General features: G+C 45.1%; 15 protein-coding genes and 4 non-coding genes across 42 annotated transcripts; 10 read left to right on the top strand and 9 right to left on the bottom strand.

The window, feature by feature from the left end:
- The first annotated feature begins 8,908 nt into the window (after positions 1 to 8,908).
- Positions 8,909 to 10,490, top strand: SNAPIN (SNAP associated protein). Its single transcript, XM_066262069.1, has 4 exons — positions 8,909 to 9,102; positions 9,353 to 9,399; positions 9,607 to 9,725; positions 10,294 to 10,490. Exons 1-4 carry the CDS (start codon positions 8,960 to 8,962, stop codon positions 10,393 to 10,395), a joined length of 411 nt encoding a protein of 136 aa, XP_066118166.1. The 5' UTR covers positions 8,909 to 8,959; the 3' UTR covers positions 10,396 to 10,490.
- A 1,149-nt stretch (positions 10,491 to 11,639) lies between these two features.
- On the bottom strand, positions 11,640 to 24,350 carry ILF2 (interleukin enhancer binding factor 2). Its single transcript, XM_066262068.1, has 14 exons — positions 24,251 to 24,350; positions 23,541 to 23,600; positions 23,311 to 23,353; positions 21,595 to 21,699; positions 19,598 to 19,675; positions 19,158 to 19,260; positions 16,081 to 16,146; positions 15,149 to 15,265; positions 14,612 to 14,690; positions 13,975 to 14,062; positions 13,188 to 13,249; positions 12,997 to 13,111; positions 12,060 to 12,150; positions 11,640 to 11,941 (listed from the first exon to the last, which is right to left on the bottom strand). Exons 1-14 carry the CDS (start codon positions 24,253 to 24,255, stop codon positions 11,781 to 11,783), a joined length of 1,173 nt encoding a protein of 390 aa, XP_066118165.1. The 5' UTR covers positions 24,256 to 24,350; the 3' UTR covers positions 11,640 to 11,780.
- A 220-nt stretch (positions 24,351 to 24,570) lies between these two features.
- TRNAM-CAU (transfer RNA methionine (anticodon CAU)) lies at positions 24,571 to 24,642 on the top strand. Its single transcript has one exon. It is a non-coding gene; the product is annotated as a tRNA-Met (tRNA).
- Positions 24,643 to 40,659: 16,017 nt separating this feature from the next.
- Positions 40,660 to 55,017, top strand: NPR1 (natriuretic peptide receptor 1). 2 transcript variants are annotated; one of them, XM_066262066.1, is made up of 22 exons: positions 40,660 to 41,898; positions 42,638 to 42,837; positions 43,269 to 43,382; positions 43,794 to 43,929; positions 44,308 to 44,399; positions 45,149 to 45,284; positions 45,503 to 45,587; positions 46,423 to 46,543; positions 46,922 to 46,996; positions 47,140 to 47,217; positions 47,648 to 47,752; positions 47,965 to 48,039; positions 48,142 to 48,298; positions 48,579 to 48,734; positions 49,236 to 49,404; positions 50,090 to 50,236; positions 50,315 to 50,438; positions 50,591 to 50,659; positions 50,963 to 51,137; positions 51,331 to 51,429; positions 54,119 to 54,210; positions 54,363 to 55,017. In XM_066262066.1, the coding sequence occupies exons 1-22, from the start codon at positions 41,169 to 41,171 to the stop codon at positions 54,423 to 54,425; spliced, it is 3,198 nt and encodes a 1,065-aa protein (XP_066118163.1). In that variant the 5' UTR covers positions 40,660 to 41,168; the 3' UTR covers positions 54,426 to 55,017. The 2 variants fall into 2 exon arrangements, with proteins under 2 accessions (XP_066118163.1, XP_066118164.1); XM_066262067.1 differs by having other exon boundaries at positions 40,663 to 41,898; positions 47,968 to 48,039.
- Positions 55,018 to 75,217: 20,200 nt separating this feature from the next.
- On the top strand, positions 75,218 to 127,733 carry INTS3 (integrator complex subunit 3). The gene is made up of 30 exons (XM_066262065.1): positions 75,218 to 75,936; positions 90,901 to 90,984; positions 91,751 to 91,834; positions 99,078 to 99,191; positions 99,358 to 99,442; positions 100,780 to 100,846; positions 103,474 to 103,618; positions 104,958 to 105,087; positions 106,398 to 106,495; positions 107,708 to 107,899; positions 108,815 to 108,902; positions 109,392 to 109,471; positions 110,023 to 110,114; positions 111,801 to 111,907; positions 112,651 to 112,770; positions 113,127 to 113,256; positions 113,669 to 113,723; positions 113,922 to 114,025; positions 115,417 to 115,461; positions 115,662 to 115,781; positions 119,833 to 119,986; positions 121,231 to 121,299; positions 123,061 to 123,136; positions 123,475 to 123,588; positions 123,971 to 124,019; positions 125,063 to 125,230; positions 125,542 to 125,642; positions 125,816 to 125,888; positions 126,044 to 126,200; positions 126,306 to 127,733. Exons 1-30 carry the CDS (start codon positions 75,787 to 75,789, stop codon positions 126,381 to 126,383), a joined length of 3,129 nt encoding a protein of 1,042 aa, XP_066118162.1. The 5' UTR covers positions 75,218 to 75,786; the 3' UTR covers positions 126,384 to 127,733.
- Positions 109,832 to 109,934, top strand: LOC136327376 (U6 spliceosomal RNA). Its single transcript, XR_010729610.1, has one exon. It is a non-coding gene; the product is annotated as a U6 spliceosomal RNA (small nuclear RNA).
- A 272-nt stretch (positions 127,734 to 128,005) lies between the features above and the next one.
- On the top strand, positions 128,006 to 132,967 carry SLC27A3 (solute carrier family 27 member 3). 2 transcript variants are annotated; one of them, XM_066262064.1, is made up of 10 exons: positions 128,006 to 129,085; positions 129,408 to 129,620; positions 129,956 to 130,108; positions 130,621 to 130,745; positions 131,019 to 131,213; positions 131,321 to 131,411; positions 131,545 to 131,743; positions 131,963 to 132,060; positions 132,164 to 132,294; positions 132,655 to 132,967. In XM_066262064.1, the coding sequence occupies exons 1-10, from the start codon at positions 128,482 to 128,484 to the stop codon at positions 132,829 to 132,831; spliced, it is 1,986 nt and encodes a 661-aa protein (XP_066118161.1). In that variant the 5' UTR covers positions 128,006 to 128,481; the 3' UTR covers positions 132,832 to 132,967. The 2 variants fall into 2 exon arrangements, with proteins under 2 accessions (XP_066118161.1, XP_066118160.1); XM_066262063.1 differs by having other exon boundaries at positions 128,008 to 129,085; positions 129,956 to 130,114.
- Positions 132,968 to 150,777: 17,810 nt separating this feature from the next.
- Positions 150,778 to 150,905, top strand: LOC136327579 (small nucleolar RNA SNORA40). Its single transcript, XR_010729766.1, has one exon. It is a non-coding gene; the product is annotated as a small nucleolar RNA SNORA40 (small nucleolar RNA).
- Positions 150,906 to 157,415: 6,510 nt separating this feature from the next.
- Positions 157,416 to 290,503, bottom strand: GATAD2B (GATA zinc finger domain containing 2B). 2 transcript variants are annotated; one of them, XM_066262077.1, is made up of 11 exons: positions 290,383 to 290,503; positions 180,906 to 181,241; positions 170,287 to 170,416; positions 168,435 to 168,566; positions 167,057 to 167,188; positions 166,413 to 166,583; positions 165,253 to 165,568; positions 163,450 to 163,652; positions 162,426 to 162,536; positions 162,151 to 162,268; positions 157,416 to 161,073 (listed from the first exon to the last, which is right to left on the bottom strand). In XM_066262077.1, exons 2-11 carry the CDS (start codon positions 181,238 to 181,240, stop codon positions 160,940 to 160,942), a joined length of 1,782 nt encoding a protein of 593 aa, XP_066118174.1. In that variant the 5' UTR covers position 181,241; positions 290,383 to 290,503; the 3' UTR covers positions 157,416 to 160,939. The 2 variants fall into 2 exon arrangements, with proteins under 2 accessions (XP_066118174.1, XP_066118175.1); XM_066262078.1 differs by having other exon boundaries at positions 165,253 to 165,565.
- Positions 201,142 to 201,217, top strand: TRNAV-AAC (transfer RNA valine (anticodon AAC)). The gene has a single exon. It is a non-coding gene; the product is annotated as a tRNA-Val (tRNA).
- A 7,506-nt stretch (positions 290,504 to 298,009) lies between the features above and the next one.
- Positions 298,010 to 313,851, bottom strand: DENND4B (DENN domain containing 4B). Of its 4 annotated transcripts, none has more exons than XM_066262061.1 (28): positions 313,812 to 313,851; positions 311,257 to 311,596; positions 310,375 to 310,627; positions 310,054 to 310,123; positions 309,690 to 309,859; positions 309,373 to 309,617; positions 308,236 to 308,302; positions 308,083 to 308,141; positions 307,765 to 307,909; positions 307,307 to 307,482; positions 307,056 to 307,156; positions 306,474 to 306,689; positions 305,810 to 305,955; positions 305,318 to 305,457; positions 305,101 to 305,227; positions 304,490 to 304,696; positions 304,167 to 304,295; positions 303,182 to 303,386; positions 302,389 to 302,556; positions 301,750 to 302,138; positions 301,461 to 301,583; positions 301,089 to 301,258; positions 300,865 to 301,006; positions 300,426 to 300,662; positions 299,442 to 299,559; positions 299,187 to 299,352; positions 299,036 to 299,100; positions 298,010 to 298,935 (listed from the first exon to the last, which is right to left on the bottom strand). In XM_066262061.1, the coding sequence occupies exons 2-28, from the start codon at positions 311,571 to 311,573 to the stop codon at positions 298,790 to 298,792; spliced, it is 4,497 nt and encodes a 1,498-aa protein (XP_066118158.1). In that variant the 5' UTR covers positions 311,574 to 311,596; positions 313,812 to 313,851; the 3' UTR covers positions 298,010 to 298,789. The 4 variants fall into 4 exon arrangements, with proteins under 4 accessions (XP_066118158.1, XP_066118157.1, XP_066118159.1 ...); XM_066262060.1 differs by lacking the exon at positions 313,812 to 313,851 and adding an exon at positions 313,425 to 313,801; XM_066262062.1 differs by lacking the exon at positions 313,812 to 313,851 and adding an exon at positions 312,613 to 313,403.
- A 1,059-nt stretch (positions 313,852 to 314,910) lies between these two features.
- CRTC2 (CREB regulated transcription coactivator 2) lies at positions 314,911 to 329,607 on the bottom strand. Of its 4 annotated transcripts, none has more exons than XM_066262051.1 (15): positions 328,987 to 329,607; positions 324,034 to 324,135; positions 323,844 to 323,957; positions 321,889 to 321,953; positions 320,685 to 320,753; positions 320,414 to 320,517; positions 320,284 to 320,313; positions 320,048 to 320,112; positions 319,898 to 319,947; positions 319,528 to 319,772; positions 318,774 to 319,177; positions 316,333 to 316,602; positions 316,053 to 316,133; positions 315,664 to 315,850; positions 314,911 to 315,560 (listed from the first exon to the last, which is right to left on the bottom strand). In XM_066262051.1, exons 1-15 carry the CDS (start codon positions 329,137 to 329,139, stop codon positions 315,340 to 315,342), a joined length of 2,160 nt encoding a protein of 719 aa, XP_066118148.1. In that variant the 5' UTR covers positions 329,140 to 329,607; the 3' UTR covers positions 314,911 to 315,339. The 4 variants fall into 4 exon arrangements, with proteins under 4 accessions (XP_066118148.1, XP_066118150.1, XP_066118149.1 ...); XM_066262053.1 differs by lacking the exon at positions 328,987 to 329,607 and adding an exon at positions 328,801 to 328,917; XM_066262052.1 differs by lacking the exon at positions 316,053 to 316,133.
- A 909-nt stretch (positions 329,608 to 330,516) lies between these two features.
- On the bottom strand, positions 330,517 to 333,798 carry SLC39A1 (solute carrier family 39 member 1). Of its 3 annotated transcripts, none has more exons than XM_066262055.1 (4): positions 333,663 to 333,798; positions 332,756 to 332,974; positions 332,451 to 332,581; positions 330,517 to 331,344 (listed from the first exon to the last, which is right to left on the bottom strand). In XM_066262055.1, the coding sequence occupies exons 2-4, from the start codon at positions 332,940 to 332,942 to the stop codon at positions 330,688 to 330,690; spliced, it is 975 nt and encodes a 324-aa protein (XP_066118152.1). In that variant the 5' UTR covers positions 332,943 to 332,974; positions 333,663 to 333,798; the 3' UTR covers positions 330,517 to 330,687. The 3 variants fall into 3 exon arrangements, with proteins under 3 accessions (XP_066118152.1, XP_066118153.1, XP_066118154.1); XM_066262056.1 differs by lacking the exon at positions 333,663 to 333,798 and adding an exon at positions 333,350 to 333,592; XM_066262057.1 differs by lacking the exon at positions 333,663 to 333,798 and adding an exon at positions 333,353 to 333,592.
- Positions 333,799 to 340,880: 7,082 nt separating this feature from the next.
- CREB3L4 (cAMP responsive element binding protein 3 like 4) lies at positions 340,881 to 349,106 on the top strand. Its single transcript, XM_066254515.1, is given in 12 exon segments — positions 340,881 to 340,916; positions 342,400 to 342,587; positions 343,004 to 343,131; positions 343,134 to 343,174; positions 343,742 to 344,255; positions 347,354 to 347,415; positions 347,529 to 347,618; positions 347,749 to 347,854; positions 347,980 to 348,049; positions 348,155 to 348,248; positions 348,386 to 348,500; positions 348,655 to 349,106. Coding segments are annotated over 12 exon segments (1,638 nt in total). The 3' UTR covers positions 348,849 to 349,106.
- Positions 349,107 to 349,242: 136 nt separating this feature from the next.
- Positions 349,243 to 351,909, bottom strand: JTB (jumping translocation breakpoint). The gene is made up of 6 exons (XM_066262049.1): positions 351,751 to 351,909; positions 351,435 to 351,542; positions 351,238 to 351,275; positions 350,980 to 351,059; positions 349,975 to 350,054; positions 349,243 to 349,563 (listed from the first exon to the last, which is right to left on the bottom strand). The coding sequence occupies exons 2-6, from the start codon at positions 351,521 to 351,523 to the stop codon at positions 349,407 to 349,409; spliced, it is 444 nt and encodes a 147-aa protein (XP_066118146.1). The 5' UTR covers positions 351,524 to 351,542; positions 351,751 to 351,909; the 3' UTR covers positions 349,243 to 349,406.
- A 14,931-nt stretch (positions 351,910 to 366,840) lies between these two features.
- On the bottom strand, positions 366,841 to 372,015 carry RAB13 (RAB13, member RAS oncogene family). 2 transcript variants are annotated; one of them, XM_066262047.1, is made up of 9 exons: positions 371,763 to 372,015; positions 371,565 to 371,627; positions 370,408 to 370,468; positions 368,411 to 368,471; positions 368,105 to 368,182; positions 367,906 to 367,995; positions 367,718 to 367,783; positions 367,563 to 367,616; positions 366,841 to 367,398 (listed from the first exon to the last, which is right to left on the bottom strand). In XM_066262047.1, the coding sequence occupies exons 1-9, from the start codon at positions 371,884 to 371,886 to the stop codon at positions 367,321 to 367,323; spliced, it is 675 nt and encodes a 224-aa protein (XP_066118144.1). In that variant the 5' UTR covers positions 371,887 to 372,015; the 3' UTR covers positions 366,841 to 367,320. The 2 variants fall into 2 exon arrangements, with proteins under 2 accessions (XP_066118144.1, XP_066118145.1); XM_066262048.1 differs by lacking the exon at positions 371,565 to 371,627.
- Positions 372,016 to 378,535: 6,520 nt separating this feature from the next.
- RPS27 (ribosomal protein S27) lies at positions 378,536 to 380,545 on the top strand. The gene is made up of 4 exons (XM_066262046.1): positions 378,536 to 378,665; positions 378,949 to 379,057; positions 380,012 to 380,122; positions 380,457 to 380,545. The coding sequence occupies exons 1-4, from the start codon at positions 378,660 to 378,662 to the stop codon at positions 380,483 to 380,485; spliced, it is 255 nt and encodes an 84-aa protein (XP_066118143.1). The 5' UTR covers positions 378,536 to 378,659; the 3' UTR covers positions 380,486 to 380,545.
- Positions 380,546 to 380,946: 401 nt separating this feature from the next.
- Positions 380,947 to 529,784, bottom strand: NUP210L (nucleoporin 210 like). Of its 2 annotated transcripts, XM_066262044.1 has the most exons (40): positions 529,588 to 529,784; positions 527,932 to 528,068; positions 515,604 to 515,735; positions 510,805 to 510,898; positions 510,078 to 510,228; positions 507,939 to 508,071; positions 506,325 to 506,483; positions 496,639 to 496,707; positions 495,058 to 495,164; positions 493,606 to 493,746; positions 455,643 to 455,780; positions 455,030 to 455,185; positions 450,691 to 450,889; positions 445,996 to 446,141; positions 438,894 to 439,115; positions 435,450 to 435,623; positions 434,423 to 434,615; positions 428,868 to 428,956; positions 428,572 to 428,676; positions 428,180 to 428,281; positions 425,120 to 425,248; positions 424,275 to 424,402; positions 423,538 to 423,670; positions 422,208 to 422,270; positions 421,296 to 421,475; positions 419,782 to 419,862; positions 419,565 to 419,696; positions 413,556 to 413,714; positions 412,184 to 412,275; positions 410,982 to 411,156; positions 401,508 to 401,683; positions 400,828 to 401,045; positions 397,139 to 397,275; positions 391,265 to 391,391; positions 386,990 to 387,139; positions 385,880 to 386,130; positions 384,532 to 384,733; positions 381,841 to 381,945; positions 381,132 to 381,206; positions 380,947 to 381,047 (listed from the first exon to the last, which is right to left on the bottom strand). In XM_066262044.1, the coding sequence occupies exons 1-40, from the start codon at positions 529,782 to 529,784 to the stop codon at positions 380,947 to 380,949; spliced, it is 5,658 nt and encodes a 1,885-aa protein (XP_066118141.1). The 2 variants fall into 2 exon arrangements, with proteins under 2 accessions (XP_066118141.1, XP_066118142.1); XM_066262045.1 differs by lacking the exons at positions 384,532 to 384,733; positions 385,880 to 386,130.
- A 1,024-nt stretch (positions 529,785 to 530,808) lies between these two features.
- On the bottom strand, positions 530,809 to 566,096 carry TPM3 (tropomyosin 3). Of its 11 annotated transcripts, none has more exons than XM_066262035.1 (10): positions 565,882 to 566,096; positions 565,208 to 565,333; positions 548,862 to 548,995; positions 546,461 to 546,578; positions 546,274 to 546,344; positions 545,537 to 545,612; positions 543,563 to 543,625; positions 543,327 to 543,396; positions 542,212 to 542,290; positions 530,809 to 532,144 (listed from the first exon to the last, which is right to left on the bottom strand). In XM_066262035.1, exons 1-10 carry the CDS (start codon positions 565,993 to 565,995, stop codon positions 532,141 to 532,143), a joined length of 855 nt encoding a protein of 284 aa, XP_066118132.1. In that variant the 5' UTR covers positions 565,996 to 566,096; the 3' UTR covers positions 530,809 to 532,140. The 11 variants fall into 11 exon arrangements, with proteins under 11 accessions (XP_066118132.1, XP_066118134.1, XP_066118131.1 ...); XM_066262037.1 differs by lacking the exon at positions 545,537 to 545,612 and adding an exon at positions 544,912 to 544,987; XM_066262036.1 differs by lacking the exon at positions 530,809 to 532,144 and adding an exon at positions 541,238 to 541,468.
- Between the last annotated feature and the right edge of the window lie 5,312 nt (positions 566,097 to 571,408).

Raw genomic sequence — 571,408 nt, 5'->3', positions numbered from 1 at the left:
GAGAGAAGGATAGATAGGGACAGACAGACAGGAATGGAGAGAGATGAAAAGCATCAATCATTAGTGTTTTTTTGTGACACCTTAGTTGTTCATTGATTGCTTTCTCATATGTGCCTTGACCACGGGGCTACAGCAGACCGAGTAACCCCTTGCTAGAGCCAGCAACCTTGGGTCCAAGCTGGTGAGCTTTGCTCAAACCAGATGAGCTCACGCTCAAGCTGGCAACCTCGGGGTCTTGAACCTGGATCCTCTGCATCCCAGTCCGACGCTCTATCCACTGCGCCACCGCCTGGTCAGGTGGGAAAGGCTTAGTCTTTTTTATTATTATTTTCCTTTTACAGAGACAGAGAGAGAGTCAGAGACAGACGGGAAGGGAGAAAGATGAGAAGCATCAATCACCAGTCCTTTGTTGCGACACCTTAGTTGTTCATTGAGTGATCTCTCATATGTGCCTTGACCACAGGCCTTCAGCAGATCGAGCAACCCCTTGCTTAAGCCAGCAGCCCTGGGTCCAAGCTGGTGAGCTTTGCTCAAACCAGATGAGCCCGCGCTCAAGCCGGTGACCTTGGGGTCCCGAGCCTGGGTCCTCCACATCCCAACCCGACGCTCTACCCACTGCGCCACTGCCTGGTCAGGCAAAGCCTTAGTCTTAAAACTAAGCCTTAGGCTATAACGACTTTGCCAGTTTACAGCCTGTCTCCCACACCCAATGCAAACTATAAGCGAGCAAACATATATATCATATTTACAAACTTATTTGACCAACAAATTCCCTTTCAGCACTTACTTTCTCTGAGCAAGGTTATTATGTCATCTGACTGGTGTTTTAGAATACAGAATGACTAGAGTAGAAAGACTAGAGGCAAGATCAGTCAGGAGGCTGTTGGACTGCCTTCCTGAGAGATAACATACTAACTCAAGGTGATGGATAGGAGCGAAAGGAAAGCATAAAACAAAGTAATTTTCTTCAGAAAATCAGCCTTTAAAGTAAGATTACCAGATAAAACACTTATACTAAACAATTACTTGTTGTTTGTCTGAAATTCAAATTTACTTACTGTCCCAAAGGTTTTTTTGTTTGTTTGGGGTTTTTTTATTTTATTTTATTTTATTTTGTAACAGAGACAGAAAGAGGAACAGATAGGGACGGGCAGGGAGGGAGAGAGATGAGAAGCATCAATTCTTCATTGCAGCACCTTAGTCTTTTTTTTTTTCCCCTCTTTTTTACAGAGACAGAGAGTGAGTCAGAGAGAGGGATAGACAGGGACAGACAGACAGGAACGGAGAGAGATGAGAAGCATCAATCATTAGTTTTTCATTGTGCATTGCAACACCTTAGTTGTTCATTAATTGCTTTCTCATATGTGCCTTGACCGTGGGCCTTCAGCAGACCGAGTAACCCCTTGCTGGAGCCAGCGACCTTGGGTCCAAGCTGGTGAGCTTTTGCTCAAACCAGATGAGCCCACGCTCAAGCTGGTGACCTTGGGGTCTCGAACCTGGGTCCTCTGCATCCCAGTCCGACGCTCTGTCCACTGCGCCACCGCCTGGTCAGGCCCAAAGATTTTTGTTGTTGTTGTTGTTCTGTTGTCTAAATCTGGCAACCCTACTTCAAAGATGTACCTGAAAGAAAGGACCGTGGTTTAATGCAGAGACTTTGTCTAGATACTGGGCCCATCCACTTCCTTTCCCAGCCCAGGGCAGCCCTTGTTCTCTCTCAGGCCTGAAAGATTGGGTCCTTTTCCCTTTCCTCTTCAACAGTGTCACCACTCTGCCTACCTCCTGGGCTTCCTCTTCTGAAGGCCTGACTATGAAGCAGGCTGTAGTTACCCAAGATACCTGCTCCCTTACTGCTTACTCCCCAGCCTCTCATGAGAGTTTTACCTCTAACTGTTATAAAGTGCTGCAATCCGTGGGTTACATAGAGACAATAGGCAGGTTACAGAAGAAATTTGAGGAGTTTATTAATTACCTGGCCAGCTAGCTACATGGGGCACTGTCCCAAATCATGTAGGCTCTCATACAGTTCTGAGCCTTCTTTTACAAAATCAAGTACTGGTTGGGATGGGTAAGGAGGGAGCATGGTACAATAGTCAATTACTAACAAGCTTACAACATTCAGCTATAGGATCTATTAAAAGGAAAAGGCGCCTGACCAGGCGGTGGCGCAGTGGATAGAGCATTAGACTGGGATGCAGAGGACCCAGGTTTGAGACCCCGAAGTCGCCAGCTTGAGCATGAGCTCATCTGGTTTGAGCAAGGCTCACCAGCTTGAGCCCAAGGTCGCTAGCTCAAGCAAGGGGTTACTCGGTCTGCTGTAGCCCCCCAGTTAAGGTACATACGAGAAATCAATCAATGAACAACTAAGGGTCTGCAATGAAGAATCGATGTTTCTCATTTCTCTCTGTTCCTGTCTGTCTGTCCCTATCTGTCCCTCTCTCTGGCTCTGTCTCTACCACAAAAAAATAAAATAAAATAAACTCTCTTTAAAAAAAAAAAAAAGGAAAAGGGATTCTTACACATCAAAACTACAAGATAACACAGTAGTGATAAATGTTTCACATACTCGGCAAAGATATTCCCAAATCTTCTAGTGTCTACCATCACCTGTCACCACAAGGAAATGTTTAGCTTAGGATAAGGAGAGAAGCTAAGTGAAATTACCTTTGCTAAAAGTGTTGGGGCCAGCTTATTAGGAAACCTAATAAGCTAGTCCCCACTTGTTTAGTTTACAAGTTTTATATATATAAAGAATTTCAAGCCTGACCAGGCGGTGGCGCAGTGGATAGAGCATCGGACTGGGATGTCGAGGACCCAGGTTCGAGACCCCGAGGTCACCAGCTTGAGCATGGGCTCATCTGGCTTGAGCAAAAAGCTCACCAGCTTGGACCCAAGGTCGCTGGCTCGAGCAAGGAGTTATTCGGTCTGCTGAAGGCCCCTGGTCAAGGCACATATGAGAAAGCAATCAATGAACTAAGGCAGCGGTTCCAATGGCTTTAGGCGACCCCTGTGTTTTGGTCGTTTGACCTCCGCCGGGGTCGCGACCCACAGGTTGAGAACCGCTGAACTAAGGTGTTGCAACGAAAAACTGATGATTGATGCTTCTCATCTCTCTCCATTCCTGTCTGTCCCTGTCTATCCCTCTCTCTGACTCTCTCTGTCCCTGTAAAAAAAAAAAAAAAAAAAAAATTCAAAAGGAATGATTATTAGAAAGCATATAAAATGTTACAGAATGCAGGTTTTTCAAGCAAGGAGAGTGGGCTCGTGATCCCTTTGTCTAGTGACGTGTCTGTACACGTCACTCTCAGAAATCCAGAAGGGGAGGAAGAGTTAGAATCGGTGTAGGAATTTTTAATTAAGATATGTAAATATTGTCTCCTAAAGGCTCTTAAGGGAGGGGAAAAGGAAGTTTTCAGGTAAGTTTTACCTTCTTTGCTGTCTAGCAAGTGGCCTCAGTCCTTCCAGAGAACTAGAGTTTAATTATGATTAGTTACTAACTTTTGCCCCTTTAATCTCTTTCTCTAGGGTTATTTTCTTTTCTCTTCAGGAAGGAGGTGTAGCCTGACCAGGTGGTGGCATAGAGCATAGAGGGTCGGACTGGGACCTGGAGGACCCAGGTTCAAGACCCCAAGGTCACCAGTTTTGAGCGCGGGCTCATCTGGCTTGAGCAAAAAGCTCACCAGCTTGGACCCAAGATCGTTGGCTTGAGCAAGGGGTTACTCGGTCTGCTGAAAGCCCGCGGTCAAGACACATATGAGAAAGCAATCAATGAACAACTAAGGTGTCACAACGGCAATGAAAAACTGATGATTGATGCTTCCCATCTCTCTCTGTTCCTGTCTGTCCCTATCTATCCTTCTCTCTGACGCTCTCTCTGTCCCTGTTTAAAAAAAAAAAAAAGGAGGGGTAAGGGAGCCTCTTTCTTTTAAAATACTAATGTTAACAATTTTTTTAAATTTTATTTATTCATTATAGAGAGGAGAGAGAGAGAGAGAGAGAGAGAGAAGGGGGAAGGAGCAGGAAGCATCAACTCCCATATGTGCCTTGACCAGGTAAGCCCAGGGTTTTGAACTGGCAACCTCAGCGTTTCCAGGTTGACGCATTATCCACTGTGTCACCACAGGTCAGGCTAATGTTAACAATTTTTGCAATTCCTTAGCACCTTATCACATAACCACTAGAGAAAAAGCTACAGGGAAATGGGAAACAAACACAATAAACCAAAGATGTACAAAGCTTTACAAGTTATCACCGTTGGGGTCTCAGACTTAGAGCTGCTGACCAGCACTCTGCCACAGTGAATTAAACATCTTCTCTTTTATTCCTGATAACGAAGTCCAAGCTGAACGCTCTGGTGCCCGTTTATCTCTATGGACCCTCTTGCTCTCCAGGAGCATTTCCACAGGCACATCTTCCCTTACGGACCACAGAAGTGTGAATCACTGGAACATATTAGAGCTTAAGAGACAGAGGGCTGTGCCTTTTGTTCAACAATACATATAAACTTTCTAGAAAGCCATAAAAATGAAACAAAACCAAGGAAACTTTTAGAAGAAAGAAAAAATGGAAACACATGAAAGTTTAAAATATTGTTTCAATGTTTTAAAATTTAGTGATTTTTCAAAGAAAGACAAACACCAATTTGTTGTTCCGCTATTTATGCATTCACTGGTCAATTTTGTTTTTTTAGATTTTATTTATTGATTTTTAAGAAGAGGAGAGAGAGAAACAGAGAGAGGTGGGAGAAGTGGGAAACATCAACCTGTAGTAGTTGCTTCCCATCTGTGCCTTGACCAGGCAAGCCCAGGGTTTCTTTTTTTTTTTTTTTTGTATTTTTCTGAGCTGGAAACAGGGAGGCAGTCAAACTCCCACATGCGCCCGACCAGGATCCACCCGGCACGCCCACCAGGGGGCAATGCTCTGCCCGACCCCAGGGGGGGTCGCTTTGTCGCCACCAGAGCCACTCTAGCGCCTGAGGCAGAGGCCAAGGAGCCATCCCCAGCGCCCGGGCATCCTTTGCTCCAATGGAGCCTCGGCTGCAGGAGGGGAAGAGAGAGACAGAGAGGAAGGAGAGGGGGAGGGGTGGAGAAGCAGATGGGTGCCTCTCCTGTGTGCCCTGGCAGGGAATCGAACCCAGGACTTCTGCACGCCAGGCCGACACTCTACCAGTGAGCCAACCGGCCAGGCCCAAGCCCAGGGTTTCAAATGGGCAACCTCAGTGTTCCAGGTTGACACTTTATCCACTGCACCACCACAGGTTAGACACTGGTCAATTTTTGTATGTGCTTTTTTTTTTTTAATTTTTTAAATTTATTTTATTTATTTTAATTAATTAATTTTTTTACAGAGACAGAGATAGAGTCAGAGAGAAGGATAGATAGGGACAGACAGACCGGAACAGAGAGAGACAAGAAGCATCAATCATCAGTTTTTTGTTGTGGCACTTTAGTTGTTCATCGATTGCTCTCCCATACGTGCCTTGACCGTGGGGCTACAGCAGAGCGAGTGACCCCTTGCTCAAGCCAGCAACCCTGGATCCAAGCTGGTGAGCTTTGCTCAAACCAGATGAGCCTGCACTCAAGCTGGTGACCCTGGGGTCTCGAACCTGGGCCCTCCACATCCCAGTCCAACGCTCTATCCACTGCGCCACCGCCTGGTCAGGCTGTATGTGCTTTGACCTGAGATCAAACCACAACCTTGCCTGACCTGTGGTGACACAGTGGATAAAGTGTCAACCTGGAAACACTGAGGTTGCCAGTTCAAAACCCTGGGTTTGTCTGATCAAGGCACATATGGGAGTTGATGCTTCCTGCTCCTTCCCCCTTCTCTCTCTCTCTCTCTCTCTCTCTCTCTCTCTTCCATCTCTTCCCTCTCTATAGTGAATAAATAAAATCTTTGGAAAAAAAAAAAAGAAATAGTTGTTTACATTTAAAAAAAAACCAAACCCCACAACCTTGGCCATGGCCAATTGGCTCAGTGGTAGAATGTAGGCCAGCATGTGGATGTCCCACATTCGAGTACTGGTCAAGGCACACAGAAGAGGTGCCCATCTACTTCTCTACCCATCCCTCTCCCCCTCTCACTTTTCTCTCGCTCTCTCTCCCTCTCTCTCCTCCCCTCCTGCAATCATGGCTCGATTGATGCAAGTTGGCCCTAGGCACTGAGGATGGCTCCATGGCCTCCAACTCAGGCACTAAAAATATAGCTCCATTTGCAATGGAGCATGGGTCCCAGATGGGCAGAGCATCGCCCCCTCATGTGCTTGCCAGGTGGATCCCAGTCTGTGCCTGTTGGGTAAACAAATGTTTATTAAGTTTGCTCGCTTGTACTGGGGCAGCACCAACTGTGTATAGTCTATGAAAGGCTGCCATGTGTGAATAATCTATCTAAGGCTGTAGGTGATTGCCCTCAGAGCAGCAGATTGCAAATTGCGGATTGCCTTCCTGCTTTGGAGGGGTGATTATTTGCTATTGTTTGATGGAGAAGGGATTTTTTCCCCAGCCTGTTTTGCTGGGCAGAGGAATGCAGAGAGAATCCAGAGAGAGAGAGAATGCACAGAGAGAAAAAGAGGGTGCTGAGGCAGGTGGGGGCCTGTGAGTCCAGGAGAGTCTGGAGAATGAGTCTGTTCGTTGCGAGCCCTGAGAAGGAAGCGGTCTTCCCTGCCTGTTTGCTCATCTGCAGGTACTAGATAGACTTTTTTTTTCTTCTTCTTCATTTTTCTGAAGCTGGAAACAGGGAGAGACAGTCAGACAGACTCCCGCATGCGCCCGACCAGGATCCACCCGGCACACCCACCAGGGGCGACGCTCTGCCCATCCTGGGTGTCGCCATGTTGCGACCAGAGCCACTCTAGCGCCTGAGGCAGAGGCCACAGAGCCATCCCCAGCGCCCGGGCCATCTTTGCTCCAATGGAGCCTTGGCTGCGGGAGGGGAAGAGAGAGACAGAGAGGAAGGCGCGGCGGAGGGGTGGAGAAGCAAATGGGCGCTTCTCCTGTGCGCCCTGGCCGGGAATCGAACCCGGGTCCTCCGCACGCTAGGCCGACGCTCTACCGCTGAGCCAACCGGCCAGGGCACTAGATAGACTTTAATAAACAGAATAGCCCACCATCCTCTGGCTCCACAGTTCTTTTACCGTCTGCCCAAATCCAGCGGGAACCTGCATGGCCATGGCAATGACCACTGGCCTTACAGGGCGTGGGCGGGAGTCTGTTTCTGCCTCCCCTCCTCTCACTAAATAAATTAAAACAAAAAAAAATCCCTGCAACCTTGGAGTATCTGGATGCCACTCTAAGCAACTGAGCTACCTGGCCAGGCCCTCCTCCCCAACTTTTTTACTGTGACAAAATACAGTAACATAAAAGTTATCACTTTAACCATTTTTAACTGTACAGTTCAATGGCATTAAGTAAATTACATTATTGTGCAACCATCACTACTCCTCATCCCATACTGAGAATGTACCCATTAAACAGTAAGTCCCCATTTCCTCTTCTCCACAACCCCTGGAAACACTGTTCTTTTACAGAGATAAAAACCCCATTTTATCTCCATTAATTTGACTGTTCAGGGTTCACATATAAGTGGAATCATAAAATACTTGTCCCTTTGTGTCTGGCCTTTTCCACTTAGTATAATGTCTGCAAGGTTAATCCATACCATAGCATGTAGCAAAATTTCATTTCTTTTTTAAAAATGGGCTGTGGAGGCCTGACCTGTGGTGGTGCAGTGGATAAAGCGTCGACCTGGAAATGCTGAGGTCGCCGGATCGAAACCCTGGGCTTGCCTGGTCAAGGCACATATGGGAGTTGATGCTTCCAGTTCCTCCCCCCTTCTCTCTCCCTCTCTGTCTCTCTCCTCTCTAAAAATGAATAAATAAAGTAAAATAAAAAAAAAATTAAAAAAATGGGCGGGGAGTGTCGGCCCGGCATGTGGAAGTCCCGGGTTCAATTCCCAGCCGGGTTCAATTCCCAGCCAGGGCACACAGGAGAAGTGCCCATCTGCTTCTCCACCTTTCCCCCTCTCCATTCTCTCTGTCTCTCTCTTCCCCTCCTGCAGCCAAGACTCCATTGGAGCAAAGTTGGCCCAGGTGCTAAGGATGGCTCCATGGCCTCTGCCTCAGGAGCTAGAATGGCTTCGGTTGCAAAGGAGCAACACCGAGCATCGCCCCCTGGTGGGGATGCTGGGTGGATCCATGCCCGTGCATGTGGGAGTCTGTCTGTCTGCCTCCCCTCACCCCACTTCTCACTTCAAAAAAATAAAATAAAAGTGTGAATAATAGTCAATAGTCACATGCGGTTTTCTACATATTTTAGTGCCATTAAAAATATACTCTTAAATTTAATAATATAAAAGTAAACTATGAATGTAATCTGGTTTTCTCATAAAGTTAGCACAGGAAGGTTATGGACAACTAAAGATACAAGAATTTATTTTTCATCTTTGGAGAAAAAAAGTACCCACATCCCAAAATTAGTTCTTCCTTCAGCTCCCGAAGTCGGTATTTTAAAAAATCTGAGCCTGACCTGTGGTGGCGAAGTGAATATACCCTGGACCTGGAATGCTGCGGTCACTGTTGGAAACGCGGGGCTTGCCGGGTCAAGGTGCATACGAGAAGCAAGTTGATGCTTCCCGGTACCCCCCCTCCCCACACACACACACACACCCATCTTTTCTTTCTCTCCTCTCTCTAAACATCAATCAATTTTTAAAATCTTAAAAAAAAAAAAAAAAAAAAAAAATTCCGTCTCGTCAAGGCCTATAAAGAACTACAACTCCCGGGAGCATTAAGGCCGGGCCGGGCCCCTTCTCCCAAGTCTGCCGGCTCCAAAAACTCCATTTCCCAGAAGTCCCGGAGCCTGGGTGAGAACCAGTATTTCCCGGACGCCCCCTCGCGGCGCATTTCAGCGGGGCTTCAGTTCCCAGCGGCCCTCGCGGCAGGTTCTGGGCTTAAGGGCAATTCGTGATGGCCGGGGCCGGTTCCGCCGCTGTGTCTGGGGCAGGGACCCCGGTGGCTGGGCCTGCGGGCCGCGACCTCTTCGCCGAGGGGCTCCTTGAATTCCTGCGGCCAGCTGTGCAGCAGCTCGATTCTCACGTCCACGCCGTCAGGTGCCCGAGAGGGAAGGTTGGGGCGGGACCTCTCTAATTTGCTTTGTAGGGGTGGAGCCAAAAAAGGTTCCTGCCTGGGTTCTGATGGAACTAAGAATAAATTTTGGAAGCTGGATGCAGTGCAGAACGGCGTTGGCATGGGGGTTGGGGGTTGGGGCGTGAAGCTGGCTTCTCTTAGCACTTGGGAAACACCTAGGGGAACAGGTTTCTTGAGTTCCACTGATTGACCTGTAAGCCTTGTTCTTTACAGGGAGAGCCAGGTAGAGCTACGGGAACAAATTGACAACCTAGCTACTGGTAAGCACACCTGTGTATCCGGAATCCTTCAGCTCACTGGGTTTCTGTCGCTTCTTTGCAGCACAGCAACACTGCCAATAAATTTCTTTAAGTTTCTAATGACTGTAGCCCATGTGGGTGCAAGAGGGTTTTCCATCCCATTTACTAGACTACTAAGAACAAGAAATGAGCCAGTAGGTGTTAGTTGCACCTTATTTCCACCCACAGAACTGTGCCATATCAATGAGAATCAGAAAGTGGCCCTGGATCTCGATCCCTATGTGAAGAAGCTACTTAATGCCCGGCGACGCGTTGTCTTGGTCAACAACATTCTACAGAATGCTCAGGTAAGAGGATTTCCTACCAACAGTGATTCTTTGCTCTAAGTTCTCTGGGTGTATCTCCAATTTTCAAGGGATCCCTCAAAGTCTCCAACAAATGGAAGTTGTTTTTTCAGGTCTTTGGGGAAAGGGAGTTGTCAACTATACGAGTGTCTGCCATAATATAAACTTTTTTTTTTTTAGCAAGACGGACAGGAAGAGATGAGACTTAACTCATAGTTGTGACACTTAGTTGTTTATTGACCGCCTTGAGGGGGGGGCTCCAGCTGAACCAGTGACCCTTTGCACAAGCCAGCAACCTTGGACTCCAGCCAGTGACCATGGTGTCATGTCTGTTCCCACGCTTATGCTGGTGACCTCAGGATTCCAAACCTGGGTCCTCAGCATCTCAGGTTGATGCTTTAGCACCACCACTTGGTCAAACCATAATAGTAAACTGTTTATTCTCAATACCCAGTTACTGTCATTTACATTTTTATATACCAAGCCTAAGATATTTTCCAGCACCTGGGTGACAGTGAGCTCTAAAGCCTTTCACAGAGCAGTTACTAATAGTCCAAATCTTGTCTCTTAGGAACGGCTGAGGCGGCTAAACCACAGTGTTGCCAAGGAAACAGCCCGGAGGAGGGCAATGCTGGATTCAGGAGTTTACCCCTCTGGGTCCCCAAGCAAGTAACAGGCTTGATGGTCCCGTGGCCTCACAATAGCACAAGTACTGTTTCCCATCTGCTTCATTTCCTCCAGAACACCCCATAAACCTTAGAATATCAAGACAGTCCTGTTTTGTTTTCGAAGCACTTAAAAATCTTACCCATTTATGTGGGAGCCCAAAGAAACCTATGTATAGGACTCAGGATCCCAAAGGATTACATACAGTTCCTGCTTCCCTCCAAGAATGAGCAGACATCTACCTTTTTTCCCTTACATTTGTTTCTTTAAAAAAATACTTATGTATCTTTAAGTATATATGCAAGGCCCACCTCTTCCTTCCAGCCTAATTAAACAGGGAGGGACTTCCCGTTACATGGCTCATTATTGGGGCCTGGGCAGCATTTCCTCTACCTGTGACTTCTCATTTTCCTTTTTATACTGAAGATTTGGAGAGCACAAAGTACAGTAAATGTGAATGACCTATCTACCATCTTTTATGGACTTCCCTGGCTTGAATGCTGTAGCAGTCTTGCTAGGAACCATTTAATTCAATAAATGCTTAAATAGTATTCTATTTTATTCTAATAGACAAAAAGGTTCCAAGGGTCTTTATACTTTAATTCAAATACAGCTTCAAATACTGATCTAGTATTTACAATGGAAAGACTTTAATATTTTCAATGAAGAGCATAGAAAGCAAAAAAGGTGGCCAGATACCAAGTAAAAACAAGACCAAGAGCCTTACTAGGAAGTACTTTAATCATTTTTCTTAGAAAAAAAGTTTTCTCAGGCAGTTGACAACATTTCAACAACAAAGTACTGGTTGAGGGAGGTTTACAAGAGCTGGGGATTCTATAGTATTGTGAAGAAAAGTTAGTATCCTGTTTCACTATAGATGGGAGATTCTGGCTAATAAGTCAATATAAGAACTCAGTGGGACCTGACGAGGCAGTGGTGCAGTGGATAGGGCATCAAACTGGGACACAGAGGATCCAGGTTCAAAACCCGAGGTCACCAGCTTGAGCACAGGCTCATCTAGGTTGAGCAAGACTCACCAGCTTGAACCCAAGTTTGCTGGCTTGAGCAAGGGGTCACTTGGTCTGCTGTAGCCCCCCGGTCAAGGCACATATGAGAAAGCAGTCAAATGAGAAACTAAGATGCTACAACGAAGAATTAATGCTTCTCATCTCTCACCCTTCTGGTCAGTCTGTCCCTATCTGTCCCTCTCTCTGTCACAAAAAAACAAAAACAAAAAACACTCAGTGGGAAGACACTTCCTTCTAGAGTTTACTTTTTATTTTCCTTCCTGTCTCCCCTATCCCCCAGAAATGCCATCATAAAAAGCCCAGTAGCAGTCAGCTTAGGCTTCAATCTTCCCCTTGGGTAAGAAATAGTGAAGAGAAGGGGTGGTCACTCCTGAGTCTCCATGCTTTCTTCTTCCTCTCCTTGAGGTGGTTCTTCTGTATTCTCCTCCTCTTCCTCTCCTTCCTTTTTCTCTGGTGGCTTCTCATAAGCCTTTTCTGAAGGTGTCACAATCACTCCATCCCAGGTAGATATTTCGGATGCAAGATCTAGAAGAGAAAAAAGTCATGGTCTATACAGTGGAAATACTAAGACATCTGAGTAGTGTACAGCTTCTTTGTAAATCACAAAATTCCCTGAAGAACCCCTGACCCTATGGTCACTCACAGCTGGCATCACCCTCCTGGCCAAGGATCTTCCTAAAACCACCATGTGACAGGATTCGGACCAGAGTCTGAGCTGTGTAGCAGACCATGTCCTGAAGGAAAGCAGAGAGGGTAAATATGGAGAATCAAGAAGTACCTTACTTAATATTCTCATGAAAACAAAAAAAATTTTTTTAAGAGAGAGGGGAAGAGAAACATCAATTTGTTGTTCCACTTATTTATGGATTCACCGGTTGATTCTAGTATGTGCTCTGACCCAGGATGGAACCCGCACCTTGGTGTATAGGGATGATGCTCTAACCCAGTGGTCGGGAAACTGTGGCTAGCGAGCCACATGCGGCTCTTTGGCCCCTTGAGTGTGGCTCTTCCACAAAATACCTAATAATTAGCAAAGGCCAGCTTAGGAGTACCCTAATTAAGTTAATAATGTACCTACCTATATAGTTTAAGTTTTAAAAATTTGGCTCTCAAAAGAAATTTTGGCCTGACCTGCAGTGGCGCAGTGGATAAAGCGTCGACCTGGAAATGCTGAGGTTGCCGGTTCAAAACCCTGGGCGTGCCTGGTCAACGCACATATGGGAGTTGATGCTTCCAGCTCCTCCCCCCTTCTCTCTCTCTGTCTCTCTCTCTCTCTCCCTCTCTGTCTCTCTCTCCTCTCTAAAAATGAATTAAAAAAAAAAAAAGTAGGAAAAAAAAAAGAAATTTCAATCGTTGTACTGTTGATATTTGGCTCTGTTGACTAACTAATGAGTTTGCCGACCACTGCTCTAACCAACTGAGCTACCCAGCCAGGCCTGAAGACAACTTTCTATTTTCAAGACCAAAGTATGTGAGAACCCCCAAATCCTTGACCCCTGAAGATCACATTTTCTCTGCCTTCTGACCCAGAAGTATTTAAGAGTGAGCCAAAACAGATCATCTCGGAGCTGCCCCAATACCTGTTGTTCCAGAGTCATGACTGTGTGTACTCTGAAGTTGCCACTCTCACAGGGGTCTGTGATACCCATTGACCCTGGCAGGAAGAGTCCTGCAGCCAGAATCTGCAAACAACGTCTGAAACAGAGAGGTATTAAAAGAACATACAAAACAGCTTATAATCCAGCCCTAACCCCAGAGAAGCATGCTGTACCTGTATGCCACATTTAGGGCCAAAGGCTGTCTGGTGGGGTTGTTCATCACAGCATAGTGCCCCTGGAAAAGAATAAATCTGGTAGGTATGCCATAAAAACAGCAATCCATCTTCCAACAAACTGAAACCTTAAAACGGGTCCCCAAACTACGGCCCGCGGGCCACATGCGGCCCCGAGGCCGTTTATCCTGCCCCGCCACACTTCGGAAGGGGCACCTCTTTCATTGGTGGTTAGTGAGAGGAGCATAGTTCCCATTAAAATACTGGTCAGTTTGTTGATTTAAATTTACTTGTTCTTTATTTTAAATATTGTATTTGTTCCCATTTTGTTTTTTTACTTTAAAATAAGATATGTGCAGTGTGCATAGGGATTTGTTCATAGTTTTTTTTATAGTCCGGCCCTCCAACGGTCTGAGAGACAGTGAACTGGCCCCCTGTGTAAAAAGTTTGGGGACCCCTGCCTTAAAACATGAGGAAAACTGGTTATTAAAGCCTAGCCAAAACCTTCATGTTCAGAAGCAATTGTGAAGTGAATGCTCATCTATTATGTTCTCTCCATTATCACATTAATGATAGCAGTAATAAAAAGACAAAAGGGCAATAACTACTCATTTAATACTCTATAAAGACCGAATAAAGTAATATAAACACTGAATTTGTATTGGATTACTTGTCCACCAATGAGATTTCTTTTAAGCTTCAGCAAATTTCAGATTCTGGTAGATGTCAGAGTAACTACTGTTAAACAGGGATGGATCAGGAACGCCAGTTGCCCTTCTTTACTTACAAGTAGGTCAAGGATCCATGGCGTGAGGGGCTCAAAACCAGGAAAACGAATCCTCAGGTCTTTTAGAAGTCTGATGAGAACCTTAACTCTAAAGGTAAGAGGGACCCAAGTATTAAAAATAGTATGTATGATCATGTACTTCAACACCTAAGGTACATGCTGAAACTATTTCCAGAACTACGCAGCCTCCTCTGCTTATTTAAGGTAAAAGTCAAAATCCAGACAGAAGACTGGAGCCAAAAATGATCTGTCAGAGGAAGTACAGGAGTCCCCTGCTATTGTGTAGTTAGAAGGGTTAAGTTACCCGACCAGGTGGTGGTACAGTGGATAGAGCCATCGACCTGGGATGCTGAGGATCCAGGTTTGAAACCCTGAGGTCGCCAGCTTGAGTGTGGGATCATATGACCCCATGGTCACTGGCCTGAACCTAAGGTCGCTGGCTTGAGCAAGGGTTCACTGGCTGGGCTGAAGCGCCCTGGTCAAGGCACATATGAGAAAGCAACCACTGAACAACTAAGGTGCTGCAACTATATATTAGTTGATGCTTCTCATCTCTTTCCCTTTCTATCTGCTCCACTCTCTCTTGCTTAAAAAAAAGGGGGGGATAGGTTATCTTAAATACTGAAGGAGTACTCACGTGGACTGAGAAGCATTTTCCTCAAACCAGCGGGCATGCCGGATGGCTGCTAAGGCACTCTGCAGCACCTTGATATCCACTAGAGGTAGGACAGGCCAAGATGAAACATTCCTATTATTAAGCAAGCAATTCAATCCCATTGCTATAGTTCAGTAACTTGGAAAGAGGACAGAATAATGTAATTCCTTAAGCCACTCTGTTCCTCAGATCAGCAAATCACTTGTCAAAATTCACTATTCCTCCCTAAACCAAATCTAGAAGTATACAATATCTACCATTTTCTCCAAAAGCCTAACCCAACTCTGTATTTCCTTCGTTCTGAAGTGCTCAAACTGCTTTTCTATGCACCCTGTCTTTGACAATTTCACTAGCAAGCTAGTAAACCTGTCTCCAAATTATAAATGGAGGTAGAAAAGTTTGGGAGTAAACTTAGGTCCTCCATGGTTTCATGTGGAATAGCAACAAACTAAACTCAACAGCAACTTTACACCATGCTTTGAATTTCCCCAGCAATGGAAAAAAAAAAAAAAGACTAACAGTGGAGCTCTGGGTCCAGTTTTCGGAGATTGGGTGGCACTGTTGTAATGAGAATCTTAACTGTAGCATCAGAAGAACTGATTTCAAAGCCAGTTTCATTGGTCAGCATGGTCAGAACTGAAAAGAAAAATCAAAAGTTGTAACTTTCCATTAGATGACCAAAGGTAAATCCAGGGCAGATTTTCAAAAGCACCAAGAGTCTAGAGCAGTGGTAGTCAACCTGGTCCCTGCTGCCCACTAGGTGGGCTTTCCAGCTTTCATAGTGGGCAGCAGCGGAGCAACCAAAGTATAAATAAAAAGATAAATTTAACTATAGTAAGTTGTTTCATAAAGATTTATTCTGCCAGCGACGCCCAGGATGGGCAGAGCATCGCCCCCTGGTGGGCGTGCCGGGTGGATCCCGGTCGGGCGCATGCGGGAGTCTGTCTGACTGTCTCTCCCTGTTTCCAGCTTCAGAAAAAAAAAAAAATGGAAAAGAAAAAGAAAAAAAAAGATTTATTCTGCCAAACTTAGCGAAAATCCGACATAAAATACTTGGTAAGTAATTATTATTATGTGCTTTTAACTTGCTGTAACTCTGCTTTATAAATTTTGTAAAGTAAAGTTACTTCTCTACTTTATAAATCACCATTACTGTGGAATCGGTGGGCAGTTAGAAAATTTTACTACTAACAGAGATACAAAAGTGGGCGGTAGGTATAAAAAGGTTGACTACCCCTGGTCTAGAGTGAAGATTTACAGTACAGAATTTTTTTTTTTAAATAAGGGAGATCAATAGGATTTTGACACTGGAGATCTCTGCCAAAATTTCCCCAACATAAAACTGCATTCATTCTTCCTTCTACCCTCACCAGACCTTGTTAACTGTGTACTTAGAGTTACAGACCTGGCTCCTATGACCACTAAATACACATTCAGCAACAAACTCAAACCTTCAGAAGGATCCTGTGCTCTTAGGCTTTCCACAACTTTGTTCCCTAGGGCAGCAACAGCTTCCACTAGAAAGAGAGAAAAGCAGACAATGAACATTACAATTATCTCCTCTGCACTCTAATTTCTGCCCCAAGGCTGGAGCAAGGGCAAGCAATAGAAAAAACACTTTTACAAGGGGAAACTAATGCCTGCAGAGAAACTAGAAGACTAAGGGGGCAAGACACCTTCTCCTATACTCACATCCATTTTCTATCGTAGGTGGCACTTATGCTATTTTGGGCTGGATAATTCTTTGGGAGTTGAGGGGTAGTGTCCATCCTGTTCCCAATAGGATGCTTAGCAGCATCCCTGGCCTCTATCTCCTTGATGTCAGTATCCCTGAAACATCTCCAACCACTGCCAAATGTCCCCCGGGGGGTAAAATCACCCCCAGTTGAAAAACACTGCCCTATAGTGACTGACCAGATTCTTTCAGACACTTCAGAGTTTGTCTCTTATTACCCCCATACATTAAAAATAAAATTTCTGGCCCTGGCTGGTTGGCTCAGCAGTAGAGCGTCGGCCTAGCGTGCGGAGGACCTGGGTTCAATTCCCGGCCAGGGCACACAGAAGAAGCGCCCATTTGCTTCTCCACCCCTCCGCCGCGCTTTCCTCTCTGTATCTCTCATCCCCTCCCGCAGCCAAGGCTCCACTGGAGCAAAGATGGCCCGGGCGCTGGGGATGGCTCTGTGGCCTCTGCCTCAGGCGCTAGAGTGGCTCTGGTCGCAACATGGCGACGCCCAGGATGGGCAGAGCATCGCCCCCTGGTGGGCAGAGCGTAGCCCCATGGTGGGCGTGCCAGGTGGATCCTGGTCGGGCGCATGTGGGAGTCTGTCTGACTGTCTCTCCCTGTTTCCAGCTTCAGAAAAATGAAAAAAAAAAAAAAAATTTCTGCGTTTCTTTCCTATCAGACCAGGAAGTTCATGACCAACAGAATACTTCAGTGGAAACAAGTAGTCATCGACACCTTCACCCGGGGAAGGCAACAAAACTTAAGACAGAAATTTGGGGGGAAATGGCCAAAATGTAAGACCACAACAGATGTCATCTTTGTTTTTAGATTCAGAACCCATTTTGGTGGTAGCAAGACAACTGGCTTTGGCATGATTTGATTCCTTGGATTACTCAAAGCAAAATAAACCCAGGCCTGACCTGTGGTGGCACAGAGGATAAAGCGTCAACCTAGAAACCTGAGGTCGCTGGTTCAAAACCCTAGGCTTGCCTAGTCAAGACACATACAATAAGCAATCAATGAACAACTAGAGTGAAGCAACTATGAGGTGATACTTCTCGCCTCCACCCCTACACTCTCTGTAACATTAGTAAATAAAATCTTTTTTAATTTTTTTTTTTTGGACAGAGACAGACAGGAAGGGAGAAAGATGAGAAGTATCAATTCTTTGTTGCGGCACCTTAGTTGTTCATTGATTGCTTTCTCATATGTGCCTTGACCAGGGGGCAACAGCAGAGCTAGTGACCCCTTGCTCAAGCCAGCAACCTTGGGCTTCAAGCCAGCAACCATGGGGTCATGTCTATGACCCTGTGCTCAAGCCAGCAACCTTGGGGTTTCAAACCTGGGTCCTCAGCATCCCAGTCCGATGCTCTATTTACTGCGCCACCGCCTGGTCAGGCTTTTAATTTTTTATTTATGAATTTTAACGAGAGGACAGGAGAGAGAGACAGGAGTATCGCTCCACTCCAACATGTGCCCTGACCAGGGATCAAACTGGCAACCTCTGCACTTTGGGATGATGCTCCAACTGAGTTATCCAGCCAGGACAATAAATAAAAAGAGAAAGACTATAGAGACAAAGAGCAGAGAGAAAGGGGGGGAAGAAGCAGGAAGCATCAACTCATAGTAGTTGCTTCCCGTATGTGCGACCAGGCAAGCTCAGGGTTTTGAACCAGTGACCTCAGAGTTCCAGGTCGACGCTTTATCCACTGTGCCACCACAAGTCAGGCAAAAAAATCTTTTAAAAAGAAAATAGCCTGACCAGGCGGTGGCGCAGTGGATAGAGCGTCAGACTGGGATGCGGAGGACCCGGTTCAAGACCCCGAGGTCGCCAGCTTGAGTGCAGGCTCATCTGGATTGAGCAAAAAGCTCACCAGCTTGGACCCAAAGTCGCTGGCTCAAGCAAGGGGTCACTTGGTCTGCTGAGGCCCACGGTCAAGGCACATATGAGAAAGCAATCAATGAACAACTAAGGTGTCGCAACAAAAAACTGATGATTGATGCTTCTCATCTCTCTCCATTCCTGTCTGTCCCTGTCTATCCCTCTCTCTGTCTCTGAAAAAAATAAAATAAACACAAACATAGACTTGCAATACATGGCCTATATGAAAAGAAGACCTCAAAAAAAAAAAAAAAAAAACAAGAACACAAGAACAGAATGAAGAAAGGCGACTGCAAAGGCCAACACTGGTGCTGACAAAAAAATGAGCGGGAGATTGGACAGCAGAAAGAGTAAAAATTCTTCAGTGACTTTAATCTTTGGTGACTGCTGGGCAAACAGATGAGTTAGGCTTGCTCACTTGCACTTTGCCTGATTGGTGCATGAGCACAGGGCAGCACCATGTGTGTATAGTCTATGTAAGGCTGCAGGTGCATGCAACCGTACAAAACAGCAGATTGTAGACTGCGGACTGCTTGCCATCACTGGGAGGTGCCATTTTTTTGCTATTGTTTGTGGAAGAAGGGGTTCTCCCTGGCCTGTTTGCTCATCAGCCCTGAGAGAGGGAAGTGATTTTCCCTGCCGCCTTGCTCATCCGCCATTGAGACTCTAATAAACGGAATGGCCCACCATTTTCCAGCCCCACAGTTCCTTACCGTCTGCCTGAATTCAATGCAAATCTGCATGGCCATGACCACCAGCCTTAGAGTAACTGTACAGATTTTTTGAGAGGACTAATAAACTAAGAACTTTTTGATAAATAAAATTTCCCATTTGTCTTCCAAACAGCCTTTCTCACAGGAAATTTGGGCTTTAAAGAGTCCTATGCCTCAATTCCAACTGCTATGTTCTGTTCCCACGCTCACACGTTGGCAGGATCTTTAGGATTACCACCAGGTCAGCTACATTGTGTCCTGTAGTCATTGTTCCTTTTTTGTATGATCCGACCTGTCGCACTTCCTCAATTTGCTGTTAGAAAAGGGAGTAAAAAAAAAAAAAAGTGGAAAGACTGCCTATAGCGTCTCAGATAGAATTCAATTGCAACACAGCTTATTCCCCAGATTTAGGAGTTGCAGAGGTCAAATTACATCCCCAAACCACATGAAAAGCCTGATACATCATAGCTAGCTGATAACAATGATACCAGTCTTGTCCTCAAAATCGGTACCACAAAGGAATTCCACTGTACTTTCCCATTTTAGGCGTGGCTTTGGATAATAGGCAACAAAAGAATTAAGTAACAGCCAATTAAATTTCTATAATACTAGGACTGTCCTTTTCTAACACTAAATCATCAAAAACTCACCACTTCAAATGTCCCTGGAGCCACAATCAGATTATCAATCACATTGTTTATTTTGGTCACCAGAGAAAGGATAGAGGCCTGAAAAATAGCAGTAAACAAAAATAAGGTGAGAAAATTTGAAAAAAAACAAAAAAACATGAAAATTATAAGTAACTTCTCAGTTTGAATATTTTATCCTTATCCCTTCCATACAAGCTAATTCAATACCAACATACTGCATTTAAAACACTTTAACCCATCTGGCCTTAAATGTATTAGAAGAAAACAACTTCACTGCTCACAGAAATTAGGGAATAGTTTATCGCTTCCTATTCATTTTAAAGTACCCCTAATTTTTGTTAGCAGTATATTTTTTATCTCAAAGACATAACCAATAAAAATGTTAACATTTACATTACCTGGCACACTCGCGCTACCCACAATGAGAAATAAGGAGAACAATCAGAGCAGTCCCCCCATGGTGTGGTTTTGCTTTCCATGGTTTCAGTTACCCAGTCAATTGTGGTCAGAAAATATTAAATGGAAAATTCCAAAATAAACAATTCATAAGTTTTTTAAAAATTGAATTGAGAGAGAGACAGGAAGGGAAAAAGGGAGGGTAGAGAGAGATGAAAAGCATCAACTCGTAGTTCATACACCAGGGGTCCCCAAACTACGGCCCCGCGGGCCACATGCGGCCCCCTGAGGCCATTTATCCGGCCCCGCCGCACTTCCAGAAGGGCACCTCTTTCATTGGTGGTCAGTGAGAGGAGCATAGTTCCCATTGAAATATTGGTCAGTTTGTTGATTTAAATTTACTTGTTCTTTATTTTAAATATTGTATTTGTTCCCGTTTTGTTTTTTTACTTTAATTATGTGCAGTGTGCATAGGAATTTGTTCATAGTTTTTTTTATAGTCCGGCCCTCCAACGGTCTGAGGGACAGTGAACTGGCCCCCTGTGTAAAAAGTTTGGGGACCCCTGTCATACACTTTAGTTGTTCAGATTGTGTGATGCCTCAAGCCAAGCCAGCACGCCTGTGCTCAAGCCAGCAACCTTAGGGTTTCAAATAGGAGATACCTCAGCAGCCCAGGTCAATGCTATATCCACTGTGCCACCACCAGTCAGACAACAATTCCCAAGTTTTAAATTGTGGATCATCCCGCTCAAGACATATTCACACTGTATACATTACCCGCCCTTAGCCCTCTTGGTTATCAGATTACCTGACCAGCATAGCGCAGTGGACAGAGCATCAGACTGGGACGCAGAGGACCCAGGTTCGAAACCCCGAGGTTGCCAGCTTGCACACGGGCTCACCAGCTTGAGCATGGGATCATAAACATGACCCCATGGTCGCTGGTTGAGCCCAAAGGTCGCTGGCTTGAAGCCCAAGGTTGCTGGCTTAAGCAAGGGGTCACTTTCTCTGCTGTAGCCCCCCAGTCAAAGCACATGAGAGAAAGCAATAATGAACAACTAAGGAGCCGCAACGAAGAACTGATGATGCTTCTCATCTCTCTCCCTTCCTGCCTGCCTGTCCCTATCTGTCTCTATCACACACACAAAAAATAACCCTTTTAATAGGTAGTTAAAGGCTACATCACAGTGCCTACATCATTCACCTTCTTTTCATCACATAAGCATTGTATCATTTCACATTATCGCAAGAAAAAGAACAAGTACAGCAAGATATTTTGAAACCACATTCACACATTTATTACAGTGTATTGTAATTGTATTAGTTACACATTGTTGTTAAACTCTCTGTGTCTAATTTACAAATTAAACTTTATAATAGGTATATATATATAAGAAAAAAAATAGTATATACAGGGTTTAGTTCTATCTGCAGCTTCAGGCATCCATAGCAGGTCCTGGAACATAACCTCCATATTTAAGGGGGGGGGTATAAACCTGTGGAGTTTAGGCCCTGATAATAGTAACCTCACCAATAGTTACTCACTTCTTCTCAAACTTTCTTAAGAGAAATTTCAGGAAAAAAAAGCCAGAAAAATATACCTGTTCAGCAGAATTAGGAGCAAGGTCCTGATTTCTCTTCAGCAAGGCTTCACTGAAGGAAGTTTCATCAGGTGCTGGCTTGACCCGGGGGAAAGCCATTTCACACTAAACCAGAAATAAAAATTATTATTTATCAAAAATAATATACAGGAGAGATTTTTTCCTCTTGTTACAACAGAAAATAAAAAATTTTCCACTTTTTTTTTTTGAGAAAGATACGATAAGAAGCATCAACTCATAGTATTGTCACTTTTAACTATTCTTTTTTTTTTCCATTTTTCTGAAGCTGGAAATAGGGAGAGACAGTCAGACAGACTCCCGCATGCGCCCGACCGGGATCCACCTGGCACGCCCACCAGGGGCGATGCTCTGCCCACCAGGGGGCGGTGCTCTGCCCATCCTGGGCGTCGCCATGTTGCGACCAGAGCCACTCTAGCGCCTGAGGCAGAGGCCACAGAGCCATCCCCAGCGCCCGGGCCATCTTTGCTCCAATGGAGCCTTGGCTGCGGGAGGGGAAGAGAGAGACAGAGAGGAAAGCGCGGCGGAGGGGTGGAGAAGCAAATGGGCGCTTCTCCTATGTGCCCTGGCCGGGAATCGAACCCGGGTCCTCCGCACGCTAGGCCGACGTTCTACCGCTGAGCCAACCGGCCAGGGCTAACTATTCTTTAACAATTCACTGATTGCTTCTCATATGTGCCTTGACGGGGATGGGGGGTGGGGTCTAAGCCAAGCCAGTGACCCTTTGCTCAAGGCCTCAAGATGGTGACCTTGAGGTTTTGAACCTGGGTCCTCAGCATCCCAGATCAATGCTCTATCCACTGTACCCACTGGTCAGGCTACACTTATTTTTACTCTTTAAGATGTTCAAACAAGGATACAAGCTTGAAGGAATAGCCATAATTTAGCTCTTACTATTTGGGGGGGAAGGGTAGAAGGGAGAGATGAGAAGGATCAACTTGTAATTGTGTTACTTCAGTTGTTCATTGCTTGCTTCTCATACATGCCTTGACTGAGGGGTCTCAAGCCAGCAACCTCGGGGCCTCAGCATCCCAGGTCAGTGCTCTATCTACTGCGTCACCAGCAATTAGGTTAGCTCTCACCCCCCGCCCTTTCTTTAATTGAGATGAGAAAGAAAAATATCGGTTTATTGTTCCACTTATTTATGCATTCACTGGTTGATTCTTGTACATGCCCTGACTGGGGATCAACTGCAACCTTAGTGTATTGGGACTGATGCTCTAAACTAGGTGTCCCCAAACTACGGCCCGCGGGACACAATGCAGCCCACTGAGGCCATTTATCCAGCCCCCACTGCACTTCTGGAAGGGGCACCTCTTTCATTGGTGGTCAGTGAGAGGACCACTGTATTTGGCAGCCCTCCAATGGTCTGAGGGACAGTGAACTGGCCCCCTGTGTAAAAAGTTTGGAGACCCCTGAAAACCAACTGAAGCACTCACTACCTTCACATTAAACAATAAGCCAGATTACAATCATGTTACTGCCAACAGTAGCCAAGGAATTAGCTTACCACCCTGCTTACTGTTTTTGCATATAAAGCAACACACAGCTGACTCAAAACCCCAACTCTATTCACTAATCCCTTTTCCTACTGCCACCACCATTTTAACAGGGAGATGCTGGGCTCCAGTAAACTATAAGGAAAAGTGACCAGGCTCCATTCCTATGTCAGTGGTGAACAGGGCCCACGGTACTCACCAAATAGAAATCAAATGGGATATGTGGCACAAAGGGCCTGAACCTAAAACAGAGAAGCAATCCAAATTATTAACCACAGAAATCAAGTGACTTAGCATAATGAGGTCAAACTTATTTAGCAGAGCATGTGGTTTCTAAACCACAGCTGGATCTCACAAAAGCGAGTACCATTAATCTACTCCCAAGTCTATATAGATAACTGTGCAGAGATGCTAACATCTGGCACTCACCCTCCTCCTGGGCCTCCCCTGGAACCGAAGCGACCGCCACGACCTCGGCCTCTGTCACCCCTAGAAATACATAAATAAGAGTTTAACTTGTTTTGACCTCGAGAAAGAGATCTCTCCACCACACCGGCCATATCATTTCATTTGCTTGCCTCCATCGCTCTTAACTTTCCTTTCGAAGTCAAGAATCCCCATTCCGAAAGCTCAGCCTCACCCCATGACCTCCTCGCTCTAGACAATCTAGTCACAACCCACCCCAAGTAATGACGGGGCTCAAATACCGATCCCTACAAGAAATACCCCATAATCGCCGGTACACGCCAACCCGGACACTTCAGGGACTAAAGAGATTGCTCATTTGTCGGCATAACCGGTCAAGCACTTGGCAGTGGATGAATGAAGTACGTTCAAGCCTTTTCGGGCTAGTTTGGGGCATGAGGGGTGCTCCTCCCGGGACGTGAGGACGGCCCCTCACCTAAACCCCTCAGAAACCGAGTTGCCGAACCCGCCACCACACTCCTGGGCCCACCGCCATTGCAGGTCCAGGTTTCCGCACCTTCGCGGCCTCCGACCTCCCCCATTCACCGAGACTCGGAATGCTCAGGTTTTAGGACAGGCCACTAGACACGTGGTCCTCCGACTTTATCTGGCCCAGTTTCCCAAGTTATCAGCCAAAAACCCCAAGCCTTTCAAGAGCTCTCCAGTTCCCTTACCTCATGGCGCCCTAAATCCCGAACAATGGAAGCCAAACCAACCGCCCCTCTCCTCTGTGGAGCCGACAACTTGAGAGGCGGCTTGCCGTCGTATCGCAACAAACTACGGTGCGATTGGCTCCCTCCTTACTCATCCGCTTATGCCTATTGGTTTACTATAGTTTGTGAACCAATGAAAAATGCCGGGACCAGCCAATAAATACAGACTTGGCAGTGATGACATTTTTAACAAGTCACTAGGCGGCGCTGTGTAGAGAAGTCAGTATAACGATCACGTAGAAAACTCTCTATGATAATTATGAATGGTTTATCTCCCGGATAGCAGAGTGGCGCAGCGGAAGCGTGCTGGGCCCATAACCCAGAGGTCGATGGATCGAAACCATCCTCTGCTAGTAGAGGGTTCCTCTTTTTAACTTGAAGCTTAAAAAAAAATAACAGCCTTCTACTCTTTCCTCCCTTAAAAATGCAGCCGTTTAAAAGTTGTATTTGCCATCAGCAAATGAAATGGTGGAACAGGAAGGGACTTTAGCCAGAAGAAGCAGCTTTGGAAAAGGAGGCGGTGTACTGATTGAACCGGAGGAAAAAAAGATTGGATGGTGAGGGACTAAGAGGGGAACTGAGGCAGCTTCGGAAAGAGATTTCCAAAAAAGAGCAAGGGAAGTCCTTGCTCCTAACGAGGAGAGAAGGACCCTACCCATCCCTGATGCCCAGTTTTCCCCCGTTTCTCTTCTTTTCTCACGCTACAAACTGGCGGATTTTACCAGACACATATACAGGTGTACTGTATTTGCATTCAAATCAAACAGAACACTATGTGCTTTTTCCTACTGTAATACTTTTTCCCCTGCTTGTCTTCTTTTGCACTGATTAATGTTTATTATTACCTGCCCGCCTTTGGGAATTGAAAGTTATGTATTCTTTTTCTCCAGTTATAGTGGCTACCCTAAAAACTACAACCTGCATCCTTAACTTAGCAAAGTCTAATTTTATGCAATACTTTTATCCTCTTGTGAAAAATGCAGGGAAAATTTAAGTCTGTCATCAGAAAAATCCCAAGTTCAAGGGGGCTTCTCCCGCATCGTTCTTGTTATGCTCCTGAGAATGACACAGTGCAGCGTTCAAGCAAAGCAAGCAGTTAATTAAGCCAAGTTATACACTTGGCTGCTTGGCTGGCACAATGCATAAGCTGGCAACTCAGCTAGCCTGAGCGCCCTGCCTTGTTGGGGTCTTAGGAGTTATATACTCTTAGTTTCAAGGATTTGTATTCCTGTTATTGGGTCTATTTTTTATTTATTTTTATTATTTTTAAATTTTATTAATTGATTTTATTTATTTATTTATTTATTTTACAGAGACAGAGAATCAGAGTGAGGGATAGATAGGGACAGACAGACAGGAATGGAGAGAGATGAAAAGCATCAATCATCAGTTCTCCATTGCAACACCTTATTTGTTCATTGATTGCTTTCTCATATGTGCCTTGACCACGGGCCTTCAGCCCGACCGAGTAACCCCTTGCTCAAGCCAGCGACCTTAGATTCAAGCTGGTGGGATTTTGCTCAAGCTGGAGACCTCGGGGTCTCGAACCTGGGTCCTCCGCATCCCATTCCGACGCTCCATCCACTGTGCCACCGCCTGGTCAGGCCTATTGGGTCTAATGTATAGGGTTTCAAGTCTCCCCTTCCTTGATATTGGGACTAACATACAGTGTTTCAAGGCCTTCTGGACATCTGGTGATTTTGTCTTGGCAGACCTTAAGACTGCTAACTCCCTCATTTTGTGGGTGGGATAAACCCCTTTTTTTTTCTCCCCTCTCCTTTTTCTGCTCTGGTAACTACCTCTCCTACCTAACACTTCTATTTACCACCATCACTATCTGCAGAATATATACTATTGCTGTTGTGTAATTCTTTAAAATACCTTATTGAGATATGATTTATTTATATCACAGATCTGTTGGGGACCGAAAAGCCAACAGGGTTTTTGCAGTTTAGATTTTTGGCGGACAGAGGTGTGGGGAACTGGCTGTAAGCAGACAGTCTGCCCAACCCTCCACCCCACTTGCCTGATTAAGCAAAAGTCTAAGCCCTTCCCCACACCTCCATGTTAGCTGATACTCATCCTACCCCCCATGTCCCCTGGAAAGACTGGAGGCAAGTTTCTTCTATCCTGTTTTGTGTAAAGTTAAGATGTTATGTGTGGTGGGGGTTTTCTGCACTTGGTAAAATTCTTGGGTTGCCTTGGAAACATGATCAGAGATCTCAATGATTTGCAAATGGCCCACTTTGTCCTATAAATAAATGAGGAAACAGTTTTTGAGGGCGCTCTGTTTCTGCTATCAGCTTTGCAGAGTCCTTCCGAACCCATTCTTTAATTCTTTAAAAGTATTTTTTTAATTCCGCATCGTTCCCACTCAGGACCTGGAATTACTAGTTGCGCTGGTTCCAGACGCAGATCTTAAACCCACAGCTCGATTATTTTTTAGTAATATATTACATCTAGGCCCTGGCGGGTTGACTCAATGGATAGAGCATCTGCCTGGTATATGGACATGCCTGGTTCCATTTCCAGTCAGGGAACACAAGCAAAGCCATTATCCCTTATCTCCCCCACCCTCTCCTCGCTTCTCTCTCTTTTCCCCTCCCACAGCCGGTGGCTCCAGCGTTGACCAGGCACTGATGATAGCTCCATTGGTCTGAGGATGTCAGCTTCAGGAGCTAAAAATATCTTGGTTGATTCAGCATCCTTCCCAGATGGGGTTGCCGGGTGGATCCCGGTCTGGGTACATGCAGGAGTCTGTCTCACTAACTCCCCTCCTCTCACTTAAATACATTACATCTATATAACCAACACCCATATTAAGATAAACATTTAGATAACCTCAGAAAGTTCTCTCATACCCCTTTGCCCTGCCCCTAGCACAGAGGTGGATTAAGATCAGTTGAGGCCCCCCACACAGAAGAAAATATTGAGCCCCTTAAAAAAAAGAGAGACATGGAAACTAAAAATAAACCATATTAAATATGTTAACCATATTTTTTAATAAGTAAAAAATATGTAGCCTGACCAGGCGGTGGCGCAGTGGATAGAGCGTCGGACTAGGATGCAGAGGACCCAGGTTCGAGGCTCCGAGGTTGCCGGCTTGAGCGCGGGCTCAACTGGTTTGAGCAAAGCTCACCAGCTTGGACCCAAGGTCGCTGGCTTGAGCAAGGGGTTACTCAGTCTGCTGTAGCCCCACGGTCAAGGCACATATGAGAAAGCAATCAATGAACAACTAAGGTGTCGCAATAAAAAACTAATGATTGATGCTTCTCATCTCTCTCCATTCCTGTCTGCCCTATCTATCCCTCTCTCTGACTCTCTCTCTGTCTCTGTATAAAAAATAAAAATAAGGCCCTGGCCGGTTGGCTCAGCAGTAGAGCGTCGGCCTGGCATGCGGGGGACCCGGGTTCGATTCCCGGCCAGGGTACATAGGAGAAGCACCCATTTGCTTCTCCACCCCCTCCTCCTTCCTCTCTGTCTCTCTCTTCCCCTCCCGCAGCCAAGGCTCCATTGGAGCAAAGATGGCCCGGGCGCTGGGGATGGCTCCTTGGCCTCTGCCCCAGGTGCTAGAGTGGCTCTGGTCGCGGCAAAGCGACGCCCCGGAGAGGCAGAGCATCGCCCCTTGGTGAGCAGAGCTTCGCCCCTGGTGGGCATGCCGGGTGGATCCCGGTCAGGCGCATGCGGGAGTCTGTCTGACTGTCTCTCCCCGTTTCCAGCTTCAGAAAAATACAAAAAATAATAATAATAAAAAAATAAAAATAAAAAAGCTAAAAAAATATGTACTATTTTTTTATTTTTATTTTTAGAAATTAATCTGATTTCTTGTCTGTCTCTTTTTTTTTCTTTATTCATTTTTAGAGAGGAGAGAGAGAGACAGAGAGAGAGAAGGGGGTAGGAGCTGGAAGCATCAACTCCCATATGTGCCTTGACCAGGCAAGCCGAGGGTTTCGAACCAGTGACCTCAGCATTTCCAGGTCGACGCGTTACCCACTGCGCCACCACAGGTCAGGCAAAAATTATGTACTATTAATGTTAAAATTGCACATATGAAACCAAACTTGGTGTCATTAGAAAAAAATGTAAAGTTGGGATTTTGCAGGGCCCTTCAGAAGTCAGGGCACAGGGCATGTGCCCGGTGCACCCTTCATCAAATCTGCCTCTGCCCTAGCAGCAATCATTGTTCTGATTTCTATTATCATAGGTTAGTGTTTTCTGTTTTTGAACTTCTCATAGATGGACTGACACTGTATATACTTTTTTCTGCCTAGCTTCTTTTGCTTGGCATGTTTCAAGATTCTTCCACGTTTTTGCATTTACAGTATCAGCAATTTGTCCCTTTTTATTTATGAGTAGCATTCTATTGCATACTTATACCAGTTTGTCCTTTCTCTTTTTGACAAATTCAGAACCTCCAACTGGCTAAGAAGCACACAGACACATCAGGGTTGTTTTGAGTTTCGGGCCATTATGAATAAAGCTGCTATGAACATTTTCATACAAGATTCTTGTGGTCAGAAGCATTCACTTCTCTTGCGTAGGTATAGGTGTGTATGTGCACAGAATTTAATTCTCTGTATATTTTCAATCCCACAAGACATTAATGCTTATTAAATTATTAGTGGTCAGTTAGATTTACCATTTTTAACACTGTTTAGTCCTTCCTGCAACTCCAACTATTTACCTGAAATAATATTCCTTCTGTTTGAGAATTAGTGCCCTTCTGCTAATGGTTAACTTTCTTGGTTTGGGTTTGTATAAAACGTCTTTATTTCACCTGTACTTTAAAATTTTTATTTATTGATTGATTTTAATGAGAGAGGAAGAAAGCAAGAGAAAGAGACAGAAACATCACTTTGTTTCTGTGCATGCCCTGACCAGGGATCGAACTGGCAACCTCTGCACTTCAGGACGATGCTCTAACCAACTGAGCTATCCAGCCAGTGCTCACTTGTGTTTTTGAAGGACTTTTTTTTTGGGGGGGGGCTATGATTTTCTAGATTGGTAGTTATTTTCTTTCAGCACATTTACAGTATCATCTTACTGTCTATGATTTCCCTTTTTACTGTGAAAATAAGTTGTCAACCGAAATGGTTTCTCCTTTGAAGGTAATGCATACTCTTTTTCATATTTTAAATATTTTATATTTTATTTGCTTTTATACAGTTTCATTCTGATGAGTATAGATATGGGTTTTTAAAAAATCTTATTTGAGGTTTGTTGAAACTGAATCTGTGGCTTGATGTATTTCATCCACTTTTTAAAATTTATTGATTGATTTTAGAAAGAGGAAGGGGATGAGAGAGACAGAAACATTGATCTGCCTCTGTATATGCCCTGGTCAGGGAGGGAACCAATAACTGTTGTAAAGTACCCGTACCTCAATTCCACGGGTTTACGTAGAGACACCAAGTCCAGATGAATTTTGAAGGACTTTATTAAAGGAGGAGATTTATTTAATATGCCTGCCTCATATGGCTGACATGGGGCATTTGCAGACCCAAATTGTGTGCACCAAATACATCTCAGAGGCTGATTATATACCCTTGATCACATACAGGTTGGGGGGAGCATAACATCATGGCACAAGCTTATAACATTTGTTTAGAGAAGCCATAGAAACATTAAAACTTTTAAGGTAACACAATCAAAGATATTTACAAATCTTTTGGTATCTATCTCCCCTCCTCTGCCTAGAGGTATGTTACTCTCAGGATTCCAAGGATGGAGAAAGAGCCAAATCAATGTAGGGTGGTATGTAAATTCTGTCTCTTATTAAAAGAGAAAAGAAGTTCCTCAGACAATCTTTATTCTATAGGTCAGGGGTCGGGAACCTATAGCTCGCAAGCCAGATGTTGCTCTTTTGATGGCTGCATCTGGCTTGCAGATAAATCTTTAATTAAAAAAAATAACGTTAAAAATATAAAACATTCTCATGTATTACAATCCATTCATTTCCTACCGCTCATGTTCATGGTTGCAGGTGGCTGGAGCCAAGCACAGCTGTTCTTCGGGACAACACCAAATTTTTTATTGGATAATGTGTAACATACATGGGTCGTTGTGAGGTCAGGAAGTAAACTTCCCTTCTTTTAATCAAGTAGTCAGATAGCTAATTGCAGGAACCCTTTTGACGAAGAAGATGGCTAAAAGAAAAAAAGATGAGGAGTATTATACTTTTCAGCAGGAATGGACAGAGGAATTCGCCTTTATGGAGAGAGCAGGTTCTGCAGTATGTCTAATATGCAATGATAAAATTGCATCGATAAAACGGTCAAATATAAAGCAGCACTTTGACGCATACCATACTACATTTGCATCAAAATATCCAGCGGGGGACAGCAGGAAGAAAGCATGTCAAGAGCTACTGTGCAGAGTGCAAGCTAGTCAGCAGCAACTCCGTGTTTGGACCCAACAAGGTGACTGGAATTCGGCTATCTTTGCTGGTGCTTTAGCAATTGTGAGAAATGGAAAGCCATTCACAGATGGGGAGTATGCCAAAACATTCATACTTGATGTTGCCAATGAACTTTTTAATGACCTTTTGGAAAAAGACAAGATAATCAAACGAATAAAAGACATGCCTCTGTCGACAAGAACTGTTCACGATCGTACCATCATGATGGCAAATCAAATTGAGGCAGCACAAGTGAAGGACATAAATTCTTTTCTCTTGCTTTGGATGAGTCAACAGACGTAAGCCATTTATCCCAGTTCAGTGATTACAAGGTATGCTGTCGGTGACACACTACGTGAGGAAAGTCTTTCTGTTTTGCCTATTAAAGAGACAAGAGGGGAGGATTTATTTAAGTCTTTCACTGAGTTCGCTAAAGAAAAAAATCTACTGATGGATAAATTTATTTCAGTGTGTACTGATGGTGCTCCATGCATGGTGGGGAAAAACAGAGGATTCGTAGAGCTTCTTTGTGAACATGAAAAGAGACCCATCCTAAGTTTTCACTGCATCCTACATCAGGAGGCGCTTTGTGCTCAGATGTGTGGCGAGCAGCTTGGTGAGGTGATGTCACTGGTCATCCGGTTGGCCAACTTTATTGTTGCCCGAGCTTTAAATGATCGCCAGTTTAAAACACTTCTGGATGAAGTTGGGAATAATTATCCTGGTCTGCTTCTGCACAGCAATGTGTGTTGGTTGTCAAGAGGGAAGGTGCTCAGCCATTTCACGGCTTGTCTGAGCAAAATCTGGGCTTTTCTTGAAATGAAAAGTGTCGAGCATCCTGAGTTAGCTAACACTGAGTGGCTCCTGAAGTTCTACTATCTCGTGGACATGACTGAATATCTGAACCAGCTCAATGTGAAAATGCAAGGCATTGGAAATACAGTCTTATCCCTTCAACAAGCAGTGTTTGCATTTGAAAACAAGCTGGAACTCTTCATCACCGACATTGAAACAGGTCGTTTACTACACTTTGAAAAACTGGGAGAGTTTTAAGATGCATGCACAGCAAGTGATCCTGCTCAACATCTTGATCTCCAGCAGCTAGCAGGCTTCACATCTAATCTCCTGCAATCATTCAAAGCGCACTTTGGAGAATTTCGTGAGCGCACTCATCTTTTTAAGTTCATCACACATCCACACAAGTGTGCAGTGGACAGCGCCGACCTGAGTTACATCCCCAGTGTCTCCGTCAGAGATTTTGAGCTACAAGCTGCTGACCTGAAGGCCTCAGACATGTGGGTGAATAAGTTCAAGTCACTGAATGAAGATTCAGAAAGACTTGCATGACAGCAAGCAGAGTTGGTGAGCAAACACAAGTGGGGAGAAATGAAAAAATTTCAGCCTACAGACCAGCTGATTGTCAAAACTTGGAACGCGCTTCCTGTCATATACCATACAGTGCAGCGTGTGAGTATTGCTGTACTGACAATGTTTGGCTCTACATATGCATGTGAGCAGTCTTTCTCACATCTAAAGAACGTTAAGACCAACCTACGATCATGTTTAACAGGTGGAAGTCTCAATGCCTGCATGAAGCTTAACCTCACCACATATCAACCGGACTACAAAGCCATCAGCAAAACCATGCAGCACCAGAAGTAGCATTAATGGTAAGAAGTACTTTATTCATCATTGGTTAGCAACAGCATAACAACATTATTAAAAAGAATTCAGAGATTTATTGTACTTTAAAAATGTTGGGGCCCTGGCCAGTTGGCTCAGCGGTAGAGTGTCGACCTGGCGTGCAGGGGACCCCGGTTCGACTCCCGGCCAGGGCACATAGGAGAAGCGCCCATTTGCTTCTCCACCCCCCCCCCCCCCGTCCCCCTTCTTCCTCTCTGTCTCTCTCTTCCCCTCCTGCAGCCAAAGCTCCATTGGAGCAAAGATAGCCCGGGCACTGGGGATGGCTCCTTGGCCTCTGCCCCAGGCGCTAGAGTGGCTCTGGTCACGGCAGAGCAACGCCCCGCGGGGCAGAGCATCGCCCCCTGGTGGGCAGAGCGTAGCCCCTGGTGGGTGTGCCGGGTGGATCCTGGTCGGGCGCATGCGGGAGTCTGTCTGACTGTCTCTCCCCGTTTCCAGCTTCAGAAAAATACAAAAAAAAAAAAAGTGTTGGTCTTACATAAAATACACACATTTACTTGAATTTAGTGTTAAACATAATTGTATGGCTCTCATGGAATTACATTTTAAAATATGTGGCATTCATGGCTCTCTCAGCCAAAAAGGTTCCCGACCCCTGATGTAGTTAAAACTAAATGACCCATTGTCCTTGCAAGCCAGAAACTTCTACATTTTTCTCCCTCCCCTCCCCAAAGGAAGGACGGGACAGGAAAGCCTGGCCTTTTCTCCTAAAATAGCAATATTAATTTTGCAGCTTTTAGGTACCTTACTACACAGCCTCTGCATATGGAGACAATTCTCTAACCAGATATAGGACCAGGGCTCATTCACTTTTTTAGTATCTCAGCCATTATCTCTTCACATACTGCTTCTATCTTATTATTTCCCTCCTTCTCTCCTTCCTGTACTCCAAATAAAGGTACATCAGACTGTCTCACAGTATCCTCTATATCTCTACTGTCTCTAACCCTATCTTATGTTTTCATTTCTTTTTTTTTCTGAGAAAGAGAGAGACAGGAACATGGAGCTGCTCCTGTATGTCTCCTGACTGGGGAATTGAATCAGCATCCTCCAGGCTCCGGGACAATGCTCCAACCAACCAAATGAGCTATTAGAGAGAGAAAGGGGGAGAGAGGGGAGAGGGAAGGGGAGCATTCATCTGTTGTTCCACTCAGTTGTGCATTCTTTGGTTGCTTCCCTTGTGTGCCTTGACTGGGGATTGAACCGCAACTTTGTCATTAGCAGTAGACACTCTTAACCAGGGGTCCCCAAACTTTTTACACAGGGGGTCAGTTCACTGTCCCTCAGACCATTGGAGGGCCGGACTATAAAAAAAAACTATGAACAAATCCCTATGCACACTGCACATATCTTATTTTAAAGTAAAAAAACAAAACGGGAACAAGTACAATATTTAAAATAAAGAATAAGTAAATTTAAATCAACAAACTTACCGGTATTTCAGTGGGAACTATGCTCCTCTCACTGACCACCAATGAAAGAGGTGCCCCTTCTAGAAGTGCAGCGGGGGCTGGATAAATGGCCTCAGGGGGCCGCATGCAGCCTGTGGGCCTGTAGTTTGGGGACCCCTGCTCTTAACAGTCTGAGTTAACCGGCCTGGGCCTTAACTCCTTTTTATCCATGCTTCATTCTGGGTAAGTTTTTCTGTCCTTTCTTCTGAATCATTACTTGATCCCCAGTCAAGTTTAACTTGCTGTTAAACTCATCAATTGGTTCTTAATTTTGGTTTTTTAATATTTGGGGTCTGGATTTTCTACTTCTAGTTTACTTTATTCTTAGATTTTCCCTAGGAGTGCAACCTTCCAGGATCCTAACCAAAACAGGAAGGTAGTTTATAGTTTACCAGGGTTCTCTTTGGGGACATTTGGACTCCAATTTTTGTCTCAATTGGAGACAAACATTACAACATTTGTTATTTGCATGCTACTTGTTTTCGTAACTTTAGCACAAATAAAACAGTTACTTAATGGCAAGGATTTTAAAAATTGTTTGTGGTCACTTGCAGATTTTTTTTAAAAAGATTTTATTTATTGATTTTATTTATTGCCCCACCCACCCTACTTTCTTCCACTAATTCTATATCAGCAAATGGCTCCAGGGAAAGAGCAGTCCTACTGCTGGTCTCAACTCTCTGCATTCCTGATCTTTCTTGCTCTAACACCAATAATTCCTCAACATTGTACTAGTTCTTCATTTCTAAAAGTACTTCTTTTTTTTTTTTTTTTTTTTTTACAGAGACAGAGAGAAGTCAGAGAGAGGGATAGATAGGGACAGACAGACAGGAACGGAGAGAGATGAGAAGCATCAATCAATCATTGGTTTTTTGTTGCGACACCTTAGTTGTTCATTGATTGCTTTCTCATATGTGCCTTGACCGCGGGCCTTCAGCAAACTGAGTAACCCCTTGCTCGAGCCAGCGACCTTGGGTCCAAGCTGGTGAGCTTTGCTCAAACCAGATGAGCCTGCGCTCAAGCTGGCGACCTCGGGGTCTCGAACCTGGGTCCTCCGCATCCCAGTCCGATGCTCTATCCACTGTGCCACCGCCCGGTCAGGCACTTCTTTTTTTTTTATTGACTATATTGGGGTAACACTGATTAACAAAATTATAAATGTTTCAAGTTAAAAGTATTTCATACAACGTCTTTAGTTGTCTTCAGCTCAGAAATTGGAAGAATTGTTTAATCAACCATTATTGATGGAGGAGCTTATTAAATTAGATTTCTAGCCCAGCCATTTCTTCTGGACTCTACTGCCAAAAATCCAATGACCTATTGCACACCTCCATTTAGGTTTCTACAGGCATCTCAAACCCAATAAACTGAAATTGTTATCATCTCCCAGAACCTTGCTTCTTCAGCTTCTCTATGAGTGGGTCCATGTCACGTAGACTTAAGTTATTTGTATATTGTCTTCTCTTCCTGAAGTTCAATTGATTCAACTTAGTAAACATCTCCCTGCACTTAAGAGGGTAGATCTCATCATATTAAGTGTTCTTAATACACACACAAAAAAAGACACGAGGAAATTTTTGGAGGTGACAGATATGTTTATTACCTAGATATTATGCTGATGCTTTCATATGTGTATACATATGTCCAAACTCATCAAACTGTATACATTAAAACCTGACCTGTGGTGACGCAGTGGATAAAGCGATGACCTGGAATGCTGAGGTTGCTGATACGAAACCCTGGGTTAGCCTGGTCAAGGCACACACAGGAAGCAACAATTATGAACTGATGCTTCTTGCTTCTCCCTCCTCTTTCTCTCTCTCCTCTCTTTAAAAGTTAATAAAAAAAATTATAACAAGCCTGACCAGTGGTGCAGTGGAAAAAAAATTGTATACATTAAACATGTAGTTTATGTTGTATCAATTATGCCTCAATAAAACTAATTTTTTAAAAAATCTCCCTAATGAAAAGTTGAAGGAATTTTAAGATTTAATCATCTATTTCCTTAGGCCCTGGCCGGTTGGCTTAGTGGTAGAGCTTTGGACTGCCATGTGGATGTCCCTGGTTCAATTCCCCCTCAGGTCACACAGGAGAAGTGACCATCGGCTTCTCCACCCCTCCCCTTCCTCTCTCTCTCTCTCTCTCTCCTCCTACAGCCATGGGTGGATTGGTTCGAGCAAGTTGGCCTTGGGGTGGTCTGTGCCTCAAGTGCTAAAAAACTGGCTTGGTTGCTGAACAATGGAACAACAACCCTAGATGGGCAGAGCATCTCCCCCTAGAGGGTTTACCAGGTGGATCCTGGTTGGGGCACATGCTTCCCCTCCTCTCTCTCTCTCTCTCTCTCTCTCTCTCTCTCTCTCACACACACACACACACACACACACAATAATAATAATAATAAAGCTATTTCCTTCAAGCAATTTTATATTGTTTATGAACTTTTTGTTCTGTGATCTCTTTTACAGTTTGCCTGGTAGTATACTTAAAGACTAGCATTTCATCAAGGAAACGTTCTACATTCTCTAATTTGTGTATGTGTGTGTGTGTGTGTGTGAGAGAGAGAGAGAGAGAGAAAGAGGGACAGACAGACAGATGAGAAGCATCAACTTATTGTTGCAGCACCTTAATTGTTCACTGATTGCTTTCTCATACGTGCCTTGACCAAGAGGGGCTCCAGCCCAGCCTGAGAGCCTTTGCTCAAGCCAGCGACCTTTGGGCTCAAGCCAGGAACCATGGGGTCATGCCTATAATCCCATGCTCAAACTGGTGATCCCTCGCTCAAGCTGGTGAGCCTGCACTCAAGCCGGTGACCTTGGGGTTTCGAACCTGAGTCCTTAGCATCCCAGGCCCACTCTCTATCCATTGCACCATTGCCTGGTCAGGCTCTCCAAATTATTAAAAAAGATTTTATTTATTCATTTTAGAGATTGGGGGAGAGAGAGAAAAGGGGGAAAAGGGCAGGAATCATCAACACATAGTTGTTCTCATATGTGCCTTGACTGGGCAAGCCCAGAGTTTTGAACCAGTGACCTCAACATTCCAGGTTGACTCTCTATCCACTGTACCATCACAGGTCAGGCCAAAAAAAATTTTTCTTTTAACATTTTATTTATTGACTTAACAGAGAGAAGAGAGTGAGGTAGAGCGAGAAGTATCAACTCATAGCTACTTCACTTTAGTTGTTCATTGATTGTTTATTATATGTGCCTTGCCTGGGCAAGCCCAGGGTCTAGAACTAATGACCTCAGCATTCCAGGTCGATGCTTTACCCACTGTACCACCAGAGTCCAGACAAGTGAGGCCAAATTTTTTTTTTTTTAATGAGAGAGACAAACAGGAAAGGAGAGAGATGAGAAGCATTAACTCATAGTTGGAGCACTTTAGTTGTTTATTAATTGCTTCTCATACATGCCTTGACTGGAAAGCTCCAGCCAGGCCAGGGACCCCTTGCTCAAGCCAGCAACCTTGACCTCAAACCAGCAACCTTGGCCTCAAGCCAGTGACTGTGGGCTCAAACCAGTGACCTTGGGCTTCAAGCTAGTGACCCTGTGCTCAAGCTGGTGAGCCCACCCTCGAGCCAGCAACCTGAGGGTTTCCAACCTGGGTCCTCAGTATCTGATGTCAACATTTTACCCACTGCACCACCACTGGTTGGCAGGCCAAATTTTTTAAAATAAAATTTTAAGTGATTTGCTGCATATCATAAAAAACTGACACAAAAATAACACAAAAGCCTGACTAGGTGGTGGCACAGTGGATAGAGCGTCGGACTGGGATGCAGAAGACCCAGGTTCAAGACCCCAAGGTTGCCAGCTTGAGCACGAGCTCATCTGGATTGAGCAAAAAAAAAGCTCACCAGCTCGGACCTAAGGTCGCTAAGCAAGGGGTCACTTGGTCTGCTGAAGGCCTACGGTCAAGGCACATATGAGAAAGCAATCAATGAACAACTAAGGTGTTGCAATGAGGAACTGATGATTGATGCTTCTCATCTCTCTCCGTTCCTGTCTGTCTGTCCTTATCTATCCCTCTCTCTGACTCTCTCTCTGTCCCTGTAAAAAAATAATTAAAAAAATAAAATAAAATAAAATAAATTCGCCTGGCCTGTGGTGGCACAGTGGATAAAGTGTCAGCCTGGAATACTGAGGTCACTGGTTCGAAACCCTGGGCTTGCCCAGTCAAGGAACATATGGGAAGCAACTATGAGTGAATGCTTCCTGCCCCTCTCCCCCTTCTCTCTCTCTCTTCAGTCTAAAAACCAATAAATAACAAATCTTTAAAAAAAAAAATCTCCTATCCACCTGTATAGCCTATGGAGCTCCCATTACAGGACAAAGACAGGCCTGTTCCCACAAAAGTTTGAATAAGCTGCCTTCTGCTGCCCTTTCCTGCCCCTCCTCCTTAGTCATTCCTACATGTAGACACCTTATATCACACATCAGGATTGAAAACATAAACTCCTACTGCAGTCAGTAATGCCAATGAGTGAACAGGGTAGAAAAGAACCCTGATGATCTAGACATCTTAAAAAGGTAATGGGTAGTGTTTTCAGCTGATTGATCATGGAGAGAAGTAGGACTTATATTATCAAGTCTCCAATCTTTATTTCTTTTTGTTTTCTCTTTTTTTGTTGTTGAAAGAAACAGGAAGAGAGAGACATTGAGCTGCTCCTGTATGTACCCTGACTCGGATTGAACCCACTACCTTGTTGTTTCAGGACAAAGCTCTTAACCAACTGAGCTAACAGGCCAGGGCCATCCAACATATTTTTTAAAGATTTTATTTATTCATTTTTAGAGAAGAGAGTGAGAGAAGATAGAGAAAAGGAAGGAGGAGCAGGAAGCATCAACTCCCATATGTGCCTTGACTAGGCAAGCCCAGGGTTTCAAACCGGTGACCTCAGTGTTCCAGGTCAATGCTTTATCCACTGCGCCACCACAAGTCAGGCCACCCAATATTTCAAGACAACTCCAAATATTCATGTGTCATCTGCTAATTTTTTGTTTGGATTATTAAATTAAATATAGAGAGAGATAATGCAGGCCAAACAATACATAATTGCATAAAATATTCAAAGTTCTCCTCAAATACAGTGTGTCCGTAAAGTCATGGTGCACTTTTGACCGGTCACAGGAAAGCAACAAAAGACAATAGAAATGTGTAATCTGCACCAAATAAAAGGAAAACTCTCCCAGTTTCATACCTATTCAGTGCAGTTCGATGTGGGCTCACACACAGATTTTTTAGGGCTCCTTAGGTAGCTAACCCGTATAGCCTCTACAGACTTTTCACTGATTGATGGCCTACCAGAATGGGGTTTCTCCACCAAACTGCCAGTTTCCTTCAACTGCTTATCCCACTGAGTAATGTTATTCCTTATGTGGTGGTGCTTTGTTATAAACGCGCTGATATTCACGTTGCACTTTGGTCACGGATTCGAATTTAGCGAGCCACAGAATACACTGAACTTTCCTCTGTACCGTCCACATCTCGACTGGCATGGCCGTGGGCTGCTCTGCTGTATACACGGTGTTACCTCATCATCTGCGCATGCGCACATGCTGCCACATCATCCTACAGAAACTGGGAGGGTTTTCCTTTTACTTGGTGCAGATTTCACATTTCTATTGTCTTTTGTTGCTTTCCTGTGACCGGTCAAAAGTGCACCATGACATTTACTTTAGTAAATTCTCCTGAAGCATAATTCAGTATTCTGCCTTCTCTACACAGAATAGCTTTCTCATCCTTCTCTCCTTATTGAATTATTTTTCTTCGGAGTTTTTTCCTGGTTCCAAGGCAGGCAGAATAGTCTTCATCTGGGCCTCTTAGTAATTTATCCATCTCTATAATGTAGTAAGGACATTATGTTATGGCTAATTATCTCAAATAGAGCTCCTCAAAGGTACGGACTGTATATATATTTCTCTTTTTGCCCTCAGCATCTAGCCGGTGCTTAATGGATACTAGGTCCCCTGCAACTATTTGCTGAAAGGAACAAGTTTGTTGACCTTAGGTCCTGGCCTAGGCGCAAGGTTGGAGAGGTTGTTGGCACAAAACCATCAATGACTGCTGCTGACCATTAGAGGGCAGAGTGATTCCACAGCTGTCTGGACCAGCCTCATACGTCAAGTGCCCCCAAACCTCTTCTGCTGATTTCCAACATTTCTCACCACCACCGCGAACCCTATTTTAACAATCCTTGTCAACACAAAACACACAGTCACATTCCTGGAGCAGCCCTGAGGTCACCCTCTTCCTCGCCAGACAGCCGCGCGCTCTCCCTCCACAGTTCCCTTTGGGAAGTAAAAAGTTAAATCCGCCCTTCCACCTGGTCCCTTTTCTCCGCTGATTCGCTTAATGAGGGGTGGGGGTAGTTAGGGGCGTCCTAGAAAAATTGGGTCACCGGGTCCCTAGGACTCACCTACTTTAACGTCTTTTCCAGATACCCGTCACTCCAGGACACACGTCCACACGCACACATTTTCCTACCCAAGATCCTGAATCAGCAAGTCTTACCCTGCCCAGAAGGAACACGGTAAGAGGGGAGGGAAAAGGCAGGAGCCTAAGAGGCCTCCAGTTGTTCCCACACAGTTATCTGTTCAGTCCTCCTTCCCATCCCCGCGAGGGAGCCCTTTCCAGGGGAACTGCCTCTCTGAGGGGCGGACGCTGGCAACCGAGGAGAGGGAAGAGGGTCTAAGTGAGGACAGCGGTCGAGCTGTGGGCGCTGGACAGCCCGCGACTGGGGATGGGAAGGAAGGAGTTAAAAGATCCAGGATTGGCTCTGCTGTCACCGAGTCAGGGAGGGGAAGCGTCCGGGAGGGAGGGTTCTGAGCTTGGCTTGAGTCCTCCCACGTCCCCCCTTGACAGCCGAAGACTTGGGCTGGCCGGACGCCCCTTTGGCACACTCGCCGGGGCAGCGCTCCCGCACGCACACAACACTCTCTGCCCTATTTCTCTCCCTTGCGCCATCTCCGACCTTCTCTCCGGAGCCCCAGCAAGCACAGAAGCACGCTTTTTCTCAACACACACACACACACACACACACACACACACGCTAGCTCACTTAGGTCCCCGGAGCTCCGGCGCTCCTCTTCCCGCGCCCACCTGCTCTACAGCGTCCTACACTCGCCCGGCCGTCGCGCGCCCAGCCGCCGGAGGTCCGCTCGCCGTCCCGCCCACCCGGCACCTTGGCGCTCTGGACCGCGACTGTCGCAGCTGGAGGGAACCAAGTACCCTGGGGTGAGCGCCCCCGCCCCGCCCCGCCTCATTCCCACCGGGGCGCGCCCAGAGCCCGAGGAAACTGCGGAAGCCATGGTGCGAGTCCCGGCTCACCATGGTGCCCGCTAAGGCCATGTCGTGCCCCAGGTGCCCCACCGGTGCCCACTTGCGCCTACTGCTGCTCCTGTCGCCACTGCTGCTGCTCCGGGGCGGCCACGCGGGCAACCTGACGGTGGCAGTGGTGCTGCCGCTGACCAACACCTCGTACCCGTGGTCGTGGGTGCGCGTGGGCCCGGCCGTGGAACTGGCCCTGGGAAGGGTTAATGCGCAGCCCGACTTGCTGCCCGGCTGGACGCTCCGCACGGTGCTGGGCAGCAGCGAAAACGCACGGGGCGCCTGCTCCGACACCGCCGCGCCTCTAGCCGCGGTTGATCTCAAGTGGGAGCACGAGCCGGCCGTGTTCCTGGGCCCCGGCTGCGTGTATGCCGCCGCCCCGGTGGGGCGCTTCACCGCACACTGGCGGGTGCCGCTGCTGACCGCCGGCGCCCCGGCTCTGGGCTTCGGCTCCAAGGACGAGTACGCGCTGACCACACGCGCCGGGCCCAGCTATGCCAAGCTGGGCGACTTCGTGGCGGCTCTGCACCGACGGCTGGGCTGGGAGCACCGGGCGCTCGTGCTCTACGCCTACCGGCCAGGTGACGAGCGAGCCTGCTTCTTCCTCGTGGAGGGGCTGTACATACAGGTCCGCGAACGCCTCAATATCACGGTGGAGGACCTGGAGTTCGCGGAGGGTGACCTCGATCACTACGCAGAGCTGCTGCGAACCGTGCAGCACAAGGGCCGAGGTGAGAGCGTGAGGGGAGTGAGGGGCGTCCTAGCTCCCTTTGACCCGGAGCCCCTCGAACCCTTCTGAAGTGCCGGGACGTCCTCTATCCCTTTGGCCAGTCTTCTTTCTCTTCCTCTTACTCCCTGCGGTTCCTCATTCCTGTCTCAGAGTCTTTGGCCCTTTCCATCTTTGCTTTTCTATTTCCTTCTCTTTCTCCATCCCCCCTCTCTTCCCGTTCCTATGAGCCTCTCCTTTCTCACTTCCCCTGCTCCCCCACCTCCTGCTCACCAGTTTCTCTGGACTTAACAGAAGGGAAGGAATGCCTGCTGCCACCCTGACACTTAGTAGGTCCTCGGCTTAATTCCCATCCCTTTTTTCTCGCTCAGTTTCTGTCTGTTCCCAACAGCCTTGTTCCCTCCTCCGTCTTCTCCTCCCATTGCTCCCTCACACACCCGCTTCTCTCCAGTCCCTTCTCCAGTTGGCCCTCTTCCCCTCCTGCCCCCTCTCCTGACCCCACCTTTCCCACCTTAAGTTCCACTGTTCCCACTCCCCTCACCTCTGCTCCTTCTCCCCTTCCACCTCCTCAGTCCACCTTTCTCCATCTTTCTCCTGCCACAGCCTGGACTGCATGAGCCAGGAGTTCCACTTAACTACCACAGGATCTCTGAGCATCGCCCCTGGGTGCCCCAGCTTCCCTACCTGAGCTCCCCCCTATCCAAGGCCTAGGCTTTTCTATCTGACCCCCCCTTCCTCCCCAGTTATCTACATCTGCAGCTCTCCAGACGTCTTCAGAACCCTGATGCTTCTGGCCCTGGAAGCTGGCCTGAGTGGGGAGGACTACGTTTTCTTCCACCTAGATCTCTTTGGGCAAAGCCTGCAAGGTGCACATGGCCTTGCTCCCCACAGGCCCTGGGAGAGAGGGGATGGGCTGGATGTCAGAGCCCAACATGCTTTTCAGGTGAGTGCCGAGGTGGGACGCCCAGGCCATGGGACTGTGAGCCGGTAACACATAGATTCTGGGCTCCAGATCCTGCAATGTCTAAAAGGATTTTAGACAAGGAGTTCTTGATGCTCACAGGGAGTTAGGTGACAAAGGGCAGGGTTCTGGGGGAAGGGTGTACGGAGGGCCAGAGAACTCAGAGCCAAGAGGATAAAAATATTTGAGAATAGGCTTAAGGTGGAAGGATGTTCAAGTCCTGCAGACTAATTGGACTTAGAGAAGCCAAACCATTGGCTCTCCTGCTTTGGAGCAGACAGCTCCTCACCCAGGATATGGCGTCCAGTTTGACCTTGAACTAAGCAGAGATACAGTTCTGGGATGTGGGCCCCAGGGTACTGGGAGGATGGGTCAGTTCCCAGCTCACCCCTCTCCACTGACCCCTTCCTCAGGCTGCCAAAATCATTACATATAAAGAGCCAGATAATCCTGAGTACTTGGAATTCCTGCAGCAACTAAAACACTTGGCCCATGAGAAGTTCAACTTCACCATGGAGGATGGCCTGGTAGGAGTGGTCCTGGGAACCTCCAGGATGGACCCTCAGCCCCTATTCCATGGCCCTCTGCCAGTCTCCAACCTGTTACTCAGCCATCCCAGTATCCCGAGATCTCCCTCTTTCCCTTGCCACTGTTTCTGTATCCTGATGATGAGAGGACAGCATTAACAAACTGTTCAGTCTCTGAATCTCGCATCCTCATCAGTCAAATGGGGACGAAGTATCTTGCCCTATTTGCCTGGCAGGATTTGAAGTTGTGGTATGTGCAGAGGCATCTTATCAATAGCAAAATCCGTGGCATGTGGAGTGTTTTCTTCCACCCTCTTCCAAGTTCCCAGTATCTCCCATTTCCTCCCCACAACACCCCACTCTGTACCTTTCACACATCCCACCCCAGTCAGGCTCTGATGGTCCCTGCAGGTGAATATCATCCCCGCATCCTTCCACGACGGGCTCCTGCTCTTTGTCCAGGCAGTAATGGAGACTCTGGAACATGGGGGAACTGTCACCGATGGGGAAGGCATCACTCAGCGGATGTGGAACCGAAGCTTCCAAGGTCAGGGCCTGGAGGTGACAAGAGTGGGTTGCCTTGGGGTGCACTAAGCAGGAGACCATGAGAAGCCTCTAGTCCTGCAGCACAGGTAGTCATTTGCCCATGCAGTTTTTCCTCTCTTCTACAAGAAATTTCTGCAGCTTCCTTTACGCCCTCCTGCCCCATCTCCCTAGCTCCATCGAGAAGTCCTTCTAAGGGTCCAGCCCCAATCATTTCTGCTACTGAAGTATCTGTCCCTTTTATTACCATTCCATGTATGTGTACAGTATATGTGTTTGGAGGGCAAGGCAGAGATACTCAAGGGATGGAGATGAGATGGAGGGGTGGTCCCTGAACTTCCTTCCACTCCCTCAAAACAGCCATCTTCCTCCATGCCCCAAGGTGTGACAGGATACCTGAAAATGGACACCAATGGAGATCGAGAGACTGACTTCTCCCTCTGGGATATGGATCCTGAGACGAGTGCCTTTAGGGTAAGGCTGTGCCCAGAGAAGACAGTGCCCAATGAGAAAGACATTTCACCCTTCTGTCTCCCACCACAGCCCTGCCAGGGTATCTGTCTATTCTGTAGTTACCTGTCATGCTTGGTCACTTATGGAGAGCCCTGGATTAAAGAGGTTGGCTCTAGTCTGGGGGAGCAGCCAGAATGATAGACTAATGGGCATTACCTTTAGAAACCCCATGTCTGAGGAGGAAGCATGGCCCTGCCTTCAGGCAGCCCAGTGTCTCCGAGGTTGGTAGAACCCCTCCCACAAAGAGGCAGCTCAGGGACAAGATGAACACACATTAAACAACTCTAAGTGCAGTCAGGAATGGGAAGGGATTGAGCACAGGCACCAAGGAGCAGATCATCCAAAGAAAGGTTCCTGAAGGAAACGTACATGGATTAGGCCAGGAATGTCATCTGAGAACAAACACTGCTTTTTCTTGTCTTCTGTGTGCTTCAGTCTATAAACTCTCTAGGATTCTATATGGAATTTTCTTTGTATGGAGTTTTTCCTATATGGAGTTTTTTTCCTTTAAGAGTTTTCAAGTTTTTCCACTCTAATAAAATTGGACAAGGATATGGAGTCTCTCTGTATCTTCTCCCCAAAGAGGTCTGGTACATAGTTGACAGTGCAGATACAGGGTCTGGAAGCAGAGATGGGGTCAGTGGGAGACAGGACTGCTCCATGGGATAAGTGGCCTTACAAGCCCACCGTTCCTGCCCTCCCTCCCATAGGTCGTTCTGAACTACAATGGGACTTCCCAGGAACTGGAGGCTGTGTCAGGGCGCACACTGCACTGGCCCCTAGGATACCCGCCTCCTGACATCCCCAAATGCGGCTTTTACAACGAGGACCCCACCTGCAACCAAGGTGCCTGCCCCTTGCCATCTAGGCCTCCATTCTGGAGATCCTGCTTCACCCCATGGGGAGTCAAATAAGTGCTTTTCTCTCACACTGAGAGTTTTCTGGAGAAACTTCTGCCTTTTTCTTACTTTCATCATCCTAGTTCACTGGTTGACTATTAGAAAGTTCTTCCTTCTGCTGTCTAACCAAAATCTTTCTTGTACAATTTGGACCCTCTCCTACAGCCCATTTTTCCACCCTGGAGGTGCTGGCTTTGGTGGGCAGCCTCTCCCTGCTCAGCATTCTGATCGTCTCAATTTTCATATACAGGTGAGCATTAGAATGAGGATGGTGAGGCTGGGAGATCCGGAGAACCAATCTCAGGGGAGGTGGCAGGAAACCAGAGGCAAGGGGGAAAGGCTGAGGTACAGCAGGGGAAGGCTTATGAAAATGGGGGAGAAAAGAGACTAAAAAGCCTTAGGACACAAGAAAGAAAGGAGGAGGAGGAAACAGGAATAGGATTGGCCAGGGAGAGCGTGGTGATCCCAGAGGAGCAGTGCAGTTGTGGGCGTGGCATCATAAAGGCCTGGATTCTGGCCCAGGGACTGGTTTGTCCTCCGGACTCTTGCAGACCAAATGAGAAGCAATGGTTCAAACCCTTTGGGGTTGGGCCCTGTTAGTGAGCAGAGATGGTGAGCCCTGTGTGCACTGAGAGAGAGAGGAGCCCGTTCCTGCTTTCCAGTGGAGTTGAAGTGAAAGTTCAGGAAGAGTTAAGGACAGAGGGAAGCAAGGAGGGAGGGAAGAAAATCAGTGCTGTAAATCATATATTTATACTATGTGTAGATATTTTCACACAATATTTCTTTTCATTCTTATAACAATACTTTGAAATAAATATTGAGGTCCCCAGTTTCCAAATGAGGACATTTGGACATGAAGACATGAGACTCAAAGAAATGAAGTGACTACACAAGGTCCCAGTGAAGCGGAATTTCACCCAAGCCTCCTGACTTTCATCCCAGAGGACAATCCTGAAATCTGCCTCTTAGCAGAGCAGTGGGGCTATCTCTAGGCACTTACAGTAGCCCCAGGATTCTAAGAAGGAGCTGAGGACAGAGCACCCCAGTCCTGGGCCAGGGGCTCAGATGCAATTTTCATACCCCAGGAAAATGCAGCTGGAAAAGGAACTGGCCTCAGAGCTGTGGCGGGTGCGTTGGGAGGACTTGGAGCTCAGTAGCCTTGAGAGGCACCTCCGGAGCGCGGGCAGCCGGCTGACCTTGAGTGGGGTAAGAACACTAGTATGGGGGGGCTGGGTATGGGGGGGTCATGTAGTGCCTGATGGGTAGGGGAGAGAAGACAGAGCAGGGTTCTGGTCCCGGCTCTGTCTTCACTTGCTGTGTGACCTTGGCCACGTCACAGTCCCTCTCTCAGACTACTTCAGATGATTACATCTACAAAGCCTCTCTCAGAAAGCTCTTTCAAAAGTGGAAGATAGTATATATAAAAATACGTTAACAGAAAAACGTAAATGAGAGGATTTCATGATGTGGTGACACAAAGGTAAGGCAGGATAGTGAAACCAGAGCTCCAGCCACCAGCAAGGAGAGCTGGACCCATGGTGGGGCCCATGGGCTGACCATCTCTCCTGCTCTTCATCCCTTCAGAAAGGTTCCAATTATGGCTCCCTGTTCACCACGGAGGGCCAGTTCCAAGTCTTTGCCAAGACAGCATATTACAAGGTGGGTCTGGGAACGAGGGCAGGGTGTGCTCTGATAGAGGACAGGGGAGGCTCCTAGAGGCAGGGTTGGGCTGTTAGGAGCTGTTGGAGTTCCCAGGGCACTGGGCCATCTCCTCACAGTGACAGTCTCCATTCCTTGCGCAGGGCAACCTCGTGGCTGTGAAACATGTGAACCGCAAACGCATTGAGCTGACTCGAAAAGTCCTGTTTGAACTGAAGCATGTAATGTGGGAGAGTGAGGCTGTGGCCTGGGGAAGGGTCCCAGCGGGGCTCAGGGGAGGACGGCAAACAGCCCTGGTTATGAAGGACCTCAGGGTTCTCTGCAGCCCTGGGGTGGGCCTTTGCATGTTGTGCATGGGAGGAGGGGGTCATAGATGGGCAAAGGACAACTGGAGATATCCTGGAGGAAGGTCCTCAAGGGGCCATACTTGATGCCCCTGGGGCATGGAGGGTTTAGGAGGCAGAGGAAGTGGGGAGAAGATTTGGGAGAAGGTGGGCTAAAGAATAGCATGGGAATCAGAAACAAAGGTCCTAGAATGTCTGCAGAGAATGAATACGGAGTTAAGAAGAGTGAGGGGTCCTTGAGAATGGGGGACACCTTGGTGAAGAGTGAGGTCTCTGTCAGCCTCCTGATGCTGGTTCCCACTTGCAGATGCGGGATGTACAGAATGAACACTTGACCAGGTTTGTGGGTGCCTGCACCGACCCCCCCAACATCTGTATCCTCACAGAGTACTGTCCCCGTGGGAGCCTGCAGGTGAGGGGTCAAAGGGGTATCAGGAAACCCATCTGATGCCAGGCAAGCCTGTCTCTTTCTTTGCCCCATTTGTAGAATGGGGGTGGGAGAGGGCAGTGGCACTAGAGTAAATGCAAAGCTTTGTCCTGCTCTGGCACTTTACAGCAGTAGGACCCCTGCACTCCTCCTCCTGGGGGAGTCTTCAGGGCACAGGTCTGACTCTCACTGCCTAGCAGGACATTCTGGAAAATGAGAGCATCACCCTGGACTGGATGTTCCGGTACTCTCTCACCAATGACATTGTCAAGGTCGGTCTAGGAGAACGCATTGGATGTGGGGGAGGCAAGCTTCTCTGGCTGTCTTTGTAGGTCCGACTCATACTCAAGACCCCTGTCTCCCACATTCTCCAGGGAATGCTGTTCCTGCACAATGGACCATTTTGCTCCCATGGAAATCTCAAGTCATCCAACTGTGTGGTAGACAGTCGATTTGTGCTCAAGATCACTGACTATGGGCTGGAGAGCTTCAGGGACCCAGAGCCAGACCAAGGACACACCCTCTATGCCAGTGAGCTCAGACCCATTCTGTTCCTAACCCTGACCACGGCCCAGTCCAGCAGGAGACCAATACCTGGTCTGATGGATGTGAGCACATGTTTCCTGACTCTTGCTCAGTTCATTCACCAGGAGAAAGAAGAGTCAGATATAGTGGTCTTCAGATCTCTTCTCGCTCTAGCACTCAGTTTGGTGACTCCAGAGCAGTCCTGGCCAAAATCTTCTGGCTACATCCTTGTTTCCCCTTAGCTTGGGGACCCTTCACCCTGTGACTCCTGACCTCTGACCCGCAGAAAAGCTGTGGACAGCTCCTGAGCTCCTGCGAATGGCCTCGCCCCCAGCCCAGGGCTCCCAGGCTGGTGACGTGTACAGCTTTGGGATCATCCTTCAGGAGATTGCCCTGAGGAGTGGCGTATTCCACGTGGAAGGTTTGGACCTCAGCCCCAAAGGTGAGAGGACCATACTATCCCCTAACCCTGCCACAGTCTCAACTAACCTCAGTCCCAGAGAGTTGAGACCCCTGGAAATGCCATCACATCTTCCTTCTGGAAAGCTCAACTACATCCTCTTCTCCATTGCTGCCAGAGACCCTGATGCATGACTGGTTCAATTCCCTTCAGGCCTCTCCTGCTCCATGCCCTGGTCCTGGACTTCCACATCCCTCCTCTCTCTCTTTTTTTTAATTTATTTATTCATTTTTGGAGAGGAGAGAGACAGAGAGGGAGAGAGAGGAGAGAGAGGAGAGAGAGAGAGAGAAGGGGGGAGGAGTTGGAAGCATCAACTCCCACATGTGCCTTGACCAGGCAAGCCCAGGGTTTCGAACCGACAACCTCAGCATTTCCAGGTTGATGCTTTATCCACTGCGCCACCACAGGTCAGGCAGCACATCCCCTCTCTCAACAGGCCCTTGGCCGACCTTGCTGCTGAGCCCTTTTCCCCCCACCACACAGAGATCATCGAGCGCGTGACTAGGGGTGAGCAGCCCCCTTTCCGACCCTCCCTGGCCCTGCACAGTCACATGGAGGAACTCGGGCACCTAATGCAGAGGTGCTGGGCCGAGGACCCGCAGGAGCGGCCGCCCTTCCAGCAGATCCGCATGATGCTGCGGAAGTTTAACAGGTCGCTGGCCTTACCCCAACTCCCCTGCTCCCTCCACCACTTGTCTCATCCCTACAGTGACAGAAGGAACCACTCACAGCCCCCCTTACATAGCCTGCTGCAGCCACCACAGCCTTGCAACCCCCTTTGTGAATACCATATGAGCCAGCTGTCCCTAGTCCCCTTCCTCTCATACTTCTCTCCTCCAACAACACAGCTACCCCATACCCTTCCTGCCCAGCCCCCCAGGGCCTTTAGTCCTTAGCGATGTGCAAAGTAAATGGGGCCTCTCCGCCTTCCCACCCTACCCCGCCCCAGTTCCCTTTCCTCTGTGCCACCCTGAGGCCCAGTGCCTCCAGGCACACCACAGTACCTGTATGCCCTCCTGTTCTCACCCCCTCTGACTTCTAACTCACTGATCACCAAAGTTGATCAAACTGAAGAAAATAATCAGTATGCCTGAAGCTTCATACTTGCTTCATACTTGACCCTGGCATCTCTAAGATGAACTGCACTTTCCTCCTACTCTTTTACCCTGCCGTTCCCTCCTTCCATGTCCCCCAACCAGACCCTCACCAGGGCCCCCACTGCAGTTGGAAGGTGGGCTACCATTAAGCCTGAGTGGGATGAAGGCCGGTGGTGGGAACTCAGGGTAGGGCAGGGTGCTCCTCTCTCACTCCCGCCTCCTACCCCCTACCCCCCACAGAGAGAACAGCAGCAACATCCTGGACAACCTGCTTTCTCGCATGGAGCAGTATGCCAACAACCTGGAGGAGCTGGTGGAAGAGCGGACCCAGGCCTACCTGGAGGAGAAGCGGAAGGCTGAGGCTCTGCTCTACCAGATCCTGCCTCAGTGAGTCCTCGTGTCTGATGATGTGCCCTGCCACCCCTGTCCCAGCCCCACCTCACCCTCTGATCTTTGACCCCTCAGCTCAGTGGCTGAGCAGCTGAAGCGTGGGGAGACAGTCCAGGCCGAAGCCTTTGACAGCGTCACTATCTACTTCAGTGACATTGTGGGTTTCACAGCCCTGTCAGCGGAGAGCACACCCATGCAGGTGAGTCAGGGAGCAGCGACAAGTGAAGGCTAGGCAGATATGCTTAGCTCAGCATCTCCATCCCATAAGCTTGTCTTCTGGTTCCACTTTTCCCATCCAAGCCCAGGTGAGGTCTGTACTCCCTCGCCCCCTTTGGTTCTCTTCCCTTCCAGGTGGTGACCTTGCTCAACGACCTGTATACTTGCTTCGATGCTGTCATAGACAACTTCGATGTGTACAAGGTGAGAGTAGGAGTATTGATAGGAAGGACAGACTTACTCCTGAACAGGGTCAGAGAAAGGTAAAGGGCAGAATGAAACAGAATTTTTAAGAGAGGAGACCAAGGTACATGGGGAGAGACGGTGTCATAAAGAGACCCAGGAGCAGGCAGAGAAACCGCGCGCGGGATGGGGTTGGAGGATAAGGAAAGCCAGCGACTTGCAGATGGGGGTTCAGAATGACAGACAGTGCTCGAGGAGTTGGGGCAGCAAAGGGAAAAGAAAATTCCAGCCCTCATGTCTTGCACCCTCTCCTCACCCTCCCAGGTGGAGACAATTGGCGATGCCTACATGGTGGTGTCCGGGCTCCCAGTACGGAATGGGCGGCTGCACGCCCGCGAGGTGGCCCGCATGGCCCTGGCTCTGCTTGACGCTGTGCGCTCCTTCAGCATCCGCCACCGGCCGCAGGAGCAGCTGCGCTTGCGCATCGGCATCCACACAGGTGAGACCGCCAAAGCTTTGCTCACAAAGGGGGCTCCCCAAGGCTGAGCTGCGGCAGTGAAGCTTGTTTTCACCGGCCTCAGATCCCACCTCCTCCCTCTCCAGGAGCACCCTAGCCCTGCCCTGTGGCCATTCTCCATCCTCCTACCTAACACCCTCCCAGCCCCTCGCTGATGGGCTTCTGCTCCCTCCAGGACCTGTGTGTGCCGGTGTAGTCGGGTTGAAGATGCCCCGTTACTGTCTCTTTGGAGACACAGTCAACACGGCCTCAAGAATGGAGTCCAACGGGGAAGGTATGGTGGCCCTCTAGACCGGATGGGAAGGCGGAGTAGCTGGAACGAGGAAAGTCCTCTGGATCCTGTCCCAGCTCCCAGCCCTCTCTCCTCCCAGGCTTCTCCTGCTCATAAGGCCTCTCAACCTAAGCAGATCACCTCGAATCTAGTCAAAGATTCAGATCCTAGCTGCCCCGTCTTTCCAAATGCTTGGAAAATCTTTCCAGGCCAATGTTCACCAGTTCCCAGTAGGAATCTTTTTTTTTTTTTTCTTTTACAGTGACAGAGAGAGTGAGTCAGAGAGAGGGATAGACAGGCAGGAATGGAGAGATGAGAAGCATCAATCATTAGTTTTTCATTGAGCGTTACAACACCTTAGTTGTTCATTGATTGCTTTCTCATATGTGCCTTGACTGCAGGCCTTCAGCAGACTAAGTAACCCCTTGCTTGAGCCAGCAACCTTGGGCTCAAGCTGGTGAGCTTTTTGCTCAAACCAGATGAGCCCGTGCTCAAGCTGGCGACCTCGGGGTCTCGAACCTGGGTCTTCCGCATCCCAGTCCGACGCTTTACCCACTGCGCCACCGCCTGGTCAGGCCCCAGTAGGAATCTTACCTTTAGAGCCCTTCTGCCCTTTGGATATGGTAAAGAAGGCTCAGAACTGCTCACTTGGGTGTGATTCTCAGCTCTACAACTAACCCAGCTGGGTGTCAATTTGCTACAGCACCTCAAGTCTCAGTTTTCCTCATTTGTAAAAATGAGAATAAAATATCTGCCTCACTAGAATTATATAATAAACCTACATATTGTCTGACCAGTGGATAGAATGCAGTGGTGCAGTGGATAGAATGTTGGACTGGGACACTGAGGACCCAGGTTTGAAACCCCAAGGTCACCAGCTTGAGCGCAGGCTCACCAACTTACGTGCTGGTTCGCCAGCTTGAGCATGGGATCATAGACATAACCCCATGGTTGCTGGCTTGTGCCAAAAAGTCTCTGGCTTGAGCTCAAGGTTGCTGGCTTGAGCAAGGGGTCACTGGCTCTGCTGGAGCCCCCCAGTCAAGGCACATATGAGAAAGCAATCAATGAACAACTGAGGTGCCGCTTCTCATCTTTCTCCCTTCCTGTCTTTCTGTCTCTGTCTCTCGCTTAAAAAAAAAAAAGCTTGCTTCCACCTCTTCCCTTGGTCCTGTTTCCTGTTGATCTGCCCTTCTGTGTATTCAACACAATTCAATGCTGTATTCAACACAATTCAATCAAGTAAACATTTATTGTGCAACTACCGAGTACCAGGCCCTGGGATACTGAAAAGACCCAGACCCACAGTTAGCTGGGCGGCCCATGCAGACCCCAGCCAAGCCTCATGGCAGAAGGAGGGCTACTTGGAGTCGAGAGAGGCTCTGGTTCAGCAGATATTCCCTGGGCACTGTGCTTGGGGCTGTCAGAATAGAAGAGATTTTCTCACTGAGGTCCAGTCCTCAAAAAGCACATTCTCAGAAATGGTTAAATAACAGAACAAAGCTACTGTGATGTAGACTCCAGGAGTAGTGGGAGTGAGTTGAGAGAGAGGTCAGGGGTGTGGGATGTGGAGGGTACCTGGTCAGGAGTAAGGAGCCCTGGGTCTGACCTCAACAGCCTGGGAAGATCTCCTCCCCGAGGCCTCAGTTACCTCAGCTAGAAAACGAGGCTGATGAGTTAAGTAATTGACAGCAACCGCTGTTAAGTAATTGACAGTGCTTCCTGTGTGCCAGGTTCTATTCACTTTATGAATGTTAAATTTAAACCTCACAACAAGGTTCTGCAATGGGTACTGTCACTGTTAGCACTCTATAGACTAGAAAATGAAGCCCAGAGAGTTCATTACTCCCCCAAGCAAGCGTTCACAGGGAATTTTTGCTAACTAGAGCAGGATCCAATCTCTGAGCTCCTGATGACTGTGCTATATACTGTCTGTCCAGACCCTCGTGATGCTCGAGTGCTATGCAACGGAACTTGCTGCAATGATGAAAGCTTAATCTATGTTGTCCAGTATGGTAGCCTTTGTCACAGGGGTCCATTCATCCCTTGAAATGTGGTCTTGAAACTGAAGCACCAAATTTTTAACTGTATTTAGTTTTAATTCATTTAAATTTAAATAGCTACACATAACTCTTTGCTGCCAGAATGGATAACACAGCTCTGAAGTTCTAGGGGAAAGGCCAGAACAGTCAGACACCAAATGGAAAGGGTGGGACTCTGTATTAGGAAGCTTCCTGAGCCAAAAAGGAGAGAGCATCTTTCTACCCCTACAGTCCTTTTGTTGTTGTTGTTGTTGTTACAGAGAGACTAAGAGAGAGTCAGAGAGAGGGATAGACAGGGACAGACAGACAGGAACGGAGAGAGATGAGAAGCATCAATTACCAGTTTTTCGTTGCGACACCTTAGTTGTTCATTGATTGCTTTCTCATATGTGCCTTGACCGCGGGCCTTCAGCAGACCGAGTAACCCCTTGCTCGAGCCAGTGACCTTGGGTCCAAACTGATGAGCTTTGCTCAAACCACATTCTCCCGTGCTCAAGCTGGCGAGCTCGAGGACTCAAACCTGGGTCTTCTGCATCCCAGTCAGATGCTCTATCCACTGCACCACCACCTGGTCAGGCCCCCACAGCCCTTGATTTCTTCTGCTTTCTTCTCTTGCATCCCTCACCTTCCCTTCTTCTCCCTATCCTATTCAGCCCTGAAGATCCACTTGTCTTCTGAGACCAAAGCTGTCCTGGAGGAGTTTGGTGATTTTGAGCTGGAGCTTCGAGGGGATGTAGAAATGAAGGTAGAGAAAGAAGACCCTATCCTCACCACCCTTTGGGATTCCAGAAGGGGCCACCCTCCCTCAGGCCCCTATGCAAGCAGCCATTCCCATACCCATCATTTGGGAAAGTGAGCTTGACACTCTGCATCCCACTCTCTTCTTTTTCTGTTCAGGGTAAAGGCAAAGTTCGGACCTACTGGCTCCTGGGGGAGCGGGGGAATAGCACCCGAGGCTGACCTGTTTCTCCTGCTGGCCTTCCACACCTCCCTTCCCTGTGCCAGAAGTGACAAAGTGACAGAGAGGTACTGACCTCAGCTTCACCCACAGCCGCCCCACCGTTGCCAAAGGATCAGAGAGTGGTTTGAACAGCTCAAGTGTGCTGACTCCAGTGGAGACACCACGTATTACCTTTAAAAGAGGACTGGTGGGGAGAGAGAATTCGGAGCTCACGGGACCAAACCAAAGCACACAATCATGCCCAATGACACACACATAGGCACCCCCCCCCACTATCCACCTTGAATCAGGTCAGGCTGAGGTGTGGATTCCTGGATCCTCCTGCCCCTCCTTGTGCCCTCCTCTCTCAACCTTGCTACACTGTGACTTTTATGGAGAAGGGGAAGAGCCCCCTTATGGGCAACAGGAAAAGGAATTGGGGGATAGGGGAGTCCACATCTAGGCCTAGACCACATGGGCCACAAACACCCCCCTATCTCCCACCACCCAATATTGGATACAGTGTGCAGGGGAGGCAAGGGGGGGGGACAGAACGTTTGTATGCTTTGCTTCTCTAGTGAGTGGAGACCATTAAAATCTTTATTCTAGTGACAGTGTCTCTTCTTGAGGGATAGAGGGTTGCCAGAAAACACAACTGTGTTCTCCACCCTCTCTGTCAGAGAAGACGTGTTTCTCAAGCTGGGAACAGCCTAGGTATTACCCAAGCAGTGCCAACATTTTTGGTCCAAGGACCCATTTACACCCTTAAAAGTTATTGAGGGCCCCAAAGAGCTTTTGTTTAAGTGGGTTATATCTATCAATATATACTGTATTAGAAATTAATACAAGCCCTATTAACTCATTTAAAATAACTATAATAAACCCATCATATGTTAACTTTTTACTGCTTTATCAAGGACATTCTTAAGAGAAACTGGCTTTTTTTTTCTTCTTACTGCCAACATGTGGTAATGAAGACTGCACTGACTAGTTTGGTGCTACTGCCTTGATTTATAATAAGACATCAGCAGTTTCACACACACACACACAGTTGATTACAGACCCTCAGTGCAAATGACACAGTAAGGCTAATCATGTACTATTAGGAGCATGAAAATCGGTTTGGCCTTATCCACCGCCAGAAAGGGTTTAGAGGACTCCCAGGGCCTGTGGACCACACTTTGAGACCAGTTGTATTACCCAGTGTCTGGCATATAGCAAGAAAAGGAGTGTGGAATGGACAGCTCTGACATTTCTTTGCCCCAGGAGGCCTGGGAGCCAAGAAGGAGGGGTGGGGGTGAGAACATATGGATTCCCTTTTACCTCAGTTGAGATTTCGGGATTGTCCACATGTCCCTCCATTCCCATGCCAGTGTAGCCAAACAAGTGATAGTGATAGTTTGCAAAATAACTCTCAGCGGGGCTAAGGGCCCCCTGATCCCAGCTCCAGCCGCTCACCCCACCCACTTTCAGAACAGGCAGGAATGCAGATGAGGGGGAGAGGTGGCTACAGCTTCACCTCCCCCAGGGGGAAAGAAAGTGCCAGACATTTCTTCAGTACCATCCATCAAGTGCAGACAGGCCCCTCCTCCTACCTCCCCAAGCTTCTTCCTGGAGTCCACACCCAGTGGGGACTTGGAGGTCAGGGTGGGCAGCTGGGAAGTCTGCCTTCAGGGTAGTGCTCCCTGATACACAAGTGGTGGTTTAGGATGAAGGAAGGATAAATCATTTTCTCTGTTGTCCAGTGACTTTCTTAATGTTCTGTGCTCCCTACCCACCCTTTTTGGCCTCAGTCAGATTTGATTTATTGCGAGAGGGAGCTTGCATGGTCAAGTCCTCACCCTCCTCAGCTGGGAATGAATAGCACTGGGAAGGCCTAACAGGAGGATGGTTGCCCTGGTAATCACAGCGTGCTCAACTTCCTGGGGGGCCCTCAAGGCCATGGAGACTCCCATATGGGCCCCAGTTCCTCCTGTCAAGGGTAGTAGACAGCCCCCAGGAGAGAGTGGATATGTTAAAGAGAACCGAGGGGCCTGGAATTCAGGCGTGGGGGCTGTGTATATAAAGAGACTGGGCTTTGCGAAGGGGAGACTATGAGAGGAGGTGGAGAAAAGGGGCGGGGAGCCACATGACTGAGGAGCTCCTGTAAGACAATTCTAGGAAATAGCGGGTCAGATCCTTCCGGGGCAGCCTGGCTCCACTGCGGGCGCTGGGGGTGGGCGTCAGGAAAGGCCCAAGGAGTGGATGATTTCAGCAGCTCGAGAACTTTCACTGGAACTGAGAAGATTTCCTTCCGGTGGAAGGTCCTTGAAGTCAGGAAGAATTGGGAAAGCCATTACTGAGGGGAAGGGGATGGTCCAAGGGTAGCGATAGCGTCTCTCCTCCAAGACGAGGAGGCAGATTTGCGTCAGAACCTGCCCAGCCCATATGAGAGGGGCAGTCTGGCCTCGCAGTTTCCCCGGCTGTCCTGCTGAGTAGGTCTGGGAGGGGTGAGAGGGCAACGGTAATCACTGGCATTCAATTGTCCCTTTCAGTGGACAAAGGCTTTCACATACATTATCTCATCAGTCCACGTGACACTCTTGGCAGCCAGGCAGCAGGCCGCGCAGCTGTGGGTAGGGAGGAAGGCCCAGCTGCGGCCCAGCTAGGGGTAAGAGGGCCCCCTATAGACTGTGTGCAAAGGGAACCCAGCTGAAACGGCCTTACACTAGGCAGGAGCCTGGAAAAAAACAATTGACAAGATAAATGTCCTCTTCCCCAACCCCTCTTTCTCTCCATCAAAGAGCTTCAGTAATTAATTTATCATAGCAGTACAATTTAGTAATAATTTATTGACTTTAGAGAGAGGAATGGGGGAGAGAGATAAACACTGATTTGTTTTTCCACTTATTTATGCATTCATTGTTTGATTCTTTTATTTGTTTGTGTGAGGGAGGGACATACAGACAGGAGGGAGAGAGATGAGAAGCATCAACTCATAGTTGTGGCGCTTCAGTTGTTCACTGACTGCTTTCTCATGTGTGCCTTGGTGGGGGACTCTGGGGGAGCCAGTGACCCCTTGCTGAGGCCAGTGACCTTGGGCTTCAAGCCAGAGACCATGGTAACCCTGTACTCAAGCCTGTGAGCTTGGGGTTTTGAACCTGGGTCCACAGCATACCAGGCTGATGCTCTATCCACTGTGCTACCATGATAAGGTACCAAGGAACTGCAAAACTTAGCAATAGCAACGCCAATTTATGGAGGAAATGTCAGGCCTCTTACCCCCTCCTTTCTGTGGAGAAAGGAAAGAGAAGAATGCAGGAGCTTCGTGGCTTACAAGGGCAACTGGGTCATCTAGTTATAGTTAACTATTTCCTAGAATTCTCTGAAAAGGTGCCTGGGGCCACTTGCCACACAGAGCAAAGAAGATACAACTTATCTGAAAACCTTAGAAAACAATGTTTATGTGCCTTAATCAAGAATTCCTATACTTAGCCCTGACCGGGCAGTGGCGCAGTGGATAGAGCATCGGCCTGGGACACGATGGACCCAGGTTCAAGACCCTGAGGTCGTCAGCTTGAGCATGGGCTCATTGGGTTTGAGCAGGGCTCACCAGCTTGGACCCAAGGTTGCTGGCTCAAGCAAGGGGTCACTTGGTCTGCTGTAGCCCTGGTCAAGACACATATGAGAAATCAATCAATGAATAACTAGGGAACCACAGCAAAGAATTGATGTTTCTCATCTCTCTCCCTTCCTGTCTGTCTGACCCTCTCTCTAACTCTCTGTCTCTGCCACACACACACACACACACACACACACACACACAAAAGAATTCCTATACTCGCACTCACCCTAAAGTCATGAGAGTAACATATACCTCTAGACCAGGGGTAGGCAACCTTTTTATACCTACTGCCCACTTTTGTATCTCTGTTAGTAGTAAAATTTTCTAATTGCCCACTGGTTCCACAGTAATGGTGATTTATAAAGTAGGGAAGTAACTTTATTTTATAAAATTTATATAAAGCAGAGTTACAGCAAGTTAAGGCACGTAATAATAATTACTTACCAAGTACTTTATGTCAAATTTTCGCTAAGTTTGGCAGAATAAATCTTTATGAAACAACTTACTATAGTTTAATCTATCTTTTTATTTATACTTTGGTTGCTCCACTACTGCCTACCATGAAAGCTGGAACTCCCACAAGTGGGTGGTAGGGACCAGGTTGACTACCACTGCTAGACAAAGGGATCACAAGCCCCTCCTTACCCACTCCAACCAGTACTTGATTTTGTATAAAAACAGGCTCAGAACTGTATTATGCCCTACATGATTTGGGATTGTGCCCATGTAGCTAGCCGGCTAATAATAATAAAACTTCTAAAATTTCTTCTGTAATCTGCCTGGGTGTCTCTATGTAACCCACGGATTAAAGTACACTACTTTATAACACTACTGCCTAGCCAGGTGGGTCAGGCTGTTGTTTGATTCTTGTATGTGCCTTGATCCGGGATCGAACCCACGAGCTTGGTACATGAAGAAAAAGCTCTAACCAACTGAGCTATCGGCCTGGGCAGCAATAATCTTTTTTTTTTTTTTTTTTTTAATTTATTTATTTATTTATTCGTTTTTAGAGAGGAGAGAGAGGGAGAGAGAGGAGAGAGAGACAGAGAGAGAGAAGGGGGAGGAGCTGGAAGCATCAACTCCCATATGTGCCTTGACCAGGCAAGCCCAGGGTTTCGAACCAGTGACCTCAGCATTTCCAGGTCACGCTTTATCCACTGCGCCACCACAGGTCAGACAGCAATAATCTTTTTTAAAAATGATTCATACCTTTCAGGACAGATCCATGGAATCTAATTAGCAGTGGAGGCCCATTTTGTAGACTGAAAGTCATTTTTAAATTAAATCGCAGGAGCTATAAAAATATAAAAATAAATAAATTAACCATAAAAAAATGACTTAATGCTGTTCAGGGCGATTTAATCTTATTGAGTTGGAAGGCAAGCAGGGTTACAGGAGAGGAGTTTACCACCAAGAAAAAGGGTTAGAATGCTGATGAATGTGGTGGTGCACAAAGCAGAGGCAAGGATGCTGAGGAAGAGAAGACCAGCGAAGAGGGAATGTGGGGGGCAGGAAGCCACTTGACCGCAGGGCTAACCCCAGGGTTAGTGAGGGGCTTTTGATAGGAAAAACCTCACCCACTCTGTTCTCTATCACACACATTATGTCATTGAGTGAGTGGTTGGGCTGGTTGCCTTTTAAGTACCTTCCCATAGCAAAGGTTCCATAATCAAGCACATCTGTTAATTGCTGTAGCACTCCTTCTGAACTTGATGCAACTTTCCCATTATTATTCTCTACCTTTGGCTTTCAAATGTGGACTGCACGTGGCATGCATTGGCTGCTGATATGTCCCATGAACAGGTCAGCCCCCTAGTTTCCCAGTAGGCCAGAACCAGGCTAGGACATCAAATAGATCTTAGTGTTCAGATTTGGAGCAATTTCAAACCCCTATCAAGTGAGAGGCAATGTGATGTTGGCTAAGAAGAGACTAACTCTAGAGGCAGCCTCCTGGATTCAAATAATCCACTTAATCTTAGGCAAATTCCTCGACTCTTCTAAACCTCAGTTTTTCTGCTCGGTAACACGGGAATGATGAGAAGACCTATTTTATAGGGTTGCTTTGAGGATTACATGAGTTAATCCTCTCTGTTACATGCTTAGAATACTGCCTGACCAGGTGGTGGCACAGTGGATAGAGCATTGGACTGGGATGCAGAAGGACCCAGGTTGGAGACCCCGAGGTCGCCAGCTTGAGTGCAGGAGAATCTGGTTTGAGCAAAGCTCACCAGCTTGGACCCAAGGTCGTGGCTTGAGCAAGGGGTTACTCGGTCTGCTGAAGGCCCACAGTCAAGGCACATATGAGAAAGCAATCAATGAACAACTAAGGTGTCGCAATGAAAAACTGATGATTGATGCTTCTCATCTCTCTCTGTTCCTGTCTGTCTGTTCCTATCTATCCCTCTCTCTGACTCTCTCTCTGTCTCTGTAAAAGAAAATAAAAAATAAAATAGAATGCTGACTGGTAAGTAATAAGAAATAGATAAGTGTTTGCTAGTGTTATTAAAGTCCACATTTTGCAAACTACAGTGCTACATTTAAGGAGTTCCTGATGTCCAGAGAAGAGCTGAAAGTGAAATGCAGTACATGATTAGAACCCTCAGTGAGAGATACTCATAAGATCTAAAAATTTTATAAGAAAATGTATAGATTGTGCAGTCCAGCTGCCAATCCAGGTTCAACATCTTTTTTCTTTTTGTGACAAAGATAGACAGAGAGAGGGACAGACAGACAGGAAGGAGAGAGATGAGAAGCATCAATTCTTCGTTGTAGCTCCTTAGTCTTCTTAGTTGTTCATTGATTGCTTTCTCATATGTGCTTTGACCTGGGGGCTGCAGCAGAGCCAGTGACCCATCACTCAAGCCAGCGACCTTAGGGTCATGTCTATGATCCCACGTTCAAGCTGGTGACCCCACTTAAGCTGGTGAGCCTGCTCCCAAGCCAGATGAGCCTGTGCTCAAACCAGCAACCTTGGAGTTTTGAACCTGGGTCCTCCAAGTCCCAGTCCGATGCTCTATCCACTGCACCATTACCTGGTTAGGTTAAGTTCAACATCTTTTTAAAAGGTATCTCTGTGTGCTAGCCAGATGATCCATTGGTAGAGCATTGTCCAGAAGCACAGAGATTACCAGTTTGATCCCCAGTGAGGAACAAATCCATGTTCCTGTCTTTCTCTCTCCTTTTCATGATAAAATCAATAAATAATAATTATTAAAAATATATCTGTATTTTTTCATGTTTTATTAGAAAACCTTCAGGAAATTGAAACTCAGACTATTCTATTTTTGAACAGCTTTAACTAAAATATTCTTCCTTATGTAAGAAGATGGGAGCCCTGGCCAAATAGCTTGGGTGATTAGAGCGTCATACAGCTATACAAAGGTTGCGGATTCAATCCCTGGTCAGAGCAAATACAGGAACAGATTGATGTTTCTCTCTCTCTCAAATCAAGAAACGAACCTTTTCAAAGGTGGGGATAAGCCTGACCAGGCAGTGGCGCAGTGAATAGGTCCTGGGATGCTGAGGACCCAGGTTCAAAACCCCAAGGTTGCTGGCTTGAAACCCAAGGTCACTGGCTTGAGCTCAAAGTTGCTGGCTTGAGCAAGGGGTCACTCACTCTGCTGTAGCCCCCTGGTCAAGGCACATACGAGACATCAATCACACTGGGAAATAATTTTTTTAAATTTTCTGTTGCATTAGAACTGTTTCTATATATTTCTGCATCGCTGATTCCAAATCTGAACTCTGTTTTTTGGTGCCTGCTCTAGTTTTTATGCAATGTTAATTTCTTTTTGTTACAGTTAATGGCACACATTGTTTTGGGTTTTGTTTTTTTGTTTGTTTGTTTTTTTGTATTTTTCTGAAGTTGGAAATGGGGAGGCAGTCAGACAGACTCCCGCATGCGCCCCACCGGGATCCACCCAGTATGCCCACCAGGGGGTGATGCTCTGCCCATCTGGGGTGTCGCTCTGTTGCAACCAGAGCCATTCTAGCGCCTGAGGCAGAGGCCACAGAGCCATCCCCAGTGCCGAGCCAACTTTGCTCCAATGGAGCCTTGGCTGCGGGAGGAGAAGAGAGAGACAGAGAGGAAGGACAGGGGGAGGGGTGGAGAAGCAGATGGGCACTTCTCCTGTGCGCCCTGGCCAAGAATCGAACCTGGGACTCCTGCACACCAGGCCAACACTCTACCACTGAGCCAATTGGCCAGGGCCGGCATGCATTGGTTTTTAAATTGGAGTTAAAGGGCAACAGCTCTTGGATTGAAAATAACTACAAAGCAATTAATGTTTTACAAACATTACTTTTACATAATTGTAGTTGTTTTTAAATGTAAAAAAGTTATTATCTGGCCTGACCTGTGGTGGCGCGGTGGATGAGGCATTGACTTGGAATGCTGAGGTTGCTGGTTCAAAACCCTGGGCTTGCCCAGTCAAGGCACATACAACAAGCAATCGAAGAACAACTAAAGTGAAGCAACTATGACTTGATACTTCTTGTTCTCTCCCATCCTCTCTCTGTATAATCAATAAATAAAATTAAAAAAAAATTATTATCTGATAAAAATACCCTCTTATTTTAAGATTGAATCATGGCTTCTTCAAGTAGGCGTAAATGTAATAATAGTCCTGACACCTTCTGTTATATATGTAGCTGTTACACACTTCAATGTCAAAGGTGCAATATTTCATCATTTGTGACACATGCATATATTGCCTATTTTCAAGTTCCCCTTGGCAATCAAGACAAGAATTTGGCTCCTCATATTGTGTGTCATAATTGTGAGGAAATGCTTCATGACTGGACAAAAGGAAAATGCAAAGGAATGCCTTTTGGTATTCCCATGGTTTGGCATGAACCTAAGGACCACAGCAGTAACCGTTATTTCTGTCTGATCCATACAAAGGGCTTCAGCAAGAAAAAACAGCATATGATCGCATATCCTAATATTCCTTCAGCAGTACGACCTATCCCACACTCTGATGCACTCCCGGTTCCAGTTTTCAATGGTTTTATTTCTTCTAAGGACGAAGAAAGTGAACATGGTGATCAAGTATATTTTGATAAGATGCATGAGGAAATGGTTGTAGAATCTGAAGGGTCTTCTTCTGATGCCAAGCAGTCATTAACCCCTCAACAGTTTAGCCAACCCAAATTGAATGACTTAGTAAGAATGACATAAAAATTGTCCTCGACTTTCTGAAGTATGAGGAGCATAACTGGATCATTTGTGTGGATCTTAAAATGGTAAATTTCCTGCTAGGACAACAGAGAGGTTTCATGAAGTATTCTTGCTTTCTGTTTGTGGGACAGCCTAGCGCGGGAGAAACACTGGACACAGAAGGAGTGGCCAAAACGTGAAGCTCTGGAAGTAGGGATGCAAAATATTGTGAATGAACCTGTAGTTAATCAAGACAAGATCATTTTCCCCCCACTTCACATCAAACTTGGCTTAATGAAACAGTTTGTTCAGGTTTTGAATAGAGAAAGTGAATGTTTTCAACTTATTATTTCTTCTTTACCTGCCTTGTCTTTCGAGAAGATAAAAGCAGGTGTATTCATTCGATGGACCTCAAATTCGAACCCTCATACATGACAAAGAATTTGCCAGGAAGATGAATAAGTAGGAGAAAGCAGCATGGTAGTCTTTTGTGGCAGTTACAAAGAACTTCCTTGGCAACAAAAAAGCAGAAAACTATGAACTTCTGGTTCAAAGGATGCTGTTGGCTTTCCACGACATTAGATATAACATGAGTGTTAAGATTCACTTTCTGAACAGTCAGTCACCTTGATAAGTTTCCCGAAAATCTTGGAGCTGTTAGTGATGAGCAGACTACTGCTGGAGCATCAAACAAGATTGTCTTCAACAAGTACACCAATGCAAGAGCTACAAACACAAATTTTTGCCTGAATAGAATTTAAATAAGTTTTGAGCAAATTTTATGATTAAAATAAGTGTTTTAATATGTTCTATTTCAAAATTGTAAACAAATTCTGATGCAATCATATCTTTTAGTGTATTAGTGTATTTACTGCATTATATAAATTATTATATTTTCACAAAGATGATGCCCAAGAAGTTATTCTACTTCATTATGTTAAAGTAAATGTTGAAAAATTTATATAAGATGAAAACCTAAAATCTTGAATTGAAAAAAAAACTGTAGCTTCCAGAGAAAAACTAATGTCAGATTTGACACATTCAGCACACTCGAATTAGGTAAGAACAAGTGTTTTTGTGGATGCAACAAAAAGTTTGTTCCCCAGTGTCACTGAACAACTAAGGAGCCACAACAAAGATTTGATGCTTCTCATCTCTCTCCCTTCTCTTCCTTCCTGTCTGTACCTCTCTCTGTCTCTGTCAAAAAAAATGTGGAAGGCCCTGGCCAGTTGGCTCAGTGGTAGAGCGTCGGCCTGGCGTGCGGAAGTCCCAGGTTTGATTCCCGGCCAGGGCACACAGGAGAGGTGCCCATCTGCTTCTCCACCCCTCCTTCCTCTCTGTCTCTCTCTTCCCCTCCCGCAGCCGAGGCTCCATTGGAGCAAAGATGGCCCGGGCGCTGGGGATGGCTCCTTGGCCTCTGCCCCAGGCGCTAGAGTGGCTCTGGTCGCAAAGGAGCAACACCCCAGAGGGGCAGAGCATCGCCCCCTGGTGGGCAGAGCGTTGCCCCCTGGTGGGCGTGCCGGGTGGATCCCAGTCGGGCGCATGCGGGAGTCTGTCTGACTGTCTCTCCCCGTTTCTAGCTTCAGGGAAAAAAAATGTGGAAATAAAAGAAGAAAGTGCCTTGGCTGGATAGCTTGGTTGGTTAGAGCATCATCCTGAAGCATGTAGATTGCTGGTTTGATCCCTGATCAGTGCACACACAGGAACAGCTCAATATTCCTCTCTCTTTCTCTCTCTCTCTCTCTCTCTCTCCCCCTTCCTCTCTTGCTGAAATCAATAAATGAAAATTAAAAAAAAAAAGACAGGGATATTTCCATTATTAAAATTTCTTTTGAGGGAATAATTTTGTTTATGAACAAGGGGGCTTGCCCCTTTAACTACCATCTGAGGAAGGTGCATCTTTGTTTTGCTGAGCTTGTATCTAAGTTGTTTTTAAGATTCTATTTATTCATTTTAGAGAGGAAAGAGAGAGAGAGAGAGAGAGAGAGAGAGAGAAGATGAGGAGGATCAGAAAGCATCAACTTCCATATGTGCCTTGACCAAGCAAGCCCAGGGCTTTGAACTAGTGACCTCAGTGTTCCAGGTTGACACTTTATTCACTGCACTACCACAGGGCAGGTGGAACTGAGTTTTTATAGAAACTGTGAAGCTCAGAATGAACTAAATCCACTTGTGTGATAGTTGGGAGAAGAAGCAAGGGAAGAAGTATTTAAGTAACTGAATTGGGGCTTTGGAGATCAGATATATCTTAATAGAGATTTAAAAACCTATGATGCTGAGGACTCAGTTTTGAAACCACAAAGTTACTGGTTTGCGCACAGGCTCTGTGTGTCTGAGCACACAGATGGCGGGGTCGCTGGCTTGAGTGTAGGATCATAGACATGACCCCATGATCACTGGCTTGAGCCCAATGGTCCCTGGCTTGAAGTCCAAGGTCACTGGCTTGACTCCAAAGTAGCTCGTTTGAGCAAGGGGTCAAAGGCTGGGCTGGAGCCCCCGGTCAAGTTACATATGAGAAAGCAATCAATGAGCAACTAAGGTGCCACAATTATCTGTCTCTCTCCTTCTCTCTTTCACACAAAAAAAGAAAAAATGACTAATGTCTGTTGTTTTGTAGAAATGACACACACTTATATATAAGAGAAAAGAGAAGAAATTAAAATCACCTAAAATGCTACCACTGAAATAGTTACTTAATTTTTTTATTTATTAATTTTAAGAGAGAGAAAGAAAAAAAGAGGAAGGAGAATCAGAAAGCATCAACTCATAGTAGTTGCTTCCTGTATGTGCCTTGACTAGGCAAGCCCAGTTTCAAACTGACAACCTCAGCATTTCAAGTTGATACTTTATCCACAGCGCCAACACAAGTCAGGCTGAAATAGTTATTGTTAAAATTGGATGAACAGCCCTGGCCAGTTGGCTCAGTGGTAGAGCATCAGCCTGGCGTGTAGGAGTCCCGGGTTCAATTCCCAGCCAGGGCACACAGGAGAAGCACCCATCTGCACAGCCAAGGCTCCATTGGAGCAAAGTTGGCCCGGGCGCTGGGGATGGCTCTGTGGCCTCTGCCTCAGGCACTAGAATGGCTCTGGTTGCAACAGAGCAACGCCCCAGATAGGCAGAGCATCGCCCCCTGGTGGGCATGCCAGGTGGATCCCGGTCGGGCGCATGCAGGAGTCTGATTGTCTCCCCGTTTCCAACTTCAGGAAAAAAAAATTGGATGAACATCTTTCCAATGTGAATTATAAATTATTTGATGTTGGGTATTTAATATAAACTCCCTTTACATTTATTGAAAAGCCAATTGGGGCCCTGTCCAGTTGGTTCAGTGGTAGAGTGTTGGCCTGGCATGTGGATATCCCGGGTTCAATTCCCAGTCAGGGCACACAGGAGAAGCACCCATCTACTTCTTTCCACATCCCCCTCTCACTTCTCTCTCTCTCTCTCTCTCTCTCTCTTTCACTATCTCTTCTCCTTTTCTTCTTCCTCCTCCTGCAGCCATAGCTTGATTGGAGCAAGTTGGCCCCAGGTGCTGAGGATGACTCCATGGCCTCTGCTTCAGGTGCTAAGAAGAGTTTGATTGCTGAGCAACAGAGCAGCACCCCAGATGGGCAAAGCATCAACCCCTAGTGGACTTGCCCAGTGGATCCTGGTCAGGGCGCATGTGGGAGTCTGTCTCTGCCTCCCTTCCTCTCACTGAATTAAAAAAAAAAAAAGCCAATCTGCCTTCTCAGTTCTCTCACTGGTCCTAGCACTGCCCTTCCTCTCTCTTTCAACAGCAGTGCCTGCTGCCTCCCCTCACACCCCCCATATTGGAGTCACAGCTAACATAACATCAGTAGTTTCTTTAGAGATTCCTCCAAGATCTGACTCCAAACTCTTTACCATTCATTCTAGATGAGCTCCTATAGGTCCACCCTAGTGTGTCAATATCCCTTTGACAACCACCTGCTTCCCTGTCTGGAGCAGAATTTGTCCAGATGCAGTCTAATGAATGCAAAGAAAAGGTTACTGTCACCTCCCAGTGTCGGTCACACAATGGGCTATGATGGAACCCGTGGTCACACATACACAACTCCCCCTTGCACCCTCGCACTGCTTTTCTCACATTGCTGTTGTTAATTCAAGTCTTTCCACCCTGTTCTCTGTTATTTTTTTTTTTTTTTATTTTTTTACAGAGACAGAGTCAGAGAGAGGGATAGACAGGGACAGTCAGACAGGAACAGAGAGATGAGAAGCATCAATCATTAGTTTTTCGTTGCACGTTGAGACACCTTAGTTGTTCATTGATTGCTTTCTCATATGTGCCTTGACCGTGGGGCTACAGCAGACCAAGTAACCCCTTGCTCGAGCCAGCAACCATGGTTCCAAGCTTGTGAGCTTTGCTCAACCCAGATGAGCCCGTGCTCAAGCTGGCGACCTCAGAGTCTTGAACCTAGGTCCTCTGCATCCCAGTCCGATGCTCTATCCACTAGACCACCGCCTGGTCAGGCTCTGTTAAATTTTAAAATAAAAAATACCTATTTTCCTATAGATTTCATACAGAAGATGAGGAAGAGGTTATCTCACACAAAGCACACCATTTCTGTCTAAAAATTCCATGAGACACATTTACTGTCTCCTCAAAATCCGTCTCCATCTCCAGCTGGCTCACAGCCAGGGCAGACCCAGGCTTTGTGAAGCCTGACGCTAATGCAACTTGGTGGGTCTTCTTTAAGAAAAAGAATACAAAATTGGATGTAAAATAAATATTTAATTAGAATGTGAAAATAAATTACAACAAATTAAAAAAATTGTAAAACCTAACAAGTATCCAAACATATTAAAACCTAGGAAAATAATATTTTCTCACATTTTGTTGATCCAGTCAACCACCAATGAACACTTAGATCACTTGCATATCTGGCTATTGTAACTAATGCTGCAGTGAGTACGGGGATGCAGATACCTTTTTTTTAAGGAAAGTCATTTTGTTTTTTAATATTTCATGATTTTCCCTTTTTATTGATTTGAGAGAGATGGGAAGGTAGAGAGAGAGAGGAAAAAAACACATTGATTTGCTGTTCCACTTATTTATGCATTCATTGGTTGATTCTCGTATGTGACCTCCCTGACTGAGAATCAAACCTGCAACCTTGGCGCATTGGGGCAACACTAATCGACAGAGCGATGCAAACAGAGCAGATATCTTTCCTTTTTCTCTTTCTTTTATTTCTTTTATATATATATAGATATAGATATTATATGAATTTATATATTATATATTTATATATGTATAATATAAATTTATATATAAATATTTTTTTTTCTTTTAGTACATAGGTTTCAGGTGAACATCTCTATAACATTTGATCTGTTGATTGCATTCTGTGCTCATCACAGATCTTTTTGAGTTAGTGTTTTCAGAAGTGGAATTGCTGAATCATATGGTAGTCTATCACTCTTTTAAAATGAACTAATTCGGCCCTGGCCGGTTGGCTCAGTGGTAGAGCGTCGGCCTGGCGTGCGGAAGTCCCGGGTTCGATTCCCGGCCAGGGCACACAGGAGAGGCGCCCATCTGCTTCTCCACCCCTCCCCCTCTCCTTCTTCTATGTCTCTCTCTTCCCCTCCCGAAGTGGAGGCTCCATTGGAGCAAAAGATAGCCGGGGCGCTGGGGATGGCTCCTTGGCCTCTGCCCCAGGCGCTAGAGTGGCTCGGGTCGCGACAGAGTGACATCCCTGATGGGCAGAGCATTGCCCCCTGGTGGGCGTGCCGGGTGGATTCCGGTTGGGCGCATACGGGAGTCTGTCTGACTGCCTCCCCGTTTCCAGCTTCAGAAAAAAAAAATAAAAAAAAAAAATAAATAAATAGAATGAACTAATTCACCTGACCAAGCTGTGGTGCAGTGGATAGAGCATTGGACTAGGACCCAGAGGACCCAGGTTCAAAATCCCAGGGTCATCGGCTTGATCGTGGGCTCATTTGGTTTGAGCAAGGCTCACCGGCTTGAGCAAGGGGTCACTCGACCTGCTATAGCTCCCGGTTAAGACACATGAGAAAGCAATCAATGAACAACTAAGGTGCCGATGCTTCTCATCTCTCTCCTTTTCTGTCTGTCTCTCCCTCTCTCTGTCTCTGTCACACACACACACCTCAAAATAAATAAATAAATAAAACGAACTAATTCAATTATTTTTTTTTTCCAAGTGAGTGGATAGACAGACTCCCACATGTACCCAGACCTGGATCCATCCGCTACCTCCATCTGGGGCCATGCTAGCAAAAGAGTTATTTTTAGTACCTGAGGTGGAGGCTTCACAGGAGCCATCCTTAGTGCCTGGGCTGATGTGATGTGCTCGAACCAATCGAGCCATGGCTGCAGGAGGAAAAGAAAGAGAGAGAGAAGGAGAGAGATAGAGAGGAAGGGGACGGGTGGAGAAGCAGATGGTCACTTCTCCTATGTGCCCTGACTGGGAATTGAACGCGGGACATCCACATGCCAGGACGACACTCTACCACTGAGACAACCAGCCAGAGCCTAATTCAATTTAAAAATTTTAAATTACCACTTACACAGTTAAATATATATATATCTATATGATATACAATGAAAAGTTTCTCTTGCATCTGCCCCATTGTAATCTACAGCTACATATATATAAGTAAGCACTTTTTAAATCTTCTTTTTGGTTCTTCCTGGGTTTCTTTGTGTGACTATGACCCCATACAAATATATATTGTTTTCCCCTTTCTTATACAAAAGGTAGGATTTTGCTTAGCTCACTTAGTATCTTGAACACTTTCTTTTTTTTTTTTTTTTTTTTTTTTTTTTTCTGAAGCTGGAAACAGGGAGAGACAGTCAGACAGACTCCCGCATGCGCCCGACCGGGATCCACCCGGCACGCCCACCATGGGGCGACGCTCTGCCCACCAGGGGGCGATGCTCTGCCCATCCTGGGCGTCGCCATGTTGCGACCAGAGCCACTCTAGCGCCTGGGGTGGAGGCCACAGAGCCATCCCCAGCGCCCGGGCCATCTTTGCTCCAATGGAGCCTCGGCTGCGGGAGGGGAAGAGAGAGACAGAGAGGAAGGCGTGGCGGAGGGGTGGAGAAGCAAATGGGCGCTTCTCCTGTGTGCCCTGGCCGGGAATCGAACCCGGGTCCTCCGCACGCTAGGCCGACGCTCTACCGCTGAGCCAACCGGCCAGGGCACACTTTCTATATAAATTTAGAAAGAGCTTCCTTTTCCTTTTTTTTTCTTTTTTTTTCTTTTTTGACAGAGACAGAGAGAAAGAGAGAGGGACAGATAGGGACAGACAGATAGGAAGGGAAAGAGATGAGAAGCATCAATTCTTCGTTGTGGCTCCTTAGTTGTTCATTGATTGCTTTCTCTTATGTACCTTGTTGGGGGGGGGGGCTGCAGCAGAGCAAGTGACCCCTTGCTCAAGCCAGCGAACTTGGGCTCAAGCCAGCAACCTTGGGCTTCAAGCCAGCGACCATGAGGTCATGTCTATGATTCCATGCTCAAGCCAGGGACCCTGTGCTCAAGCTGGTGAGCCCACATGGAAGCCAGATGAGCCTGTGCTTAAGCTGGAGACCTCCAGGTTTCAAACGTGAGTCCTTCACATCCCAGTCCCACGCTCTATCTACTGTGCCACCGCCTAATCAGGCAGCTTCCTTATTCTTTTTTGCAGCTGCATACTATTAATTTTGTGTATATAAACCATAATCTATTAACCTAGTTGGTGGACATTTACATGTTTCAATCTTGCTATTGTGCACAGCACTGTCCTGTTTAATCTTACATCTACATACACCTAATGAGTAATCTCATGCCTATTGTGTTCCATGCAGAATACTGCAAGATAAACTCCTAGGAGTGGGATTGCCCAGTCAAGGGGTGGTATATGTATTTGCAGTTTTGTTTTTTAACATTTTATTTACTGCCTGGCCTGTGGTGGTGTAGTGCAGGCATGGCCAACAGTTTTTGCCCTGGGCCAGATTAGAAAAAAATACTTTTTTCACTGGCCAGATGAAATATTAAAATTAAAAAATGTTACATACAAAAACGATTCATTTATGTAAACAAAATTTTATTATGTAATTTGTTTATGAATAAATGTGAGTGAAAAAATTTTAATACACAATATTATTTTAGGTTTTTTTTGTTTTTATTTTATTAATTTTAGAAAGGAGAGAAAGAGAGAGAGAGGAGAGAGAGAGACAGAGAGAGAGAAGGGGGAGGAGCAGGAAGCATCAACTCTATATGTGCCTTGACCAGGCAAGCCCAGGATTTTTTTTTTTTTTTTTTTTTTTTAGAGAGGAGAGGGAGAGACAGAGAGAGAGAAAGGCGGGAGGAGCTGGAAGCATCAACTCCCATATGTGCCTTGACCAGGCAAGCCCAGGGTTTTGAACCGGCGACCTCAGCATTTCCAGGTCAACGCTTTATCCACTGCGCCACCACAGGTCAGGCTACACAATATTATTTTAATAAAAATATAATTACATACTGTATAAATATCCAAACTATCACAATCAAAACAATATTTAATTAATAGAATGAGCTTGAAGGGGTTATATCGCAGATAAAACAATTATTTTGTTTTACAAACAGCCTGGACACGTTTTCAGTTATCAACTGCAGCTATTGTCTATGCCAGTGATTTTCAACCTTTTTTGAGCCGCAGCACATTTTTTACATTTACAAAATCCTGGGGCACACCATCTACCAAAATGACACAAAATGACACTCTAACACAGTACATATTATACATATAGTTAATAATATAGTTTCTAAATGTATTTATACTCACTTAGTGTGAAACCTGGGCCTGTTTCGATGAACACAAAAGGGATATCCTGGCAGGAATGGTAGAAAGACACACACGAAACTCTTTCTCAACAGTTCTCAGTCTCTCTCTGTTTTTAGTTTTTATCGCAGTCAAGCTTGAGAAGCTCAGCTCACATAGATATGTGGTTGAAAACGGGAGCAATGTCAAAATAGCTTTGTTGGCCAGAATGGGGAACTCCTTGGCAACAGATAACCAAAAAAAGTTAGATAACATTGTGATGCATTGTATATCACCCTCTGCAGGGGTCTCTTTTAAAAAGAAAAAGGTCAAATATCTATATACACCATTAGGATAGACATAACCAGCTGAGGCTGAGGCTTCATCTAGTGGTGGCAACATTTACCTCCAGTCCTGACCAGGATTAGAAATCGGGACCATGGGAAGGAGTAGCAGCTTTAACTACTCGCAGCAGCCACACAATGACAAGTGTGCAGCAGCCCGAGCTGGGTGTGAATGAGAGGCGGCCTACTATTGGTTCATTGCTAGTGGTCTGGATGAATCCTAGAAGGTGATTGGTCAGTGAGCATCCCTGTGCCTCCACTCTTCCTGTCGCTGACAGCTGGAGGGATTGTGAGGGGAATGTTTATGTTCTGATGGAGGCGGCTGGCCGCGGGCTGGATAAATAGCCTCCGCGGGCCGTATTTGGCTCACGGGCCATAGTTTGGGGACCCATGTTTAATTTCCCCACGGCACACCTGACCATGTCTCACGGCACACTAGTGTGCCGCAGCACACTGGTTGAAAAACACTGGTCTATGCTACAATGCCACTTGATTCAGCACACTTGACCACAAAAATAATTAATTGTTTGACCTTGGGTGCACACTGGCAAACTCTGCCTAAAAGAATGTGGATTTCACATCGCCGCTAAACGTCAAACAGTTCATATCGAGCAGAGACAAGTACAAAAGTTGTAAATCTTTATAATGGAATATTTTTAAAAAATAAAGAAGTATCGCAAATCCATTTGACCAATTATTGGAAGTTAACCCTAGATTAGTCACATGCAGAATTCTTTTCTGCATATCACTATCTTCTTAAATATCTTGATTTCCAATAATCAAAGACGCTTCCTCTTCTGAGTAGCTAAGATTTTAAAGTAGTGGAGAATATTAAAAATTTAATCGTGGGCCGCATAAACTCATTATGCAGGCCGGATCTGGCCCACGGGCCGTATATTGGCCATGCCTGGTGTAGTGGATGAAGCATCAACCTGGAATACTGAGGTTGCCGGTTTGAAACCTGGGCTTGCCTGGTCAAGGCACATATGGGAGTTGATGCTTTCTGCTCCTACTCCTCCACTCTTTCTCTTTCTTTCTCTCTCTCACTCCTCTCTCTATAAAAATGAATAAATAAATAAATAAATCTAAAAAAAAGCTGGGATAAAACATACATACAGTAAAATGAACAGCTCAACAAATTTTAACACATGTATGCAGTCAGCTAAATAAATCATACAATCGTCGCCTGACCTGTGGTGGCGCAGTGGATAAAGCGTCGACCTGGAAATGCTGAGGTTGCCGGTTCGAAACTCTGGGCTTGCCTGGTCAAGGCACATATGGGAGTTGATGCTTCCAGCTCCTCCTCCCTTCTCTCTCTCTGCCTCTCCCCCCCCCCCGTCTCTCCCTCTCCTCTCTAAAATGAATAAATAAATAAAAATTAAAAAAAAATCATACAACCGTCACCCAAATAAAGCTGTGATTGTTTCCAGAATCTCACAAGTCTCTTTAATCATGTCTCTTCTCAATCAATACCAACCCTCACCCTTAACAGCTAACCATTATTCCTACTTCTATTGACATAGATAACTTTTAGTGTTCTTGAACTTCATATACATGAAACAACACAATAAACTTAGTGTGTCTGGTTTCTTTGTTTGCTTTTAAGACTATTTTTTTAAAAGACTTTATTGATTTTAAAAAGAAGAGAGAAGAAGAAAGAGGGGGAGGAACAGAAAGCATCAACTCAGTATTTGCGTTTTCGATATGCCTTGATTGGGCAAGCCCAGGATTTCAAGCCAGGGACCTCAGCATTCCAGGTTGAAGCTTTATATACTGTGCCACCACAGGTCAGGCTTTAAGACTATTTTTTTAAAGATCATCTTAAAGCTCCCAGCAAAATTGAGTGAAAGCTTCCTTGATATATGCATAGCCTCCCTCATTATCAATATCCCTCATATTTTAAGAGGGAGAAGCATCAAAGCATAGTTCCTTTCACTTTAGTTGTGCACTGAATGCTTTTTGTTGACCAGAAATCAGACATAGGGCTCAAGTAGAGCCAGTGACTCCTTGTTCAAGCCAGCCACCTTGGGCTTTTCAACCCAGCAACCTTTGGGATCCTGTTGATCTCTCACTCAAGCCAGTGATTTGGCGCTCAAGCTGGTGACCTCTGTGTTTCCAACCAGCGACTTCAGCATTCCAGGTCAACACCCTATCCATTGTGCCACCACTGGTCAGGTCAATATCTCTCACATTTGTTACAATTGATGAACCTACATTGACACATAATCTCCTAAACTTCGCATCACGGTTCATTATTGGTGGTGTACATTCTATGGGTTTATATAACGTATAGTGACATATAGTCATCATTATAAAACCATATATTTTCACTGCCTTAAAAATCCTGTGCTCCATATAGTCATCCCCTCACCCTACTCCCAACCCGTCAACCAATAACTTTTTTTAATTTTAATTTTTATTGATTTTAGAGAGAAACGAAGGGAGAGACAGCGCGCGCATTTGCTTGTGTGTTGCACTCTCAGCTAGGGGAGCTGGCTCCATACGATCTGACAGCATTTACTCCGGGACTGTTTAGAGTTAAAGTCACGCTCCCTCGCCCTATACTGCCAATTCGCAGCTAAGCCTGGGGATTCGCAAAGACAACTATGTTGTTTTTAGTTCTTGTAGCCTCCAAACTGCAGATTGAGAAAGAAGGCGAAGACTGGCGCCGCGCATGCGCGTCAGCGCAGCCTCACTCGGGACCACCTTGACTCCTACCCCACTTCCGGAAGTCGTCCCGACCCGCCCTCCAAGAGCAAAGAAGGGATGCGATTGGGTATTTTATTGTCCATCAGACCGGTAACTCTTCTCAACACCATTGGCAGCCGGGAGAAAGGCCCGCCGGCTGTCGTCAGCCCACTCCTTCGAGACTCACACGGCGCCACCACGGAAGCCGCTATTGGCGGAGGCCGTCGGCACACTTCCGGCGGGGACCTCCACGATTCCTCCCCCCTTTCCCTCCCAGGCTCTCAGCCTTCCAGTCCCCGCCTTCCACCATGGCCGACTCTGTGTGGTGAAGGGAGAAGCTGGCCCTCGGTGCCTTCCTGTAGCGCTTATTGCCTCACCCTCATCCCCGGGGGCCGGACCCAAAGGAACCTCGCTCTCCAGCCCTTGGGGCACCATCCAGGAAGGTTTCCGACCCCCTACTTCGGGGCAGGACTCCTCTTCCGCCCACCTCCTGAGGCAGAAACTTAGGGTTTCCCCTATTTCTCTTAGGGTCAGAAGCCAGAAGGGGCTCACCTTCCACTTCTTCAGGGCCGGAGGCCTCTACCCCCCTACCTATAGGGACGCAGATCCTTATCTCAGCATACTTAGGAGCTATTCCTCAGCACTACCACTCGAGGCAGGACCTAGAGCGCGGTCGGCCTTCGCGGCCTTTCGGAGAAAGGCGTGGGAGGACAAGGACCCTTTACCTCCCCAGCCCCACTAGTCCCTGGCAATCCCGAGTTCCTCATTTCTAGGATTTCCCACCCATCCACTCCCTGGCCCTTTCCCGTCTCCTGGCTGCAGCCATGGAGTTACAGAAGGGAAAGGGGGCGGCAGCAGCTGCAGCTTCGGGAGCAGCGGGAGGTGGAGGAGGAGCGGGAGCAGGAGCAGGAGCCCCAGGAGGGGGGAGGCTGCTACTCTCAACCAGTTTGGATGCCAAGGATGAGTTAGAGGAGGTAGGTGTGGGGGGTGGGGAAGGGAGTTAAGAAATTGGGTTGAGGAGGGATACAGTAGTGGATACGGGGTGGGGGTGGGGGAAGAGGCCTTCAGGTTTTTTCTAAGGCAACACAAACCGTGTTCCAGACTTCCTGCTCCTGAAGGAGGAAGTGTAGGCCAACTTCCGGAACAGGTTGTCATAGCAACAGAAGCCACGAGTATGAAAATGGGGGGGGGGGGGGTTGTTGATGAAGAAGAGATGCAGCATCCAGATCTACCGAATTTGTTTTTGGCATTTCTTTCCACATACTGGCCACAACTAGTCTTAATATTTACCGTTTCAGACTTTGGTCATATGTTGAGTCGAAACATGTTTGTGTATGTAGGTGTTTTATTTATGAATTCTATAATTTATTTAAGCCAAACTGACAACATATGCCAGGGCACAAGTTCTCAAGTGTTCCTTTAACTGGGCATTTAGAATGAGTCAAACTTAAAGAAAAGTGAGTAGTGTTTAGTTTGCCTCAACTACAACAGTGGGGTGAGGGGGTGAATGGAACTTAGGGGACTCTTTCTGAATCAGATGGCACACCTGAAGGAGAGAACACATGGATGCTGAGAAAGAGGGTGAAGTGAGACAGTGCAGTGGGCTTAGACTAGGGATAGTTGACCCTCCTCTACCTTCCCCCACTTGTTCCTCTTTCCCTGTCCCTGACAACCCAGAGTTGATCGTGTATCTCTTTCCACTGCCATACACCAGGAGACATACTTAGGAATGTGAGACCCAGAACTGGGACACAATTGTTGATTGAACTGTGTAAGACCTGATACATTCAACTTGGTGGTTGGTTATTCAGGGACAGGATGAGTAACTTAGACTTGGGCTTTTCACTGGTCATTTCCCTGCTGTCACTGTCCTTTGTCAGAGATTAGAGAGGGAAGGCAGGCAGACATGTGGAATTCATAATTTAAACTTGAAAAATGTTTGTTCAGATACAGATGGTGGAACATATATGCAAAAATGGACTTTATGAATCAAGAGATGGATAGCAACTTTGTGGATTTTCCCTCAGCAAATGTCCACTCACAGTCTGTCTTTCTGTCATGTTTCTCCCCCATAATTCTTTGCACTTTTAGATAAATCAGTTTGTTTTCTGTTGTTTTTATCAGCTAAGGTAGATACCATTAGGAACATAAGCAATGCTCTGATAATAATGTGTTCCCAAACAAACGGTAACTTTAGGGATGCCTGGCAGTTTGAATTACCCACTTTTTAAAAAATGGCCACTGTCATTGTCAAAGTATTTATTGAGCCCTTTTTTCTAGTACTGGAACTCTAGAATTATAGAAGGAAAATAGTTGACTGTCTTTGAACCCTTCACCAGTTTGAGTGGAGGGGAAAAGACCCCAAAGGTTTGATGAAAATCTATTTCCTACCCTGATACTATAGTGGTCATCCTGCCTCTTGCTCTAATTTGTGCCACAGAGCAGTACAGCATCCTGTTCTGAGCAGTGATGTGTTTGCTAGTAAACAAAGTGGTATAACAGGAGGGGACTATAAAAGAGAGGAAGCACTTATTTTCTTGCTTTTTCAGAATGTTTGAGAATGAACTTTCAACTGTTTCCAAGGAGAAGGGGAAGGGAGAGTTTCTTTTCTGAAGTCCTTCATGATGTGGCTGTTTCCCAGCATGTCTTGGGCTCCCCCCCTTTTGTTTTTTTACTCTTTGCCCTTTGTCCTTTGCATTTGAATTTTTCAGCAAGCCTTGCCACTCTGTTTTTAATCCCATTTGTGTGGTTCCCATTAGATCAGAGTATCTCTAAGGGTAAGACTTACTGGCTTCTTCCTCTGTGTCTCCCCACAGATCTGTGCACACAGAAGTTCTCTAAACCTGATGTTGACTGACTGATCTCTGCTTGTTCTGGTTTGGTTATTTTCTAATACAGGCCTACCTCTAACACAGAGTTAGCTTCCTGACTGTATATGTTTACTGTGTGCTGAGTCTTATAGGAAAGTAGGATGAGGGAGATCCAAGGTCTGCTTTCCAGAGCTTATCATTTAAAGACCATGTGAACACACCCATATGAAGGTTAACAAAATGATTAGGTAGTGAAAAGACAGGTCATTATAGCTGGCATGATGAGAAAAGACCCTTCAGGGGGCCTGAAGTAGGAAGCACTAGTGAGGGCATCCCAGGCAGGGACTGTGACTTCTACTCAAGGGATCATTTGTTGTATCCTTTCTTCTCCTTGGCTCTTTTCCTCTCTTTGAAGAGGGAATTCTTGCCCATCCATCCCCCTTCCTATTTGGGGACTAAGATAAAAATAGTGCCAGAGATTGGAGGCATTTAGAACATGTAGCTCCTGGTCTTTCCTCTGCTGAGAAAGACCTTATACACTTGGAAGTTAGGCTGAAAGCAGGAGCTGTGGCCCAAACAAGTCAAAACTTCCTCTTGCCTGATCAGGTGGTGGCGCAGTGGATAGAGCATTGGACTGGGACGCAGAGGACCCAGGTTTGAAACCCTGAGATCGCCAGCTTGCATGTGGGCTCATCGGGCTTGAGTGCGGGCTTACCAGCTTGAGCGTGGGATCATAGACATGACCCCATGGTCGCTGCCTTGAACCCAAAGGTCACTGGCTTTAAGCCCAAGGTCACTGGCTTGAGCAAGGGGTCACTCGCTCTGCTGTAGCCCACCCCCCCCTACCTCGGTCAAGGCACATATGAACAACTAAGGAGCCTTAACGAAGAATTGATGCTTCTCATCTCTCTCCCTTGCTGTCTGTCTCTCCCTATATGTCCGTCTCTCTGTCTCTCTGTCTTTCTCACACACACACACTCACACACACACACACAAAATCTTAATCTTAAACTATGAACAGATCTCAGGATTGCCTTTGGTTAGAGGTATGTTCCTTCCAGGTTTTCTCTAAGGAATAATTCATGTCTTGACTGTAAGAAATCTAGGGAATGGGTTTTGAGTCATTTCTAATTTTTTCCCCTTAAATCCTCATTTTACATACAAGTGATTCTTGGTTGTGGAATGCTTGTTCAATAACTATTAATGTGGGTCCTTGGGATTTTACAGGTTGGATGATAACTTTATTTTATTTTTTTAAGACAGTGGAATTTGTCCTTGAAGGAATTTAGTCCTTCAAGGCCGCTCACTGACTTCCACAAAGGGGTAGTGATACACTCTTTTTACCAGACTGTATATTCACCTGGCTGAGGGAGGGGAAACAGAGAGGTTATCACTCTGACTGCAGTCTCCAGCTTCAGGTATATATGTACTAGCAAACTGGAAGGCCACCTTCTGTACCCTCTGCCCCTATTACACCTATTGCTGCTGTCATGGAAACCAAGTCCAGATACTTTTAGTACTAGAAAAATTAATTCAGAAGCTCTTAGAGATGGTAAATATTTACTCAGCTCTCCAGGGTGCTGTTGTGGAGGGCTTGCTCTGAACAGAGCTGTTCTGCCAGCAGTTGTTGGCAACTGCATGTATGATTCCATCTTCACTAAGGGCCTCTGGAGACTGAGGGTACAAGGGGTACTGCTACTTGGTTATAGAGATTTGGCCTGTTGTAGCCTTCTTTGAGGCAGTGTGGTCCTTCTGTCACCCTGAATGACTTGTTAATTAGTTCTCTCATCCCTGTTGGGAAAGGTAACGTGTAGTTTGGAAAGAAGAGCATTTTTTTATACTTCTGTTGCCTGGAAGGATTTGCCCTCACATTTCTTTCCTCATTGCTGTTATCCACACATCCAAATTCTGTACTGTCCCACTTCGTACATCCTAGTTGGACCTCCCTGTTCCAAGAGGCACCTTTTCTTCTTAACTGAGCAGTGACCCATATAATTGCCTCAGGCCTCTGAGTGGAGTTTAGAATATTGAGGACAGGCCTAGAAAAACCTGATTCAGTCCAAGATCTCTGTTATATCACAGCCAAGACTCAGCCAGCCCATAGGGCTGTGTTTCTGGCTTTGTATTAGAAAAGGTCCAGTCAGACTTCTTCCCCTTTCCCCTACCCTTTTCTCTCCTAGAAGGCAAAAGTTTACAGAGGTAACTAAGAGAGGAAGCTTTTCAGCCTGGCCAGGGACTTAACCCATGTCCTGTAGCAGCAGGGTTCAGTTGTCAGGCTTCTTGAAAGATAAGCCATTAGCCGTGGTGGCAGGAGTAAAAGGCTCGTTCTGGTCCTCATAGATTTGGTTGTCCAGTTGCTGAGCTTCCTCACAAAGGAAATAGATTCTACTTCAGCTGAGGCTAGATGCTCTCACATTACGTTATCTCGTTTAATCTTTAGAGAAGCCTCATGCTATAGAGAAAAACGAGTTTAGAGAAGCTAAGTAATTCACCCCAAATTAGCCCAGGCTAGTAAGTCGTGTAGGGTTTCGCTTGTCAGTTTGCTCGAATAGCTTGCTGTTGTTTGACTCGCATCTCTCTTGCTTCAGCAGAGTTCTTCCTTTGAGGAGGAAGCACTATCTTATATTCTAGGATGTTGTGCTGCTGCTTGTTCCCGGTCTCCCTCCATTCTGATGGTGCTTGTTTACTAGGCTGCATAAGCAGGTCCCCCCAGAGCTGCCAGCAAAAATAGTGTGGTCCTAGCCACTGGAGGCACGTATGCTGCTCTGTTGTTGATAACTACCTTGGGTAGAGAGGGATAAGATTTAAGAAGAGAAAACTTAACCTGAGGTTTTCCTTCCCTCCCCTTATATAGAAGTTAGACTAGGTAATGTTGGATCTCAGAACTTGTGGGTGAGGTGGGTGTGAGTAACAGCTCACATGTGATCTCACAACTCCTTTTCACAAGTACGCAGGTGCTGCTGTTTAAGACTGACCTAATTTGAGGAATAGCCCTGATGTTTGACAGTGAAGTTGTAATATCTTCAAACCCATGTGACGTTAGGTCTGTTTTAGGTTGAAGGTTTGTGTCTATGAGAGCTCCTTGCCTTAACACTTAATTCTACCCTGTGCCTCCGTACACTTAGGGATGATGTACAAAGAGGAAACATGATTGTCTGAGCCCTCTTTCCCATTGTCCTTTATTTGTCGGTTCCTCACAATACTGCAGTGCAACCACTTCTCAACGAGATGTTTTGCAATGATCTCTAGGATCAAGGGGAGGTAAATTGCCTGCCTTTGTCCCTGTTTTCCTTGCATCATCATCACTGGGAATTGGAAAATGATTCTCCTTAAAAAGTTTTTGGGTTACCTGACCAGGCAGTGGCGCAGTAGATAGAGAGTCGGACTGGGACGCAGAGGACCCAGGTTCAAAAACCCCAAGGTCACTGGCTTGAGCAAGGGGTCACTCACTCTGCTAGAGCCTCCCCCACCCATCAAGGCACATATGAGAAAGCAATCAATGAACAACTAAGGTTTCGCTTTGAAGAATTGATGCTTCTTATCTCTCTCCCTTCCTGTCTGTCCCTATCTGTCCCTCTCTCTGTTTTTCTCACTTTCTCTTCTCACACATACACAAAAAAGTTTTTGGGTTAATCCTCAAGATAAAACACTCAGTAGTTTAGGTGGTGATAACAAAGAGGCCTACTGACCTAACAGACATATTTTGTTAATATTTTCTCAATACTTAGTATTATATGCTTCTTTGGAAAGTGACTAAGCTCTCCTTAGAATGTGGAGACAATGACTTCTGAATGATGGTGTGTTGTTTTTTTTTTAAAGATTTTATTTATTAGAGAAAGGAGAGAGAGAAGTGGGGGGAGGAGTAAGAAATATCAACTCATAGTAGTTGCTTTTTGTGTGTGATAAAGGGAGGTACAGACAGGAAGGGAGAGAGATGAGAAGCATCAATTCTTCATTGTGACACCTTAGTTGTTCATTGATTGCTTTCTCATATGTGCCTTGACCGGGGTAGGGGGGTGCTACAGCAGACCGAGTGACCCATTACTCAAGCCAGCGAGCTTGGGTTCAAGCCAGTGACCTTGGGGTTTTGAACCTGGTTCTTCTGCATCCCAGTCCAACGCTCATCTACTGCGCCACTGTCTAGTTGGCCCAGGTTTATGTTTTATCCACTGCATCACCACCACCACCACCACCACCACCACAGGTCAGGCTCCTGAATGGGCTTTAATGCTTACATCCCCACCTTTGACTAGAAACACAGGTTTTAGTTTGGCCTTTTATTCTTCATTAGTCCTTCACTTTTTTTTTTTTTTAAAGCAAGAGAGAGAGGAACAGGCAGACAGAAAGGGAGATGAAAAACATCAACTCATAGTTGCATCACTTTAGTTGTTCATTGATTGCTTTCCCATATGTACCTTGACTGGGGGGGTCCAGCTGAACCAGTGACCCCTTGCTCAAGCCAATGACCATGGGGTCATGTCTATGATCCCACACTCAAGCTGGTGAGCCCTTGCTCAAGCCAGATGAGCACGTGCTCAAGCTGGCGACCTCGGGGTTTCAAACCTGGGTCCTCAGTGTCCCAGGTCAATGCTCTATCCACTGTGCCACCACCTGGTCAGGCTTCACAACTCATTTTTTTGTTTGTTTTTAACTTTTGGTGGGGGGACATTTCAAACATAAAAAAGTAGAGAGAATAGTATAATTTCCATATAGCCATCATTTTGCCTCAGTACGTATTAGCACATGGCAGTCTTCTTTTGTCTCTCCCAGTCTGTCTGGATTATTTTGGAGCAAATCCAAGATACATCATTTGATCTGTAGGTACTTCATATATATGCTGATGAGAGAAAGACTTTTTCTTTTTGCATTATTTTTTTTTTAATTTATTGATTGATTTTACAGGGCAGGGGGAAAGAAGTATTGCTTCACTTTAGTTGTTTGCTGCTTACTTGTCGCTTGTCATATGTGCCTTGTTCCATCAAACCCAGGATTTCAAACTGACGATCTTAGGGTCCCACATTGACACTCTGTCCTCTGCACCACCACAAGCCAGGCTCAAATTCTTTTATTTTTTTAGGTTTTTAAATTTATTTAAAAAAATTTTTTTTATTTCATTAATTTTAATGGGGTGACATTGATAAATCAGGGTACATATGTTCAGAGAAAACATCTCCAGGTTATTTTGACATTTGATTATGCTGTATTCCTATCACTCAAAGTCCAATTGTCTTCCGTCACCTTCTAACTGGTTTTCTTTGTGCCCCTCCCCTCCCCCAACCACCTCCCTGTGCTCCCCCCCACCCCGTAACCCCCACACTCTTGTCCATGTCTCTGAGTCTCATTTGTATGTCCCACCTATGTATTGAATCATACAGTTCTTAGTTTTTTCTGATTTACTTATTTCATTCAGTATAATGTTATCAAGGTCCATCCATGTTGTTGTAAATGATCCGATGTCGTCATTTCTTATGGCTGAGTAGTATATTCCATAGTATATATGTACCAAAGCTTTTTTTTTTAATTTTTAAAAAAATTTTAGACCTGTGGTGGCGCAGTGGATAAAGCGTCAACCTGGAAACACTGAGGTTGCCGGTTCAAAACCCTGGCTTGCCTGGTCAAGGCACATATAGGAGTTGATGCTTTCTGCTCCTCCCCCTTCTCTCTCTCTCTCTCTCTCTCTCTCTCTCTCTCTCCTCCCCTCTAAAATGAATGGATAAATAAATTTTTTAAAAAAATTTTATTTATTAGCTTTTTTAGAGAGAGGGGAGAAGGAGAAAGGGGGTGAGGAGTGGGAAGCATCAACTTGTAGTAGTTGCTTGTCATATGTGCCTTGACTGGGCAAACCTGGGGTTTCGAACCAGCAACCTCAGCATTCCACATCAACGCTTTATCCACTGCACCACCACAGGCCAGGCTGTACCAAAGCTTTTTAATCCACTGGGCCACTGACGGACACTTGGGCTGTTTCCAGATCTTCGCTATTGTGAACAATGCTGCCATAAACATGGGGGTACATTTCTTCTTTTCAAACAGTGCTATGATGTTCTTGGGGTATATTCCTAAAAGTAGGATGGCTGGGTCAAAAGGCAGTTTAATTTTTAATTTTTTGAGGAATCTCCATACTGTTTTCCACAGTGGCTGCACCAGTCTGCATTCCCACCAGTAGGGCAGGAGGGTTCCCTTTTCTCCACACCCTCACCAGCACTTATTCTGTGTTTTGTTAATGAGCACCATTCTGACTGGTGTGGGGTGATATCTCATTGTGGTTTTAATTTGCATTTCTCTAATGATTAGTGATGTTGAGCATTTTTTCAAATGCCTATTGGTCATCTGTATGTCCTCTTTGGAGAAGTGTCTATTCATTTCTTTTGCCCATTTTTTGATTGCATTGTTTGTCTTCCTGGTATTGAGTTTTACAAGTTCTTTATAAATTTTGGTTATTAACCCCTTATCAGATGTATTGTCAGATATGTTCTCCCATTGTGTAGTTTGTCTTTTTATTCTGTTCTTATTGTCTTTAGCTGTGCAAAAGCTTTTTAGTTTGATATAGTCCCATTTGTTTATCCTGTCTTTTATTTCACTTGCCCGTGGAGATAAATTGGCAAATATGTTGCTGTGAGAGATGTTGGAGAGCTTACTGCCTATCTTTTCTTCTAAGATGCTTATGGTTTTACAGCTTACATTTAAGTCTTTTATCCATTTTGAGTTTATTTTTGTGAATGGTGTAAGTTGGTGATCTAGTTTCATTTTTTTGCAGGTAGCTGTTCAATTTTCCCAACACCATTTGTTGAAGAGGCTGTCTTTACTCCATTGTATGTTCTTACCTCCTTTGTCAAATATCAGTTGTCCATAAAGGTGTGGGTTTATTTCTGGGTTCTCTGTTCTGTACCATTGATCTATATGCCTGTTCTTATGCCAGTACCATGCTGTTTTGAGTACAATGGCCTTGTAGTATAGCTTGATATCTGGAAGTGTGATACCTCCCACTTTATTCTTCCTTTTCAAAATTGCTAAGGCTATTCGTGTTCTTTTTTGGTTCCATATAAATTTTTGGAATATGTGTTCTATCATATATCTTTGAAGTAAGTCATTGGTATTTTAATTGGTATTGCATTGAATTTATAAATTGCTTTGGGTAGTATAGACATTTTAATGACGTTTATTCTTCCTAACCATGAGCACAGTACATGCTTCCACTTTTTTGTATCTTCCCTGATTTCTTTTATCAATGTTTTATAATTTTCCAAGTACAAGTCTTTAATCTCCGTGGTTAAATTTATTCCTAGGTACTTTATTTTATTTTTTTATTTTTTGGTTGCAATGGTGAAGGGGATTGCTTCCTTAATTTCTCTTTCTGACAGTTCATTGTTAGTGTATAAAAATGCCTCCAATTTCTGAGTATTAATTTTATATCCTGCCACCTTGCTGAATTCATTTATCGAGTTCAGTAGTTTTCCCCCCCACCCCCATTTTTCTGAAGCTAGAAACAGGGAGAGACAGTCAGACAGACTCCCGCATGCGCCCGACTGGGATCCACCCGGCACGCCCAGTATAGGGCGATGCTCTGCCCATCCTGGGCGTCGCCATGTTGCGACCAGAGCCACTCTAGCGCCTGGGGCAGAGGCCAAGGAGCCAACCCCAGCGCCCAGGCCATCTTTGCTCCAATGGAGCCTCGGCAGTGGGAGGGGAAGAGAGAGACAGAGAGGAAAGCGCGGCGGAGGGGTGGAGAAGCAAATGGGCGCTTCTCCTGTGTGCCCTGGCCGGGAATCAAACCCGGGTCCTTCGCACGCTAGGCCGACGCTCTACCGCTGAGCCAACCGGCCAGGGCGGGTTCAGTAGTTTTTTGACTGAGACTTTAGGGTTTTCTATATACAATATCATATCATCTGCAAATAATGATAGTTTTACTTCTTCTTTTCCAATTTGGATGCCTTTTATTTCTTTTTCTTGTCTGATTGCTGTGGCTAGGACTTCCAGAACTATGTTGAATAAGAGTGGTGAAAGGGGGCACCCCTGCCTTGTTCCTGATCTTAAGGGGATTGCTTTTAATTTGTGCCCATTGAGTATGATGTTGGCTGTGGGTTTGTCATAGATGGCCTTTATCATGTTGACGTATGTTCCCTGTATTTCCACTTTGCTGAGAGTTTTGATCATGAACGGGTGCTGGATTTTATCAAATGCTTTTTCTGCATATATTGAAATTATCATATGGTTTTTCTCCTTCCTTTTGTTTATGTGATGAATCATATTGATTGATTTGTGAATATTGTACCAGCCTTGCCTCCCAAGAATAAATCCCACTTGATCATGGTGTATGATTTTTTTCATATACTGCTGGATCCGGTTTGCTAATATTTTGTTGAGAATTTTAGCATCTAAATTCATCAGGGATATTGGCCTATAATTTTCTTTCTTTGTGTTGTCTTGCCTGGTTTTGGAATCAGAATTATGCTCACCTCATAAAAGGAGCTTGAAAGTCTTCCTTCCTCTTGAATTTTTTGAAATAGCTTAAGAAGGATAGGAGTTCTTCTTTGAATATTTGTAGAATGCACTTGTGAAGCCATCAGGCTCAGGGCTTTTCTTTTTTGATAACTGTTTCGATCTCATTTGTTGTAATCGGTCTGTTTAGGTTTTCAGATTCTTCCAGATTAATTTTTGGAAGATTATTGTTTCAAGGAATTTTTCCATTTCATCTAGGTTGTCTAGTTTTTTGGCATACAGTTCCTCATAGTATTTTCTTACAATATTTTGTATTTCTGTTGTGTCAATTGTTATTTCTTCACTCTCATTTCTAATTTTATTTATTTGAGTCCTCTCTCTTTTTTTCTTGGTGAGTCTGGTTAAAGGTTCATCAATCCTGTTTACTTTTTCAAAGAACGAGCTCCTGGTTTCATTGATCCTCTGTAATGTTTCTTTAGCCTCTATGTCATTTATTTCCTCTCTGATCTTTATTATTTCCTTCCTTCTACTACCTCTGGGCTTTACTTGCTGATCTTTTTCTAGTTCTTTTAGATGCAGGGTCAAGTTGTTTATTTTAGCTTTTTTAGCTTCTTAAGGTATGCCTGTAATGCTATGAACTTCCCTCTCAGGACTGCTTTTTCTGTGTCTCATAAATTTTGAGTTGATGTATGCTCATTATCATTCCTTTCTAGGAATTTTTTTTTTTTTGTATTTTTCTAAAGCTGGAAACGAGGAGAGACAGTCAGACAGACTCCCGCATGCGCCCGACCGGGATCCACCCGGCACGCCCACCAGGGGCGACGCTCTGCCCACCAGGGGGCGATGCTCTGCCCCTCCGGGGCGTCGCTCTGTCGTGACCAGAGCCACTCCAGCGCCTGGGGCAGAGGCCAAGGAGCCATCCCCAGCGCCTGGGCCATCCCCGCTCCAATGGAGCCTCGCTGCAGGAGGGGAAGAGAGAGACAGAGGAAGGAGAGGGGGAGGGGTGGAGAAGCAGATGGGCGCCTCTCCCGTGTGCCCCAGCCGGGAATCGAACCCGGGACCTCTGCACGCCAGGCCGATGCTCCACCACTGAGCCAACTGGCCAAGGCCAGGAGGGTTTTCCTTTTATTTGGTGCAGATTTCACATTTCTGTCATCTTGTGTGTTGCTTTTTTGTGACTGGTCAAAAGTGCACCATGACTTTACAGACACACTGTATTTCGTGCCATTCCCTTCTGGCCTCAAGTGTTTCTGTTGAGAAGTCGGAAGTCATCCTTATGGGGGCTCCTTTGTAGGTGATAGTCTTTTTTTCTCTAGCAGCTTTTTTTTTTTTTGTATTTTTCTGAAGCTGGAAACGGAGAGACAGTCAGACAGACACCCGCATGCGCCCAACTGGGATCCCCCTGGCACGCCCACCAGGGGGTGACGCTCTGCCCACCAGGGGGCGATGCTCTGCCCCTCTGGGGCGTTGCTCTGTTGCGACCAGAGCCATTCTAGTGCCTGGGGCAGTGGCCAAGGGGCCATCCCCAGCGCCTGGGCCATCTTTGCTCCAATGGAGCCTCAGCTGCGGGAGGGGAAGAAAGAGACAGAGAGGAAGGAGAGGGGGAGGGGTGGAGAAGCAGATGGGCGCTTCTCCTGTGTGCCCTGGCAGAGAATCGAACCCGGGACTTCTGCACGCCAGGCCGACGCTCTGCCACTGAGCCAACCGGCCAGGGCCTCTCTAGCAGCTTTTAATATTTCCTCTTTATCACTTAGCTTTGGTATTTTAATTATGATATATCTTGGTGTAGATTTCTTTGGGTTTCTCTTTAATGGAGTTCTTTGTGCTTCTTGAACTTGTGAGACGTTTTCCTGCCTTAATTTAGGAAAGTTTTCAGCTATGATATGTTTGAACAAAGTCTCTATCCCTTATTCTTTCTCTTCTTCTTCAGGAACCCCTATGATGTGGATGTTATTTCTCTTCATGTTGTCAGAGAGCTCTCTTAGAGTTTCCTCAGACTTTTTGAGTCTCCTTTCTTTTTTCTGCTCTGCTTCCGTGCCTTCATTTATCTTGTCCTCTAACTCGCTGATTCAATTCTCAGCTTCATCCATCATGCTTTTAATTCCTTTCATTGTGTTCTTCATTTCTGATATTGTATTTGTCATTTCTGACTGATTCTTTTTTATTATTTCAATGTCCATTTTTATATTTGCTATCTCTTTATTTAGGTGTTTGTAATGACCATCTGTTGTTCTAAGATCTTTGAGCATCCTAACAATCGTTATTTTAAACTCTGCATCTGGTAATTTGGTTATATCTGACTCATTCAGGTCCTTTTCTGGGGATTTCTCCTGATTCATTTGTGTTGCATTTCTCTGCCTTTTCATTTTGTCTCTGTAAAAGAAGGTTTTGGCCACTGGAGTCCACTGGGTGTGGCCTCTGTGTTCCCTAGGTGTGGTCTGTCTGCAGGCCCACCACCCCCTCTGCTGCTGCTGCCTAGGGCATTTGGGTATGGGAGTTTCTGGTGCCAGCCCACTGGGGCTGTTGCTGTGGTTTCCACCTCTCCTTATGGGAGGGGCTGTAATCACAAGCTTGGGGGTACAAGCCTTGGTGGTCTTGGCCTTTGCCCCGCCCCCATGGGTGGGGTTATGGTGCCCAGGCCCCAAGCCCCAGCCCTGAGGACAGGGGTGAACACCTTTGCTCAGCTGTAGGTCTCTGCCTGATTCCAGGCTTTGGCCCCACCCCTGCGGGAGGAGCCCGCTTGCTGGACAGCTGCAAGCCTTGGCTCTCAAATTCTTTTTATAATTGGTTTGTTCATATCAGTAATAAGGCAAGGACCACACATTGCATTCTCTTGCTATGTTTTTTCAATATTTTAATAACTTTTTATTTTAAAATAATTTCAAGCTTAGAGAAAAATTATAATACATAGAACTCTCATATATTGTTCACCCAGATTCACCAATAATTACCGTTTGCCACATTTGTTTTTTCATTATCTCTCTCTCTCTATATATATATATATATATATACACACACACATATATATATGTATATATATTAACCTTTTGAGAGTAAATTGCAGCCATGATGCCACTTTAGATTTAAATGTTTTTGTGTATATTTCCTAAGAACAAGCATCTTTTGTTATATAACCACTGTTTTACCAAGATTGGAACATTTAGTATTGATAAGTTACTCTTAGCTAATTTGTATTTTATATTCAGTTTTTACCAGTTGTCCCAATAATGTCTATTATAGCAGTCCAAGATCATACATTGTATTTTGGTGTACTGTCTTTTTAATTCCTTAGTCTGAAACAGGTAAGTATGTGTGTGTGTGTGTGTGTGTGTGTGTGTGTATATATATTTTTTTTTTTGGTAAGTACCTATATTTCATGACCTTAAATGCTTTGGCCAGTTATTTTGTAGAATATCTTTCAATTTGGATTATCTAACATTTCTTCATGATTAGACAGATTATTCAGTTTTGGCAGGAAAACCATAGCAGTGATGTCATAAACTTCTTAGTTTATCACATCAGAGGCATGTAGTATCAGGTATCAGTTTGTCCTGATACCAAAGTTAATATGTCACTTGGTTAAGGTGGTACCCCTCAGGATTCCCTACAGTTACTGTTTTCCCTTTATAATTGATAAGTATTTTCAACCTATATAAATGTCCTCTTGTGAAAATTTTACCTTTGCTTTTAGCATCCATTGATAATATTTGCCTGGATTAGTTATTACTGTTGTCATTACTTCTGCATTTATGTATGCATTGGCATTCCACTCTACAGAAGAGTTTGTTGTTTTTTTGAGACTGAGAGAGGCACAGATAGGGACAAACAAGAAGGGAGAGAGATGAGAAGCATCAGTTCTTCATTGTGGCACCTTAGTTCATTGATTGCAGAATAGCTTCTTATGAGTTTATCTATCAGCATGGACTCATGGATTCTTTAATTCAATGTGTTATAATTTTAAGTCTCTTTTAATATATGTGTTTCCCTCTCCCTGCTTCCTTTTCTTGCAGTTTACATGTTAAAGAAACCAGGTCATGCCCTGGCCTGGTTGCTCAGTTGATTAGAGCATCTTCCTAACATGCCATGATTGTGGTTTGATTTGGGTCAGGGCACATACAAGAGTCAAGCATTGAATCCATAAATAAGTGGAACAACAAATTGATGTCTCTCTCCCTCTGCCTCCTACCCTCCTTCCTTCTCCCCTTCCTTCTCTTTCTCTCCCTCCCTCCCTTCATTCCCCCCCCCCAACCTTTCCTCTCTCTTCTCCCAAATCAATAAATTTAAAAAAAAAAAAAAGGAAACCGGGTCACCTGTTATACTTTTCACATTCTGGATTTTGCCGACTATATCCCCATGGTGATGTTACTTGTAAACTGGTAGTTAATTAGCTCTAGAGACATGATGAGGTTGGAATTTTCTGAAACTATTTTGGGACCAGAAGTATTTCATAGGTTGTGGTGTGAAACACTCTTTTATTTATTTATTTTTTAAGACTTTATTCATTTTAGAAAGGAGAGAGAGAGAGAGAGAAGGGATGAGCAGGAAGGATCAACTCCCATATGTGCCTTGACCAGGCAAGCCCGGGGTTTCGAACCGGCAACCTCAGCATTCTAGGTCGACACTTTATCCACTACACTACCATAGGTCAGGCGGTGTGAAACACTCTTAATTTCTTCTCTCTATTTATAGAGGTTGGAAAGATGTATGAGCATTGTGACATCGATGACTACTGGTGTCTCGGAGAGAGAGGCCAATGATGCCCTTAATGCCTATGTGAGTATAACGCTTTCCCCATATCCATTTTTGCTTCTTTGAAAGCTCTGAGACATGATCAGAAAGATGGGAAGACTTAAGTGTCTAGGAAGTAGGGAACTGAAGTCAATGCCTTGGCTCCCGGAAGCAGGCTTCTCAACACCTCTCTCTCATTGTGAGAGTTCATCTCTTAGAGCCTTAGGCATCTTTAAATACTAGCTCATAGTTCTATAGTAACTTTTTTCTTTGTAAATCGTTCTTATATATGCAGTCTTTTACATTTCCTAATCTGTGAGGTTGAAAGGTTTTTAAACAGTATGTATAAAGACTTAGAGTACTGGCACATAGTGAATGTTCCATAAGTATTACCTACTTACTATTATTTTATTGTTCTCACTACGTCTTTACCTTACAAATGTCAGAGGTTCAGTGATTTGCCCAGTGTCTTGGCTTGGTAGTTGAGCTTGTTACTCCATGACTGACTCTTTGCAACTACTGCTCTGGTGAAGGAGGTGGAGAAGGATATTTATTTTCCATTTTAAACACTTTATTTTTTGCCCCTCGTCTGCATCAAGCCTTGGAGAAAACAAATAGGGTCCATCCTTTCCCTCTATCTCTTCCCTAGAACAGATACCCCATCACTTTTAGGGAGAAGGAAATCATCAAATTTAAGGGTTGACGATTCTCATTTGCAGGTTACTTAGGAGTCCCAAGTTTTCTTGGAGAAACGGTGCTCAAGAACTTTCTTCCTGTGAATGACTAGTGTTTTTCCTTCCTCATATCCCAGGTATGCAAAGGCCCCCCACAGCATGAGGAAATCTGCCTGGGTCTCTTCACCCTTGTCCTCACTGAACCTGCTCAAGCCCAGAAGGTAAGACACCCTGCTCTGATATGACCTGGGAGTATGGTGGAATATAATTATGGCTTCATTGACATAGTACTGGGCCCTCTAACCAGAGCTAGGCCACCTTGTTATCTGAATCTAGTTTTATACTTTAAGTAAATTTGTCAACTCTGGCTAAAGTCCTTTCTCCATCTTGATTCTGAAGCTAAAAGTCAAGATAATGCAGTTGTGAGAGTGAAAAATCACTTAAAGAGTTAGAAATTTTAGGTTTACTAGTCAAGGCTAAAAGAGTTGGGATGTAATCTAGATAATAGAACAGCTGTACCCAAGAGAGTTCTTACTCTTGGTAAAAGCATGACCTGTAGTTTTCAGGTTCTGTCACTGGCAAGTGAATAGAAAGTAGGCTTAACATTGCAACAAGTAGGATTTAAATTAGCTTAATGTTAGATAATTGATGCACTAATAATGTAGTGAGTAAGAGAACACTGGAGTAACTGAAATTAGACTTCCGGAGGAATACTATACGAAAACTAATCTGGGTTCCTTTTTTTTCTTTTTAAGATTTTTTTAATTTATTGATTTTAGAGGGAGGAGAAAGAGAAGGGAGCGGGGGCAGGGGATAAGAGCAGAAAATATCAGTTCACAGTAGATGCTTCTCATATGTGCCTGACCAGGCGAGCTGGGGGTTTCGAACTGTGATCTAAGTGCTCCAGATGGAGGCTCTATCCACTGCGCCACCACAGGTCAGGCTGGGGTTCTTCACAAAGAGTTTCCTTTATGTGGAATGGGTTAGTGGGGTCCTTCATTGAGTTGAGGGACTGGGCAGGGTGATCTTTTTGGATCCTGTTCTTTCCAAAATAAAGTAGCAAAAATCTGTCTCTTGCGTCTTCACAATTCCCCTTTCCAGCAATTGTGTCCCTTGAGTCTAGACATGTTGGCTTAGAAGTGTGTGTCTGATATCTGGATTAACTGTATGTCACTAACACAGAAGGACTTGGCATGGGGGAATTGAATATTCTCACTGGCCCTTCCCTGAGCAAGGGGAGTATGGAAAGAAACGAACATGCTCTGTGCCCAGCATTTTGTTAGGCTTTATCCAGGTAGGATCTCATTTAATCCTCCCCAGAAAGCCATGTGAGGTTGGTGGCTTTGTCCCTATTCCCCCAAATACTCGCAGTTTATCTATAAGATAGCTGGAGGTCAGAGACACTGTCGTTTGTTCAAGGAGAACCAAAGAAAAATATTCCTAGGGACAGAGACAGGATGCCCAGGTACCTGCAATAGCTTGGTTGAATGAACCTCAGGGGAATGGTTTATGGGCATGGCAACAGGGTGTATTTGTCCTCTTCTGATGCAAGCTGGAGGAGGGTCTATGTGGGGCAGCAGATATTCACAAGTCCTTGGTTTCATGGACTGTTTCTGGGCTGGGACCTTGTTAGTTAATAATTGGTATTTTATTTATTTATTTATTTATTTATTTTACAGAGACAGAGAGAGAGTCAGAGAGAAGGATAGACAGGGACAGACAGACAGGAATGGAGAGATGAGAAGCATCAATCATTAGTTTTTCGTTGCGCATTACAACACCTTAATTATTCATTGATTGCTTTCTCATATGTGCTTTGACTGTGGGCCTTCAGCAGACCGAGTAACCCCTTGCTGGAGCCAGCGACCTTGGCTCAAGCTGGTGAGCTTTTGCTCAAACCAGATGAGCCCGTGCTCAAGCTGGCGACTTCAGGGTCTCAAACCTGGGTCTTCCGCATCCCAGTCCGATATTCTATCCACTGCGCCACCGCCTGGTCAGGCTGACATTTTATTTTATTTTTTTTATTATTATTATTATTATTTTGTATTTCTCTGAAGTTGGAAATGAGAAGACAGTCAGACAGACTCCCACATGCGCCCGACCGGGATCCACCTAGCACGCCCACCAGGGGATGATGCTCTGCCCATCTTGGGGCGTAGCTCTGCCGCAATCAGAGCCATTCTAGTGCCTGAGGCAGAGGCCACAGAGCCATCCTCAGCACCCGGGCAAACGCTGCTCCAATGGTTGGCTGCGGGAGGGGAAGAGAGAGACAGAGAGGAAGGAGGGGGGGAGGGGTGGAGAAGCAGATGGGCGCATTTTTTTTATTTATTTATTCATTTTAGAGAGCAGAGGGAGAGAGAGAGAGACAGAGAGAGGGAGAGAGGAGAGATAGAGAGAGAGAAGGGGGGAGGAGCTGGAAGCATCAACTCCCATATATGCCTTGACCAGGCAAGCCCAGGGTTTTGAACCGGCGACCTCAACATTTCCAGGTTGACACTTTATCCACTGCGCCACCACAGGTCAGGCTGACATTTTATTTTAATACTGAGTTTATCAAGATTTTTAAAGACAAATGAATGTCTCCAACTTGGTGATGTTAGACCAGCCCCTCTATTTTAAAGAAATTGTTGGCAAAGATGGGGGTGAAGGGGTTGGGGTTAAGGTTTAATTTTCTCTTGTGTGGGTTACATAAATACAATTAAAGTCTCATTTAGTCATCTTAATGCAAAGTCATCTTGCTTGATGGTATTGTCTTTGTTTCAGGTGGAATCTAAATCAGCGAGGGTTAATCAGTAAATCTCAGTCAAGGTGGCAGGGTGTGTGGGGTATTTTAGTTCTTTGCCTGACCTGACAGTTACTCAGGGCTCTGCATTATGAATGCTTATTATATTGTGAATTTGGCCATCCAGATGCAGCAAAGGACTCGAGTACCTTGTCTTCTTTTCGCACTATGATTTCCCTGTGAGGCTGGCTTAGGCCCTTACCTTGGATCTCATTGCTGGTTGACAGCTGCATCAGGATTATATTCACACACTAAAGGTTTCTAAGTACATCTTCTGCCTGGGAGCCTCCTAGGCAGACAGGCCCCCAGGTCAGGTCTCTTTAGACAAAGAGGTGAAGATGGGGAAATAGGACAGTTTTAGGCAAGTGAGGAATTGTCAGTGACTCACTTAGAGACCTTGAGCCGGCTTAGATAATGGTGGAAGAAGAATTAGTGACATATCTCCCATTGTGCTTTGATCCTTCTCCCTAAAAGGGTGATTATATTGTGAAATACTTCTGTCCTGGAGAAATTTTAGCTGGGAGTTACTGATGAGGACTGATCCTAATGTTTTGTTTTAGGCTTCAGCTTAAAACAAGGGGAGTGTTTTCTAAGGGTTTATTTGGGGTTAATTCTGTCTCTGGAACAGAAGCTACAGGATGGATTGGAAAATCAGTTTTCCTGCATCCTCACAGGGGATAAAGGGTAGTAGAAACTAAGTCTTGTGCCTGACTGGTGGTGTCACAGTGGAAAAGCATTGACTTGGGACATTGAGGTTTCAAGTTTGAAAGCCTGAGGTCACTGGCTTGAGTGTGGGGTCGCTGGCTTGAGCATAGAATCATCGACATGAACCCATGGTCACTGGCTTGAGTCCGAAGGTCACTGACTTGAGCCCAAGGTCGTTGGCTTGAGCAAGGGGTTACTGGCTTGGCTGGCCCCCAGTCAAGGCATGTATGAGAAGCAATCATCGAACAACTAAATTGCTTCAACTACGAGTTGATGCTTCTAATCTCTCTCCTCCTGTCTGTCTCTCTCTTGTGCATGAAAAAAAAAGAAACCAAGTCTTGAACATAGCAGAAATTTGCTCTCAGAAGGTGAGGTGTTGAGCCTCTATCAGGTGCCTAGGCTCAAAGAGTTAGGGCCAGCTCTCTCTATGACTTCTTTTTTTTTTTTTTTTTTTTCTTTTCATTTTTTCATTTTTCTGAAGCTGGAAACGGGGAGAGACAGTCAGACAGACTCCCGCATGCGCCCGACCGGGATCCACCCGGCACGCCCACCAGGGGCGACGCTCTGCCCACCAGGGGGCGATGCTCTGCCCATCCTGGGCGTCGCCATGTTGCGACCAGAGCCACTCTAGCGCCTGGGGCAGAGGCCACGGAGCCATCCCCAGCGCCCGGGCCATCTCTGCTCCAATGGAGCCCTGGCTGCGGGAGGGGAAGAGAGAGACAGAGAGGAAGGCGCGGCGGAGGGGTGGAGAAGCAAATGGGCGCTTCTCCTGTGTGCCCTGGCCGGGAATCGAACCCGGGTCCTCCGCACGCTAGGCCGACGCTCTACCGCTGAGCCAACCGGCCAGGGCTATGACCCCTCCGCCGCGCCTTCCTCTCTGTCTCTCTCTTCCCCTCCCGCAGCCAGGGCTCCATTGGAGCAGAGATGGCCCGGGCACTGGGGATGGCTCCTCGGCCTCTGCCCCAGGCGCTAGAGTGGCTCTGGTCGCAACATGGCGACGCCCAGGATGGGCAGAGCATCACCCCATGGTGGGCAGAGCTTCGCCCCATGGTGGGCGTGCCGGGTGGATCCCGGTCGGGCGCATGCGGGAGTCTGTCTGACTGTCTCTCCCTGTTTCCAGCTTCAGAAAAGAAAATGCAAAAAAAAAAAAAAAAAAAAAAAAAGGTAACTCAGTTAAGCAGAAAACAGATCAAGTATTGATCAAGTATTGGTGGAGAGTGGAATATGCATGGGGTGGGTTTTGTTCCAGTTGTACCCTCTTGACTTATATCTGCCCTCTTAGCAGCTCTTATAATGTGTGTGTGTGTGTATGTATATATATATATATTTTAGTTTAGTTATTTCTTAGTTGATGTCTGAACTGAATAGCTGGGGGAAGGCCTGGCTGAAGGACTGTGATGAGAAGAGAGGCTAAGTTGGAGGTCTTAGCTTCTGTGCAGGCTCTAGCAGTCAGCAGATAAAGGGAAGGTTCTAACCGCAATGCCAAGGTATCTTCACCAAGGGGTTAAGGACCCAGACCCTGGTAGTTCTTGGTCCAGATATAGTTCTTTAAGTAAGTGCCACCAGAACGTTGGGGGCAATGAGGGCCACGGCTCGAATACCTACTCTCAATAGAGTCAGGATGGATATGCTACCACAGTGCCATCCTGTCACCTTTCCCTTCCATTCCTCTGAGATTCTCTTTTCTGGTCCCCACTGAGGTTTTTCCCCCATGTATATATCTTCCGAGCCAGTCAGCAAACTGGCATAGAAGTTGGTGAGAAAACTGGCAGCATCAGGAATAGGGTGATCCTGGTACCCAGCTGCGATGTGTCACTAGCAGTTGCGGTTGATAAAGTCCCAGATGGAGCATGGAAGTAGGCAGACAATATCTGCTTGCTTCCTCTGACCCTTTGTCTGCTGAGAGACTTGTCATCCATCTTGGTTTTGGGTCTATTCTGCATTTCTGGGATTTCTGCTTTTGTTTGAATAGATAGGACTCGTCTCTGTTTAGTAGCATTTCTCTCTGTCTTTGGTCTGACATAGATTTTTTTCTTTTGCCTCCCTCATCCTATCTGTGCATTCTGTGGCTCACACCTCTGGGGTAGGTTCCAAGTCTAAACTGCTAACATTTACTGACTGCATGTTGGTAGTAGTTCACTGGGTCCCTTATCTCTTTCTTGTTCCTTTCTTTGCTTGTACTTTTGATCTCCCTGCCCTCCTCCCAAATGGAGTCAGAGGATAATCAAATTCTCCTTTGGTTATGAAAAGTTTGTCACACATGGTGGGATTCCTTAAGTTGGTATTTTCAGCACTTAGGATGAGAAATATAGTAGTCTCAAAGCCACCACGAACCCTTTGCCATCCCCAGCAGCCTCCTCTTTTAGGTATTTCTAACAGCAGGATAGGGGTAATTAAGAGCATGGAATCTACGGCCCTGGCAGGTTGACTCAGTGGCCTGGTGTGTGGACATCCGGGTTCGATCCCCCATCAGGGCACCCATGAGAAGTGACCATCTGCTTCTCTTCCCCTCACTCTCCCCCTTCTCTTTCTCTTCTCCTCCCGCTGCCAGAGGCTTGATTGGTTTGAGTGTCGGCTCCAGGCACTGAGGATAGCTTAGTTGATTCGAGCATAGGCCCTAGACAGAGGTTGTTGGGTGGGTCCCCATCTGGGGCGTATGCGGAAAGTCTGTCTCTCTGTCTTCCCTCCTCTCACTTAAAAACAAAACAGAATAAAGAACACAGTATGGAATCAAGAAGTAGACAGTCTGTACTTGAATCCTGGTTCTTCCTTTTATTTCTTATGTGACATAGGTCAAGTTATTTTCATCTCATTAAGCCTGTTTTCTCATCTGTAAACACAAATAATAACAAATAGTACATATTTTAAAGGGTTGTTATGTAATTAAAATGCAATAATATATATAATTCAAATGCATTATAATTGCTGTTATAATTACTATTATGGTTGATGCCACCCTTCTGCTGGCCTTCCGAGGTTGTGAAATACTTTGCTACCTACCTACTTTTACACTTGTGCTGAGACCCTGACAGCCCAGAACTCAGCAGGCTAAGGAGGTTGCTAATGAGGTCCCCTAAGGTATTCCTTAAGATCAGGTGAGAAAAGCTCTAGGGAGAAGGGAATCAGAGGAAATTGGAATGGCCTCCCTCACCTACCCCAGGGGTGAGTATGTACAAGGACCCCTCCTTTTTCAATACTTGGCAGAAGCAAAGGGCAGCCTGGAGAAAAGAAGAAAGACATTTAGTTAAGGTAGTTCAGTTTGGTTCTGCCTTTTTTTTGGGGGGGGGACCCAGGTCCCTGGATCCTCTTCCTTTCATACTTCTAGCCCTTTGCTTCATCTGGTTGGGTCAGTACAGGTTTAAAAACTGCTTTGTGATCCTTTCTGGCTTGTTCAACCAAACCCATTCTGCATTGACCTTTTACTGGCAGATGAAAAGCAGATGGCCTCCACCTGGTTTTGCTCAGCTTGTGGCATCAAACAGTGTGACATTTCCTAAGGAGGAACTTGGGACAGGGGCCTTTTCTTTTTTTAATTTATTCATTTTAGAGAGGGGGAAGAGCAGGAAGCATCAGCTCACATAAGTGCCTTGACCAGGCAAGCCCAGGGTTTTGATCTGATGACCTCAGCGTTCCAGGTTGACGCTTTATCCACTGCGCCACCACAAGTCAGGCCACAGGGGGCCTTTCTTAGCAGGCTTTTCTGCCTTATTAGAGAATAGCTCAGTCTGCCTCCCCACCACACACACACCCTATGTGATGAAGCAAGGGGATAGGTTTGGGATGGAGGAGCCCAGTGGAAGAATAGCGTCTAGAGTCGAAAGTCTTTCATTGCCATTGCATTTTCATTTCTGTTTGGCACTCCTGGTACCTTTGTCTCATCCTTAGATTTGTTAAGTTGAAGAGTCCAGGGCGCCACCCATGGGTGGGTCAGGAGCAGATCCTCAGTTTGCTGGCTGCTCACAAACCTCTCTTTTCAGTGTTACCGGGACTTGGCTCTGGTGAGTCGGGACGGCATGAATATTGTTCTGAATAAAATCAACCAGATACTTATGGAGAAATACTTGAAGTTGCAGGACACCTGTCGTACTCAGGTAAGGCCAGAAGGAAAAGAGAAATCCAGCACAAAGAAAGAACAGAGGAGGAGTCAGGGGTAACATACTCCCGCCTTTGTACATCTAAATTTGAATGTTATTGGATTAGTCCATTTCTCAAATTCCTAGGCCCTTCTCTTCATCTCTTTTTTCCTTTCTCCTTTAGTTGGTGTGGTTGGTACGGGAACTAGTGAAGAGTGGGGTTCTGGGAGCTGATGGTGTTTGCATGACATTCATGAAGCAGATTGCTGGTGAGTTTGATGGCAAGAGCATAAAGAAGAAAGGAGCGGAGCCCAAAGACTAAATCCAGGCAATGAAGAATGATTAAGTGCCTAAGGGGCTTGATTCCTAGGTCATTCAGACTGTCTTTCTGACATAAGCATCTTCTAGTCAAATATGCTGAAGAAATTGAAAAATCACAGGGGGCCTTTTGAAGCAATAAGCCTTGCCTCATTTTCCTTCCTGCCAGACTCGGAGCCTGACACAGACTAGTTGGCCTGTTTTATCTAGTCGTCTCTGGGGTTTCGTGGTGTGTTGGACCTGCAAGGATCTGGAAGGAATGGGGAGAGAAAAGAGGACAAATAATTTGTTCTCATCACATTATGCTTTCAGAAACACAGACATCTTCCTTGGCTCCACCTCCATGTTCTGAGTACTTGCTCCCTAATAATATGATATCTGATTAGGGTCAGTTTGAGGGCTGAACTATGTCACAGACCAGACCCTGACATTTAGGTTTTATTATCTTCTTGGCATCAGTGACATTTGTCTAAGCCACTGAATATCTAAGAGGCCTGCCTGTGCTAACTTCTTCTGCTCTCAAGATCACGTGTGTTTGTTTAAAAATGACCCTGCCTCCCTTCACCATTGCCCATTGGTTCTTTGCCTTTTCTTTTGGATTTTATATAACGCAGATGCTCCTGTTTTGATGTGTATAAACCTTAATCTATGTGAACATTGAATTTTTAAAATAGGACCTGGGGTAAGACATAGCATTGTGCTGGCTATTTTTATCCACTCTCCTGGCATTTTCATTTCTGTTTGGCACTCCTGGTCCCTTTGTCTCATCCTTAGATTTTAGTCTGGCATTGCTGCATGTTAATTGTGCCCCAAGAAGTTCTATAGCCAGCCCCAAAGACTGTGATGCCTGGAAACAAGAAACCCTTGACCTGTCATGAGCCTGACACAGGATTTGGGACATCCAGATACTAGACTAAAGTTGTTACTAGCCACCTGTACCTCTCAAGCCCTATTTGAGATATCATCGTTTCTTTCCAACCATGGGCTTTTCATGTCTCCTTTCCAGACATTCCCTTACAAGGGTCAAAGTATTCTCACTCTTAATTCTGAGTCTATGGAAAAATTGCAAGTCTAATTTCTAGAAGAATCCAGAACTTTCCCTTCCCTTCTCTCTGGAGACAAAGGGGGAAACTTTAAAGCCTGACAGAACAAAAGATAGTTTCCAACACTTAGAGAACATCAGTAATGGGATAACAGTTAGGGGTGCCCCAGCAGGATAGGTAAAGAAATGTGTATCTGAATAGCTAATTGGAACCATTCTGATTCTGTTTTCTCCTTTCTCAATCAGGTGGGGATGTAACTGCAAAAAATATCTGGTTGGCAGAAAGTGTTCTGGATATCCTAACAGAACAGAGGTAGAGTCTACCATGAAGGGTGTGGCGAGAGCCAGATATGGCCCTGGTTGTGAGTGTGGGAAATGGGGGTGAAAGGATTATATGAAGACTATTGGGTGGCCCCAACCACCTTAGGTTAGAGAGACTAAGGTGGGGGAGGGAGAGGCAATTGTATTGGCGCAAAGGAATTAATGCCATGATATGGCATTAGGGATGTAGGAGTGGGAGAGAAGTTTTTTAGCTGAAATAATCTCAGAGCCCAGGAAAAACTAGTTTCATCTGATAAGGGTTTATTTTTGATCCAGACCTCCTTGGAATGTTTATCTTTGTGGGGAGGGAGGGGAGAATGAGCTCAGCAGAATGGGGCCAGCCAAGGACCCAAGGCTGGCAGGTACCCCCTTTTTCCCTTCCGAGACTTTCCATCCAACCCATTCTCCTTTTGTTGAAGTGGCACAGGAGAGGTGGGGGTGAGGAGGTGCACGACCTGCTAGAGTTTACATATAGGGCTTGGAGGCTCCGGTGGGAGAGGGGGCGTAAGGGGGTATATTGGGTTTTTAACTGATTCTTTCCTTTCCCCATCAAAGTAAAGGACCAAAATTTTATGAGGGGTGTTCCATACCAGAACTTGTTTGGAGGTGAGGCCTTCCTCTTAGTCCTGTGGCCTCAGTTTTCCTATTGCTTGATTTCAGAGTCTCTTTCTGAATGAGGACACCAAAGTAGTCAAATAATTGAGAGGGCTAATAGAATCCATATTTCCTACATTTAGAATAATGGACCTCCGCCCTTATTCACACTTGAAAAAGAAGGCTGTGTTCTGTTCAGGCTTGAGAGCTATGCCAAGTCTGTTGTGCAGTGCCCCCTAGTGCCCTCGGCACACGTCCCGCTGCAGGCCTTTCCTCCGGTCTCTTTGGTACTGTGGCACAGCTCATGAGACCCTAGCCACGTTTTTTACCAGGCCTCTGCTTCTCTTAGGTCTCTCTGCAGAGGGTCTGTGTTCTGGACAGAGGGTCTCCCATTCTTCTCTCCTTCTCTTCATTACCCCATCCCAGGATTCAGATACATTCATCACTTCTGTTAGCAATCTTCCTAAAAAGTGATGTTTCTCATTTTGTTCCTGATGTCAGTTACCTCCTGTTCCCATACCTTAAAGCTAAATTTCCCTCCTTTGGGCAGTTAGAGCAGTGGTCCCTAACCTTTTTTTGGGCCACAGACCGGTTTAATGTCAGAAAATATTTTCACGGACCGGCCTTTAGGGTGGGACGGATAAATGTATCACATGACTGAGACAAGCGTCAAGAGTGAGTCTTAGACAGATGTAACAGAGGGAATCTGGTCATTTTTAAAAAATAAAACATCGTTCAGACTTAAATATAAATAAAATGGAAATAATGTAAATTATTTATTCTTTCTCTGCGGACAGGTACCAAATGGCCCCGGGGGTTGGGGACCACTGAGTTAGAGTGCAGTCTCTGTACAAGTGTCAGATAACTGTCCTACCTCTTCTCTGTCCTCCAAAATACATCCTTTGGTGCAAGTCCCTAGAAGTCTGAAAGTGTCCTCTTTCACACCCTCGTTTTCCCTCCCTCCCTCCCTCCCTCCCTCCCTCCCTCCCTTCCAGTTGTTTCTAGGGCTGTGGAATTAAAAGGTAGCAGGCAGGGAGAGGACCCTCCCCCGTGTCCTTGGCTGTTGCTTTCACTCTGTGCACGGGAAAAGGCCGGAGTCTCTTAATTAGGTAGCTTGGGAGCTTTTCCGGAATCAGGATGTTCCCTGGTTGGATAATTAAACTCCCAGTCTTCCTCTGGTTCCCTCCTTCCAGCAGAGGTGCAAGAGCTGTTACAAACTACTTGCTTGGGGAAGACAGTTCCCCAATTTTGGCACTTCGAGACAGCATTGGAGTTTTTTAAATTTCCCCACTGTGCCTTTCTACCCCTTCTAAAGCAGCAGGACACTCGATTCTTTCATTAGCCTGTTTTCCCCCGAGAAATTCTAAATTCCTGGGAAAATGGGTGTTGCCATTGAAAATCAAGTTCTTTTCAGGTTGTGATTTAGGGTAGGTGACTCATTGTTTGAGAGAGAAAAGGAGCCAGGGAGAGGTTTGTGGCATGGTGGGCCACTAATGGAGCATGATTGGAGGGCTTGAACAATGTGTTCTGAGACCTCTAAGGTCCTCCAAGTATCTCGGTAATCCCCAGAGGTCCTCCGACTGCATTTGAAGAACTGCTGACTTAGGGATGCTTACAACTGTTTTCCCCCATATCTGAGCCATGCAGAAGCTATGGCCTATCTCCGTCTGTAGTGCCTCACACATCCTTGGCACACGAGAGGCACAAGTGAATGTTTGAATGAGTGAGTCAACAAACAGAATTATTTTATTGGAAGCTGAGTAGTTAATGTGGTAAAGAGAAATTGCCTTCATCAGCCTTCATCTTTATTGGGCACTTAATAGAGTAGTAGGAATTGTCCCCACTTTTGCTAATTGATAGTCCTAGATAAAGATAGCATGAGCAAGCAATCAAGGAACCAAAGAATCTATTACCAGTGTTAATCGTCAGACATTTCTAATAAGGTCCCGGAACCAAGTATGGTGTGAATTGGGAAGGGTGGAGAGGTGTAGACAGTGCAGATGCCAGCGTCTTCCCTCCCTGCAGGGAGTGGGTGTTGAAGAGCAGCATCCTCATTGCCATGGCCGTTTATACATACCTCCGCCTCATTGTGGACCACCATGGGACTTCCCAGCTTCAGACCCTGAGGCAGAAGGAAGTGGACTTCTGCATCTCACTGCTTCGGGAACGGGTGAGGACAACACGACACGGAGGAATGAAGCCCAGGACAGGACACCTCTATGGTTTTTATACAGTGAACCTGGGCCAGAGATGTCATGTTGGAATGATGGGGGTGGTTTAAAGTCTGATATTTTTTTCATTTTTCTATGACAGATGACAGTAAAAGGGTAGGGGAATCAGTGTAGAATGACTCTAGTTCCAAGAAATGCTGCCTGTTACCCTCTGGCATCCTCAGGATTTTCCTGGTCAGTTCATGGACACTTGTACACCACCAACACAAGCTGTCCCCGTATGCTCACTTCGTCGTCCCCCATACCTACCTACCTAGGTAATTGCCTGGTCAGGTGGGATTATGAATTGTCCACTATAAGATCTCCCAACAGTGACTGATTCTAGGGCTATATTCTCTAATGTAGTAGCCTCTAGCCACATATGGCAATTTAAATTAAAATTAGACAAAAATTTTAAATTCAGTTCCTCAGTTGAATTAGCCACATCTTTTTTTTCTTTACAGAGACAGAGAGTCAGAGAGAGGGATAGACAGGGACAGACAGACAGGAATGGAGAGATGAGAAGCATCAATCATTAGTTTTTCGTTGCGCATTGCGACACCTTAGTTGCTCATTGATTGCTTTCTCATATGTGCCTTGAACGTGGGCCTTCAGCAGACCGAGTAACCCCTTGCTCGAGCCAGTGACCTTGGGCTCAAGCTGGTGAGCTTTTGCTCAAACCAGATGAGCCTGCGCTCAAGCTGGCAACCTCGGGGTGTCGAACCTGGGTCTTCCGCATCCCAGTCCAACGCTCTATCCACTGCGCCACCGCCTGGTCAGGCTGAATTAGCCACATCTTAAGTGTTCATTAGCTACATGAGGTTAATGGGTACCCTTTTGGACAGCACAGATACAGATTATTTGCATTACCACAGAATGTTCTCTTGTTTTGGGGTAAGGTATCTGGAGCTGTTTGTCAATCTTGTCCTTTTACACTTGATCCTTAGCCAAAAGGCCATGAAGCAATACCGACCCTATCCTTTTAAAATCTTAGTCTCTCTTGTCCTGGATTGAAACAATTCTGGGAGGAGAGGGTAAGACATTAATGTAAAAGCCAGCAGGGCTTCAGCAGTTTTTGGTAACCACTCATCCCTGATACCAGTTCTCAACCTCTAGCACTCTTCCCCACAATAGCTGGGAGCCAATCTCTTGGTTCCAGAAGAAATCATATAATCTCTTCGACCCTCTTTCCTTCCCTCCCTAGAACATGTTACTCCTTTGTCCTCCCTGTAGCAGGTAAACAATCCATGTTTTTATTCTCTTTCCTGTCTATACCCCCACCCCTGCCCTGCCATCAAGTTCATGGAATGTTTGATGATCGGCCGGGACCTCGTAAGACTACTTCAGAATGTTGCCAGGATACCAGAATTTGAACTGCTTTGGAAAGATATTATCCATAACCCTCAGGCCTTGAGTCCTCAGTTCACAGGTAAGGGCTGGGGTATGTTGTCCTTGTGAGGTTGGGAGGTCAGTATATATACACTGCTTGAATCAAGAGGGCAGAGTTTAGTGGGTTGGACAGGTTTTGGCAGTCAGATATAAAGCCTGGGACCAGGAAGGCTCTGCCAAGTACAACTGTATGTTGGAATGGCAGGTCTACCGAATAAGCTGTGTGGTTTCCAGACAGCCCCTATTTGGCGAGCTCCAGCTGCCATTATTCCTAAGAAAAACTGAGACAGAGAACTGGGACACTTCTCCTCCCCCTCTCCTGGCAGATGTTTGGCTCAGGAGGTGAGCTGATGACCAGTTTCCAGCTTAACTGAGTCCAGCAGGGGAGTCAGAGGTCAGCTCGTGGGACTGAGTCAGCAGAGGGACTGGAATTAGTCCTGTAAGAGAAGGCTCCTGGGAGCATTCTTGCCTCTGAATTCCAAGGGCCCAGCTTGGTCAAAATCCTCTTTGGGGGAAGGAAAGAGGCCCTGTGTGCCTCCTCTCTCAAGGTCCTCTCCACGTCCCTTTCTCCTTCTTGGGTTTCTGCTTATGGTCTGAACAATAACGATACAACTTTACTCCCCACCTCACCTCCAGTATGAACGTGTGTGTGCGCCTGTGTGTGTACACACAACCACAACATGAAAGCCATAGGCTAGCTCCTGGAAAATCAAGAAAGAAGAGGGAAAGTCCTGGTTCTATGTTATATTTTATAGCTCTTACATTGAACATGTATTGAGTCGTTTTAAATGCCACTGTGTGCCAAGCACATGTATGTTAACTCTTTTAATCCTCAGGACATCCCTGGAAGATGGATATTTACTTTCCATATTTATAGATAAGGAAAATACAGTTCTGGGAGATTAAGTAATCTTCCCAAAGGCACATAGCTGGTAAATGTCAGAGGCAGGATTTGGATCCAGGTCTGTCTGACTCCAGAGCTCATGCTTATGCTACAATATCACACTGATCATAGGACACAGTGATGGGACCGTCAGGAGCAGGAAGAGAGGCTAGGGTTTCCCGTATTTCCCCCTAACTTTCCCAAACATTGCCAACTGGAATAATTGAGTAGGAAGCTCTGGATGGCCAGTAGAAGAGAATTCATGTATCTTGGTCGTGGGGATGGTAGTTCATTGGAGTAGAACATACAGATGCTGGTTAGAACCCCCACTTGTACCTATGCTTGACCTCTCTTGGTCTTATCTTAGAATTTTTCCATGAGCAAGACCACTGGCCATCAGTACTTGGCCCCAGTTCCCCATTCCTGATCCTCAAGCTTCTCTCTTTTCCCTTTTATGCTTGACTCAGGTATCCTGCAGCTTCTTCAGTCAAGGACATCCCGAAAATTCCTAGCATGTCGTCTAACCCCAGACATGGAGACTAAGCTCCTCTTCATGACCTCCCGGGTAAGCACCCCTATTTAATCAGGAGATGTTGCAGGCACTACAGGCTTCTTCCTTCAGCCTGCTAGTCTGTCATTGATTACTCACTGGTGGTCAGGTGGGTGTCCTTGATCTACCTGGCATTGGGGGCAGGGTACTAAGAACTTAGATACAATGTTGAATAAGAGATCATTCCAGTTCTTTGAAGCTTCCAGTCTATCTAAAGCACTTATTAAACTAATAGTTGTAAACAGAGAGTATAATTGACAAGTGTGAAATATACTATAAAAGGGTAGAGTGAGGATGTTCATTCTGGAAAACCCACTGTTCCTCTGGGTGAACCATGAGCTCTCAGGGAGAGAGCTCTGGGTTTTGGTTTCCAAACATGGACTTACAGCAGAAATGCTTGAGGAACATGTTTCGTAAGCCATCCAGGAGAACTGTCTTGATCTGTGCTGTCCCATGTGGCAGACACTAGCCATGTGTTGCTATTTAAATAGTTAAAACTAAGTAACATTAAAAATTCAGTACCTCCATTGCAGTAGCTACATTTTAAGTGTTCAGTTGCAGCCAACATTGCACATAGTTCGGTTGGACAGTGTTGGTATAGATGTTTTTTGGTGTGTTTAACCCTTCTGCTCTGTGTTGGTTGAATTTTGGGGAATAGAAGAGGAAAACCAAATCCTTCTCCTTAATTAGTGTTGCTGTTTGTAACCACATAGAGTCTGTTTGGGGGAAGGACTTAACTGCCAGGAGGTCTGAGGTTCCAGGTACCTTGGAGAGTGATCCTGTTGGTCATTGTGTCAGAAAACTTTCAGTCAGTGCTAAATGGTGAGCAAGCTCAGCTCTTGTTCGCAAGGAACATTGTCTGCTGTTCATAAGTAGCTCAAACACTTAGAGGATTATGCTTCTGACTGGAGAATCCGTGACCAGCACAGGAATAAGGAGCCAAAAGTGGACTGCAGTTGCAGGTAATGTGACAGCGGGTCAGTGGTAAGAATAAATGCACCACTGGCACATGACTTTGAACATTTTTTAAATTTTAAATCAAGGAATATTTAAATTAAGTCTTCCCAAAGGAAGGGAGACTTGAGAGACAGTATTAGTTAATGAATAAATTGTAGGAAGAGATTGAGGTCTATTCTAGCTCATGCCTAGAGTTGAATAGTGTTCATTTTCCTCTGCTCAGAAACCCCACTGTCCTTTCCAAGTTTCTGCCAACATCCCCTCCCCCAGGTGCGGTTCGGTCAACAAAAGCGATACCAGGATTGGTTTCAGCGCCAGTACCTGTCAACCCCAGACAGTCAGTCTCTGCGCTGTGACCTCATTCGCTACATCTGTGGGGTTGTCCACCCTTCTAATGAAGTGCTGAGTTCAGATATCTTGCCCCGGTGGGCCATCATTGGTTGGCTGCTGACAACATGCACGGTGAGAGGCTGGACCATGGAGGCTCTGGGGTGGCGGAAGGTCCCTCTTCCCTCACGTCCACATATTCTCATGCTGCTTCTTGACTTTCTGAGCCCCCTGACCCCTAAAGGCCTTCTTTTACTCTCTGAATATTTCAGCCTTTGCTCCCCCTCCCTTCAAGTCTTTAGAAATTTATTTGCATTCGTTATTTCCCATCTGGACTTGAGGTTGAACAGGTTCATCTGTGCCTTTACTGCCAGCCCCCAAGCCTGGGTTTCCAGGCATCCCAGCTTCCAGAAACCACATATGGCTGTTTTTACTCTGATCCAGGGCTTCTGCTCCTCAGACCCTCACTTCCGTGCCTTTTGTCATCAAAAGGAGACTTCTCCAAAAGTAGTGAACGCACAGCGGAGCCATCTCCTTCTCAGGGTTTTCCTCCCGTGCTGGGGTGGGAAACTGTATGTTCCCTGGCATCTAGTTGCCCTCTGACCTCTTTTGACAAGGCTCCTGCTCCCCATCTGATAAGGTCCTTGGAATGTGCTGATTCAGATATAACAGCAGACTTATTCCTAGGGGGTCACGCCTGCAGGAATGTGCCTGGCAGGGCCAGCAAGGGTTTACATTAGTGCTGTGTCAGCTCAGGTGTGACCAGGGACTCCCAGGCCCAAGTGTCCTCCCTTATGGGATCAGGGTATATTCTACTGGAGGTGTGAACCCCCAGGTGAGCCTCAGCCCTGGGTTGGTGAGACTACAGGGGACTCACACTTGTATGTAGACTTGGGTGTCCCTCACCACTGTGAGGGCTCCACTCTGTCTCACTAGGAACTGAATTTCGTAGATGGAGCAGTAATTGTGGGCACTGGAATCTCTCTTGGGCTTCTGAAAGGAGGAGAGCTGGCTGATGAAACTAGCCCTCTTTTTTTCTCTCTCTTCTAGTCAAATGTCGCTGCCTCTAATGCCAAGCTGGCTTTGTTTTACGACTGGCTGTTCTTTAGCCCAGACAAGGATAGCATTATGAACATAGGTATGTGACCGAGACCGAGCAGCACCACTGTACCTCCCCACCCCCTGGTCTCAACAATAGCAGTCATAAATTGCAGGGCAGTGTGGAGTGGAGGCAGCTTATCTGGGAGCAGTTCCATTGTTTTTCCTCAGTGCTCCCTTGACCTAGAATGAAAGTTGTTTTGAGGAGGCCAAGCATACCCACCCTCTTTTTCCCTTAGCCTGATGCTTGGACTTCAGGGGAGTGGGGTGGGGTCTCTGCAATAAAAAGGCTACACCACATCCTGTTTCTCCTCTCCTACTGTTTCCCTCCTCCAAGATGAATACCGGAGACAGGGGAGATGAGGCCTACCAGCTGTTTTGGGGGTTGTCTGCTTTTGGATCTGGTCACGGGAACAGGGGGCAGGGATAGACACAGGTCTCTGGAACCATTCATATATACTGATCACTCGGTTTATGGAGCTGGGAACAGACTCTGATATGGGGCTCCCTTTAATCCCCCGTTCTCCAGAGCCAGCCATCCTGGTCATGCATCACTCCATGAAGCCCCACCCAGCCATCACTGCCACACTTCTGGACTTCATGTGCCGTGTAAGTGCCATTGCCCTCTTTTCTCCTCAAGCCTGGCTGAGCAGAGTGAAGTATGTGTCCCCTCTAGGTCAGTGAATAGGACTTCCCAGTGCCCCTTAACTGTGGGAACAGAAGTGGTCAGAGATCCCATTTCCCAAGTTAGTGAATGCTTCTCTCATTCCTGCCATCTCCAATTGGGTCTCCTCATGTTTCCATGAAGTTTCTCAACCTCAGGGATGATGACTTAACATCAAATCTGTTCTCCTTGAAGAGCAGCCAGATATAGTGACTTTCCCATTATAGCAGCCCGGAGCAGTTAGGAACATTTCAGTCCTTTCTGCAACAGTACTCAGTGTCCCCTGATCAAAACCAAAGCAGCTTTTGCTCTCTTCGGCAGTATGTACACTAACATTGGAACTATACAGAGGTTAGCATGGCCCTGTGCAAATATGACACGCAAATTCAGAAAGTGTTCTATATTTTAAAAAAAAAAACAGCTTTTAGATCTAGTTCAGCAGGACACTGGATGGAAAGCCCTGTGCTCATTCTTCCCTCCCCTTCTTTCCTTCCAGATCATTCCCAACTTCTATCCACCACTGGAGGGTCATGTGCGACAGGGTGTCTTTTCCTCCCTCAATCACATTGTGGAGAAACGGGTCTTGGCGTAAGGACTTTGTGTCTGTGGGGAGAAGGAAGGGTTGTTTTCCCATTTTTCACTAGGTGATGCACATCCAGATACTGTCAAATCACTGCTGACCCTTTACCTTGAGAAGTATAAAAAGTACTGTCTCACCCTGGCCTGATAGCTCAGTTGGTTAGAGTAACATCTCGATACACCAAGGGTTGTGGGCTTGTTCTCCAATCAGGGAGGGCACATACAAGAATCAACCAATGAATGCAAAGTAAGTGGGACAACAAATGATGTTTCTCTTTTTCTTTCCCTCCCTCTCTCCCTCTCACCCTATCTTCCTCTCCCTTCCTCTCTCGAAAATCACTTAAAAAAGAAAAGTACTGCTTCTACCTCAGACAGCTAGGCATACGTTCTCTTGACTCTTAGAGAAATGTCTCTCCTACCATAGTATTTCAAAGGGCTTCAGATGCTTTCTCTGTCCCCCAGTGACCATTTCTAAGAATCTGAGTGTAGCCCAGTTACACTGGTTGAGCAGAGCCCTGTCCCTTTACCTCCCCAGTTGAGTGAGAAGTGAGGAACTTTGGCCTGACCTGTGGTGGCAGAGTGGATGGAGTGTTGACCTGGAACACTGAGGTTGCCAGTTTGAAACCCTGGGCTTGCCTGGTTAAGGCACATACCACAAGCAGTCAAGCAATGAACAACTAAAATGAAGCTACTATGAGTTGACTCTTTTCGCTTCCCATCCCTTTCTCTCATCTCTTTGTAAAATCAATCAGTAAAAATCTTTAGCCTGACCAGGTGGTGGCACAGTGAATAGAGCCTCTACCTGGGATACAGGATACCCACGTTCGGAACCTCGAGGTCGCTGGCTTGAGCATGGGCTCACCAGCTTGAGTGCGGAGTCATGGGCTTGAGCGTGGGATCATAGACGTGACCCCATGGTCACTGGCTTGAGCCCAAAGATTGCTGGCTTGAAGTCCAAGGTCTCTGGCTTGAGCAAAGGGTCACTGGCTCAGCTGGAGCCCCCTGGTAAAGTCACGTATGAGAAAGCAATCAATAAAAAACAGCTTCAATGCCACTACCACGAGTTGATACTTCTCATCTCTTTCCCTGCCTGCCTGCCTGTCTGTCCCTGTTTGTCCGTCATCATCTCCCCCGCTAAAAAGTAAAAAAATTTTATTATTATTTTTAAGACTATTCATTTTAAGAGTTAAGAGAGAGAGAGAGAGAAGCAGGGGGCGGGGGGAGCAAGAAGGATCAACTACTACATGTGCCTTGACCGGGCAAGCCCAGGGTTTCAAACTGGCAACCTCAGCATTCCAGGTCAATGAAAAATCCTTTTTTTTTTTTTTTTGTGACAGAGACAGAGAGAGGGACAGATAGGGACAGACACAGGAAGAGAGAGAGATGAGAAGCATCAATTCTTCCTTGCAGCTCCTTAGTTGTTCATTGATTGATTTCTCATATGTGCTTTGACCAGGAGGCTACAGCAGACCAAGTGACCCCTTGCTCTAGCTTTGCTCAAAGTAGATGAGCCCGCGCTCAAGCTGGCGACCTCGGGGTCTCGAACCTGGGTCTTCGGCATTCCAGTCCCATACTCTATCCACTGCGCCACCACCTGGTCAGGCGAAAAATACTTTTTTAATTTAAAAAAATCTTTAAAAAAAAAGGAAGAAGTGAGGAGCTCTGATGTTGAATTTCATTCATGTTCCCCAATAGGCATTTGGCTCCCCTGTTTGACAACCCTAAATTGGATAAGGAGCTGCGGGCAATGCTGAGGGAGAAGTTCCCTGAGTTCTGCAGTTCGCCCAGCCCACCTGTGGAAGGTATGGAACCCCCCCATTCCGTCACCTGCTTCAGAAGAGAGAGGGACATTCAGGGCTCCCAGGTTAGAGCCCCTGTTTAGGTGTCATCCGTATGCAGCTCTACCTTGGACACTGTCCGTTTGTTTTCCCTTCCCCAGTTCTCATCTTACTCATTTTCATGTTGTCTTCCTAGGCTCTCCTTCTCTATCTAATCTTACCTGACTTGGCGCTAATCTAATCTCTCTTGCTCTCTTCACTCCTATTTTTTCTCTTATTAACCTGTCTTTAGTAGGTAGAGACATTCAAGGAATGTGTTTACCTTACTTGAGCCTTGTCCATGTTCTTTCTTCCTTGGCTGGGGCCCTGGCCTTAGTGAAAGGTTGTCCTGTTTGGTCTCAAGCCTTGCTCCCAATTCCACACATACACATTTTTTGTTTGGGCGGAGGGGTTAAGCCCAGCAAAACTTCTCAGTTTGGTTTTAAATTAAAGAGTACTTGGGACTGTCCTTGGTCTTATCTACTCACTGATCCTGAGCTGAGGGAGCATAGAGGAGTCATGGCCTGTGCTGGTTCATTCCTGACAGAATCCCCCTGCAGTCCTAGAGGGTTGGGAGGATGAAACCTTTATCCTTCCAGGGTCCATATTCCATTTAGGTCATGAACTCCTTATTCTTTCACTTGCCTTTCAGGCTCCTCTAAGCAGGGGGCATGTCCTCCTCTAGAGGACATGGTAGGTCATCAAATGCCTTGTCTTTCTTTCCCAAGTCAAAATTGAGGAGCCAGTTTCCATGGAGATGGACAACCATATGTCAGACAAGGATGAGAGTTGCTATGACAATGCAGAGGCAGCCTTCAGTGATGATGAGGAAGATCTCAACAGCAAAGGTAAGGCTAGAAGCAAGGGTAGCTCAGAGTGTGTCAACTCTGAGGGACCTGTTGGCAGGAGTAGCCCCTCCGTGGTTTCTCAGTCATCTCTGCCTCTGTGAGTTAGCTTTGTTAACAGGGATACTGGCTAAGGCTGCAGGCTGCAGAGCCCTGCTCTTGGCACTGAAGCAAGAGGGAAAAAGGAAGTGGTCCCTGGCCTTGTCTGCACCTCAGAGCTAGGGCATGTGCACACTCAGGGAGGTGCTCAGGTGCCCACACAGGGCCGCGCGTGTGTGTGAAGAGGGACATTGTTCAGGGGGTCTGTCTGTTGCTGGTGTCTGGGCGAAGTGACTTCTTCCCCAAATCACTCCCTTCAGGAAAGAAGAGAGAGTTTCGCTTTCACCCTATCAAGGAGACCGTTGTGGAGGAGCCAGTTGATATCACCCCTTACCTTGACCAGTTGGATGAGTCCCTAAGGGACAAAGTGCTCCAGCTGCAGAAGGGCAGGTAGGGGCTTCCCTGTTCTCAGCCCCAGGCTCTCTGCCTCATGGTTGGGCTGGCAGGCTGGAGGGGTTGGTGGGGACATGGTAGGTATATGGAGAGGTAGTTAAATCTGCATGAGATGCCTTCTACAGTTTATGTTGAGGGGTATGGCCTGGCCTTGGGGCAGCCTCACTCCCTAGCACCCCGGGTTCTCACTCCATATGTTCTGGGCCTCTGACTTTCCAAGCAGGATGGTGGGGATTTCCCTTCTGTATAGGCCTCTGCCTAGAGCAGCAGATTCTGCCCCCAGCCTCCCCACACGAGCTTGGATTCACATAGAGCTCTGTGTGTGGCGTGTGCTTGCTGCTCTGGGCATGTGTCCTGCCCTCTGCTATTATTTACATTCCTGAGACTTCCTCTCCCTTCTTCACTGCAGTGATACAGAGGCCCAGTGTGAGGTCATGCAGGAAATTGTGGACCAGGTTCTGGAGGTAAGGAGGAAATAGCACAGCCTGCCCCTTCCCCCAGTAGCTGACTTCTTCCTTCCCATCACCCAGTGTGTCCTCTCTGCTGGGGAGAGGGGCTGGTTTGTCTTGGACATGGAAGGTGATGAGTCCAGAGGTTCTGGGTAGTGGGGGCAGCAAGGATTAGGTCTGGTAGTGATACCCCTCCATTGTTTCACAACCCAGGAAGACTTTGACTCGGAGCAGCTGTCTGTCCTCGCATCCTGCCTACAGGAGCTCTTCAAAGCCCATTTCCGAGGGGAAGTGCTGCCCGAGGAGGTCACGGAGGAGTAAGGCTCATTATTCGGACCCACCCCCTAGGCCTTTGGGAGCCAGAAGTTTGCTTTTACTTTTTTGTTTTTTTATTTTTTACAGATACAGAGAGAGAATCAGAGAGAGGGATAGATAGGGACAGACAGACAGGAACAGAAAGAGATGATAAGCATCAATCATCAGTTTTTCATTGCGACACCCTAGTTGTTCATTGATTGCTTTCTCATATGTGCCTTGACCGCGGGCCTTCAGCAGACCGAGTAACCCCTTGTTCGAGCCAGCGACCTTGGGTCCAAGCTGGTGAGCTTTTTGCTCAAACCAGATGAGCCCGCGCTCAAGCTGGCAACCTCGGGGTCTCGAACCTGGGTCCTTCCGCATCCTAGTCTGACACTCTATCCACTGCGCCACCGCCTGGTCAGGCAGAAGTGTGCTTTTATTGCCTGAGTCCAAGAGGCACCTTGCTGAGGACTTGAGTAAAATAATTGTTCAACTGATTTTATTCTCACATGTACTGGCTGATTCATTTAAATAAGGATTTATTTTGGCCTTTTGAAAGTCGAGGGTACTGGGGCAGTGGACTAGTCCCTTAGCCTACGTGTCCTGCCCCTGCTGCACCCTGCAGCCCCAGCCTTTGCTGCTTCAGGTGGGACTGGAACCTTGCCTAGATTCCCTCTGAAGGGCAGAAATCTCACTTTCAATAACAATGACAACCCGCGTGTGGTTCCATTTTAGAAACCTGTTGACCTGTGGTGGCTCAGTGGAAAAGCGTTGACCTGGAACTCTGAAGTTGCTTGTTCAAAACCTTGGGCTTCCCTGGTCAAAGCACATATGGGAATTGATGCTTCCTGCTCCTCTCCCCTTCTCTCTTCTCTCTAAAATTAATAAATAAAATCCTAAAAAGATGAATAAAATAAATCTTTAAAAAAAGAAAAAGAGATTCCCGGCCAGGGCACACAGGAGAAGCGCCCATCTGCTTCTCCACCCCTCCCCCTCTCCTTCCTCTCTGTCTCTCTCTTCCCCTCCCGCAGCCAAGGCTCCATTGGAGCAAAGTTGGCCCAGGCGCTGAGGATGGCTCTATGTATGGCCTCTGCCTCAGGCGCTAGAATGGCTCTGGTTGCAACAGAGCATCTCCCCCTGGTGGGCATGCCAGGTGGATCCCGGTCGGGCACATGCGGGAGTCTGACTGCCTCCCTGTTTCCAACTTCAGAAAAATACAAAAAAAAAAAAAAAAAAAAAAAAAGAAGAAACCTGTTTTCTCTATGACCCAGCCCAGGAGCAGGAGAACATTTACATTCAGTTAGGAAAGGAGCAGGCCAGCCTCTTGCCTCAAGCTGGCCTTCCACATTATCTGCCTGCAGTCCCCCCTCTCCATTTATGTGGGCTCTTGTACATCACTTTCCTCTTACAGGTCTCTGGAGGAATCTGTGGGGAAGCCCCTGTACCTAATATTCAGGTAAGTGTCCAGTTGTAGGAGACACTGCTCTGCCATCCATCCTCCCTATAGCATACGTATGTATCTGTCCTGGGGTAGTGGGACCACCTTCCCAGGAAGGAAGGGGTATACAGTGAGCACAGAATGCCTCCCCAGAAGCTCCATAGGAGAATCTGCCCTAGGTGAAGCTCAGCCACCTTCCTCCCATCTCCTACCTCTAGGAACCTGTGCCAGATGCAGGAAGACAATAGCAGCTTCTCTCTGCTTCTGGACCTTCTCTCCGAGCTGTATCAGAAGCAGCCCAAGATTGGCTACCACCTGCTCTACTACCTGAGGGCCAGGTGGGTATGGTCCCCACATTTAAGAAGGGGTCTGAAACCCCTGACTGGTTTGCTCAGTGGTAGAGCATTGGCCTGGTATATGGATGTCCCAGGTTCGATTACCAACCAGGGCACACAGGAGAAGCACCCACCTGCTTCTCCACTCCCTCCTCCCCCCCTTCTTCTCCTCTCTCTCTCTCTTTCTCTCTCTCTTCCCCTATCCCACAGCCATGGCTTGGTAGGTTTGAGTGCATTGGCCCAGGTGCTGAGAATGGCTCTGTGGAGCTGCTGCCTCAGGTGCTAAAAATAGCTCAGTTGATAGCATGGCCCCAGATGGGCAGAGCATTGGCCCCAGAGAGGGGTCACCAGAGGGATCTTGGTCAGGGGGCATGTGGCTGTCTGTGTATCTCCCTTCCTCTTACTTGGAAAAAGAAGAAAAAAAGAAGGGGTTAAGAAGCATCCTAGAGAGCCTCTCGCCTACCATACACGGATTCCTCCATCCTTGTCTGTCATCACCAGGACCTTCTCTTCATTCTCTTTTACTTATTTCTTTATTATTTATTTTTTATTTTTTTTATTATTATTTAGTGAAAGAGGAAGAGACAGAAAGGGATAGATACACAGGAATGAAGAGGGGTGAGAAGCATCAGCTTGTTGTGGCACTTTAGTTGTACATGGATTGCTTTCTCATATGTGCCTTGACTGGGGGGCTACAGCTGAGCCAGTGACCCCTTGCTCCAGCCAGCAACCTTGGGCTCAAGCCAGTGACCTTTGGGTTCAGTGAATCCAGAGACCCCCATGCTCAAGCTGGTGAGCCTGCACTCAAGTCAAATGAGCCTGCATTTAAGCCAGCGACCTCAGGGTTCAAACCTGGGTCCTCAGTGTCCCAGGACAATGATGCCCTAGTCCAGGGGTCCCCAAACTACGGCCTGCAGGCCACATGCAGCCCCCTGAGGCCATTTATCTGGCCCCCACTGCACTTCCAGAAGGGGCACCTCTTTCATTGGTGGTCAGTGAGAGTACTGTATGTGGCTGCGCTGCAAAGCGCTGCGTCACTCACGTACAGTACTACTTCCGGTGACGCGGGATGCACGCGTCACGGCTCCAGAAGCACGTCATATCACTTGTTACGGCTAGCAGTGACAAATATGGAACCGGACATTGATCATCTCATTAGCCAAAAGCAGGCCCATAGTTCCCATTGAAATACTGGTCAGTTTGTTGATTTAAATTTACTTGTTCTTTAAATATTGTATTTGTTCCCATTTTGGGTTTTTTTTGCTTTAAAATAAGATATGTGCAGTGTGCATAGGGATTTGTTCATAGTTTTTTTTATAGTCCGGCCCTCCAACCGTCTGAGGGACAGTGAACTGGCCCGCTGTAATAAAAAGTTTGGGGACCCCTGCTCTAGTCTATACAACTGCCTTGTCAACTCTTTTTTTTTTTTTTAAATATCAGCTTTAAAGTGTATATTCACAGAGTTGAACAACTATTACTACTGTCTAACTCAGAACATTTCTATCACCCTATATAGAAACCTGTACCCTTTGGCAGTCACTTTCCCATCCTCTCTTTTGCCTAGCCCTGTCAACCACTGGTTTGCTTTCTGTCTATAGATTTACATATGCTGAATAGTTCCTGGAAATGCAATCATACATTGTGTGATTATTTTGTACCTGGATATTTTTACTTAGCATACTGTTTCTGAGGTTTATCCACATTGTAGCATGTCTTAGTATTTTGTTCCTTTTTATGGCTGAATAATACTCCACTGTGTGGATATACCATATTTTGTGTTATCCTTTCATTCATTGACGGACATTTCAGTTGTTTCTATTTCTTCATTGTGAATAGAGCTGTTGTGAACATTCATGTACAAATTTGTGGGTGGACATATGTTTTCAATATGTACCTAGGACTGGAATGGAATGGAATTGCTGAGTCAGATGGTAATTCATTTTTAAATTTGTGAGCAACTGCCAAACTATTTTCCAAAGTGACTGCAACCATTTTACATTTCCACCACCAATAAGTGAGAATTCTAGCTTCTCCACATGCTCCCCAACACTTCTTATTGTTTCACTTTTTGATTATGGCTGTCCTACCAAGTGTAAAGTGGTATCTCCTTGTGGTTTTGATTTGTATTTCCTTGATGACTAATGATGTTGAGCATCTTTTCATGTGTTTATTGAGACATTTGTGTATTTTCTTTGGAGAAATGTCCAAATTTGTTCTTCTTTTCCAGAGAGGCAGAGAAATAGATAAACTTCCACATGCCCCCTGACCAGGATCCACCTGGCAACCCCCTTCTGGGGCTGATGCTCTGCCCATCCAGGGTCGCTCACAACCGAGCTATTTTTAACGCCTGAGGCTGAGGCTCCGAGGCTCCAGGGAGCCATCCTCAGCATCCCAGGCCAATGTGCTCGCTGGAATAAGTCGAGCCATGGTTCTGGGAGGGGAAGAGACAAGGAGAAACAGGGTGGGGACGGGTGGAGAAGCAGATAGTTGCCTCTCCTGTGTGCCCTGACCAGGAATCAAATCCAGGATATCCACACACCAGGCGGATGCTCTACCACTGAGCAAACCAACCAGGGCCTGTTTCTATTTTTTAATTGGGTTTTTTGTTCTTTTTATTGTTTTAAGAATTCTTTATATATTCTGGCCTGGCTGTGGTGGCACAGCGGATAAAGCATTGACCCAGAATACTGAGGTCGCCAGTTCGAAACCCTGGGCTTGCCTGGTCAAGGCACATATGAAAAGCAGCTACTATGAGTTGATGCTTCCTGCTTCTCCTCTCTCTCCTTCTGTCTCTCCCTCTCTTTTCTCTCTCTAAAAATAAATAAATTTTTAAAAAAATAAGAAAAAAATCTTTATATATTCTGAATATAAGTTTCTTATCAGATACATGGTTTGCATATATTTTTTCTCATTCTGTAGGTTATCTTTTCACTTTCTTTATGGAATTTTTTTTAGAGAGGGACAGACAGTAAGGGAGAGAGATGAGAAACATTAACTCATAGTTGTGGCACCATAGTTCATTGATTGCTTTCTCATATGTGCCTTGACCCTGGGGCTCCAACTGAGCCAATGACTGCTTGCTCCAGCCAGGGACCATGGGGTTCTGTTTATGATCCCGCCCTCAACCTAGTGAGTCCAAACTCAAGCTGCCGATCTCAAGGTTATATTTTTTGTTTTCTTATTTTTATTTTTCCAAACTTAGAAATAGGGAGGCAGTCAGACAGACTCCCCGCATGCGCCCGACTGATATCCACCTGGCACGCCCACCAGGGAGTGATGCTCCAGAGCCATTCTAGCGCCTGAGGCAGAGGCCACAGAGCCATCCTCAGCGCCCGGACCAACTTCGCTCCACTGGAGCCTTGGCTGCGGGAGGGGAAGAGAGAGACAGAGAGGAAGGAGAGAGGAAGGGTGGAGAAGCAGATGGGTGCTTCTCCTGTGTGCTCTGACTGGGAATCGAACCTGGAACTTCCACACGCCGGGCTGATGCTCTACCACTGAGCCACCGCCTGGTCAGGCTCTTTATGGAATCTTTTGAAACTAAAACTTTAAAATGTTTATGAAATCCAGTATAGTTTTTCTTTTGTCACTTGCGCTTTTGGTTTCATGAACTTATGCTTTACTAGTCTTCTAAGTATATAATTCTAGTTTTTACAATTAGGCCTGTAGTCCATTTTGAGTTAAGTTTTGTATGTGCTGTGAGTTAGGGGTCTCCATGTATTATTGTCCTCATCAGTCAGAGCCCGGAAAGCAGGACAGAAAGCTTTCTGTAGCCTGACCCGAGCCCTCTTTCTCCTGTTCTTGATTCTCACCACTCAGTAACTTACTAATTGTAGTTAAAGCTCTGCATAGACCCCTGGAAAAGGATAGGGAGGAAGAAGAGTGTCTCCTGGTTCCCATAAGTTATCAAGCCCTTAAGGAGGCAGGGGAGAGCCATGAAACACATCAGCCACCAGCATCTGGGGAGCAGAAGGATTCTAGCAGGAACCCACTTGAGGGGTGTGTGAGGCTGGGTGCTGGGGCCAGGCTGCTGGCTTAGGTCCAACTGGTCTTGCAGCAAAGCCGCCGCAGGGAAGATGAACCTGTACGAGTCGTTTGCTCAGGCCACCCAGCTCGGTGATCTGCACACCTGCTTAATGATGGACATGAAGGCCTGCCAGGAGGACGACGTGCGGCTGCTGTGCCACCTCACACCCTCCATCTACACAGAGGTCAGTGCCTGCACCCGTCCCTGGTGGACAGGGCGCTGTGTGTGCCGTTTCCCTGCACACAACTCTGACCCTCCTCCCCCCCCGCCCGGCCTTGGTGGGCTACTCCTTCCACACCACAGCTGTCCCCTCCTTCCACCTTTCTATTAAACGATTTAAAAATTTCTAAAAGTCCTCAAGTTTCTATCCTGTGCTTTGTTGTGTAAGTCGAGCCTATATACTTATCTCCGTGGCTTTGGCCCCATTCTGGACCCAGGACGGGTCCACCAAACAGAGCCCCACTCACAGATCTCAGCCCTCTTACCAGCTGATGGCTTACCCTCAGGTTTTTTCTCCGCATCCCAGTCCAACGCTCTATCCACTGCACCACCGCCTGGTCAAGGTTTTTTCTAATAGTTCCCAAAGACCAGGGCCTCTGGTAGAGACTCAACTTTCATTTCCTCAGCTCACTCAGTCTTCTCTAGGAACTGGGACATAGGAGGGAGTTATCAGCTCTTCTTCCTCCAGTTCCTTCTCAGGAACTGGGAAATTAGGGCATGAGGTATGGGAATGACAGGAGGAACTGTGAGCCCAGCCAAAACTGGCCAGAGGAGGGTACAGGTGCCTAGCAGATGGCACTTTCCCTCCCTGCTTCCTCCCTGGTACACTGGTTTCTGTGAAGGGGTCCTGCCTACCCTCAACTCCTGAACACACACACACTCTCCACCGGTGGGTGAAATTTCTGCCAGACCACCAGAACTTTCGTGTTGGTCCATGAAAGAGTTAGTCACCCTGATGTTATGAAGATTATCAGAGAAGTAAATTCTTTTGCAGACCTGCACATAATTTCTGGCGGAGCAGTACCAGCCCGTGGACTGGACCAGTGGTTGGAAGCCACTACTCTACACTTCTCTTCTTTGGCTGGGGGTCAAAATTGATTGGATTTCTTTGCTGTCAGAGATGCAGATACGCACTCTGTCACTACAGAATGAACCAATCCCTTCAGGCTCTAGCTTTGTCTCTACACAGCTCTCATTTCTCTCCTTACACACTCACACTCTGCCGTTGTGTGCTCACACAACACAGCCCAGTTCTCAGTGGTTAGGTTCCCAGCTGGATAGCTGTTGGGTATTTGGGGATTTCTATTAGGACCCTGTGTCTGGCTCACCAGCCACCCCCGAGCACATGGTGAGGCAGGGGATGGTTATGAGGTGGAAGCCAAGGGGTCTGCCCTGGACTCCTGCCTGAGTGTCCTTCTTTCTCTCCAGTTTCCAGATGAGACCTTGCGGAGTGGAGAGCTCCTGAACATGATCGTGGCCGTTATTGACTCTGCACAGGTGAACTCCAAGTCGTCATCCTGAGAGGTGTGGGAGGCAGGGCCGGGGAAGTCGGGTTTCTGCCTCCCCCAGGCCTGTGGACAGCCCGTGCCGCCCCTGGCTGCTGCCGTGGGCAGTGTGCCGTGTGGGGCTGGGAAGGAAACAGAGCCCCAGAGAGGCAGGTTGGGCTGGCAGCCCCCCTGGGGTTCCCCTTCTCCATATTCTTTGGGTACTTCTGCTCCACAGGGAAAGCGAAGGGTTGGTTTTTGCTCTCAACTGGCTTTTGCCTTGACTCAGGATGAAAACAGACCGTTTCTGTTTGACCTTTCCACCATGCATACGTCCCCAAGAAGCTTTAGCTTTGCTTATGTCCATTCTCAGGCCTGAACTGAGGTCCTATTTCTATTCCTTTCTCCACTCAGTTGTCCCATTCATAAAAGAAGAAGCTTAATACTCAGTCCTTCCTTTACTTTGCTTTTCCCCATACCTGTGACCCAGAGCTCAGCCTCCCGTGGCGCTTCCCTCCTCAGGCACAGGCTGGGACGGCTCAGAGGCCCGACCACAGCAAGCTTGAGAAGTTGTCCGGTCTCTTGCCTAGGGGCGCGAGGGTTGGCTTTCATAACTCTTTTTGCCCCAAATAGTTCTGTGGTAACCACTCAGGCCTATTGCTCCTTCCCCAGACCCTTTATCCTTCCAGACACTAGCATCCATCATGTGCCATTTCCTCCCATCCCTTTAAACCAGGTTTTCACTTCCTCTGATTTTTCCCTGTCTGCACTGTCCTGCAGAACTTCTATACTATGTAGCTTCCCAGTCTTTCTTTTTTTTTTTTTTTTTTTGTATTTTTCTGAAGCTAGAAACGGGGAGAGACAGTCAGACAGACTCCCGCATGCGCCCCACCGGGATCCACCCGGCACGCCCACCAGGGGGCGACGCTCTGCCCACCAGGGGGCGATGCTCTGCCCCTCCGGGGGGTCGCTCTGCCATGACCAGAGCCACTCTAGTGCCTGGGGCAGAGGCCAAGGAGCCATCCCCAGCGCCTGGGCCATCTTTGCTCCAATGGAGCCTTGGCTGCGGGAGGGGAAGAGAGAGACAGAGAGGAAGGAGAGGGGGAGGGGTGGAGAAGCAGATGGGCACTTCTCCTGTGTGCCCTGGCCAGGAATCGAACCCGGGACTTCTACACGCCAGGCTGACGCTCTACCACTGAGCCAACCTGGTAGGGCCATTTTTTAAAGTTTTTTAAGAACTGATTTAGAGAGTAGAGAGAGAGAGCACATGCGAGATCAATTTGTTTCACTTATTTATGCATTCATTGATGTATTTTTTTGGTGACAGAGAGGGACAGCAGACAGGAAGGGAGAGAGATAAGCATCAAATCTTCATTGTGGCACCTTAGTTGTTCATTGATTGCTTTCTCATATATGTCTTGATGGGGGGGTGTTACAGCAGAACGAGTGACCACTTGCTCAAGCCAGTGACCTTGGGGTCATGTCTATGATCCCACACTCAAGCCAGCGACCCCATGCTCAAGCTGGATGAGCCCAGGCTCAAGTTGGCAACCTTGAGGTTTTGAATGTGGGTCTTCTGTGTCCCAGTCTGATTGATGCTCTATCCACTGCATCACTGCCTGGTCAGGCCATTGGTTGACTCTTATATGTGCCCTGACTGGGGATTGAACCTGCAGTCTTGACATATGGGGACAACACTCTAAGTGAGCTACCCAGATAGGGCCTGGCCTCTTTTAGAACCAATGGGTTATACCTTCCTCCTCCTTCTCCTCAGCTCCAGGAGCTGGTCTGCCATGTGATGATGGGGAACCTGGTCATGTTTCGAAAAGACTCAGTCCTCAACATACTCAGTAAGTGAGCAGAACCTTTAGGAGCCCCAGGAGGCCAGGGGGTGGCAGCCCTGTGTAGAATAACAGGAAAGCTGGTTCTGGGGCTGAGAATGGGATAAAGTGACACTCCACCCTGCTGTGTGATCTCTGTTGGATCTGTTTCTTGCTCTGTAAAATAGAAAGAACCCCTCTAGCCTTGGGGCTGATAGGACTATAGAGCTATCTGAAGGCTATGGAAATAAGCCTTTTTGTGGAAGGGGAGAGTATCTCTAGGTTTTGGAGTGGGCTGCTGGTTGTTTGGAGCAGAAAGGGAGGGAGAAAGGAGGGCGGGGAATAAATGTCTCTTCACTGTCTCGCAGTCCAGAGCCTAGACTGGGAAACCTTTGAGCAGTATTGTGCCTGGCAGCTCTTTCTGGCCCACAACATCCCCCTGGAGACCATCATCCCCATCCTGCAGCACCTCAAATACAAGGGTGAGGAGGGGTTCTGAGTAGGGAGCACGGTGATGCCACACTCAGTCTGGCTGGGTCAAGGCTGGGGCCTCTAGACTTCTAGGTAAGCCCAGACCCACTACTCCCCTTCCACCAAAGTGCCTTGTGGGAGGGCAGGCTCCCAGTCAGTCACCCCTGCTCAGAGCTGAGTCTTGCAGGCCCATTCTAAGCCAGGCATGGGCTGTGGACTAAAGTGGTTTGGGTTTTACAGGAATGGGGTAGGGAGATAGATGGTTCTTCCTGGTTGCTGAAGATTGTTTTTGCCCCTCCCAGTGGCTGTTGTTGGTTGGGGGGTGGGAGAGATGTCAGGATGTCTTCCTGTAATTGCACATTCTTCTGAATGACTTCTACCCATCCCCCACAGAGCACCCAGAGGCCCTGTCCTGCCTCCTCCTTCAGCTCCGGAGAGAGAAGTGAGTTCTACCCCCGGAGCTAAAGAGCCGGGTCCAACACACCAAGAAATGCTACTGAATCAAAGGCTTAGCCCTGCCTATTTGGACATGTCTTTTCCTATTGTTGACATGGGCTTATTCTGCCCTTCCCCCAAAGTGATTTACAAATAAGCAGCTCCCCTGGGATCTGGCTTCCTCTCAACTCGACCCCCTGCCCACCAGGAGCTGCCCTGGGAGGTGGGGCCGGACATCCCTGTTTCCTGCTGCCACAGCAGTTCTAACACTGATGGCTCCTGCTCCCTCCCCCAGGCCCTTGGGGCCTCCACAGGGCTAATCCAAGATGAGGAAGGGTCAGAGCAAAGGGATCGCACACCACCCCTTCCCGGGCCTGCTGTGCTCCCTGCTGGGTGGGGCTGGGCAGAGGGAGAGAAGGCAGAGGCCCTCCCTCTGTCGCGGGCACTTCTGCAACAGCCCCATGTAAGTGGGTCAGCAGTTGTGTGTCTTTTCCTTCCTGCCTTCTTTGCCTGCCTTCCACCTTTTCTCCTCTCTTGCTGAGACTAGAAATGGTACAGAGTGTCCTCAAGGAAGTGGGACGGCTGGAGGGCAGTGTGGGCCTCTGGCTCCCCAGCCCTTTTCCTGTCTCTTGGGGCTGGATGCCGTGGTGGCCACAGCTCTGGCGGCAGGGGTGGGGCAGTGTGCATACACCACGTGCTGTCCTTCTGCCTCCCTGGCCCGTTTCTTAACTGTTTTGGGCAAAGTAGGGGAGATTTGGAGGCTCCCTTCCATACACACACACACACACACACACACACGCGCGCGCGCACATGCACCATCTACTACCACAGAAACTAAAGAATCTCACTTCTTGTCTCCTGGCTTCTGCAGAGAATGAAACCAGGCATTCCTTGGCCTAAAGAGAAGAGGGAGAGGGATGTGAGAGTAGGAAGCTGCCGCAGGACTCGGGTGCGGCCAGCTGTGGTTTGGGAAATAAGTGTGTGGGAAAGACCCTGTGGTTCATGAGCAGCTGTGTGAGCAGGGCGCCTGTTGCCCCTCTCTGGCCTCAGGCCCAGTGAGGAGATGGTAAAGATGGTGCTGAGTCGGCCCTGCCACCCCGACGACCAGTTCACCACCAGCATCCTGCGACACTGGTGCATGAAGCACGACGAGCTACTGGCCGAGCACATCAAGTCCCTGCTCATCAAGAACAACAGCCTCCCACGCAAGAGGCAGAGGTGGGAGTGGGCCCTGCAGTGTCTCCAGGCCAGGCTGCCACTGTGGCTGCCTGGCCTGTGGGTGACACCTAGTGGTCTGAAGCTACACCGCATGCAGGACCCATGTGGCCCCTTCCCCTCTTTCACTAGCACCGGTGGCTACCCTGTTCTGGTTCACCTGCCCCCTGCCTGGCCCCACCCACCTCTCCTAGCCTGTCCCCTCCCTGTGTGGGTCTCCTCTGTCCTCCGGAGGGAATCTGGTCCGGGAAGAGTGCCTCGCACTCCTGGAACCCTCACTTCAGCTCAGTTTGTTTCTCGCAACTTCCCTGCAGCCTGAGGAGCTCCAGCAGCAAGCTAGCCCAGCTGACGCTGGAGCAGATCCTTGAGCACTTGGACAACCTGCGTCTCAACCTGACCAACACCAAGCAGAACTGTACGCTTTCTGGTCCTCCCTGCGTCTAGCATGCCTGGTGCTGCCCTGGCTCCGACCACCCCTGGAGCCGGTGGGGGCAGGGGCAGGAGAAAGTCACCCCTGGGTGCCACTTACTAAGCTCCTAGACTCCTGACTGTTCTTCCTTCCCTACTGTCCCTTCCTTCTCCCTCTAGTTTTCAGCCAGACCCCCATTCTCCAGGCTCTGCAGCACGTCCAGGCGAGCTGTGATGAAGCCCACAAGATGAAGTGAGCCTGCTTGGGAAGTAGTGGGAGAGGCCTAGGGGAGGGGGCCTGCTGGAGACATACAGAGACCTTGGGGTGGATGGGAAATAGAGACCCAAGCCTGGGGCAGGGAAGGCAGAGGGCCAGAGGCCTCCACTCAGTCATCCTCTTTCCCTTAGGTTCAGCGACCTCTTCTCCCTGGCTGAGGAGTACGAGGACTCTTCCACCAAGCCACCCAAGAGCCGGCGGAAAGCAGCTCTGTCCAGCCCCCGGAGTCGAAAGAATGCCACACAGCCCCCCAATGCTGAAGAAGAGTCCGGCTCCAGCAGTGCCTCGGTGGGAGCCCTCAGCCAGCCAGCGCCCAGCACAGGAGCGAGAGTGCAGCGGGGCCGGGGCACCAGTTATCAGGCTAATGATTCCCCTCCCTTCAATCTCTTCCAGGAGGAAGAAGACACGAAACCGAAGCCCACCAAGCGGAAACGGAAGGGGTCCTCTGCAGTGGGGTCTGACAGTGACTGAGGCCCATGCTCCCATCCCACTCCTAGCTGGACTGCCCTCCTGCCTTCCTTGGTGATCAAAAGTTTAATAGGAGCTGGGGAGATAGTAAGGAAAACACTTCCCCCATTCCAAACTCACCAGGTAGGAAGCCTGATGCTGCCATGCAGCCCCCAGCCCTCGCCCCTCCCCGGGGCCTCCAGTCCCATCCCACTGCTGCTTCCATCAGTATCTGGGTTCCCACTGAAGCAGAGGCTGTGCAGAACCTGGACTGTGGTGGAAGTCGTCAGGCTCTGGCCCTCTCCCCAGCCTCCCAAAGAGCTATTTAAACCAAGAGGAGAATTGGCAAGGGGGCAGCTGGCCAGAGAGACGAGGATCAGAGGAAAGACTCAAGTATGCGGGTGTCCCTTCTGACCTCCTCTTCCAGTCTTGATCCCAGAACAGGCAGGTTACAGTTGCTCTCCAAACACCAGTGTGAAATGGGCATTTAATCCGTGACAATGTCAGGCTGCCTTTTCCATGGGGCAAATGCCACAAGTGTTAAGGAAGGAACCTGAGGGGGAGGCCACAGCCCCACCTGGTGTGCCCTGGAGGCTTGTCTTGGCTTGAGGTAGGCACCTCCAGCTGGGCCAGAGCCCCAGGGAGTCTCAAGTCATGTTCCATAGAACTGTCAAATGGTCCCATTTCCTTGGTTGTCTTTTTTTTTTTTTTTGGCAAAGATAATCGTGTTTAAAAGTTGTTTTTAAATGACAATAAAAAAGCCAGAACCTCTTTTGTGCTGGAGTTGCTGTCCCCATTCACACTGTGCAGGTACTGCTAATCCCAGTTTAATGGGCACCCCTCATTGTGACTCACTTTCCCCCTTCTCCTTTCCTGCCCTCCCTTCTTGTCTGAAGCAGAGAGGCCCTGGCTCCCTGTCCCCTTTTCAGCAATCCCTCTGGCTGCCACTGAAAGGTGCTGACCCGTCCAGGCAGAAATTGATGCACCAACACCCAGTAGGTTGTCCTTAACCATCTCTCAAGAAATTAAAGACTTCACAAAGCTAGTATTTGTCGTACTCCATTTAGTAAGGCTAATGCCAACTACAAGACTGAGTGCCTGGGGCAAGGAATGCTCCCAGCTACGATCCTGAAGAACACCTGGAGAGAGTTCTGTTATCAGGGAGAAGGCTCCCTTTTTCTTTCACCGTCTGTATACCAGCAGAAAGAGCTCCTTGGCTATGCTTTTGTTCCCCTGCTCTCTGGGAGGTTGGGTGGCCAGCTGAAGAGAGAGGAGTGAAGTTGAGGCTGAGTGCAGAGAGCTCCTATTCAGCCTGCAAACTTGTTTAAGAACCCAGGTTCTCCCCTCCCTCAAAGCTGCTACTCCTTCCTTTGAAAGCTAACCGCCAGAGGCCTCGTTTCCTTCCTCTCTCCTTCCTAGTTTCCTCTGTCCCAATTAAAACCAGGATGGAAAGCATTTGCTGGCTGGCCCCAATTATTGTACCCTTGCCCAAAAGGAGGGGCCTTCGCCACGGCCTTTCCAGAAATCTGGCTGGCTGAGCCTCCACCTTTCCCCTACTTAACTCTCAGCCCCCACCCATCCCCTGGGGTTGCTGTTGCTGCTGGAGGGAGGGCATGGGTTTGGCTGCCCTGCCGGGACTTGCAGCACCAAATAGGCAAGGGACGGAGTTCTTCAGTCTCTTGGGAAAGAGCAGTGGCACCCTCCCGTCACCGGTGCAAATGAGAAGAGGGAGAGATGGACTTTGATCCAAACGCCCTGGTTCTTAGACCTGGATGTCAAAGTCCAGCCAGATGCCTAAACTGCCCTTGAGAAGGAACTTAAAGTGATATGATCCTGGGATTGAAGGAAGGCATGGGCACCGCCCAGGACCTAGAGGGGTGCGGGCGAGTAGCCGGGAGGGAGCGCGCTCTAAGTGGAGGGGGGAGGCCGGGAGTGCCGCAGCCCCCCCCCCTCCACCCCCGCTCTCCTCCTGAGGGGAAGGGGCGTGTGCCAGCGCACGCGCGCTCCCGGGAAGGAGCGGTCTCAAAGCCAGATCGAGAGGCCCCAGTTTTTCGGAAGCGAGTATCAGGGCTGGCTGCGAGCGGCTGAGGCCAGACGGCGCCGTGTCGTGGAAGAGGGCACCATGGCTGCCCTCCTGCTGCTACCCCTGCTGCTGCTGCTGCCGCCGCTGCTGCTGCACCTCTGGCCGCAGTGGCGCTGGCTGGCCGCAGACTTGGCCTTCCTGGTGCGCGCCACACGCTGCAAACGCGCGCTCCAAGCACGCGCCCTGGCCGCGGCCGCAGCCGACCCGCAGGGTCCCGACGCCGGGTGCAGCCTGGCCTGGCGCCTCGTGCAACTGGCTCGCCAGAGGCCGACGCACACCTTCCTCATCCACGGCACAAGGCGCTTCAGCTACGCTGAGGCCGAGCGCCAAAGCAACCGGGCGGCGCGCGTGTTCCTGCGCGCGCGGGGCTGGGAAGGGGGTAGCCGCGGCGGTGCAGGGAGCGCCTGGGAGGGCGAGAGGGCAGCCGGAAGCAGCGAAGCGCGGGAAGGGGATGGCGCGGCCCCTCTAGCACCCGGAGCCACCGTGGCGCTCCTCCTCCCTGCCTGCCCGGAGTTCTTGTGGCTCTGGTTCGGACTGGCCAAGGCCGGCCTGCTCACGGCCTTTGTGCCCACCGGCCTGCGTCGCGGACCCCTACTGCACTGCCTCCGCAGCTGCGGCGCGAGCGCGCTGGTGCTGGCGCCAGGTAAGCCTGGAGCGCCCGTCGGGGCGTGCAGGAAAGGGGCGTGTCGGAGGCTCAAAGGACTGAAGAACTTTCCTTGGGGTTCACAAAGGGTGGGGATATATGTCTGGATTTGCGAAGGGATGAAGCTGGGTCTTTGGTTTCCCAAGAAATTCCGAAGAGTCGGGCCCCAGGTCCCAGACCTGTGATGGGACGTTCATACTCCTCATTCTCACTCAAAAGCAGGGCGGGGTGAGAGAGGCGGTGCAAATAGATTAGGGGGTGGAGAAGGCTTCTGGGTGGCGCTAGGTAGAGCCGCGTAGCTGTGCTTTTGTACCGCATCCAGAATTCCTGGAGTCCCTGGAGCCTGACCTGCCGGCCCTGAGAGCCATGGGGCTCCATCTGTGGGCTGCAGGCCCTGTAAACCATCCTTCTGGAATCAGCGATTTGCTGGCTGAGGTCTCCTCTGCTGAAGTGGATGGGCCTGTGCCTGGGTACCTATCTGCCCCCCAGAGCATAATGGACACGTGCCTGTACATCTTCACCTCTGGCACTACTGGTGAGGGCTGGACATCACTCTTACCTCCCAGAAACTAAGGCAGAGGAAGGCAAAGGCCTGGGGACAGGAACCGGGACCTCCTCAGCTCCCAGGCCATCCCTCCAAACCCCTTCAGAGGGGATGCTGATCCCAGCGGCCATACCCTCTCTTGCCAACCCTCCCACCCCTGATCATTCCTCCACCTCCCGGAACTTCCCACATTTCCAAGACAGCTTGGCCTCGTTCTCAGCTTCAGCCTTGCCTCTGCCTCTTTCTGTGGGAAACCCAGCAGGGGCAAAGAGGGAGGCAGGACTTGGAGTTGAGCCCCTTCCCCTGGTCTCCCCCCATCCTTTCAGGCCTCCCCAAGGCTGCTCGGATCAGTCACCTGAAGGTCTTGCAGAGCCAGGGGTTCTACCAGCTGTGTGGTGCCCACCAGGAGGACGTGATCTACCTGGCCCTGCCACTCTACCACATGGCTGGCTCCCTGTTGGGCATTGTGGGCTGCTTGGGTATTGGTCAGTCTCCCCCACCCTACCCCCATTCAGTCCTCTAGCACACATTTAGTAAGCACCCCGCTGCCTGCTGTGATGATTACCTGGCCCGCCCCTGAGTTCTTCAGGTGAAGTTTCCAGAGCAAAGAGGAGGCAGGACCTGCTCTCCAGGAGCTCCTAGTACAACGGAGAAATGTCACCTACACAAACCAGCAGGCTGAGCAATTTGGGAGGCCATATGGTTCACAAAGCTGGATTCCAGGGGCAAGGGGACGGAAGGGCTGGGAGTATCAGCCCAGGAGGAGGCAAATGGAGAAGAGCTTTGGGACTTGGGGCAGAGTACAAACAGAAACGGACTGTTTGGGGATAGGGAGAGGGAAAGAGCATTAACCTCTCTGAGGCACAGGTGGAGAAGGAAGCGGGCCGACTTGGCCTGCCACAGGGAGAGTGCCCGGGAAGGGGAAGAGGGGTCAAGGCTTCCCCTACAGCCCTTAGCCTCACCTCCTTCCTTCCTCCCCCACTCCCGGCAGGGGCCACAGTGGTGCTGAAATCCAAGTTCTCGGCTGGTCAGTTCTGGGAGGACTGCCAGAAGCACGGGGTGACGGTGTTCCAGTACATCGGGGAATTATGCCGATATCTTGTCAACCAGCCCCCGGTGCGTGGGCACAGCTGCTGGGCAGAGCCGCCAAGGCAGGGAGATGGGCAGTTGGTGGGAGTCACTGAGGCAGTTGTCTGGGAGTTGGAGGGAGAAGCAACAAGGAGAAAATGGCAGGGTAGGGTAGGAAGGCTGGAATGGTGGGACATCTGATGCTTAGGGCATCTGAGCATCACAGTGGAAAGGGTTTCTGGGGAATGGAGAACAAGACTCCACTTTGGGGAGCTGGCGTCTTGCTGTTGAAGCTCCTGCTATTCTCTGCACTCCTTCTAGAACCAGGCAGAATGTGAACATAAGGTCCGCCTGGCAGTGGGCAGTGGGCTGCGCCCAGACACTTGGGAGCGTTTTGTGCGGCGCTTTGGGCCTCTGCAGGTGCTGGAGACATATGGACTCACAGAGGGCAACGTGGCCACTTTCAACTACACGGGACAGCAGGGCGCTGTGGGCCGCGCTTCCTGGCTTTACAAGGTGAGGGGTGGGAAGAAAACGGCAGATCCTATGGGCCAGCGAGGGTTGGCTAGGAAGGGAGCTCGTGCAACTGAAATGACCCAGTGCCTGGGTCTCCCTTCCTCCAGCATGTCTTCCCCTTCTCTTTGATTCGCTATGATGTCACCACAGGGGAGCCATTTCGGAACACCCAAGGGCACTGCGTGGCCACATCCCCAGGTTTGTGCTCAGCAGGGGTGAACAGGCTGTGAAGCTAGCAAGGGAGGTTTGGCATTGGAGAGGAGAGGGAAGTGGGAGGCAGGAGGCTTGGGGTGAGGTGGGCAGCCAGCCCTGACCCCACTGACTCTGCCAGGTGAGCCCGGGCTGCTGGTGGCCCCAGTGAGCCAGCAGTCCCCATTCCTGGGCTACGCCGGGGAGCCAGAGCTAGCCCAGGCAAAGCTGCTCAAGGATGTCTTCCGGCCTGGGGATGTTTTCTTCAACACTGGGGACCTTTTGGTCTGCGATAACCAAGGCTTTCTTCACTTCCATGACCGTACTGGAGACACCTTTAGGTATCTATCCAGAACTTTTCTAATTCTTTCTCTGTGACCCAAGCCCCTTAAACCTCAGCTCCTAATTGCCCACCCTAACCCAGCTCTTCATCTAACCTCTCATCTCAGACCTAAACACTGCTTCCCTGTGACCACCTGGCATCCTGACCTCCTCTCTAACTCTCTCCCCACCCAGCTCTTAAGGCCCCGACTCTGTTTTGAATCTCTGCTTTCTGGCAGGTGGAAAGGGGAGAACGTGGCCACGACTGAGGTGGCGGAGGCCTTGGAGGCCCTGGATTTTCTTCAGGAGGTGAACGTCTACGGAGTCACTGTGCCAGGTGCCCAAGCACTAGGGGGGGAGGGTAACCCCTCCCACCGTCCTGAACTGGTATGACTTGGGTGCAGGGAACATATGCTGAGCCTTCCCCCCAAACTCCGCAGGGCACGAAGGCAGGGCTGGAATGGCGGCCCTGGTTCTACGTCCCCCGCACTCGTTAGACCTTGTGCAGCTCTACGCCTACGTTTCTGAGAACTTGCCACCTTATGCCTGGCCCCGGTTCCTAAGGCTCCAGGTAACCATCGACTCCTGCTGTGACCTCTCACCCATATATGTGCAACAGTCTGTGCCTCCAAAACCCCCCAAGGGGACCCCCACATAATACACTCTGAAGAGAGGGAACGGCTGCTTCCCAGATACACTCCTCACCCTTTCATTGTCTGGGATTGTCTGGGTTTGGCTCCTTCTCCTCCTGTCACCTCCTCCCCTAAATCCTGGCCTCATGACCCCCTTTTCCCAGACCCGCGCCTTAAAATCCTGGCCTCATGACCCCCTTTTCCCAGACCCGCACCTTAATAAAATTTAGGCAGCCCACCTGAGCCACCTGGGCAGATGACCCCTTCCTTACTTAATGTCCATGACGCCCCCTCCCCAGGAGTCTTTGGCCACCACAGAGACCTTCAAGCAGCAGAAGGTTCGGATGGCAAAGGAAGGCTTTGACCCAAGTGTGCTGTCTGACCCACTCTACATTCTGGACCAAGCCAGGGGCACCTACATGCCCCTCACACCTGCCCGTTATAGAGCCCTCCTGGCTGGGGACCTTCGAATCTGAGAGCTCGCCGTGCCCAGCTGAGGGAGGGGCTTTGTGGGGTGGGAACATTGCAGTTGCACCAGGGGCTACCCGGGGTCTTTTCTATTCTAGATTTGTAATTGTTATTTTGTAATAAATGTGGCCAGAGTCAGTTTGGCTGTCGTTTTCATCTCCATCTCCAGTACGTCTTCCTTGTCTGCTATGGAACTGTTTTTTTCTCTTGGATGTTGGCTCCTGGCAGAGAGCCTGGGCCCTCCTGGCCCGACTTCACGTGGGCCTCGGTGTTTTTCCTCTCAGGTGACCCCAGGTGATCTTTGTCCTTGGAGAACCCTGGTGACTGATGTCTCTGTGTGCGTATCTGGTTCTGTTTTCACTCCCGCTGCTTTCTCGCAGGAGCTGCAGGCACCCAGGGGTTGGCTCACAAGGTGGAGTAGTCAGGAGCACTGCCCCAAACTGCAGACTTGGAGGTGGTGGGGCCCCGGGGGGGAAAAGGGTGCTTTAGGGCGGGGTGCCCCTCTCCCCTCCCAGCCATCTCTGATAAGTCAGTCAGCAAGGGGGAAGGGTGGGGCCACGCAGTGCCTCCAACTCAGATGTTCCCAGTTTCACCTAATGTTAGTCATATGTTTCAGAAGTAGCAACCTAGGTGAGGAGGCCCACAGGTTCTGGGGGACAGTTTGGCTGAGGCCCCCCTCCTTGGAGCAGGACTCAGAGTACATGTGTGCCCATGGCAGCAAGAGAGACGGAGGAATCAAAGGGGAAAAGGCCTCTCCTTGGCCCTTGAATGAAGCCTCAGAAAGTGAATCATTTAGCCCTGGCTGGATAGTTCAATTAGAGCATCATCCTGATACATCAAGGTCGCAGGTTTGATACCTGGTTAGGGCACATATAAGAAGCAGCAAATGAATGCACAACTAAGTGGAACAACAAATTGATGCTTCTCTCTCTCTCCCTCTCTCTAAAATCAATTTATAAATTTTTTTGAGAGAGAGCCTGACCTGTAGTCATGCAGTGGGTCAAGTGTCGACCTGGAATATTGAGGTTGCCAAACCCAGCATTTAAAACCCAGGTTCGAAACCCTGGGCTTGTCTGGTCAAGGTACATAAGGGAAGCAACTACTACAAGTTGATGCTTCCTGCTCCTCCCACCACCCCCCTCCTCTCACCATAAATAAATAAATTAGAGAGAGAGAGGAGAGAAGAGAGAGAGACAGGATGGGAAAGAGATGAGAAGCATCAACTTGTGGCACTTTAGTTATTCATAGATTGCTTCTCATACATGCCTTGACTGGGGGGGGGGCTCCAGCTGAGCAAGTGACCCCTTGCTCAAGCCAGAGACCATGGGGTCATGTCTATGGTCCCACGCTCAAGCCAGATGAGCCCGTGCTCAAACCAGCAACCTCAGGGTTTTGAACTGGGACCTCAGTGTTCCAGGCCAATGCTCTATCCACTGCACCACCACCGGTTAGGCTTAGTAATTTTTTTTTAAGATTTTATTTATTGATTTTAGAAGAGAGAGAGAGAGAATTGGGGACAGGCGGGAAGCGTCAACTCAGTCATTTCTCTCATGTGCCTTGACCAGGCAAGCCTCGGGTTTTGAACCAGCAACCTCAGCATTCTAGGTCAATGCTTTATCCACTGTGCCACCATAGGTCAGGCAATTTTTTTTTTTTTAATTAAAAATAAAAGCTTGAGGCCCTGGCCGGTGGCTCAGTGGTAGAGCGTTGGTCTGGCGTTCAGAAGTCCCGGGTTTGATTCCCGGCCAGGGCACACAGGAGAAGCGCCCATTTGCTTCTCCACCCCTCCCCCTCTCCTTCCTCTCTGTCTCTCTTCCCCTCCCGCAGCCGAGGCTCCATTGGAGCAAAGATGGCCCGGGCGCTGGGGATGGCTCCTTGGCCTCTGCCCCAGGCGCTGGAGTGGCTCTGGTCCGACAGAGCAACGCCCCGGAGGGGCAGAACATCGCCCCCTGGTGGGCAGAGCTTTGCCCCTGGTGGGCGTGCCAGGTGGGTCCCGGTCGGGTGCATGCGGGAGTCTGTCTGTCTCTCCCCGTTTCCAGCTTCAGAAAAATACCCCCCCAAAAAAATAAATAAATAAAATAAAAATAAAAGCTTGAAATGATGAAACTCACTTCTAGAACTAAAGTCCCCTCTGTTTTAAGTTGTGGGTCTTTGAGATTTTCTGCTAATCTCCCTTGTGTTGTCTTTCCCCTTCCACCCGCCCCCCAGCACGAGATCAGAGGAAGCACCCTGCCACCACCCTGGAGTCCCTATGGTTAACCCTCCTGTTCCAAAATGCACACCTTGCCCCCCCTCCACTAATTCACTGTCACCGACAGACTAGTTGCGCACACTGGGGTATAGGTGACATCCCCCACATTGACCAATAAATGAGGAATTTAGCTTATTCTGTTCACTTCTCTACCTGGGGTCTGCCTGGGGGTGGGGATGGATGGGGATGAGGTGGGTGGGCTTGGTCAGCTGCTTCACTTAGTTGGCCGGGGTCACCTCTTGCAACTACCCACTTATAACTTTACTCAGCTCAGAATTCCCAGGACTCAGCTGAGCAGCCATCTCCTCCCTTCCGGAACCACACCAGGCTTTCCCCACAATCCCTGTTTCAGTTGGTCTAAATCTGCACCGTAAGATGTAGCTGCTAGCCACGCACGCCTATTGAGTACTCGAAATGTGACTAGTCTGAGCAATATGTGCTCTAAGTGTAAACTACACACTGGGCCTCATTCTTAGTATCAAAAGAGAAAAGCTTGGCCCTGGCCGGTTGGCTCAGCGGTAGAGCGTCGGCCTAGCGTGCGGAGGACCCGGGTTCGATTCCCGGCCAGGGCACACAGGAGAAGCGCCCATTTGCTTCTCCACCCCTCCGCCGCGCTTTCCTCTCTGTCTCTCTCTTCCCCTCCCGCAGCCAAGGCTCCATTGGAGCAGAGATGGCCCGGGCGCTGGGGATGGCTCTGTGGCCTCTGCCTCAGGCGCTAGAGTGGCTCTGGTCGCAATATGGCGACGCCCAGGATGGGCAGAGCATCGCCCCCTGGTGGGCAGAGCATCGCCCCTGGTGGGCATGCCGGGTGGATCCCGGTCGGGCGCATGCGGGAGTCTGACTGTCTCTCCCTGTTTCCAGCTTCAGAAAAATGGAAAAAAAAAAAAAAAAAAAAAAAAAAGAAAAGATTTCTTTAATAATTCTTTTATATTGCCCTGGCTGGGTAGCTCAGTTGGTTAGAGCATCATCCCAATATGCCAACATTGAAGGTTCAATCCCTGGTCAGGACACACAACCTCTGGGTATCAGGATGATGCTCTACTATCCAACAATAATTTGTTTATTATTACTTTATAAACGTGGCTACTTAGAATAACATGAACCACATTGTATTTATACAATGCTATCCTCAATCTTGTCCCTGCACCTCACTCTGAAGACCCACAAATACCAGCTGTAATGTGCTAGTTGTACCTATATGACACCTGTTCTTGAGCATTTGCACATTAGCGAGGACAGCTGGGAGGAGGGCTTCTGCTCCAATGGGCGAAGCCAGGTGACTGAGACTGGCATTCTGTCCTCCACAGCTTCAGCTCTTTGAGCCAGCTTTGTCACAAAGGCTATATTAATGGTAGAAATTGAGAGCTGCAAAAAGGCACACTTTTTTTTTAAGTGAGAGGAGGGGAGATAGTGAGACAGACTCCCATGGGCTTCCAACTGGGATCCACTTGGCAACCCCAGAATGAGGCTGAGGTTTGAGCCAATCAAGCCACTAGCTGTGAGGGGAATAGAGACAGATGGGGGAGAGAAGCAGATGGTCTCCTCTCATGTGTGTCCTGAACAGGGATCGAACCTGTGATGTCTGCACGCGGGCCAATGCTCTATCCACAGAGCTAACCGGCCAAGGCCTAAGAAGGCACACTTTTGATCCAAAAGAATTAGATTTTCCACTTACCACAATTAAAACTAAATCAAATAATTTTTAATTGTTTTTAATTTTATTGATTTTTAGAGAAAAGGATAGAACAGGAGACAGGAACACCTGTTGCTGTACGTGCCCTGACAGGAGGTCAGGGCCAGCAACCACAGCACTTCGGGATGATGCTCTAACCAAGTGAGTTATCTGGCCAGGGTTTTGTTTTGTTTTGAATCAAATTTTAAAAGAACTAAGTTTCCTGCTTTAAAAAACTGAAGTAAAATAAAATTGAATTATGAGAGAGTTTGCAAAGATGAAATAGGTTGGTGCACAGGTGGTCAGCTCCCTTTCTCAGGAGACTGGGATGCTAGAGTGGGAAGGTGGTGGAACCAGAGAACTTGTCTCCGGTCTTCAAATCATGGCAATGTTCTCTGCTTTGCGTCTGTGGATCCCCAGGGTCCTTTGGCAGATGTTCTGGACAAATAGAGGAGCCAGAAAAAGGGGCATTGGAGTCAGAAAAACACTGCCTGCTTTTTGTTGTTTTGTTTGTTCATTTCCAGCCAGCAGGCTAAGAATGGTTTTACATTTTCACAGGGTTAAATAAATCAAAAGAAGAATATTTTATGACATAAAAATTATATGGGATTCAGATTTCAGTTTTAAGTAATTTTATTGGGATAGGCCACGTTCATTCCTTTACATATTGCCTGTGGCTGCATCTGTGTTACAAAAAGCAGAGACAAGTAGTGAGTAGTGTCAGAGACCCTACGGCCTGCAAAGCATGAAATATTTCTTCCATGGCCCTTGGCAGAAACACTGCCGACCCATCCTAGGGCGTCAGCCCACCGGGGCTGCTGGCTGCATCTTACTCCCGCGCACCGACGAGTAAGCCCGCGCTGACCCAGGCTTGGTGACCGCTCCCTGTGGGGTTTGGCAGAAAGTTCCCGGCCTCCGGCGCTCGTTGTGACCACTAGGTGGGAAACGCAAATACCCGACAGGAGCCCGGCTGGTTTCCAACCGCCCACCCCCCAGAGGCGGGCCCCGCGCCCCGCGCCCCGAGCCCCGAGTTAAGGAGGCGGGCAGACCCTGGGGAATGATGGGAGGAGCCACCGGCAAGGGCTTACTCTTTAGGCTTAACGAGTCCTCCGCGCCTTGAGATCCAGAAAGGCGCCTACGCACTTCGGAACTGCTGCCTCCACGCTCCCGCTAAAACTACAAGAAAACTGAAGGGGCGGGGTCAAAGTATCGGGAGTTCTCCTCTTTGACCTCTAGGGGGCAAATGCAGGGAGCAATTTTTTTTTTTTTTTTTTTTTGTATTTTTCTGAAGCTGGAAACGGGGAGAGACAGTCAGACTCCCGCATGCGCCCAACCGGGATCCACCCGGCACGCCCACCAGGGGCGAGGCTCTGCCCCTCCGGGGCGTCGCTCTGCCGCGACCAGAGCCACTCTAGCGCCTGGGCAGAGGCCAAGGAGCCATCCCCAGCGCCCGGGCCATCTTTGCTCCAATGGAGCCTTGGCTGCGGGAGGGGAAGAGAGAGACAGAGAGGAAGGAGGGGGTGGGGGTAGAGAAGCAAATGGGCGCTTCTCCTATGTGCCCTGGCCAGGAATTGAACCCGGGTCCCCCCGCACGCCAGGCCGACGCTCTACCGCTGAGCCAACCGGCCAGGGCCGCAATTATTATTTTTTTATTTGAAGTATAATTCACATACCATAAAATTCACTCTTTTAAAAGATAAAGTTGAGGCCTGCCAGGTAACTCAGTTGATTAAGAGCATCGTGGGATACGCCAGGGTTGCAGTTTTGAGTCCCAGTCAGGGCATATGCAAGAATCAACCAACGGATGCATAAATAAGTGTGAAAGCAAACTGATGTTCTCTCAAAAAAAAAAAAAAAAAGAAAGAAATTGATGTTCTCTCTCCCCCAAAGTCAATGAATAATAATTAAAAATTTTTCAAGTGTAAAGTTGAGTTTGAATTCATAAATTTGTGCAACACTGGCTACTACCCATTAGTGGTCACTCTCCATTTCTCCTCGCCTCACAAGCCTCTAATCATATCAATCTACATTATGTCTCTATGGATTTATCTATTCTGGATATTTCAAAAACAAAAATTTTAAGATTTTATTTATTTATTTTAGAGAGGAAGGAGAGAGAGAGAAGGAGAGAAGGGGGGAGGAGCAGGAAGCATCAACTCCCATAAGCGCCTGACAGGCAAGCTGCAGGTGTTGAACCCGAGACCTCAGTGTTCCAGGTCGAGACTTTATCCACTGCGCCACCACAGGTCATTGGATATTTCATATGAATGGAATCATACAATATGTGAACATTTGTGTTATGGTGACTCATTTATACCACAACATTTTTGAGGTTCATTCCAGTTGCGGCCAGCATCAGTACTTCATTCCTTTTTATGACCAAATAATATTCTATTGGCCCTGACCGGTTGGCTCAGCGGTAGTGCGTCGGCCTGGCGTGCGGGGGACCCGGGTTCGATTCCTGGCCAGGGCACACAGGAGAAGCGCCCATTTGCTTCTCCACCCCACCCCCTCCTTCCTCTCTGTCTCTCTCTTCCCCTCCTGCAGCCAAGGCTCCATTGGAGCAAAGATGGCCCGGGCTCTGGGGATGGCTCCTTGGCCTCTGCCCCAGGCGCTAGAGTGGCTCTGGTCGCGGCAGAGAGACGCCCGGGAGGGGCAGAGCATCGCCCCCTGGTCGGCAGAGCGTCACCCCTGGTGGTTGTGCCGGGTGGATCCCAGTCGGGTGCATGCGGGAGTCTGTCTGACTGTCTCTCCCCGTTTCCAGCTTCAGAAAAATACAAAAAAAAAAAATTCTATTTGATGTACATACCACATTTATCAGCTGATGGAATATGGGCTATTTCCCATTTTTGGCTATTTGAATAATACTGCTGTACACCTTGATGTATGAGTTGTTGAACATATATTTTCAATTCTCTTGGGAGTATAGCTAGGAATGGAATTGCTGGGTCTTATAGAAATTTATTTAACTTCATGAGAAACTGTTTTCCACAGTGGCTACACCATTTTACATTCCCACCAGCAATGTATGAGAGTTCCGATTTTTCTTCCTCCTCACTAACACTTATTATTTGTCTTTTGACTATAACAATCCTAGGGGGTGTGATGTGACATCTCATTGTGATTTTGATTTGCATTTCCCTGATGGCTAGTGATGTTGAACATCTTTTCATGTGTTTACTGGCCATTTGTATATTTTCATTGGAGAAATGTCTATTCAAATTCTTTTCTTGGTCTGACCTGTGGTGGTGCAATGGATAAAGTGTGGACCTGAAATGATGAGATTGCCAGTTCGAAACTCCGGGCTTGCCTGGTCAAGGCATATCTGGGAGTTGATGCTTCCTGCTCCTCCCCTCTTCTCTCTCACTCTCTTTCTCCCTCTCTTTCTCTCCTCTATAAAATGAATAAATAAAATGTAAAAGAAAATAAAAGAGAGAGAAAGATTAGCCCAGGCAGTGGCACAGTGGACTGGCATGTGGAGGACCCAGGTTCGGAACCCTGAGGTTACAGGCTTAAGTGCAGGTGCACCAGCTTGAGTGAGGCGTCGCTGGCTTGAGCTTGAGATCATAGACATGACCCCAATGGTTGCTGGCTTGAGCCAAAAGGTCGCTGGCTTGAAGTCCAAGGTCACTGGCTTGAACCCAAGGTCACTGGCTTGAGCAAGGTGTCACTGGCTCTGCTGTAATCCCCTGGTCCAGGTACATATGAGAAAGCAATCAATGAACAACTAAGGTGCCACAATGAAGAATTAATGCTTCTCATCTCTCTCCCTTTCTGTCTGTCCCTATTTGTTCCTTTCTCTGACTCTCCCTCTGTCTCTGTCAAAAAAACACATTCTTTTCTTGTTTTTTTTTAATTGGGTTATTTGTTTTTTTACTGTTTAGTTGTCAACTTTTTTTTTTTTAGATTTTATTTATTCATTTTAGAGAGAGGAGACAGGGAGAGACAGAGAGAGAGAAAGGGGGAGGAACAGCAGAAAGCATCAACTTCCATAAGTGCCTTGACCAAGCAAGCCCAGGGTTGTGAGCCGGTACCTCAGTGTTCCAGGTTGACGCTTTACCCATTGTGCCACCCCAGGTCAGGCTTTACTGTTTAGTTGTGAGAGTGTTGTTTTCTTTTTAATGTACTCTGGATTCAAGTTCCCTATCACATATATAGTTTGCAAACATTTTCTCTCATTCTTTGGGTTTTTTCACTTCCTTGATAGTGTTCTTTGAAAGACAAAGGTTTTAAATTTCAATGAAGTATCGTTTATCTATTTTTTTATACAGGGAGAATATTACAAGAGTTAGTTTTTCCATAGGGACAAAAAAAGATACATTACATTTCATTGGAGTGTAATTGTTAGTAGTATTGGTATTATTATTCAAAACTATTTTATGGGATATTGTATATTAACACATGTATTAGAAGTTACTGTTTCCAGAGCAAAAGAAAAAAGATAAATATAAAATAAAATTTACTAAGTAAAAATTTTCTATTTCACTGAAAAAGCATAGAGTAGTGAATAATCTGACAGCAGTGAGATCTGCGGGGCCCAGCTCCTTTGAGGAAGGGTTGACTCCAGGTCTGGGCAGGAAACACTCAGGATGAGCCTTCAGGCATCTTGGGCCAGAAAGCAAAAATATCAAAGAAGGCAGCAACAGCAAAAGGACCCAGAGTTCTCACTGCCTAAAATAGGGTAATAAGAATGTCAAAAGATTAATTAATGCACCTGAAACATTGAATATACAGCATGTAGCCATTCAGAGTGATACTAAAGGGAGTGTGAGATTAAAGGGAGAGAAACACCTTGAATAGAGCACCAATGCCTTATTCTGAAAACTAACCGTTAAAAAGGAAAGAATTAAGCATTTCACACTGTGTGGTTTGTATTTCAGGGTTACCAAACTGTCCTAGTTGATGAAGGAAGTTTTTTTTATTATTATTATTTTTCTTAAATGAGAAGATGGGAGGCAGAGAGACAGAACCCCACACATGCATGTCCTGGGATCTACCCAGCAAAGCACCCTATGGGGTGATGTTCTGCCCATCTAGGGCCTTGCTCCATTGCTTGGCAACTGAGCTATTTTAGAGCCTGAAGCAAGCCATAGAGCCATCCTCAGCACCCAGGGCCAACTTACTCCAACCAAACCATAGCTGTGGGGGGTCGGGGCGGGAAGAGAGAGATAAAGAGAAGGGAGAGGGGGAAGGGTGGAGAAGCAGATGGTCACCCCTCTTGTGTGCCCTGACTGGGAATTGAACACTGAGCAAACCTGCTAGGGCTGGAAGTTCTTTACAAAAGACTTTTAGTTAATAAATGAGAGGAAATATAGAAATGAAAAATCACCATTTTTGAGTTCGCCAGTTCAAAATCCTGGGCTTGTCTGGTCAAGGCACATATTATAGGGGCTGATGCTTCCTACTCCTCTCCCTTTTCTCTTTCTCCTCTCCCTTGCTCTCTGTATCTCCTTTCTAAAATAGAAAAGAAAAATCACCATTGTTGCAACTCATAATGAAATAATTGAGTCAGGCAATTATCATCAATGAATAAAATGATTGATGGGGAATTTTACAATGGAGAGATCAGGTTGTCACTGCCTTAAGCCCCTATTCTATCTTAAAGTCACTAATGTTAGCCCTGGCCGGTTGGCTCAGCGGTAGAGCGTTGGCCTAGCGTGCGGAGGACCCGGGTTCGATTCCCGGCCAGGGCACACAGGAGAAGCGCCCATTTGCTTCTCCACCCCTCCGCCGCGCTTTCCTCTCTGTCTCTCTCTTCCCCTCCCGCAGCCAAGGCTCCATTGGAGCAAAGATGGCCCGGGCGCTGGGGATGGCTCTGTGGCCTCTGCCTCAGGCGCTAGAGTGGCTCTGGTCGCAACATGGCGACGCCCAGGATGGGCAGAGCATCGCCCCCTGGTGGGCAGAGCGTCGCCCCTGGTGGGCGTGCCGGGTGGATCCCGGTCGGGCGCATGCGGGAGTCTGTCTGACTGTCTCTCCCTGTTTCCAGCTTCAGAAAAATGAAAAAAAAAAAAAAAAAAAAAAGTTATTGAAACTGACCAGGTGGTAGCACAATGGATAGAGCATTGGACTGGGACACGGAGGACCCAGTTCAAGACCCCAAAGTCACCAGCTTGAGCGCAGGCTCATCTGATTTGAACAAAGCTCACCAGGTTGAGCCCAGGGTTGCTGGCTCAAGCAAGGGGTCACTCAGTCTGCTGTAGCCCCCCTAGTCAAGGTACATATGAGAAAGCAATCAATGAACAACTAAGGTGCCTCAATGAAGAATTGATACTTCTCATCTCTCTCCCTTCCTGTCTCTCTGTCCCTGTCTGTCTCTGACATAATAGGAGAGGTGCCCATCTGCTTCTCCATCCTTCCCCCCTCTCCTTTCTCTCTCTCTCTTCCCTTCCTGCAGCCAAGGTTTCATTGGAGCAAAGTTGGCCTGGGTGCTAAGGAAGGCTCTGTAGACTCTGCCTCAAGCGCTAGAATGGCTCCAGGTGGGCATGCCGGGTGGATCCTGGTTGGGTGCATGTGGGAGTCTGTCTCTCTGCCTCCCTGCTTCTCACTTCAGAAAAATACAAAAAAAAAAAAAAAAGAAGAAGAAGAATAGAGTGGGCCGCATCCAGGGTAACAGAGTCAATGGATGTGGACCAGACCTGCTGTGGAAAGGAGTTGGGACTTGATCCAGAGGGCAGTGGGAACCACAATCACAGATGTGTTTAGAGTGGGAGGCTCAGAGTCAGTCTGTGTCTCGGCTGGGAGTGGATGAGTTTTGTGTGTGTGTATATACATGTAGGGGTGTACCTGTGTTTGTACCTGGGTGTGCTTGTATGTTTCCTCCTTGTCATGAGGATAAAAATAGCTTTGGACTCTTGCCAGGTAGCTTAGTTGGTTTGAGCATCGACCCCATACTCCAAGCTTGCAGGTTTGACTCCCAGTCGGGGAACATGCAAGAATCAACCAAAGAATGCAGAACCAAAGATAAGTGGAACAACAAATCAATGTCTCTCTCTCTCTCTCTCAAATCAAGTTAAAAAAAAAAGCTTTGTACCTGAGATGAAATGCCCAGGATGACCTCAAATGCAGGCCTAGTGGGGTGGGAGAGTTTCGTGCCCCAAAGGAGGGTCGCATCAGAGACTCCAAGGAGTCGGTGCTTAGCAGGAAACTGGGATGAGACGGACCCCCTCAGCCTGAAGGCAGGAAGGCTCTGAGGGGGAAGCGCACCTGAACCATCCACTAGGGGGCTTCAGAGTAGAAATAATAAGTGAACCTTAGAAAAGTGTCAAGGTGCCTAAGCATAGACTTTCAAAACATTTCTGATAAAATTTCACCAAAGAATATATATAACTTAAAATTTTTTAATTAATTAATTAAAAATTTGAGAGAAGGGGAGGCAGAGACAGATCCACATGCGCCCTGACGGGGATCCATCCGGCAAGCCTACTAGCAGGTGATGCTCTGTCCATCTGGGATGTTGCTCCCAGAGCAATTTTTTAGCACCTGAGGCGGAGGCCATGGAGCCATCCTCAGTGCCCAGAGTCAACTCGTTCCAATCGAGCCATGACTGCAGGAGGGGAGGAGAAGGAAAAAAGAGAGAGAGAAGCGAGAGGTAGAGGGGTGGAGAAGCAGATGGGTGCTTCTTCTGTGAGCCCTGAATTAACCCCAGGACATCCACATGCAAGGCCCATGCTCTACCACTGAGCCAACTGGCTAGGGCCTATTAATTGATTTGAGAGAGAGAGAGAGAGAGAGACAGGAACACTGATCTGTTCCTTTATGTGCCCTGACCAGAAATTGTAATGGCAACTTCTGCACTTTGGGACAATGCCCCAACCAGTTGAGCTATCTGGCCAGGGCAGGACATATATAACTTTTAAATTGAAGTCGGAAAGAGGAAGAAGGGAGCTTTTGTGTTTCTGATCTGGAACCAACATAAAAATGGAAAGCAGAGAGTCGGTCTCAGGAGCTCTTCCCGAAGAGCAGAGGGGAGTGTGGGTGGAGTTCCTCTGGCCTCCCCCTTCTGTTCCCATCAACCGCCTGGGGCAGAAGGGCAGAGCAGGATGCCATGCTTCCATGGTACTCGGTGCTCCTGGTCAAATGGTCCTTCACCCTGCTGCCCACGGAGGCAGGGAAATGAATGGCCAGAGTCTCAGGCAGGTCAGGAGGAGAAGCAGGCTCTGCTGGGAGCAGAGGATCAACAAGTAGCAGAGAGAGGGTTCGCAGGTTTCCTAAATGTCAAGAAAGGAGCGAGGGGTCAGTGCAGACTCTTTCCCAAGAACGAGCTGGCACCAAGGCCCTGACCATGCACTCCTGAAGCACTCCCCTGGGTGGGCCTCACTGGAGAGAGGCACCAGAGAGACAGGGTTTCCCAAACTCTTGAAGTGGTCACAGTGGCAGGAATGGTATGCTGTCAGCTGACCAGGGCTTCCGGGACCTATTTCTGCCAGTCCCATTGACACTGGACTTGTGGTTTTCTCACCTATAAACTGGAAAAATGAGCCTGACCAGGTGGTGGCGCAGTGGATGGAGCGTCGGACTGGGATGCCGAGGACCCAGGTTCGACACCCCGAGGTCACCAGCTTGTGTGCAAGCTCATCTGGTTTGAGCAAAAAGCCCACCAGCTTGAACCCAAGGTCGCTGGCTCGAGCAAGGGGTTACTCAGTCTGCTGAAGGCCCGCGGTCAAGGCACATATGAGAAAGCAATCAATGAACAACTAAGGTGTCACAATGTGCAATGAAAAACTAATGATTGATGCTTCTCATCTCTCTCCATTCCTGTCTGTTTGTCCCTGTCTATCCCTCTCTCTGTCTCTGTAAAAAAATAAACAAATAAAAAGAATTAAAAAAAAAACTGGAAAAATGAAAGCACTTGCCTCACAGGCTGTCGTGAGGATGAAGTGAGACTAGGTATGAGGGGTCATAGCACACAATCACAAGGAATGAGAAGGGGTTTAGCCAGTGGTAGACAAAGGGTCATATGACCCAGGTTTTACCCCACTGAATGGTGTAACCAGACAGAACACAGCCTCCTTGGTCAAGGCCAGACATTCAGAACAGCCCATGGCTGAACTAGAGCTTAAAAGAGGCATACTGAGAGGGCCTGTCCTCAAGTAGGCTGTTAATATTTACTAGAAGAATGAATAGATGTGTGAATGAATGAATGGACAGATGAATGAATAAAATCATATGCTAGGTCACAAGGAATATTTAAAGATTTGTAAGACTTGGCCCTGGCTGGTTGGCTCAGTGGTAGAGCATTGGCCCAGCGTGTGGGTGTCCCGGGTTCAATTTCCAGCCAGGGCACACAGGAGAAGCACCCATCTGTTTCTCCACCTTTCCCTCCTCTCGCTTCTCTCTCTCTCTCCTTCTCTCTTTCCCTCCTACATCCATGGCTTGATTGGAGCAAGTTGGCTCTGGGCACTAGGATGGCTCCATGGCCTCTGTCTTAGGCACTAAGAAGAGTTCAGTTCAGAACATTGTCCCCTAGTGGGCTTGTTGGGTGGATCCTGGTTGGGGCACATGTGGGAGTTTGTCTCTGCCTCCCCTCCTCTCACTGAAAAACAAAAAATTATAAGACTTTATACAAGTCCTTAAGAAACTTTCATTTATTTTTTATTTATTGATTTTTTAGAAAGAGAGAAAGGAGAGAGAAACATTGACTTGTTGTTCCACTTATTTATGCATTCATTGGTTGATTCTTGTATGTGTCCTGACCAGGGATTGAACCCACACCCTTGGCATATCAATATGATGCTCTAACCAACTGAGCTACCAGGACAGGGCCAGAGAAAAAACTTTCCTATTAGAGACACAAACTTTTGTACAAGGAGTTTGTGTGTGTGTGTGTGTGTGTGTGTGTGTGTGTGTGTGACAAAGACAGAGTCAGAGTCAGAGAGAGGGACAGACAGACAGGAAGGGAGAGAGATGAGAAACATCAATTCTTTGTTGGGGCACCTTAGTTGTTCATTGATTGCTTTCTCATATGTGCCTTGACCGTGGGCCTTCAGCAGACCGAGTGACCACTTGCTTAAGCCAGCGACCTTGGGTCCAAGCTGGTGAGCTTTTGCTCAAACCAGATGAGCCCACGCTCAAGCTAGTGACCTCAAGGTTTCAAACCTGGGTCCTCTACATTCCAGTCCAACGCTCTATCCACTGCGCCACCGCCTGGTCAGGTCAAGGAGTTCTTTTTTTTTTTTTTTTAAGTGCATTCTTTTATTTATTGATTTTTTAGAGATAGAGGAGTGTGAGAGAGAGAGAAGGGGGAGGAGCAGGAAGCATCAACTCCCATATGTGCCTTGACCAGGCAACCCCAAGGTTTCAAACCGGCGACCTCAGTGTTCCAGGTCGATGCTTTATCCCATTGCGCCACCACAGGTCAGGCAAGGAGTTCTTAATAAAGGACATATATGGGAGGGTTAAAGATTTGTTACAAAGTCTCGTAAAATACTAAGTGGAGCCCTGGCCGGTTGGCTCAGCGGTAGAGCGTTGGCCTAGCATGCGGAGGACCCGGGTTCGATTCCCGGCCAGGGCACACAGGAGAAGCGCCCATTTGCTTCTCCACCCCTCCGCCGCGCTTTCCTCTCTGTCTCTCTCTTCCCCTCCCGCAGCCAAGGCTCCATTGGAGCAAAGATGGCCTGGGCGCTGGGGATGGCTCTGTGGCCTCTGCCTCAGGTGCTAGAGTGGCTCTGGTCACAACATGGCGACGCCCAGGATGGGCAGAGCATCGCCCCCTGGTGGGCAGAGCATCGCCCCTGGTGGGCGTGCTGGGTGGATCCCGGTCGGGCGCATGCGGGAGTCTGTCTGACTGTCTCTCCCTGTTTCCAGCTTCAGAAAAATGAAAAAAAAATAAAAAAACTAAGTGGAAAAACAGAAATGTAGGTGACATGATAAAGGAAAACAAAGGCCTGTTTATCCCTCTGCTGTCACAGCTATACTCCCAGTGTGAGAACAGCACCTGGCCACGGTACCCCAGTGATGATTTGTTAAATAACCTAATAAAATGGGAGAGGGTGGCTTAAAACAAACATGCAATTTAGACCTAAATAATGGATTTCATAAACATCCCTTTTGAGCAGTTGAGACAAGCTGAGTTCTTGGAAGGGCTGACTTTCTGAAGGAGGGACTTCCTGCCAGCTTTGTGTGTGACTTAGGGAAGGGGACTAGGTCTGCCCCTACACCCTGCCACTGAGGCTCCTGGGAGGGGGTCGTTCATGTTCTGTCATTGCTGCAGACCATCCCAGGATACACAAGGGGGGCGAACTTCCACTCTTTCTTCTCCCTTCCCACTGGTTTAACTTGAAGCCTGCTTAGCATACCAGGGCTTCTTCCCTGCTGCCTGTGCCATGGGATCTTGGGCAAGTCATTGTCTTTATTTGTAAACTGGGAATAAAATAGCAGGTGCTCAGCTGCTCTGAGGTCTGGTGACTTGAGAACAAGAAGGTGCTCTGGGTGCAGAAGTATGAACTGGGTGTGGAGGAGGTTCTGTTTCTTGATTTCAGAACTTGTTGTTTCCACAACGGCTGCTACAGGAGCCTGATCCTGTTGGGGCCTCAGAACCTGATGCTTCCAGTGCGTCAAACAGCAGTGCTGGAGTGCATTGCCACTGGCCACCCGAGGCCACTTGTCTCCTGGGGCCACCTGGGTACACAGCTGCTCTGACCTGCTTCCCAGAGCCCCCAGTCCCTTGTCCTTTACCAGCCCTGACCCCTCACCTCCCTGCTGATGGCTGCTCCATTGGCATGGAGGGTATCCAAGTCCTGGGCACTGGGAACCTCATGATCTCTGACATGTCAGTCCAGCACTCGGGCGTCTACGTCTGCGCTGCCAACCAGCCAGGCACTTGTGTTTGGCACACAGCACAGGGCATTTTGCTTGTACAGGGTGAATGCCAAGGGTTGGGAGTGGAGGGTCCTGGGGCACCTCATAACCCCCATGGGAATCTGGATGGGGAGAGGGGTAGGGCAGGACGGAACAAGAGGCTGGGCCTCATGGGGCCTATCCTCCTCGTGTTGCCTGCCCAGCTCCCCTGGAGTTTGTCCAGTGGCCACAGCCCTTGTCGAAGCCTCCAGGCAGCAGTGCCATCTTCACTTGCGTGGCCCAGGGTGTCCCTGAGCCCTATCTGGTCTGGTTGAATGCCATGGACCAGCACGGCTATTAATTGTCCAGGTCCTGAGTGAGAATGGTGCAGAATGAAGAAATAAACTCAGAGAGAAAAAAGATGGAACCCAGAGGTCTCTGCACAGCAATAGCTTGCAAGAGCAAAGCAAAGCCCCCTGCCATCTGCTTTATTATATAGTGCAGAGCCATATGCAAATAAGAAAGTCTCGGATAGAAAGTCACACATCTGAGGCATAAATAGGAATTCTCTTAAGGCTAGGAGTCCATTTAAGGCCGTGATGGCAAACCTATGACATGCGTATCAGCACTGACACGTGTAGCCATTTTCGTTGACACGCAGCCGCATGCGGCCGCATACCAGAGAAGTATGGGGCTGCATGCTGAGAAGGACGTTTCATCCTCAGCTCCTGCACAGCCAGGTGCAGGAACCGAGGATAAAACATTTGCTATAGTGTAGACACTCTGTGCCGGAGGTCTGTAGGCCAAAACAACAGAACTCCAGCAAGAGCGTCTAGTTCTGGGACTTCAGTTTTAGGAAGTTAGGGGATATTTGACCTCACTTCCGGCTGGCGGAGCAGGGAGCAGCAGAATGCCACAGGGAACGCATCTCTGGGGGCCCTGTGATCGCCATTACCAGCAACCACATAACCACAGCAACCATCATCCAATCTACTGTTCTGGGGTGTCGTGGATTTCTAATTGACCATCATTACTGAGATAAGTGAGGGGGAAGCTGGGAGAGGCGAGGGCCTGTGCTATGGGTGCCGTTTCCTGTTATTAGAAATAGCAGCAGCCATCTTAATTTACATAAGATGCAACTTGCAGAATTTCAAGACAGCATCTGGGCTCAGGTGTTTGTCGACTTGAGGTCAAAGCTTGAGAATCTGGAAAGATGCCGCTTGGAGAATCAAGAGGAGTGCCACTACGAACAGGAAATTTGGAGTGCCTGGAACTGATTACCAGACACTTTTAGCACCCTGAAAAATATAGCAATGGCTTTACTCACAATTTTTCCCTCTACGTCAAAGGGTCGGGAACCTTTTTGGCTGAGAGAGCCATGAACGCCACATATTTTAAAATGTAATTCCGTGAGAGCCATACAACTACCCTTGTACCTTACGCATTATCCAATAAAAATTTGGTGTTGTCCCAGAGGACAGCTGTGATTGGCTCCAGCCACCCGCAACCATGAACATGAGCGGTAGGAAATGAATGGATTGTAATACATGAGAATGTTTTATATTTTTAATGTTATTATTGTTTTTATTAAAGATTTGTCTGCGAGCCAGATGCAGCCATCAAAAGAGCCACATCTGGCTCGCGAGCCATAGGTTCCCGACCCCTACTCTATGCACTTTTGTGAGACCTTATTCTCAGCGTTAAATAATATCAAAACCAACAAAAGAAACAGATTGACAGATGAAGTTAGTAGCGCTTGCTTGGGCTTGAACTGTACAAAATACCAACCTTCAATTGAAGATTTAGCCAATGAAATTCAGCAACAAAAGAGTCACTAATAGGCAGGTTAGTTAAAGAATTCCCCCTCCCCCTCACATATCTTAGTTCACGGCACCCTACACAAGTTAAATAATATCAGACCAACAAAAGAAACCGACAGATGAACAAAGAAGTCACTAAGCAGGTAAGTTAAATAATTAGTTTTTGGTTTATTAAATAGTTATATATTACAATTATACATTTTTGTTATTTAAACTATAAATATCACGAAATTATGGTTTTTTTCTCGAAGTGACACACCACCCGAGTTATGCTCGGTTTTTTGGCGAATTTCGACACACCAAGCTCAAAAGATTGCCCATCACTGATTTAAGGGATAAACAGGAATCCCCCCCCATACATAACTGAAATTAACTAACATCAGAACAAACCAAAGGTGAGAGGAAGGGCATGTAAATTATTACCTTTAGCAACTTAAGCAACTGAGGCAGGGGGATGGGACCAGTACAAATATTCAGCTTCACACACAGGTGCAAAAAATAAATCCTCTTTTGCCAGAACTCATGGTGCAGTATGAGTTTTGATAAATAAAAAAAAAGGAAAAAAATATTACTCAGCTTCATAGCCAATATGGAGTTGTGGGGGAGTTATCCTTTAGCTTAAGCCTTAAACTGCAAGGGCTTTGCCAGCTTGCAGTCTCCCAGAGTTGAAGAAGGGGAAGGTGCTGAGCCCTGGGGATAATATTCAGCTGACCCACAACAACAGGTATTGGTGTCTCCCCATTGCCCTGGCCTAACCTGACTGTCAAAGTAGGCAACCTTGCCCATTTCCTTCCACACCTATACATAACCCTATCTAAATCTACTCTAAAGTCCACATAGACCCCCAGCAAGTGCCCCACCCAATCCACTATAGGGAATGCACACACACAGGTGATGTCCTTCTGTCCTTGGGCAGGTGTGTGGGTCTCTGAAATGGCAGCCACTTCACCATGCAGAGGGGCGTGGTGGGAAGGAGCCCTCAGCAGGTGTCTTGCCTTTCCCTAGCACGTTGATGCTGGCAGGGATCTCGGCTGAGGACTAGGCTATCTACCACTGTGTGGCAGAGAACACTGTGGGCTCCAACCAGGCCAGTGCCTGCCTGGCTGTGACAGGAGACCCAGAGCCTCTTCCTGCTCCCAGGGGCCTGAGGACAATGACTCTCTCCATCTCTGCCATTTGAGTGTCCTGGGAACCACCCCCCTCTGATGGGGACATCATCAGCTATGTGCTGCACCTCCAGCCTGTGGGAGGTGGGTATGGATGGGTAACAGGAGTCCCTGGTTCTAGCCCACCTCTACCAGTGCCTGTGTGTCCCTGGGCAAGTCCTTATCACTTTTCCTGACTGGACTCTTGTCAGGCATTTTGATCTGTGGTCCCCTGGTGCTTCCTTGTGCTCCTTAGCCCTTTCTCAACCTCAGCCATTCTTATCCTAACTCCAACTTCTGCTGCCTCTTCCCTGTTCTCCAGCCAGGCACCAGAGGGGCTTCATGTCCACTGTGTGGGGTGGGGGATATCTGTAGTGAGGGAGTAGGATGTTGAGTGCCAAGCTGCCCTGCTCCTCAGAGCCAGCTGGCTCAGGGCTCCAAGAGGCTGTAGGTAAAGGCATCTTTGAGCACACCTTCTCCAACCTAGAGCCTGCCAGCCAGGACTCTGCCTCCATCCATGCCGCTACCATGGGCAGCAGTGAGTGGCAGCCCCTGCAACCCTGTACATCCCCTGGCCTCAGGCAGAAAGGGGCTGGCAAGCAGTTCGTCCTATTTCTTCTGCAGCCCTGCCACACTGGGCTTCTCCACCAAAGTGCCCGATGCTACCTCTGTGCAGGCCTCCTGGGAGATGCTACCCCAGTGGGGGCCCATCTAGGGCTTCAAACTCTTTCACCACAAGCTGCCAGCAGCCTATTTTGAGGGCCCCTTGCTCTTGGTTAGCAGTGGCAGCTCCTTCCTCTACACAGAACTGGGTGAGATCCTGAATCTTCTTGTGCCGCCACTAAACCCCTTCTCAGTGTGGTCTTTCTTGCCCCAGGCATTCAGTTTCCTGGCCTAGAAAGACCTATTCCCTTCATAACCTCCTGCTCCCCACAGAGCCAGGCACCCTCTATGACAGGGGTCGGGAACCTTTTTGGCTGAGAGAGCCATGAACGCCACATATTTTAAAATGTAATTCCATGAGAGCCATACAGTGACCTGTGTATGTTACACATTATCCAATAAAAATTTGGTGTTGTCCCAGAGGACAGCTGTGATTGGCTCCAGCCACCCGCAACCATGAACATGAGCGGTAGGAAATGAATGGATTGTAATACATGAGAATGTTTTATATTTTTAACATTTTTTTATTAAAGATTTGTCTGTGAGCCAGATGCAGCCATCAAAAGAGCCACATCTGGCTCGCGAGCCATAGGTTCCTGACCCCTGCTCTATGAGATCAAGCTCCAGGCATTCAATGGCAATGGGGACAGTGATAGCAGTGCTTGCTTTGTCTCTGCATGACATGACTCTGGCCATGACTGGTGAGTGGGATCTAGTAGGAGAGCTGTAGGCCTGGGGTCAGAGGAGGCCACTTCCATAAGACCATGGCTATCAGTCTTCAGGGAGGAGAAGGGGCTGGGCTTTCCTCTATCCAGGTCCTCTGACAGATGGCACTGTGCCCACAGAGTCCCAAGCTGGGTGCTTGTGCAGCCAGAATGAGAGCAGCTCACTGCCTGGGGCTGTGGTAGGTATCCACATGGGCCTGGCTGCCTTCATTGTTTGCCTCTTCTGCCTCCTCCTGGGTTGGAGACATAGGTAAGGCCAAGATGGCTAATTTGGAAAACTGCTAGGAAGACAGTCTGCATGACTGGCTTAGGACCAAAGAGCAGGAAAGAGCCCTTATCCATCACTATTTCACTTTATAAATAAGGAATCTGAGGCTGAGAGAGGAAAGCAATTCTCAGAGTTGTGGTATCAGGATTGGGGGGAGGCCTGGTGGGCTACATGAAGCAGGGCAGAGAGCACTGGGGCTCCCAAGGCAGAGGGCAGGCAGAAGTGGGCCAGGGCTAGATCCCTGCCATCTGTGCAGGGGCCCAGCCTCTTCATCCCCGGGGGTGTGGGGGTCGTATAGAATAGGATGAAGGACGGGGCCTGATGGATGCTAAGCCAGAGAGAAGCCCCAGACAGGTTATGGTGCTGACCCCTCCTGTCTGGGCAGCCTCTTCTGCAGACGGGGTTCCCGAGAATGCTGGGCAGTGCCTCAAATAGAGCTGGGGGCCATGGAGGCCAGGCTTCAAGTGGACAGAAGCCAGAGAAAAAGACTGAAATAATCCAGGAGGAGTAGGGGAAAGTGGTGTGCTTGAGGCCTTGGGGCCAAGACCTGACTACCTTCCTCTCTAGGTGACTGTGGATCATCCCCCTTGGCCTAGGGCCCTCCAAGTTTGCCTCCTCTCAGATATCACTAACTCGGCCCCACCAAACAATCTACCTCATCTGTTCCTGCCACCTGGGAGTCAGGAAAGAACCAAAGGTCCTTCAGCCCTTCTCTAGGGAGAGGCAAGCCTAACCACAGGGAGAGAGAAGAGGTGTGGTTTGTTTCTATCTCCTCCCTAGTACACCAAATAACCTCAAACTCAACCAACTCACTTGGAATTATCCCCAACCCCATCACTCCTGCCTCATAACCTGATCGAGTGTATCCTCTTAATCCAAATATATAAACCTACTGAAAGATACATAGTTTTAAGGGTTCCCCCCAAAGGGGGGAGGCAGGGGCTCTTTCATCACCTCCATTTCACAACTAGAATCCCGAGTCAAATGGTTTTGTCTACTCACAACCAAGCTGAGGTATGACCCAGGACAGGCAACTTGCATTCCTTGTGATTTGAATGGACAGATGGACATAGGGTGTGGAGTTCCTTACCTCTTGTCCCAACACTGTCAGAGCCCTGAACATCTGAGTTCACATAAACTGCTTCTCTGAGCAAACAAATACGCATTTCTCCCTTTCCAGATCCAAAGCATTGTCCCTTCCTCAGGGGGCATCCCACCCCACTTGATTTTTATTTTTAAAAGGAGGTATTAGTTGGAATTGGGTTTTTGGTGGTCTTAAATCCCTTCTAGAATGAGCACAGAGGCTGTGAAGGATCCCACCATTCATTCCCCTCAATTCTAGATGTCCAAAGAATGCGTCTTTCCCACTCTGCCCTCTGCAAGCCTCCTCATCCAGCTCTACCACCCCCTAAAGCCAAAGCCCCAGGCTTTACCTCAATCAGCCACTTCCTCCTGGGCTGTCCAGGATTGTGCCAAAAAGGAAGGAGGGTTTTGGAGGAATAAAAACCTAAGGCTTCGGGAACTCCAAACATTGTCTCCCCATGCTCTTAGAAAGAGATGTTAATAGTACCAATGACGAGACTCCAGCAAGGCCGGACTCTGTCCCCCACAACTGCTCCTCTGTGTGAGAAGCATGTAGCAGAGGACCAAGGGGTTAATTAAGAACAGCTTCAAACTTTAAGTCGTTGAGGAAATTATATCCCTTCCTTTATGTGGGCCTGGTCTAAGTGCTTTGTTGGAAATAAAAAAACAACAACAAAAAACCAAAAATCAAAATGGAAAGTAAGTTAGGATCTGGTTAATCTTCTGGATTGAAAGGAAAACTGGAGTGGGCTGAAGGGGTAAGACAGCATTCCAGGTCTTTCAGGGGATGGTGCATATAGATTAAGGACCTGTTCTGCAGTTTGCTAAGAGCAGTGTGAGCTGTTGTTATAAGGTCTTCACCTGGAGAAACTAGCATGTAATGAAGGATTCGGTCAATATAGACTAGAGCAGTATAATAGGAAGGGCTGAGAACGGTTAGGGAACACTTTTCCCTAGGACAGATGGAGACCCAGACTCAGGGTTAAATGCTACCTCTTTCCAGATACCTTTAGACCTTAAATCATCAGGTAACTGAAGTGGGGTCAGTGGCTTCCAGAATACTGGCTCCATATAAAGGTGCAAGGGAACGTTGAATACAGAAGTACGTAAGGGCTTTAAATAATCACAGCTCAAGGAGGAGATACAACCCAAATGTAATCTATGACTGTAGGGGGTATAACTCATAGCTCATCTCCAAATTACCCCTAAAATTCTCCCACCAAACTGCCACCTCCACCCCACCATGACTAAAGCACAAGCCACAGGAAAGTTTAGAAACCATTCCTTTCTTTATTAAACATAGCTTGCAAGTGATAAATATTACAAAGTTTTTTTCTTTTAATCCTTTCTCCAAAAATTAGCTTATTATTTGAATCTGTCACTGCTGAAATGCTCAGCAGTATCTGAAACAGATGGGAGTGTATTTGCCTTTTTGAAAACCAGTTTCTATTGGTCTTAGTTTTTTTCATTTTAATTTCCAAACACAATGCAGAAAATTAGAATGAGTTAAAAAAAAAAAAAAAGGAAACTTAAAAGAGAGTTGTGCAAAAGGGTCTTGTTCCCCTCCCACCCACCCCATTCAGAGAAGGCTGTTCCCCATCCCACCTCCCTGCTCCCCACCCCCCACCCCAGTCTATCCTTCCACCTTTACCAGGGCCTCACCATCATCCTGTATCCTCTCTACGCTTTACCAGCCAAGAACCTAAAGTGTATGGGAGTACTCAGCCCAGGCTGTGGGGAAAACGGGCCCCTGAAAGAGACAGACTATGTGTGGGACAGCTGCCTTTAGGGGGTTCAGATGGTATATGAAGGAAGGAGACAAGATGAACTCTCCTACTGTGTCACCAAGATGATAGGGGAGGTTTCGCATCCTGTAAAGGGTGTTAAGTCACTAGACCACTACATGGGCATTCACTGATCAACCACCCTTAAGGGTCCTGTGGCTGCTTGTGAGGTAGGGCTTGAGGCCTGGTCCTGCCCTCAAGTGACTAGAGGCATAAGGGCAATGATGTCACAGGTCCCATACATCACTCTGCTGCTTTTCCCAAACCAAAAGTAAGAGCAGAGGCCTCACAGCTCTCCAGGGACATTGTCACACAAACCACTTCAGCACAAGTCACTCTGGTTTCCTCCCTGGGTTTTCAGCCCAACATTTTCCTCATCTCAAGCTGTTTTGTAAGTTGGGGAAGGAAGTATAGAATTAACTTGGTGGCAGGATGATTTCCACCATCATTTCACAAATAAGGAAACTGAGATCCAAAAAATTAACTCTACCATAACAAGTTAGTAGGAAAGTTTGGGACTAGACTGGTCTCCAGACTGTGCCACCACCCCACTCCTCTGTGTTGTGTCTCTTTACTCTCAAGTCTGGACGAGGACACTTAGCTTTCAGAGTAGCCCAGCCTCACTCCAATTTACAAGGCCTAAACCTGTGTGCAGATAGATGTGGCTCTCCCCAGGTGAGACTTTCCTAGTTTGACTTGTTGGAAGTCCTTTCTTTCTACCATTCCCTGATAATCCCCCTTTAAAGGCCCATGAAACAAATTTTTTTTTGTGGGGGGGTGGGGGTGAGGAAAGGGAAATCCCTTGCATAAGAAAGCTTGACACTAAATTTTGTTATATAGGTATATTGTATATATGCTGATGCAATAAGAGGGGAAAAAAAACAGTGCAAATACAATTACAATTCATAATACTTGGTTTCAATGCCCCCGGGAACTTCCCCATTCCTCGGCTACCTCCCAACCCCCAGCACTTCCCCACAGTATCAACCTAATGCTGGGGGGTAGGGAGGGTGGGCAGGTTAGGGTAGGAAGTGGGCTCTGCCAAGGCAGTGCTGGTGACCTGGAGGAATACTCCAGGGTGGGGAGGCAAGGCACAAATGAGGGGTGGGTGGTGGGGGAGGTGGCATCTCTAAGGAGGGATGGGGTTGGAGCAGCTGCCAGTCTCAGTGTGCTGGGCCCGGCCCACTCCCCTATCCCCCCTCCACAGCCCTGCCTCCCTACCCCCTCCCCTTCCCCAGAAACCCTTTTGCACGGATCATACACAAACGGGCACATTACAAAATGACATAACACAGTTTCACAATATCCATGGCTAGGGCTTTTTTTTCTCTTTTTCAGTTTTTTTTTTTTTTCTACACAATGTACAATTCCTTTTAAATGGATCAAGAAATAGCTTATATACACGAATGAGTCCTTGTTATAACATCTCGGCAGCAAATATCATAAGCTAATGAAGGTCTTGTTGGAGGGAAAGGGAGCCTAGGACTGAGGTGAGGGTGGGGTGGAGAAGGGTTATGCCTTCTGGAGGAATGGGGAGAAAAGGGGGTGTTGGGGAAAAGGAACAAAAGTAAAATATCAAGAAGCATCTTTACAAAGCAGTTCTATAGCTAATTCTTTTTAAGGGGGAAAGGAAAGGCAACCAAAGCAGGAACACACTTATCTCTGTATCTTAAAAAAAAAATGTCTACCATACATACATCCAAAAACGCAGAAAAAAATACTTATTCCAGGGATGGAGGAAGTCCAGATGCTGTGGTCAAGTGACAAGACAAAAAAAAAAAAGAAAAGAAAAAAAAGAAAAAAAAAAAGGAAAGAAGAAAAAAAGAGACAGACAAATAAGGGCCTCTGTCCCTCAGCTTTACCCAAGCCTTAACACTCATCCACCCTTTTCAGGCTTCTAGGGAGTAAGTTACTTACTACTGTCCATAAACTTTTAGAGCCTCTGAGGATGGAGAACTAGTGGGATCCTCACTATATACTACCCTGAGCTTCAGAGCTCTAGGGGTAAAGAATAACTCTAAACGAGGGTCTTTCCTTCTATCTTTAGAGCCTGAGGTTTAGTGTCTATGGGGCCCAAGGCCTGGGGATGGACAGCAACAACAGACTTGGAGGGACACAAGGCAGTCAGTGATGAAAAAGTAGAGAAATGAGGAAGATAGGGGAGAAGTAGGGAAGGAAGGAGGTGGAAGGCTAATACTTTACCATGATTAGGGAGACCTCACCCCCATCACTAATCCCTGGGAAGGGTATAAAAATGGGAAGAGAGGGTAAGAAATCAAACTCAGTGATTGCGCAAAGGGTCATGGAGCTATAATAGTCAATATAAGCAGCCTCTATGTAACTGACCCTGAGGGGATAAAACAGGGAAGACTCTACCCTCTCCCCCATCGCCTCAGCACCTTGACAGGCACTCAACAATAGGCTTTCCTTCCCCATCATCCTCCCTTCTCTACACGTCTTACTTCCAAACCCCATTCAAAGGTGGCCTGGCTCCCAGGGAAGGGCTCAGCTCAGGGCAGGAACAGCCCCCAGCCAAACGGTATTGCACATTCTCTGTTCCTTACTTTTAATCTCAACTGACAAACTTGGGCACCTCATACCTCTGAGCACCTCTGAGCAGGGGGAGGGAAGAGATAACAGAAATGGCACTTCATCATGGGGGTGAGGGAGGAAGAGGCTAGACAGACATGTCACAAGGCAAGATGACTTGTAGGGAAAATATTTTTTTTTAAAAAAACTTCCAATTTCATGGAAGAGAAAAAAGCAAAACCAAACAATTTATCCAGTGCTTTCAAAGCACAGAGGGCAAAGAAAAGATGTAAGAATATATCTTTATATATATATATAATTTTAAAATAACCCCACACCCAGTTCCATTAATCCCCCCTCCCTCTCCCACCATTTAGTCAGGAATACCACATTCCCCAGAAAAATACTCAAAATGACCCCATCTCTACCTGTTACTAGTGTCTAGCTTCCAGATCATTATACCACTGGGAGAACCCAGACACAGGCTGTATCTCTGCTCCTTTATTAAGTGCTCAATGAATTTGGGGGAATGGAGGAAAGAAAATAGCCAGGTAGGCCTGTAGGGCCAGTATAATCACCTGCAGTGGCTCTGGGTTATGGGGGGTAGAGGTCAGAATGGAGAGAACTGAGCCTGATTCTAGCTCCTTCTCCCATCCTATCCCCAAACTTTATGGGGAAAATAAACAGTCTGTATGTGTTAATTTTAAAAGTGCCTTCTTACTTTAAAAAAATTATTTAATATTAAAAAATAAAAGTGGGTAGGGGAACTTCCCCAGGTGGCTTTCAAGGGCAAAATGTTAAAACTCCTCCTTATACCTCTCTGCTGCAAGTATCCCTTCCTCGCACTGTGGTAGCTTCTAGAGCTGGAGAGGCAGGTGGGTGTCCACTATGAAAGCAGAAAACCCACCTTTATGGGACTTCCCTTACCTCAAAAACAGCCTGGCCCCCTCCCCCCATGGTATGGGCAAATGGGGTGCTAATCTCCTCAATCCCCAGAACAGCAACATTGCACAATTCATTCTCTACATTAGTAGCGCTTAAGATAAAAAAAAAAAAAAGGCAAAATTAATAGAATTCGAGGGAGGGGAGAAGGATGGGTGGTAACAACTACTTTTCTAGTAGAGGCCCAAAGCTGGTTTGGACATGAGGGGTCTGGTTCTGAGTAGCTGGCTCTGCAGTCAGTGCAGTAGGTCAAGGCAGGACTCTAACCTGATAGGTGCCCTCACTCTCACCTCCTGGCACTGAGAGGGTGAAGACAAGAGACAAATGTGAGCCTCAACTGTTAAGAGAGAAAGCCCTTCTTTCTTCCCCTAAGTCTGTTTTCTCCCTTTGTCATTTCACTCACTCATGCCCATTCCAACTCTAGGATACCCAGCAAACCCAGGCTGGGAACAGCCAGTCCTCTAGTCCAAATGGCCTCTGTAGTACAGGGGCAGATTAGGATAAAAAAAATGGAGGTGGGGAAAATTTTTATGAAGAAAATAAAAAATAATTATTTGGGGCTAGTTGGCCTGAAATAGACTTCCATGTCTGCACTGGGGTCAGGAAACCAATCTTATTCTCCCAGTATCCAGAAGGCCAGGACCTGGTCTCAGTTCTCCTTGGCTCAACATTATGCTCATGATGTTCTTTTCTCCCCTTTTTCTATGAGTCAATTCCAGGATGGTTAAGTTTTAAAGCTTCTCCCTCCAGGCTCTTTCCCCTCATTTTTAGAGCCCAACTTCAATACTAAACACTGGCTTCTGAACTGTCTAGCCCGAGACTCCAGAGGGGTATGCTGTTCCTCCTTGTTTGATGTCACCACCTCTCCCTGACCCCTCACCCTGGTTAAGTGCATAAGAACTTCTGCTCTAACACTCCTAGCCATGTCCTACCTGGCAGCTGGGACCCTACTGCAATGCTCCTATCATTTAACTGAATATCATTTGTGTTTATTAAAAAAAAAAAAGGATAAAATTAAAAAGAAAATTATTGGAGGAAAATAAAAAGGTTTAACCATCCACTTAATAAAGGGAGGACACACAACATCATTAAAAATAATAATAATCATTATAGCATAAAAGCAAATTTTAGAAACACACGTTAGAGGGCTTAGATTTCTCCCCAGGACCTAATTCTGATCTCTATCAGAGGCGAAGATCCACCTCACTGTTAAAGAAAACTGAAGAGAGAAGACAGAGCGGCAGAAGGACAGATCGCAGCAGTGTGAAATAAAGGGGATATAGTGGGGGCAGAGCGTGTGTTTTCTTGTTGATTTCTATTTTTTGTCTTCTGTTTCTCTGTTTTGTTTTCCGTGTATGGTAGGCACCAGTACAGGCACTGCATGCGACGGAAGTTGGGGCCAACAGGAGAGGAGAGGGGTAAAAGATTCAAGGTTGGGGCAGTACAAGTGGAACAGGCGTTATTTCTGTCCACTGATGGACTGCGATATAGACCGGGGAGGAATCATGTCTAAAAGGTATTCCCGCTGTCGGTCTGCCAAACTGGGTGCTTTGTGTCCTCCGATGCCAGTGTTCAAGTATGCAATGTTGACACCTAGACCCAGGAGACAAAAGTGGAGGGCAGGTATTAAAAGAGGAATGATGCCTTCTTCTGCTACACTTGGGGCTGCAGAGTTGGAGATGGGGAGAAAACATTAAAAGTTCCCTACTTCTACTGCCCTGGCCGGTTGGCTCAGCGGTAGAGCGTCGGCCTAGCGTGCGGAGGACCTGGGTTCGATTCCCGGCCAGGGCACACAGGAGAAGCGCCCATTTGCTTCTCCACCCCTCTGCCGCGCCGTCCTCTCTGTCTCTCTCTTCCCCTCCTGCAGCCAAGGCTCCATTGGAGCAAAGATGGCCCGGGCGCTGGGGATGGCTCTGTGGCCTCCGCCCCAGGCGCTAGAGTGGCTCTGGTCGCAACATGGCGACGCCCAGGATGGGCAGAGCATCGCCCCCTGGTGGGCAGAGTGTCGCCCCCTGGTGGGTGTGCCGGGTGGATCCCGGTCGGGCGCATGCGGGAGCCTGTCTGACTGTCTCTCCCTGTTTCCAGCTTCAGAAATATATATATATAAAAAAAAAGTTCCCTACTTCTATCCAGACTCTGTTGAGCTTTATATCAATAGCAACTATCCCTATGCTCTCAAGCTTTAGGGAGAGATCTTCCTGAAACTTCAGTTCCTATCAGGAATAATAAACATGGTATCTTGATGATATAGGAGAGTTGAAGAAAACAGTGGTGAGAAGAAAGTAACAAAGACAAAGAAATCATTGAATCTGCTTTGGATTTGGGGCTGCAGACTGTGGAGAGGCAACCCTGGATCATCCAAACAGGATTAGGACAGTTGATCTTGCTGCTCTGGCCAAAAGAGGTCAATAACCACATGCCCACCAACGAGGCATATGAGACATTAAATCTCTAATGGCAGGGACTGTGTCGTTTTCACCACCAAAACCCTACTGTACTGTGCCTGGCATGTAATATGTAATATACATTAACTAACAAAAGAGTGAAGGAAGTAGGACCAAAGAAAGAACAGAGAACTAAAGGAGGAACAATTTACTTAAAGAGGCTGCTAAAGAATTGTGTATTAACTAATCAATCCCTGAGGAAATTTTGCAGAGCAACTCTTCTTACCTGGCATACCAAGGAGACCACCTGGAACAGAGAGCTGAGGTGCCTGTGCAAAGTTAGAAAGCATGGAACGGGCAGATGTGGGTATGCCACGCTGGAGGCTGCTTTGGGGCTGTGGAGCCTGCAATGATGAGGAGACAGTTCATCACAACTCTGCTTTGAGGGAAGGTTTAAGGGGGAGGTAAGGATATGGGAGTGCAGGATTGTAGTATGATTTCCCGCAGAAGGAAAAACAAGTTGGTATAAATGGCTGACAAACCCTCGAGAGAAATCCTCACCTGCCGAAGTGTATGATGTCTCATTATGGTCTCTTGTTTACTGACACTGGACACAGCTGGAGCCGTAGTGGGGGAGAGGGCTGCCTGCTGCTGTAATCGCTGTTCTATTTCCTGTTGGGAGTCATCAGGTCAAGTTGGGCAGGACAGCACCCAATTTCCTAACCAGAAAACCTAGAGGTCTTCTTATCTCTAATGTTGCCAGCTAGTTGGAGGGATATGGAAAAGGCAAAAGAGTTTGGTGGGGTAGGTGCACTAAGATCTCTGGGTACAAGTAGCCAATATGCTTCACTGATTAAGGGGACCCTCTCTCCAGGAAAGCTGATTCTCAGAAGTTTACTGGAGAGACCTGGGTAGTGGTGATGAGCTGACTAATGTAATTAAGGCTGATGAGGTACTGATATTTTATTTTTGACTCCTGTCTACCCATTTTCCAGAAGGTCCATGATGCTACCCAAAGGGGTCTGACGGGGTGGAAAATGGGACAGAGGAAAAGGACCTGGCATCCCAATACATCCTCCCTCTTCAAGACAGACTCACTGTATTAATACAGGTCTCCACATACCCTAGGGCTGCTACTCTTCACCAGGCTACTTTAAAATCCACCCTTTCCTTTGTCAAATATAGGTTGTGGATAATTCTCTCAAAGAGATTTCTAATACAAATACAAATCCTCCCATCAAAATCCATTTTCTTGAAGAAATAAAGTCGAGGATAAAGGGATTTCTTTAGTGCTCTTAGGGAAAGCCAAGAGTTTCAAGATTTCTGTTCCTCTCCCTTAACCTCAGTCATATATCAGTCACTGTGCTCTTACCCAATCAAATAATCAAATGAAAATGGGAAAGACAGAATGGTAGTAGGTAGGAAAGAAGGGAACCCAGGCCTCCAGGTTCTAGGAACCTAGATTCAGAAACCTAGATCACCAGGACTGTAGGGATCACATAGTTGGCTCTTCTAAACTAGAAGTAACTATCATTTGGGAAAACCCAACCTGGACAGGTAGTTGACAAGAAGTCAGAATTCTTACCTGTTCCTGCTGTAGGGCTTTAACAAAAGCGTTTTTCAGCCGGTTGGTGTGTTCAGCTTTTAGAGCCTTCTTCTGGTTGGAGGTCATACATTGCTCACATAGAATCTTACCATTCTTCTCTTGCTTCCAGTGAGGGGTGAAATCTGTGCGGCACTGGGCACAAACAAAGGGTTCGACCCGCAGCAGTGAGGCACAGCTTTTGCCTAGATGCCAACAAGAAGAATAATCAGTGGCTTCACATTTCCTCCCTTTCTCTTGTTTCTCTTCATCAAATGAATCTTTTTCCAGGAGTTTATTATGCTGAATTAAGAAAGAGATTCTACAAAAAGATTATAGTTTAGAAAACACTTTTATTTCCTTTGATTATAACATTATTTTAGTGAATTCAGACAGTACCATCCCTGTTTACAAAGGAGGAAATAAATCTAGGAAACACAGCTCATAAATGATAAAGCTAGCACAAGAATCTAAATCTTTTTTTTTCCTTGTGGGAGAGACAGAGAGAGTCAGAGAGAGGGACAGATAGGGACAGACAGACAGAAAGGGAGAGAGATGAGAAACATCAATTCTTTGTTGCAGTTCCTTAGTTGTTCATTGATTGATTTCTCATATGTGCCTTGACTACAGGCCTTCAGCAGACCGAGTAACCCCTTGCTCGAGCCAGTGACCTTGGGTCCAAGCTGGTGAGCCGCCCTCCCCCCCCCCACCGCTCAAGCCAGATGAGCCCGCGCTCAAGCTGGCGACCTCGGGGGTCTTGAACCTGGGTCCTCCACATCCCAGTCTGATGCTCTTTCCACTGCACCACTGCTTGGTCAGGCTTATTTTATTTTTTAAAGAAATTTTATTTATTAATTTTAGAGAGAGGAGAGAGAAGCGGGGAGAGTAGGAAGCATCGACTCATAGTATTTGTTTCTTGTATGTGCCTTGACTAGGAAGCCCTGGGTTTCAATCCAGCAACCTCAGCGTTCTAGGTCAATGCTTTATCCACTGTGCAGTTCAAGCAGGTTTACAAACTTTTATGTGATCATAGTTATCTACAGCCGTACACCTATATTCTCAATTATAAGCACTCGAATGGCAGGGTCTGAATATAATAATGTAGCACAATGCCCCATAAACAATGACATTAAAATTAAGTGTTCTAGCCCTTGCCAGGTAGCTCTGTTGGTTAGAGCATTGTCCCAATATGCCAAGGTTGTGGGTTCGATCCTTGGTCAGAGCACATACAAGAATCAACAAATAAATGCATAAATAAGTGGAACAAATCAATGTTTCTCTCTTTTTCTTTCCTTTCCTTTCCTCTCTCTCTAAAATCAATAAATAAAATGCACGTATTAAAAAAAATCCTGGCCTGTGGTGGCACAGTGGACAGAGCATTGACCTAGAATACTGAGGTTGCTAGTTTGAAACCCTGGGCTTGCCCAGTCAAAGCACCTTTAAGAAGGAATCAATGACCAACTAGGGTGAAGCAACTACGAGCTAATGCATCTATCTCCCCCCTCCCAAAATCAGTAATTAAAATCTTTTTAAAAATAAAAAAATAAGTGTTCTAGTCATCAAATTATACATGAATCATGCTAGGCACCATTTAAAAGAACTAAACTGTAAAGAATATACAGTACAAGTAACACAAAATATATAATATATAATAAAAAGTTATTATATATTAATATATTATAAAAAGGTTATAATATATAATAAAACATTACACAATTACATAAGTGATACTCTGCTTATGTCAATCAGGTTTGGCAACCTCTTGCTTAGATAAAAAGACTGACCAGAAAAAAAAAGCAATCTTACCTTGGCTGTCGATAACACTCTGTACGACTTCTTCCAAGCCTACCATGTAGATGAACTCACTATTGGCTGCACTGGGCAGAAAGTGAAGCAATGGAGCAGGAGGTTTAGGTGGTGGAATCTCCAGGAGTGTCTTTTCCAGCTGTTTGCGAAGAGCCAGTTTGGCTGCAGCCTGTGAATTGGCAGCATCAGTCATGGTGCTGGGGCTAGGAAGTGGTGAGGATACTCTGTTCACGGTCCCTGGCTGGATATGGGAGGCAAGGTTCATATAGATGGCAGAGGATGTTGTGCGCTGACAGGGAATAGAGGAACTTGACTGCTGAAATAGATTGAGTACAGGGGTCACTGGTAGTATGTGGGAGAAACGACCAATTCTCGCTTTTGTGGCAGAGAACACTATTTGATCTTAGTCTGGACCATTTAGCTTCCCCAAAATTCAGAACAAGATAGGACTTGTATAATTTCTTCACTGAAAAAGAACTATAAAACATAGGAAAGAAGAACAATAGAAGATAATGGCTTAAACTGCTAAGAGAAATATTGAAGTTGGGGATGCTTTCTATCACACATCCTATGCTTCTTAGTCCCTATATTTCCCTACGTTTCCTCTACATAAATTTTAGGTTTTTTTTGGGTTTTTTTTTTTGGTTTTTTTTTTGCAGAGACAGAGAGAGTCAAGAGAGAGGGATAGATAGGGACAAACAGGAACAAAGAGAGATAAGAAGCATCACTCATCAGTTTTTTGTTGTGACACCTTAGTTGTTCATTGATTGCTTTCTCATATGTTCCTTGACCGCGGGCCTTCAGCAGACCGAGTAACCCCTTGCTCAAGCCAGCGACCTTGGGTCCAAGCTGGTGAGCTTTTTGCTCAAGCCAGATGAGCCCGTGCTCAAGCTGGTGACCTCAGGGGTCTTGAACGTGGGTCCTCCGCATCCCAGTCCTACGCTCTATCCACTGCGCCACCGCCTGGTCAGGCAGATTTTAGCATATTGATGTTCCACTGTATAACCTTTCTTTTCTGCCTCTACTTTCATGTAATTCCTCAATGTTTCCACTTTTGACACAGCTGTCCAAATTCCACCAAAATTATCCTTGTTGTCCTAGATCTTTCAACAGGGAGAGCAAACAAAGATTTCCATGTTTCCACATTAGGGCTCTCTTACCGGTTGATAATTGATGGCAGGATTTATATTGGGTGTTGTGGTGCGTACAAGGCCAGGTTTAGGTGGGCCCCGCTGACCCTGTAGCTGGGCTGGATTTGGTGCAATAACACGCTGAGACATCAACATGTGTGGGAGGGTGGTATTGTTTGCTGAACGAATAACACTATGACCCTGAAAGAGAAGAGGAAAAGAACTAATAATAGGTGGTGAAATACTGCACAAAATGCTAAATAGGAAACACTGCCTACAATACATAGCTGAGTAGAAATATAGAAACACAGTCAACTTGGTAATATTGTCTAATAACCTATGAGATAAGTCTACCATCACTGTAAACCTTAATTAGTGGCTAGGATTTCCCAGAGGTTTTTTTTTTTATTTGGGGGGGGGGGGTATAAACTATCTAACCCTATATGGAAAAGGGCTAAAATGAAAACCTCTAGAGAAGAAAAACTACAGTGGAAAGATGAAGGTTATACATCTTTCTATTGCAGACTAAATCATGCCATAAAAGACCAATAGGACTGTCTGTAGTAATAACACCTCTGTCATGGCCAAACTCCTCTATAATCTTCACAAAAGCCCTAAAACAGAGAGAGGACAAACAGCCCTCTGACAGCAAGAGTCCACTATGGGTCACATACCTGCAATGTTCTCAAATTCTGAGGTTCAACCCCTTGGGCTCCAGACCGGGATGGAAGCTTGGACATGCCCTGCTGTCCCACATGGGCAGGGGATGGCTGAACAATAGATGCTGCATTTTGTACCACTGGAGTCTGGAAAAAAGAATGGAAATGAGACAGCTGGAAAAGGCAGGCAGAAATTTGGTATACTTCTTTTAAAATTCTTCATTGCCTGACCAGGTAGTGGCACAGGGTCCCAGGACATCGAGGACCCATATTTGAAACCCCAAGGTAGCTGGCTTGAAAGTGAGATCATAGACATGACCTTATGGTCTCTGCTGGAAGCCTGAGGCTGCTGGCTTGAGCAAGGGGTCACTGGCTAGGCTGGAGCACTGCCCACTCCTGTCAAGGTACATATGAAAAGCAATCAGTGGTAGAGCATCAGCCCTGTGTGTGGATATCGCGGGTTCAGTTCCTGGTCAGGACACACAGGACAGAAACCATCTGCTTCTCCATCTCTCCTTCACCCCTCTCTCTCTTCCTCTCCTGTAGCCATGTCTTTATTGGTTAGAGTACACTGGCCCCGGGTGCTGAGAATGGCTTCATGGAGCCTCCATTTCCACCTCAGATTCTAAAATTAGCTCAGCTGGCCCTGGCCGGTTGGCTCAGCGGTAGAGCGTCAGCCTGGCTTGCAGGGGACCCGGGTTCGATTCCCGGCCAGGGCACATAGGAGAAGCGCCCATTTGCTTCTCCACCCCTCCGCCGCGCTTTCCTCTCTGTCTCTCTCTTCCCCTCCCGCAGCCAAGGCTCCATTGGAGCAAGGATGGCCCGGGCACTGGGGATGGCTCCTTGGCCTCTGCCCCAGGCACTAGAGTGGCTCTGGTCGTGGCAGAGCGACGCCCCAGAGGGGCAGAGCATCGCCCCCTGGTGGGCAGAGCGTTGCCCCTGGTGGGCGTGCCGGGTGGATCTCGGTCGGGCGCATGAGGGAGTCTGTCTGACTGTCTCTCCCCATTTCCAGCTTCAGAAATTAAAAAAAAAATAAAAATAAAAATAAAATTAGCTCAGCTGCGAGCATAGCCCCAGATGGTCAGAGCATCGGCTCCAGATGGGGGTTGCTGAGTGGACCCTGCGGTCAGGACACATCTGTCTCTATCCCCCCTCCTCTCACTTGGAAAAGAATCGTCAGTGTGTAACTTCTATTGACCAGGAGGAAAAAAAATAGAATCAAGGTTTTCTTGATTAAGGCCTAACATGAAAAGAAGAAATTACTAGTTCTAGAGACTAAAAACCATGGAAAACAGAATAATAAGCTACTGACAGCTGAACCTACCTGGCGTAGGCCATTCTCAAACCAGTCTTTCTTTCCTTTCCCCAGTCCCTTATTTCTAGGGCACGTTACCTTCTGCACCACGTTCTCTTTCTGTAGTTGACTCTGTCTCAGTTTCTTTAACAGCACCAGTCGAGCTTCTTCCAATCGTAGCTCATCCCTCAGTTGCTTGATGAGCTGCTGCCGTTCCTCAATGCCTTTCCCCTGCAGTGGTCGGCAAACTCATTAGTCAACAGAGCCAAATATCAACAGTACAATGATTGAAATTTCTTTTGAGAGCCAGATTTTTTAAACTTAAACTATACAGGTAGGTACATTCCTTATCGAGGTAGTGCCCGCATGTGGTATTTTGTGGAAGAACCACACTCAAGGGGCCAAAGAGCCGCATGTGGCTCGCAAGCCGCGGTTTGCTGACCACTGCCCTAAGGAAACACAGAGATCATCAGCTATGAGTCTCTTCTTGCAAGATCATCTCCTTTTTTAAGTTTGTACCTTTATCTTCCACAAAAAAAACAGAAGTGGTGATGGGATTGTTATTTTTGTGTCTGTGGGGTCTGACATAGTGTCTGGTATTCAGTAGGTACAGTAAGTCCAACTTAACATTGTCAATAAGATCTTGGAAACTGACTCCCACCAAATTGATGGATGATAAAACCAATTTTGCCATAGACTAACTGATATAAACAAGAATTAAGTTCTTATGGTATATTTTTGGTCACAAAAACATCGAGCTTCTAAATAAAGACCAAAACACTTCTAACATTAAACACTAAAATAAATGTAAGTTATACATATATTTAAGAAAAATTAATAAGAACAAGTAAGGTAATTAGTTTCCAACTTGCTTATTCTAGTTCAGGGTCGTAAGTGGCCAGAGCTTATCCTGATGGCTCAGGACACAAGGAGGGAACCAACACTGCACAGGACGCCCTACCACTGGAGGGCACACTCAAACCCACACCTAAAACCCACTCAGACTGACAAATCACACCATTTAACCTAACGTGCACATCTTCAGGGTGGTGGAGGAAACCAGAGTACCCAGAGAAAACCCACACAGACATGGGGAAGAGGAGGACAAGCACACTCCACATAGACATTAGCCCAAGCTCAGAATTCATTTTTGTTTTCTCATCAACACTGTAAGAAAATGACACTGCATGAAACAGCCTTGTTCAAGGACTTGCTGTACTCAAAAAATACTTACAGAATGAAAGGAGTGACCACATATAAATGCTAATCAGCCAGATCCCTGGCAAAATATAAGAATGTCCAAAAGGAGACACTGCTTTCCTTTAAAATAATATTTCTAGATCTTTTTAAGCCATGTTTCCTCTAGATGTACCTAAAAATTTAGGAATCACTAGCCTTAGCCAGATAGCTCTGCTGGTTAAAGCATTGACCTGAAGCACAGAGGTTGCCAGTTCGATCCACAGTCAGGGCACATACAGAAACATCGATGTTCCTGTCATCTCTCATGCCCTCCCTTCCTCTCTCTCTAAAAAACTCTAAGAAAGGAAGAAAGGTAAGAAGGAAGGAAAGAAAAGAAAAAAAGAAGGCAAACTCATACAGCAAAATTAATTAATTAATTAATTAATTAATTAATTAATGTAGGGAGTAGAAAAGGTATCTTTTCAGCCAAGAGTTTACTTTATATGACTTGAATTATGAAGTTTTATTTTCATTTTCAAAACATAATTTATATTGAACATGCTTTTTCAAACTATCTTCTCCACTTGATTCTAGTAATTCCCTCTAAAAGTTCCCTTAAAGTTGAGAATCATGTATAAAGTGTCATTAATGGGCAGTTATTTAGATCTAAAAAGTAAACAAACCCCCTCACCCCAGAACTGGGACGCCTACAGAATTAAAGAGAACAGGAGAAGTAAGAAAAACATTTCTCTTTTCCTTTTTTTTTTTTTACCTTAAACATCTCCAGGTTGGCTGCCTTGAGTCTTTCTTCCATTCGGGAGCTGGAACGGGGACTGGAAGCCTCATTATCAGATAAAACAATGATGTCTGGGGAAGGCGTTAGCCTTCCTCTGTCTGGCTCACTAAACAAGAAAAGAAATTAATTAAGGTATGTCCAACACTGAAGGTTCATAGAGTTCTACACTGAACAAAAAATCCAAGAGAACTTAGGTTTGCCCTAATTCACCCAACGGAAGACATAGGAACTCAAATCCTAGGATAAAGAAGACACTAAAATGTTAAGTGATGATAAAACCTCAGCATAAGTCCTTTTCCTGCCTATATTCTTCACAGAGATGCAGAGTGTTTTTTATCATACTGATTAAATCTAAATTATAAATGTTTTTCCTATATCTCACTCTTTTTTGGGTTGTCTCAGTAGTTACATGGGGGCAAGAAGAAAATGCTAGCTTGACAGGGGAAGAAGGGCAAAGCCAGTAAAACCTAGGTACTTGCCCCACATACAGCTGATAAGCTCATTATACCAATAACAACATGGTACATGATAATCTATACATCAAGAGTTAAGGCAAAAGAAGGTACTGTTCTCATTGGCTTGAGAAAATGGACAATGCCAAGTATCAAGTCTATATCCTTTTGGAGGACTGAAACTTCAGATGTAAACATATAGGAAACTTGCATCTACTACTTGACAGAGTTCTACCTAGCATCTTTCCTCAGAGAGAAACTGTCTAGAAATTACTTTGAAATCTCAATCCTCCACATTGGTTCCTCTGGAGCCTATTTATTAAACTCTGGTTTTGGTCTTTCTGGGACTAGCCTTAAAAGAATCATACTTGTTTCTCTAAGATGATGCAAAATGGTACTCACCATTTAGACCTGGATAACAAGAATCCTGGAAATTCTAATTGACTTAAATTCCCAAAGCAATACACACCTTCTTCCTCTCCTCTACTTTAATTCAAAGATATCTTCTCAAACCCTTCTACTTTGAGTTCTCACTGTAGTTTGGAATAGGTAAGTCTAAAGCAATGTGTTCTTAGGTCTTCTTTAAACATGCAATTCAAACTCTTTAATATCCTAAGATCTTTTTTTTTTTTTTTTTTTTTTTTTTTTCCCCATTTTTCTGAAGCTGGAAACGGGGAGAGACAGTCAGACAGACTCCCGCATGGGCCCGACCGGGATCCACCCGGCACGCCCACCAGGGGCGAGGCTCTGCCCACCAGGGGGCGATGCTCTGCCCCGCGACCAGAGCCACTCTAGTGCCTGGGGCAGAGGCCAAGGAGCCATCCCCAGTGCCCAGGCCATCTTTGCTCCAATGGAGCCTCGGCTGCGGGAGGGGAAGAGAGAGACAGAGAGGGAAAGCGCGGCAGAGGAGTGGAGAAACAAATGGGCACTTCTCCTGTGTGCCCTGGCCGGGAATCGAACCCGGGTCCTCCGCACGCTAGGCCGACGCTCTACCACTGAGCCAACCGGCCAGGGCCAATATCCTAAGATCTTTAGTCCTGAGAGCCTCTCTACCAGTTCCCAGGGTTTTTTTGTCTCAGTAGCTGTTAGCACATATGCCTTTTAAACTAAACACCCTGGATGGCTGGGACAAGCATTCAATTTCTCTACAGGGTAAAACTTATGTTACAAAAATCAACCAAATTCAGCTGAGGACATAAAGTTGGCAAAGTAGTAAGAATGACTATCTTGGGAACTATTCAATTCATTTGACTGGTGGTGGCATAGAGGATTGAGCGTTGACCTGGAATGCTGAGGTTGCTGGTTCAAAACCCTGGGTTTGCCTGGTCAAGGCACATAGAAGAAGCAACTATAACGAGCTGATGTTTCCCAACTCTTTCCTTTCCCTCCCTTTCTATCTCTCCTCTCTCTAAAATCAATACCTTTTTTTTAAGGTAAGAGGAGGGGAGATAGTGAGGCAGACTGCCGCATATGCCCCAACTGGGATCCACCCAGCAAACCTGTCTGGGGCTGATGCTCAAGTATTGAGCTATTTTTAGTGCCTGAGGCTGATGCACTCCAAGGAAGCTATCCTCAGTGCGGGGGGCCATGCATGAACCGACAGAGCCACTGGCTGCAGGAGAAGGAAAGGAAGAGGGTGGGGGGGAGAAGCAGATGGTTACCTCTCCTGTATGCCCTGACCTCCTGGGACGTCCACATGTCAGGCTGACAACTCTATCGTTGAGCTACCAGCCAGGGACAATAAATAAAATCTTTTTCTTTTTCTTTTTTACAGAGACAGAGAGAGAGAGTCAGAGAGAGGGGTAGATAGGGATAGACAGCAGGAATGGAAAGAGATGAGAAGCATCAATCATTAGTTTTTCATTGTGACATCCTAGTTGTTCATTGATTGCTTTCTCATATATGCCTTGACCGTGGGGCTACAGCAGACCGAGTAACCCCTTGCTTGAGCCAGCAACCTTAGGTCCAAGCTGGTAAGCTTTGCTCAAACCAGATGAACCCAAGTTTAAGCTGGTGACCTCAGGATCTCGAACCTGGGTCCTCTGCATCCCAGTTTGACACTCTATCCACTACGCTACCACCTGGTCAGGCCAATAAATAAAATCTTAAAAAATAAATTCTCTTAAATTACTCTATAACAGGGGTCGACAACCTTTTTGGCTGAGAGAGCCATGAATGCCATGTATTTTAAAATGTAATTCCGTGAGAGCCATACAACAACCCATGTATGTTACACATTATACAATAAAAATTTAGTGTTGTCCCGGAGGATGCTGTGATTGGCTCCAGCCACCTGCAACCATGAACATGAACGGTAGAAAATGAATGGATTATAATACATGAGGTTTTTTTTTTTGTATTTTTCTGAAGCTGGAAACGGGGAGAGACAGTCAGACAGACTCCCGCATGCACCCGACCGGGATCCACCCGGCACGCCCACCAGGGGGTGACGCTCTGCCCACCAGGGGGCGATGCTCTGACCCTCCGGGGCGTCGCTCTGCGGTGACCAGAGCCACTCTAGCGCCTGGGGCAGAGGCCAAGGAGCCATCCCCAGCACCCGGGCCATCTTTGCTCCAATGGAGCCTTGGCTGCGAGAGGGGAAGAGAGAGACAGAGAGGAAAGCGCGGCGGAGGGGTGGAGAAGCAAATGGGCGCTTCTCCTATGTGCCCTGGCCGGGAATCGAACCCGGGTTCCCTGCACGCCAGGCTGACGCTCTACCGCTGAGCCAACCGGCCAGGGCAGAATGTTTTATATTTTTAACATTTTTTTTTTATTAAAGATAGTCTGCGCCTGACCAGGCGGTGGCGCAGTGGATAGAGCGTCGGACTGGGATGCGGAAGAGCCAGGTTCGAGACCCCGAGGTCGCCAGCTTGAGCACGGGTTCATCTGGCTTGAGCAAAAAGCTCACCACCTTGAGCCCAAGGTCGCTGGCTCAAGCAAGGGGTTAACCGGTCTGCTGAAGGCCCGTGGTCAAGGCACATATGAGAAAGCAATCAATGAACAACTAAGGTGTCGCAATGAAAAACTGATGATTGATGCTTCTCATCTCTCTCTCTGTTCCTGTCTGTCCCTATCTATCCCTCTCTCTGACTCTCTCTGTCTCTGTAAAAAAAAAAAAAAAAAAAGATCGTCTGCGAGCCAGATGCAGCCATCAAAAGAGCCACATCTGGTTCACGAGCCATAGGTTCCTGACCTCTGCTCTATAACCACTGGTCACAGATGCAGCAAGCTGAGAATGTGGGGTTATAGAAAAAAAAGCTACTAGAGGGAAAAAAACCTTTCATTCTCTAACCCTAAGTTTCTGGAGTAATAATGGTCAGGCCTAAATAAAATTTCAAATTAATTTTTTTGATGACTTTTTCATTTCTATATTCCTTAATCTCCCTACCATCCCTGACACAGACATGGGTAAACGATTTTCAGCTCTGGTAGATTTCTACTTCTTCTACTTCATTACCCAACATTCACATCAACAGTCAGAAGCTCTTTCCATTTTGGTCCTTGCTGGATACATAAATCACAGATTACTTTTAAATTACGGAATTCTACCTTGCTCATCATATAGTGCCTTTGGGACTGCCCTGCAACAAGACAGGAAGGGACATTCTTGGATAGAAATTTTGCAAATGAGTGGCATCTATCAGAAAGTTTTATCTGAGGACAATTCTAAATAATCTTTTATTACCAGATATAATTTGACCCACATTAGTTAAATAGCACAGGTAAGATAAAACTCAAGTTAAACTTCATTCCTCAAATTTTTAATTAACTTTTGACCTGGGATTCCAGCCTCATTTATTAAACTTTCCAGGGACAGAAATTATATTGCTACTTCACGCAACATATACATGACTTACAATATTTTGTGTACTTAAGTATGAATGCTACCTGTTAGATTTATTAATTTTTTAGAGAAAGATTATTAAAAACCAGACTTGCTGCTGACATCACCTGTGACTCAGACTGACAGATTCCCAGAACCTATAAAATGACTAATCCTTGACTCCATAGTAAAAACTACTTCCATAATATTCTGTTGACAGTACCTATCAGAAAGAAAAGTGTCATGTCTCTCTAGCATTACAAAATATAAGCAGTACTGGTTTAATATATACCTTATTTCATAATAGATATAACTTGCCAAAATGATTTTTAAAAAGTACTTAGGCAAGTATGATATGGCTATGATGCCAGGAGCACTTCCTTCTTTCTGTTTTAAAAATATTTATTTTATTGGTTTTAGAGAGAGAGGAAGGGGGGGAGAGAGAGAGAGAGAGAGAGAGACAGACAGACAAGAACATCAATCTGTTCCTGTATGTGCCCTGACCTGGGACTGAATCAGCAACCTCTGCAGTTCAGGACGATGCTCTAACCCAGTGGTCCCCAACCTTTTTTGGGCCACGGACCGGTTTAATGTTAGAAAATATTTTCACGGAATGGCCTGTAGGGTGGGACGAATAAATGTATCATGTAACTGAGACAAGCGTCAAGAGTGAGTCTTAGATGGATGTAACAGAGGGAATCTGGTCATTTTTAAAAAATAAAACATCGTTCAGACTTGAATATAAATAAAACAGAAACAATGTAAGTTATTTATTCTTTCTCTGCAGACTGGTACCAAATGGCCCACAGACCGGTACCAGTCCGCGGCTCAGGGGTTGGGGACCACTGCTCTAACCAACTGAGCCATCTGGCTAGGGCTACTTTCTTTCTTTTTTTAAAATAAGATTTTATTTACTGATTTTAGAGAGTAGAGACAGAGAGAAGTGGAGGAAGGAGCAGGAAGCATCAACTCATAGTTGCTTCTTCTATGTGTCTTGATTGGGCAAGCCTGGGATTTTTTTTTTTTTTTTTTTTGGTATTTTTCTTAAATTGGAAACGGGGAGGCAGTCAGACAGACTCCCGCACGCGCCGACCGGGATCTACCCGGCATGCCCACCAGGGGGCGATGCTCTGCAGCAATCAGAGCCATTCTAGCACCTGAGGCAGAGGCCACAGAGCCATCCCCAGTGCCCGGGCCATCTTTGCTCCAATGGAGCCCTGGCTGTGGGAGGGGAAGAGAGAGACAGAGAGGAGGGAGAGGGGGAGGGGTGGAGAAGCAGATGGGCACTTCTGTGTGCCCTGGCCGGGAATTGAACCCAGGACTCCCATATGCCAGGCTGACGCTCGAAGTATATACCTTGATGGGGTGGGGTGGGGGTAAAGCAGAGTCAGTGACCCCTTGCTCAATCCAGCAACCCTATGCTCAAGCCAGTGACCTTGGGGTTTCCAACCAGGGACCTGTGTCCCAGGTCGATGCTGTATCCACTGTGCCACCATCAGTCAGGCTTTTCAGCTTTTAAGTTCTCTCTTCCTTTTATCCCTATTAACTAAACCACTTCTTACTGAGCAATCTATTCATCTTATTCATTCTTTTAAATACGTTGGGGCTAAGTGGAAACAGCTGTCATATCTAGTAAATAGGAAGAAGAGAGACATGGACCAATAGAACCTATTTTTCTGTATAGAATGGGGATCTAGGTGGTTTACCTCAATCCTTTTTCCCTGAAGACCATTAAAAAAATTCTCAGTTTCTAGAGGATCAAGTTTCAAAAGGTCATCACTCTAAAGCAGGGGTCCCCAAACTTTTTACACAGGGGGCCAGTTCACTGTCCCTCAGACCATTGGAGGGCCAGACTATAAAAAAAAACTATGAACAAATCCCTATGCACACTGCACATATCTTATTTAAAAAAAAAAAAAAAACAGAAACAAATACAATATTTAAAATAAATAACAAGTAAATTTAAATCAACAAACTGACCAGTATTTTAATGGGAGCTATGCTCCTCTCACTGACCCACCAATGAAAGAGGTGCCCCTTCCGGAAGTGCGGTGGGGGCCAGGTAATTGGCCTCAGTGGGCCGCATGCGGCCCGCAGTTTGGGGACCCCTGCTCTAAAGCAATGGGCCCTGCCTGACCTGTGGTAGCACAGTGGATAAAACATAAACCTGGAGGCCCTGGCCGGTTGGCTCAGTGGTAGAGCGTCGGCCTGGCGTGCAGGTGTCCTAGGTTCAATTCCCGGCCAGGGCACACAGGAGAAGCGCCCATCTGCTTCTCTACCCCTCCCCTCTCCTTCCTCTCTGTCTCTCTCTTCCCCTCCCACAGCCAAGGCTCCATTGGAGCAAAGTTGGCCCGAGAGCTGAGGATGGCTCTGTGGCCTCTGCCTCAGGTACTAGAATGGCTCTGGTTGCAGCAGAACAACACCCCAGATGGGTGAAGCATCGCCCCCTGGTGGGCAAACCGGGCACATGCGGGAGTTTGACTGCCTCCCCGTTTCCAACTTCAGGAAAAAAAAAATCCCAAAAAAACACATAAACCTGGAATGTTAAGGTTGCTGGTTTGAAACCCCAAGCTTGCCTGGTCGAAGAATATATGAGAAATGACTACCATGAGTTGATGCTTTCTGCTCCATTTCTCTTCTCTCTCTCTAAACCTAAGAAATAAAATACTTAAAAATAAATAATAATAACATTAAAGCATTAGCTCAAATGGTTAGAGCATGCTCTAGATACACAAAGGTTGCCTGTTCAATCTCCAGTCAGGCATATACAGAACTGATGTTCCTATCTTTCTCTCCCTTCTTCTCTTTAAAATCAATAAATATAAGGCCCTGGATGGTTGACTCAGTGGATAGTGTCGGCCCTGCATGTGGATATCCTGGGTTTGAACCCCCAGTCAGAGCATACATGCGAAGTGACCATCTGCTTCTCTTCCCCACCCCCTCTCTCTCTCTTCCCCTCCAGCAGTCAGTGTTTCTATTGGTTTGAGCATTGGCCCTGGGCACTGAGGATAGCTTGTTTGATCTGAGCATCAGCCCCAGATGGGGTTGCCCGCATGGATCCCAGTCGAGGCACATGCAAAAGTCTTTTTCTCTATGTCCCCTCCTCACTTAAAAAATAAAAAGTAAAATAAAATAAATCAATAAATTAAAAAACAATGGCAGGGTTTTTAGGGTACTCTTGACTTTTTAACACAGAATTTACCTGTGATCCTGTATAATTCCAATAGCACTAATGAGATCTTGACAAAATGTGTAACAGCCCTGGCCAGCTGGCTCAGTGGTAGAGCATCAGCCCAGCATGAGGATGTCATGCGTTTAACTCCCGGTCAGGGCACACAGGAGAAGTGCCCATGTGCTTCTCTGCCCCACCCTCCTCTTGCTTCTCTCTCTTTCTTTCTCTCTCTCTCTCTCTCTCTCTCTCTCTTCCCCTCTTGCAGCCATTGCTTAATTGGAGCAAATTGGCCCTGGGTGCTGAGGATGGTTCCGTGGCCTCTGCCTCAGGTGCTAAGAAGAGCTTGGTTGCTGAGCAATGGAGCATCGCCCCCTAGTGGGCTTCCTGAGTGGATCCCAGTTGGAGCTCATGCAGGAGTCTGTCTCTGCCTCCCCTCCTCTCACTGAAAAAACAACACAAACCCAAAAACAAAATGTGTAACAATGTTTCTATGAAAAATACAGTTTTAGCATGATCAGGCGCTGGTGCAGTGGATGGAGCATCAGACTGGGACACGAAAGACCCAAGTTTGGAACCCCAAGGTCACCAGCTTGAGCGCAGGCTCATCTGGTTTGAGCAAGGTTCACCAGTTTGAGCCCAAGGTCGCTGGCTTGAGCAAGGGGTCACTCGGTCTGCTATAGCCCCCAGTCAGGGCACATATGAGAAAGCAATCAATGAACAACTAAGGTGCCGCAACAAAGAATTGATGCTTCTCATCTCCCTCTCTTCCTTCTGTCTGTCCCTATCTATCCCTCTGTCTCTGTCACACACACACACACACACACAAAGGGAAAAATACAGTTTTAGTTCTAATTTGGGATGTGAGAAAATATACCTAATATACCTAACATTTTTCCTCTTCTTCCTCCACAAAATATAATTAGTCACTAGCTCCAGAAGGGTAAGAGTGATTATGGTGCAAGTGGGTTACTCAGGTACATGATCTTATTCATCCACATTTCTTTTCCCAAATGATTAAGGATTAACTTATTTTCATAATAGTCTGCTCCCAAGGACATTTTTCCTCTTACAGGACCACTAGGGAATTGATCTGAAATTCCCTAGGGGTTTTTAATGCTTGCTATACCAATAATAATGTTCCATGCCTGACCAGCTGTGGCATTGTGGAGAGTGTCGACCTGGGACGCTGATGTGCCAGGTTCAAAACCCCAAGGTCGCCGGCTTGAGCGTGGGCTCATCTGGCTTGAGCTAGGTAGGGCACACCAGTTTGAGCACGGGGTCACTGGCTTGAGCATGGGATCATCAATATGATCCCATGGTTGTTGGCTTGAACCCAAAGGTCACTGGCTTGGCTGAAGACCCTGGTCACAGCTGGTATGAAGCAATCAATAAAAAACTAAAATGCCACAACTGCAAGTTGATGCTTCTCCTCTCTCTTGCTTCCTGTCTCTGTCTCTCTCTCTCTAAAAAAAGAAAAGAATAATATTCCCTCATTGAGTGTTTTTAAAAAAGATAATCCTGGAACAATACTAGTAAGAAAACATTAAAAAAAAAACAGAAAGGCCTGACCAGGTGGTGGCGCAGTGGATAGAGCATTGGACTGGGATGCGGAGGACCCAGTTTCGAGACCCCGAGGTCGCCAGCTTGAGTGCGGGAGAATCTGGTTTGAGCAAAGCTTACCAGCTTGGACCCAAGGTTGCTGGCTTGAGCAAGGGGTTACTCGGTCTGCTGTAGCCCCAAAGTCAAGGCACGTATGAGAAAGCAATCAATGAACAACTAAGGTGGCCCAACGAAAGACTGATGATTGATGCTTCTCATCTCTCTCCGTTCCTGTTTGTCCCTATCTATCCCTCTCTCTCTCTCTCTCTGTAAAAAAACAAACAAACAAACAAAAAACCCAGAAAGATCCAGGTGAAGTTATAAGCATTCCTCCTCCTTCTTTCTCCATTAGTCCAGCTGAAAGATCCTGCTTTGAATAAATTCTAGGACAACGTTAGAAGATCAGCTGGAAGGCAATTGAACACTGACAAGTAATTCTCATGCCTATCAGTTGTTTCTGAATCATAATAAACTGAATGTTCTTAAAGCTAGGGTTTGTCTATACTGTGATTCACTGTCAAAGTATACTCTACTCTCACTCAGCCCATTCCTTCCTAGTGTGTGTTCCAAAGTTTCAAGTACTCAATCTTGCCTTCGCTGGTAGCTCAGCAGATAGAGTGTCAGTCCGGTGTATGGACATCCTGGGTTCAACTCCCTGTCAGGGCACACAGAAGTGACCATCTATTTCTCCCCACCTCCCTCTCTCCCTCTTCCCCTCCTGCAGCCAGTGGCTTGATTGGTTCGAGTGTGGCCTGAGATGCTGCTAGCTCCGTTGGAGCACATCAGCCTGAGGCTCTATAAATAGCTTGGTACTTGAGCATCAGCTCCAGATGGGGTTGCTGGCTGGATCCTGGTCAGGGCACATGTGGGAGTCTGCCTTACTATCTCTCTTCCTCTCACCTAAAAAAAAAAGGCACTCAACCTTGACCTTGACAGAAACCAAAAAAAAAGAAAAAAAAAAGGGCCCGTGAAAATGTGTGTTTCTGTGTATGTAATTGAGAGAAAGAGAGCACAAGTGTGAGGGTACATGTACAAGCGAATGTGTATGTATATTCTGGGAAAAGTGACACAAATGAAGCAAGAATATAGAGAATTACCAAACGAAGATAATTTCCTTGTTGACATAGAAAAAGCTAGGCCCATGTTTTTTGACCTAGTAAAAGCTGGGACTCCGTAATAAACAGATCCTAAAACTCCTGGGATGATCTAAAGAAAAGACTTGTTTTTCCCTCTTAAAACAACCGTAAGATTAGAAAGGCATATATTAACTCACTTTTATTTGGGGTATCAGCACTATAGCGCCTCCTTTATCCACAAATGACTACTTTATCTTAAGGATAAGAACTATTATTCTCCATATGCTAAGCAAAATTTTGAGGCACCTAGTTTCATTTGAAAATGAGAAGAATTCAGGATCAAGTCATATGGCATAGATCTTTCAAGAAACTTTAGGATGAAAAAACCTTCCTCTCAATGGAGTTCATTCCATTTTCATAGGCTTAGTTTATGAGAAGATCCTATCCCCAGAGGCAGCTGAACCAAGCCATACCTCCGTCTAGCACTCATATCCACAGGTTCATCATTGATGTTTTCTTTGCCTGGCCTTCCAGAAGTCCTGTTGTCTCCATGAGGCCTGAGATTCCCATTGAGTTTCTCTTCATAGCCCTTGACACCACTGCCATCCTGTTTGGTGGGTAACTCATGTGGCACCTCAAGATTTGCTAAATCCTTCCGTTTGAGCAGTGCCAACATTTTCAGACGTTCCATGGCCTCATGCCCCTCCATTTTGAGTCGCTTGGCCAGGACATCATCTCGCTCATCTGCTGGGTCTAAGCTCCGCTTCAACAGATTCAGGCGAAGAGCATCTTCTGTCATTCTATCCATTCTATGGAAAGAAAAATACAAGTGAAATGAGAATAAAGTCCCTTAAATAGTCCATAAGGAAAGAGGGTGGGGTGGTAAAGGTATTAAGAATAATTACAGCCTGATAAGGCAGTGGTGCAATGGACAGAGTGTTGGACTGGGACATAGAGGACCCAGGTTCACAACCTCGAGGTCACCGGCTTGGGTGCAGGCTCCTCTGGCTTGAGCGTGGGATCACAGACAAGACCCCATGGTTGCTGGCTTGAAAACCAAGGTCGCTGGCATGAGCAAGGGGTCACTCACTCTGCTGTGGCCCCCAACTCAAGGCACATATGAGAAAACAATCAATGAACAACTAAGGAGCTGCAATGAAGAACTGATGCTTCTCCCTTCCTGTCTGTCTGTCCCTATCTGTCCTTCTTTCTGTTTCTGCCTCTGTCACACACACACACACACATAAAAATTTACAGCTATATATACATGGAGGCTCAAAGTTAACTAACCTACATTGCATCTTCCTAGAAACTAAAGAAACTACTAATACTTTTCCAATTAGGTCCTTACTGTATTAGATGCTGAAAACCAAATAGTAAACTCACTTGGAGGGTCCAGTAAGAGCTTACATCTATCAAAAAGAAACATTCTTTAGTGACTAGCTTTTTGCACATGATGCTGAAAACCAAACAGTAAACTCACTTGGAGGGTCCAGTAAGAGCTTACATCTATCAAAAAGAAACATTCTTTAGTGACTAGCTTTTTGCACATGTATGCTTAAAGCCAGATGGTTTTGTACCTGGCCAGGGTAGCTCAGTTGGTTAGAGCATCATCCCAATATGCCAAGGTTGCAGGTTTAATCCTCAGTCAGGGCACATACAAGAAGCAACCAATGAATGCATAAATAAGTAGAACAACAAATCGACGTTTCTCTCTTTCTCTTTTTCTCCTTCCTCTCTCCTTCTAAAATCAATAAATAAAAATTATTTTAAAAATTTCCAAAAGGAAACATCTTTTAGAGACCAGATAAAAGACCAAGAGCTCTAAATTTTTGAGTATGTTTCTTTTCTTTTTTAATTTTTATTTACTGATTTCAGCAAGAGAAAGGGGGGAGAGAAAGAGAGATACATCAAGCTGTTCCTGTATGTGCCCTTATCGGGGACAGAACTGGCAATCTCTGCTTCAGAACGATGCTCTAGCTAACCAAGCTATCTGGCCAGGGTTGAGTAATGTTTCTTAATTCTCTCTTTTAAAAAAGAACAGCTGTATTGAAATATAATTAATATACCATACAACCCATCAATTTGAAATGTATAATTCAATGGTTTTTAATAAATTACGAGTTGTGCAACCATCACCAAAATCAATATTTAGAACATTTCATCATCACTCTCCTAAATAACCCATACCATTAGCAGTCATTCTCCTTCCCCACACCCCCATCTGTTTCCCACTAATTTACTTTCTGTCTCTAAATTAGCCTATTCTGGACTTCTTATATAAATAAAATCATATGTGGTCTTTTGTGACTAGTTTTTTTCACTTAGCATTATGTTTATTTTTTAATTATTTTCTTATTTTCCATGTGAGAGAAAGGGAGATAAAGACACAAGACTCCTGCATCCGCCCTCTGCATTCACCCTGACAGGAATCTGACTGAGATCCACCAAGCATCCCCCATCTGGGGCCAATGCTCTGCCCATCTAGGGCCATGCTCCCAGCTGAGCTATTTTTAGCACCTGAGGCAGAGGCTCCATGGAGCCATCCTCAGCACCTGGGGCTGATGTGCTCAAACCAATCAAGCCATGACTGTGGGAGAGGAAGAAAGAGAAAGAAGGGGGAAGGGTGGAGAAGCAGATGGTCACTCTCCTGTGTGCCCTGACTGGGAATCAAACCAGGGACATCCACAGGCTGGGGCCAATGCTCTACCACTGAGCCAACCAGCCAGGGCCAGCATTGTTTTTTAAAAGTTTGTTCATGTTATAGCATATATCATGACTTCACATCTTTTTAAGAATAAATGATATTCCATCATATGGATATATCATATTTTGTTTATTCATTTATCAACTGATAGACATTTACTTTTCCCCCTCTTTTGCTACTATGAATAATGTTGCTATGAACTATTTGGTACAAGTTTTTGTGTGGACAAATGTTTTCAGTTTTTCTGGGTCTATACCTAGAAGGAGAACTTCAGGGCCCTATGGTAACTCTGTTTAACATTTTGAAGGACTATTTTCCAAAATAGCCACACAGCTGTACATTACCACCAGCAGTGTATGAGGGTTCCAATTTCTCCATATTCTCTTAGTCCTCTGTTAACAGTTTCAGATATGAGATATAGCATATAAAAAGATTATTTAGCTAGAGGTCCCCCAAATGTTATTTTGACATGTACTTCTGAAGTGGTTTACCTCTAAAAATAACCCCTGATGGAGTAACTGGGAAATTGAATGCTATACAGAATCCCAAAAATTAAGTCACTAAGGAAAAAAGAGAAATGAATCATATTAACAAAATCTAAAATGAAAGAGAAATTACCGCAGACATCATAAATATACAAAAAATCATATTAGAATACTATGAAAGATTATATGCCACCAAATTCAATAATCTAGAAGAAATGGACACATTCTTAAAACTATACAATCTCCCTAGATTGAGTCACAAAGAAGTAGAAAACCTAAACAGATCTATAAGCAGGGAGAAAATAGAAACAACTATCAAAAACCTCCCCCAAAATACAAGTCCAGGACCAAACAGCTACATTAGTGAATTCTACCAGACATTCAAAGAAGATTTGGAACCTATCCTTCTCAAAGTCTTCCTAAAAATAGAAGAAGAAAAAAAAAGTAGAAGAAGCAATACTCCCTAACACATTTTATGAGGCCAAAATAACCCTGATACCAAAACGTGGCAAGGACAACACAAAATAAGAAAACTACAGACCAGTATCTTTACTGAATACAGATGCAAAAATCCTAAACAAAATACTAGCAAACTGAATACAACAACACATTAAAAAACATAATACATTATGATAAAGTGGGATTCATTTCAGGAGCACAAGGATGGTTCAACATATGCAAATCGATCAATGTAACACACCTCATCAACAAAACAAAGGACAACAATCATATGATCTTATCAACAGATGCAGAAAAGGCATTCGGTAAGATACAACATCCATTTAATGTTCAAACGTTCAATAAAATGAGTATAGAGGGAAAGTACCTCAACATAATAAAGGCCATATATGACAAACCATCAGCCAATATCATACTAAATGGTGAAAAACTGAAAGCTTCTCCCCTAAAATCAGGAACAAGATAAGTAAGCTCACTCTCTCCACTGTTATTCTCTAGGCCTAGCCAGAGCAATCAGGCAAGAGAAAGAAAGAAAAGGCATCTATATTGGGAAAGAGAAAATAAAGGAATCACTTTTTGCAGATGACATAATCCTGTAATACAGAAAACCCCAAAGACTCCATCAAGAAACTTTTAGAAACAATAAACAAATACAGTAAAGTCACAGGATACAAACTCAATATAAAAATGTCTACTGCTTTTGTATATGACAACAATGAAACTTCAGAAAATGAATTGGAAAAGCAAAAACAAAAGCAAAAAACAATTCCTTTTACAACTTGAACAAAAGAAAAATAAAATACTGGCCCTGGTCAGTTGACTCAGTGCATAGAGCATCAGCCCAGAGTGCGGATGTCCCGGGTTTGATTCCCGGTCAGGGCACACATGAGAAGCGACCACCTGCTTCTCTTGGCCTCCGTTTCCCCCTTCCCTCTCTCGACCCCTCTTGCAGTCAGTGGCTCACCTGGTTCGAGCGTTGGCCCCAGGAATGAGGATAGCTCGGTAGGTCCGAGTGCCAGTTTCAGGTGCTGAGGATAGTTCAGTTGATTCAAGCATTGGCCTCATGGGGATTGCCAGGTGAAACACAGTCAAGGCGCATGCCAAGGCCTGTCTCAACTATCTCCCCTACTCTCACTTTAAAAAAATAAATGAATAAAAATAAGATACCTAGGAATAAACAAAGAATGTGAAGTATCTATATACTGAAAACTACAAAGTACTATTAAAATAAATTGAAAAAGATAAAATGAAGTGGAAAATATTCCATGTTTATGGATGGGAAGAATCAGTACAGTTAATATAGCCATATTACCCGAAAAAATATACAAATTTAATTGCAATCACCATCAAAATCCAGTCATTTTTTTAAAGAAATAGAACAAAAAAATCACCAAAGTTGTATGGAACCATAAAAGACTCCAAACAGCCCTGGCCGGTTGGCTCAGCGGTAGAGCGTCGGCCTAGCGTGCGGAGGACCCGGGTTCGATTCCCGGCCAGGGCACACAGGAGAAGCGCCCATTTGCTTCTCCACCCCTCCGCCGCGCTTTCCTCTCTGTCTCTCTCTTCCCCTCCCGCAGCCAAGGCTCCATTGGAGCAAAGATGGCCCGGGCGCTGGGCATGGCTCTGTGGCCTCTGCCTCAGGCGCTAGAGTGGCTCTGGTCGCAACATGGCGACGCCCAGGATGGGCAGAGCATCGCCCCCTGGTGGGCAGAGTGTCACCCCTGGTGGGCGTGCCGGGTGGATCCCGGTTGGGCGCATGCGGGAGTCTGTCTGACTGTCTCTCCCTGTTTCCAGCTTCAGAAAAAAAAAAATGAAAAAGAAAAAAAAAAGACTCCAAACAGTCAAAGCAATCCTGAGAAAAAAGAATAAAGTTGGACTTCAAATTATACTATAGAGCAGTGGTCCCCAACCTTTTTTGGGCCGCGGACCGGTTTAATGTCAGAAAATATTTTCACGGACCAGCCTTTAGGGTAGGACGGTTAAATGTATCATGAGACCGAGACAAGTGTCAAGAGTGAGTCTTAGATGATGTAACAGAGGGAATCTGGTCATTTTTTAAAAATAAAACATCGTTCAGACTTGAATATAAATAAAACGGAAATAATGTAAGTTATTTATTCTTTCTCTGCGGACCTGTACGAAATGGCCCACAGACTGGTACTGGTCCGCGGTCTGGGGGTTGGGGACTACTGCTATAGAGCCATGATAATCAAAACAGCATGGTATTGGCAGAAAAACAGACATACAGACCAATGGAATAGAATTGAGAACAAAAACCACATGTATAAAAAGCAAATAATCTTTGATAAAGGAGCTAAAAACACACAACGGAGGAAATAAAGCCTCTTCAATAAATGGTGCTGGGCCTGACCAGGCAGTGGCGCAGTGGATAGAGTGTCGGACTGGGATGCAGAGGACCCAAGTTCGAGACCCCGAGGTCACCAGCTTGAGCGCGGGCTCATCTGGTTTGAGCAAAAGCTCACCAGCTTGGACCCAAGGTTGCTGGCTGAGCAAGGGGTTACTTGGTCTGCTGAAGACGCGCGGTCAAGGCACATATGAGAAAGCAATCAATGAACAACTAAGGTGTCGCAATGCACAACGAAAAACTAATGATTGAGGCTTCTCATCTCTGTTCCTGTCTGTCTGTCCCTGTCTATCCCTCTCTCTGACTCTGTCTCTGTAAAAATAAAATAAAATAAAATAAATAAATGGTGCTGGGAAAACTATAAAACCACATGCAAAAGAATAAAATTTGACTGCAATTTGTCCCTATGCACAAAAATTAATTTAAAAGAGACCAAAGACCTAAATATAACATCTAAAACAATAAATTACATAGAAGAAAACATAGGTACTAAACTTATGGACCTTGGCTCTGGAAAACATTTTATGAATTTGACACCAAAGGCAAGGGAAGTAAAGGTAACAATAAATGAATATGCTTATATCAAACTAAAAAGCTTTTGCTCAGCAAAAGAAACTGATAACAAAACAAAAAGGCAGTCAACCAAATTGGATATGATATTCACAAACAACAGCTACGGTAAGAGGTTATTATCCAAAATATATAAAGAACTCACAAAGCTCAGCAACAAACAAGCAAACAATCCAGTTAAAAAATAGGGAGAAGGCCCTGGCCAGTTGGCTCAGCGGTAGAGCGTCGGCCTAGCGTGCGGAGGACCCGGGTTCGATTCCCGGCCAGGGCACACAGGAGAAGCGCCCATTTGCTTCTCCACCCCTCCGCCGCACTTTCCTCTCTGTCTTTCTCTTCCCCTCCCACAGCCGAGGCTCCATTGGAGCAAAGATGGCCCGGGCACTGGGGATGACTCTGTGGCCTCTGCCTCAGGCGCTGGAGTGGCTCTGGTCGCGACATGGCGACCCCCAGGATGGGCAGAGCACTGCCCCCTGATGGGCAGAGCGTCGCCCCATGGTGGGCGTGCCGGGTGGATCCCAGTCGGGCGCATGCGGGAGTCTGTCTGACTGTCTCTCCCTGTTTCCAGCTTCAGAAAAATGAAAAAAAAATAATAAAAAATAGGGAGAAGGCCCTGGCCAGTTGGCTCAGTGGTAGAGCGTCAGCCTGGCGTGCAGAAGTCCCGGGTTCGATTCTCGGCCAGGGCGCACAGGAGAAGCGCCCATCTGCTCCCCCTCTCCGTTCTCTCTGTCTCTCTCTTCCCCTCCCGCAGCTGAGCAAAGATGGCCCGGGCACTGGGGATGGCTCCTTGGCCTCTGCCTCAGGCGCTAAAGTGGCTCTGGTCCCGGCAGAGCGACGCCCCGGAGGGGCAGAGCATCGCCCCCTGGTGGGCGTGCCGGGTGGATCCCGGTCGGGCGCATGTGGGAGTCATCTGACTGTCTCTCCCCGTTTCTAGCTTCAGAAAAATACAAAAAAAAAAAAAAAAAAAAAAAAAAAAGGGAGAGGACCTGAACAGACACATCCCCTAAGAAGACATACAAATGACCAACAGATATATGAAAAGATGCTCATCTTTGCTAGCTGAAAGAAATGGAAATCAAAAGTGCAATGAGATACCACCTCACACCTGTTAGATTAACTGTTATCAACAAGACAGGTAATAAGTGTTGGAGAGGCTGTGGAGAGAAAGGAATCCTCACTCACTGCTGGTGGGGATATAAATTGGTACAGCCATTATGGGAGACATTATGGTGGTACCTCAAAAAATTAAGAATAGAATTACCATATGATTTAGCAATCCCTCTACTGGGTATCTACCAAAAAACTCAAAAACACTGGTACGCAAAACACATGCACCCCCATATCCATCACAGTATTGTTCATGGTGGCCAAGACATGGAAACAACCAGTGTCCCTTGATAGAGGACTGGATAAAGAAGAGTCGGTATATACAATGGAATACTACTCAGCCATAAGAAATGATGATATATTGCCATTTACGACAACATGGATGGACCCTGAGAACATTATACTAAGTGAAACAATTATCAGAAAAAGCTAAGAACTACATGATTTCACATGTAGGTGGGATATAAAACTAAGACTCATGGACAAAGATAAAAGTGAAGTAGTTACCAGAAGGAGGGAGAGAGGGGAAGGGGAGTAAGAGGTGACATATACATGGTGATGGAAAATGAGTTGACTTTGAGTGATGGGAACGCAACACAATCAACTGCTCAAATGCCAGAGATGTTCACCTGAAACCTATGTACTCTTATTGATCAATGTCACCCCATTAAATTTAATTAAGCTAAAAAGAATTAAGCCCTGACTTTGCCTGCACCCACCTGGAGCTGGTGGTTCTCCATGCACCCAGCATCTAGTGAGACACATGGTGCGGCAGTGTAGTGGACATGGGCAGAGCCATGATAGCCAGGCTTGGACTGGGGACGCAGCTTTTGGAGCTGCTCCTACCCATGCAGATTTAATCAAATCAAACAACTGCTGTTAACACCTGCACATAACCCCTCCCACAATACCTCGACAGCCCCAAGTTCAGTGAATGCTACCACTAGGTCAAGTCTTGGTTGGTGCTCTGCAGTCAACAGCTAGTCTCTTCTACATCTACTTGTTAAAAGACTTGGGCCAAGAAATGTATATACTTCATCTTCTAAGCCCAATCCAAATGGTGTCTATACATCCAGTGTGACAAGGAAAATACAAATACAGTTCATTGAATCTGCTAACTCCATATATAATTTTGTTGACAGAAAATGTTGAAGATTTCAAATTTGACTGGTTTGAAGACAATGCGCAGGGTTTGAACGGGTGATGAATGCAAATATTAAATCTGCTGGACGTTCATATACAAGATGAAGAGACATATCCAAAATTAGTTCAGAAATTATTTCCTTAAAAGTGGCTTAAAAAGCATGGATATATAAAATTCTACATTGAAAATGAATAGTTTATCTTATCTAGAGATAAAGGATGGGATTTGGAACAGACAGTTTTCATTTGGTTCATTAAAGTTCTAAGGTCATAAAACAGGTACTGCAAATAGCTCTGGTTCTACTTATACGTACATTAGAAGGAATTTCCAGGTGTTCCTGTAAATACTCAAAGTATTGTTTCACAGTACTAATTTTTTATTTTTTCGACAGAGAGTCAGAGAGAGGGATAGACAGGGACAGACAGAAAGGGAGAGAGATGAGAAGCATCAATTCTTTGTTGCGGCATCTTAGTTGTTCCTTGATTGCTTGTTCACTGATTGCTTTCTCATATGTGCCTTGACAGGGGAGGGGGTATTACAGTAGAGCGAGTTACCCCTTGCTCAAGCCAGTGACCTTGGGCTCAAGCTAGCAAACATGGGGTCATGTCTATGATCCCACACTCAAGCTGGTGACCTCAGGGTTTCAAACTTGGGTCCTCTGTGCCCCAGTTCGACGTTCTATCCACTGCACCACCGCCTAGTCAGGCTCACAGTACTAATTTAATGCTGATTTAACTCTATCTAGATAAAGTTTTACATTGTTAAGCTACCACTGCTCTCTTGAAAACTTAAAACTCTTTCCTCTGAGGCTTCTTTGCCTTTGATATAGCATTTGACTTTTTGTGTAGTAACTGATATGTGCCAGGGCAATTGAATTGGAATCTACACCAAATCCAAGCATAATGAGTAAAATTTGCTTATCCGCTTATCACCTCTATTTCTATTCAACAAGAACACCAGATTCATCTAGCTAAACTACTGTAATTCCAAAGAGTAAAAGTACACTGACCTCAACTAATTTCAAAATGCTTTTTTTTTCCCCAGTGAGAGGAGAGGAGATAGACAAAATCCCATATGCACCCTGACCAGTAAGTATCCACCTGGCTACCCTCTCTGGGGCTCGTGCTCACTTGGAGCAACTGACCTATCCTCAGTGCCCAAGCCCTACAATTGGACCAACTGAGCCACTGGCTGTGAGAAGGGAAGAGAAAGGGGAGAGAGAGGGGAAGAGAAGCAGATGCTTATTTCTCCTGTGTGCTGATTGGGAGTTGAACCTGGGACATCGGCACACCAGGCCAATCCTCTATCCACTGAGCAAACTGGCCAGGGCCCTCAAAACGCCTTTTATTTATGCATATGTTGAATACTTTATACAGTTGAAAATATTATCGGTTTTGAAGGTAAAATGGACAAATCTGAAAATTGAAAAGGCAAATATATAAAGGAGCCAAAAACTGTACATTAGGTATTTTGAAAATTGGAAGCTTACATTAAATTCAGAAAAAACTATTATACTTGTTCTATATATACATTTTTTTAAAAAACTATGACTCAGAATAGCCACATTTAGAACACTTTCTATTATTGGTCAATATTTTTAGATAGTTAGTTCCTGATCCAAAGCCTAATGTCAGCTCGATTCTGGAAAGTAAATCTTTTTACAACTGCCTTGATGCACAGAACCTTTTTAAAAAATAGACACTCACTAAAGTCTTTTGTTTGTATGGTCACACACTGATGTTTACATGTTCCAGTATCTAACATGGCCACAGTAGTCTTAATAACCAACATCATATTTCCAACTTTAGAAACCTTCCTAGCAGATCTCAAGCTACTGTGTGTGTAAATAAACATTTTCTTTTGTTTCATACCTGAATGCTGCACATCTATTTTGTACTGTATACTGTGTTTGTGTATTTATGGTTTGATTACATAGTAACTTCTCATATTATGAAACTGATTTGCATTGAATAAAAACTGTTCAAATATATGGCTGAAAGGACCATAACTCCATAGGAACAATGTCTTGGTGAACTTGATCAACACCTCGTGTTGAGAATAAAATTGAAAAATACCATGAGAAGTTGTAAAGGGTGAAAAAAGTCTGTCACTCAACTGATTACACACCTAGATGAAAAAAAAAAAACAACTTCAGAAAAGTACACAGCAAGATACACAAACATAAATTAATACAGTACAGTGTTCTAAGTTTCTATTTTTTTTTACAGGGACAGAGAGTCAGAAGGAGGGATAGACAGGGACAGACAGACAGGAACGGAGAGAGATGAGAAGCATCAATCATCAGTTTTTCGTTGTGAGACCTTAGTTGTTCACTGATTGCTTTTTATTTTTCTTTTCTTTTTTTTTTTTTACAGAGACAGAGAAAGAGTCAGAGAGAGGAATAGACAGGGACAGACAGACAGGAACAGAGAGATGAGAAGCATCAATCATTAGTTTTTCGTTGCGCATTGCGACACCTTAGTTGTTCATTGATTGCTTTCTCATATGTGCCTTGACCGCGGGCCTTCAGCAGACCAAGTAACCCCTTGCTCGAGCCAGCAACCTTGGGTCCAAGCTGGTGAGCTTTTGCTCAAACCAGATGAGCCCGCGCTCAAGCTGGCGACCTCAGGGTCTCAAACCTAGGTCCTCTGCATCCCAGTCCAACACTCTATCCACTGCGCCACCGCCTGGTCAGGCCCAGTGTTCCAAGTTTTGAGATAAATTATATTCATGAGCACTGAATACATATGACAAGACTCAGAAACCTAGAGCTGAATGGAGTTTGGGATGCCATCATTACCCTGGGCTTCTTCAACTGACTGTTGTACCAACAGGTGAAAGTAGTTCAAATAATTCCCCCTTACTACACTCAGGACAAAGACAGATATATTGAAAGTTGAGAGAAATCAGAACCATGTATTTGAACACCTAAGGTATCTAATCTTTCTCAACAGAATGACATGAGAACTCTCATCAAATTTTCCTTGCTCACTCTCCCTTTTTTAAAATGAGGTAACACTGGTTTATAACATTATATGTTTCAGGGTACAACATTATATAATAATTTGACATCTGTTATAGATTTGAGCATGCTCACCACAAAATAACCAGTTTTCACTTGTCCCCATGCAAGTGACCTCCTCGCCCCCTTAACCCTTTGACCCTCCCCTAACCCTTCCCCTCTGGTAACCACCAACTTGTCTGCATCTGAGTTTGATTTTCTAATATGTCACACAAGTGAGATTATACGGTATTTGTCTTTCTCTGTTTCACTTAGCATAATACCCTCAAGGTCCATCCATGCTGTTGCAAATTCCTTGCCCACCCTTGACTTTACTGATTTATAAGCCCGGAGTCTATGTACTAACAGCCATATCTGCCTCAAAATCCAAGGAAACATGAATCTTGAAAACATTATGCTGCCTGACCTGTGGTAGCACAGTAGACAAAACACCAACCTGGAATGTTGAGGTTGCCAGTTCGAAGCCACAGGTTTGCTCAATCAAGTCACATACAAGAAGCAACTACAAGTTGATGCTTCCTGCTCATCACCCACCCTTTCTCACTGCTCTCTCCTTTCTCTAAAAATCGATAAATAAAATCTTAAAAAGAAAACATTATGCTAAGCGACAGACACAGAAGGACATATATTTTATGATTCCACTTACATGACACCTAGAATAAGCAATTCAGAGGACCTGGCTGGGTAGCTCAGTTGATTGGAGCAGCATCCCAATGTGCCAGGGTTGTGGATTCAATCTCCAGTCAGGACATGTGCAGGAGTCAACCAATGAATGTGTGAGTGGGTCAAACAGCAGGTTGATGTTTCTCTCTCTTCTCCCCCCACCTTCCTCTTTCATGAAATCAATAAGTTTTTTAAAAAGTTTTTGAAAAATTTCAGAGACAGGAAATAGAACAAAAGTTACTAGTGGCTGGAGTTGGAGGGGAGGGGAGTGAGGAGTTATTATTTAATGGTAACAGAGTCTCTGGGATAAAGAGAAAGTTCTTAAAATAGTGTTTATGGTTGCACAACACTGTGAATGTATCCTTAAAAAGTGGTTAAAACGGGCCTGACCAGGTGGTGGCACAGTAGATAGAGCATCAGACTGGGTGCCACGGACCCAGATTCAATATTCCAAGGTCGCCGGCTTGAGCACAGGCTCATCTGGATTGAGCAAGAGGTCACTCACTCTGTTGTAGCCCCCCAGTCAAGCCACATATGAGAAAGCAATCACTGAACTAAGGTGCTGCAATGAAGAATTGATGCTTCTCATCTCTCTCCCTTCCTGTCTGTCTGTCCCTATCTGTCCCATTCTCTGTCAAAAAAAAAAAAAAAGTGGATAAAATGGTAAATTTTGTTACACACATTTTGCCATAATAATTTTTTGTGTGAGTGTGAGACAGAGAGAGACACAGACAAGAAGAGAGAGAGATGAGAAGCATCAACTTACAGTTGTGGCACCTTAGTTGCTCATTGACTGCTTTCTCATATGTGCCTTGAGGGGGGGGCCCTCCAGGCAGTGGCCTCTTGCTCAAGCCAGCAACCTTGGGCTTCAAGCCAGCAACCATGGAGTCATGTCTATAATCCCACGCTCAAGCTGGCAACCTCAGGGTTTCAAACCTGGGTCCTTAGCATACCAGGCCAATGTTCTATCCACTGTGCCACTGCGTGGTCAGGCAGCCACAATAAAAAATTTTTAAAAATTCAATGTACTTGAACCCATGTTAACACAATAAATTAAAATTAATAAAAATTTTTTAAAAAATCTAGTGTAACAGAGACTGATTTAAATGGCACAAATAATCATTTTGAGTGATGGAAATGAAATATTCTAAAACTGGATTATGGTGATAGCTGCACAGTTCTGTAAATTTACTTTAAAAATCACTATATTTGTACACTTATACTGAAATAAAGCTGTAAAGTAATATTCAACATAAACTAGCCAAACAAAAATTCCTCCCCAAAAAGCAAAACAAAAATTAAGTAGGATGAATCTTATTATCTTGCTTTTAAAAGCCTAACCAACCTTTTTAAATTTTTTCTGGGCTGCTAATAAAAACAGCTAATATTTATTCTGTAGCTACTTAAGAGCCAAATATCCTACTGGGCATTTATCAAGTGTTCTTTTAAAATTTATTTATTCATTTTAGAGAGAGGAGTAGGGGAGGAAAGAAGGGAAAGAGGGAAGGAGGGGGTGGGGGACTGATCTGTTCCTGTATGTGCTCTGTTTGGGGATCAAACCCACACCCTCAAGTTTTGAGACAACGCTCTAACCAACTGAGCTATCTGGCCAGGAGTCATATGTTCTTATTTTGTAAGTAAGACATATTATCTTTACTTTACAGGTGGGAAAAGTGTCAAAGCAAGTACTCCAAACTGTAGTGGATCTGAAATTCCAATGCTGATCGAGCTCAATTCAAAATGCTACTATACAGTAAATCTACCTGCACACAGCTATATGAGGCAGGAGAAATTTATGACTAGCTGCTATCTATGCCTTCTCCACTTATCTTTTACACGGTACACCTGCAGTTAGAGTATACAATGTAAACTATGCTGGAACTAATTATTCAAACACTATGATTATTCCACAAAAAAAGTACCCTAATTGCCAAGTGACTTACATAATTCAATAGCTCTTTTTGTCAAGACATTTGGTTTTGTAAAATATGAACATATATATTAGAAATATGAGTTTGGAATCTAAAAGTCTATACAGCTAGTGCTCGATTTACGACCATGATTGGTTCCAACAGACTGGTCGTAACATGATTTGGTCATAAGTCGAGTAGGCTATATGTACAGTACTGTGAAATGATGTTATAAAAATCTTTAAGTCGGCCCTGGCCGGTTGGCTCAGTGGTAGAGTGTCGGCCTGGCATGCAGGAGTCCCGGGTTCAATTCCCGGCCAGGGCACACAGGAGAAGCACCCATCTGCTTCTCTACCCCTCCCCCCTCTCCTTCCTCTCTGTGTCTCTCTTCCCCTCCCGCAGCCAAGGCTCCATTGGAGCAAAGTTGGCCCGGGCACTGAGGATGGCTCTATGGCCTCTGCTTCAGGCGCTAGAATGGCCCTGGTTGCAACAGAGCAACGCCCCAGATGGGCAGAGCATCGCCCCCTGGTAGGTAGGCATGCCGGGTGGATCCCGATTGGGTGCATATGGGAGTCTGTCTGACTGCCTCCCCATTTACAACTTCAGAAAAACACACACACAAAAAAATCTTTGTCATATTTTATCATAATTTTCTTTCATTACTGTTATATATCATAATTTTCTTTATTCATCTTACGCCATTTATATCATCTCTACACCATTTTGTTTCTTATTTTTACATTCGTCAGGTTTAAGTAAAACACTGCATTACCAGTACAACTGGTTTAATATTTGCAAAACATACAAAATTACAAAATACAGGTGCATACAAAAATACAAAATACAGGTATAAAAAATACCATAGGAAACATTTTCCCAATTGCAAAACATATCAAAATATATAAACATGTACGAAACATTTTATTGGCCAGCACTGTCGTATGCCCAGCTGGGCAACGCTTGCACTGCCAGATGCGGAGCAGTCGTGGCTAGTGATTGTGGTCGTAAAGTTGAATGGTCGTAAGTTGCATATTTGTAAGTCGATCAAAACCTGTACTTACCAAGAGCTCTCAATACACGGCCACTGAAAACTCAGATAAGCCCTGTCTTCTTGGGAGTTCTGAATAAATATTGCCTTACTGCCATTATAATTGTTATTGGTGATAGCATACACCTAATTTCTTAATTAGAAACTCATTTATTTTATTTTATTTATTCATTTTTGAGAAAGAGAGAGAGAAGGGGAAGAGCAGGAAGCATCAACTCCTATATATGCCTTGACCAGGCAAGCCTGGGGTTTCGAACCAGCGACTTCAACGTTCCAGGCTGATGCTTTATCCACTGCGCCATCACAGGTCAGGCAATTAGGAACTCTTGTAAATTCAGTGTTTTGGGGTCTGCTCAAAGCAGAACTAGATAATCTTAAGAAGCAGTGTTGTTTTTAATTTTTTTTTTTGAGAGAGAGAGAGAAACACTGATTTTTTTTTTTAACAGAGACAGAGAGTCAGAGTGAGGGATAGACAGGGACAGACAGACAGGAACAGAGAGAGATGAGAAGCATCAATCATTAGTTTTTCGTTGCGCATTGTGACACCTTAGTTGTTCATTGATTGCTTTCTCATATGTACCTTGACCGTGGGCCTTCAGCAGACTGAAGAACCCCTTGCTTGAGCCAGTGACCTTGGGTCCAAGCTGGCGAGCTTTTTAAAAGCTCAAGCCAGATGAGCCCATGCTCAAACTGGCAACCTCCGGGTCTTGAACCTGAGTCTTCCGCATCCCAGTCTGACGCTCTATCCACTGCGCCACCACGTGGTCAGGCAAGAAGCAGTGTTGTTTATTCATGTATTCACACATAAATCCATTCCCCTTCACCCTAAATATTACGTATATACATACTATGTATCAAGCTCACGGTTAGGTGCTAGGAATAAAGGTGAAAGAAGATTAGGTCACTGACTTTAACAATTTCATTCTGATAAGAGATAGATGCGCATATAACTAAAATAAGTACTTGGATGTTTGCATGAACTGATTTTTTCTGCCTTCCTATAACCTGCTTTTCTTTCCCATATTTCAGTGAATTCAATTTATCCAGAGGCAAAAGCTAGAACCATGGGAATCATCCTTGACTTTCCCTGACTCTTAAATCTAAGTAACCAAGTCCAATCAATTCTATTCCCTTCCTTTGAATATAAATGAGAAAATATGGAGCTCTGGTGTGTTGCTGCTGGCAGCCTCCTTGTGACCATGAAGGAAGTGAGCTTGCAAATAAAGCAGATGCTGCAGAGTACAGCACTGAGATGGGAGTAATTAAATACCTGTGCCACCAGATCAAACTACCCTAAAGCTAGTCTCTGGATTCCTGCTACATAGGCCAATAAATTCCTTTAAGCTACTTAAAACAAAAATATTCTAACAGAAAATTCTGTCAGAACTGTCAATATAAAATCAAGATGAAGATATCCAATAAACAGGTGGATACATGGCATATAAACAAAAGAGCCTGAGCTCAAACCAGAACTGGAGATACATATATGAATGGGTAAGGGGAGTCACTGAAGTAATGTATGGGGATGAGTGAAATTGTCCAGAAAAAAATGACTATACAGTCAGAAGGAAAAGGGACAAGGATAAAACTACAGACAAGGCAATAACTACATTTTTTTTAAGCGAGAGGAGGGGAGATAGAGAGACAGACTTCCACATGCATCCCAATCAGGATCCACCCAGCAACCCCATCTGGGGCCAACACTCAGACCAATCCACCAATTGAGCCACTGGCTGAGAGAGGGGAAAAGAGATGGAAGGGAGAGAGGGGGAGGAAGAGAAGCAGATGTTTGTTTCTCACATGTGCTCTGACTGGAAATCAAACCTAGGACATCTGCACATAGGCCAATGATGCTCTATACACTGGGCCAACTGGCCAGGGTTAATAATACCTCCATTTAAGGGCTGGTTGGTCAAAGAACTAAGGGGAAAACTAGGAATGTATGAAATGTCAACAAACTCAAGCAGGGTTTCTAGGATAAATTGTGTCCAATATTTACAACAGAAAAATGCCCAACTTTAACTATACGTACTATTGACTGTTGTAAAAAAAAACAAGAATGGCCAGATGGCAACACAGCTCTCAAACTGTCAGGTTTCTAAGTCACTGTTACCCCCAAACCAAATTCCAAGTCTGTAGAAAAGACTTAAGAGGATCCCAAAAGGGAAGAGAATGGAGACAGATGGTGAACAAGATGAATTAGCATCTACTAAGCGCTTACTATTTACTAGGCAATGTACAAGGTCCTTTGTATTTGTTCTCTCATTTACATCACAGGATTAATAGAAAAAATTTGGCCCAGGCTCTGGCTGGTAGGCTCAGCTGTAGAGCACTGGCTGGGCGTGTGGAAGTCCCAGGTTCGATTCCTGGTCAGGAGAAGCACCATCTGCTTCTCTACCTCCCCCCCCCCTTCTCTGTGTCTCTTCCCTCCCTCTACCACAGCCTTGGTTCATTTGAGCAAGTTGGCCCCAGGTGCTGAGGATGGCACCATGGCCTTGCCTTAGGTGCTAAAATAGCTCAGTTGGTGAGCAATGGAGCAACAGTCCCAAATGGTCAGAGCATTGCCCCATAGGGGGCTTGTCAGGTGGATCCTGGTTGGGGCACATGTGGGAATGTTTCTCTGCCTCCCTGCCTATCACTTAATAAAAAAATAATTTGTTGTTAGCTAAGTTAAAAAACCTCCAATTCTCAAAAATAATAAAATTAAAGCATATAATACCATATGACTTTAAAAGTTTAAAGCAGCAAGTCTAAAAGACCATGGTATTTCATGAAGAGTTCTCAGTATTTATACTGCATAAGACATAGTCCTTATAAAGCAAAACTGTATTTTCTTTTAAACTTTCAGATTTTATTTAGTTATTGATTTTAAAGAGGGAGGGAGGGAAAAATGGGGGAGAGAAACATCAATTTGTTGTTCCACTGATCTATACATTCATTGGTTGATTGATTACTGCATGTGCCCTGACCAGGGACTGAACCTACAACCTTGGTGTATCAGGACAATGCTTTAACCAACGAAGCTACTGGACCAGGGCCAAACAATATTTATTTATTTATTTATTTATTTATTTATTTATTTAATTTTTTTTCCCTGAAGCTGGAAACGGGGAGAGACAGTCAGACAGACTCCCGCATGCGCCCGACCGGGATCCACCCGGCACGCCCACCAGGGGGCGACGCTCTGCTGCAACCAGAGCCACTCTAGCGCCTGGGGCAGAGGCCAAGGACCCATCCCCAGCGCCCAGGCCATCTTTGCTCCAATGGAGCCTTGGCTGTGGGAGGGGAAGAGAGAGACAGAGAGGAAGGGGGGGGTGGAGAAGCAAATGGGCGCTTCTCCTATGTGCCCTGACTGGGAATCGAACCCGGGTCCCCCGCACGCCAGGCCGACGCTATACCACTGAGCCACCGGCCAGGGCCCCAAACAATATATATATATATTTTTTTCATTTTTCTGAAGCTGGAAACAGGGAGAGACAGTCAGACAGACTCCCGCATGCGCCCGACCGGGATCCACCCGGCACGCCCACCATGGGGCTACGCTCTGCCCACCAGGGGGCAATGCTCTGCCCATCCTGGGCGTCGCCATGTTGCGACCAGAGCCACTCTAGCGCCTGGGGCAGAGGCCACAGAGCCATCCCCAGCGCCCGGGTCATCTTTGCTCCAATGGAGCCTTGGCTGCGGGAGGGGAAGAGAGAGACAGAGAGGAAGGCGCGGCGGAGGGGTGGAGAAGCAAATGGGCGCTTCTCCTGTGTGCCCTGGCCGGGAATCGAACCGGGGTCCTCCGCATGCTAGGCCGACGCTCTACCGCTGAGCCAACCGGCCAGGGCAAAAATAAGTTTTAAAGAAGTACTTGGGTTTCAAAATTCTAAGTAGGAATGAAAGTACTTGCTTTAAAAAAAAAACACAAAAAAACCCCACATCTAGCCCTGGATGGTTGTCTCAGTGAATAGAGCGTCAGCCCAGCGTGCAGATGTCCTGGGTTTGATCCCCAGTCAGGGCACACATGAGAAGCAATCTGCTTCTCTGCCCCCTTCTCCCTTCTTCCCCTCTCACAGCTAGTAGCTCAATTAGTTTGAGCACGGGCGGGCACTGAGAATGGCTTGGTTGATTAGGCCCCAAACGGGGGTTGCCAGGTGGATCCCAGTCTTGGAGCATGTGGGAGTCTGTCTCACTATCTTCTCTCCTCTACTTCAAATAAACATACACACGCAAAACACCTTTCTCAGAAAATTAATAAGGAAATTCTTATGCTTTTGCTATTTTTTCTTACTGATTTCTCTCCCTCTGATGCAGCTTCCAAATGGTTGCAATATACAATTGGGGAGAATTTTATTGCTGTATACACTGAAAGAACTGCATGTTCTCTTTATTATGAAATGTTTCTAGCATCTTCCTAGAGATAATAAACGAAGGTCAAATCAATATTTTGTCTGTTATTTTTTAATTCAGTTTTTTACTTTGAGATAATTATACATTCACATAAAGTTTTAAGAAATAATATAGAAAGATTCCATGTACATTTTACCTAGTTTTCCCAATGGTACTCAAAACTAATACATGATACAGAACAGTTCTATCACCTCAAGGATCCCTCATGTTGCTCTTCTACAATCATATCCATCCTTTCCCCCCAGCCACTAAACTCTGGAGATAACTAATCTATTTTCCATACCTAATTATTTTTTCATTTAAAAAATGTTAATTGGATTTGAATAAAGTATGTGATTTTGGAATTTTTAAAAATTTTTATTTTTATTTATTTATTATTATTTTTTTTTGTATTTTTCTGAAGCTGGAAACGGGGAGAGACAGTCAGACAGACTCCCGTAAAAATTTTTATTTATTGATTTTAGAGAGAGAGAGGGGAAGGGAGAAAGAAACATTGGTCTATTCCTGGATGTACCCTGACTGGAGATCGAACCGGCAACCTCTGTGCTTTGGAGTAAAGCTCTAATCCAGTGGTAGTCAACCTGGTCCCTACTGCCCACTAGTGGGCGTTCCAGCTTTCATGGTGGGCGGGCGGTAGCAGAGCAACCAAAGTATAAATAAAAAGATAGATTTAACTATAGTAAGTTGTTTTATAAAGATTTATTCTGCCAAACTTAGCAAAAATCTGACGTCAAGTACTTGGTAAGTAATTATTATTATATGCTTTAACTTGCTGAAACTCTGCTTTATAAATTTTATAAAGTAAAGTTACTTCCCTACTTTATAAATCGCCATTACTAGGCCCTGGCCGGTTGGCTCAGCGGTAGAGCGTCGGCCTAACGTGCGGAGGACCCGGGTTCAATTCCCGGCCAGGGCACACAGGAGAAGCGCCCATTTGCTTCTCCACCCCTCCGCTGCGCTTTCCTCTCTGTCTCTCTCTTCCCCTCCCGCAGCCAAGGCTCCATTGGAGCAAAGATGGCCTGGGCGCTGGGGATGGCTCTGTGGCCTCTGCCTCAGGCGCTAGAGTGGCTCTGGTTGCAACATGGCGACGCCCAAGATGGGCAGAGCATCGCCCCCTGGTGGGCAGAGCGTAGCCCCTGGTGGGCGTGCTGGGTGGATCCCGGTCGGGCGCATGCGGGAGTCTGTCTCTCCCTGTTTCCAGCTTCAGAAAGAAAATAAATAAATAAATAAATAAATAAATAAATCGCCATTACTGTAGAACTGGTGGGCGGTTAGAAAATTTTACTACTAACAGATACACAAAAGTGGGCAGTAGGTATAAAAAGGTTGACTACCTCTGCTCTAAACAAATGAACTAACCAGCCAGGGCTGGAATTTTTTTTTCTTTTGCGAGATAGAGACAGGGAGAAAGGGAAAAAGAGAAGCATCAACTCACAGTTGTGGCACTTTAGTTATTCAATGATTGCCTCTCATACATGCCTTGACTGGGGGGCTCCAGCTGAGCCAGTGACCTACGGGCTCAAGCCAGTGACCATCGGATCATGTCAATGATTTCATGTTCAAGCTACTGACCCTACGCTCAAGCTCGATGAGCCTGCAATCAAGCTAGTGACCCTGGATGTTTTGAACCTGAGATCTCTATTGACACTCTACTCACCCACTACACCACCACCGGTCTGGCTGAGATTGTTTTTTATTTTCATTCAGCATAATTTCCTTGAGATTCATCCAAGTCGTTGCATGTACCAACAGTTTGTTCCTTTTTATTGACAAATAGTCCATGGTATGGATGTACCACATTTACTCACCTGCTTAAGGACAACTAAGTTGTTTCTAGTTTTTGCTATAACAAAACTGCTACAGGCCTTGGCCAGTTGGCTCAGTGGTAGAGTGTGGCCTGGTATGTGGATGTCCTGGGTTCGACTCACGATCAGGGCACACAGAAGAAGCAACCATCTGCTTCTCCTCCCCTCCCACTCCTGCTTGTGCCCTACTCCCACAGCCATAGCTCAATTGGTTTGAGCTCATCAGCCCCAGGCACTGAGGATGGCTCTGTGGAGTCTCTGCCTCAGGAGCTAAAAATAGCTCAGTTGGGAACATGGCCCCAGATAGAGCATTGGCCCTAGACAGGGTTTGCCAGGTGGATCCCATTCAGTTGGGGCACATGTGGGAGGGAGTCTGTCTTATGTCCCCTCCTCTCACTTGTTAAAGAAGAAAAAGAAACAAACAACAACAAAAAATAAAACTGCTCCATTCACATTCAAGTTTTTATAGGAACTTGAACTTTTCATATATCTGAGATAAATGCTCAAAAGTACGACTGCTGAGTCATATGGCAAATGAATGTTTAGTTTTGTAAGAAACCGCCAAACTCTGGCTGGGTGGCTCAGTGGATAAAGTGTCATTCCAGCACACTGAGATCATGGGTTTGATCCCTGGTCAGGGCATATATGAGAAACATTATCAATGAACGCACAACTAAGTGAAACAGCAAATTGATGCTTCTTTCTCTCTCTCTCCCCCTTCCCTTCTCTCTCTTTCTCAAATCAGTAGAGAAATTAAAAAAAATTTTTTTATTCAGTGATAGGAAGGGAGCAGAGACAGACTCCTGCATGCATCCTGACCAGGATCCACCTGGCAAGCACACTAGGGGGCGATACTCTGCCCATCTGGGGTGTTGCTCTCTTGCTCAGCAAGTGAGCTCTTTTTAGTACTGGAGGCAGAGGCCATGGATCCATCCTCAGTGCCTAGGACCAACTCAATCCAATTGAGCCATGGCTGAAGGAAGGGAAGACAGAGAGAGAGAGAAAGAGAAAGAGAGGGGTGAAGGGGTGGAGAAGCAGAAGGGCTCTTCTCCTGTGTACCCTGACCAGAAATCGAACCTGACTTCCATATGCCGGGCCAATGCTCTACCACTGAACCAACCAGCCAGGGCCTCAATGGAGAAATTTTTAAAACGATTAAACTGTTTTATCTCTCTACTCATTACTCTTCATTAAAATAAAAAGAAAAAAACCACCAATCTATTTCCCAGAGTAGGTGTACCATCATATATTGCGCAAATATTTGAGAAGTCCAGTTTCTTGATACTCTCACTAGTATTTGGTGGTGTCATTATTTTTTATTTAAGCCATTCTGATAGGTGTTGTGATATTTCACTGTGGTTTTAATTTGCATTTCCTTAATGGCTAATGATGTTGAATAACTTTTTATGTGTTTACTGCCATCAGTAAATCCTCTTTTGTGAAACTTCAGCTCTTATCTTTTGCTTATTTTAAAATGGAATTGTCTGGTTTTTAAAACACCCTGTGCAACTTTACCCACAAGTATTCTTTATCCTCCCTCCTTCTTCCCTTCCCATAAGAAGGCATTATGATTAATTTACTATCACTCATATTTTTATAAGATTTCATATATATATGTATATCTATAAGTAATATTTAATAGTTTATTTTTACAAATTGTATTTTAAAGAGTAGCTCACATGCATATCCTTTTTCATTTAGCTTTTCAATGTTTTTTTTTAATATTTAAAATTTACCTAAATAAATGCACAAAACTCTAGTTTATTTGCTTTACCTGCTGTGTAAGACTCCACAGCAAAAATGTACAATTTAATAATCCACTCTCCAGTTCAACATTTAGGCATCAATTTGTAGATGTTAAAATCAATGCAGTGATTTCCTCTTTTGGCCAAGATGGTATAACACAGGCTGGATTTAGCCTCTCGTGTGAAATAACAACAAAATACCCAGAAAAATACATGAAACAAGGGTCTCAAGACACTGCACACCAGGCACCAAGGACAATGATGTCAGAGGGACAAGAAACAAACGGGGTGAGCTTTACAACTGCCTTCATTTATTGCCTTGGAAGAGTTTCTGGGACATGGTGGGGAGAAGCGGAACTGAGAGGGAGCCAGGCAGACTCCTGAGTTGAAGAGACAAAGATGTGGGTATAATGAGTAAAAAAAGCTAGATTTCAAAAAGAAGAGAGTACCACAGAGGTGAGAATGTGGAAAGATGGATATAATACAAAAGACAGATAATAAGTGTTAAAGGAGCATGAAGAGAAATTGGAATCTTCATACACTGCTAATGGGAATGGAAAATGGAGAAGAGCCTTGCAGTTTCTTACAAAGTTAAACACAGAGTTACCACACAACCCAGCAATTACACTGCTAGGTATATACCCAAGAGAACTGAAAATATTATTTCCACACAAAAATTTGTACACGAATGTTAAGAGCAGCACTATTCATAATAGCCAAAAAATAGAAACAACCCAAATGTCCACTAACTGATGAATAAACAAATGTACACCCATAAAAAGAAATGTACTGATACACGTTACAGCATAGATGAACCTTGAAAACATGGTAAGTGAAGCAAACCAGTCATAAAAGGCAATACACTGTAGATTCCACTTACATGAAAAGTCTAAAATAGGCTTGGAATAGAATGGAAACAGAAAAGTAGATGAGGGGCATCCTAGGGCTGAGGAGAGGAGAAAAATAAGAAATAACTGCTAATGAGAAGGGAACTTTCTTTTTAGGTTGATGAAAATGTTCTAATTTTAGATTTTGGTGATAGCTGCACAACTCTCTCAACATACTAAAATCGCTAAATTGTACACTTTAAATGGGTCAAGTTTATAGTATGTGAACTACATCTCAATAGAGATGATGTTAAACAATACAAGGATGTCTGACCAGTGGTGGTGCAGTGGATAAAGTATCAACCTGGAACACTGAAGTCACCAGTTTGAAACCCTGAAGTCGCTGGCTCAGCCTAGGCTTGTCAGCATGGGGTTGTTGGCTTGAGCAGGGAATTATCCACATGATCCCAAAACTCACCTGCTTAACCCAAAGGTTGCTGGCTTGAGCAAGGGGGACACTGGCCCAATCCAGGCAAGGCACAAACGAGAAGGAATCAACATACAACTAAAGTGAAGGAACTATGAGTTGATGCTTCTTACTCTCTCATCCCCTTCCTTCTTGTTCTCTTATTTTTTTATATTTATTTTTTTAGTGAGAGAGAGAGACAGGGACAGACGGAGAGATGAGAAGTATCAATTCTTTGTTGTGGCACCTTAGTTGTTCACTGACTGCTTTCTCTTATGTGCCTTGACCAGGGGGCTCCAGCAGAGTGAGTGACCCCTTGCTCGAGCCAGCAACCTTGGGTCCAAGGTGGTGAGCTTTGCTCAAACCAGATGAGCCCACGTTCAAGCTGGTGACCTTGGAGTCTCGAACCTGGGTCCTCCACATCCCAGTCTGATGCTTTATCCACTGCGCCACCGTCTGGTCAAGCTAGTATTCCAAGTCTTTGCCATAGTCTATAAAGCCTGACATAGAGCCCAGGATGAGACAGAAAAGTTTCCTTGAACTAGTAGAGAAATTTTTATGGTCATCTCTCCCAGAGCCTGAGCTTTTAAGGCTCCAGCCTTTATATGGGGATTTTCATCTCTAAATCTGCTCCATACAGGCCTAATAATTTGTATCTGAACCTCTCATGACCATGAAAATTAAGTCTTTTGGTTACTGAAAAAAGCCCAAAAAAACCCCAGAACTACGACAGCATTAAATCACATGCATACTGCTCATTTTCAGTTCCTCTTTCATTCACAGTCCTTGTGAATTTTCCTTAACTTAGGTTCAGATACATGTTTAAAAGAAACTTGTTTTTTTAAAGAAAAAGTTTGAGGCCCTGGCCGGTTGGCTCAGCGGTAGAGTGTCGGCCTGGCGTGCAGGGGACCCGGGTTCAATTCCCGGCCAGGGCACATAGGAGAAGCGCCCATTTGCTTCTCCACCCCCCCCCCCCTTCTTCTCTGTCTCTCTCTTCCTCTCCCGCAGCCAAGGCTCCATTGGAGCAAAGATGGCCTGGGCTCTGGGGATGGCTCCTTGGCCTCTGCCCCAGGCGCTAGAGTGGCTCTGGTCCGGCAGTGACGCCCCGGAGGGGCAGAGCATCGCCCCCTGGTGGGCAGAGCATCGCCACTGGTGGGCGTGCCAGGGGCGTGCTGAGTGCCGAGTGAATCCCGGTCGGGCGCATGTGGGAGTCTGTCTGACTATCTCTCCCCGTTTCCAGCTTCAGGGAAAAAAAAAAAAAGAAATAAAGAAAAGAAAGAGTTTGATATAGTTTATTGAGATACTAGGTGTTTTGTAATGGAATTTCAAATGTTTTTAAGGTTATATGGTCTGTCATATTCCAGAGTCAAAAATGATGGCCTGGAAGTTTTAAATTTATTTTCATAACAACTAGTTCAGTATCCCTTCATAGCAGATAGGCCTTCTAGCTTCAAATAAACAAAGTAACCCCACAGACCACTAACTGCAAGGGAACAACATACCATAACAATGGAGGAGAGATCTTGCTGTCCTAAGCCAGGGATTAATTTTGGCAGTGCAAACAGTGAGACAATCAGATATTATGTGCCTCCTGATGTGATGCAGTATGAAGTACACAGAATCTTCCATGAAGTGTTTTGGTCAAAAAAGTAACTTTTACACTAAAGTCCAGTTTACAGAAAATACAGAGAATCAGAGAACAAGCTAAATATCATACAGAAACAATCTCACAAATCTACAATATAAGAAAAAAAGGAGATGGGGAGTATATTCTAGATTGAGACACATATCAAATGCAGAGTATATGAATACATCTTGGTTTAAAAAGAAAAACTATAAAAAACACTATGGGAAAACAACCAGGGAAATTTCAAATGGACTGAGTGTATCAGATACTTTTAGGGAATTACTGTAAATTTTGTTAGGTGTGGTAAATAGTACTGTGGTCAAATAGAAAATTGTCATTTTTTTGAAAAGCAACTATGTTAGTTTTCTATGGCTGTTTTAACAAATTATCACAAACTTGGTGGCTTACACAATACAAATTTATTATTTTAAAGTCTGGAAGTCAGAAGTCTGAAAAGGGGTAAATTCAGGGCATCAGGACGGCTTCTACATTCCTGCTAGAGTGTTTAGAGGAGAATCAATTTTCTTGCCTTTTCCAGATAGAGATAGCTTTCCTTGGCTCTAGGCCATTTCTCCATCTTCAAAGCAAAGAAAGCCATCAATGCTGGGCCCATTCCTCCTCCTCATGCTGCCATCTTTCTCTCTTCTGACTTTTTCCATTTTAAGGATCGTTTGTGATTAAATTTAGCTCTCCTGGATAATACAGAATAATATCCATATTTTAAGGTCAGTTGATTGGCTACCTTAATTCCATCTGTTGCCTTGGCCAGTTTACTCAGTGGTAGAGCGTCGGCCTGGAGTGTTCATGTCCCAGGTTTATTCCTGGTCAGGGCACACAAAAGAAGTGACCACGTACTTTTCCACTCCTCCCTCTCTTCTCTCTCTCTCTCTCTTCCTGTCCTGCACATACAGCTCGATTGGTTGGAGCGCATCAGCCCTGGGCACTGAGAAGCCTCTTATTCAGGTGCTAAAAATAACTCGGTTGCGAGCACAGCCTCAGATGGGCAGAGCACTGGCCTCAGACAGGGGTTGCCAGGTGGATCCCAGTCAGGGTGCATGAGGGAGTCTGTCTCTTTATCATCCCTCCTCTCACTTGGAAAAGAAGAAAAAAAAAATTATATCTCCTATCTTAATTCCCCTTTGACATGAAACTAATTTATTCAAAGATTCTGGGGATTACTATGTGGACATCTTGGGGGAAAGACATTACTCTGCCTAATACAGGAATATTAAATATTTAGAGGTAAAATATAAAACTTACTTTAAAATGGTTAAAAAGTAATTATGTACATGCTACATATCAATGAAGCAAATATGGAAAAACAGCCATTGTTCACTCAAGATGATCATTACATAACTGTTCACTGTACTATTATTTTTTAAGATTTTATTTATTGGCCTGGCCAGTAGTGGTACAGTGGTTAGAGTGTCGACTTGGAAAGCTGTGGTTGCCAGTTTGAAAACCTGAGCTTGCCCAGTCAAGCCACATACAACAAGCAAGCAATGAACAACTAAAGTGAAGCAACTATGAGTTGATACTTCCTGTTGCCCTCGCCCTCGTAAAAATCAATAAGGAGGCCCTGGCCGGTTGGCTCAGCGGTAGAGCGTCGGCCTGGCGTGCAGGGGACCCGGGTTTGATTCCCGGCCAGGGCACATAGGAAAAGCGCCCATTTGCTTCTCCACCTCCCCCCTCCTTCCTCTCTGTCTCTCTCTTCCCCTCCCGCAGCCAAGGCTCCATTGGAGCAGAGATGGCCCGGGCGCTGGGGATGGCTCCTTGGCCTCTGCCCCAGGCGCTAGAGTAGCTCTGGTCGTGGCAGAGCGACGCCCCGGAGGGGCAGAGCATCGCCCCCTGGTGGGCAGAGCATCGCCCCTGGTAGGCGTGCTGGGTGGATCCCGGTCGGGCGCATGCGGGAGTCTGTCTGACTGTCTCTCCCCGTTTCTAGCTTCAGAAAAAAAAAACAACAAAAAAAAAACAAAAAAAAAAACAAAAAAAACCCAAAAAATCAATAAGGAGAGGAGGGAAGACAATGAGACAGACTCCTCGTATGCATGCAAACTGGGATTCATCCAGCAACCAGTCTTGGGCTGATGGTTGAATCAACCGAGCTATTTTTAACACCCAAGGTTGACATGCTCAGACCAACCAAGATATGCTCAGCATCCGGGCCAACACTCAAACCAATTGAGCTACTGGCTGCAGGAGAATAAGAGAGAGAGAAGGGGGAGGGGGGGGGCGAATCAGATGGTTGCTTCTCATGCATGCCCTGACTGGGGATGAAACCCAGGACATCCATTACACCAGGCCAATGCTCTAGCCACTGAATGAACTGTCCAGGGCCAATAAATAAAATCATAAAAAAATGTTTTTTATTTATTGATTTGAGAGAGGGAGAAAGAAAGAGAGGGAGCAAGATCATAGTTGCTTCACTTTAGTTGCTCAGATTGCTTCTCATATGTGCCTTGCTCAGGCAAGCCTGGTATTTCAAATCAGAAACCTCAGCGTTCCAGGTCAACTATCCATTGTGCCACCACAGGGCAGGCTCATTGTACTATATTTTGTATTTTCTATATATTTAAACACTTTCAATTTTTAAAACAGAAAAAGCATTTTTAAAAAATATTTTATTTACTGATTCTACAGAGAGGAGAAAGGGGAACAAGAATATAAACTCATAGCTGCTTCACTTTTTTTTTTCTTTATTTATTAAGTGAGAGGTGGGGAGGCAGAGAAAGATTCCCACATGTGCCCCAACCAGGATCTACCCAGCAAGCCCCCTAAAGAGCGATGCTCTGCCCAGATATCTAGGCCTCTGCTCCGCAACCAAGCCATTTTAGCCCCTGAGGAAAGGCCATGGAGCCATCCTCAGTTCTTGGGGCCAATTTTGCTCAAATCGTTCGAACCATAGCTGTGGGAGGGGAAGAAAGAGAGAGAGAGATTGAGGGAGTGGGGTGGAGAAGCAGATGATCACTTCTCCTGTATGCCCTGACAAGGAATTGAACCTGAGACTTCCACATGCTGGGCTGACACTCTATCACTGAGCAAATTGGCCAGGGCCACTGCTTCACTTTAGTTGTTCATTGGTTGCTTGTCATATGTGCCTTGACCAGGCAAGCCCAGGGTTTCAAATTGGCAACCTCCAGTGTTCCAGGTTGGTGTTCTATCCACTGAGCCACAATAGGCCAGGCTGAAAAGTTTATACACATACACATGCACATACTGTTATTTCCCCATGTATAAGATGCACATTTCCCCAAAAAAATATGGGGCCTAAAAACGCGGTGTGTCTTATACAGTGGTTGTAGAAGTGTGGCATTTCAAAAGCCATAGATGGAACTGAGGACAAGGCAATATATGAAGACAGTGATTCATCATCAGACACAGATGAGGACAAGCTAATGAATAGGAGTTTTGACAGTGATGAGGAGCTGTACGAATTTTATGATGAATAAAACTTGAGTTCAATAACTTTATGTAATTTTTTTTCCCCCAAATTTTGGGCCCCAAAATTAAGGTACGTTTTATACATAGAAGTATCTTATACATGGGGGAATACAATATATATATTTCTTTTTTTTTTCTTTCCTTTTCTTAAGAGAGGCAGAGAGAGAGAGACAGGAACACTGAGCTGCTCTGTATGTGCTCTGACAGGTCTATCAAACCAGCTCTTGGATAATGCTCCAACCAACCAAACTATCTGGCCAGGGCTTAGTCTTTTATTTTCTTTTTTATTGACTGATTTTTAGAGAGACAGAGAGAGGAAAGAAGAGAAAGGAAAGGGGGAAGGAAAGCATTCATTTGTTGTTTCACTCTGTCGTGCATTAACTGGTTGCTTTCTTAGTGTGTCCTGACCAAGGCTCGAACCCCCAACCTTGTCATTTTGGGACGACACTATTAATCGACTGAGTCAACCAGCCAGGGCCTATCACAGAGGTCAGGAACCTATGGCTTGTGAGCCAGATATGGCTCTTTGAATGGCTGCATCTGGCTCACAGACAAATCCTTAATAAAAAAAATAATAACGTTAAAAATATAAAACACTGGCCTGACCTCTGGTGGCACAGTGGATAAAGCGTCGACCTGGGAACACTGAGGTTGCTGGTTCAAAACCCTGCACTTGTCTGGTCAAGGCACATATGGGAGTTAATGCTTCCTGCTGCTCCCTCCTTTCTCTCTCTCTCTCTCTCTCCCCCTCCCTCTTCTCTAAAATGAATTTAAAAAATTAAATTAAATTTAAAAATATATAAAACATTCTCATGCATTACAATCCATTCATTTCCTACCGCTCATGTTCATGGTTGCGGGTGGCTGGAGCCAATCACAGCTGTTCTCTGAGACAACACCAAATTTTTATTGGATAATGCGTAACGTACATGGGTCATTGTATGGCTCTCACGGAATTACATTTTAAAATATGTGGCGTTCATAGCTCTCTCAGCCAAAAAGGTTCCTGACTCCTGCCCTATATTGTTTTAATTTTTTTTTTTTTTTGTATTTTTCTGAAGCTGGAAACGGGGAAAGACAGTCAGACAGACTCCCGCATGTGCCCGACCGGGATCCACCCGGCCACCCACCAGGGGGCGATGCTCTGCCCCTCTGGGGCGTCGCTCTGCCACGACCAGAGCCACTCTAGCGCCTGGGGCAGAGGCCAAGGAGCCATCCCCAGCGCCCGGGCCATCTTTGCTCCAATGGAGCCTTGGCTGCAGGAGGGGAAGAGAGAGACAGAGAGGAAGGAGGGGTGGGGGGTGGAGAAGCAAATGGGCGCTTCTCCTATGTGCCCTGGCCGGGAATCGAACCCGGGTCCCCCGCACGCCAGGCCGATGCTCTACCGCTGAGCCAACCGGCCAGGGCCTATATTGTTTTAATTTTAAAAAATAAGCAGAACAGCCTGACCAGGTGGTGGTGTACTAGATAGAGCATCAACCTGGCACACTGAGGACCCAGGTTTGAAACCCCAAGGTCGCTGGCTTGAGCGTGGGCTCATCTGGCTAGAGTGCAGGCTCACCAGCTTGAGGGTGGGATCATAGACATGATTACACGGTTGCTGGGTTGAGCAAGAGGTCACTGGCTCAGCTGGAGCCCCCCTGCCCACGTCAATGGACATATGAGAAAGCAATCAATGAACTATGAAAGTGCTGCAACAACGAGTTTATGCTTCTCATCTCTCTCCCTTACTGTCTGTCCCCCCCCCCGTCGCTTAAAGAAAACAAACAAATAAATAAAACCATAGCAGGATAAAAAAAACAAATACCATGCTACTAGAAAGAAAGACTACAACAGTCTAGGAAAATTTCTATGAAGCTGGAATTTAATCACTTCTGCCTATTGCCAACCTTATGTGGCAAATATGTAACTGAATAGTAAACTCCTTGTCATATCTTGATATATCCCTAGTTTCTAACAAAGTCTAAGTTTAATAATAATATGTTCAATAAATGTTTGTGATAATTAATATAACTTAAATTAGTTTTTTTAGTTTGCAATGTACTTTTACATAATTATATTTTATATGATCCTCACACCATCACTATAAGATAGACAAAGTAGTAAAACTGTCTCAATTTTATTGATGAAGAAATTAGGTTTCCTGGGATTTGTTAGAAGAGACTAGGTTTCCAGCTTGCCAGTTTCAACACAAAAGAATATGCATTTCTACATTTTCTGAAGAGCAAAAAGCAACATTACTCAAAATGTGGTCCAGGGACTGGTACTGGTCTGTGAACTGTTAGCACTCTGCAATAAGATAAGCAGAGAAGTTAAGAAGAAGCATTTAGCCTGACCAGGTGGAAGCACAGTGCATAGAGCAGGGGTCCCCAAACTTTTTACACAGGGGGCCAGTTCACTGTCCCTCAGACTGTTGGAGGGCCGGGCTATAAAAAAAAAACTATGAACAAATCCCTATGCACACTGCACATATCTTATTTTAAAGTAAAAAAACAGGAACAAATACAATATTTAAAATAAAGAACAAATAAATTTAAATCAACAAACTGACCAGTATTTCAATGGGAACTATGGGCCTGCTTTTGGCTAATGAGATGGTCAATGTCCGGTTCCATATTTGTCACTGCTAGCCGTAACAAGTGATATGACGCGCTTCCGGAGCTGTGATGTGTGCGTCCTGCGTCACCGGAAGTAGTACTGTACGTGAGTGATGTCGTGCTTTGCGGCGCCGCCACAACAGTGCTCCTCTCACTGACCACCAATGAAAGAGGTGCCCCTTCCGGAAGTGTGGCGGGGGCCAGAAAAATGGCCTCAGGGGGCTGCATGTGGCCCGCGGGCCGTAGTTTGGGGACCTCTGGCATAGAGCGTTGGCCTGGGATGCAGAGAACCCAGGTTTGAAAGCCTGAGGTTGCCAGCTTGAGCGTGGGATCATAGGTATGATCCCATGGTTGCTGGTTTGAGCAAGGGGTCATTGGCTCAGTGGGAGCCCCCGGTCAAGGCACATATGAAAAAGCAATCAATGAACAACTAAGAACCACAACAAAGAAGTGATGCTTTTAATCTCTCTCCCTTCCTGTCTGTCTGTCCCTCTCTAATAAAAAAACAAGAATAAGCATTTAGAAACTTTTAACAACAGCATAATTTTATTCCTGTTGACTCTAACAATAAAAAACATGGGGCTTGTATTTTGTGTACCCCTTTTCAAAGCAATTCATTTCACTGTATTTACATAAGTATTGGTCTATGCTATATTAGAAAACAAAACAAAAAATTGGTTCTTTACCACAGATTTGGAAAAGTATCACTATAGGAGATGTCAACCAGTGTGTAACCCATGACAGAACCCAATAAATTTAGTTTAGTATATTTTTTTAGTTTATTATTATTTTTTTATTTATTGCTGACCCTGGCCAGTTTGCTCAGTGGATAGAGCATCAGCCCGGCACGCAGACATCCCAGGTTTGATCCCCAGTCAGGGCACACATGAGAAGTGACTATCTGCACCTCTTCTCCTCCCTCTTCCTCTTCTTTCTCTCTTCCCCTCTTGTAACCAGTGGCTTGACTGGTTGAGTGTAGGCTTCAGGCACTGAGGATAGCTCAGTTGATTTGAGCATCTGCCCCAGAACAGGAGTTGCTGGGTGGATTCCAGTCAGAGCTCAGGCAAAAGTCTATCTCCCCTCCTCTCACTTTAAAAACAAAATTATTTATTGCTTTTAGAGATAGAGGAAGGGAGAAAGAAACAGAGAGAGAGAGAGAGAGAGAGAGACTGACAGAATCATCGATCTGTTTCTGTATGTGCCCTGACCGGGATCAAACTGGCAACTTGTGTGTGTGTGTACACACACACACACACACACACACACACACACACGAAGGGAGAGAAATGAAAAGCATCAATTCTTCATTGCGGCTCCTTAGTTGTTCATTGATTGCTTTCTCATATGTGCCTTGACTGGGGGGGTTACAGCAGAGTGAGTGACCTCTTGCTCATGCCAGCAACCTTGGGCTTCAAGCCAGCAACCATTGGGTCATGTCTATGATCCCATGCTCAAGCCCGTGACCTCAGGGTTTCAAACCTGGGTCCTCTGCATCCCAGTGTGACGCTCTATCTATCTACTGCGTCACTGCCTGGTCAGGCACCGGCAACTTTTGTGAATCAAGATGATGCTCTACACTTTAAATCACTTTTTCTCTAAGTATCATTTTAGATCACCTCCACCAGAATTACTTCAGCTATATATTTAAAATAATGTATTTCAAAGTAATAAACTGGAATTTCTTCAGGTGGGGCAGAGAAGAGTTTTAAATGGTTGTGATCCTTCTTATTGATCTGAAAAACATGATCTCCTAGGTGTATTTCATACACACATACCCCAGAAGAGCCTCTCCTCAGATAAACAAAAAAACCATTTTTCAAGGGATACATTCATCACACAAATCTGAAAAACATTGGGAGGGGAGTACATTTCAACAGGAAGAAAAGTGACAACTTGTGGGCCCTGGCCAGTTGGCTCAGCGGTAGAGTGTTAGCCCGGCATGTGGATGTCCCGGGTTTGATTCCTGACCAGGGCACACAGGAGAAGTGCCCATCTGCTTCTCCACCCTTCCTCCTCTCCTTTCTCTCTCTCTCTCTCTCTGTCTCTCTTCCCCTCTCGCAGCCAAGGCTCCATTGGCGCAAAGTTGGCAGAGCCGCTGAGGATGGCTCCATGGCCTCGGCGCTGGAATGGCTCTGGTTGCAGTGGAGCAATATCCCAGATGGGCTGAGCATCACCCCCTGGTGGGCATGCTGGGTAGATCCCAGTTGGGCACATGCAGGAGTCTGTCTGCCACCTCCCACTTCTCACTTCGGAAAAGTACCAAAAAAAAGGTAACAAGTTGTGTTTTGGGGGCAAAGGGGCAGGGGAAATAGAGGAGAGGAAAACAGTATCTGAGTGATGGTTAAATACCAAAACTATGTGCTAAAAACCACAAAAATATTTCATTTAACTCTCAGAACATTTCTGTTAAGTTCTTATTATCTCCATCCTATCAGAAAGAAGTAACTGAGACTCAGAAAGACTAAATAAACCTGCCCAAGCTCACAAAGTAAAAGAAGAGTCATGCCCTGGCCAGGTTTGCTCAATTAGTTAGAATGTTGTCCCGATATGCCAGGGTTGTGGGTTTAATCCCCAGTCAGGGCAATTATGGGAAGCAACCAGTGAATACATGAATAAGTGGAACAACAAATCAATGTTCTCTCTCCCTCTCTTTTCCTCTCTCTAAAATCAACCAATAAACTTTTTTTTTAAACAGGAGAGTCATGATTGAAACCTAGGACTAAATCCGATGCCCAGGACACTCCCCTTCCACCACACCAAGGGTAGTTAATAAGTTTCAACTCTCATGCTGATTTCATTTTATTGATTTTATAACAATCTGTTCCATCAGTGAAGACTTTTATTCAATTATTGTCTGCTATAGGTACCACATATTAAAATAGCACACACATATAAATCAAATATTTACCATATCCATACTATCAGAAACAGACTAATAAAGCCACGGACATCTGAATTTAGTTATCTGTGAGAGTAATCACATTTTTCTACTTGGAGGAAACAAGAGTTGGAAGGTGGACATGATAGGGAAACAACAATAATCTATAAACCTCAGGAAAATCTCACAGAAGTTTTTAGCCCCACAAAAATTTCTCCAAAATATCCCTTGAGAATATTCACAGCTCTGTGTTGTACTAAATTAGTCATAACAAAGAAGGGAGAATGTTATAAATAACAGCCTAGCTAGATATTTATTCCACAAAGAGTAGGTCTAATAAGGTTTCTCTAATACTAATTCACGTACTTAAAGGGACAAACATAATCACACAAATAACTTTCATCTCCAGAGTGCTTCAGAGATGAGTGGACTCATGCTCTCTACTATGGCTGAATGGGACCAGGTAGTGGCGAGTGGATGGGGCGTGGATCTGGAACACTGAAGACCAAGGTTCGAAATCCCGAGGTTGCCAGCTCAAGCACAGGTTCACCAGCTTCAGTGCATGGTCTTTGGCTTAAGTGTGGGATCATAGACATGACCCCATGGTCACTGGCTTAAGCCGAAAGGCTTAAGCAAGGGGTCACTGGCTCAACTGGAGCCCCCTAGTCAAAGCATGTACAAGAAAGCAATCAATGAACTACTAAAGTGCCGCAACTACGAGTTGATGCTTCTCATCTCTCTCCCTTCCTGTCTGTCTCTGTCTCTCACTAAAACAAAAACAAACAAACAAACAAACTGTATGGCTGAATGAATGGCCATTTGCCTCCCACCAAATTGGAAGCAAACTGCACTTGCAGGTCCTGGCAAAGATCATAGAGCAACGGTACTGGTCTGCACAAATAGCTGAGCAAACCAGATAGCTGAACTCTTTCCAAGCTACCTAATGCATCCTTACTGCCAATCATTTCCAGCAATTAACTATGCACTTTTCCAAGGATATAACATCTCCATTTCGGTTCTCTAAAGAAACACACACACAAAAAGCAAACTGCCAAAAATATTCCTCAAATGGGGATAAAAGCCCTTAAGGGAAAACAAAATGGTTATAGAACATGTTTTATCTTCGATGCTACAAGAGTGATATCTCCAAATGCACCATTTCATTGGATCACCTTGGAGGTTGGCATCTATACAATCCCAGAGGTAGCAATCTCTGGAATTCAGCAACTGGTGGAATAGAAAAGGGTATGGATAAGGGTTTGAGAAGAACATGCATTGATGTGGATATCTAAGCTCTACTAACTATTACTCATTAGGAGGTCTGGATAACATGGAACCAAAAGAGGCCACCCTGATCTCTGCATAGGACAGAAACACACAGGACATATCAGAACCTAAAGTAAGTGCTTATTATATTACAGTATCTAGCAAGATTATAAACCAGAGGTTAGAAATACATCTGGCAAATAACAGAAAATAACCTGACACAATTGTGCTGCTCACAAAAATTAGGGGATATTACAAAATGAATATGAAGTGATAAAAAAAGAAGCATTTAATATGTCACTTGCTAATCAATCACAAAAATTGAGTTTGCATCTAATTTGTATAATTAAACAACTTTCTCTGACTTGCTGTTTGCTTTTCTGATGTTGTTTAATAAAAAAACAAATGCTTTATCACTTCATATTCATTTTGAAATATCCCCTAATTTTTGTGAGCAGTATATATAGAAAACACTGGCAGATTACTATGAATATCACTAAAGCTGCTACAAAGCACCAAACCTGTAAACAAAGAAGGGGTCTCCAAAAAAAGTGTAAGTCATGTTTATCAACTCCCTGCTGAGCCAAGACTTACTTCTTCAAATTAAAGCTATAAAAATTACATATGATACTGAATTAGAATGTCTTAAGCCCCTCTTGGGTAGGATATCATGGGTACTACTTAAATTGATCTCCAACTCTAAAAACAAAGGCATGTTAACCCTTGGACCTAAATCATACTCTATTTTTCTGACATAGTGTACATTTGCTTATTGTCGGTCTCATTCCTCCGCTGAATTTTAAACTCTGTGAAGTAAGGGATTTGCCTACTTTGCTCACTGACATATCCCCGGTTCCCAGATAGTTCCTGGCACTTAAAAAAAAAATCACTAAATAGATCTGTGGTGGTGCAGTGGATCAAGCGTCAATCTGGAATGCTGAGGTCACCAGTTCAAAGCTTCAGGCTTGCCTGGTCAAGGAACAAATGAGAAGCAACTACTACTAGTTGATGCTTCCCACTCTTCCTCCCCACCCCTTCTCTTTCCTTTTCCTTTCTCTAACATCAATAAATAAAATTTAAAAAAATATATCACTAAATAATTATTTGTTAAATGAACAAATGGACCCTTCATCTGCATGCTATTTTAGTAGAAGACAAGGGAGTGGCATAAAACTGAGCAAAAGTTACAGAATTCTAATTTCAAGGGCAAACAGAATGGATTTATTTGGTACTTCAGGATTACTCAGCCTTCTTACTAGATGAAGATTTCTAATGGTTATTTGGTATATAAACGTCTTCCCATTTCTAAAGTCTTAACCCCTGTACAATATCACTTCACTACTCTCAGCTAAGTTTGGGCTTCCCGTTTTTCATCTGTGTTTGTGGGCCAAGGAAGTAAGGGGATATACATGCCACTGCCACCCCCTAACGTCACATTATTGAAAGTTAAGAATCAGATATACACATATAGTATTTGGGAAATTAACACAATGGCACCAAGATCCCCTAAAGCACTTTTTGTGACTATGACTTAAGAGTCATAGGGAAACACAGAATATCACCAGCTAAAAAGAACCTCAATACCCTTACTTATAGCAGGAAAGAATAGCTTAGCAGTTGGCTTCTTGCTGCTTCAGTCTGTCATATAAATCTGATAAGAATTCTTGCAGTATGTTATAATACCTTCCATTATTATTTACTGCCTGATCTCTGCTCTGCCCTCTTAACCAAACTCTGCCTCTACCTTCAGAAAGACAATCTCACTTCTAAATTTGCACAAACCACAGTCCTAGACTCTCCCCTTGCCACTTTTTATTAAAATTTATTGATTGATTTGAGGGGGAGGGAAACAGAGACAGAGATATGAAAGCATTCATTTGTTGTTCCATTTTGTTGCACATTCATTGGTCTCTTCCTGTACGTGCCCTGACCAGGGATCAAACCTACAACCTTGGAGTTTCAGGATAATACTCCAATACATGGAGTAACTGGCTAGGGACCCCTTGCCAGATTTCTAAGTAAATTCCTGTTCTTAATCTGATAATACAGATTCTCTAGTTAATCAATCCTATCCAAGTACTTATTCTTCCAATGTCTTGATGATACTGTTGCTCACTGCCCATCAAAATTAATTCTCCCCTTCCTCCATAGTAATAGAAGTACTGGCCACACAGATTTTCAGCTACATTTCCTAGCTTCCCTTGCTAATTGTTAAGCTAAATTCTTGCCTATGGAATAAAGAACAAATGATGTATACCTGCTTCTAGGCCAAGAACTATAAAAGGTAGGCAAACTCTACCACACTTTTCCTCCTTTGCACTGGCTGCAACCCAGTTACCACACTGCAGAGAGAAACAATACCCAAAAGTTGGTCCCCTGCTAGTGGTATCAACATCTCTTGGGAATATGTTAGATACACAGGGGTGGGCAAAAAATAAGTTTACAGTTGTAAATATGTGAAACAGAATTTATCCTTATATTATTTATTAATTACTATATTTTCCATATGAACAAGTGTAAACCTACCTTGTACAAACTCTTTTTGCCCACCCTATACAAACTCTTGAGCCCCATCCCCAGACCTATGAACCAGAAATTCCGGGGATGGGGACTAGGAACTGTATTTTAGCAAGCACTGCAGGTGACTCTGATGCACACTAATGTGTGAGAATCACTGCACTAGGGATCAGTAGAAAAATTAGGGTAAAAAATCTGAGTCCCTATATCACCACATGAATAATAGAATGACAGGAACCACTCACCTTGGGAAATTACATAAAAGAAACACTTTCTATCTTGTTTGAGCCATTGCATTTTTGGATTTTTGTTGCAACTGTTAGGCACACTCTCCTGGGTTCTCAAAACTTTTTGGTCTCAGGATCTGTTTAAGAGAACACTCCTAAAAATCAAGGACTCCAAAACGATTTTGCTTGTGGGCCATAGTCATCAATAGGCACATATTAGAAACTAAAGCAGGATTTTTAAAATATTAAATCATTTAAAAATCCAATAAGCCCACATTCCACATTAATATAAATAACGTTTTTATAAAACTGTTTTCCAAAAAAGAACAATTTAGTGAAAAGAATGGTATTATTTTACATTTTTGTAAATCTCATTAATGTCTGGCTTAATAAAAGACATCTGGACTCTCACAGCTGTTCTACATTCAATCTGCTACAATACATTGTTTTAGCTGAAGTATAAGTGAAAAAGATCTGTTCTTACACTATATGTACTATAGTTTAAAAAAGGAAGAGAATTTTTTAACTTAGATTTTTTTTTTTTTTACAGATTTTATATATTGATTTTAAAGAAAGAGAAAGGTGGGGAGGAACAGGAAACGTCAACTCGTATTAACTGCTTCTTGTATGTGCCTTGATTGGGCAAATGCAGGGTTTCGAACCAGTGACCTCAGCATTCCAGGTCGACATTTTATCTATTGTGCCACCAACAGGTCAGGCTTTCTAACTTAAAGTCTTTCATAAACTCATATTTTAATTTTTTAAATTCATTTTAGAGAGAGGAGAGAGAGAGAGAGAGAGAGAGAGAGAGAGAGAAAGAGAGAAAGGGGGAAGGAGCAGGAAGCTTCAACTCCCATATGTGCCTTAGACCAGGCAAGTGCAGGGTATTGAACTGGCGACCTCAGCATTCCAGGTCGATGCTTTATCCACTGTGCCACCACAGGTCAGGCCCAATAAACCCATATTTTAAAAAACCTTTTCAGCTTTGAAATAATTTTAAACTTACAGAAAAGGTGCAAAAACAGTTCAGAAAAGTCTCACATATGCTTCATCCTGCTCCCCCAATGTTAGCATCTTACATATTACTAAAACCAGAAAATGAATAGCAATGATACATTACTATTAACTATTCTACAGGCCTTATTCAAATTTCACCATTTTCCTACTAATATCCTTTTTAGATTCAGGATATAATCCACAATCCTACATTGTATTTAGCTGTCATGTCTACTTGCTCTCCTCTAATGTCTGACAGCTTCTTAGTCTCTTTCTTTTTTGTGTGTGTGAAACAGACAGAGAGAGAGAGAGAGAGAGAGAGAGAGACAAAGAGAGGGACAGACAGGAAGAGAAAGAAATGAGAAGCATCAATTCTTTGTTGCAGATACTCAGTTGTTCATTGATTGCTTTCTCACATGTGCCTTGATTGGGGAGGGGGGTGGGGGGAACTACAGCAGAGCAAGTGACCCCTGGCTTGAGCCAGTGACTCGGTGCTCAAGCTAGTGAGCTCGAGCTAAAGCTAGTGAGCTTCCGCTAAAGCCAGTGAGCTCATGCTCAAGCTGGATGAGCCCAAGCTCAAGCCTGTGAACTCAGGGTTTTGAACCTGGGTCCTCTGCATCCCAGTCCAACGCTGTCACCTGTGTCACCACCTGGTCAGGCCTTAGTCTTTCTTCACTTTCACTTTTTGAGGACTACTGGCTAGTTCTTTTATAAAATGCCTCAATTTAGGTTGGTATGATGTTCTTTCATGATTAGAAGGAAGTTGTATTTTTGGCAAGAATATGAAAAAAGTTGCCTGACTAGTTGTAGCACAATAAACAGAGCATCAACCTGGGATGCTGAGGTCCCAGGTTTGAAACCCTGAGGTCACTGGCTTCAGTGTGAACTCACCACCTTGAGGGTGGGATCATCAACATGATCCCATGGTCTCTAGCGTGAGCCCTAAAGGTCACTGGCTTGAGCAAAGGGTCAGTGGCTCAGCTAGAGCCCCCACCCCTGGTCAAAGCACATATAAGAAAGCAATCAGTGAACAACTAAAGTGCCACAAGCTGATGCTTCTCATCTCTCTCCCTTTCTGTCTCTCTAAATATATATATACAAAAAAACAAGGCCCTGGCTGTAGGCTTAGCAGATAAGAGCGTTGGCCCAGCATATGGACGTCTTGGGTTCAATTCCTAGTCAGGGCACACAAGAGGCGACCATCTGCTTCTCTCCTCCTCCCTCTACTGTTCTCTCCCTCTTCCCCTCTTGCAATCAGTGACTCAACTGGTTCAAGCATTGACTCAGGCACTGAGGATAGCTTGGCTGGTCAGAGCAGGTCAGCCGCTACAGTCCCTGATGGGGGATGCCAGGTGGATCCCAGTTGCGGTACATGCATGAGTCTATCTCCCCTCCCCTCACTTAATAAAAAAGATTAAATAAATAAAAAATAAAACAGACTGTTGTTTTTACTTGCCCTTACAAATGTCTTTTCTGTATCATTTAAGTTCACTACACAAACCTTGGCTCATATACCAAATGGAAGAACCTCGATTATCTTGCTTTAGGTGATATACTGTTTAATAATACCGTATACACCAAGAATCATAAGCTTAAATGTGATGAGATGTGCTGCCTAAAAAGACTAATGAATTAGGAGATAAGCAGCCCTTTTCTACTGCCACCTCCTTATAAATCAGCACAAATATATTACTATACCAATATTTTATACATTATAACGTCAGCACAAAAATTCTGACATATACCAAAAGAAATCTGCCAGACATAATTTCAAATGAGTGAGCTTGACCTGTCGTGGCACAGTGGATAAAGTGTCAACCTCGAATGCTGAGGTTGCCAGTTTGAAGCACTGGGCTTGCCTAGTCAAGGCACACATGAGCTGCAACTACAAGCTGATGCTTCCTGCTCCTTCCCGCCCTCTCTCTGTCCTCTCTAAAAATCAATAAAAAGAAAGAAGAAAGAAAAAATAAATAAATGGCATCTTTCTTTTAAAAAAGAGCTAAAATCAGCCCTGGCTGGATAGCTCAATTGGTTGGAGCATCGCCCTGAAATGCAGAGGTTGCAGGTTCAATCCCCCAGTCAGGGCACATACAGGAACAGCTCAATGTTCCTGTCTCTCTCTCTCTCTCCCCTTCCTGTGTATCTTGCTAAAATCAATAATTAAAATTTTTTTAAAAAGGGAGCAAAAGTCAAAACAGGTGATATTAGAATAAAGGGGACAGAGGTGATCAAAGGGTAGATTTCACTCATCCTTCAAAACTACTCTTCAGAAATTCCTAAACAGTATCAAGGGCCTATGGGAATTAAGAAAAAAGAGGAAAAAAAGGAAAGAAAGAAAAAATAATCTGTCTACTAATAGAATATGTTAACTTATGCCACACTGATGTTAACTACCATAAGATTATTCCTTCTAATCTGCTGCCAGGCACCATGAGAAAAGATAAAAGTAGGCCCTAGCCGGTGGCTCAGCAGACAAGAAGATAAGAGTGTTGGTCCAGCATATGGACATCCCAGATTCGATTCCCAGTCAGAGCACACAGGAGCGGCGACTATCTGTTTCTCCCAGACTCCTTCTTTCCCTTCTCTCCCTCCTCCCCTCCTGCAGCCAGTGGTCCAATTGATTCAAGTGTGGCCCGGGCAATGAGGATGGTTCCATTGGAGCACATAAGCCTCAGGTGCTAAAAATAGCTCAGTGCTTGAGCACTGGTCCCAGACGGGGATGCCAGGTGGATCCTAGTTGGGGCGCATGCCTAGTCTGCGCCTCACTATCTCCCCTCCTCTCATCTAAAAAAAAAAAGGTAAATAGTCTGCAAAAAATCCTCTTTGAAACCTAGCAGTCCAATAAGCAAGCATCACAGAGACAGAATATTTTTTTTTCTTTTTTTTTTCCATTTTTCTGAAGCTGGAAACAGGGAGAGACAGTCAGACAGACTCCCGCATGCGCCCGACCGGGATCCACCCGGCACGCCCACCAGGGGCGATGCTCTGCCCACCAGGGGGCGATGCTCTGCCCATCCTGGGCGTCGCCATGTTGCGACCAGAGCCACTCTAGCGCCTGAGGCAGAGGCCACAGAGCCATCCCCAGCACCCGGGCCATCTTTGCTCCAATGGAGCCTTGGCTGCGGGAGGGGAAGAGAGAGACAGAGAGGAAAGCGTGGCGGAGGGGTGGAGAAGCAAATGGGCGCTTCTCCTGTGTGCCCTGGCCAGGAATCGAACCCGGGTCCTCCGCACGCTAGGCCGACGCTCTACCGCTGAGCCAACCAGAGACAGAATCTTAAGTTAGAGGATGATAAAGAATGAAATAAACCTTGTATCTTCCCTTCTTTTTAAAATTAATGTAAACCAGTAAAACATGACAATACCACACATACACACATGTAAAATGGCGGTAAAAACCAACATAATAGTTACCATGGCATTACCAAATATAGTACAAGATATCAACTCAAAAAGGTAATTATTCTAATAACTAGAGAATCTCACAACTCAATGTTAACTTCTATCCTCTAGGTTTGAGCTAGTCTGCATTGTTGCTGTTTGACCTTCTAGATCCAACTGACTACCAAATGATCTCCTTTAATTTACTTATAAAGGATACTTGAAAGAATGGGCTCCAACTACTTGGGGTGGGGAAGTATCTGGGAGCAGTCTAGGGAATGAACAGTCCAGTGACTCTGGTAAATCCTAGCCAGCAACCCTGAACAAAACCATAACCTCATATATACTTCCTAATATTTGCACTAAAACTCACACACCAAAGGGAAAAATATACATATATTCAAAGATTGTTGCTTGTGAAAATGCAGTTCGAACACAAATTCACAAGCTATAACAAAAGATTAAATTAAGAAAAAAGGATTAAATTAAGGAGTTACCTTTAGACTACAACCTGACAGACCTTGTTATAGAATACACTAGTTCAAAGGTTCCCTCCCACTCCAAACTCTCCATACCCAATTATTGTATATCAACACCATTATTCTGAATGGTGAGACAGGGGCAAAAATAAATTCTCATAAAACAACTGTTACAATATGACCCTCTTTTATTCATTAATATACTTTACTTCACATTTCTACTTAACACAAGAGCTACTTCATATATAGTATGTACCTCACATAGGAAGCACACAAAGAAAAATTTTTAAAAGACACATGGTAAATTGATGAATTGAAATATAATTTATGAATGAATGTTAAATTCCTAACGACCAATGAAAGATAAAATTACTTCAACTGAATCCCTAAATTCTGACACCTGCAATGTCTGGAAGCTTAGATCTCTAATTAATTTTCCCTTCTTTCCTTTTGTACAACTGTAACTCCACAGCAGATGGCGGTGAGTGGGTGGGGGAGATTATTGCATTTTTATAATATATTAAATAGAACAACAAATAAGAGAAAAAAGGGGAAACGCAAAAGAGTAACTAGTAGATATTTTCTGTTCTATCATTTGGCTTTTATTTCTCCTTAAGAGCACCCCCTTGTCCACCCACCCCTGTACCCTTGGCAACACTGAATGATTAGAAACAGTTTGGAAAAAAAAAAAGTATCTTAACAAATTCTAGTTGTTAAATTCAAGAGGCAGCTCTCTTCTAGTCACCCCTCTTCTTCAAGTAAACATACCTCTGAATGGGGGCAGGAAGAAGAGACCCAAAACAAACTGCATCATCTCCCAAGAGTTACTACTTCCACTAGGAACATGGTCACTACCACTGCAACAGAGAAGTTCGCTCTCATACTACCACAACGCAAATATCAGTTTTTGTTTTTTTAAAGTTAGCAAGAAAATAGTGTATGCGCACATCTGTGTGTGTGTGTGTGTATGTGTCAAAAGGATATTTTTCTTGCCCCTAAGCCTTCCCCTTTTTCTTATCCATCAGCCCAAGTAAGCAGAGATGACGCAGACTTCCTTATATAATAGCTTGTGATTTCCTAGACTGCAGGCTTTTCCCTTTGTGTTCAGTATACACTTACACACGCAAGCGCACACACATTCTCACTGCTTTGCAGCCCCTGGCATGATGCCAGCACTCAGTCAGCTGGTTGACTCCATTCACAGAGCAGGGCTGAAGCTGACATGGTAAAGGGAGGGGGTGGGTAGTGAGGGTAAAGGGAAACTAGAACCATCATTGCTACAGACAAAAGAAAATTTTTTAAAAAGAAGAAAACCTTAGCATAACAACATTCCTCTTACAGCTTCAGCTCAAAGAAAACTAAAAGTCAGAGACCATTACAACAAAAGTAAGAAGCAGAAGGGTTGAGGATCCAAACTGAAAGGAGCTTTGTATGAGAAACAATTATTCCCCAACAAATTTTAAAAAGCAACAGTATTTATTACTTCAATCTCATCGGAAACCTTAGCATATCACCTCTAGACATAAGAAAAGGCTGTAATGAACTCAGCAAATCTGAGTTTCTGCTTCTAGAAAAAGAAAAAGGGAGGGGAGACCAAGACAGTTAAAAGTACTTACAGGTATACATTTTTCTGCTCCCTCCTCTAGCTGCCAGGAAAGCTGGAGACAAGAAAAGGGGGGAAACAGAAAAAGGAGCAAAAGAAGGAATAAGAGATGGGTTTAGGTTTTTAGGGGGTTTTTTTTGGGGGGGTAGGAGAGGAAAGGTACTCTTTTTCTGTTCTATTATGAGAAGCTCTTTTTATGGCACGGGGCGGCCCCAAACGTGCCAGCCCCCTTAAGAGACCTGTACAAACCCAGTCTCTCTAAGCGGGCACTGCCCTGCCAATCACATGGCGTACTGTTATATTAAACAAAAGAAACAGAGGATGCTTACTTTTACCCATGATGCCTAGCAGGGGCAGGGGAGGGGGAAGAAAAACCAGTTGTAGCCGGTTTATAACCTCAGGACATGGAATTATCTCTTAATTTTTTAAAGTCATTTGTGGTACAAAAGTCAGTCAGTCTCCCCACCCTAACTACTGCCCCCCACCAATTATTCTGGCCTAGTGCCAAACTTTGCCTTCATTCATGAGAGCTAGTTTCCTCTCAAATCATGATGCTTTAACTGTTTAGTTTCCAAAGCCAACATCCAAGACAGGAAATCAATGCATCAATACCATAACATACCTCAAATTTCAAAGGAAAAAAAAGACATATTGCAATCCAAGCTCCTTTTCTTTATCCCTTATTGCTAGTGCTACAGAACAGACACCAATATGACCGTAGATTAAAGATTTTTTCCTGAAGTTGTCCCACAGGTAGAGACCTGATTTAGCCCTATCAATTCACATACTGCTCAGGACAGTTGAGTCAACATCTAATACAAATTCTAGCAAGTTTTCACAACAAAGTAATCACGATGGTATATGCACACTATAAAAATGGCTTAGGCCCCTGTTATGTATGTATTTACCACAACTTAAAAAATAATTAAAAATTTTAAATGGTTTAGGCCCAGCCACAATATGGTTTTAATATTCTATTTTCCTGTGTCTCAGCTAGAACCTCTTTCCTTTTCTTATTCCAGCAAACTCCTTACCCACCACTGTATCATTTACCACATACATCCTGTGTCATTCTATAGATAGATCAAGACTCTACACATATCTGAGCCTAGTCCTCTGATTAACTATCCTTTTCCTGTTTCATAGCAACTGTTTCAAATCACTTTATAAAAAGTTTTCCTGGCCCTGGCCGGTTGGCTCAGCGGTAGAGCATCAGCCTGGCGTGCGGGGGACCTGGGTTCGATTCCTGGCCAGGGCACATAGGAGAAGCGCCCATTTGCTTCTCCACCCTCCCCTCCTTCCTCTCTGTCTCTCTCTTCCCCTCCCGCAGCCAAGGCTCCATTGGAGCAAAGATGGCCTGGGCGCTGGGGATGGGTCCTTGGCCTCTGCCCCAGGCGCTAGAGTGGCTCTGGTCACGGCAGAGCGACGCCCCGGAGGGGCAGAGCATCGCCCTCTGGTGGGCAGAGCGTCGCCCCTGGTGGGCGTGCCGGGTGGATCCCGGTCGGGCGCATGCGGGAGTCTGTCTGACTGTCTCTCTCTGTTTCCAGCTTCAGAAAAAAAAAAAAAAAAAGTTTTCCTGCCTGACCAGGCGGTGGCACAGTGGACAGAGTGTTGGACTGGGATGCGGGGGACCCGGGTTCGAGACCCCGAGGTTGCCAGCTTGGGCACGGGCTCATCTGGTTTGAGCAAAAAGCCCACCAGCTTGAACCCAAGATCGCTGGCTCGAGCAAGGGGTTACTTGGTCTGCTGAAGGCCCATGGTCAAGGCACATATGAGAAAGCAATCAATGAACTAAGATGTTGCAACGCGCAATGAAAAACTAATGATTAATGCTTCTCATCTCCTCCATTCCTGTCTATCCCTCTCTCTGACTCACTCTCTGTCTCTGTAAAAAAAAAAAAAAAAGTTTTCCTGGTCCCAGACGGGGTTCACTGGGCGGATCCCAGTTGGAGTGCATGCAGGAGTCTGTCTCATTATCTCCCCTCCTCTCACTTGGAAAAAGAAGAAAAATAAATAAATTTTTTTTATTTTTATTTTTGTTATTCATTTTAGAGAGGAGAGAGAAAGGAAGAGAGAGAGGAGAGAGAGACAGAGAGAGAAGGTGGGGAGGAGCTAGAAGCATCAACTCCCATATGTGCCTTGACCAGGCAAGCCCAGGGTTTCGAACCAGCGACCTCAGCATTTCCAGGTCAACACTTTATCCACTGCGCCACCACAGGTCAGGCAATAATTTTTAAAAAAATTAAATTAAAAGTTCTCCTTTCTCAAAATTACCAATAGGAGTCTGAAACTGGAGGGGAGGAAATTCAAGTAAACCAAAGAGGTAAGGCAGAGGTAAATGTTTTGGAGATCTACTGGCTGGGGACCATAACTCTAGGATCTTTGAGGAAATAAGTTCTTTATGAACAATAACAAGGAATAATAGGAGGTGGTTTTCTTACTTTTCAATTGATATCTCCTATCAACATACTACCCAAATATGCCTGCCTCATTTGGGCCTCTGAAACTGAAATCACAATTGTACCAATTCCATCAGAATATCTCAGAAACACTTTTTTGATATATTAAAGTTCTAGAGTCTACAGAATATAGAGAAAAATAATCAACACCTTACCCAAAGATTATTTGCTTGTAAGTAAAAGTTTTCCTGAGAAATCTAATATCAACTTCAATTTTCAGAAAATGAATACTGAGCTAAATCTGAAATAGGCAGTATTGGCCACTGGCATAAGGCATTCAATAATTTACAAACTACAAAAGGAAACCCTTCATCTATACCAAGCTAAACTTCAAGCTGTTAAAGTTGTACCATCTCAGTCTCAGTATGTTGTAGTTAATAGGAGCTCATTAGAGATTTTTAGATCTAGGTATTTTTACCATTTCAGGACATAAAGGGAAAAGTGATGTCTGTGATATATAAGCAAAGAAAATAATCCATGTTCCTCTTACTCAAAACATTTCCACAAGAGACTAACTATAAGTTTCAAACTGAAGGTTGCTTAGTTCTGTTTAATCAGGGTAGGGAAGACTATCTTTAAACAATCATTTACAGATCATGCCCATTTAATTCCACTGAATATATGTGACTACATTTAAACACTAGTCAATTTTTATCAATATTTAAGATCATATAAAAGGCTTAGATACAATCATGCTGTCTGTACTGATTACCATTATACATGAGTTAATTCTCCCACAACAATAGGCTAAAGCAGTACACTATGTTTACTATATCTGCTTCACTACATTAAATTGATTACCAGTCCAGAAGTTCCAGAGATACCTCAAACCAACCAGTATTTTTCTTCAAGATCCTGGAAAATTAAGAACTACATGGCTGACCTGCGGTGGCACAGTGAATAAAGCACTGATTGGCCTGGAATGATGAGGTTGTTGGTTCAAAACTCTGGGCTTTCCCATTCAAGGTATATACAAGAAGCAACTACTAAGAGTTGATGATTCCAGCTCCGCCCCCCCCCCACCTTTCTCTCTCTCTATCCTCTCCCTAAAATCAATAAATAAAATATTTTTAAAAATTTGAAAAAGGCCTGACCAGGTAGTGGTGCAGTGGATAAAGTTCGAGATCCCGAGGTTGCCAGCTTGAGCACGGGCTCATCTAGTTTGAGCAAGGGGTTACTCGGTCTGCTGAAGGCCCACGGTCAAAGCACGTATGAGAAAGCAATCAATGAACAACTAAGGTGCCGCAATGAAGAACTGATGCTTCTCATCTCTCTCTCCCTTCTGGTCTGTCTCTAGCTGTCCTTCCCTCTGTCTCTGTCACCAAAAAAATAAAAAGAAAGACATGGTAGCCAGCACCTTGCTCTTTTCAGCTAAACTGTAATCATCCCAAACCAAAAGTGCTTAATTGTGTGAACTAAACTTAAAAAATTTTAGTTAACTTAAAAACTAAAATTAGTTAGTTAACTTAATACACTGTTAACTTAAAAAATACTTCTTGGGCCTGACCAGGCAGTGGCGCGGTGGATAGAGCATCGGACTGGGATGTGGAGGACCCAGGTTCGAGACCCCAAGGTCCCCAGCTTGAGTGTAGACTCATCTGGTTTGAGCAAAGCTCACCAGCTTGGACCCAGGGTCGCTGGCCCAAGCAAGGGGTTACCCGATCTACTGTAGCCCCACAGTCAAGGCACAGATGAGAAAGCAATCAATGAACAACTAAGGTGTTGCAATGCGCAACGAAAAACTAATGATTGATGCTTCTCATCTCTCTCCATTCCTGTCTTCCCTATCTATCCCTCTCTCTGACTCTGTAAAAAAAAATTAAAAAATACTTCTTGGTAAGTGTTATCTAAGTTGTGAAGCTCTAAAGACTATAAAACTCTTTTTCAAGCCAGAAACCTTGGGCTTCAAAGCCAGGAACCTTTGGGCTCAACCTAGCGACCATGGGGTAATGTCTATTATCCCACGCTCTAGCCAGCAACCCCGCACTCAAGCTGGTGAGCCCGTGCTCAAGCCCAATGAGCCTGCACTCAAGCCAGTGACCACGGGGTTTCAAAGCTGGGTCCTCCACACCCAGTCCAATGCTCTATCCACTGTGCCACTTCCCGGTCAGGCAAGAATATAATTCTTTAAAGAAAATAAAATACCTAGCATAAATTGAGCATTTAATGCACTAAATATTTATTTAATCTACACCAGGAAGGCAGGGTTCCTCTTACTGTTTTATCAATATGGATATTAAACTGGTGAAATTAAATCTAAAAGGGCCCTGGCTGATTGGCTCAATGGTAGAGTGTCAACAGTGTGTGGATGTCCCAGGTTTGATTCCTGGTCAATGCACACAGAAGCGACCATCTGCTTCTCCATCCCTCCCAGTCCTCTCTATTCCCTATCCTCTCCTGCAGCCAATGGCTCAACTGGCTTGAGAGAGTTGGCCCTGGGTGCTGAAGAGGGCACTGAGGATGGCTCCTAGGGACAGTTCACGACGTCTGCCTCAGGTGCTAAAAAGAGCTCAGTTGCCAAGTAATGGAGCAACGCCCCAGATGGGCAGAGCATCACCCCACAGGGGGCTTGCTGGGTGGATCCTGGTCTGGGCGCATGTGAGAGTCTGTCTCTCTGCCTCCTTTGTTCTCACTTAATTTTTTTTTTAAAGATTGAGGGGACTATTTTTATTTATTCATTTTAGAGAAGAGGGGGGGGGGGAGAGAGAGAGAGAGAGAGAGAGAGAGAGAGAGAGAGAGAGAGAGAGAGAAGGGGTAGGAGCAGGAAGCATCAACTCCCATATGTGCCTTGACTGGGCAAGCCCAGGGTTTTGAACCAGAGACCTCTGCATTCTAGGTCGACGCTTGATCCACTGCACCACCACAGGTCAGGCCTGTTCTCACTTAATTTTTAAAAAATTAAATTAAAAAAAAAGAAATTTGAATGAAGTCACTCATTCAGCAAACAATAGTAGTTGCTGGCTGAAAAAGCCATACGTGGACCACTACACCATGATGACTTGAACACTTCTTGGCCAAAACTCAAGAGCCCATTTCACTATGCTTGCCTTGCCAATCACCACTTCAAACCACTGGATTAAAGAAAACAGCCAAATACAATTCAAGTAAAAAACATAAACTCTTTGAAAGGAATGCATGATTTCTTTTAAATTTTTTGAAAAATATTTATTGATTTTAGCAAGAGAGGAAGGGAGAGAGAGAGAGAGAGAGAGAGACAGAGAGAGGAACATCGATCTGTTCCTGTATGTGCACTGACCAGGGATCAAACCAGCAACCTCTGGGCTTTGGAAAGATGTTTCAACTACTGAACTATCCGGCTAGGGCAGAGATGCATGATTTTTACTCATAGAAGATTTAATCCAGCCTGACCAGGCGGTGGCGCAGTGGATAGAGCGTCGGACTGGGATGCGGAAGACCCAGGTTCGAGACCCCGAGGTCACCAGCTTCAGCGCGGGCTCATCTGGTTTGAGCAAAAAGCCCACCAGCATGAACCCAAGGTGGCTGGCTCCAGCAAGGGGTTACTCAGTCTGCTGAAGGCCCGCGGTCAAGGCACATATGAGAAAGCAATCAATGAACAACTAAGGTGTTGCAACACGCAATGAAAAACTAATGATTGATGCTTCTCATCTCTCTCCGTTCCTGTCTGTCTGTCCCTGTCTATCCCTCTCTCTGACTCACTCTCTGTCTCTGTAAAAAATAAAAAGATATTAAAAAAAAAAAAAGATTTAATCCAGGACTTCTTTTGAAAGGCTAATAAGTACACACAACCTAGATATGTATAAAAGAGAGTTGACAAATGAATGATGTGATTATCTATCTGTATTCAGGAAAGAGTTCAATTTTTTTTTTTTTTTAACAAAGACAGAGTCCGAGATAGGGAAAGATAGGGACAGACAGACAGGAATGGAGAGAGATGAGAAGCATCAATTATCAGTTTTACATTGCGATTCCTTAGTTGTTCATTGATTGCTTTCTCATATGTGCCTTGACGGGGGGGGGGGGGGGGGGGGGGCGCACAACAGACCGAGTAACCCCTTGCTCGAGCCAGCGACCTTGGGGTCCAAGCTGGTGAGCTTTGCTCAAACCAGATGAGCAAGCACTTAAGCTGGTGATCTCAGGGTCTCGAACCTGGGTCCTCCGCATCCTATCCACTGCGCCACCCCCTGGTCAGGCTGGAAAGAGTTCAATTTAATTACTATTAAAGCTTGAAGGTATTCTTACAAAAGAAATATAAACTTTATAGAATTGAACATTTAGCCCTGGCTGGATAGCTCATTTGGTTAGAGCACTGTTCTGAAGTGCACAGGTTGCTGGTTCAATCCCTGGTCAGAGCACATACAGGAAGAGATTAATGTTCCTGTTTCTCTCTACCCCCCCTTCCTCTCTTGCTAAAATCAATAAATATTTTTAAAAATTTAGAATTGAACACTTAAAAATATTCATCAATATCAGAAATAAATTTGCCAAAACTGATAACTCTAAACTACACATCTTTGTTCCTTACAAATTTTTTAAGTAACTTGATAAATTTTTGCCAGTTTTAACATACAGTAAGTGCCTGAGTTACAAACATCTAACTTATGTACAACTTGTGCTTATGAACTGAGCACCATAAGGGCTATTGGTAATCAACTGCAGTTGGGCATTAGTGAAAATGATATCATAGAGTAACTTGACTCCCTTGGCAAAGAACTAACCAATGAACTATAGCAATGAACTAACAATGGTACAGCAGCAGATGACAGCATTTAGGGAAGAAAAGAGGGACCTAGAAACTCCATAACTGAAAAAGTTTTCTACAAAAGAGTCAGCTGAGCCTGACCTGTGGTGGTGCAATAGATAAACCTGAAATGCTGTGGTCACTGGTTCGAAACCCTGGCTTCCCTGGTCAGGGCACGTATGGAAATTAATGTTTCCCTTCTCTCTCTCTCTCATTTTTTCTCTCTCCTCTCTAAAATGAATAAATAAAATCTTCTAAAAAAATGTATTTAGAAAGTAAATTATAAAAAAATAAGTAAAAATAAAAGAGCTGATGTTTTTGTCTCATTGAAGCAGAAATGGCAAGCTGACTTCCTGGCTCTCTCTGGCTGGTTAGATGAGTGGTAGAGCGTAGGCTTGGCATGTGGAAGTCCTGGGTTCGATTTTTGATCGGGGCACACAGGAGAAGTGACCATCTGCTTCTCCACCCCTCTCACTTCTCTCTCACTGTCTCTCTCTTCTCCTCCTGCAGGAATGGCTTGAATAGTTCACTGCTTGAATAGTGAGAGCAAGTTGGCCCCGAGCACTGAGGATGGCTCCATGGCCTTGCCTCAGGCGCTATAATAGCTCAGTTGCAGAGCAAAAGAGCAGCGGTCCCAGATGGGCAGAGCATCGCCTGGTAGGAGGTTTGCCAGGTGGATCCCAATCAGGGTGCATGTGGGAGTCTGTCTTTCTGCCTCTCAATTAAAGAAAAACAAACTGACGCCCTGACTCCAGCAGCAGAATCAAATTCTGATATTCTAATACCAGTCTCATCCTCTCCAACAAGACTACCATCTTCTGCATTATCCAAGACTGTTTAAGGGTTTATTTGAAAATGTTTAAGTATTTATATGTACAGAAAGGTAAAAATAAATACTATGTTAAAACAAACATCAATCTAAGTTGCATTTAATACAGTGTGTCCATAAAGTCATGGTGCACTTTTGACTGGTCACAGGAAAGCAACAAAAGACAATAGAAATGTGAAATCTGCACCAAATAAAAGAAAAACCCGACCCTGGCCAGTTGGCTCAGCGGTAGAGCATCTGCCTGGCGTGCAGGGGACCCGGATTCGATTCCCGGCCAGGGCACACAGGAGAAGCGCCCATTTGCTTCTCCACCCCCTCCCCCTCCTTCCTCTCTGTCTCTCTCTTCCCCTCCCGCAGCCAAGGCTCCATTGGAGCAAAGATGGCCCGGGTGCTGGGGATGGCTCCTTGGCCTCTGCCCCAGGCGCTAGAGTGGCTCTGGTCTTGGCAGAGTGACGCCCCAGAGGGGCAGAGCATCGCCCCCTGGTGGGCAGAGCGTTGCCCCTGGTGGGCGTGCCGGGTGGATCCCGGTTGGGCGCATGCGGGAGTCTGTCTGACTGCCTCCCTGTTTCCAGCTTCAGAAAAATACAAAAAAAAAAAAAAAAAGCCCTGGCCAGTTGGCTCAAAGGTAGAGCGTCGGCCTAGCGTGCGGAGGACCCGGGTTCGATTCCCGGCCAGGGCACACAGAAGAAGCGCCCATTTGCTTCTCCACCCCTCCGCCGCACCTTCCTCTCTGTCTCTCTCTTCCCCTCCTGCAGCCAAGGCTCCATTGGAGCAGAGATGGCCCGGGCGCTGGGGATGGCTCCTTGGCCTCTGCCCCAGGCGCTAGAGTGGCTCTGGTCGCAACATGGCGACGCCCAGGATGGGCAGAGCATCGCCCCCTGGTGGGCAGAGCGTCGCCCCATGGTGGGCGTGCCGGGTGGATCCCGGTCGGGCGCATGCAGGAGTCTGTCTGACTGTCTCTCTCCCTGTTTCCAGCTTCAGAAAAATGCAAAAAAACAAAACAAAACAAAAAAAAAAATCTGTGCGTGAGCCCACATCTAACTGCACTGAATAGGTATGAAACTGGGAGAGTTTTCCTTTTATTTGGTGCAGATTTCACATTACTATCGTCTCTTGTTGCTTTCCTGTGACCAAAGTGCACCATGACTTTATGGACACACTGTAGGTAAATGAACCTGTTTCAACTTACATACAAATTCAACTTAAGAACAAACCTACAAGGCTCTGGTCAGTTGGCTCAGTGGTAGAACATCAGCACAGCGTGTGGAAGTCCCAGGTTCAATTCCCAGTCACAACACACAGGAAAAGTGACCATCTGCTTCTCTCCCCCTCCCTCTTCTCCACTTTTCCTCCCGCAGCCATGGCTTAAATGGTTCAAGCAAGTTGACCCCAGGCACTGAGGAATGCCATGCCTCAGGCTCTAAAATAGCTCAGCTGCTGAGCAATGTAGCAGTGGCCCCAGATGGGCAGAGTGCTGCCCTGTAGAGGGCTTGCCATGTGGATCCTGGTTAGGGTGCATGCGGGAGTCTGTCTCTCTGCCTCCCCGCCTCTCTTAAAAAAATATTTTTAGTCTGACCAGGTGGTGACGCAGTGGATAAAGTGTCGGACTGGGATGCAGAAGGACCCAGGTTCAAGACCCCGAGGTCGCCAGCTTGAGCGCGGGCTCAATCTGGTTTGAGCAAAGCTCACCAGCTTGGACCCAAGGTCGCTGACTCAAGCAAGGAGTTACTTGGTCTGCTGAAGGCCCGTGGTCAAGGCACATAAGAGAAAGCAATCAATGAACAACTAAGGTATTGCAACGTGCAATGAAAAACTAATGATTGATGCTTCTCATCTCTCTCTGTTCCTGTCTGTCTATCCCTCTCTCTGACCTCTGACTCTCTCTCTCTGTCCCTGTAAAAAAAAAATTTTTTTTAATTTTAATTTATACTTGAATTGTATACTTCATATACAATTCATAAGTTATTTATTGGTATCCCCCCCAAAACAAGGTAAAGTTGATCTGTTATTCCTCTCCTAAAAACTCCCTATAGTTGTTTTCAGTGGATCTAGTTTATTTGGAGAAACCAGCTCATAATGTCTCAGAATTGCTACTATTACAACAAGTCAGGGTCATAGAACAGCAAAACCCCATTCAAATGATCAATAAGCTTTAATTTTTCCATTAAGTGTAGAAAAGCTCAACTAGTTAAAAGAAGTTAATTTTTAGGATATAGGAGTTCCTCTCCACAAATTTACAAATGGTACACCATGCAATCAAGCAGTATTACAAAGAAAACCATTTTGTTCTGCCAGTGCATGATACAAAATTGAAAATTACTTACAAAATAATGCACTGGTTTAGTCTCTAGAACAGGGGTCCCCAATCTACGGCCTCTGCCGTACTTCCAGAAGGGGTACCTCTTTCATTGGTGGTCAGTGAGAGAAGCATAGTTCCCATTGAAATACTGGTCAGTTTTGTTGATTTAAATTTACTTGTTCTTTATTTTAAATACTGTTATGTTCCTGTTTTGTTTTTTTACTTTAAAATAAGATATGTGGCCTGACCAGGCGGTGGCACAGTGGGTAGAGCGTTGGACTGGGATGCAGAGGACCCAGGTTCGAGACCCCGAGGTCGCCAGCTTGAGCGCGGGCTCATCTGGCTTGAGCGAAAAGCTCACCAGCTTTGACCCAAAGTCGCTGGCTCCAGCAAGGGGTTACTCAGTCTGCTGAAGGCCCGTGGTCAAGGCACATACGAGAAAGCAATCAATGAACAACTAAGGAGTCACAACGTGCAAGGAAAAACTAATGATTGATGCTTCTCATCTTTCCGTTCCTGTCTGTCTATCCCTCTCTCTGACTCTGTCTCTGTAAAAAAATAAATAAATAAATAAAAATAATAAATAAGATATGTGCATTTTTTTTATAGTCCGGCCCTCCAACGGTCTGAGGGACAGTGAACTGGCCCCCTGTGTAAAAAGTCTGGGGACCCCTGCTCTAGAAGTAGGTGATTTGTGCTCATTAACTTCCCTAAAATAGACTAATTTCTATTTTAATGGGAAAAATCAATCTTCAATTACTTGAGAGTTATACCGATTGACTGATTGATAATAAAGTATCTACCACTAATGGGAAGAATGTATTTTTAAATTTTTGGTTAGCCTAGCTGGTTGATGCAGTGGATAAAGCATCAACCCAGGATGCTGGGGTCCCTAGATCGAAACCCTGAGGTCACTGGCTTGAGAGCAGGCTGGCCAGCTTAAGCATGAGGTCGCTGGATTGAATACAGGATCATCAGCATGGTCCCAAGGTTGCTGGCTTGAGCAAGGGGTCACTGGCTTGGCTTGAACTCCTCCCCCCCACCCCCACCGATCAAGGCATGTATGAGAAGCAATCAATAAACAACTAAAGCAACTATGAACTGACACTTCTTATCTCTCCTCCCCACCCCTCCCTTGCTGTCTCTCTACCACTCTAATCAACAAAAAAGTAAAATAAAATTTTAGTTAAAGTAGAATAAAAACTAAGTACACTGCTTTATAAAGCAAAATTGGATTGGGTTTTAAACAGGTATAAGAGGAAATGCAAACAAGACACCCTGACTTGATACAACATTTAAATTAAAAAGTATGTGCCAGAGCAGGTGGTGGCACAGAGCACTGACCTGGGACACTGAGGACCCAGGTTCAAAACCCCAAGGTTGCCAGTTTGAGCATGGGTTCATAGACATGATCCCATGGTTGCTGACTTGAGCCCTGAGGCCACTGGTTTGAGCAAGGGATTACTGGCTCGGCTGTAGTCCCCCAGTCAAGACACGTATGAGAAGCAATGAACAACTAAAGTGACACAACTACAAGCTGATGTTTCTCATCTCTCTACCTTCCTCTCTCTCTCAAAAATAAAAATAAATAAATTAAGGACTATGTACTATTTCTCAAAGTAGTATTACTTAATGTGTTCACTACCTCTGGGTTTATAGGAAATAAGATTGTTGTAGAGGCCACAGAAATCTGTACTGACTCAAGTATTGCAAACAAGCATAAAAAATTACTCTCGCTTACCTGTGGTGACGCAGTGAATAAAGCACAACCTGGAACACTGAGGTCGCCGGTTCAAAACCTTGCATTTGCCTGGTCATGGCACATATAGGAGTTGATGCTTCCTGCTCCCCCCCTTCTCTCTCTCTCTCTCTCTCACTCTAGCCCTCCTCTCTAAAAAGTAAATAAATTTTAAAAAATTACTCTCATGCCCTACTCTCAATGATATAATCATCATAGAGAAACAGAGAAAGTAAATTACATCAACTATTTCATTTCTCATGTGATACAAGATGCTTCAAGACCAGTTTTTTCTATGAGAGTGATTTATTTTCTCAAGGGCACTGGGGAATTCCACTGCCTACCCTAGAAAAAAGAAACATGAAAATCATCTAAAGCATTCATTAAATTAGTATTTAACACGGTATCTAACTGGGACAGTCTTGAATCCCTTACTTATTTTCATCCTTGTATTGGCAGCATGCTGTTGATTCCCAGTGACCAGGTCTGCGAACATCTTTCTTTCTTTCTGTTTTTCTTTTTAAAGATCTTATTTGCCCTAGCCGGTTGGGTCAGTGGTAGAGCATCGGCCCTGTGTATGGATGTCCTAGGTTCGATTCCCGGTCAGGGCACACAGAAGCACCCATCTGCTTCTCCCACCCCCTCGCTTCTCTCTCTTCCCCCCTCCTCCCCATCCTATAGCCATGGCTCAATTGGAGCAAGTTGGCCCTGGGTGCTGAGGATGGCTCCATGGCCTCTGCCTTAGGCACTAAAATGGCTCTGGTTGCAACGAAGCAACAGGCCCAGATGGGCAAAGCATCGCCCCCTAGTGGGCTTGCTGAATGGGTCCCAGTTGGGCCACATGTGGGAGTCTCTCCCCCTTCTCACTTAAAAAAAGAAAAAGAAAGGTTTTATTGATTCTACAAAGAGAGGAGGTGGACGGAGCAAGAAGTATGTATATATATATATAGTTGCTTCATTTCAGTTGTTCATTTGCTTGCTTGTTGTGTGTTGTGTGTGCTTCGATCAGGCAAGCCAGGGTTTCAAAGCAGCAACCTCAGCATCCCAGGTCAACACTCTATCTACTGTGCCACCATAGGCCAGGTTGGAGGACATCTTATTTTTTTTTTAATTTATTTATTCATTTTAGAGGGGAGAGAGAGAGAGAGAGATTGAGAGAGAGAAGGGGGGAGGAGCAGGAAGCTTCAACTCCCATATGTGCCTTGACCAGGCAAGCCCAGGGTTTTGAACCGGCAACCTAAGCATTCCAGGTCAATGCTTTATCCACTGTGCCACCACAGGTCAGGCGACATCTTATTTCTTAATACTTGATTACTTACTATTTTTATTCTTTCCTGTTTGTACCTTCCCTGTATCTTTGTAGGGGCTACAAGTTCTTTTCAGGCAAATTACAAATGTTCGTAATTTCCTGAAATAAAAATTCAACTCAAACATCTCAATGTGCTAACATCTGGCATGAACTATGTGCACAGATGAAATGAAAAAAGCTGTATTTTAGTAGTCATATTAATGTTTTGTCACAGCTTTTCTAAGCACTTGGTTATTACTTTTTATTTTCAAAAAAATTTTTTTTTTACAGAGACAGAGAGAAAGTCAAGAGAGGGATAGATAGGGACAGACAGGAATGAAGAGAGATGAGAAGCATCAATCATTAGTTTTTCATTGTGACACCTTAGTTGTTCATTGATTGTTTTCTCATATATGCCCTGACCCGGGGGGGGGGGGGGGGCTACAGCAGACTGAGTGACCCCTTGCTCAAGCCAGCAACCTTGGGTCCAAGCTGGTGAGCTCTGCTCAAACCAGATGAGCCTGCGCTCAAGCTGGCGACCTCACAGTCTCAAACCTGGGTCCTCCACATTCCAGTCCGATGTTCTATCCAATGTACCACCACCTGGTAAGGCGGTTTTTACTTTTTGACATGGTTTTTTTTTTTCTGTTACTCAGTATCAACCAGTATCTCTCACTCTCTAGTTTCCCAATGGTAGAACTCTCAGTCTATGAACAGTCTCATTACAGATTCAGAGATTTACATTAAGCTTCTCATATTTGGTTCTGTTGTGAAGATTGATCTTATTTTCATAGTTTTCTGAAGTCAAAACAAAAAACCTCCAATGGGGATGGGTGAGAGAGAGATGGAAAAATCTAAGATAAGAAAATTATCACAATAATGACATCTGTGAGCTTTTTCATCTATCCTCCACTTTAATAATTATTATACTAGATTTCTATGCTCAACATACCATATTAGAACTAGATATATTTACAGTCATCCCTTGCCAAATTGCGGTTCATTTTTCACAGACTCACTGTATCGTGGATTTTTAAATTGTATACATCTAATTTTGTATCATGGATTTTTTGCTATATCGCAGGATTTTGCGGTATATAGGTATTTTTATATATTATTTTAATTATTTTTGCTGTAAAATAAGCATTTTCTAGCCTAAAAATTTGAAAATATAAAAAATATAAATTAAAACATATTAAAAGAATATTAAATTGAAATAAAATACGTAGCATACAGCAAATGAGTAGACAAAGACTCCCATATATGGAAACCGCAGTTACCGCCCATTTCCACTTGAGCTACTTTGCCCACGTGAGATTGTACATGGCACATTATTGGCTGATGAATGGCGACCAACCAGAGCACTGTGTTCTATATCCTGGGCGCTGATTAGCTCAGCAACCACAGCATCAGTCACTTCCCATCTCCTGTGGATAGCATGCAATCAGCATCTCGCCTTGTCCATTTCACATCAAGGTCTGATCCCTGTGCACATAGTGTTGCTATGCGGTGCTGTGTTTTTCGTGAAATTTTCATAAAAAACTGAATTTATTTCAAGCCTTACGATGTCACCCAAACATTCTGTGCCTTATAAGGCATCTGGCTCCAAACCCAAGTGCCAGAGGAAGATGCTTTACCATCGCAAAAAAGGTGGAACTCGCCTGACCAGGCGGTGGCGCAGTGGATAGAGCGTTGGACTGGGATGCGGAAGGACCCAGGTTCAAGACCTCGAGGTCGCCAGCTTGAACGCAGGCTCATCTGGTTTGAACAAAAAGCTCACTAGCTTGGACCCAAGGTTGCTGGCTCGAGCAAGGGGTTACTAGGTCTGCTGAAGACCTGTGGTCAAGGTACATATGAGAAAGCCATCAATGAACAACTAAGGTGTCGCAATGCGCAATGAAAAACTAATGATACGTCCCTGCTGGCCGGCCGGCCGCCGCGTGTGCCCCGCCGCAAGTCGGGATGTGGAGAGCCCCCTCGTCCTGGGAAATGGGGCGTGGCTAGAAAGGGGGCTGCCCCCTCGCCCATCACGCAACGCACATTTGTGGGGAACCTGGTCCGGTGTGGAGAGCCCCCTTGTCCTGGGAAACGGGCCGTGGCTGGAAAGGGGGCTGCCCCCTCGCCGGTCATGCAACGCACATTTGTGGGGAACCTGGTCCGGTGTGGAGAGCCCCCTTGTCCTGGGAAACGGGCCGTGGCTGGAAAGGGGGCTGCCCCCTCGCCGGTCATGCAACGCACATTCGTGGAGAACCTGGTGCTAAACCATTAGTAGACAACGTGCTTCTGGGTCGAGGTTTCATACGTAGCAGAGCAGCTCCCTTGCTGCGATCTATTGAAAGTCAGCCCTCGACACAAGGGTTTGAATAAAGATATTTTTTTAAAAAATTAAAAAATAAACAAAAAAACTAATGATTGATGCTTCTCATCTCTCCATTCCTGTCTGTCACTGTCTATCCCTCTCTCTGACTCTCTCTCTGTCCCTGTTAAAAAAAAAAAAAGAAGAAGAAGAAGAAGAAGAAGAAGAAAAGGTGTAACTCCTGGACATGCTAAAGAAAGAGAGAAGCTACGCGGCTGTGGGCCGCTATTACTGGATCAATGAATCTTCAGTTCGCTACATGAAGAAGGACAAAAAGAATATAAGGACAACAGCAGCAGTCTTTTAACAAGACTGCAAAGAGGGTGGTAACTTCCCATAATAAGTCCATTGTGAGGATGGAGTCTGCATTGGCCCTGTGGAATAGTGACTGCAGGAAGAGTATCTCACTGGATACAAACACCATCCACAGGAAGACCAGGAAGCTTTATGAAACTTTTGCTGAAAACAGTGACGTTCGCAACGGTGACAGGGATAAGGACAAGGATGATGACACAGAAGCAGGACCATCAAGTGCTTCTCCCACTAGCCCAGACCCATTCAATGCCGGCAAGGGCTGGTTTGACAAGTTTCAGAAACACTTTGGACTTAAGGGCGTTTCTCTGCATGGAGAAGCTGCCTCTGCGGATAAAGCCTGAGCTGAGGAGTACATGAACAACACATTCATAACCATCAATGGGAAGTGGGCTATAAGCCTGAACAAGTTTTTAATATGAATGAGATGGGCTTATTCTGGAAGCGAATGTCTTCTTGCACTTTTATTATGAAGGACAAAGCCAAAGCCCCTGGATTTAAGGTCCAAAAAGATCAAGTAACTTTGATTATGTGTGGGAATGCTGCAGGTTTTATGATAAAGCCAGGGCTTACTTTTAAGTAAAAAAAACCAAGAGCCCTAAAAAACAAGAAAAGAATGTATTGCCTGTGTACTGGATGCACAACCCCAAAGCCTGGATCACGAAACTCCTCATTTTGGATTGGTTCCACCAGTGCTTTATCCTGGAGGTCAAGCTTTATCTGGCAGAGAAAGACCTCAAACTCGAAGTGCTTCTGATCATGGACAATGCTGGAAGCCACGATGTCAATCTGTCGTATGATGGCATGCAGATAAAGTTCTTGCCAGCAAACACCAGATTGCTGATTCAGCCCATGGATCAAGGTGTTATTCGCACTTTTAAGGCTCTCTATACAAAAAATGCTCTGCAAAAACCTCGTTGAAGCTGTGGACTTGGACAAAGACTTTTCACTGAAGGTGTACTGGCATGACTATACCATTGCATCATTTCTCTTAAATATTTAGAAGGCCATAAAGGCGATGAAGAGAGAAACTTTAAATGCGAGCTGTAAAAATTTGTGGCCAGAAGTGATCTACGATTATAAGGGTTCTCTCCTGATGAAGTCCACCACTCTATAGTAGACAAGGCCATGAAGCTGACAAAACTACTGGGAGGAGATGGCTTTAATGATATGACTCCTGATTATGTTAATGACCCATCTGATGCCCACTCACAACCATTTGACGGACAAAGACCTGGCGGAGATGATGAAGTCAGCAAGCGAAGAAGAGAAAGAGGAACAAGAGGAACTAGGGGTTGAAGAAGTAGAGGAGGTTGACCTAACACTTGATTGCCTCGCAACCAGGTCAGAATGGCCAAAGAATTTCAGCGTGTGGCTCAAGAATGGGACCCCCAGATGCTTCATTCGTTGCAGTTTTCAAATACAATCGAGGATGACATGTTGGTTTCTAAAAACTTTCTCGCCCAAAAGAAAAAGCACCAGCAACTCCCCATAACTATGTTCCTCACTCAGAAGAAGACACCAGTTACGCCTAAACATTTAGCGAAAACAGAAGTTATGGACGAGGGTGAAGATACTGCACCACCTGATTAAGCACCTGATGAAGTGGTGCCTTCAGAAGAGCTGTAATGCTCTTCTTGGCTGTGCAGTACATTCATCTCATCATCACCTTCATCGTCATCAGTACTGCACAGCTAATTCATCACCATCTTCATCATTCAAGTTGTAGTGTATTTACTGGTGAGTACACATATAGTATTTCATGTTGTTAAAATTACATAGGTTTAAGAGTGTACAAAGTGTTTTTAAGAGTATAAGAATTATACTCTTAAAATAAGAGCATGGGAAAGCTTTATAAGAGTGTAGGGAGGGTTTATAAAGCCTTAAAATATATGTAAATAATAAAATAAATATAAGGTCACTACTTTGCAGATTTTTGCCTATCACAGTGGGTTCTGGAACCTAACCCCTGCAACAGACGAGGGACCATTGTACAGATGGGGAAATCACTCTGGAATTTAGCTTACTATTCTGACTGGGCAAGTTCAGAATTCACTTCACTCAGATTTCTGTGACAATGTTGGTAGACTTATGAGGCATCCAGTTACCAGAATTCCAAGACAACCACACAACAGTCTCCTCATACTACACTGAGAAAAATGAAGGCCAATATAAAAGAAAAGTTCTGGAAAGAAAAAAGTTGTACATGCTGTCAGATTTAAAATAAACTTTCACATTACTAAATTCGACCCGTCTTTAAATATGGTCTCCCTCTGTATTTTCAACATTAACTGTAAAAAAATGGCAATATGTTGATGGGGTTTTTTTGTTTTGTTTTGTTTTAATTTTTATTTACTTATTTCTGACAGAGAGAGAGTCAGAGAGAGGGATAGATAGGGACAGACAGACAGGAACGAAGAGAGATGAGAAGCATCAATCATTTTTCGTTGGGACTCCTTAGTTGTTCATCAATTGCTTTCTCATATGTGCCTTGACCGCGGGCCTTCAGCAGACCAAGTAACCCCTTGCTCGAGCCAGCGACCTTGGGTCCAAGCTGGTGAGCTTTTTTTGGCTCAAGCCAGATGAGCCCGCACTCAAGCTGGCAACCTCGGGGTCTCAAACCTGGGTCCTTCCGCATCCCAGTCCAATGCTCTATTCACTGCGCCACCACCTGATCAGGCTGTTGATGTTTTTGAAGTTTGCAGTACATGAAAGTTCATTACTCCATACTTTCTTTTTGGGTGTGCATTTTAAATTCTTCAGAATAAAAAAGGGTTTTTTTGCATTTTTCTGAAGCTGGAAATGGGGAGAGACAGTCAGACAGACTCCTGCATGCGCCCGACCAGGATCCACCCGGCACGCCCACCAGGGGGCGATGCTCTAGCGCCTGAGGCAGAGGCCACAGAGCCATCCCCAGCGCCCGGGCCATCTCTGCTCCAATGGAGCCCTGGCTGCAGGAGGAGAAGAGAGAGACAGAGAGGAAGGAGAGGGGGAGGGGTGGAGAAGCAGATGGGCACTTCTCCTGTGTGCCCTGGCCGGGAATCGAACCCGGGACTTCTGCATGCCAGGCCAACGCTCTACCACTGAGTAAAAAAGGTTTTAAAAAGTCATTTTAAGTTTATAATGCCTTGATTATCTGTAGAAAGATACCAAGAAACAGTTAAATTCTGCCTCCAGATTTACTGTTTTACTGAAATCCTTTTAAAAATTGTGAATACTGTACCACATGCATATATTATCTACCTAGAAATTTAGTAAACTTAAAAAAAAAAAATACCAGTTGAACTTAACATAATTTTAAAAGACATAGACACATAATAAAAGGAAGGACAGAGTTCCCAGGCCTAGGCAGACGGGGCATATGCCACCAGCAAAATTCAATAGAAAGATTGACAACAAAACTATTACAGCCTGACCAGGCAGTGGCGCAGTTGATAGAGCATGGGACTATGATGCTGAGGACCCAGGTTTGAAACCCTGAGGTCACCGGACTGAGTGCGGGCTCATCCGGCTTGAGCATGGGCTCACCAGCTTGAGTGTGTGGTCACCAGCTTGAGCGTGGGATCATGGACATGACCCCATTGTCACTGGCTTGAGCCCAAAGGTCGTTGGCTTTAAGTCCAAGGTCGCTGGCTTGAGCAAGAGGTCTCTCACTTTGCTGGAGCCCCTGGTCAAGGCACATACATACAAGAAAGCTATCAGTGAACAACTAAGATGCCACAATGAAAAATTGATGCTTGTCATCTCTCTCCCTTCTGACCTGTCTTTCCCTCTCTCTGTCCCTTTCTCTCTTGCATGTGCGTGCACTAAACACAGACACACACCCCAAAAAAAAGACTAGTACAGTAATATACAGAACACTAGTGTATATAGATACCTTCAACCTTTCAGTTAAAGACCAGAGATCTCGGAAAAATAGATCTAACTGAACAAATACTAAACATACTGATAAAGGGGTTTTTCAGAGTCAAAACAGCATTAACACCTAGATTTGTTAATACTATACAGGGTCACACTAATATAAATCTGCTCAGGCAATTAACTTTTAACTAACTGGTCAAGAAGTTTAATATCAGAATTGATGAGCCTGGCCAGAGGCTCAGTTGGTTAGAGCATCATTCCCATATGCAAAGGTTGCCAGTTCGATCCCCAGTCAGGACACTACAGAAACAGATAGATGTTTCTCTTGCCTTTCCTCTCTCTCTAAAATCAATAAATAAACTTAAAATAATAATATCAGATCCCTGGCCAGACAGCTTAGTTCAGTTGGTTGGAACATCGTCCAGAAGCACAGAGGTTGCTGGTTTGATCCCCAGTCAGGGCACTACAGGAACAGATCAATGTTCCTGTCTCTTTCTCTAAAATCAATAAATGTTTAAAAAAATAATAAAATCAGAATTGATGGATGAAATATTACAAAGGGACATTACAAACATTCAACATTCTTGTATAGTTAGGCATCAAAATGGGCCCTGGACAAGATGCAGATTTCATCCAATAACTTGCAAAGAACTTTCTTTATTGAAATGACGGAGAACATATTCACGCAAAAGTGGATCAAGTGCTCTGAAATTATACCTAAACACAGTCCAAAAGGGGAAAACTTGCCTGGTCTGGATTGCCTATCAACACTGAAAAGCACATGAAGGCCACAGACGATTGAATCAGTGGGAGAGCATCAGCCTGGAATATGGACGTCCTGGGTTCAATTCCCAGTCAGAGCACACAGAAGAAGCAACCATCTGCTTCTCTTCCCCTCCCTCTCCCCCTTCTCCCCCTCCAGCCCTCCTGTAACCAGTGGCTCAATTGGTTCGAATGGCATTCCAGGAGCTTGGTTGGTCTGAGCATGTCAGCCTCAGATTCTAAAAATAGCTTGGTTGATTTGAGCATCGGCCCAAGACAGGAGTTGCCAGGTGGATCCTGGTCATCGCACATGTGGGAGTCTGTCTAGCTCCCCTCCTCTCATTTAAAAATAATAATAAAATAAAATAATTTAAAATTTAAAAATAAAATTTAAAAGCACATGGAGCCCAAGGACAAAAGGTGTCACTTTCTTCAACTCAGGGACAAAGATCTGGGACTGTTGGTAGGATGGTAGGATCTGACTAGACGTAAGTTTATCATTTTACCAGGCAATAAATATTCACCTTAAAAAGTTTACCCTGCCTGACCTGTGGTCGTGCAGTGGATAAAGCATTGACTTGGAATGCTGAGATTGCTGGTTCAAAACCACAGGCTTGCCTGGTCAAGGCACATATGGGAGTTGATGCTTCCTGCTCTTCCCCCCTTCTCTCTTTTTTTGCTCTCCTCTCTCTCTAAGAAAATTTATTTTAAATAAAAAGAATATTAAAAAGTAACAAGTTTACTCTTATTAGTTCCTTTCAGGGGGGATAAATGGTAATGGAAGGAGACTTGGGATGGTGAACACACAATACAATATATAGGTGGTGTATACTTGAGGCCCTGACCGGTTTGCTCAGTGGATAGTACCAGACTGGCATGCAGACATCCTGGGTTTGACCCCTGGTCAGGGGACATATGAGAAGCAACCATCTGCTTCTCTTCTCCTCCCACAGCCAGTGGCTCCAGGCACTGAGGACAGCTCAGTTGATTCGAGCATCAGTCCCAGAAAGGGGTTGCCAGGTAGATCCCAGTTGGGGTGCATGTGAGTCTGTCTCTTTACCTTCCCTACTCTCACTTAAAAAAAAAGAGAAAGTGGCCTGACCTGTGGTGGCGCAGTGGGATAAAGCGTCGACCTGGAACACTGAGGTCGCTGGTTCGAAACCCTGGGCTTGCCTGGTCAAGGCACATATGGGAGTTGATGCTTCCTGCTCCTCCCCCTTCTCTCTCTCTCTGTCTCTCTCTTTCACTCCTCTCTCTCTAAAAAATCAATAAATAAAATATTTAAAAAAAAAAAAAAGAGAAAGAAAAAAAATGAAATGAACACCAGAAAACTATACACTTTTATTAACCAATGTCACCTAATAAATTTAATAAAAAAGAAAAAAAAAGTTTTTGGCACAGAGGTTTCTGATTATTTCTCAAAAATGTTTTAAAGGCACAAAAGGTTTTCAAAATTTACATTTACCACTTATTGCCATAATCACTTCAATAGGCCCCAGTTGTTACTACAGGGTTTCTCAACTTCAGTTCTATCAACTGACACTTTGGGTCAGATAATTCGTTGTTGAGTGAAGCTGTTCTGTACATAGGATGCTTATTAGCACCTCTGGCAACTACACACTAGATGCCAGTAGCACCCCATCCTCCTAGTTCTGAATACCAAAAATGTACTCTTACACAGCCAAATATCCTCTGGGGGGCAAAATTCTCCCAGTTGACAACCACTATATTAAATAACAATAAATAATTTTACCAATAAGGAGGTCTGTGGCTATTATCACCTACTGTTTCAACCCCTGAACATAAATACTACAGAACAGTGGTTACCCTTGGAGGTAAGAAAAAATAATGACTAGGAGGGAGCAGTAATCTTTAATATTACTATCTAGATCCCGTAAAATACTTTTTCTGGCCCTGGCCAGTTGGCTCAGTGGTAGAGCGTCGGCCTGGCATGCAGGAGTCCCAGGTTCGATTCCCGGCCAGGGCACACAGGAGTAGTGCCCATCTGCTTCTCCACCCCTCCCCCTCTCCTTCCTCTCTGTCTCTCTCTTCCCCTCCCGCAGCCAAGGCTCCATTGGAGCAGAGATGGCCCGGGCACTGAGGATGGCTCTGTGGCCTCTGCCTCAGGCGCTGGGATGGCTCTGGATACAGCGGAGCGACAAAGCATCGCCCCCTGGTGGGCATGCCAGGTGGATCCCGGTTGGGCGCGTGCGGGAGTCTGTCTGACTGCCTCCTCGTTTCCAGCTTCAGAAAAATGCAAAAAAAACCCAAAAAACTTTTTCTGCATGTATATTATACCTCAGTAAAGTTTACCAAAAAATACAACAAAACAAAAGACAGTATTCCTTACCTCAACGCTGCTAGAATTAAAGAACCAAGACATCTGAGGGGCAAGGAGACAAGTCCCTAAATATCTTTCTTTCTTTTTTTAAGATTTATTGATTTTAGCCTGACCAGGTGGTGGCACAGTGGATAGAGCATCAGACTGGGACGCACAGGACCCAGGTTTGAAACCCCAAGGTCATGGCTTGAGACCAAGGTTGCTGGCCTGAGCAAGGGGTCACTTGCTCTGCTGCAGCCCCCCACCCCCGGTCAAGGCACATATGAGAAAGCAATCAATAAACAACTAAGAAGACTAATGGGCCCTGGCCGGTTGGCTCAGTGGTAGAACGTCGGCCTGGCGTGCAGGAGTCCCAGGTTCGATCCCGGCCAGGGCACATTGGAGAGGCGCCCATCTGCTTCTCCACTCCTCCCCCTCTCCTTCCTCTCTCTCTCTCTCTCTTCCCCTCCTGCAGCTGAGGCTCCATTGGAGCAAAAGATGGCCCGGGCGCTGGGGATGGCTCCTTGGCCTCTGCCCCAGGTGCTAGAGTAGCTCTGGTCGCGACAGAGTGACACTCCGGATGGGCAGAGCATCGCCCCCTGCTGGGCGTGCCAGGAGGATCCCGGTTGGGCACATGCGGGAGTCTGTCTGACTGCCTCCCTGTTTCCAGCTTCAGAAAAATACAAAAATAAATAAATAAATAATAAATAAAAAAAAGACGACTAATGAGCCGAAACAAAGAAATGATGCTTCTCATTTCTCTCCCTTCCAGTCTGTCTGTCCCTATCTCTGTCACAAGAAAAAAAAAGGTGTATTAATTTTAGAGACAGAAGACAGAGAGACAGAGAAAGAAGGGGCAGAGTGGGAGCATTAACTCGTTTTCTTCCTGTATGTGTCTTAACTGAGCAAACCCAGGGTTTTGAACCAGCAACCTCAGCATTACAAGTCAACGCTTTATCCACTGTGCCAGCACAGGTCAGGCCCTAAATATTTCTTTTCCTTTTTTTCCTTTTTAAAAAGTGTTTATTTTTTTAAGCAAAAGACAGAGAAAGGTAGAGAAGGAGAAGGGAGAGACAAAGAGGGAGAAAGAGGGACAGACAGGAAGGGAGAGAGATGAGAAGCATCAACTTGTTGTGACACTTTAGTTGTTCATTGATTACTTTCTCATATGTGCCCTGACCAGGGGAAGGGAGCTCCAACTGAGACAGTGACCCCTTCCTCAAGCCAGTGAGTGACCTTTGGGCTCAAGCCAGCGACCATGGATCATGTCTATGATCCCACGTTCAAGCCAGCAATGCAGTTACTCAAGCTGGTGAGCTTGTGCTAAGGTCGACAATATCAGGGTTTCAAATCTGGGTCCTCAGCATCAACGTTCTATTCACTGCGCCACCGCCTGGTCAGACTTTTTAAAAACGATTTATTGATTTGAGAGGAGAGAGAAAGAAAGAGAAAGAGAAAGGGAGGGTGGAGTGGGAAGCATCAACTCATAGTAGTTGCTTCTTGTATGTGCCTTGATCAGGCAACCCTAAGGTTGCAAACCATTGACCTCAAGAGTCAAGTCAGCATGTTATCCACTGTGTGACCACAAGTCAGGTTTTTTATTTATTTTTCCTTAATGTTTATTTTATTGCCTGAGCAGGTGATGGCTAGTGGATAGAGCATTAACCTGAGACATAGAGGTCACTGGCTTTAGCACGGGCTTACCAGCTTGAGCGCGTGATTTTTGGCTTGATTGTGAGATCATAGACATGACCCCATGGTCACTAGCTTAAACACAAAGGTTGCTGGCTTGAAGTCCATGGTCTCTGGCTTGAGCCCAAGGTCACTGGTGCAGCTGGAGCCCCTCCCTACTGGTCAAGGCACATATGAGAAAGCAATTAATGAGCAACTCAGGCGCCACAAGTATGAGTTGATGCTGCTCATCTCTCTGTCTGTCTGTGCCTGTCTGTGTCACCCACCCCTTACCCTGGCTTAAAAAAAAAAAATTTATTTTATTGATTTCAGAGAAAGGAAGAGAGAGAACAAGAGAGAGACAGGAAGATCTATCTGTTCCTGTAATGTGCCCTAACTGGTGATCAAACCACAACCTCTGAGCTTTGGGACAATGCTCTAACCAACCGAGCTATCTGGCCAGGGCCCTAAATATTTCTTTTTATTTTAGGTTAGAGGAGGGGAAATAGTGAGGCAGACTCCTGCATGCATCCCACCTGGAATCCACATGGAAACCCCATCTGGGGCTGATGCTCAAGTACCAAGCTATTTTTAGTACCTGAGGCTGAGGCACTCAGACCAACTGAGCTATCCTCAATGCTCAAGGCCACCCTGAATCAATCGAGCCATTGGCTGTGGGAGGGAAAGAAGAGGAAGGGAAGGAGGAGAGAAGTAGATAGTCGCTTCTCCTGTGTGCCCTGACCAGGGATTGAACCCAGGACATCCATATGATGGGCCGACGCTCTATCCATTGAGCCACTGGCCAGGGCCCATAATATTTCTTGATCATGAAATGACTTACTGTTGAATTCAAGACACTTGACAGTTTTCCAGTGCTTCCTTTAGCCATGTAGCTCCAGTTACCCATTCCTTTTTATCTATAAAGCTTTCTAAGATTAATAATCGTATCAGAGAGGTCAAGGTCAATATATCCTGTTCACTAAGACTTTCAACCATTGACTTTAAAAGGTAAAAAGAAAAGCCTCTAATAAAAAATTCTCTTTGCCTGACCGATGGTGGTGCGATGGATAGCGTGTCAACCCAGGACGCTGAGGTTTCAGGTTCACAACTCAGAAATTGCCAATTTGAGCACAAGCTCATTAGCTGAGTGCAGGCTTGCCAGCTTGAGCACAGGGTCCCTAGTTTGAGCACAGGATCATCAACATGCTTTCAAGGTCAGTGGCTTGAGCAAGGGGTCACTGGCTCAGCTTGAGTCCTCACCCCCCCATCCCACACTGTCAAGGCATGTATGAGATGCAATCAATAAACAACGAAAGTAAAGCAATTACAAGTTAGTGTTTCTCATCCCTCTCCCTCTCTCTTTCTTCTTTCTCTCTCTCTAATCAATAAAAATAAATTTAAAATCTCTAAATAATAAATAACATTAAAGAGGTCTGCGTGAGATCAGGTATGGAACATACTGGCTCCCAGTAAATAGGAAAACACTTGCCTATCCCCAAGCAAAAACACGATTCAAACAAGAACTGAATTCTTTACTGCAATAGGCAGATAAAGGGGATAATCTGGGGGGTGGGGAGTAGGAGGAATCCTAAAACAGAATGTCTGTGGGCTTTAAGAGTAAACAGAAAGCCTGACCTGTGGTAGTGCAGTGGATAAGAGTGAGGACCTGGAATGCTGAGGTCACTTGTTCAAAACCTTGGGCTTCTCGGGTCATGGCACATACAACAAGCAATCAGAGAACAACTAATGTGAAGCAAATGAGTTGATACTTCTCACTCCCCACACTCTCTCCTCTCTCTGTATAATCAGTAAATAAAATCTTGTCCCTGGCTGGCTGGCTCAGTTGATAGTATGTCAGTCCTATGCAGGATATCCTGGGTTTAATTCCCAGTCAGGGCACACATGAGAAACAACCATCTGCTTCTCCTCCCCTGCCTCTCTCTCCTTCTCTTTCTTCCCCTCTCACAGCCAGTGACTTGACTAGTTCAAGCACTGGCCCCAGACACTGAGGATAACTTGGTTGATTCAAACATCAGCCCCAAACAGGGGTTGCCGGGTAGAAACTGATCAGGCCACATGTGGGAGTCTGTCTCTGTCTCCCCTCCTGTCACTTTAAAGAGAAAAAAAGGTCCTGGCTGACTGGCTCAGTGGCAGAGTGTCAGCCCAGCATGTGTATCTCCCAGCTTTGATTACCAGTTAGGACACACAGGAGAAGCGACCTTCTGCTTCTCTCTCCCCTCACTCTATTCTCCCACAGCCATGGCTAGATTGGTTTGAGTGCATTGGCCCTAGGAGCTTAGGATGGCTCTGTGACACCTCTGCATCAGGCACTAAGAATAGCTTGGTTGTGAGTAAGGCCACAGATGGGCAGAGCATCGGTCACAGACAGAGTTATGGGTAGATCCTGGTCAATGAACATATAGAAGTCTATCTCCCCTCCTCTCACTTGGAAAAAAAGAAAGAAAAAGAGAGGACAGAGAACTTTTCAGACTAAAAAAGAAATTCCCAATATTGATTGAAATATTAACTATAGAGAAGTTAAGAAGACTGTCCTATATTCTACATCCATAAATCCTCTATTACACATCCATAAATTTTTTAAGAGAAAAAAATATGTCATCAGACTAGATATTTTATATTTCATTGCGTTTTATATCCAGGGCAACATTATTAAGATAACTTTTTAAAAGAGTCTTGTATTTTTTTTCCTTAAGTGAGAAGTGGGGAAGCAGAGTGACAGACTCCCGCATGCACTGGGACTGGGATCCACCAAGCAAGCCCCCTACCAGGTGATGCTCTGCCTATCTGGGACCGTTGCTCTGTTGCTCAGCAACCAAGCTATTTCAGCACCTGAGGCAAAGCCATGGAGCCATCTTCAGCACCTGGGGCCAACTTGCTCCAAACAAGCTATGGCTGAGGGAGGAGAAGAGAGAAAGAGAGAAAAAGAGAAGAGAGAGGGGGAGGGTTGGAGAAGCAGATGGTCACTTCTCCTGTGTGCCCTGACCGGAGATCGAACCTGGGACATCCACACGCCAGGCCAATGCTCTACTGCTGAGCCAACTGGCCAGGGCAAGTCTTGTATTTTTTATAAGTTTTTATTTATTGATTGATTTTAGAGACACAGGAAAGGAAAGAGAAACATCAATATGTTGTTCTACTTATTTATGCATTCATTGGTTGATTCTTGTATGTACCCTGACCAGGGATGGAACCTGCAATGTTGGTATACTGGGATGATGCTCTAACCAACTGAGCTGCCCAGCCAGAGCTAAGTTCTTAAAAAGAAAGCCTGGAGTCCTGGCCTGTTAGCTCATTAGATGGAGCATTGTCCTGATATATCAAGGCTGCAGGTTTGATCCCTGGTCAGGGCACATATAAGAATCAACCAATGAGGCCCTGGCCGGTTGGCTCAGCGGTAGAGCGTCGGCCTGGCGTGCGGGGGACCCGGGTTCGATTCCCAGCCAGGGCACATAGGAGAAGCGCCCATTTGCTTCTCCACCCCCCCCTCCTTCCTCTCTGTCTCTCTCTTCCCCTCCCGCAGCCAAGGCTCCATTGGAGCAAAGATGGCCCGGGCGCTGGGGATGGCTCCTTGGCCTCTGCCCCAGGCGCTAGAGTGGCTCTGGTCGCAAAAGAGCGACGCCCCAGAGGGGCAGAGCATCGCCCCCTGGTGGGCAGAGCTTCGCCCCTGGTGGGCGTGCCAGGTGGATCCCGGTCGGGCGCATGCAGGAGTCTGTCTGACTGTCTCTCCCCGTTTCCAGCTTCAGAAAGAAAAAAAAAAAAAAAAAAAAGGAATCAACCAATGAGCAGAGCACATAAATAAATGGAACAACAAATGTTTCTAAAATCAATAAGGCAATTAAAAACTCACACACACACACACACACACACGCGCGCGCACGCAGAGAAACTGGTTAAGTAAACACTTCCAGGTAATTAAAAAATACTACAGATGTGGCTTTGAAAACTAAATCAGTATCTCTTAAAACACTTTATAAGATAAAGGGCACTCAAATCATCTGATTTTGCCTTTTATGTTTCTTCTATTATGATGAGAGAATGATCTTATGCAACCTAGGAAGAAAGTGATAAGAGACTATCTCAAATAGGATTAATTGACATTTGGTGCTAAGAGTTTCAGACTACCCAATGGAATGCAAGGAAAAGATTAGTGTTTCTCAAAGAACTACTAATACTAAGTAAGTTAATACTTTTCTACAGATAATTAAAATCACATCATTTTAAAATTTTAAGTAAAAGTACCTACTTAAAAAAAATTTCTTCTATAGGAACCTAATACTGTGTCTTTAGAAAATGCCAATTAATGCACTGGCCAGGTAGATCAGTTGGTTTACAGTATTGTCCCAATATGTCAAGGTTGTGGATTCAATTACCAATCAGGGCACATACAAGAATCAACCAATGAGTGCATAAATAAGTGGAACAACAAATCAATGTTTTTCTCTACTTTCTTCTCTCTCTAAAATCAATCAATAAAAAATGCCAACTATATTGTATTGGATTCTAATCACCACTCTTACTATGTATCTCAAGTTCCCAAATCTGAACACTTGGCCAAAGTTTAATGATATCTTAAAACTGAAAGCATTGCTGAAAAAAGTGTCCTTACTTCAGTGACTTTACTGTTTGCACATTCAGATATTACATTCCTCTAAAACGCTATCTGCTGAAAATCCTTGGAAATAAGAAATAATAAGCTATTAAAGCACCAATCCCAAATCACACAGTTGATAGGTATTTAAAACTGCCAAATACCCAAGGTTAAATTAGAACCAGGAACTTTAATAACAAGCAAGTTAAAGATTTATTTGAAATGTCCATGAAAAGTCAGTATCTGGGTTCTTTCAAAAAACACAATCTCAGGGTAACTAAATCCAACATACTACAAGTATTCACCAAATACTAGCTCATTGCCCAGTTATACACCTATTAATAATCTAGGGCCAGAATTAATCTACACCACGGGTTGGCCTTTTTCTGTAAAGGACAACATAGTAAATATATATTTTAGGCTTTGTTTGTGGGGGGGGGGGGAGTGTCTTACCTTTGTGATTACTAACTCTGACACTGGCACTGGAAAGCAGACATAGACAACACATAAAAAATAAGCCTAACTGGTGGTGGCGCAGTGGACAGAGCATGGACCTGGGAGGCTGAGATCCCAGGTTCGAAACCCTGAGGTCACCAGCTTGAGCACAGGCTCACCAGCTTGAGTGCAGAATTATAGACATGATCCCATGAACACTGGCTTGAAGCCCAGGCTCTCTGGCTTAAGCAAGGGGTCATTGACTCAGTTAGAGGACCCCAGTCAAGGCATGTTATGAGAAGCAATCAAAGAACAACTAAAGTGCCACAACTATGAGCTGATGCTTCTCTTCTCTCTTCCTTCCTGTCTCTCTCGCTCTCACTAAAAAAAAAAGTGTGGTTACTGCCAGGGAAACTTTAAGGAGTGTTGGCCTGGTGTATAGACGTCACAGGTTCGATTCCCAGTCAGGGCACACAGGACAAGTAAACGTCTGCTTCTCTTCCCCTCCTTCTCCCCCTTCTCCCTCTCTTCCCCTCCTGCAGCCATTGGCTCAATTGGTTTAAGCCTGGCTCCAGGCACTAAGGATAGCTCAGCTGGATGAGAGCATGAGCCTTAGGCACTAAAAATAGCTTAGTACTCTAGCACTGGCCTAAGAGGGGGTTGCTGGGTGCATCCACATCAGAGAGCATATGAGAGTCTGCCTCACTATCTCCCCTCCTCTCAATTAAAATAAATAAATAAAATATGAATTTTGTAAATCATGAAATGTCCTTGTTTTTTCAACCATTTGAACTGTAAAAAAATATTCATATTGTTTAGCTAATTAACTGCACAAAAACAGGCAGCAAGCAAAATCTGGTCTACCAGCCCTTAGTTTGCTGATACCTTTTCTAATTTATTTTTATCAAATATTTCAAATTTACAAAAAAGTATACAGAATAATATAGCAAACAACCACTTGCCCATCATCTGGCTTAAGAAAATATCACAAATAAAACTGAAGTTCTCTGCGCCTGACCTGCGGTGGCACAGTGGGTAAAGCATCGACCTAGAATGCTGAAGTCGCAAGTTCGAAACCCCAGGCTTGCCTGGTCAAGGCACATATGGGAATTGATGCTTTCTGCCCCTTCACCATCTCTCTCTCTCTTTCTCCTCTCTCTCTAAAATGAATAAATAAAATGTAAAATAAATAAAAAAAATTAAATTTAAAAAAAATACACTGAAGTTCTCTGAATAACTATTCCAATCCCATTTCCCTCCCTCTCTTCCTCAAAGGTAACTACTATACCAGGGTTCCCCAAACTTTTTACATAGGGGGCCAGTTCACTGCCCCTCAGACAATTGGAGGGCCAAACTATAAAAAAAAACTATGAACAAATCCCTATGCACACTGCACATATCTTATTTTAAAGTAACAAAACAAAATGGGAACAAATACAATATTTAAAATAAAGAACAAGTAAATTTAAATCAACAAATTGACCAGTATTTGATTGGAAACTATGGGCCTGCTTTTGGCTAATGAGATGGTCAATGTGCTCCTCTCACTGACCACCAATGAAAGAGGTGCCCCTTCCAGAAGTGTGGTGGAGGCCGGATAAATGGCCTCAGGGGGCCGCATGCGGTCCATGGGCCGTAATTTGGGGACCCCTGTACTATACTGTCTCAAACTGAGTGTTTATCACTGCCATGGTTTTTTTCTAGTTGTGTGCAGGTTTCTCTATATAAAAAGCAGTGGGCCCTAGCTGAATGGCTTAGTGGATAAAAGTGTCAACCCGGCTTGCCAGAGGTCACGGGTTTGACTCCCAGTCAGGGCACATACAAGAAGCAATCAATGAGTACACAACTAAATGGAACTAAGAGAAACAAGTTGATGCTTTGCTCCCTTTCTCAAATCAATGGGAAAAAATTTTTTAATTAAAAGAACCATTGTATTGTTTAGCAAGTTAAATAGTTTTAGGGCATTGCCCAGCTCAGTTGGTTACTAACAGTGGTCGGCAAACTCATTAGTCAACAGAGCCAAATATCAACAGTACAACAATTGAAATTTCTTTTGAGAGCCAAAATTTTTAAACTTAAATTATATAGGTAGGTAAATTCCTTACTGAGGTAGTGCCCGCACGTGGTATTTTGTGGAAGAGCCACACTCAAGGGGCCCAAGAGCCGCATGTGGCTCACGAGCCACAGTTTGCCAACCAGGAAGTTAGAGCAGGGGTAGTCAACCCTTTTATGCCTACCACCCACTTTTGTATCTCTGTCAGTAGTAAAATTTTCTAACCACCCACTGGTTCCACAGTAATGGTGATTCATAAAGTAGAAAAGTAACTTTATAAAATTTATAAAGCAGAGTTAAAGCATATAATAATAATTACTTATCAAGTACTTTATGTCGGATTTTTGCTGTTTAGCAGAATAAATCTTTATGAAACAACTTACTATAGTTAAATCTATCATTTTATTTATACTTTGGTTGCTCTGCTACCGCCCACCATGAAAGCTGGAACACCCACAAGTGGGCAGTAGGGATCAGGTTGACTACCACTGAGTTAGAGCATTGTCCCAAAGCACAGAAGTTGCCAGTTTGATCCCCAATCAGGGCACATAAAGAAAGAGATGCTTGGCCCAGGCCGGTTGGCTCAGTGGTAGAGCGTCGGCCTGGCCTGCAGGAGTCCCGGGTTCGATTCCCAGCCAGGGCACACAGGAGAGGCGTCCATTTGCTTCTCCACCCCTTCCCCTCTCCTTCCTCTCTGTCTCTCTCTTCCCCTCCCGCAGCAAGGCTCCATTGGAGCAAAGATGGCCCGGGCACTGGGGATGGCTCTGTGGCCTCTGCCTCAGGCACTAGAATGGCTCTGGACGCAACAGAGCAACGCCCCAGAGGGGCAAAGCATCGCCCCCTGGTGGGCATGCCGGGTGGATCCCAGTCGGGAGCATGCAGCAATCTGTCTGACTGCCTCTCCGTTTCCAGCTTTGGAAAAATGAAAAAAAAAAGAAAGAAAAAAAGAAACAGATGCTCCTGTCTCTTTTCTGCTCTCTTCCTTTCCGTCTCTAAAATCAATAAAATAAACATTTTTTAAAATTATGGTAATATAAATATCCCTTTGCAACTTCTTTCTTTAACATTATCTTGATTTTTTTTTAGCGAGACAGAGAGATAGGGACAGACAGACAGGAAGGGAATAATGAGAAGCAACAACTCATAGTTGTGGCATCTTAGTTGTTCATTGATTGCTTTCTCATATGTGCTCTGATCAGGGGGCGGCAGCCAAGCTAGTGATCTTTGGGCTCAAGTCAGTGACCATGGGGTCATGACCCCATGCTCAAGAAACTTTGGGATTTCGAATCTGGGTCCTCAGCATCCTAGGCCGATGCTCTATCCACTGCACCACTGCCTGTTCAGGCAACATTGCCTTGATTTTTATCCAACTTGATAAATGTATCTTCCATGTTGTACAGAGTGCCACATGCCACCTATAAGTACAGCACAATTAAGTTTTCTATTTCCTGTTCCCTCAACAAATTAATCACATAAATGACATATCCCTGGCTGGATAGCTCAGTTGGTTAGACTAGAGCAGGGGTCTCAAACTCAACTCAGCATGTGGGCCGCAGGGCAAGATCACAGCCGTTCGGCGGGCCGCACTAGGTCTACAAAAGGCAACTGTTACGCAACACTTTTCTCACTGCAGTTGAAAACAAAAAAAAATCAGTACAACAAGCACAATCGTACATGCAGTTTACTCAGTGTCACAAAACGACCAGAAACGGTAGTTAGCATCACAACTGCTGTTAACTAAGCTAATATCTAGCTAGGATGCTAGAGAAATGAAAAATACAAGTAGGCCCCTAGGCTTACTTAATTTTATCCAAAATATTTTGAACTTCGTGGATTAGTCTGCGGGCCGCACAAAATTGTTCGGCGGGCTGCAAGTTTGAGACCCCTGGACTAGAGCATCGTCCTGAAGCACAAAGAGTGCTGGTTGGATCCAGTCAGGTAACACACAGGAACAAATTAATGTTCCCGTGTCTTTCTCACTTCCTTCTTCTTAATAAAATCAATAAATAAAAATTTTTTTTAAAAGTCTAAAAAAAAAAATGGCAGGACTGTCCCAGGTACAAAGACTACCACAACATAAAGCAAAAATTCTTCCCTCCATAGTTTACTCGGATAGACACACTAGCACTTGCTCTTTATTGATATTATCTCTTTACCTAATGAGGTCTCAAAAGTGGTCCTAACTTAATTTTATCTGAAAAATGAAGACAGGGAAAAAAGCCATCAACTTAAGTAAACTGAAGAGAACACCTTTCCCCTTCATTAAGACTTACATATTTAAAAATACTTAAGCTAAGAGACAAAAATTACAGGAATAACTATTATCCGAAATATCAGAATCATTAAGCTTTTAACATTTAAAAATTAGAATCTCCGCCCTGGCTGGTTGGCTCAGTGGTAGAGTATCAGCCCGGCATGTGAATGTCCCAGGTTCGATTCCCAGCCAGGGCACACAGGAGAGGCACTCATCTACTTCTCCACCCTCCCTGTCTCCTTTCTCTCTATCTCTCTCTTCCCTTCCCACAGCCAAGGCTCCACTGGAGCAGGTTGGCCCAGGTGCTGAGGATGGCTCCATGGCCTCTGCTTCAGGCACTAGAATGGCTCTGGTTGTATCAGAGCAATGCCCCAGAGGGGCAGAGCATCACCCCCTAGTAGGCTTGCTGGGTGGATCCCAGTCGGGCACATGTGGGAGTCTGTCTCCCTGCCTCCCCACTTCTCACTTCAATCAATCAATCAATAAATAAATAAAAATTAGAATCTCCTTCTTGACAGTTGCCTTTACTCTGGCTTAAACTCAGTTTCTTTTCCTCTTCATTTCCAGAAACCAATGTCAAAGAGTAAGGAAGATAAAGATCAACAGTGGATCTAAATCTTTTGATTAATCAACAGAATGAAACAGCTTACTAATCCAAAACTCAGTATTAATAGCACTGATATTAAAAGGCCCAGAAAATAAGCTTTGCCCCTTGGAAGTAAAATGACAGACTTTCTAAATAAGAATTAAGCAAGACAGCCCTGGCTGAGAATTAAGCAAAACAGCCCTGACTGGATAGCTCTGTTGGTTAGAGTATCAGCCCAAAGAGCAGAGGTTGCCAGTTCAATTCCTAGTCAAGGCACATACAGGAACGGATTGATGTTCCTGTCTCTTTCTCTCTCTTTCTCCCTCTTGTTCTCTAGCTAAAATCAATAAATAAAAAATAAAAAGACTATGTTTTTAAAAAAAAGAATTATGCAAGACAACAATAAATTAATCAGAATTAAATAAGAATTAATAAATTAGTGAGACAGTCTCCAATACTCTTCTAATCTCAAAGAAGATGGTAACTTTGAACACATCTCATGCCCTTGAATTAAAAAGTGGTCCCGCCTGACCAGGTGGTGGCGCAGTGGATAGAGCGTCGGACTGGGATGCGGAAGGACCCAGGTTTGAGACCCCGAGGTCGCCAGCTTGAGTGCGGGCTCATCTGGCTTGAGCAAAGAGCTCACCAGCTTGGACCCAAGGTCGCTGGCTCCAGCAGGGGGTTACTCGGTCTGCTGAAGGCCCACAGTCAAGTCATATGTGAGAAAGCAATCAATGAACAACTAAGAAGTCTCAAGGTCCAACGAGAAACTGATGATTGATGCTTCTCATCTCTCTTCGTTCCTGTCTGTCCCTGTCTATCTCTGCCTCTGTAAAAAAAAAAAAAAAAAAAAAAAAAAGTGGTCCCTTTGCCTGACCAGGTGGTGGTGCAGTAGATACAGCATCGGGCTGGGATGCCCAGAGCCCAGGTTCGAGACCCCGAGGTCGCCAGCTTGAGCACGGGCTCATCTGATTTGAGCAAAAGCTCACCAGCTTGGACCCAAGGTCGCTAGCTTGAGCAAGGGGTTACTCAGTCTGCTGAAGGCCCGTGGTCAAGGCACATATGAGAAAGCAATCAATGAACAACTAAGGTGTCGCAATGTGCAACGAAAAACTAATGATTGATACTTCCCATCTCTCTGTTCCTGTCTGTCCCTGTCTATCCCTCTCTCTGACTCTCTCTCTGTCTCTGAAAAAAAAAAAAAGTGGTCCCTGTAGCCTGACCTGTGGTGGCACAGTGGATCAAGCATCGACCTGGAACACTGAGGTCACTGGTTCAAAACCCTAGGCTTGCCCAGTCAAGGCACATATGGGAGTTGATGCTTTCTGCTCCTCCCCCCCTTCTCTCTCTCTCTCTCTCTCTCTCTCTTCTCTAAAATGAAAATAAAAATAATTATTAAAAAAAATAAGTGGGCCTGACCAGGTGGTGGCGCAGTGGATGGAGCGTCGGACTGGGATGCAGAGGACCCAGGTTCGAGACCCCAAGGTCGCCAGCTCGAGCAAGGGGTTACTCGGTCTGCTGAAGGCCCGCGGTCAAGGCACATATGAGAGGGCAATCAATGAACAACTAAAGTGTTGCAACGGGCAACAAAAAACTAAATGATTGATGCTTCTCATCTCTTCGTTCTTGTCTGTCCCTGTCTATCCCTCTCTCTAACTCTCTCTCTGTCTCTGTTAAAAAAAAAAAAAAAAAAAAAGTGGTCCCTTGTCTATTGCGGGGGTTAGGTTACAGAACCTCCCATGATAGGTGAAAATGTGAAGGAGCGACTTTATATTTATTATTTATATATAGTTTAAGGTTCCCCACACTATTTATAAACCCTCCCCACACTATTATAAACCTTTCCCACACTCTTACAAACACTTCTTATGCTCTTAAACACTTTCTTATTTTATTTTGATTTAATATTCTTTTAATGTTTTAATTACTATTTTTTATGTTTTCATATTTTTTTCAATTTTTTAGGCTAGAAAATGCTTATTTTACTGAAAAAATAATTAAAATAATAAATATATTAAAATACCTATATACCGCAAAATCCTGCCATATAGCAAAAAATCCGTGATACAAAATTAGATCTATACAATTTAAAAATCTGCGATACAGTGAGACTTCGAAAATGAACCATTATATGGCGAGGGATGACTGTAGTCAAATTTCCTGTCACTCCATTAGAATATTTATGAAGCCCTAGGCAGATAGAACTTTGTCCTAATGAACAGAGGTTGCTGGTTCTCTTTCTAAAATCAATTTAAAAAAAAAAAGAAAAAGAAGAATGTTTATGAAAACAAAGTCTGTTTCATTTTACCCTACTCCTACAGCAGTTCCTGCGGTGGCACAATGGATAGAGCCTCGGTCTGGGATGTGGAGGACCCAGGTTCGAGACCCCGAGGTCGCCAGCTTGAGCGCGGGCTCATCTGGTTTGAGCAATAAAAAATCTCACCAGCTTGGATCCAAGGTCGCTGGCTCCAGCAAGGGGTTACTCAGTCGGCTGAAGGCCCGCGGTCAAGTCACATGTGAGAAAGCAATCAATGAACAACTAAGGTGTCGCAACGAAAAACTGATGATTGATGCTTCTCATCTCTCTCCGTTCCTGTCTGTCTGTCCCTATCTATCCCTCTCTCTGACTCTCTCTTTGTGAAGAAAAAAAAAAAAAAAGATAAAAGAATATATATGGGTACCCTCCTACACTCTGACCATACTTTCGGCAGGTGAAAGCCTGTAAGTTCAAAAGTTCACTAAACAAAATTTAAATCCACTGAATAAAACAAATCACCTACATCCTTAAAGCAGAGAAATGATATAATGAGGAAGACAAGTGACCCATTGAGAAGGAAAACTAGTCAGAAAGGAAATCTAACTCATAAAAGGCATTTATCCATCTTAACATCTCCATTCACTGAAAACGGTACGACCCTGCAGATGTAGCTGTGTTGGTTCTGTCTCTGCCTATTGGAAGTTCAAGAACTCTAGGAAGAAGTTTCTATGTAAGCAGTCACCTGGGAACTGTACATGCTCCTTACTCCTGAAGCTGTCCTGATTTTAAAAGATTACCATGACACCTAACTGTGGCGGTGTGGTGGATAAAACGTCAACCTGGACTGCTGAGGGTGCCAGTTCAAAAACTTGGGTTTGCCTGGTCAAGGCACATATGGGAGTTGATGTTTCCTGCTCCTCTCCCCTTCTTTCTCTCTCTTTTCTCTCTAAAAATGAATAAATAAAATCTAAAAAAATAAATAAAAATAAATTTAAAAATCTAAAGAAAAAAAAAGACTATGGTGACAAGAAATCAATTATCAAAAATTTTACATTTAGATTGATAGTTTAGCCTGATCTGTGGTGGCACATTGGATAAAGCATCATCCTGAAACGCTGAGGTTGCTGGTTTGAAACCCGGGGCCTGCTTGGTCAAGGCACATATGAAAGTTGATGTTTTCTGCTCCTCCCTTCCTTCTCCCTATCTTCTCTCTCTCTCTCTCTCTCACTCCCCTCTCAAAAATGAATAAAATCTTCAAAAAAAATAGATTGACAATTGAGAGGTTTGAGGGACATTTCAAAGAAGAAAATTTTCCTTTTAAAATACCAACTTCTCCCCTGACCACTTGGTGGCACAGTGGATAGACAGCAAGGGGTCACTGGCTTAGCTTGCACCCCCACCACCCCATCAAGGCAGGATGAGAAGCAATAAATGAACTAAAGTGACACAATTATGAGTTGATGCTTCACACCTCTCTCCCTATCTAAGTAAATAAATAAGTAAATAAAATCAAACAAGTGTTGATGAGGGTGTGGAGAAAAGGGAACCCTCATGCACTGCTGGTGGGAATACAGATTGGTACTGCCACTGTGAAAAGCAGTATGGAGATATTCCAAAAATTAAAAGTAATACTGACCAAGTGGTGGTGCAGTCGATATATCACCAGCCTGAGACCCTGAAGTACCAGGTTTGAAACCCCGAGGGGGCCAGGCTCACCAGCTTCATTTAGCACATGGTCACCAGCTTGAGCATGGAATCATAGACATGATCCCATGGTCCCTGGCTTGAACCCAAAGGTTCCTGGCTTGAGCAAGGGGTCACTGGCTCAGCTGGAGATCCCTGGTCAAGGCATATATGAGAAAGCAATCAATGAGCAACTAAGATGCTTCTCATCTCTCTCTCTTCCTGTCTGTCCCTTTGTCTGTCTCTCTCGCTCTCTAAAAAAATAAATAAAAATAAAAATGGAACTGCCTTTTGACCCAGCAATCCCACATTTGCAAATATATCCTAAGAATCTCAAAACACTAATTCCAAAGAATACATGCACCTCCATGTTCACTGAAGTTTTATTTACAATAGCCATTATCTGGCAACAGCTCTAGTGCCCATCAGCAGATGAGCAGATAAAAAAAGCTATGGTAGCCCTGGCTGGATAGCTTGGTTGGTTGGCGCATCGTCCTGGAGCACAGAGGTTTCCAGTTCAATTCACGGTCAGGGCACATATAGGAATAGATTAATGTTCCTGTCTCTCTTTCTAAAATCAATAAAATAGGCCCTGGCCGGTTGGCTCAGCGGTAGAGCGTCGGCCTGGCGTGCAGGGGACCCGGGTTCGATTCCCAGCCAGGGCACATAGGAGAAGCGCCCATTTGCTTCTCCACCCCCACCCCCTCCTTCCTCTCTGTCTCTCTCTTCCCCTCCCGCAGCCAAGGCTCCACTGGAGCAGGGATGGCCCGGGCGATGGCTCCTTGGCTTCTGCCCCAGGCGCTAGAGTGGCTCTGGTCATGGCAGAGCGATGCCCCGGAGGGGCAGAGCATCGCCCCCTGGTGGGCAGAGCGTCGCCCCCTGGTGGGCGTGCCGGGTGGATCCCGGTCGGGCGCATGCGGGAGTCTGTCTGACTGTCTCTCCCCGTTTCTAGCTTCAGAAAAATACAAAAAAAATAAAATAAAATAAAATAAAAATAAAATCAATAAAATAAACATTTAAAAAAGGACAAGTTGCAGTCTGACCAGGCGATGGTGCAGTGGATAGAGCATCGAACTGGGATGCAGAGGACTCAGGTTCAAAACCCCAAAGTCGCTGGCTTGAACATGGTCTCATCCAACTTGAGAACGCGCTCACCAGCTTGAGTGTGGGGACACTGGCTTGAGTGTGGTGTCATAGAAATGACCCCATGGTCTCTGGCTTGAATCCATGATCTCTGGCTTGAGCAAGGAGTCACTCGCTCTGCTGTAGCCTCCCCCCACCCCCATCAACGCACATATGAGAACCCAATCAATGAACAACTACGGTGCTGCAACAAAGAATTGACACTTCTCACCCTGGCCAGTTGGTTCAGTGGTAGAGCATTGGCCTTGTGTGTGGAAGTCCTGGATTATATTCCTGGCTAGGGCATACAGGAGAAGTGCCCATCTGCTTCTCCACCCTTCCCCCTCTCCTTTATCTCTCTTTTCCCCTCCTGCAGCCAAGGTTCCACTGGAGCAAAGTTGGCTTGGGCGCTGAGGATGGCTCCATGGCCTCTGCCTCAGGCACTTAAATGGCTCCAGTTGCAACAGAGCAAAGGCCCAGATGAGCAGAGCATCACCCCCTGGTGGGCATGCCGGGTGGATCCTAGTCGGGTACATGAAGGAGTCTGTCTCTCTGCCTCCCCACTTCTCACTTCAGAAAATATACAAAAAATAAAAAAATTTAAAATTTTTTGATGCTTCTCATTTCTCTCCCTTCCTGCCTGTCTGTCCCTTGATGTCCGTCTCTGTCTCTCTCTTCGTCTACAGCAGGAAAAAAAAAAGTCACCTGATTAGGCAATGGTACAGTGGACAGAGCATCAGTCTGAGACACAGAGGACCCAGGTTCAAAACCCTGAGGTCACCAGTTAGAGCGCAGGGTCTCTGGCTTAAATATGGGATCACAGACATGACCCCATGGTCTCTGGCTTGAGCCCAAAGGTCGCTGGCTTGAAGCCCAATGTTGCTGGCTTGAGCAACGTGTCACTGGCTCTGCTGGAGCCCCTCCCCCTCCCTGGTCAAAGGCACATATGAAAAAGCAATCAATGAACAACTAAGGTGCTGTAACTACAAGTTGATACTTCTCATCTCTCTTCCTTCCCATCTGTCTGTCTCTCTCTGTCTCTCATTTAAAAAAAATAGAGTCTCATACATAGAGAGCAGGCTGACAGCTGTGGAGTAGGGGGGCTGGAGGAAGGGTGTAGAGGGAATGAGCAAAAAAGGACACATACACACACAAAAAAAACTCATGGAGGCCCTGGCCAGTTGGCTCAGCGGTAGAGCATCAGCCTGGCGTGCGGGGGAACCCGGGTTCGATTCCCGGCCAGGGCACATGGGAGAAGCGCCCATTTGCTTCTCCACTCCCTACCCCCTCCTTCCTCTCTGTCTCTCTCTTCCCCTCCCGCAGCCAAGGCTCCACTGGAGCAAAGATGGCCCGGGCGCTGGGGATGGCTCCTTGGCCTCTGCCCCAGGTGCTAGAGTGGCTCTGGTCACAGCAGAGCGACGCCCCAGAGGGGCAGAGCATCGCCCCCTGGTGGGCAGAGCGTGGCCCCTGGTGGGCGTGCCGGGTGGATCCCGGTTGGGCGCATGCGGGAGTCTGTCTGACTGTCTCTTCCCGTTTCCAGCTTCAGGAAAAAAAAAACAAAAAAAAAAAACAAAACTCATGGACACTGACAACAGTGTGGTAACTGGGGGTAAAGGGGGAAGGAATGTATAGTGGGTATAAATGGTGATAAACGAAGACTTCACTTGGCAGAGTGAACATAGAATATGGTAAACAAAGATGTGCTGTAGAATTGGGCCCTGAAGCCTGTATAATTATGTTAACCATTTTCACCACAATAAATTCTATTAAAATTATTGCAAGGACTTGAGTACACATTTCTCCAAAGATTATATAAAAATGAACAATAAGAACTTGAGAAGATGCTCAACATCACTAATCATTAAGGAAATGCAAATAAAAACCATAATGAGATACTTCACACTAATTAGGTTGGCTTTTATATTGCACATTGTTGATGGGAATGTAAATGGTACAACCACTATAATTCCTCAAAAACTAAACAGAATCACCACATGATCCAGCAATTCCAATTCTGGATATAAACCCAAATGAACTGAAAGCAAGACTCAAGACAGATACATCTATCTGTATATTCATGTTCACAGCAGCACTGTTCACAATATCCAAAAGGTAGAAACAACACAGGTGTCTACTGACAGATAAACAAAATGTGGTATATACATAAAATGGAATATTATTTAGTCTTAAAAAGGAATGAGCCCTCGCTGGATAGCTCAGTTGGATAGAATACTGTCCTGAAGCACAGAAGTTGAAGTTTCGATCCCCAGTCAGGGCATATACAGGAACAGATTAATGTTCCTCTTTCTCTCCATCTAAAATCAATAAGGTAAACATTAAAAAAAAAAAAAAAAAAAAGAGGGGCCTGGCCTGTGGTGGCACAGTGGATAAACCTTCGGCCTGGAATGCCAAAATTGCCGGTTCGAAACCCTGGGCTTGTTGTATGGTCAAGGCACATACAACAAGCAAGCAATGAACAACTAACATGAAGCAACTATAAGTTGATACTTCCCATTCCATGCTCCCCTTTCTCTCCTGTCTCTGTAAAATCAATAAATAAAGTATTTTTAAAAAAAAGAGGGAATGAAAGTCATGCTACAACATGAACGAGCCCTGAAGACATTATGCTAAGTGAAATGAGCCAGACACAAAAGGACAACTATTGTATAATTCAACTTATATGAGGTGCCTAGAGTAGTCAAAGACATAGGAACAGAAAACAGAATGGGGTTCCCAGGGGCTGGAGGAGGGATAATGGGGAATTATTTTTTAACAGGTACAGAATTTCAGACTGGAGAAGATGAAAAAGTTCTGGAGATGGATAGTGGTGATGATTCCACAAAATATGCATGTATTTAATGCCAATGAATTATATATTTTAAAATGGTTAATGACCTCCCCTGGCCAGTTGGCTCAGTGGTAGAGTGTCAACCCAGCATGTGAAAATAACAGGTTCAATTCCTGATCAGGGCACACAGGAGAAGCAACCCTCTGCTTCTCCCCTCTCCCCCTTTACACTTTCACTCTCTCTCTTCCCCTCCCACAACCTGGCTAGATTGATTTAAGCATGTTGGCCCTGGGTGTGCTGAGGATGGCTCTGTGAAGCTTCTCCACAGGTGCTAAAAATAGCTCGGTTGCCAGAGGCCCCAGACAGGGGATTGCCTGGTGGATCTCAGTCACTGTACATTAAGGAATCTATCTGCCCTCCTTTCACTTAAAAAATATTACAAAAAAAAAACAACGGTTAATGCCCTGCAAGACAGCTCCGTTGGTTAGAGCCTCATCCTGAAATGCAGAAGTTGCCAGTCAATCCCTGGCCTGGGCACATACAGGAATAGATTGATGTTCTCCTCTCTCTCCCTTTCACTTTTTCTCTCTCCCTCTCACTCCCTTCCTCTCTCTCTAAAATAAGTAAAAAAAATATATTTTTTAATTTTTTAATGATAAACATATGTACATTTTACCATACACACATACTATGTGCTAGACTTACCACTGTCTTTTAAAAGAATCTCTAACATTTATTTACTGAATAGTTACTAACTGCCAGAGAAATATACTGCTCACAAAAATTAGGGGATATTTCAAGAAGAATATGAAGCAATAAAAAAGCATTTATTTTTTATTAAACAAGATCATCAGAAAAGCAAACAAGTCAAAGAAAGTTGTTCAATTATACAAATGAGATACAAAACCAACATTTATTTCATTGGTGAGAATACACTATACAAAAGGCTAAAAGTACTAAAGTATCTGCATGTTCCCTGATGTCCTAATTTTTGTGAGCAATGTAAAAGGTCTTGCAAGTTAGTGGTGAAGAAATCTGAATCCAGGACTTTCTGACTGACAAGTTACTTTTAATTATTAAAAGTGGTCAAAGTTATTCTAGTTTAATCAAAGAAGGAAAGCTTTCAAGTAATTGAGTGAAAAATATCCAGTAAGAATAGGACCAGACTGACTAGGTGGTGGCGCAGTGGATAGAACGTCAGACTGGGATGCGGAAGACCCAGGTTCGAGACCCCGAGGTCGCCAGCTTGAGCGCAGGCTCATCTGGTTTGAGCAAAAACTCACCAACTTGGACCCAAGGTCGCTGGCTCCAGCAAGGGGTTACTTGGTCTGCTGAAGGCCCGCGGTCAAGGCACATATGAGAAAGCAATCAATGAACAACTAAGGTGTCACAACAAAAAACTAATAATTGATACTTCTCATCTCTCTCCATTCCTGTCTGTCCCTATCTATCCCTCTCTCTCTGACTCTCTCTCTGTCAAAAAAAAAAAAAAAGAATAGGACCAATACTAGACTATTTTCTCATATCCAGACACCAAAATTCAATTTATGCACAACATTGAAAATGGTTGGTTCTGAGAGAGACAGACAAAAAGAAAGATCAACCCACCAAAGCTTTTCAGAATGACCATCAAAAGCTAATGTGGCAGTCTAGGCAGCACATGGAAGATGTGCTAACCAGCCCCATTAACAACAAAATTAAAATGCCAATTTTCAAAGGTTTCTTCAATTAATTCATAAAGCTATGAAATAGTGAGTAAAAATCTCACTGCCACTAATAACTCTCTGCACTTTAACAGTACCCCTCACAATCCTTTTCAAACCCTCAAGCCAATTGAATTCACAATACAGCATAAAAGTCACACAAAACTTTACAGACACATTAAATTTTATTATTTTGGTACAAGTTTATCATATTGTATTTTATTTCTCTGTGAATATTATTAGGTATTAAGCCAGCCAGAATAGAAGGTTTAAATTTGGAAGACTGCCTACTCTGTATTTGACAAAACTGAGAAGCTACAATTTATTTATTTTTTTAAAAGATTTTATTCATTTTACAGAGAGAGGAGGTAGGGGAGCGAGAAGTATCAACTCACAGTTGCTTCACATTAGTTGTATGTGCCTTGACTGGGGAAGCACAGGGTTTTGAACCGGTGACCTCAGTATTCCAGGCCAGCACTTTATCTACTGTGCCACCACAGGCTCAGTTAATATTTATTTAATTTTTTATATTTTTAAATTGATTTTACACAGAGGATGGGAAAAAGAGACAGAAACAGAAACCTTGATCTGTTTCTGTATGTACCCTGACTGAGGATTGAACCTTTGCATGTCAGAATAATGCTCTAACCAACTAAGCCAGTGATAGGCAATCTTTTGAGCTTGGTATGTCAAAATTCGCCAAAAAACCGAGCATAACTGGTGTGTCACTTCGAGAAAAAAAACACATAATTTCACGATATTTATAGTTTAAATAACAAAAAATGTATAATTATAATAGATAACTATTTAATAAACCAAAAACTAATTATTTAACTTACCTGCTTAGTGACTTCTTTGTTCATCTGTCAGTCGGCTTCTTTTGTTGGTCTGATATTATTTAACTTGTGTGGGGTGCTGTGAACTAAGATAAGTGAGGGGGAGGGGGAATTCTTTAACCTGCCTATTAGTGACTTTTTTGTTGCTGAATTTCATTGGCTAAATCTTCAACTGAAGGTTAGTATTTTGTACACTTTAAGCCCAAGCAAGGGCTACTAACTTCATCTGTCAATCTGTTTCTTTTGTTGGTTTTGATATTATTTAACGCTGAGAATAAAGTCTCACAAAAGTATGTAGAGGAAAAAACTGTTAGTAAAGCCATTGCTATATTTTTCAAGGTGCTAAAAGTGTCTGGTAATCAGTTCTAGGCACTCCAAATTTCCTGTTCGTAGTGGCACTCCTCTTGCTTCTCCAAGCAGCACCTTTCCAGATTCTCAAGCTTTGACCTCAAGTCAACCAACACCTGAGCCCAGATGCTGTCTTGAAATTCTGCAAGTTGCATCTTATGTAAATTAAGATGGCTGTCGCTATTTCTAATGGCGGGAAACGGCACCCATAGTACAGGTCCTCGCCTCTCCCAGCCTCCCCCTCACTTATCTCAGTAATGATGGTCAATTAGAAATCCACGACACCCCAGAACAGTAGATTATTAGATGATGGTTGCTGTGGTTATGTGGATGTTGGTAATGGCAATCACAGGGCCCCCAGAGAAGCGTCCCCCATGGCATTCTGCTGCTTCCTGCTCCGCCAGCCGGAAGTGAGGTCAAATATCCCCTAACGTCCTAACTGAAGTCCCAGAACTAGACGCTCTGTGCAGGAGTTCTGTTGTTTTGGCCTACAGACCTCCAGCACAGTGTCTACACTACAGCAAATGTTTTATCCTCGGCTACTGCACCTGGCCATGCAGGAGCCGTGGATGAAACGTCCTTCTTGGCAGCCCCATAGTTCCCTGGTATGCAGCAACATGTCATCAAAAAAGGCTATGCGTGTCAGTGCTGACACGCGTGTCATAGGTTCGCCATCACAAAACTAAGCTGTCCAGCTAGGATGGGAAGCTGCAATTTAATACTAGATATATATCAAGGTTTTGGCAGTACAAAATCATGTAACAATCAAAACAATTCATAGTAGATGTACCTATGTATACACGATAATCCATTAAATGTCAAAGAAATTTTTCACCATTATTTAGGGTAAAAACATATTAGTCCTTTAAATTCTCAAGGTTTCTTAAAGATGCACTAGCTATTTTTATAATGCTTCTGTCCACTGCAAAATACAGCTATAAATTTTGCAGTGGACAGAAGCATTTTCCAGTCACCCATATTCCTTGAAAGCCTTCAGTTTAGTATTAATGCACTATACAGAATTTAACTGGGACAGAGCTCTCCAAACAAAAGGTGAGGAATTTAAAATGCAGGTTAATGGCCTGACCAGGCAGTGGTGCAGTGAATAGAGCGTAGGACTGGGATGCGGAGGACCCAGCTTCAAGACCCTGAGGTCACCAGCTTGAGTGCAGGCTCATCTGGTTTGAACAAAGGTCACCAGCTTGGACCCACGGTCGTTGGCTCGAGCAAGGGGTTACTCGGTCTGCTGTAGCCCCACGGTCAAGGCACATATGAGAAAGCAATCAAGAACAACTAAGGTGTTGCAATGAAAAACTAATGATTGATGCTTCTCATCTCTCTCCATTCCTGTCTGTCCCTATCTATGCCTCTCTCTGACTCTATGGTATCTGTAAAAAAAAAAAAAAAAAAAAAAAAATGCAGGCTAATGAAAATTTAGAATTGGGTCTTAGTGCGATAAGAGATCCATGTTCTAGTTTCCATTTATTTGGCAGAAAATATCTGGATTTAAAATATTCTAGCCTTGGCCAGATAGCTCGGTTAGTTAGAGCATCATCCTAAAGTACAAAGGTTGCTCTTTTGACCCCCTGGTCAAGGAACACACAGGACGAATCTATGTTCCTGTCCTCTCATTCTCTCTCTCTCCCCTTCCTCTCTCTCTAAAATCAATAAAGGAAAAAGATTTTTTAAATAAAATATTCTAAAAAAAAAAAAGCAAAACTTTCAAATTCACAATGCACTCACCTAAGGATCTGAGCATTCTTTTATTTTTTTTATTTTTTTATTTTTTTTTTGTATTTTTCTGAAGCTGGAAACGGGGAGAGACAGTCAGACAGACTCCCGCATGTGCCCAACGGGGATCCACCCGCCACACCCACCAGGGGGCGACGCTCTGCCCACCAGGGGGGCGATGCTCTGCCCCTCCAGGGCGTCGCTCTGTTGCGACCAGAGCCACTCTAGCGCCTGGGGCAGAGGCCAAGGAGCCATCCCCAGCGCCCGGGCCATCTTTGCTCCAATGGAGCCTCGGCTTCGGGAGGGGAAGAGAGAGATAGAGAGGAATGAGAGGGGGAGGGGTGGAGAAGCAGATGGGCGCCTCTCCTGTGTGCCCTGGCCGGGAATCGAACCTGGGACTTCTGCACGCCAGGCCGACGCTCTACCACTGAGCCAACCGGCCAGGGCCAGGAACTGAGCATTCTTAACTACCTGAATTACAAAACCAGAAAAAGATGGCATCAGAGTAACATTAATTTATTCATGGACATTTACTATAGGCCAAACTCTAGGTATATTGTAACAGTGTGATGCTATCCACATCAAATTTCCATAGAAGTTAAGGTAGTCTCTTCTAGCCAACCTATTCTGGGCAGTAGCAACAATACACATGATCAACAGCTTCAATCAACAACCTCTTTTACAGCAACACATCAATCTAGCCATATAAATGTTAAAGAGTGATTAGAAAACTGCCTCTTCCTCCAAAAAATGTTACCCTTTTAGAAAAATATTTTCAATATTTTTCACTGGTAGCTCAAACTATAAGATAAAAGTTAAGAATTCAGTGGTAAATGCCATTCAGGTAACCTTTATGCCTTTAAATCAGCGGTTCTCAACCTGTGGGTCGTGGCCTGGCGAACCCTGTGTTTTGGCCGTTCGACCCCCGCCGGGGCCGCGATCCACAGGTTGAGAACCGCTGCTTTAAATGATACAGGATAGCCTGACCAGATGGTGGCGCAGTAGACAGAGTGTTGGACTGGGATGCAGAGAACCCAGGTTTGAGACCCCGAGGTCGTCAGCTTGAGCGCGGCTCATCTGGTTTAAGCAAAGCTCACCAGCTTGAACCCAAGGTCACTGGCCTGAGCAAGGGGTTACTCGGTCTGCTATAGCCCCACAGTCAAGGCACATGTGAGAAAACAATCAATGAACAAAACTAAGGTGTCGCAAGGAAAAACTAATGATTGATGCTTCTCATCTCTCTCCGTTCCTGTCTGTCCCTTATCTATCCCTCTAACTTTCTCTCTGTCTCTGTAAAATAAATAAATAAATAAATAAATAAATTGTACAGGACAAATTTCTCAAAATTTTGTTTTAATTTCAAGACTAACATACCACCTTTAGAAAACTGAAAAATTAAAGGTATTGTCTTTCTCTCCTCTGATCCCCAGATCTGTCTGCATGTCTCACCAAAAATGAATGATAGACTAGGCCCTGGCCGGTTGGCTCAGCGGTAGAGCATCGGCCTAGCGTGCAGAGGACCTGGGTTCGATTCCCGGCCAGGGCACACAGGAGAAGCGCCCATCTGCTTCTCCACCCCTCCCCCTCTCCTTCCTCTCTGTCTCTCTCTTCCCCTCCCTCAGCCAAGGCTCCATTGGAACAAAATTGGCCGGGGCGCTGAGGATGGCTTCATGGCCTCCACCTCAAGTGCTAGAATAACTCCGATTGCAGTGGAGCAGCACTCCAGATGGGCAAAGCATTGCCCCCTGGTGGGCATGCCGGGTGGATCGCGGTTGGGCACATGCGAGAGTCTGCCTCCCTGCTTTTCACTTCAGAAAAATAGAAATAAATAAATAAATAAATAAATATTACGGCCCTGGCTGGTTTGCTCAGTGGATAGAGCACTGGCCTGACGTGTGGATGTCCCAGGTTTGATCCCCAATCAAGGACCACACCAGAAGTAAAAAATCGGCTTCTCTTCCCCTCCCTCTCTCCCTTCCCTTTCTCTTCCCCTATCACAGCTCAACTGGTTCAAGCATAGGCCCGAGGAACTGAGGATAGCTCAGCTGATTTGTTTTTTTTTTGGTTTTTTTTTTTAAAAATATTTTATTTTATTTATTCATTTTAGAGAGGAGAGAGAGGGGGAGTGAGAGAGAGAGAGAGAGAGAGAGAGAGAGAGGAGAGAGAGAGGAGAGAGAGAGACAGGGGGGAGGAGCTGGAAGCATCAACTCCCATATGTGCCTTGACCGGGCGAGCCCAGGGTTTCGAACCAGCGACCTCAGCATTTCCAGGTCGAGGCTTTATCCACTGCACCACCACAGGTCAGGCAGCTCAGCTGATTTGAACATCAGCCACCCAACAGGAGTTACCGAAGGGATCCTGGTCAGGGCACATGCAAGGGTGTATCTCCCCTCCTCCACTTAGAAAAAATAATAAATAAGTAAAAAAAAAGTTAAAATTAAAAAAAAAGAAAGATGATTTATACCTGTGAAGTTTTTAAAAAATATCTGCCCTAGCCTGACCAGGCAGTGATGCAGTGGATAGAGTGTCGACCTGGGACGCTGAGGACCCAGGTTCGAAACACCAAGTTCGCTGGCTTGAACACAGGCTCTGCCATCTTAAGTGTGGGCCCACCAACCATAGTGCAGGGTCACTGGCTTGAATCTCAAAGTTGCAGGCTTGAGCAAGGAGTCACTGGCTCCGCTGGAGCAGCCCCTTACTCCCATTCAAGGCTACATATAAGAAAGCTATCAATGAACAACTAAAGTGCTACAACAAGAAGTTGATGCTTCTGATCTCTCTCCTGTACTGTCTGTCCCCTTGCCAGCCCTGCCTCTAAATAAATAAATAAAATCTGGCCTAATGCAACCATACTAGTTCTCTGGAAAACCAGCTCACAAAAGCAGTTAATTCCCTCATTCCGGAGTTGCAACCCTTTTAAAAATTTAACCCAGGCCCTGGCCGATTGGCTCAGCGGTAGAGCGTCGGCCTGGCGTGTGGGGGACCCGGGTTCGATTCCCGGCCAGGGCACATAGGAGAGGCGCCCATTTGCCTCTCCACCCCCCCCCCTCCTTCCTCTCTGTCTCTCTCTTCCCCTCCCGCAGCCAAGGCTCCACTGGAGCAAAGATGGCCCGGGCGCTGGGGATGGCTCCTTGGCCTCTGCCCCAGGCACTAGAGTGGCTCTGGTCGGGGCAGAGCGACGCCCCAGAGGGGCAGAGCATTGCCCCCTGATGGGCAGAGCTTCGCCCCTGGTGGGCGTGCCAGGTGGATCCCGGTCGGGCACATGCGGGAGTCTGTCTGACTGTCTCTCCCCGTTTCCAGCTTAAAAAACTTAAAAAAAAATAAAAATAAAAATAAAAATTTAACCCATAGAGGAACTACAGGGAAGAAGTACAATGTGCAGTCCTCTCAAAGCATTCAGTGAGATGACGAGTACTCTTAAAGAGTCTTTCATGGTCAAATAATTTTGAGAAGGTCTGCATCATTTAGCTATTCTTTTACCACTCCCAATGTATAACATATACAATGTGGCTATGGGAAGTCATGCAGTCAAGAAATCTGCCTTAACTTAATTTAACCCAATATTTCTCAAAACCCTATTTGATCACATACCTTTATTTTTTACATAAAATTTATTAATACTGAGAACTATCATGGATTTATTGTTTATTTTTTTGACAGAGACAAACAGAGAGACAGATAGGGATAGACAGAAAGGGAGAGAGATGAGGCATCAATTCTTCGTTGCGGCACCTTAGCTGTTCATTGATTGCTTTCTCATATGTGCCTTGACCAGAGGCTCCAGCAGAGCAAGTGACCTCTGGGCTCAAGCCAATGATCTCTAGGCTCCAACCAGCGAACACCGGGTCATGTCTATGATCCCACGCTCAAGCCAGCAACTCCACACTCAAGCTGGTGAGCCCACGCTCAAGCTGGTGACCTCGGGGTTTGAACCTGGGCCCTCTGCATCCCAGTCCAACACTCTTTCCACTGTGCCAACACCTGATCAGGCAGGTTTTGTTGTTTTTAAAAAGACAAAACAAAATTCTGTAAGAAAAGTTAGGAGTATAATAAGATCACAACTTTTGGAGTCAGAGTCGTTCAAATAATAGTAAGTTCATCACTTTTACTAGTCTATGAGATTCCAGCAAAATGACAACCTTCCTGGATTGGTTTTCTCATCTATAAAAAGATCTCCCTCACAGAGTTACTGTAAGAACTAAAATAGTGCCTGACCAGGTGGTGGTGCAGTGGACAGAGCGTCGGACTGAGATGCGGAAGACTCAGGTCCGAGACCCTGAGGTCGCCAGCTTGAGCATAAGCTCATCTGGTTTGAGCAAGGCTCACCAACTTGGACCCAAGGTCGCTGGCTTGAGCAAGGGGTTACTCGGTCTGCTGAAGGCCCATGGTCAAGGCACATATGAGAAAGCAATCAATGAACAACTAAGGTGTCACAACGAAAAACTGGTGATTGATGCTTCTCATCTCTCTCCGTTCCTGTCTGCCTGTCCCTATCTATCCCTTAAAAAAAAAGACAAAAATAAAAAAAGAACTAAAATAGTAAAAAATCCTTACACAAAGAAAGAACTCAACAAATAAGTTTACATTCTAAAAATTCCTTTTAGCCTGACCAGGTGGTGGCAGAGTTAATAAGAGCATTGACCTGGAATGCTGAGGACCCAGGCTTGAAACCCTGAGGTCAACAGGTTGAGAGTGGGCTCATCTGGCTTGAATACAAAGGTCACTGGCTTGAGCATGGGATCATTGACATGACCCCATAGTCTCTGGCTTGAGCCCAAAGGTCACTAGCTTGAAGCCCAGGGTCCCTGGCTTAAGACCAAGGTTCCTGGCTTGAGCAAGGGGTCACTGGCTCAGTTGAACCCACACCCCATCAATCAATGCATGTATGAGAAAGCAATCAATGAACAACTTAAGTGCTACAACTATGAGTTGATGCTTCTCATCTCTCTCCCTTCCTTTCTCTCTTTCTCTCGCGCACATACACACGCTAAAAAAAATAAAAATAAAATTCCTTTGGTTCTAAAAGTTGCAAAAATGCAAATTTCTTTTATTTTAAGATTTTATTTATTTATTCATTTTTAGAGGGGAAGAGAGAGAGAGAGAGAGAAACCAGGAGGAGCAGAAAGCATCAACTCCCATATGTGCCTCGACCAGGCAAGCCCAGAGTTTTGAACCAGCGACCTTAGCATTCCAGGTCAACACTTTATCCACTGCCCCACCACAGGTCAGGCTGAAAATTTCTTTTGAATCTGAGAAAACAATAAAGAATTCAAAATTGAGAGACTTCATGAGAAGTATAACTTCTCAGGATTTTGCAACTTTTTTATCCACTGTGGATGTTGGAAAAGCCTTTAAATTTGCCACATTTAAGATGATATTCAGCCTGATCTCTGGTGGCGCAGTGGATAAAGCGTCGATCTGGAAATGCTGAAGGTCTTGACTACTAGGTAAGGTTTAAATTTCACCTTTAAATGATTGGACATGAACACTTTTGAGAAGGGGAAATAAAATAATCAGATCTCTGGGCTTGAAACCCTGGGCTTGCCTGGTTAAGGCACATATGGGAGTTGATGCTTCCAGCTCCTCCCCCCCTTCTCTCTCTCTGTCTCTCCTCTCTCTCTCTCTCTCACCTCTAAAATGAATAAATAGAAAAAAAAAACTAAAAAAAAAAAAAACTCTGCACTTGTCTGGTCAAGGCACATATGGGAGTTGATGCTTCCTGCTCCTCCCCCCTTTCTCTCTCTCCTCTCTAAAATGAATAAATAGCCTGACCTGTGGTGGCGCAGTGGATAAAGCGTCCACTTGGAAAGGTTGAGGTTGCCGGTTCGAAACCCTGGGCTTGCCTGGTCAAGGCACATATGGGAGTTGATGCTTCCAGCTCCTCCCTTCATCTCTGTCTGTCTCTCCTCTCTCTCTCTCTCTCTGTCTCTCCCTCTCCTCTCTAAAATGAATAAATAAAAATAAATTTAAAAAAATAAAAATAAAAATAAAATGAATAAATAAAAAAATTGAATTTAAAAAAAGATGATATTCAGAAGCACACTACACCTACTGATGAAAGTGAGTATGAAGAGACATGTTGTAGAAGAGTATGGCTTCCATAATAGAAAGGGCTTCATATCAATATGAGGAAAAATGAGTTGTGAGAAAAGCTCAGCTTGTATCGGCTTATAATAAAAGTCGGCCTGACCTGTGGTGGCACAGTGGATAAAGCATTGACCTGGAAATGCTGAAGTCACCAGTTCGAAACCTTGGGCTTGCCTGGTCAAGGCACATATGGGAGTTGATGCTTCCTGCTCCTCCCCACCTTCTCTCTCTCCCTCTCTGTCTCTCTCTCTCTCCCTTTCTCTCTCCTCTCTAAAATGAATTAAAAAAAAAAAAGTCATACAGTGCTTTACCAGTTCGTTCGTAAAAAACAAAACAGCTTAGAATGTATAATCTCCTTTGACTGACAGAGACGCTATGAAATAGATACAGTAGCTAGTTGATCTTCATTTCTAATCTGAGAAAAACAAGGCTTGGAGACTTTCAGTGACTCAACCAATGTCACACAGATGATAAATGACAGAATTAAAACTCCAACCTTGCTCTTCTGCCTCCAGAACATAACAGGAGTGTTTTCTAAATGTACACATTTTTTTTCAACTCACAAGATTATTTATATTTTAAAATGTCTTTTAGGTGATAGGAACCATGCTAGGCTCTGGAAACACAATAATAAAAAGACATGGTATCTTCTTTCAGGATGTTTACAGACCACTGGAGGGAGACAAACAATGTTTATAATTAAGTGAGATCAAAGAAGAAAGCATTTCTAAGTCTCTTTGGGCAAGTCAAGGAAAACTTCCCAGAGAAAGTAGCACTTGAAATTAAAGTTGGAAGCTGATCTGGGAATTACAAGAACTGTTACTTGTTCATGTATAAACTGTAAGAAAGAGAAGGCTAAATAGAAAGGAAAAGGCCAAAATTATGAAGGTCTTGACTACTAGGTAAGGTTTAAATTTCACCTTTAAATGATTGGACATGAACACTTTTGAGAAGGGGAAATAAAATAATCAGATCTCTGTCTTAGACTATTTTGAAGACAATATGATTGAGAGTTTAAAAGGGAACAAGACTAAAACAGAGAGAACAAGAGATCATGGCAATTATTCCAAATACATGTTGTTCTGGGCCTTTAGAAGACAGCAATGGAAATACAGGAAAGGGTCTAGATTCAGAAATAGTTAGAAAGTATTGGGTATGAGAGACAAAATTGACAATGATGCCCACATTTTTTTCTTAGGTGACTCAATGAACCACAGAAGGAAAACAGATGATAAAAATGTTGAATTTGCCTGACCTGTGGTGGCACAGTGGATGGGGCATCGACCTGGAAACACAGAGGTCGCCGGTTCGAATCCCTGGGCTTGCCTGGTCAGGGCACATGTGGGAGTTGATGCTTCCTACTCCTCCCCCCTCCTCTATCTCTCTCTCTGTCTCTAAAATGAATAAATAAAAAAATATTAAAAAAAAAAAAATGTTGAATTTGCCTGACCAGGCGGTGGCGCAGTGGATAGAGTGTCGGACTGGGATGCGGAGGACCCAGGTTCGAGACCCTGAGGTTGCCAGTTTGAGCGCGGGCTCATCTGGCTTGAGCAAAAAGCTCGCCAGCTTGGACCCAAAGTCACTGGCTCGAGCAAGGGGTTATTCGGTCTGCTGAAGGCCCGTGGTCAAGGCACATATAAGAAAGCAATCAATGAACAACTAAGGTGTTGCAACAAAAAACTGATGATTGATGCTTCTCATCTCTCTCCATTCCTGTCTGTCCCTATCTATCCCTCTCTCTGACTCTCTCTGTCCCTGTAAAAAAAAAAAAAAAAAAAGTTAAATTTGAGGTACCAATGGAATAGAGGTGGGTATGTTTAGCACACAATAGACAACCGGAAATAAAAGATTGGAATTTAGGGAAAATGTGATAATATTTATATATATAAATAATTTTTCAATTATCAAGTATTATTTACCATTTCAATGCAAACGCAATTGTTTTATAATCATTATTTGTATATGCTTCAAAGTTTACAAAACATTTTAAGATCTCTTATGCACCTGACAGTAGCACAGTGGATAAAGCGTTGGACTGGGATGCCCAAGACCCAGGTTTGAGATCCCGAGGTCACCAGCTTGAGCACGGGGCTCACCTGGTTTGAGCAAAAGCTCACCAGCTTGGACCCAAGGTCACTGGCTCGAGCAAGGGGTTACTCAGTCTGCTGAAGGCCCGCGGTCAAGGCACATATGAGAAAGCAATCAATGAACAACTAAGGTGTCACAGTGCACAACGAAAAACTAATGATTGATGCTTCTCATCTCTCCGTTCCTGTCTGTCTGTCCCTGTCTATCCCTCTCTCTGACTCTCTCTCTCTGTCTCTGTAAAAAAAAAAAAAAGATCTCTTATGCTTATCACATTTCACACTTTAATTATAAACATGAGGTTACAAAAAGTTATTATTGTTATTTGATCAAAAAATAATTGCGTATTGGTCCTGGCTGGTTGGCTCAGTGGTAGAGCGTCGGCCTGGCGTGCAGGAGTCCTGGGTTCAATTCCCAGCCAGGGCACACAGGAGAAGCGCCCATCTGCTTCTCCACCCCTCCCCCTCTCCTTCCTCTCTGTCTCTCTCTTTCCCTCCCGCAGCCGAGGCTCCACTGGAGCAAAGTTGGCCCAGGTGCTGAGGATAACTCCATGGCCTCTGCCTCAGGCGCTAGAGTGGCTCTGGTCGCAACAGAGCAACGGCCCAGATGGGCAGAGCATCACCCCCTGGTGGGCATGCCGGGTGGATCCCGGTCGGGCGTATGCAGGAGTCTGACGGCCTCCCCATTTCCAACTTCAGAAAAATAAATAAATAAATAAAAATTTAAAGATTGCGTGATTTGGGTCAGAAGAATCCCCCGTGTATGCCGCCAGCCTAATCAATAAAACTCCTCAAAATTAAAAAAAAAAAAAATTGCGTATTAACTATATGTCAGTTACTATACTAGGCATTTAAAAGACGAAAGATTTATGCGATCTGAAGAGAAACCAGAGTATTATATACTAGGCATTTAAGAAAATACAAAATAGGCCCTGGCCGGTTGGCTCAGCGGTAGAGCGTCGGCCTAGCGTGCAGAGGACCCGGGTTCGATTCTGACCAGGGCACACAGGAGAAGCGCCCATTTGCTTCTCCACCCCTCCGCCGCGCCTTCCTCTCTGTCTCTCTCTTCCCCTCCCACAGCCAAGGCTCCAATGGAGCAAAGATGGCCCGGGCGCTGGGGATGGCTGTGGCCTCTGCCTCAAGCGCTAGAGTGGCTCTGGTCGCAACATGGAGACGCCCAGGATGGGCAGAGCATCGCCCCCTGGTGGGCAGAGCATCGCCCCATGGTGGGCGTGCCGGGTGGATCCCGGTCGGGCGCATGCGGGAGTCTGTCTGACTGCCTCTCCCCGTTTCCAGCTTCAGGGAAAAAAAAAATTAATAAATAAATAAATAAATAAAATAAAATACAAAATAAATCCACTGACCTATGGTGGCACAGTGGATAAAGCATCGATCTGGAACGCTGAGGTCACTGGTTCAAAACCCTGGGTTTGCCTGGTCAAGGCACATATGGGAGTTGATGTTTTCTGCTACTCCCTCCTTCTCTCTCTCTCCCCCCTTCTCTCCTCCTCTTTCTGCTCTCTAAAATGAATTTTAAAAAATGAATGGACTTTATTTTTTTTTAATGAATAAATCCATGCCTTCATAGACTTTATATAATAGGAAGGAAACCAAAACACAATAAATGAAACAAATAAGTATATTATAAAGTTGTAAGTGCTATGAAAAAAACAGCAGGGAAAAATTTGTAGTGAGGTGTGGTAGTTTAAATAGGAGCAGAATAAGGTCTCATTGAAAAGACAACATTTAAGTAAAGATTATTTACTTATTTATTTTAGCAAGAGAGACAGAGACACAGAGAGACAGAGAGAGGGACAGAAAGGCAGGAAGGGAGAGAGATGAGAAGCATCAATTCTTCGTTGTGGCACCTTAGTTGTTCATTGATTGCTTTTTCATATGTGCCTTGATGGGGGGGGGGAGGCTCCAGCAGAACGAGTGACCCCTTGCTCAAACCAGTGACTCTGGACTAAAGCCAGCGACCTTGGGCTTCAAGCCAGCCAACTTTGGGCTCAAGCCAGCAATCATGCGCCGGTGACCCCACGCTCAAGCGGGTGAGCCCATGCTCAAGCCGGTGACCTCAGGTTTTCGAACCTGGGTCCTCCATGTACCCAGGCCGACACTCTATCCACTGCGCCACTGTCTGATCAGGCATAAGCAAAGATTTGAAGGAAGTAGAAAATTATTCATTTGTATTAGCTCTATGGGAAAAACTTGCTATTTCCCACTGGAAGGAACAGTTTATGCTAAGATCCTAAGATAGAGAGTGTGGGTGAGCCCTGGCTAGTTAGCTCATTTAGATGGTAGTCCCGTTATACCAAGGTTGAAGGTTCAATTCCCATCAGTGCACATACCGGAGTCAAACACTGAATGCATGGGTGGGTAGAGCAGCAGATCGGTGTTTCTCTCCCTCTCTCTCTAAAATCAATTTTTTTAAAAAGTGTGGATTGTCTGACCTGTGGTGGCGCAGTGGATAAAGCGTTGACCTGGAAATGCTGAGGTCGCCGGTTCGAAAACCTGGGCTTGCCTGGTCAAGGCACATATGGGAGTTGATGCTTCCAGCTCCTCCCCCTTCTCTCTCTCTGTCTCTCTCTCCCTCTCTGTCTCTCTCTCTCCTCTCTAAAAAAAAATGAATAAATAAAATAAAAATAAAATTAGAAAAAAAGATAATATCTTTTAAAAAATAAAAAAATAAAAAAAAAAAAAGTGTGGATTGAGCAAAAGTAGCTTTACAGTTTTAATATAAATACAATAATTAATAAATAATCCAAAAATAAACTGTTTCACGTACTCACAACTGTAAACTTACTTTTGTCCACCCCTCTATTTAAGGAACAAGTCAATGTGGCTGGAACTTCGGAATAAGCAAAGAGGGAGGATAATAGAGGATCAAAGAGAAGGGGTGGGGAGGGCAGGCAGATCATGCAAGACCTTATAGGCCAACGTAAGGATTGACTTTTACTCTGAAAAAAAAAAAAAGAGAATTCAAGCTCTGGTCGGCCTGCTCAGTGGATAAGAGTTTCAGCCCAGTGTGCAGACATCCCAGGGTTGATCCCCAGTCTGGGCCTACATGAGAAGTGACCATCCGTTTCTCTTCCCCTCCCACTCTCCCCCTTCTGTCTCTCTTCAAGTGTGGGCCCCAAGAACTGAGGACAGCATGGCTGATTTGAGCATGGACCCAGACGGAGGTGGTCAGGTGGATCCCGGTCAGGTCACAATCAGGTGTCTGTTTCACTATCTCCCTTCCTCTCACTTAAAAAAAAAAAAAAAAAAAAGAGAGCCTGACCTGTGGTGGCGCAGTGGATAACGCATTGACCTGGAAATGCTGAGGTCACCGGTTCGAAACCCTGGGCTTGCCTGGTCAAGGCACATATGAGAGTTGATGCTTCCAGCTCCTCCCCCCTTCTCTCTCTCTGTCTCTCTCTTTCTCTCCCTCTCTCTCTCCTCTCTAAAAATGAATAAAGAAAAAAAGAAAAAAAAAGATTAAAAAAAAATGAGAATTCAAAAATTATGAGCCTTGCCTGACCAGGTGGTGGCACAGTGGATAGAGCAATGACCTGGGATTCTGAAGACACAAATTCAAAACCCCAAGGTCACCTGACCTGTGGCGGTGCAGTGGATAAAGTGTCGACCTGGAATGCTGAGGTTGCTGGTTCAAAACCCTGCACTTGTTTGGTCTAAGGCACATATGGGAGTTGAAGCGTCCTGCTCCTCCCCCCTTTCTCTTTCTCTCTCCTCTCTAAAATGAATAAAAATAAAAATAATTAAAAAAAAAAACCTTAGGTCGCCAGCTTGAATGTGGGCTCATCCGGCTTGAGCGTGTGGCTGGCTTGAGCATGGGATCACAGACATAACGCCATGGTCACTGGCTTAAGCAAGGGGTCACTGGCTAACCTGAAGTCCTCCAGTCAAGGCATGTATGAAAAGCAATCAAAGAACTAAAGTGCAACAATAAGTTAATGCTTCTCATCCCTCTCCCTCTTCCTGTCTGTCTGCCTATCTCTCTCCCCACCCACTCTCTCACACAAAAAAAGTATAAGCCTTACCCAGGAACATATAGCTAATAAGTAGCAAAGCAGTTAGTATTTGAACCAGCATTTCTAGACTCTCCACACCTGTGTTCTACTATTCTAATTTGCCACAACCTCCCTCCCAGGAAGTCTAAATATGTATACTATCAGAAAGCTAACTTAGGCCCTAGCCGGTTGGCTCAGTGGTAGAGCGTCGGCCTGGCGTGCAGCAGTCCCGGGTTCGATTCCCGGCCAGGGCACACAAGAGAAGCGCCCATCTGCTTCTCCACCCCTCCCCCTCTCCTTCCTCTCTCTCTTCCCCTCCCGCAGCCAAGGCTCCATTGGAGCAAAGTTGGCCCAGGCACTGAGGATGGCTCTGTGGCCTCTGCCTCAGGTGCTAGAATGGCTCTGGTTGCAACAGAGTGAAGCCCCAGATGGGCAGAGCATCGACCCCTGGTGGGCATGCCAGGTGGATCCCGGTCGGGCGCATGCGAGAGTCTGTCTGACTGCCTCCCCATTTCCAACCTCGGAAAAATACAAAAAAAAAAAAAAAAAAAAAAAGAAAGCTAACTTATAAATACCTTCTAGGTAAGAGATGCACAAATATTTCTAATCCCTCACAAGTATAATTGGAATTTATTTATTTTTAAGATTTTATTTATTCATTTTAGAGAGGAGAGAGAGAGGTGGAGAAGAGAAGGAAGAAACATCAACTTCCTTAGGTCTCTTGACCAAGCAAGTCCAGGATCTCTAACTGGCAATCCCAGCATTCTAGGTGAATGATTTATCTACTATGCCACCACAGGCACATAATGAGAATTTATTAATCCTAATGTTTAATCTAAACCCTACTGCCTGACCAGGCGGTGGCGCAGTGGATAGAGCCTCAGACTGGGATGTAGAAGATCCAGGTTCAAGACCCCGAGGTCGCCAGCTTGAGCGCGGGCTCATCTGGTTTGAGCAAGGCTCACCAACTTGAGCCCAAGTCGCTGGCTTGAGCAAGGGGTCACTCGATCTGCTGTAGCCCCCCCCGCTCCCGTCAAGGCACATAGAGAAATCAATCAATGAACTAAGGAGCCGCAATGAAGAATTGACGTTTCTCATCTCTCTCCCCTCCTGTCTGTCCCAATCTGTCCCTCTCTCTGATTCTGTCTCTGCAATAAGAAAAAATAAATTAATAAATAAATCCTACTAACACTGCAGCCTACATTTTAGATTACAAATTCAATCTTCCCCCTCAAACAAGACAAGAATAAGAAATAGCTTTGATCAGAAGGCTTAAAGCATGACTTTCAGGTTCAAGTAACAGTAACCTAAATTATTTCTAAAATGTATACTAGCCAGATGTGAGAAGGAACAAGGGAATAGGCTCAGGAAGTATTGTCATTTCCCTTAATAGTTCACTGGTTAGTACCAATAACAATTACCTTGTCAGAGAGGTTTTTGCAATTACAGTGACTCTTTGAGATCTGGAATTTGACCACTTCATACCTCAAAGTAACAAAATATACATTCTTATTCATCTGTTGCTTTTGGTACTATAACCCAAAACTCTTTATAGTTTTTGGTTTTGTTTTGCCAGTTGATGGCAACTTAAGGCAACAGCAAAGATTAGAGGATTCTGAAGGAGACAATATCTATAAAGTATATCAGACAGGTTAAATCCTTAATGGCCCAGAGTCAGTCCTTTCCTACTGGATGAACTCAACTGTAAAGGAATATTTCACATATCCATAAGAGAGAAGATAAAAGACAGAATATGAGGAGAGAGCATTTCAAATCAGATCAACTCTTGAGAGGCTTTCGTCATTACTATACAAATATAGATGGCTCTCTACTCCATGGACCCCAACCACCAAAATCCCCAACCAGTATGCTATAGAAAAAGTATCACAAGGATTACTAAAGATAAACCAAATAATATAGCTAACAAAAGCTTTCCCCAAAAAAAACCAGTCCTTTTCAACAGAAACTGAACTTCCTTATGTTATCTTTTCCCAAGCTTAGCCAATGCAGAGGAACTGCAACTTTGTGTGGCATTGTCTGATAGGTTGCATTTTTTTCTGAGCAAGAGGTGGACAGCTTTATGCCAGGACTAGATTTATAGTCAAACTGGGTGTGTGTCTTTTTTTTCCTTCCCCTCCAAACTGTCTCAGAAAATGCCTGGCTATTGTGCCTTGGTATGTAATGATGCAGGGCTTTAAGTACTGCAAAGGATTTGGAGAAGAAAGTCCCTCAGTTCCAGTTATGGTTCAAATCTTACAATTTCTATAGCAGCTGTTTTAATCAACCAAAGCTGGTTTGGCTTTTCTCAATGAGCCAAAAAACATGAGCATTCTGAGCTGAGTGCAGAGGCACTGCTTGTCAGCATGGCTCCCAAAGGGATGGCTAACATGGAATATGCTCCAGAGTCCAGAAACCAGGACAGCACAGATGCTGTTCCTCTACACATGAACCTCCAGCTTGGTATGTGTGGGATGCAAGGAAGGAAAAAACCAGTAAACTGAAACAAGAAGCCCAGTTTACAGACAAGATCCTGCTTAAAGCTAGTATGAACCTCAAGATCCCAGCATATGATTAGGATACTATTATTGACACTCTGACCCTTCTTCCACAACCCAACCTGATGGCCAGGCCTAGCCAGGAAAAAAAAAAAAAAGGTGGGAGAGGTGGGGGTAACAAGGACATTTGCCCCCCCCCAAAAGGGAAGGGGCAGTACATAGGTTTTTGAATATACTTAAAGACTTACGAGGTTCTGAACAAATTTCTCCTATCTCCCTTCTCCACCTCCCCTGTGGTCTTATGCGAAACACATCAGTAAAAGTTACTGCGAGAACTTAGATGTGAAGGGTTAATCAGGGAACCTGGTTACCATTGTTCCTAGATAAGTATATGAATGTAGCCTCTATTCAGACCCTACTCAGACTGCTTTTAAACAGGAAGTTAACAGACATCACACAGTCAGGGGAAGCAAACCACAATGTCATAAAATAAAGATGGATACTACTGTCAGCTAAAAATCACTCTCACCTCACAGAAAGTGTTCTCAAGGAAGGAATAGGCACGACAAAAGTCCATAGCTTCACCTGGCCTCAAACTGGGTCACTGACCCACAGGTCCAGCTTTCTGATTCCTGCTGATTAATCTTCTTCATTCTTTGCCGTAATGACTATCACTGCCACTAGACTAAAAACTATATTCCTCTAAAAACGAAAGACAGCACTACCCGATCGGTACTCCCATTAACTCATTATTCATACAACCAACCTGTTCAAGAAACCCAAGGAAAGACTATCTTTGACCTAGCCTATTCCAATACAGTCTGAGACTGGGTATCAGTCACAATCATACACACACACACACACACACACACAGGCAGCATTTCCAACAGGTGTGAGCCTTCCCTCAAAATATGAGTCCCTCCTCAGTACCACTTTCAGCAGCTCCAGAAGTAGCTTCCTTCCCAGTTAAGTACCAACAGAAATGCTACTCTAGGACAATACTCTTATCAGGGCTGCTCCAGCACCAAAAATATGAATCCAAGTGATTATCAGACTTTCAGGAAGAGTCAGTGTGTCAAAGAAAAAGCAATAAAGTTACCACTAAGCTCCCAAACAGATTAATCTGCAACATACAGATACATGTTGCTTCCAGAAAACAATCAGAAGTCATCATTGCTGAAAGGGAGACTGATGGCTGGAAGACAGAGTGAGAGGGAATATTTCACTTTGTATCACATGTATGCATTGTCCATTCAAAAAATGTAATTTTAGAGAGAAAAATGTTCCAAAAACTCAAAAGCACCAGCTCTTCTCAACACAGATCTGTTAAACCTACCTTTACTTCAGCAGCTGCCAGTCCAAATCTATTGCAGTCTGCTCTTTTGCCTTGCTGAAATTTATTAAGTCTCTACCAGCTCTCTGAGGCACTCAAGACCTTCAAATAATCATTGAGCAGAAATGAGAAAACTGGGTCCTGAGAAGCTACCCGAGTCTCCAGATGACAGGAGAAGAGGCTGATGGTCAGCCACCCCACCATCACACCGTCTCCATCCCCAGCTGAGTGCCGGCCCTCCGGGCTAACACCTTGTGTTTAGCGGGAATCTGATGCTGGGGAGAGTCCATACCTGTATGCGAGGGGAGAGGTCCCGGCCCGGGACGGCACCCGAACCTCTGCACTCGCAGGAGTGGCTAGCTTCCCACTGTAACTGAGAGCGAGAAAGCAGAAAGTCCTCCAAGTCCCGTCCTGGTCGGGGAAAGGGACGCCCCAGCTCCACGGAGCCGTGGGAGCTGAACTGGGCCACCGAGCCGGCGTGTCCCACCAGCCAGAGGAGGGAAGGGATGGCTCAGTCGCTACAGAAAATAAGGACCCACACAGACGGAGACAATTCCCTTCTAGGGAGTGCGCCGGAACCGAGGACAAAATAAAGGAGTCGGGTTCTGCGCTCCTGATCCCTTTCCCTAAATAAAGATAATTATCTCGTGCTGCCTCTACCCTCCAGGATCCCATTTGTCCCAAACGCCGTGCAACACAAGGACTGAAAGCAGGGAGCGGCCCCCGCACCCTGAGGGCACCACCGAGGGTGGAGAGTTGGGGGGCGCGTGGAGAGGGAAGGAGGGGAGCATGGCGGGCATGAGGCAGTAAGTGAAAGCGGGGATGGCGGGGGAAACGGGGCGCGAGGAAGGGGAGAAAGAGTAAAAGGAAAAGGAATGGAGGGACACGAGCTGGGGGCGCGCGAGGCCTAAGTGAAAGACCGGGGCGCGCACACGGAGCCGGGGGGGGGGGGGAGGGGATGAGGTGAAGGGGGAGCGCGAGGCGGGGGCGCGCGGTGCCGAGGTGGGGGAAGGGGGACGCAAGGCGGGGGCGCGCGGGCGGGCGTCGGCTCGCGGGCGCTTCCCCTCCCCCGCCCCTCCACCTTTCCCTTCCCCCACCTCCGCCACCACCTCCTCCTCCCAGCCTCCCTCCCGTCCTCGCTCCTCACCGCCCCCGGGCGGGCGGGTGGCCAGGCTGGCCTAGGCCAGAGCTCCTCACCTGGCGGTGGCGATGTAACTCCCGGCTAGCTCGCCTCCTCAGGCGGTGGCAGAAGCGTCGAAAAAGGAAAAGGCGACGGCACAGTGGGTTCCGGACCCCGCTGACAGAACCAGGGGCGGGGGTGGGAGAGGGGGGCGGGCCGGACCGGGGCGGGCGGGCGGAGCAGACACTGCGGTACAGACGGGGGCAGCGGCGGCGGCGGCGGCTGCACCGGCGGCGGCGGCACCACACAAACAAGGACGCTGATTGGGCAGCTGCCAAGCGCCTCGGCTCCGCCTTCCCCACACGCCACGACGCCCATTGGGAGACCTAAGCCGGCCTCCCCGCCCTCTTCTTCTAGGCCATACCAATAGAAGAGGGGATGCCGTGACTACACCCCACCCTTGAAGAGTGAGTGGCTGGCGGAGTGATGATTGGCGCTTTTGAGACCTAATCCTAAACGAAAGAGGGGGATGGTCTAGCGGGGGCGCGTTAATGGGTACCTCGGCCAGTCCCAGACACATCCGGGTCTTCAGCAGCCCATTAAGTGTCGGGGGTCAAAAAATCGCATCAGGCTGCAATTTTCCTTGGAGACGTTTTGGTCCCCAGGCAGCCGCCGTACCCCAGTATCCCAAAACCGGGATTCCCCTTGGCCTCTTCGCATTCTTCCAACTCTAAAAATGGAGATTGGTGAACGGCGCTGGGCTCTACGTTAGGTAGTGGATGTTTCATCCCGACAAAACCCAGGAATTTCATGATAAAAGTAGCTTTAGGCGCTTGGGCCTTGCTGTGTGTTTGGGGCGTGGCCTGTCTTCGTCTGCCAAAGGCCTTGAGCTTCCTGGTCTTCATTTTACCCTGGCATGGTCCTGTTGTGACTAAACCGCGATAGCAGAATAAAGGCAACTAGCCAAATTGCTGCGAAATTAGGGTGTGCAAAACCAACCTAGGTCTTCCTCTCGGAATTTGGTTATGGTTAGGTTCACACTGAAGGAAATAGCATCCCACCCCACTCCACCTAATCAACTCAAGGCCAAATTGCTCTTGCTAGCCTTTCTGCTATCCGGAAGCTGTCAAGCCCACCCAAACTTTCTTAGCATTTCTGGAGCACCTACCACAAGTATTGTTCTTGAGCACCTTGTGGATAGAAAACAAGTATCAGCGTGTTGAGGGAATTGTAATAGCTAACCTTTTGGGAAAGATACTGTTCAAAGCACTGTGTTATATATGCATTATCTTACTCTTTTAAGAGCTTTATATAGATTATTTTATTCCTAAAAATGTGTAGTAATTACTGTTACCCTAATTTTACAGATGAGGAAAATGAAGTACAGATCAAATGACTTGCCCTAACTTACATATGCTAAGTGGCAAAGCTGAAATTTGAATTCAGGTAAGTCAAGAAACAGGCTCAGAGAGGTTAAGTAACTTGCAAAGGTCAGACAGCTAATTAGTGACCAAGCAGTAGTTTGAATCCAGAAACAACTGGTTCCAGAAGCACTAGAACATGTTTTTCAAATAACTTAAAAGTCATGCTCTGCAATGGAAATTAAACTAATGAAGGACATGGCCACACACTAATAAGGACCCTGAAAGGACACACACGCATGTGTGCTGAGGCATGGCCCAATTCTTAGTGGGTAAAACCCTTGGTTCATTTAAGTATAGTGTCCAGGTAAAGAACATGGTCTCTGGAGTCAGACTACCTGGGTTTAGGTCTTTGCTCTACCTCTTACTAGTTGTGTGAGTTGGGTGAGGTTACTTAATCTCTATTCTCTATGTCTTCATTTCCCTGTCTGTAAAATAGAAATGAATGATAAGAGTACCTGGTTCATAAGGTAATTGTGAGGATTATAAAATATTCCCTTTTTTATTATTAATTGAGAGATGGGGAAGCAGAAACAGACTCTTCCATGTGCCATGACCAGTATGCACCGTCAAGCCCCCTACCAGACAATGCTCTGCCTGTCTGGACTGCTGCTCTGTTGCAACCAAGCTATTTTAGTGCCTGAGGCGAGGCCATGGAGCCATCTTCAGCGCCCGGGGCCAACTTTGCTTGAACCATTCAAGTCATGGTTGCAGGAGGGAAATAGAAAGATGGGGTGGGGGTGGAAAAACAGATGGTTGCTTCTGTGTGCCCTGACCAGTAATCAAACCCGGGACTTCCACACACCAGGCTGACGCTCTACTGCTGAGCTAACTGGTCAGTGCCTGAAAATGGTTCTTTTTCATTGGCTGATTTGAAAGAGAAAAGCGTTTATTGTTCAGTCACTCAGCAGTCATTGGTCGCTTCCCATATGTGCCGTGACCAGGATCTAATCTACAGCCTTTAGGGTTTCAGGCTGATGCTCTAAGCCGGTGAAGTAACCCACCAGGGTCTAAAATAGTCCATTTAAAATGCTCAGGTCACGTTGGCCTCACCAGCTTAAGCACGGGGTCACTGGCCTGCATAGGATCATAGACTTGACCCCAAGGTCGCTGGCTTGAGCCCAAGGTTGCTGGCTTGAGCAAGGGGTCAGTGGCTCAGCTAGAGCCCCCAGTCAAGGCACATATGTGAAAACAATCAATGAACAACTACGGTGCCACAATGAAGAGTTGATGTTTCTCATCTCTCACTCCCTTCTTTCTCTCTATCTCTGTCTCTGTCTGTGTGTCTCTCTCTCACACACAGTCTCACTAAAAAAAAAAAAATGCTCAGGCCCACTCTGGGCAGATAGCTCAGTTGGTTAGAGCATCTTCCTGATATGCATAGGTTGCCGGTTCAATCCCCGTCAGGGTACATACAGAAACAGATCGATGTTTCTGTCTCTCTCTTTCTCTCTCTCTCTCTAAAACCAATAAATTATTATTTTTTTTTTATTTTTTGCAAGAGAGACAGAGAGAGAGAGAGAGAGAGAAAGACACGGTGAGGAGGAGTGGGAAGCATCAACTTATATTTCTTTCTGGTATGTGCCCTGACCAGGCAAGCCCAGGGCTTTGAACCAGTGACCTCAGCATTCCAGGGTGATGCTTTATCCACTTCACCACCACAGATTATCACCTTCTTAGTTTTAAATTCAGCTTCTGTTGGTATTTTACTGGTAGTAGTTGTACTGAACTGAAAATTATTTCTCTACAAACCCCCTAATTTTAATGCTTTCACTGTTATTTAATACACAAGAGAGGATTATTATGTCATCAGGGCACTCTTCTATATGCTGAAGCTGTAACAGTAAATGAGATAGTCATTGCCTTCATGAAAGGTACAGTTCTCTTTTCCTAACCTGCTGCTTTACCTATGATCAGTCCAATGCATTCTCTGTTGTCTGAGGGGCCATTCTTCAAGAGCTGTGAGGAGACATAAGAAATATGCTGGTGGCCTAACCAGGCAGTTGCACAGTAGATAGAGTATTGACCTGGGAAACTGAGGACCCAGGCAAGAAACCCCCAGGTCACCGGCTTGAGTGTGGGGTCACTGGCTTGAGCATGGGATCACAGACATGACCCCATGGTCACTGACTTGAGCTCAAAGGTCACTGGCCTGAAGACCAAGGTTGCTGGCTTGAGCAAGGGATCACTGGTTCCGCTGGAGCCCCTGGTCCAGGCAGAAAGCAATCAGTGAACAACTAAGATGCTGCAACAAAGAATTGATTCTTCTCATCTCTCGCTCTTCCTGTCTGCCTGTCCCTGTCTCTCTCTTGCTAAAAAACAAACAAACAAAACAAAACAAAAACCAAAGAAGGAATATACTGGTAGAAGATACCAGCCCAAAGAAGGTACTAGTGAGGCCTGAGAAAATGCCTTCTAACAAAATCAAAATCAGGTCATGGAGGGGGACTTTCAATCTGTTCCAAGAAAGACAAGTCAGTGAGGCCACTGCTGTAGTGGACATAACCTTTCCCATATGCAGTCTCTGCTTTCTTTATGAAGCTAAATTTATTAAGAATGCTTAGCATTTTGGCCTGACCAGGTGGTGGTGCAGTGGATAGAGCATCAGACTGGGATGCCAAGGACCCAGGTTTGAGACCCCGAGGTCACCAGCTTGAGCACGGGCACATCTGGTTTGAGGAAAAGCTCACCAGTTTGGACCCAAGGACCCTGGCTCGAGCAAGGGGTTACTCGGTCTGCTGAAGGCCCATGGTCAAGGCACATATGAGAAAGCAATTGATGAACAACTAAGGTGTCACAACGAAAAACTGATGATTGATGCTTCTCATCTCTCTCCATTCCCGTCTGTCTGTCCCTATCTATCTCTCTCTCTGTCTCTGTAAAAAAATAAAAAATAAAAAAAATTTAAAAATAAGAATGCTTAGCATTTTATGTGATTATGTATTTAATTTTTAAACAACTCCAATCTGCAGATGAGGAAAAACTGAGGCACAGCAGTTAAGTAACTTGCCAGACATAATAAAATTAATAAGTGGCAGAGATGAGATTTTTGGGCCAGGTAATATGTGCATATCCTTCCCCTCATACAGCTCCTTAAGACACAGGAGAGATATCAGTACCATGATGAGTACTTTATTACTAGAATTCTCAGGGCCTGACCTGTGGTGGCGCAGTGGATAAAGCGTCAATCTGGAAATGCTGAGGTCACCAGTTCGAAACCCTGGGCTTGCCTGGTCACGGGACATATAGTTGATGCTTCCAGCTCCTCCCCCCCTTCTCTCTCTCTCTCTCTCTCTCTCCTCCTCCTCTCTAAAATGAATAAAAATTTAAAAAAAAAGAATTCTCAGATATGCTTGTGGTTAAAGAATTCTTTAGTCCCGCACATATGACTGTAGACCTCTAGAAGGAAACCCCAAAATAAGAAACATAAGCTGGAGGCAGGGTTATCATTATTGTTGGTAATCCAAAGGCACTCTAGACCAGTAAGATTGTATAATCTATTAAGGTAGAAACTAAGCCCTTAAAATTCTCTCCAATGCCAGATGGTTTAGCATATTGCTGGGTACAGTACATTACACTTAACAGAAACTTATGATTTCAGAAAGGCAGTGGCTCTCTTGCAGAAAGTCCTTGAGGATGATACAGGGAGAGGTTGACTCTGGTGAATGAGGTATGATCAGAACCTGGGGTGACATGAGTTTTCCCTCTGAAGAGGGCATCTCATAGACCCTGGCAAAACAGATGCTAATCCTGAGCCCCTGCTTCTCTCCTGTGCACCTCCTTTTCGGACACTGGAAAAGCGTCCTATCATGCTCAAGACAGGATGGTGAAGGATCCTCAGGCTTGAAGGTCCCAGAATTCAGAAGTAATACTTTTCTCTTCACCCAATGATCTCACTCCCAGGAATGTGCAGTAACGCTCATGCAAATTATTTCCTCCATTGACATTCCCACCCTCCTTCTTCAAGGCATTTCTTATTTGTTGGCTAATTCCCTTTGGTAATTGGTTTTGCAGCTCTTTGAGGAGCTGTTTCTGTGTCTATTTCATTATACAGTAAAGAAATGGAGACCTCGCCCTGGCCGGTTGGCTCAGCGGTAGAGCGTCGGCCTAGCGTACGGAGGACCCGGGTTCGATTCCCGGCCAGGGCACACAGGAGAAGCGCCCATTTGCTTCTCCACCCCTCCGCCGCGCTTTCCTCTCTGTCTCTCTCTTCCCCTCCCGCAGCCAAGGCTCCATTGGAGCAAAGATGGCCCGGGCGCTGGGGATGGCTCTGTGGCCTCTGCCTCAGGCGCTAGAGTGGCTCTGGTCGCAACATGGCGACGCCCAGGATGGGCAGAGCATCGCCCCCTGGTGGACAGAGCGTCGCCCCATGGTGGGCGTGCCGGGTGGATCCCGGTCGGGCGCATGCGGGAGTCTGTCTGACTGTCTCTCCCTGTTTCCAGCTTCAGAAAAATGGAAAAAAAAAAAAAAAAAAAAAAAGAAATGGAGACCTCCAAGTTGGCCAAAGGGATTAGAAAAATAATGCCTGTCTCCCTGATGCCCATATGCATTGAGCCCCTTAATCTTTCTCCCTATCTTTCTGGAGCTGTCCCCAGGCTGAGACCCTGGTTGGAAAAGTACTTCCTCCAGCTAGAGCAGGGGTAGTCAACCTTTTTTTTTTTTTTTTTTTCTTTTTCTTTTTCTTTCTGAAGCTGGAAACGAGGTGAGACAGTCAGACAGACTCCCGCATGCGCCCGACCGGGATCCACCCGGCACGCCCACCAGGGGCGACGCTCTGCCCACCAGGGGGCGATGCTCTGCCCCTCTGGGGCGTGGCTCTGCCGCAACCAGAGCCACTCTAGCGCCTGGGGCAGAGGCCAAGAAGCCATCTTTGCTCCAATGGAGCCTTGGCTGCGGGAGGGGAAGAGAGAGACAGAGAGGAAGGAGGGGGGGCGGGGGTGGAGAAGCAAATGGGCGCTTCTCCTATGTGCCCTGGCCGGGAATCGAACCCGGGTCCCCCGCACGCCAGTCCGACGCTCTACCGCTGAGCCAACCGGCCAGGGCGGTAGTCAACCTTTTTATACCTACCGCCCACTTTTGTATCTCTGTTAGTAGTAAAATTTTCTAACTGCCCACCGGTTCCACAGTAATGGTGATTTATAAAGTAGGGAAATAACTTTACTTTATAAAATTTATAAAGCAGAGTTACAGCAAGTTAAAGCATATAATAATAATTACTTACCAAGTACTTTATGTCGGATTTTCACTAAGTTTGGCAGAATAAATCTTTATAAAACAACTTACTATAGTTAAATCTATCTTTTTTTTTCTTTTTCTTTTTCTTTTTTTTTTTTGCATTTTTCTGAAGCTGGAAACAGGGAGAGACAGTCAGACAGACTCCCGCATGCACCCGACCGGGATCCACCAGGCACGCCCACCAGGGGGCGACGCTCTGCCCACCAGGGGGCGATGCTCTGCCCATCCTGGGCGTCGCCATGTTGCGACCAGAGCCACTCTAGCGCCTGAGGCAGAGGCCACAGAGCCATCCCCAGCGCCTGGGCCATCTTTGCTCCAATGGAGCCTTGGCTGCGGGAGGGGAAGAGAGAGACAGAGAGGAAGGTGTGGCGGAGGGGTGGAGAAGCAAATGGGCGCTTCTCCTGTGTGCCCTGGCCAGGAATCGAACCCGGGTCCTCCGCACACTAGGCCGATGCTCTACCGCTGAGCCAACCAGCCAGGGCTAAATCTATCTTTTTATTTATATTTTGGTTGCTCCGCTACCACTCGCCCACCATGAAAGCTGGAATGCCCACTAGTGGGCAGTAGGGACCAGGTTGACTACCAGTGAGCTAGCAACCAAGGAGGCCTAAGACAACTGCCAGGGCTCCTAGGATGCATGAGAGCCATCAAGACCAACTACGGGGGCGAGAGATGTCATCCCTGTAGAGGTACTGGAGAAGTTGGGAGGGGGAGTCTAGGGGAGAGGAAAGAAGGCAGAGATGAGCTCAGGGCCCCCAGAGAATGGAGCCTTTGTGTGGGGTACAGATGAGGGACAAGGGGGTGATTGTGTGGGAGGGCCGGAAGTGCCACACAGACTGGCACCACCACCGCCAGCACCAGATTTACCCCTCTTCTGCTCTGAGAACTCCCTGTGCCTCAAGAGACCAATAGCAGACCTCATCAGGGAAAGCAAGGTGTGTCTAAAAGCTGCAAGGGATGGAAATGTGGCAGGGAAGATGACGTGGAGCCAGGGGAAAAAGAGGTATCCCCCACCATTATCCCAGACCCAGGAAACAGGAGGCAGAAGGAAAAAGACAGAAGCAGCTTTTACTATATTTACAACCAACAGAACTTCATGAGGAACAATCCTTATTGCACGGTCAGGGCCCTAGGTAGATGAGGCATTCCCCAGGTGGAGTGGACAAAAAGGATTAGGACTAGAGGGGGCACCAATTCTTCCTAAGGGGAGCTTGGGACTCCTCTAGTTCACACCTCCTGTCTTTTAGGAGCTACAACCACTGAACCACGGTACCCATTTCCCTTCTCTTTTTCACCATCCATAATAACCTCATAAGCCAGGGTGCTGTGGCTCCAAAATAAATAACTTAAAATAAAATACAAACTGTAAGGTAGAAAGGCATGGAGAGCCTTGTACTCCTTCAGCAATTCCAGCAAAGAGGGACCATCCTTGATGGAGAATGATATCCCTCCTTCCCATTCAAGGCAAAGGCTCAGTAGCTCTGTATCTTTCTAGTTGTTTCTTAAAACAAAAACTTCTAAAATGACCAGGGCAGTGCAGATCTGTGGATACCCTGGAGGGGGGTTCCTAGTATAGGATGGGGAGGAACAGAGCTGTGCTAACTGCCCCCAGCCAGAATGAGCATATTGGACAGGTTGGAAACAGGAAATTGTGACTTTTGGTAATAGTGTGTCCCTCTTCCTGCTGCTCCTAGTTGGAGCCTATGGCTGGACAATTCTCCCAGCCTGTTTTCAACTCCTCTATGAAAGGAACAAGGAAGCAGTTTAATTCTAGAATCCTTTTCCCCTTACCTCCCACCCCAGGCTGGAGGGGTAAGTTTAAGGGTCCCTAGCATTCCAGAGGTGCTCCAAAACATTTTCGGCAATCAATGGCCTTTGGGGAGGGCATCTGTGCCCGCCGCTGCCTCAGCTCCTCCTTGCCCATGCTGCCGGCCAGCTTGTTAAAGGCAGACTTGTACCTCTTGTCGAAGGTCACTAGGGAAGAGGGTGGAGGGAGGTCAATATATAAGGATTCCAACCTCCCACGCCTGACCCCAGATCCCTAAACCCTTCAGCCCCATACCTGTACCCTCACCTATGTCCACGTGGTCCTTGCCCATAGCAGCCATTGTCAGGAATAAGATCTCACGGTAGATGCCCCTGGAGTAGGCAGAAAAGCATGAGTGAGAGAAAGGGGATGCAGAGCCTGGCACAGGCCAGCAAACTCCCAGATGGGATCCCCATACCTCTGTAGGTGCAGGCCTGTGGGAGGGGGCCCTAGAGTGTCTAGCAGGAGCCCTACAGCCTTGTGCACCTCATTGAGACCGACATGACGCAGCAGTGACTCCAGCAAATCCAGGCTAAGGGGTGCAGGTACTGGGCCTGGCCATGCCACACGCTGGGGGATCTGACCTGGGTGAAAGAAAGGAGTGTAACTAGGATTGCTGAGCCCTCTGGGTGTGGGCCTACCCTTCCCACTCTAGGCCAAATGCCAGACTCACTGTGGACCCTCCAGAGCACATAGAGAGGTGGGCAGCTGTTGGGATCTGGAGTCAGGACATCCCACAGCAGCCGCACCTGTACAGAAGCTGGATCAGGGATCAGCCAAGAAGATGGGGCCTGTGAGAAGCCAAGAAAAAGGAGACAGTAAGGCTCAAGGAGGAAAGGACATGGACAAGTAATGTTCTAAGAGACACAGGGACATTACAGGACATAGCCAAAGAGTAGAGGGAAAGGAACTCTCACCTCTCACAAGAACACAAGCTTTTTGAGAGCAAGGACTTTGTTCTGCAATCTGCTACACTCCTAATGCCTAAAAACTGTGCCTGGAACTTAATAGATGCTCAATAAATATTGGTGAAATGAGTAAAAAAACTAACAAATCACTGTCTAAATTCTAGGCATTACACAGATGTCTAACAATAGCCCTCGGAAGAGAACACTCATGTAATTTTTTTTTTTTTTTTTTTTGAGAGGAGGGGAGATAGACAGACTCCTGCGTGCACCCTGACCAGGATCGACCAGGCAACCCTGGTCTGGGGACAATGCTCGAATCAACCAAGCTATCCTTAATGCCAGAGGCCGACACTTGGACCAACTGAGCTATCCTCAGTGATGGGGCCCATGCTCGAACTAATCAAGCCACTGGCTGCAAGAGAGAGGAAGAGAGAGGGAAGGGGAAGAGATAAGGGAAGAGAAGCAGAAGGTCGCTTCCATGTGTGCCCTGACTAGGGATCAAACCTGGGATGTCTGCACACCAGGCTGACACTCTGTCCACTGAGTCAACCGGTGAGGAATCCATGTCATTTTATAGATGATAAAATCAAGGCTCAGTAGTGAAGTGAAAGAACAAGGAGTAAGACCAAGTACGCCCGACTCCAAAGCGTAGGTGCTTTCTACAGTACCAACAACACAGGGGACTGAGAGAGAGCTGGAGGAGGAGGAGGGAAGCACTCAGGAAGCAGGGACTACTTGAGGGCACTGACCTGGGGGATTGGGGGCCCATTGCAGGAGGCCAGCACCAGGCATGGCAGAATACTGGGCAGGCGCAGCCGCTGGAAATACCACAGAAGGTTCCAAAAGATGATGGGGTGGGCGGCAGGCAGCTCAGGCAAGGCCAGCACTTCACTGCCTTCATTCTCTACCAGGGACTCCAGCTCCTTACGCAGCACCAGAGGGCTCAGGTATGCCCATGCCCCACCCTCAACCCTCCGGGAGGCACCCTGTTGGACACAAATGGAGAGGGCAGTGAAGAGCATGTGCCATGGTGCCATCCGTAAAGCCATGCTTCCTACTAAGCTACATGCCCAACAGCTTATGGGATGCCCGTTGCCCTCAATGCCCATCTCTACCCAGCACCACTGGGGGGCCCCCGCACAGGGCAACACACTCCCAGTCCTCATGCCCCTTTGGCCCAGCCCTTACCCCCATGTGCCCATTGCAGAGCTGGGGCTCATCCAGGGCAAGGCACAGCCTGCGGTCACTGAGCACAGGGCCTGGGCCCCCAGGGACAGGAGCATCTTTGCTGGCACTGGCACCAGCAGGGGCCGGCTGGTGGCTGGGGGCGCTGCAAGGGGAGAGCAGGACGGCTCAGGTTTTGGACCTCCACCTTCCTGTCCCACCCGAAGCACTCGCCCTGCTTTGGGCACCTGGGTCGGGAATCAAAAGTCTGGACACTGAGCAGGGGCACAAAGGGGCAGGCGCAGAAGGGGCAGGTTGTATTGAGGTTGGAGTCATCAGGTGCCCAGCCAGCCATGATCTCCTCATCATATACCAGTGAGTCACAGGCACGGCACAAGGAGCAGCTAGACAGCAGAATCTGCAGGTAAAAAAACCCCAAGAGGCAAGCCCTGCTTGGCCTCCAGGCTCCATCCCAACCCCTCCCACATCCAAATCCCAGCCCAGCCTCCTCCACCTTCTCCCAGCCACTGCCTTTGACAGAGCTGAATGGATGCGGTGTGTGCTGTGTGTGTGTGTGTGTGTGTGTGTTCAAGCACATCTGTGTGGGAGGTTATCCTCACTTCCAGGGAAGGTGGCTGGAAGGATCCAGGGGTTTCACTGAGGCGCTCTGAGGAACGGTGAAGGTTCATACTGCTGACAGAAGATTCTGAGAGGTCCCACTCACTGCCCAGAGAGGCTGAGCTCTGCCATTACATGAGAAAGCATGGTCAGCCAAACACACGCTCCTCTTCACTCGAGATGCTGACTTCAACCACCCCTCAAGGCAGTCTCGGGCACTCTCCAATTAACAGCCCCTCCCACCAAGGCCTCCTAGTGCTTCAGTGTGTACACCCTTCCCTCGCTGGCTACCTCAGAGGCAGTGGATCCAGGGCGCTCCCGCGGATGCAGAAGGCTGTCCATGGGGCTGCGGTGGGCTGGGGGAGGCAGGTCAGGGGGCAACTCCGGTGGGGGAATGCGAGAGGCAGAGGAACGGCGGGAAGGAGTGAGCAGCTGTTGGAGGCGGGCACCAAGCCCCCGTCGGGAGGTGCTGGCCTCATCCTGACGCCCACTACCCTTTGGCACTCGCCCACTTAGCCCTTCCAGGGCTTCAGAGGACTGGGTACTCAAGGCTGAGCCTGAGTCCCCTGGGCTGCCTCCAGCGGCCGGCTCCTCCCCAGTCAGGCTCAGGTCTGAGAGGCTTCCATCATGCCAGGGTACAGGTGATCCCCGGGGCTCCAGTACCCCTAGGGCCTGTATCACTGCAGGGCAGAACAGAATCAGGGAAGATGAAGCCCAGTCCCTCCTCCAGAAATTGAGTAAACACAGTTCCTGGCTGCACAAACTCTGGCACCACAACCCCTATCATGACGGTATTCTGGGCAAGATTCCCTCAGAGTCTGCAGTCCCCACCCACCACAGAAGGTCACTCTCCATCCTGGCTCCATCTTCCTCTCTCACTGGCAAGTGCTTAGAAGATGACTGGTCTATTGGTCAGTCAAGGGCACTCACTGTGGGCCACACCCGCCTCCACAGTGGGCTGTGCCCCTCGGGCACTGCCCAGGCTGCCACTCTTCACCAGGCGTCCTGTGGGTGAAGCTGGGTCCCGCAGGCTTCGCCCGGCCCATGTAGTCTGGCGCTGAAGGGGGCGGGTAGGGGAGGGACGCTCCAGGTAGGGCTCTGTAAAAGATGGGGAGGGGTTGAGCCCTGGCCGGTTGGCTCAGTGGTAGAGCATCAGCCTGGCGTGCAGGAGTCCCGGGTTTGATTCCCAGCCAGGGCACACAGGAGAGGCGCCCATCTGCTTCTCCACCCCTCCCCCTCTCCTTCCTCTCTGTCTCTCTCTTCCCCTCCCGCAGCCAAGGCTCCATTGGAGCAAAAGTTGGCCCGGGCGCTGAGGATGGCTCCATGGCCTCTGCCTCAGGCACTAGAATGGCTCTGGTTGCAACAGAGCGACGCCCCAGATGGGCAGAGTATCGCCCCCTGGTGGGCATGCCGGGTGGATCCCAGTCAGGCGCATGCGGGAGTCTGTCTGACTGCCTTCCCATTTCCAACTTCAGAAAATACAAAAAAAAAAAAAAAGATGGGGAGGGGTTGAGAGGCAGCCAGCTGGAAACCCAGCCCTCTATTCTAAAGCAGAACTCCTTGCATGGACCTGGGTTTGTAAGGTTCCTTGCAGAACTTCACCTTTTGTTACTGGCCAAGTGTAGCTTAGCCATCCCAGGAACACCCAGTGCCAAACATTAGGCCAGCTCTCCATTCCTCTCCCTGCCTGAGCCCCAAGCCCATATCACCAATCCCTGCCCACCTGTCTGGGAGCTGCCTGCCTGTGGTGCTGCTGCCTGCTGTGCTGCTGCCTCCTGCTGCTGCTGCTGCTGCTGCTGCTGTTTCTGTTGCTGCCGTTCTCTCAAGGGCTGGCGGAACTGAGCAGCCCCCAGGACGACATTCCGAAGCTTGGCCCAGCGCAGGCGCCCACCCGGTGTACCAGACGGCCACTTGCTTTCCAGCACAGCCTGCCAAGAAGAGTGCCTATTAAGATAGCCTACTTTCACACCCTGACCCCTGCCTGACACATACTGCCTGTCCTGGAGCCCAGAGACCACCTTCCACTCCAGACCTGCTGCCCAAGACTGTCCTACCAATGGCTCAGTTAGGAACACAAGCCCAGAAGAAGTTGGCAGCAGCCACCTCTGAGAAGGGTGTAGAGGAAGCCAGAAGCAGGGAGACTATTTGTTTCCAGACTCTGCTACTTATAAACTATATTGCTTTGAAGAAATCATTTCACTTTTTTGGTCATTAGTTTCCTCATCTAAAAAAAAGGAGGCAGTTTAGTGTCATGGGTCTGAATTTGGGAGACATCAATATGCCTGTGTTCATTCCTGCCTTCCTAACTTATTCACTGCGGGACCCTGGACAAGTTACTAACTCTGCAACTTCATCGCCTCATCTGTAAAACAGGAATAAAAATCCTTCCACCTCTTGAAGCTGTGGTGAAGATAAAATGATGTAACATATATCCTGGCTAACACTGTTAGATGTATTTGGGAGGTAGCAGTAGTTGCCCAACCCTGTCAGGGCTCTTGTGAGAATCACAGCAACCAAGCATGAGAAAACCCAAGGTAAGTGCTAAGACAGACAGGAGCACATGGATGATAATACTTATAGGACCTAATTGGATTGTATGAGCCCAACCTCCATGGAGAGGGGAGAATAGCTAGTGTCAAGGAATAGCATCCTCCCCATACACATACCTGGCACATACCACTGTCCCACCCTAGCCCCAAATTTAATACCTTGTTGTAGTAGCCGTAGGTGATGGTATTGGGCACAATGCCTGCCTGCCGCATCTCCAGCATGACCCGCACAGACAGCACAGGCTGCCCATAGTGCGAGCAGAGCTGCATCAGCACCCGGTAACACACCTGGGCCAGAGAGGTACAGGATGAGGAAACCCACTCCCAAACCCTCAAGTCTCAGCAAGCACCTCTTCCAGCCTCTCCGGTTCTCATAGACTTCACTGGCCCCTGGCGGCTCCTGGAACGGCCTGACAGCCACCCACTATTCCTGATGACCCCGTGACTGCACAAGGTCCCCGGGACTGGGCATGGACACCCACCTCGTCGGGCAGCACCACCTTGTGGTTCTCCATCTGGCGCAGCACATGGTAGGCTGTGTGCAGTGCCTGCACCCGGGAGGGTGCTGACCGCACATAGGCAGGCAGACACAGGAACCACAGCCCATAGCAATGCCCTAACAGGCACCGGGCCCACAGCTCAGGCACCGCTGCCGACTTCTGCGCCATACGCTGTGCGACCTTCATCTCCTACGTGGGGCAGGGGACACACCTGGGTGAATACAATGCCAGGGCAGGGCAGGTCTTAAAATGGAGTGGGAGAATCAGCCCCCTCCCTGAGGAAGGGGCTGTGCTTGGAGGAGGCAGGGAGGTTCCTGCACACATAGGCTTCAGCCCCAGAGCCCTGAGCAGGGAGGCCTAGTTATGAGCATGGGCAGATGCCCTGGAAAAGGCAACATACCCCTGGATTCCCAGAGTGTTCAGAAGATGAAGAGGATGATGATAACAATGGTAACAACTGAGGTTTTCTGGGCCAGGCATACATAAATCTCCTAACCTTATAGGGTAGGTACTATTATATGCATCTTACAGATGAAACTTAAGCATCAGTCCTCTGCTGAGCCAGGTGCCTCTGAAGGGCACCTGCTGGTTACCTGTTTGGTACGGCGAGGGGCAGGACTGCTAGGGGCACTACGGGATGGGCCTGGCACAGGCAGAGCCCCGGGTTGCTCTTGCAGAGACTCAAACAGCTCAGCCCGTAGCTCTGGAAATCCGTCATAGCTGAAGGAGCAGAGAAGCAGCATCAGGAGCAGTCACCCCTAAGCTAGCTTGTGTGGCCTTGGAACAAGTGAAGGGACAAGAGGCTCTCACCAGTACTGGGGAGTGGGTTCACTGCCCTCTGACACCGGGGGCTCCTCAGGAGGTGTGATAAAGACAGTGAGCTCACTTCCTGACAGCTCCTCCAGCTCCACCAAGGGCGCTGGCTCAGGCTTCTCCTGCTCTGGGTGAACCTGGGCAGGATGGTAGAACGGTGAGCATCATGACAGTGGGTGTGGAGCAGGGACAAGGTGTCCCGAAGGTGGCATCTCCACAGAAAGCATATCCATGGGGAAGGAACAAGTAGGCTGAGACCCCAGCAAAGTCCCAGAGATACAGCTGGGGGATGCAGTCAGAATGAAAAATGGAGTGTATATAAGCCAACCACATGTGACTACACAGCCCCTGCACTGAATAACTCTAGAGGTGCCATCCCTGTCACAGACAAGATACAGAGTTGTGTTTATAGAGGTCCTGGGGTAATAGAGACAGCCAGAAGGAAAGCAGAGGACAATGGGCAAGAAGAGAAGGGACAATGCTCAAAACCTTGTCAACGCAAGAGTCAAAGAATTCAAGGGCAGCATGCCGAGCAGAGCCAAACGAGCATTCCTCAATGAACTGCGAGAACATCTGCGTGTGCAGTAGCTGGGAGTACAGTTTGTGGCTGGAGCGCTCCCGGGACTTGAGGAAGCCTGAGGAAGATGAGAATGGGGCAGGGAAGGAAGGTGAACAGTCTTCCCTACCACAGCCAAACCCTTCCTGAACGCCCTCCTGGCTCCCTGCCCACTTGGCATCCCGGGCCATCAAGCCATCGTCTCTCTGGCCCCTCTGGCACATCTACCCCACACTCCAAGCTGACTGGTTCAGCTTCCCCGGCACCAAGGTCCCATGGGATCCCTTTTGTCTGTCTGGACCCACTCCCTCAGACGGGTTTCTCAAAGGTCAGTGTCCCTGAAGAGAGCTCTGCCCGTGGGGGCAGTTCACCACAGGCTTCTCTGTACCCACCCCAAGCTCAAGGCCCTAAAGGGCAGAGCCACAGCTGGTTCCTCTTTGTACCTTTATTCCCTCCAAGCCAAGAAGAATGTATGGCTCAAAGTTAGTGCCCATAAAAATGTCTGCTGAGTGAAGGGACAAGCAACTGAGTAATCCCCAGTGTCCCTGGCCCACCCTCTCCGTGATACCTCCCCAAACAGAGCCAGGGCCTCTTTACCCTGCAGGAAGAAGAGGTTGTCAACATCGCGAGCCCCCTCAGAGGGGGCCTCGGTGAGTGGACGCAGGAAGTCCCGGTAGCCCTTGAGCAGACAGGCCATGAAGCGGAGGAAGGCCCCCTGGACTTCACGCTCTAACCGGGCCCTGCGGCCGCACACAGCCTCGTAGTCTGTCAGCAGGAACTCCAGGGATGCCTCCTCCTCAGGCCCAGTGTATGCTGGGGACCAGAGCAGCCGGAGACTCAGAGCCAGCCCCGAAAGGGCTAGCTCTAACTCTGCTCTGCACAGAAGTCTCCGCAGATGCCTGACCACCTCCAGCTGCTAACTTTGCACCAATATTGAATGAAAAGTTATTCTGAGGTAAGTTTCAAGCCTCCCCAATAAGCTAATCCTTCTAAACATATTCAGGAATATTAATATTGTATGTCCCTCCCTCTTGCTTAAAGTAGAATTTGAATTTCCCTCTCTTCCACCAAATGAAATCTTAACTCCTCTAACCTCAAGTAACGTCTAGCTCCCCACAGCCTCCCCAAACTGGAGGTTTAAGGCCAATACAGTTTTCCAGCCCCCACCAGGCTTCTCACTCTGATCCAGCTGCTGGTACAGGTTTGTCAGTGTAGCTAGCAGAACCTTGTAGGGTCTGCGGGGCAGGGTCCGAGGGGAGAGAGGCTTCTTTTCCTCAGTCCTGTGAGAGAAGCAGAAGGAAGAAAGGGCCATGGGGCCCCTCGCCAGATCGCCCCACTTTTTGCCCGAGGCTTCTTTTCAACAGGTAGCACTCCATACACCCTCCCTCGTGCCTCCTCTCTGCAGCCCCTGAATGACGACAGCTTCTTACTGGAAGAGCGTGTTGGTGTCAAGATCAACACAGATGACATCAGAAGGCGGGTCGTGCAGATCAAAGTAGCTGGAGTGGATACCCACAATGAAGGGCACGGGGGCACTCAGCACATCGGCCAGCACCAGCGGGCACAGAGGAATGTAGGGGCATTGCCAGTGCAGCGGGAAGATCATCTGAAGCACCAGGGAGTGCGGAGCAGTGAGCAAGGGCTTGGGGCAGCCGTGGGGGTAAGAGGGCAGGAGAGAGGGGAGTCATTGCCTTTGGGTGGGTGGTCCTGTTGAAAGAAACTGTTGGAGATGGGCTCCAAAGAAGAGCTCCTGACAGAAGTTGTATGTCCCTGTAGGCTGTGCCCAAAGAGAAGGCTGAGAAACCCTCCCCAAGGAAGAGTCCAGGAAGGGATGCGGTCACCTGAAAGAATATTCTGGGGAAGGTGGACTGGGCAGGGGGGCACTCACAGACACGAGGGCCTCACAGACACTGGTGAGCAGGTCTGGCCGCAGTGAATGCACTAGCAGTTTGTGTTCTGTGAGCACAGCCAGCAGCAACGTGATGGCCAGCTCAGGGCCCAAGCTCTGCAGCAGCTGAAGGAAGCTGGCACCGCTGTGAACAACACCAAAGTGGTGGACAATTCATCAGGAGACCCGTTCCTAGTCACTGGGCACAGATACCACCTGGGCCCAGCCTGCACAAACCTCCAACAGCTATACCAACCTGCCTGGCACGTGCCACGGTCTTGGTCATCAATGCCCACCCCCACCAACTTGGGTACATACCTGAGGGGGAGAGGTGAGGATACAGGTTGGCAGAGGAGCAGATTGTCATAGGGAGACATCTGGAAGGCAGAAGGGTATGGGTCAAGATAATGGAGGCTAGCCCCTGCAAACTGTCCTCCTCCCATACAGCCCCAGCCTGGCCTCAGCCCTCACCTGTACCAGGATGCGGGGTCTCTGTGGGGAAGGGAAGGGGACGTTGTGAATGAAGTGGGAGATGTGCCTGGGGGAGAGAGGGATACTGGTCAAAGGCAGATTCCCCAGTCTATCCCTATCCTACCACCATATTTACTCTGCTCGGACACCTGTCCCCAAGAAGTTTATTCCTCCCTGACCTCTGCCTTGAGATCTATGTCAACCATCAAACACCATTATATATAGAATTCACACAAATCACCCTGACCAGGCAGTGGCATAGTAGATAGAGCATTGGACTGGGATGCTGAGGACCCAGGTTCAAAACCCTGAGGTCAGCTGGCCTGTGATGGTGCAGTGGATGAGGCCTCGACCTGGAATGCTGAGGTTGCCGGTTCAAAACCCTGAGCTTGCCTGGTCAAGGCATATATGGGAGTTGATGCATCCTGCTCGCCCCCCCCCTTTCCTCTCTAAAAATGAATAAATTAATTAAAAAGAAAACAACCCTGAGGTCATCAGCTTGAGTGCAGGGTCGCTGGCTTGAGTGTGGGATCACAGACCTGACCCCATGGTTGCTGGCTTGAAGCCCAAGGTCGCTGGCTTGAGCCCAAGGTCACTGCCTTGAGCAAGGGGTCACTCGCTCTGTTGTAGCCTGGTCAAGGCACATATGAGAAAGCAATCAATGAATAACTAAGAAGTCACAATGAAGAATTGATGCTTCTCATCTTGTTCCCTTCCTGTCTCTCTGTCCTTATGTGTCCCTCTCTCTGTTTCTGTCACAAAAAGAAAATAAAGAAAAAGAAATCCCAGCCCTGACCCAATAGCTCAGTTGGTTAGAGCATCATCCAAAGTGGAGAGGTTGCTGGTTCGATCCCTGGTCAGGGCACATACAGGAATAGATCGATGTTCCTGTCTCTTTCTATTCCCTCCCCCTCTCTCTAAAATCAATAAATTTAAAAACTTAAAAAAAGAATAGCCCCTTGCCAGGATGTAGCTGTCAAGTGCAGACTGGATTTCGTGCCCCTCACCCCCTTAGCCAGTGCTACTTTTGCAATGCAGTACAACCAGACACTACAGCCCTGTCCCCAGCTCCTCTGCCCACCTCCCCAAATACCCCCCATCCCGCTCCATCCTAATTTCTTCCATCTCAATGCTCACGCTTCCAAGGGCAGGCGGTGAGGGCCTGAGACGGAGTAGCGGTAGAGGAAGGTGAGGAAGGCGCGGAAGGCAGGGAAGGCAGGCCAGCGGGACAGCACAGCGATGGCGCGCCGGCTGCGCACCGCTCGGCCCCCCAGTGCCCGGCCTCGTTCCACAGCGCTCAGCAGGCCTAGGGCCCGTGACTGCCGCTCAGACAGCCTGGCCCTCGGGAATGCCTCATAGAACTGTAGGGCGGCACCGTACACCTGGCAGGGACAGAGGGGCAGTCAGGTGGGCCCTGTACAGCTCGGACTCCTTCCCACACTCCACACACCCACCTTATCACCAGCTGCACCCGTCAGCACAAAGGTGGAGAAGACAGGCACCGGGTACTTGGTCTGGGCAGGCCAGCACTCAATAGTGGCCCCCATGGGCAGGCAGAAGACGGGCACTGACTCGGGCAGTGGAAACGCCTCATTGTCCTCCTCTGGGTAGCGGCCCAGCAGCTCTGCACCCCCAGGAGAGTGGGGAGCACCCAGAAGGAGGAGGGTTCATCAGGCCCCAGGGCAAGGAACCAGGGGATCCCAGAGAAGGGCCAAGTGGCAAAAGGAAGTTCTGAGGACAATAAAGGTGCCAGCCAAGAGACACTGGGGTAGAGATATGGAGGGCCCAAGGGGTTAGAGGGACAAAAGGGCAACTTACCTGCCTCATACACAAGTGTGTTGGCCTTGGCCAGACCCACCTTATAGCACAGGTACACTGCTGGGCCCCACTGCCCCAGAAATGGCAAGAAACAAGCAGATACACAGCTAACAAAGATTTCTGGGGCCCCTTTCCCCCACCACCCCAAGTGGTCTTTTGTCTTTGGAATTCCCACAAATCCCAATCCCCCAAAACCAGTCGCCCCTCTGGGTCCACACTTGCCATCAGAGGCCTTGGGCCTAGGATGCCCTTTGTGCCCAGTGTCTACACCCTTTCGCTGAGATGGTGCAGTTCTCAGCCCTTGGCCCCAACCCCACTCACCATGCCAGGGTTGAGGTTGCGAGGCAGTCGGCAGTAAGTATGAGGTGTACCCTCGCCCTTGCTGGGCAGCACCAGGCAGAGGTCAGTGATGCCCAAGGCATGCAGCCCGGCCCCCTCTGCTGCCCGCCGATAAGTGAGGTAGGTGCGGGGGTGCCCAGGGCCTGGAGGGGCCAGGTTGGCTGAGTGGCTGTAGGGTGTCGTGTCTAATACTTGGAAGCCAGGCTTGGGACGTTCCTTCCCCTCATACAACACCCTTGGCACAGAGAGCAGAGAGAGATGTCGAGTTTGGGGCAGAGGAGAAAGACCCCAATCTTGCCAGATCTGTCTCCTCAGTCCTACCCACCTGCCTTGCACCCTCAGCCTCATCAAACTCTGAACCTAGGGCTCACTACTGCTGAACTCTGCCCTCTAGAATCCTGTGCCCCCTCTTCTGCCCATGGCTCTACTTCTTCTTGATCTGCAACAACCCCTCAAGACAAGACTTCCATAGCTGTCATAGTCAGTCATCAATAAATGCTAAGAAAAAAGTTACAGTTGTTTACTGACTCTGTGCCAAGACCATTCTATGGATGATCTCATTTAATCTTCTCAACCACCCTATGTAGGTATAACTTTCCCCATTTTACAGATGAGGAAACAGGCCCAGAGGGGCTCAAACTTTGCCCAAGATCACATAGCTAGCAAGTAGTAACACTAGCACAGGAAATCAAATCGGTGAGAGGATAAAGGAAATACAACTTCAATCCCTTCTCCCTGGCCTCTAGCCAGCCCACTCTCTTCCTATTCCCATTGGCCACCCCTCATTCCACACCCCTACCTCTCCCTGCCTCATCCCACAGTCCCTCCCAGTCGCCCCTGATTCCAACATGGTGGGGCACACACCCTAGCTCCACGAGGGGAGGTTTATCACGACCCCTGCGGTAGCAGATGACAGGTTGAGTTCCACCCAGGAGCCCAGCACTGAATTCCAAAGGGTGGCCACCCACAGAGGCCTGGATGCATGTGTAGCCCTGGGGCACCTCCTCGCCCAGCGCTCTAGTGATGACTGCCACATCTGTGATGGGCTCAGCGGGCCGGGGTGGGCGCAGGGGCCCACTGGGTTCAGGAACCCATGTTTCCTCAGGGATTGGTGCTCCGTTCCCTGCAAGCCCAGCTATCACGAAGTAATCCACCAGCCGGGGGGGCCGCTCCTCCGCCATGGCCCCCCCCTCACTCACTGCATCTAGAATGGTCAAGTGGGAGAGAGACGAAGCAAGGAAAGTTGGTGTTGCCATGGCAACCAAGATGCCGCCCCCCCCCCTTCCTAGTCCTTTCAAGGAAAGGCAGGATCACTGGTCAGCCAATCCTGAACTTTCCCACCTGTGACATCACCAGGCCCTCAGAGCCCACCACTGCTACTTAAAGAGATCAGGATCCTCTCTTAGTGGTACTAGCCCTCTCCCTCAAGAACCCAAACTTCACTCCACTGCACACAGCTAACCCAGGCTCTGACATCATTTTGTTCCCGTATCCCTTTTAAAGACCCCTCCTCACCTACCCAGTTATAACAGTTCATAGTCTTTTATGTAGTCTTCTGCAATGCTATTAATTTTGGTCATGATATCATGCCAACCTGACAGTCTTTCTAAGGGTTTCTCACCTTCTTACTCTAGTTATGACAACATAAGAACTGTGAGCCAGCTAATGTTCTTAAAGAGCCAACCTCTGTTTTTGTAAAGACCCCACAAGTGTCCAGAAAGCCTACAAAACTCGTGTCTTTTTCCTCACCTAATCCCAACCCCTAAAAAAAAAAAAAAAAAAAAAAAAAAAAAAGATCAGTGCCTGCCCACCTCCAGGATCCTCAGGTATCCCCAGTGAGGACGAAAGCCTCTGTGGGAAACAGTCCCAGACATCCCCAGGCCCTCCACAGAGCCCAGAAATGGAAACAAGCCCACAACAGGTCTTCAGTAACTGAGTTCTCACCTGCCTCCATGGCCCAACCCCAGAGAGTAGGAGCCCAAGGGTCCCAGGGAGCCCCAAGGTGCGGAAGCGAGGAAAGCGTGGTGGGTGGCTTGCAGCAGAGGACGGGAGGAGTGGGGGTGCTTCAGAGGGGAAGGGAGGTGACTTCCTGGAACAGTGGAGGGGAAGCTGCAGCTCAGCGGAAGTCGGTCTATGGGTGTGGGGTGTGGGTGTGTGTGTGGGGGTACAGTCGAAGGTGCCAACACAGCATCATTCCAAATGAATCTCAGACTAAAGTACCTGAGCAAAGCAGAGGAGTCTCAGAAGGGCTCCAGTATGTACAGTCCTACTTTACCTCCCACCTTTCCCCAGAAAACGGGCTGCAAAGGAATCTCAATGGAGCCAGGTTGGCTCTCCTCAACCTGGCCTGTGGACACACAAGCACATAGACACACACCCAACTCTAGATAAATTTAGCCTCCAAGTCTGGAAGGTAAAGCCAGAAGTCAGCGTCAGCCTCCTAATTTAGCTCTGGGACACCAGTGCATCCCTCAGCCACTGTAGGCGAATGGGCGCCTTATGCCCCAGGCAGCAGGGAGGAGGCCTTAGGTGGGCCAAGCTGAGGGGTAAGTGGGTGGCCCTGATCCGCAGGACCTGCGCACCAGAACCTCCCTCACCCAGTCAGGTACAACACTGCACAAAGCAGCCCTTGCTCAATGGGGTAAAAAAGGGGCACGGGCGCCACTTGGGGTCCCAATGCCCTCAAGCCAGGCGACGGGAAGTTTGGGTTGGGGCACAGGGCGCGCGGAGCAGGAGACTGCTGAGGAAGGGGCAGGAGCGCAGGGGACAGGCGTGCCGGCCGCAGGGGACGTGACGGCAGCAGCCGCGTGACCCGAGCCGGAGGGAGGGTGCTCTGGCTCCGGACCCGCAGGAACAAGGGGGTGCAGGGCGCCGGGCGCAGCTAACGAACTCCCCTCCACTTTCACTTCCCCAGAAGAGAGGAACCGGAACCAGATGTGCCACGCCAGAGAACAGCTGGAGGACCTCCCCTGCCCTCCAGGCACCCCCTCCTTTCCTTCCCCGCCCGCCGCCCCGCCCGGTCCGGCCCCTACCTGCCTGCCCAGCGACTGCCTGGCCAGCTGGCCAGCTGCGGGCGGCTCGGAGGGTGGGCTGGCGGGCTGGCGGGCAGCGGACTACCCAGCCCCGGACATGGCGCACCCGACTTGGGCGCCACTCCCTCCCAGGCGATCAGAGAAGTAAAAAGAGGCAGACGAGGTCGCCGGGGCACTGGGTGCCGTGGAGAAAGATCCGGGAGATCCCTGCGTCCCCGCTGCGCTGCGCCACGCAGGGGACTGGGCTGCCGTGCAGCTCACTTGGGCCGCACGCTCCTCCCGGCTCCCGCTGCGCTGGGGGCCCGGTGCTCCTCTGCGCGCCCCGCTTTCTCCACTTGCCCCCCCCTGCCCCAACTCAGTGACTGCAGGCGCAGCAGCTCCCCTCACCCCTTCCCGGGCCGGTGGCCGTGACCCTGGCGACGCCTGCCCGGCGCTCAGCAGCCTGCAGCGCGACCCCTGGCGGCTGGGAGGGCCCCTTGCACCCATGCCGCTTCTCACCATTCAGATGCTGCAGGACACTGACCCAGGGCGGCCCCTTAAGTCCAAGGCGCACTCAAAGTCAGATATGCAGACCTGGGGTAAGGCCCTGAAGACCTAAGCAGTGGGCGCCCAGGTGGCTCCCTCTACTTCTAGGTTTAGAGCGCAATGTATTCCCTTTGGTCCTAAGCTAGAAGCTCTCAGTTCTCTTTTCTTAGAAGAGCTTGGAAAGAGGAAGAGGAAAGGCCAGGACTGCAGGGTGTGAAATAGTAGAGGTGTGGATAACAGGAGGGGAATGACTCTTCTGACTGCTGGGAATGGAAGAGAAGGGAGAGGCTAGGATGAACAGAGAGAGGAAATCTCTTTAGAACTGGTTAGCACTCCAGCAACTGTAGAGCGAATGAAGAATGAATGAGTGAAGAGTGGGGAGGGTGAATTCATGCCTGGGGGGTGGGGTAGGAATGAGACCTTGAAGCTTCCCTGAGACCTAGCAGCTTGGGGTCAGAGGCTGGCCAGATACCACTTGTTTAATTTCTAGGTTCTTTAGGCTTCAAGGGCCATGAAGGAGAAGCCAACCCAAGACTTGCCTCCTGTAAGTATTTGTTAAATCCTCTCCAAAGTAACCTTAGTTTAGCACTTAGGCTTAGCACTACCCTAGTTGAAAGCTGGGGTCATTCTACCAAAAACATCAGACCTGTAAGTTCAGCCAGCAGTACTACCTCACTTTGACTCACTGCCAGGCCACAGGTTTGAGGAAGAGCAGTACCTCATCTGGCCAGTCAGAGCCCTAGACAGGTGGCAGGGCATTTGTGCTGCCATGGGAGCCTAAATCTAGCCTGGACCCCATGTCTAATGCTGGGTACAAATTCTGAGGCTGGGGGAGGGGTTTTCCCTACAAACCACAATGGTGCCTGAAGACACCGAAAGCATAATAGATGAAAGGGCCTGTGTCTCAAGGACTCCTTAGTTCCACAGCCATATCCCAAACAGTAGCCAACAACACCAAGGGTTCACATGATTTTTTTTATTAACATATAATATATTTAATAAAAAATAATATCCACTCTGGCTCTCTCCTCCATTGCAAGGGGAAGAGTAGTGAGGAGGGGCTGGCACTGCCCACCCCTGGGCATCCGGAACTAGCCCTGCCTCCAAGGCTCCCCTCTACCCCCTGCTTTCCAACAGGCTCTGACCTCCAGAAAGATGGTTCAAAGTTACAAGTGCTTTAGACCCTCCCTTGAGCTCCCCCAGACCGACCCCTTGTGCAGAATTCAGGGGCCATCTGGATAGTCCCCTTGCTTTTTCTCATTCTTGGGATCCATCATTCACATTAGAAAGAGGACCTGGGGGCAGAAAGTAGAGTCTCTACTGGCCAGGGGGAAGGGAGGAAAGGGACAGTGATGGGGAACAGGGCCAATCAGAGGGATGACGAGTCTCCTCACTGTAGCCTGTCACTGCGGAATGAATCCTCCACAGCAGGATCAGGCAGCAGGGCACAGGGATCACTCAGCATGTTGAGCCCTTCCAGGCCCAGTGGCTCCATGTGCAGCTCCTCCTCCAGCCCCAGCCCTAGCTCCAACCCAGCTGTTGACACCTCGAAGCCAGGCACCCCAGCAAGGGCTGCTGCAATCTCCTTAGAGAAACCTGGGGAGGAGTCTCCTGTATGGGCAGAAAAAATACGTGAGGACCCATCAATATCTTCCTATGTCAGCATATGTATCACTCCCTCCCTCTATCCCCCATGACCACCCACACCTCTCACCTGTGAGGATGATGTTAGGCCCTGAGCCATGGCGGGAACAGTGGGTCAAGTTCTGGTGGTTGAGGACATGGGGGTCCTGGAGGCTACTCACTGATCCCTCACCCCTTAAAAATCCAGACCCTTCAGAAAAGCCAGTGGGATCCAGCACCAGGCTGGTTGATGGACTCTCCATGCTGAACTGCTCCAGCTATGGACACAGACAGACATTTAGGAAGTGGGCCTCAAAACAGGGGTACCTGCCTGCCACTGCCTAGCCCTGCTAACAGATCTATCACATCCCCTTTCGCAACAATCCCACCCCCACCCCAAACAAAAGCAGAGACAGGGAAACAGCAGTAAGCAGAGCAACAGAGGTGAGCACGGCCCCAGAGTAGGTGTGGGCACCGTACCTGCTGGGACAGAGCTTGTGCGTGCCAGGAAGAGAACGGGTCAAAGCAGTAGTCATCAAAAAGCAAGCTGTGCAGAGATAGCTAAGGGGAGAGGGACAGGAACAGGGGTCAAACACAGGATGAGAGAAGCCCAGAGTTGGCAGTGTCATGTTCCCTGTGGAGAAGCAGGATCTCCCCCACCTGAATCTCCCAAATCAGACTGCACCAGTGATACCACTCAGGAACCTCTGACCCACTCCCAGCCCTCCCGTGCTTCAGAGCTAAGGGCCTAGGTACTCACATTCCCCAGGCTGCAGTCACTCACTGGCCGGTGGTAAGACTGCTGTCCGTGCCCACTGGAGCTGGGTGGGTACAGTGTCCCATAGTGTGGCTGCCTGCCTCGGGGCTGCCCACCTGAGGGCTGCACTGAGCAGGCCTGAGAGGGCAGCCCTGGCTGCTGTAGAGGCTTTGGGGTGGGTGGCTGGGTGGGCAGAACCAGACTCGGGGGGCTGTATGGGTATGAAGGCAGCCGCTGGTCAGTGGACAGTTTACTGGTGTCCAGGGGGACGCCCTAAAGACAAGGAAAAATGGGAAAGCTTACCTTTCAGTGTGCCCCTAAGAGAAGCTCTTAGGGCTTCCCACCCTTGGAAATTGCAACCATTCTCAACACAAACTGGATAAGCTTCCCATGGATATCCCTGAGGTTGGGAGCAATTACTCAAAATTGCTTATCAGAATGAAAGCAACTGAGTGAAGCTAACATAAGGATAATTCTGAATCCAGTTCAGAACTACACCTAACCCTTGGTTCTTTAACAATTATTAATAATCAAGTACTTGTAACAAACCTAACAAGTGCTTGACAGCACAACAGTGAACTTGAGAACTGCCATTCTAAAGCCTTGAAATGGCCTTTTCAAGGCCAGAGGGAATGAGAGAGGAGGGAAAGAAAGAGGAAAAGAGGGAAGGAAGTTAGGTTCACTCCAGGCTCTAAGAGAGCACAGCCCTTGCTCGCCTGGAAGTCTTTCCTGCAGAAAAGGAGACCTGCTCAGATGGAACACAGAACACACATTCCAGGGAAGGGTGATGGAGGAGGAGGAGGAGGAGAAAGTACAGAAGAAGAGAGGGAAAGAAGAACATCAGGGTGGCCTGACCTGTGGTGGCGCAGTGGATAAAGCATGGACCTGGAAATGCTGAGGTCGCCGGTTTGAAACCCTGGGCTTGCCTGGTCAACGCACATATGGGAGTTGATGCTTCCAGCTCCTCCCCCCTTCTCTGTCTCTCTCTCCTCTCTCTCCTTCTCTGTCTCTGTCTCTCTCTCCCCCCCTCTCTCCTCTCTAAAAATGAATAAAATAATAAAAAAAAGAACATCAGGGTGAAAGAAGGAATACAGAGAGGGAAAAAAAAAAAAAAAGGAGAAGGATGGGGAGAGGGGAGAATTTAGAATTTTAGCATTGAGGAAAAGCCCTAAACTAATTCTTTCTAACATGCTCTGTATACTTGGGAACATCACTTTCCCTTGGGGCCCCACTTTCCACATCTGTAAAATAAAGGGTTTGGGCTCCATGATCTGAGCATCTCTGGGTCTATGAAATCTGGAAAGGAGGGAGAAGATAAAAGGGAGAAGGGAAAAGGGAGATGGGAGAAGGGAGAAGGGAGATGGGAGAAGGGAGAAGGGAGATGGGAGAAGGGAAAAGGGAGATGGGAGAAGGGAGATGGGAGAAGGGAGAAGGGAGATGGGAGAAGGGAGATGGGAGAAGGGAGATGGGAGAAGGGAGAAGGGAGATGGGAGAAGGGAGAAGGGAGAAGGGAGAAGGGAAAAGGGAGATGGGAGATGGGAGAAGGGAGAAGGGAGATGGGAGCAGGGAGAAGGGAGATGGGAGAAGGGAGAAGGGAGATGGGAGATGGGAGAAGGGAGAAGGGAGAAGGGAGATGGGAGATGGGAGAAGGGAGATGGGAGAAGGGAGAAGGGAGATGGGAGAAGGGAGAAGGGAGATGGGAGATGGGAGAAGGGAGATGGGAGAAGGGAGAAGGGAGAAGGGAGAAGGGAAAAGGGAGATGGGAGAAGGGAGAAGGGAGAAGGGAGAAGGGAGAAGGGAGATGGGAGAAGGGAGATGGGAGATGGGAGAAGGGAGAAGGGAGATGGGAGAAGGGAGAAGGGAGAAGGGAGAAGGGAAAAGGGAGAAGGGAGATGGGAGAAGGGAGATGGGGAGAAGGGAGAAGGGAGATGGGAGAAGGGAGATGGGAGAAGGGAGAAGGAATGGGACAGGATGGAGGCATGAGAAAACAGACAAGAAAAGAACAACAAAAACAAAAAAGGGAGAAAAAGGAAAGAAAAAGCTATCAAATGTCAAGCCTGCCCCTGGGCTAGGCACGGTGCTCTGCACACTTCATGTACATGATTTCTTTTGATTCTTACAATCCCATCCTTGTTTTAAAGAAGAGGGTGCTGTGGCTCACAAAAGTTAAACAACTCTCCAAGAGGAATACTAGTAAGTAGTAGGGCTAGGATTTGAATTAGAAAACTTAACCCCAGGGCTTGCACTCTTAAGCCAAGAGGAGACTAGTTGGATAAAAGATGGGGCAGATAGGGGACAGAGAAACTGAAGGGGAAGTATGAGACAAGGAGTATGGGAAGTAAGGAGAAGAGGTATTTGAGGAAAGGAGTGTAGGAGGAAGAGAACTTAGCAGAAAAAGAGAAGGGGAATAGAGACAGACATGTAGGGAAGGTGGCCACGCATACCTGAGTGATGGAAGACAAGGTGGGTGACATTGTTGGCGAAAACTGTTTGGGCAGCTGCTGTTGGGACCGTCTGGCGTCGGCTGGACCCACGGGCAAACTCAGGGGGCTAAGGGGTACACGGCGGTGGCGGGGGGAGGCCCCAGGGGTAGAAGCTGGGTAAGGGGGAGCACCCAGCACAGGAGATGAAGCAGAGGAGGAGGAAGAAGAGGAGGAAAGGGCTGGGGCACTAAGTGAGGGATGACCCAGGGAGGTGGTGGGCAGTGCATGGCGGGCCAAGGAGGAGGCGGGCAGGGAGGGGTGACTGTGGGAGCCCTGGAGCTGGGGCTGAGGACTGCTCAGGGAAGCCTGGAGATTGGGATTGCTTAGGGAAGACTGCAAGGATGGATGGCTGAGAGGTGAATGTCCTGCAAGCAACAGACAAAAAACCAGAGATGCCAACATTATTGATGGGAGCTGGGCCCCTTTCTGCCCAGAATGAGTAGCAGTGACCAGACTAAAGAAGTGGCAACACAATGTCCTCCCTACACTGTCCCTTGAAGTGAGGTTGGTCTTGCCCACTTGGGGGCTGCTCTCTATCTTCTTTCTAGGAAAATCCACACTTACCAGTTCTCACTGGCAGAAAAGTACGGGGAGGGAAACCTGGAGTGGATTGGTGGCAGGTTGATGTGGACAGTCATTGGTGATCAAGCCTCCCACTCCTTGGCCCCCTCCTGCCAGGCAGCACCCCATGGACATAGTCAGGACAGCCACTCACCTGGGATATCATAGCCTGGGCCTAGGCCGAGGCCTCCACTGATGCCCAGGTGGGTCATGGTGTGGGTCAAATTGGAGGTACTATTGCCCCCACTCAGGTTGGGGTAGGCTGTCTCCTCTGGGTCCAGGGGCGTGGGCAGTGGTGGAGGAAAGTGCAGGTTGGTGAGGTCAGGTAGGGAGCCTCCCGTGTTCATGGCAGGTGGGAGGACAGGCACATTGGCAGGTTGGTCAGGAGATGGAAAGATGCTGGGGGAAGGAGGAGAAGAAAGATGTAATTGGGGGGCAGCTGTTAGGGAAGAGCAGAGACCGGCCTCCACATTTCCCTTTACTTCTGTCCCCTATCCCCTCAGCCAACATTAGAGATAACTTACTTAATTCCAGGAACTTCACAGGACCGAGGTCGGGAGGAGGAGGAGGACAGCTGAGAAGAGAATGAAGAATATGAAAACTGAGGACAGTGCTCAGTGGAGGCCCCTGGAAGACCTGCCCATGGAAGAAGAGAGATAATGGACCACACCTACCTTCTTAGCATCCCAAGGCTTCAGCAAATGCTTGTCATCTAGTAAGTTTTCCTCAATCGCAGGAACTTGAAAAAGAAAGACTTATGAGCAGAGGGCTGCAGAAGAAGCCAGGTAGGCAGGATAGGAAGCAGAGGCAGGTGGGAGGGAGTCCAGCTCCCTCGCCCTGCGCAAAGACACCAACACCAGCCCAGACATTCTTTGGCATTCAGTACCCACAAGTGGTGAGAAACATATACCTTTGGATTCCATTTCGCCATCCAGATAACCTGCAAAAAATGCAGTGGAGTTGGCTTCAGTGCCCACTTGTCTACCTGCTTCAAAGCCAAGCTGCATGGCTACTACCTTCCCTGGAACATACCCACTTACCTCCAAGGCGGCTGGGCAGGACACTGGGAGGTGCAGCACCTGGGTAAGTGTCCTGAGGGCTGGGGTTCATCACACTTGTGTGAAGAGCAGAGTCAGAGCTTGTCCTATGAGGGGAAGAGAGGTCAGCTGGCACTAGTAATGGTGTTCCTGGCCGCCATGCCCTCCTCAGCAGGGGAAAACACTGGCTGGGCTGAGATAGGGAAGGGGTGAAGGAGTTGAGCTCAGAAACTATGGATAAGAGATGTGGACTACAGAAGGCCAGGGTCATCACCTGTTAAGTGCAGATGGTAGTCGAAACAACTGCCCCTTCTCTGCAGGGAAATTGCTCCAGGGCATTGTCCTGGGATGAAAAACAAGGTCACAAGGAGGAAGGCCAGCAATGGACAAGAAGGCAGGCATGGGAGCTGGAAAATGTGGGGCAGTCACGGTAGAGGCAGAGAGGGCTACACACCCGGGACATGCCTCTTTTCTTCCATGTTCTTCTAATATCTGCAACCCATGAACCCTCTACCCCAATCAATCTAGGGCCACAGCACACTTGAGTGCTCCAAGAATTTTTAAAACATGCAATACCTGAATATTTAGTCAGGGGCACTGACCATTCTACTTTAAATTATTGAATAAAAAAATGACAAACAGCCAACACAACACTAGCTGCCTGGTGTGAATGCCCTGTCTTGAACCATAGATATATAGGTCACATAAAAGAGTTGCATCTTACAAAAAAAAAAAAAAGAGTTGCATCTTATTGGTCACATGACATAACATGGTTATACCTGACTGGTTAATTCTTGGTATATACAAGTATAGGCACCTCATTTGGGGGGGGGGGAGGTAGGCACCTCATTTTTTTAAAAGTCCCGTTGTAGCACAAGGGATAGGTAATTACTATTTTTTTTCAATCAATCAAAATTATACCTATTTTTTTTGGTCAGATTGACAAAAAATTTAATGCATTTTTTGGTGTGCTACAGAAATTTAGTAACTAGCTTATATGTGCTGTAAGATGAAAAAGGTTGAAAATCGTTGATCTAGGAGATGTAAAAAATCTCAACTCTATCTGCCAGGACAAGCTGAACTGGAACCTAGTAGCCCAGCAACTCTGCTAGGTATCAGTATTAGCACTGAGATGACAGGGGAAGGGTTTAGGAATCTGAGTGCCAGAACACTGTATCTGGCACCCAATCTTGACAGGAGATAGCCATACTCCCTTCCCCCTTACGCACACACCCCAGCTAGCCACAGTTACCATTGGTCCTGACCTGCTTGGACTGGGAGGCTTGGCCACCCATGTCAATATGGCCAACACTGGACTCTGACCCACCTACTCTACCTGCCCCCACCCCTCCCAGCCCTGCCCTCAGAATAGGAGGTACTGCTGAAAGCCTAGCCCAGCAAGCCCAACCCCAAAACAAGTTCTTTCCAGAGACATGTCAGAGAGTGGGCAGGAGATCCTGCCTGGTCTGGACACTGACCTCCGCCAGCTGGATTCCGGAGGAGGAGATAAGTAGGCAGGACTATAGGGAGAGCTGTCAATGTGAACAGCACCAGTTAAGGTAAAAAGTGAGGAGAGGTTGGATAGGCTAGAGACCAAATGAGAGAATAACGAAGGCAGCAGATGAGTAGTTTCAAGAAACAAATACCTTTCTCCAACTCGACAAGGGGCAGCAATTGGGTCAGAGAATGGAAGAGAAGAGGGTCGGGCCAGCAGAGCTGGGAAAATGTAGGAGAGTATCTAGGCAGGGCTTGAAGAGACAGATCTGTGGAGGTCTCTGAGAGTGAAAGCAAAGGATGCCTGGCCTGTGGTGGTGCAGTGTATAAAGCATCGACCTGGAATGCTGAGATTGCCAGTTTGAAACCCTGAGCTTGCTGGTCCACATATGAGAAGCAACTACTATGAGTTGATGCTTCCCTCTCCTCCCTTCTCCTTTCTCTTTCTCTCTCTCTCCCGTTTCTAAAATCAATAAATAAAAAAATTTTTTTTGCTGTTTTTCTGTGTGTGTGTGACAGAGAGAGACAGAGAGGGACAGACAGACAGGAAGGAGAGAGATGAGAAGCATCAATTCTTTCGTTGTGGCACCTTAGTTGTTCATTGATTGCTTTCTCATATGTGTCTTTTTTTTTTTTTTTGGTACTTTTCTGAAGCTGGAAACGGGGAGACAGACAGACTCCCACATGCACCCGACCAGGATCCACCCGGCACGCCCACCAGGGGGCGACGCTCTGCCCACCAGGGGGCGATGCTCTGCCCCTCCGGGGTGTCGCTCTGCTGCGACCAGAGCCACTCTAGCGCCTGGGGCAGAGGCCAAGGAGCCATCCCCAGAGCCCGGGCCATCCTTGCTCCAATGGAGCCTCGGCTGCGGGAGGGGACGAGAGAGACAGAGAGGAAGGAGAGGGGGAGGGGTGGAGAAGCAGATGGGCGCTTCTCCTGGGTGCCCTGGCCAGGAATTGAACCCGGGACTTCTGCACGCCAGGCCGACGCTCTACCACTGAGCCAACCGGCCAGGGCCTCTCATATGTGTCTTGACCAGGGGGCTACAGCAGACCGAGTAATCCCTTGCTCAAGCCAGTGACCTTGGGCTCAAGCTGGTGAGCCTTGCTCAAACCAAATGAGCCCGTGCTCAAGCTGGCGACCTCAGGGTCTCGAACCTGGGTTCTCTGCGTCCCAGTCCGACACTCTATCCACTGTGCCACCACCTGGTCAAGCTAATATATTAATTTCAGTGAGAGGGAGGGTGGGAGGGAGAGACAGGAACATTGATCTGTATGTGCCCTGATCCAGGATCTAACTGGCAACCTCTGTGCTTCGGGATGACGCTCTTACCATCTGAGCTATCCAGCCAGGGCACAATAAATAAAAATCTTAAAAAAAAAAAAAAAAAGCCTGACCTGGGGTGGCACAGTGGATAAAGTGTCGACCTGGAAATGCTGAGGTCGCCGGTTCGAAACCCTGGGCTTGCCTGGTCAAGGCACATATGGGAGTTGATGCTTCCAGCTCCTCCCTACCTCCTCTCTCTGTCTCTCTCTCCCTGTCTCTCTCTCTCTTTCTCTCTCCTCTCTAAAATGAATAAATAAATAATTTTAAAAATAGATAAAAAATAAAGCTAAGGACAGAAATGTGAGGGAACCAAATCTTCCTTAGCAAGAGACATGTCCGAGAGCCCTGCCTCTAGCATCAAAGAACAAGTTGAGTAAGGACAGTCAGAGGCAGCTAGAGATGGAGGGCAGAACCTCAGGGGCTCCCCTCCCTTGCACAGGAGCCAGCGCTGACACATGAGCCAATGGTCACTTTTCTGGGAAGCTGAGTAAAGGAGAGCCCCTGAAGAAGGATGGGAATGGATGACACTTAAGTCTCTTCCCACCATGACTTCCTAAGGGACTCCAATGCACCACCCCCCAAGCTCCCCAAACCCTCTATGAAGGATATGTGGCGGGGGTAGCGACGGAGTGGGGACACCATTCTTCGGGGATCTCGTTGCACCCGTTCCACCAGCCCGTGGTGCCGAGTGCTCCGGGATGAATCCAAAGGTGAGTGGAGGGGGCTCTGCCAAAACACACAGGTGAGTCAACGGAGGAGCTGCCTGAGAACCTGCATTCTCCCAAAGCTGATGTCCACTCACCTGGAACTCAGCCAGGCCACAGCCAATCTGGTTCACGTTTGGCAGAGAACCACCATAATGGGAGTTCCTTGTGTATGCCAGTCGTAGTTTCTGGGCCTGTAACTGAGAAATGAAGGGCAAATGGGAATGTCAGGGAAGGGCCTGAGCACTGTTCCTGTTCTTTAGCCACCCTTGCGATCCCCATCTTCAGGATATGCTACTATTGGTGCTGCTTTTAAGAGATCTTCCAGCCTGACCTGTGGTTTTGCATTGGATCAAACGTCGACCTGGAAATGCTGAGGTCGCCGGTTCAAAACCCTGGGCTTGCCTGGTCAAGGCACATATGGGAGCTGATGCTTCTCTCTCCCTCTCTCTCTCTCTCTCTCTTCTCTAAAATGAATAAATAAATAAAAATAATTTTTTTAAAAAAAGAGATCTTCCATAAAATAAAAAAGAAAAACAGCCTGACCGGGCCGTGGCGCAGTGGATAGAGCGTCGGACTGGGATGCGGAAGACCCAGGTTCGAGACTCCGAGGTCGCCAGCTTGAGCATGGGCTCATCTGGTTTGAGCAAAGCTCACCAGTTTGGACCCGAAGGTCACTGGCTCGAGCAAGGGGCTACTCGGTCTGCTGAATGCCTGTGGTCAAGGCACTTATGAGAAAGCAATCAATGAACAATTAAGGTGTTGCAATGCGCAACAAAAAACTAATGATTGATGCTTCTCATCTCTCCGTTCCTGTCTGTCTGTCCCTGTCTATCCCTCTCTCTGACTCTCTCTCTGTCTCTGTAAAAAAAAAGAAAAAGAAAAAAAACAGTACTGGGGAAAAGATGTGGTGCAAATAATCTGCCCTAGCTCTTCTGCATACTACCCTCATCACTGTTATCACTAATGCCTGGCATCACCCAACCAAGCACAGAGCCTGACACTCTGCTCAGAGTCTCTCCCAGTTGTCATCAGTCTAAAGCAGTGGTAGTCAACCTGGTCCCTACCGCCCACTAGTGGCCGTTCCAGCTTTCATGGTGGGCGGTAGCGGAGCAACCAAAGTATAAATAAAAAGATAGATATAACCATAGTAAGTTGTTTTATAAAGATTTATTCTGCCAAACTTAGCGAAAATCTGACATAAAATACTTGGTAAGTAATTATCATTATATGCTTTAACTTGCTGTAACTCTGCTTTATAAATTTTTTTTTTTTTTTTTTTTTTTTCCATTTTTCTGAAGCTGGAAACAGGGAGAGACAGTCAGACAGACTCCCGCATGCGCCCGACCGGGATCCACCCGGCACGCCCACCAGGGGCGACGCTCTGCCCACCAGGGGGCGATGCTCTGCCCATCCTGGGCGTCGCCATGTTGCGACCAGAGCCACTCTAGCGCCTGAGGAAGAGGCCACAGAGCCACCCCCAGCGCCCGGGCCATCTTTGCTCCAATGGAGCCTTGGCTGCGGGAGGGGAAGAGAGAGACAGAGAGGAAAGCGCGGCGGAGGGGTGGAGAAGCAAATGGGTGCTTCTCCTGTGTGCCCTGGCCGGGAATCAAACCCGGGTCCTCCGCACGCTAGGCCGACGCTCTACCGCTGAGCCAACCAGCCAGGGCCTCTGCTTTATAAATTTTATAAAGTTAAGCTACTTCCCTATTTTATAAATCACCATTACTGTGGAACCGGTGGGCAGTTAGAAAATTTTACTACTAACAGAGATACAAAAGTGGGCAGTAGGAGGGGAGAGGGGGAGGGGCACGAAGAAAACTAGATAGAAGCGTGCGGAGGACCCGGGTTCGATTCCCGGCCAGGGCACAACAGGAGAAGCGCCCATTTGTTTCTCCACCCCTCCGCCGCGCCTTCCTCTCTGTCTCTCTCTTCCCCTCCCGCAGCCAAGGCTCCATTGGAGCAAAGATGGCCCGGGTGCTGGGGATGGCTCCTTGGCCTCTGCCCCAGCCGCTAGAGTGGCTCTGGTCGCAACATGGCGACGCCCAGGATGGGCAGAGCATCGCCCCCTGGTGGGCAGAGTGTCGCCCCTTGGTGGGCGTGCCGGGTGGATCCCGGTCGGGCGCACGCGGGAGTCTGTCTGACTGTCTCTCCCTGTTTCCAGCTTCAGAAAAATGCAAAAAAAAAAAAAGAAAACTAGATAGAAGGTGACAGAGGACAATCTGACTTTGGGTGATGGGTATGCAACATAACTGAATGACAAGATAACCTGGACATGTTTTCTTTGAATATATGTACCCTGATTTATTGATGTTACCCCATTAAAATTAATTTAAAAAAAAAGTGGGCACTAGGTATAAAAAGGTTGACTACCCCTGGAACCAAGGTCACTGAGGTAGTGCCAGGAGCCCCCAGGCTAGTTACATAGTTTAAATCCTGGGAAGTTTAACTTCTGGGGGGTGCTTTCCCCTCCAGATGTGTCCTGGAAAAATGAGGGAAAACCCACAGGTGGATGACACAAAGCCACTAATACCAGCCTCTTTCCTTCCCAATCACCTTCCCTGTGGGAAGGAAAGAGGCACAAGCTTCTAAGCTCTGCCACTTGCTCAGCCTCAAGGAGACTATACAGAGCCTACACCTCTCAAACTAGAACATCTAAGGAGTGATGGCTCTCATAGCTGGAAAAACAAGGCCAAAACCAATGCACATTCTTCTACCTAATTGTAAGGCCCCTGAATGGGCAGGAAAGCCAATGGGAGTGGGAGCAGGAACAGTAGTCCACTCCAATCCAGGCCAGAGCCATCTCCCTAACCTCATCCCCACTCTGGGGAGACAAGTCTGCACTGGAGTAATACCACATCCCTCAGCCTGGTACAGTTTTAGTCTGTCTACAGACCTCATGTCCCTCTGTGAGAGGTGAGCACCTACTTCTGACACTCAGCCACTGTTACCAGCAAAATAAATAGACCTGTGCAGCTGATGCGAGTAAATACTAAGAGCTTCCAGGACATACTATTGTATATAGGCTAACCTCACAATTAACTTTCTGCTCCAGGAGGTCAACCCAGTGAGTTTAGTGGGCACTGTGCTGACCTTTGGGCCACTTCACAACTGCTAATAATATATATGACAACCCCAGCCTTGAGCAGTATAGGCCCCCATGGCTACTACATTTGCCTCAAATGAGCACTCCCAGCTAGCCAAATAACAGGCAAAAACCAAGAGCCTGAATTCCCAGGCTCTGGCCAAAAATGCCCATACAATTTTTACGTGCAACAGAGAAGTGATCCAGAAGGGGTTAGGTTGGTGGAGGGGACCTTTTGACAGATTAAGACACTACAAAGATAGACCGCTCAGCTTTGAGTTTCTCACAGCCTTTCTTTGTTTGCACATACAAACCCTAAGATCCCACCATGCCTTTGCTGGAGTCACAGTCCAGAGGGCAGGGCCTCAAGCTGTCAGCTGGAGATCAGCCTCTCACCTACCTTCTTGCCTCTGCCCCACCATGATCAAAAGCTCCTAAAGGGGAGCAGTCAAGAGTTAGATCATGATCCTGATAGCAGTTAGCAGGCGTTAGGCACATACACATGCAAGATTTGATTCCCCACCTACCTCTCTCTATTCTGTCTCCCACAAACTAGGGCACATGGTCTCTAGAGACTCAAAGGGGAAACAAACACAAAAAAGACTAAGAGTCAAGGGAGACACACACAAAAATACAACCAGAGTCAGTCATAGACAGATGCAATCACAGTCAAACCAAGAGAAAGAGCCTGACCTGTGGTGGCGCAGTGGATAAAGCGTCGACCTGGAATGCTGAGGTTGCCAGTTCGAAACCCTGGGCTTGCCTGGTCAAGGCACATATGGGAGTTGATGCTTCCAGCTCCTCCCCCCTTCTCTCTTTCTGTCTCTCTCTCCTCTCTCTCCCTCTCTGTCTCTCTCTCCTCTCTAAAAATGAATAAATAAAATAAAAAAATTTAAAAAAAAAACAAAAAGAGAGCAAGCTTCGAAATGCGGTATTTATGTCCCACCATTTCCCCTTAAATTCCTTCTAGCTCCCTGCTACAAGGGATCCCTGCAACATCCTCCTCACATGCTGTTTTGAGAACAATGCCTCCCTAAATTAGGTCTGTTTACCAGCTGGGCAAACGCCCACCCCTCACTGCCTCAGACATCCAGTGCTGGTAGTAAGAAATCAAGGCCAGCGGCGTTTCAAAGGCAACTCTGCCAGGACGCCTTCTTTCTTCTGGAGCTTTCAAAGAATTAGTATTTCCTACACATGGAAGACCCTCCGAGCCAACTGACCCACGAAGCAGCCATCTCTCCAGAAAGTTCAGCAAATCATTAGGTTCCACATAACCTATAGGCACTGGTTCCCGCTTTCGAGATTCAAAGCCCAACTCTCCTCCAAGGCGGCCACCACGGTAAAACACCAAGCACCAGTCTGTGAGCAATGGACCTCACCTTCGTTCACGTCAGGAAACCACAAGAAGTATTTGAAAAAGGAAGCAAAGGGACGGGACGCAGGAGGGGACTTCCTGCCCCACTATACCCGGCGCTGCTGTTCAAACCACTTAAGGTGCCCTTTCCCAGAGGAACTGAAGTGCCGAGAGTGGCCAACAGGGCAGAGGGACCAGACTGGAGAAGATTACCAACTCAGAGGAGCCAGAGTAGGGCAAGCAGACCATCCCACCAAATCATAACCCAATTTTGGGGATGCTTCAGTAGAATCCTCGAAGAGAACTCGATCAAGGATGCACAGGACCACCCACCTCCGACCTCCTCCGGGTTCCGGGGAACTGTCTCCTCTCTCCGCCCACTCCCTCCTCACTTGCTCAGCACCCAGTCGTTCCCAAACTCCCAACCTCTCTCGTGTTTCGTCCTCCCCTTCACGAAATCCGTCTTCCTGCCCCTCGGCCTCAACCCGCGCCTCCCAGACGGTGATGTCCGCTGCCCCGTTCCGTCTCTTTCGCAGCGGCTCCCGCCCCCGCCCCGCCTCTCGGCTACGGCTCCGTAATTGCTCCGCTGAGCTCCCCGGCGCGGCCCCTCACCCGGGTGGAGCCGATGTCCATCATCACCTCCTCGAAGGCCGCCGTCTCTTCGGCCTGACGCTGTTTCTGCAGCGCAATCTTCTCACTAAACTTGCGGGGATTGGAAGCCGAGGCCGTGGCCGAGGCGGGCCCGTTCGCCCCCGACGTCGCCATCTTCTTCCTCGGTTCCTCCCCGCCACCCTCCCAGCACAAGCCACGGCCTCTGCCGCGGGCTCCCGCCCGGGTCTTCCAGCAGTAGCCGCCGCCGCCGTCTCAGCAAGCACCGCGAACCCGACCCCAGCCTAGTCCTGACCCGTGGGGCGCGAGGGCTTCAAGGGAATTGTAGTTTGTTTACGTGACCCTCTCACAGCCCCATCCACGCAGTACGGAGAGGAAACGGACACCAACTCCCAGCAGCCCTCTTGACTCGGGGAACTGAGGACTGCTCCTCCCACTCGGCTCCTCCCCGCACGCAGCAAGCTGGGAAAAGTAGTTCTAAATTGGTCCCGAGCCTAGGAACTGGAAGGGGAGAGGGATTAAGGAGAGAAGAAAATGAGAGGAAAAAGAAGGGGTGGTGGGTTCAGGGAGGGAAGAAGGAAGAGACAAAAGAGATAAAATGTCATCTTCAGTGAAGAGGATGAGAAAGGCCCGACTGAAAACAGAACAGGGATACTACTAAAACAACTGTAAACATCTGGGACTCGCCCTCTCAGGCTGGCCACATGCCTACCACTTTACCAATACAAATGAATCAGATTCTGTACAGATGTAGAGAAACATTTTTTATTTGGGTAACATGTCCCAAAACAGATGAGTAAGTAAAATAGATTCTAGAGAATATGGCCCTGTGCATAGCTCTAACACCCACCCCCCGGCCCAATCACCCTGTGGGTGAACCTCCCCATTCCCCCTTGCACTTTTGTAATATAAAAAATTTGGCACCTCAGTGTTTATCATCTGGGTATGTGGCATCATGTCCGTGTTCAGTTTTCCTAGGGTACAGCAGTGAGAGACCATTCTGCCAACCCTCCCCCAGCCCAACTCAGCAAACATTTCTGCCCCACCCCAAAATCTGGAACTAAAATATGGAGCAAGAGGGCCCCCTTCACTGAGGTGCTGGGCAGGCCTCAGTGCAACACTGTGCTTTGAGAAAGAGGAAGGGCATTTTATCTGGCACTTTAAAAATAGAGGAGTGAGCAGGACTGGAGAAGCCCAAGAAGGTACCAAAACTGGCAGGAAGAGGCCACTTGACACTAGTGTCTTGGGAGAAGGAAAGAGGGAAATAGATGTGAGAGTAGGACCTAAGAAAAACAGGAAGGGTCCACTCCAAATGAAAGAGGGCTGAAACGGGCTAGAAACAACAGGGCTGCTGATTCTGGGCCTGTGCCCTCTCTTCTATCTCACACCATCTTGGTACCCACCTCTAAACTCACTAGTGTCAGCTTCTCCCTGTGTAGTGTCTGCCCGGTTCTAGCAGTGTCTTCCCTAATACTAATGACTCTTGATCACGTTTTTAATAACTTGACTATGCCTTGTCCCTTAAGCCTGGGGCCCAGGCTCTTGTCTGCTCACTTCCCTCTCATCAATCAGAGAGTCCCAAAGGCTCCCCCTTCTCACATCTCAGAGAGCTCTTTGGTCCTTAAGACTTCCCTTTCCCACTCCTGAGAGAAGGTGGGTTAACAGCACCTGGTACCCAATCTACCCTGTCCCTTTTGGATCCCCCTAGACTTGGATGAAGAGCAGACCAGTAAGAAGGGCAAAGCCTGATAAGAGCAGAATGACCTTGAGAATCCTCTGCTCAGAAGTGGCCAGCTCCTGGGGCAGGATTTCCAGGAAGGTGATATAGAGAAAAGTGCCAGCTGCCATGCCCTCCAGCACAGACTGGGCCAGCTGGTGTAATGGCCCAGCTGACTCTGCCAAAGCTGCACCCAGCCCTATTCCCAGAGGTGTCATGCATGAGAAGAGAATCCCACAGCCAGCCACCACCCTTGCTCGCAGGCGGCTCTGCAGCAGTCGCAAGGACAAGCTGACTGCCAGAATACCCTTATGGAGCAGCAAAGCCAGGCACAGCTCCATGGCCCGAACCCGGTCTCGCTGCAGCCCCACTGCCAGCCCCTCAAACACCGAGTGCAGGGCCAGGGAGAAGACCAGCACACAGGCACGCAGGGCTGAGGGGGCTGCCAGAGCTCCGCTTGTCTGCAGGATGCCTGGCCCATCATGCCAGTGCTGTGGCCCACCATTCACTGTTCCCAGCAGCGCCCTCGTCTCCTCTCGAGGTGGTGGAGCTGACTGCTCCTTGTAAGCCAGCGTGATCTGCTCCATCACCAGGACCAGGAAGAAGCCCATGGCCAGGATGAACTCTTGTAGAGGGAACTGGAGCTGTAGGCAGAGGAAGCAGCAAGGAGTTCAGGAAACAGACCGAGAATGGGGAAGAGGAGTCAGATGCAGCTGCACAAACATGGGGTCCCACGTAGACACAGGATCACTCTTGATCACATAGATACAGAGTCACTTGGTGACACAGAACAGAATTATATATAATCACACAGATTCTGGTGTCATAGTGTTTCATGTAGGCTAAGATTTCTCAACTTTGGCACTATTAACATTTGGGGCTAGATAATTCTTTATTGTGGAGGGCACAGCCCCCCTAACCTCTACCCAGTAGATGCCAGTAGCAGTGCAATACTCTCCTTCCTTAAGCTGTGACAACTAAAATGTCTCCAGACATTACCAAACTTTGAGGGAGATAGCAAAACCACCCCAGTTCAGAATCACTGATGTGTATGTACACAAAGCGTCACATGAAGGCATATAAACAAAGAGTCACACATTGGCCCTCCTTCCCAAATGCTCACACACAGCCACACACTGTCACAGGGACATTCAGACTTATACACAGTCACATGGAGACACAGACCACTCAGTCACAGATACACAGTTTAAATCCAGTGTTGCTTACTCAGTGTTAGGGAAATAGAGAAAGAACCCAGGGTTCTGTCCTTCCGTCACCACCCAACTGTCTCAGTTTTTCCTCTGAGACTTTTGGACTTAATCTTCCCCAACGCCAACCTCCTGGGATTGCCTCCTCCCCTTCCCAGGCCTATAGAGACCTCTTTCTCCAATTCTTCAGAAAGTGGTGAGAGGATGAAGATGATTCTTGGAGTGCCTATAACTTTCTGGAGGCTGGAACTGAGAAATCCAGAGTAGGTCACATACCTGGTAATAAGGTTACTCACACTATCTGAAAAGATACACAGGAGTCACAGAGGGACTGGAGGGTAGGGGGGGAGCCACAAAAAGAGTTATGCCCTATAACTAAAAATCACAATTCTCATGGTCACAATCAAGAGCCTTTTACACAGTCACGGATTGACACAGGAACAGAACAACACAAACCACAACCACACAAACCACCTCTCCTAGAGGTATGCAATTGAATACACTCACATACACAGGGTCGCATGCAGCCAGCCAGTGCTCACCGTCACGTGCAGGGCTGCCAGGGCCTCATCTATGGCAGACAAGTAGTCAGGTAGCAGGTCCAGGAGACAGGTGGCCAGAAAGACACCCCCAGCAAAGCAGCTTACTAGGCTCAGGGCTTTTTGGCGGGAGGCTGGGCAGGAGTAAAACACAGAGGGGAATGACCAAATGAATTCCATACAGGGCCCCACAACCCCAACCCAAGCAATGGTCACTCTTGCCTTCCCCTCCTTAAGTCACCCTCCTCAGCCCGAGAGCCTTCTCTAACCCAAGCATCCCTGGAATCAGGGAAAAAGGAGAGCCTTACCTGATGCTTCTGGGTTAGCTCCAGGCCGGCGAAGCAAACAGATGGGCACCAGACTGCAGATGAGAGTGAGCACCAGCAGTAACACCAGGGCCCCCAACTTCACCTCCAGTCCCAGGGGTACTTGGGGCTCCGAGGCTACTGCTTCTGGGCGCCACACCAGGAGCTCTGACTCTCCCCAGGGTCCCATGGTGGCTGTGGTTGCTTTAGTGACTCTCGGACCTAGGAAGATAGAGTGAGTGGAGGAATAATCAAGTAAAAGAAGATGGGGCCAAGGAAAAGGAAAGACTGGTCAGTAGAGTGCAGTTCCCTCACCCCAGCCGCTTTCTGACCTTCCCCAAGCCAGTGTGACTCATCTACCTTACGGGAACATTCCTCTTTGCCCTCAGACTTTATTCCTTCAGGGGCCAAGCAAGGGGAAACAGAGGCATGAGGGCTCTGTGGATATCTCATTAGCCTTTCACCTGGAACTCCTAGAGAACTAGGGAGCTGGGGTTCCATAAGAAAAGTGGAGGCCAGACCCCTTATTGGAAAGAAGGGATGAGGCTAAGGGGGTTTGGGGCTATGCAGAGATGTCGCGCGGGTAGCTTCACGGACCACCTGAACAGGGCGCGTTTGGGTGCTGGACCACTCTCCCGTTCCGGTTTCCCCACCAAAGCAGAAAGCGACCACTTCAGGCCGCAGGCTGCGACCGATGACCAAAGAAGGGCCCTAGGGGTCTGGGGTCCCGGGACCGGCTGACAAAACAACTGAGGGCGGCGTCTGGAAGTCCAGTCGTCAGTAGGCGGGGTTCGAGGCCGCTAGCGTCCCAGGAAGTAGAAAAATGTGAGAGCTGGAACTCCAGCTCGTAGGCCCCCGGGGAGGCCTGGGATGCCGACGTGAATCCCTATTCCAGGAAGCCCCGACTCACCTCGCGAGGGTCTCACTCGCTACATGGCACCGTCTGAGTTCCGGCCTCCAGTCGGGAATTCCCGCCCCCTCCCCACGGCTCCTCCTAGGATCCTATCTTCCCCACATCAAGAGCCGCCAAGTGCCCGCCCTCATTGCTAATGACAGTAACAGGAGGGCAGGGCCATATTAGGAGTGACGTGATCTTGGGCCAATTAGAGATGGGCAGCTAGAGTTGTGTGGAGGCGGAGACGAAGGGAGAAAGCCCTCTGGGGCTAGAGAGGGGATCTAGGGGCTGAGGTCCTCCTGGGCTGCTGCGGAGGAGTTCCGGTCGTAGGGGCTGGCTGTGCAACAGAGGCTTGGATCTTTTGGAGATTTTAAAAGAACAAGCTAGAGCCTGACCTGTGGTGGTGCAGTGGATAAAGCGTCGACCTGGAAATGCTGAGGTCGCCAGTTCAAAATCCTGAGATTACCGGGTCAAGGCACATATGGGAGTTGATGCTTCCTGCTCCTACCCCTCTTCTCTCTCTCTCTCTCCTCTTTCTCTCCTCTCTAAAATGAATAAATAAAGTCCTTAAAAAAATAATTCTCTAAAAAAAATAAAAAAGAAAAGAACAAGCTAGAAACCCCGTGGACAGGGATGGTGTCGCCACACACACACACTGAAGTCCCTAGTCTTCCGCCCAACTCAATTGAGTGCCTGCCTGGACCCGGATCCCTTATGTGCAACCTGGCTCCAAAGGGAAAGCATTCTTGTCTTAGGACTGACTTCTTTGCTGCTTTCTTTTCTTTCTTTCTTTTTTTCCAACTGAGTTTTATTGGGTGACACTGATTAACCTTCACAGGTTTCAGGTGCCCAATTCTTCAACACATCTTTGTATACACCTTATTGTATGTTTGCCCCCCCCCCACCCTACCCCCTTTGCTGTTTTCTGTTCCTTGATTGTGTTGAAGAATTTTTAAATGATGACCTTCACTGTTTCCTCTTGGCCAACATCCCTGTGCTAACAGAATCCTCTTCTAGCCTCACGGGAGAGTAGGAAACAAGAGGAAAACAGAAAAGGGGGCTCGGCCTATTCTTTTTTGCAAAGATGAAAAGGCCTCATTGCCTAAAGAAGGGACAGAGTAATTCCACTGATACGACTTTGGAAATGAAGGCCAACAACTTTCTTTTTCTTTTTTTTTAATTTTTATTTATTTTATTGTATTTATTCATTTAGAGAGGAGAGAGAGAGAGAGCAAGGAGAGAGAGACAGAGAGAGAGAAGGGGGGAGGAGCTGGAAGCATCAACTCCCATATGTGCCTTGACCAGGCAAGCCCAGGGTTTCGAACTGGCGATCTCAGCATTTCCAGGTTGACGCTTTATCCACTGCGCCACCACAGGTAAGGCCTCAACAACTTTCTTAAGAAAAGGGGGAACATGAGGATTTCTTGAGGGAGGTAGGCTAGGAGAAAGGAATCATATAGACTCGAAGTGTAAGTGAGCCTGACGTGTGGTGGCACAGTGGATAAAGCATCAACCTGGAACGCTGAGGTTATGGGTTCAAAACCCTGGGCTTGCCTGGTCAAGACACATATGGGAGTTGATGCTTCCTGCTCTTCCCGCCTTCTCTCTCTCTCCTCTCTTTCTAAAAAATGAATAATAAAATCTAAAAAAAAAAATGTAAGTGACCCTGACCAGATGTTGGCAAAGTGTATACAGCATGGGCCTGAGATACTGAAGACTCAGTGTTGAAACCCTGAGGTCACCTGCTTGAGCATGGTATCACAGATATGACCCTAGAGTCCCTGGCTTGAGCCCAAAAGTCTCTGGCTTGAAGCTCGAGGTTACTGGCTTGAGCCCAAGGTCACTGGCTTGAGCAAGGGGTCACTGGCTCAGCTGGAGCCTCCCTGTCAAGGTACATATGAGAAAACAATAAACAACTAAAGTGCTGCAACAGAAGTTGATGTTTCTCATCTCTCTTCCGTCTTGTCTATCTATCCTTGTCTTAATGACCGTCCCTCTCTCTCTCTCTTGCTAAAAAAATTAAATAAAAAGATGTAAGTGAAATGGGGTACTAGTGTCCCATCATATAATAATTATCATTGCTGTTCCAAGCTTTTAATATAAAAATTACTATTAAAAGCAACTCCAGGGTTGTCAGGATGGCCGAGCTAAGATTCTGCATTTAGAAGCAACTCCAGATTATTTAAGGTAATATTATGCATACTATGGTTTGTCTGTGGCAAATTATGCTTTTAAGATTATTGTCCTGGCTGGATAGCTCAGTTGGTAAGAGCATCATCCCAAAGCACAGAGCTTGCTGGTTCGGTCCCCGCTCAGGGCACATAGAGGAACAGATTGATGCTTCTGTGTGTCTCTCTATTCCTTCCTCTTTCTTTCTCTAATATCAATAAAATAAACATTAAAAAAATTATTTATAGCCTGACCTGTGGTGGTGCAGTGGATAAAGCGTCGACCTGGAAATGCTGAGGTCACCTGTTTGAAACCCTGGGCTTGCCTGGTCGGGGCACATATGGGAGTTGATGCTTCCAGCTCCTCCCTCCTTCTCTCTCTGTCTCTCCTCTCTCTCTCTCTGTCTCTCCCTCTCCTCTCTAAAATGAATAAATAAAAATTTAAAAAAATTATTTATAGCACTGGCCAGGTAGCTCAGTTGGTTAGAGCGTCAGCTAGATACACCACAGTTGTGGGTTCTACTCCTGGTCAAGGAACATACAGAATCAATCAATGAACGCACAAATGGTGGAACAATAAATCAATGTTTCTTTCTCTCTAAAATCAATTAATTTTTTAAAATTTAGAAAATTTTTTTTTACAGAGACAGAAAGTGTCAGAGAGAGGGATAGACAGGAACGGAGAGATGAGAAGCATCAATCGTTAGTTTTTCGTTGCGCATTGCAACATCTTAGTTGTTCATTGATTGCTTTCTCATATATGCCTTGACCGCAGGCCTTCAGCAGACCGAGTAACCCCTTGCTCGAGCCAGCGACCTTGGGCTCAAGCTGGTGAGCTCTTGCTCAAACCAGATGAGCCCACGCTCAAGCTGGTGACCTCGGGGTCTCGAACCTGGGTCTTCTGCATCCCAGTCCAATGCTCTATCCACTGTGCCACTGCCTGGTCAGGCTAGAATTTATTTTTTAAAAGTATTTTTAGCCTGACCTGTGGTGGCGCAGTGGATAAAGTGTCAACCTGGAAACGCTGAGGTTGCCGGTTCAAAACCCTGAGCTTGCCTGGTCAAGGCACATATGGGAGTTGATGCTTCCTGCTCCTCCCCCCTTCTCTCTCTCTCTCTCTCTCTCCTCTATAATGAATAAATTAAAAAAAATAAAATTAAAAAAAGTATTTTTAAAGTATATATATATATATATATATATATATATATACTAGAAAGCCCAGTGGTCATATGAAATGACCGCTGTTCTAGATATTATAAATTGTAATTAAAATGATTTGTGCAAAGGTGTCTGCTAATTCAAATGGAATTACCCAGGGCAGGCGGCGAGGACGCCCCTTTGCTTAGTGCCCCACAGGGTTTCCCCCTTCTACTTGCTTAATTGCTTAAAGTAGAGTGCAATGAAGGAAACCACTGGCGGTACATTTCTTAAGAGCCACCGCTAGCTCAATAAATAAAGGTGATTTAAATAATAAAATGTTAATTCAGGCCCTGGCTGGTTGGCTCAGCGGTAGAGCATCGGCCTGGCGTGCGGGGGACACGGGTTCGATTCCCAGCCAGGGCACATGGGAGAAGCGCCCATTTGCTTCTCCACCGCCCCCCTTCCTCTCTGTCTCTCTCTTCCCCTCCCGCAGCCAAGGCTCCATTGGAGCAAAGATGGCCTGGGCGCTGGGGATGGCTCCTTGGCCTCTGCCCCAGGCGCTGGAGTGGCTCTGGTCGCGGCAGAGCGACGCCCTGGAGGGGCAGAGCATCGCCCCCTGGTGGGCAGAGCGTCGGCCCCTGGTGGGAGTGCGGGGTGGATCCCGGTCGGGCGCATGCGGGAGTCTGACTATCTCTCCCTGTTTCCAGCTTCAGAAAAAAAAAAACAAAAGTTAACTCACATGTCAAAGATCTCTTTCTCAGGAACTCTTTTATTCCATTCTTTTTTTTATTTTATTTTTTATTTTATTTTTTTATTTTTTTTTCTGAAGCTGGAAACAGGGAGAGACAGTCAGACAGACTCCCGCATGCGCCCGACCGGGATCCACCCGGCACGCCCACCAGGGGGCGACGCTCTGCCCACCAGGGGGCGATGCTCTGCCCATCCTGGGCGTTGCCATGTTGCGACCCTCCTGGGTGTCGCCATGTTGCGACCAGAGCCACTCTAGCGCCTGGGGCAGAGGCCACAGAGCCATCCCCAGCGCCCAGGCCATCTTTGCTCCAATGGAGCCTTGGCTGCGGGAGGGGAAGAGAGAGACAGAGAGGAAGGCGCGGCGGAGGGGTGGAGAAGCAAATGGGCGCTTCTCCTATGTGCCCTGGCCGGGAATCGAACCCGGGTCCTCCGCACGCTAGGCCGACGCTCTACCGCTGAGCCAACCGGCCAGGGCTCTTTTATTCCATTCTAAACGTGCCGAACTGGCTTCTGAGGGATCAAGTATATATAATTGAGCAAACTTTATTTTCCCGTCAGAAGGATGCAAAGTTCCAGTTTGATGGTAAACTTGACCATGAAGTCGAAAGCAATAAAGTCCTGGTCCAGGCAAGTCAATTGGTTTGTTTCCCATGGACGCAAAAGCAAACGAACTATTTGGATGCTGATTAATCAATAATTTATTCAAGAGTGGTGGATAATTCTCAATTAGTGGAACTACAATGTTTCCGTACTTGCAACATTGAGAAAATCCTTTCTTGCCACAGTCAAATCGATTAGTTTCTAACTTGAAGTTTAAGGACTGACAGTGTTCACATTTAATATTCATGTCACCAGAGGAATGCTCAAAAATTAAAGTTTCTCCGCTTGAAACTGTTTTAATCCTTTTTGCATTTCGGTCAGCATTACTCTGTCATTTTTTTTTGCATTTCTCTCCTGCCTTTGTTCAAGGGACTCATTTTGTCGAGACAGGCTTTTTTGTCTTGCATCTCAGTCAAGCCTTGTTTCTCTATGCTCATCAGTCTCATTTTGCCGAGAAAGACGTATTATTTGCTCTGCGACTGAAGCAAGCTTTGTCTTTCTCTGCTCAGTGGTTTCTTTTTGTTGAGAAAGCTGTTTTTGTGCAGCTTTAGCTCTTTTTCTCTCCTCTTCAGTGCTGTATTTTCTAGGAGGCATTCTTAAAAGAAATTACGTTAAGATGTAGGTTTTTTTTGTTTTGTTTTGTTTTTTTACAGAGATAGAGAGAGTCAGAGTGAGGGATAGACAGGGACAGACAGACAGGAACGGAGAGAGATGAGAAGCATCAATCATTAGTTTTTCGTTGCGCATTGCGACACCTTAGTTGTTCATTGATTGCTCCCTCATATGTGCCTTGACCACGGGCCTTCAGCAGACCGAGTAACCCTTGCTTGAGCCAGCGACCTTGGGTCCAAGCTGGTGAGCTTTTGCTCAAACCAGATGAGCCCTCGCTCAAGCTGGTGACCTCGGGGTCTCGAACCTGGGTCTTCCACATCCCAGTCTGACGCTCTATCCACTGCGCCACCGCCTGGTCAGGCAAGACGTAGTTTTTATGAAAAACAGATGATTGCCAATGCAACAAATCTTCACCTTCCCCCTGATCCGCTCAATTTGCGTTCAGCCGTGGTAACTTCACCCCATTGGCTAGTACAGTTATGCAAGCAACCAATAAGCTATTGACGACAAACAGACACTTAAGCCACATATAATAAAGATGTATATATGTATATATATACATATATGTGTGTGTGTGTGTGTGTGTATTACTCTGGTCAGATGACTTGATTGGTTGGAGTGTCATCCCGATGGGCAGGAGTTGCTGGTTCGATCACTGGTCAGGGCAATTGCAGAAACAGATCAATGTTTCTGTCTCCCTCCCTCTCTTTTTTTACTTCTTTTTTTTTTTTTTTTTTTTTTTATTCATTTTCGAGAGGAGAGGGAGAGACAGAGAGAGAGAAGTGGGGGAGGAGCTGGAAGCATCAACTCCCATATATGCCTTGACCAGGCAAGCCCAGGGTTTCGAACCTGCGACCTCAGCATTTCTAGGTCGACACTTTATCCACTGCACCACCACAGGTCAGGCTCCCTCCCTCTCTCTTTAAAATCAACAAATAAATTTATTTTTTTTAAAGATTTTATTTGATTTTTAAAAAGAGGAAAGAGAGCAAGAAAGGAGGAAGGGGAGGAGCCAGAAGTATCAACTCATAGTAACAGTAGCTGCTTCTCATATGTGCCTTGACCAGGTAAGCCCAGGGATTTGAACTAGTGATCTCAGCATTCCAGGTCTATGGTCTACCCACTGTGCCACCACAGGTCAGGCAAATTTAAACATTATATATCTATACAGTATATCTATATATCTCTATATATTGATTTTTTTTGCCCTGATAGGGGATCAAACCTGCAACCTTGGCATATCAGGATGATGCCCCAAACACTGAGCTACAAGGACAGGGTCAAAAATTCGTTTTCGGCCCTGGCCGGTTGGCTCAGCGGTAGAGCGTCGGCCTGGCATGCGGAGGACCCGGGTTTGATTCCCGGCCAGGGCACATAGGAGAAGCGCCCATTTGCTTCTCTACCCCCCCCCCTTCCTCTCTGTCTCTCTCTTCCCCTCCCGCAGCCAGGGCTCCATTGGAGCAAAGATGGCCCGGGCGCTGGGGATGGCTCCTTGGCCTCTGCCCCAGGCGCTAGAGTGGCTCTGGTCGCGGCAGAGTGACCCCCTAGAGGGGCAGAGCATCGCCCCCTGGTGGGCAGAGCATCGCCCCTGGTGGGCGTGCCGGGTGGATCCTGGTCGGGCGCATGCGGGAGTCTGTCTGACTGTCTCTCCCCGTTTCCAGCTTCAGAAAAAATACAAAAAAAAAAAAATTGGTTTTCTTTTTAGTGAGAGAGACAGAAAAAGAGAGGGATGGACAAAAACAGACAAACAGAAAGGGAGACATATGAGAAGCATCAACTCATAGTTGCGGCATCTTAGTTGTTCATTGACTGCTTTCTCATATGTGCCTTGATCGTGGGGTGATAGCCAAGCCAGTGACCCCTTGTTCAAGCCAGCTACCTTGGGCTTCAAGCCAGCAACCATGGAGTCATGTTTATGTCCCCACACTCAAGCCAGAAACCATGTGCTCAACCTGGTGAGACAATGCGCAGCAAGCCAGATGAGCCCTCACGCAAGCTGGCAACCTTGGGGTTTTGAACCTAGGTCCTCAGAGTCCCAGGCTAACATTCTATCCACTGTCCTACTGCCTGGTCAGGCAGAACCAATAAATTAAATTTTTAAAAAAATATTATTGATGACCCTGGACCATTGGTTCAGTAGACAGAGCATTGGCCTGCTTCTCTTTCTCTTCTCCTCCTTCTTTCTCTACCTGTCCCACAGCCAGTGGCGTGATTGGTTCGAGTGTCAACCCCAGGCACTGAGGACAGCTGGGTTGGTAATCACACACAAGACAAATTCACACACCAAACCCTAATGATGATTTTTTAAAAAAATTTTTTATTTATTCATTTTACAGAGGAGAGGGAGAGACAGATAGAGAGAGAGAGAGAGAGAGAGAGAAGGGGAGAGGAACTGGAAGCATCAACTCCCATATGTGCCTTGACCAGGCAAGCAGGGTTTCGAACCGGCGACCTCAGCATTTCCAGGTCAACGCTTTATCCACTGCGCCACCACAGGTCAGGCTAATGATGATTTTTAACTTTTTTTTTTTCTTTTGAGAGAGAGTGAGAGAGAAAGGGAGATGAGAAGCATCATCTGGTAGTTGCAGCACTTTAGTTGTTCACTGATTGTTTCTCATACATTCCTTGACTGGAGGGCTCCAACAAGCCAGTGACCCCTTGCTCAAGCCAGAGACCTTGGGCTAAAGCTTGTGAGCCTGCACTCAAGTCCGCGACCTCAGGTTTGGAACCTAAGTCAACCCTGTATTCACTACACCACTACTGGTCAGACTCATTTTTAACGTTGTTTTTAATTTTAAATTAATTTAATATTTTTATTTATTGATTCTAACTAGAGAGGAAGGGAAAGGGAGAGAAAACAGTAACATCTATCGGTTCCTGCACATGCCCCGACCCGGGATAGAACTGTGCTTTGGGCGGATGCTAGTCTAACCAGCTGAACAATCTGGCTGATTTTTAACGTTTTGTAGTTTTCTAGACTCTAATCCCTCCGTTAATTAACAGTTCTGTGTGCATGTATCACTGCTGTTCTTCATCAGTAACGGATTTTGACATCCCGCGATTGAGAAACTTTCCACGGGTTGAATCAAATCTCTGCCACATAACCTGAGCTAACAGGATATTTACTTCCCGCCTGGGTATTAATCTACGTTTACGAGTCACGTGGCAAGCGAAACCAAACCAAGCCTCTACTCAAATTCTCTGAACTTCCCCCCTCCCTCACAACTCGTTTTCTGGCTCTTACCCTCCTTCTGGTAGACCCCAACCCCCACGAGACAAATAAATGCTCGGGCCCCATTGGCCTTACACTCTCACCAATTCTGACCAGTTACGGCAAAGCCGGCCTCCAGAGGATAATTCCATTGGCTCAACGCCCTGTCCATCAAAACCGTTACGTCTTCAACTTCCAATCAGATTCAAATGTGGGATGAGATCCACAGGTGGAGGAGGGACCCTCCAAAAAATCTTCGCAATACAGTTAGCTCTTTCCTCCATTGTTTTCAATCCTGCCTTGGCCTCCCTCTAATAAAACTGGTGGTCACAGAGCAGGCATTCAAACATCCTGCGCTCCAGTCACAGCCAACTCTATCTCTGAGGAGCCGCCTCAGGAAAATTTGCTTTCACTAGGAAAAACTGAGGCACAAAGGACGATACTGCCTGTTTTTCTCAGGTGTGGTTTGTGGACGCACAGCCTTTTGAAACCCCCCCTCCCCCCATTCAGCGCCCCTACTGTGGCTTCCGACTAGGTGCCACCCACTTTCCGAGTGTAAAGTAGGGGGCGGGGCTTGGCTGGGCATGTCCAGGATACGAGATCCTGGAGGGAAGAAAAGACGTACTGTTCGGGGTGGACAGCAGGCTAGTCTGGCTTGGCAGGGCCAGGCTTTTCAGAACAGGTAATAACCTCGGAGGCCTGTTCGTCTGAACCAGAGATAAGGACAAGGCAATATTTCCGGATAACAGCTGAGGGGCTGCACAGGTGAGGAAGGGGGGTAATGGATGAGGGAGCCAGAAATTGTATCTCTGTGTTATTGTGGAAAGGGGCGCCATCATCCTTCTGAAACTCTCCCACCCCACATCTCCCTACAGGATTGATTTCGGAACTCCTAACCTGATGGACGCGTGGCTGAAACCCCCAGACGATATTTTAACAGGATCTTTTCTAGAGCTGGGACTCCACTGTCCACCTGCAGAAATCCCAGTGACAATGCTGCAAAAATGGGGCAGCAAGGCTGGCAGTCCAGTGGGGGCCATGCCTGTGTGTGATGAATGGAAGTAGGGACGGGTTGAAACACAACTCTGATAAGAAGCCCAAGAGACCTGACCAGGTGGTGGCGCAGTGGATACAGCGTCGGACTGGGATGTGGAGGACCCAGGTTCAAAACCCCGAGCTCACCAGTTTGAGCACAGGTTCATCTGATTTGAGCAAATCTCACCACCTTGGACCCAAGGTTGCTGGCTTGTGCAAGGGGTCACTCGGTCTGCTGAAGGCCCACGGTCAAGGTACATATGAGAAAGCAATCAATGAACTAAGGTGTCACAAAGAAAAACTGATGATTGATGCTTTTCATCTCTCTCCATTCCTATCTGTCTGTCTCTGTCTATCCCTCTCTCTGACTCTGTTAAAAAAAAAAAAAGCCCAACAGGCTTCAGCCTATAATTGGAAAGAGGACTAAAGATGGTACCCCTAAAATAGACATAAACTGTAACTGTCCTTTGTCCAAGGATAGACAGGACTGAAACTGAAACCTGAATAATACAGGTTTGATGTCAGGAAGGACTTCCAGAATTCTTCCCTGTGTGTATATATGCCCTCTTCTAATGTAGGGCCTCCAAGAGAGTGAGCCTGAAGACTTCCCAAAGCTTTTCATTGACCCTAATGAAGTGTACTGCTCAGAAGCATCTCCTGGCAGTGACAGTGAAAACTCTGAGGACCCTGGTCATCCAGGCAGTCCCCTTGTCCCCAAGGCACCCAGTTCCCCTGACCTCTATGAGGTTGTTTATGAGGCAGGGGCCCTGGAGGAAGCTGCACCAGCTGTAGAGGTCATCTCCATTCACCTAGGTCAGTAATGTTCTGTGGAAAGGGGACAATGGCCCTTCAGATACAGCCCTAGCCCTGGAATTAAGGGGGTTTCCCCAATCTGTGCCACTACCTAGGCCCTGCTGCCAGCAGGGTTTACCTTCCATTTCCTTTCTCCCAGCTACCTGTTTTCCTCAGATCAGAGGAGCCCACCATTTGTGGTGCCTGATGCCTGCATGGTCAGCGAGCTACCCCTTGCTCATGCCTACATCTTGCTTAGGGCAAGCAATGTAAACCCAGTGCTTCCTGCAGTCCTGGTGAGTCTTGGGGTTGGCCTATTCCAGTCCTCCCTGATACACATATATACCCACATTGATGGGGGGAAAGGAAGGGAAAACTGACGCTGAACTCCGTCTCTGTCTGCCAATTTTTGTGGCATCTGGTCTGAAAGCCAGGGAGACATGGGCAATATAAAAGCAGAGAAGAGCCTGACTGGTGGTTGCACAGTGGATAGTGTCAACTTGGAACACTGAGGTCCCAGGTTCAAAACTTTGAGGGCACCAGCTTGAGCACAGACTCACCAGCTTGAGTGCGGGGACACTGGCTTGAGCCCAAGGTCACTGGCTTAAACAAGAGGTCACTGGTTTAGCTGGAGTCCCCGTCAAGGCACAAATGAGAAGTAATCAATGAACAACTAAAAAATGCCACAACCACAAGTTGATGCTTCTCATCTCTCCCTTCCTGTCTCTCTCACACAAAAAAAATAAAATAAAAATTTATTAATAAATAAAAGCAGGTTTCCTGACCAGGTGGTGGCGCAGTGGATAGAGCATCGGACTGGGATGCGGAAGGACCCAGGTTCGAGACCCCGAGGTCGCCAGCTTGAGCGCGGGCTCATCTGGCTTGAGCAAAGAGCTCACCAGCTTAGACCCAAGGTCGCTGGCTCCAGAAGGAGGTTACTTGGTCTGCTGAAGGCCCACGGTCAAGGCACATGTGAGAGAGCAATCAATGAACAACTAAGAAGTCGCAACGCGCAACGAGAAACTGATGATTGATGCTTCTCATCTCTCTCCGTTCCTGTCTGTCTGTCCCTGTCTATTTCTGCCTCTGTAAAAATAAAATAAAATAAAATTATTAATAAATAAAAGCAAGGAAGAACAAGGGAAACTGAAGTACTTGGGGATAGGTGCTAATGATTCAGTTCAAGAGGTGGGGTGAGGGAAGAGGACTCGGGAGAAAGCCCGAACCTTGTGCGCATTGTTTGTTCAGTTATTGTCTCAGTCTTGGGTCAAAACACAGAAATGGAACAGGCCACCTGGGAATCTCAACTGGTTACTGAGCACAGGGTATAAAAGAAGCAACTGTGCAACTATGTTTCCAAGGAAACAATTGTCCAGTAGGCACCTAACTTCCCAAGGATAGCTGGTCAGGTTCCTCTGTGGGGTAAGGAGGGAACCTTGTCTTTATCCTGGAAAGAACTTGTTGTGTGCTAAAGGCAGGGAACAGGTTCTAGAAATTGGTGATTGAAGCTGGACCAGGAGCCAAGTACCTTAAAATGTTGGGTTGAGGGGCCTTAAAATGTTTAAAACATCCAAACTTAACTGTGCATCAAAACACTGGGGAATTTGTGTTTTGTTTTTGTTTTGGTTTGTTTGGGGGTTTTTTTTAGTGAGAGAGAGATATAGACAGACAGGAAGGGAGAGAGATGAGAAACATCAACTCATAGTTTAGGCACCTTAGTTGTTCATTGATTGCTTTCTCATATGTGCTTTGACTGGGGGCACCAGCCAAGCCAGTGATCCCTTGCTCAAGCTAGCGACCTTAGGCTCAAGCCATTGACCTTGGGCTTCAAGCCAGCAACCTTTAGGCTCTAGCCAGCAACCATGAGGTCATGTCTGTGACCCCACACATAAGCTGGTGACGCTACGCTCAAGCTGCTGAGCCCGCACTCAAGCCAGGGATCTCAGGGTTTTGAAACTGGGTCCTCAGCATCCCAGGCCAACATTCCATCCAATGCACCACCCACTGCCTGGTCAGGCTGTGGTTTTGTTTTTTAAAATAAAACCATTTAGGCCTTATTCTCACAGATTTTGATTAGGTGTATCAGGAGGTACACCCTCTAATATAGTTCCACCAAATAGTCAAAGGAACAAGAAGGGAACATTGGAAAAAGGCAGAGATAAACTCTACACTATGTTTGTGGTTTTTCTGTAAATCTAAAACTTCTGAAATAAAGTTTATTTTAAAAGAAGAAAGAAAAGAAATAAAAAGGCAGAGATTGCTTCATCAGTGGTGGCACAGTGGATAAAGCATTGACCTGGGATGCTGAGGTCCCAGGTTCGAAACCCCGAGGTTGGTGGCTTGAGCATGGGCTCATCGATGTGATCCCATGGCTGCTGGCAAGAGCAAGGGGTCACTGGCTCAGTTAGAGCACCCTGGTCAAGGCATGTGTGAGAAGCAATCAATTAACAACTAAAGTGCTGCAACTATGAGTTGATGCTTTTCATCTCTCTCCCTTCCTATCTTTCTCTCTCAAAGAAAAAAAAAGGCAGAGATAGCAGAAATGGCTGAGCAAAAAGTGAAAAGACAAAAGCAAATTCCTAAACCACAAACTGAAGCATATATTTAAAGAAGGAATTAGGAATAAAGTCACTCAGTTGATGGACTCACATTAACCAGATACTGTCTACCCTCCACATATATGTATATATATATTTTATTGATTGATTGATTTTAGAGAGAGAGGAAGGAAGAGAGACAAATAGAACATCAATCTGTTCCTATATGTGCCCTGACCTGGGATTTAACCAGCAAATGGGGACAATGCTCTAACCAACCAAGCTATCTGGCCAGGGTCGTGTGTGTGTGTGTGTGTGTGTGTGTGTGTGTGTGTGTGTGAGAGAGAGAGAGAGAGAGAGAGAGATGTGTGTGTGTATACACATATGCAAATTTTTATAATAATTTATTGGAGCCAAACACAGGATATGCCTGGAAGCAAGATCTCAACAGACTGAGAAATTGCTTCCCCTCCCCAAATACTTAGTTAAGAGATGTCGTTCAGTCTGGTTGACTTAGGAAGTTCTTTGACAAGGAACAGAGATTTAGTCTGAAAACTGAAGATCAGACCATTGGGGAGAATAGGCCACTGCCCAAGGAGCTCCCTGTGATTGACAGGTCACTAGATAACATAGGCTGCCAAACAGAAATTAATAGCTGAAAGTGATTCATTTGCCTGCTGGAAGATTGAGCAAACCATACCTTAGTGAGTTACTCCACATTCTTCAAATATCCATAAGATTTGGGGAGATGTGAACCAGAACAGACCCCCCCCCCCAGCTTGCTCAGCATGCTAAGGTCCAGAATCTGTGGTCAAAGGATATGACAAAACCACCTCCTCTCCCTTCTCAGCCTCAGCAAAGTCCCTTTGGGTATGATCCAGGGCCTGTCTGAATTAAGGTCTCTGCCCTCATTTCATTTCATGGTTAGTTATTCCTCAATGCAAATGGGAAACTCTAGAAGGAGTGTAAGGGGAGTGGCTGGGGTACTAGAAATGGGATGACCCTCTCCCTACTCTCATCTCCTGTCCTCCACCAGCTGCTCTGTCAAACCTTGTTCCTGACAAATGAGAAGTGTCTGCTGGGCTAGGAAAGGATTTCCCTGCCCTCTCATCTGCCCCTCACCAAGGTAACACGCTTCCCCAAAGTGTGCCACCACTCAGTGGTCCCACCATGGCTCTGAGGAGCCAGGATCACAGGAGAGACCTGGGGAGCTGGGGGAGGCTAAAGACCCAGGATTGACGACCTTGGGGCCCCAGGCAGAGGAGAGGGTCCTCAAGTAGGTGAGGAGGAAAATCCCTAACAAGCAGTCAGCTCAGGACAGTCGGCAGTGGAAGAAAGAGTACATTGATGGACTAGAGAGCAGGTATGTTTGAACTCACATTTCTGTCTTCCTCTGGGCCAGGTCTGGGCCCCTCCCTTACCAAGGCAGGCAAGGTCAGGGACCCCCATAATGACAGAACTTTGTTCTACTTTTCCAAACTCCTTAGGGGTGGCTGCTTGTTCTGCACAGAACCAGGAACTACAGAAAAAAGTCCAGGAGGTTGAGAGGTACGACATGTGAGTGAAAGCATAGTATGCACATTGGGGGAAGTGTGCAGTACAAAGGGGCACCATTCTTGGGCCTTGGTTTCCAGATCTAATTCATCCTTTCTCCTTTCCCAGCTCCCTGGTGACTCAACTCCGCCAGCAGCAGATGCTCATAACTCAAACTTCCAACAAAGCTGCCCAGACCAGCACTTGTGTTCTGGTACCATTTGTCTACTTCCCATCTCCCCCTACTTCTACCCTCTCTGTCACACTCTGTCTTGATACCCATACTCCCAAGCCATGTGAATCTTCTCATCCCTGATGACTCCAAATGCCTTCTGCTACCTTCCTTTATTGTCCTCAAAGCCCAAATGTCTGATCCCTGATCCTTCTTTTTCCTTGGCTCTCATCATACTGCCCAGTTTCAGCCCTTTTCAAGGTCTTCCAGAAGCTGGGTCTGAGGAATATCAGCCTCATGGAGGTGAGAGGCAAAGGCAGGCAGGGACTCCTTTTACCTGGTGAGCAAGTGAGTGTGTTCTTTAAGGTAGTTAAGAGGTGGGAAGGCCTGTCCTATCTAGGATTTCCCAGCCAAGGAGGCACTTTATTACTACTGCCCTTTTACCTACACCCCACAGTGATTTCCGGAAATATCCTAACTCACAAGGACATAACAGAAAATTCAGAGACCCCAGAGGTAGAGTCCAGATTGAGGGGGCCACCTAGGGCCAAGAGTGCAAATGGCTCAACAAGGACACTGCTTGAAGAGATGACAGGGAAGACAGGCCCCAGTGGGCATGTCAGCACTCTGCTGCATGCAGATGCACCGTGAGCTGCAACCTGTTCTAACTCACTATCCAACCATGTAAAGAATCCAGGACTTCCCTATGGCTCTGCTTCCCTCTGGGCTTCCCACTCAGGGTTCTTTGGCATTGGGGGTCATACCAGGATGCCCCGAGGCCAAGTCTGCCTATGTAAGGTGGCACCTCAGATATTTTTGCTATGTATATGTGATTTTATTTCTTCTTTGGAGATAAGGTTGAGGGGAAATAGAAGTGGTTGCTGAGAAATCAACTTTTTTTTGCTGAAATTTTATCCCAGAGTTTTAAATAAGTCGTAGGAGGGAAAGACAAGTACTTGATAAACTGGCGCCTAAGGCTGCCACCCCCTTTCCCTCTCTGCCTTCAGGGCTTCCTGCCCCAAACCAAATCACAGTAGGGAAGGAAGCTATTTAACTCTTTTTATTCTGCTCATTAATGATCTAGATGAGGAAGATGGAAGAAAGTTGTTTCTTTCCCCCCAAAAAAAATACCAGGGGCACAAGTCAGTCCATTCCACTTTCTCTGCCGGAGTAGGGTCTTTAAAACCCCTGTAAAAGGATAGAAGGTAGCTATATGGATTCAATTTGCTTCCGGACCTTTTCCAGAGCCTTTCTGTCCAGCTGTCGCTGACGAACGATGACAAGGCAAGCGAAGACCAAGGCCATACCCACGACAGCCCCTTCAAATTTCCAGAATAAGTGTTGTTCCATCAGAGCCCAGCGGCAACTGAGGGTAGGAAGAAACAGTTATTCCCAGGGAAGGCCAGACAGCCTCTCCCTCTAATATCCCTTCTACTACAGCCTAACCAACATACATCCAAGGGGAAAAGAGAAAACCAGTCAGTCAACTTTGTTCACAGTTCATAAATCCCACTCAAATGTACTGTTTAACTTACTTTCTGGTGAGATAAGCAGAGTAAGTACTGACCACTTTTACTAATGAGAAAACATGGCCAATAATATAGCAGTGGGAAGTAGAGCTGGGACTTGGGCTGCAGTAATTTGGTTCCAAATGCCTTTCTCCTTCCAGTATTCCACACTACCTCAAAATCAAGAAGAAGAGGTGGGGCTATCTACCTAAGGTCACAGGAGCAAAGGAAGTGATCTAGGAGATTTCAAAAAGACAAATAGCACTTGCCTTTTGAACTCAATCCTCTTAGATAAGTGGCATGTGATTTTCTCCACAAACCCTGTGGAACCACATTCAAGGATGGTTTTCTGCCAGGAGAAAAGGACCAAAGCACATGTTAGGAAGGGGCAGGAGAAGCAGTAAGGCTACCATTCACAATGGGCAGATGCCCAAGTGCTATTGCTCAGAGTTGGTAGGCAACAGAGAACTAATGAATTTCTAATGGCAATGGTGAAGGTGGGGACTGTATGAGTAGGAATATGTATTAGAATACTTCAAAGACAATAGTCCAGGGGAGGCAGGGGCAGGTTCCAGAGCCTACTGGATTAAAAATGAACAGAACATGGTTACTAGCTGAATGTTGTCATTAACTTGGAAAGGGCACATTTTCAGGGGGAAGACAAGTTCAGATTTGGACATATATCAGTAAAAAGACAAATGACAATGCAACAGCATACTTAGTAAGACTTAGGAGCTGTGGTAGGAGTGTGAGAGAGGGCACAAATTTCATTTGGAGACATCTTTGAGCTCTCTCAGTAGACACCATGAGTAAAGCAAAGCTCACCTTCCCGCATTAAAATTTTTATGGACAAGAAGTTATCATTAGTGGGGGGAAAAAAGAAATTATTGTTGAAATTAATTGGTGACAGACATGTCCAAGATGTCCAAGGAACAGCACAGGGATTTGATCCCTTTATGAATCTTGTGATCAATGAATGTGTGGAGATGGCAACTAGTGGGCAACAGAACACTATTGGAATGATGGTAATAGGAGGAAATAGTGTCATCATTATGTCAGAAGCCTGGGAAGAGTATGAAGAGTGACTGTTCACCAGAGAAATCAACTGCTTTTCATGTCCCCTTTCCACAGCACTTGTTTTTCTACAATATAAAAATCAAGTGTACATTTTCATATTGAGCTTTTGTTAAATAAACTTTTATATTAGTCAAGAAAAAAACTAAACTTAGATACTGATTAGATGTCAAAAAAAGGGAGAGAAAACAGATACTCACAGCCTGGAAATTAGAACATGGAGTACATTCTTCTGCCACAAACTCTTCCACATGCCAGCATGGCAAACTTGAGGTGCTCACTAAAAGGGGAGAAAAATGCCAGCCCAAGACTTCATTCAGAAACGGTTCTACCATTAAATTTCCCAGCAAAACTGAATGCCCTCATTCCACGTGGTGCTGCCCCTTTCCATTAGGCTCTTGGTATATGGGACGATGTCAAAAACTATGGGGACGTCGGGTTCCCAGACCATCACCCACCTGAAAGCTTCTCCTCCCGCACCGGAGCCTCTGCTTGGCTGCAGCGGTGAGGGTACAAAGGGTAGAAGTCAGAAGTCAGAAAATAGGGAACTCCTCCACCCCCGCGGTCGAGGTACACGATCCCCCTCATTCCTGGGGGCAGGGACTATCCAATCTTCTGTCCCCTGCTTTCCCCCTTGCCCTCAGCCCCTCCTTACCAGAGCTTTAAGGTGAACATGAACACGCTGAGCAACCAGTAGAGGTGGCGGCCCTGCGGGAGGCCATGCCTCCCCGCGCCGGCAGGCATGGAGTGCTCAGCGTCGTACCTGTCGGGACAGAAAGGTCTGCTTGACCGGCCTCGCGCCTGGGTTGGAGTGCAGAGGAAGCGCTCACTATGCAGCCTTCCAGGAGGTTCCAGGTTAAAACTGTGAAATGCTGGGGTTGCCTCAGGTCAAAGGCTCTGAGGTCCCCATGGTCACGACGAGAAAAGCCAATCGTTTATTGGATAGGGTGGTACGCCTAGCACCCCCTCACCTCCGCTTCAGCTCCAGGAACAGCCATCTTGCCCCGGGAGTGTTCGTGGGGACCCGAACGCAGGGCCGGGTTTTCCAGAGCTGGGTTGATAGACAGTGGAGCCGCGCGAGTTGCCTGCTGGACCTTGTATTACAGGCTTGATGACACCGCTCGCGCTGCTCTCACTGCGACTGTGCGGCGAGATGTGGCTCATTGGCTCCGCGCACCGTTGCATTATGGTCCTGGAAGTCTTTTGTGGGATGGAGGAAATTGAGGTGGTGAAGCTGTGTTCTGGGTTTGTTGCTCCCTGGCCTGTCACTTGTTTGCCCATTTGGGCTAGGTGAGTAGCGAGACGCAGAAAGGAACCATACGTCACCTTGTCAGGACTTTGCACTTTTTCCTTAAGACCCTAGGACTTACCATTCAGCTTCAGCCTTTAATATGCTTATTATTATCTTTATTAAGTGAGAGGAGGGGAGATAGTGAGACAGACTCCAGTATGTGCCCCCACCAGATCTACAGGCAACCCCTTCTGGGGCGATGCTCAAGTACTGAGCTATCCTCCAGAGGATAAAAAGGGGAGACAGAGGGGGACAGAGCAGATGATTGCTTCTTTGTACCCTAACTGGGAATCGAACCCTGAATCTCCGTACCACTATTGCTCTATCCACTGAGCCACCCACCAGGGCCTCTTACACTCTTTTCTTTTATCAATTCTTCCCCCCAAGATGGTTAAGCGGAGAAGCTGGATTGGTGGTCCAGAGACTTCCTTCTCCCTCCTGGAGCAGGAATTATGAAGACCCATGGTGAACATAAAGCCTTTTCTTACCTCGGGGCACCCACTCAGCTCTACTCAGACATCACCTTCTTTCATGTTAATTGCTTGCCAGAACTGGTCCTTGAATAACTGCCTCAAATATTTATTCTCAGCTCTCCCTTGCTCCTACTTAATGGAATAATCATTAGAGCAATAAGAAGAGCGTGAGATTTGAAATCCAACAAGTGTTGAGTCTATCTAGGTTCAGATGCTTATTAGCTATATGACTTTTGGATGGTATCTGGCTCTCAGTGTTATGGATAAAATGGATATGCTAATGCACATTTTCTTTTTGTGTGTGTGTGACAGAGACAGAGGGAGGCACAGATAGGGACAGGCAGACAGGAAGGGAGAGAGATGGGAAGCATCAATTCTTTGTTGCAGCACCTTAGTTGTCCATTGATTGCTCTCTCATATGTGCCTTCGCTGGGGGCTACAGCAGACTGAGTGACCCCTTGCTGGAGCCAGCGACCTTGGGCTCAAGCTGGTGAGCCTTGCTCAAACGAGATGAGCCCGTGCTCAAGCTGGTGACCTTGGGGTCTCAAACCTGGGTGTTCCGCATCCCAGTCCGACGCTCTATTCACTGTGCCACTGCCTGGTCAGGCATGATTTTCTTTTTTGGTGTAAATGAAATGTGTACTTACTCTTCTCTATATCGTCTCACACTTTCATCATGCTTTTTTTTTTTTTTTAATTTTTATTTATTCATTTTAGAGAGGAGAGAGAGAGGGAGAGAGAGAGAAAGAGAGAGAGAGAGAAGGGGGGAGGAGCTGGAAGCATCAACTCCCATATGTGCCTTGACCAGGCAAGCCCAGGGTTTCGAACCGGCGACCTCAGCATTCCAGGTCGATGCTTTATCCACTGCGCCACCACAGGTCAGGCTCATCATGCTTTTTTTTAAGTTAAAAATTTCTTTTTCTTCTTTTCTTTTGTTTTTCTACTTAAATGAGAGGCAGGGAGGCAGACAGGCTCCGCATGCACCCCGACAATTCCCCTAGCAAGCAATATTCTGCCCATCTGGGGCCGCTGCTCTGTTGCAACCAGTTATTTTAGAGCCTGAGGCAGAGGCCATGGAACCATCCTCAGCGCCTGGGGCCAATCTGCTCAAACCATTTGAGCCCTGGCCACAGGAAGGGGGAGGAGAGAGAGAGGGGGAAGAGGATAGGGGTGGAGAAGCAGATGTGTGCTCTGACCGGGAATTGAACCTGGGACTTCCACATGCCAGGCCAACGCACTACTGCTGAGCCACCCGCCAGGGCCTTAAGTTAAAAATTTCTTATTTTGCCTGACCAGGCGGTGGTGCAGTGGATAGAGCATTGGACTGGGATGCAGAGGACCCAGGTTCGAGACCCCGAGGTCACCAGCTTGAGCGTGGGCTCATCTGGTTTGAGCAAAAAGCCCACCAGCTTGAACCCAAGGTCCCTGGTTCCAGCAAGGGGTTACTCGGTCTGCTGAAGGCCCGCAGTCAAGGCACATATGAGAAAGCAATCAATGAACAAGGTGTTGCAACACGCAATGAAAAACTAATGATTGATGCTTCTCATCTCTCTCCGTCCCTGTCTATCCCTCTCTCTGACTCACTCTCTGTCTCTGTAAAAAAAAAAATTTTTTTTTCTTATTTTTTTTTTATTCCTGGTACCACTACTACAATTTACAGATCATATACCTGATGTAATGGGAAAAACAAGCTATGACAGATAAAGGACCTCAGGAATGACATCTAATTTACACTACATTGCATGAATCAGCAGTTGCGCTTTTTGCAAATTGTGGCCATGACAATCCTGAACAAGAAGGGTTTCCTGTTTAAGCTGCAGTATCTTTTCTGACTATGGATTATCATTCCTTCTGTGGCAGATTTTTACGGTTCTTCTCATGCATTTGGGATCACTGTCTCAAAGTACATAACCTACAGCTTTCCTGACAACTCTTGCTCTCTCTTTCTGCTGAGTGTTTGTTTGTTGATTTGTTTTAGAGAGGAGAGAGAGAGAGAAAGAAAGAAGAGGAGAGGAGCAGGAAGCATCAACTCCCATGTGTCCCTGGACCAGGCAAGCCCAGGGCTTCGAACCAGGGACCTCAGCATTCCAGGTCAATGCTTTATCCACCATGCCATCACAGGTCAGGTTCTGCTGAGTTTTTAGAACCTTTAGCTACCACATCCACCACTTCCACCACCAGATCCATAACCACCACCATAGGGATGAATCTCTCTCTCTCTCTTTTTTTTTTTACAGAGACAGAGAGAGTCAGAGAGAGGGATAGATAGGGATAGACAGGAACGGAGAGAGATGAGCAGCATCAATCATTAGTTTTTTGTTTTGACATCTTAGTTGTTCATTGATTGCTTTCTCATACGTGCCTTGACCACAGGCCTTCAGCAGACTGAGTAACCCCTTGCTCGAGCCAGCAACTTTGGGTCCAAACTGGTGAGCTTTGCTCAAACCAGATGAACCTGCGTTCAAGCTGGCGACCTCGAGGTCTCAAACCTGGGTCCTCCGCATCCCAGTCCAACGCTCTATCCACTGTGCCACCGCCTGGTCAGGTGGGATGAATCTCTTCTACCAAAACTGTCCCCCTTCATCAGTCCATAATTTAAAATTTTAATTTATTGATTCTAGAAAGAGAAGAAGTGGGAGAGGGAGAGACAGAAACAGAAGCATACTGTTCCTGTATGTGCCCTGACTGGGGATTGAACCTGCAACCTTTGCTTATCAGGACAATGCTCTAACCAATTGAGCTATCTGGTCAGGGCTATTAGTCCATAATTTGATTGCTGTTGTCCACTGTGATTTCCAGAATCATTATAGTTCCCACCACTGCCACCATAGTACTGCCAAATTCGTCCCTTCATTGTAATCATCATATATACCACCACCATATCCACCACTTTGGTTTCCATATTCTGGTCCACCATGACCATAGCCTCCTCTCTACTGCTATACCCAGGACCACTGCCATAGTTGCCACTATCACCTCTATAATTACTTCTGCTGCCACCTCTATCACCAAAGTCTTTTCCACCACAGCCAAAGTTACTCCAGTACCTATAAATTTGCCAGGTCCACCTCCACAACCTCTTTGAGATCCAGCAGGGTGTATTTCTTGTTTAGAAAGGGCTTTTTTCACTTTATAATATGTCCATTAATAATTTTTTTTAATTTTTTATTTATTCATTTTAGAAAGGAGAGGGAGGGGGAGAGAGAAGGCGGGGAGGAGCAGGAAGCACAACTCCCATATGTGCCTTGACCAGGCAAGCCCAGGGTTTCGAACCGGCAACCTCAGCATTTCCAGGTCGATGCTTTATCCACTGCGCCACCACAGGTCAGGCCATTAATAATTTTTTTAAATCTATTTTTATAAGCTTTTTTTTTAAGAAATGTTTTTATTTATTTATTTTTAAATTTTATTTATTCATTTTAGAGAGGAGAGACAGAGAGGAGAGAGAGACAGAGGGAGAGAAGGAGGGGAGGAGCTGGAAGCATCAACTCCCATATGTGCCTTGACCAGGCAAGCCCAGGGTTTCGAACCGGCGACCTCAGCATTTCCAGGTCGATACTTGATCCACTGCGCCACCACAGGTCAGGCCTAAAATCTATTTTTAGAGAGAGGAAGAAAGACAAAGACAGAGAGAAACATTGACTTGCTGTTCCACTTATTCATGACATTGTGGTTTGATTCTATTTTTAATTATTTATTTATTTTGAGAGAGAAGTAGAGAGAGACAGAAACATTGAGCTGCTCCTGTATGTGCCCTGACTGAGGAATTGAACTGGCAACCTCTGTCTTCTGGGACGATGCCCGAACCAATTGAGCTGTCTGGGCAGGCCTTAATTTTTATTGACTTTTAGAGAGACAGAGAGAGAGAGAGAGAGAGAGAGAGAGAGAGAGAAAGGAACAGAGAGGGGAAGGGTAAGGGAAGCATTCATTTGTTGTCCCACTCAGCCGTGCATTCTTTGGTTGCATCCTAGTGTGCCAGGGATCAAAACTGCAACCTTGTAGTTTCCAGACGACACTCTTAATTGGTTTGTTCTTGTATGTGCCCTGACCAGGGGCTGAATCTGCAACCTCAACCTTAGCACGGCAGGAGGACACTAACCAACTGAGCTACCCAGCCAGGGCCAACAGTATATTTCTTTTTTTTTTTAAATTTATTTATTAAATTTAATGCAGTGACATTGATAAATCAGGGTACATATGTTGAGAGAAAACATCTCTAGATTATTTTGACATTTGATTGTGCTGTATACCCCTCCCCCAAAGTTAAATTGTCTTCTGTCCAACAGTATATTTCTGAACAACAATTTTATCAACTATATCATGATTATCAAAGTTACAATGGTAGCTCAGTAGATAGAGCACAGTCCCTGTATGCTGACGTCACAGGTTTGGTCTCTGCTCAGTGCACATAATAGAAGCAACCAATGAGTGCACAACTAAGAGGAACAACAAGTTGATGCTTCTCTCCCTCTCTTTCTCTCCATCCCTCCTCCTTCAAATCAATGGGTGGGGGGTGCCAAAAACAAAAAAACTACAACAGTGGCTCTAGCCAGGTGGGTCAATGAATAAAATGTTGTCCTGGTACACTGAGGTCATGGTTTGATGTCAGCTCAGGGCACTAGTAGAAGCAATCAATGAGGGTACAACTAAATTCAACAACAAAATAGAACCAAGTGGATGCTTCTCTCTCTCTCTCTCTCTCAAATCAATGGGAATTTTTTTTTTTATTAAGTGAGAAGTGGGTTTGGCAGGGAAGCATGTGCCCCAACCAGGATCCATTCGATAAGCCCCCTACAGGGCAATATTCTGCCCATCTGAGACAACTGAGCTATTCCAGTGCTTGAGGCGAGGCCATGGAGCCATCCTTAGCGCCCAGGGCCAATTTACTTAAACCATTCGAGCCATGGCTGCAGGATGGGAAGAGAGAAAAGGAACAAGAGAGAAAGAGAGAGAGAGAGAGAGAGGGAAGGGGTGAGGGAAGAGTGGAGAAGCAGATGGTCACTTCTCCTGTGTGCCCTGACTGGAAATCGAACCTGGGACTTCCACATGCAGGGATGATGCTCTACCACTGAGACAGCCAGTTAGGGCTGGGAAAAAAAAATTTTAATCTAAAAAAAAATTACAATAGTAAATCTTCTTTTTTCTCCCACTCTACCTGTCCTTCATAACTTCTATTTCAACCTTGCCATACTTTTTTATTTTTTATTTAGTGAGAGGAGGAGAGGCAGAGAGAAAGACTCCCACATGCGCCCCCACTGGGATCCACCCAGCAAGCCCACTAGGGGGAGATGCTCTGCCCATCTGGGGTATTGCGCTGTTGCTTAGCAACTGAGCCCCTCCTAGTGTCTGAGGCAGAAGCCATGAAGCCATCCTCAGTGCCTGAGGCCAACTCACCAACTCGCTCCAATTGAGCCATAGCTGCAGGAGAGAAAGGGAAGAGAGAGAAAGGGAGAGAGAGAGAAGCTAGAGGGGGAAGGATGGAGAAGCAGATGGGCACTTCTCCTGTGTGCACTACCAGGAATCGAACCCGGGACATCCATACACTAAGCTGATGCTCTACCACTGAGCAAACTGGCCAGGGCCTTTTTTTTTTTTTTAAGACTTTACTTGTTGCCTGACAAGGTGGTGGCGCAGTGGATAAAGCATTACCCTGGGACACTGAGGACCCAGGTTTGAAACCCTGAGGTTGTGACTTGAGCCCAAAAGTCGCTGGCTTAAGCAAGAGGTCACTGGCTCAGCTGGAGCCCCCCCCCCCCGCCCCAGTCAAGGCACATATGAGAAAACAATCAATGAACAACTAAGGTGCCACAACTATGAGTTGATGCTTCTCATCTCTCTCCCTTCTTGTCTGTTCCTATCTGTCCCCTCCAAAAGAAAAAAGAAAAAAAAAAAAGACTTTACTTGTTGATTTTAGAGACAGGAGAGAGAGAGATGCAAGGGCAGGGGACAGGAAGAATCGACTCATAGTTGCTTCTCCATGTGTGCCTTGACTGGGCAAGCCTGGGCTTTCAAACTAGTGACCTTAGCATTCTAGGTCGATGCTTTATCCACTGCACCACCACAGGTGAGGCACTCTTGTCATATTTTCAAAGTAATCTCTGAAATTATATTCTTCTGTACAAAAATCTTCTTCACTGTTAGATGGGCACCAGGCTTTCCAGAATTCTTTCTTGAAATCAAAGTTCTCTTTGATTCCACTACACACCATCAACCTTGTGTGGTGGAGCACACATTGCTGCATCCACTTCTCCAAGAGTAAGAGTAAGTCACAGAACTAAAGCACCAGGAACGTTTTGTTATTTTTGGGGGGTGTCTCATTACTACATAGTCTTTGAGTGTGCACTATTTCAACATGTTCTGTTAAATAATCATATGTAGTTTCAAAACTCAAACCAAACCACCAATAAAGTTTTCTCAACCGCTCTACTTCAGATCTCCCTCCCTTCACCCCCACACCCCTAGTGGCTCTGGTGACCAGAGTCAGACTGGGGACAACAGTGGTGGTGTTACCTCCATTTTAAGACTGGACCTTAAAAAAAAAAAAAAGACTGGACCTGCCTCTTCCAATCTCCGCTATATATATAATTTATTTTTTTAATTTTGAGAGTACATTTATTAAAGCCAGGGACGTTGAAACAAGGAAGGGTTTAGGATAGAAGAAGCAACAGGAGAGCCTACACAGGGCTGCTTTGGCTGTCTAGAAATGTTCTAGGCGCCTGACCTGTGGTGGTACAGTGGACGGGCGACAACCTGGAATACTGAGGCCCCTGATTTGAGGCCCCGGCTTGCCCGGTCAAAGAACGTGTGAGAGGCAGCTGCAATTGTTGCTTCCCTTTCCTCCCCCTTTCTCTCTCTCTAATCTCTCTAAAATCAATAACTAAAATATTTTTTTTAAAATAAAGAAATGTTATAGAGAAGTGAACTGAGGTGAGCTGCTGTCAGCTAAGTGGAGAGTTGGAGAAAAGAGGGTCTTGGAGACAGGTTCGGGGGTAGGCCTGATATAAGTTGCCGCTGCCCATTGCTTGACTGGTTGCAAGTCTTGGGGCAACCTTAGTGTTTAGGACAGGGGTCCCCAAACTGCGGCCCCCTGAGGCCATTTATCCGGTCCCTACCGCACTTCCGGAAGGGGCACCTCTTTCATTGGTGGTCAGTGAGAGGAGCACATTGACCATCTCATTAGCCAAAAGCAGGCCCATAGTTCCCATTGAAATACTGGTCAGTTTGTTGATTTAAATTTATTTGTTCTTGGCCTGATCTGTGGTGGCGCAGTGGATAAAGCGTTGACCTGGAAATGCCGAGGTCGCTGGTTCAAAACCCTGGGCTTGCCTGGTCAAGGCACATATGGGAATTGATGCTTCCAGCTCCTCCCCCCTTCTCTCTCTCTCTCTGTCTCTCTCCCTCCTCTCTAAAAATGAATAAATAAAATTAAAAAAATAAAATAAAATAAATTTACTTGTTCTTTATTTTAAATATTGTATGTGTTCCCATTTTTTTTCCTTTAAAATAAGATATGTGCAGTGTGCATAGGGATTTGTTCAGTTTTTTTTATAGTCCGGCCCTCCAACGGTCTAAGGGACAGTGAATTGGCCCCCTGTGTAAAAAGTTTGGGGACCCCTGGTTTAGGATATGCAAGCCTGTGGTGGAACAAGAGGAGGAAGGGAAAGACATGGGTATACGATATACTCTGTCATACGTTTTAAATAATTTTTTGTTTTGTTTTTTATTGCTTGATTTTTAGAGACAGAGAGGAAAGAGAGAGAAGCATTCATTTGTTGTTCCACTTAGTTGTGCACACATCAGTTGCTTCCTATGTGTACTGATTGGGGATCAAACCCACAACCTTAGTATTTCAGGGAAGATACTCTAACCTAGTGAGGTAACCTACCAGGGCCTCTGTCATATTTTTGTTTATTGATTTTACAAAAGAGGAGAGGGGGTAGTGAGAAGTATCAACTCATAGTTGCTTCACTTTAGTTGTTCATTGATTATTTGTCACATGTGCCTTGACTGGGCAAGTCCAGGGTTTCAAACGGGTGACCTCAGCTTTCCAAGTCGACTGCACCACCACAGGCCTAGTTGTCATACCTTTTCTTTTTTAATTTTTTTTCTTTTTTTATTTATTCATTTTTAGAGAGGAGAGAGAGAGAAGAGAGAGAGAGAGAGAGAGAAAGAGAGAGAGAGAGAAGGGGGGAGGAGCTGGAAGCATCAACTCCCATATGTGCCTTGACCAGGCAAGCCCAGGGTTTCGAACCGGCGACCTCAGTATTTCCAGGTCGACGCTTTATCCACTGCGCTACCACAGGTTAGGCTCTTTTTTAATTTTTAAAAAAGGTTTTACTTACTCATTTTTAGAGAGAGACGGGATAGAGAAGTAGGAAGCATCAACTCCCATATGTGCCTTGACCAGGCAAGCCCAGGGTTTCAAACCAGCAACCTCAGCGTTCCAGGTTGACACTTGATCCACTGTGCCACCACAGGTCAGGAGTCATACTTCTTGAATTAAATAATTAGCTCATTTGATTCTTCTCAGTAATCCTAAAGTATCAGAGTGGGAATTATCCCTATAGGTATTATCCCTATAGGTATTATCCCTATATTTGTAAGCTCAGAGTATAAGTGACTTGTCCAGGATCATCCAGCTAGTGAGTGAGAGCTGAAGCTTGAGTCCAGACTTTAAACTTCCAGGACAAAGATTTTGGCCTGTTTCCCATCTCCATGGAGTTAAACTTGGATATATATCCAGACCTTCAGTGACTTGACTCACACTTTGGGTTTGTCCTTTACTGTCTGGTAATAGTGATTATTCTCATTCTGTCAGAGTTTTCCTCCTAGATTTACATATATATATCTGCAGCCTCCCAGAAACACAGACCATGTAAGAATTTTCTTTTTCTCTCTTTTTAAAAAGATTTTGATTTTTACAGAAAGAAGAGGGGGGTTGTGGACGAGGAGTATCAACTCATAGTTGTTTCATTTTAGTTGTATAGTTAACTGCTTACTGTATGTGTCTTGACTGGACAAGCCCAGGGTTTTGAACTGATGACCTCACTGTTACAGGTCGATGCTCTATCTACTGCACCACCCTAGGCCAGGCTATATGTTTTCTTACACGCTCAGAAGATAGGAAGTACTTAAACTTCATATAAACATATGCACTATTAATTATCTGTTTATTAGTAATTTCTTGTATTTTGGCTGGAAAGACTTGGAGGAGGATAATGGGGAACATAGTTAAAAAGAAAAAAGTGTGAAAAAAAAAAAAAGAAGCCTGACCTGTGGTGGCCCAGTGGATAAAGCGTCGACCTGGAAATGCTGAGGTCGCTGGTTCGAAACCCTGGGCTTGCCTGGTCCAAGGCACATATGGGAGTTGATGCTTCCAGCTCCTCCCCCCCTTCTCTCTCTCTGTCTCTCCTCTCTTTCTCTCTCTCTGTCTCTGTCTCTCCCTCTCCTCTCTAAAATGAATTAAAAAAAAATAAAATGAAAAAAATAAAAAAGAAAGAAAAAAGTGTGGAGACAAGCCTTTTATAACAAGGAAAGAGGACGGGAACATAAGATCACAAGGCCTGTCCTCATATATTTTTCTTGTTAACTCTGCTCTAAAGCCTTCTCCCTCAACAAATCTTTCTAGCCTACTGATCCTAGCTGCTTCCTTCCCCCAGAGCCCTAAAGGCTAGTCCACTTTATTTTGGAATTAACAGTAATCTGATGCTATGTCCCATAAATTGTTTTCCCATCAGACTTAAAGTTAGCTTCTCAAGAGCAGGAACTATCAGATTGTGGAAAGGTCATTGGATGAGAGTTGGGAGGAAAAAAACAAAACCTGGTGAGGGCTGAGCTTTAAATTTTGCTTGTGACTGTTTTTCAAGTTATTTGTCTACAGGTGTTCATAGTTGTATGCTACAGAAAGTAGGGTGTGGATTTTATTGTTGTTTTAGATTTTAAAGAGAGGAGAAAGGGGTGGGGGATCGGAGCGGGGAGGATCAACTTGTAGTCATTGCTTCTCACATGTGCCTTGACCAGGCAAGTCTGGGTTTCAAACTAGCGACCTCAGCATTTCAGGTCAATGCTCTATCCACTGCGCCACCACAGGTCACACCCCACAGGGTGTGGGGTTTATTTTACAAGTAGTTTTTAATTTTTTAAAATTTGATTTAGAAAGAAACATCGATTTGTTGTTCCATTTATTCATGCATTCATCAGTTGATTCTTGGATGTGCCCTGACTAGGGGTCAAACCTGCCATCTTAGAGTATCAGGATGATGCTCTAACCAACTGAGCTACCCAGCCAGAGTTCCACTAGATTTTAGCTATATTAAATGTTTTGGTGAAATCTAGTATTCTGTTACTCTTTACCCAACCCTACCATGTCTCATGACAAGCTGTGAGATCTTGTAAGATCTTACTTCCAATAGCCATACCAAGCAACTGAATAAGGTCTCTATACTAAAACTGAATTTTAAAAATACCTGCTCTGGCCTGACCTGTGGTGGTGCAGTGGATAAAGCATTGACCTGGAATGCTGAGGTCACTAGTTCAAAACCCTGGGCTTGCCTAGTCAAGGCACATATGGGAGTTAATGCTTCCTGCTCCTCCCCCCTTCTCTCTCCTCTCCAAAATAAATTTAAAAAGTAAATAAAAATACCTGCTCTGGCCCTAGCCGATTACCTTAGTTGGTTAAAAGCATTGTCCCAAAACAACAAGGTTGCAGGTTCAATCCCTGGTCAGGGCACGTACAGGAAGCAACCAAAAAAATGTACAACTGAATGGAACAAGTGCTTCCTTTCCCCCTCCCCCCTCTTTGTCTCTCTAAAAATCAATAAAAATTAAGCCCTGGCTGGTTGGTTGGAGCATCAGAGTACAGAGGTTGCCAGTTCCATTGCCAGGTCAGGGTATATAACAGGAGCAGCTTGATGTTCCTGTCTCTCTCACTACCTCTCTCAAAAACAAAACAAAACAAAAAAAATGCTCTAGGGTATGATGAAAATGTCAGTCTTCCTGGGATTCACAAAATGCAAGTCTTTCCTCATCTCAACCACATTAAACTAGCTACAGAGCTCAAACATAAGCCACAGATAAAGACTATCAAAGCTCTCAGATACTTAATAAATATATCTATCAAATTATTGTCCATATTTATCAAATTAGTTTCCAAGTTCTTCTCCAGTACTATCAGACTTTCTTCTGAGTATGGTCACGTATCAATAGGAACAGCAACAGAAGAAAGGATTTGCTGCTGATTCAGAGTTTTGTATTCACTTCTTTAAAATTTATTTATTCATTTTAGAAAGGAGAGAGAGAGGGGGAGAGAGAGAATGGGGGGGAGGAGCTGGAAGCATCAACTCCCATATGTGCCTTGACCAGGCAAGTCCAGGGTTTCGAACCGGCGACCTCAGCATTTCCAGGTCAACGCTTTATCCACTGCACCACCATAGGTCAGACCCACTTTTTTTTTTTTTGACAGAAACAGAGAGAGAGAGGGACAGACAGAAAGGGAGAGAAGTGAGAAGCTTCAATTCTTCATTGCGGCATCTTAGTTGTTCATTGATTGCATTTTCATAAGTGCCTTGACAGGGGGGGCTACAGGAGCGCAAGTGACCCCTTGCTCATGCCAGCGACCATTGGGTTCAAGCCACTGATCATTGGGCTCAAGCCAGCAACCATGGAGTCATGTCTATGATCCCACACTCAATCCAGTGACCCTGTGCTCAAGCTGGATGAGCCTGCACTCAAGCTGGCAACTTCGGGGTTTTGAACCTGTGTCCTCTCAGCCCCAGTCCGATGCTTTATCCACTGCGCCACCGCCTGGTCAGGTTGCACCCCCTATTACACCGCAGGCTTGGGTATTTCTTTTTCTTTTTTTAAATGCCTCATTTTATGTAAGTATGTATGTATGTATGCATTTATATTGATTTTAGAGAGAGAGGAAAGGAAAGAAAGAGAAACTTTGTTGTTTCACTTATTTATGCATTCATTGGTTAATTCTTGTATGTGCTAGATCAGGTATCAAACCCATAACCTTGGCATATGAGGACAGCACTCTAACCAAATAAAATAACCAGCCAGGGCTAGGCTTGGGAGTTTTTAAAAAAACATTTATTTAAAAAAGTTTACTTTATTGGTTTTAGAGACAGAGGAAGGGAAAGAGAGTGAGAGAGAGACAAGAACATCCATCTGTTCTTGTATGTTCCCTGACCAGAGATCTAACTGTCAACCTCTGTATTTTAGGATGATGCTCTAACCAACTGAGCTATCCAGCCAGGGCTTACATTTTATTTATTATTTTAGAGAGGAGAAAGGAGTCAGACAGACAGACCCACAGGAACATTGATTTGTTCCCATATGTGCCCTGACCGAGGATCTAACTGGCAACCTCTGTGTTTCAGGATAACACTCCAACCAACCAAGTTGTCTGCTATCTGGCCAGGGTTAGGCTTGGGAATTTCTTAAAACTTCTAATAGTATTTTGTCTAAACCAAATCTGACATTTTCATTATCCTGATAAAAGATCAAGTCTTTGAGATAATTTTGCTGTTTAAATTGTGTAATAGGCCTGACCAGGCGGTGGCGCAGTGGATGGAGCGTTGGACTGGGATGCAGAGGACCCAGGTTCGAGACCCCGGGGTCGCCAGCTTGAGCGCGGGCTCATCTGGTTTGAGCAAAGGCCCACCGGCTTGAACCCAGGGTCACTGGTTCCAGCGAGGGGTAGCTCGGTCTGCTGAAGGCCCGCGGTCAGGGCACATATGGGAAAGTAATCAATGAACAACTAAGGTGTTGCAACACGCAATGAAAAACTAATGATTGATGCTTCTCATCTCTCTCTGTTCCTGTCTGTCTGTCCCTGTCTATACCTCCTGACTCACTCTGTCTCTATAATAAATAAATTAAAAAAAAAACACTCAACAATAAAAAATAAAAAATAAATTGTGTAATAGCCTGACCAGGCAGTGGCGCAGTGGATAGAGCATCGAACTGGGATGATGAGGACCCAGGTTCGAGACCTCGAGGTCGCCAGCTTGAGCACAGGCTCATCTGGTTTGAGCAAAAGCTCACCAGCTTGGACCCAAGGTCGCTGGCTTGAGCAAGGGGTCACTCAGCCTGCTGAAGGCCAGCGGTCAAGGCACATATGAGAGAGCAATCAATGAACAACTAAGGTGTTGCAAGCGCAAGGAAAAACTAATGATTGATGCTTCTCATCTCTCCGTTCCTGTCTGTCTGTCCCTATCTATCCCTCTCTCTGACTCTGTCTCTGTCTCTGTAAAAAAGGGGTTTATGTATACTAAATGGGGCTGTGTATGAAGCCTGAGTTTTTGGAGGTGGTTCTTTTGCATGCTGATACTGTTGTCTCTTTGTATTCAGTACTTAGGGGCTGTTTCTGTTTTAAAAAAATTTGGGGGGCAGGGAAGGATAGAGGGGGAGGGAGAGAGGGAGAGGGAGGGAGAGAGAGAGAGAGAGAGAGAGAGAGAAATCATCAACTCGTTGCTTAACTTTAGTTGTGTGTTGCTTGCTTCTCACATGTGCCTTGACCAGGGATCAGGTTGGCAACTTTGGGCTCAAGTCGAACCAACGACCCCTTACTCAAGCTGGTGAGCTCCTATTAATGATCCCAGGCACAAGCCAGCAATCCCATGCTCCAGTCAGCAACCTCTGGTTTTGAACCGGCAACCTCACTGTTCCGGGTCTACACTCTACCCACTGCACCACCACCAGTCAGGCTGTTTCTGTTAAAATTTGCTTGTCCATCTTGTAAGTAATACTCAAAGGTTATGATATGTTAACTTGACCATTGTGCTTGGCACATAGTAGATGCTCAATAAATATTTGTGAATAAATGAACCTCTTCCATATCTCATTTTCCTCATCTACAAAAGCAGGTAATAATGCCTATCAGCAACCTAAATATTGCTGGCAGAATCAAAAATTCTTGCAAAAATCACTGGATAACAATATTAGGTCCCCTTATTTCCAAGTCTAGAGCTATCACTCCCCTGGGGAGGCCCCAAAAGAGTCCTTATTGAAAAAAAAAATTCCTGCAATCTCCTGGAGAAGGCTTTGCCCACAATGATCCTCTAAACCCACAATGGAAAGAGTATGTTCACACCTTCAAGTTCAGAGAACCTCTGCTCCTTGCTGTTTTACTCATCAATCAAATAGCTGGGAAGGGAGAAAGCTGTCAGACTATTCCAGGCATCACAGGAACCCAGCCTGTTTCAGGCAGCCCAACCACCTTAGAGGTAAGAATTAAGTTTATGAGTAGAGATCAATTTTGATAAAAATGAAAGTTACTGAAAGTAGGGACATTTGTGAAAATAGTGGCCTTTAATACTGAGAAAGACCATGCAGAGTGGCAGGATAGGACCAAACTTTCAGAGGGTAGTACTGAACCAGCCTCTCACTGGACCCTGAAACCTGATCCAGTAACAAAATAAATCAATTACTTATTTACATTTATATTTATCCTGAAAACTCAGAGCAGGTCTAAGGCCCAGGGTCATCTATCTTCCCTTTTCTCTTCCCTCTCTTCCTACCTCTCTCTCACCTTTTTTCACTTCCTCAATTCTTTTCCTTCTTGCTTCTTCTCTCTCTATTTTACCTCCTTTCCTTCTTTTCCTCTTCTCTCACTTTCCTTTTTTTCTTCTCTATTTCCCCCCTTTTTTTCACCATCCACCATCTTTACCTCTCCAAGCCCCACCTGCTGTTCCTCCCCTCCACCCAGCCCCTCAACCCGGCCTCCCTTAGGTTCAGCCTCCAGGCTTGGGGTAGGAGGCAGAAAGGGGCCCTCAGCCCAAGGAGCACTTGTTGGTGTTCTTTTTGTCACAAGTTTTCAGGTCAGTGCTGGAGAGCTTGTTGCTGTTTCCCTAGAGGCAGAAGGGCACATGGTGAGAATGGCTGGCTGGAGTCAGAGGCTATAAACTGTTTGAAGGGGAGCCACCCTCATGGGAAGTCTTAGTTTTGCTCCCCTCCTCAGTTTTTACTCCCCTTACCTCCCACAACTGTACTGGGTGCAGCAGAACCAACTCACCGATCTCCGGCCTCCTGACTTGAGCAAGATGTCCCGAGCCAGGGAACTGAAAGCCTAGTGGGGAAGGCAGACTGGTCAGAACAGACTTGAGAAAAGAACAAGTGTATCTTCCTATAGACCATCTCTTTTGGGGGTGAGGGTGGGGTGTGTCTTACCTCGTCCACATTCATACTGGATTTGGCACTAGTCTCAAAAAATCGGATTCCGTGCTCCTGAGCCAACTGTAGGGGATGAAGTGGGAAGAAGAGAGCTGAGTAGAGGGCAGCAGCCTAGTCCTCTGCAATCCAACCTCATCTTGGCCCCCCCAGCCCAGTTCCAGAACATTACCTTGCCTGGTCTTTACCTTATTGGCCTGCTCCTTCTGTACCTTCCTCTTGGTCTCCATGTCACACTTGTTCCCCAGCAGGAGGCGCTCCACTCCCGCTGAGGCATTCTGGGATCAAAAGCATAAGACAAGAAAAGTTGGGTTCTGCTCATCTTCACAATCGCCTTCATCCTCCAGGTTCCACCCAATTCCCCCATCTCTCTGCAAGGATCCTCACCTCTTTGATGCTCTTCATCCAGTTCTGAATATTCTCAAAGGATTTCTCATCTGTGATGTCATATACTAGAATAATTCCCTGGAGGACAGCAGGGTTCACAATGGGGCTTTGGACCACAATCCAGTTTAGGCTTCCCACTGCCCTCTAAGTGACCCTGAAATTTTTATCCATGAGTCAAATTACTAAGCCATGCGGGGCTGTCTACAACCCACTCTGCAACTCCCCATTTCCCCCTGCTTCTCTGTACTCATAAACCTCTATTTTATTGCCTCATGCCCTCATCTTGTCCTGACCCACACTTCATACCATGGCTCCACGGTAATAGGCGGTAGTTATCGTCTTGAATCGCTCCTGGCCAGCTGTGTCCCTGAGGAGGTAGGATATTTCATGCCATAGAGGGAAGGGCTCTTCAAAGAGAGACTCCCCTCTGTCTCACCCGCTCCAGCTAAAAATTTATCTTTCACATGTTGGGGCTGAAAGGAATAGAATCAGGAAACAGTAAAGGGGCAAAGGGATGAAAGACAGTAGGGCTGATACTGAGAGATGGTAGAGGCCTAAGAAACAGGAACTCCTTGGTTTGCCGGACTAGTGGTGGCACAGTGGATAGAGTGTGGACCTGGGACACTGAGGACCAAGGTTCGAAATTCCGAGGTCACCAGCTTGAGCACAGGCTCATGAGCTTGAGTGAGAGATCGTCGACATGACCCCATGGTTGCTGGCCTGAGCCCAAAGGTCGCTGGATTGAAGCCCTAGGTCACTGGCTTGAGCCCCTTGGTCAAGGTACGTATAAGAAGTAATCAATGAACAACCAAGGTGTCACAACTAGGAGTTGATGCTTCTCATCTCTCTCCCTTCCTGTCTGTCTCTCTCTGTCTCTTTCTCTCTCTGTTGCTGAACAAAAAGAAGAGAACTCTTAGGTTTATTCACTGGTTGCTTAACTCTGTGCCAAGCACTGTGTATGTATCATTTTATATATGTATGTCATTTTGTTTAATCTTCATTCTCCCTTTGTAAGACATATTTTATTGACCCTATTTTACAAAGGGGAAAATAGATTTGAGGAGGTTAAATAACCATGAAGGTCATTCTGTAACAGAACCAAAATTTGAATCAGTTTGTTCTTATCTATATTGCCTCCAATTTGCTTCATACCCTCAGGGTCTCCAGCTTCCTTGTGACAGTCAGGTCAAACCTTTACACTAGGCTTTCTGGGTTCTCCATAATTTAGAGAGAGCATTTATTTATTTATTTATTTATTTTTTTAGAGAGCATTTAGAATCTTTTTTTTATTTTTCTTTATTTTTATTTTTATTTTTACAGAGACAGAGAGTGAGTCAGAGAGAAGGATAGACAGGGACAGACAGACATGAACGGAGAGAGATGAGAAGTATCAATCAGTTTTTCGTTGCGCGTTGCAACACCTTAGTTGTTCATTGATTGCTTTCTCATATGTGCCTTGACTGCAGGCCTTCAGCAGACTGAGTAACCCCTTGTTGGAGCCAGCGACCTTGGGTTCAAGCTGGTGGGCTTTTGCTCAAATCAGATGAGCCCGTGCTCAAGCTGGTGACCATGGGGTCTCGAACCTGGGTCCTCTGCATCCCAGTCCGACGCTCTATCCACTGTGCCACCGCCTGGTCAGGCTAGCATTTAGAATCTTAATTTGCTACTTTCCCTTTAACTGCTCAGAGCCAGTTTCCACATTATTGTTTTTATTTTTTGTTTAGTTCTTTGTTTGTTTTAGCAAGAAAGAGAGAGAGAGGGACAGAGAGATGAAAAGAATCAATTCTTCATGGCAGCACCTTAGTTGTTCATTGACTACTTTCTCATACGTGCCTTGACCAGGGGTCTCCAGCTAAGCCAGTGACCCTGTGCTCAAGCCAGTGACGTTTAGGCTCAAGCCAGCAACCATGGGGTCATGTCAATGATACCATGCTCAAGCCAGCAAACTCACACTCAAGCTGGCAACCTTAGGATTCCGAACATGGGTCCTCTGTGTCCCAAGCTAAAGCTCTATCCACTACGCTAACATCTTGTCAGGCTCCACATCATCTTTCAACAGGCATTTGTTGTTAAGCTCAGACAATGCTCTGGAGTCAAGAGAAACAAGAGAGTTATAAAAAAGCTAAAAATAGTTGAGCCAGCAGGAAGACATATGAAAGGACATTTGAGTGAGGTCGCAGAAATAATTAGAAGTTCTGGAAGGAGCAATTGGGAAAAAGAGAGGAAATGAAGCAAAATAGAAAGAAAAAGGCTGTAAGGGGTGGATGAGGAAGTCTAGTTAGGAGTCCTGGGGATTCACTCACCAGACTTGCAGTTTGATCTTCTTCCCCTCTATATCCACAGTGCGGATCTTGAAATCAATTCCTAGGAGTGGAGAGTGTACGTTGAAATGAGACACACAGGTGTGAGCGTGTGCAAGTGTGGTGGGAGAGGCGTGCGTGAGCAGCAGCAGTGCCAGGAAGTCTACAAGGGAGGCGCATGGGAAGCGGCCTTGCTGAAAGGGTAAAACTAGGGTAATTTCTTCAAAACTGTATTTGTTTAGCAAGCAGGTTGTTTGTACTTAGAGTTTATGCATTTTGTGGTGAAGGTGGTGAACCTTCTGCAGGGAGGCTAAAGGCCATTAAGGCTCCTCTTGGGTCCACTCAGCTGTGCCAGCTGACAACTGTCAATTCAGTTTGTCTCCCACAAAATATTACTTTCAGATTCCTTTTCCTTTCTGTTTTCCTAGAACCCTCTACTCTCTGTACTCACCCACACTCCTGGCCTTACAAAGAGTGAGGAAAAAGATAGCTGAAGCCATCTGTGAACTAACTAGTAGGCCAGGCTTGGAACCAAGAACGTTTGAGGCTAAACAAGTTTCCTTCTGAAACTGAGCTAGGAAAAAGGGGCATTTTTCCTTCTCCTTTCTAACCAGAATTGTCTTGAGACTCTCCTTGTCTTATTTTCCCGGACCAGAGGAGATTAAGAAAGAGGAGAGAGGGGAGGAAGAGAGACACTGTTCTTAGTGGGAACTTGGGCACCTCCCCCAAGCCTGTTGTGAGCCCTAGGGAGAAGGCTGAGTCACCAGGCTGACTCAGAGACCCCAAAAATCCCCTCATTCCCACCTTTTTCTCCGGGCTGACTGTACATTCAGGATCACAGTCCTTGGGCCCCCCTCCAGCACACCCAGCCACTGTTTCACCCTCCCTCCCATTAAGTTGAGGGGCAAGGAAACTAAGAAGTAGATAAGGGGATGCAATGGGAGAGTCTGAAACCAGTGGGACAGAAAGAGGCTCACAGAGTTGGGAGACAGATGTTCAGGGAGAGGGAATACAGGAAATGTGGAGTGTGGATCAAGAATTCTAGGTGGATGGGGGTGGGTAAGGAGCTGAGAGGGAAACAGAGAGGGGTGCATGTGCATTTGAGGAGATGAGAAGAACAGTACCAAGAAAATGAGGGGCTGGCACAACCAAGGAGTTACCTGGAGGCTGCTGAGAGGTTAGAAGTTTGGGTACCACCCAGAGACATGTTATGGGGGATGGGTCTGAAAAAGAGATTGAGGAACTGGGTTTAGAAGCCTCACTCTAAGAGGACTGAAAAGTGGGGCCACCAGTAATCCGGGAGCCAGGGAAGAGGGTATGGGGGAATCGGGAGTCTGGGATATGGCCAGTGGGCTCACCGATAGTGGAGATGTAAGTGTTGTTAAAGTTGTCTTCTGCAAAGCGAATGATCAGACAAGTCTTGCCCACCCCTGAGTCCCCGATCAGCAGCAACTTGAAGAGGTGGTCGTAGGCTTTGGCCATGGCGGACACTGAGGGAGCCGGGGGGAGGGGTGGGGAAGTACTAGGCACTGACTAGTAGGTAGGATTGGAGGGTTGGCAGACAGAGCCGCCGGTAGCCCAGGCCAGGAAGTTTTCCTCCCTCTCCGCCCAGGCTCCGGGAAAGAGAGGCGGCACTCCTGTGGCCCCACCCCCTGACCGCCCACCCCTTGCGGCTGTGCTAGGATGCCAGCCCCAGCCTTGGGTTCTCTGGCCTTTCTATTCACTGTATAAGCCGGCCGTTCTCCTTTGCTATTTCCTTGCTATCGTTCCCCTCTTTATCTTTTGACCTCATTCGTCCAGTCTGGGGCCAGAGAGGCTGGGGTGAGAGAAAGTAGACTTTTAATCAGGATAACCAGGGCAAAGAGGAATTTCAGAGGAATTGGGAGAAAGTTTTGGATGACGCTGGGAGTTGAAAAAGATTGGAGGCTTAATTTTAAAAGGGATATTAAAAAATCCTTCTGGGACAGTTATAGAATTCTGATGTTAGTGTTAACAAGTCCTTAGTTCTAGAATCCCAACTCCTTTCGAAAAAAAGCGGCATGCCCTGGAGTAGTTTATTTATTGAGTTAGTCTGCCTCCTGGTGGAACAGAGTGAGAATGAACATTAATTCTCCCCCGCGGACCCCACCCCGCCGTCACCTAGACTCATTCTGGGCTTCAATTGGGACAGTCTTCCTTCTGGGACTGTGTGTGTGATTTCTCTGATAAATCAGCTCAGAAGGACAGAGATTGGGACAACAAATATCTGGCCTCATTCTTCTGACAAGGATCTTTACCACTGCCCTGAAACAGACACCCCAGTGAACTGGCTGTGAATGGGTAGCCTTGGCAACCAGGAAACTGAAGTATGGAGAACATGGCTGTAAAGAAACAAGTTTATCTTTGCTTCTGGAATAAAATTATTCAGAATATATATTTTCTTTTCCGTGGGTCAGTAGAATCGTCTTTATATAGTGTACTGGTGTGAGAGGTGTTTTTTGTCATTTCACTTATCTTTTCCACTTTCTGTGCTTTTTGTACCTTCTCGTAGTTCTTGCTTCTGGTTTGTGCCTTAACCAGGCAAGTCTACGGTTTTGAACCCAGGACCTCAGCACTCCTAGTCGACGCTTTATGCACTGTGCCACCGCTGGTTTGTTTGTTCCTTCTCATACAGAACTATTCAGTCCAAGCTATATCACAAACCTTGAGTCTTCTGTATTTCTCCTCACTGGCCAAACCATTGCTCACTCCTTCTTTAAATTCTTTAAATTACTGTTTAATTTTCATGGATTGCTCTGATAAAAACCCATCAGTTCCTTTTCTTTTAATCTTATTTTGCCTGGACCTGGAATTCCCATTCTCCACGATTTATTATCCTTGCTCACCTCTCTAAAATGTACTTATGCTGGTGTATACTTGCTCCCACTGGAATCTCATCTCTGTAGTACTCTCCCCCTAGCTCTCAGAGATTTTATAACAATCCCGCCCTCTTTGTGGCAGGCTCATTCTGACCTTGGGTTTTGTATTCACAAGCTCTTCCCTGAGTCTAGAATGCTTTCTTCCCAGATTGTTCCATGGTTAACTCCTTGTCTTTGAGATTTCAGCTTCCTTAGAAGTTTCACCAGCCCATCAGTAATGTGCTTAACGTGCTAGAACCAGTTCTTTTCCAATAATTAAAAATTTTTTGACACTGGCCAGGTAGCCCAGTTGGTTGGAATGTTGTACCAACATGCCAAGGTTGCGGTTCAATCCGAGTCAGGATATATACAAGAGTCAAACAATGACAGCATGAATGGGTGGAGCAGCAAATCGATGTTTTTCTTTGTCTTTCTCCCTTCCCTTCCTCTGGCTCTAAAAATCAATTTTTAAAAGTATTTTTAAATAACTTCAGCCTGACTGGTGGTGGTGCAGTGGAAAGATCATCAGCCTGGGTCACTGAGGTCCCAAGTTTTGAAACCCCAAGGTCACCAGCTTGAGCGCAGGCTCATCCAGCTTGAGCTCGGGGTCACTGGCTTGAGCCCAAAGGTAGCTTGTTTGAAGCTCAAGGTCACTGGTTTAAGCTCATAGTTGCCGGCTTGAGCAAGGGGTCACTGGCTCAGCTAGAGCACCCCCCACCTAAAGCATATATGGGAATCAATGAACTACTAAAGTGACACAACTACAAACTGTTGCTTCTCATCTCTCTCCCTTCCTGTGTGTGTGTCTCAAAAAACCCCACAAAAACTTAAAAATTATTTTCAATTTGATATACATACAGGAACCAGCTTTTCCTTGCTCATGAAAACAGACTGTGTATATCTCTATCAACTCTGTGTTTAATGATGTCACACTGGTATTTGGAAATCCCCCCCAAGTTGGGAATATTTATTTATTTATTTATTTATTTTTGCATTTTTCTGAAGCTGGAAACGGGGAGGCAGTCAGACAGACTCCTGCATGCGCCCGACCGGAATCCACCAGGCATGCTCACCAGGGGGTGATGCTCAGCCCATCCAGGCCGTCGCTCTGCCACAACCAGAGCCACTCTAGCGCCTGGGACAGAGGTCACGGAGCCATCCCCAGCACCTGGGCCATTTTTTGCTCCAATGGAGCCTCGGCTGCAGCTGTGGGAGGGGAAGAGAGAGACAGGGAGGAAGGAGAAGGGGAGAGGTGGAGAAGCAGATGGGCACTTCTCCTGTGTGCCCGGGCTGGGAATCGAACCTGGGACTTCCGCATGCCAGGCCGACGGTCTACCACTGAGCCAACCGGCCAGGGCCTCAAGTTGGGAATATTTATATCACTGAAATTATCAAAGACAACAAATCAGGGCTCTTCCCCACAAAGTGACCTGTTATTAAACTTTCATTAGCACATCCCTGACAGAAATTCACATGCCCTGCCCTATACTTTTCCTTTGGAATTAACCAGATCCCCAAATGCCATTTGGGTCATTTGCCTTCCTCCTTTATGTCAAAAGGACATTCTAAATCTTTGATTGTTATTACAGAAGATGATGCTCAGTCTTTATTTTTCCTCTCTTTTCCTTCCCTGCTTTGGGTGTAATTCCAGGATGAGAAATCTTGGAAAGGCATTGCTGGTGAAAATGCAAGGAAAAGGATGTAGGGATGCAAACTGGCACAACCTTTTTGGAAAGCATTTGGGTAGTACTTTGGAAAATTTAATTTCTCTGGCATCATTTTCCTTCTCTGTAAAATGTGGTTAATAATAGTATCAATCCGGTAAGAGTTGTTGTGAAGATTAACGTAAAGCAGTCAGAACAACGCATCTAGTCAGCACTATGTACAGTGTGTCCGTAAAGTCATGGTGCACTTTAGACTGGTCACAGGAAAGCAACAAAAGATGATAGAAATGTGAAATCTGCACCAAATAGAAGGAAAACCCTCCCAGTTTCTGTAGGATGATGTGGCAGCATTGCGCATGCGCAGATGATGATGTAACATCATGTATACAGCAGAGCAGCCCACGGACATGCCAGTCGAGATGTGGACGGTACAGAGGAAAGTTCAGTGTGTTCTGTGGCTCGCTAAATTCGAATCCATGACCAAAGTGCAACGTGAATATTGGCGCGTTTATAATGAAGCGCCACCACATAGGAATAACATTACTCGGTGGAATAAGCAGTTGAAGGAAACCGGCAGTTTGGTGGAGAAACCCCGTTTTGGTAGGCCATCAGTCAGTGATGAGTCTGTAGAGCAGGGGTGCCCAAACTACGGCCCGCAGGCCGCATGTGGCCCCCTGAGGCCATTTATCTGGCCCCCGCCGCACACCCAGAAGGGGCACCTCTTTCATTGGTGGTCAGTGAGAGGAGCATAGTTCCCATTGAAATACTGGTCAGTTTGTTGATTTAAATTTACTTGTTCTCTATTTTAAATATTGTATTCATTCCCATTTTGTTTTTTTACTTTTTTTTTTTTTTTTTTTTCATTTTTCTGAAGCTGGAAACGGGGAGAGACAGTCAGACAGACTCCCGCATGCGCCCGACCGGGATCCACCCGGCACGCCCACCAGGGGCGATGCTCTGCCCACCAGGGGGCGATGCTCTGCCCATCCTGGGCGTCGCCATGTTGCGACCAGAGCCACTCTAGCGCCTGAGGCAGAGGCCACAGAGCCATCCCCAGCGCCCGGGCCATCTTTGCTCCAATGGAGCCTTGGCTGCGGGAGGGGAAGAGAGAGACAGAGAGGAAAGCGCGGCGGAGGGGTGGAGAAGCAAATGGGCGCTTCTCCTGTGTGCCCTGGCCGGGAATCGAACCCGGGTCCTCCGCACGCTAGGCCGATGCTCTACCGCTGAGCCAACCGGCCAGGGCCTGTTTTTTTACTTTAAAATAAGATATGTGTAGTGTGCATAGGGATTTGTTCATAGTTTTTTTATAGTCTGGCCCTCCAACGGTCTGAGGGATGGTGAACTGGCCTCCTGTGTAAAAAGTTTGGGGACCCCTGCTGTAGAGGCTATATGGGATAGCTACCTAAGGAGCCCTAAAAAAATCTGTGCGTGCGTGTGCTCAACAATTACACCTAAGCAAGACTACAGTTCATAAAGTGTTAAAGAAACGTCTCCGTTTTACGGGGTACAAGCTGCGGCTGTTGCACGCTATCAAACCAGTGGATAGACCCACACGATGCGCATTTGCTACAGATATGCTTCATGAGATCGACAATGATGCAAGATTTTTGCAGAAGATTGTGTTTAGCGATGAGGCGACCTTCCATATCTGTGGACATGTTCATCACCATAACGTCCGAATATGGGCTGCTGAACATCCTCATGCCTATGTTGAGTACAAATGTAACATCCCTAAAGTGAACATGTAGTGATGTAGTGTGGCCTGATGCATGATAAGGTGATAGGCCCATTTTTTTTTGCGGAGCAGTCTGTGACAGGCAAAGTCCTGTCTTGACATGTTGGAATTGTATGCAGTGCCACAATTTCCAGAAGGTGTCATCTTTCAACAGGACGACACTCCTCCACACTATGCCACCATTGTTCGTGAGTTTCTGGATAGAACATTCCCCCGGAGGTGGATAGGCAGGGGTTCTGTCAAGCCATGGCCACCACGATCCCAGGATCTGACGCCCTTAGACTTTTACTTTTGGGGTTATGTGAAGCAACATGTGTACATTGAACGTATCAACGACATTAATCACTTAAAACAGAGAATCATGGACGTTATTCATCATGTTTTACCAGATGTCCTTACCCGTGTGTGGCAAGAACTTCACTATCGTTTGGATGTGTGTAGGGCAACAAATGGAGCCCACATCAAACTGCACTGAATAGGTATGAGACTGGGAGAGTTTTCCTTCTATTTGGTGCAGATTTCACATTTCAATCGTCTTTTGTTGCTTTCCTGTGACCGGTCAAAAGTGCACCATGACTTTATGGACACACTGTATTTGATGTAATTATTATTACAGGGAAGGATTGGAAGTTGACAAAAAATTTAATAATTCTAGGAGTAGGTTGGGGATGAGGGAAATAGGAACACTTCACCTTTCTATATTTACATTTCTGAATTGTTTAAAATGGACAAACTAAACCAACTGAAAAACAATAAAGAAATTTAAGAAGTCCAGATATGGCTCCATCTGGTTATTTCCCTCAGAAGTACCTATTTATTAGGTCAGCGGTTCTCAAAGTATGCGCCATGGCGCACTGGTGCGCCCTAGAAGATTTCCAGGTGGCCCTATGGTATTTCAGAGAAATATGTGCCTGTTGGGGACCAAAAAACCAACAGAGTTTTTGGAGTTTAGAGTTTTGGGGGACAGAGGTGTGGGGAATTGGCTGTAAGCTGACAGTCTGCCCAACCCCCATCTCACTTGCCTGATTAGGTTGCAAAAGGCTGTTAAGCTGAGGTGCTGGATTGTTTACACTTCCCCCCATGTTCCCCGGAAAGACTGGAGGCAAGTTTCTTCTATCCTTTGTTTGGTGTAAAGTTAAGATGATAAGTATGGTGGGGGTTTTCTGCACTCAACACAATTAAAAGTAAAAAGAGAGGAATTCTTCAATATATTGACGAGGAAATGAGAGTTTGCCTTTCAAATATGTATATGCCCAAACATAGAAGAAATCGCTAGAACACATCAGACTCATGTTTCTCATAAACACAGAATGAAAAAACTTAACACATTTGCGCCAGGACCTGCCAAATTTACTAAATCTTACTAAGGATGTATCTATATATATAAAAAAATACCCTTTTTTGTCATTTAAAAATTTTTTTAACCCTCTTTATTACGAATTCTAAAAAGCATAACAAAAAATGTAATATAAAAGTTTTTAATGTCAGAATAAATTTAATTTTGTATTTATTTCATTTACCATAAAAGCACGCTTGGATTTTATATTTTTTTCTTTAATATTTGACTTAATTATTATAACATGTTTCTCAGAAATTTGTATATAATGCGCCTACAATTATTTGTAGGATTTTAAATGCGCCCTGACTTCAAAAAGTTTGAGAACCATTGTATTCTCCAATTGTCAAAGTGTAGCACCAAATTTTAAAAGCGTCCATTTATCTTTTGATACAGATCAAACGCTCACCTTTTTCTGAGCGCAAGCTAACTCCCGCAGCATGCCGACACATCTGTGTCACTACCACAGACCTCCCAAAAATGGCAGCGCTTTGCTCGCCACCCCGCACACAGAACCGGAGAGACGGACCTTCCCAACATGGCGCCCGCTGGGCCTAGGCGTCACTTCCTGCGGGATGGCAAATATAAGGAGCAGGAATTCCGCTTTCGCTCCTTTCCGGCGGTGACGACCCTCCCACGACAAAATGCCTGTGAGTTCCTTGGTGCAGGTTTCCGCAGAGATCTCGCTCTTTTCCCCGCACGCTCCCCTCACTCTTTTTTCGGATCATAGAGGGCTCTCATTTGCCACCCGCATTTCGAAGACACGAGTACAGGGACCGCACAGTCCCGCGGGGCCCCCTGCATAGACGGGAGCCCAGAGGAGATAAGATGGCGACCCAGCTGCGCAGACACCGGGGCCGGCGAGGGGCGAGCTCTCCCCGGTGTGTGGCAGTGGGGTTGGTTTCTAAATCTCTACATTTCTACCTCTCTTAGCTTGCTAAGGACCTCCTTCATCCCTCTCCAGAAGAGGAGAAGAGGAAACACAAGAAGAAGCGCCTGGTGCAGAGCCCCAATTCCTACTTCATGGATGTGAAGTGCCCAGGTGAGGAGATAGTTTGCAGTAGTCAGGAAGGCGCTGGATCCGGGAATTGGAAAAAGGTGTAGTGTGAGCTGTATTGTATCCCTGAAGCAGCCCCTATGTTTAAAATGTCGGATGTACGAGATGTGTAAATATTTGTGCTTTTGGAGGACCTAACTTTTCGTTGAGAAACAGGGGTGATGTGTTGGGCTTCTGCCTTATTATAATTCTGGTTATTATAAGGTGACCAAGCCTCCTCTAGGGAGGACAGCCCTTCTTTTTAAGTTCCGTCCTCCCTTGAAAAGTGACCTCCTACATGTCCTCCTTTTTGATACTGGAAGACTAATCTGTCAGTGTCCGTATTCAATCGATGCAGAGTCGATCCATTGCGTATGATGTGACATGTTTGTATCTAAATGAGTACTTTTTTCCTACAGTTATTAAAAACTAATAGGCATGTAAGCATAATTACAACATAAAATATTACAGATGTTCTTATGCATTTATCACATTATAGTGTATTATTGTTGCAATGAATAAAATGTTTCTTTTATTTACAATACTGTTTTCTTCTATTTATTTTTGTCTTCTTTTTTATTGTAAAATGTTGGTCACCTTATTATTTTATGTACTTGTACCTGGAGGCAAGGGGTGGGTGTGTTGGTCTATTACTGACAGTCTTCCTCCCAAGTCAAGTAGTCTCTATTTTTTTATCTCAAATAATTGTTGGTTCCACTTCTTCCCCTTTCAGGATGGTAGTCACACATTAACCAAAAATTTCAGAGTTGGGGGCAAGTATTCCAGATTGCTTCTGAGCTGGCTTTAATGTATACCTAGAGCCAGGAAATGGAGTTTAGAATAGGATAGTAAATTGCAAAAGTTTAAATAACATGCATGTTTTAACAATTAATCCATGATAGCATATGTGTAAGTGAAGATAAACATGGGGAAAATATAATCCCTTGATGTTTTTTCCAGGATGCTATAAAATCACTACCGTCTTTAGCCATGCACAAACAGTAGTTTTGTGTGTTGGCTGCTCCACTGTCCTCTGTCAGCCTACAGGTGGAAAAGCAAGGCTTACAGAAGGTAAACGATTTAACAAATGGAATTTCGGTTTTGAGTCGTATAGTGAGAAAAGAATCATATGTAATGTAAATTTTCAGAATCTTTTGAAGACGGTGGGATTTGATAGTCTTTTTCCCAAAAGTATGACCAGAAACAGCACATTTTCTTAATCTTAAAACAGGACTGTCTAAAGCTGGGCTGAATGGGTGTGATAAAAGGGGCTTTATATGAGCGGGAGCAGATGTTTAAAAAAGCCGTAGCGTTTCTGTTGGTCGATCATCAGGCATCAGTTTGCTCTGTGTGGGCCAGAGTAAGGAGGCTACTGTCAGTTAACTTTTGAACCTTTTTCTTCCAGGATGCTCCTTCAGAAGGAAGCAGCACTAAAAGCACCCCAAATCAAGATGAGTGGGGAGCCATCCCAATAAAGACATTTTGGATACAGCCTGTTTATTGTCTTGTTTTAATGCTAGGAAGTAATTACCTCAAGTATTCAGGGCAACCAAAATGCACTGCTAGTCATTTGGAACAAGTAAGTAGCCAAGTACTTAAAAAATCCATTTGGGACATCTCTATCTGCCTAGGCTCTTTGAGTCTTCAGAGCATGATTTAAGAAATGTGGTATACCACATAAATGAGGTATTTACTTTCACTTAGAACAAGAACTGACAATTGATCTTAGAAACAATCTGGCACACTAATGCAAAACAGCTCAGGATCCTTTATTTACTGTTCTCAGAAGCCTTGTTTGGAGGCTTACAAATAAAGGAGTTGTTGCTAGGTGGTTCCTGGTGGCCAAGGGCTAGAAATTTCCAGTCTGCTACAGTTGAGACTTGTCCAAGTGGATGTTAGTGCCGTATACTCCATAGCCAGTGTTGTAGCCGCCTCTGGACTGGTGGGGCTTGTGGACTCATGAAGGGAGGGGGAAAACGTGTGGAGGTATAAGAACCTAGAAATAAATGGGGAAAGGAAATAGTTGAAAGATAAATAGAACAGTATTTTGAGATTTGAAGAAGATAGGGATGGTGATTACCTGGCTGTGGTGTTCCTCCAGTTGGTACGTAAACAACTGGGACTGTCTGTAGCCTGTTCAGGAAGGCATTGTATGCTGGAATAAGAACAGGGAGATAGCAATAAAGCAGATCTGTTTTCTTGGGGGGGGGGAGGACAGTAATAACTTCAAATTAATAGTAATTAGGATGCTTTTATTCAATTATTTTCAGAGATACTTAAGTACAACTTATGGCCAAAAGATGGAAAGTGCATATGTAGACAAAATGATGTGTGTAGTGTTGCTAAAGTGATTCTAACTATGAATGTGAGCAAAACTAGCCATTAACTTAAGGTTTAGCTGTGATTTCTACTGAACAGAATTTATTTTTCATGACCAACTTATGGCAGGATCTTGAATCCACCTGGTGACTAAGGTTAGAGAGGTCAAATTGGTTTCAAATGCTTGTTTCAAATTAGATTTGCTAAACAACTAATTTTCTTTTTTCTTTTTTTTTAATGTTTATTAACTTCAGAGAGGAAGGGAGAGAGGGGGACAGGAACATCAATCTGTTCCTGTATGTGCCTTGACTGGGGATTGAACTGCCAACCTCTGCATTTCGGGAGGATGCTCTAACTAACCAAGCTATCTGGCCAGGGCAACAACTAATTTTCATCCTTACTTAATTTTTGAAATATAAAGGCAGTTTCCAAGTCAAAATGCAATGGTGCTGAACATAAGGACTCCTTACCTGAAAAGATGAAAGCTGTTGATGCCAATGCTGCAAAGAGGGTCAAGAGGTGTTTCTGGTAAGAACTCACGAACTTTTTGAGGACACCTGAATCTTCACATTGGTCTATGTGTTGGCCAGAACAAAAGAAGAAAACAGTTACTTAATTACACACTTAGGGCAGATGCTGCATTTAAAACCTTATGTGGTCACAGGAATTGATAGCAGAAGCGCATAAAACCTAGTACTCTGGCGAATTGTTTTGCTTCTTACCAAAGTATAGAGTTGAACTATACTTTGCTTCATCTTTTGGTCTTTTCCTATATCTAAAGTAATAAACTCCAATTCTTGAGCCACTTCCTCTCAGTTTACAAAAGAATAAAACTTCTGCCATTTGCCTGACCTGTGGTGGAACAGTGGATACAGTGTCAACCTGGAATGCTGAGGTTGCCAGTTTAAAACCCTGGGCTAGCCTGACCAGGCAGTGGTGCAGTGGATAGAGTCAGACTGGGATGTGGAGGACCCAGGTTCAATATCCCGAGGTGACCAGCTTGAGCCCAAGGTCGCTGGCTCGAGCAAGGGGTCACTCCATCTACTGTAGCGCCCCCCCCTCCGTAAAGGCACATATGATAAATCAATGAACAACTAAGGAACCAAACGAAGATATTTCTCATCTCTCTCCCTTCCTGTCTGACCCTTTCTCTGCTTCTCTCTGCCACAAAATAAAATTTAAAACCCTGGGCTTGCTCAGTTAAGGCATATATGAGAAGCAATGATGAGTTGATGCTTCCCTTCCCCATTTTCTCTTTCCACTCTAAAATCAATAAATAAAATCTTAAAAAATAAAACTGCCATTCGTGCCCTGGCTGGGTAACAAGCTCGTTTGGTTAGGGCAGCATCCCCCATACACCAAGGTTGCAGGTTTTATCACCAGACACGACAAAGAAAACCAATGAATGCATAAATAAGTGGGACAACAAATTAATGTTTCTTTTATCTCTAATAAAATCAAAATAAGTTTTTAATTAAAATAAGTACATTTTAAAAAACTTTGGAAAGGGCTGTTACCTTTCCTGTGCACTTTAACTCCAGTTGACATGCTTCCCTTCACTAAATTAGTGGTAGTCTACAGTGGTGGTTTTCTAATTCTAATCCCTTTAACAGGAAATAATTTTTTAGATCCCAATGACCTTAAATCCAAAGACCCCTTATCCTTTTTTTACCCCCACGTGACAGAGAAGGACAGACAGGAAGGGGGAGAGATGAGAAGCATTCATTGTGGCACCTTAGTTGCTCACTGATTGCCTGCTCATGTTTGACTTGGGGCGGGGGGCTACAGTAGAGTGAGTGACCCCTTGCTCAAGCCAGTGACCTCGGAATTTCAAACCAGGTCCTCTATCCCAGTCCAATGCACTATCCACTGTGCCACCATATGGTCAGGCAAACTTTTTTTAAAATTTATTTTTAAAAAAATATTTTTAAAAGATTCATTTTTGAGAGAAGTGGAGGAGCAGGGAGTATCAACTCCCATATGTACCTTGACCAGGCAAGCCCAGGGTTTTGAACTTGTGACCTCAGTATTCCAGGTCAGTGCTCTATCCACTGCACCACCACAGGTCAGATGGTTCTTTGTCTTTAACATATTTATCCATAACTGTTCTTGTCTTACCCAAACTTGGCATCATTTCTAAACTGAAGTCTCATTTCTAGGGTTTGCCCTTTGCTTGCTGCAAAAAGGTTTGCTAAATGAATACTTTTAAAGAAAATTAAAACATTGATCAAGAGGTTTAAAACTAATGAAGCTGACAGACATGTTAAATTTGCATGGCTACTCTTAACACTAAATATCACTAGTGATAGAAAAGCTACCTGAGGATTGTCTTTAGAATGGCTTGGGAAACTAATCCATGTCCCAGCTAGTTGGAGTAATTTTGTTGTTTTTGTTTTAATTTTTTTACAGGGACAGAGAGAGAGTCAGATAGAGGAATAGATAGGGACAGACAGACAGGAACGGAGAGAGATGAGAAGCATCAATCATTAGTTTTTCGTTGCGACACCGTATTTCATTCATTGCTTTCTCATATGTGCCATGACCGCGGGCCTTCAGCAGACTGAGTAACCCCCTGCTAGAGCCAGTGACCTTGGGTCCATGCTAGTGAGCTTTTTGCTCAAGCCAGATGAGCCCGTGCTCAAGCTGGCAACCCTGGGGTCTCGAACCTGGGTCCTTCCGCATCCCAGTCTGATGCTCTATTCAGTGCGCCATCGCCTGGTCAGGCTGGAGTAATTTTGGTCAAGTGGCTGAATGTTTTCCATTAACTCGGGTCGGGAACCTTTTTGGCTGAGAAAGCCATGAACGCCACATATTTTAAAATGTAATTCCATGAGCCATACAACGACCCGTGTACTTTACACATTATCCAATAAAAATTTGGTGGTGTCCTGGAGGACAGCTGTGATTGGCTCCAGCCACCCACAACCATGAACATGAGCGGTAGGAAATGAATGTATTGTAATACATGAGAATGCTTTATATTTTTAACATTATTATCTTTTTTATTAAAGATTTGTCTGCAAGTCAGATGCAGCCATCAAAAGAGCCACATCTGGCTCATGAGCCATAGGTTCCTGACCCCTGCATTAACTAAATTGTAATATTCAATACATTGTTTTCTTTCCTCCTCTAGTTTAAAAATAGGAGCCCCCATTGCTCACCTGCACCAGATTTCTTAATAGCTCTCACTAGAACAGCTTCACTTTGTCTGGTGAGCACGCAGGAAATATTGATGAAAACCGGTGATTTCATCTGCTGAAGGGAAGTGAAGTTGACTACTCTTATGGGGTAGATAGCGAGGCCAGGTGGGAGGGAAGAGTGACTGTGGCCAGAGACTACTAGCACTGGTGAGCTGGGGAAGACCTTTGAGAAAGATAAAATGGGACTTGTTTGAAAAAAAAGTCAGTTTCATATCATACATTCCAATCTTCCGGATACACAGTAAGACACCTGAATTTCTAGTTCTGGCTAACTGACATTTTTTCACACTTTATTTTATTTTATTTTTCTACAGAGAGAGAGTCAGAGAGAGGGATAGATAGGGACAAACAGACAGGAATGGAGAGAGATGAGAAGCATTAGTCATCAGTTTTTTGTTGTGGCACTTTAGTTGTTCATTGATTGCCCTCTTATATATGCCTTGACCGTGGGGCTACAGCAGACCAAGCAACCCCCTGCTCAAGCCAGAGACCTTGGGTCCAAGCTGGTGAGCTTTGCTCAAGCCAGATGAGCCCGCGCTCAAGCTGGCAACCTCGGGGTCTCGAACCTTGGTCCTCCGCATCCCAGTCTAACGCTCTATCCACTGCGCCACTGCCTGGTCAGGCTTTTTCACACTTTAATGTGTTGAATGATAAGGGGAAAAAGTGATCTGTGAGACCATGACAGCTTTCAGAAAAGATTTAAACTAGAATTCTAAAGATTGATAGCATTGGTGTTAACTTCCAGCTAATGACCTAGATTTTGGACTCTGGGAGTCCCCCTGACATTGTGAAAGGGATAGATTTTTTTTTTCTCCATCCTGTTTAAGAATTTCATATGGTGAGTTTTATCAAATCACTTAGAAACTGTTCCCTTACCGTTAGATTGGGCATCAAAATTTTTTTCTTTTAAGAGTTTAAAATTAATTGAATTTATTGAAATGACATTGGTTCACAAAACCATACAGATTTCAAAAGTAAAAAATAAAACACCATCTGCACACCACATGCTGCTCCCTCTGCCCCAAGTAAAGTCTCTTTCCGTCCCCTCCCCTCTACCGCCTCCACCCAGCCCCACGCCCCTTTCCCTCTGGCAATTGCCACATTGTCGGTGTCTGTGTTATGTATATGTTTTCTGGCTAGTCCCTTCACCTTATTTCATCTAGTTCCCCACTCCCCTCCCCTCTGACAGCTGTAGGTCTGTTCCATGTATCCATGCCTTTGTTTCTATTTTGTTCATCGGTTTATTTTGTTTATTAGATTCTACATATTTTTTCAAAACTAAGCTGTTTTGGTCCAATTCTCAACATACCTCTAGCTTCTCAAGAACTTTGTCTACTCCTAGTACTCTTATCTCTCCGATGTCTTCTTTGTGGCTAAGAACCAATTCTGACTGGTTGATGTAAAAGGCTGGGATGAAAGGAATGAGGATTTTTTGCATTTCATTCCTGCTATGTTCACTGAAGAGTGTGGCCCACCCATAGACTGAGGTGTCAGCCGTACTGAGGACCTGGAGCAGCTTCTCTGTCTGGGGTCGAACCTTGATTAGGCAGACATAAACCCCTGAAGAAAAGAGGGAAAACTGAGCAGGAATGTTCAGAGGTTCTATTGAGCCGAACTGATTAGGATAGGAAGTTAAAATGGTGACATGTAAATTCAAAAGAAAATGTAAATTTCCCACCCATTACTCAAGCTGGATGAACCCGCGCTCAAGACGGATAAGCCTGCGCTCAAGCTGGTGACCTCAGGGTTTCAAACCTGGGTCCTCCACAGCCCAGTCTGATGCTCTATCCACTGTGCCACCACCTGGTCAAGCTCCAGCAAACCCCTTATTGGGCAATGCTCTGCCCATCTGGGGCCATTGCTCCATTGCTCAGCAACTGAGCTATTTTAGCGCCTGAGGCAAGGCCATGGAGCCATCCTCAGTGCCTGGGGCCAACCTGCTCCAACTGAGTGTGGGATGGGAAGAGAGAGAGAGAAAGGAGAGGGGGCGGTGTGGAGAAGCAGATAGCCACTTCTCCTGTGTGCCCTCACTGGGAATTGAAGTGGGACATCCATATACTGGGCTGACACTACCATTGAGCCAACTGGCCAGGGCCTCAACAAACATTCAAACACTGTGCTATTTGCTGGGAATAAAAGATGAATGAGATGTAAGCCAAACCATCACAGAGGTAACAGGGACTAAAGAAAATAGTAAATTATAATAGAAAAGCATTTTCTATTGTGTTATACACAATAGAAATGTGTTATCGAGACACATTAACAAGTTTGAGTGGATTGAGCAAAAATGATTATTGAGAAAGAGTCCATAGTTATATAGCAGATGAAACTGGAAAGTATAAACGCAATCCAGTAAGAAAGCAGCAATGGCACAATTATGAAAACAAAGGAGAAACCAGATTCAACTGATGGAACTCACCTTTCTCCATGCTGAAATCTGAATGGACTTGAAAGATTTCACTTGCTGGAATGTCGAGTAAAGTATTACTGAACTGTACATGGCACAGTATGAGGGTCTCTGGAAGAAGTATTGTTGTAATGGCCAAGGCCTGACTTGGGGTGCAGGATCCTAATAAGCAGAAAAAAGGTAAATAGTTTTATCACTAACAAGAATTTGAAAAAGGGGAGGTTGTTATATAGGAGCAGTTTGGTATCAAAAAACAGAATAGGGGGTCAGTTCTGCTTGACTTGCTACAGTTGTCTAGTTGCCAGCTCTGTTAGCTCCTGTTACAATCATGATGAAAGAATAGTATAAGACCCTTGCCTCTGCTAGCTTGTGAATGACTATAGTGGGACCTCCATTATCAATATGACAGGTGTGTCCTCTTTAAAAGGTTTTTGGAATTTCTCAGTGGGAATAAGATTATAGGGAAATTGGATAGCTATTAGAAATACAGCACTGCAGCTGGGAAGTAGCTTTTGTTAAGTCTAGATGGTCTGTTTTCCACAACTATTTAAATATGACTCAAGTCAAAGATCTCTAGAACTTCATTACAAGTGATACCTTAAACAGGAGCTGCATAGCCAGCAAGAAATGGACCGATACCATGGTTGGGTCAGCTGCTATGGATGGCATTCTAGCTAAATAGGAACTGGTGTCCTGTTTAGATGTTCCCCTGCACTGTTTCTTAATGATTTCAGTTTATTAAAGCCCTTTTTCTTTCTCTTTTTTTATTTTTCGGAGGCAGGGTAGGAGGAGGCAAAGGAGGAGGGAGGAGGAGAGAAGGTAGTGTGCAAAGGTCACATGCTGAAGTTCTTTTTTTTTTTTTTTAATATATATTTTTTTATTTATTCATTTTAGAGAGGAGAGAGAGACAGACAGACAGACAGAAAGGAGGAGCAGGAAGCATCAACTCCCATATGTGCCTTGACCAGGCAAGCCCAGGGTTTTGAACCGGCGACCTCAGTGTTTCCAGGCTGACACTTTATCCACTGCGCCCCCACAGGTCAGGCACTGAAGTTCTTTTTAAATTGCCAGCAGTCCAGTGACCATTCTTTTTTCTTTTTGTCTTGACAGAGACAGAGAGAAAGAGAGCGGGGCAAATAGAGACAGATAGACAGGAAGGGAGAAAGATGAGAAGCATCAATTCTTTGTTGTGCCATCTTAGTTGTTCATTGATTGCTTTCTCATATGTGCCTTGGCCAGGCGGCTACAGCAGAGCGAGTGACCCCTTGCTCAAGCCAGTGACCTTTGGGCTCAAGCCAGCGACCATGGGGTATGTCTATGAACCTATGCTCAAGCCAGCGACCCCATGATTAAGCAGGTGAACCCTCACTCAAGCTGGATGAACCCACGCTCAAGACGGATAAGCCTGCACTCAAGCTGGTGACCTCAGGGTTTCAAACCTGGGTCCTCCACGGCCCAGTCCGATGCTCTATCCACTGTGGTACCACCTGGTCAAGCTCCAGTGATCATTCTTATCTTTTGGAGTATATTATCAATATCAAAGGAACTGTTATGGATTTCATAATAAGTTGTTTTAGATTTTATTTATTTATGTATGTATGTATTTTTTACAGAGTCAGAGAGTGAGTCAGAGAGAGGGATAGACAGGGACAGACAGACAGGAACAGAGAGAGATAAGAAGCATCAATCATTAGTTTTTCATTGCGCGTTGCAACACCTTAGTTGTTTATTGATTGCTTTCTCATATGTGCCTTGACCGCAGGCCTTCAGCAGACCGAGTAAGACCTTGTTGGACCCAGCGCTTTGGGTTCAAGCTGGTGAGCTTTTGCTCAAACCAGATGAGCCCGCGCTCAAGCTGGCGACCTCGGGGTCTTGAACCTTGGTCCTCCACGGCCCAGTCTGATGCTCTATCCACTGTGCCACCACCTGGTCAAGCTCCAGTGATCATTCTTATCTTTTGGAGTATATTATCAATATCAAGGGAACTGTTTTATGGATTTCATAATAAGTTGTTTTAGATTTTGCTGCAAAAAAACCCTGTGTTTGTAAAATCGTAAGGTAGATGTTATAAAAAAAAATTTAGTACTTTGTAAAATAACCTGGAAATTTTGATAATCATTTTTTTAAGACTTTATTTATTCATTTTTTAGAGAGGGGAAAAGAGGGAGAGAAGGGAGGGAGGAGCAGGAAGCAGCAACTCCCATATGTGCCTTGACTGGGCAAACCAAGGATTTCTAACTGGCGACCTCAGTGTTCCAGGTCGAAGCTTTATCCACTATGCCACCACAGGTCAGGTGAACCTGGAAAAGTTTAAAGATCAAGTGTTCTTTTTTTGTGTGTGTGATGGAGACAGAGACAGAGAGAGGGACAGACAGGAAGGGAGAGAGATGAGAAGCATCAATTCTTCCTTTCGGCTCCTTGGCCTCTTTAGTTGTTCTTTGATTGCTTTCTAATATGTGCCTTGACAGGGAGGCTCCAGCTGAGCCAGTGATCCCTTACTCAAGCCAGCGAACTTGGGCTCAAGCCAGCAACCACGGGGTCATGTTTATGATCCCACGCTCAAGCCAGTGACCCTGTGCTCAAGTTGGTGAGCCCACGCTCAAGCTGGTGACCTTGGAGTCTCGAACCTGAGTCCTCCGCATCCCTGTCCGACGCTCTATCCACTGCGCCACTGCCTAGTCAGGCTCAAATGTTCTTAATAAATATTTAGATTATGTTTATAAGAGTAAATATTTAATATGAAAAGAAAATACATTAAGTGCTTAAAAATTGAAGGACAAGGCCCTGGCTGGTTGGCTCAGCGGTAGAGCGTCGGCCTGGCGTGCGGGGGACCCGGGTTCGATTCCCGGCCAGGGCACATAGGAGAAGCGCCCATTTGCTTCTCCACCACTCCCTCCTTCCTCTCTGTCTCTCTCTTCCCCTCCCGCAGCCGAGGCTCCATTGGAGCAAAGATGGCCCGGGCGCTGGGGATGGCTCCTTGGCCTTTGCCTCAGGCGCTAGAGTGGCTCTGGTCTCGGCAGAGCGATGCCCGGAGGGGCATAGCATCGCCCCCTGGTGGGCAGAGCTTCGCCCCTGGTCGGGCACATGCGGGTGTCTGACTGTCTCTCTCCGTTTCCAGCTTCAGAAAAATACAAAAAAAAAAAAAAAAAAAAAAAAAAAGAAAAGATCTGGAATTTCTTCTTTCTTTAGGGAAAGAAAAGGAATAAAAACCTCATAGACTTTGGAGTGGGTCATATCTTTACCTTGTGTGAGTTACTTGCTCTTAGACTGAGTGTTCTCATCTTTAAAATGATGATAATTACTACATGATGAGATTGTTAAATGAGATAAAATGTAAAAATTCCTAACATAGCAGCTGGAATCAATTAGGAGCTTCTTGTATTCTAGTTTTCTTTTCCTTTTTATTCAGTGAGAGGAGAGGGACAGAAACAGACCTGCATGCGCCCCAACCAGGATCCACCCATCAAGGCCACTAGAAGGTGATGTTCTGCCCATGCTTGCAACAGAGCTCTTAGCACCTGAGGCGGAGGCCATGGAGCCATCCTCAGCACCCGGGGCCAACTCAATCCAATCGAGTCATGGCTGTAGGAGAGAAAGTGAAGAGAGAGAAAAAGAGAGAGAGAGAGAGAGCGAGAGCAAGAGAGAGAGAGAGAGAGAGAGAGAAGCTAGAGGGAGAGGGATAGAGAAGCAGATGGGCGCTTCTCCTGTGTGCCCTAACCGGGAATTGAACCTGGGACATCCATACACCAGCTGGCACTCTACCACCAAGCCAAACAGCCAGGGGCAGTTTTTTCTTTCCTCCACCTTTTTTTTTTTTTGACAGAAAATCATCATCCAATACAGAATAAAAAAAAGGAAGAAACACAGTAGGCAAATTTGCGGAGGGGATATTTCAGATGTCACCTACTTCAACAATTCTTAAATCTGGGAAAGAATTGTTTCTTAGCCCTATTCCAAATTTATGATATTTCTGGATGGAGTCCATGAATCTGTACTTTTTAAAAATTTCCTTGGGTAAGATTGAAAATCAGCATTGTTTGGAAATATCTGGTTTAGACCACCTCCTATTCTCAGGCAGGGTTATATAACTTGAAAGATAATAGGGACTAGATTGAACCTATTTCAAATCCTTAATTTAGCTATAATTTCTCTCAATGACTTATTTGTTAAAGTGGAGTCAATTTTGAAATAAAAAGAAATTTGTTTTGCCAATTCAAAGGGGTAAATGAATTGCAGGAAGATGAGAAAGTTGGGAACAATCACCCACACCTATAAAGAGAGTCTGACCTTTAAGATTGACACCATTTCTGCTGGTGATGATGAAGAACTTGAACTCAGTTGAACTGGGGGTATTGGTGAGATAACTCTTGAGGTCATAACTGAGTGTTAATCTTGATGATGCATTGACAACCACCTATCAGGAAACCAAAGGAAAACCTCTACCTTAATTAATTAATTAATTCATCCATTTATTCATTTTAGAGAGGGCAGAGAGGGAGAGAGGGGGGGAAGGAGGCAAACAGAGAGAGAGAAGGAGGGAGGAACAGGAAGCATCAACTCCCATATGTGCCTTGACCAGGCAAGCCAGGGGTTTTGAACTGGCGACTTCAACATTTCAGGTTGATGCTTTATCTACTGCGCCACCACAGGTCAGGCTCTCTACCTAAATTCTTAAAGAATCTTGTTCCCTCTTTCTCCAGCCTTTGTAACTTAATTAACCAAAAGCATCTGTTTCATACAAATTGCTCTTCTAGTGATCACATATTTGAGAACCATGAAAAAAATTTTTTTTTTCATTTTTCCGAAGCTGGAAACGGGGGAGGCAGTCAGACAGACTCCCGCATACGCCCGACGGAGATCCACCCGGCATGCCCAGCAGGGGGCGACGCTTCGCCCCTCTGGGGCGTCGCTCTGTTGCATCCAGAGCCATTCTAGTGCCTGAGGCAGAGGCCACAGAGCCATCCCCAGCGCCCGGGCCATCCCCGCTCCAATGGAGCCTCCACTGTGGGAGGGGAAGAGAGAGACAGAGAGGAAGGAGAGGGGGAGGGGTGGAGAAGCAGATGGGCGCTTCTCGTGTGTGCCCCGGCTGGGAATCAAACCCAGGACTCCTGCATACCAGGCCGACGCTCTACCGCTGAGCCAACCGGCCAGGGCGCATGAAATCTTATGTGAGAAAAAAATAACATTTGTTTTTTTCTAAAAGGAGGTGTTTTGCAACTTTAGGTTTTCTCTTTAGTTGCATATAATCTCAACATTTTTGAAACTTCAAAGTACTTTGGTTTCTCTCAATATACATATAATGTTTTGTCTTATATAGTAGGGTTTTTTTTTGTGTGTGTGTGTGTGTTTTTTTTTTTTTTTACAAAGACAGAGAGAGAGTCAGAGAGAGGGATAGATAGGGACAGACAGATAAGAACGGAGAGAGCCTGACCAGGCGGTGGCGCAATGGATAGAGCATTGGACTGGGATGAGGAGGACCCAGGTTCAAGACCCTGAGGTCGCCAGCTTGAGCGCGGGCTCATCTGGTTTGAGTAAAGCTCACCAGCTTGAGCCCAAGGTCGCTGGCTCAAGCAAGGGGTTACTGGTCTGCTGAAGGCCCGCGGTCAAGGCACATATAAGAAAGCAATCAATGAACAACTAAGGTGTCGCAATGAAAAACTGATGATTGATGCTTCTCATCTCTCTCTGTTCCTGTCTGTCTATCCCTCTATCTGACTCTCTCTGTCTCTTTAAAAAAAAAAAAGAAGAAGAACAGATAGAGAGCCTGACCAGGCGGTGGTGCAGTGGCTAAAGCGTTGGACTAGGATGCGGAAGACCCAGGTTCAAGACCCCGAGGTCACCAGCTTGAGCGCAGCTCATCTGGTTTGAGCAAAGCTCACCAGCTTGGACCCAAGGTCAGTGGCTCTGGTCTGCTGAAGGCCCGCAGTCAAGGCACATATGAGAAAGCAATCAATGAACAACTAAGGTGTTACAACGAAAAACTGATGATTGATGCTTCTCATCTCTCTCCGTTCCTGTCTGTCCTTATCTATCCCTCTCTCTGACTCTCTCTCTGTTTCTGTAAAAAAAACTAATAAAAATATCTGAGCCAAATATGTAATTAAAAAAAAAACGGAGAGAGATGAGAAGCATCAATTATCAGTTTTTCGTTGTGACACCTTAGTTCATTGATTGCTTTCTCATATGTGCCTTGACCCGGGGGCTACAGCAGACCAAGTGACCCCTTGCTTAAGCCAGCGACCTTGGGTCCAAGCTGGTGAGCTTTGCTCAAACCAGATGAGCCTGCGCTCAAGCTGGCGGCCTTGGGGTCTTGAACCTGGGTCCTTCACATCCCAGTCCAACACTCTATCCACTGAGCCACTGCCTGGTTGGGCTGTACGTATTTTTACACTTGTTAAAATCCCTTCTATGAGGCTGTGCTTTGGGACAATATTATAACCAACCCAACTATCCTGACAGGGCTCATTGGTTGATTCTTGTATGTGCTCAACCAGGGGTCGAACTCGCAACGTTGGCATGTTGGGATGATGCTACCCAGCCAGGCATCCCTTTCCTCTTGAAATAACATTCTTCAGGATACCAACATCTCTGTTTTTTTGTTTCACTTCACTGGTCATTTCTTTTTTCTTTTCTTTTCTTTTTTTAGCACAGGAGAGACAGGCAGACAGAAAGAGAGAAAGATGAGGAGCATCAACTCATAGTTGTGGCACCTTAGTTGTTCATTAATTGATTTTTCACACGTGCCTTGTCTGGGGGGGGCTCCAGCCAAGCCAGTGACCCATTGCTTAAGCCAGCAACCTTGGGCTTCAAGCCAGCGACCAAGTGGTCATGTCTATGATCCCACACTCAATCCAGCAACCCCACGCTCAAGCTGGTAAGCCCGCACTCAAGCCAGATGAGCCTGCACTAAAGCCGGCAACCTCAAGGCTTTTTTTTTTTTTTTAAAGCTTAGTCTTTTTTAAAATTTTTTAAAATTTTATTTATTCATTTTTAGACAGGAGAGAGATACAGAGAGATAGGAGGGGGGAGGAGCCGGAAGCATCAACTCCCACATGTGCCTTGACCAGGCAAGCCCAGGGTTTTGAACCGGCGACCTCAGCATTTCCAGGTCGACACTTTATCCACTGCGCCACCACAGGTCAGGCAACCTCAAGGTTTTGACTAGGTTCTCAGCATCCCAGGTTGAGGATCTATTTACTGCGTCACTGCCTGCTCAGGACACTGGTCATTTCTACACCTGATCTTTTTTTTTTTTTTTTGTATTTTTCTGAAGTGAGAATAGGGGAGGCAGAGAGACAGACTCCCGCATACACCTGACCAGGATCCACCCGGTAAGCCTACTTAGGGGGCAATGCTCTGCCCATTTGGGGCATTGCTCCTTTGCAACCAGAGCCATTCTAGAGCCTGAGGCAGAGGCCATTCTCAGTGCCTGGGCCAACTTTGCTTCAATGGAACTGTGGCTGCAAGAGGGAGAGATAGGGATAGAGAAAAAGTAGAGGGGGGAAGGGTGAAGAAGCAGATGGGTGCTTCTCCTGTGTGCCCTGGCTGGGAATCAAACCTGGGACTTCCACACACCAAGCCAACCAGCCAGGGCCTACAGTTGATCTTAGTCAAAAGGCTGAAAAGTGATGCCACTGGTCATTTGTTATAAGTCTCTCTCGTTGGTTCCTTTTCTTCTCACAGAGCTCTTAATATTGGAGTGTCCCTAGAGCTTACTTATTCCTTGAACCTTTTTTCTGTTGCACTCATTCTCTTAGTGATCTAATGGCTTTAAACATCATCTCTATGCCAGTGACTCCCAGACTTTTTAAAAAGACTTTATTGATTTTAGAGAGAAGGGGAGGAGAGAGAGAGAGAAGACAGGAGAGGGAAAGATCAACTCGTAGTAGTTATTTCTCGTATGTTCCTTGACTGGATAAGCTGGGGTTTTTTTTTTTTGTTTTTTTTTTTCAGAGTCAGAGAGAGGGAGAGATAGGGACAGACAGACAAGAATGGAGAGAGATGAGAAGCATCAATCATCAGTTTTTTATTGTGATACCTTAGTTGTTCATTGATTGCTTTCTCATATGTGCCTTGACCATTGGCCTTCAGCAGACTGAGTGACCCCTTGCTCGAGCCAGCGACCTTGGGTCCAAGCTGATGAACTTTGCTCAAACCAGATGAGCCCGCGCTCAAGCTGGCGACCTCGGGGTCTTGAACCTGAGTCCTCTGCATCCCAGTCCGTGGCTTTATCCAGTGCACCACTGGCTGGTCAGGCAAGCCGAGGTTTTTGAACTGGCAACCTCAGCGTTCCAGATTGATGCTTTATCTACTATGCCACCAGAGGTCAGGCATCCTAGACTTTTATATGCAGTTACCTCATGTCCAATTATACATGTCCAAACTGACTGATCTCCAAAACTGTTCCATTTACAATTTCCCCATTTCAGTTGATGGCAACTTAAACCTTTGTTGTTCAATTAAAAATCTTAAAGCTGACTGAGAGGTGGTGGTGCAGTGGATATAGCATCAACCCAAACACTAAGGTCCCTGGTTCAAAACCCTGAGGTCACCAACTGAGCAGGGGTTTATCAGCCTAAAGGCTTGCCAGCTTGAGTGTGGGGTTGCTGGCTTGATCATGGGATCGTTGACATGATTCCAAGGTTGCTGGCTTGAAGCCCAAGGTCACTGGCTTGAGCCCAAGGTTTCGGGCTTGAGCAAGGTGTCACTGGCTCAGCTGGAGCCCCCCAGTCAAGGCATGTATGAGAAGCAATCAATGAACAACTAAAAAAGTGAAGCAACTATGAGTTGATGCTTCTCATCTCTCTCCTCCCTCTCTCCCTCCTGTCTCACAAATCAATTTAAAAAAACTTAAGTCATTCTTGCTTGTCTCACACTCTGCATGTAAGCTGTCAGGAAATTCTATTGGCTCTACCTCTAATAGATACTTAGAATCTGATCAACTTCTTATTACTTCCTCTATTACTACCCTGATCCACCATCATATCTCACCTGGATCACTGCAATAATAGTCTCCCAACTGGTCTTTCAGCATTTTTACTCTTGCCCTTCAGTTTTCTTTTTATTGTTGTTTTTTTCTGAAGTGAGAAGAGGGGAGGCAGAGAGACAGACTCCCACATACACCCAACCTGGATCCACCCAGTAAGCCTACTAGGGGGCAATGCTCTGCTCATCTGGGGCATTGCTCCTTTGCAACCAGAGCCATTCTAGCACCTGAGGTAGAGGCCTCAGTACCCAGGCCAACTTTGCTTCAATGGAACCGTGGCTTGGGAGGGGAAGAGAGAGATAGAGAGAAAAGAGAGGGGGAAGGGTGGAGAAGGAAATGGGTGCTTCTCCTGTGTGCCCTGACCAGCAATCAAACCCAGGTCTTCCACACGTTGGGCTGATGCTCTACTACTGAGCAAACCAGCCAGGGCCACCCTTGCCCTTCAGTTTATTACCAACCAGTAGTCACAGTGATATTTAAATTTTTAAAGTTTATTTATTTGAGAGAAGAAAGAAGAGAGAGACAGAAACATCAGTTTCTGTATGTACCCTGACCAGGGATGGAACTAGCAACATCTGTGCATCAGGACAATGCTCTAACCAAGTTATCTGGCCAAGATTCACTGTGATATTTTAAAATATAAGCCAGTCTAGTAATTTTCTGGTTAAGAATCTTAACACTATTTCCCTTTATGTTCCAATAAAGCTTGTTGGCTTTTTTTATATCTGATATGTGAGTGTATTCTTTTCTATATTCATATTCCCATATATAGAAATAGTTGCCCTTGCCTGACCAGGTGGTGGCGCAGTGGAAAGAGCGTTGGACTGGGATGCGGAGGACTCAGGTTCGAGACCCCGAGGTCGCCAGCTTGAGTGCGGGCTCATCTGGTTTGAGCAAAGCTCACCAGCTTGGACCCAAGGTCGCTGGCTTGAGCAAGGGGTTACTCAGTATGCTGTAGCCCCTCCCCCCATCAAGGCACATATGAGAAAGCAATCAATGAACAACTAAGGTGTCACAACGAAAAACTGATGATTGATGCTTCTCATCTCTCTCTGTTCTTGTCTGTCTGTCCCTATCTATCCCTCTCTCTGATTCTCTCTGTCTTTGTAAAAAAAAAAAAAAAAAAAAAGAAATAGTTTCCCTTGTCTCTTTAACCCTGGTGTTGTTAGGTTTACCTCTCGATATGTTTTCAGCAGTCCTGGGATGTCATAAAAGATTGTTGCTATTCCTGGACTCCTGGCCACTGCTACCCCAGTGACAATGTCTGTTTGTAGAATACTGTCAGTGGAAACCATCCATATCCCGGGTTCACCTAGAAAAGGACAAGAGAAAGCACTTGGCTGCAACCTTTCAATATAAATTGATGGTCACTTTAACCTTACTCAGACTCCAAATTAGTAGACCATCGAAGCATATAGATTTCTCTCCCCAGGAGGAACACCTAGCTTTGAGGACACCCTTGTTTTTTGAATGGCAGGTTCCCCTTCATATATAATATCAGCAAAATAAAATAAAAACTACTGACTTTCAGAATCATAAAAGGTACTTAATTCTCCTTAAAGAAAAACTTATTTTACACACAGGGATAACTCTCTGATTAAACTTTGTTAAAACCCTGTTAAGGACAAATCTGCTTTGAGTTACCCATTAATACCAGCAGGAAGACTTCAAGAAAGTGACAACTAGCAAGAGAGGATTTATTTTGGCTTAAATTTCAAGGTGGCAGAGGAATGCCAAAGGCTACGTTAGGTTACTGATCCTGGCATGTGGCCCATTTGTTTCCTAATTCAAAGTGTTATGGATTTAGGATGTCAAAAATATTCCAGAATAAAACAGAGGGACAATCCTGACAAAATCTAGCAAAGAGCTTTTGCTTTATTGACAAGAGATTAACAATCATGGCATTATTAATTCTGTCAACCTTAAAGCAGAGTTAGCTCACCAGCCCTGGATTACATGTTAGTAGTGGCTGGTTGCTTGCAAGTCAGTTTTTACAGGATTTGGAGGAGTTGACCTAGTCTTTTTTTTTTTTTTTTTTTAGATTTTTTTTATTTATTCATTTTTATTAGAGAGAAAGGGAGAGAGAGAGGGAGAGATAGAGAGAGAACAGGGGGAGGAGCAGGAAGCATCAACTCCCATATGTGCCTTGACCAGGCAAGCCCAGGGTTTTGAACCGGCGACCTCAGCATTCCAGGCCGACGCTTTATCCACTGCGCCACCACAGGTCAGGCCGGAGTTGACCTAGTCTTAATAGAGCTCCCTTTGCATCAAGTCCAATATATATGAGTAATGTTAAAGTCAGGCCCAACATAGGCCCTGGCCGGTTGGCTCAGTGGTAGAGTGTCTGCCTGGCGTGCAGGAGTCCTGGGTTAGATTCCCGGCCAGGGCACACAGGAGAAGCGCCCATCTGCTTCTCCACCCCTTCCCCTCTCTTTCCTCTCTGTCTCTCTCTTCCCCTCCCGCAGCCGAGGCTCCATTGGCGCAAAGATGGCCCAGGCACTGAGGATGGCTCTGTGGTCTCTGCCTCAGGCGCTAGAATGGCTCTGGTTGCAACAGAGTGACGCCCCAGAGGGGCAGAGCATCGCCTCTGGTGGGCATGCCGGGTGGATCTCGGTTGGGCGCATGCGGGAGTCTGTCTGACTGCCTCCCCGTTTCCAGCTTCGGAAAAATGCAAAAAAAAAAAAAAAAAAAGAAAAAAAGTCAAGTCCAACATTATATCACTTTGCCCAAACACATATACCTGTAATTCCCAGAAGAGGAAATCCAAGTAGACTGGATCCAAAGCCAGTCTACTTGGATCAATTATTTGAATGCATATACTCAGTCAATGTATATCACTTTGGAAATATGCTATCAGTAAGCCCAAAGAATTAACACTCATTAACCAAAGCCTGATTTTCTTTAACTCAATAGTACTTCTTAGAACAGAAACCCTTTGCTAATCAAGAGAATAATAAAGCCTCACATTATTGTGATGATATATATAGGAGTTAGGCCTTCAATGAGGCTCACAAATAAAATCAAAAAATTGTTTTTTTTTCTTAATGTTTATTTTTATTGATTTAGAGAAAGGAAGGGAGAGAGAGAGAAAGACAGGAATATCAATCTGTTCCTGTATGTGCTCTGACCAGGGATGGAACTGGCAACCTCTGTTCTTCAGGACAATGCACTAACCAACTGAGCCATCCAGCCAGGGCCAAAATTGGTTCTTAATTTTTTTTTTTTTTTTGAGAGACAGGATGGGAGAGATGAGAAGTATCAACTCATAGTTGTGGCACTTACTTGTTCAGTGATTGCTTTCTCATATGTCCCTTAACCAGGGAGCTCCATCTGAGCCAGTGACCCCTTGCTCAAGCCAGCGACCTTAGATCCAGGCCAGCAACCCTGGGCTTAAGCCAGCGACCATGGGGAGTCATGTTTATGATCCCACGCTCAAGCTGGTGACCCTGCACTCAAGCTGGTAAGCCCATGCGCAAGCCAAATGAGCCTGCACTTAAGCTAGCGACCTCAGGGTTTCAAATATGGGTCCTCAGCATCCCAGGCCAATACTGTATTCATTGTGCCACTGCCTGGTTGGGCCACAAAATTGCTTCTTAGAACTAAAGCTGGCCCTGGCTGGTAGCTCAGTGGATAGAGCATTGGCTTGGAGTGTGAAACTCCTGGATTCAATTCCTGGTCAGGGCACACAGGAGAAGCAACCATCTGCTTCTCTCCCTATTACTCATCCTTCTCTTTCTCTTCCCCTAACACAGCTTGATTGGTCTGAATGTGTCAGACTCAGGTGCTGAAAATAGCTCAGTACTCAAGCATTGGTCCCAGATGGGGTTGCCGGGTGGATCCCAGTTGGGGCACATGTGGCAGTCTGCCTCACTATCTCCCTTCCTTTCACCAAAAAATATATAAAAAAGAACTAAAGCCTGATTGTCCTTTTCTTCCTTTTATTCCATCCTTTACTGTTTTGTTTTGTTTTTAGTGAGACAGAGACAAAGATAGATGAGAAGCAGCAACTCGTAGTTATGTCACCTTTGTTGTTCATTGATTGCTTCTCATACATGCCCTGACTGGGTAGCTCTAGCCAAGCCAGTGACCCCTGGCTCAAGCCAGTGACCTTGGGCTTCAAGCCATTGACCTTTGGGCTCAAGCCCATGACCCATGGGATCATGTCTATGATCTCATGTTCAAGTCAGTGACCCCACGCTCAAGCTGGTGAGCCTGCACTCAAGCAAGATGACCCTGTACTCAAGCTGGTGATCTCAGGGTTTTGAACCTGGGGCCTCAGTGTTCCAGGTCAACTCTTTATCCACTGTGCCACCACTGGTCAGGCGTTTACTACTCTTCAGCTTAGTATTTACTGGAAATGGAGGAGACAGCATGGTACCATACTCTGTCTACATAATACATTACATAATGTTATGCATTTGATAAATATGACTGACTGACTTCTCATGGCTGATTATTGAAATAGGCATTAAACTGAGAATTATCCATGAACATGAAAAATAATGAAATACATAAAATTGTTTTCCATCTCAGAGAGGCCCTCAGATTTTAGATAATTTGGAAAAAAATCTTCTCAGGGATAAATTGCTTTGTAATCTTGTCAGTTGTGAGGTTAAGAAAGGGAAGGCGGCCTGACCTGTGGTGGCACAGTGGATAAAGCGTCGACCTGGAAATGCTGAGGTCGCCGGTTCGAAACCCTGGGCTTGCCTGGTCCAGGCACATATGGGAGTTGATGCTTTCTGCTCCTTTCCCTTCTCTCTCTCTCTCTCTCTCTCTCTCTCTCTCTTTCTCTCTCAAAAAACTGAATAAAGTTAAAAATAAAAGAAAAGAAAAGAAAAGAAAAAGAAAGGGAAGGCATCCAGACCATTTCGGTTGAGGAGGTAAGTACTGAAGCAGATGACATCTCCAACAAAGGTGAGCTTGGTGTCTGGCTCAATGGCATGCTCCACAGCAACAGGAATGTAATCTGCCATGCCTGGATGTCTCCGATCCCAGAGACCCACAAGCGTTACCCCTCTGTTCACAGCCTGGACCACATAAGTATAGTTCCTACTCCCTGGTCCGATAAGCAGTAGGTCATCTCTGAAAGTAGACATGAAAGGTAGAAACCTCTGAAAAGAGGCAATAGTTAGGAAACAGTTATGGGGGCAGACCCTATTACAACATTTTATGTTCAACAGCTCAAAAATTCAGAAGAAATTCTACAATGGAGAATAAACAACCAGGGACCAAAGATCAGTCTATATATAACCCCATATATATAGTGCCCAGAAAAGCTTTGTTTTAATTAAAATTTTTTCCATTATAATTTTTTGATAATATTCCTTATAGAAGCTTTCTGTACTCTAGAATTTAAAATATCCTGAACTTTTCTTTGTTAAACAACAAATACCATTCTGGTCGTTTTCCATCTTAATGAAAGAAACAAAGATTAGATTACAAGTGCAGGTGCTGAGAGCAATTTACTGCAGCTGCTGTAAAATACTAGCCTAATCCGCAAGAACTTCTACCACAGCGTCTGCGCTATTCCTTTGACTTCCGTACCTGTTCAGAGCCAGATAAAGCTGGGTGTTGTGTGTGTGGAATTTCTCTCCGATGCTATTATAAAACTGAACAATGAATGTGAGAGACATGCCCAAGGGAAAGGCTGATAGGGTCCTTCCCTTGGCTGTGTATAGCTTGGGTTGGCTGCTTATCCGCAGGTATGTCACTGGTGCTACCTGTAAAAGACAAAACCTACTGGTACAGAGAAGAATGCATTACAGAGAGCTATGGCCATATTCTTAGATTTATAATCAATGATAAAAGTGGTGTTCCTTTTTCATAGAAAATAGTTAGCTCTTGATTTGAAATGACTTATATCAGAGTGAAAAATTATGACAGTACAGGAAATGGCTTTAATTATTAAAGCTGTGGGAATGTGAGAGAAGCTGGAACTTTTTTCTCTTTAAGGGAGTGAGAGAGAGAGGACAGGAAGGGAAAGAGATAAAAAGTATCAACTCATAATTGTGGTACTTCAGTTGTTCATTGATTGGAGAAGCTGGAGCTTTTAAAAATAATTTTATTTATTTAACAATCTTTTCCACTGATTTGAGAGAGAAGTATAAATTAGCAGTTCTACTTAGTTGTTCCATGTAGTTGTGTACTCACTGATTGCTTCTCATACATACACTGACTGGAGATTGAACTCATGACATCAGGGTACTGGGATGATGCTTTATCCATTGAGCCACATGGCCAGGGCTAATTTTATTTATTTATTTACTTATTTAGAGTGAGAGAAAGAGACAGGAGGGGAGAGAGGGTAAGAAGTATCAATTTGTAGTTGATTTTACTTTAGTCGTACATTGAGAGAGACAGATAGGGACAGACAGATAGGAAGGAAGAGAGATGAGAAGCATTAATTCTTCCTTGCGGCTCCTTAATTGTCTCCTTAGTTTTTTATTGATTTCTTTCTCATATGTGCCCTGACCAGATGGATACAGTAGAGTGAGTGACCCTTTGCTCAAGCCAGCGACCTTGGGCTCAGGCCAGTGACCTTGGGCTTCAAGCCAGCGACCTTTGGGCTCAAGCCAGTGACCATGGGGTCATGTTTATGAACCCACACTCAAGCCAGTGACCCCGTGCTCAAGCTGATGAGTTAGCGCTCAAGCTGGATGAGCCCATGCTCAAGCTGGCGACTTCAGAGTTTTGAACCCGGCTCCTCTGTATCTCAGGCCGATGCTCTATCCACTGTGCCACTGCCTGGGACGTCTGCACACCTGGCCGATGTTCTAGCCACTGAGAAAACTGGCCAGGGCCTTAATTCTAAACTTTTTATTTTTTATTTAGGAACACTGAGGTCAATAGTTTGAAATCCAGGGCTTGCCTGGTCAAGGCACTTATGGCAAGCAACCAATGAACAGCTAGAGTGAAGCAACTACTTCTCATCCCCTGCCCACCTCTCTCTGCAAAATCAATCAATAAAAAAAAAAATAAACAAACAGAACAGAAACACAACCATAGATACAGAGAACGTTTTGATGGTCCAGATGGAAGGAGGTTTGAGGAGAAGGGTGGAAAGGGTGAAAAGGGTGAAGGGATTAAGAAGAACAAATTTGGGCCCTGGGCTGGTAGCTCTCAGTTACTTAGAGCCTCATCCCAATATGATATGGTTGTGAGTTTTTTCCCCTGGTCACGACACATACCGGAATCGATCAATCAATGCATAAATAAATGAAACAACAAATCAATATTTCTCTCTCTCTCTTTCCCTACCTCCCTCTAAAATCAATAAGTTAAAAAAAATACTTTAAAGCTCTGGCTGGGTGGCTCAGTGGATAAAGCATCAACCCTGCAGAGTACATATGAGAAGCAATCAATGAGTATACAACTAAATGGAACTAAGTGAAACAACAAGTTGATGCCTCTCTCTATTTCTCTCTCCTCTCTTTCCTTCTCAAATCAATGTAGAAAAATATTTATTAAAAAAAAGTACAAATTGGTTGTTACAGAGCAGTCATGGAGGTGTAAAGTACAGCATGGGGAATATAGTCAATAATATACATTCTAATAATTATAGTGTCAGATAGGTACAAGACTTATCAGGATGATCACTTAGTAAGTTATATAATGTCTAATAACTGGGTTTTACACCTGAAACTAATATAATATTGTATGTCAACTGTAATTGAAAAATAAAAATGATTTTTTTTTTTTTAAATTTTAGTGAAAGAAGGGGAGGCAGAGAGGCTCCTGCATGTGCCCTGCCCAGGACCAGGATCCACCGGCAAGCCCACTAGGGGGTGATGCTCTGCCTATCTGAGGCCCTTGCTCTGTTGCAACCAGAGCCTTTTTTTTTAGCACCTGAGGCAGAGGCCATGGAGCCATCTTCAGAGCCTGGGGTCAACTTACTCTAATTGAGCCTTGGCTGCAGGAGGGGAAGAGAGAGAGAGAGAAGGGAGAGGGGAAGGGTGGAGAAGCAGATGGGCGCTTCTCCGGTGTGCCCTGCCCGGGAATCAAACCTAAAACATCCACATGCCAGGCCAATGTTCTACCACTGAGCCAACTGGCTAGGGCCCAAAATGATTTTTAAATATTTTATTTATTGATTTTACAGGATGGGGGCGGACAAGAAGTACTTGCTTCACTCCTGCTATTTATTAATTCCTTGTCATATGTGCCTTGACTGGGCAAATCCAAGGTTTTGAACTGGCGATCTCAGCATTCCAGGTCAGCACTTTACTGCACTACAACAGGCTAGGCTTGTTTATTTGGATTCAATTGTTGATATATATATATTTATTGCCATCTTATTGTTTATATTTTTTTAATCTTTTTTCCCCCTTCTTCTTAAAAAAGACCCTTTAACATTTCATGTAATACTGGTTTGGTGGTGATGAACTACTTTAACTTTTTCTTGACTGGGAAGCTCTTTATCTGTCCTTTGATTCTAAATAATAGGTTTGCTGGGTAGAGTGATCTTGGTTGTAAATTCTTGCTTTTCATCACATTGAATATTTCTTGCTACTCCTTTCTGGCCTGCAAAGTTTCTGTTGAGAAATCAGCTGACAGTCTTATGGGAGCTCCCTTGTAGGTAACTAACTGCTTTTCTTCTGCTATTTTTAAAATTATTTGTCTAAGATCTTTTGCATTTTTAAAAATTATTTTAAATGTTTATTTTATTGATTTTAAACAGAGAGAAAGGGAGAGAGAGAGAGAGAGAGAGAGACAGGAACATTGATCTGCTCCTATTTGCCCTGACTAGGGATCAAAACAGCAACTTCTGCACTCTAGGATGATGCTCTAGCTGACTTAGCTCCTTTTGCATTTTAATTTTTATGTGTCTTGGTGTGGGCCTCTTTGGGTTCATTTTGTTTGGGACTCTCTGTGCTTCCTGAACTTGTATATGTATTTACTTCATCAGGTTAGGGAAGTTTTCTGCCATTATTTTTTCAATTAGGTTTTCAAATTGTTGCTCTCTCTCTCTTCTCCTTCTGGCACTCCCATGATGTGAATGTTTGTATGTTGAAGTTTTCCTAGAGCTCCTACAGTATCCTCATCTTTTTTTTTTCTTTTTTCTGCTTTTTAAAAAATATTTTATTTATTGATTTTACAGAGAGAGTAGAGAGAGAGAGGTAGAAGGGAATGAGAAGACTCACTTGTTGCTTCAATTTAGTTGTTCATTGATTTCTTTTATTAAAAAATATTTTATTTATTGATTTTTAGAGAGAGGAGAGAGAAAAAGGGGAGAGGAGCAGGATGCATCAATTCACAGTTGTTGCTTCTCAAGTGCCTTGACTGGGCAAGCCCAGGGTTTCAAACAGGACACCTCAGTGTTCCAAGTCTATAATTTATCCATTGTGCCACCACAGCTCAGGCATTCATTGATTTATTGTTGTAGTACCTTGACCAGACAAGCCTAGGGCTTTGAACCAGTGACTTCAGTGTTCAGGTTGACACTTTATTCACTGTGTCACCAAAGGTAGGCTCTTTTTGCTGTTTTGATTGGATGTTTTTTGCTTCTTTATATTCCAAATTGCTGATTTGATTCTCAGCTTCATCTACTCTACTGTTGATTTCCTATAAAGTATTCTTCATTTCAGTTATTGTATTCTTCATTTATTTATTTATTTATTTATTTATTTTTTACAGAAACAGAGAGAGAGTCAGAGAGAGGGACAGACAGACAGGAATGGAGAGAGATGAGAAGCATCAATCATTAGTTTTTCATTGTGACACCTTAGTTGTTTATTGATTGCTTCCTCATATGTGCCTTGACCCGGGGGCTACAGCAGACCGAGTGACCCCTTGCTCAAGCCAGCGACCTTGGGTCCAAGCTGGTAAGCTTTGCTCAAACCAGATGAGCCTGTGCTCAAGCTGGAAACCTTGGGGTCTCGAACCTGAGTCTTCTGCATCCCAGTCTGATGCTCTATCCACTGTGCCTGGTCAGGCTGTATTCTTCATTTCTGACTGTTTCTTTTTTATGATTTCTATATCCTCACTAAGTTCCTTGCTCATCCTTATAACCATTGTTTTGACCTCTGTATCTGGTAGTTTGCTTGCCTCCATTTTGTTTAGTTTTTTTACCGGAGTTTTTTTTATTTGGGACATTTTCTTTGTCTCTGCATTTTGGTGGCTTCCCTATGTTTGTTTCTATGTATTAGGTAAAGCTTCTACATCTCCCAGACTTGGCAGAGTGGCCTTGTGTAATAGGAATCCTATAAGGCACAGTCCACCAAGTTGGGTGCTCCAGAGGCACCCTTGTGTGGGCTGTGTGTTGTAGTTGAGCCTTGATTGCTGTTGGCATCACTGTGAGGGATTGACTCCCAGCTGATAAGCTGTGAGGACCAGCTATGACTACAGCAGAGGATCTATTGTGTGAGAGTTAACCCTACAGTGCCAGACTTGCTTCAGTGGGGCTTTGACGCTCACCAAGTCTGCCTCTTGAGTGTGTTGCTTATAGAGATGGCATGGTCTGAAGCTGTCTACCAGTGCATTGTCTCTGGGGCCTCCTAAGAGGTGCAGGGCCAGCCACTGCTTGTCCCCTGCCTGGTGCCACCTAGTGTAAACTACAGAGTGATATGCAGATGGCTGCTACTTGTGCTGGGCTTGGAGGTGCCCAGAAGAGACAAATTGTAAATCAAGGCCAGCTGCTGGCTAGGGCCAGGTCTGGGTCTATTTAGCAATAGGTACAGGTTATACAGAAGCCAGATGCTACTTGTTTGAGAGATTTTAGTAAAGTCTGAAGCATGAGGCCATTGGGCTTGGGTGGGCCCATAAGTTGGGTGGAGCAGGGTCTCAGGGAATCACCTGAGCAGAGTGAACAGTGTAAGTCAGGTTGATAGAAACTTAGATATGAAGCCTGCCTCCTAACTCTGTGGGTGGTGGTGGTGGGGTCTCAAAAAAGAAACAATGGCCTTGGCCCTGACCAGTTAGTTGGCTCAGTGATAGAGTGTTGGCCTGGCACAGGCATGACCAACATATGGTCCTCTGGCTGGATCCAGCCCGTGTAATGAGTTTATATAGCCCATGATTAAATTTTGAATATTCTCTGCTACTTTAAAAAATCTCAGCTACTCAGAAGCAGAAGCGTCTTTGATTATTGGAAATCGAGATATTTAAGAAGATAGTGATACATGGAAAAGAATTCCACGTGTGACTAACCTAGGGTTAATAATTGGTCAAATGGATTCGTGATACTTCTTTATTTTTTAAAAAAATTCCATTATAAAGATTTACAGCCGGACCTGTGGTGGCGCAGTGGATAAAGCGTTGACCTGGAATACTGAGGTTGCCGGTTCAAAACCCTGGGCTTGCCCGGTCAAGGCACATATGGGAGTTGAAGCTTCCTGCTCCTCCCCTCTTCTCTCTCTCTTTCTCTCTCTCTCAATCTCTCTCTCTCTCCTCTAAAATGAATAAATAAATAAAAATTAAAAAAAAAAAAGATTTACAACTTTTGTACTCTTCTGTACTCGATATGAACTGTTTGATGTTTAGTGGTGATGTGAAACCCACATTCTTTTAGGCGGAGTTTGCCAGTGCGCACCCAAGGTCAAACAATTAATTATTTTTGTGGTCAAGTGTGCTGAATCAAGTGGCATTGTAGCATAGACAACAGCTGCAGTTGATAACTGAAAACATGTCCAGGCTGTTTGTAAAACAAAAATAATTGTTTGATTTGCGATATAAACCCTTCAAGCTCATTCTATTAATTAAATGTTGTTTCAATTGATTGTGATACAGTTTGGATATTTATATGGTATATAATTATATTTTTATTAAAATCTATTTTTATTAAAATAATATTGTATATTAAAATATTTTTCACTCACATTTATTCATATACAAATTACATAATAAAATTTTGTTTACTTAAATGAATCGTTTTTGTATTTAACATTTTTTTATTTTAATATTTCATCCGGCCCGTGAAAAAAGTTTTCCTTCTAATCTGGCCTGGGGGCAAAAACTGTTGGCCATGCCTGGCTTGGCATGTGGATGTCCTGGGTTTGATTCCTGGTTAGGGCACACAGGATAAACAATCATCTGCTTCTCCACCCTCCCTTCTCCCTTCTCACTATCTCTTTCCCCTCCTGAAGCCATGGCTCCATTGCTTCAAGCACATTGGCCCTGGGTGCTGAGGATGGCTCCATGGAGCTTCCACCTCAGGTGCTAAAAATAGCTTGGTTATGAGCATGGCCCCAGATGGGCAGAGCATTGGCTCCAGGCAGGGTTTGCTGAGTGGGTACCAGTTGGGGTGCATTGCAGGAGTCTGTCTCTCTATCTCTCCTCCTGGCACTTGGAAAAGAAAAAAGAAAGAAAGAAAAAGAAAGAAACAATAGCAGCTGCCAGCACTTTTATCTGGTAGAAAGCTGCCCCCCTGCCCCAGCTCTTCCCCAAATGCCAGACAATCCAGTTTCTCCCTATATGCCCCTGGTTCCTTTCAAGCTGCTGCCCCAGTGCTGGAGCTCAGAAGGAGTGAGTCTGAGTAAGTCTGTGTGTGGACCCTTTAAGAGGAGCGACCTGGGAACCAGCTTGAGTACAGTGTTGCTGGCTTGAGCCCAAAGGTCGCTGGCTTGAAGTCCAATGTCACTGGCTTGAGCCTAAGGTTGCTAGCTTGAGCAAGGGGTCACTTGCTCTGCTATAGCCCCCCAGTCAAGGCACATATGAGAAAGCAATGAACAACTAAGGTGACACAACAAAGAATTGATGCTTCTCACCTCTCTCCCTTCCTGTCTGTCTGTCCCTCTCTCCGACTCTCCCTCTGTCTCTGTCAGGAAAAAAAAAAAAGAGGAGTGACCTGGGACTCCTGCAGCGTTCCGTCTCTCTCAGCCACAATCCCAGTTGGTTTCTACAGCCAGAAGTTATGGGGACTTCTCTTCCTGGCACTGAGACCTTGGGCTTGGAGGCCTTGTTTGGGGCTGGGACCCCTTGCTCCTCAGGAGGAACCTCCACAAACAGCCAAGATATTCCTCCCAATTTTAAATCACCACACATGGGTGTGGCACTAGCCCATTCCACATCTCTGCCCGACCTACCAGTCTCAATGTGGCTTCTTCTTTAAATACCTACTTGTAGGATTTCCATTCAGCTACATTTCAGGCAGTTGTGAATGATGGTTGTTCTGTAGTTTAGCTGTAATTTTGATGTGGTTGTGGGAGGATATGAGTATTGCATTTACCTACACTGCCATGTTGATTGGAAGATCCAAAGCCTAATTTTTTTTTGTTTTTTTTGTGACAGAGACAGAGAGAGAGTCAGAGAGAAGGACATATGGGGACAGACAGGCAGGGATGGAGAGAGATGAGAAGCATCAATTCTTCATTGCAGCATCTTAGTTGTTCACTGTTTGCTTTCTCATATACGCCTTGACCAGGGGGCTACAGCAGAGCAAGTGGCCCCTTTCTCAAGCCAGTAACCTTAGGCTCATACCAGTGACCTTGGGTTTCAAGACAGTGACCTTTGGGCTCAAGCCAGTGACAATGGGGTCGTGTCTATGATCCTATGCTCAAGCCAGCGATCCTGCACTCCATCTGGTAAGCCTGCACTCAAACCGGATGAGCCTGCCCTCAAGCCAGCGACCTTGAGGTTTCAAACCTGGGTTCTTTGTGTCCCAGTCCAATGCTCTATCCATTGCGCCACTGCCTGGTAAGGCCCTAAAATTTTTTAAAAAATATTTTAAAATTGATTTTTAGAGAGAAAGAAGGGATAGATAGAGAGAAACACCAATTTGTTGTGTTCCACCTATTCATGCATTCATTGGTTGTTTATTTATTTATTTTTTGTGGCAGAGACAGAGAGATTCAGAGAGAGGTACAGATAGGGACAGACAGACAGGAAGGGAGAGAGATGAGAAACATCAATTCTTTGTTGTGGTTCCTTAGTTGTTCATTGATTGATTTCTCATATGTGCCTTGACAGGGGAGCTACAGCAGACCGAGTGACCCCTTGCTTGAGCCAGTGACCTTGGACTCAAGCTGGTGAGCCTTGCTCAAACCAGATGAGCCTGCACTCAAGCTGGTGACCTCGGGGTCTCGAACCTGGGTCCTCCATATCCCAGTCCGATGCTCTATCCACTGCGCCACCGCCTGGTCAGGCCATTGGTTGTTTCTTCTGTGTACTCTGACTGGGGTTCAAATGCACAACCTTGGCATAATGGAACGATGCTCTAACCAACTGAGCTACGTGGCCAGGACCCAAAGCCTAATTTTTAAAATGTTTATTTTTATTGATTTTAGAGAGGGAGGAAGGGAGAGAGACAGGAACGTCAATCTTTTCCTGTGTGTCCTGACTGAGGATCAAACTGTCAACCTCTGCATTTCCGGAAAATGCTCTAAAGAACAGCTGTCTGGCCAGGGCCTAAGGCCTAATTTCTTTTTTTTTTTTTCTTTTCATTTTTCTGAAGCTGGAAACGGGGGAGGCAGTCAGACAGACTCCCGCATGCGCCGGACGGAGATCCACCCGGCATGCCCACCAGGGGGCGATGCTCTGCCCATCCTGGGCGTCGCTCTGTTGCATCCAGAGCCATTCTAGCGCCTGAGGCAGAGGCCACAGAGCCATCCCCAGCACACGGGCCATCCCCGCTCCAATGGAGCCTCGGCTGCCAGAGGGGAAGAGAGAGACAGAGAGGAAGGAGAGGGGGAGGGGTGGAGAAGCAGATGGGCGCTTCTCCTGTGTGCCCTGGCCGAGAATCGAACCCAGGAATCCTACATGCCAGGCTGATGCTCTACCACTGAGCCAACCGGCCAGGGCCCAAAGGCCTAATTTTGATAGCAATCATTCCACACTTCTCCCACACCAACCCTCTTGCCCAAGCTGTTCAGAAGACAGTCATACCAATTTGAGGCTAATCCTTTTTATAACAAGAACTCTACAGGTCACTTTAATTTAATGGTTAGAATAAGATTTTCCTCTTATCTTACAGTTCATTTCTGACTTCCAGAGAAGTTTCTAGTCCTTAAAAAAGGAAATCTACTTCTTAAGGCCATGGTATTCCTTTTGTTTGTTTGTTTGTTTTCAGTAATAACCTTAACTTACCTGAACTGCAGTTATGGTTGTTTGGTTGACTCCAAAAGGTTCAATAGAAGTGACTTCCAGCACGGCAGTACCTGCAACAGAACCAGCTCTCAGGAGCCCTTCACCATCCTCCTCAATGACAGATGAATTAGGGAAACACTGGAGAACACGGGAGCTCACAAAGGCAGCCCCTTCCCTAGGGAACAAACAGAGTAAGTGACATCTCTTGGGAACACTGTTTTTGACCAGAAAGAAAGGGGTAAAGATTGTCAGGATTACTGTTAAAGGCTATACTGTGAGGAAACTGCTTGCCATTCTCCACATTGTATGCTTATTTGTTCCTCAGGTAAAAGTCTGCCTTTGGATTATGCTTATCTTTTATAAACCAAATTATATCACATGTTTATCATTAAAAATTATTCAGCCAGAAGAAAGAAATTGAAACAGATATTCAAATACTTGTACATAAATGTTTATAGCAGCACTATTTACAATAGCCTAAAGGTGAAAATAACCAAACTGTCCATCAATGGTTGAATAGATAAACAACATTTTATATACATACAATGAAATATATATTTACTCATAAAAAATGAAGTTCTGATATATACCATAACATGGAAGAACCCTGAAAACACTATGTTAATTGAAAACAGCCAACACAAAAGCTCATATTTTGTATGATTTCATTTATATGGAATACACAGAATAAATTCATAGAGACAGCTGATCAGTGGTTGCCAGGGGCTGAGATAAGGGGAGGTGGGGAGTGATTACTTAATGGCATGGTATTCTTTTGTAATAATGAAAATGTTTTGGAAGTAGACAGAGGTAATGGCTGTACAATTTTGTGAATGTATTAAATGCCACTGAATTGTACATTTTAAAATGGTTAATTTTGGCTTGGCTGGTAGCTCAGTTGGTTAAGGCATCGTCTCAATATCCCAAGGTTGTGGGTTCTATCCCTGATCAGGGCACATACAAGTATCAACCAATGAATACATAAATAACTGGTATAACAAATCAATATTTCTTTCTCTCTCTCTCTCTCAAGTCAATAACAATTTTTTAATGATTAATTTTATGTTATATGAATTTCATCTCAACCAAAAAAATTATTTGTGGGTTGGAAAAATCACCTAGAAGGCAATAGTTCTTTCATTATGCAATGTTTTACTGAGTGTGAAGTCAGAACCTGGCCTGTCTTTTTCTATTATCATTACCTGTTGGTATGAAGTTTGAGATGAGAATTCATGGGCATTAGAATTTGCTCAGATTGGCCCCCTGGATAGAAAAGTTGGAGTTTTTCGAACACCTATAATGAGAAAATATTTTTTTCCTCACTTCTGGAAAAGACAAATGACCTTTACAACTATAAATCAGGCCCTGACCAATTGGCTCAGTGGTAGAGCGTCGGCCTGGTGTGCAGGAGTCCCAGGTTCGATTCCCGGCCAGGGCACACAGGAGAAGCGCCCATCTGCTTCTCCACCCCTCCCCCTCTCCTTCCTCTCTGTCTCTCTCTTTCCCTCCCTCAGCCAAGGTTCCATTGGAGCAAAGTTGGCCCGGGTGCTGAGGATGGCTCTGGCACTAGAATGGCTCTGGTTACAACAGAGTGATGCCCCAGATGGGCAGAGCATCGCCCCCTGGTGGGTGTTCCAGGTGAATCCCGGTTGGGCGCATGCAGGACTCTGTCTGACTGCCTCCCGGTTTCCAACTTCAGAAAAATACAACCCCCCCCAAAAAACAACAACAACAACTATAAATCAACAGTCTGCCTAACTTCAATTTAACCTAATGTTCCACAATACTCCTCTCCAAAATGAGTCAGGTACTTAAAACATATTTAGGTATTCTAGAATATATAACCTAATATTAGCCCTGTTTTAAGTTTACACTTATTACATCTTTTGTATTACTTAGATATAAAGTATAAAATAATTTTGAAATTTCAAATTTTAGCTCTTAAAACCTAAAAAGAGATTTGGGAACAAAGAACCAATAATATTAAATTAGCAGGGGACATTATTTAGGTCTTCCACCTAGTAAAATGCTTTTTCTTCTATGTCTCACTGAGTCAGAGAACCAAAGCCAAAATAAAGTAGGAAAAATAAAAAACAGTTTCATATTCTGAAGGAGAGAAAAATTTACTTGCCCTTTAGAGATGCTTGAGAACATTTGTAGAAACTATTCATACTCTACACCTTACCAGAAGTTAGGATTAGATTTCATTCTACTTATAAATATAGTTAAATGGACTAAATTATAATATCCATGCTATAAAGAATGGCTCAGAAATTAATCTCTTTTTGTTATTATGGTATTTATATCCTGTGTTCATTGTGTTGGAAGTTGAGAGAAGTGCATGTAATATAGTTTCTGATGTCAATGTTTATATGGAGGCAATTAGCAGAAATGACAAGATCTAGAAACTATAAACCTGTTCTAGGGACCCCTCTATCTCTATCTCTATTTCTATCTCTATTTATCTCTATCTCTATCTCTATTCAGACTAAGATCTTCCTGGGTGATAAGCAAATAAAACCTTTTTCTCCTTGATATAAAAAAACACACCAAGATTTAGGTTTGGGCCCTTACCAGGATCTGAACTTCATCAGACAGTTCCAACAAATTCCCCTCAAACTGCCCAGAGGAACTGTTCATACAGCGGACAGCGACTTTGATACTGGTCCGACCAGCTGCTTTAGTGTGGACAACCATCGCAAAGTTATTCTCTACTGTAAGCTGTAGAAAAACCTAGACATTGAAGGGGTGGATTAAGAAACATTCATGAATAAACACTGTGCCCTTCTCCCTGTTGTAACAATAACAAAAATATATGTTGGAAGTAGCCATCTAAAAGAATTAGAGCACCAGGGCTTAATTTCATTGTTACTTCCTTTTATATTCTTAGCTACATAGTCACTTCTAGAGAAATCTCTGCTTGCAGTGCTCAACTAATTCTGGCACTTCTCTAGGACTCTTAAGTTATTTCAATGTCAATTCATTGATAGGAGAAGAGTGAAAATGAAGTGGTTTGTAAAATGAGTCCTGACAGTAGAACTTGGGAGAAAAGTGAGGCAATCTACTCCTGGAATTCAGAGTGGTAGCAAGAAGGGAAGAGGACAAGAAAGGGAATCTTCTTTTATTTTTTTAGGTGACAGGAGGAGAGATAGAGAGACAGGGCGAGGGCCCTGACTGGGATCCACCCCGCAGCCCTGTCTGAAGCCAATGCTTGAGTACTTTTTGGTGCTTGAGGCTGTCATGCTCCGATTGCTCTGACTGAGCTATCCTCAGCAACTGGGGCCACACTTGAATCAATCAAGCCACTGGCTGTGGGAGGGGAAGAGGGAGAGAGAGAGAAGGAGAGAAGCAGATGGTCGCTTCTCCTGTGTGCCCTTATGGGAAATTGAACCTGGTCCATATGCTGGGCTGACACTCTGTCTGCTGAGCCACCTGCCAGGGCCTGAATGGTAAGTTTCTATTTTAGGATCATGCTAAAACTGACTGACCATTTCCCCACTTTCTTTGCTCACCATTCTAGTCTAGACTGAAAAAATTCTAGACTAAAGCTTAACAGATTTATGGAATAGGGAAGGTAGGGCCAACACTAACACAAATGTTGAAGTAGGCACCTGGTGCCTACCTTTTTAAGGGTATGCATTTCATGTCCTATCTCCTCTGCTCTCTTGGTGTCCAGAGCCATGAAGATCCTCATTTTAGCTCTCTCTCTCTCTTCTTTTAAAAATTTTATTTAGGCCTGACCTGTGGTGGCGCAGTAGATGAAGTGTCAACCTGGAATGCTGAGGTCACCGGTTAAAAACCCCAGACTTGCCTGGTCAAGGCACATATGGGAGTTGATGTTTTCTGCTCCTACCCCCCTTGTAGTTTGGTTGTGAGATAGAGAGAGAGAAGTGGGGAGGAGCAGGAAGCATCAACTCCCATATGTGCCTTGACCAGGCAAGTCTGGGGTTTTGAACTGGCGTGTTGGCCCTGGGCACTGAGGATGGCACCGTGGACTTCTGCCTCAGGTGCTAAAAAAGCTCAGTTGCGAGTATGGCCCCAGATGGGCAAAGCATCGGCTCCACACGGGGTTGTCAGGTGGATCCCAATTAGGGTGCATGTGGAAGTCTGTCTCTCTATCTCTTCTCCTCTCACTTGGAAAAAGAAGAAAAAGACCCCCCCCCAAAACAAAAAGAAAACATCAAAACAATTTTCATAAACATAGAGACTTAGGCTGCATTTTGGATCCCCTCCATGTCCATCCTGAGGGCTTCAGCCATTCCATATGTAGGAGCACAGAATTGGGAGGAGCCAGCATTACCAAAGGGAACAAACCATCAGAGGAGCAGTTTAATTAGTCATCTTTCTTACCTTTATTACTGATATAAGGCATTCAGTTTGAATCGGCTGCCAGCTGGTGGCCACACCAGCCCCATGGCACCCACAGCACCCCATGTGCTCACAGTGGGAATTCAGATCCTCCCCAGCTCCCAGTAGCACATGCCCAGGAATGTGCTCAGCATTCACTCTTTGTACAGCTGATATCAACTGCCCATAATGCAGCACAAACATGATTATTTATATAATTGTGTCTGAACATGTTAAAAGATTACAGTGGTACCTTGAGATACAAGCAGACCAATATACAATTTTTTTTTTTAAATATGAGCTGCAGCCTGACCAGTGGCGCAGTGGATAGAGCGTCAGACTGGGATGCGGAAGACCCAAGTTCGAGACCCCGAGGTTGCCAGCTTGAGTGTGGGCTCATCTGGTTTGAGCAAGAGCCCACGAGCTTGAACCCAAGATTGCTGGCTCCAGCAAGGGGTTACTCGGTCTGCTGAAGGCCCATGGTCAAGGCACATATGAGAAAGCAATCAATGAACAACTAAGGTGTCGCAATGCACAGCGAAAAACTAATGATTGATGCTTCTCATCTCTCTGTTCCTGTCTGTCTGTCCCTGTCTATCCCTCACTCTGACTCTCTCTGTCTCTGTAAAAAAAAAAAAAAAAAAAAAAAAAAAAATATGAGCTGCAACTCGGTCAGTATTTTTGTTCGAGATTCGAGTGAAATTCCGAGATACAAGTAGTGATTCTGGAAGCTGCCGCTAGTTGGCGCGTTGACACATGGGTCCAGTATCAGCAGCACGACACCAGCATCTTGTTATTTCTCATGTGTTACCTGCAGAATCAAGTTGAATCTCGTGTACTGTACTCGTTCTTGCATCATTTTTGCATTTTTTACTAACTTTTTTTGTGTGCTATCATGGGGCCGAAGAAAGTGAGTGTAAAGGACAGTGGTGAGAAGAAGAAGAGAATGATGTCGATAGAAGTAAAGCAAGAAATAATAGAAAAACATGAGCGTGGTGTATGAGTGATTGAACTGGCAAGACTGTACGACTGCTATACATCTACAATTTGTACCATCCTTAAACAAAAGAATAACATCAAAAGTGCAAATCCTAGCCTGACCTGTGGTGGCTCAGTGGATAAAGCTTCGACCTGGAAATGCTGAGGTCGCCGGTTCGAAACCCTGGGCTTGCCTGGTCAAGGCACATATGGGAGTTGATGCTTCCAGCTCCTCCCCCTTTCTCTCTCTCTCTCTCTCTCTCTCTCTCTCTCTCTCTCCTCTCTAAAAATGAATTAAAAAAAAAGTGCAAATCCAGTGAAACGAACTACAATTCTGTCCCAATTAAGGACAAATATCCATGAAGAAATGGAGGAGCTTCTGCTGGTGTGGGTGAAAGAGAAAGAGCTGGCAGGAGATACAGTGACAGAGACTGTAATATGTGAAAAGGCACATATTATTTATGGTAACTTGAAGAAGAAAGAACTATCAACCTCAAAAGAGGCAGCAGAAGATATGTTTAAGGCAAGTCATGGCTGGTTTGAAAATTTCAAGAAGAGATCTGGCATCCACTCGGTGGTGAGGCATGGTGAAGCTGCGAGTGCTGACGTTAAGGCAGCTGAGGAGTACACGCACATTTTGCTGCACTTATTGCAAAGGAAGGCTACATCCCCCAACAAGTATTTAACTGTGACAAAACAGGATTGTTTTGGGGGAAAAAAAATGCCCCAGAGGACTTTCATCACTGCAGAGAAGAAGCTGCCAGGCCGTAAACCCATGAAGGACCATCTGACCCTTGCATTGTGTGCAAATGCTAGCAGTGACTGTAAAGTAAAGCCACTGCTAGTGTATCATTCTGGAAATCCTCGAGCCTTTAAGACTCACAAGATTCTTAAAGAAAAACTGCAGGTTATGTGGCGTGCCAATGCTAGCGCATGTGTTATGTGGCAGTTTTTTATTGAATGGGTAAATCTCGTCTTTGGTCCTGCAGTGAAGAAATATCTTCAAGAAAATAAACTCCCAATGAAAGCATTACTAATGCTTGAAAATGCTCCAGCCCACCCACCTGGTCTTGAAGATGATATTCTTTTTTTTTTTTTTTTTTTTTTATTGATTTTTTAATTGATTTTTAGAGAGAGGGGAGAGAGAGAGAAGGGGGAGGAGCAGGAAGCATCAACTCCCATATGTGCCTTGACCAGGCAAGCCCAGGGTTTCGAACCGGCAACCTCAGTGTTCCAGGTCGATGCTTTATCCCACTGCGCCACCACAGGTCAGGCCCGAAGATGATATTCTTGATGAGTTCAAATTCAAGAAAGTCCTCTACTTCCCACCCAACACGACTTCTATCTTGCAACCTATGGATCAGGAGGTCGTTTCCAACTTTAAAGAGCTTTACACGAAGCACTTGTTCCGCAGCTGCTTTGAGGTGACTGAGAATACAAATCTAACCCTTTGAGAGTTTTGGAAAGATCACTACAACATCATGATATGTTTATGCATTATTGACTTGGCATGGCAAGAGGTTACAAGAAGAACCTTGAACTCAGCATAGAAAAAGTTATGGCCTGATGTTTTTGCAGACAGGGACTTTGAAGGATTCGAACCAGAGACTGAGACCAAGGTAGAAGCATTGGAGGAGATTGTGTCCCTCAGAAAGTTGATGGGTCTGGAGGTAGATGAGGGTGATGTAAACGAGCTCATCAAGGAACATGAGGAGGAACTCTCTATTGAGGAGTTGAAGGAGCTACAGATGATGCAACATACGGAGCTTTTGCAAGAGATTAGTAGTGAGGAGGGGGCAGAGGAAGAGGAAGTGATTTCTACAAGTGAAATTAAAGACATGCTGGCAAGGTGGGAGAAGCTTGCAAGTTTCATTGAAAAGAAACACCCAGAAAAAGTTTCAACTGGTCGTGCTTCAGCACTTTTTAATGACACTTGTTTGTCACATTTCTGTAACATTTTTAAAAGGCAGGCAAAAGTAAACCTCTTTGGATAGATTTTTATTCAAAAGTCCTATTTGTGAAAGTGCCTAAAGTGCAACCAAAAAGGCAAAACCAGGTGATGATTAAATAAAAAATACATAATGTTAAGCTTAGGTTAAGTTTAAAGTTAAGAAAGTGTTTTGTTTTGTTTTTTTACAGAGAGAGAGTCAGAGAGAGGGACAGACAGACAGGAACAGAGAGAGATGAGAAGCATCAATCATCAGTTTTTCATTGCAACACCTTAGTTGTTCATTGATTGCTTTCTCATACGTGCCTTGACCACGGGCCTTCAGCAGACCGAGTAACCCCTTGCTCAAGCCAGCGACCTTGGGTCCAAGCTGGTGAGCTTTTGCTCAAACCAGATGAGCCCATGCTCACGCTGGCAACCTCGGGGTCTTGAACCTGAGTCCTTCTGCATCCCAGTCCGACACTCTATCTGCGCCACTGCCTGGTCAGGCCAAGAAAGTGCATTTTTTTACAATTAAGTTTTTGTAGTTTCACTTTAAGTAAAGAAAGTGCAGTTTTAGTTTTGTTTAAAGTAAAGAAAATGCAGTTTTAGTTTATATTTAGTGTTAAGAAAGTGCAGTTTTAGTTTATGTGTCTACAGTGCCTGCATCCCTTCCTCCCTCCCTCCTCCTCCTCCTCCATTCACCTCTGTTAGCCGCAATCATCTGTCTCCAAGGTAAGAATACAGTACTAAATAACACTTTTTTCTTTTATTTCATATATTCTATTATGCACTGGTAAAGTATACATGTGTGTTTCTTAATTAAAAACATGTCTTTTTTCATAATTTAGGGTGGTTTGGGGATGTTTCACAGGGATGGAACAGATTAAATCTATTTCAGTTATTTTAAATGGGAGAAATTTATTTGATATACGAGTTGACTGACTTATGAGCTTGGTTACAGAACAAATTAAACTCGTATCTCAAGGTACCACTGTATATTAATATTTAAACTCTATTTTATACTGCATATTCATAATGTGTTACTCATATAATATACTCATATGTTTACAAATACAACAAAATATTAAAGGAAACATTGCTTTGAAAAGCTCTTTGCAGCAAAATATATTAAAAATCATATAACATGTGATCCCACAAATTTGGATTTTTCATATGAGTTTCAGGTTTTCAGCATTCATGGAACAATAGGGAAATGAGATAAGTGATAATATTATGTAGTTTAGAAAGTGAGTCAGTCTAAAACTTATGATGAAATAAACTTAATATCAAGATCCCTAACATAATATAATAAACAGATAAATTCATACCTCTGAATGCCTGGGCACTAGATCTAATACGTCCCTTTTGCTCATGGACCAGTGGAACATGAGCACTGGGTTGGTATTGCTAAAGGAGAAAGGAGTCTGGGTACTGGTCATTCCCATGACATAAACTGGCATCTGAAAAAAAAATGGTTTTGAGCTACATATTCTGCTTCACTGGCATTATCAAAATAATAAACCCAGACAGAGTCATCATACTGACCTCAGTAGCTGTGATGAGTTGAGTTGCAGGTGCAAGGATCCTAACAGACCTTAGCTGAACAACTTCAATCTGCACCTCATCCTGCTCAACAGGGTGAAGAACATGTTAAGACTAAGAGGGAGCTGTGGGGTGGACAGAGATGCTTATAATAACTCATTGGGTCTGACCAGGCGGTGGCGCAGTGGATAGAGCATCGGACTGGGATGCCGAGGACCCAGGTTCAAGACCCTGAGGTCACCAGCTTGAGTGCGGCTCATCTGGTTTGAGCAAAAGCTCACCAGCTTGGACCCAAGGTCGCTGGCTCGAGCAAGGGGTTACTCAGTCTGCTGAAGGCCCGCGGTCAAGGCACATATGAGAAAGCAATCAATGAACAACTAAGGTGTCGCAATGCACAACAAAAAACTAATGATTGATGCTTCTCATCTCTCTCCATTTCTGTCTGTCTGTCCCTGTCTATCCCTCTCTCTGACTCTCTCTCTGTCTCTGTTAAAAAAAACAAACATATATATACATACATATATGTGTGTGTGTGTGTGTGTGTGTGTGTGTGTGTGTATATATAAAAGGAAAAAAAAACTCATTTGGGCCCTGGCCGGTTGGCTCACTGGTAGAGCACTGGCCCGGCGTGTGGAAGTCCAAGTTTGATTGCCAGCCAGGGCACACAGGAGAAGCACCCATCTGTTTCTCCAGTCTTCCTCCTCTCCTTCCTCTCTGTCTCTCTCTTCCCCTCCTGCAGCCAAGGCTCCATGGGAGCAAAGTTGGCCTGGGCGCTGAGGACGGCTCCATGGCCTCCACCTCAGGTGCTAGAATGGCTCTAGTTGTAGCAGAGCAACGACCCAGATGGGCAGAACATCGCCCCCTGTTTGGCATGCCAGGTGGGTCCCGGTTGGGTGCATGCAGGAATCTGTCTGCCTGCCACCCCCTGCTTCTCACTTTGGGAAAAATAAATAAATAAATGAAAAAATAACTCATTGGTTTGTTACTGTTTGAGGCATTCAACAACAACAAAAAACATGCCATAGTATGCTTGTTTTTGCTCTTTATTCTATTTACTTATTTTTAAAATTTTCCATTGATTTGAGAAAAAGGGGAAGGGGGGGAGAGAGAGAGAGAGAGAGAGAGGCATCAACTCATTGTTCCACTTAGTTGTTCTATTTTTGAGTTGTGCATTTATTGATTGCTTCTCCTATGTGCCCTGACCAGGGATCAAATCCGTGATCTCAGTGTGCTGGGAAGATCCATTATCCACTGAGCCACCTGGCCAGGGCTGCTTTAGTTCTTTAAACAATTCCTTAAGGATAGGGACTAGGTCTTATAACAATGCCAAGTACTCTGTGGGTTTTTCACTAAAGAGCACATAGTTTCCATGCCTGATTAAAAAAGCATGCCCGATGAGAGGACTAGAAGGATTTTCCCAGGCTGGTGACACCTTCCTCATCGTTACTCCCTCCCCCATCTCCCAGTATGGTTCCTAGATGGAAGAGTAGAAGCAGAGAAGAACAAAAATCCAATACCTGCGAAAACACAATGACTTTGCCAGTATCTTCATTCACTGTCTGGATGGTGCCATGGACCACAGCTGTGCCAACCACCTTCCCTGTAACTTGCCCCCTCCTATTAACAACAGCCACAGTCTGATTACTGATGGAGAAATGAATGATAGATTGGGGTTGGGGACCACCTTCGGACATTACCTGGAATTTGAACACACCAGAAGTATGGGGAGAAGTCATATTTCTGTTCCCAACATTTTATCCAAACAGCTTGACTTCTTCATCTTCTCCCACTGCCCAATATCCCCCATCAACTCAAATGCAGAAGAAATGGAAGTTCTACAAATGATCCATTAGATTCTAAGAGGTAGTTCATTATAGAACAGGGAAAATACTAATGTTATTTTTTATCAGACCTTACTGTACTTGACTGGGTGGGAGTAGACAAGAGATCAATCAGAGAAGGTGGATGTATGTGTGTTTTGCGGTGGGCAGAGGTGGGATGAGGAAAAAGGGTAAATCTTCTTTTTCTGTCTTTTTTTTTTTTCTTCTTCTTCCCAGGTGAGAGGAGGGGAGATAGAGAGACAGACTCCCGCATACATCCCAACCAGAATCCACCCAGCACCTCTGTCTGGGGCCAATGCTCTGCCCATCTGGGGCCATGCTCACAATCAAGCTACTTTTAGCCCTGAGGTAGAGGCTCCACAGAGCCATCCTCAGAGCCTGGGCTGATGCACTTGAACCAACTAAGCCATGGCCACGGGAGGGGAGAGAGAAAGAAAAAGAGAAAGAAGGGGGAAGGGTAGAGAAGCAGATGGTTGCTTTTCCTGTGTGCCCTGACTGAGAATCAAACCCAGGATATCCACACACCAGGCCGATGCTCTACCACTGAGCCAACCGGCCAGGGCCTTATATTTCTGTTTTTAAGATCACCTGCATCATGTTAGTTGGAATCAGTGTCATTTTCTCTGGAACAAGTTTGAATGGAGGAAATACCTTGAACGAAAAAATCAAAAGGACTACAGTGACTGTTAAGTCAATTTTATAACAAATGATCATGCAGCTTATTCTAAGGGAAAAATCCTAATTTTATATAATAAAGTTATATACAAAGATATATTTAATAACAAAATTATAAATTACTTAAATGAGAATGTTTAAATAAATTATTACATATTCACTCACTGGAATAAAAAGTGAGGATTAAATTATTATTATTATTATTATTATTGGTGATAGAGACAGAGAGAGAAAGGGACAGACAGGCAGGAAGGGAGAGAGATGAGAAGCATCAACTCTTCGTAGTGGCACCTTACTTGTTCGTTGATTGCTTTCTCATATGTGCCTTGACCAGGGGGCTACAGCAGAGCTAGTGACCCCTTGCTCAAGTCAACAACCTTGGGCTCAAGCTGGTGTGCCTTGCTCAAACCAGATGAGCCGCATTTAAGTTGGCAACCTTGGGGTTTCAAACCTGGGTCCTTCAGGTCCCAACCTGACACTCTATTCACTGCGCCACGGCCTGGTCAGGTATGACGATTAAATTTATGTTTATAATTATCTTTCTTTTTCATGTTTTTCCCCCAAATATATATATATAGAGAGAAAACAGTATAAAGAATTCTCAGGTACCTATTACACATCTTCAACAATTATCAATACATGGCCAACAATTAACTTTTCAGCACACAAGAAAATACTTTTTTTTTGTGACAGAGACAGTGAGAGAGAAGAAGAGGGATAGACAGTGACAAACAGGAAGGGAGAGAAATGAGAAGCATGAATTCTTTGTTGAGGCACTTTAGCTGTTCATTGATTACTTTCTCATATGTACCTTGACTGGGGGGCTCCAGCTGAGCCAATGACTCCTTGCTCACGCCAGCGACCTTGGGCTCAAGCCAGAGACCTTTGGGCTCAAGCCAGCGACCATGGAGTCATATCTATGATCCCATGCTCAAGCCAGCGACCCTATGCTCAAGCTGGTGGCCTGTGCTCAAGTCAGATGAACCTATGCTCAAGCCAGTGACCTCAGTGTTTCGAACCTGGGTCCTCTGCATCCCAGGCTGATGCTCTATCCTCTGTGCCACTGCCTGGTCAGGCAAGGGTATTTTTTTTACAGAAAAAAAACAACAACCCTATACAAATCACATATTGTTGCAAAAATTAGATAACTAAGATTCAGTCAAATGAGTTGCAACTTGTATAAACTAAACAGAAAATGATAAATAATATGAGGTATCAATTTTGGATGAGATAATTTTCTTACTTCAATGTGCTGAGGAGATGATGTGAATTTTCTCCCTATCTTGTCTCTAGCAATAGCCACAAGGGTGGTTTGCCCAACAGTAACAGCTCGAAGGATATAATTTTCAGAGTATTTGTCCTGTTCCTCTGTTAGCCTGCAAAGACCCATGTTATTTTAGGTGAGAAAGATTTGGGTTTAGGAGTGGCCAGTTATGCATTTTTCTAAAATGCTTAACATTTTCTGCTCATTTTAACTCTAGTTAGAGAGAACTGCCAGAAAATAAATTTCTAGAGTCAAGAGACCATTCATGGCAATGGCAGGAGCGTCCTGAAGGGCAAAAACCTTCTTCTAAGGCTCCAAAGAAATAAGAGCAAGATAAACATAGACTGGCAAAATTGAAAATACTAAATGGCTTTCGAATTCCTGTAATCTCCTTTTGCAGAGGGGAATACCAGTGCCTCCAATTCTAAATAGATTTTTGAAGGTCCACTAGCTGGAAGCACTTCCAAAGATACCAGCCAGGGAGAAGTTTCATAAAATGGAAAAATTAATGAGATTCATGATTTCAGCCCCAAAACAAGACATCTGATGATCTGGAAGGAGTATTTTATAGAGAGCTGAATATGGGAGGAAAATAAGGGCTGAAAGGTACTGTGACAGAAAGGGAAGTAACCTAAGGGAGGGCTGACCAGGTTACCGGGAGGGAGAGTCTCATGATATTAAGCATAGGGAGAAAGAAGTATTGAAATGGTACTTACGTCAGGGTGACAATGGCAGAAGCCAACTGCAGTTTGAGCTCCATGTTTCTGAAGTATTTATTTTGGAATGGGTGTTTGGAAGAGTCAAGAACTCTCACAGTTACTAACACAGTTTTACCTATTTCAACCTAGTAATTAAAAAAAGAAAAAGGTAATTTTAGTAGAGGTGTCTCATTCTCCAAGGACAGTCTAACTCTTAAAGGGTGGCAAACTATTTTGTTCATACTAAATGCTCCTGGTCAGCCTTTGTTCAAATAAGACTAATCTATGTGTAGTGTCTTTATCTTCACCATGTTTTATGTTAGAATTTTTTTTTTTTTTTTGAGCCAGAGAGACAGGAAGAGAGAGAGGAGGAGCATCAACTCATAGTTGCAGCACTTTACTTGTTCATTGATTGCTTTTTACATGTACCTTGACAGGAGGAGGGGGGGGGCTCCAGGTAAGCCAGTGACCCCTTGCTCAAGCCAGAGACCTTGGGCTCAAGCCAATTACCTTGGGTTTCAAGACATCAACCTTTGTGCTCAAGCCAGTGACTATGGGGTCACATCTATGATCCCATGCTCAAGCTGGCAACCCCACACTTAACTGGTGAGCTTGCACTCAAGCCAGATGAGCTCTTGCTTAAGCTGGTGACCTCAGAGTTTTGAACCTGGGTACTCAAGAGTACCAGTTTGATGCTTTATCCACTACATGGTCAGGCTGAAATGTTGTTCTTTAAGGGCAGGTATTTCCAAAACAAAGGTCCTGGTATGTACACACAGTAGCTGAGCACAGACTATATCAAGTGATGCTAGAGAATGAAAATGTGGCTGATTCATTTATGATATAAAGCACATATCTCCCACCTTGTCAATTAGATCAAGCTCCAGCTCTTGTATGTCTGACACTCTGAGGTAGGCCATTGCTGGACTTAAGAAAGCCAAGCATAGATCATAGACCTCCAAGGTGAGAAAGCCAGGGTGTACTGGAACTAACTAGAAGGAAGAAGATGGTAGCTGGGTAAAGAAGCAAGCATGCTCCAAGCGGAATCATGGCAACTATTTTCATCCAAAGCGGAAAATATAATATCTTACTTCCTCTGTGATGGGAACTTTGAGAGATCACATTACAAATTTCAGGCATAACACAATATATATCTTTAATATTATGTTTTAGTTAATGGCAAATATGCACCCTTAATAATTATTAAGTGATAAAGATCAAATTTCAGTTGATTGAATTCAAGCAGAATCCAATATACATATCCAGCTTCTTAATTATGAACAGGGAAAGAACCTCATGAAGAAAGTCAAGTCTGTTTATGTTGTGAGGGCACATAATGAGGGAGAAAGCACTGGGCAGACTGACACTTTATTTTCCCTCTTGTACCACTGCTCCTGCGCAGCAGTGTATTTTCACAGCATCTGCTTGCACATAGTGCCTCAGTCTCCCATTTTAAAGACAAACATTATGACTTAAAGTAAGCTAAATTCCTTTGAGCTCTTAGGAAGAAAGAAAATATAAGCATATGTTAATGTAAGGTATTACTTTTATTACAAGTGAACTAAAAGCAAATCCCTTAACATAATTGACTATGAAGTCAGCTTAGAACCTTGAGTTGTCAAAAAAAACCCACACAAAAACCAAAACCTTGAGTTGTCATATCCTGGCTAAAAACACCATATACTCAGGTTATATACAGCTAGTGCCCGAATTACAACCACGATTGGTTCCAACAGAACGGTCGTAACACGATTTGGTTGTAAGTTGAGTAAGCTATATGTACAGTACTGTGAAATGATGTTATAAAAATCTTTAAGTCATATTTTATTATAATTTTCTTTCATTATTGTTATATATCATAATTTTATTTGTTCATTTTATGCCATTTGTATCATCTATACACCATTTTGTTTCTTTTTTTTTTTCCTTCTTTTCTGAAGCTGGAAACGGGGAGAGACAGTCAGACAGACTCCCGCATGCGCCCGACCGGGATCCACCCGGCACGCCCACCAGGGGCAATGCTATGCCCACCAGGGGGCGATGCTCTGCCCCTCCGGGGCGTCGCTTTGCCGCGACCAGAGCCACTCTAGCGCCTGGGGCAGAGGCCAAGAAGCCATCCCCAGTGCCCGGGCCATCTTTGCTCCAATGGAGCCTTGGCTGCGGGAGGGGAAGAGAGAGACAGAGAGGAAGGAGGGGGTGGGGGGTGGAGAAGCAAGTGGGCGCTTCTCCTATGTGCCCTGGCCAGGAATCGAACCCGGTCCCCCGCACGCCAGGCCGACGCTCTACCGCTGAGCCAACCGGCCAGGGCCCCATTTTGTTTCTTATTTTTACATTCGTCAGGTTTAAGTAAGACACTGCATTACCAGTACAACTGGTTTAATATTTGCAAAGACAATTTCCTCTTGGTAGACATCTTGGGAGGGGTTTGCTGAAAAATATCCAAGACACAAAACACAAAGTGCTGTACCAAGTCTGGGATAACAGTTGAAATGGTGCATGGGGAGATGGTGGTGCTGCCGGAAGCTGGTCCGCACTGTCGTGCGCCCAGCTGGGCAACGCTTGCGCTGCCAGACACAGAGCAGTCGTGGCTAGTGATTGTGGTCATAAAGTCGAATGGTTGTAAGTTGCATAGGTCATAAGTTGATCAATATTTGTAGTTAATATTCATTTATAAAAATAAAACTTCTTTTATTTTTAAATTATTTATTTGTTTATTTATTTTTAGTACTCATTCTTTAACATTTATTTATTTATTCATTCATTTGAGATAGGGGAGTTGGGAGGAGGAGCAGGAAGCATCAACTCCCATATGTGCCTTGACCAGGCAAGCCCAGGGTTTTGAACCAGTGACCTCAGCATTCTAAGTCAGCGCTTTATTCACTGCACCAAGACAGCTCATACTATTTATTGATTTTAAAGAGGAAGGGAGAGAAAGAGAAAAAAAAATCCATTTGTTGTTTCATTTATTTATGCATTCATTGGTTGATGTTTTTTTTGAGAGAGAGAAATAGAGATAAAGACTGGAAAAGAGAGGTGGGTAGGGGGAAAGAGATGAGAAATTCAACTCATAGTTGCTTCACTTTAGTTGTTCACTGATTGCTTCTCATACATGCCTTGATGGGGGGGCTCAAGCCAAGCCAGTGACCCCTTGCTCAAGGCAGTGACCTTGGGCTCAAGCCAGACCTTGGGCTTTAAGCTAGTGACCTTGGGATGGTGTTAATGATCCCGCACTGAAGCCAGAGACCCCGTGCTCAAACTGGCGACCTTGGAGTTTCAAACTAGAGATTTCAGCATCCCGGGTCAATGTTCTATCTTTTGTGCTACCACCAGTCATGTTCACTGGTTGATTCTTGTATGTGCTCTGACCAAAATCGAGATATATTGGGATGATACTCTAACTAACTGAGCTACGTGGCCGGGGCAAAAATAAACCTTCTTTTTTTTTTTTGAAGATTTTATTTATTCATTTTAGGGAGAGGAGAGGAGAGGATATGGGGGGGGGAGAGAGAGAAGGGGGAGAAGCAAGAAACATCAACTCATAGTTGCTTCCCATATGTGCCTTGACCAGGCAAGCCCAAGGTTTTGAGCTGGTGACCTCAGCATTCCAGATCGACACTTTATTCACTGCACCACCACAGGTCAGGCTAAACCTTCTTTTAATGGAAATCTTATAATCAGATGTCTCTTATACTGTCTCAGCTCAACCAGAACCAACAATTTCCCAGTATTGCAGCTAGATACAAAAACAAAACAAAACAAAAACCCTTTATTTTTGGTTGAAGTCTCCATATAGGTTAAAAAAAAGAAACCAAAAACAAATATTATTTTTGTTACTAGTTGGAAACACACAATGAAAATTTTCCAGTTGTTTCCTAAGAATAACTTTGATCTGAGACCATCAGGCTGGGATGTCTCCAACTCACCTGCACAGAGTTTTCTGTTTCCATATAAGTGATGGTGACAATGTTCTGCTCACTGCTGTTGACTAAAAAGTAACCAGACCCTTCCACAAGGCTAAATATTTCCTATGAAAAAATGAGACAAACGATATTTCATTCCCTTTGATTTTTAAAAAGTTCAAAGAAAATCACTTCTATCTACTTAAGAAGAATATGTGATTAAAAGATTAAGGTCAATAGACCAAAAACAAAATATGATTATTAAAGTATAACATGCACATGTATTTCCGTGCACTTGTATATCCATGATTTTAAACAGTTAAGTGACCTTTTTCATTATTGTACTGTTAATTTCAATAACCTAGTACTCTCCTGTTTAATATGATTCCATTTAACTAGACCTGTACAGCTTCTACCTTCACATCAGGGTGGTTATAGATAGTGACGTTCTCAGGCAACACAGTTACATCGTCCACCAGGAACAACTCCACAGCTGCAGACCTGGGCAAGTTGGAAAGTTCCTAGAAATGTAATAAGAACTTTTAATTCCTCAACTCAGTGAGAGAAGATTCCAGTACTCTTTCAAGTGCCAAAGATAACAGAATCATAGAGGTGCACAGCTCCTAGATTTACATCAGTTATAAACAACTTTTAAAGAGCCTGAGATTTCACTTATTTAATTTATACTTCTTATTCAACAATCTCTCCTTACCTTTGGATGTTTCTTCTCTGAATAGCCCACAATATTGACTCTAATGAGTACAGTCCCCTTTATCTGATGTACTTTAAGGATCTGATGACCTGGAGACATGCAGAAAAATACTCTGTGAGACAATAACGTGCAGAATACAAAAGTGTCTCCAAAAAAGCAAATTCTACCCTAACTTATTTCCAATGGTATTTTATTGCAGGGAGAAAAAAATACTAGATGACAAAACACACAAGAATCAGGAAACTGGGTTTTTGTGTTGACTCTGTCACTATATTTCTATGTGACCCTGGGTGACTACTGAATTTCTCAGTTCCCTTATTAAGTGAGGGATTAGGGTAGGCAAAATCTAAAATTGTTTCCAGCTCTGATGGTCTATGAGTCCAAAAATAGGCTGACAACAATGTATAGAGAAATTTTTGTTTTATTTGAAAATGGAAGTGAGAAATAAAAAATAGTCTTTTGGGACCATTTATTATTCCAAACTGTTTTATATATGTATCGTATTTCCCCATGTATAAGACACACATTTTCCCTGAAAAATCTGGGGCCTAAAAACTGAATGCATCTTATACAGTGGTTGTAGATTTTTTTACTTGCATTTCCTGCACATGAGGAGTTGTATGAATTTTATGATGAATAAAACTTGAGTTCAATAACTTTATGTAATACTTTTTTTTTTTTTCAAATTTCAGGCCCCAAAATTAAGGTGTGTCTTATACATGGGAGTGTCTTATACATGGGGAAATACAGTAAATATGTCAGTTCCTAACTCAAGAATTTCTTTGTTTTGACAGAAAGAGAATCAGAGAGAGGGACAGATAGGAACAGACAGACAGGAAGGGAGAGAGATGAGAAGCATCAATTCTTTGTTATGGCACCTTAGTTGTTCAGTGATTGCTTTTTCATATGTGCCCTCATGGGGGGGAGGCTACAGCAGAGTGAGTGACCCCTTGCTCAAGTCAGTGACCTTGGGGTCAAGCCAGCAACCTTGGGCTTCAAGCTAGTGACCATGGGTCATGTCGATGATCCCATGCTCAAGCCAACAACCCCTCGCTCAAGCTGGTCAGCCTGTGCTCAAGCTGGATGAGCCTGCGCTCAAGCTGGGGACCGTTGGGTTTCAAACCTGGGTCCTCTGAGTCCCAGTCTGACACTCTAACTGCACCACTGCCTGGTCAGGCCCTAATTCAAGAATTTAAAAGGCTAATTATACCTTATTAGGACAATTCAAACTAACTCCTTAAACTAGTTTTGAAGTCTTCCAGAATCTAAGCCTGCTTTACTTTGTTTTCCTTTCTGAGGCCCTGGCCAGTTGGCTCAGTGACAGAGTGCCAGCTGGGCATGTGGAAGTCTCGGTTCAATTCCCGGCCAGGGCACACAGGAGAAGCACCCATCTGCTTCTCCACCCCTTCCCCTCTCCTTTCTCTCTATCTCTCTCTCTTCCCCTCCTGTAGCCAAGGCTCCATTGGAGCAAAGTTGGCCCAGGCACTGAGGATGGCTCCATGGCCTCTGCCTCAGGCGCGGCAACGCCCCAGATGGGCAGAGCATTGCCCCCCAGTGGGCTTGCCAGGTGGATCCTGGTTGGGCGCATATGGGAGTCTATCTCTCTGCCTCCCCACTTCTTACTTCAGAAAAATTAAAAAAAATTTTTTTAATTAATATGAATCTACCAATTTTTATGGAGGTCAATTATTTTATCCTCAACACAGTAATACTGGATAGATCATACATCTGTGAAGCACTTTTTCATATTATATCCATCCATCCATCTATCCATCCATCCATCCATTCAGCAAAAATTTATGGAGGGTCTACTAACTTCTAGGTAGTATGCCAGGTAATTAGGACACAGAGATGAAGAAGAAAATAACACAATCCTTGTCTTCAAAGAAACCCACAGCTTAGTAAGGAAACTGAGAGGGAAAGTAACCACGCAATACAGTGTGGTTATAGAAGTATGAACAGAGCACAGATATATAGAGTATATAACAGCACAGAAAAAGGAATATTTTCCTTAGATTGAGAATACAGAGGAAGAGAAAATTCCTAGATCACTAGAGGAAGATTTTAGCCCAGTGAAACTGGAAGAAAAGAGAACATAGAACACCTACAAAGGAAAGAGGTGTGACAAGCTTTGTCATGGTTAAGAACCTAACGTTGTCGAATATGAGAAAAATGTAGGGTATATGTGGGTGGCTACTAAGAGGTGAAGCCAAAGAAGTTGGCAGGAGTCAGTATGTTAAGCTGCAGCATATGAACTTTATCCTGAAAGACACGAAGGGCACCTGAAGACAATATGGTGACAATTGTAGGCAGTGGTCAAGAGTATAGGCTCTGATGTTAGAGAGCTTATTGCTTTACCTATTTACTGTTATAATCTCAGGATTTAAAACTGTGCCTAGACTATAGTAGGAATGCAATAAGTGTTTGATTTGTATTTTAGAAGATCATTCTGGACAGTAGTGTAGACTAGGATGGGTTAGAGAGTAGCAGAGATACAATGAGATCAGTTGGGAGGCTACTGTAGTAGTACCGGATAGAGGTGATGAGTACATCAATGATGGAGTTAGACAGGAAGGAACAAAACAAAAAAGTATTTAAAAGTTAAATACTAGCCTGACCTGTGGTGGCACAGTGGATAAAGTGTCGACCTGGAACGCTGAGGTTGCCGGTTCGAAACCCTGGGATTGCTGGTCAAGACACATATGGGAGTTGATGCTTCCTGTTCCTCCCCCCTTCTCTCTCTCTCTACTCCTTCTCTCCTCTCTAAAATGAATAAATAAAGTCTTTAAAAAAAAGTGAAGCAACTATGAGTTGATACTTCTAAAAAAAAAAAGTTAACACTAAAGGTATTTGGTAATTGATTGCTATAGGGTAAAAGGGACATCTTTTCTTCTCTACTACTTTTTACACTAACTATATCATACTATTAGTATTATATATATAATATTATAGTATTATCTATATATTAGTATCATGTTGTCATGTTCTCTACCTAAGTTCCTGTGGGTAAGGAAGGACTAAATCTTTTTTTTAAATTTAATTTATTTATTTTATTTATTTATTCATTTTAGAGAGGAGGGAGGGAGAGAGAGAGAGAGAGAAAGAAAGAGAGAGAGAGAGAGAGAGAGAGGAGCAGGAAGCATCAACTCCCATATGTGCCTTGACCAGGCAAGTGCAGGGTTTTGAACCGGCGACTTCAGTGTTCCTAGGTTGATGCTTTATCCACTGCACCACCACAGGTCAGGCTAAATCTTATTTCTCCTTCTCTGCTGTTTCTTTTTCTTTCTTTTTTTTTAGTGAGGGAGAGAGAGAGACAAAGACAGAGACAGACAAGAAGGGAGAGAGATGAAATGAGAAGCATCAATTTTGTAGTTGCGGCACTGTAGTTGTTCACTGATTGCTTTCTTATACGTGCCTTGACCAGGGGCTCCAGCTGAGCAAGTGACTCCTTGCTCAAGCAATATTTGGGCTCAAGCCAGCATCCATGGGGTTATATCTATGATCTCATGCTCAAGCTGGCAACCCTCCAATCAAGCTTGTGAGACTGCACTCAATTTGATGATCTTGGAGTTTGGAACCTGGGTCTTCAGTGTCCCAGGTCAACGCTCTACCCACTGTGCAACACTACCTGGTCAGGCTCTTTCTTTTTTTTAAAAGATTTAAAAATCTTTAAAATCTTTTTTGTTGGCTCAGTGGTAGAGCGTCAGCCCAGCATGTGATGTCCCGGATTCGATTCCCAGTCAGGGCACACAGGAGAAGCGCTCATCTACTTCACCCTTCCCCCCTCTCTCTCTTCCTCTTTCCCTCCCCTCCTGCAGCCAAGGCTTGATTAGAGCGAGTTGACCCCGGGTGCTTAGGATGGCTTCATGACCTCCACCTCCAGCGCTAAAAAGTGGCTCTGGTTGTAATGAAGCAAGGGTCCCAGATGGGAAGAGCACTGCCCCCTAGTGGGCTTGCCAGGTAGATCCCAGTCTGGGAGCATGTGGGAGGCTCTCTCTGCCTCCTCTCCTCTCACTAAAAAAAAAAAAAAAAATTAAAAAAAATCATTTATTGATTTTTAGAGGGAGGAGAGAGAGAGAGAGAGAACAAAAGGAGGGTAGGGAGGAGTGGGAAGCAGCAACTCATAGTAGTTGTTTGTCATAAGTACCTTGACTGGACAAGCTCAGGATTTCGAACCAACGACCTCAGCATTCCAGGTCAATGCTTTATTCGACTGTGCCACCACAGGTCAGACATCTGGTGTTTCTTATTCTACTGAATGATTATACTATCCATCCAATATCAGATACCTAAAACTTATCCTTTGTACCACTGTCTTCTTCACTTTGGGGATTAATGTGAGGGAGATTGCTATATTAACAGCTTGCAGTGAGTCATGTCTGCTGGTATTCATACCCTTGAGTGGTCCTCACCCACTCTGAATCTGCTTTAGTCAGGTGGCTTGCTTTGATGAATGGCACATCAACAAATGTGACACAAGCAGAGTCTTATCAGAAATTGTGCATGAGGTCATGTTGCCCTCTAGAACCTCATCTGGTGCCACTAATCCCCTCTTTAAGTCAGTCTCACTTACCTTATTCAGCTCATTCTTTCTATTTCCTGTTTCCAACATCCCTTCAGGTCTCAGCATATATGTCACTTTCTCAGGGTAGCCTTTTTTGTTCTAAACTAGGTTAGATTCTCCTGATATAAGCTCTTAACCTAAAGCATCCCATTTTGCCCTTCCAGACACCTAACACAAATATAATGTTAAAACTCTGGCTTCATCAATTAGACTATATGTCTATGAAGGCAAAGGTTGTGATTGCTCATTTAGCACTATATCTCCAAGTGCCTCGTACATGGTCTTACATGTAGAAGCCATTCAATAAATATTGGCTGACAAATGAATATTTCCATAATCTTAGGCAAATAATAGGCAATCAATACATCTTAAAATAACTTAATTTTATGTTCTTATGAGAAATATTGGACCTTAGACCTTAGCATTGCAAACAAGAAAATCTACTGTTATGTTTTTTAAAAAATACAAAGATCAAAGATGAAAGGTGATATATGACAAAATCTGAAATAAACCATCACCCATAGAGAAATACTTAATGTAGGCCCTGGCCAGTTAGCTCAGCAGTAGAGCATTGGCCTGGTGTGTGGAAGTCCCAGGTTCAATTCCTGGTTCGGGCACACAGGAAAAGCACCCATCTGCTTCTTCCCTCTTCCCCCTTTCCTTCCTCTCTATCTCTCTCTTCCCCTCCCGCAGCCAGGACTCCACTGGAGCAAAGTTGGCCTGGGCGCTGAGGATGGCTCCATGGCCTCCACCTCAGGCACTAGAATGACTCCAGCCACAATGGAGCAACCCCCCAGATGGGCAAAGCATTGCCCCCTGGTGGGCATGCCAGGTGGATCCCAGTCAGGAACATGCGGGAGTCTGTCTCCTTTCTTCTAACTTCAGAAAAATACAAAGGAAAAAAAGAGAGAGAGAGAGAAAAAGAAATACTTAATGCAGACCCATTTACATTTAGCAGGTATATAAAAGCATTCATAAATTTTCACAATACCATGTAATCGGGTCTGCCCACTGCCATCATCCTTTGCTACCATCTCCATTGAATTATACTTTTCAAAATGAGCTAGTGTTTCATTTGAGGATTTCCATTCTAGTATTAATGAACTAAAATTATCAAACTTTCTCCTTTGTTGATCAAACATTGCCAATTCCAGGACTGTGTCCCTTAGGCTTGATACAGGAATCTGCATTAAAATAAAAAAAGAAAGTAAAGAAAAAAACCCCAGTATGTTAAGAAGCTTGGTAATATAACCACCCTGAAGCTAGGGATCATGTTTTTCCCCAATTTTACTCTTTGACAATTTTCAAACCTCCACATATGTTGAAAGAATAGTATAATGAATACCTGTACATACTTCATCTGGAATCACCATTTACTTTCTCTCCCTTTTCCTCTACTTTCCCAACGTGTGTGTGTGTGTGTGTGTGTGTGTGTGTGTGTGTGTGTGTGTGTGTTTGGCAAAATTACATAGGTATCATAGCACTTTATCCCTAAATATTTCAACATTTATTTCCTAAGAATGGTATCATTCTCCTAAGTTGCCTACCTACTAACTCTGCTCTCCTTACTGTCACTCAGTTGTACTATGCTCAGGGTTTACCAAGCTCATGTTACTATATGGGTTGGATAACTTTAGAAATAGATATTTTAAAAGTATATACATTGCTTATCATTATTCTTCATGATGGGTTTGGAGTAGTAAATTCTGTTACTTAGATAATGCTATTAAAAGATTTGATATGGAAGGAAATTAGAAAGTCTACTTGGAATTTATTTAGAGAGATCTGAATTGTCTATTGCCAATAATTACAAAATGACTAGGCACTGTAAGCAAAGTCACTAAGTATCATTTGATGTAGTCAATTCTAAATTAGTTAAATTACTTCTTCTCATACACTATCAGAGAATAAATAAAACAGTTTCCTTAGCTTGAATATGACAAAAGATTATTTCAGATCATTTATCTCTACAGCATATAAGGCAAAAGTGCTAAGTTAATGGGAAATACTGAACTTACCAGTTGTTTGTTGTGCTGTGGCAGAAGACATAGCTGGGCCCCAGCTGGCCCCTTATATACTGGGGTTACTGACATGCTGGCAGGGTGGGCACATATGAAGTGTACCTGCACAACTTCTACAGCTGGACTAGGGTTAAGGGCACTTGGGTGGTTTCCAATTCGAAATGTCAGAACCTTTAAGGAAACACCAAAGCAAGAGATAATTGTGGGTAGGCACTTGATATCAGTTGTGTCAATTTCAATGTGTTTGAATTATTCAAATTCTGGTATAGAGTCCTTTTGGACATTATAATCAGGCAAATTCCTTAATGATATTATAGTTTTTAACCATCTCTGCTAAGAGAAACAAGGGTATTATGGAAATCTGAAAACAAAAGGAACAATAAAAAATATAACTGACCAACTACTTCAGTCTTTTCCTCCACCAAATCTTTTTTTAAAAAAATAAGATGCTATATAGTGTTTATTAAGTTATCAAGTATAATATGCAATATGGATAAAGGTGTAGAAAAAAAAGACAGTCATTTACTGCTGATCAGAATGTTGATTGTTATAGCTTTTCTGAAGGATAATGTTGCAGAATGTTGGCAAAATGTATATATCCTTTGGGCCCTAGCTAGTTTGCTCAGTGGTGGACCGTTGGCCTGGCATATGGATGTTCTGGGTTAAATTTCTGGTCAGGACACAAAGGAGAAGTGACCATCTGCATCACCCCTCCCGCTCCCCCTTCTCTCCCTCTCTCTTTCTTCCCTTCCTACAGCGTTGGCTTGATTGGTTCTAGCGCATTGGCCCTGAGCACTGAGTATGGCTCTGTGGAGCCTCTGCCTCAGGCACTAAAAATAGCTCAGTTGCTAGCATGGCCACAGATGGGCAGAGCATCAGCTCTAGATGGGGGTTGCTGGGTGGATCCTGGTCAAAGTGTATGTGGGAGTCTATCTCCCCTCCTCACACTTGGAAAAAGAAAAAAAAAAGTATATATCCTTAGTTCCAGCAATTCTATTTTGAGGAATATATATAAAGGAAACCAGTAAAAATTATGTACACAAAGATTTATTCATAATTTTTGCGCACCACCTGTGTGTCAGGTATTCATCCAGGTGCTAAGGATAAAACAATTAAAAGCCAGGATCCCCGCTCTCCTAGAGCTTATATTCTAGAGCAGTGCTGTCAATACAGTAACTATGAGCAGTCATATTTAGCTAGTGATCTCGTGAAATGTGACTAGTGTGACTACAGAATTTAATTTTTTTTTATTTTTTTATTAAGTGAGAGAGAGAGAGAAATACACTAGATAGGAAAGGAGAGAGATGAAAAGCACTGTAGTTGTGTCACTTTAGTTGTTCATAAATTGCTTCTCATTTTGTGCCAAGCCAGTGACCCCTTGCTTCCTAGTCCACCAAATCTTTTGTTACCATTTGGTAAAGAGTAAAAAATGCATTCCTGTTTCAACTAGTCTCTGGTAGCAGTACTAATGAATAACAGAATGTGAAAACAAAATCTAGAGCTTCAAAAGAGGGTGATTAGGGTGCACTCCCCCTTCCGGAACCATGCTGCCACCTTCCTCCTCCCATCCCCCTTTGCTCCCCCAGGTGCGTTGTCCTTGCTCTTCTTTCTCCTAAGTCTAAGGGGCCCCAGGAGACTTGCAACCAGGAGAGCATGGGCAGCAGCAGCTTATCCCGGGCTAACCTCCTGAACCTGTCTCCAAGGTCTCCTTTCCTCTGACTTTATTCCTTCATGGCCAATAAATTCTTCCTTTACTTGTAAAAAGAAAAAAAAAAAAGATGGGGGGTGGTAGTTAGGCCTGAAATTGCTAACAGCTAGACATATTTACAATAACTTTCATTTAGATATTAGATTCATAGAGATATTAAAAAGAAGCTCAAGTGATTACAGCACAGTTCTTTTTTATTTTTATTTTTATTGATTTTAGTGAGAGAGGAAAGGAGAGGGAGAGAGAGAGACAAGAACATCCATCTGTTCCCATATATGCCCTGGCTTGGGATCAAACCAACAACCTTCCTGCTTTGGGAGGATGCTCTATTCAACTGAGCTATCCCTCCAGGGCACAGCACAGTTTTTTTTTTTTTTTTTTTTTTTTTCTGAAGCTGGAAACGGAGAGAGACAGTCAGACAGACTCCCGGGAGCATGTGCCCGACCAGGATCCACCCGGCACGCCCACCCGGGGGCAATGCTCTGCCCACCAGGGGTCGTCGCTCTGCCCCTCCGGGGTGTCGATCTGCCGCGACCAGAGCCACTCTAGCGCCTGGGGCAGAGGCCAAGGAGCCATCCCCAGCGCCCGGGCCATCTTTGCTCCAATGGAGCCTTGGCTGCAGGAGGGGAAGAGAGAGACAGAGAGGGGGGGGGGGGGTGGTGGAGAAGCAAATGGACGCTTCTCCTATGTGCCCTGGCCGGGAATCGAACCCGGGTCCCCCACACGCCAAGTCGACGCTCTACCGCTGAGCCAACCGGCCAGGGCCCACAGCACAGTTCTTAAGCTAAAATTATACACTGATAGCCCTGTTAACCTGGTTATCTGGGTTGTGTTTCTTAGTCATACACTGCATTCACAACACTAGTCAACTCTAAACCTTTGTTACTGGTTTTGATCGAAGTAGGGCACAGCTGTATATAGATCCATCACTACCTCTAAAAATAATCAAAACTGATTCAACTGGTAAAGGGTACCATACTTGTTACTCTTATCAGCATAGATCTGTTTTTTCAAAATTATTAACCATAGATGACACTATATTTTCCTTCCTTGCACAATAAAAGATGTTTTGATTTATTGTTATTATTATTATTTTAGAGAAAGAGAGATAAAGAGGGGGAAGAAGTGGGAAGCATCACTTCATAGTAGCTGCTTTCCACATATGCCTTCACCAGGCAAGCCCAGGGTTTTGAACCAGTGACCTCAGCCTTTGAGGTCAGTGCTTAACCCACTGCACCGCCAAAAGTCAGGCAAAAAAAAAAATTTTTTTTAAAATTTGATTGACATTAGAGAGAGGAAGATGGAAACACTGATCTATTTCCATATGTGCCCTGAGCAGGACAGAATGAACAATCTGTGCCTATCCAGACGACGCTCCGACTAATCGAGCTGTCCAGCCTGGGCCCCTGCACTCTTTGGAGGTGGAAAACTATATGCTCTCCAGTCTAGACAACAAGAAAATAAATTATAGTGAAATAAGTTCATTACTACAGATAGATCTTGAACCTTTTAGTTAGTGAACTGTTAAAATTCTCAGATAAGCAAACCAAAACCTTTAGTATATTTTTAAAGGATAGTAAGGTTTTAAAAAAAGATCCTTTAATCAATAATTAGAATTTTCTTATCTAGTTCATAAACTAAATCTATTAGAATCTGAAAAGGAATGGATAGGAGTACAAAAGATTTGGAATAGTATTGCTAAAAGAAATGTTAGAAAAGGATCATTTTCCTACTTGTTCTCCTAAATCCAGGCATAGGACCCGGTAGATATACTGGTTCTGTTTTCTCTTAGCTGGCAGCCGGACTTGTGTTATTCCAATTTTCTCTGTCTTCTCCACACTCAACTCCAAAAAGAATTGGGAGGGTTCCAAGATCCATGGACGAGGGCCCCCTTCAAACACCATCTCTTTCACAGACTGCCATGTCACCAATGCCACTTCCACAGGGTTTATAGCCTGATGACATTTAAAGAAATTAATCCTTGATAAGGTTAGGTTATTCAACAGTTTTCTAAAGTGAAAAACTGGTTATTTCACTCTGCTGAAAATGACATTAGACTTAATTCCTAAACTATGAAACATATACATTATGCCTCTCACTTGGAATGCTTCTCAACTTCTGTACTAAATTAAAAAATTTTTTTAATTGTTTTCTTTCATTTTTCTATGTACTAATTTTGATCCTATCTATCATTCAAGCCTAACTCATGTCACTTTACCAACACCACACCCACTTCTGCACCCTTTAAGCTCTTATAGTTATCATTCGTTTAAAATAGATGATAGATAGATAGATAGATAGATAGATAGATAGATAGATAGATAGAAAAATAATATATAGAGAGAGATAGGGGAAAAAATATATATAGAGAGAGAGGCGGGAGGAGAGTGAAAGAGACAGGAACATGAAGCTGCTCCTCTGTGTACCCTGACTGGGGAATCCAACCAGCAACCTCTGGCATCGGGAGGACGCCCCAACTGACTGAGCTATCAGGCCAGGGCTTAATTTCTTTTTTTATTTTCAGAGAGACAGAGAGAAGAAGGGAGAGACAGGAAGAGAGAGACAGGAAGGGAAGGGGTAAAGGGAGAGAGAGGGGAGGGGGAAGGAAAGCATTCATTTGTTGTTCCACACAGTCGCGCACTCATTGGCTGCTTCCCGTGTGTGCCCTCACCTGGGATGGAACCTGCAACCTAGTTTTTTCTGACGATGCTTTTAAACCGGTGACCTCAGCATTCCAGGTCAACACTTTATCCACTGTGCCACCACAGGTCAGGCAGGCTGACAATGCTTTTAACTGACTGAGCAAACAGCCAGGGCCTCTACCATTCATTTGTATACTTATTCATCTCCTAGTGCTATTTAAATGTGTCAAATGCCTCATATGTATGTCTCATAATTCTTGTTATGTTCTCTAGTTATATAAGCTTAAGAGAAAAATGTATCTTATGTCTAAAATTTTTAAAAATAATTTCTATTCCTCAGTGGAACTTAGTACAATGTTGTGCGCATAAAAGGTATTGAATAAATACTGAATAAGCATTTAAACTGAATATTTTACTCAAGTATCAAAGAAATTCTGCCCTGAAATATAAAAATAGTACACCTATGCTCTCATTCTAATTCTCAAAGATCTCTTACCTAAGAGGTAATCAAGACAAGTATTTTCATTTCAGTATTAGAGGAGTGGTATCCCATTAAAGATGAGAAAATGGGTTTTAGGAGAATGAAGTATTCTCAAAGTGTAGGTTATTTTTGTATGGCACACAGTGTCTAAGTCACAAAATACAGTACAGAGTTGAAGTAATCATTCTAAAAATGTAAGCATACCATGCTTTAGTATTTCTTCCTGAACTAGTCAGTCATATTTATTATTAAATACTATTAAAATTAAACATTCCTATGTCTAATGGCCACATTCTCTTAAATAATGTATATATAATTTGATTTAATTTTGATTCATTGATTACCCACTAGAACATAGTAATAGAAAGCCAAATAAGGTTCTGCCTGTATGTGTCTACTCACTATGTTGTACACCTGAAATGAATAAAATATTGTATGTTAACTGTAATTTTTTTTAAAAAAAAGGGATTCCAAGATGGCAGTGGAGTAGGCAGACATACAAACTGCCATCTCCCAGGGCCAAACTGGATTATAAATTAATTTAAGAACAATCATCATGAAAAACCAACTTTGGACTAAAAGAGGAGGACTTGAAAACCAAGTAGCACAGAAGAAACCACACCAAGACTGGTAGGAAGTGCGGGGATGCGGTTGGGGCTTCCCTGCTCCCAGGAGCGAAGGGTGGCTAAGGGTCCAGAAGAACTCTCACAGCAGAGAGAGAGACTCTGGGAGGCAGGGATCCTCAGCCACAGGACTGGAGCCCCAGTCTAGAGACCCAGAGACTGGAGGAGACAGCCTGAGAGCATTGAGTTGGGAGAAGAGCAGGATTTCTGTCTGCGGGAAATAGCTTGTGTAAAAGTGGATGCAGCCTTAAAGGACCAGCGCAGAGACTCTTGCTCACAGCCACTTGCCTGGGGCTCCAAGGGTGAGAAAGGCTGAGAAGACTGGTCTTGCATGAGGAGAGTGGGGAGATCGAGGCACAGGGACACAAATGGTGATGGGGAGAAGAATACCTTTGCTGAGTCATTCTCCAATACTGAGGTGACCATATGCAGGAGGAGGGGCACTTCCTCCATCCAGTATGAGTCTAGCATAAGGCAAATTGACCCAGCTCCAGAAATCTCTCCAGCTCCAATCAGCACAAAAGGCCATTGGGAAAGGAGGAAGTAAAGGGGAGGGGCAGTGACTCATGTTTCCAGGGAGACCTGAGCTACACCTCCCCCTTCTGATACAGAGAATGCACCTTGCCCCTGGAGAGTAACTGGGTAGACCACACCTTCTGGTTCCCAGAGGTCACACCCACTGCATTCCTGTGGATTTACCACACAGAAAAAAAAAGGCCTGGATAGTTTCAACTGGGACCAAAGAGCAGGATACGCCCACTACCCCTATCCTAATCACAGAAGTTCTCTGCTGGGCTCAGCAAACAAACAGCAGGGAAATTAAGACTTTTATGCAGCTCACCTTGTTAGGGAGAATTAAAATCTGAGAAACCAGCAGAGCCTGGGGGATTAAGCCCTGGAGGAGGGGCCACATTCCCTATACCAACCTCAGCTGCCCTAACCCAGCAAGCTTGCAATCAGCACACAGAAAAAATGGGAAGACAGAGAAATGCAATCCAAATGAATCAACAAGAAATCCCAAGAAAAAGAACCGAATAAGACAAAAGTAACCAAATTACCAGATGCAGAGTTTAAAATAATGATTGTTAGGATTCAATCAATGTGATTTGATGCTTAAACAAAAGGAAGGAGAAAAATCACATGATAATATCAATAGATGCAGAAAAAGCATTTAATAAAATCCAGCACCCATTTATGATCAAAACTCTCAGCAAAGTGGAAATACAGGGAACATACCTCAACACAATAAAGGCCATCTATGAAAAACCCACAACCCACAATAATGTTGCAATAATGAAGGGGATTGTTTTCTTAATTTCTTAAAAACCCACAACATCATAATCAATGGGCAAAAATTAAAAGCAGTTCCCTTAAGATCAGGAACAAGGCAAGGGTGTCCCTTTTCACCACTCTTATCCAACATAGTTCTAGAAGTCCTAGCCACAGCAATAAATAAAAGGCATCCAAATTGGAAAAAAAGTAAAACTATCATTATTTGCTGATGATATGATACTGTACATAGAAAACCCTAAAGTCTCAGTCAAAAAACTACTGGACCTGATAAATGAATTCAGCAAGGTGGAAGGATATAAAATTAATATTCAGAAATCAGAGGCATTTATATACACCAACAATGAACTGTCTGAAAGAGAAATTAAGAAAATCCCCTTCATTATTGCAAATAAATAAATAAATAAATAAAGTACCTAGGAGTAAATTTAACCAAGGAGGTAAAGGACTTGTACTTGGAAAAATGATAAAACACTGATAAAAGAAATCAAGGAAGATACAAACAAGTGGAAGCATATATCATGTGCATGGTTAGGAATAATAAACATCATTAAAATATCTATATTACCCAAAGCAATTTATAAATTCAATGCAATTCCTGTTAAAATACCAATGACATACTTCTAAGATATAGAACAAATATTTCAAAAATTTATATGGAACCAAAAAAAGAACACAAATAGCCTCAGCAATCTTGAAAAAGAAGAACAAAGTGGGTGACATCATACTTCCTGATATCAAGTTATACTACAAGGCCATTGTACTCAAAACAGCTTGGTATTGGCATAAGAACAGGCATACAGATCAATGGAACAGAACAGAGAACCCAGAAATAAACCCATGCCTTTATGGACAGTTGATATTTGACAAAGGAGGTAAGAGCAGACATTGTAGTAAAGACAGTCTCTTTAACAAATGGTGTTGGGAAAATTGGACAGGTATTTACAAAAAAATGAAACTAGACCACCAACTTACACTATTCACAAAAATAAAACTCAAAATGGATAAAAGACTTAAATGTAAGTCATGAAACCATAAACATTTTGGAAGAAAACATAGGCAGTAAGCTCTCTGACATCTCTCGCAGCAATATATTTGCTGATTTATCTCCACAGGCAAGTGAAATAAAGGACAGGATGAACGAATGAGACTATATCAAACTAAACACTTTTGTACAGCTAAAGACAATATGAACAAATAAAAAGACAAACCACACAATGGGAGAACATATTCAACAATATATCTGATAAGGGGTTAATAACCAAAACTTATAAAGAACTTGTAAAACTCAACACCAGGAGGGTAAACAATCCAATCAAAAAATTGGCAAAAGAAATGAATAAACACTTCTCCAAAGAGGACATACAGATGGCCAATAGACATATGAAAAAATGTTCAACATCACTAATCATTAGAGAAATGCAAATTAAAACAATGAGATACCACCTCACACATCAGAATGGTGCTCATTAACAAAACAACACATAATAAGTGCTGATGAGGATGTGGAGAAAAGGGAACCCTCCTGCACTACTGGTGGGAATGCAGACTGGTGCAGCCACTGTGGAAAACAGTATGGAGATTCCTCAAAAAATTAAAAATGGAACTGCCTTTTGACCCAGCTATCCCTCTTTTAGGAATATATCCTAAGAATAGCAAATCACTGATCCAAAAGAAGAAATGCATCCTTCATGTTTATTGCAGCATTGTCTACAGTAGCCAAGGTCTGGAAACAGCCCAAGAGTCTGTCAGTGGATGAGGGGATTAAAAAGCAGTGGTACATATACACAATGGAATACTATGTGACCGTAAAAAAGAAGGAAATCTTACCTTTTGCGACAACATGGATGGACCTGGAAGCTATTATGCTAAGTGAAATAAGCCAGGCAGAGAAAGAAAGATATCATATGACCTCACTCATTTGAGGAATCTAATGAACAATGTGAACTGAGGAACAGAATAGAGGCAGAGGCTGGATCAAAGGGACCAGAGGGAAAGAGGTCAGAGGGAAAGGGGAAGAGAGGATGGGTTCAGAGAAGGGAAAGACATTAGCGAAATTATATATACATAACATAGCATTATAGAGAGCAGGACAGCAAACCCTGGAGTGAAGGGGGGAAGGTGTTGGGGGAAGGGGGCAAGCGGGTTGTCGAGGGGAACAAAGGGGTTGGGGGGGTAGATATATTCGGTGGGACACTTGAATCTATGTAAACACAATAAATTAAAATTAATAAAAAAATAAGGTTCTGCTTCACAGTGCAACTCATAGTCTGTGAAAGACAGATTTGAAGTAAGTAAAGAGTATAATGAGTGTTACGAAAGCCCAAGTACGGAGTGCCATACAAACAAGACTCACAGAGGGGAAGAGCCTCACTGAAGGTCTCCCTGAGAAAGCAAAACAAAAGCTCTTGCTTTCTCCTAATATGTAGCCCAAACTAATCAGTCAACTGAATTGGTCTGATATTTAAAAGGACAAATTGAAAACTATCTCATATACTGAAGCATAACATTGATAACAAAGGTAGACTATGTATGTATAGTAGCAGGTAAAAGGAAATATGTAACCAAAGCACTAGGTGGGAAAAGAAAATCATCTTACTTCCTCTCCTTTAGGGTTAGTTTTTATTCAGGGGAAATCTGATTTGTAAACACTCAATAAATATAAAAAATAAGGCTATGGATAATGATAAAAACAAAGAAAAAAACTAGTGAAATGACAGTGAGCCACAGCTAAGCACTTTTACTTAGGCAATTAATTAAGAGGACAAGTGAAATATGCTCAAATCATATGTTTAATACTTATGCACAATGTGCAATGAGGCAAACTTAAAATGCAAATTTTAATGAGCAAGTTATTCTTTTAAAATTACAACTTAGCTTGCTTCTTTTTTTATATAAACTTTTTTTTTAGATTTTATTTATTCATTTTAGAGAGAAGAGAGAGTGAATGAGAGAGAGAGAGAAGTGGGGAGGAGCAGGAAGCATCACACATGTGCCTTGACTGGGTAAGCTCAGGATTTTGATCTGGCAACCTCAGGGTTCTAGGTTGAACACTATCCACTGAGCCACCACAGGTCAGGCAGCTTGCTTCTTTCATTAGTGTTAACTTTTCCCCTATGGGTACCTCTCTGTGCCAAGAGCATTAAGTCAGATTTGTCAGTATCATCAGCATGAATTTATAGACATCAATTTTAGTTCCTGAAGGAATCAAATATGTAGAAAGCATACCAGGCTCTATCTACTTTTATTCTGAGCCACCACCTGTCATAATGTTCCAGTTATAAAGGGCCAATTCTTAGTGCCCAAAATAATAACTGTTGTACTAAAAATCCATAAGTACTAAGGGTAAAAGATGATCAACTTCCCTCCCTAGGTTAGAATGTTTTCTTTCAGAATTCTCCAAAAGTGAGTGTATTAATTTGTATATTATTCAGTGTGGTGCTTACAGAGCATATGTAAAAATTTTAATTATGTACTTTATGTAGATTTTATACATAAAGTACATTTATATCATAGTATACTTTACATATTTTATACCTCATTAAAAGAAGATAAAGGAATATCTAAAACTTATTGATACAACCTAAAGATATTCTTGGGGCAGAAAATGAGGGAGTAAACCCAGACTGATACTCAGGTTTGATGAGAGAGCTGTAGGTCTAAAAATAAGAGTCGTAAGTAAAGAGAATATTAATATCACTGATCTTTGATAGAGATCACAGAATAGCTAGGAAGCCCCTAGTGGATATAGTGGTGTTCATGAAAAAATATTCCAGTTCCTTATTGTAAAATAGCTCACCTTGAGGGGTTCATAAGCAGCAAACGTGGCACTGCTTTCCAAGTAGTCTTCATATTCAGTTACACTCACTGTTAACAGAGTATAGCCTGGAGATTTGGCTGCTATATGTGTACTGGAACAGTGCTTTGGTCCAGGTCTTTGAATACCTGCAAATCAAATAGCATGATTTCAGTAGGATAATAAGCTTGCTTCTTTCTTTTTTATATATAAACTTTTTTTAGATTTTATTTATTCATTTTAGAGAGAAGAGAGAGTGAGTGAGAGAGAGAGAGAAGGGGGGAGGAGCAGGAAGCATTAACTCCCACATGTGCCTTGACTGGGTAAGCTCTCAAAGAAACCCATCTATAGAAATAAAAAGAATCTTAATACATATAAAAAATATCGTGGCTCTGGCAGGGTAACTCAGTTGGTTAGAGCATTGTCATGATACACCATGGTTGTAGGTTCAATCCCCAATGAGGGCACATAGAAGTATCAACCAATGAATACATAAACAAGTGAACAACAAATCGATATATATCTCTCTCTCCCTTCCTTTCTCTCTCTCTCTAAAAAAAAAAAATCTTTATCTCATACACTAACTACTAAGTCCTAATTGATATATAACAAGTTGATATAAAACTTTGTTTCGGCCCTGGCCGGTTGGCTCAATGGTAGAGCGTCGGCCTGGCATGCAGAAGTCCCGGGTTCGATTCCCAGCCAGGGCACACAGGAGAAGCGCCCATCTGCTTCTCCACCCCTCCCCTCTCCTTCCTCTCTGTCTCTCTCTTCCCCTCCCGCAGCGAGGCTCCATTGGAGCAAAGATGGCCCAGGCGCTGGGGATGGCTCCTTGGCCTCTGCCCCAGGCGCTAGAGTGGCTCTGGTCGCAACAGAGCGAAGCCCCGGAGGGGCAGAGTGTCGCCCCCTGGTGGGCGTGCTGGGTGGATCCCGGTCGGGCGCATGCGGGAGTCTGTCTAAATGTCTCTTCCCATTTCTAGCTTCAGAAAAATACAAAAAAAAAAAAAAGAAAAAAAATTTGTTTCTTTGTCCCTAGCCGGTTTGCTCAGTGGATAGAGCATCAGCCTGGTGTATGGACATCACAGATTTGCTTCCCCATCAGAGTACACAGGAGAAGCAACCATCTGCTATTCTCCTCGCTCTTCCCTTTCTTTCCTTCTTCCCCTCCCATAGCCAGTGGCTCATTTGGTTTGAGCGTCAGCTGGGCACTGAGGATAGCTTGGTTGGTCCTGAGTGCATCAGCCTCAGGCACTAAAAATAGTTTGGTTGATCTGAGCATCCCAGGTGGATCCAAGTCAGGGCACATGCAGGAGTCTGTCTATCTCCCCTCCTCTCACTTAAAAAAAAATCTGTTCCTTCTATTAACAGATATATGTCATGTAAGCCACAATTCTATGAACAGTGAGGATATAAATTTGAACAAAGATCCAAAGACCCTAACCTCAAGGCAGATAGAGTTTAGAAGAGGAAAGTGAATATTTACATATATTAAAATATTAGTAAAGCTTGACCAGGCAGTGGTGCAGTGGGTAGAGCGTCGGACTGAGACGCAGAGGACACAGGTCCAAAACCCCGAGGTCTCGGGCTTGAGTGTGGGCTCACCAGGTTGAGTGTGGGGTCATAGGCTTGAGGGTGGGATCATAGACATGACCCCATGATCACTGGCTTCAGCCCAAGGTCACTGGCTTGAACAAGGGGCACATGCTCTGCTGTAGCCCCCCGGTCAAGCACATATGAGAAAGCAATTAATGAACAATGAAGGAGCTGCAACGAAGAATTGATGCTTCGCATCTCTCTCCCTTCCTGTCTGTTTGTCCCTATATGTCCCTCTCTCTGACTCTCTCTGTCTCTGTCAAAAAAATATATTAGTAGAAAATTATAAGCATTTTACAAGTCTAGAAAACAGAAAGATTACTTTTACCTGGGGAGATTAAGGAAGTTTTAGATAGAGAAACTTTTAGATAGATTTCACTCATACATGGAATCTAGCAAACAAAAGGAACTAACAAGCAAAACAGAGACAGTCTCATACATAGAAAGCAAGCTGACAGCTGTGAGAGTGGGTGGGTGAGGGAGGTAGAGGGATAAAACAAAAAAGGATAAAAAAAACTTAAGGACATGGACAGCACTGTGGTGATTGCTGGAATGGGGAAGATGGAGGAAGGTATAGGGGGAGGAATAATGATGGACGAGGACTTGACTGGAGGAGTGAACACACAGTACAGTGTACAGAGATGTGTTGGAGAATTAGGCACCTGAAACCTGTATAATTATGTTAACTGGTGTCACCATAATAAAAATAAATAAAATTTAAAAAAGAAAAATTTTCTTAAAAAAATAAAGATATGTAGAGTTTCTCAAGCTGACAAATGAAAGAACAAAGATTAAAATATAAATGCAATACAAAGCCCTGACAAGATGGCGCAGTGTCGAGTGTCCACCTGGCATATGGATGTCCCAGGTTTGCAGGGCACACAGGAGAAGTGATACAAATGCAAAGTATGAGGGAGGTAAATGGGAAATTTAAACTAAACTGGTTGGTTTAGCTAGAGCCAATATGAAGCCAAAGTACAGATTTATAAAAAGTGGGGTTGGTTTATATTGAAGAGGACCTTGAACACTAAACTAAATGGATTTTGGCTCTATTCCACTGGCAATGAGAAGCAACTCAAAATTTTTGAGCAGGAAAAGCAGTATCAAAGTTAAGCTTCATGAAGATCCATCTGATAGCCATGACTGTCAATGGCAAGAGTAATGAGGAGGAGGCTCTAGCCAGGTAGCTCAGGTGGTTAGAGCATCGTCCTGATACACCAAGGTTGCAGGTTCGATCTCTGGTCAGGTCACATACAAGAAGCACCCAGTGAAAGCATAAACAAGTGAACAACAAATCAATCTCTTTCCCCCCCATTCAAAAATATTTTTAAAAGAATGGTTAGGAGGATATTGTTATGTTCTAGGTGACAGAAAATGAGGCCTAAAAATTAAGAGAGCTAGCCTGAGGATAGAGAGGAAAGGAGATGAGAGGAGAGCAATGGGGAGGAGAGGGGAGGAGCGGGGGGAGGGAGGATAGGAGAGAGATATGAGAAATACTATATAGTATAATTAGCAAAGACAAGGGAGAGGTCCAAATTGATGGCAATCATATAGATGTACTGTGAGAATTAAATGAGTTAATATATAGAAAGTATTCAGAAAAGAGCCTCACAAGACTAAATGTTAAGTAAATGCTACTACTGTCATTAATATTGATGAAAAACAGTGGTAATCAGGATTAAATGTGAAGTTCAGTAACAGAAAAATGATATTGATCTTTATGAATAACTTATTCATATTCTTTGTTGATCAGAAAAATCTATTTTTGCCTGGCCTGTAGTGGCGCAGTGGATGGAGCATCAACCTGGAATGCTGAGGTTGCCAGTTTGAAGCCCTAGGCTTGCCTGGTCAAGGCACATATGACAAACAATCAATGAACAACTAAAGTGAAGCAGCTATGAGTTGATACTTTTTGCTCCCTCACGCCTCTCTCTCCTCTCTATGTAAAATCAATAAATAAAATCTTTAAAAAGTGAAAAATATATTTTCTCTTTTTTAAAAATAAATTTTATAAATATATTAAATGGTACTACATTCCTCTTAGAAGAGGTACGGTATATATGTTAAAGAAAGAAAGAGGAAAAGAGCTTGAAGATAGAAACAGAACATCTTAATATAAACTAAAACCTGATATTGTCTGGCCACAATGAACCCTGGATATGTTATTCAATTTCTGTGTGTTTGTTTCTTTCTACATTACATTACAATACTTACTGTAAAGTAGTTGACAGAATAAATAAAAGTAGTGTAGGTCCTGGCTGGTGGCTTCAGTGAATAGAGCGTTGGCCTGGCATATGGATATCCTGGGTTTGATTCCCAGTCAAGACACACAGAAGAAGCGATTATCTGCTTCCCCACCCTTCCCTCTCCCCCTTGTCTCCCTTTTGCCCTCCTGCAGCCAGTAACTCAATTGGTTCAAGTGTGGCCCTCAGTGCTGAGGATACTAGAAGGTTGGTCTGAGTGCATCAGCCTCAGGTGCTAAAAATAGCTGGTACTTGAGCAACGGCCCTAGACCAGTTGTTGGATGGGTCTCAGCTGGGGTGCATGTAGGAGTCTGTTTCACTATCTCCTCACATCTCACTTTAAGAAAAAGGTAGTGTAGGCCCTGGCCGGTTGGCTCAGCGGTAGAGCGTCAGCCTAGCGTGCGGAGGACCCGGGTTTGATTCCCGGCCAGGGCACACAGGAGAGGCGCCCATTTGCTTCTCCACCCCTCCGCTGCGCCTTCCTCTCTGTCTCTCTCTTCCCCTCCCGCAGCCAAGGCTCCATTGGAGCGGAGATGGCCCGGGCGCTGGGGATGGCTCCTTGGCCTCTGCCCCAGGCGCTAGAGTGGCTCTGGTCGCAACATGGCGACGCCCAGGATGGGCAGAGCATCGCCCCCTGGTGGGCAGAGCGTGGCCCCATGGTGGGCGTGCCGGGTGGATCCCGGTCGGGCACATGCGGGAGTCTGACTGTCTCTCCCTGTTTCCAGCTTCAGAAAAAAAAAAAAAAAAAAGGTAGTGTAAAGAAAAGGTAACATGTTAATTTAGACTATAATTTGTAGTTTCTGAATTGAAGATTTGCCCTTTAATTCAAAGACAAAGTAGATACTAAAAAGCCTACTCTTACCTTCTTTGAGAAGAGTAAAGACTCCTTGCTTATCCATGCTTAGATCCAAAGATAAATGAGAGCAGTCTGTAAACGCGATGGCCTCTTTGGTATCCTGATTTATGTGATATATAGCAATGGGGATTTCTATAAACTGGCCAATCTCCACATCAGCATGAAATGGTAACAGTTCCATTTTGTTCAGTTTCAGGACATATATCTAGAGGGAAAATATTCATCCTTCAAGAAAGGTGTGTTAGCCTTACCAGTGGTGGCACAGTGGATAAAGTGTCAACCTGGAATGGTGAGGCTGTTGCCTCTAAAACCGGGCTAGTCAGCGTGGGGTTGCTGGCTCAAGCAGGAGATTATCCTTATGATCCCAAAGTTCTCCAGTTTGAGCCCAAGGTTGCTGGCATGAAAAGTTCAAGGCTGCTGGCTTGAGCAAGGGGACACTGGCAAAGCCCCAGTCAAGGCACATATGAGAGGCTCAATGAACAAGTAGTTGATGCTTCTCACCCTCTCTCTCCTTTTGTGTTTCTCTCTCTCACTCTCTCAAAAAAAAGCATTCCTTAAATATTTAAATACAGACATATTGAATACATAAACATATATGTATGTTTTATATACAAAAATATACTATAAATAAACCATGTCAACACAAGAAATTATTATTATTATTATTATTATTATTATTATTATTTTAGGTGAGAGGAGGGGAGATAGTGAGGCAGACTTCTGCATGTGCCCCAACTAGGATCCACCCAACAATCCCATCTGGGGCTGATACTTGAGTACCTAGCTATTTTTAGTGCCTGAGGCTGATGTGTTCCAATGGAGTTATCCTCAGTGCCTGGAGCCATGCTCAACCCAATCCAGCCACTGGTTGTGGGAGGGGAAGAGGGAGAGAAGGTGGTGGTAGGGGGAAGAAGCCGATGGTCGCTTCTCTTGTGTGCCTTGACTGAAAATCAAACTGGGATGTCCATATGCTGAGCTGACACTATCCACTGAGCCACAAGCCAGAGCCCTGAGTTAACACAGTAAATTAAAAAATTTTTAAAAAAAAGACACAAGGATAAGTCTCTCCAAGCAAAAAAGAAGGGCCCCGAAAGAAACAACTTGGCTGATAGCTTGATCTCAGACTGCAAACCTTCAGAACTGTAAGAAAATAAATTTCTGTTGTTCAAGCCTCCCCCCCCACACACCCAAATAACTGATACAGCCTGGCCTGTGGTGGCCAGGAATGCTGAGGTCACCAGTTTGAAACCCTGGGCTTGCCAGGTCAAGGTACACATGACAAGCAACCAATGAACTAGCTAGAGTGAAGCAACTTGTTCCCACATCTTTCCTCTCTCTGTAAAATCAATAAATAAAATCTTTAAATATATACACACATATGTATGTGTAGGTGTATGTGTGTGTGTAGTAAGTGCTGAACATGTCACTCATTTCAGTCCTTGATCAACTGATTTGACCTCTCTAAAGCATCTAACACCATAGAACAGGTTCTGGCAAATTATGGCCAGTACACAATTTTCTTTGTTTTTGTAAGTTAAAAATAGATTTTATATTTATAAAGGGTTATAAAAAAACAACAACAAAGAACAATATAAAATAGAGACTGTATATGGCCTACAAACACTAACATATTTTCCATACAGCTTTTTTTTTTTTTACAGGGACAGAGAGAGTCAGAGAGAGGGATAGATAGGGACAGACAGACAGGAACGAGACAGAGATGAGAAGCATCAATCATCAGTTTTTTGTTGCGACACCTTAGTTGCTCATTGATTGCTTTCTCATATGTGCCTTGACCACAGGCTTTCCGCAGACCGAGTAACCCCTTGCTCAAGCCAGCGACCTTGGGTCCAAGCTGGTGAGCTTTTTGCTCAAGCCAGATGAGCCCACACTCAAGCTGGCAACCTCGGGGTCTCGAACCTGGGTCCTCTGCATCCCAGTCCGACGCTCTATCCACTGTGCCACCACCTGGTCAGGTTCCATACAGCTCTTTACATGAAAAGTTTGTTGATCTCTGATACAGAGGAATTCTTTTCCCCCCTACTTTTTCTTGATGTCTTTTAAATAATATCTTATACTGTCTTTGCTATAGATAACCTTTCTTTCCACAATTTACATATTGAAATCCTAACCCCCAAAATAATGGTATTAGGAGCTGAGGCTTTTAGGAGGTGATTAGGTCATTAGGGTGGAGCCTTTATAAATGGGATTAGTGCCCTTATATAAGAGATCCCACAGAGCTCCCTAGTCCCTTTCACTATGTAAGTTTACAGCAAAAGGACAGCCTTCTATAAACCAGGAAGCATTCCCTCACCAGACACTGTATCTGCTGGTCCCTTGCTTTTGGACATTCCAGACTCCAAAACTCCCATATGTCCCTTGACTGGGTAAGCCCAGGGATTTGCACCAGAGACCTCAAGAGTTCCAGGTCAACACTTATTCACTGCGCCACTCCAGGTCAGGCAGACTTTAGATTCTTTAAAGTAGAGATGTTTCTGTGAAGGTTCTACAGTACCTATTATGGTGTTAAGTGCTCAAGGATATTCAATAAATACCGAATGATAACAAAACACTAAGTCTTGCAAGGAACAACAACATACACCAACAAATATATATATAATTGTGTGTGTGTGTGTGTGTGTGTGTGTGTCTGTGTGACAGAGACAGAGAGACAGACAAAGAGAGGGAAAGATAGGGAGAGACAAACAGGGAGGGAGAGAGGTGAGAAGTATCAAGTCTTGTTGCAGTACCTTTGTTATTCATTGATTACTTTCTCATATGTGCCTTGACAGGGGTGGGGGGCTACAGCAGAGCAAGTGACACCCTGTTCAAGCCAGTGACCTTAGGCTCAAGCCAGTGACCTTGGGCTTCAAGCCAGCAACGTTTGGGCTCAAGCCAGTGACCATGGGGTCATGTCCATGATCCCATGCTCAAGCCAGTGACTCTGTACTCAAGCTGGATGAGCCTGCACTCAAGCCAGCAACCTCAGGCTTTTGAACCTGGGTCCTTAGCATTCTAGGCTGACGCTCTATCCACTGCGCCACCTCCTGGTCAAGCCTACTATATTATATAACCATTTTCCTGGTTTTCTCCCACTTTTAATATATGTTACTGTAGCCTGACCAGGCAGTGGCACAGTGGATAGAGCATTAGATTGGGATGCAGAGGATCCAGGTTCAAAACCCTGAGGTCACTGGCTTGAGTGTGGGCTCATCCAGCTTGAGTGCAGACACATCAGCTTGAATGTGGGCTCACCAGCTTGAGCGTAGAATCATAGACATGACCCCATGGTCACTGGCTTAAACCCAAAGGTCACTGGCTTGAAGTTCAAGGTCACTGCTTGAGCCCAAGGTCGCTGGCTTGAGCAAGGAGTCACTGGTCCTGCTGCATCCCCCTGGTCAAGGCACATATGAGAAAGCAAACAATGAGCAATTAAGGTGATGCAACTGTGAGTTGATGCTTCTCATCTCTCTCCCTTACTGTCTGTCTGTCACTGTCTGTCCCTCCAGCTCTCTCTCTAAAAATAAATAAATAAATAAAAGTTTTCAATCTTTTAGAAGCAAGGCTGACAAATATATTGAACTAGAAATAAAGTTATTATGAAAGTCATATATATGTTAATAACAAAATACAACAGTAAAAACAGATATCATTAATTATTGAATATATTCCAAGCATTGGAGTAAACATCATCTCATTTAATTCTGACAATAATCCTTTGATATAATACTATTATTATCCCCATCTTCGAGATGAGAAAACACAGACATTAAATAACTGGGCCTGACCAGATGCTGGTGCAGTGGATAGAGCATCGACCTGGGATACTGAGGACCCAGGTTTGAAACCCTGAGGTCACTGGCTTGAATGTGGGCTCACCAGCTTGAGTGTGGGGTCACTGACTTGAGTGTGGGATCATTAACATGATCCATGGTTGCTGGTTGAGCAAGGGGTCACTGGCTTGGTTGGAGCATCCTGGTGAAGGCACGTATGAGAAGCAATCAATGAACAACTAAAGTGCTACAACTACGAGCTGGTATTTCTCATCTCTCTCCCTTTTGGTCTGTCTCTTTCATTTAAAAAAATTATAATAAAATAAAATAACTGACTATTAAGTGAAGCAGGATTTAATCCAGGTTTAAGAATATTTAAGGAATATGTACTTCCAAATTGAATTTTTGCATCATTTTCTTAAATAGCCAATTTGGACTAGAAAAAAATTTTTTAATGTATGACTGTACTTAAATTTAGACAGCAGAAAAAACAGAGAAATAAAAATAAAATAAATAAATTTAGACAGCAATGCCTCAGGGGCAATAAGAAGGTTTTTTGGAGAGTTGTTTACCTTAATTTCTCCATATCGAAAGGGATTTTGTACGTCTCGGGCCAACACAGTACTGTTGCCCCTGACCTGACCTGCAGTCACCACTCCTTTAGTGGTCACCATAGCCACTGTTTCATTAGAAGAGGTCCAGGTGAAGTTGCCACTGCCACCCTCTACCTGTGAAAAAACACAACCTTTTATTTGATTCCTATGGGAGAAAAATGTAATTTAAGCAAAGATGTAAAATCTGGTAAAATAAAGTTTAAGAAATACTAGAAATATATAATAAATTATTTCTGGGCACATGAAGAAACTGTGATGTTATAGTAAAAAAGGGGAAAGAAAATGCCAAAAGGAGGTAATGTAACAGCAGTACCACAAAAGTCAATAAAAGGCACAAAGAAGCTTGACAAAACTTTATAAAATTCACAAGGAAAGGATAAATGGAAGAGAAAGCGTACCAAGTTTTTTTAGAATGATAGTATTCAAGAGCATGATTTGGTTGTCACCAAAAACTGAGTTATACTGTTAGAATTAGGGGGAAATAAAATTTAACATTAGCCAAATTTCAATAAATTAAGCTATCTGAGAAACTGACATCTCTTGGTGAATTCCATATTGTAGGACAACATACCTGTACTTTATAATGATATAACGCTCCCACAGGATGAAGAGGAAATGCCAGAAAGGTGGGTATAAGCTTGATGGGAAAATAAATCTTTACTTCTTGCTGATGTATAATTGGAAATTTTATAGGCTGAATATTTTTATTCTAGAAGAGCAGAAAAAAGGGAGCAAAATGTAGATTTTATGAGGAGTGTTCTTATGATATACATTCATATTCAAAGCATTAGCAAAATGGTGTTCTGATTACTCAACCAGTTTCTATCTACAAAAGAAAAAGAAATAAATGTTCTTATTTATTAAAGAAGCACAACTACTATGTTTCATTAATAATAAAAGAAATTTAACAACAACAACAACAACAAAATAATAATAAAAGAAATTTTGCCAGACCCAAAGTAAGTATTATAATCAAGGAAAGTAGTTAAAATTTTCTGAAATGAAAGAGTTGTACATAGGGAAGGAAATCATAGAAAGAAAGTCCCTTGTACATTCATCACATAAGTATATAAACCATAAAAGCAAAGGAATATTACAAACTATTCAGAGGGAAAAAAAGAGAATATTTAAAGATGCCGGGGTGGCCCTGGCCTGTTGGCTCAGTGGACAGAGCATCGGTCTGGCATATGGACATCCCAGGTTCGATTCCCAGTCAGTGCACACATTCAGGTATCTTTAGAAATGGAAACTTATCTAGAAAATTATTTTCATGCCTCTTTTATTAACAAATAGAAATATATCATTAATGAATTAAAACATATATACCAGGAAGGTCCCTATGTAAACAATATAAGTTGGCCCTGGTTGGTGGCTCAGTGGATAGAGCATTGCCCTAGCATATGAACATCCCGGTTTGATTCCCAGTCAGGCACACAGGAGAAGCAACTGTCTTCTTCTCTTCCCCTTCTCTCCCTCCTCCTTTCCTGCAGCCAGTGGCCTCAATTGGTTTGAGCTTTGCCCCAGGTGCTAAGGATAGTTTGGTTGGTCTGAGTGCATCAACCTCGGGCATTAAAAATAGCCTGGCTGAGGCCCTGGCCATTTGGCTCAGTGGTAGAGCGTTGGCCTGGCGTGCAGGACTCCCGGGTTTGATTCCCGACCAGGGCACACAGGAGAAGTGCCCATCTGCTTCTCCACCCCTTCCCCTCTCCTTCCTCTCTGTCTCTCTCTTCCCCTCCCGCAGCTGAGGCTCCATTGGAGCAAAGATGGCCCGGGCGCTGAGGATGGCTTTGTGGCCTCTGCCTCAGGCGCTAGGATGGCTCTGGATGCAACAGACCGACGCCCCAGAGGGGCAGAGCATCGCCCCCTGGTGGGCGTGCCGGGTGGATCCCAGTCGGGGGCATGTGGGAGTCTGACTGCCTCCCCATTTCCAGCTTCGGAAAAATGCAAAAAAAAAAAAAGAAAGAAAGAAAGAAAGAAAGAAATGAAGTGTACACTAACTGAAATGAAGAATAATTTATAGGGAATCAACAATAGAATGGATGAAGCTGAGAATCAAATCAGCTATTTGGAATATAAGGAAGCAAAAACAACCCAATCAGAATGGCAAAAAGAAAAAAGAATCCAAAACAATGAAGATAGTGTAAGAAGCCTCTCAGACAATTTCAAGTATATCAACATTCATGTCATGGGAGTGCCAGAAGAAGAAGAGAGAAAGCAAGAAATGGAAAACTTATTTAAAAAAATAATGACAGAAAACTTCCCTAACTTGGTGAAGGAAATAGACATACAAATCCAGCACAGACAGACCTAAACATGATGAACTCAAAGTTGCTCAAACCAAGACATATCATAATTAGAATGCAAAGTTTAAAGACAAAGAGAGAATTTTAAAAGCAGCAAAAGAAAAGCAGTTAGTACTTGCAAGGAAGCTCCCTTAGACTGTCAGCTGATTTCTCAACAGAAATTTTGCAAGTCAAAAGGGACTGGCAAGACATATTCAAAGTGATGTGCCTGACCAGTGGTGGCGCAGTGGATAAAGTGAGGACCTGGAACACTGAAGTTGCTGGTTCAAAACCCTAAGGCAGTAGCTCTGAGCATGGGGTCACTGGTTTGAGCAGGGGATTGTCCACACAATCCTAAACCCAAAGGTCGCTGGCATGAAAAACCCAACATTGCTGGCTTTAGCAAGGGGACACTGGCTTAACAATGGTAAAGCCATGTACTAGAAGCAATCAATGTACAACTAAAGTGAAAGCAACTATGAGTTTATGCTTCTCACCCTCTCTCTCCCTTCCTGTCTTTCACTCTCTTTCTCTCTCAGAAAAACAAATTCAAAGTGATTAAAAGCGAGGACCTACAACTAAGATTACTCTACTCAGCAAAGCTATCATTTAGAATTGAAGGACAGATAAAGAGCTTCCCAGTCAAGAAAAAGCTAAGAGTTCATCATCACCAAACCAGTATTATATGAAATGTTAAAGGATCATGCTTAAGAAGAAAAAGAAGGAAAAGATAAAAATATAAACAATAGGCCCTGGCCAGGTGGTTCAGTGGATAAACCATCATACTGGTACACTGAGGTTATAGGTTCAACCACTGGGCAGGGCAGGTATGAGAAGCAATCAATAGTATACAACTAAATGAAACAACTAAGTGGAACAACTAATTGATGCTTCTCTTTCTCTTTCTCTCTCCCCTCTTCTTCTCTCTCTCTCTCTCAAATCAATGGAAAAATAAAAAAATATGAACAATAAAATGGCAATAAATATAAGTCTAGCAACAATTGAATCTAAAAAACCAAATAAACAAATAAACAGAAAAGAAACAGACTCATGTATACAGAGAACATTTTGACAATTGCTAAATGGGAGGGGGTCGGGAGATGTGTGGAAAAGGTGAAAGGATTGGGAAGTACAAATCTGTGTTATAGCCTGACCAGTGGCTATAACACTGGTGGTGGCGCAGTGGATAGAGTATCGACCTGGGATGCTAAGGATCAAGGTTCAAAACCCTGAGGTTGACAGCTTGAGCAAGACTCATCTGGCTTGAGCGTGGGGTCGCCAGCTTGAGTACAGGGTTGTCAGCTTGAGTATCAGATTATAGACATGACCCCTTGAGCGTGGGATTGTAGACATGACCCCATGGTCACTGGCTTGAGCCCAAAGGTTGCTGGCTTGAGCCCAGGGTCACTGGCTTGAGCAAGGGGTCACTGGCTCAGCCAGAACCCCCTGGTCAAGGCAAATATAAGAAAGCAATCAATGATCAACTAAAGTGCCACAACAAGTTGATGCTTTTTATCTCTCTCCCTTCCTGTCTGTCTGTCTCTCTCTTGCTTAAAAAAAACCAAACAAACTGTTGTTACAGAATAGTCATCAGGATATAAAGTACAGCTCAGGGAATATAGTCAATAATATTCTTTTTGTGTGTGTGTGTGACAGAGACAGAGAGAGGGACAGATAGAAACAGACCAGAAGGGAGAGATGAGAAGCATCAATTCTTTGCTGTAGCACCGTAGTTTCTCATTGATTGCTTTCTCATATGTGCCTTGACCAGGGAGCTACAGCAGACCGAGTGACCCCTTGCTCAAACCAGCAACCTTGGGCTCAAGCTGGTGAGCCTTGCTCAAACCAGATGAGCCTGTGTTCAAGCTGGCAACCTCAGGGTTTTGAACCTGGGTCCTCCACATCCTAGTCAAATGTTCTATCCACTGTGCTACCACCTGGTCAGACTATAGTCAATAATATTCTAATAACTATGTATGGTGTCAGATAAATGCAAAATTTATTGGAATGATCACTTAGTAAGTTATGTAATGCCTAATCTCTGGGTTATATGCCTGAAACTAATATAATAATGTATGTCAACTGTAATTGGAAAAATAAAAATGATTTAAAAAAGAAACAAACAAACAAAAATAAGCCCTTTATTGCTAATTTTAATTGCATTATGCCTACAGATCAGGGTAATGCTGATATAAGGGCCTCTTCTATGATAGTCATAAAAGTTTTAGATTCCTTATCGGGATCTTGAGTTGAAAATTTAAAGCCCTGATGTATTTTCTTTCCCCGTGTTACATAGCACACTTAGAAATAACAACCAAATCCATTATATCCATGATTTTCACTAACATGTTTTATGGCAGCAACTACTTGGTTACCAAAAACCTTGCCTTCTACATGCACTTGACTGTAGTGTTTACAGGTTAATAATTTAAGTAGCTGTTTTGCTGTGGTATGTCATGGACTACCAATGCCCACTTTACCACTGGAAACAGGATCATTAACACTTTAACAATAATAATATCATAATATCAGAGTATCCAGAACCAATTTAGGAAACCCAACCTTGCCTGACCAAGCGGTGGCGCAGTGGATAGAGCATCGGACTGGGATGCAGAGGACCCAGGTTTGAGACTCTGAGGTCGCCAGCTTGAGTGCAGGCTCATCTGATTTGAGCAAAGCTCATCAGCTTGGACCCAAGATCTCTGGCTCAAGCAAGGGGTTACTTGGTCTGCTGTAGCCCCACAGTCAAGGCGCATATGAGAAAGTAATCAATGAACAACTAAGGTGTTGCAACGAAAAACTAATGATTGATGCTTCTGATCTCTCTCCATATCTGTCTGTCTGTCCCTATCTATCCCTCTATCCCTCTCTCTGACTCTCTCTCTGTCTCTGTAAAAAAAAAAAAAAAAGAGAAAATCCAGCCTTCAAGATGGCCCCCCAGTGATCTCTACCTCCTGGCATTCCACCGTGTAGTCTCCTCTACATTGTATCAGGAATGGTCTGAATGGCCAACAGAATATAGAAGAAGTGCTTAAATTAGAAAAGAAGAAAGATAAAATCAGTGATCCACTATAAGATTTGTTTTACCAGAAGAAACTTAAGAAAGAAAAGTAAGTCCAAAGCAAAATGAAGGGAATAATAATGATAAAAGCATAAACCAATGAAATAGAGTAGACAAAAAATGTTTTAAAAAATAGATGAAACCAAAAGCTTTTGCTTTGAAAAAAGCAATGAAATCAATAAACTTCTATGCAGACTCATGAAGAAAAACAATAGAAACACAAATGACTGATATCTGGAATGAAAGAGGGGATACCACTACATATCCTATAGATATCAAAACCAAATAAGGCAATATTTTGAACAATTTTGTGTGACAAATTCAACTGCTTAGATTAAATGAAACTTAGGTTAAACTCCTTCAAAAACACAATCTACCAAATTTCATTCAAGAGGAAATAAATATCCTAAATAGCTGTCTGTATATTAATTAAAAAGTTGAATTAATAGTTTTAAACTTCCCATACACCAATCATTAGTGAAATGTAAATAAAAATCACAATGAGATACCACTTCATATCTGTTAAGATGGCTATTATAAAAAAACAGAAAATAAATTATGGTGATGATATAGAGAAATCAGAACTCTTGTGAATTGCTGATGAAATGCAAAATGGTACTGCCAATGTGGAAAACAGTATTACAGTTCCTCAAAGGTTAAACATAAAATTACCAATGCCTGGCTGGGTAGCTCAGTTTATTAGAGTGTTGCCCTGATATGCCAAGTTTGTGGGTTTGATCCCCAGTCAGGGCACATACAAGAATCAAACAATGAATGCATAAAGAAGGGCAATAAGGCTACTGGTGGTAATGCAGTGGGCAGAGTTTTGACCTAGGACATTGAGGTTCCAGGTTCAAAACCCTGAGGTCCCTGACTTGAGTGCGGGCTCATCTGGCTTGAGTACACACCATCTTGAGTGCAAGGTTGCTGGCTTGAGTGTGGGATCATAGAGATGACCCCACGGTTGCTGACTTGAGCACAAAGGTCACTGGCTTGAGACCAAGGTGTCTGGCTTGAACAAGGGCTCACTGGCTCAGCTGGAGCCTCCTCAACCCCCTGTCAAGGCACATATAAGAAGCAATCAGTGAACAATTAAAGTGATGCAAGTATGGATTGATGCTTCTCACCTCTCTCCCTTCCTGTCTGTCTGTCTGTCTCTCATTTAAAAAAAAAAAGTGGAACAACAAAATGTTGTTTTTCTCTCTCTCTCTCTCTAAAAATCAATTTAAAAAATTGTCAATGATCTAGCAATTCTAGTTTTGGGTATATACCCAAAAGAACTGAAAAAAGGCCCTGGCCGGTTGGCTCAGCGGTAGAGCGTCGGCCTAGCGTGCGGAGGACCTGGGTTCGATTCCCGGCCAGGGCACACAGGAGAAGCGTCCATTTGCTTCTCCACCCCTCCGCCGCGCTTTCCTCTCTGTCTCTCTCTTCCCCTCCCGCAGCCAAGGCTCCATTGGAGCAAAGATGGCCCGGGCACTGGGGATGGCTCTGTGGCCTCTGCCTCAGGCACTAGAGTGGCTCTGGTCGCAACATGGCGACGCCCAGGATGGGCAGAGCATCGCCCCCTGGTGCGCAGAGCGTCGCCCCTGGTGGGCGTGCTGGGTGGATCCCGGTCGGGCGCATGCGGGAGTCTGTCTGACTGTCTCTCCCTGTTTCCAGCTTCAGAAAAATGAAAAAGAAAAAAAAAAAAAAAAAAAAAAAAAAAGAACTGAAAAAAGGCACTTTACAAGATATTTGTATACCCATGTTCATAGGAGCACTATTTACAACAGCCAAAAGGTGAAAACAATCCAACTCCATCAACAAATAAATGATAAATAAAGTGTGATATATGCACACAATGGGATATTATTCAGACTTAAAAAGGAATGAAATTCTGACACATGCTATAACATAAATGGACCCTGAACACATTTAGCTAAGTGAAATGAGACAGATACAAAAGGAAAAATATTGTGATTACACTTATACGAGGAACTTAAGTAGTCAAATTCATAGAGCCAGGAAATAGAATGGGGGTTACCAGAGGATAGGGAAAATAGAAAGTTATTGTTTAAGGGGTACAGAGTATCATTTGGGGAGATGATAATATTCTGCAGATGGATGGTGGTAATGGTTGCACAACAATGTAAATGATGTAAATATTTTTAATACCACTGAATTATACTAAAAATGATTAAAATGGTAAATTTTATGTTATGCATAGCTAACCACAATAATAAATAAAACTTCCAGCCTGACTGATGTTGGCACAGTGAATAGAGCATTGACTTGGAACACTGAGATCCGAGGTTCAAAACCCCAAGGTCACTGGCTTAAGCACAGGCTCATCTGGCTTGAGCACGGGATTGCTGGCTTGAAGCCCAAGGTCTCTGGTTTGAGCAAGGCTCAAACTTAAACTGAGTCACTAACTCAGTTTAAGCCCCCAGTCAAGGCATGTATGAACATGTAATCAATGAAAAACTAAGTGACACAACTACAAGTTGATGCTTCTCATTTCTCTCCCTGCTAGTCTCTCACTCTCTCTAAAATAATAATAATAATAATAATAATAATTAAATAAATGAAACTTCCCACAAAGAAAATTCCAAGCTCAAATATTCTCATTGATAAATTCTACCAATAATTAAGGAAGAAATGACACTAATTCTATACAAACTTTTCCAGGAAATAGAAAAAAATTACAACTCATTTTATGAAGTCAATATTATCATAACATCAAAAGCTGATAAAGACATTATAAGAAAAAACACAAAAGGGAAAATCTACAGGCCCTTAAGAATATATTCAATAAATGTAAAAGTCTTTAGCAAATTAACCTGACCAGGTGGTGGCGCAGTGGATAGAGTGTTGGACTGGGATGTGGAGGACCCAGGTTAGAGACACTGAAGTCACCAGCTTGAGTACAGGCTCATCTGGTTTGAGCAAGGCTCACCAGCTTGGGCCCAAGGTCGCTGGCTCGAGCAAGGGGTCACTCGGTCTGCTGTCTCTCCCTGCTAGTCTCTCACTCTTTCTAAAATAATAATAATAATAATAATAATTAAATAAATGAAACTTCCCACAAAAAAAATTCCAAGCTTGCCTCCCCCCGGGCAAGGCACATATGAGAAAGCAATAAATGAACAACTAAGGAACCACAACGAAGAATTGATGTTTCTCATCTCTCTCCGTTCCTGTCTGTCTGTCCCTATCTGTCCCTCTCTCTGACTCTCCTTATCTCTGCCACACACACAAAAAAAGTCTTTAGCAAATTAAATCCAGCAATGTATAAGAGGATAACAAATCATGATCAACTGAAATTAATCTCAAGACTAAAATATTGGTTTAATATTTGAAAATCAAATTGAATGATGATTATTGTTCATATGAACGTGAGCTACAGGATATTACTGTATATTCTTCTTACATATATTAACTGATAAAGTTCTTTTTAAAAGAAATCTGGCATATCTATAAATAATGTATCACTGAGTAAGAATAAAGAAATGTCATTTGTTTATATATTAGAATCACACTTTGAAAAAATCTTTTTGCCTGACTAGGTAGTGGCGCAGTGGATAGAGCATTAGCCTGGGAGCTTTGAAACTCCCCCAGGTTTGAAATTTTAAGGTCACAGGCTTGAACAAGGGCTCTCTGACTTGAGTGTGGGCTCACCAGCCTGAGTGTGGGGTCATTGGCTTGAGCGTGATATCATAGATATGACCCCATGGTTGCTAGCTTGAGCCCAAAGGTCACTGACTTGATCCCAAAAGTCACCAGCTAGAGCAAGGGATCACTGGCTCAGCTGGAGCCCCCAGTTGAGGCACATATGAGAAAGCAAATAATGAACAAATAAGGTGTCACAACTATGAGTTAATGCTTCTCATCTCTTTCCCTTCCTGTCTGTCTATCCTTGTTTATCTCACTCACTCTCTCACAAAAATATAAATATATATTTTTATTAATTTTAGAGAGAGAAGAAGGGAGAGAGACAGGAATATCAATCTGTTTTTATATGTGCCCAGGCAAGGGATCGAACCAGCAACTTCTGCACTTCAGGACAAAGCTCTGACCAACAAACCATCAGGCCAGGACAAGAATCATACTTCTATAAAACACATTGATCCCAAGATTTCTTATATTTAAGTGGGTAGATATATTTGCATGTGTCCACTGATGTGTTTGTGCATGACTACATAAACACAAAGATAACATTTTTTTTAGATATTTATAGGTTCTTAGAATCATTAGGAACTTACATTAAAAAATATATAAAAATAGGCCTGACCTGTGGTGACACAGTGGATAAAGCACTGACCTGAAACACTGAGGTTGCTGGTTCTAAACCCTGGGCTTGCCTAGTCAAGGCACATATGGGAATTGATGCTTCCTGCTCCTCCCCCCTTCTCTCTTTCTCTCTCTCTCCTTTTTCCCTCTAAAACTGAAAAAATAAAATCTAAAAAAAAAAAGAGTAAAAATATATAAAAATATAGGAAATAGTGGATTACTCTCCTAATAATAAAAACAATGTGAATGACTAAAAGTTTACTTAAAGAGTGTTTGAGAAATGCTCTGATATGATAATAACAAAAATCTCAAAACATATACATATTTGGCCCTGGCTGGTTGGCTCAGCGGTAGAGCGTCGGCCTGGTGTGCGGGGGACCCGGGTTCAATTCCCCGCCAGGGCACACAGGAGAAGCGCCCATTTGCTTCTCCACCCCTCCCCCTCTCCTTCCTCTCTGTCTCTCTCTTCTCCTCTCGCAGCCAAGGCTCCATTGGAGCAAAGATGGCCCAGGCGCTGGGGATGGCTCCTTGGCCTCTGCCCCAGGCGCTAGAGTGGCTCTGGTCGCCACAGAGCAACGCCCCGGAGGGGCAGAGCATCGCCCCCTGGTGGGCGTGCCGGGTGGATCCTGGTCGGGCGCATGCGGGAGTCTGTCTGACTGTCTCTCCCCGTTTCCAGCTTCAGAAAAATACAAAAACAAAACAAAACAAAAAAATATATATACATATTTCTTAATTTACAGCACAACATATTAGACAGAAACATTACATGTAATTGACTGGCATGTAAATCAGATTATGTAAAGCAAGTAAGTAAATACATTGAGACTACTGTCAGCCCAAATAAGGGCTTTGGTTGATAGTCTAAACCTGATGAGAAGCCATGGAAAAGTTTACATGAATAAATAGGTATTTCTACAAAAATATATTAGAAAATCAAGCAATGTAAATTGAGAGATTTGCAGACTAAAAAGTAAAATCCATATTGGTCATCTAAATGGAGGTGGAGCCTGACCAGGCAGTGGCGCAGTGGATAGAGCGTCGGACTGGGATGCAGAAGACCCAGATTCAAGACCCCAAGGTTGCCAGCTTGAGCGCGGGCTCATCTGGTTTGAGCAAAAGCCCACCAGCTTGAACCCAAGGTCGCTGGCTCCAGCAAGGGGTTACTCGGTCTGCTGTAGCCCCATGGTCAAGGCACATATGAAAAAGCAATCAATGAACAACTAAGGTGTTGCAACACGCAATAAAAAACTAATGATTGGCCCTGGCCGGTTGGCTCAGTGGTAGAGTGTCCGCCTGGCGTGCAGAAGTCCTGGGTTCGATTCCCAGCCAGGGCACACAGGAGAAGCGCCCATTTGCTTCTCCACCCCTCCCCCTCTCCTTCCTCTCTGTCTCTCTCTTCCCCTCCCGCAGCCGAGGCTCCATTGGAGCAAAGATGGCCCAGGCGCTGGGGATGGCTCCCTGGCCTCTGCCCCAGGCGCTAGAGTGGCTCTGGTTGCAACAGAGCCACGCCCCGGAGGGGCAGAGCTTCGCCCCCTGGTGGGCGTGCCGGGTGGATCCCGGTTGGGCGCATGCGGGAGTCTGTCTGACTGTCTCTCCCCGTTTCTAGCTTCAGAAAAATACAAAAATACAAAAAAAACCACAACCCCCCCCCAAACACTAATGATTGATGCTTCTAATCTCTCTCCGTTCCTGTCTGTCCCTGTCTATCCCTCTCTCTGACTCACTCTCTGTCTCTGTAAATAAATAAATAAATAAATTTAATTAAACTAAAAAAAATAAATGGAGGTGGAATAGCATTGACAAATTCAGCACCAATTCATGATAAAACTTCTTAACAAACTAGGCACAGAAAAGAACTTCTTCAACTTAAGGATGAGCATCTACACAAAATCTACAGCACAAAAACAAAACAAAACAAAAAAACCCTACAGCTAACATCACACTCAATTGTGAATGCTTTTCCTTTAAGATCAGGAATAAGGCAAATATGTCTATTCTTGCCACTTTTATTCTATTTGTAGTAGAAGTCCAAACCAGTAAAATGAGGCAAGAACCAAAGTCATACTGATTGGAATGAAAGGAGTAAGCTACCTTTATTCATATATAATATAACTGTATATGTAGAAAATCCTAAGTAATCTACACAAAAAATACTATTAAAATTAATAAGAAGCCTGACCAGGTGGTGGCGCAGTGGATAGAGAGTTGGACTGAGACACAGAGAACCCAGGTTCAAAAACTCGAGGTTGCCGGCTTGAGAGCGGCTCACGAGCTTGAGCGTGGGGTTGCTAGCTTGAACATGGGATAAAAGACATGACCCCATGGTCACTGGCTTGAGCCCAAAGGTCACTGGCTTGAAGCCCAACATCACTGGCTTGAGCAAAGAGTTACTCACTCTGCTGTAGCCCTCCATCAAGGCACATATGAGAAAGCAATGAACAACTAAGGTGTCATAATAAAGAATTGATGCTTCTCATCTCTCTCCCTTCCTGTCTGTCCCTATCTATCCCTCTCTCTGTCTCTCTCTCTCTCTCTGTCTTTATCTCTGTCTCTGTCTCTGTCTCTCTCTCTCTCTCTCTCACACACACACATACACACACACAAGAATTAATAAGTAAACTCAGCAAGGTTTCGAGATTCAAAGTAACATCCAAAAAATTAATTATAATTCTATATCCCAGCAACAAACAAAAGTAGAAATTAAAATATATATTTAGAGCTTAAAAACACAAAATAGTGACAAGTTTAATAAAAAATATGTTCAAGACCAGTACATCCTGACCAGGTGGTAGCACAGTGGATAGAGCACTGGACTGGGACACAGAGGACCCAGGTTTAAATCCCTAAGTCACCAGCTTGAGCGCGGGCTCACCAGCTTGAGCACGGGGTTGCTGGCTTGAGCGTGGGATCATAGACATGACCCCATGGTCGCTGGCTTGAGCCCAAAGGTTGCTAGCTTGAAGCCCAAGATCACTGGCTTGAGCCCAGGGTCACTGGTTTGAGCAAGAGATCACTTGCTCTGCTGTAGCCCCCTGGTCAAGGCACATATGAGAAAGCAAACAATGAACAACTAAGATGCTGCAATGAAGAACTGATGCTTCTCATCTCTTTCCCTTCCTGTCTGTCTGTCCCTATTTGTCCCTCTTTCTCTGTACCTGTTTATCTCACTTAAAAAGAAAAACTGAAAAAATAAAAACAAAGACCAGTACAATGAAAACTACAGATATCATTGAAAGAAAAAGCACTTTTTTTTTTCTTTCATTTTTCTGAAGCTGGAAACAGGGAGAGTCAGACAGACTCCCGCATGCGCCCGACCAGGATCCACCCAGCATGCCCACCAGGGGCGACGCTCTGCCCACCAGGGGGCGATGCTCTGCCCCTCCGGGGCGTCGCCATGTTGTGACCAGAGCCACTCTAGCGCCTGAGGCAGAGGCCACAGAGCCATCCCCAGCACCCGGGCCATCTTTGCTCCAATGGAGCCTTGGCTGCGGGAGGGGAAGAGAGAGACAGAGAGGAAAGCGCAGCGAAGGGGTGGAGAAGCAAATGGATGCTTCTCCTGTGTGCCCTGGCCGGGAATCGAACCCAGGTCCTCCGCTGGCTAGGCCGACGCTCTACCGCTGAGCCAACCGGCCAGGGCAAAGCACTTTTTTTTAAGTGAGAGGAAGGGAAATAGAGACAGACTCTCCTATGCGCCTCTACTGGGAACCACCCTGCAACTCCCCTCTGAGGCTAATGCTTGAATCAAACAAGCTATCCTCAGTGCCTGAGGTCAATGCTCAAACCAATTCGAGCCATTGGCTGCAAGAGGGAAAGAGAGAGAAAAAGGGGAGAGTGAGGGGAAGGGAAGCAGATGGTCACTTCTCCTGTGTGCCCTGACTGGGCATTGAACCCAAGATGTTCACATACCAGGCCGACGCTCTATCCCTTGAGCAAACCAGCAGTGCCTGAAAAAAAATTTAAAAGGGTTCCAGTCAATATAACAGAATAGGTAAATGTGGTACTTGATTCCTTCCACAAGCACATCAACATTACAACTAAACTACAGAACCATTATTCAGAACTGCCTGAAATCTATTGTAGCTGAACTGAAGTCCTACAACTAAGAATATAAAGAAGAAACCACATCAAGACTAGTAGGAGGGTCCTGACCAGGTAACTCAGTTGATTAGAGCATATCTAACACACCAATTGAAGGTTCAATCCCCAGTCAGGGCACATACAAGAATCAACCAATAAATGCGAGTGGAATAAAAAATTAATGTTTCTCTCTCCCCTCTTCCCCCCTTTCTCTCAAATAAAACAAAACAAAGTAAATGAAGTCCTATCCTTCCTTAAAAAAACTGGTATGAGGGACAGAAACATAGAATTGGCTGGTACCAAACCAACATGTGGCAGATAAAAATTGGGGTATCTGGGCTGCAAGGCACATACAAGAATCAAGCAGGGAATGCATAAATAAGTGGGACAACAAAAATTGATGTTTCTTTCTTTCTCTGTTTTTTCCCTTCCCTTGCTTTCTAAAAAATAAATAAACAATTACTTTAAACAATAAAATATTGCCATCTGCAACATGGATGAACCTAGAAGGTACTGGGCTGAGTAAAATAACTCAGACAGAGGAAGACAAATGCCATTTAATTTCACTTATATGTAAACTCTAAAAAACACCAAAATAATCCAAGAAGTAGAACAGAAACAGACTCATAGATACAGAGAACATTCTGATTGTTGCCAGATAGGAGGGGGCTTGGGGCATGGGTGGAAAAGGTGAAAGGATTAAGAAGTACCAATTGGTAGTTACAGAATAGTCATAGGAATGCAAAATACAGCATAGAGAATGTAGTCAATAATATTGTAATAACTATGCATGGTGCCAGATGGATACTATTTACTGGGATGATCACTTAGTAAGTTATATAATGTCTAATTATTGGATTATACACCTGAAACTAATATGATATTGTATGTGAACTGTAATTGAAAAATAAAAATTATTTAAAGCCCCTCCCCCCCAAAAAAACTATTGTGATTGGGTAGCTAATTAGACTGGGTGGTTAATAAAGGCCTCTCCATGGTAGTGACATCTATATGAAAGATAAAGGCACTGGTGAGGCAAAACGCAGAATAGCATTCCAGATAGAAGAAACAGCAAATACAGATGCCCTGGAATAATATAAGATCAGTGATGTAAGTAGGGCTACATCACCTTGAGCTTTCTAAGCCAAAGTAACTGCAGAACCAGTCCCAAGTTATTTTATCCTGTTTTAGGGGACACTAAGGTGCTTTTCAGAGACAACAGATCAAAACTGCAAGTCATGCAGGTGAAGCATGAACACAAAGAAAATTTTCACCTCCAGATGCACTTGAAACCAAAGTTTCTTCTCTCCCTCAAAACAAAGAATGGAAACATAACTGGAACTTGAACACTGGAACTCTTTCAGAAGCAGAGGGTCCATTGTCCAGAGAGACCCTATGTTTATGCCCCTTTACTATAATGGCCAAGCTCCAAAGTCTTCCAATTAAAATTTGCCCAGCCAGCACTTTTACATACCCGGTCCCCTTATACCCTTAAAAACGTACCCCAAATGCTGAACTGGGGAGTTTGGGCTTTTGAGCATTAGCATCACATTCTTCTGGATGATGCCATTTACAATAAAAAAGCCATCTTTCTCCACCACAAATAAAAAGAAAAAAGAAATTTTGAAAGTCCTAAAAGTGGAAAGTAATATTATGTTCAAAACTCCCAACTAAAAATCCCAGCAGGTGGGAGATGTCCACAGAAGTGGCAAAGTAGGAAGCTACAAGTGTCTGTACCAGTGTAGAAATATAAAAAAATGAGCAAAAATATCAGTATAAACTTTGTTAAAACTTTGGAAAATATTCAAATGTTTATAGCAAACAAGTAAATGTTGAGCCTGACCAGGCAGTGGCACAGTGGATAGAGCATCGGACTGGGATGCAGAGGACCCAGGTTTGAGACCCCAAGGTCGCCAGCTTAAGCATGGGCTCATCTGATTTGAGCAAAGCTCACCAGCTTGGACCCAAGGTCGCTGGCTCAAGCAAGGGGTTACTTGGTCTGCTGTAGCCCCATGGTCAAGGCACATATGAGAAAGCAATCAATGAACAACTAAGGTGTTGCAACACGCAACAAAAAACTAATGATTGATGCTTCTCATCTCTCCGTTCCTGTCTGTCTGTCCCTGTCTATCCCTCTCTCTGACTCTGTAAAAAAAATAAAAAAATAAAAAATAAAGAAAATTAAAAAATCAAGTAAATGTTGAATCAAGAAAAAGGTGACTTAAACATGGCATTAAAGAAAATCTGTTGGAGAGCTATTTAAAAATATAGTGGTCTACTTATTCATGCTATCCTGTGCACTGTTTCTGGTTCCTGAGGAGGTCTGGACAGAAATTAAGGTAGCAGTGTATGAAAATTCCAGGAAGATAGCAATGGAGTAGGTGGACAGACATTCTACTGGCCTCCTCCCAGGACTAAACTGGAGTTATAACTAAATCTAAGAACAATCATCCTGAAAAACCAAGTCAGGACTAAATGAAGAGGAGTCTATAACCAAGGATTTACAGAAGAAGTCACACTGAGACTGATAGGAAGGGCAGAGATGTAAAAAGGGCTACCCCAACACCCAAGAGTGAGCAGCCATCTGAGGGACTCAAGGGACATCTCAGCTGTGGGGGAGGTTAACCCTGAGAGACGTGGGTCCTAAGCCCCAGGCTGGATGCCACAGCCTAGAGCACCGGAGCCTAGAAGAGGTGCCCATATAGTATTTGGTGGTGAAAAGAGGCAAGGTTTCTGTCTGTCAGAAAGGGACAGGAGGTCTCAGAGACTCAGGCACCCTCTTAAAAGGCCAATGCAGGCCCTGGCCGGTTTGCTCAGTGGTAGAGCATCGGCCTAGCGTGCAGGAGTCCCGGGTTCGATTCCCAGCCAGGGCACACAGGAGAAGCGCCCATCTGCTTCTCCACCCCTCCCCTTCTCCTCTCTCTCTCTCTCTTCCCCTCCCGCAACCAGGGCTCCATTGGAGCAAAGTTGGCCCGGGTGCTGGAGGTGGCTCTATGGCCTCTGCCTCAGGCGCTGGAATGGCTCTGGTTGCAACAGAGCAATGCCCCAGATAGGCAGAGCATCGCCGCCTGGTGGGCATGCCAGGTGGATCCCGGTCAGGCGCATGCGGGAGTCTGTCTGACTGCCTCCCTGTTTCCAACTTCAGAAAAATAAAAATAAATAAAATAAAAAAAAAGGCCAATGCAGAAAATCATACTCACAGCTACTTATCTTGTAGATAAGTAGAGGGAGGGCTGAGAAGACCAGAGACACATGAAAAGAGTGTGAAATTGGAAGCCCCAGAGAGAAACATAGTGGGGGGACAGCCACCAGGACCCCTGAATCATTTTTTAATACCATAGCTGTCATCTTTCCTGGGTGGAGCAATCCCCTCTATATGGCACCAGTCTGGGGAAAGCAACTGCCCCACCCTTGGAAATCTCTCTTGCCCCACCCTATGGAGATTGGGCCCAGCTGAGAAGTAAGCAGCCTTTTCTAGAAAGCAGGGAACTGAGAGGACTCAGGGGGTGACCAAGACTCAGTTGTCTGGTGTTGAGACCTGAGCTTTCTCCCCTACTTTGCTGAGAATATGGCTGGTGCTTCTGCCTCACAGGAGATTTGGTAGAAATCATATGTTGGCAGAACAAATCTCTGGGTTTCAGAGGCCACACTCACTAGACTTTTAGTGGCCATACCCTACTGAGGTCTTAGAAGAAATTCAGGACAGATTCCTGGGGCCCTGGGGTGGAAACCTTACTTACCACCTTTTCTGATGCCTGATTAGCCCCAGCCCCTATACTTTACCAGAGTTTATTAAGGGGCCAAGACTAATAAGCAGCCAGCAGAAAAAGGCAGTGGGAGGTGCATCTCAGGGAACCTTGAATCTTTTGCTGACTTGCCCTTAGGCCTGGTGCTGGTAAAAGCCAGCCTAAGTGTGCAGCAACAATCAGCCCCAGTGGAAGACACTCTCAATATTCCTCCCTGAAACCAGGAACTCCTCAGCTGAAAGAACTTCTGCAAAGGGGACTCTTAGACCTACCCAACCTGAACTTCCTGCTCATCTCTCTGGGGAGAAATAGAATTGCAGTATCCAGCAGTAGCTGTGGGATTAGGCTCTGGAGTAGGGGCCACTTTCCCCAAACAAAATCCTGACCAAAAGACCTCCCCAACTAGGAGGTCCCACTAATGTTGTTCGCCTGACCTCAGTTGCCCTAACCCACTAAGTTTGCAACCTGTGGAGGGGTTTCTACAGAAAACTCTGTGGGAAGACCAGTAAGCTACAAGAGGAGATGGAGCAGCTAAAAAGTAGAGGTAAATTTTTTTAAATAGATTTTAGCAATCAAGGAAGGGAAAGAAAGAGAGAGAAAGAAAGAAAGAGAGAGACAGAAACATAGATCCACTCCTGTATGTGCCTTGACCAGGGAGTGAGCTGGTGACTTCTGCACTTCAAGACAATGCTCAAACCAACTGAGCTATGCAGCCAGGACTAGTGGCGGCAAATCTTAAGGAACTTGGGCCCTTTTAAAGAGCTCCTGTCAACTCTAAGCAGGAGGAAGTTGATACTTATATACAGGTTTGCCCCTTGCACACACACCAGGCACAGAAAACATAAACACAAACAGTAAACAGAGTAGTAGCTCCAGACAGGTATCCCACAGTGCAGTGGAGGAATGCAAATAATTTAACGAGTTCTCTGCCTTAATGACTGTTTTAAGTACAAAAAAAGATATATCAAAAGGTAGTTTATTATTTCATGTACATAAATAAGAAAAATAAGAGAGGTACACAAAACTAGATTATGTTATAAGAGTTTTAAAATATTAACAAAAATATTAAATAATACCTGACAAAAAACAATAAAACTGTTATTTAAAATATTTCCATATTACTTCTTTATTGGTGTCCTCACTTGCACTTTTTTTTTCATCTGTGGACAGAATGAATATTACTATGGGCACTTAGAATATGCTGTTGTGCAGATGAAGATTTAAAAAGAATGAGGAATATAAATGTTATTTTCACATTGGGCAGCTGTTCAGGAGCCCACCATAGAGAGAACCCTCATTACAAGTGCCATTTTAACAACTGATTCGCTGAACTCAACAAAAAATTAGTCACTGGTTCTACCAAACCAGTGTGAACCAGATGAATCCCACCACTGCCACAGTGGGATACAAAGTCTGATATCAACCCGTATCTGAACCCTGCCCAAGAGGACCCAGTACCAATACAGCCAGCAGTGGGATGCAGCTCACATCAATGCTAGACTCAATTAGCTACACAAGCAACATGCTCAAAGGAGTCCAGCAGGTACCAGACCCTGCTGAGAGTAACTACACCACAGGACAGACACTGCACAGCATCTAATACATGTAATCAAGGTTGACCTTTTCAGCCTGCCAGTCTGAAGGGTTAACTCCACCCATAAAAGGGCCAACAGCATTCAAGACTCATATATAACAGGAGGTTAAATATGACCCTTAAGAAACATTCCTAGAATGAAGAGCTCAGATGGCCTGGAGGTCAGTACCACTGAGCCTACCTTCCTCATAAAGACATTACATTAAATTTTGGAGTCAGAGCAGGGCTACCTAATACACAGACAAAATGGGCAGGCAAGAAAATATGCCCCAAATGAATCAACAAGAGAGATCCCCAAAAGAAAATAATTAAATGAAATGAAAGCAACCAAACTACCAGACACAAAGTTTAAAATAATAGTTATTAAGATGCGCAACAATCTTAGAGTAAGAATGAATGAGCTCAGTGAGAATTTAAAGAGATAGTAAGCATTAAAAGGGACACTAAAACCTTAAAAATGAACCAGTCAGAAATGGCAAATGCAATATCTGAAATGAAGACTGCACTAGAAGGAATCAACAGCAGGTTGGATGAAGCAGAGGATGGAATCAGTGATTTAGAAAACAAGATAAATGTAAGTACAGAAGCAGAACAGCAAAAGGGGAAGAGGCTCAAGAAGGCTGAGGAAACTAAGAGACATCTGCAATAACAACAAGTAAAACAATATCTGCATCATAGGGGTTCCTGAAGGAGAAGAGAACAAACAAGAAATAGTGAACTTGTTTGAAGAAATCATAGCTAAAAACTTCCCTAACCTGATGAAGGAACAAGTCACACAAGTGTGAGAAGCACAAAGAGTTCCATTAAAGATGAATCCAAAGAGGCCCATACCAAGACACATCCAGAATTAAAATGCCAAAGATAAGAGAAAAAGAAAGACTCCTAAAAGCTACAAGAGAAGAACAATTAATTACCTATAAAGGAGCCCCCATGAGGCTGACATCTGACTTCTCAACAGAAACACTTCAGGCCAGAAGGGACTGGCAAGAGAAATTCAAAGTGATGCAAAACAAGAACCTACAACCAAGACCACTCTACCCACTCTGTCCAGCAAAGTATTTAAAATTGAAGTGAAGCCTGACCAGGCAGTGGCACAGTGGATAGAGCATTGGACTGGGACATGGAGGACCCAGGTTTGAGACCCCAAGGTCACCAGCTTAAGCATGGGCTCATCTGGTTTGAGCAAAGCTGACTAGCTTGAGCCCAAGTTCTCTGGCTTGAGCAAGGGGTCACTCGGTCTGCTGGAGCCCCTGGTCAAGGCACATATGAGAAAGCAATCAATGAATAACTAAGGTGCCGCAACAAAGAATTGATGCTTCTCGTCTCTCTCCCTTCCTGTCTGTCCCTATGTCCCTCTCTCTGACCCTCTCTGTCTCTGTCACACAAAAATAAAATAAAATAAAATAAAATAAAATAAAAATTGAAGCAGAAATACAGAGCTTCCCAGACAGGTAAAGGTAAAAAAAAGGTAAAGGAGTTCATTACCACCAAACCAGTATTGCAAGAAATGTTAAAGGGCTGGCTATAAGAAGAGGAAAGGGTGAGAGAAAGAGGAGTATAGGTTTAAAGAATAAAATGGCAATAAATAAACACATATAAATAATAACCTTAAATATAAGTGGATTAAATGCTTCAAACCAAAGACACTGGGTAGCCGAATGGATATGAAAACATAACCCATATATATGCTGTGTACAAGAGACCCACCTTAGAACGAAGGATACACATAGACTGAAAGTGAAGGGATGGAAAAAAATATTCTATGAAAATAGAAATTAAAAAAAAAGCTGGGGTAGCAATACTTATATCTGAAAAAATAGTCTTTAAAACAAAGGCTGTAAGGGACAAAGAAGGTCACTACATAATGATAAAGGGAGCAATCCAACAAGAGGATATAACCATTGTAAATATTTATGCACCCAACATAGGAACACTGAAATATACAAAGCAGATTTTGATAGTAATAAACAGAGAGATTGACAGCAATAAAGTAATAGTAGGGAATTTTAACAACCCATTGACAGCAATGGATAGACCCTCCAGACAGAAAATCAACAAAGAACAGCTGCCTTAAATGACACAACTAGATCAACTGGATTTAATTGATATCTTCAGAACATTTCACCCCAAAGCAGAAAATAGATATTTTTCAAGTGCAAATGATACATTTTCTAATGATACATTTTCTAAAATATACCATGTGTTAGGACACAAAACAGATCTCAGTAAATTTAAGAAGATTGAAACCATATCAAGCATCTTCTTTGACCACAATGGCATGAAACTAGAAACCATCTACAACAGAAAAACTGAAAAACATTCAAACACTTGGGGCCTAAACAGCATATTATTAAATTAAATAATAAATGGGTTAACAATAAGATCAAGAAAGAAAAATATTCCTTGAAACAAATAAAAACGAACATATAACAACTCAAAATCTGAGACACAGTGAAAGCAGTCCTGAGAGGGAAGTTCATAGCATTACAGGCATACCTCCAGAAGAAAAATTTCAAATAAGCAATCTAAGCCTGCACCTAAAGAAACTAGAAAAAAACAACAACAACAAACAAAGCCCAGAAGAAGTAAAAGGAAGGAAATAAAGGCCAGAGAGAAAAAAATGACATGGAGGTTAAAAAAGAAATACAAAATCAATGAAATCAAGAGCTGATTCTTTGAAAAGGTAAACAAGAGTGATGATACTTTCACCAGGTTCACCAAGAAAAAAGAAGAGAGGGCCCAAATAAATAAAATTAGAGATGAAAGAGGAGAAATAACAACTGACCTCAAAGAAATATAAAGGTAATAAGGAAATACAATGAAGAACTATATGCCAAAAATTGGACAACCTGGGCAAAATGGATAAATTCCTAGAAACATACACTCTTCCAAAACTGAATCTGGAAGAATCAGAAAACCTGAGCAGACCGATTACAACAAATGAAACTAAAACAGTTATCAAAATAAAACAACAAAACAAAAAACAAAACCTCCTAGTGAACAAAAGTCCTGGACCCAATGGCTTCACAAGCAAATTTTACCAAACATTCAAAGAACTAACACTTGTCCTTCTCAAACTATTTCAAAAGATTCAAGTGGAGAGAAAACTTCCAAGCTCATTTTACAAGGCATGCATTATTCTAATTCTAAAACCAGGTAAAGACAGTACAAAGGAAGAAAACTATAGGCCAATATCTCTAATGATCATAAATGCTAAAATTCTTAACACAATATTAGCAAGTTGGATCCAGCAATATATTAAAAAGATCATACACCATGATCAAGTGGAATTTAGTCTGGGAAGGCAAAGCTGGTACAATATTTTCAAATCAATAAATATGACTCATCACATAAACAAAATGAAGGATAAAAATTACATGATCATATCAATAGATGCAGAAAAAGCATTTAATAAAATCCAGGACCCATTTATAATAAAAACTCTTAGCAAAGTAGAAATAGAGGGAACATACCTCAACATAATAAAAGCCATCTATGACAAACTGACAGCCAAACTCATACTCAATGGGCAGAATCTAAAAGCAATTCCCTTAAGATCAGGAACAAAACAGGGGTGTCCCCTTTTACCACTCTTATTCAACATAGTTCTAGAAGTCCTAGCCACAGTGATTAGACAAGAAGAAATAAAAGGCATCCAAATTGGAAACGCAGAAGTTTATGACATGATACTGTACATTGGAAACCCTAAATTCTCCACCAAAAAGAAGCAACTAGACCTGCCTGACCAGGTGGTGGCGCAATAGATAGAGCATTGGCCTGGGACACTGAGGACTCATGTTCAAAGCCCCTACGTCGCAGGCTTGAATGTGGGCTCATCCAGCTTGAGCACAGGATCGCTGGCTTGAGTGTGGGATCACAGACATAACCCCATGACTGCTGGCTTGAGCCCAAAGTCACTGGCTGAAGCAAGGAGTCATCTGGCTTGGATATAGCCCTCTGGTCAATGCACATATGAGAAAGAAATCAATGAACAACTAAGGTGCCACAACAAAGAATTGATGCTTCTCTCTCTCTTCCTGCCTGTCTGTTCCTCTCTCTCGTTAAAAAAGAAGAAAAAAATATATAATATCAATATATATATAAAAATATATATATAATTGATTTTACATAGAGAGAGAGGAGAGAGAGGTCAGGGGAGCAAGAAGCATCAATTCATAATTGTTTCACTTTAGTTGTTCATTGCTTGCTTGTCATATTTGCCTTGACCAGGCAAGCCCAGGGTTTTGAATCAGCGACGTTAGCATCCCAGGTCTATGCTCTATCCACTGTGCCACCACATGGTCAGGCCATTCTTTTCATTAGATCGTTTGTGTGTTGCTGAGCTTTGGGAGTTCTTTATATATCAGAGCTGTTTGTGAATAGTATCTCCCATTTGGTTGGTTGCCTTTTTTGTTTTGCTGTCAGTTTCTTTTACTGTGCAGAAGCTTTTTAGTTTGCTATAGTTCCATTCATTGTTATTGCCTTCACTTCCCTTGCCTTTGGGGTCAAATTCATAAAATGATCTCTATAGACAATGTCCATAAGTTTAGTACCTATGTTTTCTTCTATGTAATTTATTGTTTCAGATCTTATATTTAGGCCCTTGATTCATTTTGAATTTTTGTGCATGGGGACAAACTGCAATGAAGTTTCATTCTTTTGTATATGGCTTTCCAGTTTTCCCACATCATTTATTGAAGAGGCTTTCTTTTTTCCATTTTGTGTTTTTGGCTCCTTTGTCACATATACTTATCCATATATGAGTGGTGTTATTTCCGGGCTCACGATTCTGTTCCGTTGGCCTGTCTTTCTGCCAACACCATGCTGTTTTGATTATCATGGCTCTATAATATAATTTGAAGTCAGGTAGTGTTATACCTTTGGCTCCATTCTTTTTTCTCAGGATTGCTTTGGCGTTTTAGGCTTTTTTTTTTTAAGTTTTCAGGTTTTAGGCTTTTTTAGGGTATTTTATGGTTCCATACAAACCTGGTGACTTTTTGTTTTATTTCTTTAGAAAATGACATTGGATTTTAATGGAGATTGTATTAAATTTGTATATTACTTTGAGTAATATGATCATTTAAACTATTTTGCTTCTGCCTGACCTGTGGTGGCGCAGTGGATAAAGCGTTGACCTGGAAATGCTGAGGTTGCCGGTTCGAAATCCTGGGCTTGCCTGGACAAGGCACATATGGGAGTTGATGCTTCCAGCTCCTCCCCCCTTCTCTCTCTCTGTCTCTCTCTCCTTGCTCTCTCTCTCTCTGTCTCTCTCCTTGCTCTCTCTCTCTCTGTCTCTCTCTCTCCCTCTCTCTCTCCTCTCTAAAAAAATGAATAAATAACAAAATAAATAAATAAACTATGTTGCTTCTTCCAGTTCATGAACATGGATATTTTCCCACTTCATTTTGTCTTTTTCAATTTCTTTTAATAATAATAATGCTTTGTAGTTTTTGGTATATAGATTTTTCACATCATTTGTTTATTCCTAGGTATTTTATTTTGTTGTTGTTGCAATTGTAAAAGAAATTGTTTTTTTTTCAACTCATTTATTTTTAATTTTTATTTTTATTCATTTTAGAGAAGAGAGGGAGAGACAGAGAGAGAGAGAGAGAGGAGAGAAACAGGGAGAGAGAAGAGGGGGGGGAGCTGGAAGCATCAACTCCCATATGTGCCTTGACCAGGCAAGCCCAGTGTTTTGAACCGGTGACCTCAGCATTTCCAGGTCGACGCTTTATCCACTGCGCCACCACAGGTCAGGCCTCAACTCATTTTTTGAAGTTTTGTTGTTGGCATATAGAAAAGCAGTAGATGTTTTTAAATTGATTTTGTATCCTGAGACTTTACTGTATTTATTTATTGTTTCTCATAGATTTCCAGTGGAGTCTTTGGAGTTTTCTATATACAGGATTATGTCATCAGCAAAAAGTTATGCCTTTATTTCTTCTATTCTGATATGGATGCCTTTTCTTTCTTTCTTTTGCCAGATTGCTCTGGCTAGTACTTCCAGTACTCTGGTGAATAACAATGGAGTGAGTTTCCTTGTCTTGTTCCTAATTTTAGAGGAAAAGCTTTCAGTTTTTCACCATTTAGTATGATGTTGACTGATGGTTTGTCATATATGGCCTTTATTATGTTGAGGACTTTCTTTCTATACCCATTCTATTGAGTGTTTTAAACATAAATGGATGTTGTATCTTACCAAATGCCTTTTCTGCATCTCTTGATAGGATCATATAATTGTCCTTTGTTTTCTTTTTTTTTTTTTTTTTGTATTTTTCTGAAGCTGGAAACGGGGAGAGACAGTCAGACAGACTCCCGCATGCGCCCGACCGGGATCCACCCGGCACGCCCACCAGGGGCGATGCTCTGCCCACCAGGGGGCGATGCTCTGCCCCTCCGGGGCATCGCTCAGCCGCGACCAGAGCCACTCTAGCGCTTGGGGCAGAGGCCAAGGAGCCATCCCCAGCGCCCGGGCCATCTTTGCTCCAATGGAGCCTTGGCTGTGGGAGGGGAAGAGAGAGACAGAGAGGAAGGAGGGGGGTGTGGGGGTGGAGAAGCAAATGGGCGCTTCTCCTATGTGCCCTGGCCGGGAATCGAACCTGGGTCCCCCGCACGCCAGGCCGACGCTCTACCGCTGAGCCAACCGGCCAGGGCTCCTTTGTTTTCTTGATATGGTGTTTACATTGATCGATTTGCGTATGTTAAACCATTTTTGTGCTTTTGAAGAGAATCCTACTTGATCATGATGTATTATTTTTTGCAACGTATTGTACTTGATTTGCTAGTATTTTGTTTAGAATTTTTGCATCTGTATTCATTAGAGATAGCAATCTGTAGTTTTTCTTTTTGGGTGTATTGTCCATGTCAGGTTTTGGTGTCAGGGCCTTTGGTATCAGTTGGCCTTATAAAATATGTTAGAGAGTATTGGTCCTTCTCATATTTTTTGAAAGATTTTTTTTTCCTGAAGTTGGAAATGGGGAGGCAGTCAGACGGACTCCCACATGCGCCCTACCGGGATCCACCCAGCATGCCCACCAGGGGGCGATGCTCTGCCCATCTGGGGCATTGCTCTGTTGTGACCAGAGCCATTCTAACACCTGAGGCAGAGGCCACGGAGCCATCCTCAGCACTCGGGCCAACTTAGCTCCAATGGAGCCTTGGCTGCAGGAGGGGAAGAGAGAGACAGAGAGGAAGGAGAGGGGAAGGGGTGGAGAAGCAGATGGGCGCTTATGCTGTGTGCCCTGGCCGGGAATCGAACCTGGGACTCCCACACGCCAGGCCAACGCTCTACCACTGAGCCAACCAGCCAGGGCTAGACCTTTTTTTGGAAGATTTTGAGAAGGATAGGTTCCAAATCTTCTTGGAATATTTGGTAGAATTCACTAGTGTAGCCATCTGGTCCTGGACTTTTATTTTTGGGGAGGTATTTATAGTTGTTTCTATTTCCTCCCTGCTCATAGGTCTGTTTAGGTTTTCCACTTCTTTGTGACTCAGTCTAGGAAGATTGTATAGTTCTAGGAACCTATCCATTTCTTTTAGATTGTTGATTTTGGCAGCATATAATCTTTTTTTTTTTTTTTTGTATTTTTCCGAAGCTGGAAACGGGGAGAGACAGTCAAACAGACTCCTGCATGCGCCCGACCGGGATCCACCCGGCACGCCCACCAGGGGCGACGCTCTGCCACGACCAGAGCCACTCTAGCGCCTGGGGCAGAGGCCAAGGAGCCATCCCCAGCGCCTGGGCCATCTTTGCTCCAATGGAGCCTTGGCTGTGGGAGGGGAAGAGAGAGACAGAGAGGAAGGGGGGGGGGTGGAGAAGCAAATGGGCGCTTCTCCTATGTGCCCTGGCCGGGAATCGAACCTGGGTCCCCCGCACGCCAGGCCGACGCTCTACCGCTGAGCCAACCGGCCAGGGCCTGCAGCATATAATCTTTCATAGTAGTTTTCTTTTCACAGAGACAGAGAGTAAGGGAGAAGGACAGACAGGGACAGATAGGAAGGGAGAGAGATGAAAAGCATCAATTCTTCATTGCAGCATCTTAGTTGTCCATTGATTTCTTGTTTATCAATTGCTTTCTCATATGTGCCTTGACCGGGGGGCTACAGCAGAGTGAGTGACCTCCTTCTCAAGCCAGAAACCTTGGGCTTCAAGCCAGTGACCTTTGGGCTCAAACAAGCGACCATGGGGTCATGTCTATGATCTCATGCTCAAGCCTGCAACTTTGTGCTCAAGCTGGTGAGCTCATGCTCAAGCCGGCATGGGGTTTCGAACTTGGGTCCTCCACATCCCAGTCCGATGCTCTAGCCACTGCACCACCACCTGGTCAGGCTTTCATAGTATTCTAGTATGATCCTTTGTATATCTATGCTATCTGTGGTAATTTCTCCTCTTTCACTTCAGACTTTTGTTTATATGAGTCATTTCTCTTTTTTCCTTACTGAGTCTAGCCAGGGGTTTGTCAATTTTATTGATCTTTTCAAAGAACCAGCTCTTTCTTTTATTAATTTTTCTAGTTTTTTTTCTCTATTTCATTTAGTTCTGCTCTAATTTTTACTATTTCCTTTCTTCTGCTGACTTTGGGTTGCCTTTGTTCTTCCTTTTCTAGTTTTTTAAGATGTGATGTTAGGTTATTTACTTGGGATCTCTCCTGTTTCTTGATATAAGCCTGTAATGATATAAACTTCCCTCTCATTACTGCTTTTGCTGCATTCCAGAAGTTTTGATATGTTGTGTTGTCATTCTCATTTATCTGTATATATCTTTTCATCTCTGCTTTTATATTTTCTTTGGCCCATTTTTTAGAAGTATATTGTTTATTTCAACATTTTTGTGGGGAATTACTTCCTTTTTGCAATTGAATTCTTTTTTTTCTCTAAGATTTTATTTATTCATTTTAGAGAGGAGAGAGAGAGAGAGAGAGAGAGAGAGAGAGAGAGAGAGAAGGGGGAAAAAGCAGGAAGTATCAACTCCTATGTGTGCCTTGACCAGGCAAGCCCAGGGTTTCGAACCAGCGAACTCAGCCTTCCAGGTCAATGCTTTATCCACTGTACCACCACAGGCCAGGCTGCAGTTGAATTCTAATTTTACAGCCTTATGGTCAGAGAATTTGCTTGGTATAATCTCAATCCTGAATTTGTTGAGTTGTTTCTTTGTTTGTTTTTTCAGGGACAGAGAGAGAGTCAGAGAGGGGGATAGATAGGGACAGACAGACAGGAATGGAGAGAGATGAGAAGCATCAATCATCAGTTTTTTGTTGCGACACCTTAGTTGTTCATTGATTGCTTTCTCATATGTGCCTTGACTACAGGCCTTCAGCAGACTGAGTAACCCCTTGCTCGAGGCTTGGGTCCAAGCTGGTGAGCTTTTTGCTCAAGCCAGATGAGACTGCACTCAAGCTGGAGACCTCGGGATCTCGAACCTGGGTCCTCTGCATCCCAGTCCGATGCTCTACCCACTGCGCCACCGCCTGGTCAGGCTGAGGTTAGTTTTGTAGCCCAACATATGGTCTGTCCTTGAGAATGTTCCATGTACAGTGAAAAAAGAAAGTATAATCTGATGTTCTGGCATGACATGTCCTGTAAATGTCTATTATGTCCATTTGGTCTAATGTGTCATTTGAGGCCGATATTTCTTTGCTGACTTTGATTTTCTGTTTGATCTATCTAAAGCTGTCAATGGCAAGTTGAGATCTCCAAATATGACTGTGTTTTGTTTCTCATTTTTGTTCTTTTAGTAAATGTCTTCAGTGATAGGATTCAGCTGGTTCTCACTGGTTCAGCAGAATCAATACCTAATTTTTTGTTGTATTCTGTGAACTGGCTGTTAAAACGGCACTTGTAGGTTGACCTGTGGTGGCACAGTGGATGGAGCATTAACCTAGTCGCTGATTTGAAACCCTGGGCTTGCCAGTGAAGGCACATATGGGAAGCAACTACTATGAGTTGATGCTTCCCACTTCTCTTTACTCACTCTCTCCCTGAAAACCAATAAATAATTTAAAAAATCTAAAAAAAATGGCACTTGTAATGAAGGTTCTTTCTAAGGTTGGCACCTGGGCAGCAACTCAATGTGGAAATCACAAATTTACATTTCTTAATCTTTTTTAGCATTCATCTGCGCAACAGCATATTCTAAAGCACCCATAGTAATGTTCATTCTGTGCATAGGTGAAAAAAATTTGTTTGAACTATGCTTATAATATTTATTTATTCATTTCATAAAACTCACTATACCTTTGATGAAATATATTTAATTTTCTTGCGTTAGTTACTTCAGTAAATAAACATATAAAGAGAAAAAGTGCCAAATAACTAGGGGGTGACAAGCTATCATTTGTTTCAGCTTTGTGTTATGCCCCAAATTCCCCCAAGATATGAGATCACTGGTGTTCCCCAAATGGTGAAACCAATAGGAAGCTAGGGCACAATGAATCAATAGAAATATAGATTTTTAGCTTATCTTATCACCCATCTCAGAAGCTGTGGAAGAATGCTTACAAGTTTCCCGTAACAAACAAGTTTGTCATACACATTACTCAATCATATTTAATCTGCATACCCTATGCCATTTATGAATTCAGCCTAGAAAATTTCATTTAGTATTGGTAAAATGAAGAAAATGTATGTTACATTAATATTTTTTCATTAATATTTTAAAATTCTTTCTTATAATCTAGTTTTGTGTACCTCTTTTATTCTTATTTAAGTATTAAATGCATGAAATAATAAACTACCCTTTGGTATATCATTTTTTTATACTTAAAATGGTCACTAGGGCAGAGAACCAATTGTTAAATTATTTGAATCCCACCACTGGATGTCTTATATATTTTGTTGCTCTTTTTTTTTTCTCGTATTTTTCTGAAGCTGGAAACGGGGAGGCAGTCACACAGATTCCCGCATGCGCCCCGACCGGGATCCACCTGGCACACCCACCAGGGGGCGATGCTCTGCCCATCCGCGGCATCGCTCTGTTTCGACTAGGGCCACTCTAGCGCCTAAGGCAGAGGCCATGGAGCCATCCCCAGCGCCCGGGCCATCTTTGCTCCAATGGAGCCTTGGCTGCAGGAAGGGAAGAGAGAGAGAGACATACAGAGAGGAAGGAGAGGGGGAGGGGTGGAGAAGCAGATGGGCGCTTCTCCTGTGTGCCCTGGCCGGGAATCGAACCCGGGACTTCTGCACACCAGGCCGATGCTCTACCACTGAGCCAACCGGCCAGGGCCTATTTTGGTGCTCTTGATTTAGTGCATATATACTAAAAGGTGTTGTCTTCTTGATGTAGTGACCCCTTTATCATTATGAAATGTCCATCTTTGCCTCACTTCTTTTTAAGCGAGAGGAGTAGAAATAGTAAGGCACACTCCCACATGCGCCTCACCAGGATTTACCTGGCAGCCACGTCTGCAGTCAATGCTCAAGTACTGGGTTATTTTTAGCACTTCAGCCTGGGGACACACACGAATCAATCAAGCCACTTACTGGCTGGGGAAGGGAAAGAGGGAAAGAAGAGGAAAGCGGGGAAAGCAGCAGATGGCCGCTTCTTCTGTGTGCCCTGACCAGGAATCGAACTGGGGATGTCCATACACCAGGCTGACACTCTATCCACTGAGCCACCAGCCAGGGCTTATCTTTGTCTCTTGTTACCTTTGTTGTCTTGAAGTCAGTTTTTAGCAAAAGGGAGAGACAGATACAGGCAGGCAGGAAGGGAGATGAGAAGCATCAACTCATAGTTGTGGCACCTTAGTTATTCATTAATTGCTTTCTCATATATGCCTTTACCAGGGGGCTTCAGCCAAGCCAGTGACCTTGGGCTTAAAGTCAGAGACCTTTGGGCTGAAGCCAGCAACAATGGGGTTATATCTATGATCCCATACTCAAGCCGGCAACCTCGGGGTTTTGACTGTAGGTCCTAAGCAACTCAGGCCGATGCTCTATCCACAGTGCCACTGCCTGGTCAGGCTTGAAGTCAGGTTTGTCAGATATAAGTCAGTATTGTCAGACACCTGCTTTACTTTGGGTGTTATTTGCTTGGAGAATCATTTTTCAATCTTTCACTTAGAATCTTCTTTTCCCCTGTAGCTTAGAAGTATCTCTGAAGGCAGCATATGATTGGCTTTGCTTTCGGATCCAATCTGTTACTCTGTGCCTATTGGTGAGTTCAGTCCATTTACATTTAGGGTAATTATTGACGCTTGAGGATTTCCTATAGCCATTTTATGTTTTATTTTCTGGTAGCACTGTGCCTCCTTTGGTTCTTTTCCTTTGTGTTTCTGTCAGTTGTTTTTGTTTGGTGGTATTCCATGCTTCTTTCCTCAATTTCCTCTTTTTGTAAGCTATGTATTTCAGGGTTTTTGTGTTGTTGTTTTTTTGTGGGGGTGGTTACCATTAGATTAGTGAGAAAAAAAGTTTCACAGATACAAGAGTCTTTGTCTTATGAGTACTTCTGTCCTCCATCCTCCTTTGCTACTTTTGAGTTTATCCTTTTTGTTATTGTTCTCACAGATTATCTTTGTTTATATTGTAACCTTGTTGGAGCTTTTACTTGTAGTATTGTATTCTTTTGTACTTTGTATCCAGTAGAATAACCCCCTTCAGTAGTTCTTGTAGTGGGTGTTTTCTGGTGACATATCCCCTTAGCTTCTGTATGTCTGAAAAAGTTTTTATTCTTTCTTCATATTTGAAGTATAGCTTTGATGGATATAGTATTCTTGGCTAGGAATTCTTCTCTTTCAGTACTTTGAATGTTTGGGTCCATTCTCTTCTGGCTTGTAGAGTTTCTGCTGAGAAGGCTGATGATAACCTGATGGGTCTTCCTTTATATGTTATGTTCTTCTTTTCCCTAGCTGTCTTGAGCGTTCTTTCTAATTAATTTTTGACAGTTTTATTATAATGTGCCTTGGAGAAGGCCTGTTTGGGTTGAGGTTACTAGGCATTGTACTTGCTTCTTGGATTCAAGGACCTAACTCTTTCCATAGGCTTGGGAAGTTCTCATTAATTATTTAATGTTTGAATATGCTCTCCATACCCTTCTCCCTCTCTTCTTCTGAAATATCCATTATTCTTATATTGCACTTTCTGGTAGAGTCATACAGTTCTCATAGAGTTCTCTCATTTTTTTAAATTCTTGAGTGTCTCTCTTCTTCCCTCTGTATCATTTCTAGTTGCCTGTCTTCATTGTCACTGATTCTCTCCTCTATCTGGCCCATTCTATTAGCTAAACTTGCTAGCTCATTTTATAATTCTTGTATTGAGCTCATCTCTGTTTTTAAAGTTTCAATATTTTTGGTGAGGTATTTGTTTTGTTTTCTGAGCTCATTAAGTTGCCCATCAGTGTTTTCTCACATCTTGTTAAATATTTTCAGAACTTCAATTTTGAATTCTCTATTGTTTAACTCCAAGGTTCACATGTGATTCTGTTTTCTGGAGCATTTTCATTTTCTTTCTGAACTGCATCTTTTTCTTGAGTACCCATGATAGTCACTTTTTCTCTCCCTTGAAGGCATTTGAGAGTGGTATTGTAAAGAAACCAAACAAAATACAATAGAAAATAAATTGAAAAATAATAAATAAGAGAAAACCCACAAAAAAAAACAAAGAAGAAAAACCAAAAATTAATAAAACAAAAACCAAAAGAAAAACAAAAAATTAGAAAAAAAAATCACCCCAAAACTCAAGAAAACAGAAAAGAAGCACTTCCAAAATGTTTTTCTATTTTTTTCCAGTATGTGGCACTGGATTACAAGTTTTAGCTCTGTAAAATCCCAGGCTGACCTCTACCGAGAAGCTGCTGTAGGATGATGGAGGCAGGGTTGCAGGTGGTTACACCAATGAGTGGGGTGGGGTCTGCTGTGTGGTTCATGGCATTAGAAATGGTGACCTCAAGCCTCTGGGTGCTCCTCCCTGTGTCTCAACAGATGATGGGACCAGACCCAGAGTACCTCTGTTCTTCCAGAGAGAGGCCTTGTAGAAATAAATGTGGAGGCCCTGGCCAGTTGGCTCAGTGGTAGAGCGCCGGCCTGGCGTGCAGGAGTCCCAGGTTCGATTCCTGGCCAGGGCACACAAGAGAAGCGCCCATCTGCTTCTCCACCCTCCCCCTCTCCTTCCTCTCTGTCTCTCTCTTCCCCTCCCACAGGCAAGGCTCTATTGGAGCAAAGTTGGCCCGGGCACTGAGGATGGCTCCGTGGCCTCTGCCTCAGGTGCTAGAATGGCCCTGGTTGCAACAGAGCAATGCCCCAGATGGGCAGAGCATCGCCCCCTGGTGAGTGTGCCGGGTGGATCCCGGTCGGGCGCATGCGGGAGTCTGTCTGACTGCCTCCCCGTTTCCAACTTCAGAAAAATACAAAACTAAACAAAAAAAAAAAGAGAAATAACTGTAGAGTATGTCCCTGCCACTCTCCATACTACGAGGGGGGGGGCAGGATCAGGGAGACTAGGGGGCTGCACTTCTAATTTTCTGTGTCTTTGTTCTAAGTGTGGGCTGCCAGAAAACTGTGGGAACACTGATGGTGAGCCCACCTTCCACTGCCACTTTGGTTCAGCATCTCTCCAAATGCCCCCAGTCTCTCTGCTCCTCCTGGCAGAAGAAGATGCAGACACTCCAGGTTTCTCTCCTCTCCAGAGCTCCAGTAGATGAAAGCCCAGAGAGTAAGGGCCTCTCCACTCTTCCAGAGCCCTATCATGAGTACTTCTTATCTCCCCCGCTCCCGTATTTTACCCTTCCCACCTTTAGTACATTCAACACACAGGTCTTTTAGGCAAGCCTGCAAGCCCAGCTGGGGTTCCCTTGCTGAGTTATAACTACTCAATTTGTTGAAACTTCAAGGGGAGAGATCAAGGATATCTCTCATTCTGCCATTACTCTGATATCTTTTTAAAAAACATTTTATTAATTTTTAGAGAGAGGAGAGAGAGAAAGAGAGAAGTGGGGAGGAGTGGGAAGCATCAACTTGTAGTTGCTCTTCCTATGTGCCTTGACCAGGCAAGCCTGGCATTTCAAACTGGCTCAGCATTCCAGGTTGATACTTTATCCACTGTACTACCACAGGTCAGGCTCACTGTGGTTTTGATTTGAATTTTCCTAGTCATGTTGAACATCCTTTTACGTGTTTACTGGCCATTTGTACATGTTCTTTGTCCTATGTATACTGTAAATCTATAATAACTTCAAAACAAAATGTTTTGGCCCTGGCCAGGTTGCTCAGTGGATAGAGCATCATCCTTGTGCAGTTCCATCCCTAGTCAGAGCACATATGAGAAGCAACCAGTGAATGCACAACTAAGTAGAACAAGTTGATGCTTCCCTCTCTCTCCCCTTTCCTAGGACTCTCCTTTCCTTTCTCTTTCTCTCAAACTAATAGAAAAATCAAAATAAAAAAATTTCAAAAATTATTAATGATAATTCTTCCTCCAAAATAGTTGTGCACTCAAACATTCAATAAAGATTTCTTCCAAATTTCAGATTTTATCATAACCCATATATTATACCCAAATACAGAAAAAGGTGAATTATTATCCAATATTCTTGACTATATACCAAGGAAACTAGGGAAAGTCAAGACTTGTCTCTAATCTAACTGAATTAAGAATATGGTAGATATCAGCTCAAATCTCCAGACAAGATCTGAACTTGATAAACATAGGGCTAAGAAAAGATGTAAAAAAATAAAAAGGTTTTAAAAGGGTAAGGCTGAGCTCAGGTTAAAACATAACACTTGGTTACGGGGCAGGGGAGGGAAGGAGGGAGAGGGAAAGGGGGAGAGGGAGGGGCACAAAGAAAACTAGATAGAAGGTGACGGAGGACAATCTAACTTTGGGTGATACGTATGCAACATAATTGAAGGACAAGATAACCTGGACATGTTTTCTTTGAATATATGTACCCTGATTTATTGATGTCACCCATTAAAATTAATAAAAATTTATTTATAAATAAAACAAAAAAACCAAAAAACATAACACTTGTCAAAAAGCATGAACTGTGGGGTTAAAGAGTGATTCCAGCCCTGGCCGGTTGGCTCAGTGGTAGAGCGTCGGCCTGGCGTGCGGAAGTCCGGGGTTCGATTCCCGGCCAGGGCACACAGGAGAGGCGCCCATCTGCTTCTCCACCCCTCCCCCTCTCCTTCCTCTCTGTCTCTCTCTTCCCCTCCCGCAGCTGAGGCTCCATTGGAGCAAAAGATGGCCCAGGGCACTGGGGATGGCTCCTTGGCCTCTGTCCCAGGCGCTAGAGTGGCTCTGGTCATGACAGAGCGACGCCTCAGATGGGCAAAGCATCGCTCCCTGGTGGGTGTGCCGGGTGGATACCGGTCGGGCGCATGCGGGAGTCTGACTGCCTCCCCGTTTCCAGCTTCAGAAAAATACAAAAAAAAAAAGTGATTCCAGAATGGGGTCAAACTACTAGAAATATAACAATGGATAAAAAAAATCACTATGCAATAAATAGTTTTGAAAAAACTAGACATTTTATTTTTAAATTTACTGTTTTAGCAAGAGAGAGGAAGGGAGAGAGGGAGAGAGAGACAGTGAGAGAGAAATATCAATTTGCTGTTCCACTTATTTATGTATGCTAATTCTTTTTTTTTTTTTTTTTTTGTATTTTTCTGAAGTTGGAAATAGGGAGACAGTCAGACAGACTCCCACATGCACCTGACCGGGATCCACCCGACATGCCCACCAGGGGGCGATGCTCTGCCCATCTGGGGAGTTGCTTTGCTGCAACCAGGGCCATTCTAGCACCTCAGTCAGAGGCCATGGAGCCATCCTCAGCGCCCAGGCCAACTTTGCTCCAATAGAGCCTTGGCTGCGGGAGGGGAAGAGAGAGACAGAGAGGAAGGAGAGGGGGAGGGGGGGAGAAGCAGATGGGCGCTTCTCCTGTGTGCCCTGACTGGGAATCGAACCCAGGACTCCTGCACACCAGGCTGACTCTCTACCACTAAGCAAACCGGCCAGGGCTTGTATGCTAATTCTTCTACGTGCCCTGACTAGGGATTGAACCCACAATTTTGGCATATTCCAACAACGCTTTAACCAACTGAACTGCCTGGCCAGGGCTGAGATTTTTTTTTTAATTTTTATTTATTGATTTTAGTGAGAGAAGAAGGGAGGAAGGGGGACAGAGAGAGAGAGGGAGAGAGGGAAGGAGGAAGGGGGAGAGAGAGAGAGAAAGAGAGAGAGAGAGAGAGAGAGAGAGAGAAAAGGGAAGAGGGAGAGAGAGGAACATTAATCTGCTCCTGTATGTGCCCTGACCGGGTATCAAACCAGCAAACTCTATGCTTCAGGCAATGCTCTAACCAACTGAGCTATCTGGCCAGGGCCAGGGCTGAGATGTTTTAATAATAGAATATAGATCCATACCTGACTATAACTAATCCAAACACCATTAATTCATTTAATAAATACTTATTTGTAACAACTATATGTCAGTCACTCTGTTGGATATAGGGCAACAGTTTTTAGCAAAATAGGCATAATCATTGTCCTCAAAGTTTATAATCTGACAAGAGAAGCAAATGATGACTACCATGATCTTGGAAGTTCAGGAAGCTCTGAAAACAGGAAAAGGGAAAACATGCCTGAGGAACTGATGTTTAAGCTGGAACTGTGCAATGAATAGAGAGCAAGTGTTGCAGATAAAAGGAACTGTGTTTATTTAAAAAACCAAAAAGTTAGAGGTAAAAAGGAACAAGGCATTTTCTAGAAACTGAAAGTTCAGTATGGCTGAAACATAAGAGAGGAAAAGTAATAAGACTTGAGGCTGGAGAAGCTGTCAGGAGCCGGTTACTCAGGTAAAGTCACAAACTCAAATGCCTATAGGTATTAAGTAGATAACATAAACAGGTTTATCAAGCTAAATATAAAATAACAGGGAATGGTAGGAAACGCAGAAGACTGAAAAGTGTAGTATAAATGGCATAGCCAAACTTATATGCTTAAATAAAAAACAAGACTACAAACCAAGATAGTCTACAGGTCACCAGTTTGTGATCTCTGTCATCGAGAGGGTCCTAGAAAACCATATTCAGAAGTTTAAAATTTACCTTAAATTCAATAGGAAGCCAACAAGGGAACTGAAACAGTAAACACATGATATATTTTTTTTTTGGGGGGGGGGAATATCATTCTAGCTTAAATACTAGAGAAATGCCAGTTTTTTTTTTCAAAAGGTTCTTTAAAAATTTTATTTATTTATTAATTTTAGATATAGAAAGGAAGAAACAGATAGACAGAAACACTAATCTGTTCCTGTATGTGCCCTGACCGGGAATTGAACCCACAACCTTCACATTTTGGGATGATACTCTAACCAAAAGAGTTATCTGACAAGGGTGAAATACCAGTTAAGAAGCCACTCTGGAAGTATAGGTAAAAGGTTGCAGTGGGTATATAAGAAATGTGTTTGAGAGACATTTAAAAATAACTAATGGCATTCAATTAAGTATTGAATGTAGAAGGTGAGAGAGAAGGGTAACTCTTGGGATTTTGTCTTAAATAACTGGGTTAAAGGATAACTGGAGAAAAAGTAGGTGTGGGACAAGAAAACAAATTTGACAGATGTTTAATAATCAGATACTTATACAATTTAGAGGCATCAAAATTGATTGAGTCCTTATCCCTTTACCAAGTAACTTCATTTCTGGTATTATTCCATATGAAAACTAACCAAAAGGAAAAAAATTGTACAAAAATACTGTCATGGCCCTGGCCGGTTGGCTCAGCGGTAGAGCGTCGGCCTAGCGTGCGGAGGACCCGGGTTCGATTCCCGGCCAGGGCACACAGGAGAAGCGCCCATTTGCTTCTCCACCCCTCCGCCGCGCCTTCCTCTCTGTCTCTCTCTTCCCCTCCCGCAGCCAAGGCTCTATTGGAGCAAAGATGGCCCGGGCACTGGGGATGGCTCTGTGGCCTCTGCCTCAGGCGCTAGAGTGGCTCTGGTCGCAACATGGCGATGCCCAGGATGGGCAGATCATCGCCTCCTGGTGGGCAGAGCGTCGCCCCACGGTGGGTGTGCCGGGTGGATCCCGGTCGGGCGCATGCAGGAGTCTGTCTGACTGTCTCTCCCTGTTTCCAGCTTCAGAAAAATGCAAAAAAAAAAAATACTGTCATGACATTTACAGTAATAAAAAACTGGAAGTAAAAAACAAAAACAAAAAACTGGAAGTAATGTAAAAGTTCAATATGGATAATATGGTTAATTAAATTGGCAGATTGTTCCTCTGGATTTTTAGAACAGAAAGTACTCTATGTGAACTTGACGGCACCTGTGCATATGAAATAATTACTATTTTAAGGAACTTCAAATGGATAAATACACAATGATCATAAATGCAGATAGGTGCAACAACAAAGAGTGGAACAGAAAATTTATAGAGGTATAAGCTACTGAGTACACTGTTTATCAGGTTTTTACTTTTGTGAAAAATAAAGGTGGGATATGCCATATATCTGCTCGCAAATCAGGAAGTCAGCAAGGTTCATCAGTGTTCGCAGAATGCAAAGACTGTCCTTTTCATTCCTACCTGGTACATGATGGAAGTCAGGGATGCATTTATCACCACGACACCATCTTTCAGGGCTTTCACGACGTGGTAAGATCCATTCACAGTAGTTAGCTGCTCTTCAAAGTACTCCCTTAGGAACTGGCACATAATCTTAATATTCTGAAAATCAGCCCAACAGTAACACAAACCCGAAGAAATGTTTTATTCCCTAAAGCTACCTTAATCCCAAAGCATTAAAGAAAAAAAAAAAGTGTGGCTATGCATTCTGGACAAAGAAATAAAAACAAAATCTTTGCTTTCCCTAATGAAAATTCTAAGTTGGAAAGATGCAATTTTAAAATGGTACTAGTTTTTAAAAGATCTGTTAGTGGCCAGTAAACAGAAAGAGTCAAAGTTTGGGTAGATTTTAGTGTGATTTGTGCCATTCCATAAGTTGACAGTTCTCAAGAAAAAAGAAGATGCTAGAGACCGTGTAGAACACTTCACACCTGATATTCACACCAATACTCTCACCACCACAAAACTGTGGCACCCATCTCTGAATGAAGCTGTAGAACAGGGGTCGGGAACCTATGGCTCGTGAGCCAGATGTGGCTCTTTTGATGGCTGCATCTGGCTCGCAGACAAATCTTTAATAAAAAAATGTTAAAAATATAAAACATTCTCATGTATTACAATCCATTCATTTCCTACCATTCATGTTCATGGTTGCAGGTGCTGGAACCAATCACAGCTATCCTCCAGGACAACACCAAATTTTTATTGGATAATGCCTAACGTACACAGGTTGTTGTATGGCTCTCACAGAATTACATTTTAAAATATGTGGTGTTCATGGCTCTCTCAGCCAAAAAGGTTCCCGACCCCTGCTGTAGAATGAGGATCTCCTTCAAAGAGTTATCACTGGTGCTCTGTTCAGTTCTTTTCTATAATTCTGACTAAATTTTAACTTTTACTTCTGGCTTAGCATTCCTCAAGGACAGAGCTATTTAATAATAATAATAATAATAATAATATAGTAACTTGCATTTCCAAAGGTAAAATCTGGAAGTAGAAGAAAAATGGTTTCCAACCCCCCTACCCCCCAAAATGGCTCACTCAAAGAGTTATCTGTGCCTGACCAGGCAGTGGCACAGTACATACAGCATTGGCCTGGGACTCTAAGGATGTAGGCTCAAAACCCTGAGGTCGCCAGCTTGAGCGCAGGCTCATCTGGCTTGAGAACAAGCTCACCAGCTTGAGTGGGGTGGCTTCCTTGAGCATGGGATCACTGGCTCAGCTGGAGTCCCCCTACTCCCCGGTCAAGGCACATATGAGAAGCAATCAATGAACAATTAAGGTGCAGTAATTATGAGTTGATGCTTCTCTCCCTTCCTATCTGTCTGTCTCTGTCTGTTCCTGTCTCTCTCACAAGAAAAAAAAAAAGGTTATCCATACAAGGTGTTAGAAAGATACAAAAGAGAGACTCACATCTGAAATATAGATCTTTGTGCTGCTTTTATCAAACACCTCTATTGTAATGACATACACCTGTCCTACCTCTAGACTCCAACGGTCTCCTGGCTGGACTGTGAAACCTATACACAAATCAAGAAACAAAAATATTAGAGGTTGTCAAAGTAATCCTGGAGTTCACACTATCAAATTGTAATGTAATTTGAGGTTCCAAAATCCTGATTTAACTGAGCTCAGATATAAAGAAATACTTTCAGTTATATCTGTACATAAAAATAAACCATAATTGTGCTCATCCATAATGTGAGGCAAGATTTTAGCTTTTTAGAGTCAGACTCACTGTTTCAAATGGTCTAAAGACATTTGGTTTCTTTTTGTCTTATATAAAGTCTCTTTTCCTACCCAATATTGTATTATATGGATCTTTATATTTTCCCACAGTATGTTTCAAGATGCTTCACTCTTGCAGAGAGGACATAACCAGAACAATGTGTAAAAACATGTCAAAGTAAGATTGAACTGAAAGTTAATTAGGTCTCATAATGAAGTCTAAAGAAGCGCTATAGTTTTTTAAAATAATTTTTTAGAGAGAGACAGGAATATTGAATCTTGTATGTGCCCTGACTGGGAATTGAACCAGTAACCTCTGTGCTTCAGGACAATGCTCTAACCCAGGGGTCTCAAACTTGCGGCCCACGGGCCGCATGCGGCCCGCAGACTAATCCACGAAGTTCAAAATATTTTGGATAAAATTAAGTAAGACTAGGGGCCTACTTGTATTTTTCATTTCTCTAGCATCCTAGCTAGATATTAGCTTAGTTAACAGCAGTTGTGATGCGAACTACAGTTTCTGGTCGTTTTGTGACACTGAGTAAACTATATGTACGATTGTGCTTGTTGTACTGATTTTTTTTTGTTTTCAATTGCAGTGAGAAAAGTATTGTGTAACAGTTGCCTTTTGTAGATCTAGTGCGGCCTGCAGAACGGCTGTGAGCTTGCTCTGCGGCCCACATGCTGAGTTGAGTTTGAGACCCCTGCTCTAACCAACCAAGCTATCCAGCCAAAGCAAAGCACTGTAGTTTTTAATGCATTCATTTTAGCTATTTAGCTTTCAGAAAATAATTATCTAAAAATACCTAACCCTGACCAGGAAGTGGCACAGTGGATAGAGCATCAGACTGGGATGCAGAGGGCCCAGGTTCAAAACCCCGAGGTTGCTGGTTTGAGCATGGGCTCATCCAGCTTGAGTTCAGGAACACCAGCTTGAGGACAGGCTCACTAGCTTGAGCTCAGGGTCGTTGGCTTGAGAGTGTGATCATAGACATGACCCCACGGTTACTGGCTTGAGCTCATAGCTCTCTGGCTTGAAGCCCAAGGACACTGGCTTGAGCCCAAGGTCACTGGCTTGAGCAAGGGGTCACTTGCTCTGCTGTAGCCCCCCAGTCAAGGCACATATGAGAAAGCAATTAATGAACATACTAAGGAGCCGCAAAGAAGAATTTGCTTCTCATCTCTCTCCCTTCCGGTCTGTCTATCCCTATCTGTCCCCCTCTCTCTCTTTCTGTCTCTGTCACAAAAAAATAAAAATAAAAATACCTAAAAATCCAGGCTCTACAACATATATGGTGCAATTTGGAAGTCCAGACACAGATCGCATATGGACATCTTAATTTTTACTTAAGGAAATCATATGAGCTAGAGATGAGTGAAAAGAGAAATATCAGCTACCAAAAGAAAAAGAAAATAAACCCACAAACAAAAATTCTATCTTTCACTATCCTTTGAAAAGCAAAAGCTTAAATGTGTACACTTCTGAGAAAAGGCTGAAGGACTCAGTAATCACAGGACTCAGGTATTTTTGAATTTCAAATTTGAGGATTATGGAATGAGAGAGAATAAAAAGACCATGCTGTATGCTTTTAGTATTCATTTAGCTACAGAACTCTTTACCCAAATAAATCTTACATAGAAGCCCGTTATGAAAAGCAGGACAAAGTGACATGACTCTGGCTGAAGATATCAACAGTGGTGATGCAGGAATAGGGAGGGGCATGATTTGCTATCCAGCCTTGGGTTCTGTAGACTGTTTTAAAAATCAATAATTCAGGAGGCGGGGAGAGGCAGGTGCGGGGCAGGCTCAGGCACCGAGCAGTCCCCACCCGTGGTGAGAAGAGGTGTTGGGACCACAGCCCGGGAAGCGGTCGCCAAGGCAAATATCCCTGATGAATATAGATGTTAAAATCCTCAACAAAATATTAGCAAACCGGATCTAACAATATATGGAAAAAATCATACACCATGATCAAATGGGATTTATTCTGGGGAGGCAAGGCTGGTACAATATTCACAAATCTATCAATGTTATTCATCACATAAACAAAAGGAAGGAGAAAAACCACATGATAATTTCAATAGATGCAGAAAAAGTATTTGATAAAATCCAGCACCCATTCATGATCAAAACTCTCAACAAAGTGAAAATACAGGGAACATACCTCAACATGATAAAAACCATCTATGACAAACCCACAGCCAACATCATACTCAATGGGCAAAAATTAAAAGAAATCCCCTTATGATCAGGAACAAGGCAGGGGTGCCCCCTTTCACCACTCTTATTCAACATAGTCCTAGAAGTCCTAGCCACAGCAATCAGACAAGAAGAAGAAATAAAAGGCATTCAAGTTGGAAAAGAAGAAGTAAAGCTATCATTATTCGCAGATGATATGATATTGTATATAGAAAATCCTGAAGTCTCAGTCAAAAAACTATTGGACCTGATAAATGAATTCAGCAAGGTGGCATGACATAAAATTAATACTCAGAAATCAGAGGCATTTTTATACACCAACAATGAACAGTCAGAAAGAGAAATTAAGGAAGCAATCCCCTTCACTATTACAACCAAAAAAATAAAGTACCTAGGAGTACATTTAACCAAGGAGACTAAAGACTTGTACTCAGAAAATTATAAAACATTGATAAAAGAAATCAAGAAAGATACAAACAAGTAGAAGCATATACTGTGCTCATGGTTAGGAAGAATAAACATCATTAAAATGTCTATATTACCCAAAGCAATTTATAAATTCAATGCAATACCAATTAAAATACCAATGATATACTTTAAAGATATAGATCACATATTCCAAAAATTTATATGGAACCAAAAGAGAACACAAATAGCCTCAGCAATCTTAAAAAAGAAGAATAAAGGGGGAGGTATCACACTTCCTGATATCAAGCTATACTACAAGGCCATTGTTCTCAAAACAGCCTGGTACTGGCCCTGGCCAGTTGGCTCAGCGGTAGAGCGTCGGCCTGGTGTGCAGGGGACCCGGGTTCGATTCCCGGCCAGGGCACATAGGAGAAGCGCCCATTTGTTTCTCCACCCCCCCTTCCTTCCTCTCTGTCTCTCTCTTCCCCTCCCGCAGCCAAGGCTCCATTGGAGCAAAGATGGCCCGGGCACTGGGGATGGCTCCTTGGCCTCTGCCCCAGGCGCTAGAGTGGCTCTGGTCACGGCAGAGCGACGCCCATGAGGGCAGAGCATCGCCCCTTAGTGGGCAGAGCGTAGCCCCTGGTGGGCGTGCCGGGTGGATCCTGGTCGGGCGCATGCGGGAGTCTGTCTGACTGTCTCTCCCCGTTTCCAGCTTCAGAAAAATACAAAAAAAACAAAACAAAACAAAAAAAACAGCCTGGTACTGGCATACAGGCACATAGATCAATGGAACAGAACAGAGAACCCAGAAATAAACCCACAGCTCTATGGACAACTGATATTTGACAAAGGAGGTAAGGGCATACAATGGAGTAAAGACAGCCTCTTCAAAAAATGGTGTTGGGAAAATTGGACAGCAACCTGCAAAAAAATGAAACTAGACCACCATCTTACACCATTCACAAAAATAAACTCAAAATGGATAAAAGACTTAAATGTAAGGTGTGAAACCATAAGCATCTTAGAAGAAAACATAGGCAGTAAGTTCTCTGACATCTCTCGCAGAGATATATTTGCTGATTTATCTCCATGGACAAGGAAAATAAAAGACAGGATAAACAAATGGGACTATATCAAACTAAAAAGCTTTTGCACAGCCAAAGACAATAAGAACAGAATAAAAAGACAAACTACACAATGGGAAAACATATTTGACAGTACGTCTGATAAGGGGTTAATAAACAAAATTTATAAAGAACTTGTAAATCTCAACACCAGAAAGACAAACAATCCAATAAAAAATGGGCAAAAGAAATGAATAGACACTTCTCCAAAGAAGACATACAGATGGCAAATAGGCACATGAAAAAATGCTCAACATCACTAATCATTAGAGAAATGCAAATTAAAACCACAATGAGATATCACCTCACACCAGTCAGAATGGCGCTCATCAACAAAATAACACAAAATAAGTGCTGGCGAGGATGTGGAGAAAAGGGAACCCTCCTATACTGCTGGTGGGAATGCAGACTGGTGCAGCCTCTGTGGAAAACAGTATGGAGATTCCTCAAAAAATTGAAAATCGAACTGCCTTTTGACCCAGCCATCCCACTTTTAGGAATATACCCCAAGAACACCACAGAATGGTTTCAGAAGAAGAAATGTACCCCCATGTTTATGGCAGCATTGTTCACAATAGCGAAGATCTGGAAACAGCCCAAGTGTCCATCAGAGGACGAGTGGATTAAAAAGCTTTGGTAGGCCCTGGCTGGTTGGCTCAGTGGTAGAGCGTCGGCCTGGCGTGCAGAAGTCCCGGGTTCGATTCCCAGCCAGGGCACACAGGAGAAGCGCCCATCTGCTTCTCCACCCCTCCCCCTCTCCTTCCTCTCTGTCTCTCTCTTCCCCTCCCGCAGCTGAAGCTCCATTGGAGCAAAGATGGCCAGGGCGCTGGGGATGGCTCCTTGGCCTCTGCCCCAGGCACTAGAGTGGCTCTGGTCGCAACAGAGTGACACCCCGGTGGGACAGAGCATCGCCCCCTGGTGGGCAGAACGTCGCCCCCTGGTGGGCGTGCCGGGTGGATACCGGTCGGGCGCATGCGGGAGTCTGTCTGACTGTCTCTCTTCAGAGAAATACAAAAAAAAAAAAAAAAAGCTTTGGTACATATATACTATGGAATGTTACTCAGCCATAAGAAATGACGACATCGGATCATTTACAGTAACATGGATGGACCTTGATAACATTATATGGAGTAAAATAAGTAAATCAGAGAAAACTAAGAACTATATGAACCCATGCATAGATGGGACATAAAAATGAGATTCAGAGACATGGACAAGAATGTGATGGTAACAGGGAGTGGGGTGAAGGGGTGGGGAGGGGGCGAGGAAGGAGAGGGAGGGGGTAGAGGGACGGTAGGGGCACAAAGAAAATGAGAGAGAAGGTGACAGAAGACAATTTGACTTTGGGTAAGGGGTATGCAGCATAATCAAAGGTCAAAATAATCTGGAGATGTTTTCTCGGAACATATGTACCCTGATTTATCAATGTCACTGCATTAAAATTAATTTAAAAAATTTATCCCAGAAAGAGAGAGATGCTTGACAAGCTATACATATTGTATTTAGAATCAGGTTAGGCTGGTGCCTCAGCAAAATCTCCATTTCCAGGTAGACAGGGAGATTAGAGCTGAATAAACAAATCCATCTATCAAACAATGTAACAGTAATCTAAAAAGTAAAAACCTAGATCTTTGAATATTCCACTTAAAACTTCTCCATAAAGGCTCCTAGCTGTTTATAGTATATGATCTAAATGTCCTATCTAGGTATACAGGACCACCAATATGTTTCAAAATATTCTTTCTTTACTAAACTTCCCATTTATTTTCAAGACTGTATACTTTTTCCATTCAAATGGGTAAACTACCTATCCTTTGTGACCCTCTTTAAATAACACTTCCTGGGACTCCTCCAGTTAGCCTCACAATTTCTCTCTCAAATTTGATTTCCAAGTATTTTACATAAGAAGTCAGCCTTAAACTCAACTTCTACTATTCAGGCTGAACATTCCAGACTCTTTGAGGACAGAGGAGCAGCATATGTGTATTACTACTGTAGTCTCAATTTAGTGCTTTGCACATGAAAGGTGTTCATTAAGAGTACAATAACTTATTCAAAAAGAAAATAAATTGGCTTTATAATAAAATAAGCCAAATAAAAATCTGGAAAATAAATATATATATAAAAATAAAAAAGTAAATATTTTTGAAAAGATACTTTATATGTATATGAATTCCATATTGATAGCTCTTTTAATGTTGGCAAAAAATCTTGTGTCAAAAAGGAGAAAGAGACATTATAATAAGTTACCATAACATACAAACTACAAAGCTACTCAGGTTTTGTCATTTACTCTTCTTTGTATTTTACAGGATATTGGTAATTTGCAATAATAGTTAGGCATTTTCTAGAATGATTTCTGCATGCCATTACAAGATATTATAAACTGAAAATATAGTAGAGTAGTGTTTGTAATAAAGAAATTTTTGGGGAAAAAATCAATAATTCGCCTGACCAAGTAGTGGTGCAGTGGATAGAGCATCAGCCTGGGACGCTGAGGACCCAGGTTCAAAACCCTGAGGTTGTCGGGTTAAGTGTGGGGCTGTCAGCTTAAGCGTGGGATTGTAGACATGATCCCATGGTCGCTGAGCTCAAAGGTGGCTGGCTTGAGTAAGGGGTCACTGGCTCTGCTGGAGCCCCCTGGTCAAGGCATATATGAGAAAGCAATCAATGAACAACTAAGGTACCCGCCAAGTATGAGTTGATACTTCTTATCTCTCTCCCTTCTTGTGTGTCTGTCCCTGTCTGTCCCCCACCTCTAAAAACAATAAATAAAAATCACAAATTGATTTTCTATTATGTGCAGCAAATCTTTAATACCTTTTCCACCAAAGTTACTTCTAGGTCACTTATGCATCATACTACTTATTACCCCCTTCATTTAAATTCAAACAGAAATATAAATTTATTCTGCTATCCATCTATACAGATCTAATTAGCAAGACAGAGATAGAGGCAGAGAGATGAGAAACATCAACTCATAGTTGCAGCACTTTGGTTGTTCATTGATTGCTTCTCATACGTGCCTTGACCAGGAAGGCTCTAGCTGAGCCAGTGACCCTATGCTCGATCCAGCGACCTTTAAACTCAAGCCAGTGACCATGGGGTCATTTGTATAATCCCTTACTCAAGCTGGCAACCTCAGAGTTTTGAACCTGGGTTCTCAGTGTCCCAGGTTGATGCTGTATGAGGGATGAAACTTTTAAAGCTGCCTCAGTACTCCAGATAAGCTGCACATATAATACAATTGACATGCTAATTAAAGATGACTTTTATCTATTTATTAAAGTAAATCTGTTAAAAACTGAAAAGATATCTGTATGCCAATCTTGGTTTGATTCTGATATGTACTCTAATATAACAGAAGAAAATCCAGAAATGCAACCTTCTTTTCATTTTACAGAATGAAGAAACATCTCGATAGGTCTCTAAACCAATTCATTTCTCTGTTATCAAACTAAGACATCTTTCATCTAATCTTTCTACCTGTTCTAAATCTCATTTTCTCTTGCCCCTCAGAAATCTTGCCCTTTCTCCCATATCTCTCCCACCTCTCTCTGTTTAACTTACAGACATATTTCTCCTACATTAAAATAGTTCTCACATCTTGGCCCTGGCCAGTTGTCTCAGTGGTAGAGCATCAGCTCAGCCCAGCATGTGGAAATCCCAGGTTTTATTCCTGGTTAGGGCACACAGAAGAAGAACCCATTTGCTTCTCCATCCCTCCCTCTCTCCTTTCTCTCTGTCTCTCTCTCCCCTCCCACAGCCAAGGTTTTATTGGAGCTAAGTTGGCCCAGGTGCTGAGGATGGCTCTATGGCCTCTGCCTCAGGTGCTAGAATGGCTCTGGTTGCAACAGAGCAACATCCCAGATGGGCAGAGCATTGCCCCTTAGTGGGTTTGCTGGGTGGATCCTGGTCAGGCACCTGCGGGAGTCTGTCTCTCTGCCTCCCTACTTCTCATTTCAGAAAAATACAAAAAAATAAAAAAAGTTCTCATGACTTTTTCAAATTTCTACTTAATTGATAAAGTTACCCAAGACTTTCTAGTTACTTCTGTCTCTATCTTTTTTTTTTTTTTTTTTGCAAAGCATCATGGATTTTTTTTTTTTTAATTTTTATTTATTCATTTTAGAGAGGAGAGGGAGAGACAGAGAGAGGGGGGGGGTAGGAGCTGGAAGAATCAACTCCCATATGTGCCTTGACCAGGCAAGCCCAGGGTTTTGAACCGGCGACCTCAGCATTTCCAGGTCAAGGCTTTATCCACTGCGCCACCACAGGTCAGGCTCTGTCTCTATCTTTATCTCAGTCTTTTCTCTACTTATTTCTCCTGAGGAACAGTCTCACTTGGTTACCATGAAGCTCCTCTCTCCTGGTTTTCCTATTTTTAAACATTCTTTCTGGGCTGCCTTCAGAGTTTCTCTTCTTCCACGTGAACCTTAAAAGCTGGTATTAAACAATTTTGACCTTGGCCTGACCAGTGGTGGCACAGTAAATTGAGTGTTGGCCCAGGACACTAAGGGCCTCAGTTTGAAACCCCGAGGCCACAGGCTAGAGCATGGGCTTGTTGGCTTGAGGGTAGGCTTGCCAGCTTGAGGACAGGATCATTGACATGGACCAAAGTCACTGACTTGAGCCCATAGGTGCTGGCTTAAAGCTCAAAGTTTCTGGCTTGAACTAGGGGTCACTGGCTTGGCTTGAGCCCCCGGGTCAAAGCATGTGTGAGAAGCAATCAATAAAACACTAAAGTGAAGCAACTATGAGTTGATGCTTCTCATCTATCTCCTCCCCCTCAAAAAAAAAAATTCTGTCTGTGGCCCTCTTCTCTTCTCACTCTATAGACCCTCACTAGATGATTCTGTCTACAACAACAGCTTCAACTATCACCTATCTAGAAATTGATAATCTTCAAATATCTTTTTTTGTCCTGAATTTTTCACCTCTACATACCTAAATTTTTTGCTTGAATGTCTATCACCAGATAATTCAAATTAACATCTAAAACACTAAACTAGTTTTCTTTTCCCTTAAACCTGTTCCTTCTCTTATACTACCCAGCTCTATGAACAGTATCACCAGCCACCCTAAGCCAGATGCTGGAACAATTTATGAAGTCACCATTCATGTCTTCAAGAAAGACATAAATAGATAAATATAATGTATTTTGATATTTACTACTTTGGAATAAATATGAGCTGAGAATATTTTTTTAAATTTTATACCGTATTTTTCACTCCATAAGATGTACCTGACCATAAGACACACCTAGGACTTTAAGGAGGAAAATAAGAAAAAAAATATTCTGAACCAAATGGTGTGTTAAAATATTTAATAAAATACCGTATTTTTCATTCCATAAAATGCATGGGCATTTTCCCTTCCACTTTTGTGGGGGAATAGTGCAGCTTATGGAGCTAAAAATATGGTAAGTCTGCCTGGTGAATTCAGAGAAGTGCCTGGCACACATTTGGGGCTCAATCATTATTAATGACTTAGTTTGTTTTGTAGATCCTATTATATTTTTTGACAAATATCCTAAGCACCTTAAAACAATTGGAGAACAAACCACTTTGGATCAAAAACCCTCCTTAACATAAAAATATTAACATAAACAGCTAATTAACACTATTTCTAGAAGAATTACTGTATCTTTCAAGCCTGATGGGTTCTAATTCTGAGTAAGCCTACTATGCCCTGCATAATTTACTCCCTCCCCTACTCTAGTTCGCCTGCTACTACTTTTCCCTGATTCTCTGCACTTCAGGCTCATGTCTTCCTTGCTCTTCTTAAAACATGCCAGATATACTCCTGCTTCAGAACCTTTGCAATTTCTATTTCCTCTTCCTAGAGCTCTTTCACTCAGATAGCTGAATGGCCCTTTGCTCCAATGTTGCCTTATCAAAGAGGACTTACCTAACTTCCTTGAGTAAAATAGTGGTCTATATCCTCAGAGCTTAGAACAATGTTGAACATATAGCAGTAATATAATATTTGCTGAATAAATTAATTTCTTTCAGAGTTAAATATTCAAAGGTAGGAAATGTTTCAAAATCAAACACTGAGATATAAAATTCTAATGTTTCAATTATCTGAGAATTTAAATCCTCATTCTGTTCTTTTTTCTTTTTTGAGAGAAAGATAGAGGGACAGGAAGAGAGAGAGACGAGAAGCATCAACTCATAGTTGTGGTACCTCAGTTGTTCATTGATTGCTTTCTCATATGTGCCTTGACTGGAGAGCTCCAGCTGAGCCAGTGACCCCTTGCTTAAACCAGCAACTTTGGGCTCAAGCCAGAGACCATAGGGTCATGTCTATGATCTCACATTCAAGCCAGCGACCCCGCACTCATGCTGGCAACCATGTGTTCCGAACCTGGGTCCTCAGCATCCCAAGCAGATGCTCTATCCACTGCGCCACTGTCTGGTCAGGTTCTTTCTGTTTTGTTTCCATCAACTACAATAAAGCTCTATATATCTCTCTCTGTTATATCCTTACAGAGTAGGTTTAGTGAATTTTTAAAAAATTACTCTCAACAAATATTAATTAGCCATCTTTTCTCAATTATTCATGTAAAAATAGTAAAGAACAAATTAATAAACTTCATAAGTTCCTCCAAACTCTGTTTTCCCCAGTCTCAATTTCACTGAGCTTGCAAATAAGCACTAAAATCAATAGATCCTAAGCTCCAACTATTTTCTCTACCTACCCTCTGTAGAAATTATAATAATAATTTATAGTTCTGCCTGACCAGGCAGTGGCGCAGTGAATAGAGCGTTGGACTGAGATACAGAGGACCCAAGTTCGAGACCCCGATGTCGCCAGCTTGAGTGTGGGCTCATCTGGTTTGAGCAAAGCTCACCAGCTTGGACCCAAGGTCTCTGGCTCGAGCGAGGGGTTACTCGGTCTGCTGAAGGCCTGCCATCAAGGCATATATGAGAAAGCAATCAATGAACAACTAAGGTGTCGCAACGAAAAACTGATGATTGATGCTTCTCACCTCTCTCCATTCCTGTCTATCTGTCCCTATCTATCCCTCTTTCTGACTCTTTCTCTGTCCCTATAAAAAAAAAAAAATTATAGTTCTTTGTTAAAACAAAACCTATAGAAAATAAGTGTAGTGGTATTATAATCACTCAACAAATTATTTTTTACCAAAGAACAACATGTCTAGGCATGCTGAGGGAAAGGTATATTGGCAGGCTAAAACTTGAATGAAAGGATACTTTTATGAACAAAGATAAGATTAGTTTGGCCCAGTTGGACAGCAGTCACCACGGCTGTCTTCTCATCCAGTAAAGCCACTTTCCCAGAAGGAGACTCATTATATGCAATTCTATGGTCTTGTAATTCCAGTGTATAATGTTCCAGGGGAAACTCCATCTCTGAAAGACATGAAAGTTACATAAATATAAAGAGAGAAGCCATTCCAGTAGACAACAGTGTATTATTTAGCATATTATTTAGGATTTTAAAAGGAAAATCAGGAAGCAGCCTAGATAAGAGTATTATCTGCTTGTAATTTCCTTCCCACTATAATGAATTCCTATATATAGCCATTTGTGGGGATTACTATATAATTTTATCATTGGTATTGTTTGTATTCTTACAAACCAGTGAACTGAGAGTAGCATAAGGAATCCCACTAGGTAAGTTAGGAAAGGGTTAATGTTAATAAAGTCAATGCACATTTTATAAACTCACTGGGACTTTTGGGGTCAATACAGTATTAAATTTTCAGTTAGGCCCTGGCCGGTTGGCTCAGTGGTAGAGCGTTGGCCTGGTGTGCAGAAGTCCCAGGTTCGATTCCCAGCCAGGGCACACAGGAGAAGCACCCATCTGCTTCTCCACCCCTCCCCCTCTCCTTCCTCTCTGTCTCTCTCTTCCCCTCCCGCAGCGAGGCTCCATTGGAGCAAAGATGGCCCGGGCGCTGGGGATGGCTCCTTGGCCTCTGCCTGAGGCGCTGGAGTGGCTCTGGTCGCAACAGAGCAACGCCCCAGAGGGGCAGAGCATCGCCCCCTGGTGGGCAGAACGTCGCCCCCTGGATGGTGTGCCGGGTGGATCCCGGTCGGGAGCATGCGGAAATCTGTCTGACTGTCTCTCCCCGCTTCCAGCTTCAGAAAAATACAAAAAGAAAAAAAAAATTCAGTTAATGGCTTGACCAGGCAGTAGCACAGTGGGTAGAGCGTCGGGCTGGGACGTGGAGGGCCCAGGTTTGAGACCCCGAGGTCACCAGCTTGAGCACGGGCTCATCTGGTTTGAGCAAGGCTCACCAGCTTGAGCCCAAGGTCGCTGGCTTGAGCAAGGGGTCACTCGGTCTGCTGTAGCCCCCGGTCAAGGCACATATGAGAAATCAATCAATGAACAACTAAGAAACCGCAATGAAGAATTGATGTTTCTCATCTCTCTCCCTTCCTGTCTGTCTGTCCCTATCTGTCCCTCTCTCTGACTCTCTCTGTCTCTGCCACCAAAAAAAAAAAAAAAAAAATTTCAGTTAATGAACTGAATTTCTCAAGAAACAACTTTGGCGAAGATTATTTAAGTTCCTTCTGGTAAAGTTTCTTCACTTGCCCTACAGAAGCTAGTAAGTTTTTGGTTGTTGTTTTAATAGAGAATTTAGATGCCTATGGTAAATGAAGCTAAAGAATCAAACTATAGCATTTAAATTAAGATATGGGAACTATCTCTGTCCAGTATTAGCTCTAGTATAGCAATTAGGGAATATTTTATCACAAAATCTAAAAAAGATTTTGCATACATTACATGGAGCTACTACTCATGTTGTCAGCAGAAAGGATTTGGGAGATGTTAATTTTAGAAAAAAAAATAGATCACCTTACCTGTCACTCTTCCCTGAACCAATTTTGCAACTCGGTATTTAATATATGCTCCTACTAAGAGATGAATATCATGGGATGGTACAAGAAACACATTTTCCAAAACAAGCAGACGTATCAATGCTGCTGTCACTTTCTAAAAGAGGAAGGAAAAAAACCAAAGTTTCCAAACTTTAGGAAAAATTCTCAAGGCCACCTTCCTTGTTAAAACTTTACTGCTTATGTTTCTTTTAAAACATTTAATAAAGATTTTAAAATGCTTTCTTAATCACACATCATAATTTTAGTTAGCCTTAAAAAGTGATCATGAATCTTAATACATTAACATTCTAAGTGATCATGAATTTTAATACTATATTAACTTTCTAAGTCACTCAAACTAAGAATAAAACATAATGAGCCTTTTAAAGAAGAGTAAGTAGGTAAATAAAAAGGCAAGTATGCTGAAATGAGAAAAGATAAGACTTAACTGTAATGCCACAGAAATTCTTTTAACCAGACTCCATTGACTTTCCAGATTAAGTTATACTCTATCTCCTGTTGAACATACTGATTCTTGTGAAGGCTTACCCAACACAAGATCGCTTTGCTACTCTCTAGGATATCCAAACACTTGTATTCCTGCCACTTGCATTAATGCTAACCAAAAGACTTTTTTTCTCTCCAAACCTATTTATGCCAGTTGCACTTTGCGTGTGTGTGTGTGTGTGTGTGTCAGAGTCAGAGAGAGACAGAGAGAGGGACAGATAGGGACAGGAAGGGGAGAGATGAGAAGCATCAATTCTTCGTTGTGGCACCTTAGCTGTTCATTGATTGCTTTCTCATATGTGCCTTGACCGAGGGCTACAGCAGACCAAGTGACCCCTTGCTCAAGCCAGCGACCTTGGGCTCAAGCTAATGAGCCTTGCTCAAACTAGATGAGCCCGAGCTCAAGCCAGCGATCTTGGGGCTTCAAACCTGGGTCCTCTACATCCCAGTCCAACGCTCCATCCACTGTGCCACGGCCTGATCAGGCATGGCAGTTGCACTTTTAATTGTAATTTAAAATTATATAATTGGCCCTAGCTAGGTAGCTCAGTTGGTTAGAGCGTTAGTCCCCATATGCCAAGGTTGCAGGTTCCATCCCTGGTCAGGGCACATACAAGAATCAACCAATAATGCATAAATAAATGGAACAACAAATAGATATTTCTCTCTCTCTCCCTTTCTCCCTCTCTCTCAAAATAAATTTAAAAAATTATAATTATAATTAAATAAATAAATCATGGATGCAAAAATAGAGCACTTGTTCCTACAAAAAAGTTAAACGTTTTGAGCCTGACCAGTGGTGGCACAGTAGATAAAGCATCGACCTGAGACACTGAGGTTCCAGTTTCAAAACCTTAAGGTTGTAGGCTTGAACGCAGGCTCACCAGCTTGAGCACGAGGTTGCCAGCTTGAGCATAGGATCATAGACATGACCTCATCCTCACTGGCTTGAGCCAAAAGGTCACTGGCATGAAGCCCAAGGTCGATGGCTTGAGCCTAAGGTTGCTGGCTTGAGCAAGGGGTCACTGGCTCAGCTTGAGCCCCCAGTCAAGGCCCATATGAGAAAACAATCAATGAACAACTAAAGTGATGCAACTACAAGTTGATGCTTCTCCTCTCTTGCTCTGTTTCTCTCTTGCACTAGGAAAAAAATAGAGAATTTAAACATTTTGAGAAGTTAAAAGTAAGCTGCTCAAATATGCTGCTATCATATTAGGTGTGAGAAATTTTAAAATCCTTGAAAAATATAGAATATGTATTCAAATTGCTTCACATATGTCTAATTTTTCACTTCACTATAAAATGAAATGAAAATGAAAAGAAAAAAAACTAGAAACTAATTTATGGAAGAAAGAGTATGTATGTTTTTAACTATTGAACTTTTGGTCAAAGAAAGGTCTTGGACCTTTCTTTGTATTTGTAATTAGGTAATAAAATGTTTAAGGAAAACAAGGTGTGTTTTTTTATGTTTACCTATTCAAATGACTTTTTAAATTAAATGACTATTGGCCCAAATTATATTAGGTTAGAAACCTTCTACTCTAGTAAATATAAGAAACTATATTTTATGTAGTTAAGACCAGTAAATGAAAGTTTATAGTACAAACTTTTTACCTTATAAAATGGCTCATAAATTTGAACTTTTATGACAGCAGCACCAGTTCTAATACCAGACACCAAAATTAAATCTCCTTGTTTCTCTTCTTTTTCCATCTCAGCTATATAGGCTGGGGGAGAATATTCTGCTTCAGAGTATTTTAGAATCCTAAAGAGATTTAAAATAAGGTTTGTTTCTAATAGAATCAAACAATCAGTTTTCTTCCAAAGGGCACTAAGCACCTTTAAACATAGTTTCTTCAATGTCTCTATATTGTGTAAAAGGTTTTAAAATCTGTTTTCCACAAGGACTAGATAGATGAAAAGTATTTAATGTGCCTCTGGCTAAAACTGCTGTCAGACTAAAACCTGGATTATCTGAGAGCTATTTCTTGGTAGTGAGACAAAATTTCATACTATTTTCCAGTTACCGTACTGCAGCACGTGCAGATAGCTGGAACAAAATGGCCAGAAGATACACCTAACTCAAATAATTGTATAGTCCTGAGTGTGCGAACTCCTTTGCAATAGTTAAAATTAAACTATCATAAAGGTACTTATATCCACACCATACTAAATCTATATCCTACAATATCAAAGACATTCCCCCCACTAAATTTATCTCCTCCAAAAGAGTCTGGATAGCAGTAGTGTCAACGCCCACACAAATGATTGCTATTCAGTGTGCTGCAAAGGCAATTGTTTCCTTCTGAGACAGATGGTTTATGTTAGATTACAAAGTTACCTAATTTTGCAAGACAGTTCTTCTCTTGATGATTCATTATCCTGGGCAATGGTCCACTCAAATTTCATCCCTGCCAAACTACTAAAAGTATTTCCTGCAGAACAAGTAAAAAGCAGACAAGACAAAATCACATACTCAAAAACATTCAGGTATCTTAAACTAGAAAGGGAAACCTAACTAGAAAAATTTTAGGTCTGTTTTCATCAATAAGTAGAAATATATCATTAATAAATTAAAACACATATACCAGAAAGATCCCTACATAAACAATATTAAGTGTTGGCCCTGGCTGGTGGCTCTGTGGATAGAGCATCGGCCCAGCGTATGGACATCCCAGATCAATTCCCAGTCAGGGCACACAGGAAAAGTGACCATCTGCTTCTTTCTCCTTCTCTATCCCCCTTCTCTCCCTATTCTCCTACCGCAGGCAGTGGCTGGATTTGTTAGAGCATGGCCTGGGGAGCTGAGAATAGCTCGGTTGGTCTCCCTCGGTACTCAAGCATTGGCCCCAGACCGGGGTTGCCGAGTGGATCCTGGTTGGGGTACATGCAGGAATCTGCCCCACTATCTCCCCTCCTCTCACCTAAAAAAAAAAAAAAGCTTGCTGTACAAGCTTTCTGAAATTAAAAAGGATTCAAAATGATTTTCTTTTTTTTTATTTATTCATTTTTAGAGAGGAGAGAGAGAGGGAGAGAGAGAGAGAGAAGGGGGAGGAGCTGGAAGCATCAACTCCCATATGTGCCTTGACCAGGCAAGCCCAGGGTTTCGAACCAGCGACCTCAGCATCTCCAGGTTGATGCTTTATCCACTGCGCCACCACAGGTCAGGCTCAAAATGATTTTCTACTTGACAAAAGTTATGCCACTTTTTCTGTTTCTTTCTTTTTTTGTTTGTTTGTTTGTTTGTTTGGGGTGGGTTTTTTTTGCATTTTTCTGAAGCTGGAAACAGGGAGAGACAGACAGACTCCCGCATGTGCCCAACCGGGATCCACCCAGCACGCCCACCAGGGGGCGATGCTCTGCCCACCAGGGGGCGATGCTCTGCCCATCCTGGGCGTCGCCATGTTGCGACCAGAGCCACTCTAGCGCCTGAGGCAGAGGCCACAGAGCCATCCCCAGCGCCCGGGCCATCTTTGCTCCAATGGAGCCTTGGCTGCGGGAGGGGAAGAGAGAGACAGAGAAGAAGGCGCGGCGGAGGGGTGGAGAAGCAAATGGGCGCTTCTCCTGTGTGCCCTGGCCAGGAATCAAACCCGGGTCCTCCGCACGCTAGGCTGACGCTCTACCGCTGAGCCAACCAGCCAGGGCTCTGTTTCTTTTTATAGAAAGACCACCTAATAGTCTACCTCCCTAACAAAAATTTTACAGAAATAAGGTTCTAGCCTGACTGGTGGGGGCATGGTGGACTGGGCATCAGCCCGGGACTCTGAGGGCCCTGGTTTGAAATCCTGAATTCCAGCTAGAGAGCAGGCTCATGGGCTTGAGCACAGGGTCGCCAGCTTGAGCACAGGATCATCGACATGATACCAAGGTCACTGGATAGAGCCCAAAGGTCGCTGGCTTGAGCAAGGGGTCACTGGCTCAGCTTGAGTCCTCTGGTCAAAGCATGTATGAGAAGCAATCAATGAACAACGAAAGTGCTGCAACTACCAGTGATGCTTCTCATTCTGCTCCCCTTCCTGTCTCTCTCTCTCTCCAAAAAAAAAAAAAAAAAAAGATTCTAGAATTTAAAAAAATATTTTGGCCCTGGCCGGTTGGCTCAGCGGTAGAGCATCGGCCTGGCGTGCAGGAGTCCCAGGTTCGATTCCCAGCTAGGGCACACAGGAGAAGCACCCATCTGCTTCTCCACCCCTCCCCCTCTCCTTCCTCTCTATCTCCCTCTTCCCCTCCCGCAGCCGAGGCTCCATTGGAGCAAAGATGGCCCGGGCGCTGGGGATGGCTCTGTGGCCTCTGCCTCAGGTGCTAGAATGGCTCTGGATGCAACAGAGCAACCCCCCAGAGGGGCAGATCATCGCCCCCTGGTGGGCATGCTGGGTGGATCCCAGTTGGGCACATGCGGGAGTCTGTCTGACTGCCTCCCCATTTCCCGCTTCGGAAAAATGAAAAAAAAAAATTTATTACTGGCCCTGGCTGGTTTGTTCAGTGGTAGAGCATCAGCTCAGCATGTCGATGTCCTGAGTTCAATTCCCAATCATGGCAGATAGGAGAAGTGCCCATCTGTTCTTCCACCCCTCCCCCTCTTACTTCTCTATCTCTCTCTCTCTTTCCGTCCTGCAGAGAATGGGGGAGTAACAGGAAGAATCAACTCATAGTTGTTGCTTCTCGTATGTGCCTTGACTGGGCAAGCCTGGGGTTCTGAACAGGTGACCTCAGCATTCCAGGTCAATGCTTTTATCCACAGCACCACTAGAGGTCAGGCTAGAATATTTTAATACATTCACTTTTCATATTTAAAAATTATTCTTGGCCCTGGCCTTGTAGCTCAGTTGGTTAGAGTGTCATCTCAATATGCTAAGGTTGCAGGTTTGGCTTCCAATTAGGGCACATACAAGAATCAACCAGCCTGACCAGGCAGTGGCGCAGTGGATAGAGCATCGGACTAGGATGCAGAGGATCCAGGATCGAGACTCTGAGGCCGCCAGCTTGGGTGTGGGCTCATCTGATTTGAGCAAAGCTCACCAGCTTGGACCCAAGGTCACTGGCTCGAGCAAGGGGTTACTTGGTCTGCTGTAACCCCACAGTCAAGGCACATATGAGAAAGCAATCAATAAACAACTAAGGTGTCGCAACAAAAAACTGATGATTGATGCTTCTCATCTCTCTCCATTCCTGTCTATGTGTCCCTATCTATCCCTCTCTCTGACTCTGTAAAATAAATAAATAAATTAATTAATTATTTTTTTAAAAAAAAGTATCAACCAAATCAACCAATAGCCCTGGCCAGATAGCTCCATTGTTTGGAGCATCATCCAAAAGTGCAGAAGTTGCCAGTTCAATCCTTGGTCAGGGCACATACAGAAATAGCTTAGTGTTCTGCTCTCTCTCTCTTTCTCTCTTCCCTCCCATTTCCCTCTCACTAAAATCAATCAATCAATAAAAATTAGCCTGACCAGGCAGTGGTGCAGTGGATAGAGCATTGGCTTGGGATGCTGAGGTCCCAGGTTCAAAACCGCAAGGTCATCGGCTTGAGTGTGGTCTCACAGACATGACCCCATGGTCACTGGCTTGAGCCCAAAGGTTGTTGGCTTGAAGCCCAAGGTCACTGGCTTGAGCAAGGGGTCACTAGTTCGGCTGGAGCCCCGAAGTCAAGGCATCTATGAGAAAGCAACCAGTGAACAACTAAGGTGTTGCAACTATGTGTTGATGCTTCTCATCTCTCTCCCTTTCTATCTGTCCCTGTCTATATCTCCCTTGCTTAAAAAATCAAAATAAAAGTAAATAAATAAATAAAAATTAAAAAAATCAATTAAGGCCCTGGCCGGTTGGCTCAGCGGTAGAGCGTCGGCCTGGCGTGCGGGGGACCCGGGTTTGATTCCGGGCCAGGGCACATAGGAGAAGCGCCCATTTGCTTCTCCACGCCCCCCTCCTTCCTCTCTGTCTCTCTCCTCCCCTCCCGCAGCCAAGGCTCTATTGGAGCAAAGATGGCCCAGGCGCTAGAGTGGCTCTGGTCGAGGCAGAGCGATGCCCCGGAGGGGCAGAGCATCGCGCCCTGGTGGGCAGAGCGTCGCCCCTGGTGGGCGTGCTGGGTGGATCCCGGTCGGGCGCATGCGGGAATCTGTCTGTCTCTCCCCGTTTCCAGCTTCAAAAAAAGAAAAAAATAGAAAAAAAAATCAATCAATCAATGCATAAATAAGTGAAATAAATTGATATTTCTCTGTCTCTCTTCTCTCTAAAAGTCAATTAAAATAAAAATTTTTTTAATTTTATTTATTTATTTATTCCTTTTTAGAGAGGAAAGAGAGAGAGAGGGAGAGAGAGAAACAGAGAAAGAGAAGGGGGGAGGAGCTGGAAGCATCAACTCCCATATGTGCCTTGACCAGGCAAGCCCAGGGTTTCGAACTGGCGATCTCAGCATTTCCAGGTCGAGCTTTATCCACTGCGCCACCACAGGTCAGGCAAAATTTAAAAAATTTTAAATAAAAATTTTTTCCTGAATAGTTCAAAAAGAAGTAGTAACTTTAAATGCTTTAAATGTATTATAATATTAGCATAATATTGATATATTAAAAGCAATATATCATACAATCAGGCTAAAAACATGGGTATGGCGGTGGAATGATTGCACATTATTAATATATTTAATACTTTTAAACTGTACTCTTAAAAACTGATTGTGATGACAAATTTTATATTATATGTATTTTATCACAATAAAAACAAATTGAAGAAAATAAGGCTCAAGAAAGACAAATTTTAAATTACAAAACTTTTTTACAGGTTTACATTTAATTCTCCTGGCCTATGGAAAGTAGACTGATCAAAATAGAACTAGCAATAAATTCCAAAAACTGTTCTTAATTGCTGCTAGGTATTTTCAGCAGAAGCTAAGTGGTAGAATTTGGATATTCAAGAAACTTCTGAGATAACCAATAATTAATATAGCAGAAAAATTTTATGAAAGCATTAGCTAATGAATATACTGAACCATACTCAGAACTATTAACCTTCATGTACGTGAGCTTCATATGAGAAAATAAATATTATTTCAATTCTACTTTTATCTCTTAAGTTTCTCTTTCCAAGTACTAAACACAATGAAGTATTACGTTACGTAATTTTGTTGAATTCTCTGAAATTCTTTACCTTTAGCATCCAATGCCCTCACCATCAGTTCCAGTGGTGAATCATCTACATAGACTTCCCGAGTTCGAGATATAATTTCAATGCTGTCTATCACATCAACCTTAACATCACAGCGCAGTTCATGGTCAGTCACTATAATGAACCCCAAAACCAAGAATTTAATTCAACAGGTCATGAATCTATTAAATGTCTTAAACACTCAGAAGCTTATTCTAAATTTTATGAAAAGGAAAGGCTGGCCCTGGCCAGCTGGCTTAGTGGATAGAGTGTTGGCCCAGTATGTGGACCTCCTGGGTTCCATCTTGGGTCAGGGCAAACATCAGAAGCAACCATCTGCTTCTCTTCCCCTCCCTCTCCTCCTATCCCTCTCTTCCCCTCTTGCAGCCAGTGGCTTGACTGGTTCAAGCCCTGTCCCGGGCACTGAGGATGGCCTGTTGGCCTGTCAGCCTCAGGCACTGAGGATAGCTTGGTCGATTCAAGCATCTGTCTCAGATGGGGGTTGCCAAGTGGATCCCGGTTGGGGCGCACGTGGGAGTGTATCTCTGCTTATTTAGGAAGGAAGGAAGGAAGGAAGGAAGGAAGGAAGGAAGGAAGGAAGGAAGGAAGGGAGGGAGGGAGGGAGGGAGGGAGGGAGGGAGGGAGGGAGGGAGGGAGGAGAGAGAGAGAAAGAAAGAATGAAAGAAAGAAAGGCTGTTAACAGTTGCTTTTGACCTGTGGAAGAAAACAGCATAAGACAAAATATATATTATATAAGAACTTCTGTTTGTGTCTGGCCTGTGGTGGTGCAGGATAAAACGTTGACCTAGAATGCTGAGGTCGCTGGTTTGAAACCCTGGGCTTGCCTGGTCAAGGCACATATGGGAGTTGATGCTTCCTGTTCCTACCCCCTCCTCTTTCTCTCTCTCTCTCGCCCCTCTCTAAAAATGAATTTAAAAAAAGAACTTCTGTTTGTAATAAAAGACACTAGACCAGTGGTTCCCAAACACTGATCTACAATGATGTTTTCATTCACCCATGGAAAATGAGATAAAAAATTTAAATAGCAATTAAATTTGTTCACTTTTTGGCCTGGCCAGTTTGCTTAGCGGTGTAGCCCAGCATGTGGGAGTCCTGGGTTCGATTCCCAGCCAGGGCACACAGAAGTGCCCATCTGCTTCTCCATCCTTCACTCTCTCCTTTGTATCTCTCTCTTCCCCTCTCGCAGCCAAGGCTCCATTGGAGTAAGGTTGGCCCGGGCACTGAGGATGGCTCCATGGCCTCCGCCTCAGGCGCTGTTGCAGCGGAGAGATGCCCCAGAGGGGCCGGGCATTGCCCCCTGGGGCATGCTGGGTGGATCCCAGTTGGGCGCATGCAGGAGTCTGTCTGCCTGTCTCCCCTCCTCATCTCACTTCAGCAAAATACACACACCAAAAAAAAGACTATAGTTTTACATCCTATCTTACTTTTGAAGTATTAAAACGTTTTTCCTTTTATAAAATTATGGTAATAGATTTTTAAAAATGTATATAAGAAAGTAAAATGGTCGCAACCATATGGTAGTCCTACCAAAAAAAAATCTATTTTTTAATTTTTTCCCCCTTCTGGACCACAAGATTAAAAAGCCTGGAAGCCAGGTATTAGATGCAACCAGAGTCCAGTCAATATAATCATAATGAAATTCATAAACACAAATTTCAGAAATAGTACAGAATGAAATGAGGATGAAGTAAAAATGGTTTTGTATTATCTTTAACAATACTCCTTCCTATCACATTTATCATGTGTTAGAGAACTGTCGGCCCTGGCTGGTTGGCTCAGTGGTAGAGCGTCAGCTTGGCGTGCAGCAGTCCCAGGTTCGATTCCCGGCCAGGGCACACAGGAGAAGCACCCATCTGCTTCTCCACCCCTCCCCCCTCCTTCCTCTCTGTCTCTCTCTTCCCCTCCTGCAGCCAAGGCTCCATTGGAGCAAAGTTGGCCCAGGCGCTGAGGATGGCTCTATGGCCTCTGCCTCAGGTGCTAGAATGGCTCTGGTTGCAACAGAGCAATGCCCCAGATGGGCAGAGCATCGCCCCCTGGTGGGAATGCCAGGTGGATCCCAGTCAGGAGCATGTGGGAGTCTGTCTGACTGCCTCCCTGTTTCCAACTTCAGAAAAATACAAAACAAAAAACAAAAAAAAACTGTCTATATAACCAGCCCATTCTGCTGTTGTAACTGTAACTATACATTTTTAGGTTTAACTTCATCTTCAAGAAACAAAAAGCAAAGTCATTATCATTGCAATACCCCAAATTACTAATGGACATCAGGGGTAAACTCTGTCCCTAACTATAATATTGGTAAATACCCCTCAAAAAAGGCTAAAAAGCATCAAAATGTTATTTCAGTAAAAGTAATACTTTCTTTCACAAGAAACATAAAAATTGAATTAATTATCCTGAAACTGCTTTATATTTATACTACGGCTCAACAAATATATTGTAGAAAATGGGTGCCAGGTTTCTACTGTCAGAGAAAGAAGTTACCCTGTGCGGCAGGATTAGAACCAAAGAAATTAGTATGAGCTCAGGTTTATTTTAATATATATGTAAATAGATTCAAAGTAGATATAAATATGTGTATATACATGGGTTAGTGTGTGTGTGTGTGTGTGTGTGTGTGTGTGTGTGTGTGTATATATATATATATATATATATATATATATATATATATATATTTCTTTGCACTATCTGCTGAGAGGGCCTAAAGTAGTAACACTCTAGGAACAACAAGCATACTATAACCCAGACCCTGGTTTCTTTTCTTTTCTTTTTTATTTTATTTATTGATTTTACAGAGAGAGGAGGAGGTGGAACAAGAAGTATCAACTCAGTTGCTTTACTTTAGTTGTTCAGTGATTGCTTGTCATATGTGCCTTGACCAGGCAACCCCAGGGTTTTGAACCAGCGACCTCACCATTCCGTATCTGTACTGCCTGTGGCCAAGGCTAGGCAGGTTCACATTGAATTCGGGTAGACGGTAGAAAAGCTGCGGAGCTGGAAACGGTTGGGCCATTCCATTTAATAAAGTCTCACAATGCAGACGAGCACACAGGCAGAGGAAACGGTCTCTCAAGCAAACAAACAGCAAAATGACCCCTCACAGTGGCGGGCAGGCAATCCACCATTCACAATGCCCCCGATCACAAGCACCCATAGCCATACATAGGCCATACATACGTGGCACTGCCATGTGCTCATGCACTAATCAGGCAAAGGGCTTGCAGCCAGTAAACCAGTGAGCAAGCCCAATACAGCTGCCCCACAGTCCACCCCTTTAGGGTTGCTTGCCTCACAATCTACATGACAGGAAACAGACTACAGCAACAGCAAAATTTACACAATAATTACAAAGGTACCCTTCACAATATCTCCCTGAGCACTTTGCCCAGGGTGTCACCTGGAGGCCCACTTCTAACTCCCTACCCCATGGTAGATAGAAGGGCCTGTATAGTCCAGGGCTGTGTCCAGGGAAACCGTAAAGTGTCCTTGGTGCAGCTCTGCAACTGGATGAGAACCAGTGCAGGAGGGCCTCCATAGGTGCCGCCCCCCGCCCCCAGCCATCAGAGTCTCTCATATTGTCCAAAAGCAGCATGTCTATCCATCAAAGCGGCTGGTGCTCCCCCCTGGTCGCAGTCCAAGAGTCAGTCCATGATAGACAGCCCAGCTGTCTGTGCAAATCACCACAGTAAAGGTCCGTTACAGGCAAATAGCCATACAGCTCTTTATTAACGGATCTCAGCACTTTTTCATAGTGTGCTGTCCATTGCCACAAGCCCCATCTAAACCCCTCAACAAGCTCACAGGGCATGGCAGGGTCAAACACATTCAAAGCTTGTGTCACCTTAACAGTTCATTTAGCTGCTGCTGCTATAAAAAAAAAAAAAAGCAACTATTAATTTCTAATGCCAACACCTGCAGCACATTAAAGGAGGCCAATGGATTGCCAATTTCACATGGGGCCCCCACCCACCTCTGTCAGACAGGTCCCTCACTCTTCCCCCTATTCAAACTGGGACAACAGGTCTTGGGGATCCTGTAACCTGAATGCCAGCCACTTTCTGTCTGATGCTGGGACCACCCACTTCCCTGACTTTTTCAGCAGCTGAAACCTCTGTTCTGACTCAAGTTGCTGCCAAAGCTCCAACAAGACTTTATTAGGTTTACCATCTAATTTCACTCTATCTGCCCTGGCCAGAATCAAATCTATCCATAACTGTGTTCGAATAACTTTCACAGGCCCATTTCTCTTGTTAGTCAGGGGGCGGGGGCATGGTCAGCAGTCCTCATAGCTTTACGGTCTATCTCTGTTCCAGAGAGCATCATGCCACCCACCCCCTATGTCCCGCAGCCACACCAAGCAGGCTGTCAGGGGTTCAGTAGGTTTCTGCCTGAATTTCACCCCCAACTCCATCAACTCTGCCTGGGTGTTGGGCCAGACCACAGAGTGTTCCACTACCTGGGGAAGAGACTGTGGTTGCCTGAGGAACTCTTGGCTTTACCTTCTTGGCAACCACCAGCCAGGCTCCAAGTCTGCAGACAGCAGTTGCAGCCCAAGCCTCCCCCTCAGAAGAGTTGAAAATGCCTGCTCCTGCTGACTCAGAGCCACTCTGCTGGCAGGAATGCAGCTCCATCTCCTGTGCCCACTTCAGCTCCTATGGCTGCCAACTTTCAGCCTAAAGCTGACTCTGGAGCTCCTGAACCTGCAGTTGTTTCTCCAACAGCCATCGCTGCCAATGTTCAGCTTCCAGGGCAAACTGCAACTCGTGAACCCATAACTCTTTGTCCAGAGACCTCTCCAGTTCCAAGCACCTTTGGTGCTCAGCCTGCACCTCATACTGCAACTCTCAGACCAGGTCGGTCTCCCTCTCCAGCACTTGTTCCAGTTCACACTGTCTTTGCTGCTCAGTATGCAGCTCATCCTGGAGCTTTTGACCTCACTCAGCTTCTCACACAGAGCTCTTGGTTTCTTCTCAGATTGTAAAAAACACCCAGCCCACAGTCCCCACAAGGAGAGCCACTGGGAATAACCAATCCTCTATTCCACCCCTCAAAGGTTTCAGCAGCTCCATACCAATCTGCTCCAAACCCTGCCCACTATGCCAGATGTCATGCTGGTGGCCGAGGCCAGGCAGGTTCACACTGGATTTGGGCAGACAGTAGAAAACCTGCAGAGCTGGAAAGGGTTGAGCCATTCCATTTAATAAAGTCTCACAACAGCATATAAGCACACACACAGGCAGGGGAAAATGCCTCTCAGGCAAACAAACAGCAAAATTACCCCTCAAGGTGGCAGGCAGGCAATCCGCCATACACAATCCCCCCGAGTATAAGCACCCATTGACTTATATAGGCCATACACACGTGGTGCTGCCATGTGCTCACGCACTAATCAGGCAAAGGGCTTGCAGCCAGTAAACCAGTGAGCAAGCCTAACACAGCTGCCTCACAGGAAGTTATTTTGTAAGATGTAAAATATCTTCCTTACAGAAGAATTCCTTTAGTAAGTGCAGAAAGAATGAGGGAAATAGAAAATTATCCTTAAAACATGACAGTAGTAATTGCTACAGGCAAGATTCATGGATAAATGTTAAAATTAGTGGCTGAAACTTTAGAGAAACAGGATATATCAAAGTCTCTTTCCCAAATATTTATTAATTCTTGTGGTGGTTTTAATATACATGTCCACAAATCCTTTAACATGCCTCACTGCAGGAGCTGAAGCTTAATTTCTCTTCCTTTGAATGTGGGCTGAACTTGGTGATTATGTGTAATGAATGAGTAGCATATGGAAAGAGAAAAAGGGTAACTACAGTGAAGAAACCTGACAGACACTACCTTAAGCAAGTAATCATTAATAATCTGTTGATATCATGTACCCTTTGTTACAATGCAATGAGGGGGGCTTTTCACTTCTATGGTTTTCTTCCTGAAAATCTATAAAACAGACTAATCATAAGAAGATATCAGACAAACCCAAACAGAGACATTCCACCAAATACCTGACCAATACTCTTTAAAGTGTTAAGGTCATGAAAGACAAAGAAAGACTGAGGAATTGCCACAGGTCAGAGGAGCCTAAGGAGACATGACAATTTAGTAAAGTGATGTCTTAGATTAACCCCTAGAGCAGGGGAAGGGACATTAGTGGAATATTAGACGAAACTGGATGAAGAGTATATGGGAACTCTTCGTACTATCTGTGAATCTCTTCTTTAAATCTGAAATTATTTTTTTTAATGTTTAAAATTTTAAGTTGATATTCTACATAATCAATATTAACTTCTGAAGAACAGAACATGAAGTTAAAATAATTGAAGACCGCCTGACCTGTGGTGGCGCAGTGGATGGAATGTCAACCTGGAACGCTGAGTTGGGTGGTTAGAAGCCCTGGGCTTGCCTGGTCAAGGCACATATGGGAGTTGATGCTTCCTGCTCCTCCCTCTGTTCTCTTTCCTCTCTCTCTCTCTCTCTCTCTCTCTCTTTCCAATAAAAATGAATAAATAAAATCTAAAAGAAAATTTTTTAATAAAATAAAATACACTATTAAAAAAATAATAATTGAAGACCAAGATATGGTATATGGGCCAGAACAAAGAGAAGAAATCTCGCAGAATCTGCTGGTAGAATATACCATCAAGGAAGTGACCCAGGAATTACAAAGGAAAGAAAGGGTAAATTTAGATAATATAACCCGGCACTAGATAATCTAGCACTAATTAAATAGGGGAATTAAATTCCTTTCTTCTGTGGAGAAATATGCAGGGTAATGACAGAATAGAAGCAGTTGTGACCTTACATAAAATATGAAAAGCTAGCCTGACCTGTGGTGGTGCAGTGGATAAAGTGTAGACCTGGAACGCTGAGGTCGCCGGTTCGAAACTCTGCACTTGTCTGGTCAAGGCACATATGGGAGTTGATGCTTCCTGCTCCTCCCCTCTTTCTCTCTCTCTCTCCACCCCCCCTCTCTCACTCCCTCTCTTCTCTAAAATGAATAAATAAAATAAAAATAAATTAATTAATTAATTTTAAAAATATGAAAAGCTTTGTGCAAAACTGCCTACTCACCTGACTACTTCAATAGCAGAAAGCTTTTCAATACAGGGCCATTGACCATAAAGAAACAAAATGACCTTGGATAACTTATAAGTAAATTGAGAGTAATCAGGAGAAACAGAAAACATTTGACTTGCTTGCTTTAAAAGAAACCAGTAGCTTTATGATATAATATAACGATTAGTCTTATTTACATGTCCATATTACTTCAGGTCCACACAGAAGTGAGATAATAAAGAAAGGAAAATGAATGAGATAAAAAGGATGAGAGTTGATCCAGGAAGATAAGGCAAAAAAGAAAAAGATAAGAAGCTGATGAGAGAACCAAAGAAATGTGGAGCCAGACACAAAAAAAGGGGGAATAGAAATGATAACTCCTTCCTGCTGCCCTGATTCTCATTTATCCTACCTTCTAATCAACTCCTCTGTAGAATATAATTATAATCCACTGCAGCAACTAATCAATAAATATGTGCTTATTAAACATCAACCACATGCTGAGCGCAGTGCAAAAAGTTCTGATCACCCATTTCATTCTAACAAAATCATCCAGTTGTCCAAATGTTTTCTTCATCCTCAGTGTGAGCTTTTTTCCACCGTAAGTTATCTCCAAACCCCTCTGCTATCCTCAATATAAGATTAAAAGTCTAGATTTCCTGCAACAAAAAGTCTATATATTTATAGACTACCTCTGGAAGGATAGAGGTGGTTGCCTCTTGAGGAAGTGAAATTAGAGAAAAACTGACTTTTCATTACATAACTTTTTATGTTGTTTGAAAGTCTTACCAAATGGAGGTAATGCCTAGTCAAAACAAAACAAAACAAAAAGAATCAAAAGATATAGCACTCTTACCAAATTAAGTAGGCCCACCTCTAGTCTCTCATCTCTATCCATCATCTCTGTCACACCCACAAATTTTCTTTACTACACTATCACCAAAAACAAAATTCTAAGCACCTAAATATCAATGGAATGCTTCAAGCTTTACCTTTACATATGCCTTATAATTAGTAGGCAATTCAAGGCCCTGGCCGATTAGTTCATTCGGTTAAGAGCATCATCCCAAAACGACAAGGTTGCGGGTTTGATGTTTGATCAGAGCACATAAGGAAAGCAACCAATGAATGCATGGCTGAGTGGAACAACAAATTAATGCTTCCCTTCCCTTCCCCTCCCCTCTCTCTTCCTTCCTCTCTCTGTCTAAACATCAATCATTCAGTAAAAAAATTAAGTCCTGGTCAGATAGCTCAGTTGGTTGGAGCGACATTCTGAAGCACAGAGGTTGCAGGTTCGATCCTGTCAGGGCACATATAGGAACAATTTGATGTTCCTGTCCCTCTCTCCCTGCCTCTCTAGCTTAAAAAATTTTTTGTTTTCAATAAATATAAACAATTTCTTTTAGGCATGCGCCTCCCAGCTACCTTGGTTGGTTAGAGCATCGTCTGAAGCATGGAGGTTGCCTGTTCGATCCCTGGTCAGGAATCAATAAAATAAACATGTAAAAAAAGAAGTCCTGGCCCTGGCCGGTTGGCCCAGTGATAGAGCATCGGCCTGGCGTGCAGGAGTCCCGGGTTCGATTCCCGGCCAGGGCACACAGGAGAAGTGCCCATCTGCTTCTCCACCCCTCCCCCTCTCCTTCCTCTCTCTCTCTCTTCCCCTCCCGCAGCTAAGGCTCCATTGGAGCAAAGTTGGCTCGGGCACTGAGGATGGGTCTGTGGCCTCTGCCTCAGGCACTAGAGTGGCTCTGGCCGCAACAGAGCGACCCCCGGATGGGCAGAGCATCGCCCCCTGGTGGGCATGCCAGGTGGATCCCGGTCAGGCACATGCAAGAGTCTGTCTGACTGCCTCCCTGTTTCTGGCTTTGGAAAAATACAAAAAAAAAAAAAAAAGTCCTGGTTGGCTCAGTGGCACAGCGTCGGCCTGACAGTGTGGATGTCCCAGGTTCAATTTCCCGACAGGGCACACAGAAGCACACATCTACGTCTCCCGTCCTCCCTCTCTCTCTTCACCTCCCACAGCCATGGCTCAACTGGTTCAAGGGAGCTGGTCCCCGATGCTGAGGATCCTCTGTGGAGTCTCTGCCTCAGGCACTAAAAATAGCTCAATTGCCAAGCAATGACCTCAGATGGGTAGAGCATCCCCTAGTAGCAGGCTTGTTGGGTGGATTCCAGTCAGGGGCACATGCAGGAGTCTGTATCTCTCTCTCCCTACCTCTCATGTAAAAAAGTCCCCTCCCTCTTTGCTCTCACCCCATCCCATTTCAGAGTGCCCATTCTTACTCAGGTGAAAATGCACCTAGTAGGACACTGAGACTGGCACTGATCATTAGAAGTCTCCATCATCTATGTATACAATTATTTTTTTTATTTTATTTATTTTATTTTTTTTTACTTTTTACAGAGAGAGTCAGAGAGAGGGATAGACAGGGACAGACAGACAGGAACGGAGAGATGAGAAGCATCAATCATTAGTTTTTTGTTGCACGTTGTGACACCTTAATTGTTCATTGATTGCCTTCTCATATGTGACTTGACCGCGGGCCACAACAGACCAAGTAACCCCTTGCTTGAGCCAGTGACCTTGGGCTCAAGCTGGTGAGCTTTTGCTCAAACCAGATGAGCCCTCGCTCAAGCTGGTGACCTCGGGGTCTTGAACCTGGGTCTTCCACATCCCAGTCTGATGCTCTATCCACTGCGCCACCGTCCAGTCAGGCAATTTTTTTTCTTTTTTTAAAATTTTTATTGATTTTTTTTTTTTTAGAGAAAGAAAAGGAGTGAGAGAGAGACAGGAACATCAATCTGTTCCTGTATGTGCCCTGACTGGGGATTGAACTAGCAACCTCTGTGCTTCAGGATGATGCTCTAACCAACTGAGCTATCCAGCCAGGGCTGTATACAATTATATTACTAGCAAAATATTAATTTTGGGAAAGTTGATTTAAAAGATAGTTAATTTTGGAATATTTACAAGTCAGATGAAATTAGGCTGATAGCCTGATTTGACATTTTTCCTAGTAAATGTGTGAATGAATCTCGATATCAGAATGAATTCATATAATTAAGAGTAATTACATTAAAAATAGTACATGTGACTAAAGCAATGCTTCTTTTCTAACTTTGGCATTTTCCTCTATCCATTGTAGCAGCTCTGAATGACATGGTCCTCAAAAAGTCTCATCTTTGAGAATCTTACAACATATTTCATTGATTCTAAGACACTCGCTTTTTGACATTTTACTATCTCTGAAATTGGGATTTTATCTTATAATGATGAAATCTTAAAATTGTTGTCATCCAGGCAGTAGTTATGACATAGTTATCATTGACTGAATATTAAAGGGCCAGCATCAAATGGGTATTAGTAGTTGGAAGAAAATCAGGTGAATAATAGTGGAACACTTTTTTATCGTCAAGAAACCAAATGGTTAAGGAGACAGGTTGGGAAAGGTGGTAACTCGTGCTAGGAACCTTTCCAAAGCTGGAGACAAAAACAATTCTATATAATTGCAAAGCCAACTTAAGAGTCCAAATAGCTTTTAGGTATTTTTTGTCTTTGATTCTTTTGAGAAATGCCTCATCATGAACAGTATTGGTAGCACAGGGAATGTGTTGTAGGAATAAACACAGACATTGATGATTTCCAGTCAAAAAGTGATTCAGATGAGGCTGAAATGTTAAGGGAGGAGGTAGAAATGTTAAGAGAGTTTTTAGAATATCATAACCATTCATTTTACTTACACTTTTTTTTTTTTTTTTTTTTTTTTGCATTTTTCTGAAGCTGGAAACAGGGAGAGACAGTCAGACAGACTCCCGCATGCGCCCGACCGGGATCCACCCGGCACGCCCACCAGGGGCGATGCTCTGCCCACCAGGGGGCGATGCTCTGCCCATCCTGGGCGTCGCCATGCTGCGACCAGAGCCACTCTAGCGCCTGAGGCAGAGGCCACAGAGCCATCCCCAGCGCCCGGGCCATCTTTGCTCCAATGGAGCCTTGGCTGCGGGAGGGGAAGAGAGAGACAGAGAGGAAAGCACGGCGGAGGGGTGGAGAAGCAAATGGGCGCTTCTCCTATGTGCCCTGGCCGGGAATCGAACCCGGGTCCTCCGCACGCTAGGCCGACGCTCTACCGCTGAGCCAACCAGCCAGGGCCTACACTTTTCTTTTTATTAAACATGAGAGTGATGTATAATAAAAATAATCATATAATTAAGTCAAAGAATTCCTCACTAGGTATAAAGTATAAACTCTAAATGAAGAAAAGTATAGTTTGTCGATATTTTTCTTTCTTAAAATAATAGTGGTACATAAAAAATAGGTTTACAGTCTAACCAAGTGGTGGTGCAGTGGATAGAGTCAACCTGGGTGCTGAAGGCCCAGGTTTGAAACTCCAGGGTCACTGGCTTCAGCGCAGGCTCAAGCTCACCAGCTTGAGTGCAGAGTTGTTGCCTTGAGTGTGGGACCACAGACATAACCCCAGGGTTGGTGGCTTGAGCCCATAGGTCACTGGCTTAAAGCCCAAGGTTGCTGGGTTGAGCAAGGGGGCTGGCTCAGCTGGAGCTCCCCAATCAGGGCACCTATGGGAAAGCAATCAATGAACAACTAAAGTGCCACAACTACAAGTTGATGCTTCTCATTTCTTTCCCTGTCTTTTTGTCTCTCACTAAAAAAAAAAAAAAAGAAAAAGGTTTATAATAGATGGCATCCTCGATTATATAAAATATGGTATAACAGCTTGAATTTCTCTTTAATAACATAGAAATATGTGGCCTATAAATATGGCAATGAAGTGCCAGAAACTCAGGAAAACAAAGAGACCTGCACTTATTTTGGATACAAATAGCATATCTTGAACTGCTCTGGTCTAAAACAGACTAGTACAATACTTCCCAAAGTTTAGTATGTATGAGAATCACCCGGAAAGCTTGTTTTGGGCCCACCCGAGAGATTCTGATATAACAAAACTGAGATGGGGCCTAAGAATTTACATTTCTAACAAGCTCCCAAATATAGGTTCAGAGACCAAATTTCAGGAAGTACTAGTCCTTATATTACTGCCTTTTGCCTCACTCAAGACCAATTTCAGACCATAACACCTAAATTAGTTCCAATAAAGAATTCCTTACCCTCTTCATCAATTCAAACTAGTTTCCATTTTGTGTTAGGCACCATGCCAGGTGCTGAATATAACAACAAAAAAGGTCACACAATAGGATGCCAGAGTTATTTTACTGTTACATAGTGTGTTTTCTTTCAACATACCTATCTCTCGAGCAAGAATAATACTGCTGAGGCGTATGGGTTGGGTTGATTTAGCAATGAGTACAGCTTTTCGAGAACATAAGGTGCCGTTTTCATATAAAGGCTCAACAGTTACTGCATCATGATGGGTGGAATGCCTGCCAGAACAAAATGCTTAAGAGTATGAAATAAGAATGAGTGAGTTAAAATGAACTTTTGGTGAAACACATATTCTTTTAGCTTGTTCATATTACATACTATCAGGTGTATTTAAGTGACACTCTTCAAAATAAAAACATTACTTAGGTAACAAAGATTTAAGTGGGAGAGACTGATCAGAACCTTTTTCTAATGATCCCATGTGTCAAGTTACATCCCTTCCTCAATATTTAAAATTAGATGGCTACACCTGGTAAGGTGGCTCAGTGGATAGAGCATCACTCAGATGCGCTGAAGTCACAGGTTTGATCCCTGGTCAGGGAACATACAAGCAGCAACCAATGGGTGCACAACTAAATGAACACCTCAGTGGAACAGGAGTTGATGCTTCTCTTTCTCCCCCTGACCCCTCCCTCTCAAATTAATGGAAATTAAAAAAAAATTAGATTGCTACATTCTTCTCTCAGTATCTAAAAATAGGATTGATGTTGTTTCCATTGATGAGAGAAGTGGCTTTCTCATACTCTGAGGAATGAATTTCCTTCAACCCTAGAAACTGGGCTGCTGATATCTAAGATGAAAACGTTGCCAAAATTATGAGGTTTGAGTCCACCTCAAAAAAATCATTAATATGTTTGGCTGGATAGAATGACTTTTAATGATGAAAAGACCCCTTGGATCATCCTGTCATGAAATAACATCACACTGGGTTATCTTTCGATTAAGACTTCCTCATAAAATGGGAGGTAAACTTCTTACACTCTGACCAAACCTTAGTGCTTCTCTTGGAGATGGTAATGGGAAATCAACTACTCCTTTTAGGATGAACCTTCTGATACCTTGGAGCTCACTTCAATTAGGTTCCCTCGCACTTTAGGTAACCACAGAACTTATCATTGGGTCCTCCCACACACAAAAAAATCATCTTTCTATCCTCAGTCAGAAAGTCATCCCCCTAGAGTTGAGTACACTTTGTCCTCACAGTTCAAGAAGGTTCCCTCATTTAAGGGGGGGAGACCATATAATACAGGCAGATCTCATCTTCCTTCACCCAAAATGAATATTTTCATATATATTATATAAAGTTTATACTTCATGGTCTCTGGGCTTCAATTCCCTCATCTGTAAAATGGGAGTAACTAATTCAGAAGACTATAAAAACTGAGTTGTTTTGAGTTGCCTTCACATTGAAAACCCCACCTTGTTTAATTAATGGGGACCCTCACACCCCAAGCCTCTCTGCTCCTAAGTAAAATTTCCCCAACCTTGGGAACTCCTTCTCACGCCAGTGTATCATCCTGGGCATTCCTCAGAAAAGGCCCCCCACGTAACCTGAAGCTCTCCCACACGAGGGCCGAGGGCCGGCCAAATCCAGGTCTGGCCACTCCACCCTCCCTCCTTACAGAAAAGTAACAAAGTGAGCACACAGCATTCCTGGCGTCGTACATGGGATGAACTCCTCCCATCCTTACTGGGTGGTGGGGGTATGGAAATCCTTGTAACCCCCCAGCCCCTCACCAAATGTAGCAGCCCCGCTGCGCCTCCAGCAGGAAGGGCACTCGGCCAGGCTCCCGGCTGAAGGGTAGCAACACCTGGGGCACGTTAAGCTTGTTGGCCAGGGTTCCAAGCAGAACCAGAAGCAACAGGAGGCGGCGTAGAGGTAAACAGAAAAACAATCCCAAGCCTTGGCACCCTGGTGCCCCAGGCCCAGTCATGGCGACCACTCGTTTCAGGTTCCCGTTCAACTACAGCGGCGCCCTCAGCCGCTTCAGCCAATCCTCAGACGTAACGTCTGCAGGAGGTGGAGCCTCCTTCTGGCTCGGAATTATGGGAATTCCTTCATTAAGTGCTCTAGTAAGCCATTATAGAAACATTAGGCACAAACACAGCTATCTACTTAAAATATTGGGTTACAAATCTTCTTCATAGTAAAAATAGTCTAAAAGAACTTTCCCAGTTTTGTTTCTCCTTCTATTGCCTACCTTATTTGGCTCCAAGCCCTAACCCATTCCTGATATATACATAAAAAATTTTTTTGGCAGTAATTTCCATTCAGCATTGGTCTGTGCCAATTGACAGGAAAATTTTCCAGTCTTAAATATAAACTAACTGGTCGTTGTCAAGGGCGCTGTGTCATTCTCACTAGGATGGCAGATTCATGTCCAGCCTCACCACCAAGGTGCAGGAAATTCCAGGCACTAGTGTCTCAAAGCTAGCTTTGAAAGCTATCCACTCACACAGCCCATCTTTAAGCAAATACTAAAAGCACTTCTTGTTAAATTAACTTTTCTCCAAATATCCAACAGAATATCAGCTCAAAGGCTGTATCGGGGCTGTTTACTAAAACCACATATATAGGAGTATGTGATCAGTGTTATATATTGTTGAAGTTAGTTAAGGATCACAAAGCCTAATACAGTTGTAAAGAAAAATGTATTGCTCACCAAGAAGATGCCAGTGTTAAATCAACCTATAAAAGGCCTGACCTTTTATTTCAAATCTTCACTTTTACATGATAATACATGTTATCTTTATTTTACAGATGAAATTCAAAGATTTATGAGGACACACAATTTGGAATCTTAGCGCCGAGTTTTGAACCCAGTTTTGGTCTACCAAAGCGTGTACTCGAAAGTCCTGTTGCCATCACCCACAAAGATCTTATTTTTAATCCAAACCTCAGTTCCTGTGGAGAAAGCACACTTGAATTAGTAAATAAAAGTCAAGTAAGTCTGAGGGTTGGAGGGACTGGTTCTTTATTTTAAAAAGATACTTGTCAATTTTCAGTATCAAAACAGTTGCACTATTGGTTTCTCTTTCTCCCAACTGGCCCCCAAAGAGAGCACATCAAAGGAGAGTACATTTTAAGCCAGTAAGCTGCAGGATGCGCACCTAACAAAATTCACAGAAACCTCACCAAAAAAGGGGAGGGGCTTGGGTAAGGAAAGAAACTTTTAAAGATCAGCACACTGCCAGCCCAGACTGGAGTGAGCTCTCACAGCCAGATGGGGTGGCCAGTATACCCCAACCCCAAAGAAGCAAAGTTTCAAAATAATACAAAACTTAAAAAAAGTTTTGTACATAAACTATTCAAGATTTCTCCAGCACTGATACAAAGCACAATGAGATGGCACTTTTAGAGACAGCAGCTTCAGACCCAGAAAAGGGTGATGAGATGAATTTCATATGGCTAAATCAGTGACAAAAACATAATTTTCTTTCTTTCAAGGTAAAAAGCAAGTAACTGGTCATCTCAACATAAGGGGCACATGATCCATTCTGTGAACCACTGGGAAGGGGGTTAGATGGGACAGGATTTGGTCTCTGACAGAGAGGTCTCGTTTTAATTTGTTTGGTCACTTCTGATGAAAAAAATAAAACTGCCCAAAGATACCTTAAAGCTGAAACCTGAATATCACTTTTTTTTTCCTTTGTTTGGCTAACTCCTCCTAGAATCACCTGTCTGGTTTTGCTGGTACTTGGCACAAAGCAATAATTCCCCATAGTAGAGTCTTTCTCTGGGCTCTGTTTGGCTCAAGGTAAGGCAGGCCCATATCTCCTTCCCTTCTAGGGAGAGGGCAATATGGATTGAGCTGAAAAATTACCTTCTACAAGTGAAAAAAGGGATTAGACTGCTGCTTGAGAACTGTGGCTTTGGAATGTTGTACAAATGGTGCTACACCAACAACAAAAAGGTAATTACAAAATGTATACATCACAACATGCTTTTCAAGACACTTTGCATTGTGCTCACATTCCCTTAAATGTTGTTCCAAAAGTTGCTCAACCTCTAGCCCAACCAGAATCTCTGGGAAGAGGCAGAAACAGTTTGGCGAAAAAGACATGTGGGGGGAGGGGGAGGCAGCGAAAGGAGAAAGCAGCCTTCCAGTTAAAAATCAGCCCTCAGTTTAAAGGTCAGCTTCCAGGCAGGCTGGCCTCAGGCGGAGTCAGGGTCAGAGGAAGGAGCAGCAGCGGGGCAGGACTGGGGCGCTCTACATCTCATTCAGGTCAAGCAGAGTCTGGTCCAGCATCCTTTGTGTACAGAGGTGTTCCTCTTTGGTGCATTTCAGTTTATCTAATGGGGGTAAAGGAGAGACATTACAAAACCAGAAGTAAATTTCAAGGCCTGACCACTCTGAAGATTGCTCCTGTTGCAGGGAAGCTGCAGACTAATAAAGCAGCAGCTGCCTTCTCAGCCAAAGAAGGGAGATACTGCATCACTCGATTTTGCAGGGCCTCTGGCTTGCCTACTGAAGTTGCAGGTGCCTCTGTATTTCTGGGGGAGTTGGGAACCTTATCATTTTCTCTTCCTCCCACTCCCAACCAAGCCTTATAGCTTTCGGTCCCCAAAGCAAGCAGTTTTAAACATCATCCACTCTTTTAGGCTTTCCTCACAGAGAACAATACCTACTTGAAGTGGCTCACTGGGGTTTGACCGCTGAGAATGAGGATTGTATATTTCTACCAGTAGAAATATCAGAATCTCAATTTGAGAAGGGTATAGGGGGATTCTTGTGCACTATATAGGCTTTCCTCAAAAAGTAAAAAGGAATAATTGATGAGATAAATAAAAGAAAGCCAAATGTACTATCAAGCATATAGGTATAAGCAAAACCTTGAGATTTTTCAGTTTTTGTCCAGAAGTAGCCTGCGACAGTTATTTAAAATTAAACATAAAACCAGGAAAAAGCAAGAGGGAAAATGTCAGGAGGGAAATACTCAGATCTTTAAGAGAAGGTGATGGCACACAGATCTATTATTATCCCACACCCTTTTCTTTCCCTTCCCCTTTTTGCACCCAGTCTGAAGAACCCATTGCTGGGCCTGCAGATGAAGCAGTTACAACATCTTGTCAAGTCATTCCTTTTATTATTAGAAAACATCCATGCAAAGGAACATATCCTAGTCAGGGCACAAATGAAAGAGCAGATAAAGATTGAAAACAAAACTGTCCCAGGTTTTCTCACTATAATCTCTTGGGCCCCTCCCATCATCATCCACAATCTTCTGAAAAGGGATAGAAATGCAGTAGTAAATGCTCCTACTTTACAGGAAGTCAACAGTATTCTAATTGCCACAATTAAAAAGCAATTTGCTTAGGGCAATTTAGTAACTTTTAAAAAGACAATCAGCTTTTTGCTAAGGTCCAGGTCAGTGGTGTGAGCAATAAGCTGTTTAATAGGCATCAGGGAGCCCTGCCATCAGTCACATAGATCATGCAGCGTTAGCTTCAGCTCATTAGAAAGCAGGCGGTTTCGCTCAAGTTGGCTGTAGAGATGCTCTGCAGCAGTAACGGAGAGAAAACAAGAGGAGAGGAGAAAGGAGGAGAAAGAGAAAAAGGGAAGGTTAGTACTCTAGTTCCAGATATAAAGTTGAGACTTTCAACTAGCTGGCATACATAACATGCATCTATAAGGCAGAATGGATACAGGGAGGATTCAGACAGGGCAATTAAGAGCCAGTTGATGTAAAGACAAAGAAATAAATTAAAAAGACTGAAAAGTTGGAAGGACATTTTGAGGAGAAAAAAGCATCTCCTTTGCAGTATTTATTCCCTGGGTTGAGAAATGGGTCTGAGACAAGTCAAACAGGCCAGAGAGGAATACAGCTGAAGGATAAGATATACATTTATAATAATAAGGGTCTGAAAGGACCAAAGTGCAGAGTTGACAATTTCCTGTAAAAGCATTTAATATAGCATTATGAATGGTAGATTGAAACAAATATCCCTACACCCACTCAATCTTAATACTTTCTAATGCTTTTTGTTGTTGGTATGGGAATAGACCCATCACAGTGGTTTATTCAATCAAAATACAACTTCTCCCTTTCTAAAAAACCCCAAACCTGTTACGGTTAACAATATACCCAGCCCCATGGAATGTAAATTACTGGTACAGGCCAATCAAGACTATCCTCCCTTGCAGCTAGAGATTATCATGTGATCCAGTTCTGGCCAATGAGATGGATAATCTGTTGGGAGCTTCTGGGAAACATTCTTGCCTTCAAACATGGTATGATGACTAAAGCTACATATCTCAACCTTAAAAGACCAAAAGAATTATAGAAAGTCCAGCTATATCAGGCCACAAATGCTCAAGTCTAACCTTTTCATTATGCAATAAAAAAACCCACCATATTTATTCTAGCTACTGTTAAGCTGTTTCTTACAGTCAAAGCATTTCAGATGCAAGTAGTTAAGTGCTCCAGTCCCTTGGCTTTGTCTGGATTTTCTACTTGGGAGAACACTTAAAAGAGGCGGTACTTAAGAACCAAAATCCATCTGACCAGCACAAGGGTAATGGAAATTTGGGTACAGCCAGGCTAAATTCCTTTATGGTCGACTAGTATCAGTCTCTGAAGTTCACAAACAAGTTTCTGCCTATGTTTTAAATTGTCTTGCCTGCCTGACCAGGCGGTGGCGCAGTGGATAGAGCGTCGGACTGGGATGCAGAGGACCCAGGTTTGAGACCCCGAGGTCGCCAGCTTGAGTGCAGGCTCATCTGGCTTGAGCAAAAAGCTCACCAGCTTGGACCCAAGGTCACTGGCTCGATCAAGGGGTTACTCGGTCTGCTGAGGGCCCGCGGTCAAGGCACATATGAGAAAGCAATCAGTGAACAACTAAGGTGTAGCAACGAAAAACTGATGATTGATGCTTCTCATCTCTTGCTGTTCCTGTCTGTCTGTCCCTTATCTATCCCCTCTCTCTTTTTTTTTTTTTTTTCATTTTTCTGAAGCTGGAAACAAGGGAGAGACAGTCAGACAGACTCCCGCATGCGCCCGACCGGGATCCACCCGGCACGCCCACCAGGGGCGATGCTCTGCCCACCAGGGGGCGATGCTCTGCCCATCCTGGGCATCATCATGTTGCGACCAGAGCCACTCTAGCGCCTGAGGCAGAGGCCACAGAGCCATCCCCAGCGCCCAGGCCATCTTTGCTCCAATGGAGCCTTGGCTGCGGGAGGGGAAGGGAGAGACAGAGAGGAAAGCGCGGCGGAGGGGTGGAGAAGCAAATGAGCGCTTCTCCTGTGTGCCCTGGCCAGGAATCGAACCCGGGTCCTCTGCACACTAGGCCGACGCTCTACCGCTGAGCCAACCGGCCAGGGCTCTATCCCCTCTCTATCCCTGAAAAAAAAAAAAATTGTCTTGCCTGACCTATGGTGGTGCAGTGGATAAAGTGTTGACCTGGAGTGCTAAGAACACCAGTTCAAAGCCCTGGGCTTACCCAATCAAGGTACATACAGGAAGCAACTACTATTGAGTTGATGCTTCCTGCTTCTCCCCCCTTTTCTTTATCTGTCTTTCTCTCAAAAAATCAATCAATAAAAAAATCTAAAATAATAAAATTGTCTCGAGATCCCAATATGAAAAAGATACTTTTCTGCTGTAAAATCAATTGGATCTGACAGCTGACTGTAGGCACTGCTCTGGCATCCGGGCTCCTGAGCTGAAGTTTTCCCCAGTTCCACCTGAAAGCTGAGGCCAGTATGGTCCCAATAATACTTTCCACTTTAAGTACACTATCAAAACAGAAAGCATATATGTATAGAGATCCTGGAAGGGAATATCCAAAAATATAAGCTGTATTAAGGGCTAGAAATTAGTGAACTTTTTAAATTGCACGACCTTTTAAACCATTGGTTCTCAATACAAGTGATACTGCCCCTCCTCTCCCTGTAAAGAGGAATTTAGAAATGTGTGGAGGTTGGTTTTACTTGTCACAATAATTAGAGGGCCCTACATATATTTACTGGGCAGGTGACAGCAATAAGTAGAATTGTTCTGTATACCCCAGAATTATTCTGGACTACTTAACAAAAGTCCATCATTGAGAAACACTGTGCTGGTCTATATAAGCTCCATGAGGTCTGGCATTGTACCTATCTTAGTCATCAGGACACCCCTTTCATATACAATAGATTCCATGTGCAGCCTGACTCCTCTGTAGCATCCACATCCAAGTTTGTCAGTGTGACTCCCACTCCTGTCTTAGAAGGTGTAATCCGAATCTTACCCCTCAAAACAGACTGGTCAATAGGGTTTTGTTCCATTTAAGGAAGAAAATAGAGACAAAGAAGTGGGAGCATTTTATCGCCTGATTAATTCCCAGAACGCAGAGTTCCCTAAGAATTGCATGAGGGCAGAAAGATAGATGTGGTTGTTCTCACACAGCGAACTTACTAAATAAAGTTTCTAATTCTGCTCTCTCTAGTGACTACAAATTCAGAATCAGATACCTGCTCATTAAAGTTCTTGGTTCCGCCTGTCCTATGGTGGCGCAGCGGATAAAGTGTCAACCTCGAACACTGAGGTCGCTGGTTAGAAACCCTGGGCTTGCCTGGTCAAAGCACATATGGAAGTTGACGCTTCCTGCTCCTCCCCCCCTTCTTTCTCTTTCTCCCCTCTAAAAAAATGAATAAAATCTTAAAAAAAAAAAAAAGTTCTTGGTTCCCTGATAATAACAAACAAAAAAGGCAATCCAGAGAATCCATGTGGTCTAATGTTCCTTTCAGCCATGTCTAATTAATTAGGGAACAACCTCATGAATGCTAGACAGACATCTGTAGGCTTCATCAGCTGAATTATGTCAATTTCATTCCGTAACAGGAAAGGGGCAGGGACCCAGAGTAAAGGGAACTCGATCAATTGTTAAAGCCTCTAAATTTAAGGAATGAGAGAGACCAAACAGATTTTGATTTGGGTTTTTACTTCCCTCCCCCAATGTTGAGGCTGGGGAGTACTCAAACACCACCACTGAAAGGAAGAGACTGGGTGGGGCTCAGATAAGGCTGCCTGAAATAACAAGTCAGTTCCACCCGTTAGGTAACTTGGGGTTCAGCCATGTTTTGTTCTTCATTCCATCAACCGGTAATGAGGAAGTGAAGAATATACATTATCAAACTGTGGTTCCTTCTTAGAAATTAAAAAGAAAAAGCTAAGAAGTCAATCAAGTGCTTTAGTCTGAGATTATCAATGATGCCTGACCCCACTGCCATAGCTGGTCCAGGCTTAAATATCCTAGGCTGGTTTCTGCAAGGATACAGGTATTAAATGAAAGAGTGAATTTAACAAGACATAGTATTTAAATTTTACTCAGCTTCCCTGGCTTGCTGGTCTGTATCCTTGCTCACATCAGTCATGGCCATGGGGAAAGACAACAGCTAACAGAAGAATACTTCCCTTTTTTCTTTTTCTTTTTTTGTATTTTTTCCGAAGTTAGAAGTGGGGAGGCACTCAGACTCCCACAAGCACCCAACCAGGATCCACCTGGCATGCCCACCAGGGGGCGATGCTCTCCCCATCTGGGGTGTTGCAGGCGGAGTCATTCTAGCGCCTGAGGCAGAGGCCACAGAGCCATCCTCAGCGCCCGGGCAAACTTTGCCCCAATGGAGCCTTGACTGAAGGAGGGGAAGAGAGAGACAGAGAGGAAGAAGAGGGGGAAGGGTGGAGAAGCAGATGGGCGTTTCTACTGTGTGCCCTGACAGGGAATCGAACCTGGGACTTCCACAAGCTGGGCTGACGCTCTACCACTGAGCTAACTGGCCAGGGACAATACTTCTTTTCTTAACTCCATTCTCTCTTCTTTCTTTTCTAAGAAGCCTTTCTCTGTGCCCAAGTCAACCCTTCTGCCCAAATGTACTTAAACATGTAGCATTATACTATCCAATGCAGTAGCCACTAGCCCACCAGCCACATGTGCCTTTTAAAACTTAAATGAACTAAAAGTAACACAATATTTAGCCTCTCAATATTAGCCACATTTTGCATATTTTCTACCAACTCACTCTTTTGCTCCTTAAAATATGCACCTCTCCTTAATCTTAAGGCTCAAAGTGTACCCTTCAAATTAATGTATCAATGACAACATCTCATCTTCACTTATCTTCTTTCATAACCTGTTGGAAATTGAGAATCACTGGAATTCACCCTGCCCTGAACTTCATAAAGTATCACTGCTACTCATTCTGCTTCTGTCCCTCCAAACAATTCCATTAGGCTTCCTCCTCTATAGATTTTCCTCTTTGCTTAGTTCTTTTTATATTTGCAATCATCTTTTAGTGTACTTCCATGGCCTAAACTGCCTATCACCCTTATAAATTCCCAAATCTTACACCAACCTCTCACCCTCAAGCCCCAGGATTTTTTTCACTTGGCTACTGGACAGTTTTTCACTTATATTCTTCTCTACTTTCCCATCTCCCCAAACTAGGACCACATGATCTCCCTATACCTTTAACATCACCATTTTCCTATGCTCAAAACCAGTCCTTCTCGCCTGACCAGGTGGTGGCAGTGGAGAGAGCATCGGCCTGGGATGCTGAAGACCCAGATTCAAAACCCCGAGATCGCCGGCTTGAGCATGGGACCAGACATGACCCCATGATCACTGGTTTGAACCCAAGGTCGCTGGCTTGAGCAAGGGGTCACTGGCTCAGCTGGAGCCCCCACCCCTCCTCCCATCAAGGCACATATAAGAAAGCAATCAAGGAATAACTAAGGTGCCACAACTACGAGCTGATGCTTCTCATCTCATTACCTTCCTGTCTGTGTCTCTCTCTCTTGCTTAAAAGAATAGTCCTTCTTAAGTTTTCCTCCTCACATTTAGTGGCCAGGCCTTCAAAATACCTATCTCTTTACAACCATTACTCTATTTCAAACTGCAATAAACCCACTATTTCCCAAAATATGGCACAGTCACTGCTAGTGGTGGTGAGATGTCAAGCAGTATGCATTTGAGAAGTTTTTAAAGATTACTCAATGTGCATTAGGAAAAACACTTGCACACATCTAACCTTTGATTTCAAATTAGAATTGTGTAGAGTAAGAATAAAACAAATATTAAAACAAGAGTAAATTTGAAGAAAATAATGTTGGCAGCAAATGAATATGGTAAGTCCCCAAATGGTATGCAAATGACTGCAATTTGGGAATCACTGTCTTAAAGGATCACTTTGATAATCTGCTTCCCACCTGACTAGATGGTGGTGCAGTGGATAGAGCATTGACCTGGGATGCCAAGGACCTAGGTTCGAAACTCCAAGGTCTCAGGCTTGAAAGTGGGCTCACCAGCTTTAATGTGGGGTCCCAGGCTTGATGGTGGGATCACAGACATGACCTCATGGTTGTTGGCTTGAGCCCAAAGGTCACTGACTTGAGCAAGGAATCACTGGCTCAACTAGAGCCCCCATCAAGGCACGAATGAGAAAGCAATCACTGAACAACTAAGGTGCCAAAACTATGAGTTGATGCTTATCTCCCTCCCTTCCTGTCTGTCCCTGTCTCTATATTACTTAAAAGAAAAAGAAACAATCTGTTTCCCTTCCAATATATAACTCAGTTGCCAAGTTAACTCTTCACAGATCATAACACATCTTTATTCAAAATAAATCTCTAGTGGCGACCCTGGCCGGTTGGCTCAGTGGTAGAGTGTCGGCCTGGCGTGTGGAAGTCCTGGGTTCGATTCCTGACCAGGGCACACAGGAGAAGCGCCCATCTGCTTCTCCACCCCTCCCCCTCCCGCAGCCAAGGCTCCACTGGAGCAAAGATGGCCCGGGCGCTGGGGATGGCTCCATGGCCTCTGCCTCAGGCGCTAGAGTGGCTCTGGTCGCAACAGAGCAATGCCCCGATGGGCAGAGCATCGCCCCCTGGTGGGCATGCCGTGGATCCCGGTCGGGCGCATGTGGGAGTCTGTCTGACTGCCTCCCCGTTTCCAACTTCAGAAAAAAGAAATCTCTAGTGGAATCCCTAGCACCTATAGCCTGATTTCAGCACACATCTGTTCCTTCCTATTGATATCTACCTATACAGAGAACTTGTGCCCTTCCCATTTCTGTGTCTACATTCTTTTGCTTCTTTTTCACTGTAATTTTCAGTGTCCACTATAACTCAACCAAAGTCTGCTTGTCAAAAATCCAATGTTTTGGAACCCAGTGCAAATGAAAAGGCAAGTTTTAACATGTTAAGTACCTATTACAGCCTCTTCATGAGTCTTTCCTAAACATCCCCAGAGGAATCATTCTTTTCCCTCTGAACTCCCACAGCACGTTATTTTTTGTAGCACTTATCACACATCTTTAGCTGTATATATATATATGTTCTGTCTACCACTAGTTCCTGAGCAACATGCAAGTAGAAACAGCACCTCCATCTTTGATTATTTCTGTCCCCACCTTAATACCCTGTGCCTAGAAGATACCAGTAAGTGTTAGCTGAATAAATATGAATCTGTACCTTAATCTCAAAGGCTGTGTGGCAGAAAGAAGTGGTATGGACAGAAAGAAATCTGAAATTGAGATCTAAAGTTTTAGATCATGCAAAACCTCTCTACCTGATTGTATTTGTTTAAAAGAAAAGTGAATTTTAAATATATAGTGTGCTGAGAAACTGAAGTACTAATTGAACAACACTTAGGTGCTTAGGTAAGTACAAGAGTGACCACTAACCACTACACCACCCAGATTGTACCACCTCTGCTATATAAATGGGAATAGGAGTTTGCAAAATGTTGGTATTTAATTTTGTAATATAAACCAGGAACAATTTTACTAGGAGAAATTTATCATATTAATGCATGTAATAAGTTATTACCACCCCGTGTACATTATTTGAAATAGGCATGCTTGGTTGTTTGTTTTTCCGATAATAATCATTTATCACTTGTCTCATATCCGACTAACACATCGTAAGAAGCAAATGGTAGTAAGCCTCAAATACGCAAAATTTCAAGAAGAAAACATAAAACTGTTGAAAATTCTATTCATTATGTATTTCTGTGACTTGGGATGCTAGTTTTAGTGGTAGTGTATTTGGGTCCACCAGATGTTCGGAGGATGCACCTCTTAAACCACTGGTAAAGGTAGAAAGTGTGTACTGGAAGGCACTTCACTGGTCTCCTGACCTTACTCTATCAGGAGAACCTGAGGAGAGGATGGAACATTCCAGGTGGGATAATTTAAGAACCTGGATGACCTCATTCAGTTTGAATAGTAAGACTAGAGTTCCTCTATTAGTTCACCACTCTGACAGACTCAGATCAGTTGAGTTTAAATATCAAGAAAAAACAGACACACACAAAAGTAGTTTTGATTATATAGTCAGAGGAGAGAGAGTCTACGATAGATTTTCCCCACATCACACCACCAAGGCTCCTTCTTAGGGACAGCAGCAGCTTGTCAATGACACAAATGCAGGGTAGCATGAGGCTTCCAGCAGCTTAACATTTTAATTTGGGGTGGGGGTGGAAAAGAATACATAATTTGCTTTGTGGCCCCCCCACCCATCCTAATTCCTTGGGGACCAGCCAGGCTGACCCAAATGGAATCCAGAGTGAGAGTGGGGCGTTGGGTTTCCCGAGGAAAGGGGGCAGATCCAGAACAGAGCAGAACCGTTGGTAAGTTATCTGTATGAAAAAGTAAGGAAACTCTAGGTGAGAAGAACTGGCATCAATCTACATGACAACTTGGGAGAAAGGAAGCGGAGAAAAAGGAAGAAGTGGCAGTAGGAATGATAAAGGAGAACCAGACACTATAGCCTGAGTCATGTGGCTTCTTTTCAAGGTTAGTGGAAAAGATACAAAGAAGCAGATTAGCATCAAGATCAGAGATCCAAAGCAAACAGGTGAAGTCCCCAAACTTTTTGGTGCTTTTTACTACCTGGCTTGCTCTGGGACTAAAATTTGGGAATCAAATTCAATTTGTAGGTAAATTTGATTATGGGTGTTTCCCCAGAATTTTAATCAAATACACCGGAGGTCTGAATTTTGTTATGTAATATAGGGCCCAAGCCACTAGTTCTCTGGGCCCTTTTTCCTTAGTTAAATGATGACATAATTCCATCTTCAGCAGTATCCTTCAATGACTAAAGGGACTATGAATAAAAATTACATTTAGATCAGGGTTCTAGGGCTGACTTTAGCTCAGCGTTCTTTCGAGTCAAGCTCGCTTGTTGGATCAGGGTTCTACCACTGATCCAAGATTAAATGCCTCCCGAGCTTTGCCAACAAGTAACCAGCACCAATGTTTTAAAGGTAAGGGTGGGGATTCTAGTGTCCAGAGGATAAAACCAAAGCATTCTATGCACAGTATATACCCCCACCCACCCACAAGCCAAGGTCCCAGCCCCAATCTGCTGTCAGATAGTTACATAGAGGTCATGTCATTGAGGGCGTGGTCCAGCTCCTCGCTAATGGCCTTGTACTTCAGTTTCTGGGCATAGAGCTCATCTGGACAGGCACAGGAACCACAGGGAGGAACGAGGGGACAAAGTGAAAGGTATCAAAAGCAGATGAAGAGAGGGAATCATTAGAAATTAGGGAAAGTGTGACTGTGGGTCTAATACCACAGTTAAGAGCACTTCTATACTAGCAGCCATAATAGGCCATTTTCAGATTCACTGTCCCCAGGACAAACTGGACTTCTTGACATCTCTAATCAAATGCAGCAAGGGTTGAGAACCTGGGCATAGTCATGACTGGAAATTCCTATTAACAAAAACACTCAAGAGGTTACCACTGCCATCTAGTTAACCCAGTTTCTAGTAGTGATGATGCTTAATTTAACAAAAATCAAAAACAGAGAAAGTAAATACTAATATCATACACTTCTCTAGCTACCAAGCTTAACCAGTATTCTTGGCCCTTTTGTTCTACAGGTTGCCTCCCCAAACTCTCCCAAGGTAGGAATAACGTGCTACCCAAAGTGTATCAAAAGAGATTATTAACACCGAGTTCTCAGAGCAAACAACACCTACCCTTGTTAGAGGGGACACTGTTGACAAATTGTGGGGACAGGAAGTATAAATATTTAGAAAGCCCCTGGCATTGGCCAGCTCTTGAGACACGGTTATTCCACAGCTGCGTCTTGCAGAGGTCCCCCACGATTTGAGTGGTGAACAAGACTGCCAAAAGTAGCTATGAAGTGACGTGTTCTTGTTGCCTTCTCAAATTATGGCTACCCTTTTAATCCAGAAACTAAAGATTTAAGACTACTAAATTGGTGATAAATGTAGATATTATCCGTCTTCGAGGGAAGGATGCAAATTTCAGAATATTAGGTAAAGTCTTACTAAAGGAAAAGATCAAATATAGAAAGACAATTCTACTCTAGGATTTGAGCTACTTCAGCTAGTTGTGGCACGGCACAGGATGCATGCCAAGTCACTACCAACTCCCTCCGGTGTCCAGGTAAAGGGAATAATGGTCAATGGGCAAGGTGTTCCTCTATAATTCTGTATTTTAGTCCCACTCCCAGGCTCCATACCTTCCAAATCATCAATTGTCTTTTCCAACTTGGCTACTGATCTCTCAGCAAACTCAGCTCGGGTCTCTGCCTAGGGGAAATATGAAATGAGTCAGAATCAGAGTTGAACAATACAAATAAGAGAAGAATCTCTGTTATCTTTACACCTTCTATTTCTATACCTTTCAGAACCAAAACCAGCCAGTTTACATTAGCCTTATATACCTCTAATGTTTGGGTCCTTCCCCTCAGCTCACCTCCTTGAGTTTATCAGTGAGAATCTTTATCTCTTCTTCATATTTGTCTTCTTTTTGAGAGTACTATAAGAGAAGTAGATTAAAAATTTCAGAGTAAAAATTACTTACAGACAATACCGCCCCCAACTCAACATTTACTCTTACACTGAATATATTCTTGGATTTAATGTGCTGAATGGTTGGTTCATAACAAAGAGCAAGGGCAGTTTCTAGACAATAGGTCCTTAAATTTCACACATCACTGTCCTTTAGAGCCTAGATATACTTATTTTTCAAATAGACCTAAGCCAGGGGTCCCCAAACTACATGCGTCCCCCTGAGGTCATTTATCCAGCTCCCGCCGCACTTCCGGAAGGAGCACTTCTTTCATTGGTGGTCAGTGAGAGGAGCACAGTATGTGGCGGGGACGCAAAGCGCAGCGGCGCTCACGTACAGTACTACTTCCGTTTTGTTTTTTTTACTTTAAAATAAGATATGTGCAGTGTGCACAGGGATTTGTTCATAGTTTTTTTTATAGTCCGGCCCTCCAACAGTCTGAGGGACAGTGAACTGGCCCCCTGTGTAAAAAGTTTGGGGACCCCTGACCCAAGCTTTTATTTTATTTAGATCAACCCAGGGTGGTGTTTTTCCTTTCCCCTACTTAATGACTAGGAAGTGTAGTGATCCCCAAGGCCACATGGCTGAAACAGTCCTGCATGATGATAAAGATAAGTCTTCTGTTTTTATTGTTTAGGTATCAATCTGATACTATCTCTTGGCCCCATCTATCTGCTAGAGCAGTGGTCCCCAACCATTCTGGGCCACGGACCGGTTTAATGTCAGAAAATATTTTCACAGACCGGCCTTTACGGCAGGACAGATAAATGTATCACGTGACAGAGAAAAGCGTCAAGCGTGAGTCTTAGAGACGGATGTAACAGAGGGAATCTGGTCATTTTTTAAAAACAAAACATCCTTCAGACTTAAATATAAATAAAAAGGAAATAATGTAAGTTGTTTATTCTTTCTCTGAGGACCGTTACCAAATGGCCTACTGACCAGTACCAGTCCGCGGCCCAGGGGTTGGGGACCACTGTGCTAGAGAACCTATTAGGCCCCATGATTATTGCCATTCAGTCCAGTAGGAGCAGTCTGAGGAGAACATGACCCCAGGCACCTGAGACCATTAAGTTATTTTAACTAAAGTAATCAGAACTAGCACTAAACCCAGAATCCAGGTAAGAGTAGGTGGGTAGGAAGCGATTACTTCTCACTGGATTATAAAAGGAGTGAGTTTCTCCAGTTTTTCATGAAGGGTAGGGCTGGGCCCAGGCCCCCAAAGCCTGTCACTTTCACAAACCAGCCCCTACCTTCTCCGCCTGAGCCTCAAGTGACTTGAGGTTGTTGGTGACATTCTTCAGCTCCTCCTCCAGCTCAGAACACTTACTGTGAATATTTTATATACCACAGGAGAGGAAAGGGAAAGAAGAAGAGAATAAAAAAAAAAAGGGAGGGGGAGAGAGACACACAGACATGAATTGAAACTATATGTAGAAAGAGTTGGAAGGCATACCAGGGAAAGAGAAGACCCCAGGAAATCTGATAAGTATCAACCCTCCGCCCTCCACCATAGACCAGGTCAGGAGCTGAACCCTTAAGGGCTAGGCCTCAAGAGTGTCTGGACACCAATAAATAAAACACTCGAGAGAAATCACAACCAGGAACAAGTAGTAACTGTTTCCTGGGGTGGAGGTGGGAACTAATGCCCACCCAATAGTCCCCCAAATCGCCCAAGGGGAGGAGAAACCCTGTGGAGAGTCAGTGAAGCAACGAGGAAAGAAGAGATGGGAATGCCAAGATGTGGAAAAGAATGGAGCATTCCATGAAGAGATGAGAAAGCACTCAACAAATCAACCAGTGGAGGGGAGGCAGCTGCAAAACAAAAACAAAACCACACCATACATATAACCTCTCCATGGGCTTAATGGTTAGTACCTTTTCTTCAGCAGCACTCAGACACTTCAGGTTCTGGTCCATCAGTCTGATCTGCTCATCCATCTCTCGGCAACGGCTGTTAGTGATAGTCACGGGGATCGCACAAGCCAGGTTGTGGGGAGGGAGAAAGGTCAAAAGGGAACACAGCAAGAAAACAAGCAGCAAAATGGAAAAAAAAAGTTTTTTGAAAAAAATGGGTAGAAAACACCACCATGATCATGATATGTCATGTCTGAGGAGAGGGGAATGCAAGGGAAGCACAAATATATATGCACCAGCACCAACTTTGTTATACAAGGCCCATAAGGTGCCAACACAGAAGCCACTCATGCCTGCCCTTGCCCTGAAGTTCCCAGAAGATTGACAGTGATAAATAGAGACAGAGCTAAGCTAGTACAGTCACTTCAATGCCTCAAGGAGAAATAAACTCCAGGTGGAAGAACCCAGTAGGGTCTTCTAGTTAACAGTTTACCACTTATTAGTCTTTATTTATTTTCCCTCAATTTATAAACCCTCCCTACAGGAAATAAGAAAGCCTCCAATTTGTCACCTGTCACTAGTCAAGAGCATAAAACTGTTCAAGGCCATTCACTGGCCCTAAAAAAGCATTATAGATAATGCCCACTCTCTAGGCCGTGTTTAACAAGGTTGAATGAACGCTAGCTTATTCACATTAGTGCCCAAGCAAAAGGGGAAGAGACAATAGAGAGCAAAGATTTGGGGAGCTAGATACTCACGACTCTGCAAGCTCAGCTCGTTCCTCTGTGCGTTCCAAGTCTCCCTCAATAATCACCAACTTACGAGCCACCTGTGGGAGAAGGCCAAGGTACAGCTCAGCAAAGAAAAGGAGCTATTTCCCTCTCATGATTCTTTTCAGAAGCCCAATGTCACTGACGAGAAAGGGACAAACAAAAGGTGCCTTGCCTCTTCATACTTCCTGTCTGCCTCTTCAGCAATGTGCTTAGCTTCTTTGAGTTGGATTTCCTGGAGTTCCATCTTTTCTTCATCTTTTAAAGCTCGGTTTTCAATAACCTTCATACCTCTGTCAGAAACAATAAGGACAAATATGGCATTGACACTCTCAGGAATTTCTTATCAGCTCCACTCCAAAAGGACCAAGAAGTGCATGTATAAAAAGCCATATCTCTCTGCTTGCCACTCAAAAAGAATTCCCATAGCACTTCCTACCTTAGTTCATTTTGTTTTAAACCTTTATAAAATACATTTAAGATATTAAATATTTAAGTATAGTCTAAGGGCATAAAGAGTCTCTCCACATCTAGTCCTGCTTATCAGAGATAGTCACTTATTTCATGATCCTTCCAGAAATGTATTCTATAGATAAAACGCAAAATATCTCATCTCTACTTTCCCACACCTTAAAGGAATCATATATAGTGGTCCCTCATCTGTCGCGGGGGTTAGGTTCCAGAACCCCTGCGATAGGCAAAAATCCATGAAGTAGCGACCTTATATTTTATTATTTATACATATTTTAAGGCTTTATTTTTACTTAATATTTTTTAATGTTTTAATTAATATTTTTATATTTTCAACTTTTTTAGGCTAGAAAATGCTTATTTTACCACAAAAATAATTAAAATATATAAAAATATCTACATACTGCAAAATCCTGCGATACAAAATTAGATATATACAATTTAAAAATCCATGATACAGTGAGACCATGAAAAGTGAACTGCAATATGGCGAGGGACGACTATACTACACTGTTCTACAATTTGTTTTCCCCACTTTCTATAATTTGGACACTACTCTGCACTAGTACATACACAGATGGCTGTCTTACTCACTTTCACAGCCACACCGTGTTAATGTGCTCCCAGTGGGGCATTTTTAATTCTGAAAGGCCTCGGTTTGATCTCACACAAGTTACTACACATCTCTGCTCTAGTTTAACTCACATATGGCAAGGAGCCAATTGGCTGTTCTCAACAAAGATGAGTTGTGATTTGGTTCAAGGACTACGGTTCTTAATCCTGAGCACACTTTAAAATTATTGGAGGAACTTTAAAAACATCAATGCCCAGTCTAACCAGGCAGTGGCACAGTGGACAGTGTTGGCCTGGGACGCTGACGACCCAGGTTCGAAACTCCAAGGTTGCTGGTGTGAGCGCAGCTCATCTGAATTGAGCATGGGCTCACCAGCTTGAGCGTGGGATCACAGACACGACTCCATGGTTGCTGGCTTGAGCCCAAGGTTGCTGGCTTGAGCAAAGAATGACTGGCTAAGCTGTAGCGCCCCCACCCCAGCTGCACCTCTCCTTCAAGTCACATATGAGAAAGCAATCAATGAACAACTAAAGTGCTGCAACAAAGAATGATGCTTCTCACCTCTCTCCCTTCCTATCTGTCCCTGTCTTACTCTCTCAAAAAAAAAATAATAATAATAATAATAACTCAATGCCCAGTTCCACCTTGCAATGGATTCTAATTGAACTATGGTAGAATCCAGGTATTCTGATTTTTTTAAACTCCCATGTTTCTAACACTACAGCCAGGATCAAGAGAGTTAATTAAACCACTGATTGCTGGGCTCTACCTGCAGATATTCTGATTCATATATTAGGGAGAGAGGCTGAGAATTTGAATTTCTACCAAGTTCCCAGGTGCTGCTGGTCTGGAATCTCACCTTGAGAACCACTGCTTTAAAGGAACTAATCTCATCAATAACTTTATGATGCACTAAGTGGAGGTCATCCTAATGATCCCACTTAGGGATCAATTTATAGAGAAACACTAGTTACAAAAGAGTCACAGGGCCCTGGCCGGTTGGCTCAGTGGTAGAGCGCCAGCCTGGCGTGCAGGAGTCCCGGGTTTGATTCCCGGCCAGGGCACACAGGAGAAGCGCCCATCTGCTTCTCCACCCCTCCCCCTCTCCTTCCTCTCTGTCTCTCTCTTCCCCTCCAGCAGCCAAGGCTCCATTGGAACAAAGTTTGCCCGGGCGCTGAGGATGGCTCTATGGCCTCTGCCTCAGGTGCTAGAATGGCTCTGGTTGCAACAGAGCAACGCCCCCAGATGGGTGGAGCATTGCCCCCTGGTGGGCATGCTGGGTGGATCCTGGTCGGGCGCATGCGGGAATCTGTCTGACTGCCTCCCCGTTTCCAACTTCAGGGGGAAAAAAATTACAAAAAAAAAAAAAAAAGTCATAGGGTCCAGCTAATCCATATCAATCTTCAAGTGGAGAGAAACTGTAGAACAGAAGGGATGAGGATAATATAAGACAGCTAGCTGTTTTTAAAAACAGGTCTATTAAGGAAATCTTTCTTTTGAAATGCACACTTCATTAGGCCCTTCTACACACCTCTCACTCTCATCAGCAGCTTTCTCAGCTTCTTCCAGCTTTTGCAGGGCAGTGGCCAGGCGCTCCTGAGCACGGTCCAGCTCCTCTTCAACCAGCTGGATTCTACGGTTCAAGGAGGCCACCTCAGCTTCAGCCTACATTTGAATAAAAGAATGGGAAAAGGAAGCAGAGGCATGGTGAAAAGGAATAAAACTATGACAGTAAGACTGGGGTTGCCTCACCAGGTGGTGGCGCAGTGGATAGAGCGTCTGCCTGGGATGCAGAGGACCCAGGTTTAGCATGGCTCATCCAGCTTGAGGGCAGGATCATAGATATGACCCCATGGTCTCTGGCTTGAGTCCAAGGTCACTGGCTTGAGCTTGAGCAAGGGGTCACTCGCTCTGCTAGAGCCCCCCATCAAGGCACATATGAGAAAGCAATAATCAATGAACTAAGGAGCCACAATGAAGAATTGATGCTTCTCAACTCTCTCCCTTTCTATCCTTATCTATCCACCCCCCTCTAAAAACAACAACAGCAAAACAAAACAAAATACTGGGGTTAACTACCACGAAGGAAGCTAGAGTCTAGCGGGGTATAACCTGTCTTAGCTTAGATGCATATAAGATCTAACAGACATGATTTCACATGGAAATATACATACAAATGTATGTATATCTATATCTATCTATCTATCTATTTATATCCATACACACACCTTCCTGTCTTCTTTCATAGACAAACTCCCATGTATTCCACAAGAAGAGTGTTTTAAAACTCAGTTCCTTGCCCAGTTCAGTGTTACTAACACCCCCTTTCTGGACTCAGTTCAAGTGCCTGAACATATACAAGTGTCAGAAAAGGAAACTAGTGAAGGGTTCCTTCTGCCTGAGCTCTGGCTTAGGTGTTCTCACTCTTTTTTAAAATTTTTTATACAGGGACAGAGTCAGAGAGAGGGATAGATAGGGACAGATAGATAGGGACAGACAGACAGGAATGGAGAGAGATGAGAAGCATCAATCATCAGTTTTTCGTTTTGACACCTCAGTTGTTACTTGATTGCTTTCTCCTATGTGCCTTGACCATGGGCCTTCTAACCCCTTGCTCGAGCCAGTGACCTTGACCTTGGGTCCAAGCTGGTGAGCTTTTGCTCAAACCAGATGAGCCCGCGCTCAACCTGGCAACCTCGGAGTCTCGAACCTGGGTCCTCTGCATCCCAGTCTGACACTCCATCCACTGCGCCACCGCCTGGTCAGGCGGTGTTCTCACTCTTATAAGTGTCTCAGAAAGAGAAATAAATAAGAAATGTTCCTCAAACAAGGAATACTAGATTTTCTATTAATCTGTTGCTCAACTCAAGTTGTTAACCCTCTGATTACCCTACCCCAGTGGTCGGCAAACTCGTTAGTCAACAGAGCCAATATCAACAGTACAACGATTGAAATTTCTTTTGAGAGCCAAATTTTTTAAACTTAAACTATATAGGTAGGTACACTGTTATTAACTTAATTAGGGTACTCCTACACTGGAGTACCCTTTGTGGAAGAGCCACACTCAAGGGGCCAAGGGGCCACATGTGGCTCGCGAGCCACGGTTTGCCGACCCCTGCCCTACCCTCACACACCAGGAGGACTAGCCAAGAGATTCATGTTTCCAGAATAGCCTTCCAAACCAGAAAGTGAAAGAATGGTCCACTGGGATACAGGCTCCCCATCTTTTAATTTTATGTTTTTAAATTTATTCGTTGAGTTTAGAGACAGAGGGATGGGATGGGGGGGGGAGAGTTCGAGAGGGGGAGAAGGGGAGAAGAGGAGGGGGAGAGCAGGGGAAGAGAAACATCAATCTGTTTCTATGTGTCCTGATCAGGGATCAAACCGGCACAGCAAACTCTACTATCAGGATGATACTCTAACCAACCAAGCTATCCGGCCAAGGCTTCCCACCCTTTCAAAGCTGAAAACAAGGGGCTTCTGCTGGCTAAAAGTACCTGCTTTGATGACAGTACAAAAAGAACTAAGGGCAGAAGAGAATGTCTTCCCCTTGCCAACCGCCACTCCTCCAAATTTCTGAATTGTGACTTTCTCCTCCCCTACTCATCCCCTTAGCCTCATGCCTCACCTCCAAGTAGAGTTTAGGACAACCCTCTCCCTGGCCTCCACCCCACAATCAAGCAAAGGCTAGAGTCCAAGAAATCCCATGTCTCCTCCTTGGTAATGGAATGAGAAACAAGGAAAGGAGGCAGCTGCATGTGGATGAATTTCACTGGTAGAAAAGCCTCCCTCCTATGACTGCCTTTCCCTTCCCACCTTTACTGGTGGCAAGTATGCTGACTGCCACAACCAAAGAAGAATTTAATCTGCCCTGCAAACTACCCAGTTCAGATGCTTATCCAAGTGCTTGGTAAACACAATCTCTCTTCTACAGCCCAGATTGTGCTTGAATTCTATTACCCTGATTTCCTTCCTGGCAGTCAGGGGTGGGGGCAGCTATAAAAATAATCTGGGCCACTAACCCCTATGGGGAAGAATACAGCCCAAAAAACTCCTGTTAATAATCAGGTTATTTGACACAAAAATTTCCAAACACAAACATGGGGGGTTCAAGGGACCAGGTGTGTGTGTGGGGGGGGGGGAGTGGGAAATATAACCACTAACTTACAGAAAAAGAAAACTGAGAAGCCTACATACACTGAATTTACTAACAAACCATTTGTCTCTATACTATTCAGAATACCATAAAGATAAGTATTCTCTGGTCTTGTCTCTTCCAGGAAGACAGATGTGTCCTAGGGCAACATACATTTCATCCCCAAATTCAAAAGGTCAAAATTACAAGAATAAATCAGGCCATCAGGCAAGAACTATGAAACACTGCCAGTATAGTTTATCTCACCCCCACCCCCAGATACCTGGAACTAAAGGAACTAAAAAATAAAATAAAATAAAAAAACAAAAATGAAGACTGGAACCATATTTGGAGGAAGCTCATGTAATCTCAGTCCCTTTCCAGCTCACCAGTAGTTAGTTACCCAAGGAGTGGAAGATAACAGGCTATGGGGGCGGAGGGGGGGAGTGTTGCAAAGTTTCCATGACAACAAGCTGGCTCAGGCAGTTTCTCCCACAAATCAGCCTTTACAATAGAATTCCTCACAAGGTTGAGAAGGGAGGAGGAGAAAACACATCTTGGTGCCCTCACAAGAGCATGCACACATTAAACAAGCCTGCATCAAAAGCAGAACCAAGATGGGAGTCCCAGCAAAAGCTTTCAGAGACCCACCCCTAGACCCCGACTAGAGGAGGGCAGTGACTGTTCTCCTTTTTTACTTTCTCCTCCCAGAGGATCTGTTCTCTTTAAAATGAAACAAAAGCTTTTTTGAATCAAGATCTGTTACTATGTTTAAAGGGAAAAGGAAACACATCTGATTTTTTCTTCAAACCAGAACCTATGCAAAATGCATGTCAATCAGTCCTGCCAAGACACTGAGTGGGACTAACTTCTGCAAACCAGAATGGGAAGTATAGCCCTGGGAAACATTGTTTTATGCTATTCTGATCGTTCTAGGTGTAACATGCCCAGATGTGGTTTTGACCTTTCAGCCACCCACATCTGCACTGAGGTCCTTCCTTCAGATAATAACAGAATTCTCCACTGCCCAGGAAGCAAAGATCCCAAGGGGCAAGGGAGGAAAAACCACAGCAATCTGGTCACCTAAGAAGATGGCTGACAAAAGCTTGGGTCCTGAAACGAGTTTGGGTTGAATACCTACCATCTTCCATGCTACAGAGGTTCCCCCAAAACACCACACCCCTCAGGGCAAGAAACTGACAGGGCACTGGTGCTAGAAGGTAGATCAGGGCCAAGGACAGAAGAGGATTAGCCTAAACCTGGCATTCTGCCACCCTGGGGTTTCTCTTTTTAGACAAAAGCCACAGGAAATTTAAAGGAAATGAGTAATGAAACTCAGGCTTGTGCCCTGCTAGTAAAGGACTGCTCCAGTTCACTGTGTTCACAAATGTATCTACCCCGGAGATACTGTGTCCTTGGAGACTTTAATTTCACCAAGGGGAAGGCAAGTTGGAAGGGAGTAGCGCTATCAGCCCCAGAGTAAACAAAGGTGGAGTCTAAGTGGAGGCACTCAGAGCAAAGGGCTATTTGCCTCTCCCCTATAAGTACATGCTCTAGTATGAAGGGAAAGTGAGGTAATCAGCAGGAAAGCAAATCAAACCAAAGAAAGGTAATAAAAAGCCTGTTAGTCTTCCAGACCCCACATATGGGAGAGAGCCACACAACAGTCAGACATCCTAACCTGCTTCAGAGACTAGGAATTTGGAAATAAGGCCAGAATTGAAATTGATGTTCTAAGCCCACTCACTGACTCCCTCAATAGCATTTCTAATTTTTTTAGACCACACACACACACAAAAAGGCAAATACCAAGGGATGTTAGGAGAGAGGTAAGATGAACTATACAATTAAAAGTGGTCAAAATGGTCACTTTATGTTGTGTATATTTTTGCCATCACGGGGGGGGGGGGGGGAGGCATAAGGAAAAAGACTGCATTTAAATATTATGTTGCCAGCCTGACCTGTGGTGGTGCAGTGGGTCAAGCAACAACCTAGAACGCTGAGGTTGCTGGTTCCAAATCCTGGGCTTGCCCAGTCAAGGCACATACAAAAGGCAATTACGAGTTGATGCTTCCCACTCCTCCCCACCACCTTTCTCTCTCTCTCAAATTAATAAAATCTTTAAAAATATATATTTATATTTCACATATATATGATATATGATATATGGTGCCATCTGTTTAAGTTCAGCAAGAAATGCAAAGGAGACTCAAAATTGGAAGTGGATTTCACAAGACGCTACAATATAAAAGGTCAATCTCTAGGCCAAAGCAGGAAGGAAAGATGGATCCCAGAACTCAGCTCCAAAGTCAGCCAGTTTCCAAACAAGAGCTGGATGTTCACACAAAGCAACCAAAAAAACGAACAATCTCACTAACAGCATGTGATACCACCAGGGAGTGCTGAGCTTCTAGCACTAGAGGGAGGTGTCTGCAAAATCCACATTCCAGAATGTCCTAAGAGGATATAACAGGTAGCCCCAGCACCACCACCACCCTTCCCACAGGTGTTTCTTCAGGAGGGGTTCAAAGTTCACTAGAGCAGAAAAAAAAAAAAAAAGATTAGGCTCCCTCAATCTGGGAAGTAAAAGATACTAGTTTCATCAATATTTAACTATCACCCTACTTCCCCAAATGAGGACTTCCTCCCTAGATCTCAGCTCAGTAAGCAAATGTGGCAGGCTCTGAGTGAGGGATTAGCTGAAGAAACATCTGAAGCTGCTCAGTCTGCTATCACCCCAGTCACCAAGGATGGAAAAAGGGGAGTCAGATTTTCCTACAAGGGAAGTACCAAACCCGGGGAGGTATTGTGTGTGTGTGTGGGGGGGGGGGCCATCAACTCTTCCTGGACTATTCCTAGGATGCCTATACTTAAATGTTGATCCCAAGATTCTGCTGCTCAACATACGGCCAGTTCCTTCAGGCGCCCTCTCTCTTCCCTCTTCCCATTTAAGGGGATCTGGTCTCCAGAACAAAGATGAAATGTCACTAGTCATAGTCACTCAGCCAGTCCATCTCACTTGAATTGATAATTAGAAGTTTAGTTACTGGCATAACGAAGAGAGGAGAAATCCAGAGAAAAAAGCTCCTAGCATTTCCATGTCGTCATAAAAAGAAATATGTATCCTAACTATATTTTAAGTATTAACCTTTAGAGCAGCTTTCCCAACTCCTCACCCCAAAATTCTCAACCACTTCCCAGAGGAGCAACCAAAAAGCAGAAAAGAAAAAACCTTACCAAGGGATAAAACAACAGGGAATACCAATAAAACCCTAAGAGTTCTTTCATTGGGTCTTCAAATTTTAGCAACTTTTTTCTCCAGCCTCACAATCCTCCAAACCAAAGCCTCAACTCGGGAGATCAGCTCCACCCACTATATTGCACCACAGAACTTGGAAAATCTTATGGTTCACTAAAACTACTCCACCACATCTAAACAGAAGGGGGTTTCAAGAATCACCATTCAGTCCAACAACATTTTATGCTCCAACTTTCTGTTGAACAAATAGTTATTGAACTTAAAAAAGACATAGGTGGGCCTGACCAGGCGGTGGCGCAGTGGACAGTGTCGGACTGGGATGTGGAGGACCCAGGTTCGAGACCCTGAGGTCACCAGCTTGAGCACGGGCTCATCTGGTTTGAACAAGGCTAACCAGCTTGAGCCCAAGGTGGCTGGCTTGAGGAAAGGGTCACTCAGTCTGCTGTAGCCCCCCCCCCCCATCAAGGCACATATGAGAAATCAATCAATAAACTAAGGAGCCGCAACAAAGAATTGATGTTTCTTATCTCTCTCCCTTCCAGCCTGCCTGTCCCTGTCTCTGTCTCTGCTACAAAAAGAAAAAAAAAAGAAAAAAGACACTGGCGGGCCTGACCTGTGGTGGTGCAATGGATAAAGTGTCAACCTGGAACACTGAGGTCGCTCACCCTTGGCTTGCTTGGTCAAGGCACATATGGGAATTGATGCTTCCAGCTCCTCCCCCTTCTCTCTCTCCTCTCTAAAATGAATAAATAAAGTCTTTAAAAAAAAAAGACACTGGTGTATAATTGGCAAAGTAAAAGAGTAACATTACTTGAGCCCCCTAAGAACTCACTGTCTCCATCACCACGGTGCTTGGTCAATCAGAAACCCTGACAAAAGTTGGCACTCCATCCAATTCTCTGCCATATACACTCGCTTATCAGCTCTGCTTGGAAGAAGTGTCCTTAACCGGTTCAGCTTGCACTGATCAATCACACTTCAGCAATAAAGATCTGAATGCGGCAGCAGTTCCTGCCTTCCAGGTCCCTATGGGTAGGTCCAGACACGATTTTTTGGCTCCTACATTAACACTAATGCAGAGAGTGAAGTACCACCTTCTCTTCTCTCGCTTCATGTCGACAGAGCCAAAGCAGTTGCAAGGGCTCCCTGTAAGGAGGAAAGGGCCCCAGCCGGAGGATGGGAGGCGGTCCTGTGGCCTCAACCTCCCCCAGGGAGGGCACCGCGCTTCCTCTCAGCGGACTGCTGCCTCATTTCCTGAGCAGGAGGAGGGAGCGGAAAAGCTGCCAGCAGGCCAGGCCGGGGGCTTTCCGGCGGTTCCCACCCCCAAGCCCCACCCTTTCATAGTATGTTAGGCCCTGCCCATACCAGACCAGAGAAGTACCCAACCTCTTTCTTACCCCTTAGGCCGGAAACCTCAAACGAGAGCAAAGTGACCCCCCTTCACGGGGAGTGGTGAAGAAAGAGGCCGCTGAACCCCCTCCCCCCAGCCGCGCCCGGCTTCCAAAGACTGAATGAATGAGCTGGAAAAGGAGGAGGAAAACCACTTCCCAGATCCCGTGAGACTTAATTCTTTCGGAGACCAAGCCAGTATGTCCGAGCACAAAGTGCCCCCTCGCCCACTTGAGGTTCAACTGAAGCCTAGCCCCACCCATCCTCGGGGCTCCAACTTCATCTTCGCGTCTACCAGCCCCTTGAGGGCTGTGCTCCAGCGCCTGCCCCTCCCTCACGCGCCTAGCCCTCTAGGTACCTGCTCCCGGGCTCGCCTTTCTCCCTCCACCTCCCGCTGGAGGCGCTCGGCCCTCTCCTCTGCATCATCGGCCTGCTGCTGCAGAACTTGAATCTTGCGTTTCACCGCCTCGATGGTGGTGATCCCGGCCATGGTCCCCACCCAGCACTTGGTCGCGTTTGGTTTCCTGCCTCCTCCGCTCCGCGATGCAGCCGCTTTTCACCCTACTTCCGCCTGCTCCGCCCTGAAATACCGGAACTCACCCACCCGCCCGGATGTGACGCCACCGCCGCCGCTCCCTCCCACCGCCAGGCAGGCGGGAAGGCTGGCCGCTGGAGGAAGCCCGAAGCTCGGAGCAAGGGGCGGTACTTCCCAGTCGCCCCAGGCGGCGGGTCTTGGTCTTTCCCTAGGGCCAGTAAAGGAGGGCGGGGTTGGGAAGGAGGAAGGCTACCATGGTAACCCGAAGGCGCGTCGTAGTCTAGCGGCTAGACTTTCTGGCCAGGCAGGCAATTCGCAATGGTCGGCCTCCTACTGTGCTGCCCTTACACTCTGCTGTTGGTCCCTCCCCAAATACTGACCCACCACCACCCACCCTCAGTACCCTGTGAATCTAATATAAATATCCCACAAGCCTCTGCTTCCACCCATTTCACACTGGCTCTAAACCAGGTGCTAAGAAAAGTTTAGACTTTGGGGGCCTCATTTTCAAAAAAACTCGGCCAACTCCTTTCAAAAACGCCTCAGGTTTTCTCCGATCTCCTAAAAGTCTGTGAAGGAAAGTATGGGTGTGGAAGAGATGGGCAGGTTGGCAAAGTTCTTATTCTGTTTGGCATCAGTTACGAATTTAAGTATTCTATTTAGAATACCAGTCTTCCTCATTAGAGTCGATACGCCCCAGCGTAACAATCTGCCGGCCACTCCATACCTTAAATGACTTGGGACTTGGTAATTAATAATTGTTTACAATTCCTTCTGTAGATGAGGAAGATCGTATGCCCCATTTTAATCGGGAAGGAATCTTGTATTATGGATCACTGTTACCAGATCTTTTGTACAACAGCAAGGTATGAATGCCAGGAAAACTGTACTGGGGAACTGAGCCACCATTCTGTATTATAATCTTCAGCAATTTCACTGCCACTTCTGCTTCCAGGTGCCCCACAGAGCTATTTATGAGTTAGAAACTGCCCCTACAGGCACTTCCATGAAGGATTTTTGGAAGCACAATAATGAAGAGATTTGAAAATTTTATTATCTTCCTCTTCTTTGTATTCCTCCCAGCTTCCCAGGAAATAATAGTAATAAATCTCTTCTCTGGTGCAGCTCTCTTTTGCCCTACAGAATTAGAGTATAGAACAGAACTTAGAATTAAGAATCTTAGCCTTGCCTGACCAGGCGGTGGATAGAGCATCGGACTGGGATGCAAAGGACCCAGGTTCAAAACTCACATTCGCTGGTTTCAGAGTAGGATCATAGACATGACCCCCATGGTCGCCTGGCTTGAAGCCCAAGGTCGCTAGCTTGAGCAAGGGGTCACCTGCTCTACTGTAGCCCCCAGGGTCAAGGCACATATAAGAAAGCAATTAAGGCCCTGGCCAGTTGGCTCAGTGGTAGAGCGTCAGCCTGGCGTGCAGGAGTCCTGGGTTCGATTCCCGGCCAGGGCACACAGGAGAAGCGCCCATCTGTTTCTCCACCCTTCCCCCTCTCCTTCCTCTCTGTCTCTCTCTTCCCCTCCCACAGCCAAGGCTCCATTGGAGCAAAGTTGGCCCGGGTGCTGAGGATGGCTCCATGGCCTCTGCCCTAGGCGCTAGAATGGCTCTGGTTGCAACAGAGCAAGGCCCCAGATGGGCAGAGCATCGCCCCCTGGTGGGCATGCCGGGTGGATCCCGGTAGGGCGCATGCGGGAGTCTGATTGCCTCCTGTTTCCAACTTCAGAAAAGAAAAAAAAAAAGAAAGCAATTAAGATGCCACAATGAAGAATTGATGCTTCTCTCTCCCTTCCTGTCTGTCCCTCTCTCTGTCTCTGTCGCAAAAAAAGAAAAAGGAAAAAAAAAAAGCAATCCTAGCCTCAATTGGATAGCTTGGTTGTTTGGAGTACCTTCCTAATACATAGGAGTTGCTGGTTTGATCCCAGGTCAGGGTACATACAGAAACAGATTGATGTTTCTCTCTCTCTCTCTCTCTCTTACCCTTCCTCTCTCTCTAAAATCAAATTTTAAAAAAAAATTTGAGAGAGAAAGAGGCAGAGAGACAGGAACATTGAGCTGCTCCTGTATGTGCCCTGACTGGGGAATCAAACTGGCAACCTCCATGCTCCTGGACAATGCTTCCACCAACTGAGCTATCCAGCCAAGACTTAATTTTTATTGATTTTTAGAGAGATTGGCAGAGGAAGGAAGAGAGAGGGGAGGAGGAAGGGATGCATTCATTTGTTGTTCCACTCAGTCCTGCATTCATTAGTTGTTTCCCATGTGTGCACTGACCAGGGATCAAATGCACAAACTTATCATTTCAGGACGATGTTCTTTTTTTTTTTCTTTTCTTTTCTTTTTTCTTTTTACAGAGACAAAGAGAGAGTCACAGAGAGGGACAGACAGACAGGAACGGAGAGAGATGAGAAGCATCTATCATCAGTTTTTCGCCGTGACACCTTAGTTGCCCATCGACCACTCTCTCATATGTGCCTTGACCGTGGGCCCCCAGCAGAAGAGTAACCCCTTGCTTAAGCCAGCGACCTTGGGTCCAAGCTGGTGAGCTTTTTTGCTCAAACCAGATGAGCCCGTGCTCAAGCTGGCAACCTCGGGGTCTTGAACCTGGGTCTTCAGCATCCCAGTCCGACGCTCTATCCACTGTGCCACTGCCTGGTCAGGACGATGTTCTTAATTGACTGAGCTAACCAGCCAGGACCAATAAATTTTAAAAGAGATTTTATTTATTGATTTTAGAGACAGGAGCGTGATAGGAGTGGGAGTAGTTGCTTCTCATATGTGCCTTGACTGGGTTTCAAACCAACAACCTCAGCATTCCAGGTCAACACTCCATCCACTGTGCCACCACAGGTCAGGCAATAAATACTTTTTTTTTTTTTTTTACACAGAGACAGAGAGAGAGTCAGAGTGAGGGATAGACAGGGACAGACAGACAGGAACGGAGAGATGAGAAGCATCAATCATTAGTTTTTCATTGCGCATTAAGACACCTTAGTTGTTCATTGATTGCTTTCTCATATGTGCCTTGACCATGAGCCTTCAGCGGACCGAGTAACCCCTTGCTTGAGCCAGTGACCTTGGGTCCAAGCTCAAACCAGATGAGCCCACGCTCAAGCTGGAGACCTCGGGGTCCCGAACCTGGGTCTTCCGCATCCCAGTCTGACGCTCTATCCACTGCACCACCACCTTGTCAGGCAAATACATTATTTTTTAATGTTAAAAGAATCCTAGCCCCTGAAAGAATTGGTAGGTAAGACAGTTGCTGCCTTTATTGCCTGGTTCTGAGGTTACTCCCTCTGAAGGCCCTGTCTTCCTATCTCCTTTTACAAATACTGAGCAATGAGCCTGACCAGGTGGTGGCACAGTGGATCAAGTGTCGGCCTGGGACATTTGCTGAAGACACAGGTTCAAAACTCGAGGTCACTCGCTTCAGGGTGGGATCATAGACATAATCCCATGGTCGCTGGCTTGAGCAAGGTATCAGTGGCTGGGCTGGAGCCCCCGGGTCAAGGCATGTATGAGAAGCAACCAATAAACAACTGAAATGCTGCAACTACAAGTTTGATGCTTCTCATCTCTCTCTTCCTGTCTCTCTCTCTCTCTCTCTCTCTCTAAAAAAAAAGGAAAGAAATACAGAGCAACGAGGCTATTCAGAAAAGTGGCTAAAACAGACAATAAGTAATTTGGTCAGAGAGTAACCTGTACACTTTGATTTTCCCACCAGGAATTGATAAGGAAGAAAAAGTTTCTGAGCCTCAGTAAGCTCTGTCCCAACGGCCAAAGAATTCTTCCAACTCTCTTTGGAGATGTCTTATCAGCAGGTTAAGAAAACAGAAATGAGACTTAGTCATCTGGGCGCTGGTCAGCAGGGGGCACTGTTGTACCTCCCTTTGCCCTAGTTAACAAGCAGATCTTATCTCAGATAAACCTAAGGGGTGTTTGAGAGCACCATGCATTCCTGAGGCTGGTAATTTGAACAGATAATCTTCTCTTGATCGAGGGTAACAGGTGGATTGGCTGTGATAGCCTTTAAAAGCATGATGGATGTGCAGAGTGGGTCCAGGGCTATTGTTTTTCTGGTGACTAACAGAACAACAGTATATCAACAAGTCTGTCCATGACCCTCCTCTCCCCACTCCTCCCACCTCCTGTACTTAAAATAGGGTGTAATGACTCTTATGTCCTAACCATTGCATTCCTCTTTCCCCTTGTTTTACCCTAATCAGTTTCTGATTTCATCTCAGATTGAAAGGACCTTAGACATGGTTGCACAACAAAACAATATGAATGTTTTTACTACCACTGAACTGTACATTTTTAAATGGTCGATATTTTGTTATGCATATTTTTCCACTATTAAAAAATAAAAAGACTATCTCAGGTGAACTCAGGGAGGAAAAAAACAGAAGTTTGGACTAATCTTTCCACGTACTGATCTTTCCTTGTTCAAGCAGTCCTAGCAAATCCTACACTTTCCAGCAATGTTTCTCTGATAACCAGCACTCCCTGTGTAAACATGCAGTTATTGACTCTCTACTCTCTCTTCCCCTTATCTACATCAAAGTAATATGCTCTGTTTACTTGTTTATTCATCTCAAGGGCAGAAACTGACCTGTGAACTTCCTTTGTATTGGACAGAGCACCCTCTCCCCAAACATGCATATATTATGTTACTGATAACTGACCTTGTTGTCTACTTTAAACCTTGTTGCCTCCTCCTTATTCAAGGCTTTCCCCAATTCCTATAAACATCTCACTTTCCTTCTTTGACAGTTTGAGGCAGCAGTCAGCAAATTTTTCTGTAAAAGGACAGATAGTAAAAATACTGCTCACAAAAATTAGGGCATATATCAAAATGAATATGAAGCAATAAAAAAAGAAGCATTTGATTTTTTTTATTAAACAAGAACATCAGAAAAGCAAACGACGAGTCAAAGAAAGTTGTTCAATTATGCAAGTGAGATGCAAAACCAACTTTTATTTCATTGGTGAAAAAGCGTTATTCAAAAGCTTGAAAGTACTGGAGTGTCTGCATGTTCCCTGATCTCCTAATTTTTGTGAGCAGTGTATTTCTGGCTTTGCTGCCATAGAGTGTGGTGATATGTCCTTTGCAGGAAGAAGCCAGTAGACAATATGTAAGTGAATGGGCATGGCAATGTTCCAATAAAGCTCTGTGCAAAACCAGACCGGGGCAGGATTCACCCCACAGGTGATTGTTTGCTGACCCCAGCTTTGAGAAAACATCTTTCTTCCTGCATCTTTACAAAACCTTACAGATTTTTGCCTCCTGCCCTCAGCCTTCCTCTCCTATTTCTTGTTCTGCATATCTCATATCTCTGAGGGTACTTACTGACTTGGTGGGAAAGCTAACAAAGGTGAAAGAAGTTGAATGAGGTTTTTTTCACCCAGTTTACATAGTTAAATGTTTTGGGTGCATTCCTATATAAATATGAGAAGTTTTTTTCAAATGAATATATATATATTCCTTTAATATATATATTCACTACATATATATATGAATATTCTGAGTATGCCTAGGTGGGGGGTGATGATGATTATGATGATGATGATGATGTGTGTGTGTGTGTGTGTGTGTGTGTGTGTGTAACACAGGACAGAATTCATCCCCAGGAAATCCCTGTATCTTTCCAATGATATTTAGGTATTATCTAGAGCCTCTAGATCTCTCTTTCTCTCCCAAGATCTCAGGTTAGATTTGTTTGTTCTTTTCATTGCTCCTGGAAACACATGCTCAAGCCCGCATACTGTTTCAGCCAAATCTAAGGATTTTCCCAGAGATTTGTTACCCAACATCTCACAAAACTGCTATTAACCTGAGATTGTGCCAGTTTTCAAAAACTATCCCCATGCCTGTTTATTAGAACCAGAGATATCTATCCATTTACACCTGAAACCCAGGTTAGGCAATTCCGGCAGGCCATCAAACACTTGCCCAAAGCCTTAGGGGTAACCTATGTTTTTTGCAATTTTATGAGAAAAGTAAATTAATACTTTTCAGTGGTGTAAACTTGTGGAAACTATGAACATATATAATATATATGATCTAATTTGTGTCTCTGACCTCTGACATGGTATATTCAACAACACTCACCACTTCCCCAGGCCATTAGAAGTGGAGAGCCACAGAGGAGATCAGAAACCTACTAGCAAAGATGTGGAATGTGAGGTTTTGAAGAGAGCTATGAATGGCCTACTATGTCTTTCTAGCTATTTTCCAAAGCCAGATGTAATTTTAAAAAACACACGCTCCTACTTTCCTATTAATTGAGCGCTGATAATTGACTATTTCCATCATACCAGGACATTCCTTTGTTGCTGTTAAGGTTCCTATGGTACTTTTCTATGTAATCTCTCATTTATATTTGTGGTAAATTTCAAGGTTAAAGGTGAAGTAAAGTAGATGGTTATGGGATAAGATAAAGTGGAAAAGAGACTTTATTTCATTTTCAAATGGGAAAATTCAGCCCTAGAGAAGCTGAGTAATTTAGTCAAGATCACAGAAGTGATACCTTTCACAAAGTCTGGTGGTGATACTTTTACCCTCTAAGATTACCCAACATCTAAGATTCCTTCTTATTTCTATCATAGTCTATCATTCTAAGGTCCTCTCTGCTGCCCCATGAACAATGCTTTCTATGGATCTCTATAGCATAAGGGCAGATTTCCACATTGGCCAAGATAAATAAATCCAGATAATGGCAGGGTCAGTGTGACCTCTTTTGTCCCATTATGAAATCTGAGCTGGCTTTGCTGAACAGTTAAGAGATGAGAGTTTTCCTATTAATACACACATCTATGTGCCAAGCCTTGGATACAAAAGCTAAGAATGTGGCATGAGGAGGAGGTGGGATAAGTGATAGCAATCTGAACTTAGGGTCCCTTCCCTTTGTCCAGATCCTGGGAAAGACAGTTACATTCCTGGGTTGTGGTGAGACAACAAACAAACAAACAAACATATATGTTTTTAAGAAAGGAAAATATAAACCCTGGCTGGTAGCTCAGTTGGTTAGAGCAACGTCCTGATATGCCACGGTTGCGGGTTCCATTGCTGGTCAGGGCACATACAAGAATCAACCAATGAGCCCTGGCTGGGTGGTTCAGTGGATAAAGCATCATCCCAGCACACTGAGGTTATGAGTTCAGCTCCTCAGTCAGGGCATGTAAGAGAAGCAATCAATGAGTACATAACTAAATGGAACAATCAGTTGATGCCTCTTTCTTTCTCTCCCTTCTTCTCTTTCTCTCCTTCAATCAATAAGAATTTTTTTTAAATAATCAAACAATTAATGCATCAAAAGTGAAACAATAAATTGATGTTTCTCTCTCTTTTTCTCCCTCCCTTACCCTCTCTTTAAAATGAAAAAAAAAAAAAAAAAGATAACCTGACCTGTGGTGGCACAGTGGATAAAGCCTCTACCTGGAACACTGAGGTCACAGATTCAAAAACCCTGCAATTGTCCGGTCAAGGAACATATGGTAGTTGATACTTCCTACTCCTTCCCCTCCCCTCACTCTCTCTCCTCTCTAAAATGAATTTTTTTAAAAATTAAATAAATAAATAAATAAAGTGAAAAAATAATAAAAATAAATGTTTTTTAAAAAGAAAGTAAATGTCATTACAAGGATATGCCAGCACGTTATATGCAAAAATGTATGTGGGTATCTAGGCCCTGGCCGGTTGGCTCAGTGGTAGAGCGTCGGCCTGGCGTGCAGAAGTCCTGGGTTCGATTCCCAGCCAGGGCACACAGGAGAAGCGCCCATCGGCTTCTCCACCCCTCCCCTTCTCCTTCCTCTCTGTCTCTCTCTTCCCCTCCCGCAGCCGAGGCTCCATTGGAGCAAAGATGGCCCGGGCGCTGGAGATGGCTCCTTGGCTTCTGCCCCAGGCGCTAGAGTGGCTCTGGTCTCAACAGAGCGACGCCCCAGAGGGGCAGAGCATCGCCCCCTGGTGGGCGTGCCGGGTGGATCCCAGTCGGGCGCATGCGGGAGTCTGTCTGACTGTCTCTCCCGCTTCCAGCTTCTTTAAAAAAAAAAAAAAATGTATGTGGGTATCTATATCTATGCTCTGTAAATCCAGTATGTATATGTCCAAGTGTGTTTGAAATTTAGTGATATTAACATGAAAATCTTATATGTGTAAGTCCTGGCTCAGTAGCTCAGTTAATTAGAGTGTCATCCTGACATGCCAAGGTTGCAAGTTCGATCCCTAGTCAGGGCACATATAAGAAGCATCCAACGGGTGCAAAAATGGATGGGAAACAGATCTCTCTCTCTCTCTCTCAAAATTAATTTTAAAATTTAAAAAAGATTTTTTATTTACTAATTTAGAGAGAGAGGAAGGGAGAGAGAGAGAAAGGAACATAGATCTGCTCCTGTATGTGCCCTGACTGAGGAGTGAATTGGTAACCTCTGCTTTGGGACAAAGCTCTAACCAACCAAGCTATCTGGCCAGGGCTAAAAAACTTTTTTAAAAAGCAAATCTTATATGTGTAGATGAAACCTACCCCACCTCCATCTCTTTAATACTCACATCAGCCGCCTTCTTCTCTGCCAGCTCCAGCTTCTCCTGGGCATCCTTCAAAGCTTCAGAATACTTGTCTAACTCATCTTCTGTCCCTTTCAGCTTCTTCTGCATGGCTGCCAGTTCATCTTCCAGCTATAGGAGCCCAAACAGTCACATGAAAAATATACATACACACTGTGCAGTCTCAGATCCTGAGATCTTGAGCCCTGACAGACCCCTGAGCTGCCCTAGTTGGTATGCTGACTTGGCCTGTGACCCTGTGATCTCTGATCCTAAGATGATCAAGCCATGCTGGGTTTTCATCTAAGACTCTGGGATAGTAAATGTATTAGGGTGTCGGTGCCTATAACTCCATCTAAGAGAAAAGGGATGCTGCGTGTCAAGGTCCCACCTTTTCATCTAGAAACCAAGAGTTCTTCCAAAATGTGATCTACTCCCACTAAAATCAAGGAGACACATTGTAGCTCAGAAGGGGTCAGTGACTCCCAATGTCACACAGGCAATTTGAGTTAGACACTCTAGTTGTCTGCTGCCTATCCAGTAATGCTGGGGAAGTAGATGAGTTTCTCCCACACAGGGAAGGAACCGGTAACAGCGGTCACTGCTTTTTCCATGAAAAAACTCTTCCATTGCACAATCTGGCTCACCAGTAGGTGAGAGACACTGGTGCCAGTGCCTACCTGTTTACTTCTTTCTTCAGCCTGCTTCTGCTCAGCTTCAGCTTGCTCTGCTCGATCCAGAGCATTCTCCTTGTCCAGCTTCAGCATCTGCATCTTTTTCTTGATGGCCTCCATTATGTGCAGTGGCTGCTAGGCTGTTAATGAGCTCACCTGTGAACCTGGAGAACTAGAGACTAAGGCAAAAGAGGAGATGCTGCTGGCTAGGTGACTAAGGAGTCCCCCAGACTTGAGCCTTTATTCTGCTCATGGCTCCACCTCTTGCTCCTAATATGGTCCTTCCAGCTCCCTCCAGCCCATCATTGTTCTCCTGGGGGAACACAGAGTGAGACACTTTGATGGACTGACATCAGCAGCAAAGAAAAAATTGGGGAACAGCTGAGGCTGATTTTAGACAATGGAAAGTGGGGGAGGGGAGTGAGGCTCTTCCTGACCCTGAAACTTTACACTCACTCTGGGCAGCTCTATGGGCATTTTAAAAGAGCAAGGAGAGGGTTGGGGAGAACACTGAAATAGAGAAGGGCACTTTGGCAATTCTAGAATGGTAGTTTTCACTCAAAGGTCCTAGTTGCTCTTCAGTTTCCCCTTGCTCTCATCTGGACTGTATTGGTTGCTGATGATCAAACTCCACTGGTTGAGTTTTACCTTTTGATTCATGATATTCAGGGAGCTTGAGCAACAGAAAAGAGGAGGTCACTCATTATCCTTGACAATTCTCCCAGATCCCCAGATCATATTACTGTGTTATTTTGAGAGTCTCTAATTGGCAGGGAGACACATTCCTCCCCCTAAGAGCCACAGAAATGGTGTAAGAGGGAAGGGTGTCGATCTGAAAGGCCATTCCAGAACTTCAAGTGGGATGAGGGAGAGAATCAGGGCAGGGTCAGAGTAATCCAAATAGGATCATGTCCTCTGTTTCCCTGTAGTGATCTTTAAATAGAGCTCTGATATCCACACAGACCAAGGTCTATATTGCTCTCTACTGTTCTCATTCTCTGCTCCCTTCATATTCTCTACCCCCACCCCCACACATCATCCTAATCATCATCACCAGCTCTATTCTCCCCAGCTCATTCTTCCATTTGGAGCCATGTTATTGACAGGTGGCAATTGATCCCACTACACTGGCACCATGCAATCTGAGAATATGCCAGGGGAGAGGGGGACATTGTTCAAGGTGACCAGAGCTATCAGAGAAGACTATAAATGACTATAATTAGTTATTATGTCAAGGATAGAAGGGTAATGTTAATACTAGAACAAAGAAGGAACAAACAAACAAACAAATACTAAACCCCAGCATTGAGGGAACTGAAACAGAGGGCAAAACTGGAATCTGTTCTTGGAAACTTCCTATCACTAGAGGTAGATAGGCAGATAGATCACCAGCTGACTACATTCTTGCTTGTAGTATGTGCCTTGACTGGGCAAGTCCAGGGCCTCAAAGTAGAGAAACCAAAGACTCCTACTGTGAGACTAGAGAACAAGACAATCCCAGGGTCAGGAAGCAGTGGATAAAAAGAGGGGGGTGGACATTGAATAAAGAGGAGAACAATACAAGGACAGGAGAAGATCAATTGCTTTTGGTACAAGGGAAAGATATAGGAAGATCTTATCTCAAATATAATGCCAGCTTTCTCCTGCTTTCACTTCAGCCCTCCAGCTTAAGACTGAAATTCACGGAGGCTGTTCTTTCAAAGGGGTCCTGGAAAGAAGAGGTTCAGTTAAAAAAAAAAAAAGGAGCCCAGAGCCCCAGAGGTAGCAAAGAGTGTGATGCCAAATTGCCCACTGCTGTAAGAATATGTTTGACATTTAGTTGGTTCCTAATTAAACAACCCAATATCAAACATATCACACAGAAACGGGCAGGAGAGTTTTGGTGGTCATCTGCCTCTTCCCCACTACAGAGAAAGCACAGAGCAGAGACACTAGAAACCAAGTATGCCTAGATGGAGGGCCATCTCCTTGGGGAAGGACGCCAACTCTTGCTCTTTGCTTCCCAAGACATCCAGTTCTTACTCATCTATCCTTTGTGCCATCTCTGTCTCAGCTCCTCTCTGACCAGTGCTTGACCTTTGCTGGATCACACTGGCCTAAACCAGGAAGGGTATCTGTCAGGGCTCCACATCCGGACACCCATCCTTCCCAAAAGCTCCTACCCAGAGCTACTCCCCATGATGTCACGGCCACAGCATCCAGAGGATCAGGAGTGTCAGCAGCTCCTTGTCAGTCATGCCACCTGCTCTCCTCAACTCCCTTCCAGCTGTCTTGAGGCTTTTTGGGGGTGGGGGTGAGGGGCTTGCACATCCTGCTTTTACTTTTCCAACAGAACTCCTAACCTTTCCAAATCACCTCCACAAGACATCTGAGAGCCTTCCAGTGGACATCATCCTGGAACCTTTCTGCTCTTAAGTATTACAAATGACTAGCTGTGAGAGTGAGAAACTTCTAGAATGCTTGGCTGCTTCTTCCCACTATTTTGTCCCTTCTCATCTTCTCCCCATGTTCTCCAGGTATCCTCTTTAAAGTCGCCCTTGGATGTCAAGAAGAGAAGAATGACCCGTCTTACTGGCAGACTCCAGCCTGGACTCCAAAGAATATTTTTGGTCTCCTCTGCCTGGCTAATTGAAACTGAAACTTTAGAAGATCAAGGGTAAAGGAGAAAACCCCCCTTTGCCAGGAAGCAACCTGCAGTCCTTAGGACTCTCCTCCTCTTCTGAAGCTTCTCACAACTCCCGGGCTGGCTTCTCTAAGGGTCTTCCTGTATAGGAATCCAGCCTGCTTACTTTCTGGAAGATTTTTCTTCTGAAGAGAATCAGGTCTGTTGAATGTCATGTGGCAGGCAGATGCTTCTCTTCACTGTGGCAGAAAGGAGCCCAAGTTATAGTTGCACTGGGGGTGGGGGGTAGTGGAGGGCTTGGGTGGAGGTGGGAGGAGGATGCTCTGCTTTAGCCTCCAGGCCTGGTCCATGTGTCCTTGTTCTCATTAGTCTGCACACACCCCCACACCCCCACACACATATACCAATTCCACAGTGCCCTTGCTCTAGATCGATAGCTTGTCCCATGCCCCCATCAGTTCCTGTTGTGTGGCTCTTGCCTTCCAGGGAAAGACTAACAAATGGGTGCGCGAGCCCCAAGGTATGTGTCAGTGGTGTTGCCTTACGTCCTTGTTTCTTTATTGCTCTCAGTGGGGGGTTGTATGTAATTTTTACTTTGTTTTTTCATTTTGTTTTGTTTTATTTTAAGATTTTATTTATTGATTTTACAGACAGAGGAAAAAGGCTGGAGGAGCGAGAAGTAGCAACTCATAGTTGAGTCACTTTACTTATTCATTGCTTGCTTGTAGTATGTGCCTTGACTGGGCAAGTCCAGGGCCTCAAACTGGCAACCCCAGCATTGCAGGTTGATGCTTTATCTACTGCACCACTACAGGTCCGGCTTTACTTTGTTTTGTTTTTTTTTTAATTATTGATTAATTGACTTTAGAGAGGAAAGGAGAAAGAGAGAGAGAGAGAGACATCAATTTGTTGTTCCACCTATTTAGGCATTCATTGGTTGATCCTTATATGTGCTCTGACTGGGGATTGAACTCACAACCTTGGTGTATTAGGATAATGCTCTAACCAACTGAGCTACCAGGTGAGGGCAATTTTTACTTTGTTGTCCTTCCTTTTTACCATATTTCTCAAGTCATGTTTCCTTTTCTGAGAACTTTGACTACCCTGAAGAACCAGAGACTGGAAGGAAAGAGCCTGTGATAAGAACTAGCAGGAACCCAAAGGACTTTAGTGTTTGGGGCACTATGGAAACAGAGATAGAGTACAAGAATACTGATGTAGAAGAGGAACACCTCTCTTAAAAGGAGACTCTGGATGGCATAACTAGGCAAAAACATAAGATGGTCTCTGATGAGAGCTTTCTAGCTCTCCTGGAAGTGTCTTCTAGGCAGCCATTTCAAACAAGACTGAGCCCTTCTGAACCAGAGGAGCTGGGTAAGGCACCAGCCACAAGGGAAAAAGGAATGGATCGATATGATGAAATGAACTATTCAGCTGATGTGATGAGAGCAGACAGAGTAGGCAGAGAGGATCTGAGGCAATAGGCTCTGTAAGGGGCCAGCCTGCCAATACTGGAGCCATCCTAGCACTGACAAGCCCTGAGGAGAGAGGCCAAGGTCAGGGATCAAGGTGTTTATGTGGGGGTATTCTGTGGGTCCAAATGAACAGAAGAAAGAGAAATAAGAGGGTTGGGAAGGAAGTGTGGTGGGAGGTAGGGAGGAGCCACTAAGAGGAAATAAAAAGGAAAACCAATCATAAGGTAGGGTGGAGGTTAAAAAAATAATATTTCTGCTTTGGCCAGATAGGCCAGTTAGTTAAAACACTGTCCTGATGCATAAAGGTTGTGGGTTCATTTGATCCCCAGTCAGGGCATATACAGGAACAAATAGATATTTCTGAATCTCTCTCTCTCCCCTCTTCCTCTTTCTTTAAAATAAATAAAAATAATTTTCCTGCCTGACCAGGCGGTGGCGCAGTGGATAGAGCGTCGGACTGGGATGCAGAGGACCCCGAGGTTGCCAGGTTGAGTGAGGGCTCATCTGGTTTAAGCAAAGCTCACCAGCTTGACTCTCTCTCTGTCTCTGTAAAAAAATAAATAATAATAATAATAATTTTCTTCCCACCTTCTAAGTTCTTGTAGCTAGGCTAATAATTTTTTTTTTTTTTTTAGAGAGTCAGAGAGAGGGATAGATAGAGACAGACAGACAGGAATGGAGAGAGATGAGAAGCATCAATCATCAGTTTTTCGCTGCGACACCTTAGTTGTTCATTGATTGCTTTCTAATATGTGCCTTGACCGTGGAGCTACAGCAGACCGAGTAACTCCTTGCTCAAGCCAGCGACCTTGGGTCCAAGCTGGTGAGCTTTGCTTAAAGCAGATGAGCCCTCACTCAACCTGGCAACCTCGGGGTCTCGAACCTGGGTCCTTCCGCATCCCAGTCTGACGCTCTATCCACTGCGCCACCGCCTGGTCAGGCGCTAGGCTGATAAATTGACAGAGACAGGTTAATAAGAGAAAATGTCCAAAGTTTATTATACAAACTTTGCTCATTGGGGAGGGTTAGAGGATGCCATAAGAATGAGACCAGTCTGACCTGTGTTGGCACAGTGGATAAAGCATCGAGGTTACCAGTTCAAAACCCTGGGCTTGCCTGACCTGTGGTGGCGCAGTGGGATAAAGCGTCGACCTGGAACACTAAGGTTGCCGGTTCGAAACCCTGGGCTTGCCTGGTCAAGGCACATATGGGAGTTGATGCTTCCTGCTCCTCCCCCTTCTCTCTCTCTCCCCTCTCTCTAAAAATCAATTAAAAAATCAATAAATAAAAAAAAAACCCCTGGGCTTGTGTGGTCAAGGCACGTACAGGAATTGATGCTTCCTGCTCCTCCCCCTCTTCTCTCTCTCTCTCTCTCTTTCTCTCTCTTTCCTTTCTCTAAAATATGAATTTTTAAAAATTGAAAGAAAAAAAAAGA

The sequence above is a fragment of the Saccopteryx bilineata genome, chromosome 2 (genome assembly GCF_036850765.1).
Source record: "Saccopteryx bilineata isolate mSacBil1 chromosome 2, mSacBil1_pri_phased_curated, whole genome shotgun sequence".
Taxonomy (NCBI): Eukaryota; Metazoa; Chordata; class Mammalia; order Chiroptera; family Emballonuridae; genus Saccopteryx; species Saccopteryx bilineata.
The sequence above is the reverse complement of the archived record's forward strand: the minus strand, read 5'-3'. Positions and strand labels throughout refer to the sequence as shown.

Excerpts from the sequence above, each read along its gene's own strand:
- SNAPIN (XM_066262069.1), top strand. The coding sequence starts at position 8,960 with ATGGCCGGGGCCGGTTCCGCCGCTGTGTCTGGGGCAGGGACCCCGGTG. Across the intron at positions 9,400-9,606 it reads AATTGACAACCTAGCTACTG|AACTGTGCCATATCAATGAG; the intron begins GTAAGCACACCT and ends TTCCACCCACAG. Across the intron at positions 9,726-10,293 it reads ACATTCTACAGAATGCTCAG|GAACGGCTGAGGCGGCTAAA; the intron begins GTAAGAGGATTT and ends CTTGTCTCTTAG.
- ILF2 (XM_066262068.1), bottom strand. Across the intron at positions 19,676-21,594 it reads CTCCTAATTCTGCTGAACAG|GCCTCTATCCTTTCTCTGGT; the intron begins GTATATTTTTCT and ends GCTATTTTTCAG. Across the intron at positions 15,266-16,080 it reads AGCACAGGATCCTTCTGAAG|TTCTGACCATGCTGACCAAT; the intron begins GTTTGAGTTTGT and ends TTTTCTTTTCAG.
- NPR1 (XM_066262066.1), top strand. The coding sequence starts at position 41,169 with ATGGTGCCCGCTAAGGCCATGTCGTGCCCCAGGTGCCCCACCGGTGCC. Across the intron at positions 47,218-47,647 it reads TCCTGTTTGAACTGAAGCAT|ATGCGGGATGTACAGAATGA; the intron begins GTAATGTGGGAG and ends TCCCACTTGCAG. Across the intron at positions 51,430-54,118 it reads AATGGAGTCCAACGGGGAAG|CCCTGAAGATCCACTTGTCT; the intron begins GTATGGTGGCCC and ends TATCCTATTCAG.
- INTS3 (XM_066262065.1), top strand. The coding sequence starts at position 75,787 with ATGGAGTTACAGAAGGGAAAGGGGGCGGCAGCAGCTGCAGCTTCGGGA. Across the intron at positions 99,443-100,779 it reads ATTCATGAAGCAGATTGCTG|GTGGGGATGTAACTGCAAAA; the intron begins GTGAGTTTGATG and ends TTTCTCAATCAG. Across the intron at positions 119,987-121,230 it reads CACCCTCCATCTACACAGAG|TTTCCAGATGAGACCTTGCG; the intron begins GTCAGTGCCTGC and ends CTTTCTCTCCAG.
- SLC27A3 (XM_066262063.1), top strand. The coding sequence starts at position 128,482 with ATGGCTGCCCTCCTGCTGCTACCCCTGCTGCTGCTGCTGCCGCCGCTG. Across the intron at positions 129,621-129,955 it reads CTTCACCTCTGGCACTACTG|GCCTCCCCAAGGCTGCTCGG; the intron begins GTGAGGGCTGGA and ends CCATCCTTTCAG. Across the intron at positions 132,061-132,163 it reads CTACGGAGTCACTGTGCCAG|GGCACGAAGGCAGGGCTGGA; the intron begins GTGCCCAAGCAC and ends CAAACTCCGCAG.
- GATAD2B (XM_066262077.1), bottom strand. The coding sequence starts at position 181,240 with ATGGATAGAATGACAGAAGATGCTCTTCGCCTGAATCTGTTGAAGCGG. Across the intron at positions 170,417-180,905 it reads GATATGAGTGCTAGACGGAG|TGAGCCAGACAGAGGAAGGC; the intron begins GTATGGCTTGGT and ends TTTCTTGTTTAG. Across the intron at positions 166,584-167,056 it reads AGAATTTGAGAACATTGCAG|GGTCATAGTGTTATTCGTTC; the intron begins GTATGTGACCCA and ends CTTCTCTTTCAG.
- DENND4B (XM_066262058.1), bottom strand. Across the intron at positions 305,458-305,809 it reads TTGACTCTTGCGTTGACAAG|GTTCACCCAGAGCAGGAGAA; the intron begins GTTTTGAGCATT and ends CATCCTGCCCAG. Across the intron at positions 302,139-302,388 it reads GGAGGCGGGTGTGGCCCACA|TGATACAGGCCCTAGGGGTA; the intron begins GTGAGTGCCCTT and ends TCTGCCCTGCAG.
- CRTC2 (XM_066262051.1), bottom strand. The coding sequence starts at position 329,139 with ATGGCGACGTCGGGGGCGAACGGGCCCGCCTCGGCCACGGCCTCGGCT. Across the intron at positions 324,136-328,986 it reads TGGACATCGGCTCCACCCGG|TTACAGGCCCAGAAACTACG; the intron begins GTGAGGGGCCGC and ends TTCATTTCTCAG. Across the intron at positions 315,851-316,052 it reads CACAAGCTCTGTCCCAGCAG|CTGGAGCAGTTCAGCATGGA; the intron begins GTACGGTGCCCA and ends CTGTGTCCATAG.
- SLC39A1 (XM_066262055.1), bottom strand. The coding sequence starts at position 332,942 with ATGGGACCCTGGGGAGAGTCAGAGCTCCTGGTGTGGCGCCCAGAAGCA. Across the intron at positions 332,582-332,755 it reads AGCTAACCCAGAAGCATCAG|CCTCCCGCCAAAAAGCCCTG; the intron begins GTAAGGCTCTCC and ends ACTCCTGCCCAG. Across the intron at positions 331,345-332,450 it reads TGGCAGCCCTGCACGTGACG|CTCCAGTTCCCTCTACAAGA; the intron begins GTGAGCACTGGC and ends CTCTGCCTACAG.
- JTB (XM_066262049.1), bottom strand. The coding sequence starts at position 351,523 with ATGCCTGCCGGCGCGGGGAGGCATGGCCTCCCGCAGGGCCGCCACCTC. Across the intron at positions 351,060-351,237 it reads GCGGGAGGAGAAGCTTTCAG|TGAGCACCTCAAGTTTGCCA; the intron begins GTGGGTGATGGT and ends CTCCCCTTTTAG. Across the intron at positions 349,564-349,974 it reads AAGAGGATTGAGTTCAAAAG|TTGCCGCTGGGCTCTGATGG; the intron begins GCAAGTGCTATT and ends TCCTACCCTCAG.
- RAB13 (XM_066262047.1), bottom strand. The coding sequence starts at position 371,886 with ATGGCCAAAGCCTACGACCACCTCTTCAAGTTGCTGCTGATCGGGGAC. Across the intron at positions 371,628-371,762 it reads CACTTACATCTCCACTATCG|ACCCATCCCCCATAACATGT; the intron begins GTGAGCCCACTG and ends TCTCTTTTTCAG. Across the intron at positions 370,469-371,564 it reads AACCTCTCAGCAGCCTCCAG|GAATTGATTTCAAGATCCGC; the intron begins GTAACTCCTTGG and ends CTCCACTCCTAG.
- RPS27 (XM_066262046.1), top strand. Across the intron at positions 379,058-380,011 it reads CATGGATGTGAAGTGCCCAG|GATGCTATAAAATCACTACC; the intron begins GTGAGGAGATAG and ends TGTTTTTTCCAG. Across the intron at positions 380,123-380,456 it reads AAAAGCAAGGCTTACAGAAG|GATGCTCCTTCAGAAGGAAG; the intron begins GTAAACGATTTA and ends TTTTTCTTCCAG.
- NUP210L (XM_066262044.1), bottom strand. The coding sequence starts at position 529,784 with ATGACTGGGCCTGGGGCACCAGGGTGCCAAGGCTTGGGATTGTTTTTC. Across the intron at positions 413,715-419,564 it reads TAGTGCCCAGGCATTCAGAG|GTTTTTCTACAGCTTACAGT; the intron begins GTATGAATTTAT and ends TTCAATGTCTAG. Across the intron at positions 381,946-384,531 it reads TATTAAGAAATCTGGTGCAG|ACCAATGTGAAGATTCAGGT; the intron begins GTGAGCAATGGG and ends GCCAACACATAG.
- TPM3 (XM_066262035.1), bottom strand. The coding sequence starts at position 565,995 with ATGGAGGCCATCAAGAAAAAGATGCAGATGCTGAAGCTGGACAAGGAG. Across the intron at positions 548,996-565,207 it reads CAGAGAAGAAGGCGGCTGAT|GCTGAAGCTGAGGTGGCCTC; the intron begins GTGAGTATTAAA and ends ATTCAAATGTAG. Across the intron at positions 543,626-545,536 it reads TGAGTGCTGCTGAAGAAAAG|TACTCTCAAAAAGAAGACAA; the intron begins GTACTAACCATT and ends CTTCTCTTATAG.